Source organism: Alligator mississippiensis, chromosome 2 (genome assembly GCF_030867095.1).
Source record: "Alligator mississippiensis isolate rAllMis1 chromosome 2, rAllMis1, whole genome shotgun sequence".
Taxonomy (NCBI): domain Eukaryota; kingdom Metazoa; phylum Chordata; order Crocodylia; family Alligatoridae; genus Alligator; species Alligator mississippiensis.
The window spans coordinates 26,318,399-26,838,203 of record NC_081825.1 but is presented as its reverse complement, the minus strand read 5'-3'; the positions used below and the strand labels follow the sequence as shown (position 1 = coordinate 26,838,203).

The 519,805-nt window shown below is 43.6% G+C and overlaps 3 protein-coding genes across 8 annotated transcripts; 2 read left to right on the top strand and 1 right to left on the bottom strand.

The window, feature by feature from the left end:
- Positions 1 to 65,162: 65,162 nt before the first annotated feature.
- Positions 65,163 to 102,646, top strand: WFS1 (wolframin ER transmembrane glycoprotein). Its single transcript, XM_014607733.3, has 8 exons — positions 65,163 to 65,247; positions 67,383 to 67,586; positions 85,443 to 85,525; positions 92,084 to 92,228; positions 93,036 to 93,206; positions 94,098 to 94,178; positions 99,298 to 99,449; positions 99,942 to 102,646. The coding sequence occupies exons 2-8, from the start codon at positions 67,388 to 67,390 to the stop codon at positions 101,748 to 101,750; spliced, it is 2,640 nt and encodes an 879-aa protein (XP_014463219.2). The 5' UTR covers positions 65,163 to 65,247; positions 67,383 to 67,387; the 3' UTR covers positions 101,751 to 102,646.
- Positions 102,647 to 132,311: 29,665 nt separating this feature from the next.
- PPP2R2C (protein phosphatase 2 regulatory subunit Bgamma) lies at positions 132,312 to 457,345 on the bottom strand. Of its 5 annotated transcripts, none has more exons than XM_059721560.1 (10): positions 457,160 to 457,345; positions 456,990 to 457,070; positions 232,663 to 232,760; positions 224,751 to 224,916; positions 219,850 to 219,962; positions 218,137 to 218,314; positions 183,060 to 183,224; positions 155,874 to 156,043; positions 148,274 to 148,365; positions 132,312 to 135,588 (listed from the first exon to the last, which is right to left on the bottom strand). In XM_059721560.1, exons 1-10 carry the CDS (start codon positions 457,173 to 457,175, stop codon positions 135,297 to 135,299), a joined length of 1,371 nt encoding a protein of 456 aa, XP_059577543.1. In that variant the 5' UTR covers positions 457,176 to 457,345; the 3' UTR covers positions 132,312 to 135,296. The 5 variants fall into 5 exon arrangements, with proteins under 5 accessions (XP_059577543.1, XP_059577544.1, XP_019335032.1 ...); XM_059721561.1 differs by lacking the exon at positions 457,160 to 457,345 and adding an exon at positions 337,895 to 337,986 and having other exon boundaries at positions 456,990 to 457,065; XM_019479487.2 differs by lacking the exons at positions 456,990 to 457,070; positions 457,160 to 457,345 and adding exons at positions 301,855 to 302,007; positions 381,674 to 382,271.
- An 11,884-nt stretch (positions 457,346 to 469,229) lies between these two features.
- On the top strand, positions 469,230 to 512,675 carry MAN2B2 (mannosidase alpha class 2B member 2). Of its 2 annotated transcripts, none has more exons than XM_006258907.4 (19): positions 469,230 to 469,383; positions 473,113 to 473,259; positions 477,602 to 477,707; positions 482,443 to 482,615; positions 483,731 to 483,846; positions 485,521 to 485,698; positions 487,362 to 487,560; positions 491,957 to 492,147; positions 493,067 to 493,253; positions 498,262 to 498,395; positions 500,713 to 500,969; positions 503,041 to 503,232; positions 505,116 to 505,368; positions 505,453 to 505,563; positions 505,679 to 505,871; positions 508,054 to 508,197; positions 508,562 to 508,674; positions 509,971 to 510,088; positions 512,434 to 512,675. In XM_006258907.4, exons 1-19 carry the CDS (start codon positions 469,267 to 469,269, stop codon positions 512,523 to 512,525), a joined length of 3,021 nt encoding a protein of 1,006 aa, XP_006258969.2. In that variant the 5' UTR covers positions 469,230 to 469,266; the 3' UTR covers positions 512,526 to 512,675. The 2 variants fall into 2 exon arrangements, with proteins under 2 accessions (XP_006258969.2, XP_059577542.1); XM_059721559.1 differs by lacking the exon at positions 469,230 to 469,383 and adding an exon at positions 471,800 to 471,940.
- The last annotated feature ends 7,130 nt before the right edge of the window (positions 512,676 to 519,805 follow it).

The following is a 519,805-nucleotide window of genomic DNA, read 5'->3' as shown; positions in this document are numbered from 1 at the left end:
GAGTCCAGGTCCTTTGCTTGGGGAAGAAAGGTGGGTCATAGCTACCTATCCTGGGCTGTGAGTTGATCCTTGATGGCCAGTTTGGGTCTTCTCCAGCAAGGTGTTGTCCAGAGGGGGTCACCAGCAAGGCCTCTGGGTGGATAGGTGGCATGGTGTAGTGCTGGTCCAGATGGAGAGGGCATCCCAAGGAGTTCACACTCTACCACCCCTTTTATGGGGGTGGGCTACCTGTGTCTCCTGTGGGAGGGACATGTCCAGGCAAGGACAGTCCTGCTCAGATGCCTATGTGCAGATCCAGGTATCCTCATTGTCTGGTAGGACACAGTGGTGGTGGTTTCTGTAGGATCTTTGTCTTTCAAATGCTGCGTTTCTGTTCTGTTCCTGGGTGAGGTCCGTGGTTCGTAGGTGAGTCAATGCAAGGCAGTGGTCCAGTCCTTGAGTTGATCATTCAGTAGAGGCCTGCTATCATTGTACCTCAAGCACCCTCATTCATTCCCATTCATTCAGGAACCAGTTTACATGAGACTGGTTAGACACGAGTCACAGTTACAACATAGGTTACACCCGGGCAGAGGATACAAGATGGAGGCTTGACATACAAAATGGAAACTTGACATTACTTTACAGACATAGGCCTAAATCATATAAATTCAATATAAAACAGTAAAAAATCAATACAAACATAATAGAACACTATGTACAATATAAAAGGTGCTTGTTACTATAAGGAGTATAAAAACTTAGCTTTGCTTAAGTTTACAATACTACTTGTAATTACTTATAAGGGATAGAGAGGGCAGAGAGTGTCACGGCGGGGTCCTCTCGGAGGGCCGTGATCTCCTTGAGGTCCCTCGCTCCGTGTCAGGCCGGCCCAAGGCACCCTCTAATTCTCGCCCGCCACGTCTTGTTGGAACATATGATTGGGAGGCTGCCTTGTGTCTTCCCTGGGCACGGCTACTCGGGACCTCTGTCCCCGTGTGTTCCGGGACCCCTGGGGGTCTCCCAATACGGTGGGTGTTCCTCAGACACCCTAGCCTTATGGGCTATGCGTGGCTCCTACCAGCCCCTAATACCACGCCCCAAGCCTCGCAGATGTAATAGACGTTGTTAGGTCTGCATGCCTGCTTCCCGGGCCTCTTCTGTGCTCTAGCCCACTCTGAGCTCCCTCTAGTACCCAGCCTCTTACTGGGACTCTTGTCCAGCCCACTCTGGGCCTCCCCTGCCGGTGTGGTCCCGCTCAGGGACTCTCTAGCGGGCCTCCGGTCTTACGGGCCAACCGTACAGGTGCCCTCTCTGACCCTGGCTCACCGCGCTGCTACTCCCTGTCTTCTCAGGGCAACCACAGCGCCCTGCCTCAGTCTGAGGGGTGTTGCCGCACTAGCCTGCGGCCAGGCTTAGTATGCCCATCTCAGGCTCCTCGATATGGCCCCTCTAGGGCTGCTCAGTAATTGCCCCTCTCTAGGGCTGCTCAGTAATTGCCCCTCTCTAGGGCTGCTCAGTATGGCGCTCCCCCTCTTTGGGGCTCGCCGTGCCCCCACAGGGCTGCTCAATAATACAATGTGGTGCTCCCCCTCTTTGGGGCTTGCCGTGCCCCCCTCGGCTTCTCAGTGAAATCGCCCCTCGCTCTGGGGCTGGAGTCTATGTCCCCCGCACGCAATCCGGGGTCTATGTCCCCTGTCTGCAACCTACTTGTTGCGCCCGCAACCCACTGGCCGCGCTCCTCACCACCAGTTGCTCCCGCACTGGCGTGCAAGCTGCGCCTTCACTGGCGCTGTGAAATTAAGGCGCCCTACTGGCGCTAGGGCACCCCACACTCTCTGAGGTCCCTATGATTGAGGCCTCCTCCAACCCCTACAGCCTCACCCAAGCCTCCGGGTGTAATATCACAACGTCAAAGCAAAACCACAAGCCCCTAGGCTGTAACACAAATGCAAGCTCAAGCCATCTGGCTGTAACTCAAACCCGAAGCCCTATGGCCATAACAACATTGCTCCATATGACCATGGTACTTGCTGCTAGGCTCTTCTCCACATCCTCACTCCTAGAGCCCCTGCCTCCCAGGCTGCTGGCAGAGAACTCCTAGCCTGGCTTCAGCCCTGGGCTTTATAAGGGCCAGGCCCTGCCTCCTACAGGCAGCTGGTTCCCCTTGGTTGCTCCGGCAACCTGCAGCTGCGCTCATTACGCGGGCAACCCTCAGCTGGGCTCGTTATGTCAGGCCAGGGCGCGCTCACTCACTCCCTGGCAGTTTCTCCTCTCTAGGAGCAGGCACTAAGGTGCCCTGCGACATAGAGAAAGTCAGAAATGGTTGGGGAAGGGGACGGAATGTATTTTTAAATAATAAAAAAAACAGGAAAAACTGGGGGGTTTGCTACAAGTGCTGCAATAATGTAGCAGGTTCAAGGGTTCTAGTCCAGGGGTTGGCAATCTATGGTTAGGGAGCTGGATCTAGCCCACAGATTCAGGGGCTAGGGACAGGCATTACACATAAACCGGTTTAAGTGATCAGAAACTGATTTAAACCCATAACAGAACAGATGTCCAGTGCACATAAACCAATATGAAAATGGCTGAAACCAGTTTGAGATAAACCTGGTTGAATGTAGTATCAGACTTAAACCGGTTTGATCCAAATCAGTTATGCAATGTCTGTCCCAGACCCCCTTGCTGGTTTAAGTTAAACCAGACTCCTCCACTATCCCGGCATGCTCTCTGGGCAGGGCAGGGCAGGGCAGGGCTGGCCCTTCCCCTCTGTTCCCTGGCTGCAGCTCTGGCAGAGGCTGCTGGCTGCTCCCCCTTCCCCCTCACCACTCCCTGCCATGAACGACTGGTTCCTCCCAAGACTGGGGGGGGCTCTATTTGTAAGCAGCAGCATTGGCAGTGAGCGGGGACTGCCCGCAGCCACTGTCGGCAAGGGAAAGCGGGTGGCAGGCAGCAAGCAGGGACTGCCCTCAGCCACTGGCCTCAGTGTCAGCAGTGGCGAGTGGCAAGCAGAGACTGCCCCCAGCTGTCGGTGGTTGAGGAGTGGTGGCAGGCAGCAAGCAGGGACCACCCGAAGAAGCCGTCGGCCACGTCGGCAGCAGGCAGGGAGGGGCAGTGACTGGCCACTTCCGAAGCCGCTGCCGGCTTCTGCGGGCAATCTCAGGGGGGGCACATGTCCCCCCATTTCCCCCTACACATCACCTATGCGCCTTCCTAAGCAGGAATTCCCCTGAATTCTCCCTTGCTGAGAGGTGTCTATGTATTAGCTAGCAGACCATGTGCTGGCTATGGTCCATGCTGTGGCAGACAGGACGAAGGGAGAATCAACAAGTAGCTGGTAATGTTCCTCTGTTGTTTTCTTAATGATGTGATAAACACTGAGTTAGGGGTGATAAACACTGTTATCAATTTCCTGCTGGGCTGGTCAGAAGCAGGGGGAACCCCTCCCTAATCAGAGCGCCCTGATAGGGCCTGGCCATGCCCCCCCTGAACTCAGCACTGTGCAAGAGAAGGGAGGACTCCGCTAGCATCCCCTGGTGTCTACCCTGAGCCACTGCAGGCATGTGTGGTTAAAAACAGATTTAGCCTAACCAGGTTAGACTAACCTGCTAAGATTGAATCAATTCAGTCTCAGGCTTTTTGAATGTCTGTCCCTAGCCAGGGGGTTCAGTGGCAGGAAATTTAATCCATGCTGTTCCTTGGCCCATTAACGGGGAGAAGTGGTGGTGGTGGCCTAGTACCAGCCTGCCTCAGACGCAGGCTGGGTCATTCTGGCCCCTTCCAGAAAACATTGCCGGCTGCTGCCTAGTGTTAGCTCCTGTCATCAGGAAGTAAGTAGATCTGGTAGGAATGTACCAATATGGTAACATTAATCCATGCCATAAATTGGTCTAATTTTTAGTACTTGCATTGCAATGTAATATACATTGAATTCTTTACTGTTATAAATGCTGTGATTCAAATGAGATCTATCTTATCTCCCTGGTGCAATTGGCTACCACAGAGGTGGGCAAAATACAGCCCATGGGCTGGATCCGGCCTGTGAAGCCATTCTATCTGGCCTGTGGGGGCCCTAAACAAATTTGGAAAATTAATATTTCTCTGCCCTTGATTCCTGTCAAAAATGACAGGAACCAAGGGCAGTAGAACCCAGGCGAAGCCCAGTGGAACTCCAACAACAGCAGGCGTTTCTGGGCTGGGAGCACATGGCTGCCCTGGTGCAGGAAGCTCAGGTAAGTGGGGGGAGGGGACCCTGGGCAAGGAAGGAGCGGGGGTGGTGGGGAAGCGGCCCCTCCCCACCCACTCCCGGCACCCTGCGCTACAGCTGCTTGCAGCCTGCATGGGGCTGCCTGTGCTCTCTCCGGACAGCCCCATGCAGGCTGCTCCTTCCCTGCACAGAGAAAAGTGGCCCCTCGCCTGCCCCATGGCCGGTGCCCCATGCTGCAGGCACACGCAGCCCACGCGGGGCTGTCCAGAGCAGGCACAGGCAGCCCCCGGCAGGCCGCAAGTGGCTGCAGAACAGGGCACCGGGCATGGGGCGGGGAGGGGCTGCTTTCTCCCCCCACCTCGCACTCAGTACCACCTCATAACCCGGCACCACTGCCAGCATAGCAGTGGGGCAGGTTACAAGCTGGTGCTGAGCACAGGGAAAAGTGGCCTCATGGCCAGCGCCCCACACTGCAGCTGCTCGCAGCCTGCCTGGGGCTGCCTGTTCCTACTTCGGACAGCCCTGTGCAGGCTGCAAGAGCCTGCAGCACGGGGCGGGCGAGGAGCCGCTTTTTCCCACGCTCAGCACCAGCTTCTTCCCTGCCAGTGAGCAGGGCATCGGGACTGTGCACTGCCCCTCGCCTGTACCATGGGGCTGGGGGGCACTGGGTGTCAGCAGGTAGGGAGCCAGTGGGAGCACGGGGCCCACATAGGTGGGCCCCAGTGCAGGGTGGTAGGAGCACGGGGTTCCAGCCGGCAGGGGCTCTATGGAGCCAGGCCAGCTCCCCCCTCCCTGCTGGTGCAGCCCAGCCCAGCCCAGCTCCACAGACCCCTGCCAGCCTGCACCCAGCTTTGGGCCCCACCGGTGCTGGCCCTGGGACATTGGTCCCAAGACATTGGGATGTTGGTCCCAAGATGGTGACCAGGGGCCGGGCACCTGTCAAGGGGTGGGGCTATTCCTGCAGCCCTTGACAGCCTGCCAAAACTGGGTAAGTGGCCCTCCACTCAAAATAATTGCCCACCCCTGGGGTGCCATATTAAAGAAGTCAAGGTAGATATACACTTCTATAGACTAACTAAATAAGATTATGTATAGCAAGCATAAGCTGTTATGAACCCAAGTTCACTTCATCAGATACTGTCATTCAGCTGAGCATGGTGCCATCCATGAGCAGAGGTGGTTAGCTGCATCAGTCACAGCATCTGATGAAGTGAACTTGTACATGAAAACTTGTGCTGTAATACAGATGCCTTATTCAGTTAGTCTATAAAGATGTATATCTAATCTGAAGTCAGTCAGAAGGCAGAGTAACACGGCTAACTCCTTCTCACAACCACATTAAAGTCGGGCCCTTTATTACTCATCATTGAAAGTTATTGTAGTAAAATTGACACTTTAGCACGGGTAAAAACTAGTATCTTATCCTGCTTGTTTCATGGTATAACAAATGCTAATTACTCAGTGTCTTAAGGCCACGTCTTAACCACAAAATAACCATGTCTTGCAGCAACAATCTCAGTCATTGCCTGCTGCTCGGAACGGGCTGCCTGCTGAATAGGAAGCAGTATAGGTACTATTTTATGTATGCCACTTTGTGAGAGTCAGTTTGCACTGCTGAGTGTCAGTTACCCTGCCTATAGCTACACTGTTTTCAGTTCAGGATGCAGGTCACAGTGTGTTTGAAGGCATGCTGCAAGGTGTGGTTGTGTTTGCAACCTAGGTATAGTCCAAAAGTCCATAAAGAGGATTCCATCCAAAAGCAAATAAATGTAAATTTCTAGTTTTCAGTGACTCAGTAAGGTTATGAATGCAGGCTTTATTGTTCCAGTCAACTGGGGAACTACTCTGCTTTATAAAATCTATAGCACATTCAAAATATGCACAATGATTAATATATTTTATTTATAATATGCCAGAGACTCCAAAGAAGGTGGGGACCCCAACTGTTTTATATGCTGCATAAATATAAAGTGAGAAAGTGTTCAGGGCCCAAGTGGCTCATGTGATAAATAGCTGGGACACACACAGCATGGGGAAAATGGAGTACTGTCTCATTGGATGAATGCAAAAATTGAGCAGAAGTTATTGGCCTGATTTTCCCTTTGCTCATGATAGCATTACACAAGTATGGCTCCACTAACCTTGCGGAAGATGTCTTCATGACTTCAAGCAAGCAAAAGCACAGTTGGATCCTAGGTGGCTTGCTCAAATTTGCACAGAAAAATCTGTGTCAGAGCCAGAATTGAATCCAGATAGTCACGGGTGACAATAAATGATCAGAATCAGACTCTCTTGGCAACATGGAAGGGTCTTCTGAAAATAAAAGATCTAAGTGAGAAAATACGAGGCCTTGTCCTGCCTCTGTTGCAATCAACAAGAATTTTGCCGTTTACCATATTTACTCAAATCTAAGTCAACCCTGAATTTAAGAGGACCCTCCAATAATTAGGTTCTATATATGAAAAAATTATAAATTTGTTATCACTTTTCAGGTATAGACTCTAATGATCAGAGGGGTGTCTTAAATTCATCATCTTCTTCCCCCCATGCTATAGCAGAGAAAACAGTGGCTGGTGACAGAGGGAGGTGGCGTCCTTGCTCTGTACCCTCTCCTACTACTTCCCCCTGTAGCTTTCCTGCTCCCCCTGCCACCTGCACCCACCCACCTCCAGCTTCCCACACTTCTGCCCCTCCCCTCCTACCCCACACTGTCTCTGCCCCTTCCCCCTTCTCTCCAGTCTCTGCCTCCTCCCTTATATCAGAGGCTGCTTGGGCTCGATTTCCTCCCAGAGCATAGCACATGGAAGCACAGCTGACTAGCCAGGCAGGGGACAGCATTTGCATGTGCTCTGTGCCTGGAAGGAAACCCAGCGCAAGCCAGAACCAGGCTATATCTGATAGTAGAAGAGAGCAGAAGCCGCAAAGGGAAAGCAGAGGCTGGGGGTGCTGTGGGTCTGACTGGCCCCAGCCTGGGCATAAGGACCAGAATCAGAGCTGCAGGGGCTTCCTTCCCCACCCCTGCTTTGTATGTGAATCTAAGATGGAAGGCTTTATTCCCATACTGACTGGGGGAAAACTTGTCTTAAATTTGAGTAAATATTGTAGTCCAATGGCAATACAGTTGATACTATTGACAGCGTTTTTTTAAACCCTTGTTAAAAACTGCTTTACTATATAGATACACTGTTTAGAATGGCAATAGCTTAAGATTAAAAAACTGGTAAAATAATAAAGAAAATAAGCTGTGATTCTGGCTTGTTCTTGCATTTTTTAAGTAGGCTGATTTTTTTAAAGACCAGACAGTATTTTTAGGTCGGTAGCATGCTTGCAGTGTATCAGTTTATTTTTTATATAACTAATTATTACTCTCAATGAACAGAACAGTTGAAAACTGACTTATGAAAACTTTCATCTCATGTACATGCACTCTATTAGAAACCAAGCTGAAGAGTTTTTAAAACTTCAGCTGTGAATAACTGTAGTGCTTCAACATTGCTCTTCTGTCTCTCATGAAGAATTCCAAAAGTACTTACCAAGTTAATTTACAAACAATGGACCGAATTTTCAGCGCACGTTCACTTAAACAACTCTTGTTGATTTCTCCCTCTACCCCCCACCTTTTAATTAGAGGCAAGATATATTTGGCCAGGGACAAAATTTAGCTTTATACTGTATGTTTTTATTTCCACTGAAATGCAGCCACCTGCAGGCAATTGTTTAATAGTGCATGGCAATACTACGACAATTATGTTTAATATATTACCATATTTAAAACTTCTCACAGCTTGGTATTGAATATTACTAATGTTAATACTGTGCAGGGCAAGAACTGAAAAACAAATGGCTCCTAGGGGAAACTTGTAAGTAGACAGACTATAATTATCCACTTTAAGAATTGGTGTGTGAATGATATATGAATGACTTTTTGGTGAAGCTTAGTTTCAAGATGCTTGTTTCAAAGAGACTGAGAGGTTCAGAATAGCTCGAACAGAAGGGTTCCCCATCCAATAAATTGCTTAAAGGTTCTGAAATAAAGTATGCTTTCATTTAATACTCTTAAAATAAAGTAGAAAATGACAACCCAAAATAGTCACATAGATTGACATGTCACTAGGTTTTGCTGATGTAGCCCCATTTACCACTTAAGCTTTGAGTATGAGTTGCCATGGGGGTTAGCCAATTGAATAGCTGCTCATGGAGTACCTGTGGACCTTTTGCACACCATGAAAAAGGGTTTTTGCATCAATCCTGCAGCACGTCAGCCCCATATCCTTGAGTTAGGGGACTGCATTTTGACTTTACAGTCTGGTTCCTTGTAGACTTGAGTTTTATGAATGTTAATTGAATTTTACCTATAATTCTTTATTTAATTTGTTAGAATTATATTTTCTTTTTTGATTTATAAAGTACTGAAATTGCATACAGTACTTTAGATATACACATATAAAGACATATATTCTCTTCTCAATCAATCCACTGACATATCTCACCATGGACATGTACATACCATGTATTTAAGATGGTGTATTACTGAGTATTCATTTAAAATAAAAAAACACTTACAAAGAATGTTTAAAAATAACAGCTGAAACAATCAGAATACAATTAAGAACTGAAATGTGGTGTTTTCCAAATGTATTTTTAATGATCATAGTGTGCAATCAGTATTAAAGCTGTTTAAGTGTGTGTGTGTGTGTGTGTGTGTGATTTTGTAGCTATTTCTGGGGAAGAGCATGTTTTAATTGAAAAAATGGGTAACTGGGGAATACACGAGCTGAAAAATGGAATTTATTATGTACATAAGGACAACTGTAGGGTCTGCGAAAGTGTGTCTATGTGGTTAATCATATGAAATATTGATAGTCACATTAACGTAGATGTAAAGTCAGTGACCATGCCGATGAATATTGGAAGGAAACATTTGGAAGTAACACATGGTAAACTACGGGGAAACCCACTATTGTTGAGGAAGAAAAATGTCTTTGCTAGGGATGTAGCTACAGAAGTGGGCTTTTGAGAATCCTATGACAATTGATTTCTCATGTCACATGCATGGCTCTCTTGAACACAAGTCTGTATGTTGAGATGATTAGCCATAATGAAAAGAGATTGGGGATTATAAGGGTAAAAATAGCAACTACTATGCTGTGTAAAAAGAACATCTCTGAGGACTTATATCTGTGGTTCGCTCATGCTTACTGGAGTACTTAATGCACTGCTGAGCTGTTTAGAGCTTTTTTGGAGAAAACCTGCTGAATTGGGCCTTTGGCAACATGAGAGCAAATGCTAATATATTCTTCATTATTTCTTTTTAGAATATTGTTTTGGGGGTGGAGGGGCAGACCCCTTTTTTTTCCTTCAAGACTGAGGTTTCTCTATTATAGCACTCCTCTTTAAATGAAGCAATTTGGATTTTAACACCCCTTTCAAAAAAATTATAGATGCCTCGTGTGGGGGGAAAAAACCCAAAATGAATTCCTAGACATAATCTGTCTAATCTAATCTGATTAATGACACAGGAAATTTTGCATACTGTTGCTGAAGCTGTTTATATTATTAGAAGGCAGTCAAATGCACTCCTGATGGTTGAAAGCAACCCAGTGCTTGCTAAATTTTTTTACCGTTAGCTCTTATTTCTTATCACGTTGCAGTTAGTGTTTAGTAGTTGCTAGAGATTGCATTTAAAAAAACATACCACTTAGGGCTTCATCTGTGAGCTGTGAAGTCAATGGGAATTGAGTGCATTTACCACCATTTAAAATCTGACATTCCGAGTGCAAAACATTGGGTGAAATTCTTCTCTGTGATATCAGTAAAACTTCATTTATAAGGACAGGATTCAATGAGAAGAGGTCTTGGTTATGGATGATTTTCCTTTCATCCATATGAATGCGACAGAAGCCAGATTCTTCACAGCATTAGGTTCCTTTAACCCCAAGAAGATGAGAGTTTGCAAACAACATAGACATATATATAACCACAGCAAACCTGTGCAGGACTGCTAAAGCATGCCAGATGCTTGCTGTGAATTTTATTTAATTTCTCTGATCAGCAGCATGGGACAACTGATGAGCTCCAGCTGAGTGGAGAAGTAGCACCCTTTGAAACGAGATCTGCAGCAAACAGCTGAGCAACTCATCCTTTTGGCAACTTGCCATGAAAAAAGCAGGGTGCAAGTTATCTGCATACAAATGGTCTGGGTTCTAGAATATACACTGCCTAAGTATGTGGTTGTTTGCCTCTTTATATCAGAGTTTATAGCTGCACTGGTGCAAACACCAAGGCTAAGTACAGACAGTCAAAAAACCCAAGGCCAAATCGATTCAATCTTTGCAGGTTAGTTTAAACTGCATAGATTGAACTGATAAGCAAGTGAAGAGACATTCACTTTTGATTCCAGAAATACAGCCACATGCCTGTAGTGACTCAGGCTGGAAGCTGGAGGATGCTAGAGCATGCCTCCCTACTTGGCTGGAGTAGACAGCTTGGACCAAGACTTGCCTGCCCATCCTGAGAGTGGAGGTTTGCAAGGCAGGTGCAAAGCATCCTAGGATGCTGGGGAACTGTGAGTTAACTTGAATTTGGAGGGGATCTGGGACAGAAGTTCAATAAACCAATTTATCCTAAATCAGTTAAATCTGATACTATATCCATCCAGGTTTATCTTAAACCGATTTCAGGCATTTCAAAAGCTGTTTATGTGCACTGAACTTCTGTTGTGTTACAGATTTCTGATCAGTTATACTGGTTTATGTGTAATTTCTGTCCCTAGTCCAAGTGTAGACATCAGTATAGCAATACTTGGAAAATAAGCTTACGGTATAGACAAGACTTTACAGTCCAAGCAAGCTGTAGTTAATGAACAGGGATCATGGTTTTTTCCATTTAAAAAAAAACCTCACAAATTCTCAGATAAAAATAACCAATTCTCTGATTTAAAACCCCCAAATCCATGCTTTTCCGTGATTAAAATGAAATGTCACAATATATATCAGTATTAGTTAAACGCAATGTTTTCTTGATATATTACAATTTTAGAGCAATTTGAAAGCCTACCAGTCCCTCAATCACTATAATAAAATTAATTTTACATACCAATAAGTTTTGGTGTTTGATTTTGGGGTTATCATGGAAAATCAGAGCTCTCCCTGCCCCCTTCACTCACCAGGATACAAGTCCTGCTGCAGCTGCCCCCTTCCATCCTCCCCCACTGTTTTGTGGTGTTGAGCAGCCCTGATAGTCCAGTGTCCTGTCCATGCCATTGCCCCTCACTCCTGACCCACAGTCCCCCAGACCTGCTGGTGCCCCTCCCAACCCACAGAGCCCTGGCCTTGCTGGTGCCCCTCACTCCTCAAGCACAGTCTCCCCAACCCAGTTTATGCCCCTCACTCCCCAGCTACAGCTCCCTGCCCCCCAGTCCTTCCAAAGGTGGCCTCCAGCTGCCAGGGCTACAGAGCCAGGGATCCAGGTCCGTAGTCCCCTGCACCCCCAGCAGCACCAAATAGCCAGCTGCTGCCTGTGGCGACATGACTGCAGTAGAGCCCATCAGGGAGAAGGGGTGGTGAATGCAAGCTGCAGGCTCAGGCTGCCTGCCCTGCTGCCCCTGCCCTGGGACCTCCACAGCCCAGTGGGTTGGACCCAGTGAGATACGGCAGAGCAGAGTGGGGAAGCTTGATGCCACTGCTACAAGCCTTGTGTTGCCATGGTGAGGCACGCCCTGCCTGCCTGGCAGCAGTGGAGGTGGTGGTGCAGAGTTGTGCCCCTGCTGCTGTAGGGTGGGCAGGGGGCTCCTCACCATGGCGGCATGGGGCTCCTGATGGTGGCACTGAGCTTCCCCACCCAGCTCCACTCTACCATGCCACTCTAGGTCCTGCCCTACAGCTTGAGTGGGACGGCAGCAGGGCAGGGAGCCTGAGCCTGCAGCAGGCAGCCTGCATCCACCCCACACACAAATCTGGGGGGGCATGTGCCCCCCATGCCTCCCCCAGGAGTGCATGCAGCAGTGGGGAGCCATCCCCACCACTGCCTCCTGGAGGATCTGTCTGCAGCTCTGTAGCAAGAAACTCTTTTGTCTGCCCCCCTCTCAAATGTGAAGCTCCTTCATATGGCAAAAGTCCCTCTTTTAGTATTTGCCCACTTTTGGGGATGCTTTCTCTTTTCTACCTTTTCTTCATTCCTCTCTCTTTTTCTTTTATCATATCATTATTATTAGTTTAAAAGTAAGTTGTACCATGTAACAATGTTAGCAAGAGCAGAAATCTCTGAATGAATCATGGTTGATTGTGTAACAGTAGCTAGTCTGAATAAGTATGTTAATGACCGGCAATTAACACCTACAAAATCAGAGACCAAGGAGAAGAAAGATCAATAATGAGCCAGGAATTCCTGGAAACTTCATTGTTAAAGGTACGGAAGCCCCCCCCTCCCCCCCCCCCGTTTGAACTAATCAATGCTGGAAAAAGACCTGTGAGGTTGAAATACCCCCTGATCAACCACTTCCATTGCTCTATTCATCATGGCAGTGAATCAATCAAAATTCATCAACGGACTCCTGAGACTGCAGGTATGTGCAGACGTGACCCCTGGGGCTGACAGCTGCCATCCAGCAGCTACCAAGAGGGATGTCCCTCTAGGTCAATGACCCCTGGATTGGGTAAGCCACATGGAAGTGATTCAATGTAACACAAGGCTGCAACAAAACCCAGAGCTGGCCATCACAATGTACAAAAAACCCCTAAACCACCAGTTGAGCTGGCAGGAATGAGGTGGGTCAGGACACCTATGGCATGGACAGAATCACTGCATCTTTGCTTAGACCACTAATTCTCAACCAGGGTGCTGGGGTGTCTTGAGACCCTTTTAAGTGTGCCATGCAATGTTATTACTATTAGGTGTGAAAACATGATTTACAAGATCAACACAGATTTCAGGATCCATAATGTCAAAACATTCTGAACTGCTGTGGTCTTTCTGGGTTATTTGCTACAGATGATTTGCTCTTATTTTTCTTTGCTAAGAAAATTAGTGAAACAAACTTAGAGCTAGCATTTTGAGATGTACCTCAAGTCTATCAAGGGGTGCCTTGGATCTAAAAAAGAATGAGAACCACTGGTTTAGACCTACCACCAAGGCTTCTGCAGAGCCTTGTTTGAAGCTCAAAACTGCTTTATTGCTCTCAAAGTATACAGCTTGCACAAATGGGAGTAAATAAAATTTTATACAGTGTGCTGAGCCCTCAAGAAAGATGGCAACGTAGTGCTAATCACTAGTGTAGCTAAGGAGAGGAAACCAGGGCACCAGCCTCAGGCACTGACTTAAGGGGTGTAGCAGCCACCACTGCTGCTCTGTCTGCAGATGCTGCCCTGTGCACCCTGATGTTGAAGGCACAAGACTGCCCAGTTTAAGCCTTTGGTACAAAATATTTGTCTCCAGAAAATAAGGGTGGCTGACTTGAACATTTCCCCCAAAAATGTTCAGTTCCATGTCAATCTACAATAGGGTGAGAGTATTGTATTAGGGCCTTGACACTTCATTTAAGGTGCAAGCATCAAAGTATTCAAGCAGTAAAACAGGCTAACTGCCATCATAGCGTAACAAAGTTAGGACTATTCTGGGGAAGAGTAGTTTCAGATCATATTACCTAATATATGTTGAACTAACAGTCAACTGTGCCATGGAGATAATATGACCAGGAGACTCCAGTGCAGTGTGTGGGCTGGCACTACAGCTTTTTGTCAGTCTTAGCACACCGCAGCACACTGGAATCTTCAATGGCTCTGGTGCTTAGGACATGTTTTATTTACATCATAGTAAGTATTATTGTGTGACTGCTCAGAAAACTAACTTGTAGTAATACAGCATTACCTCATGAATCTGGCATGCCCTGGACCGAGCACCTGCCAGAAATTTGAAAACTCCAGTCCTGGAACCAGGGAGTGGCAGCAGCCGTACACAGAGCAGCAATGCGGGGTGATAGATGGCAGCAGCAGCTGCTGCATTCAAGCTTCCCCTTCCACTGCTCTGGGATGATTCGCCACTTCTCCCCGATCTAGTGTAGTTTTAAAAAGTGCTGGATTTTTGAGATATCCGGATTTATGAGGTTATACTGTACGTAACTATGATCCAAATAAAATACATCCTAAACAAAAACCTTATTCAGGTAACTGAGCATTTTCTTAATATGCCCCCTTACATGCAATATATTAAAGCAAATTCAGACTGCAGACTGTAGAAAGGCTTAGAATTTGTTAAAAGCTTTGGGAATAGCCTCTGTGGAAAGATTAGGTGAATTAAATATTTATAGCCTGAAAAAAAGAAAAGAATCCTCAATCTTTATTTTGATTAACACTTTTTATTGGTCTTGCCAATGGAAAAATGTAGAGATGGACTAACAAGATTCAGAGGAATTATTGTTGGTCAACCAGTTCTTTGTTCTTCTAACTCATAGGGTTTTGTGGAAATTTTTTTTTTTTTTGAAGAAAAAAATTGAGCCATTTGCTCAGCTGTGTAGGAGGGGTAAAGTGAGTGGACTCCTGGTTATATCAAAGATGAATTAAAGTCTTAATTCACATAATTTCATTAAAAACAAGCACAAACACCTTGCTGGTTTTTCTACTGTTAATTACTATTATGTTGCCCATTTTTGGTATTATGTATGTAATATCCTTGAATGAATAAAGAATTAAAAATTAGACATTTACTCTACATGCCAAACATTTAGATTTGCCTTTTACTGAAATAGCCAAGATGCTGGCTGCTCATTGGTCTCAACAGTCTCAAGCAAATAAGGCTTTTCATTATCCTCTTACAAGATTTTATAAGGCAGCAAGCTCACAAGGTACCATGTAAAAAGTATAGTATCTTTATTTGCAAAATACATTAAAGATGCCGAAAAGATAAGCAAAGCTATATCAAAGGATAAAAACCATATAAAATCTCTGAGGTTTATCAGATTCCTTTTAAAGAGAAGAGCAGTTTGCAAAGTGATAAGTAGAACAATATTAATTGTTTTTGACCATATGAAGAAAAATGTATATTTATACCTGGCTAAAAGTGCCAGAATACTAATTCTAAGAGTGAAATAATTGCTGGAGTGAAAATGTAGCACTATTAAACAGTTTGTCCTTTTTTAAATTTGCAGCATGGATCCCAGAGTGGCCACCATGGGCACCACAGACACTGAATTTGTCATGGGGGCAATGGAGCAGGTCTAGGGTTTTGTATTTTTCTTAAATGTTTGGTATATGATATTTAATGCTTTACTGTGAAGCTGTGAGGAAAGAAAGTCTTCTGTTCGTCTGGAGGAAGGAAATAATAAAACAGGCAAGTAGTTGTTTTTGTTCAATTCAGGAGGGTTTTTTTATTATTCCTTTTACACTGCTTATATTAGTCTGATATAATGAAAAAGAGTGCAAGCACACAAGTCACCTACTGCTACCCCAGCCCTTCCTTCTCTTTCTCTTCTCCCTTCCTGCAGCCACCACTTCTCTTACCATAGAATACACCCCTTTAGCAGCCTGTGCTGATGGGAGGCACTACCAACTGTTATACTGGTGTAGGATGTCAACTGTACTGATTATGCCTCTGTGGTGAATGTTAAATAATTTTTAGGAAGACAAAATTAAGTCGTTGTACATGCCTCTGAGGTAGTTGGAAGTCTACATTCATGTAGCAGGTTAGTTATGCTATATTTATGAAAAGCACTTTGTAAATGGGAGTGAGATTACATGTTGCAATTAGCTCTTGTTAAGAGTGCTGAAAATTTGAGAGACTGCACATTCAGCTCTCTAACAAGTGCTAAATGCCCTTCAGGCATCTAGAAGTTAAACCATTTCAGGGGGGGTTATTATTGATTGTTGTTAACTGGTTAGTTTTAAGTGAACTGCTAAGCATTCCACTGACAAAGAACAGCCAACTTAATCCTCCAGCATCCCAAGATGCACCATTCTCAGTCTTTTCCACTCTCCTGCTCCAAGGACAAAATTCCCAGCAGCAAACTTGGAAGGTCTTGCCTGATCAACCTCGTCTCCTTCTATGACCAGGTGACACATTGCCTGGACAAGGGAGATTAGGTTGATGTCATATATCTGGATTTCAAGAAAGCCTTTGACTTGGTCTCCCACGATTTCCTCATGACTGGGCTGGGGAAAAAACCAAAGAGCATTAGTTGACAGGAGCAAATCGACATGGCTCGAAGCAATCAGTGGAGTCCCTCAGGGATCAGTACTCAGGCCAGTGCTCTTCAACATCTTCATTAGTTTATTAGTTATCAAGCATTAGATGTGGACTGGCAAAGTTCTCAGACAACCCTAAACTATGAGGGAAGGCAGTCACACTGGAAGACAGGCTGGGAATACAGGCCAACCTGAACACACTTGCAAGATGTGTGGATCAAAACCTGGTGACATTCAATGTAGAGAAGTGCAGGGTGCTCCACCTTGGGAGGGAAAACAAGCCTCATACTTATAGGCTTGGCAGTGCTACACTTGCTAGCACCACAACCAAAAGAGACTTGGGGGTCTTGATTGACCACAGGATGAACATGAGCCACCAATGTAATGCTGTGGTCAGTAAAGCAAACACTGGCATGTATCCACTGATGCATCTCAAGCAAAACCAGGGATGTCATCCTCCCACTTTACTCTACCTTAGTGAGGTGGCAGTTGGAGTATTGCATCCAGTTTTGGGTCCCCCACTTCGGGGGGGATGTGGATAAGCTTGAGAGAGTCCAAAGGAGAGCCACCCGTAAGATCAAAGGCCAAGAGAGCAAGCCTTATGACGAAACGCTGAGGGACATGGAGCCTGAAGAAGAGAAGGCTCAGGGGTGACTTGGTGGCAGCTTGTAAGTATATAAGGGAGTGCATCAGGATCTGGGAGAACAGTTGTTCACCAGGGCTCCTCCAGGGATAACAAGTAGAGCTGTGCGAAGCTTCAGTGGGTGATTCAATTTGGAGGAAATTCGGGGACCATATCTCCGAATTCAAATGAAATTAGGAGACCAAGTGAAAGCTCCAAATCGACTCAGAGCATCTGAATTGATTTGGAAAAGCTACAGAAATAATTCAGCCGATTCAGAGATTTGACCATAGATTAAACAGGCAGCTCACAGAGCCCTCCCGTGCAGCATGGGACAGTGGGGATTGCCCCCTCACCCCACTTGGCACCCGCGTAGCAGCTGCCCCATGGCATGGGTGCAATGTAGCTCTACAGGACACTGCAGGCTGTCTGGGAGCTGGAGCGGCTCCAACAGTCAGCCAAAGCCCAGCAGCACTCAGCCCCAGCGGCCCCAGCTCTCAGACAGTGCGTAGCACCCTGCTGAGCTGCACTGCATCCCCGCCATTGGGCAGCTGCAGGGAGAGCAATCCCCACTGCCCCCTACAGCATGGGGGCGGGGGGCTCTGCCACAACCACCCAGAGGCCCCAACTGCTGCTCCTGCAGCTGGTGAGTATGGGTTTTTTTTCTTGTTTTTCTTGTTTAAAGTGCCAGGACTAAGCTGGGGCCAGATGGGGGATGGGGCTGGGCAGGGCAGCCATGGGGCCTTCTCCCATGGCTCCCCCTGCCCGGGGAGAGGCAAGCACATCCAGAGGAGCTGTGGGAGGACCTGCAGGTGCCCGGTTGTGCCTCTCCCTGCCTGATCCAAATCACCAAATCTCTCCGAATCAGCGCCGAATCTCCCAAAGCTGATCTAGCCGAATCGATTCAGGACAGTGATCCAAATCTCCATATCAAATCACTGTCCTCTGAATCATCCGAATTTGAATTGAATACTTCCTTATTTGCACAAGCCTAATAACAAGGTATAATGGCCACAAACTCCTGGAGGGCCAATTTAGATGGGACATAAGGAAAAACTTCTTTACAGTCCAAGTGTCCAGGGTCTGGAACAGACTCCTCCCAGAGGTGGTGCTGGCATCTACTCTGGACTCATTCAAAAGGCATTTGAATGTTTGTCTTGCTGGCATCATTTGACCCCAGCAGACTTCCTGCCTATGGCAGCAAGGCTGGAGTCGATCTCATGAGGTCCATTCCAGCCCCTAATGTCTATGAAATCTATGAAACTCTACAGCAGCTGGTGAGCTGCTCCTCATCCACCCATCCACCCCGGCAGCCTGCACTGCAGTGCCCCACCCCGACTCCCCTGAAAAACTGAAGCCACCCAACTGCTGCAAGGGACATTGTCCCTTTAAACTTGGAGCAGCACCTGGAAAGATGGCAGGAGGGGAGATGCTACTGGCCTTGTCCATGTCTTCAGCCCCATTCCCCAGGAAGGGGGAGGTCAGTCAGCAGGCAGTGTGGGGTCTCAGGTTGCCAGCTCCAGCTTGCAGCCTGGTGACAGGAGCTGCCCCCAGCTTCCCCAAAGAGGGTAGGGAGCTCAGCATCTGGTTGGTATGGGCACAGGTTACCAGGGGCTTAGAGCACCAGAACTAATTCCCTCACCCCCACCAGAAGGGAACCATGGACAGACTCCTCAGCCCCCCTTTGCAGGCTCCCTACTGTTGGCTTAAAACGGTATTTAAAGGCCTGTTTTATTTGGAAATTGGCTTATAAGTATAGATATATGCATTATAATGGGTCAAGATGGGTAGCAGGGGTTATTTGGATTTCTAAAGAGCTTAGGAGACGCACACAGCTTCTCATGGCCCTGAAAACAGACAGGCTATCTAACACAAGGCCAACAGATGGACATAGCCTAAGAATTGAAGTGGGGCATGCCATAACACAAGATCACAGCCTTTAAGGCAGAAGGGTTGTCTAGCACAACAAGGACACAGCCTGGGAACCATACTGTAAGTATATACCATACTGTCCCATAACACAAGATAAGTGACACCAGCAACAAGGCCTTAGAGAGCAGGGGGGCCTAAGTCCCGGTTTTGGGGGAACAGACCAAATTTGGAGAAGGCCTGGAAAGCTGCGTCTGTGTAACCACAGAGAGACAACCAACCAGAGATAGCCATGGATGAAGAGTCATCAGGAGTCATCAAGGGGGAAGGAGAATACAAAAGCAAAGACTCGAGATTAAACAAGGGTCTCTCCTGTCCCTCCCTTTGCCCCATCGCTCCCTGTCCCTCACCATTTTGTTCCCTAAAAAGGGTCCCCATCCCTGTCCCTGTCACCTGGGAAGGGTCCCCAAGGTGGCCATGAACAAAGGTGATACCAAAATTTTGATACCAAAATTTGGGGTGAGGTGGGCATGCTAGTAGGGAGGGAAAGACTGCAGAAAGACCTGGATAGGTTGCAAAGGTGGGCTAACAAAAACAGGATGCGTTTCAATACTGACAAGTGCAGGGTGCTGCACTTGGGCAGTAGTAACCAGCAGCACACTTATAAAAGGGGAAACTCCCTTCTTGAGAGCATGGAGGCAGAAAGGGATATTGGAGTCATCATTGACTCCAAGATGAACATGGGCCGAAAATGCGAGATCACAGTCAGCAGGGCTGACCGGACCTTATCGTGCATCCACAGGTGCTTCTCAAGTAGGTCCAAGGAGGTGATCCTCCCCCTCTACACGACACTGGTCAGGCCACAGCTGGAGTACTGTGTCCAGTTCTGGGCACCCCACTTCAAGAGGGATGTGGACAACATTGAGAGGGTCCAGAGGAGGGCCACCCGCATGATCCAGGGACAGCAGGGCAGACCCTACAATGAGAGGCTACGGGACCTGAACCTGTTCAGCCTTCACAAGAGAAGGCTCAGGGGGGACCTGGTGACAGTCTATAAACTCATTAGGGGGGACCAGAAGGGTTTGGGGGAGACCTTGTTTCCCCTAGCGCCCCCCGGGATAACAAGGAATAACGGCCACAAGTTGTTGGAGAGTAGGTTTAGATTAGACATCTGTAGGAACTACTTCACAGTTAGGGTGGCTAGGATCTGGAATCGATTTCCAAGGGAAGTGGTGCTGGCTCCTACCCTGGGAGTCTTTAAGAAGCAGCTCGATGCCTACCTGTCTGGGGTCACTTGAGCCCAGTTTTCCTCCTGCCCAGGCAGGGGGTCGGACTTGAAGATCTACAAGGTCCCTTCTGACCCTACTTCTATGATTCTATGATTCTGTGATTCTATGAAAGGGCATACCAGCAGCCCATCTCATGCACCCCACTGGAGGGGGGCTGTGGGTCTCAGCATCCCACCTCCAAACTGCTATCACCTAAAAAAAAAAAAAAAGTCTCAAAGTGGAGCCTGCATCCTGACCAGATGTACTTCGACTCTGATAACAGCCCTAGGATTGGTAAATATAGAATTGTTTGATTGTTTGTAGTGGGGTTTTTTTGTTCTTACTCTGTACCAATAAACTCATTTATTATCAACTGGCAGGTGTTATGGTCAGTCTAAGGGTTGTGCCAGCCCAAAACAAAAGTATAGGGGCTGGGTCCAAATCCAATGACAACAACTACCAGACCTGTGCCAACCCCCGTGCCAGCCAGCCCCTCTTGCAGCCTATTCTGGCCTCCCCCAGCCTCAAGCCAAAGGGGCTAGCTGCACTAGTGGCTTGATTAGAGGCCTCCCAGGGCCCAGCCCTTTCCTACCACCCACAGTTTATTGAAATAAGTGAGAATCTAGAGTATTTTTTTAAATCTCTTATTTAAGTCTAATCAAATAAAAGTGCTTTTAAATAACTAACCTTTACATAAGACCCCCATACCCTATGTCCATTTTTTTCCAACTCCTGCCATGCTGCTCATCTTCAGGCATGCTGTGCCTCCTTCCCCCTTGCCACCAAGGAAAGCCCAGGCATCTGGGCTCAAACATGCCACTACACACCACCCCTCTAATGGCAAGTCTGAGCAGTGCATGTTACAGAGGGTATTAATGCTTAACACACCATTGATCATTAGCTTGTGATAACCTTAACACCAACTAATATTCCTTACAAATAGCACTTGCAAGCTCAAACGTGTACTCTCACCCTGAATGCACTTGGTTATTTTCCTCATGCTTATACTAACCACACTTAAAGCTTTAAGTAATCTTAGGTCAGTGGGTAAATAGTTTTATCTCTAATTTTACAGAAGTAAAGCCATTGACACCAGAGGAAATGTAAGGTCATGTATAAACCATAAGGTTACGAAGCCTAGGATTAGCACCCTCAAACGTGCTATGGTGTTTTGTTCATGCTATACTTCCCCAAACTGTGCAACCATTTACAGAGAACCAAAAGCAGACTACGTGGCACTGCTGAGTGACACTGCCAATTAGTTTGTCCCCATGTGGTAAGTTTGAAGTCTAGATGTATGCAAGTTCAGTGCTAAAACTGGGCATTTAAAAAAAAAAATCAATATCTCCATACTCTCTGCTTCCAGGATCATGGTGACTCTTTATTTGAGGTATCTTATTCATGCCTTACTGTGCATTAGGACTGTGCGAAGCTTCAGTCGCTGATTCAGTTGGGAGGAGATTCAGCCCTATTCAGCAGCCAAATCTCCAAACTGAATCAGAGGACCCGTTAATTTCTCTGAATCGAATTGGAAGCCTCTGATTCATTTAGGAGAGATTTGACAATTCAGCCGTAGAGACAACTTTATATGCTTTTTCTACGTACCTCACGGTACCAGGCGTGGCTCGTGAATGCTGAGATGGTGGGACGGATGGAGCAGGAGGTTCACCCAAACGCTCAGTGGGTCCGCCTCAGAGGATGGGGGGAACCCCCGCACCCTCCAGCTCGCCAACTGGTGCCTCTTGGGTCTGGGGGGGCACCCAGGGTCACCCCGCAGCTGATTGCTGAGCTGGGGGGGCACAGGGAAGGGGGTCTGCCACTGAGTGCATGGGGGACTCCCCTGCGCTCCTGTGGGAAACTCCATCTGCCCCACCATCTCAGCATTCACGAGCCATGCCTGGTACCCTGAGGTACATAGAAAAAACATAAAGTTGTGTCTATGGTCAAATCGCTGATTCTCTGAATCAGAATCAAATCTTCAGATTCAGATTCGGCTGAATCAAATTGGGACAGTGGTCCAAATCAGCAAATCGAATCACTGTCCCCCAAATTAGGCCAAATCCAAATCCAAATCAAATACTGCCCACTTCACACACCCCTACTATGTCTATCACTGTTACACTTAAGGAAAAGATATCCGGGGTGTAGTTCCCTATTTTGGTAGCTTGTATTATTCTTTGTTTACGTGCCTTAGCACTTAAACTGCACCATTCATTTGTACAATTGTCAGCTTTTCTCTTGAGGTAGCACTTTATATGTGATTTCTATGTTTTATAGTGACATGCCTTCTGTTCTGAGTCACTACTAACCCTCATTAAGGTTTAAGGTACATTGCAGACAAATCATGAATAGTAAGCAAAAAGACAATGTTAGTGCTATTCTGCTACTAAGAAAGTTATATTATTGCAGATTTCAGCACTTAATTGAAACAAGGGAGTAAAACCATTTCAGCCTAAACCTTCTGTCCTGCCCAAACTAATTCATTCTGGTAACAGGGAGTTCCATGGAAGGCAGGAGACGGAGTCCTGCACTCTACACAATGAAGTTGTTTTGTTGTCACTGGAGGGATATTTATGAAGGGGACTAGAAACTTCTGATAGCAGGGGATCATAGAATAATAGAAAGTTATGGTTGGAAGGAACCTCAGGAGGTCATCTAATCCAACCCCCTGCTCAAAGGAGGACCATCCCCAACTAGATTATCCCAGCCAAAGCTTTGTCTAGCCGGGTTTTGAAAACCTCCAAGGATGGAAATTCCACCATCTCTGTGGGTAGCCTGTTCTAGTGTTTTACTACCCTCCTAGTGAGAAATTTCTTCCTAATATTTAACCTAGACTTCCCTTGCTGCAACTTGAGACTGTTGCTCCTTGTTCTGTCATCTGTTACCAGACTGAGAACAGTCTCACTCCATCCTCTTTCAAACCCCCCTTCAGTAGTTGAAGGCTGCTATTAAATCCCCTCAGTCTCCTCTTCTATAGACTAAATAAACCCAGTTCTCTCAGCTTCTCCTTATAAGATATGGTCCCCCAACCCCCTCACTATTTTTATTTCCCTAAGCTGGACCCTCTCCAATTTGTCCTGATCCTTCCTGTAGTGGGGGGCCCAAAACTGAACACAGTACTCCAGATGTGGCCTCACCAGTGCTGAATAGAGGGAAATAATCACTTCCCTTGACCTGCTGGCAACACACCTACCTACACAGCCCAGTACGCTATTAGCTTTCTTTGCAACAAGGGCACATTACTGGCTCATCTCGCTGTTGGAGATCCTTCAGTCTCTTCTATCAACCACAGCCCTCAACCGTGCTCTGAGGGAAGGGTAAATAAGAAGTCCTGCTTGCATGAAGTAAGTTTGTGTCTTAATTACTCATTATTCAGGCTCATTATTGACTGAGTCTAATTCTTAGTGTTCTTCTTTACCTAAACAGGAAGACAAAAATAGTAGCTTGTAGTGTCCAACATAACCAGATTTTTAGTTTTCTTCATGAGAAAACAAGAAAAAAAAAACTGATAAGGAAGCAACACTTACATTTTGTAACATTAAAATCATTTTCATCTGCATGCTGACAAAAGCAACTGCAATTCAAATAGAATAACCAAGCAGTAATCATAATAATATGGATGATTTATGTAAGGAGCACATCAAGCAGCTGGCATTTGGAGCCCTCTCCTTCTTCATGCCTAAAATTACTAAAAGTATTTGGTTATAAAATTAGCTTTTGCTTGTTTTCAGTTACAAGGTATGTACAAAGCATGCTTTCACATCTTTATTGATGACTGGTACTTGCTTTTTATACCTCAGAATAATTTCTATGCCAAACAGAAGGTCTCTTTTTTTTATGTTTTTTGTGAATTTTTAATCTTTTACTCCTCTAACAGCCAAAACCTGGTTTCAACATTCTGATACATAGAGATATTTCAACCTTAGCTTCTGTATTAGGCACATTTCAGAGAAAAGGACAACAAAGCATATAAGAAATTATTCCTAAAAGCAAGGCAAACCACTTTCCAGAACTGTTACCATCTTCCTTTTAGCCAGCTCCTCCTCCATGTTTAGTTCCCATATTCTCCAGCAATAATTTCCCATATTTTATGGACATCCAGATAGATAATTATTGCATTTCCCACATCTAAATATTTTCTCAAAGGAAGATATTGGGTCAGTCTGGCATGATGTACCTTTGATAAATCCATGGAGCACGTCATCCCCTTTTCCATTTGCCTCCATATCTTTAATTATTCTTTCCTTCAAAATTTGCTTTAAAGCCTTGAAGTCAGACTAATAGGTGACTACATCACTTCCCAATACACATGCTCCATTTATATAGTACCTCACCTGAAACTGCTGGATTTATTACAAGTTCCTGCTGCTAAATTTGCAATTCTGTGCACCAGTCCTTTCAGTATTTGAAAATGGAAATTATCTAGCCCACACCCCTTCCTTCCCCCAAATTTAGCAAGGGCTTTGACCTTAGTTTAGACTTTAGATGTTGTAATTCCCATTTCCGTATCCACATTTCTATGATATTGTCACATGTTCTGTGTCATTCTTCTTACTGAAGATTGTAGCAAAGTACTCATTTAGTTCTTGGGACATAGCAAGATACCTTAGTTTCTATCCCATCCACACTGCAGAGCAGCCTTACTCTTCTTTCCCCATTCATTTTTTATTTATATGATTTAAGAACTTTTTGCTATTGTTTTAATTGCAATGTCCAACTTACCTTGATTTTTGACAGTTCTTACTTTTGTCCTTTGGCTTTCCAGACTTTAAAACATGACTTTCTTGATGATCATTCCCATTTCCTCTGCCTTGTGGGCTCTCTGCCTTTTTCTAATGGCCTTTTTGGAGGTGGTTATCTATCCACCTAGGTCTAGGGCCAGTAGTTTAACTGAAGTGGGGCAATCAGGATTGCAAACCCAGGTACTGCCTTTGTGGCAGGAGTGTAAAAAATAGCCTCTGTCACAACAGCAGCTCACAACAACAGCAGCACAACAGCTTACTGAGTCCTCTTCAGCTCCTGAAAAGGTGCTTCCAGCTCACAGCTGCTCCTCCCTTGCTGCAGTCTTTCCTCTCAGGCTGCCTGAACACAACCCTCTGCCATGATGCTGCTGCTCCCAGTCTCACAGCACCTGACTCTCTTCCCAGACCCTGACAGTCCCTGGTCCAGTATTGCAGCCACTTGCCTAGCTCACTCTCCTCTTCTGTTTGTGTCTCTCTCCCTGGCTTTACCTCCCTGGAAGCTTTTTAACTTCCTGTGGCTGTTAATTATCTCCCCCAGCAGGCCCAGTCCTCCTGAGTAGCCTGTACTTAGCACTACCACTTGGCAACTAGGCTGCAGCCTCTGGTTCCAGCAGCCTGCTACAGCGGCCAATATGGCATTTGTTTGTTTGTGGCCAATTTATTGAACTCTGATTTGATCAACTTCAGCGCTATTGTAGCAAAATTCCATTGAAGCAAAAGGAGTTGCACTCATTTACTGTTTGGTTTATCCTTTGGCTTCGAGAAGAGGACACTGGGGTGGGGGGATAATAGTATTCAAATGTCTGAAGGGTGATTATAAAAAGGATGGAGACAGACTATTCTCTGGGGCTGCAGGGGCCAGGACTAGGAGCAATATTCTCAAATTGTAGCAAATGAAATTTAGATATTAGGAAAACCTTTTTCACTATGCGAGTGGTTAGGCACTGGAATGGGCTACATAGAGAGGTTGTGGGATCTCCAGCTTTGGCAGTTAAGAGCAGGTTAGACAATCACTTGACAGGGTTGGTTTAGTCAGGGATGACCCTGCCTTGAGCCAGCAGACAGAGTAGCTGACCTCCTGATGTCTCCCCCAGTCCTACTTTTCTGTAGTTCTATGACCTGCTTAAACTTTCACATCAGTCTTTACTCCTCTTTTCCTAGTGGTTTCTATCCAGTAACAGTGGTATTAACAGCATAACACTTTTGAATAGAACCAAAAGATAGGGGTTTTTTCATTTGCTGTATTAAGAGTGACAATTTTCACCCAATCTGGCCACAGAAAGTGGTCTGTAGCCATGATGAAACACACGTGCATGACTGCATATAGCTGTAAAAATGGCCCATTGGGGTAAAATCTGAAAGGGCCAGTTGAATATGTATCAAAACAGAGCATCTTCTGTAACTTCTGTTTGTGCTGCCTCCCAGCCTCCATCTGTTTTCAAAATGGGAGGGGGAAAGGGAGCAGAGGGAGTTCGGTCTGAGACTTTTTTTAACCCATGCTGAAGGGTGGGGCAGACATATTGGAGCCCCTCCAAGGTAGGGGGCTCCAATTCACTCAACCCACCCTCCAATTTTGGCTAGGGAACCCCTAGAACAAACTCCTTCCCCTCACTTTCCCTCATCTCATTCTGAAACAGGGAAAGGCTGGGAGGGAGGAGGGGCCATTACTAGGGGAAACTGGCTACAGGCTGGCAGCCAGCAGCTATATTCCCCTCCTCCCTTGAACCGGCAGTGAACATCTGTTTAGTCCAGGGAATCATTGTAACTCAGAACACTTCCTGTAAAGCATTCTCAGTTACAGCGGGGAGCTGCACTTCTGTCTGCACCCTGAGTGACTTATTAGTTCTGGATGAAAAATTGATACCACAAGCCAAAAATTGAAATCTGGGAATAAAAATTAAATTTGTGATTGCCCTGTACTGCTAGGCAATTGTGGTTCACTTTCAGGCTACAACTTGAACTTTTTTACTATTTTGGAACCAGCTCTTCAAGTGAAAGCAGGCTTTACAGGCCTAAAGTCATATGGCAATGCCACAGAGAAAGAGTTTAATGTGTAAGTATGGTTCTAATGCTCTTCCAGTTGTATTTGCAAATAACGGATTAAAAAAATAAGTCAGTTAATTGTTTTACTGCAAATGAAGTATAGTAAAACAAGAGTTCAGTGGATGTTATAATGAAATTTAATATGGTTTGATATAATAAGAGTTTTTTTTATTTTTAGAAAAACCAGAATACTGTCATTTTGCCGCCTTTGAATCAAAGCTAGAATACTTACTGCAAAAAAAAGACAATTTGAAACCTTCCTTAATGAGGTTCCATCCACACCCTTCTGACTGTTATTGGGCATCTGTACCCATGACCCTGCTTGGTCTTTCCAGGTAAACTCCCACTAGGCCTCAGGCTTCAAACTGTCACTTGTCTTTCAGGCTGGAAGGCTGGAATTACATGATCTTTCTCCCTAGAGGACTTCCTGTGAATTAGTTGTGATTTACCTCCGCCAATCTGATTTATGTCCAAACTCTGAAATTCATTTTTTTTGAGACAATCATAATGGTAAGTAGTCACCAAACCCTCCTTAAAAACAGAAGTATTTATTTAGAACAAAAGGATTTTAGAGAAAATTTTCTAAGAAACCAGAAAGAATAATCTAAGAAACATGCTATCCACATCTAGTTTATACAGTCTTTTAACCTCCTCTAGTAGAATTAGCTCCTTATAGACGCTTCCACAAAGCCTCGTTCTGCTTGTGCCCCTCCTGAAGCCTACTCTTGAACTCTAGATACACTTGCCATATGGACACTAAGGCTGTGCGAAGAAGCTTTGGGTGCTGATTCAATTCAGAGGAGATTCGGCGGCCAAATCTCTGAATCTGAATCGAATCAGGACCTGTTAAAAGGTCCAAATAGATTCAAAGCTCTCCATATCTATTCAGAAAAGATTCAGAGAGCTTTGGTGATTTGGGAAGTCCCCACTGGCTGCAGCAGGGAGCTGGACCCGGATTCCATGCCCATAAGTAGGGGGTGGGGGAGGGGACCATGGGGGGACCCCTGCCAGGCCCCATGCCCTGCCTGCTCCTCCAGTCCCCCTGAGCTCCCCTTGAACCCACCCACTCTCCCAGCCCCTCCCCCCATGACTGTCCCACCCACCCCAGCTCCCTTTTCTTTAAAAAAATTCCCCCACTCACTGGGTGCTGCCAGGTGGAGGGGCAGTCCCCGCTACCCCCTTCACTGCCCCATGCCACACTGCCATGAGCTCCCTGATTTCCTCCTGCTCTCCCAGCCCTGCCATGGCTGCCCTGCCTGCCACAGACCCCCAACTCACCTGCTGCTGCAGCAGCCTCAGGGCTTCTATGGGCTCATGGAAGAGCCCCCCCACACAGTGCAGGGAAGCAGGGATCACCCCCGTGCTGGGCAAGAGGTAGTGAGCCCGGGGTTTAATGTTGGTTTTTTTTTTTTAAAGGGCTGGGAGCTGGGGTGGGCAGGGCAGCCATGGGGGGGATGGGGGCTGGGAGAGTGGATGGGTGTTGGGGAGCTTGTGCCAGAGCCCCCCTATGTGACCTGGGGCAGTGGGGATTTCCCCCCGCCGGGCAGGAGCTGGTGAGTGCAGGCTTTTTTTTTCAAAGAGCCAGGAGCTGGGGCCAGGCAGCGCAGCCATTGAGAGCAAGCAGGAGATGAGGCCTGTACGATTTGGAGATTCAGCTGATTCAGCAGCAGCCAAATCTCCAAATCAGAATCGGCCGAATCGATTCAGGACAGTGATTTGAGTCACCGAATCAAATCACTGTCCCCTGAATTGGCCAAATCTGAAGCAAATACTAGCCATTTTGTGCAGGCCTAATGAACACACACTGTTTGTCAGAATCAGGAATGTTTAATTGTTAATAGCTCGTTATGATGTCTTCCACCCTGTTAAAGCATATGTCACTTTGACCTAGAGTCTTGAGGTATAAACAAAGACCTTGAGTCTTTCTTTTGTAATTGCTTCCAGGGTCTGCTGGGAGGTTGCTTGCTTGGAATCACAGTGTTACCTTCCAGTTTTACTGTTCACAAAGCTCCCATTTAAAATACAGGAAAGCTTGACCCCAGAGTACAGTAGTTTCTGCTGACTGACCTGATCACATTCAGTGTTCATAACATTATTTCATATCCGTTTGTGCCTGCACTCTCAGTGGGAACACAGCTTTAGATGGTGTCACGGCGGGGTCCTCGCGGAGGGCCGTGATCTCCTTGAGGCCCTCTCACCGCACTACTTCGGCCCGAGGGCACCCTCCATTCTCGCCCGCCACGTCTTGATGGAATATGTAATAGGGAGGCTGCCTTGTGTTTCCTCGGGCACGTAAGCTCCTGGACCCCTCGTGGGTCTCCCCGTACAATGGGCGCTACCCAAGCACCCCAGCCTTATGGGCCATGCGTGGCTCCTACCTCCCTTGATACCACGCCCCAAGCCTCGCAGATGTAATAGACGTTGTTGGGTCTGTCTCTCTCGTGCCCAGCCTCCCACTGGGCCTCCCCTGATGGTACGGTCCCGCTCAGGGACTCCCTAGTGGGCCTCCGGTCTTATGGGCCAACCGCACAGGCACCCTCTCTGACCCTGGCTCACCGTGCTGCTACTCCCTGTCTTCTCGGGGCAACCGCAGCGCCCTGCCTCAGTCTGAGGGGTGTTACCGCACTAGCCTGCAGCCAGGCTCGCTATGCCCGTCTCAGGCTCCTTGATATGGCCCCTCTAGGGCTCCTCAGTAATGGCGCTCCCCCCCTCTTTCGGGCTCGCCGTGCCCACACTGGGCTACTCAATAACATACAATGGCGCTCCCCATCCTTGGGGTTCGCCGTGCCCACACTGGGCTACTCAATAATATTGCCCCTTTCCTGGGGCCAGGGTCTGTGTTCCCCCCCACACGCAATCCAGGGTCTAGGTCCCCATCCGCAACCTACGGGTTGCGCCCGCAACCCACTGGCCGCGCTCCTCGCCGCCAGTTGCTCACGCACTGGCGTGCGAGCTGCGCCTTCCCTGGCGCTATGAAAATAATGCACCCTCTTGGCGCTAGGGCACCCCACACTCTCTGGGGTCCCTATGATTGAAGTTGACGCGCCCTCTTGGCACTAGGGCACCCCACACTCTCTGGGGTCCCTATGATTGAGGCCTCCTCCAACCCCTACAGCCTCATCCAAGCCTCCGGGTGTAATAACACAAACACAACACAAAACCACAAGCCCCTAGGCTGTAACATAACCACAAGCCGCATGGCCATAACTCATTATCATAGCTCAAGCCTCCAGGGCTATCATGAGCTGTACTTGCAACTCAGGCTCCTTCCCATATCTCAGCTGAGGGAGCTCCTGCCTCTCTGACTGCTGGTAGAGAACTGCCAGCCTGGCTTCGGCCCTGGGCTTTATAAGGGCCAGGCCCTGCCCCCTACAGGCAGCTGGCTCCCCTTAGTTGCTCCGGCAACCCACAGCTGTGCTCAATTAGCTCTGCCAGGGCTCTCTCCCTGGCAGTTTCTCCTCTCTAGGAGCAGGCACTAAGGTGCCCTGCGACAGATGGTTACTGTCCTTATTTATTGCCCCCTCTACTGCTCTGAAGTTCTAGCATGTTCTGAAGATATATGCTAATATTAGTCTTTATTCTGTTTTTCCCATTCCACAGGAAGCTGTGAAATCTTTTCTCATTTTCAAATGAGAAAACTCAGGTTTCATATTCATATTTTAATATTTATAGTGTTAGTACCAAACAGCATTCTCAAGCCTCTAAAAAACTGTTGCGTAGACACCATGTAGACATCAATGTATTAAAATGTATTCCTGCAATGATGAGGTACACAGCTGTGCATTAGCTGCTTCAGTGGTAAAGAACAATATCATCTAAACTTAGCATGCTAGAACTCAAGATGCCTCCAGAGAGAATAAATAGAGAGTGGAGAAGAATGAAATGAGGATAGAAGTGCAAAAAACTGAATACCATGAATGTGTGGACAGAAAATTACAATGCTTCATCTTGGAATATGAATCCTAGTGAAGGAAAGTAATCTAAATGCCACTGAAATAATGAGGGAGAGATTCTTGGCAAGCAGTAATGCTTGATAAAGACCTAAAAACAATAGTGCACAGCAGAGTGCATATGAACTTCCAATGTACTAGAATGTCAAAAGAGATTGTATGTGTGTTGGATTGCATATAGATAGCAGCATCACGAACCAAGGATAACCAAGAAGCTGATAGCCATACAAGCTCTTTCTTAGTATTAGAAATTACGATGAACATAGATTTCTGAGAATTATTTTGATGTGTGTAGTTCCCTTCACTAACAGTTGAGCTGTCTCAGTTTTCTAGTTTAAAGCACTTATTAACGTTTTACATAAATTTAGACTATGCATGGTGCTATAAGAAGGCACTGCAGGTTCAGTAACTGTTAAATTATGCGCATGTTTTACTATATACACTAAAATTCTAAAGACATTTCTGAAAAGTGGAGATGAACACTAACATTTATAAGGTTGCTTTTGCTGCAGCACTTTAGAGAGTTTTGAATAGAGATAGCCGCAGTTACTTCTTTACACTTTTTTATATGTGAAAAGCAAAGTTCTATTTTTCACTCCTTTATTCAGTGGGATATACTACTTCAAATGGAAAATCATTTTTTTCTGGTACTTATTTAAAGTACAGTGTTGTAACTCTAAATTTTTATTAGCATTTCAGTCAGAAGCTTCTCACCTTAAATTGCCACCATATTAATATACTTGTGCATAAGTTTCAGTTGCACATAATTTAACTGAATTTAAAATGTGCTAGTTGTTAGAACTGGGTGGAACTTTTCAGCTGAAAGTTGGGGTTTTTTTGGCAAAACTACAGATTGGAGGTCACACAAATATTGTGTAAATTCATTTTGGTTTTGTCTGATTGTATGTGTTTTAAAAAAAACACCATAAAACCCAAATGGCAAAAAGTTTCATGTCAGCTTGAGGGAAATGTTTTGATTTAATTTGATGTAATATGAATTTTCATATAGAAATCTTCTTCCTTCTGCTGTTAAAATGCTCCAGAACAAACATTTTTTGTTTGTTTTGGGCAAAATAAAACAATTTTTTTCACACATTTTTTTTTTCATTTTCCCCAAACGGCCAGAAAAGGAAATGCAACTGGACCATAAGGCTTTTACACAGAGATGGGAAGTAGATCAAAAGGAGAGAGAATTTAATTAATGGCTATGAATAAGTTAAATGGTTTCTGATAAAGATGGATGTGATAGGAAATTGGTCAAAAGGTTTTGGATCTTCTGTATCATTAGGATCATTTGAAAGGTGAATGAGAAAGATGATTCAGGGCCACATTTATGGGAGAAAAACAGATACATGAGGGCAAGGAAAAAGTATCAAAACCATGTGGATTGGGTCAGAAAGCTGTTGGGAGTGGAAATATGTTATAAGGTAGAAAATAGGAGCAGTATGAAGTTTTTCTCCTACCTTGCTTCCTGATCAACAAAACATTTTTGGAAATCATAGAATCTTAAGGTTTCAAAGGACCTCAGGGATCACATAGTCTATCCCTTTCACAAAGGTTCAGTGTAGATTGAATAGTGTGTAATGAACCATTGCAGATAGATGCCTATCCAGTCTTTTTGAAAATCTCCAATAAAGGAGATTCTGTAGCGTCCTAGGCATCTTATTCCATTGTCCTACTGTTCTTACAGTTAGGAAGTTTTCCTTGAGATTTGTTCTAAATCTGCTTACTATAGTTTTAAACATGCCAGTACTCCCAAGTGAATGCATTGCAGCAAGGACGTGCTAGAAAATGAACAAACAAAAATATCTAAATTTTCAGAAAGGAGTACTTGTGGCTTCAGCAGGAATTAGACTCAAGAAAGACAGTATAATACCACAATTTTTTTTCTAGATGGGCTGGAGGAAAATAAGTGATAGATGTACACTGGTGTTGCCAAAGATATAGATATATATATATATAAGTCACTATGAATTCTGAGGAATCTCAGAAGTCCTGATTCTGGTCATCCCCTACACAGCTTTGACTGGTGAGCCCTGCAAAATGGCAAAATCCATCTTGTACCTTCTGAGTAAAATCCCATAGGGAAGATGGTGGCAAATGAAGTATACCATGTACCTGAATGATGTGGAAGAAACATCAATGAAAACCAGGTTTTATAGAGCAAACTGCAATATATTAAATCTAAATGCAGGGACAGATCCAAGAGGGTGCAGTGGCACAGTTGCATCCCCCCTTTCACTATGTAACTCATATTGTTTGGGTCCCCTGGAGCTCAGACTGTGCAATGGCAACAGATTTTTTTGGAGTCCCTGAAGCAGGTAAGAATTCACTTCCTGCTGCTCTTGGCACCTTCTCCCCTCTAGTGCTCAGCAGCACCTGCCCAGTGTAGCAGGGTTTGCCCAGGGTACAAACCCCACTAATTACAACTCTGAGCAGAAGAAGGGAGACCCTCTCCACTACTGCCACTGTCCCTGGCTGAACTGGGACACAGGGAGTCCCAAGACTGCTCTTGTCCCAGGAAGCAAGGTACCAGGCTCAGCTGGAGGCAATGGCAGCAGCAGGTAGATTCCCCCTTTCTGCACCTGTTCCTGGTGGGGGACATCTAGGGGGAATGGAAAGAGAGCAGGTGAAAGAAGAAAAAAAACACTTGATGTTACCATTGTTACCAGCTGATCATGGCACCTCATGTAGTTGCTCCTTTCAGTTCTGGTGGTAAAAGTAAAGGGATCCCCCCTCCCCCCCCCCCCCCGTTTCTGTGCTCAGATAGATATGTAATTAGAAGGGTTTGCACTCTGGGCAAACTCTGCTGGAGAGGGGAAATGGGGGAGGGTGGGCACTGAGGACTGGAGGGGTTCACAGCCACCACCTTGGCATCAGCCACAGCTCCAGCACCCCCTTTTTCAGAATCCTAGATCCACCTATGTCAGTATCTTACAAAGTGTTGAAACCACATCTTGCTTCTGTTCCAGACCTGAAAAAGAGCACCTTGTACCCAGAAACTTATCTAACATCTCTTCTAACTATAGTTGGTCCAAAAGATATCACCAAAAAGACCTCGCTTCTCATGTATTTCCTGAACCTTCACAGCTACAGCACTCAAACCCTATCACAAAATGTTGAAAGTTAAGTATCAATTTGGTATACTTAGATATTGAATATTCAATACTTACAGACAGAAGATACTATGGGTCTAGAGCAGGGGTTGACAACTTTTTGGAATGGTGAGCAGCTGCTTGTGACCCAGGCACTGCCAATCCCCACCTTGCCACCACTGTTCACCACTGCCCTCTACAGCACCCAGTGTCGCTTCTGCCACATGCCACCTCCTCCACCACACATGCCATGTGCTGCTGTTTCCTGTCTTCAGTGGCAGTGGGGAGGGATGAATTTAGTGGCAATAGTGAGTGGTGTGTGCTATAAGGACAAGGGGTCAGCTGTAAGGTGGGGAGGATCAGTGGCATGGTGCAGGGTGGGTAGAGAGGATGTGCCAGGCCACTCTACATGCTACTGATCCTCCCCATGCCATAGATCCAGTCACTTTGCAGGCTGAACCCAACCTGCAAACTGTAGGTAGCTGATGCCTGGTGTAGAGTATAGGTGGACTGACCTTCAGGTTCTGTTGCTTTCTCCACAATGAAGCAAGAGATTGCACAAGTTTTCATAGCCTCTTGTTCTCTCTGGGTATGTCTACACATAAGATTAATGCACAGGGCCCCAGCTAGACCTGTCAGCTTCTACATATGCATTGCTGCAGAGTAAAAAACTCTACCATAGGATAGTACTTGTGCTTGCAAGTACTAACCTATGGCAGATGTTATTAGTTTACTCCAGCCTAATAGCCCTGAATGTATAGACACTGGGATGTTTACTGAGGAGCTAATTAGGCAACTCCACAGCACAGTAAACATCTCATGTAGACGCATCCTCTTTGTAGTAATATATAGATTAAATGATGTTACCTTGGTGTGGAAGACCAGCATTGTCATGAAGAACTTTGTATTCTTTGAAGTGAACAGCTGCTGGCATTTATAGCCTTGGCTCTAATATCTTGAGAGCTGAACTGCCTTTGACTCATGAATTATCTGAATATATTTTCCTGATTGTGTGGACAGTTGATTTGCTATTCCATTCTAAATATGATATTTAGAAAAATGAGGGAAAATATCTACATATTAAATACAAGAAAAAAGCCACTGCAGCATTGCAGTTTAAATATTCTTTCTATATTCTTAAAATATTAACTAATGTTCCCCCAACTGTCTTAATGTTCAGAAATTCCTTTGAGTATATACAATTAGATATACAAAATACTACAAATGTCACAATGTCTTTTAGTACATCTGTGAAACCTGCTCCAGTAAATTAATTACTTACATTCCTAATTATGTATGTGATTTCCCACTTAAGTCAGTGAGATTATTTGCATTTAGTTTTACACTTTATATCCCTTCCAGATTTGTGTGCGGGATCACAGAGATAAGACTGTAACAGAAACCTTAGTTTGGAATATTCCTATTTTTAAACAATTCACGTTAGAAAACAGGATGCTTCATTTGAAGTTTAAAAAAAATTGTCAGAGACCTGTTTACATAAATGTTCTGAACATTCAGTGCTCACATGGATGAGCTGAATGCTTTGATTACTGCCTGAAATTCAGATAAATGTATTAAAGTATAATTACATTCAAATAAATGCTTCACTTACATTTATCTGAATACTATCTCAAGTATGTAAGAAAATAGAAATAAATTAAAATATCCTTCAATGCAGAATGCTCTGAAAGTAACCATAATTGGATTTTTTTCCTGAAGGGACATTTAAAAGGTTAAAATACTAACAGCTCCTCTTCAAGATTATTTTATCCAATCTTTACTTTTTTAGGTAAAGTTTTGTTCAAAGGTTTTCATCAGACATGCCATCAGAAACACATGAAGAGTAAACTGGCATTAAACAAGTTACTACTTCAATTGTTTTGGTGTACAATAGTAATGTGGTAAATTCAGTCATCTAAAACTAGTGGTTGTATTCTGTAATCTTGTATATTGAAAGTAATATATAATAATCACTTAACATTTCCTTAACCCTGAAGCATAAAATGATATCCCATTTCAGCTAATGTTGTAAATTAATCTCTTCTGCTCTAGAATTGGAAGGAAAAAAGTAGCTAAATTAGAATAGATAATGAGTATGATCTTATGATCATTTGGAGTCTTACAAAAGCTGAGAAATAAATTGGGAGACTTATTTGATCAGAAATCTTGACAGGTGGAAGACTCAGAATATACAGTATTCATTTTCTGAGCAAGTCTAGTTTTTTTCCACATTATATTAAAAGGAAAAATCTGTGAAGCTTCTTTCCTATGCATCTTTTGTTAGATAGAGAGGACAGAGTTCTGCTTTCACAAGACCTATGGAATTTACTAAACATTGAAAAACTAAGGGTACACTTCCTGCTCGTTGAAAACCCACAAGATCATTTTATGTGTCATGTACATTTGATTATTTGCTTTCAGCCTAGCTCTAAAGGAGAAATGGGTTCTTAATGATGTACTAGCAGCAACATAGACAGACAAGGTTCTTAGGGTAAATACAATGTCTTTTATTAGAACAACTCAAATAGCTGAAAAACATTCTCCTTAGCCAGCTTCCTGACACACACGCCCTTCATCAGGCTGAAGAAGCATCTGCAGATGGTCTGTGTTTTTCCTGGATGGAGTGGTAAAGCATACATATGCAAGAAAGCCAGTCAGTTAAAATGTAAATTGAGGTGGTCAGTAGGTGAGAGACAGGTTGGGGCGGGGAGGTTTGGGGGAATGAATGTAGCTGTAGTCAAAAGGATGAAAGACAGGAGGATGGGGCGGGAGCTGGGTAGGAAGGGAATGACAATAGCTGGTAAAAAGTGGAGGGTTTACCTGGGGAGTCAGATGTCAGGTAGGTTATAATGTGTCATAAATCTAATGTCTATATTTAGTCCATGATTGTTTGTATCCAGTAGATTAATGAAGTGAAATTCATAGGCTTGTCTGTGAAAAGTATTTTGTAAATTCCTTTTGAGGGTTAGATTTGAGAGATTGGAGAGAGAGTGGGGTTGGGGTTTTTTTGTGTGAGAAATGTGCCCCCACAGGTAATTGGGCATTCTTGTCTTTGATAGATTTTTGGAGTGCATTCATTCTGGGGCACAGTTGTTGTTTGGTTTCTCCTACATATTTTCCATCAGGGGATGTGGGGCATTGGATGAGATGTATTCCATTTCTAGAGGTGCAGGTGCTAGATAGGCACTGGACAGATTTGTGGGTTTTTGAGCAGAAAATATGGGAGCTAAGGTAAGCCATTCTAATGGAGAAGATTCCTGTGGTTCTGGAAATGCTTCTTTTTCCCTTCAGAATCTGGACTAAATATGACTGAAGTAAAGAAATCTACTTAGAGCACATATTTCTGAGAGTTAGCATTACTATTTTCCTCCACATTAAACTGTATTGAACAGTCTCCTGGGACTACTAAATTCCTTTATTACTAATGCAGCTGATGCTCAGTCTTCCACATCAAACCTATCTACTGAGAACCAAACATATTTCTTACACAAAGTTAAAAAAAAATTAAAGTTTTGATGCACAGCATGCATTTATTGTATTTCTGGTTTTTGTTTATATGTTGTATTTCATGTGATTTCCATATTTTTCAGTTGCAAATTCTTTGTTTAAGGGCTATGTCTTTCTGGTGTATTTTGTAGAATGCCCACTTCTGAAACAATGGCCCATTAAATAAAGTGAAGGCATCTTCAGATAATGTTCCAGCTTTAACCCATCCCCAACTTCTAAAAAAAAAAAATGTTTGCATATATTTTATTTATTAAATTTTAAAAAATTACTCTGTGTATTTTTATGTAATAAAATGTCCCACTCACAGTTATATAAATATTAAATAGATTTATTGTACAGATAAAAGAATAAATAAATACATTCTGTAATTATCTGTAACAGGGTGCTTTCTTGGGGCTGGTCCAACATTGGCTCACCCACCCATTCCTGGGCTAACTGCCTGCCTCACTCACCTCAAATCAAGTACCCAATTAGTCTCTATTGTTTATTACCTTCTCCAAAAGGCTCTCCTTTTTTTTTTGTACTAAGGCAGTCATATCTCTTCAGCCAGCCAGCTGAAGACCAGATGTCTTGATGTAATGTCCTGCACACCCACAATCTCACCTGCCACGACTTGCTGTTAAGGGAGAAAAAAAGAATGCCTGGGCATGTGGCTTCTTGCACCCTTGGCCCTTGTGGCTGCCTTAGTATAGTGAGGGCTCCACCAACCCTTATACCCTCACCCATTCCACCGGGTGTTAACTTGTAGCCCACATCATCTGCCAGGGGATGTCAGGATACTCCTTTTGTCTCTGGTTCAAAACACTCAGTTGCCAATACCTTGGTCCTGGTTAGACTCCACCATGTTAAAAAAAAAAAAAAGAACTGACTTGTATTTAACCAGTCTTCTGGCTTATTGTCCAGATAGTTACATTTCACTATCTTTCTGTACCTGGGAGTGTTCTTCCCCTTCTTCCCAGGTAGAAGAAATGAAAGTTTACTTATCCCTGTCCTTCTAATCCAGTCTTTATGGTACCTTCTTCTAAGACCTGCAATTCAGGTCTTTACGGTACCTCCTTCCACAGCCTCTCTCACCGGCTGCTGTGCTGAGGTTTTGGGTTACCTGAGAGCTGCTTCCTATGGGTTTCTTCACTGTCAATTCTCTCACCAGAGCTGTCCCTCTGAAGAGCCTTCCTTGCAGCCTCCTGTGTACTCTCAGCCATTCTCTCTCTCTCTCGGCTGGCTTCAGGAACTTCTGGTTCTAGTTGTTCCCCTCCTGCCTGCTCTGGGTCTCTTTTTATAGTGGAACTCGTGCTCATTCCCCCTCCCCTCTGGAAATACTGGGAGAAGAAGGATCCCTGTATGGTTCCATGTAGCCTTGATGACAAGACAGCTGCTTCCACCCCAGGGACTTACTTTTTGCCACTAGTGGCTCTTCTCTTCCATTATCATGCCCCGTGTCTGATTATGTATACTATGCAATAAATGGAATCTTTGTTTTTTTTCTTCTATGGATCCAGTTGTACTACTTCACACTGCACCATGCTCCCTACCCACTCCACCACTTTCATAGTCACCAACATTTTTTATATGATTGACCAGAAGATGAACATGAGCCACCAGTGTGATGCAGCAGCCAGCAAAGCAAACAAAACTCTGGCTTGCATCTACCAATGCATCTCAAGCAAGACCCAGGAAGTTATCCTCCCACTTTACTCAGTCTTGGTGAGACTGCAGCAGGAGTACTGCATCCAATTCTGGGCACCACAATTCAGAAAGGATGTGGAGAAGCTTGAGACAGTTCAGAGGAGAGCCACACACATGATTAGAGGACAAGAGAGCAGGCCTTATGAGGACAGGCTGCAAGTGATGAGATTCTTCAGCCTGGAAAAGCGTAGAGTCAGGGATGACTTGGTGGCAGCCTATAAGTACATAAGTGGTGTGCATCAGGAACTGGGAGAATGTCTGTTCACCGGGGCACCCCAAAGGAAGACAAGGTCCAATGGTCACAAACTCCTGGAAGACCATTTTAGGTTGGACATAAGGAAAAACTTCTTTACTGTCCAAGCCTCCAGGGCCTGGAATAGACTCCCTCCAGAGGTGGTGCAAGCACCTATTCTGGATACTTTCAAGGAACACTTAGATGCCTATCTTGCTGTGATCATTTGAACCCAGCTGACTTCCTGCCCCTTGGGCAGGGGGCTGGACTCAATGATCTTGTGAGGACCCTTCCAGCCCTAATGTCTATGGAATCTATGAAATAGCACTAATAGTCAAAGGGAGGGAAAGTCAGGAAAAAAACTCAGGTCCTCTGCTCTGCTAGCCAACCAGCAATCATCCGCTGATAGTCACAAATAAAAATACCTCCAATAATGAAAGGAGAGGAAATCAAGGACACTCCAGCTAGTAAGAAAGCAATTTTTGATGTTCTGTATCTTTATGCTTTATAAAAATAAATATTAATGAAAAATCAGATTACCTCAGCCAGCATTTTCAATCTATGTATGCAATGACCAGCCTTTTCATCTGTTTCTTTGAGCTGCATCTGTAATTTGCATTGAGGTCTTCTAGCAACATGTATTCTTTGGCCACGGAGAAGAGACAAAAAGGGAAATAAAACAGCTGCCAGCAGTAACATATATTCCTGCTTTCTCATGAATAACCCACAGAACTTTCTATGTCTTTCTTTTTAATTTTTCCTTCAAGTGATCTGCATAGTTCATAATTTTAATAGACACTTCCTTTATAGGATGTCCACTAGGTTTATGTAAGAGAAAACATGAAAACTCACTCAAAATAACTTTCTTCTCTGTCACTAAAAGTTTAAGGTTAATTGATAGCTTAAAAAGTTGCTTATTACTTAAAGTGATCTTGAAACATTCTTTACCTCAGAAACTGAAGAAAAGCTCACATGCTTGTATGCAAGTGCAATGGGTCATTACAAGAGTAAGATAAGGTGGAGTAGCAGACAAGTTTGGAACGTCTATGTTCATTGACAGAATACGAAGACAAAGCAAAAGTGTTTTATATGCTAAGGATGCACTGGAATGCAAAAGAAACCATGAAAGAATAGCATGGGTAGAACAGAATCCATATGAGTCAAAATCAGTTGGAGGAAAGTTGTATCAAAGGTTCCTCTGAGATAATGGTGGGAGTCTGCTATTAATGCCCAGTGTTGGATCTGGAGGTGGCTGAAGATCTCTGCAATATTATTAGAATAAAAGTTCAGAGAAACTACTTTTCCAAATTATTTTAAACTTTTCACACATCCTGTCAATTTTGGTCTCTTTCATTTGGCAAATAATGTTCCTTTTGACTCGCCACTGTTTAAATATAGACAAAGCTGTTGTTCAGAAATGTGAAGTGTAGTGTTGCCACCTGGTGGAAGCATTGTAAATTTTACCCTAATTGTAAGAGAATGGTTTGAAGAGGTCATTGAGTGCAAGATATAGTCAGCCCCATAGCACTTAGTCATATGATAAGGTGACAATGCACTCGATCCGATATAATTCTGTCAGGGGGGATCTTGTTTCCAGTCCCTGCATCAGGATGTAGTTTGATTAATTTTGCAGCCTGTTGCCAGTGTTGGAGTTCTCAGTCCCAAAATGTAGGAACCAAATCTGAATACGAATACAAAGCATTGTTAGCTGCAAAACAGTTTAAACAAATACCCTTCTCTAGAATGGATAGTGAATGAACAGTGAACAGGAGAATAAGTCTGCATATTTCAAAGCATCTTTTTGTTTTTACAATATAATTTTGTGTTATTACAGAAGAAAAATTTGGGGAACTGTTGTGATTGTTACAAATCGTAGTTGTCACATCTTTGTGATGTCAGTAACAATACTCCACCACCTACTCTTTCAATCAATTGTGAGTATTCAAAAAATGTTTAGAAATAAGAATGGTCAACTAGTTGGGCTAGAAGTAGTGAGGTTTGGAGAGAGATAGCACAACCTAGTTTCAATTTGAATTATTTGTCACTAATACAATGTTTTTAAGATTTCCATTATACAAGCAAAAAACCCCAAACCCTTTTGAGTTAAAGGGGTGAGTAGCTGAATGAGAGAGGAACTTGACTGAAAATGTTCCCCTCCTCCCCACCCGCTGCGCGCAACAGAGCACATTCCTGTCGGAAACTTATTTTACAATATGGCCATTGCGCATTGTAAAAAACACCCCTCCCACCCCAAACTTTAATTGTAACTTATGAAAAATCTCTTACAGTATCCTTATGTTAAAGATTTTCAAAACAGAGGCATAATTAGACTTTTCACACTGGAATTTTACCTTACCTTTGGAAGAGAGAGAAATGAAGGGATAGGATTCCTAGTTTGGAACTAGAAAAGGCAATGTGCATGTGTTTGGCATTTTGGGAAAAGAAAGCAGTTTGGAGAACAAAATCTCCAGCATAGCTTGCAATTCATGGGGCTCATCAGTATGAAATGGACCATTTAACAGAAGAAGTACTGCTTTTTAATATGTTGCACTGAATTGCATATTATTTTAAAATAAGTACAGTTTATACCATGTAACTGTCAATATTCAAAGATATTGAATTCATTTCAACCAGAGCCAAGCCCCAGCTCTAACACTGCCAGCCTTTGGGAAATTTCAACTCCAAATCCAAACCTCAGTTGTGGCCTTTTATTTCCTCCCTCATAATGATCTGCTCCATCTGGTGCCTTTGTCGTGCAGCTGTAGAGAGTGATACACAGATGCCTCAGCTGAAAAGTGCTTCACTCTGAGAGGTAAGAAAAAAGATTTTTATATAGATCAGTTTGGGCTCAAATTGAGTATGTTAGAATGTTTTAGAGTATTATGTGAAGGTTAGTCATTTTAAAATGATTTTTTTTAATGAATCTCTGCATTTTAAAGCAATCCTTGTGGGAAGTTTTTTTTTGTAGAATTCTCACAACAGTAGCTCAGAAGCTTGGTGGAGAGAGCTATGCCAGGGCACCACATAGGACCAACTTATTGCATCCTGATGCTATTGGAGGTTGTTAGAAATTCCCATCACAATAAAATCTGACTGATGCATGAATTAAAAGCTAAACTAAATATTGTAGATTTTTCCATTCTATTTCATTTTTATTGGCTTAGGCATTTGGTTTTTTTGGCTTTTTCTGGGGAGGGTGTTTGTTTTGTTTTTAAGCAACAGTGGGTATATCTACACGAGACACTAAAGGCTCAGTAGACTAATTCTACTGTGCATTCACACAGCCAGCAAAAAGCACGCTAACACACAGTAGAATTAGTTGCTTCTAGTTCGAGTTAGTAGACGTAGACGTACCCAGTTAGAGTTAGCCATTAAAAAAAATGGCTGGCGACGCATTCAGACCCATGGCATATGTTTTTCTTAAACTGATATGTATATCTAGAAATAGAATGCTCTCTCTTCCAAAATGTATCAGTGTTTCATCTCAGGCTTTGTTTCTGACTGAAATGACTTGAACACTTGAGTATTATTTTTTTCTTAAATATTGCAAGTATTCCCACTAGAGGTCACTGTGTGCAAATAATAATTACATGTATTTTATTTTAATATCAATACACTTTTATAAATCCATTTACAGAAGAAAAGTTTCTGTGGACTTCGTAGTTCAAAAGGTTGATTGGGTACATCTGCATGAAATGGACCATTAGACAGAGGACATGACACTTAATATGTATGCCCTGGTCAAGCCACAAATTATTTAATTCATTCAAGAGAATTTACCTATACTGAGTAATATGCAATATTCAAGAATGTCAAATTCATTTGAGCCAGAAATAACATTTCAAATTGAATACTGCCAAAATTCAGTTAATTTCATATCCAAACTTTATTGATGCTTTACTTCTTTTTTAATCATGGTCCGAATCAACATTTCTAATCCAAGTATCCCTAACCCTGGAGAAAAACTAGATTCTTATGTCTGCCTACTTGGACTGCAATAACGTCCAAACACTTAATGCTGACTAGATGAAGGGGCAACTGCAGGATTTATAAGAACAAATGCTGGTGTCATCTAAGTTAATGATTTCAGCAAGAGCATAATAAAGTTCCCATAAGAGAAAATAACATTTCTGTACTCTTATACAATACCAGTGTTACAGGGAGCCAAAATCTGGCTAGACAAATGGATGAAGTATTTCCCTAATTAAAAGAAATATATAATTCCTGAATGATGCCAAAGGGATCATTTATTTATGTAGCTGATTAAATCAGATAGGCTGCCTATTCAATTTAGGGGCTTATACTTTGCCTCCCAATAATGAAATAAACAAATGATGAACTTGTCCTATGATGCATAAAACCATTTTAGCATGGCAAAACTGAATGGTGTTTTGATCAGAATTTGACATTGCCACAGTTTAGTGTATATATATATATATATATATATATATATATATATTTCTTCACTATAAAACGGCGTGTTGAAGATATGAACCCCATTTGTCCCATGGAGCTCTACAGTCTGACCCATGGATCCTGGCACTCACTGCATGTAATGCATAGAGCTGGACCTAGGGCTGTGGGTGCTGCACATAGCGCAGGGGGCAGTCCAGGGCGCCTGTTGTGGTGCACATGCCTGACCAGTCCTCTGGGCTGGCTCCAGGGATGGTCTGGATTGGGCTGATCTGGTGCAGGTACTGTATGCTGTATGTGTCCCATGTCAGCCTCACACATCACATGCAGCACAAGCCCAGGACCTGGCCAATATGCACTGCATGCTGCACATGGGGCTACACCAGGCATGCACAATGCACATGGCGCAGGGGACTAGTATAGGGCACACACTGCATGAAGCTCCTACCAAACTGGCCACAAAGCCAGTATGCATGGCTGGTCTGGTACAGGACCCCACACAACATACACCCTGTGTCACCTTACCACACAAGCCCTGGACTTGGGCCAGGGCTAGTCCAAGGCATGCTCTGCATGAGGTTCCTGCCCTGGACCAGCCTTATATGCTAGTTTAGGTGCCTGGGGGTTGGTCTGTAGGCCCAAATTCATCCACAGGGCTGGATGAGTTTGACATCCAACTATAAAATATTAATATTTATTTGTGATCTGACAGTGGGAAGGAGACTGTGCAACGGGGAAGAAATGATTTAGAGAGAAAAAAGGCTTAAAAATGTGAATAAAGATTGGGACCTCTTTGAGTAGATTGCACAATCAAGGAGAACAGTTTTAAAGTCAAGGCATCAGAAATAAAAGATAAAATATAAAACAAAAGAAAATATGGGGGAAATCAATGGTAATCATTTATCTATAGATATAGAAATGCAAAGTTGTAAAGTAGAGAAATGTATGCGAGAAGTTAAAGATTTTACAGAATATTCAATGACTAGTAGACATAAGGGCAACAAGGGACTTTAAAAAAAATATATTAGGAAAAAAAGAAACACTGCCAATAACGTAGGCCCACTAACAACCAAAGGTGGTAAAATTGTTAACAAATATGCAAAAAAGGCAGATATTCTATCAGTGTGCTAATACTGTGCTAGTGTTCAAAATGGGCCAGTGGGATGCCCTGTCCTTTAGGCCATTTAGGATGTCATCGGTGCCAGGCAAGGTAATGGAACAGTTTATGCAAGACTGAAATGATAAATAATTAAAGAATAGGAATATACTTAATGCTAACAATTTCAAGATGAGAAGTTTTGTTTATAAAGGTGATTGTACAAATACATTGATCTTTTCACTGCATGATGTTTGACTTAGTGCTACATGATAGTCTATTAAAAATAGTACTACATAATATCAGTAAAGCATATGTTAATCGGATTAAAAACAAGCTAATGGTCTTGTTAAAAGGAAGTTGTCAAGAAATTGGAGATTGGCATGTAAACCATGAGATGCCTTTTTTAAAGTGTGGGGGGGGGAGAGGGGTGTTATTTATGATGGTATGGAGGGCTGTGGGTGTGTATGGGTGTATGGGAGGTTTGCAGCCCATGGAGGGAGGGTCCCTGCACACCCTGGCAGGATGTGGGGTACTGTTGGTCAGGAGTGAGAGGCAGCAGGAGGGCTGGGGGGACTGTGGCTTGGGAGTAAACAACAGATACACACACACAGACACAGACAGCACCCAGCTGGAAAGTGGAGGGGAAGGAGCAGGAGAAGAGAGGAGGGGAGGTAGATCAAGGCCCCTACGGTGAGGGAGGAAGTGAGGCAGGAGCAGGGGCTGAGGTGAATGGTGCTCCGGGGCTGGGGCAGGTTGTCCAGAGGTGTGGAGGGAGGCACGGCTCCCCACAGCAACACCCCCCCCGCAGCAGAGGCATTGGGGGCACATGCCCCCCACAAGGCAGAGGTGGGCTGCTTGCTGTGGGCTCAGGGCTCTACAACCTGCTGTCTTTTACCCAGGAGCTCAGCTGTGTGACACAACTGCTACCAGGTGGACGGACAGGGGACACAGGGAGTGCTGGTCACATTGCACGTCCTTTGCCCACCCAGCAGCAGAAAGTACACTGGCATTGTAAAATGCTTCATCAGCCTGACAAAGGGTATTTATACCTGAAAGCTTGCAAAGAAGAATTTTTCCAACTATTTGAGTTGGTCTAACAAAAAATAGCAGATTTACCCAAAGAACTTTGCCTGCCAGAATAAGATATGCACTTATCTGTCTTGTTTTTGAAAGGCAGAAAAAAGAAAAAGAAAGAAAAACTTCCTTTGTATTAAGTAACTAAGTAGCAGCATCTTGGAAACCAAGCCTTCTCAGTGTTCTGTTCCCTGTGGATCACGTGCAGACTTCACCTTCATTTTTGCCCAGTAAAACAGCAGAAACTGCAAATACTGTATTTCCTTATATATAATGTGCCATCTAGTTTCCAGCAGCCGGTTATTGGAAAAAAGATGTTTGTTGTAAGGCAAGAAAATATTGTATTTGCAAAAGGAATTGTTTAGTCTAGGAACAAAAAGACAAGACAAGCTATTTTCTTTTCTTTTGCTCTTATTTACCATGGGATTTTGTACAAGTACCATTAGCATCTAAAATAAAAACAAAACAAATTTGTAATGAGAGTTACTACAATATTTCCCAGCTTTTCCTTTTCAGAAGAGACAATTGGCCAGTAAAGTACTGCAAATCCAGGCACTGCCAATTGCAGACTGTCATGGGATGGGGTCCCTAAGGATGGCCATGATCTCCTAAGGCTCCCCGACCATGCCAATTTGTCCTGATGGGCACTCTCTTTTCTCGCCCACCACGTCTTGATGTAAAATGTAATGTAGGGAGGCTGCCTTCACATCCGGTCAGACACAGTCCTGATGGACTTCCCTGGACCCCATGGGTCCCTAGCCTTATGGGCTATATGCATGGCTCCAAACTGCCCCTTTACCATGCCCCAAGCCTCACAGATGGTATTGCTGTTGTTTTTCCTCAGGCCTTGCTACAACTTGGCCCCTTGTCCTCACTGGACCCTATCTCTGTGCCCTCTCTGGTGCTGGGGTCTTTGCGCCCCCAAATACTGCACCCTCTCTGGCACCAGGTCCTCACACTATAGCAGAGCCACAACGAGGCCTCCTCCTTCCTCAAATAGCCTCACCCAAACCACCAGTGTTATAAAACAACAACCAAACATAAGCCCCTGGGCTATAACATAACACAAGCTGCATAAGGTGTGCTCTGCCCCCTTTACATTACCAGGAGCAGCACTTAGTTGGGCCTCTTCCCTTCCTCTAGGAGGGCTCCTTCCCCCTTGGCTGCCGGAAGAGAACTGCCTTCCTTAGTTCCAGCTTGGGGTTTATATGGGCCCAGGGCCCTGCCCCTTCCGGCCAGCTGACCAGGTGCTGGTGCAGGCTAATTTCCTCATTAGTTGGTTGCCATGACAACATGCACCTGGGCTCCTGTCTGGCTCTTTGGGCTCTCCCCAGGCAGTTTCTGCTCTTCTAGGCGCAGGCACCTAAGTGCCCTGTGACACAGACCAATCACATAGTATAAAATATAATTGGACAAATGAATCCATTAGAATTGATGATGAAAGTTGAGACCATGTTCAACCTTTCTTTGCATTCTCAGTATAACTATTCAATCTGTTCACTACACTTGTTCCTACAGGTTTTTAGGTGATCATTTCTATACGAGGTGCAATTCAACCTCGATTAAGGAGCTGAGCAAAAAATTCAAGAGTGATTTAAATTGTGGGGTAAATTCTGTGCACCAGGCAGCGAGCTGATCCTAACTGGCAATGCATGAATCTTTGTCCAAATTTGGCAATGGGTAAATTAATGCATTTAGTTTAAGTTTTTGCATTCTTGCAAAAGGGACAAAAGGAATAAAATTCAACCTTGAAGTCAATTGGAGTGGTTTACATCACGACTATGAATTCGGGAATGGTATGGGCTTAAGTAGGAGGGAGAGGATTTATTTTACACCTTTGCTCTAGTTGTTTTCCGGATACCACCCTCGCTCCAACCTGCTCTGTATGTAAATTACATGTGTTATGTACACTTGCTGAATGCCAAATCAATTGTACTGCATAGAATTGTACTTTAAAGCAAGTGTGAATTGGTGGGGGGAAACAGATTGCAATAGCAAATAAAAACAGACTTCCAATCTAAAGAAGCAACTGAACAAATAACGGAAGACATATTTAAAAGCCTGATAAGCATCATATTCAACTCTTGAGTACAAAAGCTCACTTTCTTAAAAAACAACTTTTTCTTAAATGTCATTTAATTCAGAAACTAGAAATTTTAACTATACAGCTGCTGCAAGTGGCATAGTTCTCAATTTGGCCTTGGAGTAAGCAAAGAATTAGTATTTTCATGGCTGCAAAGTTATCAGGAAGAGACTTGATGCCAGAGAACACAAATGTATCTGTGGATAAGACACAGAGAAAAACAACTGTAAAACAGAAAAATGGACAAGAATTTCAAAAAGGAATGATGTATAAATCCTAAGTATTAAAGCGAAATCAGTTTAGTCTTAACATAACAGTAATCCTATGGCAATACCCAAGAGTTTTCTGTTTCCAGGCACTATGAAGCCTAAACTATAAACTATAAATCTACAGGCTGCTAGGAAATATTTAGTGATCCCCTCCCCCCCAATTCCCACAGGAGCTCTGCAAATGTGCTGTTAATCTTAACAAAATAGATTTCTGATAGAATAAACCCCAAAGGCGAGAGATTAACACACATGAGATGAAAAGAGAGAATGATTGTTTAGTTTCCTCTAGAGAGGTGGGGGAAAAAAACCGTAAAAGGGTTCCTCTATCTAGATTCAACTGCTTTCAATAAAAGGTTCACATTTGTTCAGACTATTCTATCAGTTAGGGGTGTGTGAAACGGGCCGTATTCAATTCGGATTTGGCCCGAGTCAGGGACAGTGATTTGATTTGTTGATTCGGATCTCTGTCCCTGATTCGATTCGGCTGAATCCAGATCTGAAGATTTGATGCTGATTCAGAGAATCAGCAATTCGGCCATAGACCCAGCTTTAAATGCTTTTTCTACATACCTGGAGGTACCAGGCGCAGCTCGTGAATGCTGAGATAGTGAGGCAGATGGAATGTCCCACAGGAGCATGGGGGCCCCTGGCGAACCCGGAAGTGGACCAGAAGTACTTCACAGAATACTGAAAAATGATGAAAGACAGAAATATCCAGTTACCTTTGGGTGCACACTTCTCACATGACAACCACTCTCTCTCCAATCTCTCATTTCTAATCCTCAAAGGGAATTTACAAGACACCTTTCATAGATGAGCCTATGAACTTCACTTCATGAATCTACTAAATAAAGACATTTAGCTGATCATACCAACCTACCTTTCTACAATTCTATGATTTTCTATGATTTACAGCACATTATAACCTGCCTGCCATCTGATAACCCTGGGTAACCTGTCTACATTTTACCAGCTACATTCTATCATCAGGTCAACATTCCCAGCTTTCCCTCCACACCTACCTGTCTCACACCTATTGTCTCCCATTCCCTCTGTTACTCACTGCCATGCATTTGCATTTATACAGATCTGCATTTTGCATTTTGGCTTCCATTCCACCCAGGAGAGCACACAAAACCCCAGTGATGCTTTAAACATCACTGTCTTTACTGCACATAGTTTAATGTGCAGTAAAGTTTCTCATATATGCACCCCCTATGCCTCAGTTTTTTCAGTCTAAATTAATTCTAACTTTTGCTCTGTGTACACTGAGCATTTTACAGCTCTACCTCATCATTCCATTAAGCCATATGCCATGTTCATCAGTGCAATTTAACTCATTTTCTAACTTTGAATGCTTTCTTCTATTTGAAGCATCAGCTTAGAAGTGCAAGGATAGAACAGTGAGGAACAGACTTCCACCTTCAGCTTCCTCTGCAAAAATGAAGTTTATTTTCTACCTATGGAGACTTTTTACTATCTATAATTTGCAGCTTGAAGAAAAATACTTTTTTTTTTGTGATTTCTTAGTTGGTCTAATAAAAGGTATCATCTCTGAACCAAGGGTTCTAGAGTTTTGCATTTCAGGACAGCACACTGGCACGTCACAGGATTCTGCCTCTTTCAAAAGGTATGTACAATGAAGACTGCTAGCCAAAGATGGAAGAGATGGTACTCTTTCTTGATTTCCTGCACTGTATGCTCATGGGGACTGTTACAGGGTGCCACTAGTGGGTGATCCCAGGGGTTCAGTCCACCACTGGCCCCACACCCCTCCTTCTTTTTCTCACCTGACATACCATGCTGTAAAATAAGTTAGAGAGGTAGCCTTATCCTAGAGAATGGGATGCTATGGATTTAAAGTCAGGTGTCATTGCCTTATCCTTATCTACATCATTGATATTAAATGGCGGAGTCCAGGGTCTCTCTTTGCCCTGGCCAACAGTCCTAGTCCTGTCTGTTCTGGGTCTCAAACCCAGAGCCCTTAGCTCTGCTGGCCAATGGATTAACTCCTATGTAAGCCTGTGTGCTCCCAGCCTCTTCTGTCTTAGCGGATCCCAGGCCTCAAAGCAAGTACTCCCAACCCTCTTATGGTCAATTACTGAAGACTACTCTGAGGCCTCCACATCTCCCCTTCTAGCCATTCCCATTCTACAGGTTATCAACAGATATTTTAATGAACTGTCCTTCCAATCTGGGACATCAACGAAGTCCCAAACAAAGTTTCATCCCCCCTGGGCCAAAAAGGTAACAAAGAAAAACAAGACCACTCAGCTTACCACTGCTGAGATCCCCAGACCTTTGGATCCATTTCTTGTGTGCCCTGGTACCCTGCTGGCCTGCTGCTGGGGTGTCTCTCTTCTCTCTCTTGAGGCTAGTCCATACTGGTTCTACTGACAGACCTTTCCTCTCTGCTGTAACAGGGGGCCTTCTCAGGGCCAATTTTTCCTGTGGCCCACCCACCTGTTTCTGGGCTAACTGCCCGCCTTCTCGTCCACCATGCCTTGTTGTTAATTAATTAATTGATATTAAATAAGCAGGAGGCTGCCCATTTCTTGCCCTGGTGCCAGGGGGTGCTATCTGCAGCTCTGTTGCTCCCCTACACTGCAGCCCAAGCCTTGCAGATGGCATCCAGCTGTTATCCACATTCCAGACCCCACACTGGGCCCCAGAATTCTGCTCTTTGAACCCCACCTGGATCCTTCCATTCAGGTGGCCCTTTATGCCTTCATTCCAGGCTGCATAGCTCCCTGAGCTGCTTCCCTCTTATGGGTGTGGTCCCCCCAGGACCTTTAGCTCTACTGGCCCTGGCCCTGGCCCATCCTGGAGCTTCTCTTTTGACTCCTGGCTTGGAAGATGTGGGAGTTTGTATCTTGGAGATCATAGAAATCACAGAAAATTATGGTTGGATGGAACCTCAGGAAGTCATCTAATCCAACCCCCTGCTCAAACCAGAACCACCCTCAAGTAGATCATCCCAGACAAAGTTTTGTCTAGATGGGTCTTGAAAGCCTCCAAGGATGGAGATTCCACCACCTTTCTGGGTAATCTGTTCCAGTGTTTTACTACCCTCCTAGCGAGAAAATTCTTCCTAATATCTAACCTAAACTTCCCTTGCTTCAACTTGAGATGATTGCTCCTTGTTCTGTCCTATGACATCACCAAGAACAGCTTAGCTCCCTCCTCTTTTGAACCCATCTTCAGGTAGCTGAAGGCTGCTATTCAATCCCCCCTCAGTCTCCTCTTCTTGAGACTAAATAAGCCCAGTTCCCTCAGCCTCTCCTCATAAGTCATGTGCCCCAGCCCCTGAACCATTTTGGTTGCCCTCCACTGTCCAATTTGTCCATGTCCTTTCTGTAGCAGGGGGCCCAAAACTGAACACAGTACTCCAGATATGGCCTCACCAGTGCTGAATAGAGGAGAATAACCACTTTGCTGGATCTACTGGCAACACAACTACCAATGCAGCCCAGTATGCCATTAGCTTTCTTGGCAACAAGGACACACTGCTGACTCATATTCAGCTTATTGTACACTGTAACCCCCAGGTCCTTTTTTGCAGGGCTTCTGCCCAGCCAGTCAGCCCCCAGCCTGTACTAGTGCATGGGATTGTTCCATCCTAAGTGCAGGACTTTGCACTTGTCCTTGGTGAAACTCATATGATTCCTTTTGGCCCAATCCTCCAATTTCTTTAGGTCACTCAGAATCTTAGCCCTATCCTCCAGCATATATTCCACTCCCCGCAGCTTGGTATCATCTGCAAACTTGCAGAGGGTGCACTATGCCGTCTTCCTGGTTGCTGATGAAAATGTTGAAAAAAACGAGCCCCAGGATCAACCCCAAGGGCACTTCACTTGATACCAGCTGCCAACTAGACATTGAGCCATTGATTACCTGATGCTCCAGCCACTTTTCTATCCACCTTACAGTCCATTCATCTAGCCCATACTTCCTTAGCTTGCCTGCAAAAATGTGGGAGACCATATCACATGCCTTGCTAAAATCAAGGTACACCACATACACTGGTTTCCCCGCATCCACAGAGTCAGTCACCTTGTCATAGAAGGCAATCAGCTCGGTCAGTCACGTCTTGCCCCTGGTGAATCCATGCTGACCGTTCCTAATCACCTTTTTCTCCCCCAAGTACTTAGAAATGGATTACTTGAGGATCTTCTCTATGACTTTTCCGGGGACTGAGGTAAGACTGACTGGACTGTAGTTCCCTGGATCCTCCTTTTTCCCTTTCTTAAATATGGGCACTATATTTGCCCTTTTCCAATCATCTAGGACCTTTTCTGATCGCCATGAGTTTTCAAAGATGATGCGCAGTGGCTCTGCAATCACATCAGCAAACTCCCTCAGCACCCTTGGGTGCATCTTGCCCCATGGACTTGTACATGTCCAGCTTTTCTAAATAGTCCCTAAACTGTTCTTTCACCAAAGAACAGAGGTGACCCAATTCATTAGCTTACTCCCCCACTTTGGGATATCCCTTATTAGTTTCCTGCCCCACCTTAATGTTCAAAATAAAAGGAGGAGAAAAAGGGAAGTGAGGTGTTTGTTACAGTTACTGGTAGGAATTAAAGTGAGATCTTTCTTTATGGGGTCCATCTCCCCTACACCCTGTCCTTACCACACCTATTTGGGCACAGGACCATGATCTCCTTCAGAGCCTCATCCTCACATCAGTGGCATAGCAATGCGGGGGAGAGCCATGTCCCTGGGCACTGGCCTGGGTGGGGGTGCTGGCCAGGCTCTCCAGGGGGTACATGATCCGCAGTGGCACTTCTGGTTTCGCCACTGGCATTTCCAGGCTTGGTGATTGGCCACTGAGCGACACCTCCCCCCACTCCGGCTCAGCAATCAGCTGCAGATGGCGGGGGTGGGGGCGCAAATGTAAGCACTGGCCCCCAGGTGCCAGAGACCCACGTTACACCACTGCCTCACATTAAATAAGATGTGGTGCCTGGCTGCTGTATTGTCTGTCTCTTGCTTGCAGGAGCCAGCCATTAGTAATATTATACTTGCCAGCTCAGGCCATCCTTTAACTATTTTTTTATGCCCTTATCAGTTTCTTTGCTGCCAGTCCACCTAATGACTTGGCCCTTAGTTATACTATGCTGTTGGATGCATTTATAACTTTTCAACTAATCTTCATATTATCTCTTATCAATTAACAAGTTTATCCTCATTCAATTGGTCCATATTTATTCCTTCAATTAGGATATAGCATCACTCAATTAATCCTTAGTTACATTCCAACAATCAACAAGTTTGTCAGGCCTCTGTCAGTCATTTCTTGTACATTGCATCAATCAACTTGCTGGTCAGTTAACAAGCCTATCAGCATTCAATTAATAAATTCTTCTACATCTCATCAATTAACTTGCTGGTCAATCAACAAACAAAATGCCAGGCCAGTTGCCTCCCCAGTGGAAGGCAGGTAGGGGCACCTTATAACCCTAGCTCCCACTGCCTGGTGGGTAATTTGGAGAGCAGCCATTGGGGGAGGGGAGAGCAGGCATGTCTTTGGATACCTGAGCCTCATGGGCTAAGTGCCTATAGTCTGTAGACAGGAGGGCTCAGGACAAGTCAAATGAGGAGCCCCGGTGGACCCAGTGTGGGGACAGAGAAAGAACCCTCAGGGAGGGGGCAGAGAGTGACCCGGAGCGGGGCCAGTGGCTGAGTGCATCCCAGTGTGTGGCAAAAGGCTGGTGGCCATGAAGAGTAGGGCTGCATGCATACTGGCTAGACTGTGTGAGCAAAGAAGCCTTAAGGACCGTGTAGAGTAGGGCCCAAGGGGACCCAAAGGGCTGCATGGAGTAGGGCAGGATGTGTGAGGCCCAGTAAGGGGCAGTATGAAAGAGGTCCTGTGAGAGGGGACAGAGTGGAAGAGGCCTTAGGCTGGAACATATATCAACTCAGGATGCCATCTGCAATGCATGGGACACAGTGTAGGAGTGGTACAGAGCTGTGTATATTACTCTCAGCATCAGGCATAAAAATGGGCAGCCTCCCACATTTTACATCATTTTATTAAACAGCACATCATGGAAAGTGAGACTGGGTGGACTGTCCCACATAGACAGGAAGAAGGGCTGATGTTGAGACCCAGCCTGTGCTGGCCTCTTGTCACACTTATCAACATTCATTTAATCAATTATTTTATATTTCATCACTCAGTTAAGTCTGTGGTAGGTCAGCAGGGGGTACTTCTGCACTGAGCTATCTTCCTCACTGTGTCTGACCACCTTTCAGGCTCTAAGTGCTGCCCTGGGGGCACCTCACATCTGGCCAACCCCCATCCTGGAGCACACCTGCAAGCCTGGGTGTAACACTGCCACAACCCAGGGTCTGGACTGATTTTGGCCCTGTGCCCCCTGGGAAACACAGTCCTAATAGTCCTTGAGGGGTACTCGGCCCACTGCAAGAACTTGAGGTGCTTCCCTCGGTCTGAAGCACAAATAGTGATCTCCCTTAGTCAGCCGAACCAAGGGGATCCCAAGGCATAATATAGATCGACTCCCAGTAAGTCTCCCATGCTAGGTATAGAGGAGAACTTTATTGGTTACAAGGAGTAGGTTTGGAATAGGGTACAGGGTAGAGCAATATCAGAGAAATACCTTAGAACAAACAGTGGCATGGTAGCCTTTGATCATGCATCTGAGTTACTGCAAGCTGTATATCTAGTTAGACCTCAAGTAGCTTACTCACAAGTATCGTCCAGAGGCAGGTGGAGATTTCCTCTGGAGGCAAGCAGTTCATTGACCATAAGTTTCAAGAGAGAGAGTGAGCTTCAGATGGGCCAGCTTCTCTGAGAGACCTCATCCTGGCTGCTGCACCTCCTCCTGGGCAGTCTTTAACTTATATAGACCTTATGACCTCATTTACTTGATCCAATGAAGGCCAGCAGTTGTTGGCTACCAGTCAACCAATTTGAAATGCATCACTGGTTGTGGGGTAGACTGGCAGGGTCTCTAGATCCCTCCCAGTCATGATGACATTGCTTAGAACAATAGGGAGTTTAAGCCCCGCCCCCCAGCCCAACCCAGGTGTGTGAGGCCAGTCAGGTAGGCAGAGGAAGCAAGATCCCCCCCATCCTCAGGAATGTATTCAGCTCAAGTTACAATTCAGGATTACCTGAAGAAGATGGGGTCAGGGGTGTCTGCCCTCTGCAGTGACCATGGTAACCAAATTGTCAGATAGGTCATCAACCTGATAGCAGAATTTGGGGAGAGACAGAGATGGCATTATGCCACAAAGTACATCATGATTCCATTTCTTATTTAAGCCTACTGTGAGCAAGCTCCTTCACTCACAGGCTCCCCAACTTATTAACCAGGTCCATCACCCCATGAGGTGGTACTTTAAATTTGCTTGACTTATGGTCTAGGTAGCTCTCTCCCACTGCTGCATCTCTCTGTGCCACCTCTCTTGCGGAGGAGTTTGTTCTCTTCTAGTCTGGCTTTGGCTCTGGCTCCGATTCACCACCCCAACTACCAGTACTATTTTTGTGCCTCTGCAGAGCTCACATAAGCTCTACTTCTCTCATGCTTCCCTTCTCTGGGGAAGCATTGCTCCCATTGGCCAATAGGATCTATCTCCAGTCACACGTGTTCCCACATGGCTCTAACAGACCAGAGATGTCACAGTTCTTCTTTGGGATGCTGGCTACATGACACTTGTAATTGTGCCACCATCCTAGAGTCTGATGACAAGTTTCTTCATGGGCTCCAGTCCATCGGGACAGCCTGGACCATAATAGGGTCCAAGACTGGTGCCCTGTTACAGAAGGTGTCTTAAAAGGACCTGGCCCTTCAGCTCTGTCCCACAGTCTCTTCCCAGTAATATGAGAAGTGGGGAGGGAATCCCCTGTCACAGGGACTATTTTTTATACTGCTGAACTACAAGGATAGAGATATCTCCTACAGAGCACATATTGTGTCTCTTCAAGTAGCAATGCTGAAAGAACAGAGGACTGGAAGGAACTTCTCAGAACACTGAGTCCTGTCTCTTATGTTTGCCAGGCAGACATTTATCCTTAAAAAAAAAAAAAATCAAACTCATACCCATAATACATCAAAGCCACAAAACATATTGTAAAAACAAAACTGAAAAACCTGTAGTGTGTCACAGGTAAGAACCAGGGGAGACAAGGGCCTAGTACAGACATTCAGTTTCTCCTGAGAGAGTTGCTGTTCTCCCAGGAGGAACCACAAGTGTACAGATGTTCAGGTTTTTTCTTCTGGAGTAAAAATGGCCATTCCAGGAGAAAAATGACCTCGGAACCATGAGAGCTATATCATTCCTGGGAGTATGCTGGCTTCAACACTGGAGGTTTCTCTCCTGTGCTGCACAGCTCCAGTGGGGAAGGCAGCCAGCTTCCCTCATATGCTGTGCATGAGTGGTAGGGAGTGCAGGCAATATAAGTGGCCCAGTGGAGGTTGCGCCCCTGCTGTGATGTGTAGTGCTGGCCAGAGCCTCACCCAGCCAGGCACCTGCACCCTGAACACCCCACTTGCTGTTGCTGCCACCACCTGCCAGGTCTGCACACCATGGGGAAAGTGCGGGGGGGTACACCTCCCACCCCTCCTCCCTCACATCCACATGCTGCCCATCCAAACTACATGCTGCTGCCACCCCCCGGGTGTGGGCTCCACACTGCCACCAGCCCCAGACCCATGCTCCACACTCCTGCCCAGCTGCAGCTCTGCCCCCATTGCTTCCCTACCTGCTGCCCTGGCCCAGCAGGAAGCTAGAAAAGCAGAGCAGGTCCCTGTGGGCTGCAGCAACTGCAGCCCATGTGGAAGCTGCGTGCTGGTGGTCTGGGGCCTCCCACTGATGAGAGTGGAAGCGAGGTAATAGGTTTGTTTGGGGCTGTGTACATGCGGGCACTTCACTCCCACCCTCGTGGGTAGAAGGGCCGGGCAGGGCACAGTTTGTTGGTGGGTGCCGCAGTCCAGATGAACATACTTGGCGGACCGGATCTGGCCTGCAGGCCAGCTCTTGCTCACCCCTGATCTAAAGGGATGATGGGAAGTGGTGCAGGGGGTAGAGTACTTTCCTTGCATGTCAAGTACCCATAGGACCAATGGTACAGCCCACTCAAAATGCCCAAAGCTAGTTGCAGCCAATGTTCAATATTACCAATGTTGGGAAACACCAGAGGCCAATAAAGTTTTATGGGGGTGCGGGGGGGGGGGGGGGGTGCGCAGATCCTTTTTGGTTCCTACAGATGACCAGAAAAACCCTAGGGCATAGGATTATCAAACATGCCAAGTTGCTTTTGTCGCATTCAAGGAATTTCCTGGTGGGACAAAGTTGCCCACGCTGAGGTCTTAGAACATGCCAGCATTCTGAGCATCCATTCTCTTCTTAGTTAGCATTGGAGAATGAATGATAGTCATGTACCCAAGGATCTCTTGTATGGAGAACTTACAGAAAGACCGTGCAGGTATCCTTGTCTCTATTTCAAAGATGCTTGCAAGAGAGATATGAAGACAATAAACATTAAGCCAAATAATTGTGAGAAGACTGCTGAGGATTGAGGCAAACAATGTTCGTTGGGTAAATCTGATATCTTTTATTAGACCAATTCAAATATCTGGAAACAATTCTTCTTTGTAAGCTTTTCAGCACAAACACCCTTCGTCGGGCTGAGGAAGCATCTGCAGTTGGTCTGTGCTTTTCCTGGATAAAATAAATAGTAAAGAGGCCAGAGGCTGGTATGCATGCAAGAAAGGCAGTCAGTGAGAATGTTCACAGGAGTCAATGGGTGAGAGACAGGTGGGGGAGAGAGGTGGGAATGAGTGTGGCTGCTAAATCATGGAGAGGTACCTGAGGAGTCAGATGTTAGGCAGGTTATAATGTGTCATAAATCCAATGTCTATATTTAGTCCATGATTTTTTGTATGCAGTAGGTTTTTGAAGTGAAGTGCATAGGCTCCTCTGTGAAAAGTGTTTTGTAAATTCCCTTTGAGGATTAGAACTGAGAGATTGGAGAGAGAGTGGTCTTCTTATGAGAAATGTGCCCCCACAGGTAATTGGGTATTCTTGTCTTTGATAGATTTCCGGTGTGCATTCATTCTGGTATGCAGTTGTTGTTTGGTCTCTCCTACATAATTTTCTATCAGGGCATTTGGTGCATTGGATGAGATATATTACATTTCTGGAGGTGCAGCTGTAAGATCCAGGAATGTTGATAGTTGTGGTGTGGGGTGTAGTAATTGTGGAGAGATATGTTGGTAGGTTTTACATTTCTTGTCAGGGCATGGTCTGGATCCATTTGGTGTGTTTTGGGCCTTAGGAAATTTGCTTCTGGTGATGCAGTTAGTGAGGTTCGGTGCTTGTTTCAATAGGATGGATGATTCTGAGAAGATCTCTTTAAGAACTGGGTCTTCTTCTAGTATAGGTTGCAATTGTTTGAGGATAGGTTCCAAGGAGAGATAATATGTCATAACCAGTGGTATGTGATTTATGGGGGTGTTCATTCTGTACTGTACCAATTCTTCATGTGGTATATTGGTGACTCTTTCAAAAGTGCGATCTCTCTCTGGAGGAGTGTCCTTGTTGAGAGATTTGTGAGGTGACGATCCTGGGTGTTCTCCTCAGTGCAAATTCAGTGGTATCAGAGGGCTTGGCTGTACATTACAGCTTTCTTGGTGTGTTTAGGGTGATTGCTGGTTCTGTGCAGATATGTATGTTGGTCTGTGGATTTCTTGCATATTGTGATCTATATTTTACCATTTTGGATAGTGATTGTCGTGTCTAAAACGGAAATGTTGGTGCTGGAGTATTAAAGAGATAATTTGATGGAGGGGTGTTGGTTGTTGAATTTCTGATGGAAATCAATCACAGATTGTAGGTCTTCAGTTGAAATGACAAAGATGTCCTCGATATATCTTAAGTATAGCAAGGGTTTGATGGTGTAGTCCTTGAGGAATTCTTTTTTTCAGGTGGCTCAAAAAAAGTTTGGCCTACTGTAGGGCCATTTTGGTGCCCGTAGCTCTGCCTATGGTCTGGAGGAAGTGTTGGTTATTGAAAGTGAAGTTGTATGTGTGAGGATGAAGTGTATAAGGTCAGTAATATCTTTGGGTCTGTACTCTGACTTGTCATCTTGTTCTTGTAGGTATGTAAGGCAGGCTTGGATGCCATCCTGGTGTGGGATGTTCATATATAAGTTGGTAATATCCATGGTAGCTAGGAGGGTGTTGCTGGGAAGGTGGTCTATTTTTTTAATTTTCTGTAGAACGTCTGTTGTGTCCTGGATAAAACTCACTCTTTGGGTGACAAGTGCTGCAGGACCAGCTCTTGCCGTGATCTGGGTTCAGGGTTGAAGTTGGAGCTGCAGCAACTGCCCCCCTCAGTCATGCCTCTGGCTCTGTTCAGGCCCAGGGCATGGAGCACAATGGCTCCAGCCCTTACCTAACCATGCAGCAGAGATTGCAGTAGAAGCAGCTCCAACCCCAGGCCCAGCTCCAACCTGTTTGTAGAGCTGATGATTGGACCAGAACTGCAGGTATTGGAAGCCACAGGCATCATGGGGTGGGGCAGGCACATGGGGGTGGGGGCACAGGGAGCAGGCACCATGGGGGAGAGGGGTGCTAGCAACAGAGGGAGCAAGTGGTGGGGGGTATGGGGCAAGGTGCTGGGTCAGGCCACTTGCCTCCCTGAAGTTGCTTGCCTCATTGCAGCAGTGAGAGGAGATGTTTTATGACAAGCCTCCAGATAATTCGATTACATAAATAGCAAATTATAGCAAATTTTTTAAGTTTTCCATGTGTGGAATCTTATTATTAGGAGGTTATCTTCAATTCAAAGTCATCTTGGATTTGGATAAATATGGTAATTGTTCCCCAGTGAAGTTCCCTTTGTGCCAAAAGTGCTGCTGCATGTGGTCAAAACTGCCTTTATTTTGGCAAAGCAGTGTCTCCAATTTGTCTCATGGCTGAGCCAAACTGGGATTAAAAAATTAGACATCCCTGCATCTAAGTCGAAAAATTAGACATCACTGCATCCCTGGGGCAGGGGGCAGTCTGAGGGGCCCACACCATGATGTGGCTTCTTTTTCCTCTGTTTCTAAAGGGCCAACTTAATTCAGGAGTGATTTAATTCAGGCTGTGACTCTGGATCTTATAAAGCACCTAAATTGTAGAAAAAGGCAGTTTTTCAGACCTACTCCTCTCTTTAGCATTTCTTGTGCACACCTCTCACTGATCCTGCTTGTTGTTATGAATGCTATGTCTAAGCGTCTAACCTGCTCCATGCCTTGTATACGGAGCTTAAGCACCCAACCAGGGGCTGCGGATTTCACTTCTGAAGCCAGACAGCCAAAAGTTAGCATGGTAATACTGAGCACTGTGGGTTTAGCTGCCAGCCACTTTTTCTTATTGATAAGATGTGATTATTTCAAAATACTTCACTACTGTAGTGAAACAGATGGCATGAGTACCTAGCTGCAGACATTCCAGGAGAAGCCAGAGCCAGCCTTAGGGAAAATGGCACCCTGGGTGACCTTGTATTTTGGTGCCCCCTGTCCAGTGCCTCCTCTCCAGCACCCCCCTCAACCAGCACTGTGTGTGTGGGTTGTATGCATAGGGTGAGTTGCGGGGTGGCTGTGAGGAGTGTGTGTGTGTGTGTATGTATGAGTATAGGAGGTTGTGGGGGAGGCTGGGTGTGTCAAGGGAGGGTGGGGTGCCAGAGGCACACGTGTCCCTAAGGCTGCAAGTGGCAGGAAACCCAATAGGCCAGGGCCAGGCAAAATATGGTCCACAGGCCAGATCCAGCCTGCCAGGCTATTCTATCTGGCCTATGGGGCACCTACAAAGTTTAGGAAATTAATATTTACATGCTCTGGGTTTCCTGTCAAAGGTGACAGGAGACAGGGGCAGTAGGACCCAGGGGAAGCTGGGAGGAGTCAGGAGGAAGCTCAACCCCCCCGTCCCAGCCCCCTCCCTCCCTCGCCCCCTACAACCCAGAAGTCTCTGCCTGTGGCAGCTTTCCCTGCACATGGATGGTCCAGCACCACATGGGCCCCGGCTGCATCACCCGACTGTGGGAGCAGGGGTGTGATGGTACTCCGAGGCCAGGAGAGGGGGTGTGTGTGTGTGCAATGAAGGAGGGGGAGAGAGAGAGCAATGATGCAAGCACACAGTGTGTGTGTGTGTGTGTGTGTGTGTGTGTGTGTGTGTGTGTGTGTGTGTGTGGTGAGGTAAGCACATACTGTGTGTGTGTGTGTGTAATGAGGCAAGCACAATGTGCACGTGTGTGTATAGTGAGGCAAGCACAGTATGTGTGTGTGTGCACGCGTGTGTGTAGTGAGGCAAGCACAGCAAGTGTGTGTTCGTAGGGCAAGTCCAAGCACCCCCACCATACGCACGCACCCACACAATCCTCACACTGCCATACACACAGACCCCCACACCCCTTCACACAGCTCAACCACCCTTCCTCCACACACACATCTCCCCACAAACCCCATCCCCCACACCCCACATATCCACACACACCCACATGCTCCCACACCCACCCTACCATACCTATTCACCCCAACACACCCACACCCTTTCCCACATACCCACAGCCCCCCACAAACCTATACCTACCTCCATGCCCCCCCCTCAGTTTCCAAAATTAAGACTTAATTTTAAGCTATTGTGCAATCATCTCTATGTACACTACACAAACACATGTAAATCAGGACAAAACGATTTTTTGATATCAAATTAATTAATGTTGTAGATGTTTGATTTTTACAATATGCTTTGGTATTTTTCTGGTTCTGAGATGGCAAAACCCCTTGCTTAAAGGAGTACTTCTAAGGGCAAGGGGAGGGACTTCTGGTGGCAAAGGTCGGGGGTTAGGGGGCGGGACTTCTGGTCCCAAGATGACAATCAGGGGGCAGGGCACCTGTCAAGGGGCAGGGCTACCCATGCAGCCCTTGACAGCTTGCCATAACTTGGTAAGCGGCCCTCCGCCCTGAATAATTGCCCGCCCCTGCCATAGTCTATTGCAGGGCAGCGCATGTCTGCTCAACCGAGATGATGGCCTGGTGCTGGGTGGCAGAGGCTTGGCACAGGGCAGCAGGAAAGGCAGGTACGTGGGCAGCAGGCAGGCTTGCCCACACAGGAAACCCAGCCCCATCAGCAGAGTGCTGCCACCCAGAGCAGCCCAGCTGCCCAAGCCCTTACCTGTGGCACTGGTGGCAGTGGTTGGGGGGGGACTACAACTCAGCCTCCAACCACAGCAGGTCAGTGATGGTGAAGCCTTTGACGTACAAGCTGGGACCACCCGTCCATGTTGCCTTCTTATTGGGTGTTGCTGCTTTGCCTTTGGCCTGGCCCTTGGCACCCTCCTCCTGGACTGTCATGCTGTCTGGCAGCACCTGCCACCATCACCTGTGGGATTTTTATCCCACTTTCCCAACTGGCTGACTCTAATCAACTCTGAGTGCAGATGGAGGGGGTGGGCCCCACTGCCCAGGCCCTGGGATTAGTTGCCACTGACGTACCCCAATGGCTCTCACCAGGCATGAGCAGCAGGGCAGGGCAGGGCATGTGCCTGCATGTGCTGCCTCCTAACTATGGAGAGCTGGGCAGTCGTCCACACCACTTAGCCCTGAGACCAGCTCTGGGAGAAGAGAACTATTACAAGAACTATCTATATAAGTCCAGGTGTTTCTTTGAGGGGCAAGGATTTCTCAGAGTGCTATCTTTTATTGGACCAGCTATGTAGTTGGGATAATGTTAGACAAGCTTTCACATACACGACATTCTTCCTCAGGTTTCTGCTGTTGTTCTGCAGTGAAATGCTCCTTGGTGCCAAAAGTTCTGCTGCGTGCGGCCAAAACTGCCATTATCTTGGCAAATCAGAGTCTTCAATTTATCTCATGGCTAAGCCAAACTGGGATTAAAAAACGTAGACAACTCTGCATCCAAGTCTCTTGAGAGGAGGCAGGGGATGCAGTCTGAGGGCTCAACACCATGCTGTAGGCGAGATCTGAAGATGAAAGGCTTGCATTTGAAAGCTTATCTAACTTTATCCCAACTACATAGTTGGTCCAATACAAGATATCACTTTAAAAGCCTTGTTATATATTTATTTTAGGTGACTTGCGGAGCTCTTAACCCCAGGACTGTCCAGACATTAACACCTGAAACTAGCTTTAAACACACTTTAAGCATCTTAATGTTATGCCACACCAGGGCAGGTTTATCCCAGATCGTGTTCCATTAATGCAGGGGTGGGCAATTATTTCAGCTGGAGGGCCACTTAACGAGTTTTGGTGAGCTGTCGAGGGCCACAAGGGTAGCCCCGCCCATTGACAGGTGTCCCGACCCCTGGCCACCATCTTGGGACCAGAAGTCCCGCCTCCTAGCCCCCTAATCTTTGCCACCATAAGGCCCTCCCCTTGCCCCCCAGAAATACTCCTTTTGGGAGTGGGTGTTACCATCTTAGAACTGGGGGAAAAAAATCAAATCATATACTTAAGAAAATCAAACATCTATTATAACTTATTTTAATTGTATTTAAAAAAATATTTTGTCCTGATATATGTCCATTTGCATAGTGTAGCTATAGGCAATTGCATAATAGCTCAAAATAGTCTTACTCTTGTATATTGTGTATGGTGCCGTGTGGGTGTGGAGGGGTGTGGGTGCAGGGCATGTGGTTGGGGTGGGGATGTGCGGGTGTCCGTGTAGGTATGGTGAGGGATGGGAGTGTGTGTCGGAGCTGTGGGTGTATTTGGGGGCGTGGAAGGGTGAGGATGTGTGCGTGGGTATAATGGGGTCAGGGGTGTGGGAATGTGTTGTGGGTACGGTTGGGGGAGGGTATAGGAACATGTGTGTTGGCAGGGGAGGTCCTCAGAGTCCCAGGAGTGTGCAAGTCCCTGAAGCTGCATGTGGTGGCAGTGAGCAGGGCCAGCCCTTGGCCCCAAAGTGCACAGCTCTCTCCCCGTGTGCATCGCTGGCCGGAGCTGTGCCTGCGCCGGGCACGAGCACCCTGACCTCCCCGTCTGCTGCTGCTGCTGCTGCCAGGCAGTGGGGGGCTGCATGCCATGGGGGGGTCCCTTCCTCCCCACCCTCCCTCACCCCACAACCTGTCCCCCACAACCCGCATCAACATATACACCCCCCAACACACCCTATGCCCCCGACACAGCCCTCCAGACGCACACTACAGAAGAGCGACACTTTGTTTTGGAGCCATTACGCAATCCCTGCTCTAGACAGTACACAATCACAAGTCATGACACATTATTTTCTGTAATAAAATTAAACTACATTACAGTGGGTGTTTGACTTCTAGTGTACCACTTGGGTTTTTTTTAATCGGGTTTTAACATGGCAACCCTCCCCAGGGGGGGTACTGGAGGGCGGGCAGCAAGGGGAGGGCCTTCTGGGGGCAAAGGTCAGGAGTTAGGGGCACGCCTGGTGGGCCCAATGTGGTGACCGGGGCTGAGGCCACCTGCGGGCCTAGCTCGCCCGCAATACCTGCCGGCCCCAGGCTCTGCCCAGCAGGGCACAGGCAGCGGGCACGGCCGGGAGCGGCGACAGGAACCCGGGTCGGGGGGGGGAAGGAGGGCGGCAGCTGCGCTCCGCTCCTCTGCCCGCGGCAGCCCCCACGGCCGCCCCCGCCCCCCGGTCCCAAATCCCAGTTGATTGACACCGGCTTTAATTCACTTCCCCTCGGTTTACATTCCTTGTCCTTACGCTACCAGCGCGGGTCTGCACTCCTCCCCCCTTCCTTTGCTTACCGCCTCCCACTGCAGCGCCCACCCCAAGGGCCCCGCCCCGGCCGCTGGGGGCGGGGCCGGGAGCGCGGGGCGGGGCGGGGCGGGGCGGGGCGGGACCGGGCGCTCCCCGGCGCGGGCTGCAGCTCCCGGCGCGGCCGCACTCAGCGCGCAGCAGCCGGAGTCGAGGTCGCGCTGGCCTGGGTGAGTGCCCATGCCCCTGCCCCTGCCCCTGCCCGAACCGGGCGCTTACGAACAATGTTATTATTACAGCCCCAGGCTGCGCAGGGCTCCCGGCCCCGCGCTTCTCTCCCAGCTTTGTCGTGCCTGTTGTTGTTGCGGGTGCGGGTGCGGCCCTCGCGCACAGTCCGCCGAGTCCTTTTGCTTTTCTGCATCCTGCCGCGCCGCGCCGCGCCGGGGTGCTGCTCGCCGCCCGCGGCGGGCGGGACTGCGTCACTCGTGCAGCCCGTGTTGCCATGAGGTTGCTTTTTTTCTCGTGGGGGAAGCACGGGAAACCCGCCCGGCTTGAGGAGGACCCGACTCCCCTTGTGTGAAGTTTTGAGGTTTGGATTCCTGTCGAGTGCTACCTTCATGTCCGTTTTTCTCATAAGGGGTTTTTCTCTTCCTCCTGTGCCTTGACTAGGATTAACATGTGTCAGGTTTACTTTCTTTTTACTCTTTGGCTAAAGGTGGTTGGAGAGAAGTTTCTCCTCCCTTTCTTTTGCGGTAAAGAATTGAGAGGAAGGAAAATCCAAGTTCGTGGTGGCCAGAGCGGGGGATTCTTTCTCTCTGTCCTCGAGGCTGTCAAGGACGCCGTTTTGTCCTCTGCAAAGTAGCGGGGGTCCAGCTGCAAGAGAACTTGTGACTTAATGACAGTTAAAAATACTCCTGATATTTTACTGGGGAAGCATTTTAATCACTGCATTTTTCCTATGCAGGTTTTGTAGTACTGCCTAGATATCTATGAAACGCAAAGTTAAGTAGTTTCCATCATTAAAATATTTCCTTGATAAAGATAATAGAGAAGGTAAATTGTCTAATTAGTAAGAATGTGTTCCTTGCAAGATACTAGCCTTGAAGACAAGGTTCACCTTTTGTAACCAGTTATGACCGGAGTGATAACTCTGAAAGCAAAGTGTAAATAGACTGAATTATTGAAATACGTATTGATGTCTGAGACTTCTTCACAAGAAGAAGCTATGTAGTCAACAGCCATGGCTATTTTTCCTGAAAATCCAGGATGAGAAAAAATAGTTTCATGGGCTGAATGTACCAAGCCAAAGCTTGTTGAGCTCTCCTGTCAAATCATGCTTTAAATGTAGACCTAACCCACTGAGCTGCTTGCTTTCAGTTCTGGAAAACCGGAATTTGAATTAACTCACATGATTCTTTTTTTCTAAGTCTTACAGAACATCAGTGACCTCTTGCTACACAGGGCAGTTTGCAAGAGGAATTCAGGACTTCATTCCTGCCCCCCATGTCTTTCAAAATGCAACTAACACTTTGTTAAATAGTGTTTCAGAGAGGCACTTGTTTGGGGGTGGAGGGAGGATGACTGGAAAGTGCCCATTTGTGGTTAAATGACTCCATATAAATCTGAGTTCTCTGGTCACAAGTTTGAGGGTGGATTTTTTTTTTCCCAGTTATCTCAGAGGCACTTCTCAAAACATGCAACACATTCCTTTCGCAAATAGGATATGGGGACTGGGGAACTGCGTCTGTTGTGTGCAGGTTGTCATGATACTGCGCCTTGGAGGAGATTTGATGCTTCTCTTGTGTTGTTTGTTTTCACATCTGCCTTTCAGCAGTTGCTACTCCCTTGTCTTCCAATCTCCTGCCGCTCTGTGCAGTAAATCCATTGGGCTGAAGTAGGGTGCAGGCCTTTGTTACCAGCAGGAAGTGTTTATAAGTATTATGTACTGAAGTACAGTGCAGTAGGAACTAAGTCCTGACCTTGCTAATAATGCTAGTACACAAGTAGCACATCTGAGTTCAGAGGGTCTGCTTGTGTGCCTAACATTTGCAGGATTGTGGCTCTGTGTCTTATCTTTCATGTGTTGCTTTATGACTTAACTCTGATTGGAGCTAAAGCACGATAGCTGTTCCTGAATAGCATTTACTCCACGGATAAGTTTCCAAAACAAACCTGTTTAAAAAGTTCTGTGTATAAACACGTCCTCCACTGATTGGCAATGAATCTCACTGTGGTACAGGTTCACACATCTATATAAGTAGATATCAATGAGAGTGTATAGTCTGGTTTTATGTAACATGCTTGTCATGTATTTATTCATGTTCTGATGTTTTTATTAACCATACATTTTCTGCTTTGCTTGCAGCTGAAATGGAATCAGGTCCTGATCCTTCTTCAAGCCCTTCTCACCAGCAGCCGCAGCATGGAAGGTCCCAGCTAAATGCAGCTGCTTCTGTGGACCGTAACGAGAGTAGTAGGATACGTGGGGCACCTTCAGGAGATTCGATGTCAACCTTTTCCCCTTCAACTTCCAGCTATTCCAACAGCAGAGAGAGAGTGGAAAGAGGTGGTAAGTATGAAATGCTAAATATGTCCAAGATTTGCTAATTCCAAACATCAGTAAATTAAAGGACACTGTCAATTTTGACAAATAAATCCCTTTGTGAATCTTTAATCTGCTCTTGTAAAAGATGAAAGAGAAGAGGATTTTTATTTTCCTTCTGTAGTATGTCGACCAATTTTGTGTGTACAGGACAACAAAAAGAGGAAGATTTTCTTTTTTATCCAAGTCATAAACATGGTAAGGGGATACAAGAGCAGTGTATCCTAGAAGCTGCCTTCCCAACAGCTCTCTTTTTTTTTTCCCCCTCATGTAGACTAGATTGCATGTTGACCAAAAGTATCTAATAATCTGAATTTTTTATAAACCGTTAAATTTTAAATGAACAAAGAGCAGAATCTGAGTGCCTAGGTAGGATTGTAGTAAGTTTGTTCTAGAGTTCGTGATAATTTCTAAAAATCAAAATTTAAATGGGATGAAGAAAACCTAATAAGCTGTTGAAGTTGGTGAATGGTACTAGCTATATATACTGCTCTGTTGAATAAAGCCAGTTTAGATTAGTGCTCTGAACTCCTGAATTCAGGTTTTAAATTTACTCTGGAATCCCATACATACAAAAAATGTTGATGTTCCAGGCCTAACGAGTATACCACATTTTAGCTCTTTCTTTAAATGTAGGCCCTGGTTCTGCATACACTTCTGCATACATGTGCTTAACTTGAATGAAAGTAGCCTTGTTGAAGTCTGAAATTACTCAAGGGCCTTAAAATTAAATATATGTTGCTTTTCAGTTTCTTTCTTTCTTTCTTTCTTTCTTTCAAGGAGAACCGCAGTCCTATGAATAGGGTTTTTTTTTTAATTTTTGGTTTTTGGTTTGGGGCAGTTGGAAAAATCTGAAATTGGAAAGATGTGTATTAATAGCCTCTACCTCCCAAAATGTTATGTTATAGAGGTACTTAAAGCTCTTGTACAAGGTTTAATATGCACAATAACAAAAATTAGAAGTCCATGCCCCAGAAGTTTATAATCTAAGTATCTTCCCTAACTTCCTATTTGGTCAAGTGTTTAGCAAAAAACCTAGGCTGGGAAGTTGTTTACTGTGTTTATGTTGATAATGTAGTTGCCTTTTAAGTTTTTTGCTTTTTTACTCATTCTCCTGTTTTATAACTTATTCTCTTCTCTTATTGTTAGCTGCCCTGAGCCTTTGCTGGAAGGGGCAAATAAATCAGTGTGTTTTGGTTTTTTTTGCCTACCGCATGCCCAGAATAGATATGCAGCCTATTTTGGACAAGACAGAATGAAGAGAAAAACATTTTTCCAGAGCTACAGCTACACAGAGCTGGGAGAGAGCCTAATTTTCAGCTCGCTCACCCTCCCCTCCCTGCTCAGACAAAGGCTACAGTTTTAACCCTTTCACAGCTGAACCGTTAGCTGCTTTTGGCTGCTTAGCCAAAAGCTGAAATTGTTGCTGAAGACTGGACTTCACACGGACAGATCTAGGATTTTGAAAAGAGCTCAAAACAGTCTTCAAAGCTATTAAAAAGGAAAAGGGAGACCAGGAAGAGCTAACAGACAGCAAAATTGCCAAAGAAATACGTAGGTGAAGTGATGTAGAATTTGAGAAATATAGCCCAACTGTCAGTCTGCTGCTATTTTATATAGATGATGTTGGCAGGTATGATATTGTCTCTTTCCGGCTAATGTGGAAAGGATTTTTTTATTTGGTATAAAAATCTAGCTTTTTAATCCTTTTCCTCAGTGGTGTATGTCTTTTCACTTATTGACCATATATTATTTAATTAAACAATGAAAATTGTTTGTTGATTGTTGGTTTTTTGTTTTGTTTTTTAACAGTGGTGTTACATTTTTTTGAATGTGTCTTTTGGTCTTGTATTTTGAGAACAAATTGAAGAAACCGTATCTCTTATTTTTATCATTCATGACTTTTTTTTCTTGGTCATACAAGGAGTATGGAAATTGACATGCTCTGACAGCCTTCTGTGTCACGTGTGTCAGTGCTACTGTGCATCTCCACACTGAAAAAATGGCAGTGGAGCGCTTTGAAATAAAACACGTTTGATGAGCTTTAGGTCGAATTGCCCCTCCACCATTTTTTTCAGTGTGGGAATGCTGATATGTGTGACACAAGGTTGCTTTTAATTAGTGCAGCTTGCTAATTAAAGCGCCCGGTGCCGTGTTCCATGGCACGTGTAAAATTGTGTCCAGGCATATATTTGTCAATAACCTCTAGTCACTACATTAGATTATCCTGCCAAATAAAACATAGCTAAAATTTACAACATATTGTTAAAAGTACAGACCACTGTCAGCTGATCTACGAAGACAGTCTCATACAATATTCTCAGTTCTACAGATTAATAATGAAGTAATTAAGTCATAATATTTATTTAATTAAAAACTTAATTTGAGAAGGAAAGAGGAATGTATAGTGGCTATTTAAGAGTTCTCTCTTGAAACACTCAGTGTGTATGTGATAGTATGGCATAAACCTCCTGGCAGTGGTTTGAGGTCGTATAAATAACTTTTGTGTCTGTGTCACTTACGTTTGTACTGATAAAGCTTTATATGCCGTGGTGTCTTTCTTCCCATCTCCATTGTCAGATTATATTTAAGGGTATATTGTTCTCAAATAAATGCTAAGAGAATTCTGTTTGTTCTGAATAACATGTTCTCTTTGATCTAAAGCAGTGCTTCTCAAAGTGGTGGTCCGTGGGCTGGTGCCGGTCTGCGTGCCACCAGTAGCCGATTCGCAGCGAGTTGCCAGGAAAGAAAAAAATATATTTTCAGAAGCATAACATTGATATGTCATAGCACCACAGTTCGTACATTCCAACACTCGAGGTGACGTCATGTCATGCGAGGTGAGGAAAGAGAAAGAAACAGCCAGTCGCACATTTGTGTAGCGCTGTTACACGCAGGTGCTGCCACCGGCTGAACTGGGCACTGGTCCCTGGCCCACTGGAAAAAAAATTGCTGGTCCACTACATCAGATAGTTTGAGAAGCACTGATCTAAAGTGTGAACCACTGAGGTGCTTAGAACTGTCTTTGACCTACTGAAGTGACCTGGAACAAAGGACTGAAAGTGCACTTCTGAGCAATTGAGTCCAGACCTTGCACATGCTTATTGTCCAGTAGGCCAGTAGGACCTCTGCTCATATATGCCAAAGGATTTTACATGTACAGTTCTTCAGCCCATCTCTTATTTTGCTGCTAGGGAATTGGTTTGCTTTCTATATGTTTTTAAATAGTTTATTCCAACAGTGGGTGGTAACAATAGCATCATAAAGTAGACCTGATTTGAATGTAAACCCTAATGTGTAATTGGGAAAGATGAAGCAAACCTGCGACTGCCTTATAGATAGAGTTTTAAATGGAACAAACTTGATTTTCACCTGTTTGCTGCCTGCCTTTTTGTTTCCTTGGACGAGGTATTTAGCAGAACTTGCAGGTTTGTTGGAATCTGTGAGTGCTTCTGCTATAGCCTATCTGTGTGCTTGGATGCATGCACACACACATGCTCCCTGCAGAGAGTTATTAGATTTTCTGGAGAGCATCTGCAGAAATAAATTACCAATATTCGTGTATGCATTAAGAATGGGAGGAATGGCATTAATTGAATATTAAAAACCAGAATAGTTTATCTTTGGGTTGAGCTAGGATGGGCTTTTAGAGGACATTTGTCAGTGAATTATGTGCCTATACCTTTAATTAGGGCTTCTGGAGCTTGGAATCAGTGAATCATCTCCATACATGCTGGTAACTCATAGGAGTGCTAGAATGATTTAAGAAAATCTGTGCATTATTGAGAAAAGGAGGTTGCAGTGAAAGTACTCAGTAGCTAGGAGAACATGCAAGTTGACCAGTAGGATCAATATGCACTGTTCTGACCATTGACAACTTACAGAGGGTGGCTTGTGAAGATGGCAGATTTACATGCATCTGAATCCACTGTTGCAGTACGACTTATCCTCAGAACTGCAGCTCAGCTGTATTTAACACTGCAGGCACCAATTTTCCTTCCTTTGGGTTATTTTGTGCGTGCAACGCAGTAATGTTAAATAGCTGATCAGATGCCAGCTCAACTTGAAGCCCCAAAACTGGATTTTCAAACTGGGTGAAACAAATGTTCTACTGCCTGTAAAGCTTGTTCATAGATTTTTACCAAGGATGAATATGACAAAGGATATTTGGGAACACTGAGAGAATACATTTTTCTGGGTGGTTAAAACAGTTAACAGAGGGTGCAGGAGATCTGAGGTGTACCTTTCATATAAATAAGTAAATATTTAATTAGTGGGGTGACCTGAGCCTTTGCCACTAGGCTAAAGTGTTAGACACGTTCTCTGGTCTAATGGGAATTTAATTCTGACAAAGTGGAACAGCTTATTTAGGAGGGACTGAGAAATTCAGCCCAGAATAAGTTATAGCCTGGTGGTTGGGCACTTGCTGAAATATAGTTCAAGTGCTGTTCCAAGTCATGCAGAACACTGTTTTAAGCCTGGATCTCTTACATCCCAGGTGACTACCGTAAATGCTGGGCTTTTGGCTAGTCTAGGACACTTATCTTCCTTGTGGTTCCTGTGAACCTAACTGTCTAGCTGGTAGAGTGTTCTCTACTAAAGATTCTTGTCTGATACCCTCCCCATCAGTGGTAGGGAAGATAGGAGAACAAATCCCAAGTTCCTTAAGAAATTCAGGGTATGATGTGCATATTCCCATGCATATGAGCAAAAGGCGTATCTAATATCAGCATTGTGCTTTGACCAGTCAGCAGGATCGGAGAGGAAAAGGTCGGGAAAGGGATTTAGAGTAATATTTTGACAGGGAGATATGCATGTGTTGCAGTGTTTCAGGAGAGAGCTCTTTGATTTATGAATGTAATGGTGTTTTCTCTACTTACTGTTAAAAATGCACTTTGGATATTGTAGTCCTGGAATCCTGAAGCATTGGATAAAATCTTCCTGTTAATTTAACCATTACACATAATGTTCTAACTTAATGCATTCAGTTTAGAGTTTTATATGTACTTAAGGAGCTATTGTTGTTTTGTGTATTTTACAGGAGAGGAACTTTATACATTGTGACTCAGGACTTGTAAATATTTTAGCTGGAATTTTATGTTATTTGTACTTCTCAGAACACTATTCAATAAAACCAAATGGAAATCTCTATAATATAAGAGCAGATGTTTTTAGCTTGTTAACAGTTCAGGTTTCAAAGAGACTTCTTGTTAAAGCTCTAGTCTAATGTTTAATGTAGCATCTGTACTTAATGTATTCAAACTAAACACAGTTTACTAGTTTTCTCAAGGCAAGTTCTGGGGCATAGTCCTACTGCAGAGGAATACAGTAGCAGTCATTTTCCCAGTGCTGCTGCTATCAGAGGAATTCTTATGCTTTCAATTTCAATGGCAGTATAACTGAGCAGCATGTATTTGTGTGCAACCATTTTGCCCCCTCTGGGCTTTTATGTCCTTTATAAGCTGATAACTAACGCACATAATCACGTAGATTGCTTTGATTAGGCACTGAAAATTTGGCAACTGGTCACAGATCCAAATAGATAGGGTAGGAGTCAATAGAAAAGAGCTAGGTGACTCCAAAGGCTATTTTAGAGTACTTAAAGGTATATGGCACCAGGAAATGCTAAACACGGGGATATATCTGGAGTCCTACCTCTCTTTGGGCACTGACAGATGTTCAGCTCTCCACTGTAATTCATGGTGCTTCACAGACAGGGCGATCAGTTACAGCAACTTCCCCACCCCTTCCCCCTGACCCAACAGACATTTGTTTTTTGGCTGAGGGAGGGGATCGAGCTCTACTTTGGAGCCAGTCCAGGGGAGAGAGGCTGTGTGTCTGCACACAGCCTCTCCCCTGCCCTGTCCTGCCCTCCAGGCCGCCTCCACAGGATAGGACGGGGAATGGTGGAGGAGAGGGAGCTCAGGTCTGAGGTTTGCCCAGCCTGCGCTGTTAGGCAGAAGGGGGAGAGGGGGCAGGCGGATTGGATAAGCTGGACAAATGCCAGACCAGAGTGCCCTCTCCCACCCCCTCTTTCATCCTGCAGACAGCATCAGGGGCAGGGTGGGGTGGGCTGCATCAGCCCAGCCCTGTTCACATACAGGGACTGACAGAAGTTAGATGAAGGCACTCTACTTTGGAGAGCCTTCATCTGAACCCTCATTAAATGAGGGTTAACTTGTTGTGCTATTGGGCACTTTTGAAGTGCTTTGCAGCCATGCACTTCTATCAAGTCATGGCTGTAGAGTGCTTTCAAGGGGCTGGGCACAGATATCATTTCTGTCAGTGCGCTTTGAGACTTAGATACCTGACTCAAGTTGTGAATTAGGTGCCTGTGTTCACTTGGAATCCAGAGCATTTCACCCCTCTTCTGAGGCTTCTCATCCCTGGTTCCTGGGCTGTGTCTAATATTAGGCAGTCATTGATTACCAAACAGAAATAGTCTTAAAGTAGACACTAATACCTAGGTCTCCCTCCTCCCAGCTGAGTGCCAGAACAACAAGCCCATAACAATCAGACTCCCACTTTCTTGCTGTGCTCTCTCCTTCACTTAGATGTTCCTTTCTGCACAGTGGCCCAGCTTCAACAAGAAGGTACCTTCCTCCAGGCCTGTTGTTGGTCTGGTGGTTCAGGTACAAAGGTGACACATATGGATTTGAATCTGCTTAGACTAAGAGAAGCCTAAAATCTAGGTCTAGTTCTTGGGCAAGTGCTTTAACCGTTAGGCACTTATGCCAGAAGTCACCATTATCTGTTGTTGTTTTTTTTTTTGAATGACAGTGGTTATGCTTGCTGTACTTCTTACCAACCTCAATGCTGTCTGTAAGCTAGGTGTTCTCTTGGAGTACCCAGTGGATCAGGCCCCTCTGAAGACATAGTCATGTTTTTGGTTCCTACACACCTCTGTTCTAGATTTTAGTGCATCTTAGACGGCTCTCAGTTGCCTAGGCACATACAGAAGCCCAAGTATGGGTTCCTAAGGATCTTAGCAGTGCAATAAGGAAGCACCAAATGAATTTGGATGCATAATGAGTTTTGTGGTCATGGCATCCATACCGCTCTGGACTTCTCTTTGGAACTTAAGGGTGCCTATAAATGTGCACCGATGCATTCACATCAGAGTGCATCAGAGTAGACTTGATCAAGTGAGTTGCTGAAACGTTTTAATTAGAGCGCTCCAGCATGTCTCACCGTCACGCTTCTTAAACGTCCTGTGTTTCAAAATGGCTGCAGGGGCACTTTAACTAAAGCTCATTGAATGAGCTTTAGTTAAAGCACCTGCATAGCCATTTTGAAGCACAGGATGCTTAACACATGTGATGGTAAGGTGTGTTAATTAGAACAGCTCTCCAGCAACTGCTCTAATTAAAATAACCTTTCCCTCCAGCCCCAACCATGTCTATAACCACCCTAAGTGCTTATATTCCTGTTTAGTCACTGCTGGGACTGATGTGGATTTTGCACTAAGTTACTGGATTTGATAGGTTTACTTTTACAATAAGAAAGAATGAATCCTTCCAATTAAGGGGTTTGTTTTTGTTTTGTTTTTTTGGTTTGTCTTTTTTTAATTCTTCTGATGTTATTTATGAGGTTATGCTAGATCAGGGATGGCCACCTATGGCTTCCAGGTGCAAAGAGGACCAGTCTGTCCCTCTGAAGGCTTGATTTGCTGCAGGGGGTTAAGTGGGAGCTGCACCATGCTGTCCATCCCCTCCATAGTGTTCCTTTTCACTGTGGAGCCTGATCCTTTACCCTGTATGCACTTATCCTCGCTGCTGAGGAGATGGAGATCAGTGGCAAGGCTAAGCTCAGGCAACTAGCTACTCCAGGGTAGGCAGAGACTTCTGGTGGGGGCCTGATTGCAAAGAGCAGCCCACAGTGGCAAAAGACTGCTAACCCTTGCACTATATCTTTATGGTTCTCTCTAGCTTTAATCAGTGAGTATATGTGGAGAATGTAAGACTTCTGTCACAAACATCTATTACAGTATTTTTAACTGTTTGTCTTTTGTAATTGGTGTAATGACTTATGATCAAGAAATTACCAAAATTATTTTTTTTAATTAATTTTTTAGATTATATCAAAGACTTACTTAGCTAGTATGTAAAGACCAAGAGCTTTGGTGAGAAGTATTTCTGCTCGAGGAACAGCATAATTTTTTTATAAATAATTCTTTCACATAATTATTTATAACTGACTTCAAATGTTCATTGTAAAACAGTAGCTATACTAGAAAGAAATATCATTAGAATAGTGCATTTTTATTCCACTTTAAAATAATTAATTTCCCTACTATCACTATTTAACTTTTCCACCTACATGTTTTTTACTGTTCTCATGATTTACTCTCATTTTTGTGGAAGTGTGGAATTTTGTGGGGGTGTGGAAGTTTTTTTTTTCAGTTAATGGGACTTGATGATTCATAATTGTGGTGATTAACATCAACACAAAACATTACTGCTCCTGGAGAAGACATGGTTTTACTTCTGGCCCCTAGTGGCCCAGTAGGTGTGTTCCACATGACCACATCAGAATATGGACTGTCTAACAACACTCCTCATGCAAACACTTAATTCACAGTAACAGTTGCATTTGCCCAACAAGTTGAAATAGTGCCTTAATGGTCAGACTAGCTATAGCTCTCATAACAGAAAAAGCTTTTATTTCCATCTGTATTTATCAGTACATTAAGCAGTGCCTATTCAACTACATTCCTTTTGCTTAGTATTGGCAAATAAATCCCTCAGTAAACTTAGGAAGAATTTGAGTTTGCCCATATTAAATAAAGAGTTTACAAAATTTTAATCGTTGCATGATTGTAGATAATCTTACTTATTCCGATAACATGGGGCTGAAGTTGTAAACATGCAGTACAGTGTTATTATATTACAGCATTAGAGGTGCCCCCATATATCAGTCCATATCGTATCAGCACCGATAAAAGGAAAATTGACATTATTGTCAATCAGCTTTTTTAGGCCAGTGTAGCCAATAATGTCACCGATAAATGCTGTGTGCATGTGCGCAGCCACCATGTACATAGTCAGGAATGCAGCCCATTATCTTGGAGAGCAGCATCCGGCTGATAAGTATGTGGAGGGGAGAAGGGGCATGGGGGGAGCAGATCAAGGCCCCCATGGTGAGGGAGACAGTAGGACCAGGGCAGGGGCAGGCGCTGCCCAGCCAGGGCGGAGCAGAGCTGCAGGTAGCTCAGCAGGGTGGGGGGTTGCAGGTCCCGACTGCTTCGTGTACCCCCTGGAGAGTCATGGGGAGCATGTGCACCCAGGATTTGTGCGTGGGGTGAGGGCGGCTGCCCGTTGGAGCCTCTTCCTGGTTGGGGGGCTGGGATGGGCTGTGCTTGGGGCAGGGAGGGTGGCAGCAGCACTGGGAGGGGGGCTACCATGAATTTTGGGGTGGCCATAGCCCACCGCATACCCTCCTCCCAGCACTGCTGCTGCCCACCCTGACCTCCCTGAGCGCAGCCTCAGTCCAGTTCCCATGCCAGGAAGAGGTCCCAAGCCCACAGTGGGCAGCCCACCCTCACCCACACAAATATGGGGGTCACATGCCCGCCATGCCTCCCATGGGGATGCACGTAGTGGTTGGAAACAGCCTCTTTCCCCACCTGCCACACCCTCCCAGATAAGCCACCCTAGGCTGGGCCCCACCCCAGCTAGGTAGCACCTGCCTGCTCCCACCCCACTCACTCCCTCACTGTGGGGGCCTTGATCTGCCCCACACCCCTTCTCCCCCACAGACTTACCAGCTGGATGCTGCTCTCCAAGATGCCAGGCTGCATATCAGCTATTGGATCAATATTGGCTGATATGCCTGGTTAATATTCGGCCATCAGTATTGGCCAAAAAAATCTTTATCAGTGCACCCCTATACAGCATATACGACAAAAGCTCTGTTATCCAGCACCCATGGGGAATGGGAGGTGCCAGATAACCAGATATGCCGGTTACCTGAATGGTGCGCCGCTGCCTCTCCCTGGCATCACTGTGCTGGGGGACAGGGAAGGGGGCCCCATGCAGGCTGCTTTACCCCAGTCTGGTGGCCACTTCTAGTTTTACTTTTGCCATGTTGACTGGAATGCCAGTTAATGAAGCGTGCCAGTTTCTAAGGTGCTGGATAATAGGGCTTTTAGTGTATCATTTATTACACACACACACACACACACACACACACACACACTGTATAGATCTTATTTTGCAGTGAGATCTGTATTGGTAAACCTCTGCTCATGCAAAGTTCATTGAAATGATTGAGTCTCTGAGTAGATATAAGGCTTATACCCTTGTATACTGACTGCTAGCAGGCTGAAGGTTAAAGCAAGTAAAACAGAAAAAATGTTTTGCAAAAATATTGTTGCCATCTCTGATGAGATTCTTTGTGTACGTGCTATCCTAGTTCTGTGTAGGAGCAAAGCATGTATAGGAACAGAACGCCTAAGATCTGCTTTTAAATGTAACATCAGTTCTTTTAAATACTTCACTCCTACATAAGCACTACACAGAATAGCAGAGAACTCTTTGCAGCTTGTGGAAAGTTAGTAGGAGTCATTCTCTAGAGATTCTGAAAGTAGCTCTTTAGAACAGTGAACACTCAGTAGTACAATATGATGACACTTAAAAGCAATTAGAACACTAATTTTTGTTACAAAATGTACAGATCACTTTTTACAAAGCACACTGATAATAGTCTTAATCTGCACCAAAAAGAACCATTTTAAATTACACTTTTGCAGTCTCTAACTCTCCAAAGGAATATATTTCAAATTCCTTCCTTCTATATGTATTTTGTAACTACATTTTCAGAAATACTATTTGTCTAGTGTTTTGTTTTGTCAGAAATGTTTTTTTTTCTCTCAAATCTGGGTAGAACTAAAGAGGAGGTTCTTCCATAAAGTAAAGAAATCTCTGTTCAAAAACTGTAGATCAGTGTGCCCAAAACCGTGGGACTGTCAGAGAATCTCCCTAGGGTGGTGCTTGCTCAGGACCACTGTGGTGGCCTTGTCTGGTCCCTTGAGCATGCCCCCCAGAAACCATCCAGGTGTTGTGTCTAGAGTAGATTGAGGAGGACCCTTGGCTTCTTTCCACTTTGACACCCTTGGCCTGTCAGCCTCCAACCCTAGCTGGTTGGTTGTTTGGTGGTCCTGACTCAAGAAGCAGACTTCCAGCTCGGCTTCTGAGAGAGGGACTTTGTCTTACTGGGGAGAACAAATGCAATGAGCAGGACCATCCTGGGGGGTGTGTGGCAAATTGGGGCGACTGCCCTGGGCCCCACGGAGCCAGGCTGGCTTCACGTCAGGCTGCTCGTCGCGCCCCCCACACTGCACGGACTGTTTTGCCCAAGGCCTTGCACCCTGCTATGGTTGTCTTTAGCAATGAGGCTACCGAAAGGTTGTGGAATATCCATCCTTTAAGGTTTTTAAAGCCTGGTTCAACAAAACCCTGACTGGAATGATCAAGCTGGGGGTCATCCTGCTTTGGGCAGGGCGTTGGATTAGATGACCTCCTAAGGTCCCTTCCAGCCCTAATTTTCTATGATTCTATGGAGAATTCTTTACTCTGCCCAAGACAGACACCGTTCTTTGGGTAATTCTGATATCTTTTATTAGACAACTCCAAATAGTTGGAAATAGAGGTGCACCATTACATCAGTCCCACATCAGATCAGCACTGATTATAAGGAAAATCGAGAATATCAGCAATCGGCTTTTTTTGGCTGATGTGGCCGATAATGTCACCGATAAATATCCCGTGCATGTGTGCAGCCACAGCACAGCGTGTAGGCAGCCAGGAGTGCAGCCCAGCAGCGTGGAGAGCAGCTGGGTTCAGCTGGTAAGTCTGTTGTGAGGGAAGAGGCATGGGGGGTGGCATATTGATGCTCCAGTGGTGAGGAAGGTAGTGGGGCTGGGGCGGGGGCAGGCACTTCACAGCTGGGGCAGGACATGGGACAGAGATGTGAGCGGCTTATCCAGGGGGAGGAGTAGCTCCCACCACTGCACGCACCTTGGGAGGGCATGGAGGCCATGTGCCCCCAGGTGTGTGCGCGGGGCAAGGGCAGGCTGCCACTTTGGGCTGAGGCCAGGGCTTTTCCCACTGGGGGCTGGGGCTGTGCTTGGAGTGGGTGGCAGTGGGGTTGGTATGGGGAGTGGGGGGCTACAGTGAATTTTGGGGTGGCTGCAGCCCCGCCACTATAGCCTCTCTTCCAGCACCACCGTCTCAGTGCCAGCCCGCAGCAGTAGCCTGCCCTAGCCCTGTGTGCAGATCCAGAGGCACACGTCCCACATACTGGTCTGGGGTGCGTGCAGTGCCAGGGGCTGTCCCCCTCCCCTCATGACCCCTGGATGAGTCCCTTGTGGCTCTGTCCCATGCCCCTGCCCCACTCCCTCCCTCACCACGGGGACCTCAATCTGCCCAGATGTATGGATATGAACCTTCCTGATTTCTTATTTTTCATTGGCTATGCCTGTTTAATGTAAAAATGTGAAAGCAAGTACAGAAATTTCGTTTCATGTTTTACCATTTAAAATCTTTTTTTCTTAACAGATTTGCTCCTCCTCCCCCTGAAAGTCCTTGTCACTTTCTCCTCTGAGCCCACATCAGTGCCTGTAGTCGTGATGATAGAAAATGTGTATGCCTCACAGGTTTCCTTCATATACTTTGTGTGGGTGTCACCTAAAGCATAAATCTTTTGTTCAATAGCATCATTTTCCATGTGGTTTTAACATTCACTTGTAAAACCTATAATTTCTTTAAAACTTATCTTCTGTAATGACTATTTTGCCTTCCTTACTGCTTCCCTGCTTCCTGTCTGAGAAGCTGCCTTAGTTTCCAAGTTGATGCTCATATCAAACTGTTTCTTACTGGAGTTTCCATTCTCCAGCATCCTGCACTGCTTGACTTCTGTGTGTGTGTAACCATAATACATTTACTTAATCTGTACGAGAGTGTGACTCCATCTAGTAGTTGACCCCAACAATATTACAACCTACCCCTTTTTCATAGCAATAGAAGTTGCGCTTTGACTCAGCTGATAGAAGCTTGTGATTTTTGGTTTGGGGTTCTCTGCTTCACTCTGTGGCACGTCATGGCACTTTTCCTAATGCAGTACCTGTGAGTGTCTATACACATGCTCTGGGATGGAGGGGGGCGGGAGGCTTTAATTAGAGCAGCTCCAAGAGCCACTCTGATTAAAGCACCCACAGTGCATGTGTATTCAGCATCCTGTGCTTCAAAATAGCAGTGGGGGTGCTTGAGCTAAAGCTTGTTCAATGAGCTTTAGTTCAAGCACCCCCACCGCCATTTTGAAGCATGGGGATGCTGAATAGATGTGACAAGCAGGCTGCTCAAGCATGTTAATTAACACGCTCCAGCCAACTCGATTAATCAAGTCTGCTCCAATGTGTGCCAATTAACAGAGCTGCTCTAATTAAAGCGCCTACAGCGTTACATGTATGCAGCGTCCCACACTTCAAAATGGTGGCAGGGGTGCTTTAACTAAAGCTCCTTCAACGAGCTTTAGTTAAAGCGGCCCTGCCACCATTTTGAAACTCAAGGACACTGAATACACGTGATGCAGAGACTGCTGGAGCACACTAATTAGTACGCTTCAGCAGACTCGATTACTAGAGTCTGTTCCAACCCATGCTAATTAGCACGCATCAAAGCAGAGCTCTGTCATTTGTATAGGTGCCCAGTGTGCATAAAGCTTATCACAGTCTAGATTTGGCTCACAGGAATCCCCACGGTTTGGTTCTGGACTGTCTGGCTTGTGTGGCCAAATAAGTGTGACAGCCTTGCTTTAAAGTCTGTTTCATGCCACGATGTAATTGTTTGTAAATCTTTTTGCTTAAAAGAACAGTGCAAAGCATGGCTAAACTGATGGATGTGACTCTAGTAAACCTAGTTGTTATGACTAGTTCACAATTCCCATCAAATAGGAAGAGCAAGCTACAGTCTGGAACATGACTGGGAATTTTGATAATGATAATTTATTTTTATTTTCAGGAGTAGGTTAGACAGGCACTTGACTGGGATGGTTTAGTCGGGGATGATCCTGCCTTGAGCCTCTGGTGGACTAGATGGTCTCATGAGGTCCCTTCAGCCCTACTTTCCTAAGGTCTGGTTTCATATATTGAAAACTGAACCACAGAGGGCCTGAATGAGTTTCCAAAGGTAGCTGTGCAGAGCCACAGTTTAGCAATGCCTCCCCAAGTTCCAGGTATTTTTCCTGTTCTTCCTGCTTGCTTTGTGTCTTATTTTATGTGCATGTTGCAAGTTCACATTTGCGTGTCTTCACTTGCACCCTGTCCCTTGAATGACTAGCTCTTGCAAACTTTAAATAACTGATAACTTTATCTGTTACTATGGTAACTGATAAATGTGTCTGTTGTTTCTACATGTTTATAGCCAGTAAACAGCCTGTTTTTAATTGTCATAAAAACACATGCAGTATCATAAGATGAATGCTCCTGTCTTCTGGAAATTTTTATATTCAAGACGAGGTGAAATGTGACATTAAAAAGACATCATTGTTTTTAGAGAGGCTGGAAACTAAAAGCTTCTTCTTGACAGTATTCCCACTGCTTTACTTTTATGTGGGAGGAATACGTATCAAGAGGTTTTCTAACTAAACATGTTAAGAAAGGAGAATAAGTTACAAATTGTCACTTAGCCTTTTTAAGGTTGGCATATTTGTTTGTGTGGTATTGGTCTTTCCAATCTCAATCTTAATTGATGGAAGCTGCTGTTTGTGTTGCTCAACCTGCTTCTAAAACACTCAACAATGCTTTTAGCTTCTACGTTTGACTGAGATCCTATGAGGGAGTAAGCTGATATGGCAAGCACCCATCTTGAACCCTTGACACTTAATCATTTCATTCCACTTGCCCTTCAGGCCTGAAGAGCAGGGCTAGCTAGCTACCTCTGTCTGCTCAGCGTAAGGAAAGATACTGCAAACCCTGATGATACTGATGTTACGCTAACCCTACTTATTAAGACGTTCAACTTTGCTAAATTAGTTTCTCCAATTCATCCTTTACACCACTGTCCTGTTACTTCAGAACATGATCAACAAATGTTAAGTAAAGGAAAGTTGTATAGTTATATTTATAAGCCATATGTTGGTGGCAAAATATCTTGCAACGTTTATTTGAAATAAGGTTCAAAGCAGCCTATTGGAGTAGAATAGAATAATAAGTCAGGGCACCTGAACTATAATATCACCTCTGGCTCCACTACATAGCCTTTGTAAAGTCTCTTTATTCATCTGTTTACTTGTTTGGAGAATTTCCTAACCATGAAAAGTTATTATACTTTGCCTTTTAACGGTTTCTGAATTATACTTTGCCTTTTAGCAGTTTTCAATTTGTTTTTAGACAAATAAATCACAGTACTATAGTAATTGCACTTTTCCCTGGAAGTGTCACAAGGTATACAAAAAACTGAAAGGAAAGTCTCTAGGGGTGACTACTGTTACTGCAAATAAGGATTTAAAATAAAGTTGAGGGGTTTTTGTCGTTTCTGCTCTCTTATTGTTAATTTAAAAAATAGGACATAACTAGTCTTTTAATTGAGCTAACTCGATAACAATGCTCTTGTTCTGTCTCTCCTCCCCCCCCCTCCCCCCCCCCCAAACTTGCAACTTCCCCTTAAAAGCAGAGAGCCCAGGAGTGATGTGCTGTGGATTGAGGATTGTTATCTGGAAAACAGATTCCTTTTCTCTTTAGAGTTCAGTTCTACTGTTTTTTAATAAGACAAGGGTACTTTCATTGGGAATATTTGTCTGCTTTGCAATAATCTTTGAAGTGCTCTAAAATAGGACTCGAGGGTGATTAATTTATGTGTACTCTCTAGCCATATGAAACACTATAAACTTGTATAAGAAAAAAGGGATTGGACAGATTCTTGGAGGAAAGGTGTATTAGTTGTTATTGAACACGGGAGTTACAGGTACATCCTCTGAGTCGAAACTTCCTAGATCTTAAATGCGGGGGGCTGCAGGTGAGAGGAACAGTGGGAAAAACCCCTGTTCACTCTCCCTTTCAGCATCCACTCTGCTACTGTGGTGCTGATTACTGGGCAAGATGGACCTACGGTCCGACTCCCTGAACGGCAATTCTGATGTTCTACCAAATAGAACGTGGCAGAGACAAGTGAGATGGCAGAGGAGAATAATTACTTCATGGTTTACTCTTGTTAAAATATATCCATTTAAATGAAACAATTGACTTGTTGCCAGCTCTTGTTGGGAAATGGTCCCAGTATCAGGGAGGTTAAAGAAGGGATGAAACCTGGTTTGTTTGGGGGCTTTTCGACTAATTTGAAACTGTTCTTCTATTCCCTGTCCTCTGCCCTTTGAGAATAATTGATTATAAAATACTGCTTCATTTACCTCAGCTACTGACTGGATCTCCTTTATTGTCACTGCTCGTATGTAGACAAGACTAAATTAATTTTGAGCACGTGCCAGAACATTTTTCTAAATCAGTTTCATACGATGGGTAAAGCATCATTACTAACCCTGTTTTCTCATTCTGTTCATGGCCAAACTATGTAGCCTACCCAGTGTAGTTTAGTGTTTGCTAACCGTGTTGCAATGTGAGGTAGAGTTCAGGCTTTGGAGCTGATTTTTTAGATTGCATCCTTGTATGTTCCTTGAGGCTGTGCTTGTAGGCTGGTTGGTAAAGGTGCTTTACTTACTCTGGTGAAAATACATGGTAATTTTCCCAGTCTTCTCTTCCCTACAGTCTGTCTCTCACTTGCATCTAAATTGTTCATGTTGAAACTTTTAACAAACTTTCACAAATTTTAACATAATATTAAGAAGCTTCAAAATTGAACGGTGGCAGTTCTACTAGTCTCCACCTTTTCCATGAAACAGAGGTAAACCAGGTCATAGAGTCATAGAAAGGTCTTGAGATTCCTAACATACAATGAGCTAAGATCATGCAAAGACCTTTTTATGACTGGGCACTGACACGTATTGTGGGGGGCAGCATGATATTCATTCCGAAAAAAGTGGCTATCTAAAATATCTTTTAATCTAGTATACGTGAAAGAGGAGCAGCCGGATAAACATGGAACTGAATACAAAATGCTGAGTCATTAAAAAGACTCAGTGATCCTGAGCCCTCTTTTACTACATGGATTAAGTAGCTGACCTTTCACATACGCCGAATGTGCTTTGATGAATAGCCTCCTTCTCCTGTGATTCAGAAATCTCTGACCTCTATTTTCCTACCCTGAAAAATACACGGACTCCTGACAAAAGTTCAAGAACTTTTTTTTTCCCAGCTGGGTTCAAACAGCAACAACAATATTACTAACCTACAATAGGTCCTACAATAGGCCTTAACATCTTTAATAACATTTCTTAAGTAGTTAAGAAAATGCTTAAAGTACATGTTCATATTTATAAGTGTTTTCAAATAACATAACTGGACTTTGAGAAGTAGTTAGCCATGTTAGTCTGAAGTGAGGCAGAAGGCAGAGTAGGGTGACGCCTTAAAGACTATTTGATGAAGTAGGCTATCACCTATGAAATGCCTTTCTGAACAAGCTAGTCTCTAAGGTACCACCCTGCCCTGGATTTTGAGATATATTTTGGTTAATATTATATTAGATAATTTTATTTATCTTACGATCTTTTTTTTAAATGGTAAATATTGTTAAGGTTTGAATAAATACAGCTGTAAATGGAATTGTTAGCTAGGTTTATATGTGCTTTTTCAGTTTTCCAGCCAAATGCAGTAAGGAGTCCAGAAGATTGAATATTGTTAGTAAAGCACAGTGTTTTTGGATTGTTTTATAGAGGCCAGGAAGGAGGAACCTGAAGTACTCTTTGAAGAACTGCTTGAAAGAGCCAAAGCTGGAGAACCAAAAGCACAGACTGAGGTAATATTGTGTGCTTTGTGTCACTCTTTTTAACTTGATTAGAAGAAGTTTGTGTAAAACAGCTGTCAGATACAGATGAAATCAGATTGGGAGGGGGTTCTGGGAGCAGCATCTCTGAACGTCGGTGGAACTCCATCTAGCAGTGTTGTCAACCAAATTTAGGAAACTATTCTGAAGCTTGTTCAGTTAATGTTATCACTGGTTAGAATTTTTATACTGTTCAGAGTTGCCATCAAACAGTGTGGTGGGCTAGAGCACTGATGCTCAGCCCCAGACCACAGGCCAGATCCAGCCCGTGGTCCCGTGTCATCCAGCCTGCAGGGCTCCCCATGGGTCCAGAAATATGGCGGTAGAAGAACAGTGGCACCAGGCAGGGGCAGCATTGGGCCTCAGCCCAATCCCTAAGACATGGGGGGCTTGGAGGGGATGGCACTGGGCCCCAGAACCCAGTCCCTATATACTGTCACAGGAGGGGGGTCGTGCCGGGCCCCCAGGAACCAGTCCCAGTACACGTGGGTGGGAGGTTGTAGTTCTGGCCTCTCCAGTATTCAACCTTAGAGGGAAGGGTTGGCACAAGGTCCCTGGGGACCAATCCCAACATGCCTGGGTTAGAAGGGAGAGAACTGGGCTCCTGGGGACCAATTTCAGCCTGCACGTGTTAGAGGGGGTGGCGCCAGGCCCCAGGGACCAGTCCCAGTACACTGGGGTGGGAGGGAGTGGTGCCAGGGTTCCAGCAACCAACCCCAGAAGCTCCAGGGCCTGATCCAGGGCCAGTGTGGGGCTCGATTCAGCCTGCAGATGGCCCCCACCCAATTTATCTGGCCCATGGGCTACACTGGCTAGCACTACAGAAAAAAGAGACTTGGGGTTCATCATTGACCACAAGGTGAACATGAACCTTCAATGCAATGCTGCGGCTAGTAAAGTGATCAAAATGCTGGTTTGCATCCATAGATGCTTCTCAAGCAAATCCCAGGACGTCGTTCTCCCCTTGTACTTGGCCTTGGTGAGGCCACAGCTGGAGTATTGCGTTCAGTTTCGGGCCCCACAATTCAAAAAGGATGTGGAGAAGCTTGAGAGAGTCCAGAGAAGAGCCACATGAATGATCAGAGGTCAGGAAAACAGATCTTACGACAGCAGGCTGAGAGCTATGGGGCTCTTTAGCCTGGAAAAGCGCAGGCTCGGGGGTGATCTGGTGGCCACCTATAAGTTTTTATAAGGGGTGACCACCAGTATCTGGGAGAATGTTTGTTCATCAGAGTGCCCCAAGGGATGACGAGGTTGAACAGTTATAAACTACTGCAAAATCGTTTCAGGCTGGACATAAGGAAGAATTTCTTTACTGTCTGAGCCACCAAAGTCTGGAATAGCCTGTCATTGGAGGTGGTTCAAGCACCTACATTGAACACCTTCAAGAGAAAATTGGTTGCTTATCTTGCTGGGATCCTATGACCCCTGCTGACTTCCTGCCTCTGGGGCAGGGGGCTGGACTCGATGATCTACCAAGGTCCCTTCCAGCCTGAATGTCTATGAAATCTATGGGGACAAAATGTTGAGCACCAGTATCTTAGACAAATAATCCCTTAAGAAGGATATCAGATTTTCTAGGTTCAAGTTCTGTGTAAGCCTTCTGGATGTGTGTGAAAGATATTTTTAGATCGTAAGCATTCTTTGAGCAGGAATTGCCACATTGTCTTTGTCCAGAGCAAATGCAATGAGTTGAAGAAGAATGCAGGCAGTAACTGTTCAGTACTAATCTCATGCCTTTGGAAATCTGTAAACATAGTCAGTCAGAGTTGCGTCAAGATTTGTGAAGGGATCGACATTTCTAACCTTGAGCTGTTATTTAGGGAAAAATCTGAAGCCAGAGTAAATTTCAATGTGAGGCTATTTAGAAGGGGTGTTAGGTACATGTAAGATTGAGATTTGTCATAATTTTCTTCTTTTAGGCTGAATCAATATATTTTTAAAAGTTTGGTTAGTGAAATTAGCTACTATTTAGTTATTTAGGGTTTGTACGTGAAATGAGTTACCTTCACATTCTTGACTGTGACATTCTGGGTATTGGTCAATAGTTTTAGGCCTTTGCTGTTCTGGCACCTTTGTGTTAGATTCGTTTAAAACTCCAACTCTTCTCCCACAGAGCTGGGTCACCTGACCCATAGGGCTTCCTGTGGGTCTGGAAATTTGGCAGCACAGGAGCCATGACAGCATTAATGCTATAACTTCCAGAGCTGTGGCCGTTAACTCTGGCACCACTCCCCTGCCACCATGAGACCAAGGGGAGACCTGCAGGCCAGACAACATGGCCCCGTGTGCCAAACTGTGCTAGCCTGTGAGGTTGCTTCCTAGCTGGATTTGGCACATGGGGTGAGCCAGAATGCCAGATCGCACCTACGGATCAACCCTGCGTGCCAACTCCATGCTGGATCTGTTTCCCCCGCTTTCACCCCATTCCTCGCCCTCCCCTCCTTGCAGGATCCAGCCCACAGACTGGCCTCATGCTGCTCATCTGGCCCATGGGGCTAGCAGGTTGACTACCACTGATCTAGAACAAATGCCTAGTGTAGACACAAGTGTTTTAGTACTCTTAAATCACATTAGCAAAACTTGATAAACTGCTGGCTTAACCTAACTCAGTACAAGCAACCATTGAAGGGGTCCAAGTGTATTTTCAGTAAGAGTGTATATGGGCATAAATAGATTAATGTTTTAGGATGTGTCAGTGAACTAATTAATTAGACAAGGTCTGAATGGCACTGGGATCAAATCACCATCACAGATGACCCTTCTACAGTGAGATGTAGTAACTTTTTAAAAACTGAAACAGCAGAGAGTAGATATGGCAGTAGGAACAGGTAAGAGAACCACTGCAGCTGTTTTTCAACAGAAAAGTGTTCATTAACATTTACAGATTGTACTAGTGTTAGGGGAGCAGAGGCAGCAGTGGGGGCTGTGGGCTGGGTGGGTGGAGGAGAGCAAAGGGTGGACTGCAGGAGCCACGAGCTGGACTGTGGCTCCAACCCTGATTTCGGGTCGGGGCTGAAACTGGAGCTGCAGCAGCTGCCTGTCTCCCTGCTGCCTTGTGTTTGAATCCAAGGTGAGGGGGTTTTTTCACCCAGGTTAACTAAGGGAAAGAGGGGAGTTCATCTTGAATCCAAGTGAATTTGGTAACAAATTTGATACCATCTGGGAGTTTAACACTCTGTGGCTATTGCTTTCCTATGTAGAAACACACTACATACTTACATATTGCAGTGCAATTGATTTATTTATTTATTTTAATGAAGACTACTAGCAAAAATGCAAACAAAACTCTGAAAGGTTAAATGGCTGAATTTCTCTGCTTTTATTGAGTCATCTATTTCCCTTTTTTTGGCTCTATTCCCCATGTACCCCCTCCTGTTTTTGCAGGTCAGTGATGTTCCTTGCAGGTCAATGAAGCAGTATGTATTGAGGGCCAACTCCATTTCAAAGTTTATTCTGCAGTTGTGAATGGTCACAAAATACCTTTTTCAGCGAATCAGAGTCCTGCTGGGTCAGGATATAAGGAAGGTGGAAAAAAACATGCCTTGTCTTTTTTTAATGTTTAAATAGCTTTCCTCTCTGTAGTTTGGTAGTCCCCCTGTGGGATAGAAGGAAAGAATATGTTGAAGTGTTCACATTCTGCGGAAAGAGTGAGGAGAAGAAGCTGAAGTGGCTGTCATTGTTTGCTTACTTGGTAAAAAGTTGAATACAAGAAATCACTCAAAATTCAGGCACTTGCCCAAAACACTTCAAGGTTACTTAGAAATAACCAACTAGTGATTATGCAAACATCTTTCCTCTGAGTCGCTGTCAACCTGTAACAGGGAATTTTATATAGTACCTTTATTGAGAAATAGCTGCACAGCAATTATGCAAATGAAACACCCACAGTTGGAACTGCAGAATGGAGAAGAGGCAGGTCTGTAACTACAGGATCGCTGCACTCTGACTAGTTGAGACATCTCTGCTTCTGTTCACAGGGCAAAAAAGCAAGGAGGAGTGGACACATTTTTAGAAGAACATTCTAAAGGTGCAGATTACTAAATTGATGCTAGCTGCTACTTCTGCTTTCTAATTTTAGTTCATGATCGTAACTAGGGAAAATCCTTTAGTTAATATAAAAGCAACCAAATCATATGGGATGATCACCAGTTAATATTCTGTGATCATCTTGGACCTAAGGCTTTGAGCTGCATTCATTTTCAGTAATCCTTGCACAAGGGTTTTACAACAAAGGTTTATCGCGGTGTTAATGTAAAGTCACTGTTGCCCAGTGCTTACTCAGAAAGGGGAGAATAAAAACTAACACAACTATCTTCCAATGCAGTTTCACATCCATGGTATGTATTGCTTCAGGGGAGAGTTCTGTGAAAACTTTCTACCTAAAAGTCATATGTATCTTAAGAATCAAAACAGATAAAAGGTTCTTAGGCTGATCAGATTTTAAACTCTTCAGAAGGTGGCTTTGTGCAGTTCCCACAGCAAGATCATATGGCCAAAGATTGGATTGTGGGTTTTATCAGGAATGGCCCTTTGTATGGCTAATTCCAGAACTTGATTATTTCTGTCTGTGTTTTGACTTGTGATTAAGCCATTTTTGCAAAGTAAAGGAGTCGCATTATTAACTTCTGTGGCTTTTCTAGATATGGTCAAAAACCTGATGGCTATAACTAGAAACATACCATAGGTACAGCCATTCTTGTTAGAGACTTTATTGCCTCAATTTGTTATGACATTTTTTATAAATGTAAGTGACAGTATGTTTGCAGTGAAGAAAGAAGAAATGGCTAGTGTACCTGTACTTGTACCTAAGCTAAAATATTTAATTTTTCCATGGTGTTTGCCCCCAGTGTTCTTAAATCTGTATCATTAGCCATTTCATTGAAATGAGACATGCTCAGGGATTGTTAGGTTATTTTACTTGGTCTGAGTGCTGTCTTATCTTGCATATTTTTGCTAATTTCAACTCTATGCAGTATATATTTAATCACTAAGGCCCTGATCCTGCAGTTCGATCAGTGTGGTTTAGTGGGGTTCTGGGATGGTGTTGTGTCCACTTGTGGGTACCCAGTTTCAGAACTGAGGCCCATATCCGATTTGATAACTGTCCAGAAGAGATTCAGGTTTGGGAGATTTGGCTTTTTGTGAGATGGTAATGTTTAGTAATTTTTATGAATTGCTAACTATTCTTTTGAATTCATTTTTTCAATATATTCAACTTAACTGTTGATATTGATGATTATTGAATTAATGGAGAACAGGTAGTTTGAAGCATTCATTATTTGGGCCTTACAATAAATCACACTACTTTTTCCCTCACAAAAAACTTAAGATCCATTCATTGGCAAAAAGAAGAGAACAGGGTAAGGTAAATGACTGGAAATCATTCCCTAGAGGGCCTGTCTACACTAGGATAATGTTGATTTCCTATGTCTGTAAGTGAAGTCATCTTCAACCTCATCTCTAGTGGTGCTGAAAACTACATATGCGTGTGTTGGTAGGATAAAACTGTTCTGTGCAGTCATAGAAATGTGTTTGGGCTTACCATATTAATGCTCCCTTTTGTGACACTTGTATATAACGCTTTTCATTTCTTTTCCAGCTCTGCTAACTTGTTTTATGTTCTAGTATTCAAACAGGCTATAGTGGTTGAATTGCTCTGTTTTTCAGTCATTTTGAGGTGTTCATTATGACATTCTCTTACTATTAATCATATTCACTTGCCACACCATATCCGCTAGTAGTCAAGCATTTCCATGCCTGTTGTTTTTTCCACATCAAGGCCCTCTGCAGATAGGCAGGGTTCAGATGATAATTTATGGAAATGTATCTTGTATTGTTGAAGTTAATCTAGCAATATTGTTCTGATGAATATTGCATAAACTGGACTAGCGCAGAAGTGATCAACCTTCTGGCCCCACAGGCCGGGTGAGTGACGTGAAGTCCCTCTTGCAGGTGGAGTCCATTCACAGGCCTGATTCAGCAAGGGGTCTGCTTACCGGATTTGGATGCAGCACAGCCCTGTGCTTAGGGCCATGTCATCAAGCCCACAGGGGTCCCCACAAGTCTGGAAAGGTGGCAATGTCAATTGCCAAATCTGGAAGCCAGGGCAGTTAGTGCTGCCACCTCTCCTCCATCACCAAATGTATGGATCTGTTGAAACCCCACAGGTCAGGTGACATCCTTTTGGGCCAAATTCACTACATGGCAGGAAGCTGAGGCCCACTGCTCTTTCCTCCTCTCAGAGCTAGTAAGCTTTGAGGGCTATATCTAGACGTGCTTAGGCAATGTGAACTAAGCTATTGACCAAATGCACAGAAATCAGTCATTGCTTCTGCTTGCACCAGGCTTTGGAAGCGGTCCTCAGTCTCTTGCCGTTTTTCTGAGGACAGCTTACAATGATGCTTCTTAGTATTGAGCACCACTCACTTGGCCTCCTTTCCAAAGATATTGCCAAATTTAGCTGAGAGAATAAAGTGTTTAACTGGCTATTGAAATAATTTACGGGACTCTATTTGCAATGCATTCTAGGTGGGAAAACACTTCTTGAAGTTAGCAGAAGAACAGGATGAAGAACTCAATAACTGTAGTGCTGTTGATTGGCTGATTCTTGCTGCTAAGCAAGGTCGAAGGGAAGCTGTTAAACTGTTGCGTAGATGCCTAGCAGATCGAAGAGGTATGTGTTCTTCAGGGGGGTGACTCTTTGCTCTTTACTTGTAACTGCAAACCTTCTCCACTCGAGGACTGAAGGAAGATGGGTTAAAAATTCACTCAGAATAAGGACTTATTTGAACAGCTGCTGATAGCCTATTAGGTTCACTAATTTAAAAGACAATATTATATTGATTCAGCTCTTAATAATGTTGGTATCAGTCAATTTCTTCATTGGATTCTTGCTTCTTATCACATCTCATTGAAACTCCTTGTGCTTGCCATTAAAACCCTATATAATCACACCCCACCTACAGATCTGCTGTTATTTTATTCTCCTGCCCCTCTCCCTCTTCCTTTATTCCCTGAAACCTTCTCCCACTGCCTTCTCCCACTGTAACATTCACGCCTTACTTCATGCCACATATTCTGCTTGGAATAGTCTCTCTCTTGTCTGTTAGGGATCTAGGCTCTTCTTAAAATCCATTTTTTCATGAATTATCTACTTGTTTTTATGCTGAGTGATCTATCCTGTTACGATCTTTCACTTGAACGGTTGTTACAGGCTTTAGATTGCAAACTCTTTGCACAAAATATTCTGCAAAGAAATCTGTAAAATAGAATGTAAAGTTAAGGTCCATATAATTTTAGTTGGTAAGCTATAGGCGCAGAAGAAATAAGAAAAACTTACTTGACTCGAAGAGAGAAAATGTGAATCGGCTTGTCCAAAAATTTTGAATTAAACTGAAAAGAATAGTAAATAGTAAGCATGTCTATAATTTTTTTCCGGGATATGGAATTAATAATATCTAATATGTTTTCTTTTCTTGAGGCATCACTTCTGAGAATGAGCAAGAAGTCAAAAAATTATCATCTGAGACTGATTTGGAGAGAGCGGTGAGAAAAGCTGCTTTAGTCATGTATTGGAAATTAAATCCAAAGAAGAAGAAGCAGTTAGCAGTTTCTGAACTACTCGAGAATGTTGGGCAAGTTGACGGTGAAGGTCAGTATTAAAAAAAAAAAAAGAGAAACTCCATATTGTATTAGTGTATTAAAAAGAAAAGCTGAACACAAATTAAAACCTTAAATGACTGTAAAGTCAATAAACAAAATGTATAAAATGTGTGCAACCCATTCAGGAAAAATCATACTAACAACCTTGTGTTGTGTAACACATTATCAGTTATTTGCATGGTACCCCCCAAAATATATTTCATGTGCTATCTCAAATCTTGATTTGTATAGATTAAGAATCTACACAAATCAAAAACTAGAAATAAAGGCAAAAATGAATATCCCTGGGAAAAAATGTAATTTTTAATTAGTTATTTATTCATGTATGCACTAGTTATATTCATTTTAACTATTAAAAAAACCCTGAACTTCCTGCTGGATACATGAATTTACTAGTTAAGTCAGTGTACTTTTATTATATACAGTAAATGCCATCCATTTTCTTCTGGCACTTAATTTAAGATTAAAAATGGAGTGTTAGGGCCATTTTCTTTTACTTTAAAGCACCTGGTGAAATGGTTTTGCCTTTAACCTAAGTTTTGTTTTCCACACAGCCTATCCAAAACCTTCAAGAAATACAGCATATCCTTACTCTGCTTCTAGTTGGGCTTTAGTCATGCATTTGTAACTTCTTTGATGGTTCTAGAGAAAGATTTGTTTGTGCCTCAATACCTCATCCCTCTAGGATATGTTATAGCAAGGCCTAATAACATATATCTCTGTATGTACCTGTTTCTCATTTGTTTTGAGGTGCTATGTCTCTACATATATTGCAGCTTTTGCTAACAGCATTTTATCTTCATAGGTTTCTTCACGTTTCAGATTTGTTCACCTTTGTGAGGTTTTTTTTGACTTTTTGCAAATGTTTGCTTTTGAGCAGGTGGTGAAAAACAACCTGGCCCAGTCCCCAAATCTGTACAGAAGCAAAGGAGAATGCTGGAGCGATTAGTAAGCAGTGAATGTAAGTGCATACTTATTTAAAGTATTTTCCATGCTTTTATTTTTTTTCCTGCTAAAAAAGTTGCAACATCAGAAGAAGTTCTAAACCTAGGTACATTTTCATAAACTGATATTGTCATTTTTTTTGCAGTGTTTAGTCTGTAGTAATTGTTCAGACAGTAACTAATGAAGTAGAGTTAAGGCCAGGTTGTAAATATTCACCATCAGGTGTCTGTCTATAATTTGTTGTTTTTTTGATTGTGCAGGTGGCTAAGCTAATATCTGTTTACCTTTTTGTGTATCTTTTAAGGGAGACATTTAAACATTTACAACTCTCCGTTCTTTCATTTGCCTTGCCTCTAAGTCATACACTCAGGTTTTGTTTTTTTGTCTCGTATTTATCTTTCCTGTATGAATACTCAACAAACAGAGACCTTTCTGTGTGTGTGAGAGATTATATCTAGACAGACACACGCACATTATGTACTGTGTGTGTGTGTGTATGTTAGGTAGCTATTTAATACCAGTTTTCCTCTTTTGGAGCATCTTATTTGGACTGTCAACCAAGATGGGGGTGGGTGTGTGTGTGTGTGTGTGTGTGTGTGTGTGTGTGTGTGTGTAAGAGAGACAGTGGTTGGCCTGCCTGCCATGGTAATCTCTGTGCTCCTAATATTGTCCTTCAATAGCTAATCTTCACATATATAACTTAAAGAAACAGAAAGAGGGAAAAGTAGAAGAAAACAGGAGGATGAAAGAGAGACTTTAAAACAAGATTATGCACAGAACACACATAATATATGCTGTACCAAGAGCATCATAATTAACCTGAACTTCAGTGAGAGACTTGCAGAACAATTGTAAATTGATTTTTTTTTTTCCCCATAAAAATTGTCAAAGTCACATAAATAATTATAACAACCGCTAGCAACAATACAAATAAGAGAGTGAATTATAGAATCATAGAAAATGAGGGTTGGAAGGGACCTCAGGAGGTCATCTAGTCCAACCCCCTGCTCAAAGCAGAACCATCCCCGACTAGATCATCCCAGCCAAGGCTTTGTCTAGCTGGGTCTTAACCTCCAAGGACAGAGATTCCACAACCTCTCTGGGTAACCGATTCTAGTGTTTTACTACCCTCCTAGTGAGAATCTAAATGTATGCAGTAAATAATAAATGTATTCAATGTTTAGAAGTGTAATTTATGTCTTGGTGGCTTATTTTGGCTTTGACATGTTACAACTCTTTTCAATCTCTCAGGTATGCGCTCCATATGGTTACTTTGTCCCTCTCCTTCCAAAGTTTGTATGATTCATTATATTTGGGACTTCTAAATGAACCTATTAAACTTTCTCAGGGTGAACTGTGGTTTTTTGTAGCTTTTGTTACCATTTTCATATTTGTAAGAAGCGTTATAACAGGGGAAGTTTGAGAGTGAGATGAATAACAGTACTTTAATGAAGGCACGTAAGTGAGAGCTAAGCTTAGGTTCAGTTCCCAAGTGTTAAACAGTTTAAGATCTTTTGTTTCTCAGTTACCACTTCTGAATGAATAGAAATCATCCTTGAGGGCTAAGACTACCATATTTTTTTTTTTCTTCCTGCCTTCTCATTGTAAAACAGCATCCCTGTCTGAGTTCCCTAAATGTCCTTTGCTTTCGCATATATAAGATGGTGTTGTTGTATATTCAGTCTTAGTTACTGACCTTCTGAATCAGCAGTTCTTTTGTGCTGATAGCAGATATACACAAAACAGGTTATTCTGTTCTGGATCCTCTAGCAATTCACAAGAGAGTCAGAAGAAGGGCCAGTAATTTTCTGAAATTTTAAATGGCAGGTATAAAATGACATGAGATTAAATGAATCTACAAGCAAGTGTAGGCAGAAATTGATGTGCATATTTTTTTTGCATTGTAATGGGGGAGGCAAGGGAATTTGTCATAAGCAAATTGAAGAAAAATCTGTGAATAATAAAGTAGAGCCTACAACATATGCTTTTAATATCAATTTAAGAGACACTTCAGTGTCAAAATACTATTAGCTTTTAAAAATGAAATTTTGTCATCAAATACTTAAAGTAGGAATTAACTGTGGAAAGGAAATAACAGCTTGATTGTGGCTGCCCGTAGATCAGGGGTGGGCAGTTATTACGGGCACAGGGCCGTTTATTGAGTTTTGGCAAGCCATCAAAGGCCACATGATAAGCAGCCCAGGGTAGATAAATATTAATTTTCTAAATTGTTTAGGCGCCCCGCAGGCCAGATAGAATGGCCTGGCGGGCCGCATCTGGCCCCCAGGCTACATTTTGGCCACCCCACCATAGATGAACAGGAACAGCTATTACTTTTACTCCTTTACTTGACCGTGGGCAGTTACTATCTTTCTAGTAAGAAACTTTTCCCCTATGAAATGCATTGTTGCATCTGGTAGGCAGTTTTAAAGCTAGGTATCTGTTTGCAGATATCCATCCAGGGAAAGCATATATAGAATATTAGATGTAACATTGTCAGTGGTTAGTAGTTTATTTATTCATTTCTCTGCTTGCTTATTTGTTAGATTTATATGCCACCCTCCCCAAAATAAACTGAGGATAGTGCCTGAGAAAGGAAATGTTTTTATGTTTGATATAACAGCATATCCCTCTCATGGCCTATCCCATAATCCTGCTGAAGTTCTGCCAAACGATCTTGCTCTGCTCCAAACATCTTTTGTTAAGCATTCTGCAGCTAAAAAAAACTGTTTAGTTGGGTGTGGTGGTGCACCCGCTGCAAAAAGGCGCCGCCAGTGTCGGCAGTGCCTGCGGGCAGTCACCTCTCACCACCCCGCCGCTGGCATCATCTGCAGGCAGTCCACAGTTCCTGCTGGTGGCAGCTGCGGGTGGTCACCAACCCTTGGTCAGCACTTGCTACCTGCTGCCGACAGTGCCAGCGATGTCTGCAGGAGCTCCCTCACTCCCACCACCGCTACCATGTTTCTGCCGCCGCCATGCCCCTCCAGCTGCCAGAGGCACGTGCTGTTCAGTAGTAGGTTATGCTGCCTGTTCATTAAGTATCTGATCTAAATGTACAGAAGTCAGTAGAAAGACTCCCATTGAATCCTGTGGTCTTTGGATCAGTCTATAAATCTGTGAAAGGAGAGAATAAGTTTATATGAGAATACTAACAAAAGGTTAAAACATTTCTTGGAGTTTTCTTTGGCTTAGAAGGAATACTAGATGTTGTTTTGTATGACATAAGTATGCTTGCAGTGCAGGGTGAGGATATTTAATTTTTTTTTATTTTATGTTAAATACACAAATATCCCTAATTGTGAGGTTGAATATTAGGGTAAAGCACACTGCTGTATCTTACGTCTTTTTTTATATAGTAAGCTTCTTAAGAAAGCAACTTTGCTTAATTTCATGGCTACGAAGAGCCAATATTTAACTAGTAGCATTCTACATTTAAAAAAAAAAATCAAACAAATGCAGGTCTCAAACCCTCTAAAATTATCATATCATTTTGAGTTTAGTGGATTGACCTGATTTCCTGCCTTTAAGTTGGGCTCACATGGATATAAAACAGACCTGCTTCTGTATATTAGCATGTCAGCTGACTATTAAAACTTACCATGTAGGAGGTTTGTTATAGGCTTTGTCATTCAGAAGTCTTTTATATCTCAAGTAAAATATGTGATGCTTCAGTGTATGAAGAAATTTGGTGTTAATTATATTCCTTACAAATGACATCAGATTTGGCTTCCACAGAAATTGACTAATCCACACTAACAAGTATGTCTGGATGTGGAAGGAATTGGAAGTGTACTTGCACATCCTTTTTAAAGTTTTTTTTTTTTTTTTTTTTTTAAGCGTTGGTTACACACGCATTTGTGTGAGATGATTGTGCCTAGAACAGGAGGTTGGATTAATTGACCTCATGTGGTCCATTCCACTCCTATGCTTTTGTGCTTTTATATTTTGAAAGAGTACACTGCACCCAGCCTCACAATCTGTTAAAACTAATGAGAAGAAAACTCATGTTTAATCATCTGTATGACTTACTCATTTTTTAAAGTTAGTTACAGATATAATTGTAGGTTTGTGCAACATCTTTCCCGGATAACTGACACTTGATTCAGTAAGGCAAATTTTCAGTTTGACATTGGGTTTTTCCCTATAGTTCTTTTTAACATTGCGCAAAGCCTGCCCTTACTTAAAATGTAATTAATGATTTACCTCAAGGCTGTCCAACTTCTAAGTGACCAGGGGCCACATGCCCCCTGGGCCACCAGTGGGAGGTCGCAGTCCCCCCATGCCGATACCCCGATGCACTTTTGTTACACTGTATTCTACCCCCACCCCCATCCTCTCCAGCTGTAATGCATGTTTGCATGGGCTCTTCTACCCCCTCTTACCTCCCCCATTACTACCACCACCACCACAACAATGTTGTGTGGACATTCACTTCCCCCAGTCCTTTTTACACTGCATGGCCCTGGCCTCACCCTGAGTGCCTTGTGCTATGCCATGCTGTAATGCACTGCCCCCTAGGAAGGGGATGGAGGTGGGAGCATGTCACGGTCTGGTGGGGACTGCAACTTAACACCTTGTAGGCTGTGTGCAGCCTGTGGTTGGACAGCCCTCATTTACCTAAAGGGAGGAAGGAAAGCCCTGGTTCATTGTTTCTTGAGCTAAGAAACAAATCTGAAAGATAATGACCATGTGAGCACCTAAAGGGGCTTATGCTTATTCTAATAGGTAAATATTTTTTGTTTTTACGCTGCAATCATGGCAATGTTTTGATATTTAATATTAAATATACCATATTGTATTTAATTAAATGCATGTCCATCAACTTTTTACCCATATCACTTGTACATTACATTTAAAAAAATACTTAATACATTAAAAAACCCATAAGCATGACCCACTCAACTCAGAAGATAGTGGGGTTACTTGATGCCTGTAGAAGTAGTTTGCTTTTTTTAGCTCATCTGTGAGTGACTCACTAAGTAGGGACCTGTTATGAAAACTTCGATTTCACCATGGTACCAGTCTACCATTTGTTTTGCAAATGACTTTCTTCTCAGTTTTAAGGAGGCTCATCCTCTATAGTTACCAGGGTGTGATTCTGAGGGACTTTTGTAACTTCCATTTTATTTTTATAGCTAAGAAGTATATAGCTTTGGATGATTTTGTCGAAATAACCAAGAAATATGCAAAGGGGATCATCCCTTCCAACCTGATTATGCAGGATGAAGATGATGATGATGATGAATTGGCTGGCAAGAGTCCTGAGGAACTACCGCTGCGACTAAAGGTAAAAAAGTGTTAAGCACATATCTCATGAGACTTGTTGAAGGGTTCCTAATTTGTCTAAACTGAAGTGATTCTGCCTCTAACTTCAAAACTCATATTTAGTCTCCCAAAATAAGTAGAAGTAATGTTACAACTTGTGTGGGTACATAATTTCATTTATACAGTCGCTATTTGTAAGGGATGTTCTGGGCATACCATAAATTTGGAATCTAGAGAGGCTATCCTTGAGCAGATTAGCATGCTAAATCAGTATGCATCATGGGTAATGAGACTTGGGTTTTTTTTCTGTGGAAGCAGTAAATATCAAAACAGTTGGATAATCTATAAGGACATGATTAAGGTCAGTTTAAAATAACCTTCCCAGAAAAGGTCCACTTTGTTATTATGTCACATTAGGTTTGACTGGCTGCCTGCTATTGTTTTAACATGAAGAACACTGTACATGTACGGTAGTGTTGGTAAATACAACATATTTTTCTTTCTTTCTTTCCAGGTTGTAAAATATCCACTTCATGCCATTATGGAAATGAAAGAGCACCTCATAGATATTGCATCTAAAGCAGGAATGCATTGGCTGTCTACTATTATTCCCACACACCACATAAATGCTCTCATCTTTTTCTTTATTATCAGTAATTTAACAATTGATTTTTTTGCCTTCATTATTCCATTAGTCATCTTCTATCTGTCCTTTATTTCCATGGTGATTTGCACACTGAAAGTTTTTCAAGACAGTAAGGCCTGGGAAAACTTCCGCACTCTAACTGACTTATTACTTCGTTTTGAGCCAAACCTAGATGTTGAGCAAGCTGAAGTGAACTTTGGGTGGAATCACTTAGAGCCGTACATTTACTTTCTGCTTTCAGTATTCTTTGTCATTTTTTCCTTCCCTATAGCAAGCAGAGACTGCATACCGTGTTCAGAGTTGGCAACCATCTCTCTTTTCTTCACGGTAACAAGTTACTTGAGTTTAAGCACGTGTGCAGAACCTTACACACGAAGAGCATTAATGACTGAGTTAGCAGCTGGCTCCCTGTCACTCTTGCAGATACTGCCTGTAAACTTGGGCTACCTGAAATTCTTAGGTAAAACCTTCTTTACTGTTCCTGTAGGCCACTTCCTTGTTCTAAATGTGAGCATACCATGCCTTCTGTTTTTGTACTTGTTCTACCTTTTCTTTAGAATGGCACAACTGCGGAATTTTAAAGGTACCTACTGTTACCTGGTTCCATATCTAGTGTGTTTTATGTGGTGCGAACTCTCTGTGGTTATTCTGCGAGAGTCCTCTGGCATTGGTCTCATTCGTGCATCAGTTGGATACTTTCTGTTTCTTTTTGCACTCCCAGTTCTACTAGTAGGCATTGCACTAATGTTTCTTGTCCATTTCATAAAGTGGTTCGTATCTCTGGAGCTCATGAAGATTGTGGTGACTCTTGTGTTGTGTAGTATTCCTTTGATTTTCCGATGGTGGACAAAAACTAACTACTTCATAATTGACTTGCTTAAATCTCTAACCCGGAGCTCAATTGTAAAACTCATTTTGGTGTGGATCACCGCTGTTGTGTTGTTCTGTTGGTTTTATGTGTACCGATCAGAGGGAATGAAGGTTTACAACTCTACACTGACTTGGAATCAGTATGCCTTCCTCTGTGGACCCCGGGGATGGAAGGAGACTAACATGGCACGCACCCAGATTTTATGTAGCCATCTAGAAGGACACAGAGTGACATGGACTGGTCGGTTCAAATATGTCAGGGTTACAGAAATTGACAATAGTGCAGAATCTGCAATAAACATGCTTCCAATGTTTATTGGTGACTGGATGAGATGTTTATATGGTGAAACTTATCCTGTGTGTGACCCAAAAAATATCACTATGGAGGAAGAGGAACTGTGTCGTCTCAAGTATCTCACTAAACATAACTGCCACATGAAAAAGTTTGATCGATATAAATTTGAAATAACAGTGGGCGTGCCTTTAAACAGCATAAATGGAACTAAACTTATAGAGGAAGATGATATAACCAAAGATATTGTGCTAAAGGCGAGCAGTGAGTTTAAGAAAGTGTTGCTGAACTTGAGGCAAGGAAGTACAATTGAATTCAGCACAATTCTAGAAGGTCGTCTTGGTAGCAAGTGGCCTGTCTTTGAACTGAAAGCAATCACTTGCTTAAATTGTATGTCAAAACTTACACCTGCAGGAAAGCATGTGAAAATAGAGCATGACTGGAGAAGCACAGTTCAAAAAGCCATTAAATTTGCTTTTGATTTTTTCTTCTTTCCATTCCTGTCAGCTGCATAATAAGTTATTTACTGGTTCAGTGGTATCTGCAGTGTATAATTCATTTACACTAGCAAAGACTTGGCTGCTTCAAAAAGGAAAAAAAAAAATAACTGCTGTAGCAATGTTTAAAAATATATGCTAATCTGAAGTACTGGCTGAGTTTTTTGTAAGTATATATTCTGTACCTGACCTGTGTATCTTGGGACTGAGGTGATAAATAGTATTACTATAAATTAATGCAGAGAATTGCTGCAGATTATTTGCATGAATAGTCTTTTATCCAAAATGGAGCCGCCTTTTCCTGTGGTACAAATACTAAGGTGTATTCATCTGCTTGATATTTAAAAGCACTTTATTCTTGAAATATTCACAATATTTATGTACTTTAACATGTATAATTTAGAATAGGTATCTTGTAGACAACACAAGATGTGATGTCTCTTGTATTTATGTAGTGGTTTCTAGAGACAGGTTTACTGTCCCGTCAGGTGAAATCTGATGTTGTGATGTGTGTCTACAGAAGAAAGCTGCTTCGTTACGTGTCAAAAAGATTATATGATATTAATTCTTCTTTGGGAGGTGGATGCCATTTTACATACTGGCAAGGCTGCTTCAAGAACTCAGAGTTTCCATTTTGGGTTTTACTGAGTATTCTTTATAAAACAAACATGATATCCATCCTAATCTTGATATCTGCATATATGGCACTATAAATTATATTCTATCATCGTGTATGAATCACAGGCACCAAACAGTAAGATGAGTAATATGATGGTACTGGTGAATAGGTAAGCTAATGCAATTGAAAAACACTGTATCTACAATGAAGACAGAAATGAAATAACTGGTTAATAATCTGTACTGTGCAAATAAATGTTGTTAGAAATTTGAATTAAAATGGGATTTTGCACTCATTGGTTATGCTTTGATATTGTGAGCAACTGATTCTGTTCTTATAACAGATTTACACTATAGTCCATATACGTTTTGAGTGTTTGGTATAAAACACATTTCCAGCCTCAATTGTATTGGAAATAATTCACATAATACACAATAAAATCAGAGTCTTTTCAGTTGCTGTGAACTCATGGTTACATGATCTAAATAATACACTTTGCTTTCTTAACATTTTTGTTGTACTTTGTCAAATCCAAATAATCTAATGCAGTGGTTCCCAACCTTTTTTTATACTGTGGACCAACAGCAGAGTCAGATGGGGGTGAGGAGCCGCCGGGCTGCACCAGGTCAGGGGATGCAGCCGGGGCAGTGCGCATCTGAGGAGCGAGCAATCTGGTTCCGGGAGCTGGAACCGGGCCTTGGCTTGTGCTGTGACCCAGCAGCCAACCCTTTGCGGCCTGGTACTGGGCCACGGCCCGGTGGTTGGGAACCTCTGATCTAATGTACTTATTCCAAATACATCCTGTTTTTTACTCTTAACTTTTTTATTGACCTAGTCTGTCACTTTTTTGAAACTCTGGCCTGTGAAGGGAAAGGATCTGGCTGCAGTAGCTTAGAATCAATCTGCAGCACACTCAAGCCACAGCCACAGAGGCAGCATCCATAGGGTCCTAGTGCCTGCCTTCCTTTTTTTTTTTTAATTCATTCCCTCTGTAGCATCTTGTCCGCTGTGGGGATGCAGCCTGCAGTGGGGCTGGGTCTTAAGCAGTGTCCCACCATGCCAAAAGGTTGCCAACCCCTGGTGTAGGGGGGTAAAGGACAGCCCAAAAAGTCCAGGTGTTGACATAGGAGCAAAATCTGGGTTTCAGAACTGGGCACTCCACAGACTTCTGGGGCTGAAGTAGTTTATATCACCTTGGTTCCAGTTAGCATAGCCATCACAGTGCTGTGCTGCAGTCAGACTAATGCACTCTGCTATCAAGGCTAATTATTTCAATGGCATGTACATGGTGATGTACCAATGTTGTCTCTAGGTCCAGATGTAGCTACAAGCAACCAACTGTTATGTCATCATGACCTAGAAAAGTATAGCAATGTTCCCACAATGGCACGCTGCATCCTCTTAGCAGATTCAGTACAGCCCTGACTGGTGGTATCAATCCAGGATCAATTATTTAGAATTGGTACAAGTGTCTCATTTTAGGAAGTCCTCAGAAATACTGGGACACAGTACTAGACAATCCCCAGCAGCTGGTGGCACTGGTTCCATATGTTGGCTCTGCCTCCAGGAATCCTTTCTCTGGGGGACTATTTGGGCTGGAGCTAAGGGGGTCCACTGCTATGAAGTGGGAAGCTTAGAAGCCCTGATAACTACAACTAGACTGGGAACTTCTAGGCTCCTTAGTTTGCAGCAGGAAGCCCAGGGGCGGGGCAATTATTTAGGGTGGAGGGCTGCTTACCAAATTTTGGCAAGCCATTGAGGGCCGCATGGGTAACCCCACCCCTTGACAGGTGCCCCTTCCCCTGGTTACCATCTTGTGACCAGAAGTCTCACCCCCTAACCTCTGACCTTTGCCACCAGAAGGCCCTCCCCTTGCCCCTGGAAGTACTCCTTTCAGCAAGGGGTTTTGTCATCTCAGAACCAGAAAAATACCAAATTGTAAAAAGTGAACATCTACAACATTAATTAGATTTCAAAAAATATTTTTGTCCAGATTTACATGTGTTTGTGTAGTGTACACAGAATTGATTGCACAATTGTTTAAAATAGAGTCTTACTCTTGTATATTGTGGTGGGGTGGGTATAGGCTTTGGGGAGGGGGTGGGGATCTGGGGGTGGGGTAAAGGAGCATGTGGGTGTGTGTGTGGACATGTTGGGTGTGGGTGGGTGTGGGATTTGTGGGAGGTTGTGTGGGGGGAGGGTGGCTGGGGTGTGAGGGAGTGTGGGGGTCTGCATGTATGGCAGTGCAAAGGGGTGCGGGTGGAATTTGCCTTATGACCACACACACACACACACACCCTTCCTCATCGCGCACACACATACCCAATCTGTCCCTCACCACACACACACACACACACACACACACACCCTTCCTCATTGCGCGCACACATACCCAATCTGTCCCTCACCACACACACACACACACACCCTTCCTCATTGCACGCATATATACCCAATCTGTCCCTCACCACACACACACACACCCTTCCTCATTGCGCACACATATACCCAATCTGTCCCTCACCACACACACACACACACACTCTGTCCCTCCCTCATTGCTCTCTCTGTCTCTTTCCCTCTCTCTCACTGCACAGATGTGTGCACACACACACACCCCCTCTGGCTCTTGGCCCTGGGGTACTGGCATGGGCTCTGTGCTCCCACAGTCCCGCGATGGAGCCAGAAGCCAGTGGTGCTGAAGCAGCCAGCAGGTGGGCAAGAAAGTGCTGAAAGTTGGCGGGGGGGGCGAGTGGCAACAAGCAGGCCTCCCACCTTATCTGAGTTTCCCTCTCTAGTGCAGAGAAGCAGGAACAGCTCCATGGTCACAGCCACAAGAACTGCTAGGCAGGGACATCCAGTTGCGGGGGCAGGAGTGGTGGGGACTGATGGTGGGGCTGGGTGGGCCTTGCTTCTTAGTCTGGCTGCTAGCTTCCCCTGCGTCCTACTGCCCCTGGCTCCTGTCATCTTTGACAGGCAGCCAGAGGCAGATAAATACAAATTTTCTACATTTTTTTTAGGAGCCCCGCAAGCCCAATAGAATGGCCTGGTGGGCCGGATGCGGCCCACAGACTGTATTTTGCCCATCCCTGAGGAAGCCCTGGGCACACCATGATGGGATTGCTCTGGAGCTGCAGTCTCTGGAAGCCTGGCTCTCCACCAGTTGCCAGGCAAGCAGGAAGGAGCAGACCTAGGTCCACATCACTGTATTTCAGCAGAAATTCACTGAAATGGAGCCTTGTCTGGAACCTTGAGTGTCAATGATCATTCTTGGCCAGCCCAAGTTTCTACCTGAGAGAAAAATCTGACCTGAGGTATGATGAGTCTTAACTGATTTAAAAATTGTTCTGCCTGTTCTCATACTTGCCAGTAGTGAGAATCCGAACTGATTATTTTTCTGAGAGAGGAAGTCGAGCAATATTTCCTTCTCTAAAATATTTAACTTACTCTTTTTCAGATGTTTAAGTGCTTAAAGATTACTTTAAATTACAAAATGTAATGTCTTATTTTTGTTTAAATGTTTTGCTCAGGTAAAAGCAATTGCAATCTCACTATTGCTCTCTACTCAAGAAAATCTTTTTACTTCAGGTTGTTTTTTTCTTACTAAGGACACCAGGATAATGACTCATCTGTAGTGTATTTTATAAACGCTATTGAATGCCCTTAAAAGGGAAAATGCAATACAGACAATTGTGCAGAGCACCGGAAAGGCAGTTAGATTTGGTACTAATTCTGGCTCCTGTAAGAGTCATTGTTTGACTCTGGGCAAGTGATTTAATCCTTGTACCTCTGTCCTTCTGTCTGTAAAATGGAGTGTTGCAAGGTTTAATTGTCTGTTACTTTGAGGTCCTTGGATTAAATTCATCGTAGAACTACAGCCTGTTTTCTCTTGTATTATAAACTCAACAGGGCAGGGACTGTCATGGTCTACTTCTGTAAACAGCACCTGGCCTGTGGTTTCAAACTATTTTTGGTGAAAACACTGAGGGAAAATGTTTGCCCATTTTAAAAGAAAAAAATTCTTAAAACTGTTTGGTGGAAAAAATGTATGCTGCTTATATTTTTTTGTGCAAAGTTTTCAAAATTTGGCAAGGGATAGAATATTTGTGCCTTCTGCTGTTCCTGTTTGAAACCAGTCGAGGCCGGCCAGCTTACAAACCTATGGAAGACGTTATTGCATGATCAGTATAGTTGAGTTAGTTTGGTGGCTATATTGTCCAAAGTCTGTCTCACTTAACACACTCTACTCTTCCAAGCTCCAGTGTGTCCAGATTGTTTATCTTTGTATCAGAGCTCAAGGTTTGCATAGCTGGGAAGGCCTTTCAGCCACTGTTGTATTAGTCACAAGAACTGAGAGTAGGGAAACTGTCAGTGCTCACTCGGTGGCACCCAGGACTTCTGGAAAAGAAGAAAACATTGGTGAAGAGACCGACTTTGAGAGAGAGAGAGTTAGCAAAAGGAGCAGAGGGACTGAATTGGGACAAGGAGCCTGGGACTTGTTGGGGAAAGGGAGGCTAGGACTTTTTGCATTTATATTGAAGAAGTTAGAAAGTATGCCATGAAAAGCAGGAGAATTACAGGAACAGAAAGGATAGATTAATTTTAAAAGCAGATGGATGCAACCCTGGGAAACTGGATTCTATCTGTTTGCCAGAGTTCCTGAATAAACAGAAAGAGAATTACTGCATATTCACCAACAAACATGACTAATTGGAGGGATCTCTTGTGCTGTGAGTGCGTGCAAACCTCATGCCCACATTCTGTCATCACATAAGGACCAAAGCCGTCAGCAGCGCATGCCACATTAGTGGATAGGTTACAAGCGGAAGGCATATCAAAAAGTTAGGCAAGGGTCTTGGGCCACTATAGCCACTTCCTCACCAAAGGTTATCCATTTCAGAAAAGCACAGCTTAAAAAGAGCTCATCATTCACATATAACAGTTATACAACTGATTGCAACATGAAAAACTCTGCTTCTGCTGACTTGAAGTCTGTCCTATCTCTTCTATGTGGAAAATAACAAACAATGTAGATAGCCTTGGTGTAATCTGAGACCCTGAAATGTGCCGACGTGCCTATTTTACCATTAACAACCCCCTGCAATAGATAGGGATTCATATAATGCTTCTTTTGCTCCATGTCTGATTTTGAATGGAAAGAAATGGCTGGATCTATGGGAATGATATCTTCTCCTCTTTCTAGCACAAATTATTCTCTTAAGTGTTATAACAGCATTAATAAATTTGTTTGTATAGCTTCAAGAAAGAAAATATATAGAAGAGTACTTTCATATGCTAGTGCTATAGCCTCCTGATGTTAACACCTTTCAGATTAATCCCAAATTCCATGCATGCTGACTTACAAGCAAACAGTAGGCCTTACAATAGGCCTTGGAGTTTCTCAAAATTTCCAAGTTTCCTAACCTGTCCACATACCTCCCCTTGGCTTATGTGTCTCCCAACCTTCACAGCCTCTTGTAATTTTCTACTTCAGTGGTCCTTAAGGTATGAAAGTTCACAGTCTATTGCAGAGGTCAGCAGTGTTTTTGGGCAGTGCCAAAAGCACCTGTAACCTCAATTTGTAAGATGTTTGCATGCCAGGGCAGACAGTGGGGGAGCCGCAAGGGGTCTAAACCTTGTGTCCATGCAGCCCTGGCCCTTTCCCCAAGGTGCCTGTGTCACACAAAATGTTTTCATGTGCCATACTATGGCACACGTGCTGGAGGTTGCCTACCCCTGGTCTATAGTATAGTGGGTAGAGCAATGGACTGACCTCAGGAAACCTGAGTTCTACTGTTTTTCACACTACCCTGCTTAGGACAAGTCACTTCACTAATTTTGGCCTCTGTCTACCCATCTGTAAAACAGGATTAATGATACTGATTTTTCGTTTTTTAGATCTGCTGACACACAGAGCTTGTATGAGTTACACTATACAAACAAATAAATAATTAGTCCATTAAAATACTACTGCTTTCCATTGTGGCCTGCTGGTTGGCCAGGCAGGGATGGCACTTGCATGTGTCCCATGCTCTGGGAGTGAATGGGAATGGAGCCAAAGCCAGAGCCAGGCCTGTACCTGAGAGTAGGGTAGGGGGAGGTACCAGAGGCTGCAGGAGGCAAGCAGCTGCTATGGCTCTGACTGGCCCTAACCCAGGCTCAGGGCAAGGGTCAAAACTGCAGTCCTCAAAGGTCCTTAGACATCTAAGTCTACCATTTAGGCAACAATAATACCCTTAACATCCCTAACCCACATCTCCTGGGTGACTGCAGTAATTTAGGCTTTGGGGTATTTTAGGGTTGGGATGGGTGCCTTTTGAGCAGACAGGACTTTAAGCACCTAACTCCAGGAGAAGCTTTGGAGTTACTGACCCCAAATGGAAGAGATCCCTTCTTGCCCATTTACGTGCCTGACCAATTTTTCCATCTCTTTCTTCTGTATCTTAGGTGCTTCTCTACTCAGTTCCTGAAGATCACACTCTTTAGGCACTTCATGGCACTTCACCAGGGATCTCAGGTTTCCATTAGGTGGCAAGGCATGTCTATTTGTAATGCCTCAATTCACTTATCTTTTTAGGATCTTGGCTTTGGCTGTTAAATGTTTCACACTTTTTCAGATGGCAGGTGTCTGCGCTTTCATTACTTTCCATTTCTACTGGAAAAAAACACTTCCTGAGAAGCAGAATAAATGTAGGGATACCTTGGGGTACTTTTTCTGGTTTGGGGGAAACGTGTACCTGTCTGTCTCTGTTAAAGTCAGTTCCAATGATACTCAAGTGAGGATACTCAGAGATGCTGCTTTATGCAGATAGAGCTGATTAAATGTTTTCCTACATGGTGTTCAAGGAATGCTATAAAAATGAGTCCTCAGTCACGAGCTGGTGAATATGTCCTAAGCCTTTTCTAGGAGCTACACCATGAAAATGTACAAGAGCTACTAAAATGCTTGTAGAAAAACTGTGTCAGAAATGCCTAAAATAAAACTATAGTGTATATGCTTAAATTTAAGGGGTGTTATAGTATGCACTTTACATTACTCCTAAAGTGCTTTAATTAAGTAAATAGAATTCCACAAGAGAAATGAGGTGTTTTCACCACTAAAAAAAATTACTGAAGCCTTAATATTGATGTTTAAAACACCTAAGGCAACTTAAAATTTGCTGCAGGTTCTCAAATGGAACAGGGATATTATGTGCAGCTCTTAAATGAAAAAGAAAAATACAATAAAAGGACTTGACACTTTACTTTTAATAAGGAAAGTACTCTTCAAAAAGACAATCCTTTCTAATTGTGGCCAGCTATAGAAAGTAGCTTCTGTAAGCCTGCAACTTTGTTAGCTCTTTTCAGCCAACTTCTTTATTGCTGTCTTTCTGTCTCTAAGTTTGGCCATGGAACATCATAAACATCTTGTACTCAGTTGGCACATCTACATGTGCAATTAATTTGAAGCAATGAACTCTAGCACTTATTGCCCAAGGCTGCTTTGACCTGGGTCAGTGTGCTGCAGAGGGGCTGGCTGGGGCATGAGGGTGCTCCAGTGCAGGGCTATCCAGCAGGCAGCCCCCACACTATAACATCCTTGTGCCCCAGCCGGTTATGTTGGTGTCTACACATGACACTCTGCAGAGTAATAAAAACTCTGCAGTAGGATAGTACTAGTATTTACTAGTAATCCTATTTACAAGTACTACCCTGCTGTAGAGTTTATTAGTTTACTCTAGCCTAATACCCCTGCATATGCAGACACAGGACATTTACTGAAGAGCTAATTAGTCTACTCTGCAATAAGCATCTCGTGTAGACATGCCCAATGTTCCCATTTACAAGTTCCCATTTGTTGATGATGCAGCTCCTTTTGTCTTTATAGTTTAGCCAATATTTGGGTTTCTGTGGGTTGTTTCTTTTAGCAGGTCAAGGTAGAGGCATGTTTAAAGATATTGTGAAGTCTGGGGGGTTAGCTGTGGTCCTGAGAGGGGTGAGCACAGCAAGACTATGATCAAGTTTCTGTGAAGAAAGTCTTTGCCCTGGAAGTGTTCCAGCGGGGCCAAGGAAAGCTTAAGAGCTCATAAGTCAGGAGCAATCAGAACAGATGTTCGCCCTTGTGTGGGGGCAGGAGGCAAGGCTCAGAGCTGGCCTATACTGGCTGAGAGAGTGAGCAGACTGAAGGCACTCCCACATGTCTCTCAAGAGGCTGTCAGAGAAGGCCAAGTCCAGTCAAGCAGCTGCCCCCCCCTCCCCCCCCCCCCCCCCCGCTTGACCAGTGAGGCTCCTCTTCCCAGGTCTGCCCCCTGCCAGCAGGTAGCTGTCATTGTGGGACACTCCAAAAATGTATATGCAAATGAAGTGCAGGGCTCCACCTGCTAGGGGGTAGGGCCATGCTAATCAGATGCAATACGCTGAAAGAGGGCACCAGAGCCTCTTGGCTACATAGAAGTTTCCAGATCACAGGCCCTTGTTCTCATGGGGGACTTCAATCACCCGGATATCTGCTGGGAGGGCAACACAGCAGTGCACAAGCAATCCAGGAAGTTTTTGGAGAGTGTTGGGGACAACTTCCTGGTGCAAGTGTTGGAGAGGCCAGGTAGGGGTCAAGCTCTTATTGACCTGCTGCTCACAAACAGAGAAGAATTGGTGGGGAATGTAGTAGGCTAATAACTTAGGCAGCAGCAATCACAAGATGATTGAGTTCAGGATCCTGAGGAAAGAAGGGAAGGATAGCAGTAGAATAAGGGCCTTGGGCGTCAGAAAAACAGGCTTTGAATCACTCGGGGAACTGATAGGCAGGATTCCTTGGGAGACCAGTCTGAGGGGGAAAGGAGTTCAGGAGAACAGGTTGCACATTAGAGAGTCCTTACTGAGGGCACAGGAATAAGCCATCCTAATGTGCAGGGACATTGATAGTAGGTTTCTATCCCTCCATGCTTACAGCAAAAAAGGCACGAGTATGTGCTCTAGGCGTGAACAGAAAGGTAAACAAAAAGGACCCTTTGAGTCCGATTTCAAAATCTCATGATCTTTAGTAAATTTTGTGATGTTTTGGAATTGGCAATAGTGGCAGCAGTCTGAACAGGAATTTGAATCAATGATGCAAAGAGTTCGTATCTAGATCTTAACTACCTGGAATGAACCATTTACTCCTCTGTAGCTTGGCATTATAGATCAATAATTGCCAACCCAATACATTTTGGTTTGACAGTCTACAAGTTTTTTACTGACACAAGTTTTTACTGTCAGTAAAAAAAAAAAAAAAAAGAATTCTTGGCAATACTTCTCGACTACAGCAGTGGTTTTATACCTTGCTACCCCCACTACAGGGGTATCCCACGCATCCCCACCGTCGGACACCCCTGACTGCACACTGTAGCGTACTGCTCCCCACCCACCCTAACCTCTGCTCCTCCCATTCCATCACAGAACCACACCCACTGCTTCACCCAGCCCAGGACTACATATTTTTGAAAGGATGACTGAGCAGCCCTCACAGGCAGGCAATGGTTGGGAAACACCAGCACAGCAGTTCATATGTCAGAAGAGAATAGAAAGGGAACTATGGAACCTCCAATGGGCCATAAAGCCCTGACACAGCTCCTGTAGGATACTGAGCAGCCCTCTCATACTCTATGGACACTTGCATTTCAGTTTCATTGCAAGGGAACAACAGCTCTTTAAACAAGCAGTGTCAACTGTTTATGGGTTTCTTTACGAGCTGTTTTTTTTCCTTTTAAACCGAATGTATAGGTAAGGGTTTTTAGCATCTTTTTCCATGCATTGCCTGTAAATTTATGGACAGTTGGCAACCCTGATTATAACCAAGTGTTTTCTCCTTCAGTATGTGCTCAAGAAGAGCCAGAAAAGAGAGTCCTAGGAGAAAGCCTGATAATTTTGTGCACGTAAGGATGTTTTCCAGAAACTCTATACATTTCACTAACCTATAGATGGAGCACACAACGTGTAGACCCTCCATTGTTTTTATTAGCAGCTCAGCAAATTTTGCAGGAACAGGGTGCTTTAAAATCAGGCATATATTTACTTTTGAGTACCTAATCCTATTTTGCTACTTTTCAACAATAATTTATCAGAAATTGGAAAGAAATAATATTAAAACATTAGTAGTTTTGTTCCATACACATTTTAAAAGACAAAATCCTGGTTAGATTTAATTTTGCCATCAGATGGCACTAAAAGCCCACCCTGTGTTCTCTATCCCTTTTAATGTTCTCTCCAGAGAATGACATTAGCAAAACAAAAGGATGGGACTCTGGTTTTACTTCTAAGAGAGGAAATGCAATTTAAAAATCTCTTTTATAGGACATGTAACCAAGGCCTTGTAGACAAATAGGAGAAATCTGAACTATTTCTTACCTCATACAAAGAATACCATGAGGCTGATTAACAAAATAGGGTTTGTGATGTCTATTTAAATATTCAGGCAGGCCATTATAATGAAATAAGTCTTTGCTTGATTCTGTAATGGAGGTTCATATAAGAATGAATTGGCAACATGTGCAATAGAGTACATGCTGTAGTTGGGCACAGTGGGGCTGTATTAGATGTGCTGTCCTGATACTTTGCAGGACAGCTGCTTTTTTAAGAGACTTCTCTCCCCGTTAACATCATTTTAAGGTAGGTTTTAACATTTACAACAGTAACAAACAATAACTTGCATTGCAACCCTGATGGCTCTCCTGTCCCTTGTTTTGTGCCCAGCAAACTGTTTGCACTTAAACTTGGATCTGAACACCAGAATAACCAAGGCCTGTACAGAACCCAGGTCACTTTAGTGCAGATAAGGTAGATTCTACCTTTTGTAAAAAAAAATGGGAGAGCATCTCTTACTTTAGATGTCTGTTACATTTTCCAAATCCCCTCTGTGCAATATATTTTGCATGACAAGATCATGGCTCAGGCAAAGAATCTGAATGGCAGAGCTCAGAGTATGCATTTGATGAAGTATATTGCAAGTAAAAGGGAGGTATGTAGCAGGTGTTTCTTCGCTGCCATTTACTTCTGTTTTGCATTGATCTGAAGCTCATAGACAGTATTTTCTGTCAATAATAGCAAGTTCAGTAGCACAAAGGGCCTTGCAAATATTGCTGTTGACTGTACGAGATAGCAGTTATTGGCAGCAAGAGTTTAGTGTCACTTTGAAAAAAAGATTGGCCTGAACTAAAACCCTGGATTCCAGTCCCCAGAAACTTTGAGGGGGTTGGAACCAAAATATGGATCTGACTTCAATCTATTTTAACCAAATTCTTTTCTTTAAAGGAGACATTTCAACAAAGCTATTCTTTACATCCTTCTGCTGTTCCTCCCTCTCTATGTCAAAAAGATTCTGTGCCTGTGATAGCAGCAGTGTTTCCACAAAAACAATTTATGATATTGCCTTAGGTGAAGAATTATAACTACAATAAGTAACAACTAAAAATGGCTTCGAGCAATTAATGGTTGGATAATGGAAATGTTATTTTAAGAGTTTCCAAGAAGTGTGGTCTACAAACCCAGTTCTGAAATGGAATATGGCTCAAATGTAGCCCCAGATTTGTTCATGAAAAAAGTCCCAATACAAAAGTAAGTTCTTTACAAATGCTAGGACTGTGCGAAGCTTCAGGTGCTGATTCAATTCAGAGGACATTTGGCCTGATTCGGCAGCCAAATCTCCGAATCCAAATCGAATCAGGAGGCCAATAAAAAGGTCTGAATCAATTCAAAGCTCTCTTAATTCAGAAAAGATTCAGAGAGCTTCGGAGATTCGGGCAGTCCCTGCTTGCTGCCACAGGGAGCTGGACCTGAACTCTATGTCAGTAGGTGGAGGGAGGGGGGGGTTGGAGAAGGGGAAAGGGGACCATGAGGGGACCCCGCCAGGCCTCATCCCCTGCCTGCTCCCTCAGTCCTCCTGAGCACCCCCAACCCCTGCTTGCTCTTCCTGTCCTGCCCATGGCTGCCCACCTGGCCCTAGCTTTTTTTTTTTAAGCCCCACTCACTGGCTTCTGCCAGGTGGGGTGGGGGATGATCTCCACTGCTCCACACTGCATGGGGGCTCTGCCATGAGCCCTTATCCCCAGCCTGCTCTCCCAGCCCCAGTCTACCGACTCTAAAAAAAACAAAAGCCCCACACACACCAGATGCTGCAGCAGCCACTGGGGCTTCTGGGAGCTAGTGACTGAGCCCCCCCACACAGCACAGGGCAGTGGGGGGCAGCAGGGATCACCTCCCTGCCTGGCAGGAGCCAGTGAGTGGGGGCTTTTTTTTAAAGAGCCAGGATGCTGGGGCTGGGAGAGTGGGGGGGGCATGGGGGCTCATGGCTGAGCCACCCACACAGTGGGGGATAGCGGGGATCACCCCCTGCCTGGCAGCAGCTGGTGAATGCTGGGCTTTTTTTTTTTAAAGAGCTGGGAGGCTGGAAGGGGCAGCCATTGAAGGGGCTGGGAGATCAGGAGAGTAGGCAAATCGATTCGGGACAATGATTCAAATCACCAAATCGAATCACTGTCTCCCAAATTGGCTGAATCCAAATCTGAAGCGAATACTAGCGGCTTCACGCAGGCCTAACAAATGCTTTAAGAAAGTAGGTGCTTGACATTAGCGCTTCCAATTTACCGTGAATTGTGTCACTGTTCTAAGGGTGTAGGTTGTAGCCGTGTTGGCCTAAGGGCATAGGCAGACAAGGTTCCTTTGGTGAATCTGATATCTTTTATTAGACCAACCCAAATAGTTGGAAAATAGTTATTAAGCAAGCTTTCGGGTTCAAAAACCCTTCATCAGGCTAAGGAAGTTTCAGCATTTGGTGTGTGCTCTTCCTAGATGGAATGAAAAGTAAAGAAGCCAGCAGCTGGGCTGGTACGCATACAAGACATACTGACATCTGACTCCCCAGGTATCTCTCCACTTTCATCCCCCTTCTCTCTCTTTCCCCCCCAGCCCGTCTCTCACCCATTGACTCCTCAATCTACATTTTCACTGATTATCTGTCTTGTATGCATACCAGCCCAGCTGCTGGCTTCTTTATTTTTCATTCCATCCAGGAAGAGCACACACCAACTGCTGAAACTTCCTTAGCCTGATGAAGGGTTTTTGAACCCGAAAGCTTGCTCAATAACTATTTTCCAACTATTTGGGTTGGTCTAATAAAAGATATCAGATTCCCAAAGGAACCTTGTCTGTCACTGTTCTAATACATTTTTCTCCAGAAACAGAGTGAGTTTTGGTAACTTTTAATAGTACATTCCAATCACAAGACTACATCCTCTTCCAATAAATATAAATAGGTTGGAGTAGACAAAGGTCACCTGGCTCTGTAGTTTTGAAGTTAAGGTTGACTCTATTCTCCTGTCTGATAAAATTGGTCACTGATGTCAACAAGAGCAAGCATTCAGATTAACCTTGGACAGTAAAGTGACATATGAATCAATACAATTTCTCTTGCAGGTAATGTCTCAACTTATTGTACTTGACTCCTAGGTAAAAAAGAGAAGTGTAGAGGAAAATGAATATCACTGTACATAGCCTTCATCCATCTAACAAAGGCCTTTGATGCAGTCAACAGACAGTGTCTTTTTACTGTTCTGAAGAAACTGGGTTGGCCCCCCACACTATTGAACATCATTTGCTCATTACATCAAGGTATGAATGCAACAGTAGCATATGAAAACAAAGAAGCAAGAGCTTTGACATCAACAATGGCATGAAATCGGTATGTCTTGGCCATCGTGTTTTTTAACATCTACTTTTCATTCCTGCTTCTTCATGCATTCAAAGACAGCAGTGATGACATTTATCTTGAGCCAGACTAGATGGAGGCTTGCTCAAAAACCAAAGTGAAAGAACTGGCTCTGAGAGATTTCCTGTTTGCAGATGATGCAGCTTTGATTGTTCACAGTGAATCTTCCCTGCAAAATCTCTCAGGCAGATTTTCTGAATTAGACAAGAGCTTTAGGATGGGAATTAGTCTCAAGAAGACTGCACTCATGTACCAAGGGGTGAAAGAACCAACACCTGACATCACTCTGGAGGATAAGTCTCATGATGTCTGACTGTTTTTGGTACTTGGGTTCTATGATCATTGGGAATCTTGTCCTTCAGGCTGATCTAACAGAATCAGAAAAGCAGCGAAAACTTCAGACTATTACAGAAACGTGCATGGAATAACAGCAAACTATCAGCTAAGGTGAAGATGACGACAATCTGCAAGACTTGTGTGTTGTCATCCCTGCTTTACACTTCAGCAATGTGGACTACATATGCTAGGCATATCAAGACTGAACAGCTTCCCCATGAAATGTCTACATAGGATCCTAAAAATAAAGTGGGAAGACAGAATACTAAACACAGAGGTACTGGAGTGTGCAGGATTGACACACTTAGAAACCACTATACAGAAGAGGAGATTGTGATGGGTCAGCCATGTCGGGAATGGGAGAAAACCATATCTCCAAGAATATTTTGTACAGTAAGGTACAAGACACCCCTACAAAGTGGGGTCACTATCTTTGGTGGTACCATGAAATGTGCTAAAATGATATAAAGTCTTTCAACATCGATGTACAAAAGCGGGGAGGAGCGTGTCGAATCCCATCAGATCTGGCGGGAACATCTGGTACTGGGCACAGCTCAACATGAAGCAGCCTTAATCCTGGGGATGGAAGCAAAGAGAGAAAAAAATAAGCCGACTGCTGTAAATTTGGACTCCAACTCAGACAACACACAGATCTGTGAAGCTCATAACAAGCTGTGTTGCTCTCAAATTCACCTTGTCAGCCACAAACAGATTCATCAGGCACCTGTACGCTGTGATCCAGAGGACTCATGGTTGCCTACTAATAACAAAGTCAGATTTACTTTTACCTTACTGAGATTCTGCATAACAAAACAAAATATTTAGCAGGGTGAAAGTTGAAAGCTGAGCTAAGATTCTTATCAGTTACTCTGTTATATTGCACCCATAGTATACTACAATTGTAGGGTGAGTAAAGAAAAGAGAGAGACAAATATCAAATATTAGAGACATACAACTCATGATGAGATCTGAAAATCTTGAAATGCTGATTTTTTTATTTTTTATCATTTCTGAGAAACATAATAAAAATATCCTCACCAAAGTAGGATCAATATTGGCCTACTTTGAGCACAACCCTCTACTTCAGGGGTTTTCAACCTTTTGGGGTCAGTGTACCCCTGGCAGCCAGTTGTGGAGCAGGTGGGGGGGAGGGGACACAAGACCAGACATGGATGAGCTTCTCCCGCCCCCTGCGTCCAGCCGGGTAGATGGGTGGCGCCAGTGCGGGATGGTGCATTGGTGCATGGCAGCACTCCATCTCCACCTACCCACACATACCCCCTAGGGCCTTCTCAAGTATCCCTGGGGGTATGCATACCCCTGTTTGACAACCCCTGCTCTATTTTTAAAATGTCAAAGTCTGAACTTTGTGCCGCTTCCTTTTTGACATACACGTACAATTTCAAAATATTGCTTTTTCAGAGCAAAAGCTGCAATGTCATGAGCTTTGGGGGCTACAAACTAGGTCAAAATGGCATTGAGAACATTTTGGAAACAGAGAGATTTTAAGAAATGGGTTTATTTTGCATAGTTCTCCAAATGCTAATTAATGGATAGCATATCTAGTACACACTGCTCGCATCTACATGAGAAGCCTTACTCGAGATTAGAGCAGATTACTGTACAGTAAGCATCACCATCTACATGTGCAGCCACTTCCTGCATTTGCTCTACTCATGGGTAAATTTGCTACCTGTAAGTACAAGTAGCAAATTTACTGGGGAGTAATTACTGAGCAGTATGGCACGTATAGACAGCTGACTGAGAGAACATTTACTCCCAGTCAGCTGGGCAGCAGGGGATGGGAGATTGCTCCTTGCCCTCGAGAGCTGCCTACTGCCGAGGCGGGGGCAATGTCCCCCTGCCCTGGCAGCAGGGAGCTCCCCGCTAACAGAGCAGGGGCTGGGAGATGATTGTTCAACACAAGTTTTCAGATAACACCAAGCTGGGGGGAGTAGTAGATATTTTATAGGGTAGGGCTAGGATTCAGTGACCTAGACAAATTAGAGGATTGGGCCAAAAGGAATCTCATGAGGTTCAACAAGTGCAAAGTCCTGCACTTAAGACAGAACAATCCCATGAATGGGTACAGGCTGGGGGCTGACTGACTGGGCAGCAGCTTTGCAGAGAAGGACCTGGGGGTTACAGTGGACAATAATCTGAATATGAGCTAGCAGTGTGCCTTTGTGAAGAAGGCTAACAGCATACTGGGCTGCATTGGTAGGTGTGTTGACAGCAGGTCAAGGGAAGTGATTATTCCCCTCTATTCAGCACTGGTGAGGTCACATCTGGAGTACTGTGTTCAGTTGTGGGCCCCCCATTACAGAAAGGATGTGGACAAATTGGAGAGAACCCAGCGGAGGGTGACAAAAATGGTGAGGTACCTGGGGCACATGATTTATGAGGAGAGGCTAAGGGAACTGGGCTTATTTAGTCTAGAGAAGAGGAGACTGAGAGGGGATTTAATAGCAGCCTTCAACTACCTGAAGTGGGGTTCCAAAGAGGATGGAGCTAGGACTGTTCTCAGTGGTGGCAGATGACAGAACAAGGAGCAACAGTCTCAAGTTGCAGCAAAGGAAGTTTAGGTTAGATATTAGGAAGAATTTTCTCACTAGGAAAATAGTAAAACACTGAAACAGGTTATAGAGGTTCAAATCTCCATCCTTGGAGGTCATTAAGACCCAGCTAGACAAAACTTTGGCTGGGATGATCTAGTTGGGTATGGTCCTGCTTTGAGTAGGGGGTTGCACTGTGCAACCTCCTGACGTCCCTTCCAACCCTAATTTTCTATGATCTCCCAGCCCCCACTACAATCATGGGACTGGGGCTGGGAACAAGCTCCCAGCCTGTTCCCAGCCTCAGCTCCATGATCATAATCATGGAGTGGGGGCTGGGAGTTCCTTGCATGGCTAGACTTCTCCACCCAGCCTGGAGCTGGCCAGCCAGAGGTCTTCTCTCCAGCCTGGAGCTGGCTGAACTGACTGAGAGAGTTTCTGGCCAGCCCTAGGCTGTGCATGGAAGTCTGCACATGCAGACTTCCAGGTGCAGCCTGGGACTGGCTGGGAACTGTCCAGGTCAAGGGCAGGTCCCAGTCTTGTGCCCTGATTGGGTGATTGAGGTGCAGCTCTTTCAAAGGCCCCTGCCTCCCGATTGGGGAGCCAGGGCCAAGAGTTCCCTGCTGCTGGGGCAGGGGGACATTTTCCCCAGCTGAGCTCTGGTGGTGGAGCCTATCCTAGCAGCAGGTAGCTTCCAGAGGCAGGGAACAATCTCCCACCCTCTGCCAGGAGACGCATGTCTCCTGGCCCTGTGCTCCCTGCCAGGCCTGGCCTTAGCACACGAGGGGCCTAGAGCTCTGCCTGGCTGCTGCAGGGGACTGGTACAGGTCCAGTGTGGGCAAGAACAGACTGCTGCCGGAAGTAGTAAATCTGCTCCCACATTGCCACACATGTAAACACCTTCCCAGGGTGGGTTTACTATACAGTATAGTACTATACAGTACTATACAGTAAACCCACCCTACAGCTTTTCCATGTGTAGATACACCCACTGTGCATCTCTAAGTCCTCAGGATGATAAATAGTAATAAATAGTGGAAAGATGATGAATCGTGGCAAATAGATTTGACATAAATGGATTTTTCAGCCCTTTATAAATATAGGAAGGTATTTTCTATAAGTAGATCATTCATAATTCTCTCCTAATGCTACTTCTGATAATTACTCAATTGTTTTTTATTTGCAGTATGTTAAATAGAGAGTCTCCATGGAAAGGTTTCAGTCCTATATTTTGAAGAGTCCTTAGGCCAGGACAACTGATCTTCTGACTGCACACTAGATATAGCTGTTAAAACAGATGTCTTGAAAGATGGAAAAATTAACTGTATACATGTTCTCTACATTATTTTCTGCTTTGAAGTAGTATTATTTGTAGCCTTTATTTATTGATAGTTTCCCTTTAGCTCAGAGACTTCTTGACTCTTCAGTTTCTTGTATTACACTATTTTGAAAAAAAAATATTATTTTATCTGGAAGGTAATGGTGAGCAAGAAAGCCATGTTTTTGAAGCCCCTTGAGGTCTGTGGATGAAAGTCATATATGACTACTGATTGTTACCTCTTGGTCTATGCAATATTAAGTGTCTTGTGCATTCAGAGTTTGCTGCTTGTTGTTGCATGGAGTATGGCAAAGGATAGGTACCACAAGTCAGATCAGGCCTTCCCATAGAAAAACCTGTCTTTTGGGATGAGGAAACTACAAAGTTTGTACTGTGGAATTTTTCTCAAGTAAAAGCCTTGGGACTTGGGTTGTGCATTTGTCCTCAAAAATTCACACAGCTCATTAAAATTGACTTCACAGCCCTTCTAAACTCTTTGTTCCACAGATGTTAATGACCTTCTCTTCCTTTTAATATTCGTGATGCTCCACCAATCTAGCTATCCTTTGTTTTGCAATTCTGCTGTCTGCTAGCTGCTCCTGCTATTGAAGCTCCTATTTCACAGCCCTGCACATTGTTTTTAATTCATTCCAATTATGTTATAAGTGCTTTTGCTTCAATCTTAAACTGAAAATGCAGCCTCAGGCCCCTAGTGTATTAGTATAGCTCCTAGTTTCTTTTTACCTGAAGAAAAATGTGTTGTATGTGATGATGCATCAAACCATCTGCAGCCTTCTTTTCAAAATTCTATATTTGCCCACGCAGTGAAGTATAGGGTTATAGCGCAGTAGGGCTGGAAGAGACCTCGGCAAGTAATCTATTCCAGCCCCTTGCCTGAGACAATATCATTCCTATCCAAACCATTCCATACAAATCTATTATTTTAGCCAAACTGCATAGTTGATCCTGACACAAAATCTAAAATATAACACTGTAACCTGCCATGGGGAAAGCAAGGAGACCATGGCAGCAAATGTCCTGCTGCGGCAAAGTTTGTTAATGTACATCAGAGAGATCCCAGGAAGGCCATGCCCCCATGACAGAGAAAGGCAAAACCCCCGCAGTCCATACCAATCTGAACATGGGGTAAAAATCCTTCCTGTCCCCAAATATGGTGATTGGTCTGCTCCTGAGCAGAGGTTTGTGACACTTTTGCTTTATTAGACAGCAGATTTAAAACAAACTAAAAGGAGTTCTTTTTCACACAGTGGGTGCATCTACATGAGATGTTAACTGTGCAGTAACCCTAATAACATGCCACAGTAGTGTGCCAGGCAAAACCCATGCTAATACGCGACTGTGCAGTAGTATTAGGCTACTGTACAGTTAGTGTCTGTAAAAACCCATACGCCACTGCTGCTGCACAGTAGCACCAGTTACTGCACATTGATTTAGTACTTGGTTATCCAAGTGTAGACGCACCCAGTGTGTAATTAACCTATGAAACTCATTCCACAAGGTATATCAATAAACTTAACAAACTGTTGCGGAGACTGGTAATTTTTACATAGATTGTGAGGCTGGAAGGGACCTCAGAAGATCATCGGGTCCAGCCCCCTGCATCAAGCAGGAAAGATAACTGGGGGTCAAGTGGTCCCAGCAAGGTGACTGTCCAATCTCCTCTTGAAGATTTCCAGGGTAGGTGATTGCACCACCACTGGAGGGAGCTTATTCCACAGTCTGGACACCCAGACTGTGAAGAAATGTTTCCTAATATTGAGCCAGAATTGGTTTTCCAGGAGTTTGTGGCCATTACTCTTAGTTTTCCCCCTTGGGTGCCCTGGTGAACAGTTGCTCACCGAGCCCTTGATGTACTCCCTTAGTGTAGTGGTAAGCTGCTACCAGGTCCCCTTCTCAGCCTTCTTTTCTTCTGACTGAAGAGTCCCAGATCCCTCAGCCTTTCCTCATATGGCTTGCCGTGTAAGACTCTGATCTAACCAGAGTCTTACATGGTTGAAATTGATCCACCAGTAGGTATAAAGCAAGATAATTAGAAGTATGTCGTGTAGGACGTCCTAGTCCTTTGAATATTGGAAGCTGTAAGGGGAGAGCAGTTGGGGACAGATCAGTCTGGATATGCCCAGCATAAATACTCTTTCCTTCAACATCCAGTCTCTGTCACTGTGAAAGACAAATACGGGGCTAGACAGACTTATAGTCTGATGCAGTATGGTATTTCGTATATCCTTAAGATTGCTGCAAAGGTCAGAGACTTCATGACTAGGAAGAGAACCCTGATTTGGAAGAGCAATGTCTCAGAGCCCTGGAAAAATGATAAACAGGGATCTTGGTTTTCTGTTTTCCAAGGAAAAACAGAAAAAAAACATGTATTTTGACTTTTAACAAAGAAAAAAGCAGATTTTTCATTTAATGGAGAACGACACAGATTTTCCACTTTTGCAAAGAGCTCTCTGCAGGCTGGTAGAGTTCCAGCCTGCAAGAGCTTCTTGCAAGCATGGATGGCAAACCCTAAGACCTGTCCTGAAGGGGAAGGGGTGGGGCCTGAGACTCTCAAGTCAGCCAGGTGTTGGCTCAGGCTCACTTTCCCTCCTGAAGCCTTTATGGTAAGTAAAGCTTGCAGGGTGCTGAGGGCCCCATCCAGCGGGGCTGGGGGGCACTGGCAGAGCTGAGGGAGGCCCTGTGGGTCAGGTACGGGCACAGGTGACTGCTAGGCTGGTGGGCGGGGGGAAGGGTTGGAGGCTGTGGGAAGAGCCGGCAGGGTGGGTGGGGGGCAGTGCAGGGGTGTGTGTGGATAGGGACTGACTGAGGCACTGGTAGGCTTCCAAGTTTCTTAAAAACTGTAAATATTTCAATAAAACATTGTGTTCAACTGATACCTATTATATATATATATAGTGGCCTTTCATTTTAAACCTGGATTTGGGAGTTTCAATCAGCAAATTCACAATTTATTTATTTTTTTAGAGAATTTGAAATGTTTAAACAGAGAAAACCAGGATCCCTGAACTGATAAAGCACAGTAAGGAACATTAGTCATGATTGGCATGAAGGTTTTTCTATTGTGCTTAGCTCTATTTCTCATCTTACCTAAAAAAATGCTTCAGAAAGCAGAGCAAAGTCAGGGTTTGTTTGCTTTAACTACCATATATACCTGAAGAGAGAAACTATAAACCAGAGTGCCTGTGAAGTTAACACTCTGGGTAAGAGTGTGCTTAAGTTATGGAGGTAGCTTGCAGGTAGTTGGGTTCTGAGGGCCCATCTCTAAGCAGAACATTTTAGATGAAGACTATGGCCCTTGACTGAGTGCCAGAGATCTAATTCCAGAAGCAGTGATTTGTATCTGCCCAGATTCAGCAAGCCAAAAGCTCATAGCTCCAGTGATGATATGTAGAGTCCAACAGCCTGATGAATGCCCAGAATGGGGCACTTGACCAGGAGTAATGAGTGTGCTACATGGCAATTTTCAGAGATGGAGATGTTTTCCTGTGTTGCCAGAGCTAAAAGTCCAATTTGCCAGTATGTAATGTATTTCAAGTGGAAGATTTACCAGATCTGAATGGTTGTATCTTAGCAACCACAGATGCTTTAAAAATCCAGTTTAACTGGTTAAATTTTTAATTTATAACTGCTAGAGGGGTAACCATCACATGCAATACACAAAACCACTCAATCAGTTCATCACATAGAAACACAATTCTTTCATAAATAGTTTCAAAATGAATCTGATCAATGGAATGTCTATAATAACAACTTAGAGCTGCTTCTTATTATATATACTATCTATTATTTCACATAGGCCTGTGTGGAAAAAAAGACTTCCATTTCAAGCAAAAGCTGAGGTTTCAAAAACTGTTTTCCTACCTCCTTATAAGGAAACTGAGACCTTTAAAAATATTAATGAAACAATAGAGAAATACACACAGTCCCCAAGCCCGAGGTATTTGAGATAAAGATTCAAGTCCCTGGTCTTTAGCAGAGATTTGAACCCATTTTTCATAACCCAGATGAGAAACCTTCTGTGAGTCACTGAGGGAGCTGACAGACATGCAGGCCCCTGCTCTAATTCCTGGCAATTAGCTTTACATAAAGCACCATGAGTTAGATCACGCCGCTGCCCCCCCTGACCCAACAAACGTTTGCCTATGTTTTGGAGGTAGGGGAATTGAGCTCCACTTTGGAGCTGACTGAGCCTGAGGAGCCTGCCTGCAGCCTCTCTCCCCTAGCCCTACACCTCCTCCCCTCCAAGCTCCAGTGCTGTCTGCAGGGGGCATTGGCAATGTGTAGGGCATGCACGTGGGTGCACGTGCACCCCCTGAGATTGGCCATGCGCCGCTTGAAAGTGCCAGCTCCGAAACTGATAGTGCCAGCAGAAGTGCACTCCCGGTTTCGCTGCTAGTGGTTCTGGGCTTGGCGATCAGCCACTGGAGGACATAGACTTGGGAGGCACCAGTTGCCCGTGGCAGGGGGAGTTGAAGGATGGGGTTTGCCTGGCTCCAGTCCATGCCCCCGCTCTCCAGCTCAGGCCGGACAAGCCCCAGCGTGTACCTTTCTCCCGTTCCCTTCTCCCTTCTTGTATATAGCATCCCAATCGCGCGATTGACACCAAGGAACAGAAGTTCCCTAAAGCACTCCAAAGTGGAGTGCCTTCATTTGATCCCTCATTTGATAATGGTTAATTTATCACACAATCGGCCATGCTCTGCAGCCATGCATGTGCCACAGCATGGCTGTAGAGTGGTTTCAGGGGGCTGATTGCACAACAAATGTAACTTCTGTCTGTGCCCTGAGATTTTAACTGCTAGCACTAATACCTCATTGCATTGCTCCTTTCTGAGGATACACCAGTCCCTCTCTCTGCAGATCATCTGGAACAGTTTCATTCTTCCAACTCAGACACCCTCCTTAGCACACGCATTGCCTTGCCAAACAAATCTCATTAAAGTGCTAATAACTTCTTGCATTTATCTGTTCTGTAGCTTCTTCCTGTTAGCTCTGGGTTTAGGACCCAGATGCTTTGTTCCAGAGGGGGAGGGGGGACCCACCCTCAGACTGACCACAATCTCTCCATTCGATAATAGGCAAATTTACTGATTCACAGTGATAACAGAAAAGAATACAAGCAATCAAGCAATTCTATATATCTACCAATCCTACAGCTGTCATCAGAGTCAAGAAATGTCTAGCCAGGATGCAGGCTTCACTCTGAAGGCTCTCTTAGGTGTCAGATGTCAGCAGCTTTAAGGTGAGATGCTGAGGCCCGCCCCTGCCCCCCCCCAGTGGAGTGGATGAGATGGGCTGGTGGTGTGCCCTCTGTCCATGGAGGGACCCCTCCCAGGGGACGGGAACAAGGACAGGGACCCTCCTGGGGAAGAGAAGGAGGAACCTTTGTTACTCTTAAATCTCTGCTTTTGTATTCTCCTTCCCTCCTGATGATGTCTCTTCTATAACTCAGGTTGCTTCAGTCTTCTGTTGTATCTAGTAGGTAACAGCCTCCAAGGTCCTTGTGCAGTGAGAGATGGATTTCAAGAAATCCAGTGGAGATGGAAAAGCCAGTACTCAGGAATAGTCTGACAGTGCAGAGCTACCCTCCATTGATATACGCCCTAGGATTTAGTTTGCTGTTGTTCGTTGCAGGGGACATTTGAGTTAAAGATGACACCAATGTTATGGCCAGTGGAAGGTACCTATGCAGCTATGGATTAATGCAGTGCCATGCAGAGATAGTGAGCTATCTCTGAACAAATTAGCATGGGCAGTGGAAATAGTATAGGTGGGTTTAGAGAAGTATTTGACTGGGGAGGAATTTTGGTATCTCTGAATGGTACTGCATTGCACCATGCGAACATACCCAGAAATGCTGATTTGTTTAAATGTAATATCAGTTACATATATATCAACATGATTAGAAATGATTAGTGATTAGAAAAATAAGTATTACCAATTCCCATTAATTTAGGATGTAGTCCTGTCTTTGATCAGGCACAACATGTAGGTATCCTTTCCTGGAATTTATATTATTGCCAGAGCATCTCAATCCTCCCGCTTTTACTATTTATAAAGTGTCACAAAGGATTCCAGAAGGAATAGGATTCAACTGGTATGTGGCAATACAGTATACTGGCACTTCTCCCAAGCTGTTATCTTGCTTTCCAGAATCTCTGCTTTCATGTTTGTTTTTAAAAAAGCTGTTAAGGTTGCAAAGAAAATCTAAAAAATGTCAACTGAATTCAACCAAAGCAGAGACATCTATGTGTGTTTGCCGAGATCAGTAGTCCTGTTTATCTGTGAGGCGTTAGCAGAGATGCCAAAGACGATATTTTAAATGTCAACATTGTCTCATGTAAGAGAGGGGAGAGCGGGGCGGTTAGATGTGCATAATTTACTCTGACAAACTCCTTTAGGTATCGTAAGTGGTGATATTGGCTGAAACCACTGGTTCCCTGCATCCTCTTTAGTCAAGAAAGACCTCAACTCAGGTTAGCAAAGTTGTTGGGTAACCTCAAGTCCCTCCAAGTAATTAAATTCATGGTGTTTGCTGGCCCACAAAGGAATATATGAGGACAGGCAGTGTAACTTGCTGAGAGTGTCTGTGCAACTTGCTGAGAGTGATGTCTAATCTTGATCTAATCTAATGATGTCTTTTGGTGGCTCAGTTGGTGGGACTTATTTTGTAAATGGATCACCAACTGGAGTGCCATAACCCTTTTTCCCAATGTAATGCCTGATCTCAGATTAAATATATTTTTGTCTGCTTACACAGAGTCTTTCCAGAACAGCCCAGCCTCCTAGCTGGGGAATCCATTGGCCCCTAGAACACACTAACAGAGTTTTTAATAAGGATTTTGAGCCAGACCTGTAGCTGGAACTGCTCATTGCAGCTACATCATTTTATACCAGTTAAAATTCAGATGCAGAACCAAAATCCTTATTTGACTTTTTGAGTCAAAGCATCTTTGTTTCTGACAAAGTCTCTTCAGATTGAGCTGATACGTGCTGATGGTTTAGAAATGCATGTTATCTTTCATGGGAAACTATTGCTCCATCTAGATATTAATTATTTTTAACAAAGACAGTGGCTTTCTAGAAAAGTGCTAAAACCATAGATCTACAAAGGAGTCATTTTTGTATTTATATAGATCCTTTAGAAGCAGTATTACAACAGTACAATATATATTCACTGTGGTAATTAAAATAATTTTAATGCAAATGTGCTGTTAAAGTACATGGTCCCTTTCATTGATTGCCTGCACTTAACAAATGACAAGACAAATGATTATCTACACCCAGGCTGATTAATTAATCTGTAACCTTGAAGGCCGTTTTAGAGGAGGAAAGACCAAACACTTATGCCTAGATCAAGTATTCCTTACCTGAAATACCTTCACAGCAGGGACAGATTGTAGAGTTCCCTAAAGGTAGAAACAGTTGCTGCCTTTTGTCAACTTTGCATTGCCATAAAAATGTTTACGATGGCCTAAACACCAAGTAAAACAAGTGTCCATGCCCCTTGTGCTACAAATGTGGCCACAATGAAGGTGTGATATTAAGTTGTGCTGCTCTTTAGTTGCAAATATCCATTTACTTTATGGCCTGAGAACGTGGGCAGCCCAGAGCTGCTTGCATCCTCCAGCCACTCCAGACAGGTGTTATGGGGCCTTTAGAGGCCAAATCCTGTCTGTCCTTTCTCCCCTGCACCCTCCCCACAAGAAATTCCTGCACGGGATTGGGAGCATCTGCCTAGCTTTCCCTGCTGCTGGAAACATGCTCTTGGGATCTCAAGGTTTCCTCACTTAGTGATACATGCCCCCAGGAATCTCCAGGACAGCGCAGGAATTTCTGGGATGCGCAGGATTGGATCCCTCAAGCACCCAGGGAAAAACCTATCACCTATTGTCCTGCAGCATCAACAGGGAGAAGAAAGGGTGATGTTTGTTCTGTCCACTGAAGTGGATCAGCTGTGCCAGGACATATCCTGGCACAAGTGATCCACTTCTTTTGGTGATGTCTGTTTCTATGCAAAGTGGTCATATGTAAAATCTACATTCTGGCCCAATGCCAGGGAATAAAGAAAGAATAGCATGGAATCAGTTTCTCTCCCTGAATTACTTTTACAACTCAAAGGAAAATATTTCCATATTGTACTATAAAAGATTATGCATACCATATCAAGAGCATTGTATAGGATTCACAGAACAAATCCAAGCCCTGTCCTGAACAGCCTCAGGCTCAATTTTACAACCTTGCTTGCAATAATCTTCGGGGCCTCTGGAAGATGAACAGGTTCAAGCCCTGAGTTTATATTAGCAACAAGACACAATTAGTGAGAAGATGAAAATGGGTAGGGGATATAATTGCAGGAATCAATAATATCTGACTGAGGATATGATGTTAATGATGCACAGCAGTCCTTTCACTGGCTCTCTGCACAGAAATATGATTCACCTTAGTAGTGATTTTGGAGAGTTAGAAATTTGGTTTCTTAACTCTCCCCATCAGCTCAAACTGAAATCAATGTATGAATTGCTGCACTGATGGCAAGAGTAATAGGAGTTAGCATGGACGCTAGGGAAATGGCTTTTGCTAATGTAATTTTTTCACTGACGCACAAAGAGTTAAAACAAATTACCCAGTGCAGCTAATAAATAAGATCATTGACATTTCCAGAGTAATGGTATATGCCACCTGCTTTTAAGTCCATATTTCTGGGAACTAGGACTGAAGAGAGAAATAGCAAAGAGGATTAGGCATATTGATGCATTTGTTCATGCATTTGTTTTCAACTGGGACCTATTCTACCAGTATCTATTTGTACTTGATAACCCAATTAAACTAAACAGTGCAAAGTCTGGGACTCTGCCAAGTCACTTTGCAAAGCAAAAGAAAACTTGAATGCAGGCCAATGCCAGGTCCAGCCCTTCTTTCTTACTACTCCCAACCAAGGCCTAAGGTAGGCACAATAGAGTTTTCTGTTTGAAGAAATGTCACTCTGGGCCTAATCCATATCAGGACTTCAGCATTACCTAGCATTGTAACAGTTAATCTTTATGCCCTTGCCATCCAGTGTGATCTTCTGGCCAAGATTAGAAGGTGCTGATGCTCCCTCTGGAATGTCTTGGGACAGTTAGGCTATGTCTACCCTGTTTCTCAGGGCCAGTCTTAAGACGGCCCTTGAGGCCATGCCAGTCAATCATATTATGTCAAAGACCCCTCTATTCTACCTTTCAACCTAACTTCCAGAAACTCTGCAGAATATAAGAGCCTGCGAGCAAGCCTCTGCCTATCCTGCCTTTCCACATCATGTATTTGGAACTTACCAGGCCACCACAGACTGCAGTCACAGGAAGACTGCAAGCAGTAATCCACAACTTGCTGTTTCTAACTTGTAGCAATAAGGTAAGCCACTGGAGAGGAGGATGTGAAAAGGGTAGCTCGTGGGATTCAGACTGATTGAAGGAACCATACAAATAGTGTAGACATGCCCTTTGTTGTCATGTTGTATGCAGGTGGTAAGAATGGTAATCACACAAGCCAATTTGCTGAGTGAAGAGCAGCCTACCTTAGCCAGTAAGAAGTGCTAAGGAGAGGTAATTGGGCACTGACTTTAGCTGGGGAGTCTCAGTTGCTCCTCTCCTGCAGTTACGTGCTTAAAACAGGTCAATCCCCTTTCATGGGGGAAAAATACCGGGGAATAAAACTGCATGCATAGTAGCTCATTGGCTAGGGTGGGCACACCTGGAAAACAGGAGATCTAAATTATGCCTCATTGCCACTGTAGGCACATTCATCCTAAAACAGGTACCTAAAGTCCCCGTATACCAAATTTCTAAAAGAAAAGTTCCCTGGGCTGTTTGTGAGCATGCCCAGAACTGCTCCAAAGCTGAGAAGTTAGGGGCTAAACTCTATTTCATGTTTTACCCACCTCAGTAGTATTTACCGAAGTGATTTTTTTTGCACATACATAGAATTTGACTTGAATAGCCATGCTCACTCTGCACGTCCCTTCTGAGCTGCATGTGGGCCACATAGGGTCTATGGCAGAATAGAATTGCCTGGGCATGTGTCTAACACTGAGAAAGTCCCAAAATTTTAGTTTAAAAAAATTGCAATTAGTGAGTGGGGGAGCAAGGCAGAGCCCTACCCCTCTCTTAATCCAATGGGTCAGTGCTTAGGGCAATAGCCCAGGGACCAAGAGACCTAGGTTTTGAACTCACTCACCTAGGAGGCCTTGAACTTACATCTCCAAGTTCCAGCAAAGTGCTCCAGCCACCAGGCCTAGGGATAGCCCAAACTATTCTCTAGTCCTCATCTTGATAATAGCCCACTGGTAGTTAGGAGGTAAAGATATATGGATCCAAAAAGAGAGTAAGCTAGAGGAAGAGTGGCTCAAGGAGACAGGCACTGCCCTGGAAGGAATCAAGCCCTAGTTCTTGGCCCTGAACCTCAAGAGTTTTTCTGCATCTTACATTTATTATTCATTGGATAAAAGAATGAACAACAGTGGGATAGTTTCTGCCCCATAAGGCATCACAGAGTAACAGAGTGCAGGGAGAGTTGGATCCCTACAATGGGATCCAAAGTAGCCAGCATGCTAGAGCTAGTCACTAGGGAACACTGAGTCTGACAGTGTGTCAGAAATCCTGCCCCACTCCAGTGATTAGGAGCCTGAGTCAGGGTCTCTGACAGGCAGTTGCCTTTACACCCTGAACTCCTCCTTGGAGGGAAGGCACATACATTTTTTTATTTGGAGCAACTGAATAAGGTTCCCCTTCCTTTTAACACAATGGTAGTAGTGGTACAAACACTGGGCACATCTACATGTTCATTAATGTGTTGTAGTTACTGTGCATTAAGTTCAGTACTTGTATAATCAAAGCACAGGAACTGATGCTATTGCTCAGTAGCACTAGTGCATGCCTCTTTAGTGACACTACTGCACTGTAGCCTAATAATACTGTGCAGTAGCACGTCACAGAAGAAACAGTGTTAGTACACTACTGCACAGTATTATTAGGCTTCTGTGGATTATAGAGTGGGTAACACCAGAGTATGTCCAGTGGAGAAGGCACAGGACTCAAAGTAGATTGGGAGACTTGTTCCAACAGGAACAGCCCAGTCCAGGGCTGCTCCTGCCCTGTTCTGCTCCCCTGAAGCAGCCAGAGGGGGCTCTAGGCTCCCCCTGGTGCCAGCCCCTAGCTGTCCCAGTTCTGGAGGGCAGCTCCAAACTTCACAGGGTAGGGGGAGCTGTCCCAGCTTGATGGGCAGCTACCTGCCAGCCATTGGGAGATAGGGGCAGGCCCTGAGTCCCATAGGACAGGGGGAGCTGTCCCAGTTCAGCCGGCAGCTGCCTCTCAGCCTGCACAGATCTGGACCCATCCCGATCTCTATGGGGCAGGGAGAGCTTTCCCAGCTGTTGGGCAGCTGCTTCTCAGCCCTGTGGAGATCAGGAGCCATCCCAATCTCCACAGGGCTAGGAGACCTGACTTGGCTGCCAGGCAAATGCCTTCCAGCCATAGGGAGATCAGGACCATCCCAGTCTCCATGTGGCTGAGGCAGTGTCCCACTGCACCAGGACAGCTCTCCCTGCCCCCTGTGGCCTCCTGCTGCCTAGGCTGACCGGGAGCAATTTACTCCTGGTCAGCATCTTCACATGCACTTCGGCGCATTAGTTTAATGCACTGATTTCTTGTACCTGTATGTGCTAGAAAATGGTACTTTAGACGAATCTACTGTGCAGTAATTGCTGCCCACATGTAGACAGTAAAGCTTTACTGCACATTAGATTAGTCTCATACACAGTAAAGCATCTTATGTAGACACACCCACTATTTATCATCACTTTACTCCTCTGTAGATCATCTCCTGCATCTTTAAATAGAGCATTATTCTTATTTAAATCTATGCTAAATGCTGAGTAGTATTATTATATAATTAGCTGCACCTTTCTTTGCTTTTAAACAGAACTTTAAAAATTATTTTAAAAAATTCACCTCTAAAAACAAGGCACAACTCAAAGTAATTTTTATGCATTTTTTGCTGTCATTTTATTGAAAAAAAGCTGGTATTCACATATTTATATTTTTATTCAACAACAGTTAGCTAACTTGTGCAACACAAAGAATGCAGCCATGAACAACAGCTTTCAAAACAATCAGATTTACCAACTTTACCATCACTTAGTCTACGGCACTGAAAGCTCAAACCAAAAAGGAAAAAAAAAGTTTTAAAAGTTTCACAATGACCATGTTAACTTTCTTACGTTCAAGAAGACCAGGCAACCAAATTGTACTAGTGATGTCAGACAGGACTGGGATACTGGTCTTTTAAAGATTTCTAGATTTTTCTTTAATAGTCACATCTCATCATTTTGGTTGGGAAGTCAATAATTTCATAACGCTTCAAAGATTTACTTTATTTTAACAAGATCTTTTTGGTACCCAAATGTGAAACAGACTAAGGTACTTGAAATAAAATATTAGAACTGTTGTATTAAGATCTGCTTTATAATAAATTATCTATAGAATCTCATTTGAAGATGTTAGAAGCTAAATATATGTTTTACAGTACTTCTAGCTGCAAATGCCAGTATGAGCTGTTAGCATTTTGAGCTGCAAAGGTTAACGGATGAGGCCAAAAGTCAAAGAAATTGTATGATACCCTTGAAGCAGTAGTTTGGCATTAACAAGATTTCTATACAATTTACCACATTCTTAAACCTTTTTACAAGAGAAAAGGTGATTGCTAAATTTAATTAGAATATGTACATATAATACTGTCCATGTCTTCTAGAGCATACAGTGTTGTATAAACAAACATTCCTCATTCCCTTGAAAGTTAACCTACACGTTTCATATGGTATGTGTATAGTATGGTTGGAAACTGATGCACATGCGTTTGTGCTTCTACACACAAAAACTATACAGCCTTGTTCTAGAAAATTTTAAAGGTATGTATTTTGTGTGTCATGGCAAGACTTCATAGAAAAAGTTGTAGCTTTTTTGTAATCCTTGTTAGCAGATTTCCCACCCACCCCACCCTCCCCAAATCAACCTATAAAAGCATGCAGGTCCATTTATCAGTCATTCTCCATTAGTTAGAAGTCAATGCAGAATGGTTTAGGGTCATAAAAGAACCTTTTGTATGTGAGGGATTTTAATCAGTGTAGATCAGACAGATCATCTGAATCATTTACACTCCTTTATTCGTGCTTTGAAAAGAAATCATTTGGGGTAATATTTGTTCTCTGCAGATGTTAGTAGGCATACAGAAAGATTTCGTAGATTAAAAGAATTTTCAGAACAGAGCATCACACCACTTGCATAAAACTCTCAATAGAAGCATCTTCCAATTACATTGTGATCTTTTGTAAACATTTCCCTCCATTTAATCCACAAATCATTTCTGTGACCTTAACAGTGGCGCAACCTGAAAACTTAACATTCACTGAGCCATGCTAACTGGTAACTTTCATAGCACTTAGAGATAGTGTGGCATATGCTGCATTATCTAGGTATACTGAAAATACACATGTGAGATCAATAACTGTGATGCAGTAAGGAAATGAAGGATTTTAAGAGTGCATAGTTTTGACCTGGCTTTGCACCCATTGGCTGCATCCAGACGAGCGCAGATGTGCAGTATGTGGTGCCACAGACCTGTCTGTGGTGCTACACGCTGCACAGTCAGGCATTCCTTGCACTGCTACTTTGCAGTGGGGGTGGGGATTTGACCCCAGGAGATCCCAAGCTAAAAAAAACCCGCACAGAAAAAGCGGGATAATGCATGTGGCGGCCAGGCTCCCAGCTGCAGGAGTGCCATGGATGCAGCTTCCCCAACCCCCAGGATCCCAGATAAGGCTGCTGAGGCCAGCACAGTTGCTGCCCTCTCCTACCCCCCCAGGGTAACCTGCTGTACGCCACAGTGCACATGGCACAAGCATTCCCCAGGGACAGGCAGTGGCACAAAGTATGCCACTGCTGCCTGTCCCTGGGGAACCAAACGTCCGGCCTCATCTGGATGTGGCCACTGAAATCAAATATTGACTTCAATAGCAGCAGAGTTAGGACAACACATGAGTGCTTTTGAAAATCCCACCCCACTATTTAAATAACTCATGTGTATATGCATTAACATCTCTTTGTGCTCTGAATAGTATGTAACCAGGAAGTAGCCAATATTGAATTTTTAAATAGCACCCACTGTAACTGCTATCTTTACATCTATAGCCTGACTGAATAGAAATGTATATGCAGAGTAAATTGCCTTTTATAAGAAGAAGCTGAATAAATCTACAGTAATTCATTTTTTTAATCAGAAAGTTGAAATACAAAGTCAGGATTTTTAGCAGACGTAAAAAAACTGTAAAAGTGTTTGTAGAACTCCGGCACTCCTACAGAGGGAGGGCAGAACACTAGAGATGGAAATATGGCAGGTGGACCCGGAGCAACTTTTTTGCTTGTTATTAAGGGAAATCATTTATTTTGTTTCCAGTTTAGTAACTGTCAAGATCTTTTTTCTCTGCACTGTGATATAAGGGGGATGCAGCTATTCACTGAGAAATAAGTCCATGTCACTTTGAAAGCCTATAAAGCATTACTGAAGAAATCAAGAGCCTAATGTAAAAAGCTCTAATAATGTGGTAAACCTTGAAGGCTGCAGAGGAATGCAGCAGCATAAGACCCTGGTCCTGTGAAGCACTGAGCTCCTCTGAGAGTTAACCGGAGTGGAAGGTACTCAGCACCTAACAGGAACAGTTCCCAAATGAATACCCCTGATTGTTTAAAAAAACTGATCTAGACCAAAGAACTGAATCTGTAGTAGTATTTGTATAATTACATAGTTGCAGTGTTTTAAAACTGTTGGTTGCCACCAATGATACAGAGTGAAGGGTGGAGGGATGGATTCTACAAATTCCACCACAACGACCACACTTTTGCGAAGGTCACGTCCTTCTACAACTCTCAAAAGGCTGGCTTATAAATACAGAGGGATATTGATAAACCTAGTGCATTTCTGAGTTCACTTTATCCTGAAATATGTACAGATTGTTTGTCGCTGCTATAGCAATTATGTTCTCAGTTGGGTGCCATGCTGTATGCAAGATCTTCTTCGTAAAGTCCAAACTGTCGACACTGATGTCATCTTTCCTTCGTTTGCCTCCAACACAGACTCGGCGGGGTTTCAGAATAGCTCGGGGCTTACTGCTCTCCCGGGATGCCTCCAAGGTAACATCACGTTTGGTGTTTCGGTCAAACATTCGAAAGAAGTTGTTATATGCACCTGTCATTATGACACTGCAGAGAGAACACAGAGGCAAGATTAAATAGAAAGATGTACTAACTCTACTAACAGGAATGAATCAATACAGCAGCACTTCACCAGTGCCTTTATATATTCTTAGGGGCAACTGAGATAATACAAGCTGTCCTCATCTACATGAGACACTGACTGTGCAGTAGCTCATTACTACTGTGCAGTAGCATCACATGGCATGAAGCGTGACGCAATGCTACTGCACAGTCAGCATCCCAAAAACAGCCATTTGTCGACACTACTGTGCAGTAACTCCAGTTACAGTGCAGTCATTCAGTACTTGTTTAGTACTAAATGACTGTGCTGTAACAACTATATAGTCAGTGTATTCTGTAGATGTGGCCCCTATGTCATTTTTACCCTGTAGTCCCTGTGATGAGAGAAATGCTTTTCCTTGCCATGTGATGGAACGCTATGGGGTCCAGAAGTCTGTGCTAGCTTATATGTATGGTCTTACTAGTTCACATGACCTATCATTGTCTTATACCATTTAATAGATTTTATGGCAACTTCTGTATTTCCAACTCCAAGCATTAAAAAAATCGGGATATGTGATTCCCCAAAACAAGGGACTGATTTATATCATGAGATTTTAAAAGTATTATATCTTACTCTTTTGCTTTCTAGCTTTTTAAAAATTCTAATGGTCATATTTTCAAACTATTTTCTGCAACTACAAAGACTAGTATATTCTTCTTTTTATTATGGGAGCCAGTTGCCCACATGACTCCAGGACTGGGGCATTAAACAAAAATTCCAAATGCCACAAAACTGCAGTAGTAGAATAGCCACCTGGACACCACTTAGCTTGCACATCTCTTGTAGTGAAAGTTGCCAAGGAGGTTATGAAGATCAGTCAAGTGTACTGTGGAAGTGAATGTCTTTTTTTTCTTTTCCTGTTGAATTCAGTTCCTAGCCAGATGCCGTGTTAACATGTCTGGGGAAATGGGTGCTATTAGAACATTTACCCTCCAAGGTTCCCATAAAGATACATTTACTGATAAATTTGATGTGACAGTGTTTGATCATTACCCTCAGTCCTCCACTCCTGCAACTTAAAGTCTGACTACCGAAGATTTGTGCAGGAATATCTGCAGGGTTTGCAGACAGAGGCTCAGGTTTCTGAGGACAGAACATTTATTCTTCTTCCTGCCCGCAGGCAGGTCTCTAATCCAGCCCATGGTTCAAATGAATAAATTGCATGCTCCTGTCTCTTCCCTCATGAGGATGAAATCCTGCCTCTATAAAATCAGTGGGTGTTTTACCATTAGTCTGGAGATGACAAGACTGTATTCTCAAGAGGGTATTTAATAGCAGCCTTCAGCTACCTGAAGGGTGGTTCCAAACTGTTCTCAGTGGCTGCAGATAACAAAACAAGGAGCAATGGTCTCAAGTTGCAGCAAGGGGAGTTTAGGTTAGATAGTATGGAAAACTCTCTCAGTAGGAGGGTAGAAAAGCATTGGAACAGATTACCCAGAGAGGTTGTGGACTCTCCATCCTTGGAGGTTTTTTAAGACTCAGCTAGACAAAGCTTTGGCTGGGATGACCTAGTTGGGGATGGTGCTGCTTAGAGCTGGGAGTTGGACAAGATGACCTCCTGAGGCCCCTTCCAACCCTAATTTTCCATAAGTCTATAATTTCATTCAATGGAATCAGGATTTTACTCATGATCTAAAGCCACTCAAATGTCCTTCAGCATTTATCACAGCTTAGGCATACCACTTTCTGTAGCCAACAGCACACAAAGGAGTCATCTCCTTTGTCTGCCCAGTCCAAATGAGCAGGTTGTCTGGAGACAGCCCCTGGCACACATCCAGAATGAGTTTCAAACTCATATCTCTGGATCCACAGTGATACTCTTTAATAGCTTGGCCACTAGATTCCTGATATTCTGGATCCTTAAACAACATCCATTGTCAAAACAGAGACTTCTAATCAGTGCACAGAGGTTACAGGGGCCCTACGGGAAAGCAGATCCACCCTTTCACTTTCCTCATCGCATCACAGCAGTGGGCTTTGGTTGTGTGGAGAACATGCAGTTTACCCTCTGCACTAGAAAGAATTTCACCTGAAGCTTTTATGGCCTTTAAAGGAAGGGCTGGTTGGATACAGTTTCAAGCACAATGCTGGCACTCCATAACTAATGTATTCCAACAGAATATATTTCACAGGCCCACATCTAATAAACTATTCTCATCCCTGGAAATAAGTTAAAAGTATTTTTTCTGTACCTTTTTGTTACTTGGCACCATTTGTAACACAGTCTAGTGCCATGCGTTCTGTTTGCAGCTCTTCCTCAGACTTGCTGAGTGACCTTTAGCAAGTCCTTTGCCCAACGAGATTTTAGGCTCTTCACTTCATGAATTTTCTTACTCTTCACTCTCCATCTAGTACAATGCAGACTAGAACCCAGTTTAGGCCACTAGTAACTAAACAGTATATATTAATAAACTAAAAAAATCTGAATAACAACTGTGCAGTTAAGTGCCTCTGAATCATGTCTGCTGAGTCACACTGCACAGTTGGCTGATGTGTTCATTTCAGAAACATATAGGGTCACTGAAGAAACTCTATTCTGCCCAGTGAATCGGGCAAGCTTCTACATTGTGAATCATTAGAAACACTGCCAGCTCTATCCTGAGTCCTGTTACTGATGGTGGAAAAGAATTTGACAAAATAGCATTTTTCATAGACCAGATATCTTGAAATACTGAAGGTAGCAGCAATGAATCAGATACTGGTAGTGCAGAGACTGTGCAGGACACCCTAGTCAATAAAAGCTTGTACCTATGCTGGAACGAATTGTCAGGCACAAGGACCATGCCTGCTGTCACATCCCTTTAGAGGACCTCCCATACTTATCCAGTTCTGTTGGCTAGGTCAGAGCTACCGCTTTCCCCTTTCTTTCCAAAGGGACCCTTGCAGGGAAGGCTATACTCGGAGGAGTGCAGAAATGGTTGTGACCAGACACTGAACAGGGGCAAGCTTCTGTCTCCCTCCCCATTAACTGGCCAGCCACAAACCTGCCATTCTGCTGTGAGGTACCAATCCCAAACAGTAAAAGAAAAGAAGCCAGAGTAACAGCTTGATAAAATGCATCCCAGTAACAGCATAAAGCCTATTGATCAAGATTAGTGCCTGTTTCAGAAATTGAATCAACAGCAGTAAATCTAACATTTCACTCCTTCCAAATCACCGTGTCTTGTCATTAGGACTCCCGCTGTAATGGTTATTCACAACATGAAAAAGTAGAGGGTATTTCATATCTCGGTGCTAACATACACAATTTGTGATTCTAACTGCCTAGCCCAGTGCTATGTTTTTTCCCCTGGGCAAAATTTTGAAGCAGGTTCGTAATGAAGGGGCATTGTGTGTCACGGGCTGCAGAGCTGTACATGGCTGGAACACATTTCCCTGGGGAATAAAAAACCTTCCTCCAGATGAATCCAGAAATAGCAGGTTTTCGCACAATGTGCCAATTGAACAAAACTCAGTGGTAGTCAAAATTGTCCCCTTCTCCATCATATTTAGTCTGCAGTAGAGCTGCCTCTGCAATCCATGTGACTTCTCATTTCTTGAACTATCCTATATTTTAAAAGTCTGTTTTCTTTGGCTGGCTCCCTTGGCTGTACAGTGGCATTTTTTACAATAGCGGCCCTATTGCATTGTATGTAGATAACTACTTTTCATGCTGGCCCTATTTTCTGCAGTTTAATGGCATTGTAAAAATAGCATTATGTAAATGAAAAGTGGCCAGGCTTCCTCAAGGTCATAAACACAGATGAGTTATAACCTTACCTGCTGTTTAAAATAACAATAAGAGAGAGAACCTAGTGTAGGATGGCTATTATTCCTGTTCAGAAAAACACTGCATCACATATAACAACAATATATAAGTAACAAGGAGGTTATATATGTATCCAATATTCCACATATGCCTATACATGTTTTAGAGTATAAAATGTAGCTACCTTGGAAAAACATGTCTTTCCCTTAAACCTTTTTAGACAGGTTTAATTTGAACAGCAATGTTAGACCCAGTATACTGGTTAAATGCTTACATATAATGTCCTGCCATTTAATTTTTCAAGCATGTGTATTTTGAGGAAAAATTGCTGTTCATTATTTTTTCTACATACTGCATTAGCAATGACACTGAAGTATCGTACTTCCTCTTCATGGCACAATTATCAATTGTTGTAAATTAAGCTGGGCATTTCAGGGTCCTTATTAGAAATGCAGTCCAGGGCTGTCTTGAAATTAGAGATGGAAAGACCCATTTAGTCTATCCTGTTTATCCTCTGTCCCTGGTCTGACCAGAACAATTACAGTACCAATACTGTATGCTCTCCCTTTTCCCTCCCCAGGGCTAGAATTGGCCAGAATGTTTCTGCATACCTCAATCACTACCAGCCAAATTCTTTGGCTTTAGCTTCTCTCTGCCATGAGGGAAATAGAATAAAACACAGGAACTCTGGTGAATTGAATTGAATGAACTTGTTACACTCATTTTTCTCCCACCTCCTTCTTCTTTTGCCTCCACTCTATCGTCTATATCCATTTTATTTCCCACTTTTACTCTTTGCCCATATTTCCAATTGATTTTTCTTGTTTTCCTCCTCCTTTTTCTGCTTTTTTCTTTTTAGTCACCCTTCACAGCCCTCCCTCTTTTTTTCCTGATTTTCTCTGTTGTTCCCCTTCTCGCCCATCATCTGGTATCTGAGTCATCTCCCTTGCTTTACCCTCTGCCCTACCCATCTTTCCCTTCTTGGATCTTCCCTCCCTCTTTTGCTTTTCATCCATCCTATCCCTCATTTCCCATTTCAATGTCTAATCACACATCTCTCCCTTCGTGTCCATGCCAGGAAACCCTCATCTGGTATCATAGCACCTCCCTAGCATCCTCCTATCAAGGGCTTCCTTTTCTTCTTCCCCCTGCTCTCAAATGTCTCTAATCTCCTTTCTCTTTCCCCTTTGGGCTGAATCTAATTGCTTTTGAATAAATCAATTGGCAGATTTCCTCTCTCATCGTATATAGATGCCTTGTTCCTTTGCTTCTGAATTTGGCATGAATATAGGGTTCTCATGCTAAACAGACTGCAGCATCAGCAGTGCTGGGCAGCTGAATGGGATGAGATGAAAAACCTGTATCTCCGTGTGGTTTGACTGGCCAGAGAAGAGCTCTCTGGCACATGCTTACCAGAAAAGATGCAGAGGGAGGAACAAACTCTGAGCTGTTTGTTCTATGAATGTTGTAGGTTCTTGCCAGGAGTCAGAGAGGTATGTATATGTATGTGCATGTGCATGTGCAGGGGTGGGGAATGAGACATACCTGGCTCTAAGATCATCATGCAGACTCCTAGGCTACCATGCCTACTGCAGCAGCACAAGTGATAACAGAATTGGCAGAATGCTTAATGCTGCTCCAGAAATTGGGCAGTAGGGAAGAGGTGACCTTGTTAATTGCTGTTTCCCCTCTGCCATATTTCCAGACCTATGGGGAGTCCTGTAGGCTTGTTAATGTCACCCTAAGTGCTAGATTTAGCTGGCTCATGGGGTCAATCCACAATGTGATCTGGAGCATGAATGATGCATGCTGCCAGATCTGGTGTTCAGGGCTGGATCTGACACACTGGGTCATGGCCACCTGCTCACCCCATGCTGCTTCAGGTCCACAGATCAGCCCCAAGTTGCTAATCCAGCCCAGGGAGGCTGGAAGGTTGAACACCATTGCACTAGCCCATAGTATCTCTGGTAGTTCACACCATCTCTTGCAATTGCCAGTTTGTACGATTTTGTGAAGATAAGGTTTGCAAGAAAAGAGTTTCATTTATCTCATTTCTTTTACTTGTCATAGTTCTCCCATTAGAAAAGAAAACAACAACTCTTAGTGGGACACATCATTTAAGTGCATTGTTATTACCATGCAAGTATCCGTGACTGACGTCATTTTACTTAGTCATGTAAGGGCAGAATTGTAAAAGTGTTCAGGAACCTACTGACACACATGGGTACTTAGTGGGATTTTCAAAAGCTCCTAACTGCCACTGACTCCATGTCCATCGTTAGGTGTCTAAATGCCTTAAAAAATCTGGCACTTCTAAATGAAAATCTTCCATGACTAGTTTTTATCTCTCAGTACATCTGTTCCCCTAGCATGAGACAGATTTCATTCTCCCTCCTATTTCAGCAACATTAGGCAAACTGAGTAGGATTATATCATTTGCAGTGATTTGGGTCTCTAAAGTTTCTATATATTTTTCCATTGAATTATCTTTACATGCAGATTCCATCAAGTCCACCAGCTACTTAGAACATGTGATGGTTCCACATCACTATTATTTCCACCCATTCTCAGGTGGCATGTCTACATGTTCATTAATGCACAGTGGTTACTGCACATTAATTTAGTACTTGTACAAATACTAAATAAATGTGCAGTAACCAGAGTTACTGTGCAGCAGCACCACCAAACTTCTTTTTAGTGATGCTACTGCACAGTAGCCTAATAATACTTACTGTGGAATAGTATATTTGCATTGTTTGTGCTGTGATGCACTACTTCTCAGTATTATTAGGCTACTGCACAGTTGGTGTTTTGTGTAGATGCACCCAGTGTCCTTAGTCGGGAAGAAAAGCTATCATTTACCCTCTATGTTGGCCTTTGTTTGCAAGCATTTTCTTATAAATTACCTGAACAGCTTATCTAGATGCTATGTGCATATCAGTAGGAATTTGTGTATGCCTATGCAGGAAGAAAAATCCCACAGCTGCTCTATTTTTATATTTAACTCCTGTGGTCTTTCAGCAATAGACCTTGCCCAAACTGGCTGTGTGGGTACATGCGTGTGCACACATTCACATTTTATAAATAACTGGAGACTAATTTTGTCTCAGATTATCTCATGCTAATTTCATATGTGAAGAGTCCTCCCCAAATCTGTCTTTTGCAGGTCCTACAGTTAGGATAAAAATTCATCTCCATAAGACAGTTTTCCTCTTCACCATTCTAGGCCATATATAGGCAAGCATCTGCACTGTGCAAGGGAGCAAAATGGAGGATGAATGGACAGGTTAGGGTTTGGGATGGATGGACCAACCCCTTTCTCCTGGACTACCAACAGAAATTATAGTACAGGTTGGGCTGCATTATCTTTTCTGCACTGGAGTTCACTGTCGCTAGGGCACCACTTCCTCACACCAGACAGCGCCAGAACTACTTCCTTCCAGAGGAAAAGGAGATGGCACAGCAGTCCAAACAAGTGCAAAGGTAGGAAGAGTCTCTCCCCAGCTCTGACTGCAGATTTCATCATCAGATTATAAACCATGCTCTCTGCAGATGCTCAGTAAGAAGCATTTTATATTCCACCAAGCCATATTACCCAAACAATTATATTTTTGATTGCTCCAGTTTTTTTAAAATCACATCAATTCATTCCCTTTGAGTTATGTGAGGAGTGTATCTGTAACCTTCTAGGCCAGGGACATCAAACATACAGTCCAGGTCCAGCCCACAGCGCAGTTTCCTTTGGCCCACAGAACTCCTGGTGGACCTAGAAATTCAGGAGCAGGGCAAGCAGGAGGAAAGGCCTGCCACAGAACTCAGGGCTATAGAGCCCCATCGGGCCTGGCTACTGGCAGCACGTGGAGAGTGAGAACTGTGCTACTTGCATGGCTGCTGTTTGTCACAATGTCAGGTTCAGCTCTGGCCTGTAAAAAGCCCTGCGGTCTGAATCTGGCTTTGCAGGGAGGTGAGTTTGACACCCCTGTTCTAGGCCATGGCAGGCTCAGGTGGAGGCTGTCATCATGGCAAATGTATCTTACCAGAAGAAAGGAAAATATTCAGCAAAAGACTCTCCAAATACCTGTTCTTTGGAAATGAACATTTTCTAGGACAAAGGAAGGAGGCAGTGGGTGTTTCTACACATGCATTAAATCCAGGAGCAGTTTACTCCCACTTCCCGGGACCCTGCAATGAGCCCCTGCTGCCCCTGGCGGAGTTCTAGGCTCCACTTGGGTGTTAGCCTAGGGGCTGGCAGGGAGCACTGGGCTGGAAAACAGTTGTCTCCTGGCCAGGGCTGGGACATTGCACCCTGCCCCCAGGGGGGCTACTTGCTGCAAGGAGGGGCAGGTCCCTGGCCCTGCCCTGATCCACTGGTGGGGCAGCTAGCAGATAGCTAGCTGCCCCACCAGTGGTTCAGGGCATGGGGCTGGGACCTACCCCACCCCTGCAGCTTTTTTCAAGCTCTGTGCCTCTAACACCTGATCAGGGGACAGGGCTGGGATCTGCCCCAACCAGAACAGTTCCCAGCACCCGTTTCACAATTGTGGGGCGGAGCCTGTGGAGCATGATCCCCACTCAGCTCCATGAACAGATCGGGAGCTTGGGTGCTGTGACCATGAAGATCAGGCTGGGAGATAAGGAATTCCCAGAGCTGGCCCTGTGACTGCAAACCTGGCACTGGGAAATAAGGATCATGATGGTGAAACAGGGGCTGAGAGATAATGATAAAGCAGGGGCTGGGAGATAAGGATTTTCCATCCCCAGCTCTCCGATGGTGATCTCGGAGTGGGGGGCTTGGAGCTTCCTGCTGCCAGAGCAGGGGGACATAGTCCCCACAGACTTGCTTCTGGTCAGGCATCTACACAAGTGCTACTGCACAATTAGTAATCACAAGTAAATTTGCTACTTGCATTTGCAGGTAGGAAATTTACTTGTGATTAGTGAGGTTTCTTGTGCAGTAAGCATGTGCACGTGTAGACACACATGCATACTGCACAGTAAACTACACTACTGCATAGTAAAGCATCTCATGTAGACACACCCAGTCATTTGCAAATGACTTTCCCCTATGGTGGTATGTTCATTTTTGGGGAAGTTTGGAGACTGATTGACAGGAACTGCAACAAAAAGCTTCCTGACTGGAAATCAAAGAGGATGCACTGCTTCAGATCTCAGGGGCATCAGAAGCAATGTTGGGGGATAAACACTGCAAAATAATTCAGAAGCTCTAGCATGTGTAGGATGGGGAATGAGGAACCAGGAAGCCTGACAAACTTCTTTAGAAATAAAAGTTAATATGACAAATCAAACTTGTCATACGGTGCTGAATAGTGTCAACCCACCCCTGTTGTACATGACTGCTGTACAAAAATGTACACTTAAGTCTTTATCAAGGCGAGAGTAGGCTCATTTGATATTTGGCCCACTGGGACTTGCAAATTTTGCAGGATTAGAGTGGAGTCAAGAAGCTGACTGGATGATATAGTAGAAGGCTATGGCCAACAGCAAGGGCTCATGTCAAATGCAAGGACCTCAGCAGTTGTATATGACTTCATTTATCTACTTACAAGGTCCTTGTCAGAGTTGTATCCAAAAGCCTTCCTTGAAGGTCTTCCCCTTAGCTTTAATTTTTATTTTATTTTATTTTATTTTTTAAGGTGTTAATGTATACAGTCACGGGTTTTACCTGACCTCCTCCTGTAATTCACAGTAAGATGCTCAATGCATGTTAAGTTGAGGATTTTTGCAGCAGAGTAGTAGAAATAACTTGTACATATTTTTCCTGCTTTGTTGGCAGTGGAAAGGAGACAGTGTCATGCAGATCATTAGTTGATTTTTCCATGCATTTGTACTCTGAAGTCTTTAAATAAAACAGCTATATAATAGAGTTTGCAAATTCCATCTAGTCACATTATCATGAAAATGTATATATGTGACACAGTTTAATAGTCAAGGAAACATAATAAGTGTTCAGTTGGTTGCATTATTTGTAAGATTCTCTCTTTACTCCTCCTCTGACCACTGTTCTTGCCCAGCTACATAATGATTAATGTGCCCTTCAGCAAATGAGATTGGCTCTGTCTGATTGTATTAGTTCCTGTTCATTGGAGTTACTGAGCATCAATCACGTTCTAATCAGAGCTTGTGTACATTGATTTTTATAAACAGCTTCAACCATAGGGTTCTATCATCATCCTGAATTAACTCCTTAATTGTAATAAAAACTAATTTAAAATAATAGCGATCATGTTTCTATTTTTAAATGCTGGCAAGTATGATTCTAATGTTTTACTTAAAATACCAATCTAGTTTTAGGGCACATAACATGTTAAGAAACTATCATGATTATGTTTTAAAGTATTTTTATTAATACAAATATCATACTATAGATGACATCATAGGCATTTTTTACCCTTTGCAATTATTCTGTATTTAAAATATATCTATTATTAAGAACCAGGCTATCTGACCTTAATATTGAGAGCTGTATTCTTATTTTTTTAAAGATGGGAATTCTTCCTTTAAAAAAAAAATTTACTACACAACCAATTGAATTACACCTCATAAAAATTCCTTGTCTTCAACACAAAAATACTTGCCACTTCTCTGAGCACGATCAAGTTTCCCTGTGAAGAAGCATCAGTGCTAGTGTCACCTGCTCTGAAGATGAAAATTAGTACGGATGCATTTAATTCTCGTTCTGATTGCTAAAGGGAAATGTCCAAATTTGAGAGACAAATAATAATATACTCAACTAAAAATAAGTGCCTTTTGCCAAATGTCTGGCCAAAAGTGGTACTCCTCAATTGGAGATCGAGTGGTAGTTTATCCATTTTAAAGAGAGGTGCGTTGTGTTTAGTGAAGGATTCAGTAATTGTGCAAGACTAACTATCCTCCCACATATAGGCAGCACAATAAATTAAACCTTTAAAAACGGAATGCTCCCACTTAATGAGGACCAGTTGATTTCACACTATGTTGATCTTTCTGATCTGTCAAGTGGGAATTAGATTAAAACCATTACATTCATTTTAAACCCTGATACTGAACAATCCTTCTATTATTAACATGCAGTTATCCAGTAGCATGTGATACTTTGATGAGGTTTTATTCAACTACTGAAGGGAGTATCAGGTATCTACCAGCAAAACATCTTGGAATTGGTTTTGAAAGTACTAAAAACCTCCTGAATCTTTGGGAAGATTTTAAATATATCTGAGTAAGATATATTTCCCTTTTCCCTAAAGACTTATACACTCCCAGGTTCAGGTAAGGAGCAGAAGTGTCACTATTCCAAAGATGTTCTCTTTTGGTATTTCCAGAAGGACTACAAGCCAGAATCACTACATATTTCCTGAAAGAGCCTGTGCTGAGCTCTCCATCCACACTTTAAGGGTTTGAAGGGTTCATAAAACCATCCCAAAACCAGATGCCTATACCCCAGTGGCCAAACATGATAAATTCTTGCCCACCAGCATGAGTTTTCACTGGCATTGAGATTTTTCAGTGAGCTCTGGCCTTGGAAAGCCTAATCCCTAATTGCCACAACTTACTGAATCTGAGAAGGACTGCCCCCAGTACAGTGCCTTTATATCATTTTACTGGTCAGCAGTCCTGACAACAGGAGAACTTACCCAGAGCTGAAGGGCAGCCAGTGGAAATTCCCATCATATTTTTAACTGGGGTACAGCCTGTCAAAGGCATTGACTTTGCAGCCTCCTTTGTCTGATCATCAAAGCTAGACTGAATTAATCACTTTTACACTGAGAGGCTGGTGTGACTCATTTTCTTGCTTTTTCTTTCCAAGATTTTCTTGGGACTTCCATGAATTGCCCAGGTCAGTATATTTGTAGAACTGGGAAACACTTCCCTACTTACGGAGCTTAGGGAATGGACCGTTGTGTAAAGAATAGCTGCCATCGATCAGAGAACTTAGAGGAAGAGAAGAAGAACCTAGCTAAAATGACTATCGTACGTACAAGCTGTATCCAAAAGAGCTATTATAGGTTATTTTATGCATATGAAACAGAAATTCGTACTGAGGTTTGAACGTATGATCTGATGCACTGCAGTAACATGGGTGATGGAGCTCACATATCACAGGTGTCCTACTAACTGCCATTTATGACAATGGGAATTCTGTTCAAGGGATGGCAGAGTGCTTAGAAAAATTAACCTGTCCTCAGATGTTATGACACAGACTGTGGTATAGATTATGTTAACTTGGTAAAACTGCAGATCAACTTTTATAATGTGGAACTGAGTTATGGGCCCAATCTACTCTGTTATCCCAGTATGAAGCTGAAGCCTAATGTGTTACACTGGTGCAAATGAGATGATTTTGTCCCCTTCATTAAAGTTCCCCAAAAACATTCATATTTAATTTGAATAGTCCTTCACAAGTTTTGGGCAGTGGTCTACAAAGAATTGGCTGGTCACCTGCTTCTGGTTCTTTTCCCCTCCTCATTTCCAGTTGCTAAATTGGATTTGTGAAGAAGCCAGTTTAACTTGTCTGAGCATGCAATTGCTCTAGCAAACCCCACACTTCAATGGGATGTGCAAATCATTTTTAGTAAGCAATCTTTTTTATTCTTTCAACCCATTTCCTGCTTTTGGGAAAAATAGATGGAATTTTGATTTTTCTCAGCTGTGAGATAAGAAATAATAATTCATAAAGAACAAAGAGAACTAATGCTTAAATAACTAGTTTAGATTGTGGCTGAGGAGGTGAAAGGTACAATACCATTAACATACAAACACCTTTAAAACCTAGATGCTCATGGCCTGATATGCAAAACAGCCACAAGATTTACTGGTTATACCCCACTACATGGCAATTTCTCTGCTAAATTAAAATAGTAATGGAGATAAGGATGGATTACCTGTCTGATCCATTCCACGCACATTCAAACTTGTCAAAGATGCAGTCATTTTCATAAAGGGAACACAGCTTGCTCCTAAGGTAATCATGGACCTGTTTTACAGAAAATGATAGAGCAGTTACTTAAAAAGCCCACACATTTGAAATGTCCTATTGTATTGCCTTAATGGGTTGGTAGCTTTTACAAAGGCGGTATCCTTCCATCTTTTAAAGTAAAGTTTGTACTTTCCCTAGTTCAATTTGAAGAATGCTGTAAAATTACCAGATTTTCTTGCATGCCACACATCCCCAAATAAGACACACATCTTGTTTTTGGAAAGCACAACGTAGAAAAAAATATTTTTTCCACAGTCATTGCGGACTGTGTGACAGAGCAACTCCTCCTGGACTTACTCCAGGAAGCGTGGCATCCTAGGAGACAGTCTAGGTGAGACAGCAGGAACTTCCCGGTGTCACAAGAGAACAACATGGCTAGGCCCCAGTCCCCTGCAAGGGCAGTAGCAAGACCACTATTTCTTTACTGTAAATAGTTGTTTATACAAGTTCCTGTAAGTAATAAAGTGCTGTTTCCACACCAAAAGCCCCATCAAGATACTACAGACAGCATGCAGCAGCTCACTTGCCCTGAAATAGCTTGATTGCTCATTCAGGCACAAGGTACAATGCTCAGCCAACAGCTATGGCTGCCAGGGGATTAACACAGGACTCCTCCCCTTCTACATGCTGGGACCAGAAACAATGACAGCCATCTTGACAGCCATTAGAACACAGTGTCTGCATGCTTTTATTCCAGTGAAGAAAAATCAGACATGCGCCCCCAATTAGGAGGGCTGATTGTGGGGGGAGGTACACATAGTATGCAATTATATAAGGCAACGTAGCAGGAAACCTCAGTCTAGAGCATGCCTTCCTACCCCTGCTTTAGATCACCCCTTTCAAATGTGCTTTGTTCCTGTCCATTTTTTTTAACTGTAGCCCTATTTCAAAAGACATTGGGTAGCTGATACAACATGTGTGATAATCAGTGTTTAAATTAATCTAAACTAAATTATCTATTTTAAATAGTAACGGTATAAAAATCTAATATCTAAAATCTAAAAACTGTATAAAAATCTATATGGACTCCTATTTAATTATAGTAAAAGGCTTTGAGAGAGATACCTGCCCCACTTATAAAAGGTATAATACATGCCAGTGCTAGCAACAGCAAGTCAGTAGCAAAATGATGTATAGAGATGTATGGAGCCTAATTTTCATAGGCTAATGCTCAAAACACTATCTTAGTTCATGGCTATTTCATATCAATGATAAAATGTGAGATCTGATAACAAAAACCAACAACATATGTTGCATACTCTGGAAAATCTCATTTTAGGTTGCATATTGGAAGTGGGTGAGAGTTACTGTAAAATAATGTATATGAAGGACACTATCATTCCTCTACTGAACTGGATTCTTTAAAGTCAACCTCATTTGTCTCACACCATAATAAAATAATGAGCCTGGGAATTCTTGTGTATACAAGGCCTGGTAATCCATTTCACATTCCTTGTTTTCTAGTGGCTGATACAGCATGTTTGATCGCTAGCCAGGAACTGAAAAACAACTACTTCAGATACTAATGTTGCACGGATGACCTCTGAGGAGCCCATATTATTTTTTATCAGCACCATATGAATACAACTGCCTGGGAAACAAATTTAGTACTGGCATAAGGAGGTATCCCTTCCTTTGAAGTCCCTAGAAGCTGCACCTGTGTATTCAAAAGCTGAATTTGGCTCTCTTGACTGTGGCCCGCTCAGTATCCTCTGCTGGCTTAGGTCTTGGAATTCCCTTTAACGTGGTAATTTATTCTGCTCTGTCTGGTTACTTCCTTGAAGTTTTAGTTCATATCAAAATCTCTGCAACATCTGCAATGTCTATGGCACCAAATAAATCTGTAAATTAACTTAAAATTTGTTATGGACTATACATTTCCGTCATGGATCATTGTTTCAGAATTTGATGAATGAGCCTCCTAGGCTATATATCAGCAAACAGATCCTGTCAGCTGAACATGCTACTTACTTAACGGCTAATAAGCAAATGGGAGACGTGGGTAAACTGATTCTTAGTTAACTGTATTTACCTCATGGTGCATGTGTCAACGTGCATACTTCTCATACCCTCCCTCAAGGAGATGTTTCTGCCTTCCTAGCATTCATAACAGCATTTCCTCTACAGGAACTGGAGGTGGTCCTTAAATGTTTCTCAGATCTCGGGTGATTTAGCCATACCTATATTTGTTACAAGTTATTATTTATGTTAAGATATTTTATTAGAGAATAAGGGTCTTTTGTCCTCCACTCCCAGTGCAAAATGCCTGCAGAGAGCGGGAGAGCAACAGCAGCCCTGGCTGTGGCCTCCTGGAGCCCTTTGTCAGCGTCACTGGTGGCAGCAGGGGCCTTTGGCGGGCACGCAGCAGGCAGACAGGCAGTCACTGCATGTGGGGGAGTCTGGCAGGTGAGACGGCCGTGGGCCAGGTGAGAATGAGCGCGGCAGGCCAGCAGGATCAGTGAGGGGGCTAGCAGGATCAAAGGAACCTGTTCCTCACTGCCAGGAGCTGGGGCAGCCATAGTGCAGAGACGAAAAGGGGACGCAAACACAGCTGCCATGTGCTGCCTCTGCACATGCCACGCTGCTCCTCTGAATCTTGGAAAGTAAAAGCAAGAAAATGTGCACAGAGCGGGGCTATGTTTTAAAGACAGCTACCAAGCGCTGGCAGCTGGATCTGGCTTCAAAAATAGCTGCCAAGTGCTGGCAGCTACGGTAGGAGGCTGGAGCTCTCTCTGGTGGTGACAGGGTCACATGGCCTTTGAGAGGACTCAGTCAGTCCGTACTGTGTTTCTTCTACTTTATCTTCTACTTCTTTTTCTACTTAGGTTTTTTTCTACCTTCATTACTCCTTTTGATTTTTTGAAGCTCTCAACTCCTTCTTTTTACAGCCCTGCTTCCTTGTCTACAGGCATTCATTCATTCATTAGTGTCTGCATTTATTTGCTGGATTTCAGTTTTGAATTTTGCTTTCACTCTTGCCCACAATGAAGCCTCCAGGGTGATTATGAAAGTTAACACTGATGAAATTTGAACTTCTGCCTTGTTTTCATGGTCATCTCCTGTTCACAAGAGTGACAGGTTTGGGACTGTGTTAGGTAAGCAGACTAGCATTCACTGGTATCAGGGAATTGAACAGTGTAGCAGAGGCAGCCGTGCACCAGTGTTACGGAGCATCTTGCTAGGACTTGCTTCTACAAAGGGAGCAGAGTAGGCTTGGTGAGGAGTCCAGCCAATGACCTCATCCACCCCTGTTTCAGTCAACAGACCTGTTGTGGAGGGGAGCATACGCTAATGGCAGAGGGTTGCCTCTTCTTAAGAGTTTTGGGAGTCTCTGCATCAGCCTACAAGGGGGTTGGGTAGCTCAGTAAAATATTATTAAAGGGTAAAATGGAGGTAATTTAGAAAATTATTTTTAGGGGATACTCTGTAATTAGTGTAGCAAACACACACTCCCTCCCCTCCAACAGACTTACCACAAACTATAAAAGCCCTGCCATTTATACACTTAGGCTTTTTATTATTATTGATCCCATGTAAGTGGATAGAGCTTGATGAATTCTTGAGATAAAGATGCAAGCCCACGCTATATTGAATGATGATAAAATTAGATTAGATTTTTATTATCCATATATGAAAACATTTTCTAGTTTCCACAGAAGTTGCCACCAGCAATTTTCTTTATAGAATCACATTACTCTGTTAAGTAACACTTTACCAGAATCATCCAAGCATTCTTCTCAGGGTCAACACAATCATATGAATATAGGGGTTCAATTAAAAGATGCTTGAAGCCCCTTCCAACTCCCTGAGTATGTGAGGGCAGCTACTATTTGGGGGCAAATAGTCAGGAATTGTGAATGACACATTAATCTCAACCTCTGTCCTACAGACCTGGTCCACCTTGGGTAAATCTAACACTAGCTACAAATGTTGTTAGACTTAGCCAAGATGGACTTGATTGGTTTTTCTATTATGGCATAATATTACCATAATGAAGATCCAGTAGACAGATTTTTTTTTGCTTGAGAAGTATCATAGTTATTGGAATATTTGTTTTCACCACTTTGCAAATAGAAATAATTTTTGTTTTTCTACACTGGTAGTAAATATTGTCCAGTGTACTATACTGGCTTTTCCCCTTCTATTATGTACAATACATAGAAGGAAAATTTGTTAGATCTCTGCCAGAAACAGAAAAATGTATATTTAAATATTTAAATACTGTAGGAGCTACAGTAGTTTTCTTCTGATGTCAGACTAGATGAAACATGAGAAAACTTGCATGAGAAATCGGAATTTCTAAATACTGTTAGTGGACCAATTATAAAACTTGACTTTTCCTGCAAGTTTATGGCATTTAGCTGCTATGACTTGTTCATAGGATTCTCTGAAACAATCTTATCTAACCTCCAAAATATATACATTTGAGGTGACATAGCACTTTGCTGTCTAAATTTAGATATACAGCAATATAATAATGACAACCCCAAAGGAGGGAAGGGGATATAGGATATGAAGGAAAAGAGTGACAAGAGAAGGATGCTATATTGTTTAATAACACAGTTCAGAGATGTATGTGAGAGTGAAAGAGAGAGACAGAGGTTATATAGGTAAGCTGCAGAAGCAGGGGAAGGGAGGCAAAGTGGTGGAAAAAGAGTTAGGCTTCATCAGAACAAAATACAGAAAGGAGGTGTAGAGCATAAACGTAGAGGTAGGAAGAAAAATAAAAATGGTATTATTAAGGAGAGAATATGATGCGGCTATAAGCCAACAAAACATAGTGAACTCATTGTGAGAGTTATTTAAAGCTGGTTAGTGCAGCTGCCTCTTGGAGACGCTCAGGGTTCCCTCCCTGCTGCTACTGCAAGTGCCTGTGGATCCCAGACACCTGATGCCTTTTAGCGGCCACCTCTAGACACAGCAGGAGCCTGGGGGCTGGGCTGCATGACATGCACTTATATCCTTATGTGTAGTCTTCCCAGCAATTAAAGAGCAATTGGAAAAGAAAATGAAGGGAAGAATATTGTGCTGACTTAATTTATTAACAAAATATTAGGAGAAACCAGGCTCCTGCACAGGCTGCACTTGAAGCCTGTGTATCCTGTTAGTTGTGAACCTTGTAATTGTTAAAGCAAACAGTCGTGCTATTATGAGAAACACTAAAGAGACTAGTTGAAAATACCATCTTGTTCTGTATACTATAACACTGCACAATATCAGGGCCAGTGATGGATGCTGTTCATTATATGAGAATAAAACTGCCCTTGACCTTTAGTTACTTATTGTTCATATGTCCCTGTTATCAAGAACAAATGTTTACAATTGCTCCCTGTAATGTTACCTAGGATAATATATATATATATATATATATATATATATATATATATATATATATATATATTTTTTTTTTTGCATACAGAAAAAATGGACATAAAATAATATTAATGTAGAAATTGATTCAGTAGATTGACAAAACAAAACAAGTATCCTTTATGCAAAACCACCAATATTTAAAGGAACCTGATTATGTTTAGTACAATAAAAATGGTTTATATGCATTAGAGTAAAAGGATGGAACTCAGATTTTTCTCACGTTTTTGTTTATCTTGTTTCATTTCTCTGTATGTAGACTTCCTTTTGTATTCTGTTCTTTGTCAATACCATTTGACTATATCTTGAAGTGTAAATTAACATATCTGTATTAATTTGTGTCTGTTTTGTGTGCACTGTGTTTATTTTGTACAAGTCAAAAACTTGATGAGAGAAAACGTATTTTTTTAAAGCAGAACACCATTTTTGCTGATGTTTTGTCAGCTGCAAGACATTTATTTATATCAAGGGCATCAGTACATTCCTTACAGGATGTTGAAAAGCAAAGTGTTTGAAAAGAAAAGTCAATTCAGGGGTTAATGGACAGCAGCAAAACCTTGGGTTTATTTTGTCAGCCTTTTTATAAACTTCTGATTACTGCTATCAATGCTGGAACAATTACATTTTACTTATTTTCCCTATCTCACCACAGAGAAATGTAACTTTTTAATTGGCCCCACTGCTAAATGTCAGACTGATTTTAGACTAGCCAGCTTATTTCAGAGCTTCCTACAGGAGGAAATAAAAGCAGATGCCAGAGTCAAAATAAACAGGTTGGATTGACCAACCATTTCCCTCCAGGGACAAAGATGCTTACTGTATTAGCATAAATGCAAAATAGTATATCGCCTGAGCCTAAAATGTTAGGCATAGGTGCAACATACCAAGTACAGTTTTGTTTTTACCATGTTTCTTGTAAGCACTAAAATCCCTTACACATTTCAGTATGACGCCAGTCACATTACTGAAGAAAGCCAATGTGGTGGTTTTATAGAAATACAGGTGAAGATTTTCAGAGGCTTGTAGGAGATTCAGTCACAATGAAATGTCACGGGATGTATTCCAGGAAAAGGAGTGCCTACTGGTCTTCTGTCCAGTTAAATATAATAAAGATCCAAAATGTTATTAATGCCTTGACAATAGCTCTTCTAAGTCAAGCTATTGAACTTGTATCAAATATTACAGGCAGTGCTGTTAAATAAGTATTTTTTTAAAAACCCTGCCACAAGACCAGAAATATTGTACCTTATCTTCATTGATGTATAGTGTATGAGACACGCTGTATATATACAGTTCTCAAGTCCAACATCCCTGCAGGACTCCAAATCTGGGCATTACAGCCAGCCAAATAATACTTTAAAAGGTTCCTATGTGTTTCTGTCGAATATTCCTTAACAGCTTTTTCCATTGTATTTTTATAATACAATGGGTATTTCTTAGGTATTATGGATACACGTTGCCCATTCTGATGGAGCATAAAAATGCTATGCTCAGACCATTTTTGTCAAATGGCAGAGACTCCGGGGCACAAATTCGCAAGTAGCTAAAGCCAGTGAGATAGTGCCTGCGTACTCTGATGGTGAATTTGATCAGACCAAATGTGCTTGCCTGGTATTAGTCTAAGTTTTATAGTGATGATAGCATTATGATTTAATAAGTATTTCTTTTGGGTTCAGGCTAGTTCAGTACTATAGGTGGAATGTAAGGGCATGATTTTCTAAAGCACTCAGTATTCACTTAATTCTGCTTCTGCTAGCCAGAGTGAAAGTAATAGGAGCAGAGTTAAGCCAAATGCCAGGAAGTGTTGAAAATCCTGTCTTCCATTTTTATTATATCTATTAGTTGTGGAATGTCATGGTAAGATTGTGATACAGAATTGAAGAGATGATCCTCCTCACTGTAGGTATTAATTTAAGAACTAAGTGTAGCCATTGACTCCAAAACAGTTAAACTCCCTTACCAGTGCTGAAACTGTCCCTTCATTGCTCATCTTAGTGGCATCTACTATGTTGTTCTTAAATTATCTTAAGCTTTCATTCAGCAACCACCTCATTAAGAACAACAATTGAAGAACTGTAGTGCAATTTTAGGATTTGAAATATTGAGATATTCTTACAGATACAGCAAACACTTACTTGGTATGTTTCTACAGGCTTTGTTTCCATATTCAGATCCCAAACTTTGACAGTGAGGTAATCCCTTGTCAGCATGTATCTGCCACTGTGACTGAATTTGACATCTGACACAGAGGAGATAATTTCTGAAAAAAATGATCTATTACTGGGGTCTTCTGGTTCTTCATAAACTGTTTAATAAAAAGAAAGAGAGAAGGAAATTAGATATTACATAGGAAACTGTGCTTCTCTTGAAAAAAAGCAGTGTGATAAAAAGTAGATATTAATGTATCAGACATAGATATTCATATAGTGTGTATGTCTTGTATAAAAAAGAAGGGCTATGATAGTCTTGGTGGAAGCACACATGGGGTGTGTCTCCACAAGTGGAAGCATGTGTTCCTCGGGGATAACTAGCAGCAGCACATATTTGTGCCACGGTTAGTTGACCCCAGGGAAGGCTCCTGAATGTGTGCTCTAGCACAAGGCAAGTTACCCAAGGTGGGGTACAGGAGGCTGGCACCAGCACCTAAGCTGACCTCAGCGGCCTTACCTGGAGTCCTGGGGACCTCCCAGGGCTCCAGCAGCAGTGATCTGGGTGCATGGGCCACCTCACTTTTTTCTGGCACATTTTTTTTTGATACCAGGATCTCCAGGTAACCCCCACCATGCTGCAAATTAACAGCATGGTGAATGCCTGAAGGTGCAGCGCATGTGGTTTGCAGTGCCGCAAACAGGCCTGCAGCACTGCAAACTGCACATGCGCTCTCATGGGGATGCAGGCTAAGTTAAACTAAAGACAAATAAATGTCACTTTAGAACTAAGTTACAATGATTGCTTGCCTGTGTATGTGACCTGCCTTTCATGAAGAATTATTCCAAACTACTCCACAAAACTACATACATAAGTAGCTCTTCATCCACCACAGAAGGACAAGCACCTATGAGTTCATAAACATCAGTCATTTAAATTGACTGGGACAAGGGGTATTTTTTTCTGTTGTACAGTGCCTAGCACTTTTATGGCTGACATATTCAAAGAAACCCAAGGGAGTTAACTATCTTTAAAAAATCCCTTTCTAAAATGATAATGTACTACGCTGTGCAAAACACTAATGTTATGCATTTATTAGAGGTGTACCGATACATCAGTCCATATTGTAACTGTACTGATAAAAGGAAAATTGACATTATTGGCAATCAGCTTTTTGTGGTTGATGTGGCCAATACTGTTGCCGCTAAATGTCGCATGCATGAGCGCAGCCAAGAACACAGCTCAGCAGCATGGAGGTCACCATCCAGCTGGTAAGTCTGTAGGGGGAAGGGGCATTGGGGGGCAGGTTGAGGGCCCTGTGGCAAGGAAGGGAGTGGGGCTGGGGCTGAGGCAGGTGCTGGACAGCTAGGGCAGGGAGTAAGATGGAGTTGTGGCTCATCTGGTGGTGCAGGGGGGTTGGGAGGTGGAGGGTGGTCCCCCTGCTGTGTGCAGCTCCGGGGGAAGCATGGGGGGCACATGCCCCCCCCCCCCCGGACCTGTGTACAGGGCAATGGCAGGCTGCCACTGTGCACTTGGGGCTAGGGGGCTGTACCAGGCTTTTCTCAGCCTCACTCCCTCCCTCACCAGGGGAGCCTCGATCTGCCCCCTAATACCTTTTCCCTCCCCCCTGCCCCTTCCCCACAATAGAATTATCAGCTGGATGCTGCTCTCCAAGCTGCCGGGCTGCATATCATTGATCAGATTGGTACTGGCCAAGATGACTGGTCAATAATTGGCCATTGGTATTGGCCCAAAAAATCTTTATCAGTGCACCCTTAGCACTTATACTGTTAACCTGAGGAGTTGAACATAAGCTTAAAAAGGACTGTTGCCAGAGGGCTGTGATTTATTTATGTAGGCAGAGCTGTTCATTTAGACAGGCCCCCACTTACCCTTGCTTCTGAACAGTCTCCCAGCCTTGTCCTCACTCCAGTTCTGGCCACAACTAACTAGATGGCTGTCCAAAGTTGGAGAGCCTGGTGAAAACATGGCAAGTGATTCAAGTACCCCTAACCCTCATCTTAACCCTGTGATTACTGCCAGACGTCTGTATCCAGAATGACTCTGTTCTCCTGATGCAAACATGAGCACATTTTTAAAAACAAATTCAATAATAAAATACAGAACAAATCTAAATGGCTAAACCATACAGATAAAGAATATCAAGCAAATTATTAAAATTTATAAAATGTGCATTTATCTAAAGAAATAATCTTTTTATTATTGGCCAAAACTGGTTTAAGATAAACATAGATGGCTGTAGTATCAGACTTAACTGATTCAGGTTAAATCAGTTTAGTCAACTTCTGTTCTAGATCCCTTCCAGATTCAAGTTAACTCACAGTCCCCCCACCATCCCAGGATGCTTTGCACTCCCCACCCCCCTTGCAGTGTAGGTGGGCTAGCCTTGGCCCAAGTTGTCTGCTCCAGCCGAGCAAGGAGGCGTGCTCTAGTCCTGCCTCCCCCGCCCCCCCTCTGCTCCAGCTTCTGGTCTGGGCCACTGTAGGCATGTGGCTGCACTTCCAGAATCAAAAGTGAATGTCTGTTCACTTGCTTATTAGTTTAATCTACACAGCTTAGACTGTGCAGATTAAATCGATTCAGCTTCAGGCTTTTTGATTGTCTGTACTTAGCCTCAGAAAGCCTTTAACAAGTGGCCAGCCTGTTATGGAAAATGACTTCTCACCTGGGTTTCATATTAAGTTTTAAAAGAGCACTTTTCTTAGTTCATTCAGCAAGAATGAGCCCCCATCCCCACGCCTCTTATTCAGCAAGATCTGTGTAAGACTGAAGAGCATAGGCTCCAAGATGAACCCAGATTTGTATCTAATATATCAAAAAGCTTTACTAATATACCAAAACTTACTAAATAAGGTAAATATTATACACACACACACACACACATGCACACACTTACTAAGTAAGGCATATATGTTTGTGTGTGTGTGTGTGTATGCCTATAGGTGCTACTCTGATTAATATTCATATGCTTATTCATTCCCTATCTAAGCTATATCAGGCATGTCTACAGGCTCATTAATGCACTCTAGTTACTGCACATTAAGTTTAGTACTTGGTTAAGCAAGTACTAATTCAATGCACAGTAACTTGTGCTTCTGTACAGTAGCACCAGCACATGTTTTTTTTTGTGATGCTTACTGTGCAGTAGCCTAATAACACTGTGCAGTTTTATTATGGTGCAGTTTTATATGGTTTTTGACCAGCATGCTACTGCGCAGCATTATTAGGCTACATGCAGTAAGCATCTCGTGTAGATGCACTCATCTTGTCTAAAATTAGCCTTGTCTAATCACTAAATATACTTTAAGTGACTTTTATCAAGATCCATAGGTTAGCTTTTTTCCATTCCATCTTTCTTGAAATTTCTAAAATGGTTCACACCTTGCAATGTCCTTGGCCTGATCATTTTCTTAGCCTCTTTCTTAGCCAAACTTTGGTCAACAGAATGCAAGAAAATGCTACACCACATTGGCATTAAGCAGCTGAAGGCCTACTATAGTCTATACCATTACCACCTAGAATACTCTCTGAAGCTTTAGAATCCATTGGATGTGGTTTTCAAAAGTTATCACACATGCAAATAGGCAGAAAAATGCCATCAAGCTACAGCTAGGACTCCACTTTGTTCTGCCAATTAAAATGCATTTTGTGAGACTATATTTTGTAGTCCACCAGGACTTCATTCCTCAATTAAATTGCCTAGGAATATGATTCAAATTGCTGAAAGTATCAAGGTTATAGCTTCTGGTTGTCAAAATAATGTTATGCTGACAGAGAAGAGAGTTAAATGTATGTGGGGGGTTAACTCAAAAAATGATGGACAATTTTCTTTGAGGGTGGGGAGAGGAATGCAACCATGCATGTTCATGAGACTGAACACTGTACTTGAACATATACAGCACATTTAAATGATAATGAACCATTTTAAAAGGAAACAAAAAACTTTTTTTCTTTTCAACCAGAGAGAAAATGAACACCTTTAAATAGCTCTTCAAAAATTTGCCTAGACTTTCAGTAAGGCAGATATTTTGTAATTATCCTGTCAGGTTTTCAATAGAGGCCTGATGAGCACAAAGCAATTATCATCTCTCACACCTCTTCCCTTTAATCTGTCCAAGCTATATATTGTGAATGGCAGGAATTTCATTTTTCTAATTATGATGTGAGGTTTCTATTAAAACCTGAAAAGTAAGTGTGTGTGTGTGTGTGTGTGTGTGTGTGTGTGTGTGTGTGTGTGTGTGTGTGTGTGTGTGTGTGTGTGTGTGTGTCGGGAGAGGAGAGGAGAGGGGGGAAGGAAACACCAAACTGCCTATACATTTATAGCACTGATGAGTTCTCTTCATGTTTCTCAATTTAAAGGCCTTTTGGATTTGGCTGAACTCCAAATGGATGTAAGAGAATTTAGATCAGAAACTGTGAGCTCTGTATGTCATAACAGTCATATACAAAGCTATTCCTTATTTAAGGAATACAGGTTTCTCTCATTATCTCTTCTATCCCATTTTGATTTCCTATACTTACTACATTAAATACCCTGAATATTGAAAGTTAGTTTATTTAATGTGCTGATAGAATGTGGAGGTAAATAAATATACCTTCTAGGCAAAACCTAGGGCAAACCTAAAATAGAGAAAAACTTGTCTTAAGAAACACCTTCTGGGGAAATAGCTTTCCCACTGCAAGACGGCTGTCTAAAGGAACAGGAATTTCACTTTAAAATAGCTTTTAGACACTGCTAGCAATTCAAAACTGATAATGTTTTGTAATCTGGTAACTCATCATCATCATCATTGCACTCCTTCACAATGATTTATTCAGTCTTTTCAAAAGTGACTGGTCATTGTCAATGTTTAGCTTTTATTCCGACTTCTACAAGGACATCTCATTGCTGCACAACAGAAAGCAAACGAACAAAGAAGGTGGAGCTATCCAACAGCTACTTTGCCTCAGTATCACAAAAAAATTAAGCTGCTTTTATAGACCAGAAACAATGTGGTTAACCTGGGACTTGTAATAAGAACTTTGCTTAAAGCTGATAATAAATGACATTATACTTTTCCACTAATCACTCCCTGACTTTGTTAACTACTAAGGCTGCTTGCAGATGTCAACAACAAAAAAAGGGCTTTAATTTAAGCTTGGCAAGCCCTCACTCCAGGCATAGCGCATGCCCAGAAGGGGCATCATGTTAGTTGGACCCAGCTCGCCCAACGTTTATATAGATCAGGTGCTTCAGCAGGGCTTTTTGGTGCTTATATCTAATAGCTGATTGAATCAGCTATTAGATACAAGCGTCAAAAAACCCTGCTGAAGTGTCCAATCTATACATACACTGGAGAGACAGGTCCAATTCATGTGCTTCCTCTTTGGGTAAAGCACCTTTTTGGGGAATGTTTTTTCATGTCTGTCCATGCCCGTTTGTCTAACTTTAGTTATGGAAAGCCAGATGTAACACTCCAACCATGAAGATTGTGTGGGAGCCATCACATGTAGAACTCAGAGAAGAATGAGAGGGGTTTTTTCTAAGGCTTGGGACAGAAGTTACACATAAACCAATTTAAGTAATCAGAAGCTGGTTTAAACCTGTAAACAGGAACAGAAGGTCAGTACATACAAACCAGTTTCAAAATAGTTGAAACTGGTTTAAGATAAACCTGGTTGAATATAGCATCAGACTTAACTGATTTTGATCAAACCGGTTTATGGAACTTCTGTCTGGTTTAAGTGAACTAGAGTCCTCCAGCATCCCAGCATGCTCTGCAGCCCTGGGCTGGGCTCTGCTCTCTGCTCCAGAGAGCAGGGCTGGCCCTGCCTCTCTGCTCTCTAGCCTGAGGAGTGAGGATGTGGCTAGACATGTCCCAGCACAGTCCCATTAAGGCAAAGTGGGCAGGGAGGTGGTAAATTCTTTTCTCCTCCCCTCCTGCAGCCAGGGTCTGCCTGTCTGCGGGTGAGCGGCAAAGGCAGAGGTGACAGCTAGGGCTGGCAGACCCCAGCTGCAGTCCCCAGGGGCAGAAGGGACAGAGGGAGGAATTAATCCCTTTCCTGCCCCTTTGCCTTAATGGAACCATGCTGGGACATGTCTGGCCAGGTGCATGCCCCCGCCACTGGAGCAGTAAGGGGAGGGGGTGGGGCAGCAGCCTCTGTCAGGGTGCCCCAGGGGGTTTATTCCACTCCTCCCTTCCCTGTCCCACTGGCAGGGACTGCAGCTGTCCTGGCATGGCCCCCTGAAAGCTAAGGGAGCAGGGAGGGGGTTATTTACCCCTCCTCTCCCCCACAGAGCCCCCATCCCCACCCTGTGGCAGTGGGCAGGGAGGAGGGGGAAGAGTACCCCTCCAGCACTGCACAGCACCCCCCTCCCTGCCCAGCAGCAGCAGGGGAGAGGGAGGAGGGGGGGGAGAAAGACTTTTCCTCTGGGGCGAGGCAATAGAGCTGTGTGTCTGGATTGCTCCCGGCTGTCAGAGAGCCACTGTGGTGGGCAAGGCTCTCCCCCTCATCCTTCGCCTCCTTCCCTGCCATGGGGGTCTGGTCATACTCCCATCTGGCCATAGTCCGCACCCTGCAGGCCAAAGTGGGGGTTTAAACTCACCCTCAGTCATATTCAGGGCTGCCAGGGTCTGCCCCCCCCCAGCTCAGCTTCCCTGCAGAAGGGAAAGGAGGGCTGCTCTAGGGCCCCCGGGCTTTTGGCCTGAGCCACTGCAGGCATGTGCCTGCATTTCTGGAATGAAAAGTGAATGTCTATCCACTAGCAAATCAGTTCAATCTCTGCAGGTTAGAGTAACTTGCAAAGATTAAATCAATTCAGGCTCAGGCTTTTTGAATGTCCATCCCTAGACCAAGACTGATCAAGGACCTTTATTAGAATAAATTAGTGTTTTATGCCAGTCCTCAGCTTTCACTCATTTTTTAAATATGGAAAAAATAATAGATAAATTCTTATGTTGCAAAGAACTCAGAAAGACCACAACAGGTCAGAATGGTTTTGACACCATGTATTTCTATTTGAAATCTCTGGGTTTATCCTGTAAGTCATGTGTATGTGCCTGCACACCTAAGACTGCCATGGCAGAGCAATACTGGAATAAATGAACAGCACTAGTTAACAGCACCAGTCCTAAAACTATCCTGCTCTCCTCTCTGCGGCACTGCAGATCTTCTGGTTAGAAGCTCTCGGCCTCCCTTCTGTTTGCCTTCCTACACATTTTCACAAAAAAGATTGAGTGGGAAGAAGGGGATGAATTGGAGTAATTCCATATTCCAGCATACTGCTCCACAGAAATCTGTAGAAAATGTGCAGACTAAAATCATGCTGCTGCTTCCTCAGAAGTCTAAGAACTAAGGCTCAAATGTTTTTCCCTTTCATAGGTTTCTTAATATAAGAAAGAAAACACTATAGGTCAGTCTGTGCATGAACAGATCCAGGGTTATGTATAGGGGAGTAAAAGAGCAGTGAATGACTCTGCAGGGGCAGCTGCACTCTCAGCTTCTCCCCTTATTGGGATTGTGCAGCCTCCCTGTGAGAGCCTCAGCTGGGACATTATTTGAAGTCCCTCCATCCGGTAAGAATCTTCCCTCCCTCATCCTTTCCCCTCCATGCTCAGCAGCACATCTTCTCTCCTCCCATTTCCTCTCCACACCACTGCCCACCACTGCCAGTTCCCAGCTGACCCAGAGGTGTGGGGAGTGTGCTCTAGAGCTGCTCCTGGCCACTCCACCCAGCCTTGGCCAGAGACAGCAGCAGCAGTGGGTGGTTTCCCTTCTCCTAAGCCTGCTCAAGAGCTGACAGAGAGTACCTTGGGGGGAAAGTAGGGAGGGGACAGACTGGGAAAGGAAGAAGAAGCCACCCACTGCTGCTGCTGTCCCTTGCTGAGCCAGGCTCCCCATGCAGCATGGCTGGAGTGGACAGCTGCAGCTCTGGGACCTCTTCCACACCCAGGGCAGCTGAGGACAGTGGCAATGATAGGCAGGGAAGTGAGGGGAGGGAAGAGTCACAGAAGGGAGTTTCTGCTCAGGAAGGAGGGGAAGTGGAGGAATCCTTACCCAATTCAGGGACTTAAAAAAAAGCTGCTTCTGCAACAGTGTTAACTGAAAGAGGGGTGGTGTCCACTTCACTGCACCTTTCGAATCCACCCCTTAGCATGTGTGTAGTGTAAGGCCACTGGAGTTTGAAGCTTGCCTTTCCACTGTTTTGACCTGAACCTGTTTCTGCAATTTCCTGTACTCAGACATCCACTGAGAGCAATACATTTAATCACATAAGTGAGATAACCCATGTTTGTAAGGTTTATAGCAGCAGTCAGGCCAATACTCATTTTGAATCATTATCATTACCATGTTAATAAAACAGTAATTTTCTGATGGCACACTCTATTTTACAAGATAGTTTCAATGCAGACAATACAGTCATGTGACCACATACCATTTCTTAAATGATGCAAAATATCCAAATTGGTGTTGGATTATTTGTTGCATTCTTTCTGCTTGATGGGTAATAAAGAATTTTATATATTTAATGTCTTTTTCTTCAGCACATTAAATGCTTAATTTATGTTAAATACAAGGCCAGACTAACACTGGTAAACTGGGCACATGCCTAGGGCCCTGAGCTGTGGGGAGCCCTGGTTCTTCCCTCCACAGTGACAGCATAAACGGACCCATCTGCCTCCCTTCCCTTCCCTTCCCCTGCCCTCCACCAGCCTCACTGCTGTGCTGGCTGCTTCCTAGTGGCAGCTCCAAGCCCCACTCCCCACAGGCAGCAGCGTTGGGTGGAGTGGGGTCTCGACTGGCCTGGGGCCCACAAATTTGTTTGCCTAAGGCCCACTAAAGGGTTAATCCAGCTTTGGTTAAATAGAAAGGTTTTTGTAATACCATAAATGACAAAAGTGCATTGGCCAGATTACTAGCTAGTGTACAGTGGCATAGCACCTTATGGCAGCAAGGGGTGTAGCCTATAATGCATATTTAATTTTGAGCACTGATAAATTTAATCCTACATAATAACCCAAGTAATTGTGTGGTTAATTAATAGTACTGAACCCAGACATTTGCTACAGTAGTTCAGCACAGCACTAACTTAGGTGCATTTAGATGCAGAGGAACTATAACCTGGCTCATGCTTCGCTGTGTCAGATGAAACTGGCAATTTAGACAAAGAGAAGGAAATCTGTATTCATTCAGATATAATATGGAAGAGGCCAGACCAGGCTCAGTAGCTCCCTACCAAACTTATACTAGCTGAGGATCTGGTGTGAGGATTTTGCCATCATTAGGGATCCTGGTTTTCTCTGATTTAAAAAAATCCACAATTTTTGGATTAAAAAAAATAACCCCAAATCCACATTTTCCCATGATTAAAATGAAACACCACCATGTATATATCTATATATTAATGGTGTTTCATTTTGATCATGGAAAAATGTGGATTTGGGGTTACTTTTTTTTACCCGAAAATTAAGGCTTTCTTTTAAATCAGAGAAAACCAGGATCCCTGGATCATTTTAACAATTGGTTATGGAATCATAAGGTAAGTTTCATAACTGACTGAAACTAAGGTTACAGGTCCCCTGGAGTTAAACCTACGAGTGAATTTCAATATAAACTAGAAGTACTTTGGAATAACTATGGGTACGCTTAAGATTAATATGTCTATATGTTTGTTCATGAAAAATCCTTAGTTATTAATTATCTTTAGCTAAGTAGTGAGTTTTGTAATTAAAGGACATTTTATCAAGGCATGGTTTAAATATCTAACTTTAGAAATATAAACTATCGATGCCAGTTTATAGAGAAAAGCTTGATTGAAAAATATACAGTGATCCATATTTTCTGGACTGGCAACAATTTTTTTCCTCAGAATCATACAACATTGGCTTATCTTAATTTAGGATTTTATATTACATATTGTCTAAGTGTCCTTATATGTAAAATGAATAGTGATAGTGGAGTTCCTTGTGGAATTCACAGTCTCTAGCAGTGCTATTGACATAACAATTTGCAATATGACTTTGATTTTTTACTATTATACACTTACTTTTATTCTTTAGTTCTTAATATGTTTTAATGCCTCTTATTAATGTCACTTATATGAGAATTGACTTCATTTTTTAAACCCTCTCATGCAATCACGTCTATCCTGCCTATTGTAAAATCCTGTTTACCTCTAAACTCTATGTTGATTAATAAATGCATATTTTATTAACAATTCTTGAATGTGCTTTTGGTAAGACATCTGAAATTCTATGATTTCATAAGAAATGCAGTAGGGATGCTTAATTAATCAAAATTATTTTTTAGCTGTTTTATAGGGCAGTCCTAATCTTCTAAAACGTCCTCCTCTGTTCTACTTCAGATGCATTATGATCTTTATACATGTCAGTAAATTAGTTCTCAGGTAGCCTGTTCATTTTGCTTTCATGTTGCTAGTTGTTTTTGTATTAATTTACCCTTTAAGGGGTAAGTTTTCTGGAGACTGAAAATACCAAGCACCAACCAGCACATCCTGAGCCAGTGACCCATTATTAAAAGCTAGATTTCTCATCAATACCTCTAGAGAGTCTACATTTTAAAAGTGGACCATAAATCAATATTTAAGAATCTGCTTTACTGTCTGGTATTCTTCAGTGAGTTGCTGCAGCATGTCACAAGCAGTAAAGGACAGTGGAAGAGGGCTGAGAGATATAGTCAAGATCAATGGCTAAAGATCAGCTGGGGAGGGCTTCACCGCAGAGCTGCTTGTTTTAATGTAACTTCACCAACCAGTTTGTTAATAAAGAGAGACAGTCCTAAAAAGAGACATGCAAGGAAAGGAGGAAGGGGGTGGAATAATCTTAAAGCAAAGCACCTCTAAGCAACAGTCTCACAAAAGCTTATGCACATATTTAACTTTATGTACATGAGTAGCCCCATTGAAGTTAATGGGATGCAGGATTTAAACACATGAATAACAGTCCTTATGAGACTGAGCTCTAAGGTGGATACATTTTTTTTTCAATAAACTAAGATCTTGAAAGAAGAATGGATTACAGAAGACAATGGAAAGTGGTTGCAATTAAAAAATAAACAAACACGATAGGAGTTTTAATTGACTCAATAATTAAAGAAATCTTACAGTAATTATTTGCTTTATCTGTGTGTTTGAAGAGGCTTAATGAAAACCCTTTTTAATCATAAATCATTTATCAGTGCTTCAGGGCTATTATTTTTCTTATTATTTGATAAGTAAGTACTTGAATTAGACATTTGTTTTTTACTCTGATTTAATTTTAATATATTTTGCATAATTAAGGCCAGCGCTGCACAGGTACTGCTGTATTTCTCAGCAGCAATTCCTAATTGTCATTAGCAATGTTAAATTACCCATTGTCATAGATGTGGTGTATCCCAAATACAATCTCACACTTGTAGGCTGCATCCTGCAGGTGATCCAACAACATTTCATCCACCCTGCTCCAGTAAGATATCTGTACATGGAAGACCCCCTTACAGGACACATAGACCTCTACTATGTGTGAAATTAAAGTAATAGATCTTTAGTGACAGCTGTAATTAGGAAATTTATGGAAAGTAAAATTACTAGGATACCAGCACCTTTTTATATCAAGATTATAGAAAATGAGAAGCTTCATGTAGCAATGGATACATGTGTTAGTGGCTTATTTTTAGAGTCCAGCTCAAGAGTCAAGATATGGAAAATAAACTGTTATTAAGACATGCAATACAAATGTTATGGGATCTTAGATTAGCCTGACCTGTTTTTTCTACAGTGTCACATGTAACCTGAGAGATTCTGCCTGAATTGGAGCTGCTTTTACAACTACTTCTGAATGCACATAATGTGAATATTTTTTCCCCTCTCTCATAGGATAGTTTTGCATGAGGACATCAGCAGGAATTGAAGGATATTTTCCCTTAAATGTAAAGCTCACATAAAAGTCTCTTTTCCAGTCATACAATAAGCATCATTCATTTGGAAAGGTCAATATTAATTAGCAAATCCAGCAGGGACAGTCTGTCACAGGCTTTCTTGTGCATCTGGTTATTCTTTGTTTCAAATGAAAGATAATCCATTCAGTTAGAGGTCTAGTAGCTGGCTCTACTCTGTAATTCCAACATCCTTTCAAAGATTGGTAAAATCATACATGTTATTCCTACAAAGCAATATGTTAGTGAGTTCCATTTCTTTTATTTTCTGATTTGTTTTGGCTGGTCCTATGGTTTTGCTGGCTGCTTTTGCATTTGTGTCTTTTGCAGGTACTGCCAACAATGGAAAAAATATTCGATTGTTAGGCTGGGAGGCAGTGGCTGTGATTCAGAAGAACTGACTCAGGAAATTAGGAGGGAAGTGCACAAAAACTTACTGAATATTGTACTAGGGATTATGGCTTAGAGTTGCAAAAATGCATGTGTGTTTCCCACAGTTAATGCAACATGCTTGAGGGATGCACAACTGATGTGATTGCATGCTAATTAGGAAGGCAATATGCATCCTCATTCTTTCTGTGCAACTAATCTAAGTTCTGGAAATCCGGACCAGCATGCCTAGGCTAGAGGTCAGCAACCCCCAGCACACCTGCCAGAACATGGCACGCAAAGGATTTTGCTTGACATGTGCGCCTTGGGGCTGATGGCAGGCAAAGGGATGGTGCTGCACTGCCACAACAAGGATTGGGGCCTTCTCAGCTCCCCCCGCCATCCACCCCAAGGTGCGCATGCACTCGCTGCCAGCAGTGAGCCAAGCCAGGGCTCCATAGACCCCAGTGCAGCTGCTTGCAGTTTCCCAGCTGCCTGCCACAGCTGGCCCGGGATCTGGACAGGTCCCTGCCACTGGCCACAGAGCCCGGGCACCTCACAACAGAAAATAGGGAAGCTGCCAACAGCTGTACCAGGGCCTGCAGCTCGTTGCTGGGAATGGGTGCACATGCACCTCTGGGTGGACAGCAGGGTAGGGCCTGGGGCTGTGCTGCCACAACAAGGATTGGCCCCCTCATGGCTCCCCTGCTGTCTGCCCCTGGCACACCAACATCTTACAAGTCGAGGTTGTGTATGTGTGTGGGGGGGTTGGCACTTTGCCCAAAAACGTTGCTGACCCCTGGCCTAGACCGTATGTCGAAACCCAGCCAATTTCTGCAGCAGCAACAAAAAGAGGTACCTCAGTGTTTGAATATAAAAGTGAAGGGTGCAGCAAAGGAAAGGGCAAATCAGTTTACCATATATAGCCTGCTGGTTACCTACTTCCCAGCCTGTTCTGGATGACTGTTGCTGGCTCTCACCCTAATTACTAATCGAAGTTAAGTCTCTAGAAAAAATTCTTGGAGGGAGGAACATTGACAATATTTAAAATGGTGAAACTGCTTAATGCCTAAGAGAACAGGCACGTTGTTTAGGGGAATAAATCCATGATTTGGAGGCCCAGGTTAAAGAAACAGATTTCAAAATTGTACCATTAAGAAACTTCACGTTAACAGATGGCTGAACCAGTCACAGCTTTGGAAAGCATAACTTGCTGCACGTCAAAAACACAAGAAAACTATAATTTAAGAGCTGGCTTTGGAAGACATCTGAGAAAATGTAATTTAAGCATTATATATTCTGGACTGTGAAAAAATTAGGACTTTTGGATAAGCTGAAAATGATACTGAGTACTCCTGAGGAATCTAAATGACAGGTTCACAAGGCATTTCAGGTTCTTATCCCCTTCCAATATATAAAGACAGAACAAAGTAACATCATTATTAATATTCTCTGCAACTGCTCAGTTGTAACATTAGATACAAAAAGCAAAATATTCCCCTGCCTTCCTTCTTAGTAAGCGCAATGGTATCTTTCTCTGTAGTGGTAGCAGCATTTCTTTGATGCCTGGGATACAAGAAAAAGCAAGAGTTTTGAGGCTGGAGGATCAAAAAGGACTGATTGCTGATTCTCTCAACTGCAATCTTACAAACAAGGCTGTCCAACCTCTAAATGGCTGGGGGCCACATATCTTTGGGCCATACTAAGAGGGGCTGCGCCAGCAGCGGTCATGGGCCCCAGCAGACACACTCTAATGGACGAGGCACCTGGGTGCCCTTCCTCCTGCTGCATTGCACACCTCCATTTCTGCATCAGAGATGGAGCACCTCCCAGCTGCACTGGGAACCCAGACCCGCCCTGCACTCCACATCTTCCTGCTGCACCATATGCCCCCTCTGCTGCTGCTCCCCACACCTTCCCTCTGCACTGGGAACCCCACATACACACACTGGACCTCCTTCTTCCATTGCTCCTCATGACTGCCACTGCACTACACTCAGAGAAACCCCATCTTGCCTTTAGCTTCCCAGCCATGAGCACACCTGCTGCAACATGCCATTCACGCACCCCAAGCTACAGGCTCCCTTGGCACTGAAGGCTGTGTTGCACTGCACTGCCCTGTTCTCTGGGGCAGGGGCAGGGGCTGGGACAGTAAGGGGAAGCTGGAGAGAGGGAGAGCAGGAACTCCCAGTTGCTGCCACAGCCAGAGCAACAAGGGGAGGGGCAGCCCAGTGGGAGCCCAGTGGTCACAACTGAACCCCTTATAGGCTGCCAACCGGACAGCCCTGTTATAAAAAGCTCACTTCTTTACTAGTCTCAGAGGACCAGTTTTAGAGATTTAAAATGAACTACTAGTCATGTAGTTCAGTGGCGGTACAGGATGCCAACAGTAGTGTATCCTCAGGTCCTATGCTGCTTTAAAAGACATGGACATAATTGTCATATGTTGCCTTTGGATCAAAACTGTAAGACATCTATAAACTTACATAAAATGTGCCATGTGTAGGAGCAAATAGCTCCATCGTCTATAAAGGAGTAACTAGAAGTAAAATACGTTGTTTAAACACATAATTGCATCCAATGGGACAGAACTTTCCAAAGCACTTAAACGACTATTGAAAAATCCATGGGTCTTGCGCTCTTATGCTCCTCAGTAACTTATGGGCTTTTGAAATTTCCATCTATGATGAAGGAATATAAACTTTCTGCCTGTTACAAGGTACACCTGGTAATTCTATGTGAACTCCTGAAAAGTTATTTCTTTTGCACTCCATGTAGTCTAAGCTTGATTTTCTTCAATTGCCTGCTTGTTGAACACCCCCCCCCCCATAAGTTTATACCTTGACTGTAAGTTGCTTGGGATAACTATTCATATCTGTAAAGAAGTACCTACAAAATAATTAATAATAGCAGTCAAGAATTGCATGTGATTTCTCCTTCCTGATGTTAATTTCAGGAAATGAAAAGAAGATGAGGTCACAACTCTCCCTTATTTGGACTGTATCTTCCAGCATTGCTAATGCTGATACTTTAACTGCTGTCTGTATTGATCCATTACTGGAGCTGCTTTCCAGTATTCTGGGATTTTTCTATATAGTGCTATATAGAATCCCATAGAATAGGATTTTTCACCTGTGCCCTGAATAAGGGGTGCCTGGGTAACGACCCACTATTATGTATTTTATGGTATATATTATTTGAGTTGTTAAACCTCCATTGTATTTAAATGAATCCCCTACCTGCCAGTTGCCACTACAGCTTTGAATATAAAATCCCATCTGACATCCCTACCCATAGCCCTTTGGACAACTGACACTTCCTCTTCCCATGATCCTGTACTATTGTATATTCCCTGCAAGCATGGAGATACACCTGTTTTTTTCACTCAGCTGGATATTTAGGGCTAAAGCTTCCCTGTTATTTGAAACTCTAATACAGTGGATTAATTCCATGCATGTCTTTCTATGGTTACTGACTGAGCTTTAAGGATATCCCTTCATAACTATTTATGCCTACACACCCAACATTCAAAAGGCATTATATTAAGAAAAGGCATAATAAGTATCAGATGTAGGTGCTAACTGCATTAAAGAAAGCAAGTGGGAGGACTGCAACGTGAGCACATTTTGACAAAACAAAAGTATCTCTGAACATTTCCAACTTTTTATCAAGTGGTTGGTATCTGAAGACACCAGTTCAGGGCACTATTTGAACTGGATTTGGTGGTCTGAGTTCATTTCCACATTAAACAGGGGGCATGAACTGACAGCCTGCTGGTAGTTTAGGCAGAAGCAGCATGGGAAAAGTAGGAAACCTTCATATCCTCTACGTCAGGACTGTGACACTGGGGAGGGAACCTTTGAATGTGGCTGTTGTGCATGCTGAACAAGGTAACTAATGGACCAGACACTGTACAGCTATGCAACAGTGCTCCAACTGGGCTAACCTCCACTGCTTCCCAGTGTGCTTTCAGATATTCCTTGAGTCAGTGACTCTCAACCAGGGTGCCTCAGTTCCAAGAGATCCTTTCAAGGGTGCTGCAGGGTGCCACGTAATGTTAGCACTGTTAGGTGTGCAAACATGATTCTCAAGATAAACCCAGAGATTTTACATAGAAATCCAGTGTTTAAAACATTCTGACCTGCTGTGGTCTTTCTGAGCTCCGTGCAACAGAAAAATCGCTCTATTTTACTGTACTCAAAAACGAGTGAAAACTAAGAGCTGGCATTTTCCAGAGAGTACCTTGAGTTTATTGAGGGGTGCCTCATAAAAGGTTGAGAACCACAGCCTCAAGTCTAGCAATCTACCAGCCTTCAAGAGCACTGAGTTTTGTTACTGTTTTATGTTAGTGTGAATTACATTTATTTATACAGCGTAGGGTGGTGCTTCACATGACTATACTAATGAAAGGTAACCTCTCTAATAAGCTTGCAATCTATATAAGACTTAATGCAGGAAAGATTCTATGACAGGGTGAAGAAAAAGGAGTGACATTTTAAGAGAGGGGCTCATTTAAGTCCTTTGCTAGATTTTATTAATTCTTAAATATGTTAGATCCTGGGGCTGGTGTCTGGAACAAAGGCTGCAATAAAGTTAAGTGAGAAATTGAAGTGCAAGAAATTAATTTTGCAGAGGGATTTGCAGGTGTGGAACAAGTTTGCACAGCACACAAAGTCTAAGAAGCAGTTCTATAGGGAGCAATGGACAAGCTAAGATGGCAGAGAAGAGGGCTGTGTGCACAAATACAGCAAGCACAAAACACTGGTATCAAGAGACCTAATATTCACATTATGCGGAGATGGTCCTGCAAGCATTTGAAGTCCTAGCTGACTCATTGTTAAGATTCATGCTTTAGATTGCTGCAGAGTTTAGGTAATTACTGTTGCATGTCAGAGAGCTATATTCAAATCAATCCCATCAGCAGTACTCAGTTCCCCTCCTTGTAATGCTTTGAAAGTTCTATCATTAACCTTATCAATTTTTGTGTTGAACATGCTCTACAAACTCAGTTTCTCAATGAGCTTGACTCCAGTTCAATGCAGCAATGCTACATTAAATGGCTATTTTCTAACTCACAGATCTGGAAAATAGGGTTTAATCAATGCCCATTAGACCTTGCTCTCCCTTCTGGCATAAAATGCCTACTTTTCATCCAGCTTTACTTTATTGTTGTTTTAATGGGCTATGATTGGCATTTGGCATCGTGTTGCACAGGAAAGATTATTTAACAGGAAGAAATGGAAGTACTTTAAAACAGAACAATGTAAGCAGAACAGAAAAAACAACAAAAGACCCAGTTTGTCATACTCTCATTTCATCACAAGGTATTCAATTCCTCCTCCAAGTACAAAGGTAAAGATCTAACAAAGACAAAATACTTTCTCATATAAGAAATTGTTCTGGAAGGATAGTCTTTAGGAGTAAATAGCTGCCTCCTAAGAGGTGCTAAACCCGTGTATTTTTTCTTGCAGCTAATGGACCTAAGCATGGGGGTTTTACTCAGTGTCTGCTCAGGTAAAAATTCAATCCTGTACAATGGCCTACCCACAAACCGCATGACATTTAACCCCTCCAAGGCTGCTTATTTACCATTTGGAAGACCTGACTGCCTCAGTAGGGAGGCCTTTTGTTTCCTTTGCACAGAAGGAACTCCACTAGCATTTGCAGTTACTCAGTGCAACTCTCAATGGGCCTAAGGATGATGAGGATGCACTAAGGACTTGATTCTGTGATGTGTAAAATGCCCCAGGAAGGCTGAGTCCCAGGGTGTGTCTGAATTAGAGCTGCAGTTGCTCATTACACTCTCAGCTTCTCAGAAAAACTGGCACCTAGCTGCATAGCTGCTGGGCAGCTTTGTACCCTAAGTAGCCATGTGACACCCAGAACTGCTGTCCCATTTGCCACCCCTTTAGTCATGCTACTGCTGGCCACACAAAAACAGGGCAAACTTCAGAAGTCCAGGTGGTGCACAAAGAAAAGTGCCAAGGGCTCAGGGTTAAAATCCCAACCTGCATTACCACATATAGTGCAATGAAGAGCTAGAAGACTAGGACAAGGAGAGGTGCAGTAGGACAGTCCAGAACAACGGGTTGCCCATTACAGAGACCATACTAAAGATAAAAGAGCAAAGGAAGGATAGGAACAATAGCAAGATACCAGTCTGGTTGAACAGTGAACACTTCATTGACTTGAAAATTAGAAAGAAATCTCATAAAAAGTGGAAACTTAGCCATATTACTAGGGATGAGTATAGCACAGGCACACAGAGAGAAAATTTTTAAAAATCTGAGGCATAAATTAAGATACAGCAAGATATGAAAGACAATAAAAAGCATGTTATAAGTAGGTCAAATTAAGAGGAAAAACAAGGCACATATAGGCCCCTTGCTGAATGGGAAGTAGAATCTAATAATGCACAATGTGGCTACAATATTTAATGCCTTTTTAATTGCAGTTTCCAGGTTATCTGTCAGGTGATGAGTGCTGTTAACAGCTAGGATAGGGAAGGACATAATCACCTAAGCATATGAAAGAACAGGTTAGAAATTATTTGAACAAACTGGATGTTGTTAAGTCAGCAGGATCAGGTATGATTCATCTTACTGCACTCAAAGAATCTGCTGAGGTAACTGTAGAGCCATTGATCATTATTTTTGTGAACTCATGGAGATGAAAGAAGATCCCAAAAGACTGGACTAGGGCAATATAGGGCCCACCTTTAAGAAGGGGAAGGACAAGTATACACAGTTACAGACCAGTCTGACCTCAATACCAGGAAAGGTCATGGTGCAGGTCATCAAGGAATCTATTTCTAAGCACTTGGGGGAGAACATGGTGATCAGGAAGAGCCAACATGAATGTCTCAAGAGTAAGTCAGGCTTACCTAACCTAATTTTCTTCTATAATGAAGTGATGGGTTTTGCAGATGGGGGAGAGAACTGGATGCAATATACCTCAACTTTAGCAAGATTTCAACAGTGTCTCTATGACATGCTCATTAGTGAGCAAAGGAAATATAGCATACAATCAGGGCTGTCTAATGTAGTAGCCCAAAGGCTGCATCTGGCCTGCAAGGGGTTAATGTGCAACCCATGGGCTCCTGCCTGGCTGCCACTCCTCACATTGTGCCTGTTGCTGTGGCAGCCAGAGTCTCTAGGGCAGGGAAGCATGATGAGAAGGGCTCAGTGACCCTGCTGTCAGTGTGGGGAGGTGGGAAGGGGGGAGGCTCACACTGCTAACACAGCAGCACCAGTCGAGGACAGAGAAAGGCTGGGCTTGCATTGCCCACGTGGTGGAGAGAGGCTGGGCTGGCCATGCAGTATAGTTCCCAGGGAGCCCATGCAGTTTGCAGCCTCTATGGCATGTGACCTACATGGCATGCACTCTTTTATCTACACCCAGTGCAGTGTATGGACCCCAGCCACTTTGAAGTCAGCCGGGGTCTAGATGAAACTACTCTAAGGTTGATGCTCAATTGGTTGGGTCATCATGCTCAAAGGGTAGTCATCAATGGCTCAATGTGAAAGTAGAAAGAGGTTTCAAGTTAAGTTCTCTACAGTGTCCTGGGTCAGGTGCTGTTCAATATCGTCATATTATATGGAGGATGGAACTGCAGGTATGCTTACTAAATTTACAAGTAATCCCAAAAAAGCCAATACGGGCTTTGGCTTCTTAGACAATGACCCACACATCAGGATGAGAGACATGCTCGGATGGGATGGGCTTCACCTTTCCCCCAAAGGTAAGCGTGTGTGCTCTTCTAGGTGGCTGATCTCCTCCAGGAGGCTTTAAACTAGGCTCGTTGGGGGAAGGGGAAGATGAGGGAGGAGGAAGCCTTGGACTACCGAACCAAGCATCACCCGCAAGAGCAGCCCAGCCTAGACTGATGACGAGCGGAACAAATACCCAGGGAAGTAACAGGGGCCTGGGTAGTACTGGGATTAGGGGAGCAGTGCATGCATCTTCAGGAGGCCTCAAATGCCTCTACACTAATGCTCGCAGTATGGGGAACAAGCAGGAGGAACTTGCCCTCCTGCTAGCTAACACCAACCCAGACATAGTGGGGCTCACTGGAACGTGGTAGGACCCAACGCATGATTGGGCAGTGAACATCAAGGGCTATAGGCTGTATAGGAGAGACAGGACAGGGAGGAAAGGTGGGGGTATGGCGCTCTATGTCAAGAAGCAGTACACATCCTCAATAAGTAGCACTGGGTCAGAGGAGGGGCAGACCAAAGTGCTCTGGTTTAGAATACAAGGAGGTCAGGAAGAAAGGGACTTAATAGTGGGGGTCTACTACAGACCACCCAACCAAGGAGAAGACCTAGACCAGGAATTCTTAAGTCAGCTCATGGAGGCAGTTAGGTCAAAGGATGTGGTCAGAATGGGCGACCTAAACTTTCCAGGCATCTGCTGGGAGGAGCAGTCAGCTGGGTCTGACCGCTCACATAGGTTCCTAGCTGAGATACAGGACCTCCATCTAAACCAGGAGGTGCACAGCCCCACCAGGGGAGATGCCTTTTTGGATCTGGTCTTGGCCACGGGCAACGACCTGGTGGGCGGACTGCGGGTGCTTGAGCACCTGGGCGACAGCAATCATCGCCTGCTGGAATTCACCATCCAGCACAAGGTGGTGAAGGCCTGCAGCAAGGCAGCAGCCCTAGGCTTCAGGAGGGTGGATTTCAATGAGGTAAGGAGATTAGTGGGGGAGATACTGAGGTCCCGGGGGGGGGGGAAGAGTTGGGTATCCAAGAAGAGTGGTTGTTCCTTAAGGAGACAATCCTCCAAGCCCAAAGGGAGGTAATCCCTACACGGATCAAAGGGGGCAAGAGGGCAAAAAGGTCCCCATGGCTTACCAAAAGCATTCAGAAACATCTCCAAGCTAAAAAGGAGACGTACACTCATTGGAAGGGAGGGGCCATCACCAGAGAGGACTCTGTTCCTCAGGACTGCAGTGGGGTGGTCAGGAAGGCCAAGACAGAGATGAAACTAAGACTAGCTACCCAGATCAAGGAGAACAAGGAATCCTTTTTTAAATACATAGGGGGGGTAAAAAGATGGTACCAGGTAACATGGAGCCTCTGCAGGACATGGTAGAATATCTGTTCGTCGCACCAGCCAGCAAACCTAACCTACTTAACAATTTCTTTGCTTCCATTTTTCTGAGTAGGGACCTGGTCATCCCCACCCCACTGGGACCCCTGTAGGCCCCGTGGGAGGCACACCCAGGTCTAGGGTCAGCGAGGACATAGTCAGGGAACTTCTGGAGGGACTGGATGTATTTAAATCAGCAGGTCCTGACGATCTCCACCCCAGAGAGCTGAGGGAACTAGCAGAGGTTATTGCGGGACCTCTGGCACGGCTTTACGAGCACTCATGGTGCTCTGGTGATGTGCTGGAGGTCTGGAAAAGGGCCAACATGGTTCCCATTTTCAAAAAAGGGAGGAAGGAGGACCCATGAAACTATAGGCCCGTTAGTCTTACCTTGGTCCTGGGGAAGCTTTTTGAGAAAATTATCTTGGCGCATGTCCATGAGAGGCCAGCAGGGGAGACTATGCTTAGGGGCAACCAACATGGATTCATTAGAGGCAGGTCCTGTCAGACCAACCTGGTGGCCTTCTATGACCAGGTCACCAAATCCCTGGATGCAAGTGTCACGGTGGATACAGTCTTTCTGGACTTTAGGAAGGCCTTCGACATGGTCACTCACTCCATTCTCATTAAAAAACTAGGAGACTGTGGTGTCGATGCCTACACAGACAGATGGGTCACTAACTGGCTGGAGGGCTGCACCCAGAGAGTGGTGGTGGGTGGGTCTTATTCGACCGGGAGGGATGTGGGCAGTGGGGTCTCCCAGGGCTTGGTCCTCGGGCCTGCACTGTTCAACATCTTCATCAACAACTTGGACAATGGGGTAAAATGTACCCTGTTCAAATTTTCAGACAACACTAAGATGTGGGGAGAAGTGGGCACATTAGAAGGGAGGAATAGGCTGCAATCAGACCTAGGCAGGTTACAGGGGTGGGCGGATGAGAATAGGATGGGTTTCAACACTGATAAGTGCAAGGTACTGCACCTGGGGAGGAGGAACCAGCAGCATACCTACAGGCTGGGGAACTCCCTTCTCGTCAGTGCAGAGGCAGAAAAGGATCTTGGAGTCATTATTGATGCCAAAATGAACATAGGCCGACAGTGTTGGGATGCGGTCAGGAAGGCCAACCGTACCTTGTCATGCGTCCACAGATGCATCATTAGCAGGTCGAAGGAGGTGATCCTCCCCCTCTATGTGACACTGGTCAGGCTGCAGTTGGAGTACTGTGTCCAGTTCTGGGTGCCACACTTCAGAAGGGATGTGGACAACATGGAGAGGGTCCGGAGGAGGGTCACCCGCATGATCGGGGGCAGCAGGGCAGGCCCGACAAGGAGAGGCTAAGGGACCTGAACCTGTTCAGCCTCCACAAGAGAAGGGTGAGGGGGGACCTAGTGGCCATTTACAAACTAGTCTAGCGGGACCAGCAGGCATTGGGGGAGTCCCTGTTCCCCCAAGCACTCCCAGGAGTGACAAGAAATAATGGTCACAAGCTGGCAGAGGGTAGATTCAGGCTAGACATCAGGAGGCGCTACTTCACTGTCAGGACGGCTAGGATCTAGAACCAACTTCCAAGAGAAGTGGTGCTGGCTCCTACCCTGGGGGTCTTTAAAAGGAGGCTGGATAAACACCTGGCTGGGGTCATTTGATCCCAGTACTCTTTCCTGCCATGGCAGGGGTCGGACTTCATGATCTGCTCAGGTCCTTTCTGACCCTACCAACTATGAAACTATGATGGTTTCATAGAGGAGAAATCCAGGGCAGCCTACGGGCCAAAAGGGGGGCACATAAAAAGTGAAAACAGGGAGAGATCACCAAAGAGGAGTATACCTCCTCTGCTCGTGCTTGTAGGGAGGCAGTTAGATGGGCCAAAGCTACCATGGAGCTGAGGATGGCATCCCAAGTAAAGGATAACAAGAAATTGTTTTTTAGATATATAGGGAGTAAAAGGAAGGCCCAGGGTGGAATAGGACCCCTACTAAATGGGCAGAAGCAATTGGTGACGGACAGGGGGGACAAGGCTGAACTCCTCAACGAGTTCTTTGCCACAGTGTTCCTAAGCAAGGGGCAGGACAAGGCTGTCACTGGGATTGTAGAGAGGCAGCAGCAAGGCGCCAGACTACGATGCGTAGACCCTGAGATGGTGCAGAGTCACTTGGAAGAACTGGATGCCTTTAAGTCGGCAGATCCGGATGAGCTCCATCCGAGGGTACTGAAGGCACCGGCCGACATCATTGCAGAGCCACTGGCAGGAATATTTGAAGGCTCGTGGCGCACGGGCCAAGTCCCGGAGGACTGGAAAAGGGCCAATGTGGTCCCCATTTTCAAAAAGGGGAGGAAGGAGGACCCAGGCAACTATAGGCCAGTCAGTCTCACCTCCATCCTAGGCAAAGTCTTTGAAAAAATTATAAAGGCTCACATTTGCGAAAGCCCGGCAGGACAAATTATGCTGAGGGGAAACCAGCACGGGTTCGTAGCAGGCAGATCAGGCCTGACTAATCTAGTCTCTTTTTATGACCAGGTTACGAAATGCCTGGATGCAGGAGTAGGGGTGGATGTCGTATACTTAGACTTCAGGAAGGCCTTCGATACGGTATCCCACCCCATACTGGTGAACAAGTTAAGAGGCTGTGACTTGGATGACTACACAGTCCGGTGGGTGGCGAATTGGCTAGAGGGTCACACCCAGAGGGTCATAGTGGATGGGTCGGTATTGACCTGGAAGGGTGTGGGCAGTGGGGTCCTGCAGGGCTTGGTCTTTGGACCGATACTCTTTAATGTCTTCATCAGCGACTTGGACGAGGGAGTGAAGTGTACTCTGTCCAAGTTTGCAGATGACACAAAGCTATGGGGAGAAGTGGACACGCCGGAGGGCAGGGAACAGCTGCAAGCAGACCTGGATAGGTTGGACAAGTGGGCAGAAAACAACAGAATGCAATTCAACAAGGATAAATGCAAAGTGCTGCACCTAGGGAGGAAAAGTGTCCAGCATACCTACTGCCTAGGAAATGACCAGCTGGGTGGCACGGAAGTGGAAAGGGATCTTGGAGTCCTAGTGGACTCCAAGATGAACATGAGTCGGCAGTGTGACGAAGCCATCAGAAAAGCTAATGGCACTTTATCATGCATCAGCAGATGCATGACGAATAGATCCAAAGAGGTGATACTTCCCCTCTATCGGGCGCTGGTCAGACCACAGTTGAAGTACTGCGTGCAATTCTGGGCACCGCACTTCAAGAGGGATGCGGATAACCTGGAGAGGGACCAGAGAAGGGCCACTCGTATGGTTAAGGGCTTGCAGACCAAGCCCTACGAGGAGAGACTAGAGAAACTGGACCTTTTCAGCCTCCGCAAGAGAAGGTTGAGAGGCGACCTTGTGGCTGCCTATAAGTTCATCACGGGGGCACAGAAGGGAATTGGTGAGGTTTTATTCACCAAGGCGCCCCTGGGGGTTACAAGAAATAATGGCCACAAGCTAGCAGAGAGCAGATTTAGACTAGACATTAGGAAGAACTTCTTCACAGTTAGTGTGGCCAAGGTCTGGAACGGGCTCCCAAGGGAGGTGGTGCTCTCCCCTACCCTGGGGGTCTTCAAGAGGAGGTTAGATGAGTATCTAGCTGGGGTCATCTAGACCCAGCACTCTTTCCTGCCTATGCAGGGGGTCGGACTCGATGATCTATTGAGGTCTCTTCCAACCCTTTCATCTATGAATCTATGGTGAAGTATCAAATACTCTGAAGGATAGGATTAGGATTCAAAATTATCTTGATAAATTGAAGAAATGGTTAAAAATTAATCAGATAAAATTAAATAAAGACAAATGCAAAGTTCTGCATTTAGGATGGAACTATCAAATGTCCAAACACAAATTGGGGAACAATTGCAGTACTAGGAAAAAGGTCCTTGAGTTTATAGTGGATTACAAGCTAAATATCAGTCAATAGTGTGCTGCTGTCACAAAAAGAAAAAGCCAATAGCATAGTGGCATGTATTAAAAGAGGCTACAGCACTGATTCTTCCTCTTCCATTTTATCCAGCATGGCTGAGGCCTCACCGAGAATACCATGTTCAGTCTTCAGCACTTCATTATCCACATGAAAAAGGTGGCTAATCTAGAAAGAGTCCAAAGGAGAGCCACAGAAAAAGCAAAATTCTAGGAAACATGACTAACAAAAGAATGAATTCACTGTGATTATTTAGCCTGGAGAAGAAAAGACTGAGAGGAGATAAAGGTTTACTATGAAGAGGGTGGTGACACAATATTTTCTGGCCCCACAGGGATGGGACAAGAAGCAACTGTCTTAAATTACAACAAAGGACATTTAGTTTAGGTATTAGAAAGAACTTCAGGGCAGTTAAGCACTGGAACAGATTCCCTACAGGGGCTGTGGAATCTCATCTCCATCACTGGAAGTTTTTAAGTGCAGGTTAGACAATGCCAGGCTAATGGCTGCCTTGAGCAAGATGGGGGGGACTTAAGCAAGGGGTGGGACTAGTGACTTACTCAAGTCCCTTCCAGCCCTACTTTTATTTGATTCTATGCCTAGAACACTTTTATGTCTAAGGGGAGGTGCCTAAGGAGTGCCTTCAGAACTAGGAGGCAGCTGAGTTTTTTAGGAGGCAGCTGGAAGTTTTTTGGTATTACAACTCTGGATTTAGGAGACTAGATGGCACTTAAATCTTTTTTTTTTTTTTGGATCTAGGCTTTAGTCTGCTTTTTTACTATATAAGGGTGTTTCAGAAACTCATAGCAAAATGGCTGCCCATACTGTATATCTGCAGTAAAGCTGGAAACTACACAGCATTGCACACAACACACTTTTATTTCAATATTACCATTACTTTCTGAAACATCCTTGTATGTGACAAGTATCCTCTCCATCAAATAGCTAGTAGTTTTAAAACTAACCTGTTTAATTTATTCTCTGGCTAGATGTCAAAAGGCTCCACTATCATATTCTCTTTTATCTGGATGAAACTGAACAAATAGTCAGATGAGTACGTTATGAATTATATACCTCACATAATCCCTTACAAACTGTTCATAAAGCAAGACAGCTTCATGTTAACAATTTTTTCTGCTGTGATCATGAACTTTCAATAACCCCATTTTTCCTTTGCAGATTCCACATTCCCCATTTGGCCCTCAGATAAAATATTTAAACCTCCTTAAAACAAATCTCAAGATACATAAAATCATATCACAATAACTAGGGCATAGCTTTTCTAGCATCAAACTTCCTCATTCCTGTTGTTCAATTTTGAAATAACCTTGGAACATCTGAGACTGCTTAGAAATTTATATTCACCTGAGAAGTCTGGGGCCAAATTTTCAAGACAGGCTTTCATGCACCTTAAAAATACTTCCCTGCCTGCATTTTTGTTTGCAGTACAAGTGATGAAAATGTACTTATCCCAGCACTCAAAAAGCAGTTCCACATTTAAACTGAGCAATCATTTAATAGACCCTCCATAGAGGGAATATCTAATTTATTGCCAGCCATCTGTCCTTTGATAGGGGGTTGTAGGTTTTTCACTCCGCATTGTAATACAAATTACAGTTAGAGGAGTGGTTGCAATCAAGTGCATAAATAACTCTTGCACACATTCAACAATTTGCTCCGTTCAATTTGTCCAATCTTCATGATTTTGCTGTGGTACCATTTTCTAAAGTGTACCTGCAACTGACAAGATAAAATGTTTGCAGGTACGCATAGGCTGTCTATAAATAATAAGCTTTTAACAAATGCTCGTGGTGAGACACAGCCTAGCTACTTACGTTTGGAATGTTTGTCACAGAGGGCTGACGCCCTCATGTCACAGAGTCTCAAGGAGCCTTTGCTGCTGCTGTAGACGAAGAGATTGCAATGATGGGGATGAAACTCAGAGGCAGTAATCACTTCCGTCAGGTCCTCCATATTGGCTGGCTTTATATCTACAATGTCTGAATGGAAGTTTCATTAAGGAAAATGGAATTTATTAAGGGAAATTATGACCCTTCCCTTGAAGAAAATGTTTGTCTAGACATTTGACATAAGTATATAGACAAACAGATTACAATTTCAGATGAATCATTCATATTTGTTTGAGAAGAGAAATTCAATGTTATATCATTTGTCAGTAGGGTTTTTTTTATGTATGTACTATGAAGATCGTTCTATTTTCATAATTATATTCATTTAGGACCACTGTCCATTAAGCACTTCAAGTAGGTGTCATCAGTAAGTCCACATTGGCAAGTACTGTGCAAAAGGTGATGTCAAATATTGCACATCAGTTCAGAGCAGCTCAGAGCAGTTCAGAGGATTTAGATCCCTATCTTTCATTAATACTAAAAGAAAATGAGTAGGTAATCACTATCACCAATATTCTCCTGTAAACCAGTCCTGTATCTTCAACAACACTGAATAATAGGGACTAATATACATTTCACTTTGTTCTTACCTGATTGCTTCTAAATAACTACCCTCTTCCACGCTTTTGCTCTCAGTCTCCCCTATTTCACTAGCTTCTTGTCCATTACTTTATTGAGGAAACAGAAGAACGGGAAGTGCAACAGGAGACCAGTCTGGCTAGTCACCAATCACTTCAATGAGTTGAAGCTCAAAAAGGAATCCTATAAAAATGTCAATTTGGGCTCAGCACTAGTGAAGAGCTTCTATACCAAAAGTAAGAGGAAGACCACAGAAACCATGGGTCACTTATGGAATGCAGAAGGCAATCTAACTACAGATGATGCAGAGAAACCTAAAGTATTTAATGCCTTCTTTACTTCAGCTTTCACAAACAGGGGCAACTATCAGATGACAAGTGCAGTTGGCAGCAAAGACAGGGAAGGAGACAAACAATCTACAGTAATAGCAGAACAAGCTAAGGATTACTTAGAGAAGCTAGATGCTTTTAATTTGGCCGGTCTGGATAGAATGCACCCTAAGGTACTGATGGAATTAGCTGAAGTAATTTCGGAGCCATTGAGGTCAGGTGAGGTCCTGAATGACTGGAAGAGAGCAAATATAATGCACATTTTTAAGAAAAGAAAGAAAGAGGATCTGGAGAACCACAGACTAGTCAGCCTGACCTCTATACTTGAAAAGATCATGGAGCAGATCCTCATGGAATCCATTGTGAAGCATCTAGAGGAGAACAAGGTGAACAGCCAGCATAGATTCACCAAGAGCAAGTCATGTCTGATCAACTTGATTTCCTTGTATTATAAGGTGATAGGATCTGTGGATGGGGGACAGCAGTGGATGGATATACGCAAAGCTTTTGACACTGCCTCTCATGACATTCCCATTAACAAGATAAGGAAATACATGCTAAATGAAATGAAAGTACTGTAAGGTAGATACATAACTGATTGGATGCTCAATGAGCAGTCATCAATGGTTCAATGTCTAGTTGGGAGGAGGTATCAAGTGGGGTTCCACAGAGGTCTGTGCTGCATCTGGTATTATTGAACATGTTCATTAGTGACTTGGATGATGGGGTTGAGTGAACACTTAGTAAATGTGCAGACAACACCAAGTTGGGTGGAGTTGCAGATAGAGAGTAGGATTAGAATTAAGGACTTGACCAGGCTGGAGAAATGCTCCACAATCAATCAGATGAGGTCAAACAAGGGTAAATGCAAAGTCCTGCACTTGTCATGGAATAACTACATATATAAATATAGACTGGGGAATAACTGGCTAGGCTATAGTAATGCAGAGAAGGAGCTGTGGGTTATAGCAGAACATAAGATGAATATGAGCCAACAGTGTGCACTTCTTGCAAAAAAAGACAGTAGGATACTGGGTTGTATCAACAGGACCGTCACTTGCCAGTCAAGGGAAATGATTGTTCTGCTCTATTCAGCACTGGTGATGCCTCACTTGGACCATTGTGTCCTGTTTTGGGACCCACACTTCAAAAAGGATGTGGACAGTTTGGAAAGAGGCAAGTATAGAGCAAAAAAAATTATTAGGGGCCTGGGAGCAAGACTTATGAGAAAAGACTGAAAGCACTCGGGGTTATTTAGTCTGGAGAAAACACTGATTAGGGATTTGATAACTATTTTTAAATACCTGAAGGGCAATTATGCTGCAGCAGAGGAAATTTGGATGGAGATTAAGAGGAACTTTCCAGGAGGGTGTCCAAGTATTGGAACAGGCTACCTAGAGAAATTGTGGAATCCCCATCCTTGGAAGTTTTCAAGAGTGTGTTATACAGATACTTGGCTGGGATGGTTTTGTCAGAGATGATCCTGCTTGAGCAGGAGGCTGGACTAAATGACCTCATTAGGTCCCTTCCAGCCCTATTTCTCTAAGGTTCTATGATACTAAGCCGCTTAATAGTGGTCTTCGCAAATTTTTGCCCAACCTAAAAATTGCTCCTCTTATTTCCTTTTTCTTTCCACATTATTATTTTGGATTATTTAAATACTCTTTCCTAACCACTGCCATTGGTCTGTTTCTCGCATTCCCAGGTTCTCAGTTTTGCTCATGTCATGCTCTATGCTTCAAATTTCTCCTTGAAACCTACTACTTTCTGAAAGTCTACACGTGTGCTATATAAACCACTGAGTGGATGGAGAAGTAATATTAAGAGATGTTAGTTTGATAATGTTCCTAGTGAATGTTCTTTTAATCACAAGCCAAGTCGATGGAAGTCCAAGGACTAGTAGAGGTTCTATGCTGACAGAGGGCACAGAAACAGCAGCTGAGGCAAAAGCCATTCAGAAGAGTCACTGGCTACCAAGAGATGGCCAAGCGATGTGAGCTACAAGGGTACTTCATACCAAAGAGATGCCCAATGCAATACAAAAAGGTGTAGCAGGTATTACTTTTAACTTCTAATTTACATTGATGTATATTGTGTCATGGAAACTCTGTAGTGCCTATAGTTAATCTCTGTCAATGCAAGCTTGAGGAAGTGTTTACTGGGGAAGGGGATCCAGGAAATTACATACTAATAAATCTAAAGACTTATCACTGGGTTCTGGTCTTATTTAAAGCAGTTACACCACTGAGGTTGATGGAGCTACTCTTGATTCACACTGGTACACAGTGGGAGATCAGAATCAAACAGATTCTGGAAAACCTGTATATGGTAGCCATATTATGGGAATCACTCCTTTGTATCATTATGTGACATATGGGTTGGCTTTCAAAAGTTCTTGTGCTTTTTTGCTTGTGTAAAATGTGCACAAACTCAGATGCATGCAAATTGCTTTTAATAGTATGTGCCAATCTGAAAAAAATTAGGGTTTGCTTTTGTACAAAGGTTTGATCAGAAACTATTGTCCACTCCTTCAAAAGTCTGGCCACTTACCACTAAGGGCTAAATATCATAAAGCACTGTCTAAAATGATGTCTCCAACTTTCCACCTTTTCCCAATAGAATTTTTCAAAATAAGCCCACGCCTCTTACCAGGGAAGTCTAGTCACTGACTATGGTGGGAACAATTTTCAGCTCCACAGTAATGAATGCAAAACATGTGCCTTCCTAACAACCTATTTGTACGGGTGAACACATCTTGCAAGAACAAGTCACAGTCTGTGTATGCATGTTCAGTTAGAAATGTGGGAATGTGCAGACACGCTTACAGGACTGAGGAAGGGCCTTCTGAAAATTTACCTAAGCATCCTATTTTGCTACAAGAAATCATGTAATAGACTGTTTGCACCACTACAAATGGAAGGTCCAAGACTGCAGTCCATCCTAGAAAACCAGAATGAAGATAATACCACCTACTGAAATGAATGTGAGTTTTTGTGAACCCAGTCTATAGATATAAGACCTTTAACTATCCATATTTGAATAAAAATAAGCCAAACAACCAAACATCATAGTTTCTTGTGTATGTATCAGGTAGTCTGATTATTATTCTTGTTAACTGTCTGCACATACATAACACAGAATGCTTTTCAGTCACATAGACATATATAATTTCTCATCTCCCATGGTGAGCTATAATGTAAATTGCATGCATAAATAAATAAACCTGTAATAGATGCAATATACGTGCATTTGGAGAAGAAAATTGATCAAGAAAGAAAAAGTGGGGAAAGACTGCTGCTAAGGAAAAGGGTGAAAGAAGCACTTCTTGAACAAGGGGATTTTAAGGAAGCAATAGTTGAATAGCTCTACAGTGCAAGGAAAAGGTAACCCCATGCAGCAGGATATTCGAGTAAGACTATCCATGTCCTTACAGTGCCCTTATCACTGTAGCCTCTGTGACCCTACTAACTATTAAAGAATTTATCTTCACAACCTTCCTGCAAGAGAGGCATGTATTATCATTCTGTATTATAAATGGGAATGAGAAAAGAAAAGAAGTGGCTTCCTCAAGGTCAGAGGAAACCCATGACCAAGCCTGAAAGTGAACTGTGGACTACTGAGTCTCAGTTCAGTGCCTTAACGATGAAGCCATTCTTCCCCACTGTCCTGCTTCCCTAAACATGAAAACTGAATCAACTGGCAGAGGATGGAATTTAAACAATCCCAGTTAATGATATATAATGGGCAATGTTGTTTTATTGATAGCCAGAAAATTCCTGTGTTGTCATGCTGAGCCTGAGCCTCTTCCTATTGAAGTACATGGAAAAATTTTAATTGATTTTAGTGGAGCAGGGTAAGCATCAGAGAAGTTACAGATCTACATTTGAGCTTTCACAAAGCTGTAGATTTCAGAAGCACTAATATGAAATTAAAATTTAAGGTAACCATATGCAAACTGTAGATATAATTATCATAATGGCTTCACATGACCATACATATATCACACTGATATCATACACTGGCTTAGTTTTAAAAAAGAAAAAAACAGCAGTAAAGCAGCAGAATATTCTGTGACATTTAATAATAAGTGGGCATGAATTAATGTTACATTGCAATGGCATTCCTAAGAAATTACTTACAGTATCACAGTTGTATCCATCTCCAAGAATCCATCATGATTAATGTTAGCACAATAAATCCTAAAATGAGCAACACGTATTTACCACGTATTATAAAGGATGTTCTTAAAAACCTCTCAAGTAGAAATATCCTTTATTTGGTTATTTGTATTTGGTAAATCTGTCTTAAGAAATCTCTTTCAGTAAAAGCAATTGCTTTCAGTGATTAAATTGCTATCAGGAAACTGGAGGAATTACAGTAACTTGATGCAGGAATTTCACCTGTTAGTAGAGAGATGAATAATTGCTGAGTGATGAGAAAGATATAAAATATAAATAGAGTGTGTGAAACAGTCACACTAAGTATCATTTTTCTGGAAGCTGAAGACAGTATTGATGAATTTCCCTTCACTGTATAAAATGAATAACCCCATGCTGAATAATGAAATTAAATATTCCATCCCCCAGCTGAAATGCATAAAACACTCGGAACAGACTGTGTTTCCAGATGTGATCTACATCTCCACTGAGACAGAAAAGACTTCATTGCCTATGGAGCATTGGACATTTAATTGCACTAACAAACCCCCAGAATTTAATCAGATTTAGGCAAAAATAAATAAAACAATCAATATACCACATTTATTAAACCAAAATGATCAAAAAGGATTCTTGTTGAAGATTGGATTTGCCTGCAGTAAGTCTGTAATCCTATGTAGAAAGAGAACCCTGTGCTTTGACGGCTACAGAACTTGACATATCAAAAGATCATGTCACACAAAAGAACAGGTTTCTCATCTCATGATTTTTGCCATCTATTTGAACACAATCAAGTATGGCTTGACATATGATGTGTGGGAACCATATTTAAACTAGTGTGACGGGGAAGGGCAAGCATCTCCCACAAGAGACTTTGCATTTTTATTTTTCTATGTTTCCTTTGTGCTGGCTTTTTGCACAGTGTTAAGAAGCAGAGAAATACAGAGTAATTCAGTGAGAGATTCTACCCCAGATCCAGCCCCTTTGTGCCAACCAAACATCTCAAAGCAAAAATTGGCCACATGAAAATTCCTCAGTTGGGAAAGGAGGGATGGGGGAGACTCAGCTGCTATAAAGCTGGTAGAGCCAGCTCCTATGCCAGCTACCCCTATCATCATGTGGGCATGTACTGGAGGCAGGGAGTGATGTCTGGGAGTGAAGCATAGCTGTTATATAATTCACAGCCGGCGTATGGTCCCTTATGGCTCATAGATGATGACATCTTGTTGGCCTCTTGCTCCGCCTACCTCAAATGCATTTCAGTGCAGGAGAGAATCTAGGCCAACAAGCTTTTAAGCACTAGAAGAGCCAAAGAGACTGGTTTACTATCAGTTGTGCATGGAGCTACAATTCGCAGCTCCCTGAAAGAGCTGGAGTTGTAATGCCCAGGCAGGATAGGATACACCCTGAGAAAAAGCAAATGATGTTTACACTACTGTCATCCCTTGGTGGGCCTTGTCAGGGGAAACAAATTTTAATATGTAGTAGAGGCCACGTTGGTGGAGGGGTGGGCTCAATCAGTATGTCCACCTAATGGTCCCACCGGAGCCCTTTTTGGGAGCTATGCATGCCAATGATGGAGAGGGAACTGCGACACTACTGCAGCAGTGGCTCTTTTCCCTGGCATGCACTGGCATAATGTTAATTCAAATACAACAAGAATTATTCTTTTGTTCACCAAAAAAATAAATGGCTCAGACCCTTGTAACTCAGCTCAGTGCCTTCTTGTTCCACATATGGCTGTTTTTCCTTTGCCCAGCTCTGTGACACTGGATGTGGCTACTACATTGCCAACAGAATTTCTAAGGAAAATAGATCTTCAAGGGACAAATGGAACACAATTTTAACAAACTTGGAGCTCAAAGCGGGAGGGATCTCACAACTGGATTCCCAGACCTGGAAGAAACATGGAGTTAGTAGTGGTAGAGGTACTGCTACAAGAACAGGGAAATAACTCATAGGCAAAAAAAGCCAGGTCTTGGACTGCAACTTGGGTGTCTTGCACATCTCCAGGGGAAATGCATTTGCTCCCTACATCTAGTGCCCTTGTGGGCTACTTGGTGGAACAGTGGTTACTCCATATGCTGAAGAGCAGGGCTGTCCAACTGTGGCATAGCCATAGACCAAACACTGGGTGGGCCCTATGCTCTGGGGGTGTCCCCATCAGCAACCTTACCCCACCACATGTTCTATGCTGCTGGCCCCCAGCCATATGAGCAGCATTGGTGGTACATGGCCCTTTACCCCCTGCCACACAGGCAGCACCAGTAACATATGGCACCCTTCCTGAGCCCTCCTGATGCACAGCAGTTGGAGAGGCAGTCACAGGGTCCTGTGGGCTACTTGTTAACTGCTTGGGGGCAGCCACTTGGACAGCCATGCTGTATAGCATTACATTAGGAATTATTTAATCCAGGGGTGGGCAAAATGGTGGATCCAGCCAGTGGCTGGACTCCATTTCCCAGCAGCCTCTGCCTGTGTTGCTGTGGCCAGTTTCCATGGAAACCCCAGGAGTAGTGGTGCTGTGACAGGGCAGGACCAGGGTTTCCATGGAGACTGGCCCCAGCAGTGCTGGCAGCATGTGCAGCTGGGTGGAGAGCTGCTCCGGGGCTGGGGCTGGGGCTGGGACATTTTGGTGGTGACCACATGGTCCGCAGCCCAGCCAGAGCCGCAATCCACAGCCTGCACGCCCCTGCCCAGGGTGTGCGGATAGCGGATCACAGCCGTGCCCTGGCTCTGGACGTGCTGTCACCAGCAGAAGAACCTAGCCTGGGAGCAGCTCCCCACATGCCCTTCCAGTGCTGCTGGTGCCAGTCTCCATGGAAACTCTGGCCCTGTGCTGTCACATCACTGCCACTCCTGACATCTCCATGGAAATCAATTGTAGCAGTGCAGGCAGGGGCTGTTGGGAAATGGAGTCGGCTGCAGCCCCGATCCAGCCCATGGGCCAGACTTTGCCCACCCCTGACTTAACCCCTATGCAACATCTATCAGTTACCCCCTTGTGCTGCCAGCCTTGGACATTTTCAAGGGGCCTTGGCCAAACTGCAGAAATGTGGCTAAGCAGAGGGCCCAAAGCCTGTTTCTGAGTAATCATCGTGTGAAACTTTGCAGATGTGACAACTAGCTTAGTCAGCAAAGTAAAGGAAGCCATCAAACACAATTAAAAAAGTACAAGGCCTGAAAGGAGATAAGGAAAGTCCATACATTAAATAATCCATGTACACTATGACTATATCATAGTTTTATCCAAAAATAGTTGTAGTAAGGATTGATGTAACCAAACGTATTGATGTTATTTTGCTACAATAGATATATTTTTGTTAAACTGCTTAGATAATTTGTAAAAAAACCCCAGCCTTTTCCAAGAAGAAAATAAACTAAGGTAAAGAAGAAACAGGAACAGCATTCCACAATGGGGAAGGAAAGGGGATAGGAAACCCACCCTCTTTCCCAAGGATATAAATCCCAACTAATTGACACCTTCCAAATCCACAAGAGACCTGGTTCAGTCCAGTTCCAAAAGTGTCAGTGAAACAAAGACATTAAAATAAAATCAATCAGCTATTATTTATTAGAATATTAAAACCAGGTATCTATAAATATTGGGCATAGACTGGAGGGAAATTTGGAGAACTCAGCAAATTTAAGAAGACCTGCTGCCACTCTGAGTACCACCCTCCGCCTACTTCTTGAGTCTCCCTGGCCAGTATAGGTGAGACTCTATGTTATGCTGTCACGGGTAGCTAGACAGATTTTGGGATAAATATTTGTTTTCATGTTTTGAGGTACAAGCAAATAAAAGGTTGAGCAGTAGATCTGTTTCTGTTTCTTTTATCAGTAACCTACCCACAAGGTTACCTATAATCTAGGTAATGCTTGGTAGCCAAGAAAAGCTTTGAAGTGTGGGAAGGGAAGAGTGGGTATTAGAAGGCCAGCGGGGACGCACTCCTTGAATTCTGAACCAGATGTTCCTTACCCTCCAAATCTGGGGTAACTACACTAACTCTATGGAGACCCAGAAGGCATGAGGCAATTCCCACATCTCTCTTCCAAGACTAAGTAAGCTAGGCTGCTGGATGTGCTACTTTCACAGGGTTCCCTTCAGAGATGTGAAATTTCCCCACTATCAGTTAATCAGTGTTGATGTCATTGTTTCTTTACTATGCTAGGCTAATGGGGGATGTACTTTACCAGAATACACACACTCCCTATCTACAGGACCTTCAATTGAAAATACATGGAAGGATTACTAACAGGAAGAGAATGATGTGCGACATGGAGCAAACAAAACCAGAGTGGACTATCCAGGGAACACTAAGTAAAAGAAATGGGATTTTGAGAAGAGGGAGGAAGCATAATGGCCACTCCAGATGCAGCAAGAGCAGAAGGAGCAGCCTGATAAATGACATGGAGCTGAGAGTGGGCACGTAGACTCGGAGATTAGCAAAGGCCTCAAATCCTTATTTGACTCGAGCCACTCAGAGATTTGTCACTGACTTAATGGGAGCAGGGTGGATTCCTAAGTGAACACACAATCTCCTCAAAGTATAGGACAGGACCTAAAAGTCCCAGGTCCTGTGTTGACATCTGTTGTGAAGATGATATTAAAATTAGGACAATGTGAGAAGATTTGTTCCACTGCCTTTGGGCTATTGCATCTTCCGGGAGTAGGTATTCACTATTATTTTTGAGTGTAGGTTATGAAGATGATCTGCTACCTGATCCAACATTTGCATTAAATGAGATACCTTCACTTGATCAGCTAAAATATAAATTGGCATGTCTATTTTCCACTCATGCCAAAACATGTATAATGAGACTGTGGAAAATAAACAGGACTCCAGCTGAGCAAGAAGGGTTCCAGGATATGTTTCCTTGTATGATAATAGAAACACCACAGTTTACTTCAAACAGATTAAACTTTCTCTGAACTGAAGGGTATGCATAAAAATTAGCTAGTTCACCTACCAGAAACCACTAGGGATTGACACAAGGAAGTGATTAGGTAGAAAACTTGTAACTGAATAAACTCACAAATAAAAGCTATAACATACAAGGAACAAGCTATAGCATACAACCCCACTACTCTGGCAAGATCCTCACTGGCTTCAATGGGGATTTAGTCACAGAAAAGATAAGGCAAAGCTGGCACAAAGAGGAAAACAGTACAAACCCATTTATCTAAGAAGAAAGGAGGACACAGACTGAATATAGGAGATTTTCCCTAAAACTGATGCAAATTGCAGAAAATAACTTAAATTCAGACAGGATGCAACCTTGTCACAAGCAGGCATCCGCATTCTTACTTCTCACGAACTTGGATATCTGCAAGAGCTTTCCTAAAAGTAGGTTCCTCTACTGCAGCCACATAGAACAATACTGAAACCCCCTCACTTACATTATATGCCTGGGCTAGCAAGATGCATGAATCATTTGAAACAAACTGTTCTCAGGGCCAGATCAACCCCTTAGTAGGCCCTAGGGAAAGAAACTCGTGGGCCCCGGGGTGGGCAAGATGCTCCTCCCCACCTGGCGCTGCCACCCCCAGGGAGCAGGGCTTGAAGCTGACACTGGGAAGAAGCTGCTGTGGTGGGAAGGCTAGCAGAGGGGAGAGGAAAAGTAGGGAAGGAAGACAGATGCAGGTATTTGCGCTGCTGCTGGGGAACAAAGGATCGGATCCCCCTGAAGCTCAGGACCCGAGGCATGTGCCTAGTTTGCCTATTTGTTAATCCAGCCCTGACTGTTTTGCATCTTTATAAACGCTACTGAGTATAGAGTAATTCATCAGGGCAGTCCTGGTGGGGTTTTGTAGTGTTTTCACTCTGACATTTCTAGTGCACACTATTTTCAATTAAAAAATGACAATGGGAAAGCTTCTGTGTTATGATTCCTATAAGATTTAGCTCTACCATTTTCAAACATTTTTCTCTGATAGCAGAGGACTGAGATAATCAGCCTATTCCCATTTTGAGGGGAAATCTCCTCCAATTCCCTGCAGTCCATTTTTGGTCCCTGTACATTGCAGGAGCAATAGACAGGGGCAGGGACAGAATCAGTATGTGCAGCAGCACAATGACATTACTTAGGTCTATCTAATACATGCATATATACATGCCTGGATGGTCCGCCACCCCCACTGCCCAGCCTCTCTACAAGGAAGAAAGCACTGTAATATATAGGTTGTTAAAAATTAATTCACTTAATTAAAAAAAAACTATGGTGGGGTGGGTGCCTTAGGTCCAAAAATGTTGGGAACCTCTGTTTTAATAGAACTATGCAAGAAAGAGCAAACAAAAGCTAGCATAAGAATACAATTGGACAAAGCATCCACTTTTCTGAACCTGTATCTTTCAAACTTGTTGTCCGAGAGTCTATGGAATGGATTATCAATAGGTTAATGGATCTGGCCACCTCTCTTGATTGCAGTGTCTTTCCTCAGGCAGGGAGATGACCCAGTATTTATATTCTAACTGCTCCTAATGGCTACAGTGGAAATCCTTTTCTATCATCACAGTTTCTTCCATTACTTTTGTAAAAGCAAGTATTTTTAAAAGGCAAGAAGAGTTTCAATTACATTGTCTGTACAATTCATCTCTTCTGAACCATAGCAGCATAAGTGTGATGCTCCTTCAAACTCCCTTGTACCTAACATCTGCTAATGCAAGTTATTGATCCAATACTCTACAATAACTTAGTGAAACACGGTTAGTCCAATTTCTTTCTTTAATTCCATGATCTGTAAGACACACTTTCTTTGGAAGTCACATCAGGCTTTGGAACACTGGTGCAAAGTCATACTTAGCTGGAAGTTAAACCTTAGATGAATTAATCTTTTTCCCCTCAGTTATTATCAAGCACAGATATTTATGTGGTCCTCATTTCTGTCATAGAAAAGCACCTCAATATTTTTAATATCCTTATTCTCACAATATGACTATGAGATATGGAAGTTGCAACCCCATTTTACAGATGGAAAAAATAATAAATAGATTGGCTAATACTCAGGTCCTTAGAAGTATGTAGGTATCTAACTCCCATTGGTTTTAATGGGTGGCAGGCTCAATTGTACCTTGCAGGATTTGGGACTGATTTACCCAATGTTACACAGGAAATCTGTGATGGAATAAGGATGTGAACATGGATCTGAAAACCAGAGGCAATGGACCAGATCACTGGACCCTCATTAACCTTATTCTCAGTTGGGAGACTCAATGCTTAAATAACAGCAGTCATTTTTAAGTAGCACTTTCCCTGCATAGATGTCTAAGCATTTTAGAAAAGCATATTTTATCAACACTTCCATTTTACAGGTGGGCTAACTCAGGACCAAAGAGACAAAGTGACCTGTCAAAGCAAGCTGACTACAGAGGCAGGAAGAGAGCCTAGATCTCCTAATTGTCATTCCAGTGTCCCTAGACATATGCTCATATAACTTAAGCATGTAATAATTCTCTCAGTTAATTTTGTGACTATACTGGATGCCTGTTCAGTCATCTAAATACTCTTATTTAATTAAATTTCCAATAACTAACAATGAGTTTCATTCAGAGCTATTTTATACCAGGGTATCTCTTTGTCTTCATATAAATGTCATGGGTAAAATCAGAACGAATTGAGATCAGAAGCTGAAAATACCACAACAAATCAAAACAGTATTTTCAGCATAATCTCCCACATTTCAGACCGCTCAGTCTCACAAGCATGTACTCACTAAATGTCACAAGTTTTAAGGCATGTCATTCACAGAAAACTGGTATACTTCACTAAACACACTTTATGGATAGAAGTAGGTGAAAGCTTCTCAAATGTGGAGATTAAGGGCCAAAGCCTGACAAAGAGTACTGCTGACTACGAGAGTGAGCCTTATACACAACTTATATCCAAACTTCATTCAGAAATAGGCCTGCTTAATAGACATTGTTCTTGCTAATTTGTTTAGAGGAAGGAAGGCTGTGTCATTATTAATCTTCAATTCAATTAAGTGCCTGGTGATATCCCTGAGAAATTTTCTTTTAAAAACCTGTGGCTGTATGGCATGTGTCTGCCTGTATACACACTAAAACATTCAATGGCAAAGAAACTATTATATCCATACTAGCGCAGCAGAATCAGTTGGATGCACTTATCTGTGTAAATGCATGATTGCACTTTTTAACATACAGTATTTAATCATCAGGTTGCAGAGCTATATCTTGTTGATGCATTTGCATGTGTAATTAATTATGATTTGTATGAAATCACTCTGGGATACTTTATTCTCTGTCTTGTACACATCAAATAACAGAAGGAGCACAGGACCGTATAAATTAGAAATGGAAAAGACCTATTCAGTCACAAAGTTCAGTTCTTGTTAGGCATGATTCGCCTTTGTTTTGGAACCCTCTGCATACCTTAATTGTAAGTATTCTAACTTCAGTGCGAAAAAGAGGAGATGTGCATACGACAAACTAGGCTGCTCTTAATACAATACCTGAGATGTAGTCAAAATGTCAATTTGGTCATCAGAAGTTTTCTAATTGATTCTTCAAATTAAAGAGAAGCTTTAACCCAGTGAGCTCGGCAAGTTACACCCGGTTTCCTTCTGGGTGCCTACAGCTAATGCTCTACAAAAGATTACATTTTGTGAGGTTAATTTCAAGTCCAAAGTCACATGGGAATGAGAGTAATTAGACTCATTTAAGAAAACTCTTCCCTCTGGCAAAGCTGGATGAATTATTTATACATTATCTTTTTGTATAATTGTACCTAGAATGGTTTAAATAGCTTTTTTGCCTAACTTTCAATAAATTCATAATGCATGTTTTTCAAGCTGGACACACCTTCCACACCTGCGACTTTAGTACATGCTTCATTTTTAAATCAGAGCATTGAGAAATTAATCCAGAGGGGAATAGAAACATAAATTCTAAAGCTTCAGCAGTGGCACTTTAGTATTGAACACTCATCAGTTGAAAATATGAAATCAGTAAAACAATACTTCTTGGATCCAACCTGCCAACCCTTTCCCATGTGAATAATGCTACTGATACCAATAATATGGATGTAAAAACTAATCATGTAAATAAGGTTTACAAGAGAAGATCCACTTACTCTACTTTAGTAGCTGCTATTACATCTCTCTCTCATTCTCTCTCATGCAGGATTTCAGATTCCAGCTGCACCTAAAAGATTCCAGTGGGTCAAACCACTGGATCATTTCAGCAATCATAAAGATGCCCAACACAAATCTGTGTACAATGTAGCCATCTACTTGTGCTAAATTGAGTGGAATACCACGTGGTCCCTTAACAAGTTGGAAAATAATTCATGCCATGTAATGTTTAACAAAAGACAGCTATCTGCGGTAAAATGCTAACCTGCTTTATAAAATATATGACACCATATGGATCACTTATTACAAACATATAAGAATATGGGTGAAAGCCTGGTCTGGTAGAAATCAATAGGAGTTGATACATACTGTGGTGGGAGGTCTGTGGGACTACTTGTGAAATTTCCTTTAAATTACTCTATCAGGAATGGGATTGGGGTAGCCCTGCACACCCTAGCCTACAGAACAAACCAGGAGTTTGGTCTAGAAATCAAATGGTCTCAGGAGCAAGGCAGTCCATGTAGGAGTCCTGTCAATGCTTGATTTTATATCACTGATATCAATATGAGCTGTGCCAGTTTCAAAAAGTAGGAAAGGCCCTTACGACTTGTCTGTAATGGCAGCCATCTGCCAATGAAGAACAGCCACTACAGGTAAGGCCTCAGTTCATGTGCACATCCACTCAGCTTCTGATGACGTCCCATGACTATACTGCACTAGCAGCATTAGCACGGTGTGATGGGCAAGGCTGGAAGTCATTAGTGCTGAAGGGACCACAGAAGTCAACAAGTGACGTGTGTCTTCTGCTGGCTGTGAGGGGTGGCAGAAGCCTTCTTTGAGTGTTTCTCAGTTGACTGAAGGAGGTCCAGCTGTCATGGAGCAGCTTTGCATCTTATCAACAGAACTTGCGGCTCGATGCCTACATGGCTGGGGTCACTTGAACCCAGTTTCTCTCCTGCCCAGGCAGGGCGTCAGACTTGAAGATCTACAAGGTCCCTTCGGACCCTACTTCTATGATTCTATGATTCTATGAACTTGCCAAAGAGCCTACACAGCACAGACAAGGCCAGAGTCTGTGAGATTCTCAGGGCAGAAAAAGGCAATAGGGCAACTAGGGCAGAGCAAGCAGGGCACCAGTCCCAGGCGCTGATTTAGAAGGGCCCCAGCAGCATCCTGCAGCAGTCTACACTACCCCTCTGCCCCCATTTAACAGCATCTCTGTCCTGGGCCCCCAAAATTGCTAGTTACACTTCTGAGGAAAAGAGACAAAAGACCTTTGTCTTGTCATGCATAAATTACAGATATGGTCATTAGGATTACTGTCATACCTAAAGATTAAACACGGTAGTAAGTGGTTGGCTCTCCATCTGCATCTTGCCCAGCTCCACCTACACTGTCTGTTCTTAAGTACTGTAAGCATTTACCATCTATACTTACATAAATGGATGAAGTAAAGCCATTCCTTTGTTAAACTCCCTGTGTGGTTCTAAAACCCAAGTGAATTCTAATGCCCCTGGCTACCCTTGTCTTACCTCTGCAACAACTTAATGATGAGTATGTGTCTCTGTTTGGGGAGAACTACATGACAGGGAAGTCCATGTGAATGGGTGCCAGATAAAGAAGAAACCCATTAAAAGGATAACTTAATCACATACTTATTCATTCAACCTGTGTATGGACAGGAGTGATAAGTAAGAAAATTAGGTATTTTGATTAACAAATTAATATTTTTATTAAACAATAAAACTGCAGTGCAGTAATTATCCTAAGGCTACAGCTATGATAAAACCATCTTAAATTAACTTATTTAAAAGCAAACCCTGTCAAAAAAGAACGGCTGTTCTTTGCCAAGAATCCAATAGATGTCAGCTGTAATTTTTTTTTCTAACCAGTTCACCACATTCAATTTATTCTTAAAAGCAGAGTGAGGTATTGAATAGCTGTATAATGCTATCCTAATCCCCTGCAGATAGTGGCCCCTGTCCCGCTGCCTTGTGTTGTGTGATTTTTAAAGTTTGTTTAAAATTATTCCAGGATGGTCTCAATAGGGGTGTCAGTGCTGGGAGCCTACGCCATACTTCTCAATAAGTACCATCACATCTGTGCTTGCACAACCCACTTCTTGGCTGGATCGTAGCCATACTTGAATAGAAGGCAGTTTAAAAGAGAGCACCTTTGAGTAACCAAAACTCTTGTGATAGATCAATATATCTGAAAGCTGAGCATCTCCTTAAAGATGTTGAAACCTTGTGCACAAAGGGAAATGACAATACTTAGGTTCCTCCAAGATAGGGTCCTTCAGAGTCCCTATTCACACTGTCCACATGCTGTTACTATTATTATTTATATTGTAGCATCCAATCAGGGATAAGAGTTCCATCATGCTAGGTGTTGTATGAAAACAAAATAAAAGGATGGTCCTTCTCCTGAAGAGCTTTCAAGGTAGGGATCGTTATTCAATAAAAGCACTCAGACATGCGGTGTTCAGCAAGGCAACAGAGTGCCTTCTTTTAATCCCACAGAATTAATTTGAATTCTGCCATTAACTTCAATAAGAGCAGGACTGAAACCCCAATCTTTCCTCACAAATCAACCCTTCCTGTCTCTTTAATAACACTCTTCCATAAATAAGCAATAGTGGTGTAAGTGTTCGCAGGATCAAGTCCTTTGAATGCAGACAGGTTTATTTTCCCTTTGCACTTTTCCAAAAAGGAGATCTAGAATTTACCTTATGACTGAATCTATTAGCATTTATGAAAGGCTTGGTTATAGCTAATAATAGTTAGCATTGGACTAAAATGACTACTTACTGTCATTTACTGTACTATTAGCAGTTAAGCATATTTAATACACTCACTAACTTTCTTGTCATGCCATTTCAATAGGAGAAACCCTGCTGTATTTTTTCCTAATAAGCAGCAAAAACATACATCAGGGTATTTTTCCACAATCTTATTTCTAAAACCCTTGCTACATGAGATATTCTGTCTCAAGCTTAGAATTCTTTACTTCACTCCAGGTATTGACTACACAGAACAGGTGTCTTATAGGCTGTTTAATTATACACCCATGGAGCCAGAATGGTCCCAGAGCTATCAATCAGGAGAATTCTTCACTCTTTTTATGTACTTCTTAATTATTATTTATCCACTGTTATCTATCCAATTAGTTTGGACCCCCCCTTGCACCTGAACCAGCTTTAAGGAAAATCAGGCTGTATGCAATAAAGGGTATCTCACATACTTTGCTTCTGGGTTCCATTATAAAAAGATGATGGGCTTCATTCACTGTTTGCCTTCAATTTAATGTTCATAATAAAAGAAAAAACCGTTAACATGTACCATTTTGTTATTTTTAATTTGGATAGTTTTGTTTGAACCTGTAGGTAGAATATGATACATAGTGACATATTGGTGCATAAGTATGATAAAGTCTAGTGATAAAGTACATTTTGTTGAAGCTATCACTGTCTGGGAGTTTAATTTAATTATAAAACTAACAGTATGTAAAGCATACACAAACTGTTTCACGCAGATGTGATGTATAAAAGGACTAGAAAGCAATATATTTTGTTGCTTCTGTTTCTTCAGCTTAAAGATCCATTGTTGAATTTGTTGTCAGTGGGCCTAGCTACACGAGATGTCTACTGTGGAGTAGACTAATCAACTCAGAAATAAATGTCTCAGTATCTACATGTGCAGGGTTATTAGGCTGGAGTAAACTAATAAATTCTGCAGAAGCGTAGTGCTTGTAAATACAAGTGTAAATACAAGTACTACCCTGCTGTGGAGTATTTTACTCTGTAGCAACGCACATGTATACACTGACCCGGCTGGGTGGGGCATGAGGCTGCTTCAGTGCAGGGGCTGCCTGCCAGCTAGACCTGCACTGGAGCACCCTCATACCCCAGCCAACCCCTGGACTAGCAGGCTGACCCTCCTTCCTCACCCGCAGGCTGCCTGCCAGCTGAGGCTGCTCCAACCCGGCTCAATGTGCCATGGTCCCAGATGCATGTGTAAATGCAGTGCCCAGGAGCAATAAGCACTGGATTTTACTGAGTCACATTAATATACACGTGTAGATGCATCCACTAACTACTAAATCAGTTAGCAAAGGCCTCTGTGGTTCTTCTATAGGCTAAGTGAACAGACCTAGAGTACTTAGAAACCAAAGGCTGTTACCATTCATTGTTACCTCTCTCTTGATCTCCACTTGGACTTTAATAACCAATGCCATCTGTTGGGAACTTCTCAGTACAAGAAGAAATTCAAAGGCCCTTTTTCCAACAACGAAGTAAAACAGTATTTAGTTTTTCTGCACTCTAGGATTTTATTCTAAATCAGATTGTTCAGAAGATGGCAAGTTTGAAGACAGTTTGCTTGGAATGGGGTGCAAGGAATAACATAAATAGGTAGCTTTATTTTGCTTGCATTGAAGACAGTGCATGTTAAAACTCTTCTTAGTTTCAGTGGCTACTGCAGTTCCCCAGATCAATTAATCCAATCCTGTTTTGATTTATCCATGTCCATGTCACGAACAGAAAAAGTCCATAAGCTTTGGCCAAGTTTTTCATAAACCATTTTTAATGGGAACTGCTGGGTGCTCATCCTTTTTAAATGGGACATCACTTATTTATATGCTTCGAAATAAGGGAGAAGGAGCCCAATTTCAGGCAACCACATATTTATAATCATGGCCATGCTTCTTATGCTTGGGTGCCTATACACTCACAGTGAGGCTTCTCTGATGTGCTATAATTACAGTGCATCAGAGCAGACTTGATTAATTGAGTCTGCTTGAACATGGTAATTATTGGACTTCAGTGTCCCATGTATTAGCATCCCCATGCTGAAACATGGCTCCCACTGTCCTTTTTCAGTGCAGGGATGCTTATACACGAGATGCTCCAGGCACTTTAATTGGAGTGGCTCTTAGAGCCACTCTAATTAAAGCACTCCATACCCTACCCCCCAACTCCTGAAGCATGTGTATAAAGGCCCCTGATGACTAATCTGAGAGGGAGGGAGGGAGGGATAAAAAGCCAGGAAATTATATGACAAAGAGTAGTAAAAAGTTGATAAATTTTCCCAGAACAAAAGAGAATCCTTTAGAATTTAGGGACATCAGAAAAGGAACATAGAGATTAAAGATGAATGATGAGCTAATTGGACTTTGCTCTGGATGTTAAATAGAATATGAGCCCTCCAAGAAGTTTTCCAGCAAGCTGTTTTGCACCATGTAAAAAAATTCCCAGGGTCCTCATATAGTAGGGCTTATCCCAAAGTCAGGTGGATTTAGGAAAGAATTCTTTTAATGTCCCACATACAGCATTGTGCAAGTAGCTATACACTGTATAATAGAACCTTTACTTATCTCAAAGATATAGATTACTGCCACAGGCAGAATACTATCTTGGATAAAACCAATCATCTGTTGCATTATAGTCATTCCTCTACATGTTCCTAGTTGGCAGAGCTAAAAGTTGGCCATAGTAGTACTGCATGATACCTGAAGTAATGCTGCTAACATGATATATAGTTAATTAGACTTCAAGGAAACCAAATATTAACATTATCTCAATATACCTGGGTCCCCTAATTACTGCATGACTAAACAGCAGCAAAGTTACAGCTAACTTCAAAATAATTTTAAAAACAAAAACATGTAGCCTGAATATATAGTACTGAATCTAGTAGGTATATAAGGCATATAGTGCACTATGTAGCATATAGTGCTGAATCTGGTTCTATTGAAACAATTATGGCCATTAACTGCATCTGACTGGAGGACTTGGTAGCGATGTGGTGGGGTTACTCATGGCAGGTTAGCTCTTATAAAATAATACCATGTTGAAACCTCAAGAGTAAGGCAAGTATAGGGCACCTCAAAATCCTAGCCCCCACTGCCTTGTGGGTACTCATTAATTGGAGAAAGGCTAAGGGACATCACTCTGACAGAAACGTGCCCTCACTGAGGTGTTAGGCAGTCAGCAGCAGCTCTAATATGTTGCTCTCTGGCAGAAACTACAACCATTGAGGCACTGAACATCTGGACTTGGTCTGGATTGTGGACTCTTGTTTCAATGAGCTAAAGTGGGGGTGGTAGGTGTAAGACAGCCTCCATTCCTCCATATTCTTGCCTAGGCATAAGCACCGAAGGCCTTGGGGTAATGGTCACATAGACCTTTTGCACGTACACCATGATCCAGAGGATCGATGGTTGCCAAGATCTTTAAAATAGTAATATAATGCTGAATGTGAATTTCCAATCATTTAGCATAACAGTTCTTCACATGTGTAAGACATTAGAAACATATGGACCCCAGGTTATTCGGTGCAGGAGACAACAAGGTAATAAGAAAATTCCTCAGTAAGACAAAACTGTTTAGGTAGCATAACTTGTCTGCAGTCATTGTCAAACACATGTTGAGCTTTGGAACTACCATCTCAAATCTTGCAAAAGTCGCATGAAAAACATCACTCTGAGTTACTTGTGCAGTATACAATAAAAATACAAATCCTGACAACTTAGCCCTTACTAGTCCACAAAAAGATATAGAGCAAAATACCATCCCAACACATTACAACATCAACAGACTTTCAATGGCATAATTTTTTCAACCCTCCCCTTCCCTCCCATCCCCAGTGGTTGGGAGATCACATGAGCTGCAGTCTCCCAGCCTGGGGAGTGCGTAGGGTCCCCCTTGTGGCTGGGAGTCATTTATCATGCCATTACTTGATTGAATATATGGCCAGGTGACCTCTTAAGGCATGATTAACTGGTTAATCGCACCTTAAGTGTAACATGTAGATGGGACCAAGGAGAGAAAGTACATATAAGAGAGGGAGAGGCATTCCAATATACAAGGGTGAAAGCGCAAGTGTGAGGAATTAATATTTTTCTTTATGTAAACCCATTTAGACTTAACAAATGACCACACAGATTCAGCAGGCAGCAGCTCTTTTTGGCAGAAAGTCCTAGCACAAAATATGCTTTTAAATGTATTAGAGAAAGTAGCAGAGCTTTCCTAGGTGGAAGAAGCAACACTAAAAATGGATTATATGCACTCCCTGAGAGAAGGGACATGATATATGTAAACTTCCCAAACTAAAAGTGCACATCTGAAGAAAATGGGGGCTCCATTAAAGTAAGTGCATTTTTTTCAAGGGAATAGAAAATGAATTACAAGTAGAGTATGTGCAGTCATCATGTTTGCAGACTTTTATTGAAACAAACTTACCTTACTTCAAGGACATAAATTTGTCAGCATACAATGCCACAATATCAAAAGAATGCAATGAATTTGTGCTCGGCTTTGCATCCAAATGCACCACACTGAAGGAAGCAGATACATGCTGGGTATGTCTACATGAGACATTTACTGCAGAATAGATGAATTAAATCTGCAGTAAACAACACATGTCTACACGTGTCCCTACTAGGCTGGAGTAAACTGATTAACTCTGCAGCAGGCTAGTATTTGTGCTATCCTGCTGTAGAGTTTTTTTACTCTGTCACAGTGCACGTGTAGATGCTGCCCTGGCTGGCTGGGCACAAGGGTGCTTCAGTATGGGGGCTGCCTGCCAGCTTACTCTGCACTTGCCCTGCACTACAGCACACTCATGCTCCAGCCAGCCCCTCCAAAGCATGTTGAGCTGAGGGAATTGGGGGTGGAGGGGGAGGAGCAGCCCTGGGCTGGCAGTTTGACCCCCGGGGCCCCCTGCCAGCCAGGGCTGCTCCAACCGGGCTCAGCATGTTGTGGTCCTGGGCGCATGTTCAAATGGTGCACACAGGAGCAATAAACTCTGGTGCAATATGTTCCAGAGTTTATTGCTTTGCATTAATTGCATGGGTAGACAGTCCTAATGTATCATAATTTCTGAGCCCTGGAGCTCAGTTACAGAGTAGGACATACAAACTGTGTTACTTAAGTGCAGTCATACCTCCAACAAGGTAGTTCCTACATTTGTATGTAGTTTTATTTTGGTATTGCTATTTCTTTTATTTGCTTCCAAAGTACATGAATTCTCCCCACAACACAGAATTTAACAATGTGACCATCCATGATATGCTTCAAATGCTGGAATACATTAGATTATAAAAAGGACCTATAATGATTTGCTAATTAATTTCACACTTTTGGGATATTAAAAGAAGGATTTTTTTGTTAAAATAGGATAACCCTAGACTATATTGATCTGACTGAGAAATGAGTATTTTTGTCAAGATGAGTCTCGAAATGAGTACATACTGGAAAGGGTGATGTTGTTACCATAGCAATACCATGGCAGCCTCTAGAGTGAAATAGCCTGCTACCAGGAAATGAAGGGAGTTCAAGTGCTATGATCTGCATAGTGGTGTGACAATCCAAATACATACTCATAAAGAATATTTAGTATGATTAGATAGTCCAAAGATTGCTGTCAACGTGAAGTAAGCCTTATCAGTATGCTTCCAGCAATTCTGTTTTCTCATTCGCAACATCCAAGATGACTTATCTAAGGGCTTAAGCTACAGGCAATACTGCTAAGCCATTTCAGACAGAACACGAACAAATACAGCAACCTCTGCCTCAGTTTTCTCAGTGCAGAGTATCATCTGTAATTAAGGATACAGCATCTCTCCCTCTGTAATGCAACCAAACACATTAAACCTTAGAGGAAAGAAAGAAAACATCCTATAAGAAATAATTTACTACCTGAACTTCTTTTCCATCCCAGGCACTGAGCAAAACTGTTTTCTAATGGAGAGGATGGTTTAAAGAATGTAGTATCCCTGATGCAAAACTTCCTTTCCTGCTTCACAGAAAGATGAAGTTAACACTAATAAAAAACCCACTAAATAATTTACTTACCTAAAACATATCCAAGCCAAAATTTGCAAACTGATTTAATGTATAAAAGCCAGAAAGAAATTAAGCTTAAGGTCTGCTTTATCTTTATACTTTCAGAAAAATGCATCATTTCTGATGACTTCTAATGCTGCAAAAATTATAGCTGCAAACCATTTAATTTTATTTTCCCTACAAGGCAAAACTATTTTAAAATGTTCTTTAAAAATATCCAATATTTTTCCTGGGTTGTTTTTCTCTGGAATCCATAAAACAATTAAGTCTATGTCCAGAAACTCTACTGCTACACAGGCTGTTTTTGTGTCACGCTCACATCTAGTCTCTTCAGCAAACAGAACATAGTTCATTGTATGTAGCAGAGCTGCCTCAGAGGACAAACACTAAGCCAAATAGGTAGCACTGCCAGATTACTTGCTAAGAACTGCCACTTTTATGTAAAATATTGCCTGTGTATTGCTTTGACACATATATTATGCAATCAGGTTTCAGATCTAAAATATAATTGCATTGTATTCGGGTACCTTCTATGTAGCAAGGGGTTAGGAAACAACACAGTGTTTTTGGGATTGTAAGAACCCAGACCTTCACAGTTCAGAGTAGAAGGCATGGAGTCTAACGGTACTCACTTACAGAGAGTTTGACTGCCAGAATTTTCTTTTAATGTGCCCACTCTGAACTGCATCATGCATACTTCATGCTTTTACTGTTACTATAGGCAAGTTATGGACAAGTGTGGGTTAGGTTAATGTTGTGTCCTAACACTACCAACAGCCAATCCCGCCTACAGCAGACACAGCTATATTCCGCTAAGACACTTGTATTGTAAAAATACCAAGAAGTTGTATGTAAACAGTAGAGGTGTGTAAAGCAGGCAGTATTCGATTCAGATTCAGCCTGATTTGGAGGACAGTGATTTAATTCACTGATTCAGATCACTGTCCTGATTCGATTCAGTCAAATCTGAATCTGCAGATTCAATTCTGATTCACAGAATCAGTGATTTGACCATAGACACAGCTTTATATGTTTTTTCTAGGTACCTCAAGGTACCAGGTGCGGCTCGTGAATGCTGAGACGGTGGGGCAGATGGAGTGTCCCACAGGAGTGCAGGGGGCAGCAGCAGACACAGAAGTGGACTGGAAGTATTTCTGGTCCACCGAAAAATGTGCAGGGAACCCCCCCGCCCTGCACCCTTCCAGCTCAGCAATTAGCTGCAGGGGACTCTGGGTGCCCTCCAGACCCAGGAGGCACCAGTTGCTGAGCTGGGAGGCAGGGGGGTCCCCTGCACACATGGCGGTGGACCCAAAAGTAGACCAGAAGTACTTCTGGTCCACTTCCAGGTCCGCCGCCGAGCACACAGGGGACCCCCCTGTGCTCCTGTGGGACACTCCATCTGCCCCTCTATCTCAGCATTCACAAGCCGCGCCTGGTATTTTGAGGAACATAGAAAAAACATATAAAGCTGTGTCTATAGCCGAATCATTGAATCTCTCCGAATCAATTTGGAGGCTTCTGTTTCGAGCCAGAGAGATTAATGGGTCTCCTGATTCAATTTGAATTTGGAGATTTGGCCGCCAAATCAGGCCGCATCTCCTCTGAATCACACACCCCTAGTAAACAGTGATTTCTGTGGAATGGGAAGTAAAACAGAATGGGACTACAGTATCTTGGTACTTGCTTATTGGTTCCTTCAGTCTCAGTGAGCCAGACTTTGTAATTTCACTATGATAGAGGACCATGTATATTCTTTTTTGGGCAACTATGGACAAAAATATATTTGAATATAGATTGATACAGATATAACCATCCTCTACCATCTCTTCCAGCTGTATTACCCTCTTGTTAATCCCATGTTTGCTTTGGAGTATTGGCTCTAATATTACCAGGCAAGTCCTACCTAAAACCTCTTCATAACAAACCCTACACGGGTCCGAACCCAACCTACTCCCCCTAATGAACACCCAACACTATCCAACTGGAGGACACAATTCAGTGTCATGTGGACATATGGAGTACAGCCTGATAGCCTTCCCAATGGTCAGAGCTGGTTTAGGCTATGCCTCAGAGAACTACCACCTGAATTCTCTCATTACCTGCTCTGATGTGTACTCGTGCAAACTTGTCTCCATGTCATCCTGACTCCTAGATACTGAGTTTTTAAAAAGTTGATCAAGATATTTCTTTTATGATTTTATATCTTTCCAAACAGCTTTGATGTAACAAAAAGGACACAGGTACTTTTTTGTATCCCAACTATTATTTAGACATGTACTCTTGGTTTTTCTTCCTTAGAAGTCTCAGAATACCCATGGAAATTGCGTGTTTTCTCCAGGAACTGGTTAAATCAATGGTTCAACAAAACTCTAAGAACATCATATATGATCAGCAAACATTCCACTGAGTGAAGTTGTGAGTGCATGAAATGCAGCTCTCCTAGCAGCAGCTGAAGCCTAAATAAATGCATAATAGCAGCACCATAAACTCCTGAATGGTATTTTTAAATCTCATACACTTATGCTTTCTAACTGTCCTAAGTGTAAACACAGCAGTGGCTGTGGCCCTAAGAACCCAGTCTCCTTTTCAGCTTTCCTATTTCATACACATTTGCCAGAATTTTTATAATGCATCTTGAGGATCCAGGCTTTTCTGATGACTGCAAAAAAGAGTTTGTATAGTAAGGCAAATGTAATATAATGTTGTTTGAATCTGAGGTAAGGTCATATTAAGCAGTTTACTTAAACTTTCTGCCTCAGTTACATAAAAACATTCTCATGTACCTACTTCTAAGTCTGCTGTGAGGATTAGCTGCATGTTGTGTGTAATGTATTTGAAGATAAAAGGTCTACAGAAATGTCAAGTATTATTACACAGAAGCATGTTCAGATCATTTAAGTTTTGATTTTATCACTATGTCCACAGTAAGCTTTTCATTTTCAGGGATTTACACATATTTTGGAGATAAGAATTCAGCTTGAGCTGATATTTAGTATGCAAAGTTTCACCATGGAAAACCACCTTAAAATAATGAATCTGGTCATCCTGAAATATAATAAATATTTGGGTCTTTAAAGCTGATTAAGGTGGTTCTTTTATGATTCTGTATCTTTTAAAACACCTTTGGCATAACAAAAAGGATTACTTATAATAAAGTTGTTATCTTTCATAAATATGTTTGCATATACATAGCAAACATTCTGAATACAGGAATTGTTATCTTGAATCATGCCAGTTATTGTTACCCTGAATCATGTTTCCTAACCCAGTGTCCCATCAACAGAAGTGGCCAGATACTTCAGAAGAAGCTGGAAGAAAATATACAATTAGCATTTATGGAATAAATCTAGGTCAATGTAAAGAGGGGTTGAAAAGAACAGTTTCCTATCCTGTGAAAATCTCCCACTTTTTTCCCTGATCCAGGTAACTAGTGCTCTCCTCCAGCTCCCTCTGCCCCTTATCTGGGACCAGGAGAGCATACTTGTTCCTGTTTCCATCCTCTTTAACCAACAAAAATAACATGCTCAAGTTTGCTCTGATCTGGATTAGAGCTTTTCCATAGATCCAGAGCTTTGGCTTGACAATTACTGGTAATGCAGTACCCCTTCCCAGAAAGTGCATGAAGACACACATGTGCATGCACGTGGGCATGTTGTGGGTGGAGGTAGGGAAAATGGCACTGGTAGATGCCTCTATATGGCACCCTTCCACTCTGGCAGTTTGTGTATGTTCCCCTAGCAGAACTGCACATTAAAGGTGATTCAGAGGTGATTCACGAGGGTTTTGAAAGAAGAATGGGATGCTGCAGGCTGCATAGTAGCGTCTTTTGCCAAGCTCCTGTTGCCAAAAGTTATCCAAAGAATGAGTTAGTAGAGGAATGAGTAAATACAGAGGGACATGAACAGGATCAGACCAGGTTCTGTGCAACTGCTTGGACAAAGAGGAAGGGAACAGCTAAGCTATAGAGAGGCTGAACCTATCCATTAGTGGTGTGTGAAATGGGCCCTATTCAATTTGGATTCAGATTTGGCCTGAATTGGGGACAGTGATTCGATTTGTTGATTCAGATCACTGTCCGGATTCGGAGATTCAGCTACTAAATTGGACCAAAATCTCTGCCAAATTGAATCAGGGACTGAAGCGTCTCACAGCCCTGCTATCCATGTACGTAGTAGGCCAGTGTGAATAGGGAAGTATTTGATTTGGATCCAGCTGATTTGGACGACAGTGATTCAATTTGGAGGTTTGAATCACTGTCCTGAATTGATTTGGCTGAATTGGCATTGGAAGGTTCGGTGCTGATTCGGAGAGATTCGGAGATTTGGCCATAGATTATATTGGGGAATCACTAAAATACCTATAACTTTATAATTTGGGGGCATATTTGAATGAAAACAACAGGAATGATAGCCCCTTCTGTGGTCACAAAGCCTGCCAAGTTTCAAGGAGATAGGTGCAGGGGTTTCTGGGAAACTGCACCTCAAGGTGCTGACAAGCAAAACTTGTGACGTGTGGGTGACTTTGTGTGTGTGTTAAGGCACAGCGGAGTGAAAACTGCAGGGAGGGTAGCCCCTGTTCTCACTCTTACAACTCTACTGCAACCAGTAAGCCTCAGGCCTCTCAAAGATCTTACAGGTCTGTGCTTTCCCCAGCCAGGACTGTGCGGTGGCTGGAGGTTATTAGGTGCCTCCTGCTCCTACCTGCTTTTCACCAGGGAGGTTTGTGGTCCTGGCATTTCCTGGGGCTGCCACCACACCCACCCAGGCCTCCTTACCTTGGCAGGGTGCAGTTTTATGTCATGCTCAGGATGATATAGGGCCTCCTCCTCCCCATATAGCCCCAGCCCTTATACCTCCAAGTTCTTCCTGGCAAGTGAACTCAGCAGGGAAATGTTCTTCCCCTGCTGGCTGGTGAGAAACTAAACTGCTACCTCCAGCTCTGAGAGTGGGGCATTAAATGGCCACCCTATCCTCCCAGGGCGTACACCACCCCTCATGTGGGATGAGGGAGGCCTGCCAGGTGTCAGACAGAGCGATGCAGGGGTTTCTGTGAAACTGCACCTCAAACTGCTGAAAGCAAAACTCATGTCACCTGTGTGTGTTAAGGGGTGTAGGTTGTAGCCATGGTGGTCTAAGGACATAGGCCAGACAAGGTCCTTAGGGTCAATCTGATATCTTGTATTAAACCAATGGAATAGTTGGAGAAATTCTTCTTTGCAAGCTTTCGGGTTTAAAAACCCTTTGTCAGGCTGAGGAAGCATCTAGCTGGTATGTGTGCTCTTCCTGGATGGATGGATGGATGGATGGATGGATGGGTGGATGGATGGATGGAATAGTAAAGAAGTCAGAGGCTGGCATGCAATGCAGGCAAGAAAGCCAGTCAGTGAAAATGGAAATGGAGGAGTCAAGGGTTGAGAGAGGGGCATGTAGCAGGTAAAAGTGGAGAGGTACCTAGGGAGTCAGATGTCAGGCAGGTTGTAGTGTGTCATAAATCCAATGTCTATATTGAGTCCATGAGTTTCTGTATCTAGGAAGCTGAAGAAGTGAAGTTCATAGGCCCATCTGTGAAAAGTGGCCTGTAAATTCAAACAAGCACTGAAGCTTGCTAACCTCATCATCAGAAGCCAACTTCCTACAGCCCAAAACACACTGAATGGATCCAGACCATGCCATGACAAGACATCCAAAACCAGCCAAGTACCTCCAGTACCCCCACAAACTGTGCACCAGAATCTATCAAAGACAGTACCCAACTGCCTGTGGAGGCATATTTCTCACAAAAAAAACCCAACACTCTGTCTCCAGTCTCTCAGTCCTGATCCTCAAAGGGAATTTACAATGGGCCTATGAACTTCACTTTTCACAGATGGGCCTATGAACTTCACTTTATCAACCTCCTAGACACAGAAACTCATGGACTCACTATAGATATTGGAATTATGACACACTACAACCTGCCTGACATCTGACTCCCCGGGTACCTCTCCACTTTTACCTGCTACATCCCCCTTCCCCACTACCCCAGCCTGTCTCTCACCCCCTGAATCCTCCATTTCCATGTTCACTGATTGGCTTTCTTGCCTGCATTGCATGCCAGCCTCTGGCTTCTTTACTATTCCATCCATCTGGGAATAGCACACACACACCAACTAAATGCTTCCTCAGCCTGACAAAGCATTTTAAACCTGAAAGCCCATGCCTTGTAGATGGCATCTCAGGCAGCTAAGCTGAGCTCACCTGGAGCCTCACATCTCCACTGCAACCAGCAAGCCTTGATCTTGGGGACCTGGGCTTTCCCCAGCCAGGACTGTGCATGCGTGTGGTGGCTGGAGGTTATGGCATCTCCTACCTGCCTTTTTTCACCAGGGAGATCCTCGGTCCTGGCATTTCCTGGAGCTGCTGCACCACTGGCAGTCCCTTCAGGCTTCCTGACCCTGGCAGGGTGCAGTTTTAGCGGTCATGCCCAGGACCTGGGGCCTCCTCCTTCCCCATAGCCCCAAACCATACCTCCAAGTTCATCCTGGCATGGGAGTTCAGCAGGGACATGTTCTTCCCCTACTGGCTGGTGATGCAGTGAGTGCCACCTCCAGCTCTGAGAGCATGGTATTAAAGGGTTTAAAAAAAATAAAAAGGAAATAGGTGTGGATGGAGTGAGGATGGTGGCACTCACTCCATGTGCAGGTGGAGCTTGGGGAATGGCAGCAGGGGGAAGTTCACCTTGAGGAACACCAGCTTCTCCACCAACCCAGGATCCAAGGAAGTGTGGTGGGGTGTCACAACATCCCCAGCAATGCTGAACACCCTCTCACTCGGAACACTGATCAGTGGACAGGACAGGTGTTCCTGGGCAACCGTGGCCACATCCTGTCACATCTGGCTGCGGGCTGCCCAATAAGCCAAGGGGTCACAAGGCAGCAGCTCCACATCCTCAGCGAGATAGGTAGCCACCGAAGGCTCAGTGCTGCCTGCCCGAAGCTGGGGTCTGGTGTGTCTGGACCCAAACATTAAAGCCATGCCCTTGGTCCACATTGGCAGTGGCTGGTGTGGAGAAGCCTGGCTGATGCTGGTGCTGGGAATGCTGGCACGGGAAAGTGGATCCCCCTCTTCCATGTCCCCTCGCCTCTGCCCTTCTGCCTCCCTGAATCTGTTCGCCAGCATTTGCGTCCAGTGATTGACGGTTTTGGTGCTGCTGGTGCACATCCCCTTCACCTTCAGGTCACACATGCCTGCCAGCATGTGGACCATACTGGACCACAACAGATCCAGCCATTTTCTCATGCCCTCCTTCAGCCGCCTCGCCAGTGCCTGCACATCTGGTGACAGCGGCTTGCCCCAGCCAGGAACATACATTGATCCCCTGGAATGTCTCCATTTGCTTCTCAAGTTCCCTCACTATGGGGATCACCTGACTAAGGAGGGCATCACCAGTGCTGAGGGTCTCAAGGAATGGTTTGAAGACCACCAAGATCTGGGAGATGGTATCCCAGTCCATTTTGTTAAGGGGGCCACTGATCCCAAACTCCCCAAGCAAGGGCTGTTGCTCCACCAGCCTTTCCAGCATCAGGTACATGGAGTTCCACCAAGTCTCCACATCTTGCATGATTGTGTGCTGTGCGATGCTCAGCTCTGCCTGTTTCTCCCGCAGTATCTTGCCCCCCTTGATGCTGTGGTGGAAGTAGCCTACCACCCTCCTGCATTTGGAAATGAGCTGGGTGTTAGTGATGGCACCATAACCGGCAGCCCTGTCCCTCTCTAAGGTAAACCTGACTATGAGGTGGAACTTGTGTGCCACACAGCAGATGCCAACAAAGTTGGCATCACAGACTGCCTTGACCATATTGGCCCCATTGTCAGTGACCATGAAACCGCAGGTGAGCTTACCCTGCCCAGTGAGCCACCCCTGCACCATGCAGTTCACGGGCACCATGATCTTCCTTGCTGTGTGGTACTCATCCATCACCTTGGCTTGAAAGAGAGCCCACCGATGGCCTGACTGATCACACCAGTGCCCTGTGAGGGAGGGGTAGGAGTGATCTCTACCCCAGCTGCTCCAGATGTTGGAGATGAACTGAAAGGCTACCTGCAGCCCTGCCTTGAGTAGCTCCTCCCTTAAGTACTCCCTGCATGTCTCATACAGGGAGGGCACCACCCTCCTGCTAAAGGTGGTGTGTGCAGGCACTTGGTAACATGGGGCCATGAGTGCCATGAGCCATCTGAATCCTGGCCACTCAACTAAGGAGAAGGGCTGGCCATGCAGAGAAAGCATTTCCCCAATGCTCTGGGTGACCTCACTCACTCTTGCAACGCACTCCCTTTTGCGTGCGGCTTTCCCCCACCGCTCCAGGATGGCCTGCCTCTGCTTCATGAGGATGGAGGCTTTGAAGCAAGAGGAGGACTTCCCTTTGGGCACACTCCCACTGGTGCCAGGCTGAGGAGGAACAAGGGCAAAGGGGTGCTGCCTTCTGAGATGCAGCAGCATCGCCATGGTGGTGAAGTGTTTCACCTCCTTGCCCCGGCTGATCTGCCTTTGGCAGTGCTGGCAGATAGCATACTTGGGGTCATCTGCCACCTCAAAATGATCCCACACTAGACTGACCCCTCCTTCGGGGTTGAGGGTGGGTATCCTGCCTTATCCCCCTCCTCAGCAGGCTGAGGCACAACAACAGGAGGAGCTGACTCAGCTGAGCCACTTGCCTCCACAACCTCAACCTCCTCCGAGGTGCTTTCCGGAGAAGGAGACCTGGCTCTCTGGGAACTCTGAGGGGTGTGGAGCACAAACTCAGATTCCCCCTTGGTCCCCAGAGTTTCTTTTGCTAGGGCATTCAGGTCTACTGGTTCCAGATCCATCTCCTTCTCTGGCACTAGGAGGCTCATGCTGGGAGATGAAACTGGGGTGGAGGAGACTGTCATTCTTCTGTTGGTGGCTATTTCTGGAGTTCGAGGAGGTGGTGCAGGGACAGGTACTGCTCCCACCTCCTTGCTCCTACTGGCAGAAGACTCATGACTGTCAGAAAAGAGGACATGTCTATGTTTGGGGGAGGGGGGAGACTTGAAGCTCTAGCTATCTCCCTACTCCCTCAAGCCCCTCTCCTACCAGAAGACCTGACACCTGCCTTTCCAGCATGCTTCATATTAATCTTTCTTATGCTGGAAAATGTGGTTGTGTGTGTGCCGCTGTAATATCTCTTCTTCTGTGTGTGTGCGTGTGTAACTAACTAATAATACCTCTTCTTCTTCTTCTCTGAATACTGTATGTATGTGTCTGACAACTTCTCTGTTGTGTTTAGTTTACTGTATGTGTATGAAACTAATAATATTTCTTCTTCTTCTCTGGTTACTGTATGTATATGTCTGACTCCTTCTTCTCTGTTGTGTTTACTGTATGTGTGTGTAATTAATAATATTAATATCTTTACTTCTTCTCTGTGTATGTGTGTGAGTGTGTGTAATATATGTGCTTTCCTGCACAGTGATGGATCACACTGCCAAGGAAAACACAGCTTTCTTCTTTAAAAGTGTGTGTGGGGGGAGTGCGGGGAACCCCCAAGAACAAATAAGAGGTTTTGGGGGAAGAATAAGTTGAAAGAAATGGATTGGGTAGGGATAAGTAAAGGGATTCTAGTTAGTAAGCTGTAGCCAATCCTTTCCAAGAACAGAAACTAGCAGGAGACTGATTAGGAAGCCAAGACAGTCCAGTACATTTCAGATGCTGTTGCTCAGGCAGAAACAGCTCACAAAAGGGACAGAAAGGTGGCAGACAGCGGCTTATATGCTGTTTCTATGTCCCTCCCCTAGAGCACTGTGACTGGAAGGGGACTCAGGGAAAGATCACAGTCATTGGCCAGCTACAGATGTCAGTCTTCCCCCCCTGCTCCCCCTCCCTCTTAGCAGTTTCTGTTCCCCTGAAAGGCTGCCTTCCAAATCTCCAAATCTTTTTCCGAATCAATTTGGAGGCTCTGAATCAATTTGGAGGGGGGGGGGGGGGGGTCCTGATTCGATTTGGATTTGGTGATTCGACCTCCGAATCGGGCTGAATCTTCTCTGAACCAAATCGACAACTGAAACTTCTTGCACCCCTAGTACACAGCACCTAATTCCAAGGAGCAGAACCTTCTATGTAGGTACTTATATATAGATTTAGATGCTTTATTTTAGACTCCCAGATTTGGACAGTTTGTCCCTAATTATAATTCTTTTTATGAAAGTGACCATAAATATGCCTATAGACTCACAGGGAACAGTTACTTATAATGCAGGTCTCAGAGCCTCTTTGCTTAAAATAGGCATAGCAAAGACTGATGTGCAGAGGCAGAGCTGTGTGTGGAAGCATGTACAGAATTTGTCAACTCTTAGGCCAGGCTCTAGGCAGTGAGATCTATCTTTTAGTCTCCTGAGCGATTAAATTAACCTCGTGACCAATGAACAAAACAAAAGGCTCTACAAACAAATCTAACTGAAACATAATGTTCAATTAAGGGGGAAGTTGTGACAGAAACTGGCAGAAGTTAGATAAGTCTACTAGATTCCATGCCCTGGCTTTTCTCACCTTGTATCATGGCCCTAATGCTATTTATGAACCAGGATGTGTATTTAGAAAGAGTGAAACTCATGGCTTCCTCATTCTTTTATCCTGGATTTGTAACAATGAACTGCCTTTGATTCAGGGATGTGCTGCCGATATTTTAACAAGAGACCCCCAGCTACTTTTCACCTTATGCTTATCATAAACCCCATATTGCAGAGGCACATATGCTTGCATAGAAGAGAGCTGGCAAAGTGATGTTTAATACTCCCATTTAAACAAACACCTGCTCTCTCAGAACCATGATCCAGAAGGGAAGTAACAATGACTTGGAAATCAAATTCAGATGTAAATGAGCTATGCAGGAAATCTTCTAATTTGTTCCTGAAAAACATTCTGAGTAGGTTGGCTTTACAGGACACAAGCCAACACCCTAATCTGAATAGTGTGAGAGAAATAAGAGCCTGGAGGTATATTCTGTATGGATGTCTTTTAGCACTACCAGCTAAAGGCAACAAAGGTTTTGCTTTTTAAGGATCTAATCTAACAACCACTGGCTTTCATGAGAATCTTTTCACTGACTTTGGCTCCAGTGCTACAAATGACTCAGCGGTACTGAGAGGGAGGAGACGAAGGAGGAAGGAATTTAACTACAGGAGGGAAATCACCAGAAACATCCCTTCATTTTGATGCCTTCTCACAGAAACCCTCTTTCAGAACATCCTTCCCTTCACTTCAAATTCCAACAGCCTATTAGGCAAAACCTCCCTTTAGTACACGTAAAACAATCAGCACAAGAAAACTGGAATGGGGGAGACAAAACCAGTATTCAGATCTGGCCTCAAAGTGGCTTTTCTCTCTCCTACTGGTCTCTTTACATTGCATAAAATAAAGAAATACTCTTCTGAGTGCCACGTTTTTCTCCTCCAAACCAACTGCCATTCCCCACTCTGGTGCAATGCAGGTGGTGCCTTCCTAGATGGTTAGAATGAACATCCCATATTATACGACCAACAAGCCAAAAATGTTATGCGAAGCAGCTGGGTCTGGTAGCATATTGCTTGTGTTTCAGACATCAGGTGGGAATGAACAGGGGTAAGGATGATCAATTCTGAAAAAGTTTATTCCTCTACCAAGAAGCAATCTCCCCTACAGGAGATAGGGGTAATGAGGTATACTCTAATTAGGCGCTTAGCAATGATTCAAAGTTCATCAGTTTCCTGATAATTATTCATTAACCAATTTGGAGGTTGATATTTATCCTTTACAATTCCCTGGCAACCAGTTACATCACCTAGATCCCCTGCAGAGTGGTGCTCCAGAGCATGATGACTTTATCTGCTAACTCTGACGAACGTGAGGTGTATTTTTAAGATCAAAAAACAAATGTTAAAGCATGTGTTCTATTTTTAAATACATTTTTGAAAGCACTATTAGCCTGAATATCAGTGGAGCAAGCAATCATAATAAAGGATACTGAAGCTCCTGTCTGTGATTGCTAAGTGCCAGAGGTTAATCCTGAGATCATCAGCTGACATGTATGTCTCACAGTCGCTGTTGACAGAAATTGAGTTGACGTGATAGGTGTGACCATTAGCAAAGATCCTCCTGGGAGTGACTTCTACCATTAAATCCATAGGTTTCAACACAGGCACCTGCAAAAAAATGAAAATGGGCAAATAATAAGTAATTTCTGTCCATATGATGAGAGCTGTGATGCAGAGCAGAGAATACAACATAATTACATTTTACATGATTTATTGGGTTTCTTCAAATGCCTTATCAAAAAAATTCAAATGACAAAGGGCCAGATCCAGACGGACCTTGTAGACATTCCTATTGCAGCATCACTATACCTAAGATTTCCCTGAGGAGTGTGATCCATATCAACAGATTAGCACCTATCACTACATAGTGAAGGGGGACATCTAGGGGCCTTCCAAAGTCGATTCAGAGTGCATAGATGCTCATAGAGGTACCAAGAACAAGTTAATAGGAAAAGTGAAGTACAGGGGTGTGTCTGAATTCCCACTCCTCCTTCAAGCTCAGCCATCTGACTCAGGGTTCCTCATTAGATCCTGAAATGTGAAGGATATCTGGACTGCCTGGAGGGAAGACACCTTCCAGAACTAGGATGGCTAATTGACGGTATACAAGCAGTTCACATTCTCTTTTGAATGATGATCATCTTTTGCCTAATAACCCAGTGGTTAGACCCTCCACAGCTTGTGAGGACTCCTTCACATCCCACACTGTGCCTTACCTACCAACCTATAATAAAATAGTCCCTGGGGGAGCCCCACTTCACCTCTCCTATTGAAGCTTGGCCACTGGGTATTCAAAAGTTGAATAATCACAAGACAAAAGGACAACAAGCATGAGGAAGGATAACTCTCTAGCAAATGAAGAGTGTTCTCTGGACTGCTTGCACGCTTTACATTAGACACCTCTGCCCTTCAGCTCTTTACTGCGGCTGGGTTCTTCCGTAAAAAAAAGTTAAATGTGGCTTCAACTTTTAAACTCCAAGAAATAACTTGGGGTACTACATCAGCATTGCACATATTCAACAGCTCAGTTCAGCCATTCTCTCAGCAGTGTTGTGGTAGTTAAATTTCACAGGCAATTGCCTATTGGTTTACCAAATGAAGACTTCAGCTGTACTAGCTCATCCCCAGCTGTCTGCTCCCAGCAGCGCATGTCCTTACCATCAGTTTTAGCTATTCCACATGCCACACTCACAATGGGATGGGTCATTTCTTTCTTTATAATGAAATGAACACATGCCTGAATTTGGCTCATTTTGTCTGAATTTGTCCCTTCAATTGCTCTGAATAAGACAGGAACTTTGTTAAACAGGAACTTAATATATAATGTCAGACAGAAAAATGAAGAACCCTGATGTGAAAATATGGTAATTCAAACTTTTAAAAAATATGTTACTACCTAAACTAAAATGATGCTATTTTTAAACAGTTTTTTCATGTAGATTATTACACTATAAATCATTTGCTTCTTGAAAAAAGTCTGAGAGATTCAAGACCAGATTCTAGGAATTACAATTCCAATCCAGGAAATGGAATTAATCATAAGCTTAAAGTTATGCACATGCTTAAATCCTTTGCTAAATGAGAGCAAGAATATCAAGCAACTGGAGTTTGGGGAAAGAACTCTCATAAAAACAACAGCTTACCTGTAGTGATGTTACTGTAGAAAGATCTTTAAGTTTCCCTTCTTCATCTTTTAAGTTATATCCTTCTGGTCTCTTATCTCGTTCAGTAATTTTCCATAATTTGATAGTTTTGTCTTTAAAAAAGGAAAGTAAGAAATTGGAGCTGTTAAATAGCAAAAGGATCATTAGTTCTGGGCTCCCCAGGGGAAGACTAGAACTAATGGTCATAAATTGCTAGAAGACCACTTTAGATTAGACATAACAAAAAACTTCTTTACAACTCGAGTGTCCAGGGTCTGGAATAGGCTCCCCCACAATCACCTGCTCTGGATATCTTCAAAAAACGTTTGGATGCTCACCTTGCTGGGGTTACCTGGCCCCAGTTGTCTTTCCTGCCCAAGCGCAGGTGGGTTGGACCTGATGATCTTGGGAGGTCCCTACCAGCCCCTAACATCTATGAATCTATGAACTCTGATCTCTCTACTTGCCTTTAATAGAATAAACATTCCTGAGAAGGTGCCACATTTCTGATCAGTTCAGTTCCATACTGCAATAATCTCATTCAGCTAAATGAGATTTTGCAGCTCGAACCCACTTTTCCAACTGGCTCCTCAAACCTTGACATGAGTTAGCTAGTTCCTGGAGTTATCAAAAATGTGTTGAGCAGATGCTGCTCTCATGAACCAATCAGCCATTTTAAGGTCAAGGGGACTAGGAACTCTTCCTGCACGAGGCACGGACTTGGGAACCTAAGGCTCTTGTTTATGAGAAGGAAATAACGATGCAATTTATGCCAGTTTGCTTGGGTATCCAAAAGTGACACAATGGGGAACATTGGGAATACGGGATGGACAGCTGATACCTGACCTGCTGCCAGAGGCAAAGATTTTTTATTCTAAAAATCATAAGCTGGCAATGTTAATCAAGACTAGGCAAAGACTGAGACTATTTCCTCTCACTGAAAAAGAAACAGAAAAGAGATAGCAGAGAGAGTTAACAGAGAAAGAGGCTCTAAAGGAGTGTCACTAACTGGGATGCGAATGAGGGAGAAGAGCAGGCAGAAAAAAAAATACACCCATCATCTGGGGGTCAGAATCCTTTTATCAGACACTTGCACGGTATGAGTAAAACTGAATGGCAAGCCATTGCTTCTAGTTGTCAGCTTCCAGAGTGGCTCTGGACCTTCCTACTTTAGTGAGCTCAAGAATTTTCCCTCAGGTCAAGATGTAGAGACCTGGACTTTGTTTAAAGCTGAGGGATCAGGACAACAATCTGAGTTTGCTCTCTATGGGTGTGTCTACACATGATGCTACATCACCATAGTAATGCACTACAGCAACATAGAGTCCACGGGTGTCTACACATGACCAGCAGCTTCTCTGCCGTAGTAGTGTGCTCCCCTGTTATAACATGCCGCTATGGCAAAGTAGCTGCTAAAAATAACTTTCCGACATGCACAGTGCAGTACGGGTAGTTACTGCGCCATGCTTTAGTACTTCCAAAAACAGTACTAAAACGTGGTGCAATAACAACATCGCTGTACGGCAATGTGTAGACATGCCCTATGTGATCTAATGGTAACTGGATCTGTTACACTACCTTAATTCAGGCTAGTTTTTAAAGACACTTCCAACTCTTGTAGGCCACAGTTTTTGTTACACAAAGTCCTTGAAAAGAATAGTCTGATGAAATGTGGTCACTTGTTTTCATTTCTGAAGTTGGTTTGCTACCAACGTTCTTAAGTTTTAATATCAATAAACCCAACTCCCACAAGCAAAGATAAACTGCCATTTTATTTGGATGTAGCTTTTGTACAAGTTTTAGATCTTTTATCAATTGTTAAACAACAAAAAAATCTAAAAATCAACTAATTTATCATCTAAATTGGTACAGCTATAGATAGAGATAAAAAAATGTATGTAGGTATAGCTATACTTCAGCATCTGTACTCTGCTATCAACTCAGTGTTGCAGCTATACCAATTGCACGAAAAAACTCGATTTCCTTTTGGCAAATAAGTTTTGCTGTCCTGTAGTTTAGTAGATTTATTATAAAGTACAGAATTCAATGCAGACTCCTATTCAACTATATTATTACACAAATACAGTTCATCCTTAATCCCAATGAATATTTTAAGAATAAGCATTTGATGCATTTTTCATATAGGTGTATTTGATCTCTATCAATTAACACATCATTTTTTTTCAGGAAAATGTGTTTATGCAGTGATTAAGGGAGTGTATTTGCTGATTCCTTTTTTACCTATGCATGGTTGCTGGTCTCACAATGCTGCTTTAAAATTCAAAGCATGGTTAAGCTTTGAAAAGTGACTGTAGAAATGGCATTGTGAGGTTCCATAACCATTCAGTCTCATGGGTGCGGGGAAGTTTAAATTAATTAATGCCTGGAAAGCAATTTGAAATCCTCAGATATAAGGCTCTGTATGGGCCACATTCCATCTCAAATCAGAAACTGGCTCAATTAGTGCAAAGAATTACCAGTGAATCATAATAATTTGTTGTTATAACATCAAATTAGCTCAGTTTACAAGCTGAAGTATAATTTTGCTAACTGCAAACACTTCAAACCCTCACTGGGACCTAAAAGCCACAGTGGATTCCTTCTGCCTCCATTAATTAAGATGCTGCAATCAAAACTTAGTTGACAACTTGTTGAGGATAGGTGAACTGGAAAAAATCCAACTCCTTCTCCCATAGCTGTATGGCCTTCAGGGTTTTCAACATGCATTAAAAATGTCTTTTCTGTTAGAAGCAAATATATGAAGACATGTGCAACCAGCTTCAGACATATGGGTGCTACTTCCATTTGAATTCAGTGGGAGCTGCACATCTGTTTTTCTAGGTAATATTTGCTCTGCTGGGAATGTGACCATAAAAATGATGTCCAAATATGTGATGTAACTTTTCTGACCACAACTACGCTTTAAATTTTCAATGTAATTTTTTAAAAATCTTCTTCATGATAATTTTGTATGCAAATAGCAAAGTGAATTCAGAAAACACATCACCACCACCATTATCCAGCTCATGTACTTTGATGAACTGATCAGCATGGAATGTGACCTCATCACAACTGTTAATGTATTTATCCTCAGAATAAACTTGGAGGTAGGCACGCAGTATTAGGCCCATCATCTAGATCAGAAACTGAGGCACACCAAGAGTCACATAGGAATCTGGAACAGAGCAAAGAGTTTAACAAAGGTCTCTAAGTCCCTGAGCTGTGCCCTAAGTACTAAACCATCCTTTTACAATGCCTCAGGCCCAAGATTCAGCTCTTCATCTTTTAGAACCAAGTAATCAAGAAATCTGCTCACAAAGAGGAACCTTTGGGTATCCAAAGACCCAGCATATACATGTCTATACATAGGTCTCTCCTCTGCATAGCTGGGTGTACTAGAACTAGGAAGTGAGGAAGCAGAATACTTCCAGCCAGCTCAGCACTGAGCAAACACAAAGGTGACTTGAGTTAATATGTGCCAGCCTTAAACTGACTGGTGCTGAACATTCAGCCCCCTATATTTCCTGTGTTTTCCAAAAACATCGTTTAAAATGGAAACAAAATAAAAAATCATTTTCTGCATAGTTGCAGATGCAATTCTCTTTTACACTTGTTTGATTTAGGGGACTGAATTGAACTTGAACTGAGAAGAACAGACCTGAACTCCCCAACCATATACTTAGTATGTGAATGATTAATTTAGCACACTTTTACAGGTCTACTTCATGTCATCTGACAAGAGGAAAACTGTGGGTAAAAATTATTCTATACACATGAGGAAGTATGACAAATTTAGGTATATATTCTGTTTTTGAATGCATCAATGCAGCTCCTATTGGTATTTAATACAATAATAATTTTAGCCTGTTATGTCAAGCTGTCCAAAAATTAAAGTTTTATAAGCCAGTTCTGAGTCAAAAGACTAAGAAACAATGCTCAATACTAAATTAAATGTGTGGGTATTGTTTTGCTATTCCAAACACTAACTAGATACAGAGATCTTGCTTTAAAATTATAGCTCTGTTCTAAAAAGAAATTTTCTAAACTTACGATTAAGGGCTTCCATATTTGTTGGACTGTAAATGATTCCTAAATGTGCTCAGTTGTGTAAGTAATAACTTTTTTGAATAAAAAGCATTCTCACTGCAATCTAGAATCTGAAAATCAATCTGGGGTTTTTCAGTCTCATGCATCACCAACAATAATAGAGATTCTGGAAACCGAATATGTCCCTGGTGATACTTATGTGACTCTACTGCTTACAAATTATTCCCCCAGTGACATATTTGTAAACCTGCTGTTCCTTCTCCCTTGCCTGTTTTTATCCACAGCTCTGAAAGCATGTTGCAAAAGAGAATCAGCAACAATATCCCATTATTTCTGCCTTGTTTTCTATAGACATGCATACATAGGAACTTTCTAAACTTCGAAACAGAACTCTGTTAATGCTGCCTGAAAAGTAACCCCCTCCACCCCATTCTCTCTCATATATGTTCATTCTGCAATGCTAACTGGAATTTAGATAATGAAAAATAAACTCTGTCCATCACTGAATTCAGCAGGCATTGCTGAGTACACTTTCAAGAAATAACTGTTGAATGCCATTTTCACACAGTTTCCTTCAACATAGAGCTGTATTTAATAGCAAAACACGGTCAACTCCCTAAATGCCTCATGGGCCTCCAGACAGAAACTGTAAAGCCTGTGAATGGAAATGCAACTTACAAGTAATAAATACAAAAATCAATATAAGAATGTCTCTCCTGGAACTGAAAGCTACTGGAACAGAAATGTGGGTTAAAATAATACTGAAAAGTAGCACGTAAGAGAAATCAGTCGGCAATGAAATGAACCACGGTAGAATAATCCTGACACTTCCCAGGATCTTTCTTCTGTCTTACCATTTGTTGACAAGAGAGAGTGGGCTGCATTTTGCTGTGGTAGCCACTTGATCTTGTTTATTTTTTCCTCTATCTCCAAGCTCTTCAAATAATCAAATTCAGGTTCATGGCTCTGGAAAGTGCTGTAAACATTGTATTCACCCTGACTGTAAGGCTCATTTTTGCTCTGCAGAAAACACAAACAAAAATGCGTCTGATGGTGTCAATATTTAATCTCTAGGTTCTGAGTTCACTGAGACAAGGTAAGATAGCAAGCCATTATAAATATAAGTCTCAAGATATAATTCAATTTCAGTGTTAAAACATGCTGTTGACTGTTTACATATCTTTTACACAAGTGAAAACAAATATTGTGTTTAACAGGCTTGATTATGCTTCATATTCAGAAAAAAGAAAAGCATTAAAGACTGGAAAGATCCATTATTTCAAGAAAAATATATTTTTTTAAATGTTAGTTACGAAAACACAAAAAGAAAAATCTCAGCAAAAGTCAAAGTTTAAAAACTCAGAACAAGGAATTCAGAGTTATTTTTTTTGCTCATAAGCTCAACGCTGACCTTCCTTCTATCCCTGAAAATGCTTTGCTGCAACCCCTCAGCCTGTTCAGCCCCTGTACTAACATGAAAGCTACATTCTCACACTGAAGAGCGTGAAACGCTCTCTCGAGCCATCCTTGTTTTCTAAGCCCACTGCATGCATGCATCTTGCCTCTCATCTTTCAGATACAAATTATCCCACCCCCACATCTTCGCTACTGTCAAGGGACTAAAATAATTTCACAGCCTACAGAGAAAATCTGATTCTCATGAACAGCAAGGTATACTCTAGCAGCTTAAACACAGTAAATAGGTAAGAATTGGGACAAGATCCTATGAACAGTTTTAACCATTTAAATGATAAACCACTCAGTAACTTACTGAGATGAATCTGTTCAATCCACCATATTTTGGGGAATATAAAGACTGCTATATCTAACTGATTTTCACAATGTATTTCTGTGACTGAAGTATCCTTGTAAAAATATTCAGCCTGACCTAAGCATGAGCTACGATGTGTATCATTTTTAAGGCAGGACAGAATATTGCAAACTAGGCAAACTAGGCAAGAATAGTCAAAGATATTGTGTCATGAGTCCTGTAGTTATTGTTAAAAGTACATATCTCTTATTTTAGCTAAGCATCTTGACAGTGTGTTCAATACTTTACTGTTGGTCATTCCTACATCTGAGTTAGTATTACCACACCTCAGTTAAGGTTTTTAGCTTTAATTAAAACAGATTGCAGGGGGCTGTGAAATAGAAAGCAGATATTAGCAGGAATGACTAACAGACAGCAAAATGGCAGAAGAAATGATAGTTCGAATAGTGGAACATAAAGAGCTTTAAAAAGGATAGAGGTTCATCAACAACTGTGATTCATAGATTCATAGATGTTAGGGTCGGAAGGGACCTCAATAGATCATCGAGTCCGACCCCCTGCATAGGCAGGAAAGAGTGCTGGGTCTAGATGACCCCAGCTAGATGCTCATCTAACCTCCTCTTGAAGACCCCCAGGGTAGGAGAGAGCACCACCTCCCTTGGGAGCCCATTTCAGACCCTGGCCACTCGAACCGTGAAGAAGTTCTTCCTAATGTCCAATCTAAATCTGCTCTCTGCTAGCTTGTGGCCATTATTTCTTGTAACACCCGGGGGCGCCTTGGTGAATAAATCCTCACCAATTCCCTTCTGTGCCCCCGTGATGAACTTACAGGCAGCCACAAGGTCGCCTCTCAACCTTCTCTTGCGGAGGCTGAAAAGATCCAGTTTCTCTAGTCTCTCCTCATAGGGCTTGGTCTGCAGGCCCTCGACCATACGAGTTGCCCTTCTCTGGACCCTCTCCAGGTTATCCGCATCCCTCCTGAAGTGCGGTGCCCAGAATTGCACGCAGTACTCCAACTGCAGTCTGACCAGCGCCCGATAGAGGGGAAGTATCACCTCCTTGGACCTATTCGTCATGCATCGGCTGATGCACGATAAAGTGCCATTGGCTTTTTTGATGGCTTCGTCACACTGCCGGCTCATGTTCATCTTGGAGTCCACTAGGACTCCAAGATCCCTTTCCACTTCCGTGCCACCCAGCAGGTCATTCCCTAGGCTGTAGGTGTGCTGGGCATTTTTCCTCCCTAGGTGCAGCACTTTGCATTTCTCCTTGTTGAACTGCATCCTGTTGTTTTCTGCCCACTTGTCCAACCTGTCCAGATCTGCTTGCAGCTGTTTCCTGCCCTCCGGCGTGTCTACGTCTCCCCATAGCTTTGTGTCATCTGCAAACTTGGACAGAGTACATTTGACTCCCTCGTCCTAGTCACTGATGAAGACATTAAAGAGTATCGGTCCAAGGACCGAGCCCTGCGGGACCCCACTGCCCACACCCTTCCAGGTCGAAACCGACCCATCCACCACGACTCTCTGGGTGCGACCCACCAACCAATTCGCCACCCACCGAACTGTGTAGTGATGGGGAGAGAGATTAGCAGGAATCAGGGAGAGGATAATGAGCCATGAAATCAATCAACCTTCTTGGTCCTGTCTGAAATGTCACTTCCCCTTCCATACAGTTCATTTGGAAGTTTGTGTGGAGCAGAAATAAAAGGTGGGGGGTGCGTCTGTACCACTGAACGCCCCCAGATCCACCTCTGGTGCCACCTCAGTACTACATACTGGAAGCATTTACATGAGATGCCTAACTGTGGAGCTGCCTAGTTTACTTCACACTAATTAAGCATGTCACAGGTAGCACATTTAAGTGCAATTAGTTACTGTACAGTTACACACGTGTAGACACAGTCCAGGAGCAAGTTTGCTCCCAAATCAACCGTACCACTATGGGGCTGGCATTAGGATAGCCCCAGGGCTTCAAGCTGGGAGCCTCTCCTGCCCCAGAGCTAGGCTGCCTCTATTGTAGCTCCTACCTCAGGCTTTAAAAGGCTGCAGGCATTTTGAGCCCTGTGGCACATCAGCAGGGAGCCTAAGAGTACTACAGGCCCCTTTGTCGCCATGGGCAGGCCGCAGGCTAGCTCTGCCAGCCTGCCTGCACCCCAGCGCTGCTGCCTGGGATTGTGCTGCCATGCAGCTGCCAAAGCCACACCATCCAGCCCACAGGGTGCTGCAGGCTGCTGCAGCCTCCTGCCAGATTCTTTGCCTCCAGGCCCAGCTGCAGGCAGCTTCTGGCTGGCAGGGCCAATTCCACCTAACTGCAGTGCACCCCCAGCAGCCTGCCCATAGCCTGCAAGTGTTGTGGGGCATTGTCTCAGTCATGTGGCTGCCAGTCCTGTACCATATCCCTGCAATGGGTGCTGCAGACAGCTGTTCAGGCTGAGGAGCACATGGACAGCCATACGGGGACCAAAGAGCCCCTGGATCTCTAATGGCTTTCTCTTTGCCCAGGCCCATGCCCACATCCATGCCCATGTCTGTGCTTGCCACCCCACCATCTGAGGACGCTCGCCAGAGCAGCATGCCATCGATGACAACAAGGACTGAGCGGAACCATTGGCCACGCCAGCCACAGCCATGTCATAAGGCCCACACAGGCCCCCGCCCCCCAGTCCCTGTCTCCTGCCTCCCATCCCTGCCCTCACTCCCCTGCCCTCCCAGCCATCAAGCATGTGCATGAAGGCCCCACAGTGGTTCACAGTGACCTGGAGCACCATGGAGTGAAAGCCCCTCCAGTTATAATGGGGCATTCTCCATGGAGTGGGCAGGTGATAGGTACGTGGGTCTCGCCCAGGGCACACGATGCACTGAATCCCAGGGCACGGAGCCCCGCTATCACTGCCAGGGGTTGTGCACGTGGAGCACCGTGTGCCCCAGAATGTCCTGGAGGACCCTGAACACCTCCAGTATGGTCACCCCTGATGATGGGGTCTTGCCCACCCCAAAGAGATGGCCCACATAGCAAAGGCTGGCAGGTGTGGACACCTTGAGCAGGGTGAGAGCCAGCTGGGTGTCCACAGGGAGGGGTGGCTATATGGCAGTGTCCTGCTGCTCTGGGTGGGGCCAGAGCTGCTCGAGGAGCTCCTGGAATGTGGAACGAGTCCTGCGGAACATCTTCAGCCACTGCTTATCATCACAGGTGTGCTGGATAATGTGCAGCCACCACTCCTGGATGACCTGACGGCCCCAAAGGCAGCAGGGCTGGAGGCCCTGGAACGTGATGGCAGCCCCAGCGGTGGTGTCCCTAGCCCATTGTCAGTGTGCCTGCTGGTGGCAGCTTCATAGTGGTGGCCCTTGGAGCTCCCCCCGGTGGCAGCAGGGGCTCATTGCAGGGCTGCAGGAATTTCGGTGGTAAGAACAGCAATTTTTCTGTCTAGTCCCAGCACGTATAGATGCCTGCGCAAGAGGGTTTATTCTAGAGTAAACTTATCCCAGATCAAATGTATGTGTAGATGCGCTCACTGTTATTCAGATTACAGGTAATCATGTGAGTTAGCTTTGATAAAAGAGGAAGAAACAGGTCTACAGGCCAACCTGTTATTTGCTTGTACTTCAAAATACAACAATCCCAAAGTCTATCTAGCTACCATGCAAACACAATGTAGATACTCATCTATTGGCTAGGAAGACTTAAGAAACAGGAGGACGGTGGCATGCAGATTTGCTGTTGACTTATCTGAGTTCTGTAAATTTCACTCCATCCTGTACCCTATACTTATAGATGCCTGGTTCTAATATTCTAATTAGTGATCTTTGATTGGTTTTATTTAAATTTCTTTGTTTCATTGAAACATTTCAAACTGGACTGAACCAGATTTTGCAGATTTGGAAGGGATCTATTTAGTTTGGAGTTATTTCCTTGGGAAAGAAAAAGGGAAGATTTATAATCTCCTTTCCTTCCCCATTGTGGAATGCTGCTTAACATTGTCCTGTTTCTTCTTTACTTTAGCTCAGGGATGTCCAACCTTTTTGAATGTGGGGCCAGCAGATCATGAACTTTTTATCACCCAGTGGGCCAGCAAGCCATATTCAAACACCCTCTGTCCTGGGCCAGAGAGACCCTGCCTGTGTAACCCTACTGCACCTGCCTGTTACTGCAAGGTTCATGGTAGCTGCTGGTGGGCAGGGGCAAGAGGGACCCATTCTGCATCCAGCCAACTACTGCCCCAGAGACTGAAGGGGAGAAATAAATAGCTCCACATCTCCATCCCCCAAGCAGCGCAGCCCTACGAGCCGGCACTGCCTGAGGGGGGCTGGAGTGAGGCGGCTGCTGCACTGCAGCCCCTCACCCGCCCGCCCGCACGGTCCCGCTCACCGTGGTGCCCGGCCGCCCATGCACGCAGCCCCAGTGGCCTCAGCGCTGCAAGCCCAAACCGCGGGGTCCAGCAGACACCGGCTCCCGCTGCCTCGCCCCACAGAGGTCATGCCCAGACCCTGCCTGCCGAGGCGCCCCTGTGCTGGCTTCCCATGTGCTGCTGGGGATGGGAGGAGGCTGGCCAGGTCGGCATCAGCCAGCAGAAGTGGCGGCGGAGCCGTGTGCTACTTGGGACTGACCGGTGCAGGCAGGGGGAAAATGCTTTTCTCCAGGGCATCGTGCCTCCATGTTTCACTGTCCCCCCTACACTTCCTTGGTTCCCCCTGCTCAACATTAGCTCCAGGTCCCGGCCTGCTGTCCCCCTGCCTCTCCCTGGCCATCCTGGTACCTGGAGGGCCCTGCTCCCAGGGCAAGTGCTGGCAGACCCGAGCATCAGGCTTCTTGGGCGCCCAGGGGCAGGCGCCTGCCGGGCTGTGCTGCCCCCAGGTGCCTTGGGCAGGCCCCCAGGGCCGGGCAGACCTTCCCCGGAGGCCCGCACAGGCTCCACGTGGGAGCAGCAGGCCAGAGGCTTGCAGGTGGACTCCGAGCCGGCTCCATCCACTCCGCGTGCTGCGCTAGCAGTTACCCATTGGAGCCTGGGAGTAGGCGCCTGCCGGGCCCTGCCACCCCCAGGCACCTCAAGCAGCCCCACCGGGCCAGGCAGCCCCCTCCTGGAGGCTCTGGGGGGGAGCAGCAGCAGGCCAGAGGCTTGCAGGTGGACTCGGAGGCGGCTCCATTCACTCCATGCATTGCACTAACAGTTACCTTTTGGAGCCCGGGAGCAGGCGCCTGCCGGGCCCTGCCACCCCCAGGCACCTTGGGCAGCCCCACTGGGCTGGGCAGCCCCATCCCAGAGGCTCCAGGGGGGAGCACCAGTCGACCAGGCAAACCTCCAGCCTGGGAACTGGCTCCATCGACTGACCGGTGCAGACAGGGGGCTGCTTTTCCTGGCCGGTGCTGACCCGGCTGGGTCCGTCCCATCTGGAGCAGCATGCAGCTAAAGCTGGATTCCCGCGTGTTGCTGGGGACGGGAGGAGGCCGGCTGGTTCTGCACTGGCCAGCAGAAGCGGCAGCAGAGCCATGTGCCACTCAGGATGGGACGAGCCTGGCCGGAGCAGCGGGAGCTCAGCTGCACTTTCCCCCTGCCTGCCCCGGTCAGTCCCGAGCAGCACACGGCTCCGCCGCTGCTTCTATCGGCCAGTGCAGACCCTGCTGGGCTCCTCCCGTCCCCAGCAGCATGTGGAAAGCCGGCTTTAGCTGCATGCTGCTCCGGATGGGACAGACCCACCCGGGTCGGCACCAGCCAGCAGAGGTGGTGGCAGAGCCGTGTGCCACTCGGGACTGACCAGTGCAGGTAGGGGGGGAAGTGCAGCTGAGCTCCTACTGCTCCGGCTGGGCTCATCCTGTCCCGAGAGGCAGTCCCGGAAACAGTGTTTATTTTCCTTTCCTGTCACAGCACCGTGGGCCTCAGAAAATGCCTTGGTGGGCTGCATGGCAGTCCGCAGGCCATACAGTGGACAAGCCTGCTTTAGCTAATGGTCTTCTCTCAAAAGGCTGTAGTTTATAAATTAGCTAAGCATCTTTAAAAAATATATATCTATTATAGCAAAATAACATCTAATACATTTGGTTATACCAATCACTACTACTACTATTTTAAGATAAAGCTATAATATACTATATTTGGATTAATTAATGTATGGTCTTCCCTTATAATGTCTACTTTCAAGCCATGTGCTTTATTGAATTGCATCTCATTACTGGGTTAGTTATACATGTTGATAGTTTCCTTTATTTTGATGACCAAGCTAGTTGTTACATCTGTAAAGGTTCATACTATGGTCACTCAGAAGCAGGCTTTGGGCCCTTTTGCTTAGTCATACTTCTGCAGCTTGGCCCAGATCCCTTGAAAATGGCTATGGCTGGCAACAATATCTCCCATGTCTTTGTTATAAAATGAAACTTGCCCAAAATGGACGCCAATTTGAGAGCAGCTGTGAAAGGGTTAACAGTGGGCTGTGCCCCTCCTGCTTCCTGGAAAGGACAGAGAAGCTGGCAGTCACCTTGTCACAGCATCTTTATCCTTCTATGCCTCAATGCAGTGAAATTCTGGCAAAGAAAAACTCTACTTAAGACACATGCGCCAGTTTTGGATAGCTGATTTTTTGGGAAAAGGCGAGTGTGATATTTCGAGTAACTATGGTACATATTACTGGCCCTACGGATAGCATCGTTCTGGACAATGCACTTTCTGAGGACCCTTCTCCACACTGTATTTCTACACACCATCCTGGAAACAACATCCCTGTCCCACTGACATCACTGTAAGTTTTGCCAGTGGCTTTAGTGGGGCCAGGATTTCATCTTGTATTCTCACAGCCAACATCTGTCATCTCTACAATTTGCTTTGCCTGGATGAGTGGCCTTTAGAAAGTAAAGAAATGCCCCACTTCCTGGTCAAATCAACATAGATGACATCCGTTTTTGTTAAATCCTGCTAACATAAAAGAAGGTGTGTTGGTAGAATTGCGTATTGTAACAGAAAAGACTTAGCAAACAGTTATGATGAGAAGTAATAGCAAACATACCTCAGGTTCCCTTTGGAATATAACAACCCGACCTCCCTTGTCCCCAGTAGCCAGCAGTTCTCCAGTATGGTTGAACTCAACTGTAGAAATAATATCAGCTGGAGAGAAAAAGTGAGAAAAGACAAACATTAAGCTAATGCTGTAGAGCAAAAACCATTAGAAACATCAAGAGTTCCATAAAAATACCACAGATTATGGATCCACAAGATACACAGAAGAATGCAGTGATAAGGCATTAATTTAAAGGTCTGCCTGCCAGTAAAATAGGACGTAATAGGTACATATATGTATAACAGGCAACTTTGTGATTTCAGACACTGCCTGAAATTTGGGAGAATGGTTATGCTTCAAGAAGTGATCTCAGACTGGTACAATGTTTCTAGCAGTGGGCAAATACCAGAGCGCTTTGCTTCATCTTCTGGTAAGATGCAAGGCTCAGTATAAAGGCCCAGTTCTAAGGAACTGTATGCTCCCTGCTCTCATTGAGGTGTCAAGCACTTTTGTATACACATCATTGCCTCAAGGCTTGTGCATCATGAATGCAAGAAAAACGTGCATGTGGCTAGGCCCTGCACAAGAGCATGAAGGCAGAACAGTGTCTCCTTGTGCGCTTTGCCCTCCTTCCATGTCGCAGAACAGTGCCATACCAGAGTTGTTTAGTACATCATTTCAGGACTACAAAAACACATAGTGAGATGTTTTAAAGAGACAAATCCCTCAAGAACAATGTTGTGAGGTTAGACCAAAATCACAAACCCACAAGACAGTCAAGAGTAACAAACAGTGCACAACACAATGAAAGCAGAGAAAACCCAAGCGAAAACGCAGGAAGAACCAACCCATTTATGCAAATAAATGCTAGAATCATAATCCACAGTTAATCCTTTATTATTAGCATAATTTAAATTACAATGCCTAGTGTGATGGCAAATTAGGAAGACATCTTACATGCAGAGTCATAGACAAATATAGGGTATTGCTGACATATTGCCCATGTCGGTTTACTATAATTATCAACATTTGGTGATGAACAGTCTGGGCCAGATTTTAAGACAAGTTCAATACTCAGCTGCTCCCATTTAGGAGCCTAAAGAAGAAGCCAGATTTTTAAACCTGCTCAGTATCTATCAGTTCACATAGAGAGCAACAGGAGCCATAGCTGTTCCTGTTTAATAAACCAGATACGAATTTCAGAAACCTTCTACCACCTGTGGGATTCACTATAGGAACTGTCATCCAAAAGGAAGATACTAGATGTGGAAGGTATGCAATTCAGACTACAGAGAGATGACCTTTGCCTACCATTTCCCCACCATGTCTAAAAAGAAATTCAAGAATACAGACATCGTTAAAATTAGGGTGTGTGATTGTTTCTATTTAGAGCTTTCGGCTGGAGGAGACATCTTTTCAGCAAGGCTGTGATTTTTCTTTACAGTTCTATAAAATGTGGCTCCATACAAGTCCTAGGAGAAGTCTAAAGAAAAATGGACTCATCATATTTCTTTAACAACATATGCAAGAAATGTACCTTTACTCCAACATTAATCTTCACAAATGCACACGCAACTGCAAGGGAATCTAATACATTCCCTAGCACAATTGGCAATTCTTGCCACTTCAAGAACATTTTTAGTATAGCATTCTGCCTGGGAAACAACATTTTGCATCAGGAACCACTGTTTCTCTTGAATGCTTTTTTGTATCTTCTGAAATGAGTATGGCGCCGTGCCTGAGTATCTATTGAGACTCAAAGCACTTCCTCTTTATCCAAGACAGAAAACTCAAGATTTGTTCCCTAGAAATGAGGGTGCCGATTCAAAACACTGATGTGGTTATTTAATGTGTTGTGTTCACCTGGTGCTTTATTTTTTATGATGATCTACACATTAAAATCAATTGTATTTGGCTGCATCCCAAAGCCTATCAAAGCCAACATCATGTGGTTATACTGGATTTTAAACCAAGGTCTTTGTCAATAACTGTCTGGCCCTCCATGGAGAACAGGGAGAGAGACCCCGCCCAAGAAGCGAGGGTTAAAGGTACTAAGCAAATGTATTTCTGGTGGAAAATGTTCTTTTGACTTTGTTGTCTAAAATTCACTGTTTGACATGAAATTTTCTGACCAGCTATTTAGATGTTTCATGCTTTTTCTAAAGGAGGAAATACCTAAGAACTCTTTGCCCTGACCCTGCAAAATTCTTATTGCTATTAATAGCAAGCAAACAGCAACCTGTTTATTTAGAAGATGATATATGCTTGTTTTTATCCACTTGGGGCCTTTTCCAATCTTCCAAGCCTCTCAAACAGAATGGCTCTTGATTTGAACTGGAATTGAGATGCACTGAGTGGTCATAGGGTTGTGGATTTTGGCTTTTATATACTGAATAAAACATGGGAAATATATGCATGGAGGGAAGACAAAGGAGTTAAATATAAATAAAAATATAAGTGTGTGTGTGTGTTTTTTTTTATAAGAGCCAAATACTGATGCCCTATATTAATAAACGCACTTGTTCCTGGATCACTCAAAATGTGCTTTCTTATTTTGTCCTTTGACACAAAGATCCTCAAGCACTTGCTTACGCATTAACACACTGTACAATACACAGGACCCAAGCCAATGCCTACTGAAATCAACACGAGTGTTTTCACTGAATTAAACTAAAATTAGATCAGGAAGGAAACAATACCGCATACTGTTGCTACAGTACCTTAGGTAAATTAGGTATCCATTGCCTTAACAAAGATTTGAAATGGTAGCAGCTAAAAAGAGTTATTACCAACAAATAAATATTGAGTCCTCTCTGATTATAGCATTCTTAGGTAAAAACCATTCTCTCTCAGGTGGTCTAGGTGAAACCTCTCTTACTTGCAGCACTAATCATGAATTAGAAATAGATTTTAAAAATTAAGTTGTTCTAGAAAAGAGCAGAGCAAATTCTCCATCATCTTATTTTATGAAGCACGTTGGTAAAAAACAAAACAAAAACACTCCCCCCACCCTTGAATTGGAAAATCGCTTTTATTGATCCAATGAATAAAGAGCTGAAGATAGTCACCAAAAAAAATCTTATACAACATATCTGGCCAGCAGGCAAGCATTAGTCATGCTGCTTTAATAAAGATTAGCCAGCTTGGCTCTTTCTAAAGGGGGAATAGGATTGATCAGAAGAGTCTTTCATGCACTTCCAAATAATTCTTTCTGGAACATTCCCATTCATCAGTGCTTTGGAAACACCACCTACTGTAGTAATGTCTTGTATGAACTCTTACTCTGGAAGACTCTTACTGCAATGTACAGTGTGGCTAAGTGCCAGGTTCCCGTTTCAGAATATGTAAATGCTCCATGCTGGAAGAGAGTTGATTTGCTCATGTACAGTAAGCTGAGTACAAGGGACGGCTGAGATAAAAGCCCTCCCCTGCCTCCTTGTTCAAAAGCATGCCTTTCACATCTCTCCCAGCAGTGCCACACTTCCCACTAACACAATCAGGATTATCAGAGACAGGGAGAATTCACTAGGCAATGAACATTGATGGTGGCTTCTATAGCCACTGGGCAGATTGTAAATCCCAGCTTTCATTTAAATATAAAGCTGCCCATTGCATCTATAAATTCATTCATTTTATGTTGCTCTTTTGCTCGTAAAAAAATGAACTGGCCTACAAAGCAGTATTTTAAAGCTGAAGAGCTGATTATGTTTAATCAAGTAAAAATAGCTATAAATTGGATGCTCCAGATACTCTTGTTTCTAATTAAGTCTTCATAGGACATCATTAACTAAAGATAGAAAAGGTCTACCTGGTCATCTACTCCATAGCCAGACAAAGCAGGATTGTTTCAACTAGTCCTGGGCAGCTACCGCTTTCATCAGTCTAATATTAAAGATTTCCACTTCCTTGGAAAAACTTTCTCCAGCCTAAGCCCTCCATCAAGGAGTTCTCCTGATTCAACCAAAAGCATTCCTTTCAAACCATTACTCCTAGTTACACGTGCCATTTTGGGAACAGAGAACTGGAAGGGGCCCCCAGGCCATCGAGTCCAGTCCCCTTTATTTATGGGTAACTGTCTATCCAGAATTCTAAAAATTATCCACTCCAAACCCTCCCGTATGCCACAGCAACATAAACACAAAAACAACCCCCTAAGGCATACTACAGATCAAATGCAGACAGGGTCACTGTCTATGTCCTGCCACTGCAGTAGCAAAGAAGTATTTTGGTTAGTATCTGATCAGAGACTCCTAGGAAGAGAACCATGCCTCATGCTACAGAAGAAGGCAAGCTGAATTGGAAGGAAAAAAATCCTTCCTTACTCCAGATCTGGTAAGTGGTTTAATCTTGATTGCTTTTGCATCTCCTGAACTAATTCCTGTGCAGATCACCACTGAAGCTTTTTAAATGTTTTATTCAGTGAAATTGTTCCTTCATAGCTAGTGCTTAGTTACCTTATGCATGTTCAGCACTTTTAGGCCAGTAAAATGCTTTTACCTGTATGAGTGATTGGAAGCCGGACTATACCTGTAACAGTACAGAAGTTTGGCACGCAGGGTGCCTGCACACAAGTGTCGAGGCGGCTCCGATGCACTGGAATTCCAGCACGTTAGCGCAGACGCGATTAATCAAGTCTGCTGGAGCATGACAACTGTTGCATTCCAGCGGCCTCCTGCATCTTGTGTATCAGCATCCCTATGCTTAAAAATGATGGCAGTGGCGCTTGAATGAACTTTAATTCAAGTGCCTCCACCACCATTTTTAAGCATAGGGATGGTGATACGCAAGACACAGCAGAGCTCTAATTAGAGTGGCTCTTGGAGCCGCTCTAATTAAAGCACTGCCCCCTTCCCACTCCCCCACCACCACCACCACCATCCCCAGACCATGTGTAAAAGTGCCCACAGAGACTGGTTTAAAAATGGTGAAACCCAGCCTAAGATCTGTCCCCCCAACCACCAATGGGTAAATGTGTGTTCTGTTCACTGCTGATTTCAGCTATGCTGCTTAAAAAATCCACGTAACTTAGGTCAATTCCACCTAGGGCTTTTTGAATGTTTGTACCTAGCCAAAATGTGCCTTGATGAGTGAGTGCCAGGCAAACTTCGACTTGTCTGCATTACTCTTCTCCAAACACCCTCATGTTTGGTTAATATGTTTCTGGTATGGAAGTTGGAAGAAATAAGATTTGTTTCTTTGATTTATATGCTGCATTTCCCCAACATAGCTCAGGACATCTTAAAAGAGAAAAAAAGATGATTATAAAACAGACAAAGTATTAAAATTAAAAAGTGATAAAACAATTCCCCAAATAGCACCCCAAAACTTATTCTCCCTTGCTAAAAGCCTGCCTAAATAAAAAAAGGTCTTGCAGCACTCTTGAAGGTGCCCAGACGGGTTCTGAAGGGCCTCAAGGGGAAGGGAGTTCCAATGCTGAGGAGCAACTATTGAGAACACGTGTTTTCCCTGAACCGATGTGTCACACAGACAGACTTGGAGGAAGTTGCTCTCATGTGATCTTAGGGATCATAATGGAACACAAAGGAGGAGCACTCCCTTAGGTATGCAGGGCCCGGGCCATTTAAGGATTTACAGATCAAAACCAGCACTTTGAATATATTGATTTAAGCTTTAACAGCAGAAGAAAGATAAAAGGCCTGCCTGATTAGCAGGGATCCTGGTTTTCTCTGATAAAAAGAAATCTAAAATTCTCTGATTTAACCCCCCCATCTACATTTTTCTGTTATTAATATATATTATACACACACACACACACACACACACACACACACACACACACATATATATAGTAGCATTTTGTTTTAATCACGGAAAAATGTGGAAGGAGGGGTTTAAATCAGAGAATTTTGATTTTTTTTTATCAGAGCAAAGCAGGATCCCAGATTATCAGGAAGCTCAGAGGAGAGCTGCTGGGCATCAGCAGAACAAGGACTGCTACCAGGGTTCCAACCACGATATAGCTAGATGCTGCTCATCTTCCTCACTGTCTTTGAAAATAGAAACATTTGGAAGTCGACGAAGGTCCTGGTTTACAAGGCTGTCGTGCTGGCCACCATCCTCTACTGCAGTGAAGCCTGGATCATCTACTGATGCCACATTAAGACCCTCGAGAGCTTTCACCAGCAGTGCTTGCGTTGAATCCTAGGGATCAAATGGGAGGACTGCTGGACCAGTGCAAGCGTCCTCCATGAACCTGCGTCCACCAGCATTGAAGCCTTGCTCTTGAGAAATCAACTCCGATGGGCGGGCCACTGCTTCCGGATGTCCGAGAACCGCCTCCCTCGCCAGATTCTCTTTTCACAGCTATCCATTGGCCAACGCTCAAAAGGCAGCCAAAGAAAATGGTACAAATACTCACTCAAGGTCGCCCTCAAGCACAGAGGCATCAACACCAAGGGCTAGGAGAAGCAAGGTGCTGACCACTCGGTGTGGTGTCACCTGGTCCACCAAGACACGCACTGCTTCAAGGCCCAACGACTTGATACTGAGGCGGAACGGCGGTGGCAGAAGGAGGAAAAGGAGACCAGCTTGGGGCTGCGAATCCCACTCCCCACACAACAACATGCCCCCCATTGCCGCAGAATGTGTATATCCACAATCAGGCTCATCAGTGACCTGAGGACCCATCAAGCCTGGCAGACATCATCCTCAACTCCAAGGGACTACTGGTGACAAGGGCGAGCCAGATGTTGTTCATCTTTCTCGGTGCCTCAGGCTTCACAAAATGTACAATGAGGCATCTACGGAAAACACTTAAGGATGCATTTAATCCCATCCCTACTCAAGACAACACTAACCCACATGCTAAGTGCTGTCTCAAATAAGGATCCTGTCCAAAATAGGTGTCTAAATGCTGTCATTTGTGCATACTATTACTAAGATTTAACAAACCAAACTTATCTGATTTACTGAAAACAATCTATAGCTTACACAATATGCATTATTTTGTAAATACTTTAAAACTGGGATAGAATATTTAATATGTTTAAGTTCAACACAATAGTCCATCATGTTTGGACTGCATTTGTCATACAGAATTAGCAAGTGGCACAAAAAGTACTGGAGCAAAGTCAATGGGAAAAAGACTATCTTTTGGCTAAAGCCCAGACCTGCACACAAGTCAGAAGAGGTGGATTCTGTTTTGAGTACTAGCAAAAGACTTCTGATGTGACTATTATTACTGACATTGAAACATTTTCCAAAAGCTATATTCACTTTCATACCCAATCCTGATGGGTATGAAATCACCTGATTTCAAAAGTTCTGAGCACCTACAACAGTGGTCTCTAACCTTTTTATGGTGAAGATCATTTTTTGTAGGTAAAGGGCACCCCAGGATCTACTGCCCCCCACCTCACCTTGCCCCCCCACTCCAGCCCCACACCCCCTGCCCTGCCTGCCAGCCAAGCCTGACCCCACTCACCCAACCTGGCCCAGGCAGCTATCAGAGGCTCCACAATTGATCAAGATTGATTGGTTGGTGGCCACTGACCTACAACTATATTACAATGTATTACCATGCAGACCAGAATCTCTGAAAATTAAGTCAGTGGGAATAATCTGATGCCATCAAGGTCAATGGAAAATCTCCAATCACATTGGTGGATCAAGCCCCAAAATTTTAGGCTCAAACCTAGAAATGTAAGATACTCAAAAGCAGTGGCCATAATACATATAAGCTGCAGTTTCTGCTACTTCAAAGTGGTTTCCTTGACTCGAGGGGGCTTTGTGACACTTAATTTATTAATTCTGCAAAGGGTTCTAAGATCCTTTCCTGGACAATTAGCAGCTACTACAATAGTAGTCTTGATCTTATTAAACTCGGTAACGCTATTTCCTGTATTCGACTGTGTAAAGCCCCTCTCTGCAATATGAAATACTGCCTGGACTAATTTAAAGAGATTTATTTCCTTTTCTTCACGTTTCACATGCTATATTCCCTTTTCACGTTTTACTACAGTGGCGATGCATAGCGGGGTGCATGGGGGTGCACGTGCACCCCCTGAGAGTGCTGGTGCACCCCCTGACAGCCAGCATTCCCCATTTAGGTGGTGGGCAGGGGGAGCAGGCGGGAGTGCTGGTGCCCCCCATGAGAGTGCTGGCCAAGGAGTGGGGGCACCAGGAGAAGCACCACTGGCACTTCCGGGTGTGTCCCTGACCCTTCTGGGTGTGCTGCTGGCACTTCCGGGCAGCGTTCCTTCTCAGAGCCAGCTTAGAGAGAATGCTGCTTCTGGGTCAGCACATGCAATTGGCCATGGAGGGACCCCCTCCTGGTTGCTGACTGGCAAGTGCCCCCCAAACTCAGGAGGCACCAGTTGCCCATGTTTCATTATCTACATCATCATTGTCAAAGGCAATGACTTGGTATTTATTCTCAATAATCATAAGACAAAAATAGAACTTCCAAGCTCCACAAATATTTTTGCTTGAAGCTAGCAATAAAAAAAAATCTCAGCTGCTCGTTCTCTCTTTCTCTGTCTCATTAAGATATACCCCATGCTATGCAATTTATTTGGTTTTTTGTGAAAAAATGCAGCTGGACATTTATTTCAGTGTTTGTTGGCAAAAGAACAAGCTTTATTTGTGGAAGACAAAGATTTAGCATTAGCCTTAAATTACTCTGCTCATACATGTGATTACAATTAGAAAACATGTTGATCCTCTCCTATTATCAACTCACAAAAAAATGTGAGAAAAGGAATATTTGCTGTGGCCATCACAACATGTATTTATGACTTCCACCACTGGGTAAGAACTAGTATTCCATGAATAAAACCTGCCTGAGCTGTGAGATTTGCATGTCCCCTTGTTAATTTTATACGAAGGAGGAGCACAGATTAGCTGCCAACAGCAGATAGATTAGAAAGGATGTTCCCAAGTATTAAAAAACACTAGGCAACAGGGCTCAAACAGGATCCTGGAAAGACCTTAAACATAACTCCACCATATCAAGCAAACAAATGTCAAAAACTGAAAGTGCTCAATGTATTGAAGAGCATCTTTCCCTATAAACCAGTCTTATTCTTATCATTTCTGCTTATGCAAAATAAATGATGATCACTGACCTGAAACAAGCATAAAATATGTGATAAGAGCAACTGCAATTTAAAGACCAAAAGAAAAAGAATTGTAAGATCTTCAAGGAAACTCTTTCTTTTAAAATATATCCAGGGGGCACTGACAAATTATATAATATTCGAAAGCCAGCATCTATAAAAATGTTCAGTGTGAATGTGTAATTTCCCATGGATTAAACATCAGTTTTAATAGGATTTTGCTGTCATCTAATTCTGAACTTAATGTTTTAAAACTGAGTAATTAAGATCCAAAGGCACAGGCGATAGCAATTATGCAAGCAGTTCAGTTACATTATTAATAAAATAAAATACTCATATTTAGCACTTATAAAGCCGTGTTCATGTTCAAAACAGTTACAGGCACTATAGCATTAAAAACCCCAGCACCTCTGAGGTAAGTAATGAAGTGCCATTGTGCCCATTTTACCCAGAGAAAAGTATTTTGCTCCAGTGGTGAGGACACTGGGGCAAGTGGCTGGAAGCCCAGAGGTCGAGAGTTCGTGGTATGGCCATGTCACATTCCAAGGAATCTGGGAATTCTGCTAAATAGCTTGTCAAAAGGACAAGAGCAAGGAAAGGGACCTAGAGGAAAAAATTAGACTGACAGGTCAACTGACTTGCCCAAGGGCAAATAACAGATCTCAATTATACAAATGCTGAAGGACAGATAGCCCAACCTCTGGTTCAACAAACCAGTTAAATTCAGAAAAGCCCTTACATTTCATCTTATACTTACATCTCGGTGCAAGCTCATGTAGTAGGGTTTTGCTGAATTGGGGCCCTAACAAATAGAGCATCACATTTGGACAGACTTGGAAGATAAAATCATAAGCCCAACATAGGGCTGAGAAACCATGTGGCTTGACTGGATCCAGCTTGTCTCAGCATGGAGTGGTGGTAATGGGGAAGCAGTAAACGCGTTTGTTCTACTGAATGTGAGCCATGGGAATCAGTGTCATGGAAGGACCAACTGTACATGCCTTGGTTTGCCAAAATTCTCCCTCTGCTCTCTGCTATGGAGACTCCTAATGTCTTCCTCAGTATGCAGATGGGGAGGAGGCTTGTTGCATATGTTCTGTTTAGTCTGGGCTACTACTAGCACAGTGAATATAAAGCATTTTGCAGTTTTCAGCCATGATAACAGCAGGGTTAGACTTTTAGTAGTAGGTCTAAACCCTGTGCACACAACTGAACATGACAATTCACAAGATGAAACCAACTATTCCAATTAAAAATTCAGAGTATTATATACATTCTGACCTCTTGTGGTCTTTTTCAGTTCTTTGCAACAGAATAACTGCTGTATTATTTTTCCATTATCAAAAGGTGAATGAAACCTCAGAGCTGGTATTTTCTGAGGGGTGCCTTAAGCCTAAGGAGTCTGAAAAGGTTGAGAAACACTGGTGTAAGCAGTCAGAAAAGAGTTGATGTGGCCAAGCCTCATTGTTCTTCACTCCTGTTGTCCAAAAAAAATTTTGAGCAACTTAGCAAGCCTGATTCTGTGTGGTTGAAACCAGTGCAAAGATGGTCTCTGACTTCATTAGACAATCTATCCCCATGTGATTAGCAGGAACAAGACAACAATCAAAAGTATTTTATTGTTTAATCCCCACATACCCAAACACACAAAGATAAGTGACATGGAGGGTGCCCCTACAGACATTCAGGTCCCTGCTATAATTCATGGCACTTTACATAAAGTGCCATGAGTTAGAGCCACCCCTCCTCCCCCCGACCCAGCAGCCATTTGCCTGTTGGGTCAGGGGGGATCAAGACAGTCTGTACTGGCCCTCCTGACCAGCAGGCGGGTGTGCTCCAGCAGCCTCCAAGGCATTCTGTAATTCAAAGCACCTTAATCTAATACTTTATTTGATGAGGATAATTTTTCACTCAATCAGCCTTTTTAAAATCACTCTGCAGCTATGCATACGTGTTAGGTCAGAGCTGTAGAGTGCTTTCAGGGGCCAGACAGGGTGAAAAATGTCACTTCTCCCTGCATCCAGAGGGCGCATCAACACATACAGGCATGTGTGCTTGCAGCAGCTCAAATAGAGGTGATGCAAATTTGAGCCAGGGCTTTTTGCCTCAGCGCACATACCTGGACATGAATTTTGGTGTGGTGCAAGTTGTGCCACTTGAGGCAAAATAACCCTGCCTGGCTCCTTCTGGATCTGCAGCCAGGTAGGGTTATTTTGCACTGACAGGACTAGCAGTATGAAAAGCTGCCCTGTGCTGGCCCCATCAGTACAAAAAGCTGCCCTGGCAAGTAGCTCAGGGCTACTTGCTCTCAGGAGCCAATTGGTACATGGGGACACTACCCCTTGTACCAGCTGGACTGCTGAAGTAGCCCTGAGAGTTCCCTGCACCCTCTACCCACTGCAGCCATCTGGCAGTGGAGGCTGCTGCCTGGCTGTGACCTGCTGTGCACCTGCCAGAACTGGATGGGGACTACACAGCCAGTAGAGGCATCTGTCCCTCTGGGCCAGCTGCCAGTGGGCTGTGGCTGCAGAGTTGGCCTTTGTGCAGTACTACTGCCATGTGTGTCCCTGCCAGGTCATCTGGGCAGCTATTGCCTGGAAGATGTACCCAGTATGGTGGCCTGCTTTGAACTGTCAAAGCATGTCCTCCTGGCCCCAACTGGCCAAGAGGTTAGCCACCTCTAGGTGGGTCCCAGGTGCCAGCTCTGAGCAGGCTCCTCTGCCTCGGTCCTGTCATTTGCCTTGCTAGCAGGAATTCTGGTGTTCCCTATTTGAAAACTGAAAAATCCTTGATAAAAAAATCCCAAAGTCACTCTGTAAAATACCCCGAAATCCTGTTCCCCCACAATTAAAACAAAAGAACATGATATATATATAGAGAGAGACAGACAGACAGAGAGAAAGAGTGAGTGAGAGAGAACAGGAGAGGGAAACAGAGACAGCGATCAGTTGGGCAATGTTTTATTGATATATCTAGAGTGTTAAAGCAATTTGGAAGTCTACCAGTGTCTCTATCATCATCATCATAAAATGAATTCTAAATATCAATCTTTTGCTGTTTGCCTTTGGTTTTCTTATCATAGAGCAGTTAGAGCTCCCCCTGACCCCTTCACTAACCAGCATGTGGAGACAGCTGCCCCTGCAGCCACAGCACCTGCCAGCAGGTCTCATCATAACTGGCATCTTGGCATACAGGGTGTGTGCTGGGGAGATGTGGAGTTTGCAGGAGGGGGGCTGGAAGGGGGCTTGGGGGTTTGGGTGGCTGTGAAGAGATGTGGGGGGGCCATGGGGTGTGTGGGTAGGTGTGGGTGGATCGTGGGGGGACTATGGGGAGGGATCTGCTCAGGAGGGGTGGGTCACCTGCCCCCCAGAGGGAGCAGCCACCCCTGCACAGGTCATGGACTGCCCCCTCACAGGGCTACAGCCCCGCCAACAGGGCTCACAGCCCCCCCAACAGGGCCCATAGCAGGAGACATCCACCCCTCCTGGACACAGGAGGAGGGGTGGATGTCGTATACTTAGACTTCAGGAAGGCCTTCGATACGGTATCCCACCCCATACTGGTGAACAAGTTAAGAGGCTGTGACTTGGATGACTACACAGTCCAGTGGGTGGCGAATTGGCTGGAGGGTCGCACCCAGAGAGTCGTGGTGGATGGGTCAATCTCGACCTGGAAGGGTGTGGGCAGTGGGGTCCCGCAGGGCTCGTTCCTTGGACCGATACTCTTTAATGTCTTCATCAGCGACTTGGACGAGGGAGTCAAATGTACTCTGTCCAAGTTTGCAGATGACACAAAGCTATGGGGAGAAGTGGACACGCCGGAGGGCAGGGAACAGCTGCAGACAGACCTGGATAGGTTGCACAAGTGGGCAGAAAACAACAGGATGCAGTTCAACAAGGAGAAATGCAAAGTGCTGCACCTAGGGAGGAAAAATGTCCAGCACACCTACAGCCTAGGGAATGACCTGCTGGGTGGCACAGAGGTGGAAAGGGATCTTGGAGTCCTAGTGGACTCTAAGATGAACATGAGTCGGCAGTGTGACGAAGCCATCAGAAAAGCCAATGGCACTTTATCGTGCATCAGCAGATGCATGACAAATAGGTCCAAGGAGGTGATACTTCCCCTCTATCGGGCGCTGGTCAGACTGCAGTTGGAGTACTGCGTGCAATTCTGGGCACCGCACTTCAGGAGGGATGCGGATAACCTGGAGAGGGTCCAGAGAAGGGCCACTCGTATGGTCAAGGGCCTGCAGACCAAGCCCTATGAGGAGAGACTAGAGAAACTGGATCTTTTCAGCCTCCGCAAGAGAAGGTTGAGAGGCGACTTTGTGGCCGCCTTTAAGTTCATCACGGGGGCACAGAAGGGAATTGGTGAGGATTTATTCACCAAGGCGCCCCCAGGGGTTACAAGAAACAATGGCCACAAGCTAGCAGAGAGCAGATTTAGATTGGACATTAGGAAGAACTTCTTCACAGTTCGAGTGGCCAAGGTCTGGAACGGGCTCCCAAGGGAGGTGGTGCTCTCCCCTACCCTGGGGGTCTTCATGAGGAGGTTAGATGAGTATCTAGCTGGGGTCATCTAGACCCAGCACTCTTTCCTGCTTATGCAGGGGGTCGGACCCGATGATCTATTGAGGTCCCTTCCAACCCTAACATCTATGAATCTATGAATCTATATGCCCCCCAGAGGGGCTATGACCCCCCTGCAGGGCCCACGTGCTCCCTGCCCGGCCCCAACCCCTGCTTGCTCCTTCTGCCCCCCGATGGCTGTCCCATCTGACCCAGCATCCTGGCACTTAATTTAAAAAAAAAAAAGCCCCGCACTCACCAGCTGTAGCAGTAGCCATCAGGGCCTCTGGGGTCTCATGGTGGAGCACCCCTCCCTGCACAGCCCACATGGCCCCGTGCTGTCAGACAGCGTGGGGCGCCATGCAGCACCCTGCCGAGCTGCTCTGCACCTGCGCGAACTGACAGGCGGCTGGGGCCAATCCCTGCTGCCCCCCATTGCCCCATGTGGTGTGGTGGGGCTCTGCCATGAGGCCCCAGAGGCCTAGACAGCCACTGCTACAACAATGAGTGAGGGGCTTTTTTTTCTAAGTGCTGGGAGGCTGGGGTCAGGTGGGGCAGCCATTGGGGGACGGGACTGGGAGAGGAGGCAGGGGATGTGGATGGGGATGGGCGGGGCAGCATTCCAGGGGATGGGGGAGTGGGTGGGGGATGGAGCCGGTGGGGGGGGTCTCCCTATAGTCCCCTCCCCTCTCCTCCAACTTCCCCTACCCCTTACACCTGGCACGTTGCCTGTGCTGCACAGACAGGCAGCGCACTTCAGCACTGGGGCAAGGGCCAACCATAGAGACACTCTGGCCGGCTGCCAGAGTGGTTCTGTGGAGGACCCAAGCCTCCATTGCCTCAGGGCACGGTCACGGACCATGCCCTGCCCTGCCCTGCTTTTTTCACGTGGGGTATTTTTTGACCACTGAGGGGTCTAATTTTACTCCTGTGCTGCAAATTTGCAGCTCGGGGAACATTTTTTGTTCCCCCCCTTTCCACCCTAGAAAAAGGACTTTGAGACACTGCAAGACACATGTGCATGCTTTTGTGTATATGCCCAGAGAGCGCATAGTGAGGGGCAAGGCAGTCAGAATGTACATGTCATTGTTAATTTTCTGGTCTCAGCAAAAATATGCATGTTTCTTTTTTGTGGGATGGAAAGTGGAATACCAGATATAAAACAAGAAAAAAAACTTTGATGCCCTGTTATTAAATGTTCTTCTGACAAAGTCACTGATATACAATCTGCATATGCCATTTTATTATTGGTGATTTTTAAGTTAAAATAATTAGTCATATAAAATCATGTATCTTCCCCAAACTATGAGCCATACTTTCAGAAGAATAAATGGAATTTCTATTTTAGAAAAAAAACAGAATTATCCCTTTTCCCCTACTTTTTCTTCTCCGATTGTTAGCAGTGGGCCAGCAAACAAAGGTCATGCATAGGGCTTGTCAGCTGTCATTGCAACTGGATGCCATGCTGTGTAACATACTCATCTAGCATTAGCATCTGTTTGCTTGGTGGGTTCCAAAGGCAGCTGAACTAACAGCCTCTGAATTTGCCTTTGGGTCTGTCACAAGACTTTATGGCTGTTGGCCTTTAGGGAGTGCCTAATATTTCTTTGATAAGGATCATACATATCATGATACATTAGATCCTTCCTGAAATCCTTTGAAAGCAACACTTGTAACCTTTCAGAACTATCCACGTACTGTAACTAGCTTGGTTGAGTATATTAAAATGCAAACCAAACCCAAAGATCATCTAATTCATTCCCACTGCTTAAATCAAGATGCCTTCATGTTGATCCTGTTTATATAACCTGACCTGAAGATCTCAAAACAGTGTATAATTAGAGGTAGAACATCAAAGACCAAGAGACAAAGAAATCTACTTCAGTAGAGATGAATGGATAAATGAACAATAAGCAGATTTCTAAGAGTTTCATTACCAAGCACAGGCTCTTTAGGATAGATATATTAGGCTGGTTCATCATTGTCATTACCTTCTGCAGTGATTTACATTTGTGTAAACTGAGAGTGCAAAGCACTAAAATGAGAGTTTGATAGCCACTGACATCCATTTTCCAGTGTCTTTGTGTTGATATAGGGGCTTCATCCTCTAGGGTGTTGAAAACATGGTGGACCTAATCCTTCCAAGTGCTTAAGCACCTACCTAACTTGCAGAATGTGAGTAATAATATTTTCACAGGATACTGAGATTTAAAGCTCAGCACTTTGCTGACTCAGACTTACAAGACTCAGTGCCTTGGAAAATCAAACTCAAAGTGATCAGATGCAAAGCAATGATGAATAAGGCCTACTGTATTTAAATGCATGGTACTTCTCCAATGACTTGAGGTGTCTCCTGCACACTGTCTCCATCTCAGCTCCATACAGTAAGGTAGGGATCATGAACACTAGATAACCCATGATCTTTGTTTCTAATCTGATGTCATGAGCTTTGAACACCCATTTTTTCAGGTATCTGAAGGCTGCACTTGCACATTTGAGGCAATATTGGATTTTTTCATCTATGTCATCCTTCTGCAAGAGATGACTTTCAAGGTATGGGAAGTACTCAACTTTCTCCTGTGAATCTGAATTACCAGATCTGGGGACTGCTCATTACGAGTTTGTTGATGCAGGAGCTTAGTCTTCTGAATGTTAAACATCAGTCTCATTTTCTTGTATGCCCTGGTCAAGACGTGAATGATTGCCTGAAGATCTGCTTCCCAGTGAGCACACACTACAGCATCATCAGCATATTGAAACTCAATGACTAAGGTTGAGGTAGTCTTGGTTTTGGCTCAAAATTGGCTGAAATTAAACAGCTTAACTGAAAAGTTGGTGGTGGTCAGATGTAGCATCATGGTAAAGAATATCAAGAAGAGTTTTGAAGGGATGATGCAGCCTTGCTTAATTCAGTCTTAACCTCAAAGGGATCTGTGATAGATCCCTTCCTCAGAACCACCACTCACATATCGTTATGAAGCTAGCAAAGAATGGTGATGAATTTTGGTGGGCATCCATGCCTCAGAAGGATCCTCCACAGTGCTTCTCACCTGACAGAGTTGAATGCTTTTGTGAGGTCAAAGAAGGCCGTATTGTTATATTGTTGTGGCAGATCCTTCACATGCAATGGGAAGATAGATGCACCAATGTTACCATCCTCTCACAAGCAAACACCAAAAGCATCGAGACAATGATCATCAAAATCAACTTCACTGGGCCAGCCACATCATCCATATGTCCAACTTCAGACTCCCGAAGCAAGTTTTATTCCCCCAGGTCAGTGAAGTTGTATGTTCAAGAGGAGGGCAGGGAAAGTGTTTCAAGGACATCCTCAAGGCCCAACTTGAAAAAAAATGCAACAGCAACATCAACTCATGAGAGACTATCACTCAGGACCACCCCAAATGGAAGAAGAGTCTGCTGCAAGGAACTCAGTAGTTTGAAACCTCATGACAACTACAAGAGATGGAAAAGTGGGAGTGGCGGAAACAGCATGCTGTGGATCAAACCAAGAATCCAGAGCCACCCACCCTGCATGGAAACACATACCCGGGTTGCAACAGAACCTGTTGATCCCTGACTGGCCTTGTCAGCCATCTTCAGACCTCCAGATAAGGTAATCATAGAAGACAATCATCCTTGATTGCGAGGAATTGCCAATGATGAACAATTCAAATGCATTATGTTCCCTTAATTATCAGTAAATGACAATTTAAAGAATATGCTATATTAAAAAATAGGGCTGTCAATCGCAGTTAACAGGCACGATTAACACAAAAACAAATTTAATGCATTATTTTTTTTAACAAGAGTTAACTGAGCCTGTTTTAACCAGGGGTGGGCAAAATAGGGCCAGTGGTGGCCAAGCAGAAGCTGCTGCTTGGCCCATGGAAAAAGCGGCCCCTTCTCCTCGCTGCTGCCAGGCCCTTCTTGCTGCAGCTTCCAGGAGCCTGAGCCCAGGATGCCCTGCAGCGCCTCTCTGCCGCTGTCACCACCACCTCCAGGCCGCCCAACAGGGCAGCAGTGGCAGAGGCACTTGTGACAGGGCAGTTGTGCAGGGCAGTGTGGCAAAGGCACCACAGGGCAGCCCAGGTATGAGTTCCAGGTATGGGCTCCAGCCAGTTGCAGCAAGAAGGGCCCGCAGATATGGGGGGGGCACTATTCCCCTGTGCAGAGCAACACCCAGCAGCCACTGCTGCTCAGCATGGGAGGGCAAGTCTGGAGCAGGCGCGAGGTAGGCCAGGGTCAGGGCTGTGTGCGTGGATTCCAGCTGGTCTGCTCTGGCCAGCGGGAGTCTGGAGTGGGCACAGGGCAGGCCAGTCAGAGCTGGGACTATGCGTGGTGGTGGGGAGGGTGCTATTTTTTAACTGTGTAATTAAAATCACAATTAACTGTGACTTTTTTTTTAATCTTGCAATTAATTGCTTTTTTTTTTTAATTGTTTGTCAGCCCTATTAAAAAATGCAGTGATCCTATATGCAGCCTGTGTCTGAAAATGAGATGACAAACATCACACACAGCCTCAAGAAATATATATTTCACTTCTGTGATCGTTCCAAAGGACAGAACATCAAGCATATGTGCGAAATGCAACATGAGAACAATATAAAATAGCAACAGCAGCACTGACTAGCCAGGAGGGTTCCAATCTTGCCTTTCCCCTTCAACTGCGTGGACTTTAGCAGTATGCAGGTAGATTCTTAACCAGTTATCCTGAGCTTGCAGGACACTCATCCCAGTCAAAAAATAGGAATTACTATGTTTATGGCTAGGAAATAACAAACAGCAAAGCATTTAAATGATAATAATGCTAAGCACAATGGTTTTGTTTCACATAGAGTAAAAATTATACACACAAAGAAGTCATTATTGAACATTAAGTCTGTAAAATAAAAAAAAAACAAACCCCAGGAAATGTAAATATTAATCCACCAAATCTCTACTTCCTTTAGAGCCACCTGAAAGAACTCTCTGATGAGCACCTCCTTCAGGCAGGAGGGGCTTCAGAAATCATAGTATTGACTTCCCAACGCAGCAAGGCACCTTTTCTAGTGGCACAATTATTGGCTCTGTCTCATAAGAGAGCTACCTCTGTTGACTACAGTCAGATGCAGGCACAAATAATTATCAGCCACACATAGCATTTAGATAGTGAACCCCTCATTTGTGGGTGCAATCAGGCAGAGAAATGTGCAAGTGAGATTTTCTGCAGGTTAGACCTGAAGTCAGTTTAAGATTTGGCCCCTTAAAATTATTGCACCCCCACTCCCAAAATGCAGAGTAGCCTTGCTTACAAGATGGCAGCTTCATTAATCCAAAATACGCCCATGCCTGAGAACACTTTGACACACATTTTAAGTGAAATATTACTTTAACAATGTGAATATGTGGTTTGGTGTGTTCCTAAAGATGAGCTTGTATTAAAGATACAGAATGCAAAGGAAAAGGGCTAAGAGGTTTAAAGGCCAAACAGCTAGAAAAGAGCCTGATCAGTTTATCAAACTGTTCCCCCAGTTTGGACCACAAAGTAGATGCTGCCTACTTTTCCAAAGCCTGAGTTGGGGGGGGGTGCTTCCTGATACCAGAGTTGGCTGGAAGTTGCTGAGATGCCTGAGGGCAGATGGCACCGCACTGCAACAAAGAGGAAAGAAGCAAACCTAGATACACCTTTGATTCAGGGGGAAGCTGGCTGAGTGAAGCAATTTTTTATTATGTTGTTATGCTTAGGGCAAAAAACTACTATGTGACAATTAGCAGTAAAACAATAAATATAGCCTTCTATTTTAGAGAGTAACACACCAGGCTTTGGAAAGAGCACCTAATAAGATACAATACATGTCATTTCAATTTTATTACTTCTTTCAGTGCTTACAAAATTAGCAGCTGATGCCAGTCAGAAATAGAGGCTGCGTCCAGATGAGTGTAGCTGTGTGGTATGTGGTGCTGGAGACACATCTGCGGAGCCACATAACACATATTTAGCTGTTCTCTGTGCAAGGTAACAGCGTGGGGGTGGGGGGTTTGACCCCAGGGGTCCAAAAAAAACCTGAGCAAAAAAAAAAAAAAAAAGGCAGAGAAGTGCACGAGGGCAGCATGCACTGAGCAAAACCAGAGCCTGGCTGCCTGGAGTCATGCTCTGCCTGGCAACCCAGCTCCAAGCAGCAGGATTACCGCTACTGCAGCTCCAGCAAGTCCCCAGAACCCCAGGTAAGGCTGCTGGGACTAGCCCAGTGCTGGCCCCAGCCTCCCCTAACCCACCCAGGTTAACTTGTCATGTGCTAGAGGGTGCATGGCATAGGCATTTCCCAGGAAAACAAACGCCCACGCTTATGTGGACATGGCCAGAAAGGGGTTTCTTACCTTCTCTGTACACTACCTGGAGGCTGAAATGCAAGATAACCTTACCCTTTCCCTACCCACAAACAATATCAAGCCCTTGATCATTAAGAATTCTCCACTGAAAGCAGTAAAAAGACTATTATTAACACTACAGTAGCAATTAGAAACCTTCCCCAAATTGGCACTATGTTGTACAAGAGACACTCCGACAGAGGAGTCACAGAATTGTAGAATATTAGCATTGGAAGGGACCTCAGGAGGTCATCTAGTCCAGCCCCCTGCTCAAGCACAACCAGCCACAACTAGATCAACCCAGCCAAGGCTTTGTCTACTTAAAAACCTCTAAGGATGGAGCTTCCACAACCTCTCTGGGAAACCTCTCGCAGTGACTTCCTAGTGAGAAAGTTTCTCTTAATATCTAAACTAAACTTCCCTTGCTGCAACTTGAGACCATTGCTCCTTGTTCTGTCATCTACCACCACTAAGGGCAGTCTAGCTCAGGGGCAGGAAATTATTTCAGCTCAAGGGCTACTTAATGAGTTTTGGTGAGCTGTTAAGAACTGCATGGGTAGCCCCACCCCTTGACAGGTGCCCTGCCCCTGGTTGCCATCTTGGGACTGGAAGTCCGGCCCTTAATCCCTGATCTTTGCCACCACAAGTCCCCCACACCTTGCCCCAGAAGTATTCCTTTGGGGTTGTGGGACGGGGTTACCATCTTGGAACTGTAAAAAAAAAAACAAATCATATGCTAAAAATCAAACATCTACTAAAACATATTTTAATTTTTTTTTTAATTGTCCTGACTTACATGTGTTTGCATAGTGTTTCTAGAGGTGATTGCATAACAGCTCAAAAATAAAGTTTTAGCTTTGTATATTGTGTATGGGCTGTGTGTGGGTTGCATGTGGAGGAGAGGGTGTTTGTATGTTGGGGTGTGTATGTGTGTGGGTGGGTGTGGGGCGTATGGGGAGTGTGGTAGTGGGGGGAGGGTGTGGTTGTGGGTGTGTAGGATGTGTGTGGGGGCTGTGAAGCGGTGTGTGAGGGTGAGGCAGAGCGCCCCCCCACACACACACTCCTCCATGGTTCACAGACCCTGCTGCCAGCAGCTGCAGTAGGTGGTGGGCTCTCAGGGTGCTCATGGTCCACACAGATGGAACAGGGTGCAGGCCCTGGGATCTGCGCTCCCACCCAGCTCCAGCTTCTCCCCGCCCCCAGCACTTCCCTATCTGATCAGAGAGCTGCAGCAGGGACATGAGAAGGAGCCATACGATCGAAGCAATTCCCTCGGCAGCAGCCGCCCCAACTGGAAGCTGTGTGTGGGCCAAGGCCAGGGCTCTCCCCAGCACAGGGGTAGGAGCTCAGTATGCTGCCCTTGTGGAAGTGGGCAGGACTCGGGCCTCATTAGAGTGCAGCAGGGGCAGCCGCAGGCTGGGTGGGATGCAATTAATTGATGGGCTGTATTTTGCCTGCCCCTAGTCTAGGTCCACCCTCCTTGGAACCACACGCTGCTATTAAATCCCCACTTAGTCTTCTCTTCTCCAGACTCAATAAGCCCAGTTCCCTTAGCCTCTCCTCATAAGTCATGTCCTCAGGCCCCAAACCATTTTCATTGCCCTCCGCTGGACTCTCTCCAATTTGTCCACATGCTTTCTGAAGTGGGGAGCCCAAAACTGGACACAGTACTATAGATGTGGCCTTCCCAGTGCTGAATAGAGGGGAATAATCACTTCCCTTGACCTGCTGGCAACACTCTTACCAAGGCAGCCTAGCCTAGCCTTCTTGACAACAAAGGCACACTGGAGCAAGTCCATAACCCAAAGTGGCAGCACAGAGGAAGGGGGAAAGGATGTGATAAACAAAGGCATGCAGAGAGGAAGTCATTTGCCAAAAATGCAAAGGAAGTCCACAGTAGAGGAAGACCTAAACAATATCACCTTCTCACTTTTATAACAATCACAGAAAACAGATGTCATCAGAACTTCTTAAAAATAAGGTGTCTTTTTAACTGCTGATACTGGAATCTCTACAAGAGCCTTACTGATTTGGAATACAGCCTTCTTTAAGGGAGCAGCCTTCCCACACAGAAAACCGCAGGAGTTTGTTTTCCTTGTAAAGCAGAAGTTTTAGCAACTTGCAAAGCAAAGTCACTCTGAAGAAAATAAAAGAGTAAGCTGTCTTGGGTCCTCCAACCGGATTATTATATTCTCTTCCTGTAGTCAGAGCTGCTACAGTCCAAGGAACTGTCTGAGTATTCAGTGTCAAGATGTTCTTCCATTGTAACTCAGTGGAGTGATCCTGCCCTTGGAATCAGAAGCAAATCCATGTGTACATAGAAGGATAAATTAATCCACACATCAGGCCAAGTTGTGGATGCATTCCATTGATACTGCATTGATGTTTGCATGGGCAACTGGTGCCTCCCAAGTCTGGGGGGGCATCAGATTGCCAACGGGAGGGGGGGGGTGTCCCCCAGCAGCCGATCGCCGAGCCAGCAGTGAAACCAGAAGTGCGCTTCTGGTTTCACGACTGGCGCTTCCAGGGGGTGCACAACCGATCTCAGGGGGTGCACGTGCACCCGCATGCACCCCCTAGACGTCGCCAATGGATGTTTGCACCAGATACCTTGAAAGAAGACGGCCTGTCCAACAGCTATCCCACTACCAACCCTGTTCATGAAGCTCCTCGGTACAACTCTCTCCAGGTCTACCTGGGAAGGTTAAGAATTTAGGACACAGTCTAATCCTGAGCAAGCACACCAGCAAATGTTTGTCCCATAATGTACAGAACTCAGATGGTGATGCCAACAAAAACAATAAAGACTGCTGCTTTGGAGACATTTTTGCACACAAATCCAAGCTCACTGCAATGGAAAGCACATTTCATCTGTTTGAAATTAATCCTAGTGCTGCTGGTTCCAGGTGCACCCCTCTTTCAACTGGGGATTTGTCTGCCATAAAAATCCAACTCCAAGGACTTACTAAAAAGGTCAGTTTTTCAGAGCACAGATGAAGGAGAACCATTATGATGGAAATCCATTATGTGAAAAGGAAGTGGATAATCCTAGTGCTGCTTTCAATGCTGAGTTTACATGAAGGGCCTTTTGAAGGATGTTAGGATTCCTGGCGAGGCAGAACCTGAAAGCCCACTGTCAGGTGCAGAGATTCAGCTCTAAAGCACATCTATTCTTTTTTAAATTGGAAATATTTAGTAAGACATTATGAGCCACACTTCAAATCACATGTATGTCATATGTCTCTTAGATAACTAACATGATTTAGATGCCAGCTGGTAAAATAAGGAAGGGAAGGGGGCCAGTAAAACTATACTGAGGCTAAGAGGAACTACTCTGTACTAATTAGAAGCAACGTGCAGTTTGATGGCACTTTATAGACTTCAATTATCATACGCTGCAGGAAGGAGCTTTCAAACATCTGTATGATGATTATTCTCTGCTGGGATGCCATTTACAGTGCAGAGTATTAAAAACAGGGCCAAAAATCAATTTTAATCTTTGTAAATGAACATATTGCTCATCATCTGAGAGAGCTGAACTTCTATTGTGGAAACTAGCTTAAAGAGAGATAAACTGATTTAACAATGAAAATGGGTGAAAATTATATTGATTTGCATGAAGATAATCTCAATTATTAAACGGCAATAAGATTATAACATTTGTGAATAAAAGAATATTATCAGAAACAGTGTGAAACAAGTCATATCCATTGAGTCCTAGATGGGATACATGCTGAAGTTTTATTTTATTTTTAAAAAATCAGTATTGATTTCCTACCAAATTTTTCCACTATAATCCACAGAAATACTCAATATTAAGCAAAATTACATCTGCAGTCTACTGTTTGCAGAATGAAGTCCTTAATTGTTATTTCATGTTGTTATAGATGTTCAGACTGAAATAGCAACATACAATGAGTGTTAATGCAACTATACAAAAATAATGTGGATATAAGGATCACATGATAGCCAGACAACACTGTGTCAATATTTATCACATTTACCACTGAGGGTTATATCGATGAGCATAGATTTTATTCCTGAAATTAAAGAAAAACATGAACACCACAATGCAGAAAAACATACCCACTACAATATTAGCACAGTATAAGACACAACTATTTTCTCCTTAGTTGATCATGTTAGTAGGCTCTAGTGTTTGATCATAAGAACAGGACCTCAATAATTAAACAAGGGTGACATGGTGAGTTATAGCTGGCTCAGGTTCAGCCACTATCAGACAGACATAATACTGGTTAGTCAGGGGAAGCAACTGGAAAGTTTGACCAGTGTTAAATGTCAGTTGCTGATCAGGAAAATGCAACTAACATTGTCAATATTAGCTTGCCATTAGGAGCTAGCAGCCATAACCAGGTGTGTCTTTTTCCATGTATACGGTGGAATGAGTTCTTTCACACAGACTGGGCTGTTTGTCCTTTTCTACCATCAGCACAGATTAATGTGCCCTCACGTGCAGCTACACCTTGAGACCACTCAGAACTGGAAACTAATGCAGATCACAGCAGCTTGCTTGTGGAAGTTTCATGCCAAGAGCACGTAATACCAGTATTCCAGAAGCTGCAAAGAATTGTCTCTGGGTGCCTAAGCAGGGATTAATCCAAGGCATTGGTTTTGACCTCTAACATCCTAAGTGATTCTGGAATCGAAGTGAGAGTCTCCCTCTCACTGTTTGTATTATACAGCAACAACTTCAGTCTGTGGAGGCTCTCCAGCTGGACCTTGCTTGTTACGTAAGGGAAGTAAATGCTGTGCTCCCACTGTGATATTAGTCCTTCACATGGTCCAACAGCATCTGAACTTAGTAAGCTTCCAAACAAACTTTAAAACTCATATTTCCTTTAAAACAGGTTGGGGAGACAGTAGCAAGGCAATGTTTATTATATTATTTTGTTATGCAGGAAAATATTGTTAGGTGGGAGAAGTCCCTTCCATTTTTGCTTTTTCTAATGATTAACTAAATTATGGGAGACTGCCTAAACCACAGGGCAGGAGCTCACTGCGCATTTGTAGGTCAAAATAGAATTGTGAGGCTAGATTTGCAATCCAAACTTTCTGCTTCCCCTCCTACAAGGCTAATATCACCAATGCGCTAGAGAAAGAGAACAGCACAATACGCTTAACCGGCGCTAAGGGTAAAATTCCATCTGAAGCCTCAAGATACAGCTGGCCTGGCACACACCCTGCCTCTCCTAAACACTTCTGTAATTTGAGAGAAGTCTACATAGCTACTAGACTATATATATTTGATTATATATATCTATATAGATCTAGCTCTATATATATACTGGTATATTTTATGTATGTGTATTTGCACATGTATATTCATATATAAAAGATGCCATTATATATACATCTCTGTATATATTAAAATATGAAATGCATATATAATCTAATATTGGTTGGACTAGATGACCTCCTGAGGTCCCTTTCAACCCTACTTTTTGCTATGATTCTATGATCTCTCTCATTGGCTTCCATGGAGCAGCCCCAGATGCTATTTTCAGCTGCAACAACTCTTAATTTAAAGCAGAATCAGCAGGTGGCTGCACTGCCCATTGCTAGGGATAACAAAGCTTGAAACACCTCTAACAGGCTACCTAGGGATTACTGCAGCTATATATAGTGCAGTTAACAGAAAAGGAGGCCAGTTGTTCAGATTGACACAACTGCAAAATTCTTGTTCTCACTAATGTAAATGAGAGATCAGGAATGAACAGTATTTCATTCTCTGCTGCCTTAAGACTTATTCCTCATCCTATGAGCTAAATGAAGTAAAACCCCCATTGATTTCAATCAGAATAGGAGCAGCCCTTAGACATTAACCATCAGCAGTTATTAATACAGAATTATGAGCATAAACCATATTGACTAGTTGATCTAAATACTTTATCTTCATTCATCAAAATACTATGCTCTAAATTAACTTAGACAGACAACTGATTCCAGTCCAAAGGTCAAGCTAAACTTACAAATTGGAGTGTCTGGCAACACACATTACCATCAGCAGCAGCATAACACTGGTATTGCATCCTATCATTCTGATGGCTGTTATTGTAAAGGGAAAATAGAGCAGTTCCATGGTAACCCCAAGGGAAATCTAGCACCTTCTAGAAACTGGATGCCTCAGAGAGAAAAGAAACTGTGACATGAGATAGGCTATAAAAATGCTCTCACACATCTGGCTACATGCTTATTTGATGAACACCCCACTTTTAAAAAAAGAAATGCTAAAATAAGCTTGTGACTATAAATACTCTGCAGCTCTAGTGAAAAGCTCTTTAGCCCCATTAGCAACCTCTAAAACTGAAGAGAAATACTTTATGTACTGTACAAGGCAGAAATCAGTGACAAGGATTCTGAATTTAATTATGTGAATGGTATTCCATATACACTTAATTGCATAGTAGTAACACAACCACTTTCATTACTCTTTATAGCTTCAGATGCCCATTAGCACAATCCCCAAGGTTCCCTATGAATAATTAGATTAGGAAAGGAGAAAGTTCTGATGAAACACGGTAGGATGTGATATGAAACAGCACATCTTGAATCCAGATGCTGACATGACAACATCATGAAAAGCCAATCTGCACATCCAAATTAATACCATCATGATGAGAATATAAAAAGGAAGATACGCATATTAAATAAGCTATGGAAAATAATGACAAAAAGAATTGAGCTATGTTGGCAGTATATATACAAGTTTTTGACATGTTAACCTTATTGGATACTAAAGTGAGTGTCATGAGGATAGCTGATTCTTTATCAGATTTATTTTATTATTTTTGTAGTAACCTGCTTGATAGTCACGCACACAAGATACACATGGCACCCACAAGCAGCTGAAGAGTTTTATTAGATTTCACTATTCATCTGTTTTCATAGGAACATAAGGTTGAAAGGGGCCTCCCAAGACCTCATATTCAGTCCCTTGTGCTTGAAGATAACAAATATACCAGCAGGATTCATACAAACACACCACAACAACAAAATAGTCAGTAAAAGAACCTCCCAAGGTGCTACAGGAAAGACCGGGAAAGACAAGGGCATCACCAATGTCTTGCAAGAAAATTGGGTAGGTTAAAATATGCTCAGATGAACCCAAGAAGAGGAGTATTCCCTGCACTACAAAGGAAAGCAAAAATATAATGGAGTATGCCAACCTGACCTTCAGAAAAATTCTTTTTTGAGCAGAAACACCAAAATCAATTTGACTGTGAATATGACAGGCACCTGGAAGATTTTAAGCACCCTTACAAACACCAGTGCTCATTACCTGAACTCTGATCACTAGTTATGGCAGATGCTCCAAAAAAAGACAGAAAAACCAGCCAAAAATTAGTAATACATTTACCAGAGCAAAAAACTATCTCTGTGCACTAAAAAAAGGTCTTTGGCCTCTACTGGCAAGTGAATACTCCAAACTCTGAATTCCCAGATACCTCCTATGCAGATATCAATTGATACAATATACATTTTTTTTGGTTTTGTAGTGTTCAGCACTTCTTCGACAAGTATAATCAATAAAATTAACACTACCATAACTGTTTATTTGCAATAGTGTCTAAATATTATACTAGGCATGTCTATATGTGCATTAATGCACCATATTTATGGTGCATTAAGTACCTGTAATAACATGTACTTAATGCGCTAAAATCAGTGCAACGCAGTAGCACCAGCACACGTCTTTTAGGTGATGCTAATGCACAGTAGACTAATTCTACTGTGCATTAGCTCATTAGCACAACTTTTTCCCTGACCTATGTCACAACCCAAAGTTGTGATTTTTTGTTGTGAGTGTGCTTCGGCACTGCTAAATTATTTCCCGCCATTTTTGTTACTTTCTTTGCACGGTAGAGCTCTCTGCTGCTAGAGAGAGCTCTGGTGCAATGGGGGATTTCCCGCCAAATTACAGCTTCTTTGCAGTGTGCATCTCTTTCTTGCACTGTAGTGATACACGCTGTAAGGAAGTTCCCGCCATTTGTATTTGGGTCCGCGCCATGTTATTGGCCGGCTCCTAATTTAGGCACACGTGGCGGCTAGCGATTGGCTTGCTAGCTGTACATAAGGCTTGGGTAGTTTCCGCCCAAGCCGGAGGAGGGAGGAAGAGAGAGAGATTCTGTGTGAAAATCTCCAAGTGCTGTGGACCCTCGCAGACCCGGCGCACCTCCCCTAAGCAGGCAAAAGAGGCAATAGAGCCGAGCCTACGGAGCTTTCGCTTCTCACCTCTCCCCGTTGCCAAGCGCAATCCTAGACGTATCCCTTTCCTGTAATTTCGGACCCCACGGAGCCTAGCAAACTCTGGGGAAAACTTATCGGACCCGCGGAGCCTGAATAGCTCTGGGGAAACTTTTCGAATTCAACTTAACCGGACCTGTGGAGCCTAGCAAACTCCGAGGGAGCAATTGTTTTGTCAGAGTCCTCCAACGAGGGTTCAAGCGGGAGCTGTGCCTGGAAATTTATCCAGCCTACACCGATACCATCTTTGGGTGTAAGTAAATAATCTTTTCAATCAACCGTTACGCCTCCGTGACTAATTCTAACTCGCATGCACAAGACCACCGTTCGGTTCTCTCCCACCCCGTGTGCCCGGGCTGACGGCCACAGCCCGCGTGCACCGGAGACGGGTCCGGTATGACCCCGGTTCGCCCCCGGCGTGCCCATGGCGGCCAGAATGGGATCGGAATCACCGCCACGCGTGGCAACGAGGGCAGGCTCGGGGCCCAGCCCGCACAACCTACTAATGCACACTAGAATTGGTCTATTGCCCTTTTAGTGTCTCGTGTAGATGCACCCACTGTGTATATATGTAGAGATTATGAAAAATATGGGGAGAACTTGGTAAAGGGGATATAACTGTAGGAGTCTATTACAGACCTCCTAACCAGGAGGAAGAGCTTCACTAGGGAACTGGCAGAGGTTGCACACTCTCAGTGCATGGTCATCATGGGTGACTTCAATTACCCTGACATCTCATGGGAAGAGCATTCAGCCAAATCAGACCGGTCGTGAAGCTTCCTCATTTGCACTAACAAGCTCTATTTGACTCAAGAAGTCTACAGGTCAACAAGAGGTAAGGTGCTGCTGGATCTGATACTGGCTAATGGGGATGATCTAGTCAGTGACCTGATGATTGAAAGGAAGCTTGGTGACAGTGATCATGAGTTGATCACTTTCTCTATCCATCACAAAAATGGCAAATCAGTCAGCAATGCAGAAATCCTTGACTTTAGGAAAGCTGACTTTCACAAGCTTAGGTGGTTGGTTGTTGTGGCCCTGAGACACCATGATCTGAAAGGGAGGGGAGTCTACGATAAGTGGTCACTCCTTGAGGATGTGATCCTAAAAGCACAGGGGAAGTCCATTCTGGCCTATAGGAAAGTTAGAAAAAGGGCAGGGAGACCCCCATGGTTCAACAGGGAACTCATTGATCTCCTGAATGTGAAAAGAGAAGCTTATAAGGGATGGAAGTCGGGAACTACCACTAAGGAGGAATATGCAGCACTGGCCCACACCTGTAGGGAGTGGACCTGAAAAGCCAAGGCTGAAATCAAACTCAAATTGGCTACGGGAATCAAGGACAATAAAAGTCCTTCTTCAAATATGTGGGAAGTCAGAAAAAAATACAAAGGCAACTTCGGAACCTTGCTGAATCAAATGGGGCAGCTGACAACCGACATTCAGAAGAAAGCTAATCTCCTCAATGATTACTTTGCGTTGGCTTTCCACCAGCCCAAGGGGATCACCCTGCTTGACAGGATGCAGGACTACCAAGGTAAGGGCGATCATATCCTATAATTGGCGAAGATCTTGTAAGGGAACAGCTTGAGAGGCTGGACATCCACAAGTCAGTTTTCCTGGATGGAATGCACCCGAGAGTTGGCTGACATCATAGCATGACCAATGGTGAGGATATTTGAGAACTCATGGCACTCAGGAAAGTTTCCTGAAGGTTAAAAGGGGGCCAATATGGTGCCTATCTTCAAGAAAGTAAGGAAGAAGGAGCAAAGGAATTACAGGCCAATCAGTTTGACCTCAATCGCTGGAAAGACTTTGGAAAAAATCATCAAAGAAACCATAAACAGCAGGCTAACAGAAGGCAACATTTTGAGAAAGCCAACATGGCTTCATTGTGGGTATGTCTTGCCTGACCAACCTCATTTCTTTCTATGGCCGGATGACACATCACCTGGACAAAGGAGAAGAGGTTGATGTCATATATTTAGATTTCAAAAAAGCCTTTGACTTGGTCTCTTATGATGTCCTCGTGGTAAAATTGGGGAACTGCAGCCTCAACAATCTTACGGTCTGATGGTTGGGGAACTGGCTCTGTGATCAGACCCAGAGATTGATAGTCAATGGAACAAAGGCAACATGGCACATGGTGATCAGTGGCATCCCTCAGGGCTCAGTACTTGGACCAGTACTCTTTAATATATTCATAAATGATCTGGATTCTGGTGTCAGAAGCAGACTGGCTAAGTTCGCAGATGACACCAAATTATGGGGAAGTGTGGTCATGCTAGAGGATGGGCTGGCAGTTCAGGCTGACCTGAACAAGCTTGCAATGGGTGTGGATCAAAACCTGATGACATTCAACACGGAGAAGTGCAAGGTGCTCCACCTCAGGAGAAAAAACTCACATCATACTTATAGGCTTGTCAGTGCTACACTCACTAGCACCATGACCAAAAGAGACTTGTGGGTCATGATTAACCACAAGATGAATATGAGCCACCAATGTGATGCTACAACCAGCAAAGAAAATAAAACTCTGGTTTGCATCTACCAATGCATCTCCAGCAAGACCCAAGAAGTCATCCTCCTGCTTTACTTGGCCTTGGTGAAGCCACAGCTGGAGTACTACATCCAATTTTGGGCTCCACACTTTAGAAAGGATGTGGAGAATCTTGAGAGAGTCCAGAGGAGAGCCATGTGCATGATTAGAGGTCAAGAGAACATGCCTTATGAGGAGAGGCTGGGAGGCATGGGACTATTCAGCCTGGAGAAGAGAAGGCTCTGGGGTGACTTGGTGGCAGCCTATAAGTATATAAAGGGTGTGCATCAGGATGTGGAGGAATGCCTATTCACCATGGCATCCCAAGGGAAGACAAGGTCTAATGGTCACAAACTGCTGGAAGACCATTTTAGACTAACATAAGGAAAAACTTCTTTACTGTCCAAGTCTCCAGAGTATGTAATAGACCCCCCACAGAAGTGGTGCAAGTACCTACTCTGGATACCTTTAAAAAACATTTAGATGCTTATTTTGCTGGGGTGATCTGACCCCAGCTGACTTCCTGCCCCTTGGGCAGGGGGCTGGACCCAATGATCTCACAAGGTCCCTTCCAGTCCTAATGTCTATGAAATCTATTAACTCTATGGGTGTGTGTAGATGAAATAGGGGCCCTAAATTGAAGTGGTGGGTTTTTAAATCCACCACTTCAATTTAGGGTGAAGTAAACCCCCGCGTCATGCACACATCCTGCACTTACCTGCCTCACCAGCGGCGGGGAGGGGAGGGTGAGCTGCCAGTGGGCGGAGCAGTCCCTGGACTGTGGGGGGCTGGTGCTTCCCTCCGCAGTAGCAGTGGCCCCCCGCAAGTGGCACCTCCCCACAGGCACCCAACTCAGACAGTCCTGGGGGGCGCTGCAGCCATGGAGGGAAGCACTAGTCCCCTGCACAGCTCAGGCACGCAGGCTCGGGGCGGGGGGTAAGGAGTGGAAATCAGGCTCACCACTTTCTTTGGGCAGAGCCTGCCTTCCCGGGCTGCTGCCAAGCTGCCTGCACAGGCTTCCTGCAGAGCCATGGAGCTGCATGGAGCCCAGTGCTTTGCTCCATGGCTGTAGGGGCAGCAAACTAAAACTCCTCAGAGGAGTTATAGTTTGCTGCACTCCAAGTCATTTAAGGTGCATTACGTCTCCGAATTTCCTACAGCTGCTGGAATGAATGCGCAATACGCCGTGGAGGCATGCAAACACTGACACCATTAAAGCAGTGCAAAAGCATTTAGCCCGCTTTAAAGTGTCATGCACACACATCCCTCATTTCGTCTACACATGGCCTATGGTTTTAAACATGTTTTAAACATGACGTCTAACAATCAGAGTTAGATGTAGAGTCATTTTGAAACTCCCCCTAATAGCCTACCCATGTCTTTAAGCACCTTGATACCTTTAAAATATAGTCCTAAATCCATTTTATAGAAAATATTGATATCATTGTATAAAGAAAGACAGCATCTCTCTGTCCTTCGTATGGCTGTCTTTGATGTTAAGTTGTTCACTTAGGCCCATAAACCTTATGGGACAAAATCTGTCATCTGATACTCGCATGCAGATCTCAGTGAAGCTTGTTTCATTTTGCTTATTTGACAGCAACTTATGTACAGTCAGTTTCCCTGTTGTTTATCTTATGCATTTGACAGCATTTTCTGTTTAATCACTTTCCCTACAGTCACTTTCCCCTGTTCTTCAGCTGGATTCTTTATGCAGCGCCATTAAGGAGAAATATTTTGAGAAAAGAAACAGTGTAGCTGCAAAACCAGAAGTTATGGTAGGAAAACTTAAAGCAGGTATAGTAATGAGATACTTTTAAAAGACTAGATTTCAAGCTGACAGAATTCCCTTAATAGTGAGATATTATACATAAATTTGCAGGAGTTGGTAGCACACCAGAAAGATATACTCAGAGCAGGATAGAACCAAAGCCAAAGAAAAATGACTGAATTAGACAGGAGTCAAGTAAGATATGAAAGATGTATATAAAACACTATATAGTACAGAATAGTATAAAGCAGTACTTTTAACCAGGGTGCCATGGCACCTTCAGGTGCCATGAGATCCTTTTTAGGGTGGTGTAGTATGTCGCACAATATTAGCACTGCTAGGTGGCAAAGGCGTACACATGATTCACAAGCTAAACCCAGAGATTTCATATAGGTATTCACACTGTTAAATACTTTTTGCCCTGTTGTGGTCTTTCTGAGTTCTTTGCAACAGAAGAATTGCTCTACTATTTCTTCATAGTAGAAATTAAGTGACAGCTGCTAGGTTCTGAGGGGTGCCTTGAATCTAATGAGGGGTACTATAAAAACTCTGAAAACTTGAATACTACTGGTACAGAGAAAGCCATTTCGATATTTTGATTTATACTTTCTTCATGTTACATCACCAAGTAGGATCTAATGAAACTGTAAAATCTTTCTTATTTAAAATTGGTAAGAGATGACTTTTTACATAATAATTAATTTGTGAAAATTCAGTGCCACAAACATCATTGAAGAAAGGAGGGTAGTTAGTAGGATTCATATATGGTATATACCATAATTACTCAAATATTCACTTGAATATATGACAAGGTTTCCCCTCCTCGATCAGCATGGGGAAAAAAAATCTCTCATCTTACATTTGCATACAAGAAAACCTCATTAAATACATTGTCTATCATTAAACTGCTGCCAAAAGCAGCATGTGTTCAATAACAGAAACCAACTATGAAGCTGATTAAATGCAGCCAACACTGAGCATGACTAAAACACATAGTGCATATTAGGCAAACATGCTAATGAACCCTTTTTTTAAAATTAAACTCAACATTTTATTAAAAAAAAACAAACAACCTTTTATATATAATTTACAAATATCAAACATTATATCATCCAACAAAGGCTCATAACATATTAATTCCTCCTCATCTCTTAACAGTTTACAATAACATTATCTCATTCCACAAATATCCATCTCCCTACCCTCCCTTCTCTCTCCCCACTATCACAGGCACTCCTCAAGTGAATACATATTTCCATTTATCTTTCCTCCACATCTCCCTCTTACCCTCCTCTTTCTCCTCATCATCCTTTTGCATTGCTGCACCAACCGCCAATCAGATTCCAGCTCTCAGTCCAAATCTCCATATTCATGACTCCGCTCCATCTGGTCTCCTGTCCTCTAATCTTTGCATCTCTGCTCTCAGCTCACCTGCATTCACAGCCGCCACCATCTCACCACTCTCTGCTCCTGCCTCTTGGGTTGTCGACCAAGGCTGCAGAACAGCAGTTGGGCTTCCACCTGCTCCCACACATGATCTGAACCCTCAAGAGGCCAAGAAGGGATATGCTGATGGGAACCTACCACAAGGATAGGTTAGTACAGTCCATCTGACCAAGATATTTGGTACAGGTCAGTCGCATCTCACGCGGGGGTTACGTTCTAAAGTCAGCGTGTAAGGCAAAAATCGTGTATAGTGAAATCACGTATTACCATGCCAGCGGTGACTGCCTCTGCCTCCAAAACCTCCCACCTCCGCCGCGGAGCTGTTCTTAGAGCTGTGCGGCCGGCGGCAGCGGCGCAGCATGGGGTGGTGGTGGGGATGGCTGCGTGCCGCCCAACCACCACCACACTACCGCTGCTGCCCAGTGGCTGGCCACACAGCTCCAGGCACGTGTGCAAACTCAAGCCCTGCCCCCCCTCCCATCCCATGTATAGTTGAATTCGCGCAAGTTAAATGCGCGTATGATGCGACTGACCTGTACGCTCCATAGCGCTCAGTCTCCCTCAGTGCCAACTCTCTTGCAAGGCATGGCGAGCTACTACAATGCATACATTTTTACTTTTGTGGGGTGTGTCTGAAGTACACACACAGAATAAGCAATGCTGAGCTATGGGGTCATCATGGCTTGAAATCCCGTTGCCTCTGCTGGGGCCCAGCCCAATGAACTGTATGTTATGAGCTTTTTGGCTTTGGAATATCATGCACAGTTCATACTATATGTCAGTAGGTACAAATATGCTGTTTAAAAGTCTGTTTCATAGATTCATAGATTGTAATGTTGGAAGGGACCTTGGAAGTTCATTGGGTCCAGCCTCCTGCACCAAGCAGGAAAGACAACTGGGGGTCAGGTGACCCCAGAAAGGTGACTATCTAGTGTGCTCTTGAAGATTTCCAGGGTAGGTGATTGCACTACATCTGGAGGGAGCTTATTCCACAGTCTAAACACCCTGACTGTGAAGAAGTTTTTCCTAATGTTGAGCCTAAATTAGTCTTCCAGGAGTTTGTGGGCATTACTCCTGGTTTTCCCTTGGGTGCCCTGGTGAACACTTGTTCACCAAGCCCTTGATGTACTCCCCTAGTGTAGCAGTAAGCTGCTACCAGGTCCCCTCCCTGCCTTTCCTTCAGGCTGAAGAGTCCCAAATCCCTCAGCCTTTCCTCATATGGCTTGCTGTGTAAGACTCTGATCATATGGATGGCTCTTCTTAGGACTCTCTCCAGCCTGTCCATGTCCTTGTCAAAGTGTGGTGCCCAGAACTGGACACTGTAAACCAGTGCTGAGTAGAGAGGAATTGCCTCCTTGGTTTTGCTGGAGATGCATTGTTTGATGCATGATAGAGTATTATTTAGTGTTTATGGAGCTGTTATCCACAGCTGTGCTAAAACTTGCAGCATTGTTACAAAAAAGGTAACATGCATCCATTCTGGATTAACTAAGTCTATGGGTACCCACAGTACAAAGTCATTGTTTTCAAATTTGCCCCTCACTTCCATTTGCTGAGGGAGAGCCGGGTTTGATAGTAAGGGGGAGGGGCTGCAAGGGGAAGAAGTTGGGGGGCAGAGGGCAAGGGGACCACCTGATCCCCCCATTTATTTTCCTGTCTATAAGAGCAGAAAGGAACAAATTCCAGGCAGACCTCCAATAATTAGATTCTATACCTGGAAAATTATATCAAATTTATAAAATTTTCACATATAGTATCTACTTATTGGGGGGTCATCTTCTATTCAGGCTTATCTTATACTTGAGCAAATATGGTACTTTTATGTGTATTCTAAGATACACAGAAACATAAAAGATATCCCTCTCCCTACCCTTCATTCTCAACACCAGTAAGTTAGAACAAAAAAGCAAAGCCTAAAATCCCTTTTGAGAAATACACACAAATTTCCATATTTACTCCTCGACCACATCTACCTTCCCCCAAAAGATCAGCCCTCCAAATTTGGGTGCATTGCTTAATCAGGGAAGCTGATTTTCTGACCAAAATAGAAGAACCCGACTTTTATTCCTGCTCCACCTAAAGTTTAAAACCAATTGTGGGGCAGCAATAGTAGCACTTCTATTCAGGCAGCTTAGGGAGTCAGTTAATTTAATGGCTCATTGCTCTTTACTAAGCAGGTATTAATGACCATATCCCCTTTTTACTGGTCTTTATGTTCCACTAATCAAGTTAGCCTGTCTTCTGGTAATTTTTTCTGTCTGCTATCTCCTTCTGGTCTCTCTCTTCCTATTTCATAGCCCTATAGGCTGATTTTGACTCTCTTCAAATTCATAGTTTTTGTCCATGAAGACCAGTCTTCAGCAGTTGCTAGAGTGTGAAATTCTAACTGAGCAAGAAAGGGAGGGTGAATGAGCTGAAGATCAGCAGGCTCTGTCCTGCTATGCAGCCATAACTCTGGAAAAAAGCTTGTTTTCTTCATTTTGCCTTCCCCAAAACAAGGTGCATGTCTTATTTGGGGAGAGGTGTGTGGTATGCAAGAAAATACAGTATATATGTTTATCTTAATAGTAATAAACAAATATTCATCACTGAAGAATAACTTAATATGTCAGCTTAATGTTGTTGTGGTTAAATGTGCATTGTTTTTATACATTAATTTTGTTTGCTATTTGAACAGCAAAATGGCTACAATTACCTTACCTATTCATTTTCTGCTTGTAAGTGCTTGTGCTCTGTAAATGGTGTGATAATTATGTGCAATGCTATTCACCAACTTAATGCATTTTAAGTTACTTTTTTACTTTCAGGAATGTGTATAAAATTAAAATGGGACTAAGAAAAAAGCACTCATTATTGCCTCATCACTCCTTGTATTTCTGCCCCTTAACTTTGTCTTTTTTTACATATCCTTTTGACAGCATTGATTGTATCTTTTCCTGTTTATACAATGACTAGCACCTTTTAGGTGTTACTATAATATAAACAATAATTAACTCCATAGGGAAAATACTGTTGGAAACTGGGTGTCTGTAACCAGAGCCTGCAGGGTTCTGAGGCCAGCGTTACTTCTGGCCTGAAGTTTGACCTGAACGTTAATGACAACAGAAATATTTTCTTTTTAAACAAGTTTAAAATCTTAACCTTTCTTCTACCTTGCCCATTCTTCTAAAGGCTGTTATTTTATTAGAGCTTGATCCAGCACTACTGAAGTAAATGGAAGTTTTTCCAGGGACTGTACAAGACCAGCAAGATCATGACCAGAGTCTGTAAATAGACTTTATTAACAACAAAAAATCAAATAACCAGCAGGATGCATACGCAACATGGGGTGAAAAAAAAAATATGTAAAAGAATAAGTGAAAGATTTCATGAGTATGTGAAAGCATTCTTCAGAAGCTTTTGCCATTGTAGCCTTCATCCTTCCCATACTCGTCTACCATGTATTTGTAATCTCTTGCTGTGCTCTGCCTGAATTATCAGATTTTGTGGCAGGATCATTTTAATTGTAAGGCATCATGCACATGTATCACACTGCGGTAATAAATAATAACTAAATAATAACAAAAAGGTCTTGGCTTTGAGAAGGCCTCTGGCACAGCTCATTGATTTTAATTGTGGTATACTTTATAGGAGGAGGTGACCCATATTAATCGCTTATGATAGCTGCCATTTAATCTGGATTTGTTTTACCGAAAACCTATTTTTATAGACAGGTGCTATATAAGAAGTATTATTATTTGACACCAACACTTAATAGATATATATCACCGTTTAGATGCCACAGTGATATATACTATATATAAAAACCTGTTACTTTACTCATCCCATTTATAATTCTGTGTACTAGAGCTGCACCTAAACTCTTGGGAATCTAGGGGTCGGTCAGCTTTAGGCTCAAATCCCCACGCATTTTGGCCTCCTACCTTACATTGCTGTCTAAGCACTAAGCTCGTTAGAGAGAGAATTATTCACCCTCCTCAGGACAAAAGGGGTATAAAATGATTCATGGACTATGAATTTAGGACTTTGGAATTAGACTGATGTAATTCCTAGTTTAAGAACTAAAGTGTAGATTTTAAGGCACCCTACTGCTTTTGCTATTATTTTTAACCCGGAAAATATAAAGAGAAGAGGCCTTATACAAAGCGTTTTGTAAAGGGCTACAGAAGACATGGCCACTTGGAAGAAAAGCACCACCATCATTGGCACTAACTGGCTTTTATTTTAATCGACTCCAGAGATTTCATGGGGTTGGACGTTAAATTGTCCTTTCACCCCTAGAACCTGGCCCTTTTGGATCTAAGGTGAAGACAGGTGAAGCCTGTGGGTACCAGACACTTATCATATTTTATTCTATTAATACTCTAGCAAGGGCTGGGGTGGCATGTGCACTAAGGTACACAGTTGGCAGCAAAGAGGTCACAAGTTTGAGGCCATAGCAGAAACACTCATGGCATGTGGACCTGTCAGATTCCAGTAAATCTGCAAATTCTGCTAAATACCTTGTCACAAGAACACAAAAAAGGAAGGAATGCTCTAGCACCCTTAAATGAACACTATTTCACAATAATTTTTGTTTGTTTTTAAAAGGAGCAAAATATATCTCAAAACACTTTGTGATAAAACTCATTAATTAGCCCTTCCTACCACCCTCCTCCTCCTCCATCATTCCACACTACTATTTGTTTCACTCTCCAGGCCCTGATCCCTAAGATACTTACACGTTTAATTTCTCTCACCTGAATTATCCCATGGGACTATTAACAAGGCTAAAATTAAGTACCTTTATAAGTCTTAGCAGAATTGGGACTTGATATGAAAAGTATCTGTATCCTAATTATCACAGCTGCAGCTTTAACAACCGTGCAACGTCAGCAGCACAGTTGGTTAATAAAGCTAGATGGAAATAGTTTTGAGCTGGTGATGATACATTTTTCTCTATTCATCGCATTTATTATTCTGTGTACTATAGCTGCAGCTAAACTTCTGTGACTCTACGGGTCAACTTTAGGCTTAAGTCCCCTTGCTTTTCAGCCACCTACCTTACATCACTTTCTAGGCCCCAGGCTCATTAGGGAGAGATTATTATTCATCTTCCTCAAGATACAAGTGAATAAAATGCAACTTAGAAATAGTATAAGGGCATCCTTATACCATTTAAAATATCTAAAGAATACCCAAAGAACCAAAAATCAATGTGATCATAGAGCAGCAGGGAGGAGAGAAAGGAGGAGTTAAAAGGATCATGTCACAGCAGTTAAAAGCAAAAGAAGAGCTGTCTTAAGGAGGAGTTTCCAATTGGATCTGGTTGTAAGGGGCAAGTATGTCACTTGGATGAATTACAAGCTTAATTACATCTAGGATAGTCAGTCTCAGAACCCAAAGGAAAAATGAATTGCTGAACGTCAATATGCTCAGATGCCCACCAGTGAGCAGCCCTTCCTCTATTGCTGTGTTTTAGTGAAGACAACATATATGTCAACCACAGCAGAAGAAACACAAAACTAATGAAACTGTGTATAAGCTGTAATTACATTGTCTCAGTGAATGGCACTTGGGGTATTATGAACAGATTGGACATGTTAATTCACACAGGACTTAATGAAGCATTCCCTGTTTTACAAACTTCACCACTTGATTTAATTAACCCTCATATCTATACCTATACATTTACTACCCACCAATCATAATCGTTTGAAAATCCCTAGATACTGCAGAGTACTTTGGAACTACTTCAGTAAAGTATCATACTGAGTTTCGCCTATGTTAACCTTATCAGCTTATTAATAAAAATAAGTGAATTCTCTGGTCCTTAAATAATAAAAATTCCCAGTGTCTCACATCCCACACTGATTTAATCAAAGGCAGAATCAAACTTTTGACAATAATGAAACTCTTGCTAAGTTCAACAGAACAGAATTAAGCTGTAGGCCAGACTAATTTAATACTCAAAGGACTTCTCAATGCTATTGATTTTACATGGACACTAAGGACACTGACAGATGTGGGGAAAAAAGTGCTTTACCGGAAGCAGCAGCACATTAGTTCAACTGGGCTCCACAGTGTCCGTATAAATTGTGCGCTTCAGCAGGGCTTCTTGATGCTTTTATTTAAAGCTGATACTCTTCTGGGTATATGTTGTGCTCAGCATGAGGGCCTGTGGAGTTTAAAGTAAAGCTCCGTTTTGGGAGGGGAGGGGTTACATCGGTAAGCGGCTTAAGATACTAGTTTGATATGAGGCACTATCAAACCCTAAAATAGATAGATTAGACAGAAATGCTAGTGGAAGTTGTAGGAATACCTTTTATCAGCTAAAAGGAGAAGAAGTGGTAATATTAATTTATTTTTTACACATTATAGTATAAAGAACACTCTAAGATTCTTCAGTTCAAAAGTTATGCGTCTTTTTGTTTGGTTGTTTATTTTGCAGAGCTTAAATTACCTTCTCTTTTCCTTGCAACTAAAGAAACTATGACCAAGACCAACCTTTTAAATCAGTCTGCATCATAGGCATGGTAGCCATTTGGAAATACTCTTCCCCATGACTACTTCCAATATGGAGCACAGTGTATATGCCCATGGCTTGAATTGCCATACAGATTAAGTAGCTTCCCCACTCTAGATGGTTGCCTGAGTGGCCTAGCATGGAATGACAGACGCACCAGTCCAATGTGCAGTTGCAGAAATGGTCTTCTAGAAAAATTCCAGAATATATAACTATGTCATTACACATTATTGCTTTGCCTACAATGAAAGGTTAGTAACAAAGGCTAGGGCAGTGTTTCCCAACCAGTGTGCTGCGGAAGGGGAATGCCTTAACAGATGTGCTGCAGAAAATTTGTATTAATGTAAGTGTGCCTTGGGCTGGAAAAGGTTGGGAAACACTGGGCTAGGGACAGAACTTACACATAAACTAATATAAATGATCAGAAACTGGTTTCAAATCTGTAACAACTTGGGGTGCACCCATAGAGATATTTTAGGCTGATATTGATGGCTGATTTTTAACAAGCCATATTGGCCAATACTGATCAGATTGTTAATATGTGGCCAGGCAGCTTGAAGAGCAGCATCCAGCTGGTAAATTTCTTGTGGGGGAGGGGGGAGGGAAAGGACATGAGGGGCAGATTGAGGCCACTGTGGTGTGGGAGGGAGTGGGGCTGGTGCTGGGGCAGGGGCAGGCACTGCCCAGCTGGGGTGGGACACAGGACAGAGCTACAAGCAGCTCATCCAAGGAGCAAAAGCATTTGCATTCTAGTATAAAATTAACTGTTTGGTAGTCCGCCTCTAAGGAAATACATTTGAAGCAAAAGTGATGCCTACTGTAGAACATCTTGGCTGTGTGGTTGCATTTTGTATTTCTACTTTGTATATAAAAGAATAACAACTATTCTATCTTATAACACACCCCTTGCTAAGACACAATATACCATGTCCTATAAACCCATAAAATACATTTTTAAACAATTATATTGTTCTAAGCAGGCAGACACAAACAGCTTTGTTTTACTTCTCACTTCTGCTGTTAAAATCTATGGTGCTAATATATGTGAATGTAGCATTTTGTTTCATATACTTTTATTAATGTTTTGCAACAATTATGTTAGTAAAGTATTCAGATATTTTACTAGGCAATTGCTGCCTTGTCCATTTGTTAAGGATCTGGTCTAAAGGCTGAGGCTCCATTCTGGAGGAAACTCTACCTGTCTGCTCAGAGAGACTTGAGCTAGAAATAGACTGCCAAATGAAGTGGATCAGCTGTGCCAGGATATGTCCCTGAACAGTTGATAAGTTTTACTGGGTGAAATTTATGTTGCCACTGTCCCACCCATTGATCTTATAGGACAACAGGCAACATGGTCTCTGGGGTGTGTCTCTAGAAATGGAAAAGTCCAACTTGCTCTGCTTCCAGAGCCATGCCCTTGAGATCCCAGGGGCAAGTCTCTGGAAGTGAGGAAATCCCAAGGCTTGAGCAGTCTGATGCTGCATGGGTTTTCCCAAGGCATGCAGGACCAAGCCCCTCAAGTTCTGAGAGCACCTGCCTGAAGTGGTTGGGGAGTGTGAATTGCTCCAGGTGCCCACACTCTCCTACCATGAAGCAAATAGATGTCCACTGCAATAAAGCAGCACAAATTATTTCTATTTTGTGTTCGGACCACACTTTGGTGCAACAAAGGGTATGGATATCTCTTTGCTTTAGCTTTATGCCACCATAAACATTTTTATGGCTGCACAAAAGTGACAAGAAATGGCATATTTCCACTCTCAATCTTTCTCAGCACTGCTCTGATGTTGATGCAGATCTGTGCCCAGCTGTTCACAAATGCAATGAGTAAAGGCTGCTAAATTCCACAAGGGGTGAGAAACAGAGCGCAGGATTGGAACAGTATGGCGACTTGGCTTTATTCCATAACACCTACAGCCAGGAGGGCGTGTGACACAAGCTGCTACAATGTGTCCCTGCCATAACAGCATATTCTTTATACTAGAGTGGTGGTGCAACCTAAAATGGATCTTGGCCAAATGATATGTACAAAGCTGCTTCACCCCATACAAAGACATAGGTCAGAGTGTGTATCTAATCAAAGGCCCTTGGGCCCTGCCTCACCACCTTTGCAACTTAGAGCCAAGATCCAAATTGACTCTGTAGGTGCCCGAGGCAGTAGTCAGGCACCTAAATCCCAATGAGTGATACTGATTTCTGGCTGTTGCACAAGGCCCAAAGCACACCAAATGTCAAATGCATTTGGTATGCCTATTTTGAACTACAAGGTGACCTAGATACCTAGACTTACACTTCTGTGCATACTTATAAGTGACCCTCTTAATCCTAGGTTTTCTCTGAACTCTGTTGTGATCCAGACTGGGTGCTGCAGATCTGTTGTGATCCAGACTGGGTACTGCAGCTGAAATCTGCTAAAATCCCCAAAGGGAACCTGATCCATTAGACATGCACTTTGCACCAAGAACACTGAATTTCCCTCAAAATCAGCGGTGTTGGTGGTAGTGTGAATGACCATCATTTCCCCAACAGCCTAGTCCAGGGCTGTCCAAATGGTAGCCCACAGCCTGAGGGGCTAACACCCAGCCTGAAGCCTTCCACCCAGCCACAGGTCCTCCCACTGCTTGTCCTGCTGCCTGGGTCTCTGCAATCTTCCCTCCTCTTCCAGCTTCTGCTTCCTGCCCCCTGCCCATGGGCGACAGGAGTTGGGGGAACGGAGGTGACACAGAGGCCCAGGGAGGTAGTTATCCTTGAAGGAGTGGGGGGAGAACCATATGGCTCATGGCAGGGCAGGGGGGTGAAGGCCAGTGCAGAGTTCGGCCCCTAGCTGCTCAGAAGTTGGACAACCCTGGCCTAGTAGAAAGAGCGTTTGCCTGGGAATTGGAAGACTTGTTTTGTAGGCTCTCCTAATCCTGAAGGCAAGCTAGCCCATACCTCTGATCCATCCATCCCAAGAAGAACACCCCAACACAACACTATAAAACAGACTCAGTGGAGGCTGCCTTACGCACTCCTGATGAAGAATGCTTTGTTTTATGAGGCCACCTGTGTTTTGGGCAAGGGTAGGCAATTATTTTGGCTGCAGGGCTACTTAATGAGTTTTGGTCAGCTTTCAAGGGCTGTAAGGGTATCCCCACCCCTTGACAGATACCCTGACCTCTGGTCATCATCTTGGGACTGGAAGTCCCACCCCTGACTCCTGACCTTTGCTGCCAGAAGTCCCTCCCCTTACCCCCAGAAGTACTTCTTTTGGGAGGGAAATTTGACATCTTGGAACTGGGAAAAAAAACAAATCAGAGACTAAAAATCAAACATCTACTATATTTTAATTTTGTTTCAAAAAATAGTTTTGTCCTGATTTGTGTGTTGCATAACATATAGAGAGGTGATTGCATAATAGCTCAAAATAAAGTCTTACTCTTGTATATTGTGTGTGAGAAATGTGTGGGATATATGTGGGGAGTGTGTAGGGTGTGTGGTGGGGTGTGGGGTGTATGTGTGTGGGTGGATGTAGGGTTGGTGACGGAGGGTGTGGGTGTGGACAGAGTGCGGGGGGGTATGGTGAGGTGTGGGGCCAGGGTCCCCTCCCCAAATGTCCCCTCCTATTGTGCACAGCCCCTGCTGGCAGTGGCAGCAGTAGCAGGTAGTGGGACCTGGGGGAGCTCATGGCCCACAGCAGATGGAGGCCCCCAGCAGTGTGTGGCTCCGGCTGAGTCCCAAGAGCTGCACATGGTGGCAGGAAGTGGGGCCAGGCCAGTCTGGCTCCCTGCGGCTCACATGTGGTTTCCAGGACTCGGCTGGGAGCCACACACAATGGAGCCAGCAGCCAGGCCCTGCTCCTGGGAATCGGCCGGGAGTGGCAGAAAGCCCTGTGTGATAGAGCCAGGCTGGCTTGGTTCCACTCTCTGCTGCTCCAGCTGAGTCCCAGGAGCTTCACATGGCAGGACGGAGTGGGGCAAAACCACTGGCTCCATTGTATATGGCTCCCAGCTGAGTCTTGGGAGTTGCACGTGAGTTGCGGGGAGCCTCCATGATGGAGCCAGGCTAGGCCCCAGGCTCCTGCTATCTCAGGCTCCATGCTCCTGCCAGCCCTGGCTCTGATGCAGGTCCTGTGCTCCTGCTGGCCCCAACCTCATGCTCCAGGTTCTGGGCTCTGCGCTCCCACTGGTCCCATGCTCTCATCCAGCTGTAGCTTCCCACTTGCCTGCCGCCACCTCCCTACCTGCTGCCCATAGTGCTGCAATAGGGATAGAAGGAGGAGCTGCTGGAAGCCAGGGGAGCCAAGCAGGTCCCCAGGTGGCTGCAGCAGTGACAGCAGCGGCCCCACCTGGAAGCTGTGCATGCTGGCTGGGGCCGAGGCCCTCCCACAGGTGAGGGTAGGAGTGCAGCACATCACCCCAACAGGAGTGGGTGGGGCTAAGCCCCATGCAGAGTGCAGCAGGAGTAGCCGTGGGCCAGGCCAAATACAATTAATTGATGGGTGCCCACCTGCAGGCCGGATGAAATTGCCTGGCAGGCCAGATGCAGCCCACGGGCCATATTTTGCCTGCCCCTGGTTTAGGGCATAGCAGACTTATCAGTGAGAATGGCAGCTGCTGCTTTTCATTAGAAAACAAAATAGCAGATGAACAGTGCGGCACAGAAACCCCCAGCTGAAATTGACACATTTTACCTCAGGGGTGGGCAAAATATGGTCCAGGAGCTAGATCCAGTCCACCAATTGATTGTATCCAGCCTGCAGCTACCCCCACAGAGCTCTACATGGGGCCAAGTCCTACCCTATCCTGCTCAGGCCAGCCTATGCCAAGCTCCCACCCATGGACATTGATGGCCCCAGTCAGGGCACACAGCTTCCTAGTCGGGCTGCTCCTGATGTGGGAGTACAGCTTGGTTGCCCTGCATCCAGTGGCTCATGCTGCCCCTGCTGTGCTGCTCCGGGCAAGAGGTAGTGTGGAAAAGGAAGTGTGGTGGCAGTGGGGAGGCATGCTGGGCACCACACGTCCAGCCAGGCAGTGGGCAAGCTGCAGCTAGGAAGCTTCTGCCCAAGCACACAGGGCTCCAGCTCCCAACTGCCTTCCACCCTTCTGGCCACCCACAAGTGCCTGCTTATTGCATTGGGTGGACACTGTTAGTGGAAGGAGGCTGGGAGCTGGAGCTGCAGCCTTGCATGCTGGGGCAGGCGCTGCTCAGTTGCAGCTTCCCCTTCCCACCTGGCTTGGCATCTGCTGCCTGGCACTTGTCCACACAGTGGGGGAGCAGCAGCACAGCAAGGGCAGGTGGAGGAGGAGGTGGAGGGAGTCCAAGCAGCAGCCCTGCTGATATGTGCGCACTGGCCAGGGCGGTGCTGTCTGGCAGGCATGGGGTGGGTGCGGATAGGAGCACAGCATGGGCTACTCCAGGCAGCAGCATGTGGGGTTCAGCCCCATGCGAAGTGCTGTGGGGCAGCCACAGACTGGATGGGGGAATGGCGGGCAGATCACACCTGCACTGCACTACCCCAGTGAGCTCTGCTGCATGAGCCTGACACCCCTCCCCATATGCTCACCCCCTCCCCACATACACCGACACCCCCCCCGCAACACATAATATACAAGAGTAAGACTTTATTTTTAGCTATTATGCAATTGTCTCTACTACACTACTGAAAAAAACACAAATCAGGACAAAATATACATTTTTAAATAAAAATTAAAATATGTTATAGCATATGTTTGATATTTAGTTGATTTGTTTTTATCTATAATTTGTTGAAACGACATCTTTTATGTGTGTGAACCTCGACAGCTCACCAACACTCATCAAGTGGGTCTCCAGCTGAAAAAATTATCCACCCATGTTCTACCTCTTTGTTGTCAAAGTGCTCTTAACCCACATTTGTTTGAAACATGATTATTGTTTACTTCAATGCTGATATTGTAGCAAAGCCCACAACAAATACACTTGTTTCAGGCTTCATTACAAGAATGTCCTAGGGCTCTAACAAAGTATTCCTTCCCTCTTTTGCAGACTTTTGGACCTATTCAAAAAATAAAAGGGTGTAATCATCAGCAATGTAAACAATAAACGTTTATTTTCTAGAAGGTGGGGATGGAGCTTTCAGACGTCTATTACCAAAATTATACATGTAGTTAACTACAGACCTTCATCTGTAACACATATGTCTTCTACACTACTTTCATGAGCCAGCCTAGCTTTACTGATTATAGGCATTTGTATGCTAGTCTGCAGGTTTACAATGCAGTGCAGAAAAGAATAAAGCAATAGACTTGGAAAAGCTATTTATAGTGCATATGCCCGTAGGAGACCAGGCTAATAACTAATTCATTTCACACAACACATGTGAATACAGTAGGAAAAACTTCCCAGTTTCTTGTCAGTACCAGAGAAAAGACCCCAATCTAGCTTTTGCTAAAATAATTCAAGTTTCTTTACCAAACCTGTTTTAATCATATAAAGTCCCTACAACAGTTTGCTTTCTCTGTTTAAGAAACTCTCTTGAAGAGTATACTTCCTCCTAAAGAGTTGTTAAAGTGTTTCAGAACATAGCAGTTCGTGCTATTAAAATGGAATGTGGTAGCCCACATATTTCTAGACGGAAGTATTTTTAGCAAACATTTTTCTAGAAAGCTGGGTTCAAATACCTATTTAGTCTGAGTCATAAAAGCAGGTGATTAGTTGGACAACTGAACAAAACAAGCCAACCACTTGTAATATCTAGGTATCATGATTGTTACTGACATACAGTGAAATTAGATCAGTTAGGCAACAAAAATGTTTTTTCAAAGGACAACTAGATAGTTAAACATTTTGTGATGGAGCATTTAAAAATTAAACAGTCATGAAAGACAGCTGGACTCTGCAGCGCCCAAGAGGCTTGAACAATTGCATTATGTTTTCTCTTGTACTGCAAAAGTGAGAAAAACACGGCAGCAGGCAGACATGATGCTTTGAATTGTCACGGTCTCCTTATTTGTCTATCCATTTTTGTTTTGCTTTCTCTTTCTCCTCTTCCCCATGCTTTTACCAGGTGTTGTAACAGCGTGACTGCATCTAGAGAACCCTTCAGAGCACTGAGGGTTCAGGTGATACTATTGCTGGAGCTGTACCATAAATATGCCAGTAGGGAATGCTGAAAAGGGACCCTACTGGCCATCTGCAAGAGCCACTATTGCCATGGGACTGTACTGTACTGCATTTGAAATGAGGGCCCTTGCAACAAGGAAACACAATATTGTAGAACATACTACGCTTCAAAGACTGAATAAACAAAGGCGTATGATTGAACCTGGGATTCTGTTACTTTATAATTCAAAGACAAGTTTTGTTAATGACTTTTACGCTCAAATCGTAATTAATTGTTGTATAAAACAATATGAATTGAGTTAACTCATCCAATTTGTACTTCTGTGCCCCCAGGGCTCTTATTTTTTACAGAGTAACATGACAACATCCTAATTTACTTTTATTACAGCAAAAGCGCCCTTAAAATTATTTAAAATATAAGTTAAAGCATAAAAACATAACTGGATATTGTGGGTTTATGTGGTCATTTAAGGTTTCCCAATATTTTCACTCAAACAGTAAGGAATAAATACATACATATGCTAATGGATTAAACATAATTACCTATTTATTAAGCAATCTGGTATCAAAAGCAGTTACTTTATAGATGTAAAGGCTTGGTTTCAATTTTATCAGTCATAAAGCATAATGGGTAAAACCTGGATAAACATATTCTAACCCCCTAATTAAATTGCCAGATTTGCCAGAAACTGCAGATTTCCTTCAACATCCCTTAAGGGTATTTTTCCCCCTTCTTTAGCATAATAATCCGATAGTATTAGGTACTACTGATTGGGTAACACTGAATGTCATTCTCCAGATGAAGACCAAAAATGCCTGGCCTGGAAAGCAATATGCTTTCCTTTGCTCTTGTGGATATATAGGGTTTTGTTTTTGTGTTTTCATTTTGTTATTAGTTTGCTCATTTCATTATCTTTGTTGTATTTTATTCTTACTGTTTTGATGCTATGCATAGATTCTTTCCATTTATCACAGGGAAATGAATCCCAGTAGCCTGGCAATGAGCTAATATTGCTGGTCAAATCATTAAAGCAACCTGTTTATATTGTTATGGCAAGAACAGATTCCAACATATCAGTAATTTCATAATCATAATTATATGAGTTTTAACAGTAGACAACAAAGTAATACCCATTTCTTATCTTTTCAAAAGCTAGACTAAGTTCAGAGTCTGTGGGCATGTACACATACACACAGATGAAAGGAAGACTAGTTTTTAATATTGTTTCTGTGTGTACAAATACTCAATTTATCTGAAGTTACCTTTTCAAATATATTAATATACACTAAACTAGTAAGTGTAAAAATGTCAGGGTTTGCCTGACTACTTGGTGTTATTAGAAATTTGAGTGCTTCACTGGATTTAAATTATGGAAGGGAACCAGTGTCTTAAACAGAGCTATGTGGCAAGTATCAATAATGTTGCCTTTAATGGCAGGCACTAGTTCATTCAGAAAACTAAAAACTCTTCAGATATTATTAATCTTTATTCATTGCTAACAAACCCATTCTCTTCATTACAGAGATGCAAGAAACTGCTTTGTTGCCCTAACCTAAAGCTGTTTAACAATCAGCATATTATATAATTTTAATGTGGAGTCTTCATAAACCAATGAGCCTATATTATATAATTTTATATATATATAAAACAATGAAGGCTCCACATTCAGAATGAAATTTTATAACTGTCCACTGGCTTGCCCATTGCTCTGACCATATCACATCCCTTTTTAATGCCTTCACTGAATTACTCATTTCACGGTATTAAGATCAACTTTCCTGCTTTCATTTCAATGCATTTCATGACTCTGCTTTTCCCTATTCATCCATTTGTTTCTCATTACATCTGTTACTTTTTTACTTACCATACCACTGATGCCTATTTCCTATGTGCATGTTTCAGCTTCTCGGTGAAAATTTTCCCTGTCCTCTTCTGTTTTGTCCTTATGTAAGAATGCTCTCTCTGAATGGATCAACAAGGATACTCTTCTCACAAGTCCTTCAGGACCCACATCAGCCAAAATGTCCATCAAAAATCAGCCAGTCAATGATTGATGTTTTGAAGCAACTGCCATTGAGTTAGTAGTGGCTTCAACCAATTCACAATATTTTTTAATAATTTAAAATCTAACTTAAATTATGTACTTTAATGCATCACTCTCCCCTAAACCCTTTTGTCTATTAATTGTCCTGCTAAAGACCTTTAAGGCAGGTACTGCTGCATCTTTGAGTGAGCAGTAGCCATGAGACTTCAAGGGACACTGTGTAAATACAGCCTGGGTGTTAGCGCATCAATCAATTACATGCAGCTTCCCCTGCCTCCCCCACCCTATGCTAAAGGTAAGAAAGGTCGTTTAGGTTGCAAAATCAACCATTCAAAAGTTCTATCCATTCATCTTCTTCCTTGAATACCATATTTTTTTGCATACAACAAACACCTTTTTTCCAAAAACGAGCTCCCAGAAATTGGAATGCATATTATATGCAAAGAAAGAGGGTAAGAGCAGCTTCGGCTGCTTACTGGGGAAAGCAAAAGTAAAGTCTGCATACAAGCAACAGGGAGCAGAACAATGAGCAAACTCAATTCCCTAACTGCTGCTACTCAGTAGCTTATTATAAGGAAAGATTTTTTTTATTCATTCTGCTTTTCAAAAAGCAAGACATGTATCCTATTCCAGGGCATATGTATGCAAGAAAATATGGTAATTCATGAGTTGAGGGTAAATTAGTTGGTAATAATATAATTAAGGACTATATCATAATGTGCATGTTAAAGACAGCCCAATGCTCAACTTTTCAGAATATTCAAATTTCAGAATGTTTTAGTGCTCAACTTTCTAATCTATTTATCCTTTTTTTAAATATATTTTAAAATATATTAAATAATATTCTAAAGTTTTAGACCACAGGCCAGCAACCTTTCCAAGTCATAGGCCAGAATAATCCAGTTCCAATCGGTTTCGGGTCAGGGGGCTTAGTGCATCAGCAGCAGTGGGCTCTACCCATGTCCATGCTGCAGCCAGGGGCAGGCAGAACCAGTGGTGGCACAGGTGCTGCTTCTAATCACCAAGCCCCAGCACGGCTCTTCACTGCCTGGCCCTGGCTTAAACAAAAGCCCCCTACCCATATCCACAGGTTGGATCCAGAAAATCTGCCAGCCAGATCTGGCTCACAGGCCATATGTTGCTGACGGTTGCTTTAGACAGATCCAAATGCTGTTATGAATAAATGTAAACCACTACCACATCAGGATTTAAACCTGAACCATCAATACCTCACTGCTATTACTATATTAGTTAAATCTATTACTAGTTAGCAGAAATTGTTATCCCAGTGGTGTTATGTACTAGGTACATATAAGTGAACAGAGGGAGCCTGGCTAATCTCTCTCCCCCTGTCCTATCTCCCCACAACCCGTGGGAGATCCTATCCCATGTGTTGTGCCCCCAGAGAGTAGATGGAATTCAATGTTGTGGCCTATGCCAGGTCCAGGGGTATCCTCAACACTGACAAGTTAAATTCAGCCCTCTACCCAACCTCCAAAGCTCAGACGCTTCTCTGGCACCTCTCTGACACGTCCAGTACGGCGTGCTGTGGCTCATGCTGCGGTAGCAGGATCGTATCTCTTTAGAACATTAATGTCCAGTGGTTATTTTGACATGCAGCTCACATCTTCCCAAATGTAAGCAAAAGAGGAAAACCACAATTCCTGACAACCAATAGCAACAGCTAAGACAAAGAGGTGGTACTCCCTTGGCTCAAGTACTTTCTCTGTTAATTATCAATGGCCCAACAAATAATGGAGAATTCTTCCCAAGAACGTTTTAAGGTAGGATGAAATGTTTCATAACTTCAGTATAGCGTCATTACAGCCTCCTTAGAATAGCAATAATCATATAGCTCCCCCTTTACATCATCTGGAAACATTAAAAATACTCAGGAACAATGGGACTGGTCCAAAGACAACTGAAAGAACAGCTTTCAATGGTCCATGAATCAGCTCCAATTAAAAGCCTGTTCACAATGTCATCTTCTCTCAAATAAATAAATTAAATTATTATTTCTACCTCTAAGTTCTAAACGTAATGAATCCAGCACTCCAAAGCACACAGACTGCTATCAGCAGTGAGAATCATGTTATATTTAGCATCATAATTAAACAAGTGAAGGTGTGATCATCTTCATGTTCCACTAATAATACACAGAAAACTGCCAATTATCCAAATGCCAGAGTTATGACCTGTTCCTACCTACTGAAAGGAAATAGCTGTTCTTCAATTACTTGTTGTGTTGCAGTAATTAGACTGGAAAATTACAGGACCCTTTCATTAACCCTCCTCAAAATATGTACATTTTTAAAGAGTCATGTCAAAAGGATAACCACTCACAGCCTGAAATAGCCAACTTGAACCCCAAGGTATTCATTCTGAAACCATACACAAGTTTCCTGATCGATGGAAAGATTAATTCTCAACCTATGTTAGTCAACTCGGTCAACAAAAACAAACTGATAGGTTTTACTTAAAATTAGAGAAGTAGGGCTGGAAGGAACCTCCAAAGCTCAATTAGTCCAATCCCCTGCCTGAGGCAGGATCATCCCTATCCACACCATTCCACACAAACCATAATCTAAACTCTACATATGATAACGACACAACACAGATCTAACAACTTAACTGACCCCAAGTAAAGTAGGGGGAGCCATAGCAGTCAATGCCCTGCTTCTGTGAAATATTGTCAATATATGCTCAAGAGATCCTGGGTAAAGAGCCACATCCACCACTATATAGGAAGGCAAAAAAAACCCACAGGCCATTCTGTACTAATCTGACCATGGGGTAAAATTCCTTCCTGATCCCAAATATGGTGATTGGTCTGAACCTGAGCAGAGAGGCAAGACCCTCTAGCCAGGAACCTCTGGCTTTGGTCCTAGCAGGAGCTTTGGCACACCTCAAAGTCCCCAGCTTTGGCTGTAGGCAAAACACAATGCATCTGAGGAAGTTTTAAAAACACCCTGATGCATGTAGCAGAAAAGTGAGGTGGCAGCAACCAGCAAAACCCAGAAACATGGGAAATCCCCACTGTAGAACATACACCTAGATCATCCCCAACCAATGACGGTCCAAACCTCTTCTTGAACACCTCCAGTGATGGAGAGTCCACAATTTCCCTGGGCAATCTATTCCACTGCCTCACTATTTTCACAGTGAATAAATTTTTTTTGATATCCAATGTAAACTTACTTTGCTGCAACTTCAAGCCATTGGCCTGCGTTCTCCTTTCCCCAGCAAGAAAGAAAAGGTGTTTGCCCTCTTCTTTATAGCAAGGCTTTAAGTATTTGAACACTGCTATCATGTCTCCTCTTAAGCACCTTTTCCACAAGCTGAACATGCCTAGCTCCTTCAGCCTCTCCTCCTATGACTTGCTTTCCAAGCCCTTGATCATCTTTGTTGCCCACCTCTGGACCCTCTCTAACTTCTCCACATCCTTTTTAAAATGTGGAGCTCAGAACTACACACAGCACTCCAGATCAGGCTTAACCAATGCCAAGTAGAGAAGCACTACTACCTCCTGTGCCGTGCACCTAATACTTGTGCTGATGCAGACCAAAACTACATTTGCCTTTTGTGAAGCTACATCACATTGCAAACTCAAATTGAATCTGTGATTTACCAAAATTCCCAAGTCCTTTTCTATAGTGATACCCTTCAGCCAGCTATCACCAATTTTATATTTGTGGTTTTCTCCTGAGGTGTAGCACCTTGCATTTGTCCACATTGTACGTCCTCCTTTTAGCTCTAACCCCAATTTTCCAATCTGTTTTCCTCTGGAGGTTCTGAATTGTGCCTGCATCCTCCAACGCATTCGCAATCCTTCCCAGTTTCATGTAGTTTGCAAACTTGTGCAAGAAGCTTTTTATGCCAGTACCCAAATCGTTATTAAAGACTTTGAATAGCACCAGGCCTAGGATGGACTCTTGTGAAACTCAACGCCAAAACCTTCTGCCACTCTGACATGGACCCATTAATAATTACCCGTTGCTTGTGGCTATTGAGCTAGTTACCTATCCACCTACTAGTAGTTTTATCTAGTCCACATTTCTCCAATTTGTTTATGAAAAGATCATGTGGGACGGTGTCAAAAGCCTTGCTGAAGTCCAGATACACTATATCTACAGCATTCCCTTCATTCACCCACATAGTTCATTTTTTCAAAGTAGGAGATCAATTTTGTTTAACACTATTTGTTTTTTGTAAAACAATGCTGGCTGCTTGGGATTAGCCTTTCCTCCTCCAGATGCTTGCAAACTACCTTCCTTAGGATATGCTCCAGTAACTTCCCAAGTATTGAAGTGACACTAACTGGTCTGTAATTCTCCGGGTCCTCCTTTTGCCTTTTTAAAGAGGGGTACTACTTTGGTCCTTTTCCAGTCCTCTGGTACCTGGCCTGTCTCCCAGGACTTCATGAAGATCAATGTGAAGGTCTCCAATATCTCTTCTGCCAGTTCCTTCGGGACCCTGGGACATGGTTCATCTGGTCCTGATGACTTGAATTCATTCAGACTCAACAAAAACTCTCTTACCATCTCTTCTGTTATCTCCTCCCCCAGTTTGCTTTCTTCCTTATCCAGGTAATCCTTATTAGGTCTCTGACTGCAGCATAATTTCTTTGTGACACTGAGGCAAAATAGCTGTTGAGTAGCTCTGCCTTCTTTGCATCTTCAATTAGGAGTTCCCCCTGTCTTGTTAACAGAGAATCCACAGCTACCTTGGTCCTTCTTGTCTGGCTAACATACTTATAGAGCCTCTTGTTGTTGTCCTTAACCTCCATTGCCAGGTGCAGCTTATCTTTGCCTTCCTCATTTTGTCCCTGCAGGTTCTGGCTGTTTCCTGGTACACTTCCTTGGTTACCTCTCCACTCTTCCACAGCCTACATGCTTAACTTTTATATCGGAGGCATTTTAGAAGCGAATTGTGCAGCCACAGTGGTCTCTTGCCATCCTTCTTGTGCTTCCATCATGCTGGGACAGATTTTTGTCGGGCTTCTAATACTGTGCTGTTGAGAAGCTCCCAACCCTCCTGGGCACCTTTAGCCTTCAATCTAACCTCCCATGACACCATGCCTATTAACTCTTTGAGTTAGATTAAATCTGCCTTTTTGAAATCTAGTGTCCTAATTCTACTGACCTCATGCTTCCCCGTCTCAGGATTTGGAATTCTATTGTATCATGATAATTTCTTCTCAAGTTACCCATCACCTATACATCTCCCACCAATTCTTCTCTGTTGGTCAGGACAAGATCCAAGACAGAGGATCCCCTAGCTGTATCCTCCACTTTCTGGAATAGAAAGTTGTCCTCCACAGAAGTTAGGAACCAGTTTGATATTTTACTATATTTACCCAAATCTAAGATGACCCTGAATTTAAGATGATCCCCCTCCATAATAATTAGATTTCACAAAAAGACAATCTTTAATTTGGTATTATTTTTATAAACAGCTGTACTGACAACAACTATAGCAATACCAGTAAATCAAAAATTCAACATTAGTTTCAATCCAGTTCAAACGTGAATTTAACTTAATTTACATGAGGTTCTGTCCAGTACCTGGTCAGTGCTACTCCTTTCCTCTTCACCGTTCTCATCTTCTCTCATCTTCCCATAATATATCGTCTTTGGTTCCATCCATGGCATTGGATATGCAGTACTCCTTGAAGACCTTGATAATGGATTCTGAAGCAAAGCAGTGCTATGATTGCTATCTCAGGGCATGTGTAGATGAAACGGAGGCCCTAAATTGAAGTGGTGGGTTTTAAAAAACACCACTTCAATTTACAGCTGTTTAAACCCCCATGTCATGCACACCCCCTGCTTAATTACCTGCCTCTCCAGCAGGAGGAACAGCCCCTGGGCTGGGGGGGTGGGGAGCTGGTGCCTCCCTGTGCAGCAGCGGTGGCCTCCCCTCAGGTGGCACCCACCTGCAGGCACCCAACTCAGGCAGTCTCAGGGGGCACCACAGCTGCGGAGGGAAGCCCCTGTGCAGCTCAGGCAGGCAGGCTTCAGGAGGGAGGAGGGGGGAAAAGATCAGGCTCACCACTTTTCTTGGGCAGAGCCTGCTTTCCTGGGCTGCTGCCAGGCTGCCTACAGGGTTTCCTGCAGAGCCACGGAGCTGCACAGAGCCTGGTGCACGGAGCCTCCTTTGAGGAGTTTTAGTTTTCTGCACCCCAAATCATTTAAGGCACATTATGCCACCAAATTTCCTACAGTGGCTGGAACTAATGCACAATAAGTTGCCGAGGCATGCAAACACCAACACCTTTAAAGTGGTGCAAAAGCATTTAGCCCACTTTAAAGTGTTGTACGCACACGCCTCTCGTTTTATGTATACATGGCCTTAATCTTCCCATGCAGTACAAGTGCATAGTTCACTGCAAAGAGTCAGCCTGAGTACTGACACCATAAATCGTCCTTTAAAGGGCTTATTCACTATGACATCCAGTACTCGGAGTTGAGATATCATACCAGCAGGTATGACTACAAGATCACAATTTCTTGACTGAATTTTTGCTTTCATGTCTGGTGTCAAATGCCCTCTGAATAAATCTAACACTAACATTCCTTTTTTCTTTGGCAGTGCCTCAAGTCTCCATTTCCGCACAACACTGAACCAGTCATTTACCAATTCACTTGACATCCATCCTTGTTCCTGGCATCTAACTACTATTCCTGATGGCAACTTATTTTGGCAGTTTTTCATTTCAAAAGCACAAAGGGTGGCAATTTTCTCCCATCTGCCAATACTGCTAACATCTGTGTAATTTGCGACTTTTCATTTCCTGGATCTCTCACAGTTATGAATTTTGCACCATTTTGCAATGGTGATATTGTTCAACGTGTCAAAATAGACTGGAGTCTCACCAGCGTTACCTATCTGGCCCAAAAGGTAATCGTGAGTTTTGCATAGCCTAATAATGTACCTCTGAAATTCCACATTTTTTTCACTGCAGTCTGATGGTAAATTTTATGCAAGTGTTACTCTTCATCTCAAGTATAAGCCACTATATTGCATCATTCAGAGACACCACCTACTACTTGCTTTGAATTTTTGAAGGGGAATGTTCAATTCCTTTGCTATTTGTAATGTCTTGAGTTTAAACACATCATGGGTGATGGGCATTCCAGCCTTTCTCTTTTCCTGAATATGCTTGAGAACTTGCTTATCAGTTTCAGGAAAGCAATCTTGTTTTGGAACACTCTGTTGCGTTTTTGGGGTTTTTTTGCACATTTCAGAGACAATGTCCAATTTCGCAATTTCCGTGAAATCCACAAGATTGCTAATTGAGTAGGTCCCTAGTTATACTTCCTTCTCACCTCACAATTATTTGTTTTTCAGCATAATTTCAACATACTTTCTAAACTTTATTTTAAAGTTTGTATCATAGCTGCGCCTCATTCCTTTGGCATCGTCACATTTGTACTGCTACTCCGTCTTTTTTCTACATGGTCTGTCATGGGGGTTTACTTGCCACTGCTCACTCCACAGAATTTACCAAGGGTTTCTATGGTTTAAAATTTTGGCCAGTCATTAACGATCAGGCCCTGTAATTTGCTGCTTTCCATGCTACTCCTCTAGGAGCTCCACTGTCACCTGCCCCTCTGCTGGGTAACTTACTGCCACTTGCCTCGCCGCTGTCAGATGCCTTGTCATATGCTGGTTCTATCGCTGCTGCTGACAGAAGCCTTGCTACGTGTTAGATCCCAGCTCATGCTAGGTCCCTCATTACAGCTCCTGGGTCCCTTGTTCCATGCTGGATGCCTCATCAACATGTGTGTTCTGGGTCCTTTATCACTGCTTCCAGGTCCCTTGTCACCACATGCTGGGTCCCTTGCCACCACAACTGGGAGCCTTGCCATGTGCTGGATCCCTTGCTGCTGCTACTAGGAGTCTCACTGCATGCTGGATCCCTCCCTACTGCTGCCTGGAGCCACACCATGCATTGGGTCCCTCATCATACATTGGGTCCCTTACTGAGTGCCAGGTATGTTGTCACTGTTTCAGGTCCCTCCCTGCAGCATGCAGGGTGCCTGGCTGGCCCTGGGGGTCCCTCCTCCCTAAGTGCTGGCAAGCCCTTTTAGGGTCCCTCCCTGCTGTGTGCTGGCTGGGGTCCCTCCTCCTTGCATGCTGACCACCCTTACAGAGTCCCTCACTGCTGCGTGCCTGGCCATGTGCATTTTCTGGTTTCAGGTAAATTGTATGCAATCATAAGAGGTGGCTTGATTTTCCCCATGTTAATGAGGAAATAAACTTTGTTTCATAATCAAGTAAATATGGTATGTATGGCTGCATTGCTCTTCTATAGCTCCCATCAGTACCATCCCATAGCTTTTGAATAGATTTGTCATACCTAAAGAGTGCCTCACCCACCTCATCTTCCTGATTAGGTGGCCTATAATAAATCCCCACCATTCTATCAGTGCTGCATCTTTTACCTTTCATTTTCACCCAAATGAATTCTGCTTTGCTGTATTCTTCCTCCTGAACCAGAGAACAAGGGTGTGGATTTTTTCTATGCAAGGCAATATCACCACCTTTTCTCCCAACCCTATGTTTCTAAACCAGAGTGTAACCCTTGATGTTGACATCCCAGCTATAAGAGCTGGGCCACCAGGTCTCAGTGATGCCAATCAGATCATAGTTCTTTTCACAGGCTGAAGCTTCCAGCTCATCCTGTTTAATCCCCATACTTCTCACATTTGAATACACGCATTGGATGCATTTTGCATTTTGACCTCCTCACTTCCCTTTTGCACTACATGTTGAAGTCCTGTAGCTCTCTGGTCTTTCCTAGAGTTGGTTTTACTCACCAGACCCCATGGGATCTAGTTTGATGCCCTCCTTACTAGGTTGGGCAGATGATGCTCAAAGATGCTGTTCCCCATTTTTCTTACATTGATCCCACCTGTTGCTAGCAGGCTTCCCCCCCCATGAACATCCACCTGTTGTCAAAGAAGCTGAAGCCTTCACATCAACCCCACTGTCTCAGCATCATGTGTTCACTTCAAGGATATGATGGTCTCTGCTTGGACCCTTGCCTTCTATTGATGGGAAGAAACAATGAGAACACCACTTGTGCTCCAAGCTCCTTAAATCCTCCTGCCAAGAGCCTCATAGTCATCTCTGATCTGCTCAGTGTCATTTCTGGCAGTATTGCTGGTGCCTACATAGACAAGCAGGAAGTGGTAGTGGTCTGAAGAATGGATAAGTTTTGTCAGTCTCTCTGTGACGTCCCAAATTTGGGCTCTAGGCAGACAGCACACCTCTCAGGCCCCCAAATCTGGTCAACAAATTGGTGCCTCTGCCCCGCACCCGCAGAAGGGAGTCACCAGCCATCACCACTTTTCTCTGCCTTCTTGATGTAGTAGTCCTGAAGCCCCTATCTTTGGTCCCTTGCACTTCCTGCTCTTGGGGCTTTGTACTTGTAGTTCTCACATACTATCACTGTTGCAATATACTGCAGGGGGAGTTTTAAACCTAAACTTGAAGCAGGTGTAGAAGGAAGTCTTTCAACAAAAGCGAACCTCCTATGTTCCTGCCTAAAACACTGTAAAGTCCGTACAAAGTCTGTCATTCTGTGACAACAAAAGATGACAAATATGATGGCATAAGGACCCATTTATAAAACATAAAAAAGACTTTAGACAAATAACTCTCCCACCCACCAAATATTTAAAAACCTATATGTAGCTTCCTTAAATCGTAAGGGTAATTTTACTGGCAGGAAAAGATTCTTTAAAAAACACATATATTGATACAGTGCAGGGATCCTCAACCAGGAGCTAACAGTACCCTGGATTGCCTTATGAACTTTTCAAGGCTGCTGCACAATGATGCACAATGTTAGCACTGTTAGGTGTGAAAACAATTCACATGATGAACTTGGATGTTTCAGATAGGACCTATAGTGTTAAAAACATTCTGACCTGTTGTGATCTTTCCAAGTTCTTCACAACATTATAAGTGCTCTATTAGTTTTCTGTAGTGAAAAAACAAGTGAAAACTAAGACTTGCCATTTTCTAAGGGGTGCCTTGAGCCTAAAAAGTTTAAGATCCATTGCCCTGCTCTACCCAAGAGCAGAGTTTTAAGATGACTTGTTTCCCCCCCTAATATGGAAACAATCAATTTGAGGAGAAAGAGTGCTGCCAGCAGATTGAGGGAAGTGATTCTTTCCCTCTAATCAGCACTGGAGGCCACATCTGGAGTACTGTTTCCAGTCTGGGCCCCCTACTACAGAAGATGTGGGCAAATTAGAGGAAGTCCAGCGGAAGGCAACAAAAATGAATAGAGGGCTGTGGCACGTGACTTATGAGCAGGGATCCGGGTATTCTGTACTCTGTGAAAAATTGCAGATTTTCTCCTTGAAAGGAGAAAAATCACAGATTTTTCCCTTTGAAAGCAAATGATTCAAGAAACTGTGGGTTGCTCCTTGCAAGCTGGCAGAGTTCCAGTTTGCAAAGGGCTGCTTGGGAACGTGGGGAGCAGGAGGAAGATGATCAGAGGCAGGGGCACACATATATGTGGATGGCAATACAGCCTGACACTGTGGTGGAGAGCAGCTCTCTGCAGGTAAATATGCGGGGGAGAGGGAGAACGGGGGGAATAGGTGACACGTAAAGGAAGCAAGAAGGGGCACATGCCCCCCCCCCCCAGATTTCTGTGCCCACAGTGGGGCACAGGGCTGTAGCCTGGATGAATTGGCACAAGGCAGGAGCCACCTCCACAGCCCAGTGGGCAGGAACTGGCACAGGAGGATGGAGCCAAGTAGGGAGGGTTCAGTGATGCCACTGCCACTGCCAGGAGCACTGCACTGCCATGGCCACTTAGGTGTTTCATTTTAATCACAGAAAAATGTGGATTTGGGGGGTTTTAATCAGAGAATTTTGGATATTTTCATCCAAGAATTTTGGATTTTTTAACAGAGAAAACCAGGATCACTGCTTATGAGGACAGACTAAGGGAACTGGGCTTATTTAATCTAAAGAAGACAAGATTGAGGGGAGATTTAATAGCAGACTTCAACTGCCTGAAGGGTGCTTACAAAGAGGATGGAGCTAGACTGTTCTCAGTGGTGGCAAATGACAGAACAAGGAGCAACTGTCTCAAGCTCCAGCAAGGGAAGTTCAGGTTAGATATTAGGAAAAAACTCTCTCACCAGGAGGGTAGTAAAGCACTGGAACAGGCTACCCAGAAAGGTTACAGAATCTCCATTCTTAGAGGTTTTTAAGACCTGTCTAGACAAAGCCTTAGCTGGTGGATATAGTTGGACATCATCCTGCTTTGCACAGAGGGTTGGACTAGATGACTTCCTGAAGTCACTTCCAACTCTAATTTTCTATGATTCTAAGTCTCCTCATCCATCCATCTACTGACAGTATAGATATCTTATTTTATCTTATCCCATCAAGCTACCGTAGATCATAGGTTGGCAACCTTTTAAGGCTCTGGGTTGCACTGACCCAGTTGGGGGCAGAGGCAGGTGGGCATTGCAGGCCCTAGAATGTAGCCACTGCTGCTACTTTTCACCACTCCAGCATGGGGAAAGCACCCAGTATCTGCTGCCAAAACCCTCTGCCGCCAAATGCCCCATGTTCTCAGGCCAAAAAAACACTGTGGCCCAGATCCAGCCTGTGAGCCATAGGTTGCCAACCCCTGCCATATACTGTTCAGACCTGCTATGAGTCACCTTAATCTAAGCCATCTATTAAATCCTTTGGGGCTATCATGTGAGAGGAGCCAGAGCATATGTTCTTCTGGACCCTTTGGACAAGTCATTGGACAAGTGAATGCCAGGGACTCTTCTTAATTCATGCAATATCTTGAAAATTCAGTCTGAAACCCCCTGTTGGTGAAGGAAGAATGCTCAAATTAACCAGGTTATTCTGCTTGAAGAACAGTTCCTCTGAGAGAGACTCTATGGAAGAGTAAGATTTCAACAATTCCTTAGGCTTCAGGCAAAACAGTCCTCACAACAAGCAATCAACAATATTGAAATAAACTCTCTTCTTTTAAATAGCACAGGGAATCTACTGCCAAAAATCAAAGCATTAATATTAGTTCTATTTTTTTCCTTTTACTTTCTCTCACAATCAAGGAAGTAAAATGTTAAACTCCTGAGAAGTAAACTAGATTAGCAGAGAAGCTTTCAGAATGCAAATGAGCGTACTTAATGAACCCAGTTTTTTTTTATTTGTGTCACATGCATAGAGAAGGTACGCCAGACCCAAACCATTGCCCAACTGTTCTTACATACTTTTTACAGGGACTATGAGAGAAAATAACCTTGTGGAACCTTGCAGAAATGCATCTTTCATTCTTCTTCACTAGGGATTGTTCTTAACTGGTAGGTAAATTGGGAACTAAATAAGTACATGTATTGAATATGAAAAATATTACTATGCACACAGCAGGATGGTTTCAGTGCTTGTTTATACTTGTGTACGTTTAAATCTGCAGTTTTTTTGAAATTCAACAAGATGAAGTACCAGATCAAAGTGCTTCATTTTAGGAAGACATTTGTCATTATGTGACTTGAGTCCAGATACATAACAGTAGCAATCCATTCATATTAACAATCCATTCAGTCAGGTGCGTTTCTTCTCACAGCTTACTGATGAAAGAGGGTTTTCTTTCTACTTATATTTGTTCTATTAGAAGTAGCACCTTGGATAAATGGGGAGCCTGGATCCAACTTAACATATTTTTTCACAGAGAATGGGGCAAAAAAAATATGCTAGCTGATCTAAACTGCCATAGTTCCATTGGAACTTATGCTTCCAGTCTCTGAGTAGTGCTATGCTTTCAAAGGAGCTAAAATAATGCAGGACAGCCCAGGACCTGCTCTAATATTTAGTGAAAACAGATTAAATGTACAAACACAATTCAGTAAATGATCCACAGAAGGGGTGGAATTGTTTGCCTATGAGAGTTCACTGCTGTGAATGAAACATCAGAATATCCTGATTCCATATATAACAAAGCTAAAAAATATATTTTCTAACTTATTATACTAGACAGGAAAAAAATAACAGCTCTGTTAAAACATAATAACTTTCCTCTGTGGTTTACTTTATAAATGTGTGGCCAGTAAACAAAGGCAATTAGAAATGAAGGCTACCAGTCAAATGAAAACTTATGGGAGTGTAATAAAATTAGTGGAATCAATATTTTTATTAAAATAAATACATGGGATACATAGAGCTTTCAGCAGAAGAAATAAAAGGCAAAGGTTCTGCAGAAAGCACTTACCAATTCATGACCTGGTTTCATAGGGATTTATTGGTGCAGAACACTTTTGAAATGAGACTCTCGGTGGCTATGGCACTTGAGTAGAGAACACAGACAATGGGTTCAAGTTGTCTGAACTACTATTAGACTACGCCAATCACTTGTTTAAAATGTAGTAAGATAAAGATCTTCAGCAACTCATACTTCTGTGACAACACCAAAATACTTCTGTAAAGATTTCCTTTAAAGGTTTCCTATCTGTAAAGGTTTTTATATTTGATCATATATATTTAGACACCCAACTGCTCCATGATGCAAAGTCCTTGGGAGAAATCTTGGCCTCACTAAAGTCAGAGGGACACAGAATAAATAAGAGGTATACATTAAAAAAAACTCCTCCGGGGAGAGTGTCAAATTTCATGAAGAATGCCAATCAGTTCAACAATAACAAGTATGCTAAAATACTCAGGTTTTTATTAAGGAAAGTTTCCCTTAAGAGAATATTAGTAAAAAGTTTATTGACAAAACTGAACTTTCTAAATTTCATAATCACCATCAGGACGTGTTTCATTACATTTCCAATCTATTCAATGTTTGCAAATCAATATCATTTTCATCAGTGCCCTGAATAAATCTGAGTGCAACTGATAGAAACAATATTCCCAGTAAAAACAAGCCATTCCTCTCTTCCTCAGGTCTCTCTCCAAATTTGGATCCAGATGAAGTTGAGGATTAACTTAAGCATCTCATATTCAGTCTTATGGCAGCACTTGTCATTATTCCACATTATATCTCAGAGAATAGCATAGAGTATGGATACACAGAAATTAAGACACTAATGGATTCACAGATTACCTCCAAATGTGAAGCAATAAACTGCCAATAAATTACATGATCATTAACTCCATAACACAAGGGTGTCAAACTCACTTGTATTCCCAGGTCTGTTCTGAACAGTGGGGCTCCTCACCAGCCTGATTCAGACTGCAAGGAGGCTTGTGGGCCATATCCAGGCCTAGAGGTGGTGGTGGGATGAACAGTGGCATGGAGGTTAACACACTTGTCACTCTTTGCCCGCTGCCACTGAACACACACACAGTCAATATGGCTCCAAAGCTGGGAGCCCTATCCCACTCATCCCACTCTCAAATTCCCAGTATCTCTAGGAGCTCCAGAGGTTTGATGAAATGGCCCTGCGGAGGGACTAGGAATTCTAGAGAATAATTTATTCTCTGATATACTGAGGTACCTTTGACATCTCTGCCCAACATACAGCATGGTAAAAATGTTGCAGTTCCTTTGTAAAGAAACCCATCATATCATGATTTGTGTTTTCAGTCTTATGTCTTATTTTTGTACAGAGATCTCCAACAATGACTCAAAATGTTACCAAGTGCACAGGAGAGTGCACATTGGTTGTCTGCCCTGTCCTCACCCTCTCATTCCCCCCACCCCCCCGCCAGCCCTCCATGGAACGGGGTAAAAAGAGATGGAGGTGCAGAACTCAGCAACCTGCTGTCATGCCCCTTGGCTGGAAAAAATGCTGCAGCATGCTGTCACAGCCATTTTAAAGCACTCAAGCAGGGGCTTGCACATCTGTCCATGGGCTGAAGTCCTTTGAATTTGGAGCACCCCAAACTGAAGGGAAATTTGGAGTATTTCACATGAACATCTTTCCATTGCCTTTGATGCCTCTAGTATTCAAAAACAGTTCATGTCTTCTGTGGCCAAAACAGTGCATGGGCATAATTTTACAAAAAGTAGGAAGACGTCAATCAAACACATACATGCTTCTCTCTTAAGGCATGGACCCACAACCAGTATAAATTGCAACTGACCTGAAATTAATTTAACTAAATGAGCCAGATTAGTGGGAGACACTATGAGGAGCAGTTCAATCCTGTTGCTTGGTTCAGATAATTTAAGTTTACATTTTACTGACCACTGGACACAGAGACAGTCTATAAATACCTAACACAGTCTGTTCCTCTTCCTACAGTCTGCAGGGACTGGACTCTGCTCTATTTTATCTTTTGTGGATATGTTATTTGAAATGTGCTGTGGTTTGTGCTCCTGATTTCTGCTGAGAGTGCACTGAAGAGCCCTGAGGCAGAAACCAAGAAAGCCTGGTGTCCTGCACAAACAAGCTTTGTTCTTAAAGCTTGCAGTTCTACTGTTCTAGTAGAATATACACTGCACAGGAGATCATGACTGCATGGGTGTTGGGCAGCTCCCCAAGCAACGTGGGCCAGTCCCATGAAAGGCTTTAAGGATAAAGATCTAGAGACCTTCAGCTAGACTTGGACAACTGAAATAGGCCGCCTGTGTGGTTGAGCAGATGGTCAACTGAGTATGGACCTAAGTATATCCCTTTAAATAGGCACAGGGAATTACATGAATCAAATATGGAGGTCATGGTGCTAAGTCTAAATCTCATGGGAGAATGTAGTCCCCTCTGCCAGCTGCAGAAAGAAAACTGCTGACCTTGAGTCTGTCCATTTGGGTATCCAGAAGCAGCGAGGCATCCAGGCATCTGCTGAAGCTATGGACTTGACTTTCTTAACAATGCAAAGGAAGATACTTCCCACTCTTCACCAGCACTATTTTAGGCAAGTGCATTTCATCCTGTTGCCCTGCTCAACCAAAGCTTTAACTAGGTGGGAGATAGTGTTGTTTCCTTCTAATGGAACCTGAACTTCATTTCTACGCTGCTATAATTTCAGTCTGTGATTGTTCACTAGTGATTTCATAGTGACTTCATTCAGATGTCACAATATGAAGGGACAGAGCTGTGGGATTCCACAGGCAGGGGCTTCAGAAGTAGAGAAGCATATCCACATCACAAGTCTGTGGGTGCAGCCTGAGGGCAATGAGTGAAGGCTTCTCAGCACAGGATTTCAAAGAGCTGGGACATGAGGACTCTGTGGTAGAGTGTATCAAATGCTGTTAAGATATCCAACATTGCTGGGTTACCTATTCCCTTAAAGGAACCTGCTTGTCAGCTGTTTGTTTCCATGATCAAATACACTTTTGCATATATTAATGATAGTGGTACTTCATTTGACTTTTGATATCATAGTCCTTGATATCTGTTTTTGTCTTTAGTATACTACATTTCACAAATCAAATAAAAAAAACTGAGTTACTCTACAGCCAGAACTTTAAAAATACATTACTGCAGCAGTTCAGCATCATCTTCTGATTTGCCAGATAATATAAGAAAGAAGCAGAGAAGCAGCACAGTCTGGGAACCTTCTATTAGCAAGCATTACTGTGACAATAATATAGTGCTATATAGTAACTCAAAAAGAAAATAATCCTCCAGATGGCTATACAAGAAAATCTCTTGATCAGTTTTTATGTTGATTTTATTGAAGCCCATGGAAGGATATACAAGAAAGAATGTAATTCATTAGCTCCAAATTGATTATTATTTTTAAATATATATATCATTCATAGGATAAATTCAGTTCAAATATTCCAGAATATACTGGATACATGCAACACTGTACCTATACTCTTACACCAAAATATTTCTGTTCTCATAGTCTTTGTTGGCTTTAAAACCAACAATAGCTGCCGTTTTGATTACAGCTCTAGTGCAGTGTGACTGATTTGTTACTCTGGCCTGAATCACCACAAAAGAAAGCTGATTGGTTAAAAATGCTGAGTACCATAGCAACTGACTTGCTACCTAGCTAATGTACAGTGGGGATTTTTTCCTTGAATTAAAGCCACAAGTGAAAATACTGGGCCAAATCTGGACCTGGTGTAACAGCACAAAAACTAGTGGAGTTACACCAGGGATTGAGAGGGTCTACTCTTCTTCCCATAGTGCTTGATTTTGAGATGCAGAACCAAATCCTCAGATACTTATTAAATTACAGTACGCCACCTGCAAGGAAACATTTATCCACAGCATCGATTTTGCCTTTTTATGTTCACCATGCAGACTTAAAACAAATAAAATCACACATTAAAAGACTCTAATAATGGAACTGATTGAACGATAAGTGAGATGATCCTGGTTTTAGATTGGTAGCCACATGAAAGTTATCATCATATGTTAGAATGGATTACAAGTTTCTCAGGGAACAGTTGAAAATATTCCTGAAAATTAACAAATCTTTTTTCCCCAAACCATCTGATTACTTTTCTCGTAGAAACAGGTCGAGATGGCTGAGACACCACAAGTGGGGACACTCACTCACATATCAATAATTAAAGCCAACAACGCCTGCCTGGTACAGGTCCATGATGAACACGGTGAAAAGCACACACCGTCAAAGGACATCAAGTCACTGGGTCTCAGGAAGGTACAATGCCTCCCTGAGCTTTTGGGGAACAATGCTGTTTAATTCCCCTTTGGAGGGTTTAGAACATGCTCCGTTTCTGTGGGCCAATTCTAATATCCAATGCAGAGTTCAAAATGGTTTAATCGCCTCCCTAGTCCTTTGAGGGGTAGTCTGTACCCCAGAGGCATTAGAGGGCATTCCCTGAACCAAGCAGAACACAAGTACTGTAGCAGGGTTAGAAACCCTGCTCCAACTTCTCTCTGAGGGCCAGTGGAAAATCTACTGAATGAGAAAATGGTGTTTCACAGTAAAGATGCTGAGCAGAGTATGTGCAATGCAGCTTTTTGACCTGCATTAAAATTAAAGTACTGTTGTTGCGGTGGTGAATGATGGTCCAGGGAACATGTGGGAAGCAATATTTGTTTGGCAATATCTTCTACTCGACCCACCATATAGTTGGGAAAAATGTTAGACAAGCTTTTGGGCACTTTGGAGCCTAAAATTAAGAATTAAAATCCATGAAGAGGCTCCCCCAGGTACTGATCCTTCCATAGGACATAACAAGAGATCCCTAAGGGTAAATTTAAAAGCCCTATTTTAAGCTCACAAGTTTGAAAATATTGGCTGGAACTCCCACACATACATGTGGGTGAGTGAAATATTGAATAAGAGGGTCATTTTGTGAACATTTTGGAACTGGCCTCAAATGGCTGCAAAGCACTTGAAACTCCAATTAGCATCAGTAAACTCTCTTAGGCTTAGACCCATTTTATATTAAAATAAATTACCCCTTAAGAAATATGTTTATACCAAAAGGTCTTGTACTGAATATCAGTGAAACACATCGCTCATTTTGATTCCACTTTAATCACACAGTTAGTTTACTTTGGTTTGATCCACAGATGCAGCTCTGAAGTCCAACATGTCTATTTGCCTCAGATCACTAAATCATTATCAGTGCAATCTAGAACTTGTGCTTCTAATCAGAAACACACATAACATACGTCACACCCATTAGTATCAATGTGCAATGCACTCCCCCCTCAGGTGTGTTCACATTTTTTAGTAAGGAATAGCATCATCTTATGAAAACTGATGATTAATTCTATATGGTTAAGCCAAATTTGATTAAGTTGAGATACAAAAAAGAGTTAATAAAACTGTAAAATGTTCTGCAAAAGAATTTAATATTGCCTCTTTAGAACCCCCTGTTTGATCTAAAAGCACTGAACTCCTGTAATCTGGATACAGAAGTACTAATGGGAAAAGTCAAAGAACTCAACTGATTTACCCAAAGCCACATTCAAGAAATGCAAAAAAAGCAAAGACATCTGAGCTCCTTTAGATTTTAAATTATAAGACCATTTAGCTATTCCCCATATCATCTGATAGGTGAAGAATTGCAAGCAAGGATTTTTTTAGTGTATATTAGGAGATGAACAGCAAAGTGGCTTTTAAAAACTCTTTTACTCAATGGTTTGAGCAGACAGGATATGGCACCATCTTTAGGCAAGTACATGTCTTTAACAGTCTCTTGAAATGAAAACTATTTTGAAACAGTCCTGTTGGAACAAGTCTCTTCCTATTCCTAGAAATCATTACAGGCCTCTATGTTAAGGATTCTGTCAGTTTGCTGGAAATATGACAAAACACAAAGCTCTGTATGAGTAGGACCAGATCCCACACTCTCCAGAATAATGCTATCAAATGTGTGTCTAGATCACAATAAAGTAACATATTATTTGTATTACTGCACTGCATAAAGGTTCCCATCATTGACTAGCACTTAACAAATCTTTCCTGAAGAACTCAAAATCTAATTTAAGACAGAACCCAGTGATGTAGCAAAAATTACCTTTATTTATTGCATGTATTAAAAGGTGACACAGTACAATCAACAACTGAGGACAAATTTAAAAGCTTTTGGTGGTACCTGGAATCCAGCTGCCCGTACAGACTCCTGTAACCAGCCAATTGGGATAAAAGTAAATAAATAGTAAAATTGACAGGAACCCTTACCTCCAACCCCATCTTCAGAATCAATCTCATAGATGCTCTCTCCTTCCATGTTCTCTGCAGGGCCAGGCACAGTGCAAGGTTTCCCAGGGGTAACCTGTCCAGGTTCCAGAAGGAAGCTGAATCCACACACTTGGCATCCAGCACAAGCAGTATCTTTCAAACAAACAAACAAACACAACAAACAAACAAAAGCTGTTGAATTCCTTCTGTTCAACACCTGAGATTTATTTTTCCTCTCTTTTCCCCCCAACAACTACTGTATATAATCCTGAAAGTCTTATAGTTCCATATCTGATGGCAGAGATCCTTGTCTTGGGCTACAGAATATCTAGGGACAGCTCTGAGAAAGCAAGATCTAGGCAGAGCATGGTAGCACTCCACTCCATCTACAGATATGGTCTACAGACCATAGAGATCTACGGTGCATAGAAAAGGATAAAGAACACGTTCCCCTCTCCCCAGTATCTAGAGATAAAGGGAAAAAGACAGGAAGGACACAGAACTCTCACCTCCTTTTCCCAAATTGTCCTTGGGTACCTATCTTTTACCACTGGCCTCTTCCAAGCTCTGTTTGCTTCTTATAGACAATGCTATTTCCACCTCCTCCTTTCCACCTCCTCCTTTTCAAAACAGTACAAAAATCTTGAATGAAGAGGAAAAATATACTGAGTCAGGGCATACCCATGTCTTACTGCCTCTGGACACAGTGGAGTATCAAGAGCCATTTTTGAACAAGAGGCAGAGAACAGTCCCAACCATCACATGTTACTCCTAAATGCTCATGACTGATCCTTAAGAGAGGTGGAAACAGCATGACTCTGCTTCTCAGGGTCTGAGTCTTTCAATCTCATGAGACAGAAGAAAGGAAATTGGAAACCAAAATACAGTTTTTATAATACATTGACATAAATGCCTCTTAGATGAATGAATAAGAACAGGGCAAAAACACAATGCAAGATGCAAGCACAATGGCTTGGATTAAATGCAGCATGACCCAGTGTTCAAAATGGAGGCTAGGTACTTTAAGTCAAATTGAAGCTGCTTATGGAGAAGTATACTGGCAATCATGTGCCCACTTCAATGAGTAACAACTAATATCTCTTCATAAATTTGGGAACTCAGGGGAAAGTCCTTCTCTCTTGATTTTCTAGATCATCAGAGTTTAGCCAAATTGCTCCATACCATAGTGCTCTGGAGGGGGCTGAGGAAGGGAGAGTAATTTTCACAGTGACAAAGTGAGGTGGCCCATACGCTTTGGTTTTTTTTCAATTTTAATTTAATGTTAAACAACGGAGTACAGTAAAATAAAAAATCTGTATTTATACATGTATCCAAAAAAGTTCAAGGCTATGCCATTTTGTGGGTAAAAAGAAGCTCATACCTAGAAGGTACCAGATGATCTCAACATCTGCAGTGGCTTCAGACTTCCTATTCAGCTTCTGCTTCACCCGTGGTTCAGCCAGCTCTTCCAACGTGGGCATATGCCATGTTATATACCAGGCATTGCAGTGCAGAAGACTCAGTTGACTCTCCTGGAGCAAAAAGTTGCTGTACACCTGTCTTGTGATGCTGAGGCCTCCTGGCCTCATTGTAACAGTTCAAAAGATTATTTCATATCAGTGCTTACTTCTAACACAATGAACATATCCACTATTTGATGAGGTCTATAAAAAGTTCCATATGGTAACACTGACTTTTCAGCGCTGATTTTCAGTATCCATTGCAAACATTTTTAAAATGATAAGATGTATTTAAAATTAAATAAACGTTATTTAATTTTTTTTTAAATCTATTTAAATATACTTACCAAACAAACAACTAGAATGCAGTGGCCATTTGACCAAGATCTGGCCTGTAGGTGATTGTAAGAATATTAATGACTACCCTAGTTCTATATGATGAATACATTAGTCCATTTACAAGGTGATACTGACATGGTATTTGTATAAAATGGTTGATAGCAAGCTGGGAAAGCACAGTATCTAGAAACCAAATTGTATACCTTAATCCATAAAGGAGAAAAATTCCCTGTGCCAAATATGGGCACTATACAGAAAATGAAAATAGAGTGATTTTAGCATAATTTGTTCTCTGGGGCTAGGCACAGAAGTTGACATAAACCAGTCTAAGTGATCAGAAACCAGTTTAAACCTGTAATAGAACAAAAGCTCAGCACACATACACCACTTTCAAAATCACTGAAACTGGTTTAAGATAAACCTGGATGAATGTCATAAGAGACTAAACTGATTTAGGTCAAACTGGGTAATGGACCTTCTGTCCCAGATCCCCTCCTGATTCAAGTTAACTCACAGTCATGCCAGGATGCTTTGTAGCCCTGGGCTGTGCTGTCTGCTCCAGCAAAGCAGGGCTGGCCCCACTCTCCCGCTTTCTCAGAGCTGAGGCAGTAAAGCCTCTGCGTCATAGCCTCTGCCTGCGCCTGTCAGCCTGGTGGGATGAGGGGCAGGGGAATGGACCCCAGGCTCCTCTAACGTGGGTCTGCACAGCACAAGGGGAGGGAAAGCACCCTCTGTGGGGCTTATCGTCCCCCACAGACCCTTAACCAGGCTGGAATCACCTTAGCCCCAACCCTCGCCAGCTGCCCTTGGGTCTGAGGGGCTGTGGGGCCAAGGAACACAACTCCCCCAGCCCAGCACCAGGCCCCCAACCAAGGTCTGCAAGGCATGGGGATGGGAAAGCTCCCTCCCCTGGACTTTTTGCCTTGCCCACAGATGTCACAGAGCAGAGGCAGTAAAGCGTCCAGCTCTCTAGCCTCTGCCTGTGTTTGTCAGCCCAGTGTGGGGCCAAAACCTGCCGGACCAGACTGGGAGCTGGGAGGGGAGAATCCCCTGTGCACCAGGGGCAGGGCTCAGGGAACGTGCCAGAGGTGGGGAACCCCCACTGAGGCTGGATGGATCCAACCAGCCCCAGGCTGGAGGGACTGTTTCTCCCTAGTCGTGGATAGCAAGGGGTTGAGGGGCATAAGCTGAGCAGCCAATCAAGGAGGAGCCCTGGGCTGAATCTGGATGTCTTTGGCTTTGGCCAGCAGGCTGGGAGGCATGCTCTAGTGCCCCTAGCTCCTGGTATGGGCCGCTGCAGGGGTCTGGCTGCCTTTCCAGTTTCAAAAGTGAGCATCAGTGCATTTTATTATCAGTTCAATCTACACAGTTTAGAGAAACCTGCAAAGACTGAAGCGAGTCATCCTGGGGCTTTTTGACTGTCTCTCCTTAGCCCTAGAGACTAGAACACGAGACCCAAGATATCCACTTTATCACAACATCAAGGATATAACTATACTTTTCTGCAATACCGAGTATTTATTTCTTCTCCCCTAACTCAAAGAATGTAAGATATGTAATGCTGCATAGGAAGCCAATTTCTTTTACCCATATTACACAGTTAGTAGAACCGGTTTAATTCAATCCATGCTATTGTGATACCTGTCAAAGGAAGGTGATCTATCAGCAATATTCAATAGCTGTGTGCATAAACAGAGGTTTGTGCATCTTGGCTGCTTGCTGATGTTAAAAAAAAAACAAAACAAACAAAATGCACTTTAGTGGAAAAAGCAGCATGTTACTTCGACCTGGCCCTGCAGCATCTGTGTAGATTGGGCACTTCAGGGGTGCTTTTTGGCACTTTTAGCTAAAGCTGATTCAATTAGCTATTAGATAAAATAACGAAAAAAGCCCCACTAAAGCGCCTGACCTATACAGATGTCGGGCGAGCTGGGGCCAACTAAAGTACTGCCTCTTCTGGGCAGGTGTAGGGCTTAGCACAAGAGCACACTGAGTTTAAAGTAAAGCACCACTTTTTTTGTTAATGTCTGCAAGCAGCCCTTATGTATTTGTTTTATATCTGTACATGCATAAATGTGGTCCCTTTCGAAACCTCCTTAATGTATCTCATTATGGTACAATAATCGAATACATGAAGTTTATATGAATTCATGGCAACATATGATTGTTCATAGTAGTAAAGTCCTGGGAGGGTAAAGTATAAATTTTATGAGAATTAATTATTAAAATTAAATTAAATGTCTGGTATCCTCATATCTATGAACTACTGATGGTTTATTACAGAAAAAAAATTAAAAATTCATCTTCCTCTATTTACAAAAGTATTGCTATACCTATTATGGAAAATGAATGAGGCAAAGAAAAGAGGGAAGCAGTGAAACTTGTTTTTTAATGATTTATTATTTTACATTTGTTCTTTCTGTAACACACTAATGGTTTTTTTTATTATTTCACCCTTACTGAATCTCCCCACTTGGCATCTACACAATTGTTGCTATTAATAGCATTTCACTCACAGTTGAACCACTTTTTATTTAGGAGAAAAAACTCATTGTTCAGTTCCCTGGCTATGAGAATCTTTTAATTACAAACTGAATGCAAAATACTGCAGTATTACTGAAGCCTACAGCTGTTTGAATGCAATCAGAGCAGTGGGGGTAAAAACACAGAGATGGAATTTTTAGTGAAGAATTGTTTCACACTTGGCTGTGTTGGCTATTAGCTTTTGCTTTCTACGCTAGAGATGAATTCAGAATGCTGTAAGTTACCTTTATTGCCAAGAAGAAAAACAGAGGAGCAGCGAAGTATGAGTCACAAGTGGAGTTGGTATAGAACTGAAGTAATCCACAGATGAGTTGGATATTTTCCAAATTTTAGAGGGTTGAATAACTACAGTACAAATTACTTCCTTTAGCCACATTTTCTGATTTTTAAACATTTGATGCATTCCTTTTGAAATCTACTGTGAACCTTATACTAATTCCATACCCCAGGTGCATTTCTACATCAAGTCAAGAAGAAAGAGCAATGGTTTGTATCCTTTGGCCTGGACACTCTTGTGACCTTTGAGGGTGACTGTATCTGATTTGGGGATGAGGCTGCAACCCCTTTGACTTTGCAGAATAGGCATAGTGAGCTCTCTAAGCTCATCAGCTTGTCAGCACAGCTCTGAAACCCAGGAGTGAACCCCTCTGCCACTCACCCTGTTTTTCCCCTGCTGCCAAATTTGGCAGTGGGCAAAAGGCTGGGGAGCAGAGCAGTGGCAGCATTCACCCCCTGGGTTCCAGAGGTGCACCAAAGCAGTGACTCTGGCAGGAGCCACATTGACAAGCCAGTTTGCTCAAAGAGCTCAGTGTGCATGTGCAGCACAGACATAGGGAGATGGAACATCACACCTCTACCCCCACCCTGTACTGCCCCTGGATCCTATATCAAAACCTAGGTCAGCCTTTATAGGCATCCAATGCCATGCAGGCCTGGAAAAATAGAGATCAAGCTGAGAACTAATAATCAGTCATACCTTTCTGATTCTCTTCCTCAGATCAGGATAAAAGAATCTTGTTGCCACTGTAACGTGTGCCAACTACCTACCTTAGCAAGAATGTATATCATCTACATGGAATCCAGAACAAAACATGCTCCATGCACTGTCCACTGTCCTCACCATCGCCAAACACAAACCCTCGAGAAAGAGGCTATAGGGAGGGAGAAGCAGAACCTGCTATGCTAGTTGGACACTTGCTACAGAATCCTACAAAATTAAGGAATCCCTGCACTGGAGATGTGCAAGTGACTGCCTCCTACATCTGTGTTGCCTGAGTCCCTGCTTGAAAGTATTCACTGTCCCTCCTTGACCTTTTAAAAATAATACATTTGGCCCTCAAGCTGGAAAGGCTATACTGGGGAACTCAAACATGAATGCTTGCTATCCTATTAGTTGAAGAAATGCACGGTAGAGATATGTTTTATAAAAAGATCTAATCTTTCGAAACAGCAACAACAGTTTGTGTCACTAGGGATTGTGCAAAAATCAAGGCCTAGTGATAACATTTAGCATTTAGTAGCATTTTCAGTCTCCAGAGAATTTTGCAAACATTACCTAATTAATCCTCCTCTGCTACTTTGAAAGTTCCCATTGGCCTCAAACCCCAAGTTGATATTCAGGGCATAAATGAAATATAAAGAAAAGCCTCAATATAGGTATTTAACCCTGGTAAATTAATACACACACCGCTGCTGCATCCACAAGTATGACAACATGTAGCTTAAACATAGTTATACTATTTGTATATAACAAACTAGAATATATAAAGAATTTAGCATATACCAATACCAACGTACATATGTGTGCATGTGCACACACATACATATATACATATACACACATACATATACATATAGATATATACACACACATATATACATACACACATATGCGTGTGTGTGTGTATGACTCAGTCCTTTGGTGCCTATGAAAGCAGAACTTCCACTGAAACATGCTGCCAACTCTTTCCCATGGTCTCCGCAGGGCCTCCACTTGCAACCCACATGAAAAAATCAAACACATCTTACCTACTCCTCATTCTTTAGTCTATTTAGAACATATTGTATTGGGTGAAGGATACCTAGCTGGGAAGCAAAATGAGTCTTACTCTTCCTTCTCCTTTTGTGATTCAAGCATTCTGTTTGGTTTTGCAGTGGTAGAAGTACCCGGGGTCTTATTTTTTTCAATCTTTTATGTTTGATAGAAAATGGTCCCTTATGGACAGCTAACAGAACAGGTGAATGGGGTGCTAATACAATCAATGTACCAGATTCGATTAAGATAACTGCTATCGTGCAAACCTTTTGTGTATAAGCTATGTTCATAAACTAACCAACAACACCTTACCAAGAAATACCAAGTGTTCTGGTTCCTTAATTCCTTCTAACCTGAGAAAAATGTATGCAAACTTCATTTGGAATAACTACTTCAGATGACTTCTGTATAAGCATTTAGTTGACTGATTCCAGGTCAGCTGTCAATAAGGAATATACCATTTAATGGAGTCTCATTTAGATCTGGTAGGTATCATCCTTGAAAAGATTTCACTTACACTGCCAATCTTGCTATTTATATCACCTATTCATTACTCCATTTGTTGAGGGAATTTGTTCAAAGGTGGTGAATTAATCTGAGAACCCTGATATGCACTTTCAACATACCCTTCCACCAAAGGCCTTCATGTACTGAATAAGGCTGAAAATCTTTGATTCAGTTGTGCAACCTGTCCCAACCATGCTTTAGTTAATCCTTGTAAGCTCATAAAACATGCCTCGTGACCATGGACGTTTGAAAATAATTTCCTCGGGACTGTTCCATCTTTGACAGAGCTACAACAGGGGGTCACACTTATTTGACTACCATGCAATAGTTTTGAAGACATCCCCTCTAGTAGATACCAATGAAGATAACAAAGAAATCTGTCTACCTCTCTCTCTATATAGACAGTCCCAATCATAATGAACTAGTCTCTTAATAATGACAATAAGCTCAGCATGCTACAACACACACAACTGCTTCAAGAGCTCGTAAACTAACAGGACGCAGTAGCATAACAAGGTGTGGGCAAGTAGGGCACCAGCCCCAGGCGTCAACTTGGAGAAGGCCCAAGATTGGCAGCCACCAGCAATGACCCAGCTGCTCCCAGTGCCTCAGCAGCCTCTACTGCCCTCTGGGAAAAAAAGCTGTTTGTTACACCTCGGAGAGGAAGATAGAGAGTCAAATATAAATTCAAACAGCTGGCTGGTGGCTCCCATTCACATCAGTGCATCAACTCCTGCAAGGGGAACATCTATCCAAATAGGGGAGAAATCAGCTCAGATACGGTTTCAATGTTCTCAAGAGAGTTCACATTTTCATACAGTTGACCTACCCCCAAACCATTCTGCCTGTGTAGCAAACTATTCCCCAACTCAGTCATCCAGCACCAGATATAAATCTTCTTTCTTCTTGGCTTTTTTACAATAGGTTTTGAGGGCTGTACAAGAAAAAACATTAATACACAAAATGATTAAGTTTCCCAGTGCTTGGCATTCAATCCCACTGTACTGTAACAACAGCATACAGTTCAAAATCTACAGTACCTTCTCATTTTAAAATCCAGGGCTACTCAGTAAGTGGAAAGATTTGCTGATTTTTTTTAGTAATTACCCTTGAGGAGGTGAATCAACCTGAGTTTCCACATTTAGGTATGGTAAGATACTGTGATGTCCACTTTCTTAAACCTATACCACACCAGCAGGAAACCAGACAGACAGCACCAGCATTAAATAATTTTATGGCTACAACTTAGCTGCCCATTTCCCATTATTACATACACCTCTGCTTCTGTGGCAAAATACTTTTTAAAGGTGTGATGAAACTGTTGGCTAGGAGTTAGGAATTCAATAATTCTAATCTAAAGTGACATGACTCTAGTGCCTTGGATAAACAGCTTAATCTCTTTGATCAGGTTCTCTCTATATAAATTCTCAATATATAGAAGTTCAGGATGATAATATTAACAGTCACAGTTATGGTAGGAGGATACATTTAATATCTTTAAATCCACTGGAAGATATGAATTGTTAATTATGACTATGAATTATGTATTACCTATTAAGATTTGTGCTATTTACTAGGACTGTATGAGAAACATTTATTCAAAACAGTCATAAATGAAAACTTAAATTACTCTGACTATATTTTCTGCAGCATTATATGAGAGTACAACTTTATGGTGTACAGAACACCCACAGAAAGAAAAAAGTCACACATCCATAAATAAAAATATGCATATTAATACACTTCATTAATACACAGAATACCAAAGTATATTTAAACTGTTGTTATCAGTTAAAAATATAGCTCTTGAAGAAATTATTTGACCTAAAAGGTCTCTATTTCTTTAGCATAAGTATCAAGTTTGCAATCTAATCATTTCTTAGGTTTGATCATATCCTTTTGTTCCAAGGTACAGGAAGATAATATATAGCATATCATCTGAAAGGAAAATACCTGTATTCCATTTTGAAATCAACATCCCTGTTGCACACCCTTCAAGCAGAGATTAGCAATAGATTGTATGGCAAAAACAATAAAATATATAAAATTGTTCAAAACAGTATTTGCCAGAACCCATGAATGAAACCTGATGGCCAAATATAGGATATGTTCAGAGATAAATAAGAACATAAATAAAATAAAATAAATCTCAGATAAGTAATATCTTTAGAAGCCTGCAGCGTATAAAGAATGCGTTTTTCATAGGCTGTCTTAGCTAAAGGCCTAAATTAAATATATAATATATACACCAAATATTTTCTCATTTTCTTTAACATTAATACTCCGATAATGATGGAGAGCTGTATTTATGGCCAGCTGCAGCTTTTATAACCAACCAAGTGAAATTTAGTTTGTATGCTAGAACAACTGTGGAAATCAATTCTTAATCTATGACCTTGCTTACCACAGCTTGAAGCCTTGCAATAAATAAATGCCTTGAGCCACAAATAAGAAACATTTGGCGAATCAAAGAGACAAATAACACAAATCCATATGTGTATATATAGCATTAGAAAGGTCATGTAAAAATGCAATATTGGCTCTTTTCTTGCTCTAACATAATAATGTTTGAAAGGCAGAACACTGTAATTGGCTGCATTAATACTCAGGTGGTAAACAGTCATGAGCACCTAGTTTCTTTTCAAATGACAATGTTTCATCCCTTAAGCACAATTCATTGTAGCCTTGATAATATTTTAATGCAGGGAAGTGTTTTGAAATACAGAAACTCTGAAAGAAATCTGGTTTTCTTTTGTCCTAACAGATATAGAAGTCTCTCTCTAATATACATTAAAGTTTCATCATGAAATTGCTACGTGCTTCATATATGGCAAAATGGAAATAAAAATTCAGATTTGAGTGTTGATGCACTTTTAGTTGCAATCGCACACACACATACACACACAAACACATATATATTCTTCCTTGTGTAAACTGCACTCACATTTTTTTCCTTGTGTTATTTATTTCTCTACTTGCACTACTAAAATTTAAAAAAATATGAAGTTAAAACCATATGTAACTAGTCCCTGACTACAGCAGTACTATTCATGGGAGTAAAGGCAAAAAAATAGAGGAGTTACCTTTATGGTTTGATTATTGAACTGTAACCTTGTAACTGGTTTAAGCAAATATAAACCTTTAGGCTAGGGACAGACATTCAAAAAGCCTGAGCCTGAACTGATTCAGTCTTTGCATGTTAGTCTAACCTGACTAGGCTCAACTGCTTTGAAACTGGACAGACACTCTCCCTGGACTGAGGAAATTCAGGCACATGCCTGCAGTGGCTCAGGCTAGAAGCCAGGGGGCGTCAATGCAGCCCTCCCTTCCCTTCTGCAGGGAACTGAGCTGAGGGGGTGTGGCCAGGCCCCAGCAGGACTCTCTCATTAGGGAGGTCTGCCGCAGGCTTTTCCCCGCTGGCTGCTCAAGGGGGGGGAGTGTTGTCAGCCCCCAGCCCTGGGCTAGCACTCTGGGGCACGGGGGGTCTGAAGTGCATATATCTGTTGATGCTTGAGAGCTTTTCAATCAGTGGCAATGCATAGGGGGTGCACAGGGATGCACATGCACCCCCTGAGAGCACTGGTGCACCCCCTGACCAGCCACACTCCTTGACCCCTGGAACTGGCCACAGCGAGATCGGCCAGTGATCAGCCATCTCACAATTAGCTGTGGGGACCCCCCCCCCCCCCTTGGCAGGATTGGCCCTGGGGTGGCACGTGATGTTTTCAATCTCCCTCCCTGTTACATCATACTGTCTGCAGAAAATTGACAGGTGAGCAACCAAGTTTGGGGGGGGGGGGGGGGGGCTGATAAGAGACAATTAGGAAAACAATCAATCACCCGATTAGCAAAACAAAAGCCTCTCTCCGCATTACTTCAAACTTCTTAAACAGCTTACCAGGTGACCTGCTGATTAGCTCCAAAAGCCCCAAGGGGTCACTGTTCTGTCTGCCTATCCCAGTGAAATTGGACAAAGACACACACACACAGACACCTCTCCACATTAGCTAGCATGCCACATGCTGGCTACAGTCCCTGCTGTGGCAGAGAGGACAAAAGGATCTCTGATTAAGCAGCAAGTGTTGAGAGGTGGGGGGAGGGAGGCAAGGGGAAATCAGCAGACCCTGCTGTGCCTGCAAGTCTATGCTGAGCTCCAGCCAGGGAGCAGAGGGGAGGGGCCAGCCCAGAGAGCATGCCGGGATGCTGGGGACTATGATTTACTTAAACCAGCAAGGGGTCTGGGACAGACATTGCATAAACCAGTTTGAGTGAAATCAGTTAAGTCTGATACTACATTCAACCAGGTTTATCTCAAACCGGTTTCAGTCATTTTCAAACTGGTTTATATGCACTGAACATCTGTTAAACCAGCTTCTGATCTGGTGCAGTGCAGGCAGCAAGGTGAAAGCTGGGTGCCTACATGCAGGGCTGACAATCATCTGATTATTGGCTCCAACAGACAGTCCTGGGTCCTGTTTGAGATCCAAGGCTGTACAGAGATTAGGGCCTACAATCAGATGATTGACAAGCAGTTATTTTTCAAAACCATCAAACAGCACTGGCTGGGCTGCCAGCAGAGGGGAGATGAGGATCCTGGTTGGTGGGAGAACATTTGGCTTTCACCACCCATAACCTTAAACCCTGTATCGGGCAACTCTGGCACATTAATCATGGCGTAAGTGTGACATATAAAGGGGACTCTAGTAGTAGAGTACTAAAGAGTAATTAGAAGGAGGTAGTTGGTCATGTTAGTCTGAAGTAAGGCAGAAGGCAGAGTAGAGTTGCACTTAACTAATTCAGAGATGCATTAAACTAATTCAAATTAATTCAAACTAATGCTAATTCAAAGATGCATTCAAAAGACAATATATGCTTCTATCACTATGATTTATATATCAAAATACTTTAATTTTTTGAGATAGAATTAGTTCAGAATACCAACTTTACCCATTTCTTTTCATGAATGGTGTCACTAGGTCATTAGCATTGACGACATGTAGGGGGTGCACGTGGGTGTACATGCATCCCCCGAGTGTGGCGGTGCACCCCCTGTGAAAAGGCTCCATCGACACTGCCAGTGGCACCTGCAGGCTGTCGCCACTCACCACTGCCTCCACCTCGCCGCCAACACTACCAGCAGTGTCAGCGGGTGGTCCACGATCACTGATGGCTGCTGCTAACACTGCTGGTCTGTCTGCGGGTGGTCGCCGACCACTGGTTGGCGCTTACCACCTCCTCCCTCTGCCACCAACAGCACAGTGGCTGCCTGCAGGAGCTCCCCGCTTGCCACCACCACACTCCTGCTGCCGACAGTGCTACCGCCACCTATGGGAGCTCACTGTGCTGCCCCAGCTTCCTGGGGTATGCGGTGTTCATGGTCATTAGCTTCCATATTTACTACTAGTGAGATGCAGCTGCACAAAAGGTGAAATGTGGTTTTAGGATACATCAAGAGAAACATTAGGTATAAGATACAGGATGTGTTAGTACCACCCTACTTAGCACTGGTTAGGCCTCATCAGTTTGAGGCTTCACACATTAAAAAGAACATGGAGAAGTTTAAGACTGTCCAGAGGCAGGTGAGAAAAGTGAAAAGGGGCTTGGAAGGCAAGTCGTACAATGAGAGGTTAAAAGAAATAGGCATGTTCAGTTTGCAGAAAATGCACTTAAGAGGGGATATGATAGCAGTTTTCAAATACCTGAACAGCTGCCATAAAGAAAAGGAAGAACCCCTTTTCTCTCTTGCTGCAGAGTAGGACATAGACGGATGCCTTGAAGTTGCATCAAAATAGGTTTAGCTTAGACAAAAACAGTGATGTGGTGGAATAGACTGCTGAGGGAATTTGTGGAAGCTCCATTATTGGAGATGTTCAAGAAGAGGTCTGACAGACTTTGGTCAGGGATGATCTAGATGCAGTTGCGCCTATGTTGTACTATGGGTATTTCCCATGATTCTGAGCTTTGCTGGATGCCACATGGGGCAGGGAGGGATTTTTTTTTCCTTTCTGCTGCTACACTTTCCTCTGAAACATTAGGTGCTGGCTGCAGCCAAAGCTGAGGATTTTGACTGGGATGTACTAATGCTGCTACTGGACCAAAGCCAGAGGTCCCTGGCTAGGAGGTCTTGCCGCTCTGCTCAGCATCAGACTGATCATCATATTTGAGGTCAGGAAGGAATTTTATTCCATGGTCAGATTGGTATGGACTGTAGCAAATTTTGCTTTCCTTTGTAGAAGGGGGCGTGGTCCTCTTCCTGGGATCTCTCAGTGTAGAAAGCTAGGGCTCTCTAGCATGTGTTTTCTCCCCTATTCCTTTCTTCTTAATGGAACTCACTCAAGAGTCATAAAATCCATAGAAAACCATAAAAAATTCATCTAGTCCAACCCCCTGATCAAAGTAGGATTATTTCTATCTAAAGCATCCTAGAAAAATGTATGTCAAACCTCTTCTTTAAAACTCTGCAAACAATCCTCTTGTATAGTTACCAGGCATAATGCCCCAAATAGCAAAAACAACCTAACTGCCTGGCTACAGGCAAAAGGTATTGTCAAGGTCCTGCCACTGCAAGCCCAGGAAGTCCTTCTTATTGAGCTGAGGACTAGTCAGGACCACCTTCCACTTTAGCAATAAGGGAGGGACAGGCAAGTCATGATGCCTAAGTTGAAAGTCTTTACAGTAACTGAAAAATGGCATCTCTCACAATACATGGCTGAGAGATGTCTTTAGGAAACCCTGAAAAATGTTCCTTTGAAAATGCCTTTCTCCCCCATCAGAGTTACAATCACAGCCAACATCACCTCCTTCCAGGCATCAGCCCCCAATAACCTAGCCAACCAAAAAATCCAAATCTTACCCCAAGCAGAGTTTGAGGTCTGGAGGAACAGAATTCCACCTATATTTTCAACAATCCTTTTCATCAGTAGATTGCAAATCACTTAACGAAGGTCTATATTATTACCTGCATTTTATGCATGAGAAAACCTGAAGCTCAAAGAGGTAAACTGACTCATCTAATCACTCTTCCAGGCCAGTGGCACAGTGGCAGAGCTGAGAATAGAATTCAAGTCTTCTGTGCACTCTATTCACTAGGTCATATTTTATTTTTCTCAGGGGTGGCCTAAGATGATAGACAATTGCCCTCCACACCCACCCCCTAGAGTGTGAGGAAAGGGGTGGGTATGTGGGCAAAGGAGGGGTGTGGGCACAGGTGGTGTGGGGGTGGGGGCAAGAAGGGACACAGGCAATGCAGTGGGAGGGTGGGAGGGGCATGTGCCCCCTGAGATTTCTGCATCCACAGTGGGGCACGGGGCTGCAGCTGGGCAAGACCAGCCCTGGGCAGGAGCTGCCACTGCAGCCCAGCGGCCGGGACCTAGTACAGTAGGGAGCACCGCATTACCACGGCCACATTCTCCAACTACCGTAGGCAGTACTCCTGGGGTTTGAAGAGCTCAGTCTTGCACACCCCAGGAATTCCCGTGTAGGATTTTGCCCCCCAAGCCTGGTGATGTCTATTTCTAGCCTGTGAGCACAGAAATAAACTAGTTGGACTAGATGACCTCTTGAGGTCCCTTTCAATCCTAACTTTCTATGATTCTGTGATAAATACACATCCAGGTGCCGTAGTCTCTCAGGCAAAGGAGAGAATTTTTGTGGAAAGGGTAATTTAGCTCAGTGTGGGCCTTGCCTCACATGTTGCTTCAAAAACTGAACACAAAAATAAAAGGATATACTGTTAAGATCTGGCAATGATGGCTGAGAGTGCCATAAGTGCCTAAGGGACAAGCCATCAAACAATTCCTAAGCCATGGGTGCCAAGCAAAATTTGACCCCATCCTCACTAGCATCCCAAACTCAGTGTCCATTGGTTTGCAACATCTCAAAGATATTAAAGTATACATTGATTAGGCCTCTTCCCAAGAGCCCTTTGAGGCAGGTTAAGTACTAGAGTCCTGTTCAAAGATGGGAACTGAAGGCACATTTAGGGAAAGGAACTTGTTCACGGTCGCAGGAGTCAGTTGTAGAGCCATGAACATAACAGGAGGTTCTGAATCCTAGTCCTATACACTACACATTATATGACTCTCTTTACCTGTGTTCCTCCATTATGCTATACCTGATTTTACAAAGTAGCTTTCATGTTACAACTTAACAAAAAAACCTTTCCCTTATAAACAGTCTCTAAAATAAGCCCTTAGATGAGCACATCCATTTCTCCTTTAAATCTGTAAAAACTGTGGTCCTGATTGCAGGTGTGTATTTGCTCATCTATGTTTAAAGAAACCATTTTTTCCAAACAAGGGATGTCATGATTCACAAGATAGTATACAGCTGATTATAACCAATGACCATTACAAAATAATTTGATTCAATATTCATGAAACAAAGCAACGTATTCACTGATGGTTCTATATCAATATACATGACTAATTGCTTTAATCTACAGCCTCAAAAGATAAAGGTTGATTTATTACAAATATATAGGACTATCCTCCTGTAAAAACTACATGCTCTGCTGTTTGAGGCACACATATTGATTTATGGCACTATATGTAAGACTTCCTATTTTTTTTCACATTTAACAATTTGTGTGAACAATGAATTAAAAGTAAATAAGCACAAACTACAGATCAAAATACTGATGGTCTTCTATACACCATCTCTATACAGCTACTTACTGTCTCGTATTTCATGAACAACAAAATGGAAATATTTTGAAAACATGCTATTTGTTTATATATAGAAGCCATTAGAGAAAACACTTCACACACAGTCAATCATAAACTAAAGGGAAAAAAAGAAACAATTGGACAAATGTTTAAAAAGAAAGCAAGATAAAGACAAGAACACTGAAATTTGATCTTTGCTTACTATGTAATATCCAAAATCTGGATCCCAGATTTTAAAAAATACAGCTCCCATCTACTTAGTTGGGTAGAGAGTTCAGATACAACGGTAATAGGTAGAAGAGTGCTGATACATCAGCCCCACATCAGATTGGCATCGATATAAGAAAAATTGACAGCATCAGAAATCGGCTTTTTTTGCCTAATGTTGCTGATAATGTGGCCAATAAATGCCCTGTGCATGTGCACCATCGAAGCATGCGCACGGCCAGGAATGCAGCCTGGAGGCTTGGAAAGCAGCATTGGTTGGTGAGTCTGTTGTGGGGGAAGGGTGGGGAGAGGGAAGGGGCGGGCTGGGGCGGGGGCAGATTGTAGCCCCTGCAGTGAGGTAGGGTGTGGGCCAGCGGCAGGCACTGCTTAGCTGGGGCAGGGCAAGGCTGGGCAGGCAAGGGACAAGACCTGCGAGCAGCTTGTCCAGGGGGCGGGGCACGCGCCCTGGGAGGCATGGGGGGCATGTGCTCCCAGATCTGTACACAGAAGCCGAGGGAGCTGGGCTTATCTAGTCCACAGAAGAGAAGACTAAGGGGGAATATAACAGCACAGGTGCTTACAAAGAAGATGGAGTTAGACCATTTTCAGTGGTGGCAGATGACAGAACAAGGTGCAACGGTCTCAAGTTGCAGCAAGGGAAGTTTTAGTTAGATATTAGGAAGAACTTTCTCAGTAGGAGGGTGGTGAAGCACTGGAACAGGTAACCTAGAGAGGTGGTGAAATCTCCATCTTTGGAGGTTTTTAAGACTAGATAAAGCCTTGTGTGGGGTGATATATTTGGGGACCTGCTTTGAGCGGGGAATTGGACTAGATGTCCTCCTGAGGTCCCTTCTAACCCTAATTTTCTATGATTCTATAATCCTGTTTTTTAAGTCTGGTTGATCTGACCAGCAATCAGCAATAATAGTGACATAAATATGAAAACCTATTATCATCATCACTATTATAAACACTAACAGCAACATCACTAATAATAGTAGTAATAGTAATAACAATGATGATAATATGAGCCCATAGTCACAATGTTCTCACAGTATCAACTCAGGTCTACCTGATCCTATCTGTCCATCAAAACCCATTAAGACAGCTACATAGCTCAGGGGCATTTCACTAGCAAAACTAAAAAGGGATCCGATGCTACACTGTGATCTCAGTCTCCCATGCTGTTATCTTGTGCTCCCCTGGCTTGTTAATACAGCCATGTGTTGTTTTATGTTTTACACCTTAACTGCAAGCTTTTTCAGAATAGGGTTCTTTAATATGTGTTTGTACTGTGCTTGGTGTCCTACACGCTAATACAACACAAATGAATCAAGAATTGTATGTGCATGTCTGACTAATTTATAGCGTATGGAGGCAAACTGGGTAAAATCCTGTCCCAATGAAGTCAAGAATTTTGCTGTTGACTTCAATGGTGTCATGTTTTCATCATCACTCTTCTTTCTTTCTTTGAGGAAAAATTCTCTCTGTCTCAGAAGAATCTTTCCTACTGCTCATTCTGATTCTTAAGAATCATTGTTCCTCTCAAACATGCACCTACTGGATTTAGTTGGGATACATTTTCTACTTGAATTCATGTTTCTCATGATTAGTCATGTCCTTTCCCTGTCTATGCCCCACCTCCAAGAGGGCAGGCAGAAAGAAAGCCTTTGGACTCCTAGCAAACCAGACTAATGCATGTTGGAAGATGCTGATTAACTTCTGAGCATATGCAGCCAGCCAAAGGACAAATCTATGCTATGTTCTTTTACTGCTCACCTATGACTAGACTCACAAGGCCAGATCTACATATTCCTCTCCTCATCCTTGCCCTCTACTCAAAAGGTATTATGCTGGTTAGTACAGGAAAGGACCAAGCTGGACCTAGATAATCTCTTATAATATATAAAGTATACAAAGGTTCTTTCTCTCTCTCTATCTCTCTCTCTCTCTGAGTCCTGTATGAAGTTGTGTGGAACATTTAAAAGGTCATGTCCAATTCAGTCCTCAATCTTTCTGAAAGACAAACAGAATTTAAAATCCTTAAGAACTGTTATAAGCCTACTGGGGGGGAGTTATTTTTGGTTATTTTGGGGAAGTGGTTGGCTTTTTTGCTTTGCTTTTTTAACTCACTATATTAGTTTCATATTTCAGTCTTTTCACTTTTAAATAAATGTTCTCTAGTTACATAAAATGAACCATCTGGAGTCATGCAGTTCCTTAATACAAGATAATACAGGTCAGAGTGCAAGACAAGTGCTCAGCAAAGTACTGGGAATGAAAAAAGAAAAAAGCAAACTTAAATGGAGCCCAACTGCTAGTTAAGGAAGAGGGAGGACTGCCAGTAAAATAACACTCCAATATTTGTGTCAAGAATAAGTCAAGGCTGACTTTAATTGCTAGAAAAACTGTTGTTGGTGAAATATAGCATGGATACATGATTTATTACAGGATTGCCTAAAAAGTGCTTTGTGTTGACAATTCCAGCGAAAAGGTTTGCTCTGAACAGAAATTCTACATGAAAACTTTTTCTAGAGGCACCCTCCTGGAAAGACTTACATTTTGAAACTGGCTCTTCCAGTTGTTTGCTTTCTAATATTTACTTTATATTTAATCAAGTTTGACAGCAGATAATGTTTTACATTTAACAGTGCTCAGACTGAACCAAATGCTCCCATTCGTAACCAGCTCCATTGGGATCACTGTGCACAGAACATGGTTCAATATCTTTTAACATAAGAGGCCAGATTCACCACTGCCCAGTTTCTGCCAAGCAAAACAAAGACAGAGCACTTCCAGAGAGTCCTTTATGGTTCCAATCCCCCGGATTTGCACCTGATGGCAGAAGCCCCTAAAGGACCCTCTGCCAGCCAGGGACAGATGGAGCACAGTGAAGAGTTCACTCTGCTCCTTTTCACTCCTCCCCACATCTGACACACACTGTGTATTGGAGGCTGCCAAGACGGAGGCGTATGGGATGTTTGTTCCAGCTCTGCCTTCTGGGTTATTAAAACAGACTGGATTTTTTTGCCACCCCAGTGGGCAGTTCAAACAAAACAGAGCAGACTAGAGAACCTAGTCCCATGGGGGTTTTTTTGCTATCCATTCAGGATTATATGTTTATTTTTATAGTGGGATGGCCTATGTTGTCAGGTATTGTGTTGATGATCAGAGGGTTAGATAGGGATTGAAAGGATGAATGAAGGATGCTACAATCATAAAGCATTAGCAACCCATCAATGTAGCCACACTATTTCCATTCTTCTATATAATGGCAACAAATGGTCTATTTTTCAATAATGTTGTGGTAACCCTATAATCACCCTAAAGAGTCCAAAGGTGAGGGTGTGCAGCACAACACTTTGAGTTTCAGTAATGGAACAGGTTCTTTATCACAACCAGGTTTGATAGAGAGAGAGAAGCATAGAAAACAGTACTTAAAATGAAACAAATTATTCCCATTATCATATCATAGAAGTAGGGTCGGAAGGGACCTTGTAGATCTTCAAGTCCGACCCCCTGTCTGGGCAGGAGGAAAACTGGGCTCAAATGACCCCAGTCAGGTAGGCATCAAGTCGCTTCTTAAAGACCCCCAGGGTAGGAGCCAGCACCACTTCCCTTGGAAGTTGGTTCCAGACATTAAAGTAAAGGCCCAGTCAGAAGTGAATGTATCCCAGAGATCAATATGTGGCTGCATAGATGGTATCTCCAGCAGGGATTTGGCTTCGTTGACCATGGAGCGGTGTTCCAAGAAGAAAGAATTCTGGGAAGAGATGGGATCCACGTAACAAAGTGAAGGAAGAGCATCTTCACGTGCTAACCTAATGAGGAGGGCTTTCAATTAGGTGCAACTAGGAAGGGAGACAAAAACCCAGGTAAGGAAAAAAGCCAAGTGACTTATATAAAGCTCAAGTAAAAGGAAGCAATATGGGAAACCTTAACAATGTTCTTGAAATAAAATTAGGGCAATTGGCTAGTTATCCAAGATGTTTTATGTACTAATGCGAAAAGGTTGGGGAATAGGCAGGAAAAACTGTATGTCCTAGTGCAATCATGGATGTATGATCCAATTGGGAAAACTAAAATTTGGTGGTCTAGTTTATATAACTAGAGTAAATGCCATTGATGAGTACAACGTGTTCAGGAAGGCCAGACAAGATGAAAAACCGAATTAGCATTGCTCTCGCTCTGTCTCTCTCTCTCTCTTCCCAGGAAGGGTGAAAAAGGACTTAGCATTTCTCTCTCTCGTATAAACACAAACACACACACACACACAAGACATACCCTCATTCTGAGGTGCAGCACAAAGCAGGAGGGAGGACTGTTGAAAGTCTCTGGGCCAAACTAAGAAGAAAGAACATCATGAGAGAACATGTTGACCCAATGTAAAGAAACGGTAGAAAGTGCAAGAGACTGCCTGGCTAAACAGCAAGCTCTCCAGTGAGTTGCTGTTTAGGTCTCCACATTTAAAAAAAAGGAATCCTACAAAATACAGAAACTTGATGATGTCATGGAATGTTGCAAAGATATTCAGAGAGAAAATTAAAGAAAGCCAAGATACAAACTGAAATGCAGCTTGCAAGGGACATAAAAGGCAACAAAAAAGTATTCTACAAGTATGTCAAAAGTAAGAAGAAAACCAAGAAATGTGCAAGATCCCTCACTGAATGCAGAGAACAGTCTAATAATGGATGATGCAGTGAAGTCTAAAATATTTAATGTCTTATTTACTGCAGTCTTCACAAATAAAATCAGCTATTAGATGATGAACACAGTTGGTAGCAAGGATAAGGAAGAGATCAACAGTCAAGAGTAATGGAAAAAATGGTAGGGCTACTCAGAGACGCTGGATGTTTGAGTCAGCACAGCCAAATGAGATCCTTCCTAGGATACTCAAGGGAGTGGCGGAGGCAATTGCAGAGCCACTGGCTATTCATCTTGAATACTCATGGGCTGTGTTCACGTGAACACGGACATTTGTTTCTCTGCATTTCAGTGGCACACCTGTGCCGTTGCTACTTGTCCCTGGGAAGCACCCATGCCACATGTCCTCTGATGCACGGCAGGTTACCCTGGGTGGAGTGGGGGAGGCCATGGTGCTCCTTCTGCTAAGAACATGGTTTCGGCAGTCCAGGCTCTGATTTTGTGTAGTGTGTACTGCCGCCACAGGCACCACCCCACTTTTTTAGGGCACAAATTTTTTTGACCCAGGATCTTCCAGGGTCAAGAAAACCCCCACACTGCAAGGTAGCAGTGTGGGGAATGCCTACATGTACAGTGTGTGGCGTCACATGCTGCGCATCTGCACTTGTCTGGACACGGCTATGGTGGTCAGGTGAAATCCCAGAAAACAACAAATATAGTGACCATCTTTAAGAAAAGAAAGAACAAGAATCTGGAGAATTACAGGCCAGTCAATCTGACCTCAGCATTGGGGAAGATTGTGGAACAGATCCTTTATTCACCAAGGCGCCCCTGGGGGTTACAAGAAACAATGACCACAAGCTAGCAGAGAGCAGATTTAGACTGGACATTAGGAAGAGCTTCTTCACAGTTCGAGTGGCCAAGGTCTGGAACGGGCTCCCAAGGGAGGTGGTGCTCTCCCCTACCCTGGGGGTCTTCAAGAGGAGGTTAGACAGTATCTAGCTGGGGTCATCTAGACCCAGCACTCTTTCCTGCTTATGCAGGGGGTCGGACTTGATGATCTATTGAGGTCCCTTCCGACCCTAACATCTATGAATCTATGAATCAAGGATTCTGCTGTGACGCACCTGGAGGAGAAAAAGGTAATCAGGAATAGTCAACATGGTATTGTAGTACCTGACTAACTTGATTTCCTTCTATGACAAGGTGACTGGCTCTGTGAATAGGGGAAGAGCAGTGGATGTGATATACCTTGACTTTAGCAAGACTCTGACAGTCTCCCATGACATTCTCATTAGTAAGCTAAGGAAATATAAAAAGCCTCCAAGGCCACCTATTGCCATACATCACTGAAGCCTCAGCACTGCAGGCTGGATCCAGCCCATGGTCCATAGATTGTTGATCCCTGGTCTAGATGATAAAACTGCTCTAAGGAGAACATGGTTAGATTATCATGCTCAAAAAGTGATCATCAATGAATGGCTCAATTTCAGACTGAGGTTGGGGTTTCAAGTCACGGTCTAGCAGACTGCCTTGGGCTCAGTGGTGTTTGGTATCTTCATTAATCATTTGGAGGACAGTATTTAGTGCACACTTAGCAAATTTGCAGAGGACACCCAAGCTCAATGGCATTCAGAGACTCTGGAATATCAGGATTCAAAATAACTTTGAAAAACTGGAAAACAGTCCAAAATTAATTGAATGAACCACAGCAAGAACAATTGCAACATCCTGCACTTAGGACAAAATAATCCCATGCACAAATACAGATGGGTTATCGCTGACTAGGCTAAAGTATTGTAGAAAAGGTCCTGAGGATTATAGCAGACTGCAAGCTGAGTATAAGCCAACAGTGTACTGTCATTGTTTTTAAAAAAAAGTATATCTAAAAGTTAAGAGCATACTGGACTTTATTAACAGGTCCATTGATTGCAAGTCAAGGCAAGTGATTTTTCTCTGCTCTATTCAGCACTGATGAGGCTTCACTTATAGTACTGTGTCCAGTTTTGTGCACCACGCTTCAAGACAGCCACAGAAACAATCTAGCAAAAAGCAACAAAAATGATTATAGGTCTAGGAAACATGACTCATGAGAAAAGGTTGGAAGGACTGGGACTATGTACCCCGCTATAATATACTACAATAGCCTGCATGTCTCGAATAGTTTGAATGATCTTTTTTTCCCTGTCTCACCTAAACACAGTCTGATTGACATTCTAATCTGAACTGTGAAGCGGGAATCAAATGAGGAAAACATCCCTGTTAGCTGGCATTATTTATAAAGCTTTTCATTATGAATGAGAATTGAATGGCCTAGATCAGGGATTGTCAACCGGGGGTATGTGTACTCCTGGGGGTACTTGGACCAGTCCGAGAGGGTATGTGCTGCCACCTCCCAGGAGCGGGGCTGGGTGAGAGTGGTGCCCCTCCGCAGGGTGGGGGAGCTCGCATGCGGCAGCCGCCACTGCAACACGTCAGCCCAGTGAGCTTCCCCACCCCGCAAAGGGGCACCACTGCTCTCACCCCAGCCCGGTGAACTTCCCCATCCTAACCCTGCTCCTGGGAGGCGGCGGCACTCTGTTCCCGCCTGCCGACATGCTGTCCTTGCCTCCCTGCTCCATGTCGGGCACGCACCACCCCCGCTCAGCATTCAGCCCCACGCTAACGCCCCCCACCCCAACATTTGGCCGTGTGCCACCCCCTCCCTCCCCCTGCGTGGTGTCTAGCCACAGGGGGTACTTAGACTAAAAAAGGTTGAAAATCCCTAGCCTAGATATGTTAAATCAGACCCTCAATATCATTCTAACATCGTTCTGCATCTAATCATCCAAAGTAGCAGCTCAACTGTTTCTCCTCCAAGACTTTTTAAAATTAAGCGGAATAAAATTAAGTTCATTTGTATGACAAAATTACTCACGTGGAGAGAGAAGGAAGTTTTTTAGTTAATACTGCAGTATTAACATTTTATTAATATACCATTGGTTTTGATGACAATAAGCCAATAACTTGGAAAGAGGTCAAACAGATATCCACATCACAGTCTTGTCCATATTAAACACACAGGCCTTGCATAATCAAGCTGGTACTTCAAGGAAATATTATAAATATTTTGGAATTAAAATACCATTGTGAGGAAGATACTACAAATAAATTATCTTAATCGGTTTGAAAGCAAGAGCACCCTAGATTAAAAACATCACACCTCAGGCAAGGAACAATTCAATTTATGTTCCTGTTTCTTTTAACCTGTTTCCTTCATAAGTGCAAGACTTAAAGCCAGTATGAAGTCTACTATGAACACCTGGGTCAGGTTGCTTTATGCAATATAAGCAAACACATACATAGGCTGAGGCAAGGAGCTGAGATTATTCCAAAATAACAAATTACTGCATACTCACACTGCTCAGGGTATGGTTACTGTGCTGGCATGCATTTGGCAAGGCCTGCCATTGCCTGGGTGTCCAAGGAGGCAGAATGAAGAGTGAAGGGTGCCCCACTTCTCTTAACACTTTTGCAAGGGGTAGGCAGTTTCCAATATTCCAATATAGGAGCCCTCAGGGCAAATTTCTAAGGACTACAGCATCTCTAGAAGTATGAGACCACTTAACAGGGTAGTGTGAGTGAAGTGTCCTAATCTACTTTCTACACAGGGTGGTACTTAAGAGGCGGCCCTGTAGGAGAGTGCAGAACACATTTCCAGATGTCAGCAGCAGCAGCTCCTCAGCACTCTACCCTTGGTGCCACAGACATCCATTTCCTTTTTCTCCAGAGAGGGTTTTGGAAATAGTCACATAGATTCATAGACTGTAGAGTCAGAAGGGACCACAATGGATCATCGTGTCTGACCCCCTGCCCCTGGCAGGAAAGAGGACTGAGGTCAGATGACCCCAGCCAGCTGACTATCTAGCTTTCTCTTGAAGACCTCCAAGCTAGGTGATAGCACCACCTCTCTTGGAAACCCATTCCAGATCCTGGCCACACTTACTGCAAAAAGTTTCTTCCTAATATCTAACCTAAATCCACTCTCAACTAGTTTACACCCATTATTCCTAGTCACTCCCTGGGGCACCCTAGTAAACAGCGCTTCCCCTATTCCCTGTTGACCTCCCCTAATAAATTTATAGGTGGCCACAAGATCCCCCCTCAGCCATCTCTTGTGAAGGCTGAAGAGATTCAGCTCTCTCAACCTCCCCCCATAGGGTCTATCACGAAGGCCACTAATCATGCGAGTGGCCCTTCTCTGGACCCTCTCGAGATTCCCCGCATCCCTCTTGAAGTGCAGCGCCCAAAACTGGACACACTACTCCAACTGCGGCCTGACTAGTGCCGCATAGATGGGGAGCATCACCTCCTTTGTTCTATTAGTCATGAACCTGCTAATGCATGACAAGTTGTGATTGGCCTTGTTGATGGCCTCATTACACTGCCGGCTCATGTTCATCTTGGAGTCAATTATGACTCCAAGATCCCTCTCCGCCTCCGAGCTGCTGAGAAAGACACTCCCTAACCTATAGGTGTGCTGGGGGTTCCTCCTTCCCAGGTGGAGTACCTTACATTTATCTTTATTAAATTGCATCCTGTTTCTCTCTGCCCATTGATCCAGCCTGTCCAGGTCAGCCTGAATCTGCTTCCTGCCCTCCGGTGTACTAACTTTGCCCCATAACTTGGTATCATCAGCAAACTTGGACAGGGTGCTCTCCATGCCGTCATCCAAATCTCTGATGAAGATATTGAATAATATCGGTCTGAGGACCAAACCCTGCAGGACCCCACTGCCCACCTCCCTCCAGGCCAAGAAGGAACCATCCACCACAACTCTCTGGGTGCGGTCCCTAAGCCAGTTGGCCACCCACCTGACCATGTAGGCATCCACTCCACAGTCTGCTAGCTTCCCAATGAGGATAGGGTGCGAAACTGTGTGGAAGGCCTTCCTAAAGTCCAGGAAGATGACATCAGCCTCGGCTCCTGCGTCCAGGCAGTGTGTGGCCTGGTCATAGAAGGCTACAAGGTTTGTCAGGCAGGATCTACCTGTGACAAACCCGTGCTGGTTTCCCCTCAGCATCGTATGACTCCATCCCACTTGTCTGTGATAGGTTAACCAGCAATTCTCTTTCTGCCAGTGTCTTTCTTTTCTTAAATGGAAAAAGGCATTTTACAAGATACTCCTCCCTCCTTCATAGATACATAGATTGTAAGGGGCTGGAACGGACCTCGCAAGATCATTGGGTCCAGCCCCCCTGCAAGAGGCAGGAAGACAACTGGGGTCAGGTGACTCCAGCGAGGTGACTGTCAAGTCTTGGAGATATCCAGTGTAGGTGATTGCACCACCTCTGGAGAGAGTTTATTCCACAGTCTGGACACCCTAACTATGAAGAAAGTTTTTCCTAGTGCTAAGCCTGAAACGGTCTTCCAGGAGTTTGTGACCATTACTCCTTGTTTTCCCCACAGGTGCCCTAGTAAACAGTTGTTTGCCAAGCCCTTGATGTATTCCCCTGATATACTTGTAAGCTGCTACCAAGTCCCCTCTCAGCCTTCTCTTTTTCAGTCCCAGGTCCTTCCACCTTTCCACGTATGGCTTGCCATGCAAGTCTCTGATGATATGGGTGGTCCTGCTCTGGAATCTCTCAAGCTTTACAAGGTCTTTGTTAAAGTGTGGCTCCCAGAACTGGATGCAGTACTTCAACTGCGGTCTCACCAATGCTGAGTAAAGCGGAAGAATGACTTCCTTGGTTTTGCTCAAGATGCATCGGTTGATGCATGCCAGAGTATTATTTGCCCTGCTGGCTACAGCATTGCACTGATGGCTCGAGTTCATGCTATGGTCTATTATGTCCCTTTCAGTTGTGGTGCTAATCAAATTGGCCACCAAGCCTGTAAGTGTGTTGGGGATTGCTCCTCCCCAGATGGAGCACTTTACACTTCTCAGTGTTGAACTTCATCTGGTTCCGATCTGCCCAGCTTGCCAGCCTGTCTAGGTCTGCCTGTATCTGCAGCCCATCTTCACACTTCACAGATCGTATGCTTCTTTGCCAAAGGAAATGGAAAGCACTGCCCTATCCTACATTACAAGACTCAACTGGGCCATGCTATGAACAACAGCCCAGAGTTTTCAGACACAAACTATGACCCAAAAACTATTCCTTCCTCGCAGAACCCATCCTTTTTTGTTTCTTGAGACTCTCTCGGAGGTATATTACATCTCTCTTGCTTCATCTGGAATGGCGATAGCCTGCCCCCATGACTTCCCTATCTGACCAGAAAGGGCATTATACACGGTAACAATTTTCTACCTTCAAAAAGAAAATTTCCCTCTACAAATTATGGGCGCAAGCAACACTATTAAATCATGTTTTTCTGGAAACTCAAGGCAGTTCTACTTTGAAAAAACGTAATCCCCTTTTCACTAAAAGGTCAGCTTTCATTGACTCCTTAATCTTTGATTAAAGTGCATCTTAAGCAATACTCTCTGTCCTTCATGAAAACAATTTTGCTGAAGCACATTCTGTAGTAGTCTTGGTTCATGTTTCTGCCCTAGAAATCCATGTTGTTTTTGACCATATTAAAGCCAGTCTGCAGAGTATCAGAACAATCTTGTTCAAAACCAGTAAAGTCGATGAGAATATCTTCATTAGACCTTAGTGGGCACTGGACCAACCTTAAGGCAGCAATTGAGAAGTTCAAGAGTGAACAAACCTGCCTTTTTCTGCCAACTATTATAGGGTTTGAATAGCTCTTTTATGGAATTAAATCTGAATTTGCTTTTGAGTTTCACAGCTGGAAAAGTATCTCCCTTAAAAGCTTAAACTACTCAGTGTTTTTGAGAAGCTAGAACTCACTATTTTTGTGTCAAGAATGGGAGATTGAAAATCATATTTCAGATTTATAGCATGTTTTGTGTCTTATTACTCAGCAAAATTCAACCCTGATTTTCAATGTATGCTTCTACAGTTTACACATAAATACTCATATATAGGTTACTGTCATAATGTCATAACCAATGGCCATACAATGTCATACAATGGCCATTGGAAGAAAATTCCAGTTCTGTATCATCTCTTTATGTTTGCATATATATTTCTGCTTGTATCTATTACGGTGCAACATTTTGTTTCTAAAGCTGTTTTCAACTTCTGAACATTTTGCGGAAAGAAACTGGGATAGATTTTCAGAAGCACTTTCAGTGAGACTAAATCCCTTAGGTGCTTTGAAAAATCTCTCCCAGAGTGAGAATAATAGAGGTGGGAAATTGTTAGGCAATCTGTGTATAGAGATATAGAAACAATTTCTGTTTCAAACCAGGAGAGGGATCACCTCCAGAGACATTATGATAATTCATTCTAGATCTCTTTGCTGACAAGGGAGTAAGTTAATGTCAACTTTGATATTTATACATGGTATGGTTCTTCCAGGAACTGGCCTGAAATCATCAGTTTCAAATGGCAAGATCCTAGTCTGCAGACAATGGCTTTGTTTTGTAGTGTGTGTGTGTGTGTGTGTGTGTGTGTGTAATGCCATGATCATTTTGCTTATTATTTGTATTCCAGAAATGGCTCAAAGGTCCCAGTGAGGATCCAGACCCTTCCATGGTGCTGTACAAACACACAGAAAAGAGTTTCCAGCATTCAGCTTTAATCCTGATAAGGGAAAGACTTGTACTTAAAGGGAAACCATTGCAATATTGAGGCCAATGTTAACACACAAACAAACTTATTTTACATTGCCTGCCAGGTGAATTATGACTTTCAGACACTAATGGCCTGGGGTGGATTTAAATTGATGACCTAGATGTGAATGATGAATAAAACACTTAATCCTCTGCAAACCTGGAGTGATGGAAATGAAAATAATTCTTTCAAGTAATAATAAATACTATATATTATTTTATGGTAAAATTCTGGTAGTTAAAGGTAATTACATGGTAAATCATGAAACTAGTCTTGTATCCTGATAGTCGAGTAATTAGGTTACATTACCAAAATCCTTTGCTTCTTTAGCCTACTATTGCCCTGCAGACTGTAGGGACATTTGCTTGTGACAATCATCCCTAAGATTCTTTTCAGTCATTTATTTTTAGCAGCCTATGTTGATGGGCAGGGATCCAGGTTTTCCATTTCCCATTGAAAAATGGGAAAAAAAACACAAATTTCCCCTTTTAACTGACAAAAACGTGGATTTCTCATTTTAAATGGAGAAACATGCATGTTTTCCACTTTTGCAAAGAGCTCTGTAGGCTGCCAGAGTCACAGCCTGCAACGGGCTGGGGCGAGCAGGAGAAGGGCAGTGAGGCAGGGGGCACCACGTGCATATGTACACTTACACGTGCACATGGCCCAGGCAGCCTGAAGAGCAGCTCCCATAGGTTGTCTGGGTGGGGGAGCAGGGGGAATTGAGGCCCCCATATGGAAGGGTGGAGGGAGTTGGGCAGGGCTGGGGCTGCTGCCCAGTCCAGGTGGTACATGGCTCTTGGGGCCCAAGGCCATGCAGGGCCAGGGTAAGGAGTGGAATGGGGCCATGGATGGCTCATCCAGGGGGTGGGGCGGTGGACAGGGGACTGGCTCCCTGCCATTACAAGCACTTCTGGGGGGTGTACCCCACAAATCTATGTACAGGGTGGGGGTGGGCTGCTTGCTGTGGGCTCATGATCCCCACCCTGCTGCCCTCCCCCAGGGCCTCTGCGGCCCAGCAGGTGGGACCCTGTGTGCCAGGGCAGAGCGGGACTGGGCAGGGAAGCTCACTGCTGCTGCAAGCCCTGCACCACGCTGGCAAGATGCCCCCTGCCCACCCAGCAGCAGTGGGGGCAGAAGTGTGTTCTGCCCCCCACTGCTGCCAGGCAGGCAGGGGACTGTATGTGGAGAGCAAGGGGCACCAGCAAGGCCCCGGGGTGGGCTGTGGCTTGGGAATGAAGAACCTGGACCTGCATCCTGGTGAGCAAAGAGTGCAGGGGGAGCTTTGATTTTCCATGATAAAAAACCCAAAATCAAACACCAAAATTTATAGGTATTTACAATTAGTTTTATTATAGTGATTGAGGGACTGGTAGGCTTCCCAGGCAATGCGTGGAAGGGGCACAAGCAACAAATATACAGGGAGGATGAAGAAGGCACCGGGAAACATGGGGCCCCTCCAAGATACGCTGGGCAATCTAGTGGTTGTGCCAGAGGAGAAGGCAGACCTCTTTAAGAAATTCTTCACCTCCATTTTCTTGTGCAGGGACTGGGACTCCCCCACCGTGATTCAAGACGGACTCGAGGGGAACGCCTCCAGACCTAAGGTTGAGGAGGACCAGGTTAGAGTGCTTCTGGAGGGGCTGGACGTGTTCAAGTCAGCAAGTCCAGATGTTTTCCACCCCAGGGTGTTGAGGGAGCTAGCAGGGGTTATTGCAGGGCCCTTGGCACAGGTTTACGAGCGCTCGTGTTACATCAGGTCACAAAAGCATTGGATGCAGGTGTCACCGTGGATGTAGTCTTTCTGGACTTCAGCAAGGCCTTTGACACTGTCGACCACCCCATCCTCATCAAAAAACTGGGCAACTGTGGCATCGATGCCTACACAGTCAGATGGATTGCTAATTGGCTGAAGGGTCATACTCAGAGGGTGGTGGTGGACGGGTCATATTCGACCTGGGGGGAAGTGGGCAGCGGAGTCCCCCAGGGCTCGGTCCTTGGGCCCGCACTGTTCAATTTCTTTATCAGCGATTTGGACGATGGGGTGAAAAGCAACCTGCTTAAAGTTGCTGATGATACCAAAATTTGGGGTGAGGTGGGCACACTGGTAGGGAGGGAAAGACTGCAGCAAGACCTGGATAGGTTACAGGGGTGGGCTAACAAAAACAGGATGCGTTTCAATACGGACAAGTGCAGGGTGCTGCACTTGGGCAGTAGTAACCAGCAGCACACTTATAAGATGGGAAACTCCCTTCTTGAGAGCACAGAGGCAGAAAGGGATCTTGGAGTCATTACTGACTCCAAGATGAACATGGGCTGACAATGCGAGGTCACGGTTGGCAGGGCCAACCGGACCCTATCGTGCCTCCACAGGTGCATCTCAAGTAGGGCCAAGGAGGTGATCCTCCCCCTCTACGCAACACTGGTCAGGCCACAGCTGGAGTACTGCATCCAGTTCTGGGCACCCCACTTCAAGAGGGATGTGGACAACATTGAGAGGGTCCAGAGGAGGGCCACCCACATGATCCGGGGACAGCAGGACAGACCCTACACTGAGAGGCTACGAGACCTGAACCTGTTCAGCCTTCACAAAAGAAGGCTGAGGGGGGACCTGGTGACCGTCTATAAACTCACTAGGGGGGACCAGAAGAGTTTGAGGGAGACGTTGTTTCCCCTAGCGCCCCCCGGGATAACAAGGGATAATGGCCACAAGTTGTTGGAGAGTAGGTTTAGATTAGACATCCGTAAGAACTACTTCTCAGTTAGGGCGGCTAGGATCTGGAACCAACTTCCAAGGGAAGTGGTGCTGGCTCCTACCCTGGAGGTCTTTAAGAAGCCGCTTGATGCCTACCTGGCTGGGGTCATTTGAGCCCAGTTTTCTTCCTGCCCAGGCAGGGAGTCGGACTTAAAGATCTACAAGGTCCCTTCCGACCCTACTTCTATGATTCTATGATATCAGAGAGAGGCAGTGGGGCACAGAAGATGATTGGGAGGGCAGAGGGGTATGGTCCGCCCCTCCTCCCTGCCCCAAGTCCTATGGCCACAGTGGGGTGTGGGGCTGCAGTGTGGCCAGACCAGCTCTAGACAGGAGCCACCTCTGCGGCCTGGAAGTACTGCAATGCCATGGCCACCAAGGCAAGGCACCCCCTCCATGTCCAGCAGAAGCAGAGGTACAGATCCACACAGCCACTGTGTCTCATTTTAGGAACCATAGCAGCGCAACGCCTCCTGCCCCCCCCCCAGCTCTCAGTCCTACCTGCTGGGCTGCAGAGGCAGCTCCTGCCCAGAGCTGGTCCAGCATTGCTGCAGCCCTGCACTCTGCTGTGTGGGCACAGAAATCTCAAGGAGCACATGCCCCTCCACCACATCAGCTTGGCCCATCTGCACCTCTAACATGTTGCCTGTACTCCCCCGCCCCCGAATGTATTGCCTGTGCCTCCCACCCCCAGAAAGGCTTACCTGGAGGGAGCTGCAGGAGAGGCTCTCCACCACCCTGCTTGCCTGCCACTTGCATATGTGCATTTACACATGTGCATGGCTACCCCTGCATTCCACTCCCCCCAGCCCCAAGCAGCCCCTTGCAGGCTGTAACTCTGCTTATTTCAAGACAAAATTCTGGATTCCAAGTGCAACAGACATGGGGGAACTCAGTTCTGAATCTGAAACTTATAGGCCAGGAAGCCAACCTTTAAAAAAGTATTTCTCAACTTTTTTATATTCAAAGCACCCCTTAGACTCAAGGCACCCCTCAGAAACTAACAGCTCTTAGTTTTCACTTGTTTTTTGACTACAGAAAAATAATAGAGCAATTCTTCCACTGCAAAGAACTCAGAAAACCACAATATGTGGAATGTTCTAGGAGACAGAATAGTATTCACCATGCTTGTTTAAAGTACAAGACTTGAAGATTTGTAATTTCAAGAACATCAATTAGCAGCACAACTGTTCATCTTCCAAATAGGTGAGTTGCCATTTTACTTTTATATTGCAAGGTTTTTGTCACAATAATGAATTATTTTTCATTCTTTCTGAGAAAGTAGGACAGTCAGCTAGTTACCCTCAAGTGTCTGTACACAAGTACACAGAGCCAGGGAAAGAAGCAGGAAGAACTGGAAGTCCTTACGCAGTCACAGAACTACGGCATGATCAGAATAACAGAGACTTGGTGGGATAGCTCGCATGACTGGAGCACTGTCATAAACTGTTCAGGAAGGACAAGCAGGGGAAAAGAGGAAGAGTTGCACTTTATGTAAAAGAGCTGTATGATTGCTCAGAACTCCAGTATGAAACTAGAAATAGACCCGTTAAAAACCTCTGGGTTAGGGTCAGAGGGGAGAAAAACAAGGGTGATGTTGTAGTGGGTGTCTACTATAGACCACCAGACCAGGAGGATGAGGTAGATCAGGCTTTCTTCAAACAGCTAACAGAAGTTTCCCAGTCACAGGCACTAGTTCACATGGGCGACTTGAATCACTCTGCCATCTGCTGGGAGGGCAATACAGCAGCACACAGAAAATCCAGGAATATATGGAGTGTTGGAGACACCTTCCTGGTACAAGTGTTGAAGAGGTCAACCAGGGGTTGTGCTCCTTTTGACCTGCGACTCGCAAGCAGGGAAGAATTGGTGGGGAATGTAGAAGTGGATGGCAACTTGGGCAGCAGCAACCACAAGACGATTGAGTTCAGGATCCTGAAGAAAGGAAAGAAGGAAAGCAGTAGAATAAGGACCCTGGACTTCAGAAAAGCAGACTCTGACTCACTCAGGGAACTGATGGGCAAGATCCCTGGGGAGGCCAGTCTGAGGAGGAAAGGAGTCCAAGAGAACTGGCTGTATTTTAAAGAAACTTTACTGAAGGCACAGGAATGAACCATTTCAATGAGCAGGAAGACTAGCAAGTATTGCAGAAGGCCAGCTTGGCTTAGCAGGGAACTCTTCAGTAAGCTAAAGCACAAAAAGGAAGCTTACAAGTGGAAACTTAGACAAAAAAACTAGGGAGAAGTATAAGAGTATTGCTTGGGCATGTAGGAATGAAGTCAGGAAGGTCAACGTGCAATTGGAGTTGCAGCTAGCAAGGGACATAACGGGTAATGAGAACGGTTTCTACAAGTATGTCAACAACAAGAGGAAGTTCAGGGAAAGTGTGAATAGCTTACTGAATGGGGGAGGCAACCCAGTGACAGATGACACAGAAAAGGCTTAAGTACTTGATGACTTTTTTTACTTCAGTCTTCACAGGCAAGGTCAGCTCCCAGACTACTGCACCTGGCAGCACCATTTAGGGAGGAGGTGAACAGCCAAGAGTAGTGAAAGAACAGGTTATGGGCTACTTAGAAAAGCTGGAGGTGTACAAGTCCATAGGACTGGACGCGATGCACTTGAGCATGCTGGGGGAGTTGGCCAATGTGATTGCAGAGCCACTGGCCATTATCTTTGAAAACTTGTGGAGATTGGGAGAGGTCCCAGATGATTGGAAAAGGGCAGATATAGTACCTGTCTTTAAGACAGGGAGAAGGAGAATTCAGAGAACTATGAATTGGTCAGCCTCACCTCAGTCCCTGGAAGGAGGACTGGAGCAGGTCCTCAACAAATCCATTTCTAAGCACCTGGAGGAGAAAGAAGTGATTAGGAACAGTCAGCATGGATTCACCTAGGGCAAGTCATGCTTGACCAACCTGATTGCCTTCTATGATGAAATGACTGGCTCTGTGAACACAGAGAGAGCAGTGGATGTGATCTACCTTGACTTTAGCAAGGATTTTGATATGGTTTCCCACAACATTCTCACGTGCAAGCCACGGAAGTATGGGTTAGATCAGTGGTCTCCAACCTTTTTAAGTAGGAAATCATCTTTGGCATTTAAAAGCAACCCAAAATCAACTGTACGCTGCTGCCACGGCCACCCCTTCAACCCCCTGCCGAGCAGGTAAGTCTATGGGGAGGGAAAGGGGGGGGCACGCCTCCCCAGCAGGTAAGTCCCACCTGGCCAGGGCCCCACTCAACTTACTGCCTCTGCGGCACTGTCCCTCACCACGGGGGACTCAATCTAGCCCCCACCTCTTCCCTCCTCCATGAACTGACAGGATGGGCTGGAGCGCACGCGTGCATACATGTGGGCAATCAGCCCTGCACCCCAGCCTCAGATCAACTCCAAGAGGCTCCATGATCTACCAGTGGATCAAGACCCACTGGTTGGTGACAACTGGGTTAGATGAATGGACAGTAAAGGGAACAGAAAACCGGCTAGATCACTGGGCTAAAAGGCTAGTAATCAATGGCTTGCTGTCTAGCTGGCAGCTGGTATCAAGTGGAATGCCACAAGGGTCAGTCCTGGGCCAGTTTTGTTCAATGTCTTCATCAATGATGTAGAAAATGGATAGAGTGCACCCTCAGCAAGTTTGCAGATGACATCAACCTAGGAGGAGTAGTTGATATGCAGGAGGGTAGGGGTAAGATTCAGAGAGACCTTGAAAATTGGAGGATAGGACTAAAAGAAGTATATGAGGTTCAGTAAGAAGAAGTGCAATGTCCTGCAGTTAGGATGGAACAATTTCATGCACCAGTACAGGCTGGTGACTGACTGGCTAAGCAGCAGCTCTGTAGAAAAAGACCTGGGAATTACAGTGGACAATAAGCTGAATATGAGCCAACAGCGTGCCCTTGTTGTGAAGAAAGCTATCAGCATACTGGGCTGCAGTAGTAGGAGCATTCCCAGCAGACTGAGGGAAGCGATTTTTCCCCTCTGTTTGGCACTAGAAAGGCCATATCTGGAGTACTGTGTCCAGTTTTTGGCACCCCATTATAGAAAGGATGTAGATAAACTGGAGAGAGCCCAGTGGAGGGCAACAAAAATGGTTAGGAAGCTGTGGCATATGACTCATGCAGAGAGGCTGAGAGTACTGGGTTTGTTTAGTCTGGAGAAGAGAAGACTAAGGGGTGATTTAACAGCAGCCTTCAAGTACCTGAAGGGTGCTTACAAAGAGGATAGTGTTAGACCATGGCAGATGACAGAACAAGGAGCAACGGTCTCAAGTTGCAGCAAGGAAAATTTAAATTAGATATCAGGAAAAATTCTCTCACAAGGAGGGTAATAAGGCGCTGGAGCAGATTACCCAGAGAGGTTGTGGAATCTCCATCCTTGAAGGTTTTTAAGACTCAGCTAGACAAAGCCTTGGTTGGGATGATCTACTTGAGGATGGCCCTTCTTTGAGCAGGGGGTTGATCTAGATGACATCCTGAGGTCCCTTCCAACCCTAATTTTCTATGATTCCTCCCAAGTGTTCTATTATAAGCCATTTTCTTTATAGAACTCAAGTGCTTACCGGGTGTCGTTTATCATCTTTTCATAGGAGCTTAGGGTGCTGCAGGTTCTAACCTATTTTATATAAATTTTACAACTGCTGACTTCATAGTAAAAGCATCAGTTTCCATTGTGCATGTTAATAAATAAATGATATATTCAGCATTAAAATACCATCAAGTTATTGTTTTATGTTGGAAAACAAGTAGCCCCTTAAGACAAAGGAAAAAGAGATTCATTTCTTTAACAAACTGTTGCGTGCTTCAAAGCATGCATTCCTCAAAGGTGGCTGCTGGCACGAAGTGATTTTATGCATCAAGGTTTAGAAAGGAAGTGCACTAAGCTATCTGCATGCATGTGAATGTAAGTACATAAAACAGTCACATGGCCTCCAAAAGCAACAACAGCAGAGAAAAAAGGTGGGACAAACTCTGGGTGTTCCATCCAACTGCATGCAACAGCAGTGAACTAAAATAATGTATCAGAATGAATTCAGCCCTCATTGCTAATAACAATGCTATTTGGTGGCTTATGCAAGACAAGTGGCAGTCTCAGTTCACTTCATTGTGGACCAGTGTCCAGCCAATTAAAAAAAAAAAAAAAAAAAAAAAAAAAAACAACACATGGCAGCCTTGTTGGCAACCAGAGTAGCCAAGGGCTGAAGCTACCCACTCACCTCCAGAAGTGATCTCTTCAGAACAGGGTTGAGACACATTGGCGGGATAGTGTGGGGAAGCTTGCATTGCTGCCGCCCATGCTATACCTGTCCTGTGGAGAAATAGAGGACTTCAATTTCCAGGGCTGTCAATCCAGCACCTTTCACAGTACAAGTGTAGGGGGGAAAAACAGTGCCACTGCCCACTTCTGATTAATGAGTAACTGGGTACTATAATGTGTCACTCCACCCCCTTCCCATTAAGGATTTGGGCCAAGTTTATGTCTGCCACTGAGTTTCATTCATTTACCCCAGTGAGGTGTTTGGTCCTTGACTGGGAGATCCCTGCCATTCTTGTTGCATTTTCCTAATGGTGACACAGAAAAGTCAAAAACAGTAACTGAAGGGACAACCTAACCAGGAAACAGAGTATGAAGAAAATAGAAAAAATTACATGTAAATTAACTTCTCTACCCCAAAGCAGACAAATATTCATCGTAGGCCAGTATCATAGCCTTGCAAAAACTCACTGGGAGACTTCTGCTCACAAATGTTGAGAACATGAAAAGAAAATTGCCTTCCATCCAGAAATCTTATACCCTGGTGTTTATTCCAAAGCAAATTTCTGTCTCTTTCCTCCAATAGATTCTAAAATGGAAAGTGCCTTAGCCTATTCCCCGCATGACTGCTTTGTGAAGAGCATTATCACACAGACTGCTCCAATACAAGAGTAGAAATTTCCTTTTCTTCCTGTCCCACCCATTTCATAGCTGCATTTTGTTTTATTACTGTAGTTCAAATAGGTTCACCTCAGAAAGCTATTACTAATGCAAAAAGCCAGGTTTCAAAAAATACCCTCCTATTACTCCTCGCAGTTTCCAGCTGGGAAGACAGTTTTTCACCCAGCAGTTTTAGTTTGACACAAACAAATGAATTGTATATATCAGAGTATAGTCCATTAGACAGAAAGACACACACACTTACATGAATAAATCATTCTTTTGAGTGTGGTGATGAATCTAATATTTTCCTACATCAAAAACAATTTTCTCTTGCCTTACTAAAGCAAGTTTGTCTGTTCCCAAGCACAAGCTCAATGTGTCACTCAAGACATCACATGCTCTTTGTCAGGAGGGAGGCGTCAGTGTCAGGCTACGATATGTATGACTGGCAGGTGACAACGCAATGGTTTCATTTTACTTGGAGTCTGCAGTATATGCTGATGAATATAGAACAGGCAGCATTACCAAGAAGTAACTAGAGCTATAGCAGTCCTTATCAAACTGCACCTATCAAACTTAAGTCAACAGCATCATACCAGTAAATTTTACAATTGGATTCAGAGCCAGGAAATAGCCCATTATATAATGTATACATGTATTCCAAAGCTGTCTAAAAAGCAATTCTTGTTGTGCATATTATTCACAACTACTTTTGAAAAGGTTTTCCATAAATTGCTTCCAACCAACAGCTATAATGACTCAGATCTGAAAACCAAAGCATTCAGGCCAGGATCCATAACTGAATGAGCAATCCCCAAGCAAAATTACCTTATCTAAGACACCATCCAAATATATAACCAACAGTTTTAAACTTTGCAATCCAAATATAAAGACACAAGTGGGGATGATCCTGCTTTGAGCAGGGGGTTGCACTAGATGATCTCCTGAGGGCCCTTCCAACCCTAATTTCCTATGATTCTTTCTATAAGTGATACAAGTAGATGAAGGATGGGTACCAGACCAGCAACGGTCACCACACATCAACCCCTTACTACCCTTTCTTTTTGCTCTTTCAAGGTCACAATTCTTGACCTTGAGCCACTAACTGAAGTGTCGATGCATCTCCTGTATCAGCATTCCCACACTTAAAAATGGTGGTGAGGGTGCTTGAACTAAAGCTCATTCAATGACCTCTAGTTCAAAACGACCCTGGCCATTTTTAAGTGTGGGGACACAGATACGTGAGACGCAGGAGGCTGCTGGAGCGCAGTAATTGCCACACTCCAGCAGACTCAATTACTCGAGGCTGCTCCAACACACTGGAATTCCAGCACGTCGGAGCAGCCTCTGCACTCATGAATAGGCACCCTGAAAGCCAATCTCACATTGCCTCCAAACCATGGTAGGGAGCACTGTAACAATCAGTCTGTACCTGCTCCAGGTGCCCTAGACCCCAGAAACGGATTCAATGTAGCTCCAATTTGAAAGAGCTTCATTCGTGGCTTCTGTTCCAGGGATCTACCACAGGACTAAGTGCCAAGCATTTCACACTTTGAAGGTGACCTATATTTGTTTCATAAATAAGCTAAATGTCTTTTTATGCTTTGTCTGTCTCAAATAGCTGAAAGGACTTTCAGCCCGCTTAGGATCTTTCCACTCCGTTTTTTTTTTGTGATACTACTTTTTTTTTTAAACCATAGTCTATGTTGTTAACCTATGATTTCTCATTATACTGTACATTGCAACACCAGGAACTGGCACACAGAACTGGCAAGGGAAGTTCCCACTTTTATATAGGAGGTGCTGGGGATTAGGGTCACAAGTCAATGGGTAAGGACAGGCACAGGTGCATAAACATTAACATTAAGGTACATACACTTAGAATCCAGGTAACAGGTAATAAACAGTGGCACTGTGGTGAAATCATCCAAGAACAGGTAATATGAAGGGAAAACTAATACCACAGTATATACACTTGAGAAACTGTAAACCCTCCAACTGCTCTGGAGGGACTCCCAACCAGCCTCTGGTCCCAAAAATGCTTAATTGCCATCTGCCAGGGCTCCCACATCTGAGCCCTACTGATGCAGCTCGCAGTCCTGGCTCTGGTGCTCCTTCTGAGTCTCCTGCCACGCATCTCTCAGCCACCACGTCCTGTGCTCTATTGCCGCTTTTTCGCTTCTGCTGTCTCCTGCAACCTTCTGGGAACTGTAGTGCACACTACAGTTTTTTCCTCCAGTCCCCTGGAGGCTTCTGGGAGCTGTAGTTCACATTACAACATTACAGTACATGACATTCAACATTACACTCCATTACAATATTAAACTGCCCTATGCCCCACTTTATAGCAACTCCAGTTGCCTGCTTACTAGCCCTTACTGACATCCAGAGACAAGCTGCTACCCTGGCCCTAGGCCTCAAAGCCCAAGATCCAGACCATTCTTTCCACTCCTGCCTAGTAGCCACAAGCCAGAAAACCAACTACCGCCTGAAGTCTTGGAACCCATTCTTCACTCAGGCTAATAAACTCATCGAATCTGCAAATGACATGTTACTCACAACACGGACCTCACATCAGTGGAGCAGGCAATATGCAGCCCAACAACTATGGCTAAAGAACATCATCCCCAACACCAGCTTCACCCCTCAGGCTGGCAGCTGCCCTCAGGGCCCGGACTGCTCTAAACCATTTCAGAACGGGCATCGAATGGTTTAAGACAGGGGTGGGCAATTATTTCAGGTGGAAGGCCACTTACTGAGTTTTGGCAAGCCATCAAGGGCTGCGTGACAGGCAGCCAGGGGCAGGTAAATATTAATTTTCTACATTTTTTAGGGGGCCGGGTAGAATGGCCTGGCGGGCCACATTTTGCCCACCCCTGGTTTAAGAGTATGCAGTCCTGGGGCTTCTCCAACAACACTGGCTGCAGCTGTGGTGCTCAAGTTCAAATGACCAACCACACCATCTATGATGCCATTACGGCTCTCCTTCAGGAGCCCAAGGACTTATTGATATAGACCAGGGGTTGGCAACCCCTGGCACTCATGCCAAGCATGGCACATGAAGCCATTTTCGTCGTCATACATTGGGGCCGGGGTGGAGAGGCAGGAGCTGTTTGCAGCGTCCCGTCTGCAGCCGGCCTCAGCTCTGGGTAGCTGCTGCCAGCCGGGAGCCCAGGCTGCTCCCCGCAGGTGGCTAGGACGCTGCAAGCAGCCCAGGTACTATAGCTGGCAGCAGCTACCCCAGAGCCTGGGCCGGCTGCAGCCGGGAGGCTACAAACAGCTGCTGCCTCCCCACCTCTCTTTACCCCATGCCCCCATTTTGTTTTTCTGGCATGCCGGCACTCCAGCACCTTCCAAGGTAGGCATTGTGGGCTTTTTCGGCACTCCGGCCAAAAAATGTTGCCTACTCCTTATATAAACTGTTCCACCTGTTGCTGGTTATCTGGCCCTCATGCTTACGACATATGAGTCTGGTGACATTCATTTCATCATCATCACAATATGAAACTTTAGTATAATAGGTTAATGTTACAGAGCAGAATCTTGCACACTGAGTGTCGCTGATAGGGACCTCCTTAAATTGCAGTGAGACAAAGGGTGTTTCACAGCTCACTTGCAGCACACAGAGCTGCTTTCACGGGCATTTCGTGGCCGTCCCACCCCCCAGCACTGATTGGCAGAGAGGCACCAGGGGTGAGAAGGGACAAGGGGGCAGTCGTCCTCTTAATCACCAGCTGCCCTTTGTGCTACCCAGCCCCCTCGACACTGTCTGGCAGATAGACCCCGAAGGGAGGGAGAAGAGGGTAACTGCCATCTTGTCTGCTGCCCTTCATAACACCCTGCCAGCTGGCACCTTCCCCTCCTAGCACTGAGGACTCCTGACTATGACTGTATTTTATTTTTATAAAGTTTTTTTGTCGTTGTTGATTTTGTGGATTTTGCAGACAGTTTCCGCAAAATCTGGGAAACTACAGATTAAGTAGGTCCTTATTCACAGAACAAGGAAGAAAAAAGGAAAATATTTCTAAGTATGGAAAAATGTAAAAAAAAAAAAAAATCAATAATAAAGTCTTCCTATTCCAGCAACTTCAATGCCAAACAAAAGCCATCTCCTTTCCAGCACACAAGTGAGGCAACACATTCTGTTCTCACAATGAATTCAACATTTCTCCCACCATCCTGAGGCCACAGCTTTCCCTCTTTTTCCTTTTATGCATATTTCTGACTCCAGTTGTGTACAAAGGGCATCTATATATGACTGCCGAGGCTGCTCCGATGTGCTGGAATTCCAGTGCATTGAAGCCGATTCAATTAATCAAGTCTGCTGGACCGTGGCAACTACTGTGCTCCAGCAGTCTCCTGCGTCTCGTGTATCAGCATCCCCGTGCTTAAAAATGGCAGCATGAGCATTTGAACTAAAGCACATTCTATGAGCTTTAGTTCAAGAACCCCCCACCATTTTTAAGTGCAAGGACACCGATACAGGAGATGCGGCGGCGCTTTAATTAGAGTGGCTCTGAGACATGGCAGCACTTTAATTAGAGAGGGCTGTCCCTTTCCCATTCCTTAATTAAAGCACCTCCCCAGAGCACCTGTAAGAGCGCCCAAAACTATTATTTACACGAGACCCATACTTTGGGAGTTGGTCTGAGGCTACAGCTCAATTCCCAGCTTCACCACCGACTTGATTGTGTGACCCTCAGAAAAAATGTATTTAAACCTGAAAGCTTGCTAAGAAGAATTTTTCCAGCTATTTGAGTTGGTCTAATAAAAGATATCAGATTTACCCAAAGAACCTTGTCTGCCTCATAAAAAAAAAAACCCCACTTAATCTTTCTAAATCATAGTTCATCTCTCACAGAAGCACTGGGAAAACAACTGCATTAAAGATACTGTGATAAACAAGAATTATAGAAGTGCCTCTAAAGGACTGTCTGGAATTGGAATAACAGATACTATTCAATCCCCATTCACTTAGCTCTTCTAGTTTGGTTTACTACAAACATGTCAGTGAAAGCAAATGATGGTTTGGTGTTATGTTGTTCTCCCAGCCAGGATGGCCTGTGGAGGAAAATGGGCTAGGCATTTAACATATATCCATCACAGGTCCACGGAGCCACGACAGTCAGTTCCCATCCCACGGTGATGTTCCAGCGTCCAGGGAGCCCGGCCAAATCAAGAAGCCGGTTTCTAACGAGCAAGGTTTGGTCAGGGTTCCTATATACTGTATACCGTGGCTTTGCTACACCCTGAAAGGATTACAGTTTAGTTTAGAATCTGTTACATGCACCTTGTACCCTGCTATTTAGAGCATTCCCTAGATAAAAACTTGATTTTCCTCATTAAAAAAAATAAATAGTGATCACCATTCATAAAGCCAACACAGGCAAAGCTCTTCTGTATTTCAAATAATCCAGTGAGCTAGGACAAGCCAGGAGCCCATGTTAACACATAACATAAGAAACAGATTATCCACTTGGGTGCCATCCAGAATCAGCGTATTCACCAAGCACTATAGTGTGCCAGGCATTGCCAGCCTGAAAATATAAGCAGCAGCACAACTGCAACCATACCAGATCTGTGCTCCAGATCTCAGGTTTCATGTCATGAACTGGGAAAAAATCAGGACAAGTTGTTAAACCATAAAGCTGACATTGACTGGGAGTTGTTAACAAAGCCTGAGATCAGCACGAGCAATAGAAACCATCACCCCAGCACACAAATGACTGCCAGATCCTGAAACTGAGAATGAGAAGTCAGAGGAAGAATGAGAAACATGCTTTCCTAGCCTCTGCAAATGGGGGATCATATTTCTCTGCATTTGAAAGATCATCTTTTCTTCATGCAGTATTGCCACAGTTGTCATCAGCAAGGGCTCTCTTGGCCTCAACTCCCTCCAGTGGAAAGAGTGAACAAAGCTGGCAGAATTTTTTTGAAGTGACTTCCAGGACAGGAATTCCCTTGATCCCTCTTTGACCGGCCAAAGCCCAAACATCAGCTTCCCAGACACACTAAAAGACCACATTTTTCATGAATTAGTTTATGGGTTTTCATGATTGAAAAAAACAAGTTTAGGATTATTTACTGGAGCAGCCCATTTAATGCATGACTGCTATTTAATTTTAGCAACATTTTTGTTGTATTTAGCCTTAGTTCTTCAGGGCCTACAATGGGAACCAAAAATACTGAAAATAACTTCTTATAATAAAATGTAATAAATATAATATAAAATATAATAAAAAAAAATCAAGGGTCAGGTTCTGATTTTATATTAAACAGCACCTCTTGCAGCACAAACACTTCCACTGGCATCAGTGGGGCTGCTTGTGAGACCACAAAGTATTACCCAACATAAGTTAAAGTTTCAGACTATGGCTACAAGAGATCATATGCACCCAGGGACAAGCTGTAGCAAAGGACCCTTACCCCTGCTCCTGGAAGGAAGTAAAATTAGGAGCAAGCAGTCGAGGGTCAGTGAAGTTTATAGGGAATTAGTCAAAAGAGCAACCCCAGTACTGGTAAAGAGAGCCAGCAGAGCCAGGGGAACTTGCAGGGAACATAATTGGAAAGAACAGCAGGGTCAGATAGCCCAGGATAAAGGGCCACAGAGGTCAGCTTGCAAGCAGGGGAATGGAAAACTACTGCACTTAAGGTGATTAGGACTCATAGGGCCATAATTAGTGCCAGCTGGGCACAACCAGAACCTGCAAGGCAGAGAAAGGATGGATCCAGGGCAGAGAGGTGGAAATCCTTTACTCAAGCGGGCCTGGGGCCAGAACACAGTTGCCCAGGGATAAGCAAGGTGGAGTAAAGCACCCAAGGCTCTGGTCGCTGAGAGTACAGTAGCCTCCTATATTTAGTAGCTGGACATGAAGGTGTAGCAGGTGAGTGACAGAATAGTAGCTCCAGAGACCAGTGGAGCAGGATAGGGTCAGAGTAGCTACTAGATCTTGCATTGGTGGCTGTGTGGTAGACTTTCTGCCCACTCCATGGGAGACCTGAGTTCAAATCCCAGCTGGGATGATGTAGGGTGAGTGAAATGACAGGGAGAAATTCTTCCTCCCTGTGCCCTTTTTATTTACGCACTCCCCATCCGTTGCCCCACTAAGGCCCAGGACCTCCTGGTCAACCTCCTCCTGGCTCTGGCCAAGCTCACCATTTGGCTATCCAGACAGGATGCTTTGGCCATGAAGGTTCCTGGGGACTTAGGGGAGTTTTTCTTCGATGTCCTTCATGCACGTCTCCAAGCGAAGCATCGCTGGGCAGTAGTCGCTGGCACTCTAGCTGAGTTTGAGTGCCGGTGGGCTCTGTCTGGCGTGCTCTGCTCGGTGTGCCCCCAGGGAGCATGTGTTTTGGCCCTATGACCTCTCACGTGTACACCCTGTTATTTTATGATTTGACCACTGTAATTTATTGGATTTTTAAAGTCTCTGGCCACACAACCAGTGGCGGCCCCTGATTTTTAGTGGGCTAGGCCCTCGGCCGTTTTAATTCAAATAGGTCAGAGTAGCCACTAGGGGCACCAAGATCATCCACCAGAGGTGGACCCTGCAAAATTCACACAAAGTACAAACAGGTACAAACTCCACTGATGCCCAGGGAACTAGACTTACTTACAGAAGATCTAATTTAAATATGGAATTCGCTGAGGAAGAAGTGAACTTTTTTCCCGTTTGAAAACACAACGAGCTGTCGCATGTACCGTTATGCTGCTATTAATATGCATGCCAGTATCCAGGTAATTGTTTATTCATCTTGTCACAATTACACAAGCCAACTAAATCTACAGACAAATCTCTCACACACATCCCCAAAAGTACTTTGCCTCAATTCTGAGGCAAAAATCTTGTTTCAGTCATGTAATTAGAGTTAAAGCTCTAAATACCAAACAGCAAATCTCCTCACAAATTATATAAAGTAGGACACTGTTTGTTTTAATTTTCCAAACCCTAATCCAATATAGAATTTGAAAAAAAAAGTTGCTGACACCAAAAAGGCCTTACTAATGAAAATGTGAGTTGGATAAGAATCTCATATGAGGTTAAAGCAGTGCCCCATTGTAACTACAAGTTTGGATGGGTCCGCAGTTTGCAGTAATCTGAATTTCATCAGACAATTAAATTCAGTTTAGACAGGATTTAGGTATAAAGTATCTGTTATTTGGTTTGGGTCTGGATGCTGAGGAATCATTATATGTGAGGACAAGAACATTTAGAAATATATTTATTCTCCACTGGTACTAATCACATGGTTCCTGCAAACAGTAAATATTGTAGGGTTAACAAAAACTGAGATCAAATGCTTTCAAGAAGCTGTCAGAACCCACAGAACTAGCACCTACAACCCACTGGTGACACAAGCCCTGTCTTTGTCTCCACTAGGCTTTTTTTTGCCAGCCTTTCTTTCACTCCTTTCCTACTATTAGTTCAACACCATAAACAGTAACAGACAACATACGACTTAGGTGCCGGTGGACCCTGATGTTTTACCACCCAACTCTGCCCTGGGGGTCCAACTGTTGGTGCCATCAACGGAGCTGCATCGATGGAATGTTTGGACCAAAAAATCATAGCACGGGCAACTTCTGCAGTCCCTGCCTGACCTCAAATTGGTTATTACGTGGGATATGTAGTGCACGGGGTGACTTGGGTTCCTTGGAATGGGACAGCTGACACTGGAGGAGGGCGCTGCCTAAAAGCTAGCCAAAAGAAAACACTGGAACAGCAATGCATCTAAAGTCTCAACCATCCCTACAGTTTACATATTTTTTTCAGGGCTGCTCAGTCTACTTGGGATCCACAGAGTAAAATCTTCCTCAAGGGTAGGTGCTTACAGTTATGCTTTCAAAGAACTGAGAGGCTCTCTATTCCTTTCTTTTGAAAGACGAAGGAGGGGCAGCATCCATCGTTCCTATTGGAGCTGTGCCGCTGTTCAACAAAGAGTTCAGGATTCCTTGGGTCAGAGGGAAGGAGGAAGAAGGAGCATTAATCTGTTGTCCAGGATCCAATCCTCTGTTGTTCAGAGGTCTGGTCTTGTTCCCAGAACTATTTCTGTTGTTTTTTTTATCCAATGACTGTTAACTCAACTTTAACAAAGGAGCAGTAACTAACAGCTTCAAAACATTTATGCCACTGTATAAAATTATCCATAAATCTATAATGGGTATAATCCATAAATAAATGGGATGATCCTGTCTATGCTTAACTTCAGAAGATTCTCCTTTGAAAGGAATGATCTGTACAATCCCTACATCTTGGAAGCAGAGGTGCTGTGACTATAAACTTACTGAAAAGCTGAAAGAAAAAATAAGGAAGGTCCCCCATTAAGATATTGTTTGAAGAGTTAAATCTTGGCCCCACTGAAGTGCACAGGAGTTTTACATTTGACTTTTGCTGAGCTGGGATTTTACCCAATTTTTAAAGTTGCTTTATTTTTAACCTCATGTTGTGTAGTTTGTTGTCTTTAAACTAAAAAACACTAAAATTACAATGCCATTTAAAACCTTGATCATTTTACATATATATAACACTTATTTTCCTTGCCCCTTAGCTGCTTACATTTAGTTTTTAGACTAACCAAAAAACAAAATAAAACACATAAAGTAAAGTAGTTTTGGGGAAGTGGAAAGCACATCTTTCGCACTTTCAAACACAAATGATTAAAAAAAGGGTGACCTGTTCCCTATTTACTACTTCCTAAGTTTTAGTCCTACAGTTGAATTATATGAAATGTTCTCAACACTGTTAACACTCATCCCATGACAACTCCAGTGTGGCCTATGGTGCTTCAAGACACAGGCACCCCTGTTAATCATTGAATTTATCCCTCCTCTCTTTGCCAAAACATGTCTCTGAAAACCTGGTGATGTTAGACATCAGTCTAAGTCACAGAATCTAAGTTCTGGATGCTATTTTTTATTTTAACTTTCACTGTAATCTTCACTTTGTATCATAACCTCCATACTGGGCTCTCACAAGTCCAGTCTTTTCTAGACACTGTCCTGCTCATGCCCACGTGGAGATGTACGCTACCTCAGAGAGGGCTAATAATGAACACATGCCATTAAGGGCCATCAGCTCTGTAGGATTCCTCACTACTGGAACAATATCAAAATGGGCTTTGTTTTTGAAGGGCACAACACAAAAGCCAGTGTGGGAAGAGAAGGCTGCAGCCTAGGCACGTGAGCAAAAATGGGTTTTAAATGTATTAATGCAATGGCACTTAATCTTCCAGCCTCATGGGCTACATGAGTGGCACAGGGCTAGTTCATGGGGACATATAGGGAACCCCATAGCCTGGATAACAACCCTGTGGGCCAGATTCAGCAGCACTGTATTAATGCAACACAAAAAAAAGGCTAAGGACATTTACAAAACTTAAGTTTCATAGGAAGGGGGAAATCAGACTGTGGGAATGAACACATTGGATATATTTTTTTTTATAGATCTGTACCTCATTAGTGTTTTCTTAAAAGCAAAACACTTGGTTATGAATCTCTATCACCAAGTTCCTACTCTTCCCTTGGCTATCATGTCATCCTTGAATGAACTAATGGAGAAGCTGTAAGTACCCATAGCAAGACAGAATTCTGGAGGGATGTGTATAAGGCAAGGGTCCTCAATCCCCAGCTGGTGAGCTAGATTCAGCCCCCAGTGCTGTATCATCTCACATATGGGGCTTCCAACGGGATCATGAAAAGTCTTGTAGGCCACGGCCCTGCACACTAGATTGGGCACACGGGGTGGCACAATGTCCAATACTGGTGCGTAAAGCTGGCGGGGGGTAGCAAAGGACCACAGAGCCCAATCCTAGCACTCAGAGCTGGGCGGGATCAGGGCAGCACACAAGACCAGGCATAGACAGCATGGGCCCTGGGCCCTGATCCTGGTGTGCAGAGGTGGCACAGGGCCCAATCCCAGTGCACAGGGTCACCTGAAGCTGCATGGGGCCCAGTCCAGGCATGCAGACCCGGTCCTGTACATGCAGGGTCTGATCCAGCCCATAAACCAACCCTATGACACTCCTCTGGCCTATGGGGCCAAAGGATTTAGTGCCACTGGTATGAGCGATTGGGTACTTGATAGGACTAAGGTACAGGTTCCAAAAACCAAAAACTGGAAGGCTTGTTTAAATGCACCATAGCCAGTGCATTAGTATAATATAACTCACTAACCATGTATGCATATGAGGTCAGAAAATCTTTCCTAGTAAGGTCACTAGTTGCAATCAGAGTTCATTCTTCAACAATGGGATCACTGAGTTCGTAAGGCTCCAACTCAAAACAAAAGTATGATCCTAACATTGGCCATTCACTTTCATGGGACCATTATTTTGCTTCATGTTAAGCATTCACTTAAAGTGCTTAGTGGCAAAGCTACTTTTACACAGGACTACAAAAGAACTGTTGTTCCCTCCATAACACACTTGCAAGGCGATGACTACAGATTCCAAAACTGACGTGGGGATCAATCAGCACGAATCCAGGGATACTAGTTGGAGCAGCACTCGAGGCTTATGCTTTATTTTACTGTGTAGCTCTCTCTAGCTAGCACCTGCAAACTCCCAGCATTCTGCTTCACTAAAATAAACTTGAAGAATATTTTAAGGAAAAAGAAAACATGTATTTAACAGTTAAATCTATTCTACTGACATTTGCCAGATACAGTGTTCTAATTTTATAAATATTTAATTATATGTTTTGTTCTGCAGTGCTACTAACAAATCTTGTAGTAAGCATTAATTTGAATGCTACTGTAATGTTAATTAATTAATACAACTTAGGCACATTTATAAGACCTTTACGAATAAATGATAATATGTGCAGGCAGTAGAATCTTGAAAGCAAGAAAAAGACATATATTTAATATTGGGACTACAAGTATTTTGCTTTCAGAAAATAACCTCTAACAATGTAATCATGCATAGAAAAACTGGACAGTAGTTTTGGTTCAAGCAAAAATATTTAAACCAGAACTATAAGCAACAAGTGTAAAATTATGCTGGAATAAGAAAAGTGTCACCAAGGGAGGAAAAGCTGTTTTACACATTCTGGCAGACCCACTGCCCAAACACTTCAGCTGTTCCTACACATAAATAATAATAATTGCTTTAACTGCACTCATTTATAGTAAACAACCCTGAGAAAAATTAAAGACAATGAGACTCATGTCCTAAAATGTGTTAGATGAACTGTCCACACATTCATGAACAAGGTTTGGGCCCGAGTCCAAGTTCTCGTATAGATTAGTTCTCCTTTTTTTGTCTTGTTAGAAGTGAGGATACTGTGAGCTTGTCTGCACCTCCTCCATGCTAAAACACCCAAAAGAAGGCTCCCTTTATGCCACACATGCCAAGCGCAGAAATGAAACTCTATAGCTGCTTTGATACCTCCACAAAGCCACTCGAAAGCTCGCTTACTGGTGTGTACTCAAGGCCTTTCTAAAGTCCCAATATGGCTGAATTATCAAGGCTTTGCTATATGCAGAGCAGGAACAAGAGGTAGGGTATGCTTCTCAACAGCATTCCTGGGCTCAGCATTAAGGCATTTAGATCTGCCCTAAGACATCAATCAAGTTTGAAGGCATGATAAATTGAATTTCTGGAACAGCAAAGGCTTCATCTGTGCAGGAGGTTGGACTAGATAATCCTTCCAACCATAAGTTTCTATGAAATAGAACAATATCATGTTCTACAGCTTCTAACTAGGTTTCTAAAAGCATTGAGGAAACAAAGAAAAGGTACATTGTTATAGCAACCTTGAAAAACCTGCTGTTTTGGTCACCGGCCAAAATGAATTCTTTCTGCAGAAAGGTTCAATGATAGGACTTATGACACTTACTTAAGAAGATGAAACAATTGGTTTCAAAGAAACCCACATAATTCAAACCTGCTTTTCTCCCTCCCTCAAATTGCTATTTCCAGGAGATGGAAGAGAAGGTGAGCATACCACCTTCAAAAGATACCGGTTTTCAGATGCACTTGTTTTATTACCCATATGATTATTACTCGTTAAGAGAATCAGCTTGTTGAGATTTGGTTAATAACTTTTTTTAAACAATTGTTCTACTTTCTCTTGTAGACTCTAGCAAAACAGTAGATAATAAGTACCAAAGGCAAACATAACTGGATTAAAACTGTCAAATAAAAGAAAAGAAAAAGAATATACAGATTAAAACTAGCCTTTCCAAAATAGGAACAAAAATGTGTGTGTATATTCATACTGTATGCTTGCTATTTTACAGTTGCACATAGATAATGGGCTGGTTTCAAATCCCACTGCAGCCAGTGGAAGGCTTTTATTGACTTGAGTAAGCATAGAAACAAAGCTATATGCAGTACCCATAGACAACATTATAGACTGAAAATGGAACAGCAAGCAGACCTGATGCTTAAGAAAAAGCAGTTATCAGACAAAGTGATAACAAAGACCGGGTACATTTTAACTTGTATTTAATTCAACAAAACAGGTGATATTTAAGATGCTGTTATCTGACAGAAAAATCCAAAAGCTATTCCAGGTCCCCTTGGGAACTAACAAGACAACAAGACTAACATTTCCTTGAAGTCATTCAAGAGAAAACTCTGGCTAATCATTATAACTGGGAGCATCTACACGTGCATTTGATCCGAGATCAGTTTACTTGCAAGTAAACTACTTGTAAATTAATGCTCCTGGACAGGCATCTACACGTTCAGGGACATGACAGCAGATTTGCTGCTGTTAGCAACGAGTCCCTGCCACCACCAGGGGAAGCTCAAGGCTCTGGCTGCAGCTGCCAGCAGCCTTCTTGAAAAGCCAGTCCTGTTTCTGCTCCTTGGCAGCCACACCCTCCGCCTCTGCCTCCCCACATCATGGCTGCTCCAAGCCCTGTCCCTGGCAGCAATAACCAGCACTCCAGGCTCCTGATGCCCACAACACTGGCCCTGCCGCACTGACTGCCAGATGACCCACAGACAGCTGCACTCTCCCAGCTTTCATACACATAGTATCTGCCTTCCTGGCCACAACATGTTGTCTCAGGGCTGCCATTGACACATAGCTGCCATCACCACCATATCCAGCTGCCGGACCCCGGCAGGCATGCCAATGACAGGCTTCTGGATGTCACCAGCAGGGCCACTCTTGTCCTCCTGGGCCTCCAGCCCCACTGGATTAGCCACTTTACAGGATCTCCTGAGGTAGCTCTGGCCAAACCTGGAGTGGCAGGACACCAACATGCAGTCACCCCTCCCCGTAGACACCTTCCTGCCCCTTGATCTGCTCTAGCTCCCACGCTTCCCAGGCTCTGCCCAACCCTGCTAACTCTGGTGCAAAGCAACTGCTTCGCAACAGGGTGCAAGACCTACAGCTGAGTGCCATGGTAGTCCCACCCCTCCTTACCAGGGATCCCACCTATCTGCTTCTGCCCTGGCTCATGTGGCCCTACACTGGCCAGCTGGATCCCTAGCATGCCCACTTCAACTGGTGCCTGGGCCAAATTAATGCCCTGGTGGAGTGCACCTTCGGCTGCCTCAAGGGATGCTGGTGAACCCTCACCACCCACCTCAAGTTTGTCAAGCACAACCTCCCCCAGGTCATCATTGCAGCCTGTGTGCTGCATAACATCTGTGAGCTCCGGGGGGAGCTCTTACATGAGGCCTGTGGGGAGAAGGCGCGGCAGGCAGAGGACACCTGGCAGTGGAAGCACCAGTTGCAGTGGCACTGACAGCAACAGCAGCAGGCCCCCCACCACTGTGACCCTGAGCAAACCACACACCTGCCCCCAGGAGCCTAGGCACCAGGTACAAGAGGTGTTGGCTGACCACCTCTTCCTGCACTACCTGTTGTAGTCTGCTTGGACTACACCCCTAGTGCTACCAAGATTACTGCAGACATGTCTCAGAAGAACAAGTTTTTATCTCCCTCACATCAAACAGACCCCCCTTCGTCCCTCCCTAATAAACAGAGCTCCCCTTCCCCCTGCCCCCCAAACAACAGAGCCCCTCCACTGCCCACCCCACCCACCAACAATAAAACACCCTCTTCCCTGTGCAAACTATTTACATTGTGGTTTGTGTGCCGTCCCAAGGTGAGAGGACATGGGGTAGGGGTGCCTAGGGGGCAGAGCCCAGGGTCAGGCTGCCAGCACCCCAGCCTCTGGCTGTTTCTACATGGATGTGCACACTGCGGCAAGTCTGGCAGGTGGGGGGCTCACTCAGAGATGACAGCAGCCCATGGTCCCTCGGCGTGGGTGGCCCCCCTCTGGCAGCTGGCATCCAGACCCAGCAGGGCTGGTGCACGATCCTGGCTGGTGTGTGTTTGGTGCATGGTCCTGGCCCAATGCAGTCAGCTTTGGCTCCATGTCTGCATGGAACCAGGGTAAGCAGTGGGCTTGGGTCCAGGCAGGGGGGCTGGGTGGAGTGGGACCCAAGGCAGGGGTTCCTATCCGGTGGAGGTGGGACTGCACCTCCACCCAAGCTGTACACAGCCAGGTCCTAGGGTGCAAGGATCTCTGTCAGTTGCTGCATAAAAGGACATGGACTTGCAGGCACTCCCCAGCTGATGATTGTGTTCAATGATGGTAGCCCACTGTGCCCTCAAGGCCTTGACCTTTACACAGCACTGGCCCGCCAATCAGTCATGCCCATACTCCCGCATCCGGCCTGACAGCCCCACATATACATGGGCGTTGGAGCACCCCATGCAAACTGGCACAGAACCTCCACTTCATTCCACAGCGCTACAAGGTCACCAGTCTCCTCCACAGACCAGCTAGAGCCCAGGGTGGCGTACACGGGTGTGGGCAATGACAAGAGGCCACTGGGGCTCCTGTGCCAGCTCTTCAGGCCTACGCACAGCTATCCCTGTGCTGCTGGGCCTGCACAGCTGCATGCAGCTCCCAGCACATGGGCATGGCGTGGGACTAGTAGCCACGCAGAGAGGCAATGCATCACAGCACATGCAAGCTCCAGGCAGGCTGCTGGTGGTGGGCTGCAGGAAACTAGAGCTGGCCCCGGAGGCTAGGAGATGCCTGCTGCTGGGCCTGGGTGCCAACAGGCCTGGCAGGAGCCTGCAGACCTGAATGGCATGGGCCTGGCAGCCGTATGGCACTGCAGTGCCAGGCAGCAGTGCCAGGGTGCAGGTAGGCCGGTATGGCTAGCCTGCAGCCTGCCCAAGGGAACACAAGGACCTAGAGTAGCCTCAGGCTGCCTGCATGTGCCCCGTGGCCCAATATACCTGCAAGGCTTTTAAGAGCCTGAGGCTGGGGCTGCCACAGAGGAGGCCCAGCCCTGAGGCAGGAAAGTCTTTTAGTCCTGGAGCTCTGGAGCTAGCCTCAGGCTGTCCCGCAGTGGCAGGGCTGACCAGAAGCAAATCTGCTCCTGGCTGGTGTCTATATGTGCTTTACTGCACAGTAACTACCTATAAGTAAATTTGCTACTTGCATTTGCAGGGACCAAATTTACTCGCAAATAGCATCATTTACTGCGCAGTAAGCATGCGCACATGTAGATGTGTGCCCTCTACTATACAGTAAACTACACTACTGCACAGTAAAGTGTCTCATGTAGATGTGCCCACTTTGGCTTAGCTACCTGTGAGTGGCTTTGAGGGAGAATCCAAACTTATGCCCCTATAGGATTTAATGGGTAACATTAGACAACAGAAATAATGGCATGTCTCAATGAAAGAAAACCTGTTTTTCCTTTTCAGCACAGAAGCCCATATGCTTTTTGGAGTTTTGTGAGCTACAATCTTTGAGGCTGGTTCTTCTGTTATAAAATAACCACCCCTGCTCAAAGTGATAATAATAAATGTACATCTAATAAATACACATATAGCCGAAGACATAACATCACTGCCTCTGTCCAGTCAGCTCCCAAGAAATAATAGGCTTCTGGTATATATATATTCTTGACTGTGAAGAAGCCATGATAATGGGTGTCAAAGAATAAATCATATTTCCAAAGGAAAGAAATATTGAGTTACTAACACTGAATCCCTGCTTGAACAGAGATGAAGAGTGCAGTTGCCTGCTGGCAAAAATTAAGTCTTCTATGGAAATTTCACAAGAAGAATTAAAAGATGGTCTGGAAACTGCCCAAATGTAGATCAAAGCAGCATGAACAGAATGAGGAACCCAGAACGCATGAAAGAGGGCATCAAGACAGAGATCTATGTCAGGTTTAAGCAAGGAACTAAAGTGTTAGCACAAGTTTGCATGATACAGGACTAAAAGTAAACTATTTTTGTAGGATTTTATCTCCAGATAGCAGGAAACTACCATTCTTATATAATTTCCATCACCCTGGCCATGTCTGAAAGAGACTCGGGAAAAACAGGCTATACTAAAAACTGTAAGAGCAGACTTACATCCAGAAATGTAAATCTCCCCTCCCCCTCAGCCATTCCCAAAACCAGAAAATTATTGAATTTACAGCTGTGATTCAGAAATATCTCTGGCTCAATGTGAATATTAGATCTGAAATAAGGAATTCTATATTACACATACTGCATCCACCATCTTTAAAAAATACCGGGCTGAAAAGGTTCTAACATTTTGAGAAGAAACAGTGATCACAGCACGTAGTTCGGAAAATAATTATAGGGTATGTCTACACTGCAGTCACAGAAGCTATTTTAAATTAAGCCAGGTCAGGCATTGGTAGTAGTCTAACTATGACAGCACAGAGCTCAGCATGGACTAATTCAACAAGCTTCTTCTGCAACTGCATCATAGACATACCCAGAGTGGAAGAATGAAGTAAAAGCATGTGAAATGAATACCCAGAGTTTTTCCAATGCTGTTCTACACATATCAGATGTGGGAAAACAGAATGGATAGGGAAAAAGACAGAAATTAAGACATACTCTTTTAATTTGATTAAAAAACAAATCAGCATTACTGATGCAACACATTATTGTATTAAAATATAAAACAGGCACCTTGTTTCTTGATTACAGAGAGAAAGGTCTCTATTAACCAAACAAATTTGGAACTAAGCCTTCAATGGGCCAGTTGGACTTGTCCATAATTCTAACTAACGAAGAAATATGGCAGCCCTACCTTCTGGCTGGGAACTGGGAAAGCAGTACTCAGTATTTGCCATTCATCACTTTTTGCACTGAAGAGAGGGGATAGTTTTATCACTGCCTCCATCAGGAGCATTATAAGCTGTATTTGAAAATCTCACTGTCTGAAGAACTAAAGAAAAATAAAGGGAGTTGCTTCAAAGCATAAATTATTTCTATCCTTTCCCATAAACAGATGCCACATTGGTTCCCATAGTTGTTTTTCTATAACGGATCTAAAAAATGGATATTGGTAGGTAGACATGGTTCCAAAAGATGAGACTATGGACAGCAGGACCAAGGGCTTTGGGTAATTTTAATTTTGGAACAGCTGCCTAAGATTTTCTTTGAAAGATATAAAGAGTTATTAATATTTTATCATTATCATAGCAAATGTGTGTGAAGGGATTTCATATCTGGATTAGTATATTTTTATGAGACTGATGCTGGGCTGATTTAAAATCTGGCCTCCATACCAAACCTTCCAAAGGCTCATGAAGAAACTACTACAAGGTAGGCTCCTGACAGCTGCTTTGCTATGCTGGATGATATTAATGTATCCCCTAACTCTTCCAAACAGGAGCTGATATTCTCTGATAAGCTTAATATAATTTAACAGAAACTGAACACTAAGGCTAGGGACAGACATTACACATAAACCAGTTTAAGTGATCAGAAACTGGTTTAAACCTGTAACAGAACAGATGTTCAGTGCATATAAACCAGTTTGAAAATGGCTGAAACAGGTTTGAGATAAAGCTGGTTGAATGTAGTATCACACTTAACTGATTTGGTTCCAACCGGTTTATGCAAAGTCTGTCCCAGACCCCTTGCTGGTTTAAGATAAACCAGACGCCCCCAGCACTGCCAGCTTGTTCTCTGGGCTGGGCGGGGCTCTCTGCTCCACAGCAGGGCTGGCCCCTCCCCTCTGCTCCCTGGCTGCAGCTCCCACCAAAGACTGCAGACACAGCAGGGTCTGCATGGATTCCCCCCACCCCACACAGTGCTTGTTGGAGAAGCAGGGATCTCCTCCCACATCATGGACCCCAGCCCCACAGACCATAGGCATGTGGTATGCTAACTAATGCCAAAAGATGTCTGTGTAAGTGTCCCCAATTTCAGTGGGACAGGCAGAAAGAACAGTGACCGCTTAGGGCTTTTGGAGCTAATCAACAGGTCAGCTGATAAGCTGTTGAAGAAGAGTTTGAACTAATAGAGAGAAGCTATTGTTTTGCTTATGAGGTGATAAACACTGTTATCAGCCCCCTGCTAGCTTGCTCACCTGTCAGTTTGCTGCAGACTGTATAAAGAAGCAGGGAAGGATATTGAAAAGCTCCGTATCATCAACAGATGCATGCACTGCACACACCCCCTTGCCTCAGAGTGCTAGCAGGAGGCTGGGGTTTGGTACCACTCCCACCCCTTAAGCAGCCAGTGGAGAAAAGCCTGGGATGGTGCAAGCAGACCTCCCTAATCAGAGGTCCTGCCGAGGCCTGGCCATGCCCCCCTCAGTTTAGCCCTGTGGAAGTAAGGGAGGGCTACTTTATTGCCCACCCCGCCCCGCCCAGCTTCTAGCCTAAGCCACTGCAGGCATGTGCCTGAATGTCCTCAGTCCAGAGAGAATGTCAGTCTGGTTACAAACCAGTTCAGCCTAGCCAGGTTTGAATAACCTACAAAGATTGAATCAATTCAGGGTCAGGTTTTTTGAATGTCTGTCCGTAGCCAAAGACACATAAGCTATGTCAAAAAACAGATAGCCTATACGCTCTATAATTGGCAAGGAAGAGATTCCAAATAAAAACTGGAATACTAGGGCTCCATACAGACATTCAGAGAGGTTAGCGGGAGGTTAGATCAAGTGAAAAACAGCCACCCAACCTAAGGTAAGTTGGGATGGGGTGGGTAGCAAGGGAGTGGATCAGGGAGACAAGCAAGCTCTGAGGGGAAATGCTGGATTTTAAATCAATCTGGCATAACTCTCATAATAATATACTAATCCAGATATCAGATCTTTGTCCACAGATGGATCGGAGTGGCAGGTGGGGTCTGCCACAGAGAAGGTAGCATCCTCAGGAGGATAGTAGGGGGCTATCAGGGTCCACGGAGGGGAATCAGGAGGGGGCAGGGCTAGAGGGGTCTTCAGGGAAGCATGGGAATTGGGGGGCTCTCTTCCCTACCCCACGGAACCAGGGGTTATTTTTAGCCCTCCAAGCCCCAAATGAACAAATGTCCCCCCAACAAACCAACCCCCACCCATCCCACCCCACCCCGTTTTACTTGCTTGGCTCCCAGCATCAGCAAATGCTGATAAAACTAGCACTGGGAGTGGCTTGCAGGATGGTGGGCTTGGCAGGCTGAGGGGAGGGGGGAGAGGTTGGGCCCAGCCCTGGGGCTGCGTTGCAAATAGTACAGAAGGCTTGTACAGTTAAATTGGTCTAAAAATGGCCAACCCTATCTAAAATTTGGCTGAAGGGCCTGAGCTGAGCGCTTGTGACCTAAAGGTTGCCAGTTCATGTCTGCCTGTTGGCTGAGAATTAAGTCTCAATATATGGCCATCACTGGATACATTTTGGGGCTAAACATGATGATCTTGCATCCCTTCCAGCCCCTTACAAGTAGAGTTAACTTAGATTGGGTCAGCCATTTTCAGACTGATCCAACTGTCCTAAACTTCTGTACAGTTTGTACTCAAATCCACCTAACTAGTGTAAGATCTTCACCTGGGCAAATTAAGTTAGATCAGGTACCCATTTTAACCCAATCTAACCTCCCTGTAACCTCCCCAAATGTCTGTACATAGCCAACAAGACTGGACAAACCCCCCCAAAACTTGCAGAGCTTTCTATGCTCCTAGATTCCATGCTACCACAATAACCTATTAGCCAAGGTTCATTTTCAGACCTAACAGCATCTAAAATCTACTGATGAACTAAACAGCAAGGTAAATCTTCAGTACAGTGAAATTATAACCTGACATTGGCAGTGTTAAAGAGAAGCATGTATGGCTGCAGCATCAGATGAAGGGAGCTTGAGTTCACAAAAGCTTATATGCTCACTTGTGCCTTACACACTCTCTCTCTCTCTCTCATTTAGTTAGTCTGTAAAGTGCATATCTACCGTGGCGACGCATAGGAGGTGTACAGGGGTGCACGTGCACCCCCTGAGAGCACTGGCGCACCCCCTGACAGCCAGCGCTCCCTGCTTAGGTGACAGGCGGGGGGGGTGGTGGGGAACGCCAGTGCCCTCTCTGCAAGTGCTGGCCAGGGAGTGGGGATGCCAGGAGAAGCACCACTGGCACTTCCGGGAACACCATTCGCGCTTCCAGGTTGGCAAGATTGGCCATGGGGGGACCCCTCCCACTGGTTGCTGACTGGCTGTTGGGGGGGCACGTGTTTCCCCTGACTCAGGAGGCACCAGTTACCCATGATATCTACCCTGCCTTCTGCTCCAATGCTGTCATACCCTTCTTCAAAAAATACCTTTTCTACTTCATGCTGACACAGACACTGAGAAATCAAGAGCAGTTTTGTTCGAAGATCCAGAAAAGGTAGAAGCAGACACACTATAGCTAAAGAATAAATTCTGCTGTGTTAAATCTGTTTCACCAGAAAGACACTTTGGGCAATAACAAAATCCATTAACAATCTCTCCATTAGTTGCATGGGAGGATCATTCTACATGCTCAGACTGTTCGATTTTTATATGAAAAGTATGATATGCAGAACTAGTTATTAGCATACAAGTTTTACATGGGCAACAGGTATGCACAGAGATCCCCTTTATTGATAAAGGGATACAATTTAGCTATCATCACAGCTGATATCCATGTATAGTGCTACAAGTGCCTAATAATTTCGTAGGACTACAAAAATATAGTTTTCTTAGAGGCGTACATAGGTTCACAGCCCCTGGACTAGAATGCTACAAAGCTGTTGCAAAGGCAGCCTCTCCAGCCAAGGTGCAATAGGAGTCTCTCCTGTGCTCCACCTGCCACTCCAAGGAGAGCTGTGGCAGCACCACTGACCCCATCACCATGATGGAACTAAAAGGGTCCCCACTACCATGGTGAGCACATCTGCTGCACCTCCAAAACCACAACAGCAGCAATGCTTACTTTGCAGAGCTGCAGTCCCCAGTCCTGGCTAGGTTGCAGCTCAGCTCCCCAATGACTCTCTGTCTCTCCCCGCTTAGAGGAGATAAGAGAGAGAATAGACTACTGCAGGATGCTGAAGATCCAAGAGACCACCCCCCCCCCCCCCAGGTAACTTGCAGGTAACTGTACAGATGTAACGCTACATATAGAGCTGTAAAACACAGCACTACAAAGAAGTTCCTGTTTCAAAGCAGAACATTTTTGTATCACTTCTGCCATTTTTGAAGTGGTAGAGGGGACATGTCCCTTTGACTTTTGGAGTATAATGGGGTGGCTAAAAAAGCACTCATAGCACTACAAAATGTAAGATGTAGCCAAAGCTTGGTTCTCGTCAAAACACTTTTACCACTAAGCAACATTACCATGGTCCATAGGGATAAAGCTCATAAATAGGTTGGCTTAACAGAATCATGTGATTTCTTTTGCTGTGTTATAGAAAAGGGAACAAGGATACAAGAGTGGGTTGTTGGAGGTCACAGTGAAAAAATATAAACACCGATTATGTCCTTCACCACTGCTCCTTTGTTAATACACACAACGGGTCTGCTCCACATGTCGTTCTGCTTCGCAAGGTGACACCTAATCTCAGCAGAAGATGTATCAACTCCTCAAGGCCAAAGCTCAAAGGAGGATATGGGAAATCAAAAATCAGCGGTGGAAAGATAAAGCCAAGATTCAGCTTTATGCTGACAAACATGAGGTACACATCTTTTTCCAGGCAATACAACCCACCCATAGCCCAACTGCCCATGGTCCTCCTTTTCTGCAATCGCAGCATGCCTTGATTCTCCTGAAAAACAATGAATTTATACAAGCAAGATGGACAGAGCACTTTGAGGCACTGATTCAACTGATTCCACCATGATTCAACTGTGATGTATGCCACCAAGTCCACACCCTGAAACGGAATCCCCTTGCCAACCTTCCTATCCTAGAAGTGTGGTGTGCCATCAAGGAAACCAAGAACAACGAGGATACCGGACCAGATGACATGTCTGCTGAAATCTACAAGGCTGATGCGTGAGGGACTGAAACTGAGACGCCACAATTTTTTCTTCAAATTTGGAACAATGAAGAGATCCCTTGGGACCTGAGGCATACCAACATCATGACTATCTTCAAGAAAAGAGATAAGTCTGTCTGTGGGAACTACCAAGGTACCACCCTACTTTCCACAGCAGGGAAAATCCTCTCTCATATCCCCCTGAACCATCTTCTACCTCTTGCTGAGGAAAGTCCTGCCGGAAACTCAGTGTGTTTTCAGACCATTCTATAAGGCAACTGACTTGATCTTTGTTGCCCACCCAATCCAAAAAAAGTTTCAGAAACAACAGGACCTGTATATGGCCTTCATTGACCTTACTAAGGCCTTTTATTCCATCAATTGCGAAGTCCTGTGGAAAGTACTGGCCAGATTCGGATGTTCTGAAAAGTACATCAAGGTCCTAAGGCTTTTCCATGGCCAGATGACTGAAACCATTTTATGTAGCAGATCAGAGATAGATCCATTTGTCATCCAAACTGGGGCCGAGCAACGATGCATCATGCTGTAACTCTGTTCTCCATTTATTTGACAGTCATTCTGGCGCTCATTAAGGACTGCCTTCCTTCCAGAATTAACAGTGAATACTGAATGGATGGAGGGCTCTTCCATCTGGGACGTTTTCACTCAAAGATCAAAGTACTCAAAACAACCACCCTTGACTTTCAATATGCTGATGACTGCGCCATCCTTGCACACACTGAGGAGAACCTCCAGACTGAGCTGAATCTTTTCAGAGAAGCCTACTGAACTTTGGGCCTCTCCCTCAACATCAAGAAAACTAAAGTGCTCTATCAACCTCCCCAAGCCCATGAATGTGGCCCCCTCCCCAAATTACTATAAAGGGAATTACCCTGGAGGTAGTCGAGCATTTCTGCCACCTCAGTAGCCACCTCTCTGAGAGAGTGAACACTGATGAGGGGATCTAGCATGCAAGCGCCTCCTTTGGGAAATTGCTTTGGTGTATCTTTATTCATTGTGATCTACAGAAAGACACCAAGATCTGGGTCTACTACGCTGCCATCATCCTCACTCTCCTCTATGAATGTTAAACGTGGGTGACCTACCATCATCATCTCACCAATGATCCCTCCAGAAAATCTTCACATCAGATGGGACTATCACCATACAAATACCAGCATCCTTGCTGAAGCCAATGTTACCAGCACTGAGTTGATGATGATCCTCAAGTAGCCATTTCGGTGGACCAGACATTTTGTGCAGATACCTGACTCTCAACTCCCAGAACAAGTGCTCTGCTCCCAGCTTAGTAACAGCATGTGATCTCACAGCGGCCAGAGGAAATGCTACAAGGACACATTGAAGGCGTACCTCCAGAAAATGGATGCTGACATCAAGAATTGGGAGGAGCTGGCTGCCAATGGACTTCAATGGTGCAGAATGACTGGACGAGACTCCAACAACAGGTAGCAGATAGAGCCACAGATGCAGACTGAATTTCTGTGCTTGGATCTTTTATGCTTTTTCCCTTGAATGTTTGCTTATATCCCTGATTCTGTCCCAGCAATAATAACCTTTTGTCTTCAAAACAGAGGCAAACAAAACTCTAATATAAGTGGATACATTTTCTCCTCCCATGACCTTTTCAAGCAGAAAGGGGACAGACACACAGGTTCATAATACTCCAAATGGGAATATTCAGGACTTCAGTGAGAATCATATTAGCATGATTTAAAAGGACAATGGGGCCCAAAGCAATTAATTATTTTCCTCCTTTGCAGTAACTGTCTCTGTGTAACAAACAGTGGAAACAGTTTCAATCAGCTGCAACAGCAAAAATAGGCCACTCACTGCCATGATCTGGGGAGGCCTACTGTGGAAAACAGGTGGCATAGGGATTATGAGTTGGGTAAAATCCTCCAGGAGTTGCTGGATTATTGACTGTAGAAAATATTAGGATGACAGGTGCTTTGCTTATACCTTTCAATCTATTCCACTATGTTTTTAAATTCTGTTCATCCTTTCATCAATAAAAACATTCAGTTTGGGTGTTTAAGTTGAATGGGAAAAGAAAAAACAGCAACATTTTAACATACCACCCAGAACGTTTGCCCAAAGTTTTCAGAGGACATTAGTGGCTCTTCAATGTTATATAATTTAACAAATTCAAACACAATTTATAAAATAGCCTCTTCCCCTGGTAATTGAGAAGTTACTGCAAGGCCATACTAGACACAACTGTAGTTTTAAACCAAGGCCCGAAATCAGCCCTAAGACATGACTATGTATACTAAGTCTGGTCAAAAGTGGTTCCTCATTACAGTATTTTTCAAAAAGCACCAAAGATAGTCTAGTGGATAGGGGTACACCGATAGAGGTTCTGAGGGCTGATACTGAGAGCTGATTTTTAAGGAGGCATATCGGCTGATACCAATCCAATTTCTGATGCAGCTGTGTCCAACTGGTAAGTCTGTTGTGATGAAATGGGAGGGAAGGGGCGTGGGGGGGCAAATCAATGCCCCCCCACAGTGAGGGAGGGAGTGCGGTTGGGGCAGGGGTAGATGCTGCCCAGCGGGGCGGGCTGGGGTGTGGGATGAAGCCATGGCTTGTCCGGGGGACATGGGGGAGGCAGCTCCCGCTGCTGCACGCACCCCAGGAGGGCACAGGGGTGCTCCCCAGATTTGCACGGGGTGAGGCAGGCAGGCTGCAGCTGCAGGCTGGAGCCAGGGCTATACTGGGCTCTTCTCGGCAGGGGCTGGGCTCAGGACAGGTGGTGGTGGCACTGGGAAAGGGTTATGGGGGGTTGCAGCCACCCCAATTTTTGCCATAGTCCCCCAAAACCCCCTCCCAGTGCTGCCACTGCCTGCCCAGCACAGCTCTAGCTCTTCCCAGCACGTGGGTGGAGGTGAGGGTTGAGCCGGGGCTGCGTTGGACAGGCGGCAGCAGTGCTGGAAGGAGGGTTGGGGGGGGCTATGGCAAAATTTGGGGTGGCTACAGCCCCCTCCCAGCACCACCACCCCCCACCCCAAGCCCAGCCACCACTGAAAAGAGCCCAGCGCAGCCCGAGTTTCAGCCGGCAGCTGCAGCCTGCCTGTTCCACCCCACGCAGATCCGGGGGGCACACACACCCCCACACACCTCCCGGATGAGCTACCACTCTGTCACGTACCCCACCCCACCCCAGGTGGGCAGATCTGCCCCACCCCCTGCCCCAGTCCCTCCCTCACCGCAGGGAGGGTTGATCTGCCCCACCACAGCCCTTCCCTCCCCCTTCTGCTTCCACCACAACGGACTTACCAGCTGCATGCAGCTCTTCAAGCTGCCACGCTGTGCTCTTCACTGCCTGTGTGCTGCGCTGCAGCTGCACACACACACACATATATATATATATATATATATATCAGCCAAATCATCAGCTGCATTGGGCCAATTTCCGATACAGGCAATTTTCTTTATATTGGTGCCAATCCGATATCAAACTGATGTATCAGTGCACCTCTACTAGTGGGAGCCACACAATTCCCTCTACTGGTCTGGGCTCAGAGGATGAGTCATGGCATCTAATACCTAGGGGTATCTACACACATGTTCTGGGGTGGAGGGGTAGGGGGCATTTTACTTAGAGAGGCTTCAGAACAGCTGCTGTAATTTGAAATGCTGCAATGTCATGTGTATTCAGCACCCCGTGTTTCAAAATGGCTGCAGAGGCACTTTAACTAAAGTTCGTTCAGCGAATTTTGAAGTGCCCCCCACCGCCATTTTGAAAAGCACGGACACTGAATACATGTGACAGTGGGGCACCCCGGAGCGTTCTAACTAGAACACTCCAGCACACTGAATTCATTGAGTCTGCTCTGAAGCATTCCAATTAGGACACATCGGAGCATGTATATAGGCAGCCTAGAGGAGCTACTCTGAACTTAGTGAACATTTAGACCAGTGGTGCTCAACCTTTTGGTGCTGCAGGCCAGAAGAGTGGCACAGGACTAGTATGTGGGCTGGACTGGCATCTGTGTGCCAGGATCTGGCCCCACACTGCCCCTGAGTATGAGGATCAGGCCCTGGGGCCCTGTGTCACTCCCATATGGCCCCAAATGCCAGGATCAGGCCCTGCATGCCAAGACTGGGCCTTTCAGCACCATCTCCACATACAAGGATTTGGCCCGTGTGCCAGGATTGGAACATAGGGAACCCCACCACCCTATGTACCAGGACTGGGCCCTGCATACCAGGATTGGGCCTGGGGGTCCTGTATTGCCCCCTGCAGGGCTGCACTCTCTGGACCACAGAGCTCCCCACAAGTCTGGAAATCTGGTAGCAGGAGAGCGGTGCTGCTGCTCCCATGACTCCAAATTTTCAGACCCTTGGGATCCCCACAGGCTAGATGACGCAGCACTGGGAGTCAGATATGGCTTGTAGGTTGGTTGAGCACCCCGATTTAGACATGTCTTATCATCCTTAAAAAAGACCATGTATTTGAATGCTATTCCAGTCTGTTCCGAACACTTTCAAAGACCTGTATTGCCATGAACTTCTTAGATGCTGGTTCATGCAGGCTCACATGGCTTCGTACAGTTTTTTTACATGCACAAGTCTGAGTGCAGGCTGCTAGATTACAAATCAATGCTAACCCTAAAAGCCAAAGAATAACATAATTCAGCTCTCCTCTGTGATCCACTCGTTCATTCCTCTGTTTTCCTCTTAGCTTAAGCTATTTTCATTCCATACATTTTCACACTCATCCTGAACAACCAGACTGCTACCCCTTAAATTATAATGAATTATAATTGAATTTTCATGATACATATCTGTATTAGCATTGTTTTTACAAACTGCCTCATGCGTGGTTTTATATTGGAGCGTGAATTGATTACATGTCAGACTGCAGAGTATGATGGCACTTTGCAAATGGTGACACAAAGTAATCCTGAATGCTGTGGAAAAAAATCACCAGTTAAGATGATGAGGCATGCTTTTAAATGCAGCTCTGAACCTGGTATTGTTTTTGTATACAGAAATCACAGGACTCAAATCCATATATGGCTTAGCTTGACAGCACTCAACTGAGGTTCGTTTATAATCTTAAAACTTTCAAAAATGTCCTGCATCCTGTTTCTGTGGCGTGTGGAACATGCACATGAAAATGTATGTAGTTTGGAATTTGGGGAAACTGTGATGGTTTAGCAAGAGCAATTGAAAAAAGAGTTTCAACATTTTTTGCATTTCAGAAAGGGAACATTTTTAACTGTTACCTCTGCAAATTTAATAAATCTTTCACTACAGAAAATTATACAAGGGCAATTATTCTCAAGAATTACACTGCCAACCCTGGAAACTGGGCTCAATCATTAAACTGTGAAATGGAAGATTTTAGTCCCATTTTAAGTGCAAATCTTTAGTGAAACCTGTACTCTAAGGCCTCCTCCTTTGGAACACACAGTTTGTTATTTACTTTGTAGAATCCAAATTGCTCAATTCCCCCAATTTGTATAAACTTCTCAGTTTTCAGTGGATGAAACATTTATTTTCTGTACATTTACACTCAACAATAAAAAATAAATCCCTGTTCAAACTATCTGCCATGACAGTAACCATCTATGTATTTATTAATAAAGTTCAGACATAAAAGCCTCTTGAAATCATTTCCAGTTTTACCATTACACCCATCGGTTAGATGCACCCAGAATACTTACCACAAATATCTCTCTTAAGAAACGCAGCGTATTTTATCCACAATACATGGATCATAAAAAGAAACCTTAAAAAGTGGCCCTGACACAGAATTGTAATGTCACTAAGGGAACGTTTGATTTTTTTATAATGCCAGCTGAAATACCAACACTTTTTATGGTGTGTGCTTACCAGCACAGCATGACTGAAAGCCATGTCCATAAGCAGACAAGAGGACAGGTTTGACCCTTGAGGAACAGTGCTGCCAATGGGAGCATCATCCTCCAAAGGAGAGCAGGTGGAGCGCTTCCACTTCTGCTATTCTAATGAAGTTTCAGACTTCAGGCAAGACTATGCACCCTCTCAGAAAAAGCTGCCCCCCAGAGTGCTGAATCAGCAATAGCTTCTTTACCAAACAGAACTACTTTACCAAACACAGCATCAGCAACTGAAGCGTCCACACTGGCACAGTGCTGGGAAAATGTACAAAGAGCTCCAGCTGGTTCTCGTGCAGAAGTCAAATATGATGTTCCTTAGGGAAGCCACTCAAGTGTGTCCCAATGAGGCTGGTGTGTCCCCATCAGTAATCTCATAGCACACTTTAACATAATTCAGTACCCAAAGGCCAGTGCCTGTACTGAAATCACTAAGCCTTTGGATTTTTCAGAGAAGGAAACAAACAGAGGAATAAATTTCTGAAACTCTGTGGAAGGACAATTTTTTTACATCCATCATGTGCAATAAGACCTCAGTTCTTGAGGAGCAAAGCTTTGAGGAAAACATTGGCACATTGATTTTTCAACTGCAATAGAATTCAGTGAAAACCTCAGGCAGAAAACCTAGGGTCCACAAGAAGACCATGGGACCTTGCTAAAGCAAGAACTCTTATTAGAGATGTTGCCAACGAGTGCCTCATATGATTGCCCTTATGCTTGTTGGGTACTGCTGAAGTAGGCCTTATGGAACTAGAAATTAATGCTGAAACATTGCTGAGCATTGTCTGGATCTGCTTGATGCATTACATTTGAAAAAAGGGGGGACAAGGAAATGATAAATCAGCAACCCTGAGACAGAGATCTCTCTGGAGCCACTCCTGGATCTGCAACTCTGCAAAGGTTTTCTCAAGCACAAAAGAGTCAATGGCCTCCTCAACAGGAAAATGGCACCCTCCACTCGCTAGCATTTCTCAGGAATATGGGGCTCCCCTAAACAAAACAGACATTTAGCACAAACTTTCATTGCAGGCATTACACTTCCATAACATGGGCGTCACTTAAAACCTGGGGTGTGAGAAGCCATGATAACAGACAAAATGGTGCACAAAAAGGTACTTCAAGATTTAAAATAAAATGTTATAAAAATGGCTTACAAGATGTTGAGGGAAGGCCATTTTTACAAAAAAAAGGATACAAAAATGTATTATGGGAAGAAGGCAAGCAGATTTATGGGGCTGGAGGCCAACTTCATGCTGAGTAGACTGGAAAAAGAGTGTTGTCACAAGATGGCTAAAAGGGACTGAGGAGCAAGAAGAGCATGCTACCCTTTATGCCCCCAGCATGGTGCAAAAGGATAGGTGAGGCATGCACATGCCATCTGGGTAGTGCTAAGGCAAAAATGTCCTGAAGCTCAAGTGTTTGCAAGCACATGTACACTCCAGAGCAAGGATGTACACATGGACACATGCTTGGATAGAACTACAGTTCTCCCTGTCTTATATCAATTACACAAAGGAGGGCCAGAGTACAGGCAAAAGAAAAAGATATAATTCATCGGTTCACTTCGTTTTAGAAAGGTCCCAGAGGAAGCCAGCCTAGAGAGCTGTTTGGGGGAATGTTTGATCCCAACTGTAAGTGTTCAGACTTTGCCTGCTTCAGCTCTCACACACACATACACACATTCCCAGAGTGCTGGCTCAGCTGTGCTACTGAGTTGTACAAAATTGGTAGGATCACCCTGACAATGACTTGAGGCAAGGAGCAGATCTGGGGCTTACAAAGATAGCATTTCTCCATAGTTGCTTTATTGAAAACCAGTTAAAGAAGGATACATTTTTGGCTCATGTTTTTACTTAGTCTTTACTATGGCAATGAGTTTTGCTTGATTAAGGTCTGAAGGGTCAGGCTTTCATAGTACTCTTACCCTCGGTAATCAGCCATGGAGTTAAGATTAAACAGAAAATGTATATGCTTCATCCTGATGGAGAAGACTGTTTTCATTATTTTATATTTGGAAGAGCCAACTTTGGGTGCTTTAGAAAATTATATTTTTTGCCTGGGTTTGTTTTGATCTGAATGCGAGATGCGTGGATCTGAGCAGCACCGACTGCCTGCAGTGTCACTTGCTACATTTCATGCAACTACACTCCTACTTCTGAGAAGCATCTCTTCTCCAGTCATTTTTGCAAGGTATACGGTAAAAAAGACTCAAATTCTTCATGTGTGAACTGCGTTTTAGGCATAACAAAAGTGAGAGAGAGAGAATGTGAAAAGGAAAAGGGCAGAGTACTGAGAACACAAAGCAAAGTTCACCATGTGTTTTTTATTTGGGGCAGGGGTGTTACAAATATGGGAGAGGGGTGCTTAACTTGTCTGTGGAGGGGAAAGTGGGCAGAGTAAAAATTATTTTGAGGCTGAAGACCCATAGGGAAATCAGGTTCCAATACCTGCAGTTCCCAGATCTGTAAGGCAGGAAGGGGATCAAATTAATCCATAATCAAATAAGAACACAGTCCCTCCTGTGCAGCTTTAAAGACTGGTGTATCTATCTGGAATTGTCCCTGGGCATATTGGGCACGTCCAGATGAGCACGTGTGGGCATTTTCCCGGGGACAACTAGCAGCAGCTCATATTTGGACAACTGACAGTGCCCCTGCATGCATGCTCTGGTATGCAGCAAGTTGCCCCGAGTGGGATGGGGGGGAAGGAAACTGGGGCCAGCACCTGGGTCTTACCTGGGCTCCTGGAGGTCTCCAAGGACTCCAGCAGTGGCGAACCAGGCATACAGAACCTGGCTGGCAGCCAGAGCATAGCTCTGGCTGGCAGGGTCCAGTTTTGGGTGGCTCATACTGCTGTCATGTGTGCCACCCTGCTTGTTTTGGGCACACTTTTTTGATATTGGGATTTCCTGGTATCTATATTTGGCTCTGCACTGCCAAACCACATGCACAGGGTGTGTTTTGTAGTGCCTCAAAAGCCTTTAAGGCGCCGCAAAACACACATGCATGCTCCTGTGGATACGGCCATTGTGTCTGCCTCTCTCTGACTTTTGAGGGGACATAACCTATCCCATGAATTTAATGAGAAATCCGTTCATTTTGACAGGAGTTTTCTACATTCAGTAGATATCTTACAGATCTATTGCTCTGTCTTGTCCATAGAACTCATGGAGCTCCAGTCACACAGTATCAACATGTATGAACTTCCAGAGACTCAGAGGGAAAAAAATAGCACACTCTCCATCCTTTTTCTGCCTTTCCTTCCCTCTTCTGTGCTCAGAAGCTCTACCCCAGCCACAAAACAACAGCAAACCACAGTGAATAAAACCAGTGTTTGAGCAATCTCCATTTTTCCTATCATGCAACAATAATTACACTATAGCCATTCATTCTCTTAACAAGTCAGGAGAGGCTTATAAGAACTTTGGAAAACGTAACTTTTACAGTAACCCAAATCCTTTCAAACTTAACAGGCTTGAAGGTCACATTCACTGGATAATGGTTTAAAAACATAATGCCGCAACTTAGAGGCCAGCTTATTGTTAAAGGGTTATTTCTTTATTTACTTGAAATATAATACACAATTAAAACCTTAAGTTAATGATTAACAGCTGAGTGATTTATTAAGCAGATACATAACCAAGCAATCTATTTAAAAAAAAATGAAGTCTGTTGAACTTCATTTTAGAACACCTCGGCCAGCACTCAATGAACTGGAGCCGTCATTAATGAACTCAGCATACCTGTAGGGGTGCACAAATCAGCTCTGTGTAAACAGTATCAGTAGAGTATACACAGTTAAAAAGTACTTTGATTGGCTAAGCCATGTGAGCTGCCAAAGCTACTGTACACTGAAAGAATTACAATAGCATCAATTGGTTCAATGCAGATTTAAGTTGAGATGCAGCTAGAGGATATAAAAACAACTGAAACTTTCTGTTCTTTGCTTACTTCAGTAGTAATCAGCTAGGTATTTAGTCACACAAATATAGTGCCACATTAAACAGACAGTTGTTTCAATCTGTACTTACTGATACAAATACATTGAGAAGTAAAAAAGAGGAGACAGTGCAATATTTAACAATACAGATCCCAAATCTCTGTCATATTAATAATTCACAAAAGCCACTGAACTGCATGACATGTATTGTGCTCAAGGATTTCATTAAGGAATCTGGTCCCTTGATGTACATTTTTATTAACTAAATTTGCTGTAGTTACACTAGCCAAAATAATATCCTATTGTCTAGAATTCAGGAAACAGATGGACAATAACTTATCAGCATCAAAACAAAACAGAACTATCAATATTTTAAAATATATTGAAGCCTGTTTGTCAGTATTGTATAATGGATTACCCAACTCTAACCTGGGAATAACAGTACAGAGAAATGTTCATTAGTATAGAAGTATTTAAAGTCACAGCATTTCCCAAATATACCCAATTTCCCATAAAATACAAGATGCTCAATTTAGGAAGGTCCCAAATAGCTGGAAATCCCAATGCATTTAAGACAAAACCATTTCTCATTTAAAAACATAAGTCTCCATGACAACTCTGCTCTAATTTTCAGACATACAAATCACTTTACATGTCATCATTTTCCAGCCAAAAATGGTTGAACTGATCTTAGTAAATACCTCATCTTAGCTTAGCATAAATTCTCTGCTCAAATCCTTATTAAAGCAGAAGAATTAAACTATGGGAGAAAACTCAAAGATCCGGAAACAGTAATGTCACAGTAATGCAATGCAAGCAGTCATGATGGATTATCTTTTTATAGCTATAATAAAGATACTTGGTTCTTTTTCTATTATAAAATTTTCAGTATTATTTTATTATGTTTCACATCTTAAATTTATGTAAGATCCACATCTAGAATATTCATAATTTGCCATTTAAGTATATGATACATTACTAAAATACATTAAGGCTTATGGTCAGTATAGAAAAAATATAATGCAGGGTATGTTTTCTTTTTTATTATAGTGCATATACTGAATATGCACTATAATAAACTGTTCTGGTATGAATCATTGTAACTGCTCTCCTGAACTGTAGGTTTCAAATACAAATCTACAATGCTTGCATAGGTCAATATTTTATACCCATGTTTTATCTTACATAAAGAGTTCAGTGTTGATCTCTTGATTTTCAAGATCCACCATAAAGAACATTTTATGCATTTTTTCAAAAAATAACTGTAAAAACAAGTGTCTCTTGTGTCAATGACCCATCTGTTGGCAATTCTGACAAGAGGAAAGAACTTCGTATGCAAGCACCTGAATTATTCTGTTTATTTTACAATTTGCTATTGTGGCACCAGTATAGCTTGCTCATTCTGTGTGTGATAATCTAAGGCTGGACAGTTTTGCTCCTTTGTTCATGTCCTTCACTGCTCCTTTGTCTCCACAGTGTTATGCCAACTACAAACTGTTTTGCAGGAAGTAGTTGTGTAGAAGGCCAACTTCAAATACAGTTACATAAGACGGGAGCATTTGCCACTTCCTTAAAAAACTTCAGGTCTGAGATGGAGCATCTCTGCAAGCTAGGAAGCTCAGCAATCCCATTTAAATGTAATTAGCCTGTGTACACTGTGCAGTTATGTACGCCTTTTCAAAGTGAAAGTTATAGGATATGGTATTGTGATGCAACAATGCTTTGCACCCACTTTTCGCTGTTGTCAATGAAAAAACAACATTAATAGCATTGGCAAATCATTCTCAGCATTTGAAAAGGGGGTCATCAACTCCAAAGATAAGTGACTAGAGTGATAGCCACAAATATTTCACAGAACAGTGAGGTTTGGAATGCTCTCTGGTGAACATCAAATGGTCCATTGTTAAATTAAGCCCTTGGATCAAAACAAGGTTTTGAAGAACACAACAGTAAACTGATACTGAAATGTCATTCCTCTAGAAGAATGACAATAGGAACTAAAGTGAGGAATCTCCCAATTCCCAATCCAAAATAAGGGAAACCCCCATTCTAATTCTGGCTTTCCCATCAACTCACTCCATACCTTTGGGCAGGTCCTAAATTCTCTTCTTTTATCTTTTTCTCACCAAAAAATGGAAACGATGACATTTATCATTTTTTAAACAGGACTTTGACCAGGGAGACACTACTGTGCAAGTGATGAGTTTTACTAATATATAGCAATTCACTTTGTGTCTTGTCTGAATACTGTTCAACTCTTCCTGTAGGAAAGGATTACAAGATCCACTGCACTATGTGGGTTGAATAAAATGTGCTGATCCAAAATATTCAGGATCATCCAAAACAGTCATTTGATTTGATTTATGGAGGAAAGATGACATAACTATGGCATAATGTTATGTTTAGGTGGCATAACTATGCATACCTAAGGCACACAAAGGCATAATAACTATGTTTTGTTTAACTAGGCATTCTGGGGTAAGATATTTTTAAAGATTTACCTTTACTCATACATGACTTGAATAAAAAAATAAAATTTAAGTTATTGTCATGAGAATTAGCAAGACTCCCCAGAGTTATTTTTTAAAAAGCATTTATTATCATGAATTTTGGAAGGGGTATAAGCCATCAATCTTCCTCCAGGGAGAATTACTGCTTGCATCTTCTTCAAATAAAGCTGGTGCTAGTCACTTTTCAAAGACAAATAATTGAACTAAATGTGCACTGGATCTGATTCATCACAGCAGTGGTGCTAACCCTTGGCCTACAAGCTAGATACAACCCCTGGTATTATGTCATCCTACCCACAGAGCCCCCCACAACTGTGTGAGGAACCCCACAGGCTGTGACACTGTGGACTTGACTGAGCATGCAGGGCAGTGCAGAACCCAGTCCCAGCACACAGGACTGGGCAGAGGTGGCATGGGGCCCCCCGCAGTCCAATCCCAGCACGTGGGATCAGGTGGGCTGGCACAGGGCCCCAGGGCCCAGTCCTGGCACACAGGGTCCAATCTGGCCAATGGACTGGCCCCTTCACCCTGCCCGCAGGACCAAAAGGTTGAGTGCCACTGCAGTATAGCAATGCCAACTTTCCTTTGTACTCCTACATAAGCAGAAGACTCTGTGGTGGGTTAGCACTTCTTCATATAAAAGGTCTTTTATGTTTTTTTAGGATCCTTACTAATCACCAGTTTACAAAGACACTTGTTGTTGGCAAGAGAAGATGGACATCTTTCTCTGACTTAGCTTAAGCAAGGAAAGGTATTGATAACTTTAGTTAAAAACAAAGGCATCCTGCTTTTTATATCTCATGCTTTCAGTTTTCTCTGGAAGGTTTTAAAAACCAGCACTGTATTCCCAACATGTGAAGGCATTTTATGAAAATGACATTTTCATTCCACATACTAAATACAGTATTTGTTTTAATGGTTATAAATATGGTTCAATATTCTATTTTACAATATCACAGTAATTCTTATTGCACCTCAGATACTATACTACATTTAACATGATTACCTTTTGTTCCATTTGACTATATAAAAAGTATACGTAAAGAGCCAGTTCCATCCTCAGTTCCATCTTTTCAGCTCCACTGACTTCATCTGTGCTTAGAAGGACATAACCAAGGTAAGAACCTGCCTCTCTGCGAAAAATGCACTATGAACAACCTCCTCTCAGTGATTTTTACTGGCCAGATCTACAAGAAGAGAGGGGATCTGTGAAAATATCATTCCTGAGTTAGTGGCAAAGATGAACAACTGCTCAGGCCATGCCCCCTCCCCTTAGAACCTACCTACAGAAAGACTGAAAAATGGTTTCTCCAAGTGCTTTGAGATAACAGCTTAGAAATAGGAGTTTTAAATGTTCAGTAAATCAAAAGGCAAATAAGAATCCTGAGATAAAAAATAAAAGGCTATGTTTAAGTTAATGCAGGACTTGGCACATTGACATTTTGAACACTTGGGCTTCTCAATGCCACCAACTTCTGACGTTTTCCAAAAACACAGTTCTCTATATCAGCTTTTCACAGAGATGCTACAAACCCTCTCCTTCCACAACTACCAGATGATTGTATCAGCCCTGTGGTGATTCCACCCCCCCGCCCCCCCCATTTTCCATTATTACTCTATGGAACACAGAGCTGCCAAAAGTATAGCTTGTTTGAGCATTTTTTCTACTGCATTCCTTTCCCCATAAATCCCTCTCTGCCAGGAAAAAAACCGTAATGTATAACAAGTCACAGTTCTAAATGTTTTCCTTTTCTTTCATCCATCTGGCTCCCAATTCAGCTGCTTGCATAAGCATATGCCCAAATGTAAGCATTAGGCTAATCTCATGGTTTCTACTGGAACTGTTGTATTGATCAAACTCACTTTAAGCAAATGATGATCCCAGTAGGGTTAGAGGGACCATTAACATGCTTAACAGTAGGCATACAGTATATTTAAATACCTTGCTACATTAAGACCACCTCTTCTTCCTTCCTTCCTTTCTGATCCTTTCTAGATGCCTCCCTAGCACTTTCTCTTCTTTTTTTATTTCCTTGTGCCAGCTCCTTATATTTTATCATTAATGATCTTTATTTTTTTGTCACAAAAATGTGTAACTACAGTCATAGTTAACGTCCTATTTGAGCACTATCCTAGGGAAAAAGAAGGATATTCCTGCTCCTGTTCAGCTAGGGACAGAAGTTACACATAAACTAGTTTAAGTGATCTGAAACTGGTTTAAACCTGTAACAGAACATAAGTTCAGTGACCATAAACCAGTTTCAAAATGTCTGAAACTGGTTTAAGATACGCCTGGTTGAAAGTAGTATCATACTTAACTGATTTGGGTCAAATCAGTTGATGCAACTTCTGTCCCAGACCCCTTCCTAGTTTAAATTAATCCAGAGTCCCTCAGCATCCCAGCATGCATTTCAGCCGTGGGCTGGGCTGGGCTGTCTGCTCCAGACAGCAGAGCTGGCCCCACCCCTTTGCTCAGCTCCAGGCTGGGGCTGGGGCTGGAGCTGAGCTGAGCCAGCCTAAGGTGCTGCAGAGTGGATGTGGAGGTACCAGCCCGGGCTGGGCCATGGGGGCCGGGCCCTTCCCAGCGGGCTGCAGCTCAGACTAGGGCCATGGGGGCTGCACGGCCGGATTGGTCCCAGCTCCCCTAGCCCAGGCCAGGCAGGGCTGTCATGGAGCCGCAGCAGCAACTGCAGCTCCGTGACAGCCCAGTCTGGCAACACGGGCACGGGCTGGCCAGGCAGCAGGCTGCCTGGGAGGCGCTGGTGGGCCCCGAGCCTGGCAGCCACCTGCCACAGCTGCCGTCATCCCCTCGGTCCTGTGCAGCACCTGGCAGCTGCAGCCGCACCACATGCTGCAGATTAGCGTGGGCCAGGCAGCCTGTTCTGCCCCTCTCGCCTCTAACTGCCACTGCCACGGCCACTGCTGCTTCCACCCCTGCCGCACCACTCTGGGTGGGCGAAAGAGAAGCTTCAGCCCAGCAGTTGCTGCCCAGCGCATGGAGCTCCAGCTCTAGCTCTGGCTGCCTTCCATCCGCAGGGTCTGCTCATCACGCTGGGAGGGCAGAGGGGATGGAAGGCAGCTGGAGCCACAGCGACATGGGCGCTAGCTGCGGGGCTCCCCCTACCCTGAGCAGTACTGCACAGGGCGGCAGGAGCCGCATCTGGAGGTGAGGGGAACAGAACAGTCCAGCCAGCCCACAGCTTGTGATGTGGGGGCAGCCGCCGGGTGCTGCACAGAACAGGGGGTGCAGCAGCAGCTGCAGACAGCAGCTTCCAGGTTCGGGGCCCACTGGCACCTCCAAGCCACCCAGGCAGCCCGCTACCCAGCCAGCCCAAATGTGTGCTGCTGGGCCAGGCTGTCACAGAGCCGCAGCCACTGCTGTGGCTTCATGACAGCCCCACCTGGTCTGGGAGCAGGGGAGCAATCTGGCTGCGCAGCCGCCATGGCCCCATCCTGAGACACAGCTGGGAAGGGCCCTCCGTGTCTGCTCTCAGCAGCACCCGCAGCCCAACTCGGCTCAGCTCCACAGCTGCAGCCACAGCCCCAGCCCCAGGTGGATAGGAGGGCCATGCTGGCCGGCTCTGGCCGGCCCTCCCACCACCCAAGCAGAAGCAGGGGGAACCCAGCAGGGATCCTGTGCCTGCATGGAGACTGGGGAGTTTAAACCCCACATCCCCTTAGCCTGAGCCACTGCCCTGGCCAGTGTCTGGCCTCAGGACAATCCTTGCAAGGGCTGCTTCCTCCCTTGCCCTCCAGGCATGCCCAGCAGCTGCTTCTGAAAGGAAGGAAAGGGAGGGCTCGTTCTAGTGCCCCCCAGCTTCTAGCCTGAGCCACCGCAGGCATGTGACTGCTTTCCCAGAATCAAAAGAGAATGTCTATTCACTTGCAAATTAGTTCAATCTATACAGGTTAGACTAACCTGCAAAGATTGAATCAATTCAGGCTCCAGCTTTTTGAATGTCTGTCCCTAGCCCAAGAGCACTCAACATTTGCTCCTCACTCATTCCTTCCCTCTTGGTGCTTCACCATTTCTCTATTTCAGAAAATGGTATTCTTCTTCCTACTCAAGTTGTCTTTATATATATTGGCACTAATATACTGCCCCTTATTCCTTTCCATGTTATACCATCTCTTCTCTTTGCATCATTATTCTCTGCTTTACATTGTTCTGTGGGTGCTATGTTTACAGCACATTTTCTCAGTGGCTAGGAAAGTATTCTGTGCTTAAAATGAACTCCTGCAGTTCCCACAGTGCAGGATAAAAAAGCAGAGATTGTACTGAAAAAAACATAGTTCACTAATTCAGTTCACCTTCAGAATTTCTAAAACACACCACTTATTAAAGGCAACAACTTTGCAAAAATATGTTGCCGTCACTATCTGAATTTGTGTTGTTTTTAAACCACTTACGGTATAAACTATTTTTAGAAGCAAAAATGAACAAATGGGCCAAATGCAAACTTGTTGCAAATTCAATGACTTCACCCAAAACCTGAATGAACCATGTTAGGATCAAAACCAAAGTTACAGTTATAAAAGAACCCCAACCAAACCCAATAAGCTGCTATAAAAATGGCCCAATTTCTAAAAACAAGGGCAATTCATTGTTTGGACAAAAAACTTCAAAGGAATAAAATAACATACTTGTATAAATCAAGGCACTTAAAAAATGATGTAGGAATAAAAAATGTAGACAAAATAAAGGACCAAATCCTATTGGTTTTACTCATTCAAGTAGTTCCATTGAAATCAACTGGTCTGCTAGCATAAGTGAAGTGAACCAGATTTGTCCCATCATCATAACATACAGTATAAATTTGGGTGTAACCTGGTCATTTACATCAATACTGATATTCATCACTGAAATAGGGAAGGAAGTCAAACATTATTACAGATAACTACTGATGTCCTCTTGAGTGCAGTGGCCTTCTTTTCTCCAAAGAAAAGAGATGGAAAAGTGCATACAAAGGTCAGAAGGACTTCCTTGTCGAAAACAAATGTAGTTTGCTGCATGGAGCAACATGCATAGAAAAGAAAATTTGAAGAAGTCCCTTAAAGCAATTTTAAATGTTTAAGTATAAGAGAGAAAAAAGAAGCTAGCTGTGAACTCAAAGCAATCAGTATTTTTCAGATCTTCTGAGTAAAATGCCAAGAATTTATTTTTTGTTTTGAAACTAGTAAAACATAAAACCTCTGTTTCAGTCTATTTTAGTGTCAGAGGGTGAATAATAAAACAGTTGTACTAATACCAGGCCAGAGAGCCAAAACCAAATTTGTTTTATTATAAAATAGTATTATTTGCCAAAAAATATAATCAGGGCAAATTATATTTTTCTGTCTCAGTAGTCTGTATTAGCCAACTTGTGCTTAAACCTGGCATATAGTAGGAAAAAACGGGACAAGTTATGTCCCACTGAAAGCTTTATGAAGGAAAAAGTTGTAAGCTTATTTCAGTGAGGAAGAACTTATTTTAAGTTAAAAAAAACAACAACAACAATATAAACACCTGTGTATCTTTTAAGCCGAATTACATTAGTGACACATTAGAAATAGTAGTGTTTAAAGGAGTGGAAAACTGAAGGTGTCCCCAGGAGTGTGATGAGTTTCACAAAAAAAGAAAAGCTCATTCTCTGCTTAATACAACTGATCAGTGATCTCTGAGATGTAGAAGAGGTGAACAGCTGGACTGATGCTGACCATTTTGCCCTTTCTCCGTAAAATACGTAAAATGAGGAACAGCCCCCAAAGCAACACTTTACTATATAAAATATCCTGTTTCACCTGTCAAAGCCACACACAACAGTGCAGTTTAAGCAAGACTTTTGGTAACATGACTTCTCATAAGGAAAAGCTGACATTTCTATTCAGAGTCTTTTCTGATCTGATTTGGGTAGGTCAGTCCCCATGCAGCACCCATGGAAGAGTATCAGTAGCTTCTGCTCTGAATATCACGTGAAGCTAAAGCGTGCTCCAGCCAACGAGTGAGTCAGCAGAGCACACAGCAATGCTGACTAAACATCACTGTACAATTTCTAAAATCCTCACTTATTGCAGCACGCAATTTAAAAGTACAATGTTATACTAAAGCCAAAAGAGATAATGTCTTTATTTTAAAAAAACTGGTAGGCATTTGCAGAGTCACCATTTTAACAAAAGGCTCCTATAGTACCACACATATGCATCACAACCTCAGCATGCAGTATACTGCAGTAGTCATGCAGCACATCTTTGCAGTCCTTGGCATGACATTTAAGACATAAAGTTTCTTTGGATGTTATTTCAAGTAATTATACCTCAAGATAAAGGAAAGAAAACAGACAACACATTGCAGACAATAAAAACATGAACCAAAAAAATGGACAAAAACAAGAACCAGAAAGCAAAGAATACCCTAGAGGCAAGATTACCAAATGATTATACTGACCAATGGCATTGCTTATAGACAGCAAGCATAGTATTTGCAATTTCCCCTCTGAAAAAATCAGCTTTGCATGCCTAGTGCAGCTAAATAAGCCTGCTGTTTCTTGCTTCCTAAAAAATTCAAATCATCAATAATCAACTGATCAAATTTCAGGATGCGGCAGGAGAACGTTAGGTGGCTGAACACTAATCGAATGACGACACAATCTGGAGATTCAGGCTCAAGCAGTATTGGTCGACCCTGATGTTGTATGTTCGTATTATGTAAGACGACATTTAAAATACTGCTTCTATCATTTCCTGCTTCTAAAACACTGCACTGTTAATACTTAGCATACATGCTTGGGAATCAGCCACACACAAAACATTTCTTCTGTTCATTCAGTCTTAGGATGACCTATTTTTAAAACAACTTTTCAACAATGAAGCATAGAGCTCTTCAGTCCCCTGACCAGTTACATTTACATGGCTGACAGGTAACTTCTCCTAATGTAAAACGTGTGTCACCTGCCAGGACCTCCTTTTTTATATAACAAGCCACCAGCCATTTAAAGACTCAATCTGCAGGTCTAATTTCTTTCCTCTTATCCCTTGCAGGTCTTTAGAGGATGGGAGGAAGCCACCGCAGTATTCCAAAGACCATGCATACATATTCCTTCTAGGTTTATACTGTCCTCCAGGGAACAACCAACTCAGCAATTTCTGTGGTGATCAGGCTGCTATTATTGCCAAAATGAGATGCATAACCTTCATGACACCAGCAAAACAGTTAACTTTACACATTACAGCTCCTAGCTTAAAGCAGCACAGTCTATCTTTTTTTAAACCATCCTCGCCTCTGATCTGTTGCAGTGCATCTCGGAGGCAAGTCAAGCTGGGTGCTGCACACCTCGCTAGCACACCCTGATCCCAATGCAATCCCTTCTCCAGCCCAGGCAGTTCAGCACAGTGTGGCAGTGTGACAAAATACACCTGGGTGCCAGCAAATCCAAACGGACTCTGCTTCTGTTACACAGGAAAATGCATTTTCTTACACATCCCAACATGACAGTGCATTCCTTGCAGAGCCCAGGCAGACAGGCAAAGAGCAGAAGAGAATAAACACAATGTTCATGTTACCTTCAGTCACATAGTTGTGGTCTCGCAGAAAGCTGTGGTTAATTTTCCGTGTGTCCGTGTCCTCGCCCATTGACAGCAGGATTACTCAGCATGCCTATCCGCAGTGGACTGATAGCATCAGCAGAGGTCGTCACAAGAGCACCATCCATGCTGCCACTGCCTAGCAGAGGCGGGGAACACACTGGGCTCCTGAGCACAGCATCATGAGAGCTGGTGATGCAGCACAGATTTGGGAAGTGAATAATGAGAACAGTAATAAAGAAAAAAAGAAGAAGGGAGGAAAATAGCTCCAATAAATTAATGATGGGAGGGGGGGAAGCCACAGCAGGGGACCTGTGTAAAGAGAAGACAGGCACTTCTCCTGCAGGTAAAGAATAACCCAATTGTTTAGTCAGGTACTCCTTAAACAAGCTCCCATGCGGAGTCTGCTCCAAGGGCTCGCTGCGGTGGAATCTCGCTGCCTGGAAGAAAGTGGCAATCAGCGGACTGCAGCAAAAGCTGCCTGGTGAAGCTCTGTGATTGCTGTTGCTGCTACTGCTGTCATATGCCTCTGCTGCATCAGAGCAGGCCCCTCCCAGCCAGCCTCTCTGCCCAACCACACAAGATCTGCATGTAGTAAAGTGAAAAATGAGACTGCAGGTAATTATTTGAGCTCTTCTGCTGGCAAGCTGGGCAACAGAAGATTTAAGGGAAGAGAGAGGAAAAAAACTTCAGGCTGCTTAACTTAAATGGGTTTGCATTGACACACATTCCACAGTAGCGTGAAGCTACAATTTGGTGCTGGTCAATACTGCCATAAGCAGCAAAAGCAACAGTCGTTCAATGTCAGTTTGAATGAGCACTAATGAAACTGCCCAAAAGCTGCCTATGAAAAAGGACCGGTTAAGAAATGAGGAGATCTTAAGAATATATTAGAGCACAGCCTTTGCTTGCTCTAGTTCTGTAGCTAAAAAGCAAATTAGGACATATAAAGGAATAAGCAGCAAAAAGAGAGAAAAAAATCTCAGGTTTCACAGCAGACAGACTGAACCAGCAGGGGAAGGTGGATACAGGCTGTGCTTGCAGGTTATATATAGGGTGGGAGTTCCTTACTATTTTTGTTCACTGCATTATCCCCCACCCCGAGAAAGGAATGTAGAGCACGAGCCCCTTGGGAAGCCAAGGAAAGAAAAATATATTCCTCTGCACTGTAAAATGAAGGTTGCCCTTTTGCCAAAACCTTTCAAGGAAATGCAGTTTTAAAGGTCTATGCTACTAAACTCTTTTAATGGAATGGGCCAGCGTGGTTCCCAAGCTTTGGGGAAAATATTGCCATTTCTCCAAACTAAGACCTAAACTGTACTAGTGTTTGCTTTAAAAAGAGGGTGATTTTTTTAAGTAATGAAAGCACTCTGTGCATCAATATTAAGCCACCACTGGGGTAAGAAAAGGAAATATTGGTCAGTAAGCAATTAAGGGAGAAAAGAATGATCTTGCATTTTATGCACTGGATTTAAATTTGAGACATCTGAGTTTAGTTTCCAGCACCTGACACAGACAACTTGTGCAGCATTGGGTGTGTCATGCCAGATCTCCAGATCTCAGCTCCTTTTTTGAAAATGAATCTAATACTTTGGTTATTAAAGATAAATTCAGTAAGGTCTGTCACATGCTTAATTTTACTTGAACGCTACATAAGCAAACAGAAAGTGTAATGCTATGTATGACACCAGAATCGCTACAGTAGACAATATTAATCATCACTTTCTAGGGATTCCAGTGTTAAGTAAATGAAATTTAGACAGATACTTCCCCTTTTTCATTGATTAAACAGGGGCAGAGCAGAACCAAATATTACAATCAGCCAACCAGTCAGGCTGAATGAACATTTAACCTTAACACACAGATACGGGAGCAACAGAATGCTTCCCTGCAAGGTGGAAGAAATTTGCAACTTGAATCTTAGCTATCCACAATAGCTATATATAATATTTTTCACTTTTTTACTAGATAAACTAAGCTTCATAGTGGGCATGCCTGACATGTTATTTCTGTATTTAAAATATCTTTAATAAATACCACGCCACATAAATATTTTTTAAGTTGATCCCAGAACCCAGAATTTTTTAAGTTGATCCCAGATATTCACATGGTTAAAAGTACTAGAGTTGTGACAGTCTACATCAGTGATAGATCTTGTGGTTGGCGGGGGCTGAGCTAGTGCGTGCATGCCCACATGTGCCTCCCTCAGTCCAGCAGTTCAGTCTGTGGGGCAGGGAAGGGGCGGAGGCCCAGGGGACAGGTGTAGTGGGGCTTGAGGCACAAAGTCCAGCCCCCAGAGGGAGCTGCCTCCACTGCACACAGATGGGAGGGGGTATGTGCCCCCCCAAACGTTGGGCAGCGCCAGTGGCTGCAGCTATGAGGTAGGTAGCAGGGCTGAAGCAGGAGCAGGCCCTGTACAGTTGGTGTGGGACAGGGGACAGAGCCACAAGCAGTTCATCTTGGGGGTGCAGGGAGGGAGAGCACGCAGCCCAGGAGGGTTATGGGGGACATGTGCCCCTGGATCTGCCCACAGGGTGGAGCGGACAGGCTGTGGGCTGTTCCCGCGAAGCTGCTCCAAATTGGGCTGTGCTCAGGCCAGGCGGTGGCAGCAGTGCTGCAAGTGAGGCAACGGAGGGGGGCCCCAACCCCCACTTCCAGCGCCATAGCCTCACACCTCAAGTGCATGGGCCAAACCCAGCAGGAACAGCCACAGCTGTTGATACCATCTACAGCATTCTTGCGAGAAAGTATGGGTTGAATGAATGGACTGTAAGGTGCGTAGAAACCTAGCTGGATTGTTGGGCTCAGTGAGTAGTAATCAACAGCTCAATGTCTAGTTGGCAGCTGGTACCAAGAGGAGTGCCCTAGGAGTTGGTCCTAGGGCCAGTTTTGTTCAATGTCTTCATCAATGACCTGGAAGATGTGATGGAGTGCACGCTCAGCAAGTTGGAGACGACACCAAGCTGTGGGTAGTAGTAGATACACTAGAGGGTAGGGCTAGGATTCAGAGTGACCTAGACAAATTGGAGGACTGGGCCAAAAGAAATCTCATGAAGTTCAACAAGGTTTCCATTTTTCTGCCCAGCAAAACAAGTACAAAGTCCTGTACTTAGGACGGAACAATCCCATGCACCAGTACAGTACTGGGGGCTGACTGGCTGGGCAGCAGCTCTGCAGAAAAGGACCTGGGGGATACAGTGGATAATAAGCTGGATATGAATCACCAGTGTGTCCTTGTTGTCAAGAAGGCTAACAGCATACTGGGATGCATTAGTGGGAGCATTAGCAGCAGATTGAGGGAAGTAATTATTTTGTTCTATTCTGCACTGGTGAAGCCACATCTGGAGTACGGTGTCTAGTTTTGGGCCCCCACTATAGAAAGGACATGGACAAGTTGAAGAGAGTCCAGCAGAAGGCAATGAAGATGATTTGAGGGCTGGGGCACATGACTTCTGAGGAGAAGCTAAGGGAACTGGGCTTATTTAGCATTCATAAGAGAAGACGGGGAGGGGATTTAGTGACAGCCTTTAACTACCTGAAGGGTAGTTCGAAAGAGGATGGAAATAGGCTGTTTTCAGTGGTGACAGATGACAGAACAAGGAGCAGTGGTCTCAGGTTGCAGCAAGGGAGGTTTTAGTTGAATATTAGGAAAAACTCTCTCACTAGGAGGGTGGTGAAGCACTGGAATGGGTTACCTCGAGAGGTGATGGAATCTCCATCCTTGGAGGTTTCTAAGGCCCAGCTTGACAAAGCCCCTGCTGGAATGATCTAGCTGGGGATGGTGCTGCTTTGAACGGGGGGATGGACTAGGGGGGTGACCTCCTGACGTCACTTCCATCCCTAATTTTCTATGATTCTATGATTCCCAGAGTGGAGTGCGTGCCTGCAATTAGGTGCCTACACTCCCTCTGCAGTGCACTGGGCTTGGGAAACAGCAGGAGGCAGCCAGGGGCATGAGGCTGATACTGAAGAAGAAATGCTAGCAAGTAGACTAGGCAGACAAGGTTCTTTAGGTAAAGATATCAAATTTACCCAAAGAACATTATCTGCTTATGACCTTAGATCAACACGGCTAGAACCTACATCCCTGCAGCAATACACTAGGCACAACTACTTTAACAGTTATCGATCAGTTCAAAACCAACAGTTTCAAGCCCTGTCCTTAGCAGGCACTCCAGTACAGAGATGCAAGGCTAACTTTTAATGCAACCCTCTCATGCCGCCCTTTCCTGCAAGCTGCTTTGCTGTAGCTCCTGCTGTGGTAATGTGAATGTAATGTGTGTAACAGCAGGTGGAACCAGGGGGCAGTCTGCAGAGCTGCAGAACAATCTGTTCATTTGGATTGCAACTCCCAGAAACCCACAGGGGCGTGGGGAGGCAAGGAAAAAAAAAGAAGAAGTTTGAGGCTGGAATAAGGGGAAGAGAGAGCAGAGTGTACGTGGAGCCTGGTCAGCCCTACGCAGAGGAGTGTGCAGTGGGGTTGGAGACCTCAGCCAGGGCTGTGAATTGAAGAAGCTGGACTCAGACTTGGGGGCCGCTGCAGTCTGCAGTTTGAGTGCTCTAGAGACTAAAGGCTTGTCTGGGGACACCTCTAGAGGAGGAGGGAAATTAAGGTGCTGAATGAAATTAAGGTCCAAATTAAATTTAGACAGATACTTCACCTTTTTCATTGATTAAACAGGGGCACAGCAGAACCAAATATTACAATCAGCCAATCAGACTGCAGCTCCCCCCAAGTCTGAGTCCAGCTGCTTCAATCCACAGCCCTGGTTGAGATCTCCAACCCCACTGCACACTCCTCTGCGTCGGGCTGACCAGGCTCCACGTACACTCCGCTCTCTCTTCCCCTTAATCCAGCCTCAAACTTCTTCTTTTCCCTTGCTCCCCCACCCGGCCCCAGTCCCTGTGGGTTTCTGGGAGTTCCATGTGTGTAACACCCACACCCACACCATGGGGGCCAGGGGGGGTGTTGTATGTGGGCAAGATGGCCCCTGTTGCTCTGGCCATGTGCTCAGCATCTGGCAAGCTGGGGTCTGTATCTGGGCAAAATATGTAAAACCTTCTGGCCTAAAACAGAAGGTCCTCCAGGAAGATGAGCAAGAGAGAAGCTGGGCTGTGGGAGTCCCTAATTGAACAAGGCTTGGGTGGTGTCACACCACTCACTGAGGGTCACTCTCTCTTTCTCCTGGGGGTGCTGAGAGCCGCACAGCTGAAGTGAGAGCCAGAAAACCTGCTCCCTGGTGGGGGGGGGTCTCCCCCCTCTTCACTGGAGAGGCAAGCAAAAGCTATGTGTGGGACAGGAAAGCCTCAGGGAGAAAAAGTCTGTCTCGGAGTTTGAGACTCCTATTTCCTCCCTTCCCGTCACCCCTTTTTCCCCTAAATGGGTTAATGCCATGGGGGTATTAATCCCTGGAGCAAACTGCCCAGGAATGGGTCGTGGCAGTTACTGGCCTGCGTTTGGGAATTGTAGTGTCTCAGCATTGTGATACGTATAGCTGAAACTGGATATCCAGGCTTCAGCCATAGGCCTGAGCCCTTTTTGCTGTTTCACAGCTACTGCATTTCAGCCTAGCTGGGCAGCTGAACCTCAACTATATGTTTGGCTGGTAGATTTGGGCCAGGGTAAAGCCTGGCGCAGTCTGAGCCAGGGTGAGATCTGACCCTACTAGTTTATCCAGGCTTTGGTGCACTATAAGCCTGGCCAACTTTTGCTGCCCAGTTCAGGCCCAGCAAGATAGGCCTGACCTTTTACCTTTGAGCCCTTTTCCATTTTTCTGCCCAGCAAAACTGGGATTGGGACTAGGAATTTCGGGGTGCAGTAATGCTGAAGAAAACCAGAGTTAACCCCTCAAAGCCGCCATGTAAAAGTGGAGTCGGCGCTGTACCATGTCTCCAGGAGCAACGGAGCCCCTTGCAATGCAGAAGGACCCCCACCCTCAAGCAGCTCCCTGTGGCACAGTGAACCCCAGGAGCAGTATGGGCCCCCTCTCCAGCCCATTGCTGACGGGCAGGTACGGGGAGCCCAAATCCCAGGCTGCCTGGGTCTGGGTGAAGCCTCCCCCAAGAGGCTTTGCTTTTAGTAATGGTGTTTTTAAATTATATTTAATGTTTTCTTTTGTTTTGTTCTTTCTACGTAATAAATGTGGATGTTTGTGTTTATACTGTTTGCGAGGAGGGGGGTTTGTTTATGCGAGACACCCTAGTAATTCATTTAGTGTTTCCCAGGTGGTCTAGGTGGGGGCTCGAACCAACATAAAATATATTTAGCATCTCAAAATTGAACCCAGCCCTTGTTACTGCTGACCAATGCTTGGCAGAAGAGTTGCATATGTTACTACAGTGTTGATTTTTCTTTACCTTTTACCTGTTCCTTCCCTTTGGTCCTTTAGCTTGTGACCCTAACCCCTATGATTTTCTGTATAAAAGCAGAAACTTTCCCTTGCTTCTTGTGCCAGTTTCTGGGGCTGCAGGGTTGGAACAGTGGTTACTGCTGACTTTCTTCTAGCAATGAGATTTATCTCAGTCCATCTGTCCACCTTCCAGTCCCAGCTCTAAAGCTGCTTGTCTCTCCACTGCCAGCCTGCAGACCCAGTCCTACTCTTTCTCACACCCCCCTCCCCACACGCCCATCTCTTCTCCGATTTCGCCGTACCACCTCCTTGTCCCGTGCATTGGGAACTATGGAACGCTCGACTGGCTGGCTGTTGAATTGGATCCCAGTGCCCAGGGCAGCACCAGCATCTTCCTGGTGTGGGGGCTGAGGTGGGCTAGACCAGTGTTTCCCAACCAGTATGCTATGGCATAAAAGTGTGCCATAGTAAATGAACACGTGTGCTGTGGAATGTTGCCATGGCAATGAGCTACAATAGGTATGAGGATGGAGAATGCCTTAACAGGGGTGCTGTGGAAACATTTTATTAATGTAAGTGTGCCTTGGGCTGGAAGAGGTTGGGAAACACTGAGCTAGACAGAAAATTGTGGAGGCTCTGCAAAACAAAGGTGGGACGTGGGTCCCGCAGGCTGGCCCAAGCCAGGAGCACCGCACCTCTGTGGGCGGAAGCAGTGCAGCCACAGCTGCGTGGGGCAGGCAGGGGACTTGGACTGGGGTGATACTGGAAGGGGTGGCTACAGGGGGGACTAAGGCAAATTTTGGGGTGGCCCCACCCCACAAGCCTTCCCCTAGCACTGCCCCTGCCAGTGCCCTTTACCAGCTGTCATCTTACCCTGCTGAGGGAGTGAAAGGAAGGAACCTAGTGATAAACCAACAGGCAAGCGGGATACCCATGCCTGGGATCCAATAACCATCAGATGTTAAGTCTACTTCTAGCACTGTCCTGTGCTATCATCAAAGGCTAGTCACTTAATTTCTCTCCCTTTGTTTCTTTAACTTGTTATAGTGCTCCTTTTTCCTGTTTGCTACATGTGTTTCTAGTTTGTAAGGCTCTTTAAAGATGAAAGGCAAAAATAGGAATAATATAGGCCCGGTTATAATTCTGAATTTTCTCTATATTTGTAAGAAGCTAACACATCATAAATATTGGATGACAATATTAGTTACAGCTCACGGAGGAGATGTCAGATCCTATAAATATAACAAAATAGAAATTATACCTATAATTCATTTAAAATCAGAATGTACATGCTGTAAACAAACTGATTTTATATCAAAGACTCAAACTTTTTGAGAGAGCTGGTGTACTTCCTCCCCTTTCGTTTGCATTCATTCTTGTATTTGTTGTTTTGCAGGCAAAATGAGTGGGGATAAAACCCCAGCTCCACTAAAACTCAGTGGCAAAAATCATGGACATTTCTGTAGATTTCAGAGACATTAGGGCTGGAAGGGACCTCGAAGATCATCAAGTCCAGCCCCCTGCCCAAAGGGCAGGAAGTCAGCTAGGGTCAAAGGACCCCAGCAAGATAAGCATCCAAACGTTTCTTGAATGAGTCAGAGTAGGTGCCTGCACCACTTCTGGAGGGAGTCTGTTCCAGGTCTTGAGGGCTCGGACAGAAAAGAATTTTTTTCTTATGTCCAACCTAAAACAGTCTTGTAGGATTTTATGACCATTGGTCCTTGTTTTTCCTTGGGGCACTCTGGTGAACAGACGTTCTCCCAGATCCTGATGTACACCCTTTATGTACTTATAAGCAGCCACCAGGTCCCCCCTGAGCCTGCACTTTTCCAGGCTGGAGAGTCCCATGGCTCTCAGCCTCTCTTCATAATGCCTATTCTCTTGCCCTCTGATCATGTGCATGGCTGTCCTCTGGACTCTCTCAAGCTTCTCAACATCTTTCTTGAATTGTGGAGTCCAGAACTGGATGCAGTACTCCAGCTGCGGCCTCACCAAGACCGAGTACAGCAGGAGGATGACACCCTGAGATTTACTTGAGAAGCATCTATAGATGCAAGCCAGGGTTTGGTTTGCTTTACCAACTGCGACATCGCATTGGTGGCTCATGTTCATCTTGTGGTCAACCATGAACCCCAAGTCTCTTTCAGCCATGGTGCTAGCAAGCATAGCACTGCCGAGCCTATAAGCATGCTGTGGGTTTTTTTTCCCCTGAGGTGGAGTACCTTACATTTATCGGTATTGAACAACATCAGGTTTGTGTTCACCCACTTACTAAGTTTATCCAAGTCAGCCTGGATCACTAGCCTGTCCTCAGGTGTGGACACTAAAAATTTTGTGGACATTTCACACTGAAAACTTGTGAAAGGTTTCTTAATTTCATATTAGGAGGGAGAAACTAACTAACTATTGACATTCAAGATTATACCTCAGTGGTCCAACCTCTGTAGCTTGCATGGCTTAAAAACCAAGAACCCCCCCACCACCATCACCACCGCCATCCTGATGGCACACTGAAATCAATAAGGTGTTTGCCATTGCCTATCAGAGCCAGGATTTCACTTTAGATGCACAATTCATAGTCTCCTGTTTGTGCAGTTGTGTGTTCAAAATAGATGTCCTACAGTATCTGTGAAGTACCCTGATTGAGCTTCCTTACACAGCACAGGAATATAAATAAAGGATCCAGATCCACAACAGAACATACTCACAAGAAGAATATAAATAACGGATCCATATCCACAACATCCTCAAGCATACTAGAAACCAAAGAATACAAAAGACAAACATATTCTGTGTGAATATGGAATAAAGAAAAATAGCTAAAATTATTTTTTCATATTCCAAAAATCAGCACAAAAGCAAGATGAAAGTTCTTATTTAAGACTTGGAAATCACTCTATTTGTAATTGCCTCTGAACTCCTGTGACTCAGTCATGACTTCTACAGTTTACAAGAAGAACCTTTGTCTCCTGTCCTAACAGTTGAGAGTTGGGAGACTAATGTGAGCCATCAGCAGGGTTTAAAATTTCTATATTACTGTACCATAGTGGGTCCCCTTGAATTTCAGGTGCATTTTATTTAGATTAGAGATCTTTCAGTTCTCACTCAGAGTTAAGCAAGTCTTTTTTGTCAGTTACAAAAAAAAAATGACCCCAGTCTGCAAGTAATTTGTGTGTCTCCACTCACCACTTCAATTTGAGTAGTTTGCATCCATCATACTTTGATCAGTTAAGGTTAAGCAGAAGGAGCAGTAATTGGATTCAGGATCAGATTCCATGCTGCCTTTAAATGAATGCATGTCAGGGGGAAGAGCACAAGGAATTAGAGGCCTTAGAACCCAACCAGACAATCCATAGTCAAGTTTTGGTGGTTTTTTTAATTGGGATCATGAAACAAGAGCATTTGGGAAGAAAGTAAGCAAGTAGGTGTTCTGATGTTTAGGGAAAGCTATGCCCAAGTGCTCTAAGGAGTATGGGAGAAAGCATGAAGGTGCTTGTTTGAAAATCTGGTAAGTGGGCAATAGAGGCTAACCTCATATAACAACTGAAGGCAGGAGTCAATATGTCAATGGAGAATGAGTGATGTCAGGGAGCAATAGTCCAAAAAGGGACAAAGAGATGGGTAACATGGTTGAAGCAACAGGCTAGGAAAGTGATCTTTTCAGCAGCATTGTGAATAAATATTAACCAGTCAAAATTGCATTTATAAAGGCCTGAAAAGACATATGACAATAGTTGAGACATAAGAGGATGAGATTTTTTGGCGTGAATGGACAAGAAAAGCCGTACCTTGGAGATGTTATGCAGAAAGAATCAGCAACACTGAGCCATAGTTTGGATCTGAGGACCTAGAAAGGGGTTCAAGTCAAAGCTGACATCTATATTACAGGTTAGAGTGACAAACAGGGTCCACCATGATCAGGAAAAGAGGTACAGGGAAGAATTAAGAACCAGAGCACTTGAAATAACAACAAGACATCAACAAGGAGATATACAGACAGGATGAGATTAAATTGGACAAGAGGATTCAGGTCCAGGCTATAGATTTGTGAGCTGGCAGCATAAATAGGAATAACAGTATAAACACAAACAGTATAAATAGGAATTTGTATTTGTGGATGAGATTACCAAGAGAGAAAGTGAAGAAGGGAATGTAGGCTAGGACCCTTGTGGAATCGCAGAGAAAGGGGGAGCTGGGGTGAGGAGGATTCGCCAAAAGATACAATGAAGGCATAATTCCAAATAGGAAAACCACCAGATGACAACGTCACAGGTACCCAGAGGGGACAAGATTTCAAGTAGAACATGATTGATGGGTTTGAAGGTGGCTAACCCAAGAATGGAGTATTGGTTCTGAGCTTTTAGATCAAATTATATTTTGTCTGCTTTCCCTTTAAAAAAAAGAAATCCTTCTAATATTCTCTGTGATAGAGAAGTGGAGGCAGGAAGGGAAAAAATTGAGAAGAGTGTCAAGGGTGGCGAAAAGGCGGTATGGGGGCATGGGAGTCTATTAAATTGGAGATGTGGAGTTGCTCCCTCAGTCTGAAAATGTAAACGATGAAGGAGAGGATGAATCAGGAGGAAGTCAGTCTGATCACAGGATTTCCAACAGAGACACTCTGCAGCAAAAGAGTATAAGAGGAAGTGGATGCTTGGAGTGAGCCAGCTCTGAGGGTCTGTATGTGCCCTAATCCCTTTTTGTGGATATCTTCTCCAATCTGGGCTATTATTTAGTGAGAGCCTTTACTATCTCAGTTCCATGTGTACAAAACTCCCACTGAAGTCAGCAAAGTTTTGTTAGAAACTGGTGTCAGAATTCATTGAATCAAAGAATAATAGAAAATTAGGGTTGGAAGGGACCTCAGGAGATCTACTAGTCCAACCCCCTGCTCAAAACAGGACAATTAACCGGAAATGATTTAAAATCCAAAGTATTTGGAGGATATAATCAGTTTTCCACATACCCATTCCAGACAACTCTAAATTTCCCAATTTGATCATAGTTAGACCAATTAAACCATGAATACAACCAAAAGAAAAAACAACAAGGTCTTGAATTATTGTCTCAGGGCTGATATTTTTTTCCTATACAGGTCATGCTTTAGACTACAGCAAGTAAGTTAATTTGGCAAGTCATAGGCATAAATTTCCTTATAGCCACACAACTCTTAATTAATAAGAATATGTTTTAAGAATGTTTTTAAAGAAGGTACATGAATGATATCAAAAGAAAAATATTTCTACATTTATCTGAATTTATCAATTATTTATTAGTCCATCTAGTATTTTATATTGTGTTCATAATATCCTTTTTATGGTTTATTTAAAAATGTACCAACACTTATAAAATATGTCCAGGATACTGTACAATTTTCTTCAGACTTAAAAACAGAATAGGAAACAATATACAATTAAACACAGTTAAAGAAAACTACAGTGATATTTATTTATCTAAAACATTTCATGTGAAATCTATCCTAGTTATCAACCAATAACTCTTTCCCTTCATCCATATTTACATCTTAATGCTGAAGCTAAAACACTCAGAAAGTGGTTTAGAAGAGGCAATGTCTCAGACTAGGCAATGTCTATTTACTGTGTGTTTTTTAATGTCCAGAATTATTTCATATATATGATTTGTACTGTACTTTCAAGGCCCTACTTGGATCTTCTGGAGTTTAATGGCAGTAATTCGGACATAAGTGGGTAAAGCAGTAAGGAATCATGCTATGATACAGAGCTACCCTATTTTCACACCAGCTCTATTGATCTTTACATAGAAGGGGCTTCTTCAGGATTTGGGCCTGGGAAAATGCTTTCTGATGTGACAGCAACCCATTCTTTCTTGTATCATATCGTTCCCACTGATTCAACTATACCAGGTTTAACATTTCAGTATTTGTGGTAGCCAGAATACTTTTAAATAAGCAGTCTAGCCCATGGCAAGACAGAACTAAATGTGGACTAATTTACCCTACTGACAGTTTATCCTAAATGTAAGTTAAGAAAGAATGATGGTAAAAACATCCCTCTTGTATCACCAACTCCAAAGACTGCCAAGTATGTTGCTTGAGACACTTTGTGTCTGGGAGAAAAAATAACCTAACAGTTTTGCTATAATGACCAGCATGTCAACAATGTGTATGATAAAAGTTTGCATTACAAATAAAAAACAGGAATTCCCATATATTTGCAAAGGGTTCTTTGTTTCTTTCTTGTCTAATGGCCTTTGATGGGCAGATAACACTGTCAGCTGTATCCAAGTCTATAATACATATGACTGTTAGCAATTTCCCTTTTATTTCTCTTATAATCTGTTACAGAATAAAATAGTAATGACCCAAAGTATCATCTGCAGTATAAGTGACACGTGAAGCATAAAAATAAGTCAGTAAGAGACAGATTAAGATCTTTAGAGAAAAGAATATTTTTGTCTCAACCATAAGTCTCCGCAGAAATTCCAGTTAGCATCTGAAAAACCCTAGTATTTTTTGTCTTTTACTATTCATCTAATTTGTTTTTGCTTTATTCAGTTACTTTGTTTCAGACATACTTAAAAAAAAAGAAGATAAATTGCTACACAGGAAAAAAGCTGGGAGAATTTAGTGGGTACTGAAAGGAATCCTCACTGAAAAGAATTAAAGCTATTCATTGAAGGAAAGCCCCTCTACATTATCACTTAGGGTAGAAATAGACATTGCCTGTTTTTTGGTGGCACAAATGTGGAAGAACTAAACATCAATGCCCTTTGCTTCACTATACTAAAGGAAATTCAGTAGCGCAACAAAAGGCAGACTCTGCTGCTTTATTGCTGCAAATATCTGTTACCTCTGGTGCTTCCCCACTCAGTCAAACCTGCACCACGTTCTGGGTCTGACTGCGCAAGGGATAATATCACTTTCCCTGTTCAGCCAGACCTGGGATGCAGGTCTGGCAGGAGTGGGTAAAACCCACCTCCCCACCACTCAGCCAGACCCACACTGCACTGGAAGTCTGACTGGGGGTGGTGGCAATAACCCTGCTTTCCTCACCCTGAGTATGGCTGAGCAGAGAAAACAGGAAGCTCACATTGCTCCTAGACCCACACTCTCAAGAGTGGGACAAGGGGCAATTTGTTTTGCCCAGTAAAGCAGATCAGCTGTACCACGACAGTACCAGCTGTGGCACAGCTCTTTCGCTTCATTTGGCAATGTCTATTTCTAGCCTTAGTTTTAACCTGAGAATAAACCCAACCAAAAATTACTGCTCATGTACCAAAGTGAAACAGGCAATCATTTATTTTTTAGCCATATACTCTAGGAAAAAGGGTAACAAAAATAATTTGAGAATTTGAAAAGCGATGATGACTTACATTCAAGCCCTACTGAACAAGTGTCCATCTACAAAAACATTGAACTCTGTTGGCAGCTTAGTTTAACTGTCTCAGCATATGGATTAGGTAAGAATGTATGAGAATCCCAGAACAGAAAGGTTTAGAGCTAGATTTGTTATTTCAATGTAATAAAAATTACTGTACACCCGGGATCAGACCTCACCAATCTTAAAAAGGCCTTCACCCAGCAAGGACACTCCTCCAGAGAGGTAGATCGCACGTTTGAAAGAGCCACCCGGATACCACATGAAGAACTGCTGCAGTACAGAAGAAAAACAACCACAAATCGCACACCGCTGGTTAGGACCTATCACCCATCCCTTGAACCTGTATGGAAAATCCTCAAAAAATTGCAACCCATATTAGAAAAAGACCCTATTCTTAAAAAGATCTTTCCATAGCCACCTATCCTAGCCTTCAGACAAGCACCGAACCTCGCTAACCTCATCACCAGAAGCAAACTTCCTCAAGCCCAGAACACACCAAAAGGATCCAGACCGTGCCATGACAAGAGGTGCAAAACCTGCCCCCACATCTCCACCACCCCCACTATTACTACACCCCACAACAGAGCCATCAGCATCCCAGGATCTTACAGCTGCACCTCCAGAAATGTGATATACCTCATCCAACGCACCAAATGCCCTGATGGAAGATATGTAGGAGAGACCAGACAACAACTGCGCACCAGAATGAATGCACACCGGAAATCCATCAAAGACAGAAACACCCAATTACTGGTGGGGGCACATTTCTCACAGGAGGGACACTCTCTCTCCAATCTCTCAGTCCTGATCCTCAAGGGACATTTACACAACGCATCCCAGAGACGAGCCTATGAGCTCCATTTCATCAACCTGCTGGATACTAGAGATCAGGGACTAAACACAGACGTTGGATTTTTGATACATTACAATGTACCTGGCAACTGACTCCCCAGCCCAGCCCAGCCCAGCCCAGCCCCTGGCTTGTTTACTTTTCATTCCATCCAGGAAGAGCACACACCAACTGCTGCAGCTTCCTTAGCCTGACGAAGGGTTTTTGAACCCGAAAGCTTGCTTAATAACTATTTTCCAACCATTTAGGTTGGTCTAATAAAAGATATCAAATTCACCCAAGGAACCTTGTCTGTTCGAATATTGTAATTTTGTACGTGCATTGTTTCTATTTGCTATTTGTTACATAAGCTATATGTTAAACAAGAATAGGAGTGGTCCCCTTAATGTAGGGCAAAGGCACTTACAGAAGACCCTCTAAGGTTTTGGGTTTTTTACTTCTCTGCTTATTAATTTCTTTTGGTTGTGTCAGACTCTTGCATGACCTCAAATGCTTTCCAGTTCCATGATGCCTTGTCAACAGACTTCTAACCTCCTGATCACTTTCCCAAGCAGACCCTGCCTCCCTTTAATACCTTACTTCCCTCTTAACTTCTCCAATGCCCCTGTTCTTGGTGTTCCCTACTATGTACATGTCCCCTATTTCCGAGTAGAAAGAATAGGTTCCCATTCCTTCCAGCCATGAGTAGACGTGCTGCTACTGCTCACTGAATCTCCAAGGGAGATACAGGCAATTATTCACCACCAAATAACATCACACAGAAGTTGCACAGAACTTGGTGGTCATTTTATGCTTAGTTATGTGACAAAAATTTCAAAGCCATTTATTGTATTCTACTGCCTTCATCATAACTTCAACAGCCTACTTCAGTTGTTCAGGGCTACAGACATAAATAGGTCTGCAGGCTCATTGGTTACTTTATATCGCATGTTTCAAGCCTGACCTGGTCTATGTCACTAACCCTTACCTTCATGAATAAATGTTCCTAATTTCTCAGCAGTTCACCAAAGAAGAAAAGAGGGAAATGTTGTTTTTTGGTCTAGCGCAACAGTTCCTAAACTGTGGGTCACAACCCCAAATGAGGTTGCAACATCAGTGGACAGGGTTGCAGGGGTGGGTGGCTGTGGGTTGGGAGTGAGGAGCCATGCTGAGAAAATGGGGCTAGAAATGGGATCATGCTGAGGAAAAGTTTTGGAAGCACCGATCTAGCCCCTGAATGCACTCTAAAGATAATTCTCATTAGGTCTACACATTCTGCTTCTTTTTCATTATTTTTCATATTGCCATTCAGTCAATCTTGTATTAAGCACAGGGGCTGCCTTACCTACTCAGTGCATGAGACCATATCTCAGTAGCACTGCCCAACTTATAAAATTACTCGCCTTTTAAGTGACAGTTGAGATGGCAGCAATTGAGTTCCTATTATAATGGCAGCAATTCACGAACATATTCTCCCACTAAACATTGGAGGCCATTAGCAAACATGTTGCAGCATAAGCCTTTCTGTGCAACCCTAAGAACATCAGCTGTGTGCATTTTTACTCCTAACACTATTTAGGAGCCTGGCTGGAAGGTCTTACTTATGCTTCTGGGGTCCAACTAGTCACCAAATTTGAGGTCATGAAGGAATTTTTCTTTCATTTACAGTGTGGGGTGTTATTCTTTTCCAAGAATCATCTGCCCATATTTTATCCTTACAGTAGTTAAAATGCAGTAGGCAAGGCACTGGCAGCACCCTTGTCTTCCCTAGTCTTGGTGTGTAGTACATCTTAGGTTTAACTTTAATTTTAATACATACGGAGTGTTTTAAGACCATCAAGTGTCATATGTAAAAGAAGCAGAGTGGACATTCTTTTGGACCTCTTTGGACAAACAGTAGCCTGTGAATAAAGGGGCCTGGACACAATGGCCTAAGAGGCCCCTTCCAGTCCTCTGCTCCTATTACATAGAATAAAAACTATATACAATGTTTCGAATTGATAAATCTGGTAAGGAGTACTAGGTCCTCAGAAGGGTATCTGCAATCCTGCTGAACAGGCTGAGGGTCTCCAGGAGGGGAAGGTTATAAGTCAGTTTATCAAGAAGTGGTTTTAGAGGCAGAATATAGCGTAACATGCAAGATGGCTGCCTACTACAATGTCTGATAGAATAGCTTAAGTAAGAAGTCTTAGCAACTAGGTTGCCTATTGCCTCACTTGTGGTATATACCTGCCATACTGCCAGAGATAGTTATAGGCCTAGTATATCACTGTATAGTGTATAAGAACATGAAAAACTTGGCTGGGATGGTTTAGTCAGGGATGATCCTGCCTTGAGCAGGCTAAATGACCTTGTGAGGTCAGTTCCAGACTACCTTCCTATGATCCTATGATCCCAAGAGCCTTTCCCCAAGTAGCTTCCTATTTAGTAAGGTGTAAAAGCTGGGAGAAGAGCTGCATGGAGCAAAAACTTACATTCGGAAGCTAGGTGAGAGAAACGTACATGAAAGAAAGGATTCAAGGTCATTTGGAGGATGGGAAGAAGAAGTATCTTCCAAGTATCTGCATAGTATAAAGCAAGGACAAACCTGTGAAAAAGGACATAACTGAAGAGAAAGTGAGTACTCAAAAGAGAAGCCTGTGCGGAAAAGATCAGGGTGTGATGTGAAAGGCACTAAGAGAAGAAACCGACAGTAGCAGAGCTATGCAGTAAAGATGATGATTTTAAATTTCATGTGGAAAGAGAGAAAGCCAGTAAATAAGATTTCAACCTCTGCTCAGAAAAGCACGAAATTTCGTGCTTTTTTGAATGGGAATGGACTAAAGGATTTAAATGCTATCCTGAATTAGAGCGTCGAAGAGTAGGATGGGAGGTTGTAACATAGTCGGAGCAATGGAATGGGAAAGCTATAGGAAATCCAACATTTGGAAGAATTAGGGTTCTGTATATATGTTCAAATGACTCAGGAGAATTCTTCCCAATTTGTTTTCCTGGTAGAAAAGCTTACTTAGATATGCCTCAACAGACATTCAAATACTGAACCCTTAAAGAGCAAAAAACTTGTGGTGCTGATGCTGCACAGCCAGGGGGGCCCTCATGCATATATCTCAGTGTGCTTTGTAGGCTTCCTTAGTCTGCCTGGCAGCAGGTGGTAGCAGTGCACATGGCAGCCCTGGCTGGCTAACCCAGACTGCTCAAAGTCAGCCTGTGTCTGTCTGCAGCACAATATGGAGATTTTGAATGAGGCATCTTCTGTTCCCAGCTCAGGTGGAGAATCAGAGTCCAGCAACACTGTCTGCCTGCAGGGAGGGAGTAGGAGCAAAGCATCCTAGGAACATCTGTACACTCACGGTTTCTCCTGGGAGAGCAGTGACTCTCCCTGGAGAAACTGACTGCCTATATGTGGCCTAAGTTGGTAAGAAGTGGAAATCCTGTGGAGAGGGAGTTTACAGTAGAGTAGTAAGAGACGCCTGGGATTTTAGCAATGTAAATGAAAATAAAAGGGTAGATGTGGAAGACCTTATGGCAAGATAAATCATCTTTCTGGTAAAATGATCACATAAAGACAAGCAAGGAAAAAAGGGGTAACCCCAAGTTTGCAACATAATAAAAAAATATCATACACTGCTTGAGAATGTTAGATATCAAAAGGTATAGTGGTTAACATAGAACTCAAAATGTTTTAGGGAAATTTCTAGCAGGCACTAAATCTATTCAATAAAATCAATACTCTGGATAATTTATTGTTCTCTTTGCATTCTACTCACAGCAATGCACAGACAACAACTTTAAAAGGAACTAAACGCAAATGATTACATATTTTCCAGAAGGCTGCAGGGAAAATATATCTATATGAAGACTTTTAAAGAATATCTATTCTGACTTCTACACTTGGCTTATTTTTAAATTACTTCATAAAGGTATACTGAAGCAGTCTATTCTCTGACACAGGATTTAAATGACTCAGAGCAGTTATACACCTCTCCCTCCTGTGTTAAGCCAAAAGGGGTGGGGGGGGAAGATACTTATTATTTATTTAGGAATTTTATACAAAATAAAGATGTGCTGTGCCTCTGCCATGCTCCAAATGCCCTAACAAACTAAAAAACAAAACAAGAACAATCTCAACTAAAACGAAACAGCCAGCAGAACATGATGCTCTTCTCCCTCATCAGCTAAACAATTTTGTGTAACCCAGCAGTCTTCAGCAGTACCCACAAATACCCCATTTTTTGAAGGTCAACGGAGCTGAGATATTCTAGACCACAGAGGGAAGCTGTTCTGGAACCAGTGGACCATTCTAGAGAATGATTTACTTTCAGGTCTCCCTCTTGCATAGAGACAGAACTAGCTGACCCCTCCAGTGACTGCAACTGTGGCAAGAGAATACAAAGGGGACAGCAGTCATGCAGATAGGAAGATATCAAGCCATAGAGACAAACTGAAGTTTAACATATGGTTTTATCTTCCAACCCATCTTGATGATTAACAGTATTAAGATCTAAAATATTTATATTACAGTATTCTTGAGAGTTTAACCAAGTTGGACCTACTCATACTCAGCGATGTAGAAACATATAAATAAATGCTACCCATTATGCTCAAGAGGATGTTCATCTGGTAAAACTGCAAGAAAATAAATTGATAAAAGTAATTAAAATATGACAGAACATAATCCACTGCACATGTATTCAGTGGGTGACCAATTCAGTATTTCAAAAGCAGAAATGCTAAAAGAAACCTAGCACCAAAAAAGGAAGTAACCTAGGTAAGTGTTGGCAATGCAATACAACAGCAAAGCCCCTTGGTCTAGCACTACCACAACAGAAAAAATATATTTTACAGGACTTTTGCATGGAGAACCACCATAATACAAACCAGTAAAACAGAACCATGTGAAAAATAGGATGGATTTCTTGTTGCCTCAGCAGTAGAAGTAGTAACTGGAATTCAAGGAACAGTAACAATAATTAGAAATTGGAAAAAAATATTTCTAATTTAAAGGACAAAATACAGTTAGTTTGGACCAGGGGTAGGCAATTATTTCAGGCAGAGGGCCACTTACTGAGTTTTGGCAAGCCATCAAGGGCTGCATGACAGGCAGCCAGGGGCAGATAAATATTAATTTTCTAAATTTTTTAGCGGCCCCACAGGCCAGATAGAATGGCCTGGCAGGCTGCATCCAGCCCCCAGGCCGCATTTTGCCCACCCCTTGACAATGATAATGGGGGAAGAGTACATTAGCCTCACATGAGTATTGGAAAGAACTCTAGGAACAACAACTGTGGATCATTGTTTAAAGTGGTTCAAGAGGACATAACTGGAAATTAAAAGGAAGAAATTAAATAAAGGAAACTGAGATTGCATATTATGAAATTTACTGACAGTGAAGGGTTTGACTAATGGGTGCTTGCATTTAGGCACCTAACTGCCACTTTCAAAAGTCACTGAAGAACTTTTAAAAATATTAACTTAGGTCTGTCAGAACAGAACTGTATAAAGTACTGTCTCTACAATCTTTTAATAGCAGACCTAATATCTCTAGCTTCTATCATGTCTGCAGGTGCTAATTAACAGGTGTTCATTAAAACTATATGCTATACATATAATGGAAGACCTATCAGTCATTTGGGCCAGTGCAGGTAATGAAAGCACACATTTCAAATCTAATAAAAATCCAGCCAGTGCCATTTAATTCACTACTGTTTTCAGACAAATCAACAGTAACCAGCTACATATTAGTAAATAAACCAGCAATCACAGAGACGTTAAATTTGCAAAACTAAGTTTATGTTCTTTGTTGAGATTGTGACTAACATCTCCTGCTCAAATCAAGAGCTATGCAGATGATACATCCGATGATATCTGTACACACATAAGAACCAAGAACATGGAGGATTTGGGGGGAAGGGTTCACACTCTTCCTCATAATATTTACACAAAATCACATAAAGCTATGAAATGTTACTCATTTTTTCCAACTGAACTGAAACATTGTGCTTTCAGTTAAAAGCTAGAAAAAAATCTTTAAAAAAAAAAAATCACTAGGCAACAGTGAACCTAGTTACCTAGCAACAGTTATAAATCAACAGAACATGCTGGAATTTTAAAGCTAATGGGGATCTGCTTTTTACTCCAAACATACGAACTTCATATATCAGTTCTATTCATTTCATAATTTTACATGAAACCCTTAAGTGTTAGAGTTAGATTGTCCTGATAACAAATAGATTTAAAAGAAAGGTTTCTACTCCCATTCTAGAAAATAGAGTTCCTGGAATGATAAATCCTTTGGATTTTATTAACTGTTTTGTGCATGCTCTGGACCAAAACAACTTAGATTTTTTTTCTACTATGGAGAAGCCCCCATCTATCATTCATCTTAGCAGAACTTCTTACTGTAAGTAACTTCCTGAATGTAAGTCCCTAATTTCCCAGTTTCTGAAAATGGTCTAATTTTTTTGACAAGAGGTGGGGGGTTTTTTACAATTTTGAGCCAAAAGTATCAACATTTTCAGCATTTAATCATTCAGATTCTTGGATATTAGTTACGATCACATTTTCCCATGCTTCTTATAATCTAAGTAAGATAGCCATACACTATACATACCTTTAAGGGTCTATTATCTTTGAGCTCTGCTCATACCAGGAAAGTGCTTGGAATTCAATTATTATTATGGTCAATGATGTCATCAAAACCCTGTGACAGATTTTAAATGTTACAGTCTGAAGCTGTAAGTTGATGAGGGCCCTGAAGCATCACTGATCAGTGGCAGTGAAGGGCATACGAAACCAGATAGGATTGGCCATTAGGAACGTTCCAAGTTTCATGGTCAATACGTGATGCTACAGTGTGTCCTGGAAATACCAGGTCGTCTTTAAGCAAATGACACATTAGAGATAATATCCCAGCAAGTTAGACTCTGACCCTTACTTTTGAATTTGCTTGCTTTTCATTGGTTTGTGATGGTACTGTAATTGTTTGAATTCAATATAAATTGAATCTATAGTATATGAAATCTAGACTGCAAACTCTCTGGGTAACCTAGGGTTATAGGTTAAAAAACACTGACACCATGACAAATTGCTGTAATTTGAAGAATAATCTGAAATCCTGCTGGGACACAAGTGAGTCTGTAAGCCTAGTTGTTAATGATAATAAAAGCTGACACAGTAAAAATGATAAAATTTAAGATAACAACTCCTAAAACAGGCACTTCCAACACATGACATTAATGATACAGTTAAGAGATTTGGTAAAAATCACATAGACAAACAAAACACTAAGTTTCTAATAACAGAGAATCTCTTTAGTTTGTTGAAATGCAACGCTAAGTTTTGATCCCTATTTGCTTTTAACTTCAATTACAAAACATTCATACTGGATTCCATACCTTTTTTACTTTTCTGCTTAGAAAATTCATGTTCTAATAGATTTTTTTTAATGGATTTTGTTCTAGATACTTTTGTCTATGGCTCCTACATAACACAAACCAGCTGGCAACATAAAATATAAGTTGGCTAACTATAACAGATGAACTGCTAATTACTAATTATGTATTGAAATAAAAGAGAACAATTTTTGCAGCACTAGATGGATATTATTAGCCAGGAGTTTCATATTATGCCTAAATAAAATAAGTTCAATAAACAACATTTAAAACACTACCACATATTCTACAGCAATTCAATATTAACTGCATAAAATGTTACTGCAGTTCAATTTTTCAGTTAGAACTTTAAAACTAGATGGTTATTGTGCTACTCTATTGTTTGTAAATCAAATTTCCTCTACAGTGATGTCTTGCTTTTCTGCATCTGTATAAATCTTTAAAACGCATATTCATATTTTAATCTCATATCCATGCTGTATTGTATAACTTACAAAAGTAATACTTCACATTAGTACTTCCAGCTTTGCAGAATCAGAAGATAACAGCCTGTCATAATTTAAAGAGCAATTGATCTGACTGTTGCTAAGGTTAAAACTCACATAAATCCCAACACTAAAATAAGCAGTTAAGGTTTTGAAATCTAACTTCTCACTTTGATGACATACTGAAGATGCTTGTTCCATTAAATTATTGATTGAATAATGGGAAAATGTGTGCAACAGAAAAGTAGATTGTGCTGCAAAACTTGAGAGAACATCTGGATTTGCTCTGCAAACACTGAAAAGCTCATTTGGCTTTCAAACGTGGATGCTGTAATAAATTATAAAACCTGACCACCACAAATGCTGGCCTGCATCCAAACATTTCTCAGCTTAATCCTTAAAACAAGCACTCAAAAATGAAGATTGAGGTGTTGGAAAATGCTATCTATGCCTCTATTCAAAATTAATGACCAAATACGGCTGATGTCTTTCTTATCACAGTTCAAAAAATGCCTACAAGAAACTGGCCTTTGAACAGCCCTGGTAATTATCTTACACTTGTTTACATCAGTGGAAGCTGTGCATGGGGATCCAAAATTTTACTTAGACCTTGTTATCTTCATGCAGTGGATTCTGAAGGTGACAGTATATGTACTCTCCATGGATACTCACGGGACAATTCTATATACACTTACCTTTTGTGAAATAATTTTATACTATGGTTCTCAGAGAAAACCTTAGATTTTTACCAACTTACTCTTGTCACACCTTTCATAATCTTCCTCTGCTCCACATAAAGGGGCTTCCTACTGGCAACTGCCAAAGCAGGAGCCCAGACCAAGCTGATCAGTTTGCTCCTTTGCAAATGTAAATCCTATTTTTATAGAGGTAGGATCCTTATAAAGGCAAATGGCTTCCGAGACCCTCTCTGAAGTATCAGGAGGAGAAATTTTGTCATAAAGAAGTATGTAATTAGGTTTTCATCCATGGTAGGCAGCTTGATTGTGTTTCAACAGATAAGGAAAAGCCACACAATATCCCTTGTTTGCATCTTAACACAGCAAGAAGGAGGAATAAGTTATAAAGCAAAAATCTTAATCAGAAGTCAGGATCTCCCACTGTAAATCAACTCATTTTGTCATTTCTTTTCCCAAAATTCTCTCAGTGATCTCTATATTCCCTAATAGCCTACTGTGTCACAGATCTCTACACAGGCAAATTTAAGAATCTTAGAACTGAAGCACACAACCAAAACACCCCCAACATATATATTCCCTATCTTGCAAGAACACAGCATGCTAGACTGACAGAAAATCATTACAATCAAAGCTGCAGAATTATAAAGAAATAAATCATTGTAATCAAAACTTCTAACTTTGAAACTTTGTGCAAAAAGGGAAATGGATTAGTTTTTTGATTTGTTTAAGAATGGGAACATATTAAATCTTTCCAGTTTTCAATATACACTGAAGAAAGAAATATTCACAGTGTACAATTCTAAATTCAAATTAAATAAAAAATAAATCACAACAAAGCAAACATTTTTTTAAAGAAATATTTGCTTGTAATATTGTAATAGTTCCTCAGGCTTGTGATACACAAAAGCTTGTCTATAGTAAAATTATCCATGTCTATCCCAAGCATGAAGTTCGTCCAATAAAAGAGATCACCCACAAGAATTCTTGCCATTTGCTTATAAGGGAATTTATTCTTTGATAATAAGCATTTGTATTTTAATCCTGCTTGTTATTCATTACTTGTTTTTCTAACAGTGTCCAAGAATGGTAGGTTCAGTCCACCCATACAGTAAGGCCCCAAGTGGGTAGCCTGATCTTCATAAACCTTTGCATCCACATGCATTAAACAGAACTCCTGTGTTTGTGCAAAGTTGTACTGATTTATTGGCCCCCTGCCTGAATCAGACTGCTCTTGTGTAACAAACACCTTTTTTATTATACACCATGCAGTAATTGTAACACCATCGTTTCCAGGTTTGGAATGCACAAGCTGGAGTGGGAAGACAGGAGATGTTCAAAAGCTTCCCCCCCTTAGAGCACTGGGGATGTTATGCAGATATATTGTAAAGGTCAAATATTTTACAAGGCACCCAGAGGAAGGAAATGGCAGAAAAGGAGCTGTACTTCAAAACCATCACAGTCCTTTTTGGGACTGCCAGACATTCCTATACCAAGAACACCATAAGAAATATCACAGGCATAATAAGGCAAAACATGCAAATTTACCAAGAAAATTAAATTTGCACAAAGGATTATACACACACTAAACTAAAGATAAGCTTACATCTTGCAGCCATCTCAACAGATATTGAGCTGGCATTTAGAATTCCCACTAGAATTATTTACAGTAGAAAAGCAGCTAGACCAACCATGATCATGGCCAATTTTGGATTTCTGTACAGAAAGCATTTCACCAGCAACAAAATTTTAGATAAGACTGAATATATGAAGTCAAGATTTTTTTCCCCCTAATCTAGAGTACCACGGTTCAGGAAAGCTTCCAGGGCTGCCTAGAGGTTTCTGGGTAGATTTTAAGAATAGCTCACAAATTTTAGGTAAATGGAATTAAATTAGCCCAGGTAAAATTTGTTTTAGACATATGGGGATAACAAAAAGTCCTTTTTCAAATACATAGGGAGTAGGAAGAAGACAGCGGAGAATGTGGGGCCCCTACAGGACAGGCCTGGCAATCTGGTGATTACAGCTAATGAAAAAGCTGACCTCTTTAACAAATTCTTTGCCTCCATATTCCTGAACAGGGACCGGGACATTTTCCCCACCAGGATTACAAACAGACCCAAGGGAGGCACCACCATGCCTAGGGTCAGGGATGACCTAGTTAGGGAATTGTTGGAGGGGCTAGATGTGTTTAAATCAGTAGGTCCAGATGCTCGTCACCCGAGGGTACTGAGGGAATTGGCAGGGGTCATAGCAGAGCCCCTGGCATGGCTTTATGAGCGCTTATGGGGCTCTGGGCAGGTACCAGAGGATTAGAAAAGGGCCAATGTGGTCCCCATTTACAAGAAGGGGAGAAAGGAGGACCTGAGTAACTATAGGCCAGTTAAGTCTCACCTCGGTCCTTGGGAAGACCTTTGAGAAAATTATCAAGAAGCACATCTGCAAGGGCCCAGCAGGGGAGGTAATGCTCAGAGGCAACCAACATGGGTTCATTGAGGGCAGATTCTGCCTGACTAACCTAGTTTCCTGTTATGATCAGGTCACAAAATCTCTGGACAAGGGTGTCGAGTTGGATGTTGTCTTCCTGGACTTTAAGAAGGCCTTTGACACTGTTTCCCACCACATTCTCTAAAAAAACTAGGTGATTGCAGCATTGATGCCTACACAGTCAGATGGGTGGCAAATTGGGTAGATGGTCGCACCCAGAGAGTGGTGGTGGACAGGTTGTTTTCAGTCTGGAGAGATGTGGGCAGTGGAGTCCCCCAAGGCTCTGTCCTGGGGCCTTTACTGTTCAACATCTTTATGAGTGATCTGGATGTGGGGATGGAAAGCACGCTGTCCAAATTAGCTGATGATACCAAGTTGTGAGGTGAGGTGAGCACACTGGAGGGGAGGGACAGAATCCAGTTAGATCTAGACAGGTTACAGAGGTGGGCAGATGAGAATAGGATGGAATTCAACACAGACAAGTGCAGGGTACTGCATCTAGGGAGAAAGAACCAGTAACACCCCTATAGGCTGGGGAACTCCCTTCTTGTCACCACAGTGGCAGAAAGGGATCTTGGAGTCATTGTTGACTCCAGGATGAACATGAGCTGCCAATGCGAGGAAGTGGTCAGTAAAGCTAGCTGCACCTTGCCGTGCATCTACAAATGCAACACAAGCAGGTCCAGGGAGCTGATCCTTCTGCTCTATGCAGCATTGGTCAGGCTGCAGTTGGAGTACTGCATCCAGTTCTGGGTGCCACACTTCAAGAGGGATGTGGCTAGCATTGAGAGGGTCCAGAGGAGGGCCACTCGCATGGGCAAGGGGCAGCAGGGCAGCCCCTACAAAGAGAGGCTAAAGGGCCTGAACCTATTCAGCCTCCACAAGAGCAGGCTGCGAGGGGATCTGGTGGCCATTTACAAACTCACCAGGGAGGACCAGCAGGAATTGAGGGAGGCTCTCTTCCCCCGGGCACCACCTGGGGTTACTAGGATTAATGGCCACAAATTGTTAGAGAGACGGTTCAGGCTGGACATCAGGAGACATTACTTTATAGTTAGAGCTGCCAGGCTCTGGAACGGACTCCCAAGAGAGCTGGTACTCTCTCCTACCTTGGGGGTCTTCAAGAGGAGGCTGGACAGATATTTGGCTGGGGCGTTATGACCCCACACTCGTTCCTGCCCAGGGCAGGGGGTCGGACCTGATGATCTGTTTAGGTCCCTTCCAACCCTAAGCACTATGAAACACTATGAAACTATGAATAATTTCAGGCATTGGGAAAATGTTGTAGAATTTTTATTGACCACACAGTGTCCTCATCTTGATTTTACATCTCATTGGATAAAAGATAAAAATATAAAAGTTACAGGGGCAGATTATTTAACAAAGTCTCTATTACAAGGGGAGGAAAAGTCTGCAAAATCTGTAAACTTAAATTCTTGTCATATGAACAGTTCGTACTATTATACCATTCAAAAGGGAATTGATCTATAGTTTTTAATGGTTACTAAACACACAAACTTTGATCAAGTTATAATAAACATTTTGGAGGATGAACCAAAGTTACTGGATATCATCTAACAATACAGAGGTCAGTGCTGCAGCTATCATTTTCTTTGCTATAATTTAAAAAAAGAATCAGCATATGCAGTAAAGATCATAGATAAGTTATTACTGTAATAAAACACAGATAGTCAGGGCTAAATAACTAGAAAAAAATTAAACAAATGTCCTTTGGAAATCAATAGGAACTGTTAAAATCTATGGAAATGCAAAAATGAATGCATATTAGAGAAATAAACCAATACACTGGGAGGAAAAAGGGGCTTCCAGCAAATCTGCTTAGAAATGTAAACAGACTAATCCACCATTGCTTCAGTGTTATTAAAGCAGCAATACATACTTAGACAAATAGCAGCATCATTTGCAATGAACCTCCTATTGGTCTTAGCCACATAATATTTTTTAGCAGTGAAAAAACAACCTATACTCAAAAATTCAGTAACAAGAAGTTAAGGAAATGCCAGTACTGATAAAAAGCCGTAAACCAAAGATGACTATATTTAATTCTGTGAATGCAATCTCAACTATTTTTCCTCCACAGTTACTAAGTTAATATGCTTAGAACAGCATGAAGAAATTCACACTATTTAGACCTTTTATACATACATGTTATGCAAGTTATATGACAGTGTAAATCGTAGCTATAAACTTCTTTAAAGTTGTGTTAATTACTGCTAACCTGTAATCCCAATTTTAAAACAAAAGTAAAAGAAAAATACAAAGAAATAATGAAAAACCCACAGCACATATTAGTAACTAAGCTGTACCAATTATTCATGTCTGGGAGTTTTAGACTGTAAGTCCTAAAGAGGCAAGGATTGTCTCGTTCAGTTTTTGTATGCTTTCCAGAAACATTTATGCACCACTAGCAATAACATAACATATTATAACTAACAGTTTCTGAAATCTCCGAAGTATTACATCAAAGAAGTACATTGAGAAGATACTTTCCCTACGCTACAACATTTTTTGTATCTCTGTACACAGATTAATATCACACTGTGTTCAGCTTTAAAAAATACAGTCAAGTATATTTTAAGATGAAGGAGTACAATGCCCAACATTTTCAAACAAGGATGCCACTGGGACCTTCTGGTGCTTTATCAGGCCATTTCTAATTTTGACACTTGACTTTATTAATATTTGAAAATTTTGACCAAGTCTCTAAAAACCATAGAATAGAAAACTAGTTATTGCACATCTAGTACTGTACTACAATAAGTCAACAGAGTAACTTTAGAAATGGTTTCCAAACTAAAATTCACGTCATGTGTTCAGAGTAACGGTTACAGTATCAGAACCATTTGGGAACTTTTGGATGAAACAGATTATCATCAGATAAAACCAATTCCTCAAAATATTTCACGGGAACATATCAGTTTAGAAAACCTTCTGAACCTAGCAGGCTGATTCGGAGTCTGCATTTCCGCTATCTGTGGCTTTGGTACAGCCTTGTTAAGTGGCTTGGAAACGCTCAGGATCTTGTTTCTAGCCAAGCCCCTGAAAGCCCCAGGCAGGCTCTTAAGACTTCCAGGCTCCCTACCTCAGATCCAGTAGCTGACTGCCCTTGAATCCTGGGAACCCTGGCTGAAGTGACACTCCTCAGTAGGCAATGACCCACTTTCCCAAATAAGCAGGATTCCCTGAGGGGTCCCTAAAAGACAGAGGCGGCCTGGCAAGTTTTGTTTTGGAAAAAAAAAAAAAATCACATCAGAACATTTTGATATTTCCTAAACAAAAAGAGGTTTTGAATTTGCTATCTGTTTTCTTTTATTTTTTTTTAAACATTTGTTCCATTTTCTTTTCCCAAAAAATAACAGAATTGCCTACAGTGCCAAAGAAGTTATCACCCTGCAATGAATTACTAGGTTTCTTTATATCTACTTACCAGTGGTATCAAGATACTGTATTTACTTGAATATAAGACAAGGTTTTTCCCGCAAGCAACATAAGGAAAAAAGCTCCTTGTCCTACAATTGCATACAAGTAAACCTCACTAAACACACTGTCAATTGTTAAAATTCTGCCAAAAGCAGCATGTGCTGAGTAATGGAAATCAACTATGAAATTGCTTAAATGCTTCCAACACTGAGCATGACTATAAAACACATGGCCCATACTGGGAAAACAAACCAATGCAGCCCATCTGAACAAGATATACTGTAGTGTCCCTTGGGCTCAGTCTCCCCCTCAATACCCACTCTTTTTTACGGTCATTGAGAACCACTACAATGCATACAATTTTACTTCCTCTTCTCTCCCACTGCTGAGCTGTGCCTTTCTTTCCCAATTCCAATTATTCCTCTTTCTTCACTAGGCTTAAATGTCTGGCAAACATCCCCAAACAGGGTCCCGAATACTTCACCCACAATCCCTTGTGCTCCTTCTCTCACCATGTTGCATACAATTAGTGTGGCCCTGCCCTCCACGAGATGGAGTAGGCCAGGTTGCCCTATGCCTCATCTGCATATACATTTTGGAGGATCCCAGGACTCATGACAGGAACAGCCAGTTCCAGTCATGAGTGGGGGATTAATTAGCACATGGATATTTTGTGAGGGGCGTATCTGTAGTGCACACATGCTGAGCAGCACTGAGCTGTGGCATCACCATGGCTTAAAACGCTGTTGTCTGTGGTGGGGCCCGGCCCAGTGAATTATGTGGCAGGTTATGAGCTTTTTGGCTTTGAGCAAAGGTTATACATAGTTTGTGTAAAAAATAAAGTAATACAAAAGCTTTGCTTAAAGCTATGTTTATAGAATACCTATATTAAAACTTTCATCAGCTTATAAGATAAGGCAAAATATATTAGTTCACCCATTAGTGCTTTCAAGTGTGCTTTTCATTACCGTCTGTTTAGGGACAATAGATCTAACAGTAGGGGTAGGGGGCTACTGAGGGAAGAAGTTGAGGCAGCAGAGAGCAAGTGGATCATGTCACTCATCCAGATTTATTTTCCCTGATGTAGCAGCAGAAGGAGAACAAATTCAAGACAAACCTCCAATAATTAGATTTTATACATGGAAAGTTAAAACTAATTTATAAATTTTCCATATATAGAATCTAATTATTGGGTGGATCTTCTTATAATCAGGGCCATCTTATATTTGAGCAAATGTGGTAATTACAAGGACATGGTCAGCAGAAGATTATAAAGACAAAGTCTGCATACAATAGATAGGAAGTAGACATTTTCCCAGTGACTAGAAGGGATATTAGAGGACTGATCCAACTTCACTTGAAATTCATGGAAAATATTATTCTATTGGCTTTAACAGAAGTTTAATCAGGCCTCACAGCTGCAGAACAGTCAAGCATCTTGTATTTCCCACTCAGAACTCAGGCTTCTTAAAACTGATATTTTCTTGGTTACTTTTCTCCAACTAGATCAATGCCATGTTACACATGTGTACCTTGAGATCAGGTACCAGCTGACTACATTTTGTAATTCTATGGAAATGTTTTGATAAACATTCAAGTAATGAAGGGGACACATTATCAACAGACACAGATATAACTGACTGAACCAAAGATCTCCATAGGTAAGAAACTAGTAAATGAAAAATATATAGATATTTCAAGGAGTACATAATTAATTATGCATGAAAAGAAAAAGAATTTTGTCCCTGAAACAGATTTCACACTAGATAGTATTCACAGCATCTTAATTGGGTTATGTGTTTTCTCTGCACTCAAATAATAGAGAAAAAATATTGGGCAATTCATCTTTCAAGGCATATCAGCCTATCCTCATTAAGAGTCACCATTCTGATGAAGCAGGAAAACCTGGGTGCATCTTGAGTAATTGCATTTTAACACTTACAAATTAAAAATGACCAATGACAAACCTCTACTTCCAGCCAAAAAAAAAAGAAAAAGAAAAATTAGCATTTGTTATTTTGTCTAACATTTGAAAGCAAAATCTTGATTAGTCACAGATAACATCTAGAACATTCAGAGTTCTGAAATACATGCTGACAAAATAATCAACTTTTAAGTTGGTAAAACCAGAGACTTAATTATGCACTTGTTGAAAACCTGTTGAGTTACAGGAAATGTTTTATTTTGAAATAATTAAAAATTAAAAAGTACTACCTAAGGTAACAAAACATTAAACATAAAAAAGGGAATTGAATGGCTCTGGAAACTGATAATGGGATATGGAGACTTTCTCCTCCAAGTTCTCACCTGACCTTACTGAGAAATCCAACAGCTCTTTATGAAATATGAATAAATATGTAGGTTTTAGTCAACTATTAGTTGAACTGGTTAACATAGAGGTGCTTAAATCCATGGCCCACTGACCAGATCTGGGCACCCATGCTGTGTCATCCAGCCCGCAGGGCTCCCTAAGGACATGGTCCTGGGCACTTGATCAGGCACACAGAGCAGTGTGGGACCCAATCCCAGCACACAGGTCTACATGAGGGTAGCAGAGCCTGATCTTGTTTGGTGGGACAGCACGGGGCCTCAGTGCCTGGTCCTGGCCTGCCAGGAGCAGTCTGGAGCCCTTTGCTGCATCTTCCCAGCAGGGATCAGGCCCCAAGGCTGCACTGATTCTGTGCAGCCCCTATGTGCTGAGACTGTATCCCAGGGCCCCCATGCTGCCTCCATCTGTGGCCCCACACACCAGTATTAGGTCCTGGGGACTTGCATCAGGAGGGTGCTGTAAGTGTGGCCCCTCCACCAATCAGTAGGGCTGGCCTACTGTGAAACCTGTGGCCACAGGGGACCCCACAGTTAAGGGGCCGACTCCGCATAGACAGCAAAAGTGGGGGGCTAACGGGGCTCAGCTGCCCCAAACACAGGACAGCAGCAGGCATTGCCTTAGAGCAGACCAGCCACAGGGTCCTACAGCAGGGGAAGAGGGGCAGGCATGCTGAGCTACCCTGCACATTCACAGCCAGGATCGCAGACAGCCCAGCCGCAGGCAGGTTTCTTTAAATCTGTTTTTTTTTTTTATTTCTATGGGCTTGGGGGGAGGGCAAAATGAGACCCACACAGTGCAGGCGAGAGTGGAGTAGGAGAAGGGTGAATCATTCACCCCTGCCCCAGGCCTGCTCCCTCCTGCACTGTGGGGATTGTCCCACAACCTGGCCTGGCCCCCATTCACCATGACCAGGGCCCCGGCACAGCCGGGTCATGGGACAATCAGAACCCAGTGACTCCTCCAGAGGACAGTGCCAGGCAGCTGAGGCGGGGGACGGCATGGGACCCCCCAACCCCCCAATCTTTGCACAGGTGAGGCCAGGCCACAGCTATGAGCTGAGCTCAGCTCAGCCTCTGCGCCTAGCTGCCGCCACTTTGAAAGTGGCAGATGCTGTGCCCGGTCTGCCTGGTGGCAGGACACACATGGCAGTGACTGCTGCTTTTGAAGCAGCAGTAGTGAGGTGCAGAGACATGGAGCAGAGGCTGAGCCCAGCTCGCAGCTGTGGCCCGCCCTCACCTGTGCAAGGATTAGGGAGCCACGTGCCCTCCCCCTCTTGGCTGCCCCATGCCCTGCCTCTGGAGGAGCTGCTAGGCTCTTCCTAGGGATGACACAGGGTCCTAGGGACTCCATCCCAGCATTGCAGCTGTTGCGCAGCTGGGGGTGGGTTGGGGTGGGGAGGCAGCTGGGGCCGAAGAGGCCAGGGCTGGGAGGCCACCAGGGTTGGAGCCAGTGTGGCCAGAGCTGGGAAGCAGCAATGGCCAGTGCAGCATCCGGGGCTAGTGTGGCCAGGGCTAGGAGGCAGCCGGACCCGGAGCCAGGGCTGGGAGGTGGCCAGGGTGGTGCAGCACTAGGCAATGCTGCTCCCCCCCTTGGCTCTTTCCCCTCCCCCCTCAGACTTTCACATGCACGCACATGCTCAGCCCCCCCAAATTTTGTTTTCTTCCTCTGTCTATGCCCCTACATCTGGCCACTTGCTGCCTCCAGCTTCACGTCCAACCACTTGCCACCCACCTGCCCCCACTGACTTCTTCAGGGCATGGGGCCCCAAAACTATTTCTCGCAGGGCCCCCAAAAATGGTGGGCTGGCTCTGCCAATCAGTGTGGAGGGGCGCACAGGGGAACCTGCAAGATCATAAGAGCCACAGTGCACCCCACTTCTTCCGTGAATTTGGCATGTGCCTACAGATAAATAAAGACAAAGGTAACAGGGAAAGACTGAATAGGTATGAAAACAGAACAAGCTTCTCTCCTCAGAGTTAAGACTATTAACATGAAAATGCCACATTGATCTAGTTTGATGTCTGGTGACTTGAGATGCTAGCAAGAGCTTTTGCTGTACCAGGTTGTAGCAGAAGGCTTGAAGAGCAGGCAGGTTGGGGCTGGGGCTGAAGCAGGATGCAGGTGTGGCAGGAAGGCAATTAGAGGTCATGCCTGAGAAGCAGCCTGCAGGTGTGGCCCAGGCTGATTGCAGTCATTTGACACAAGAGGAGGATGGGCTTAGAGGGGATAAGAGCCAAGGTCCTGAGTTTTAAACCAGCAGTAACATTTGGGGAGCTGCTGAGGAAACATCTTCTAAGCAGGATGGCTGCTGCAGACTGCCCAGCAAGGAGAGGGCAACCTACAGTAGTCTGGAGGTTTGGAAAGGGACTAAAGGGGTGGAGGAGGTTCCTGGGGACCCCATGAATGTAAGACCAGAACCCAGGAAAGGGCTGAATGGAAGACCAGAGCCTAGGGAAGGGCTAAGTGCGAGATTGGGCCTAGAAAGAGAGAGAGAGAGAGTGTGTGAGGGACCCAAGGAGAGGTTCAGAGCCTAGAGAGCAGGGCTAAGTTTGGGGACCTATGGTGGAGTCTCACTGGACTTAACTGGGGTCAAAGGAGGGCTGAAGGTCCAAGAGGACCACTCCTGAGACTGGGGGTCTCATTGGCCCAAAGTAGGCCAGAGGAGACTGAACTGAGTCAGGGCCAAGGGGCCCAGAGGTGAGAGTAAGCTGTGGTCAAGGGGCCCAGCAGCAAAGCAAGCCAAGGGGCCCAGAGGTCTGCAGCCCAAGGGAGGCAAGAGATGGGGCTGGAAGCCCATGGCCCAGGAAGGGCATGTGACATCAGAGGCCAAAGCTGTGACACCCGGGAGTAGCCAGGAGAGGCGAAATGCCCAACTAGAACAGCTAGGCCCTAGGGACTGAGGCCAGGGCCTGAGGGATGGTCCTGGGTAAGACCTGAAAATGCACCCTACTGGGGCTGGTTAGCGTGTTGGGACTGCCTATGGTGGATCAGTCTCTATGAAATGCCATGTGTGAGCTACCCCAGAGAAAGGTGAGCATGGGGTGCCTGAAAGCCTCAGCTCCCACTGCCTTTTGGGTTACCTCATGGAGGAACAAAGCTAAAAGACCACACCCTAACCGAAAAGAAAGGGAAAGAGGCACTGGAGGGTCCAGACCCAGAAAGGGGTAGAGTGTGGGACCAACCAGAGGGTCCAGGTGCAGAGAGGGGTGAAGAATGGGCCCTGAAGGATCCAGAGGCCCAGCGAGGGGCCGGGAATAAAGTGGGACCAGAAGGCTGCAGAGGCTAAGAGAGCAACCAGGAGAGTGGGACCAGAAGGGTCCAGAGGCCAAAGAGCGGCCAGGAGACAGTGAGACCAAGGGTCTGAGGACCCAGAGAAGAGATCAGTGAGAGACCAAGAGGTGTGGCAGCCCAGGATAGGGCCGAGTGAAAGACCAAGGGGTCTAATGACCCAGAGAGGGGCTCAGTGTGTAAACAGAGGACATTGATGAGGATGAGACCTGTGAAGCATGGGGCATGGTCTCAGATTGGAGCCACACAATTAGCCCATAAGGCTTGGATCACAGACAGCAAGTGGTCATTCAGTTAAGACCAAGGCAGCCTCCTGTATTTTATGACAATTAACACCAAGAAGTGGCAGGTGAGAAGGGCAGACTGCCCATAGAGCAGGGTAACAGTAATTTTTTTTCTCCAGGGGCATTATGGCCACCCCTGGAGTTGGCGTCCTGCTGCACAAGTATTAAAACTCATCAACAGAAAGCTACTGACTGCTTTGCATGGATGAGATACCACCCATCCAACAGTTTATAGGGCTGTTGAAACATATGCCATACGCTTACCTCTTTTTTGACCCATGTACCAGACCAAAGACTTTCAACAAACTTCAGGGCCTGGATGATTATATACTGGTAGACAATGCACCAATATTAATGTGAGATGAGGTAGAATGGTCCATGATACTAAAAGTCAAACATGTTTGCTGGTAACAACAAGGAAAAGCTTATTTCCCCGACTACTAAAGGTGTTAGTGGAGTTAGATTTCTACTTATCATTCTTGGAGGTGTACTTTATGGGGTAAACTGTGCTTAAGAGATTTTCATCAGCTGATTTGCACCAAAATGAAATTAACACAGACACATTTTGTCATCTTGATTGCAAACAATAAAAAAGGAACATCTGCAAACTGAAGACCAAGAGAACTCAGGCATGACCAAACAAAGGACTCATCAGAAATTCCTGAAGGTGATGCTCTCAAAAGCATTTGGATGCTTCAACTCCTGGAGCTGGCAGGTAGGAAGTTGTGTCGTCCATATTTTGCAAAACTCTGACAGGTTAGGACACAGTGTTTTCATGAAAAGTTGCTCCCTCATAGCTGTTTGCACAGACTTTCTTATGCCCATGCAGTACATTCTGATTCTCTGAGCTTGCTCCTTGTATGGCCTGAGGTTAGGATGAACTCAACACTCCTGGGAAAAGATGCTTTCTAGCTCTCTTTCTTTTCATTCAGAGATTTGTCAGTTTGTCCACAGGCAATAATTCCTGCCTTTACATGGGTTGTGATTTTATAGGTACTAATAAAAATCAGAAGCATACACAAATACTTAGCATCTCCTAATCATTATGCCAATAACGCTTCTGCTTTACAACAGTTTTGGAATGCAATTACTATTTTTTCCTCCCATTCTAGGGTTCCCTTCAAAATGGTAAAACATTTTCTAAATTACTTTCCCCTAGTATAGGCTCCTTGTAGCAAGGCCTGGAGGCGTGGGAGGCTGTGATGGCTCACAGTGGGTCAGGGGCAACAGTTACCTCTATCGACTGTCTTTATCTTTGAGGACGTTACCCTGAGGTAAGCTCTTGTTAAAAAAAACAGATAAACCAGTTAGATGTGCAATACTCCTATTTTCATGACTTGTTCCCCATAGCTGGTAAAAGGAAAACAATAGCTATGTGAGCAACCCTAGGAAAGCTGCTTTGTCTTCAAATTTTGTGCCAAAAGTGCAAGAATCTTTGCTTTACATTCTTCTTTTACAGCAGGGGTGGCAAACATACATGACATGGACTGGACTTGGCCATGGAGCCTCTCTACCTAGCTCCCTGTGCTACTGGGGTTTTTCAGGTGTCATAAATATTTTCTTGTGTTTTGTTGCGCTATGGCATGTGTTGTTAACAATCAGTTCCTGGCCTTGCCTCCTATTGAGTTATGCGCACCAGGACTAGAGGTCTGAAGGCTCTGGAAGCCTTGACTGGACGACCTCCATGATATCATGACCTGGGGTACTTATGCTCCAGAATGGTCATCTTGTGATTGATGGGTGATTGGCAGCCCACGAGACTGAGTGATTGGTTGCACACAAGATTGACAGGAGTGGGGTGATTAAGTAATATGAAAGGTGATTGTGTGCCTGAGCGTGGCCATAAGCCAATGCCCAGAGATAGCTATCTTTTTAAACCCACCATTTTCCTTTCATGGCCTAGGATTTTCCTGAGAAGGCTTAACAACCCTTCACTGCAATTGATTTTTGGAAAATCTTGGGTTCTTCATCTTCAGTATGGTCTCATTGGAAAGCCTATGTTATGTTGTATCTATTTATCATATTTACCTGAATCCAAGATGACTGCAAATTTAACTAATTAGATTCAATACATGGTAAATGATACATTTGTTTTAAGTTTCCATGAACAGAATCTAATTATTGGTGAGCTGTCTCAATTCATTCACCCCTGCCACTGCTGTGATGAGGAAAGAAAGGTGGGGGGGCAGACAGCCAGATGCCTTTCCCTTGTCCCTCTGCCCACTCCCTCATGCTTTACCCCCACCATGACTGTGCCTGCCCTCCCTGCCACCTGCTCTCCCACTGCCTGCCCACCTGCCCTTGCCCTGCCTCAGTCTGGTACCTCCCCGCAAAACTCTCTGCCCCTGGGCCACAACCCCTCCCTCCCCCGCCCCCCTCCCCGAGGCAAACTTACCTTCTGAGAAGCTCTAGCTTTGACTTTAGGGCAGTCAGTGATCCCAGCCCCGGCCAGGCAGAAGTAGCAGCCACAGCTCTAGACTCAGCTAGGTCAGGGCCAGAGCTGGGGATGGAGCCAAAGGTAACCAGCAGGAGGGAGAGGGAAGCAGGCTACATGGTTTCCTTCAAGTTCCACTTGAGCCATACGCAATGGCTCTGCCCCACATGCCCTCTACTGCACTGTCTCCATGGCACACTGCCCACCCCACCACGTGATCTCCTCCACACTACCCCTCAAAGCTCACACAGTGCATCTCTCCTGCACCACAGTTTCTCATATGCTGCTCCCCCCCACCCTCACCTCATGATCACCCCCATATTTCCTCTCTACCCAGCCCAGGTGGTAGCTCAGCTCCACTTTAGGCCTAGGTCTGGAACTAAGGCTGCAGCAGCCACCTACCCCCAGGATGGTACTCAAATCTAAGATGAGACTCTCCCCCTTCCCCATGTTGATTGGGGAACAGAACCTTGCCTTGGATTTGAGTAGATATGTTATATTGCTATCACTGTATAAATTAAGTCATGCTGTCTGTATGTGTGTATATATATATCTTTATGGTTTTGGATATGGTTTAGTCAACGAAAGGGAGTGGGCAGAGGAACTGCTAAATCTCTCTTACTATCATGAAACTAGGGTAAGTAGACGTGCTACTCTTAGACAGAAGCCAAAGACAATTTTGGGTTGGGACCCAAGGCACTGTCTGCCTGGAATGGGGATCCAACCCTTGTGTAGAAAAGACATCTGAGAGATTTCATTCCAATGGTCCATCAAATCTCAGGTGCCTCAGGGAGACCAGAGATTTCTGGAGGATTCTCATGACTCATGAGCAATTAAAATAACACTGATAGGGTGGGGCTAGCTATAGAGGTATTTTAGGGTCCATGTATGATAGAATCAAGTGCCTTCTGGAACCAAAATAGGGCATCCTAATTGATTTTCACCAAGCCCCATAGCTGGAGTGCTTTGTGGATAACTATCCACTTTGCCCTTGAGTTTGGTTATGACAGGACTTGCAAAAATTCAGGACAACTCTTCATCTTATGGGCAGTTAGTGGGAGCATGACTAGGGGTCCTGCTCTAGTCCTTTGTCCTCTTGTACTTACTCTGATAGTGCTTTGTAGGCATCTGTAACACTTCTTTAGAAAAGGACATGAAGCTCCCCAGAGAATGTAATGAAATCTAAGACCTTCAATAGCATCCACATGTAAGTGTGGGGGGTGGGAAGGGGGACAGACAGCTCCTTTGTGGACGTGAAATCAGCACTACCTGATAATAGAGGCAGACCTATCTGCCAATCAGCATGTAAATGGAGAAGTGACATCTGGGGAGGATGACACCAGAACAGCGAAGAGCACACTGGGTGCCGACAGAAGTAGTATTTGTCCCGCAATCAACCCCTGAAACTGCTCTACAGCCTTGCCCTGATACAAGTGCATGGCTTCAGAATGCTTCAGAATTACCTAATTACAGGACAAATTAACCCTCATTTAATGAGGGTTCAGATGAAGATGCTCCAAAGAAGAGTGCCTTCATTAACTTCTGTTTGTCCTTGTGTGTGAGCACAGCTGGGCTGCATCAGTCTAGCCCCACCCCAGGATGGGAGAGGGGAGAAGGCAGGGGAGGGAGGGGTTCTCCAAGTCTGTGCTGGGGGGGGATGGATTGGAGTCCCTCCCCCCCCCCCCAGTCCTCCCCAAGTACATGTTGGGAAAATCTCAGACTGGAGCTCCCTCCCATGCCTTCTGCCCCCTCCCATCCTGAAGACAGCACTGGAGCTGTGAGGGGGGACAGGGCTAGGGGAGAGAGGCTACAAGCATGAGGCCTCTCTCCACTTTATTGGCTCCAAGGTGAAGCTTGATTTCAGACCCCCCCCCCCCCAAACTCCCAACCAAACAGCGAACATCTGTTGGGTCGGGGGGGGGGGGGGTGACACTAACCCATGGTGTTTTCTGTGAAGGTTTAAAGATAAGCCATTCCTGGTATGAAGCAATGTAGTATGACATAGTAGTTGGGGGACTGCCAGAAACAGAATATAGCTGCCAGGAGTTAGCCCACTACTTACTGATAACCAAGCTACCAAGTAATTAATTTTTTTTAAAGATGCCATAAGTTGAACTAACTACAGTGACTCCAGTACAACAACAGAACATCCTTATGTAATCAAGACCTTAGACATGAGACACCATGTACTTTGTTACTGCCTATGCTGTAGCTGTTTAGTGACTGACAGCCCTGGAGGCCAATGTTTATCTTGCAACTTGCACAGATCCATTTACATAAAACTCTTAAAATGTCAGAGTTGATGCATTTAAATTATATTAATTCCCATGCACTCTATTCATCCATCCTCTCTTCTCAATATCAATCGCCTGCCTTCTATCACCCAGGGTGCACAACAGTAGCTCCTGAGCAGATGGCTGAATGTATGTCTTGGGGGTAATTCCAGCAAGTTTATTATTATTTTTTCCCAAATCATAAATATCGATGTTGGGGGGCACAGGAGAAGGGGAGAGATAATTTAAGAAAATTGAGTTCAGAAATGTCAATCACTTTTTCAATTGAAATAACCATTTCATTCCTGCTTGCTGAATCAAAGATATCTAGTATCAACTTGGTTCAGTAGCAATGTGTCCCCCTGAGCTACCATAACAGCTCACAGAAGCTGCAGATCAAGTGTCTCATACCACCATTTTCCTCAACAGGCTGAGCTGTGAGACAAACAGCATCTCCAAAATAGAACGATTTGTCTTGGTTTCACAAATCAAAATGTTTCTGTTACAGTGAGCCTTACTTGAAATAAAATATTCAAATTAAAAAGATTTGAGAAAACCAAATCTCACAGGAACTTTTTATTTTTTTCAAAAAACATGCATTTTAATTGAAAAAGTATTTCAATCGAAAATTCCCAACTGGTTCCTTTCCTTCATCTCCTTGTTGCCATCCTCTTCAAATTCTTAAAGAGTGAGAACAAACACTGAAGGATGCCAAATGTAACAAGGGAATTTTGTTTTCTCCATTGCAGGATCAAATGTTGTCAGTATGTGTTTATTACTTTACTCTGACTGCAGCTGAAAGGGAAGGAAATATGTTCTATCTTAGTTTGTAATCACCTGACATGGAGGCATTTGAATTTCTAGTCTAGATAATCAACAGTAAAGACTCTGTAGCACTCCTGGTTCAGCCTTCACTTTACTCAGTCAGTCTTACTGTGCATTTTCCCCTCACACTGGGCATTGCTCATTATGGTTGATAGCATAATTTATTATGCTAATGCTTGCTGTAAAATAAGGAAGATTATAAAGTCATAATCCTGGGTCTGCTCACAAAATAGCTGTCCAGGCACTCTGGTCTCCATCTGCTTTGGGGTTTGCAGTCTGTGATGCATTGCTTCCTAGCAAGAATTTAAAAATTGTGAGAGAGATGAGCTGTCTGATGAAAAGTCACACTGCTCGCTTGTGCAACACTGAGGTCAGAGCTGGGTTGCCTCTGATCTTGAAAAAACTCTTCAAAACAGTGTTAATGTTAGACTGGGCTAATAGAGCAAATTTGGGCCAGGTACAGATATTATACTTTTACTGGTATAAGTGATCAGAAACTGGTCTGTACCTATAACAGAACAGAGAAGTTCAGCACATAAAACCAGTCTACACCTGTAACAAAACAGAAGCACACAGAATCTGATTTAAAAAATGGTGGAACCCAGTCTAAGATTTGCCCCTCACCCACCAAAGGGAGAATGTGTGTTCTGTTTGCTACTGATCTAAACTATGCTGCTTACAGAAAACCACATAGCTTAGATCAATTCTGCCTCAAGCTTTTGAATGTCTGTACCTAGCCTGGATGTGCAATTTCAACTAATAAAAATAAGCACAAAATTGTAATTTGATTCATGCTTTTGTATGCATTAATCTAGATCACACCAATACACTTCATTCTCCTGATTACAGTCCCCTGAAAGTCTACACACTCTTGAAGATTGATCTTAGGACACTAGTGTTCACACAGTTCTGCACAGGCTCCCAGGTCTGAAATATATGGAATTTAATATTCAAGTTATTTTTGAAAATGCTTCAAAATAGTCTGTGTATTGTGTGCTACCAACATGTAGGTTCCCACACTCGTGTGTTAACTTCGCAACCAGTAAATTCCAATGTACATAATGAAGTCTTGTAAGCTGTAATCATTAAAACTCTGGGTAAAGGAAGAGGTTCTCTTACAAATATTAGATTATTACAAGGATTAAATATTAATATTTTTAAAGTGCAGATTAAAACATTAAATAGACTACTGAAAATTCCAGATAATCCCAGAGCTCCCTCTGCAGAATTTTCATAATACAAAAGGTTAAAGTGCGGGCAATTGCAAAGATTTGCCAGAGTAAAGATAGACTGGGCTATTATGCCTTCAGAAAACACACTCTCTATGACCTCTTCTAGGCAGCATACCATGGGTATATGCATAATTTCTGATGATGTCATTTTAAATGAAACTTTGTCATGCACAGGCATACACAACTGTCTGTTCATCTCACTTGTGTGTTTACAAGCTTCTAAAGGCAGGCAATGCAGAATAACTAAACAGCATTCCCCTGAGAAACCTAAATACACAGATTTACAGCCTAGCTCTGCCTTGTTGCCTTTATCCCTACTAATATCATATATATCTCCAGTTCCCAAAGCCAAGCATTTTTCTTCAACTATGAGTTCCAAGGTGATAAATTTTCCAGATTTTTGTTTGTTCCCATCATACTTACACTACTCAGTTAAGCCAAAAGCTACATCTGCTAAAAAACCCTCAACTATTTTCAATTAACTTAAGTTCCCATGTATGTCTATATTTTATGGTAGATAATAAACCTGCATTGTTTGTTTTATTTACTTTGTAAAACACTAAAAATCAGTTCTTGTAGCATATCATTTCATTATCTTTTAGTCAAGGTCAAGAAGTGATTATTTGATGGCCTTGCAACTATCCTGAAATATTTTACTGCCTTGCAGTGGGGTTCAAAAGCTTCTCATTCTGGCTATAATTGATTATGCAGAGAGCCTTCACTAGAAGTGAAGAATTTACTATCTTGTCTCAGCTGCAGGGAAAGGCTTCTGACAGAGAAGAATAAATAAAACGCTCATCTTGCATAGCTTTTCTGGGTTTAAAGACAGAACAGACTGGATCTATAGCTTACTGATGCAATGCAAGCAAGTTTAATGAAAGATATTTTGTAGCAAATTATTTTAGGGAGGTTTCCAAATGCTCAGTTCACAAACAGGACACTGTGATTAGGCCAGTATCCAAAGTGCCTCGTTGAATCTGAAATCATAGGAATTATTTTACACGGAACTGGCTTCTATTTCTAAACTATGGCAGTTCTGGAATCCTATACTTCCTGCCTGACTTCATAACTCTAGGACAAAGAACACCAACCTCCCCAAAACAGGTAGCAGAAATTGGGTGAGGCTCTGTTTCCCCAGGCACCACCAGGGGTTACTAGGAATAACAGCCACACATTGTTAGAGAGAAGGTTCAGGCTAGACATCAGGAGGCATTACGTTACGGTTAGGGCTACCAGGCTCTGGAATGAACTATACTTCTTCCAATATAAACCTTTCTACATGGCCTTCAACTGTGTCAACCAAGAAGTACTGTGGAGGATCCTTCTGAAGTACGGAAACATTTGTCACTGTTGTTTGCCTGTTTCACGACGATGTCATGAATGGTAGATGGTATGCGAGCAGTAGTTCTCAGTAACGGATCCATTGCAGTCAGCTTGAGGTTAAGACAGGAGTTAAAAGCTACATCATCACTCCAATGCTCTTTTCAATATTCTTTACCATGATGCTACATCTGATCACCAACAAGCTTCCAGTTGGAGCGGAGCTAAACTACCAAACGAATGGTAAGCCGTTTAATCCCAGCTGACTGAGCCAAAACCAAGATGACCCTGACCACTGTCACTGAGCTCCAGTATGCTGGTGATGCTGTAATATGTGCTCAATGGGAGGAAGATCTTCAGACAATTGTTGACATCTTGACCAAGCCATACAAGAAAACAGGACTGTCACTTAACATTCAGAGGCATTTTTACACGTGCAGGTGCCGCAGTGCCGGGCACTCTGAAAAGCATCCGGCGCCGCAACACTTGCAGCTGCATAAGCGGTGAAATGTGCATCAGGGCTGAGAAAATGGCGGTGGTACATTTTTTAACAAAAACATCTCAGAGGTGTTATAGTTCAAAAGCGCACCGCCGCCATTTTCTGTGCGCTGGTACGCATTTCACTGCTTATACAACTGCACGCAGCGCAGCACAGTTTGCCTCAGCTTGTGTGCAGAGCAGCAGATGTCTGATGCATTGCAGGGAAAAAGTATGTGTATAAAATGCCACAGAAGTTTAAGGTCCTCCATTAACAAGCTCTTAATGAGCAGTCCCCAATTCTGGTAATTCTGATTCATGGTGAGACTGTGGAGAATGTTGAGCATTTCCTATTCCCCAGAAATCATGTCTCACAGAAGGCCAACACTGATAAAGAAATCCAAAATAGTCTCAAATATGCAAGTTCAACTTTTGGACACCTGAGAAAAGGGTGTTCGAAGATTGCAACATCAAATTTGAAATCAAGCTCCTAAGAATTAGAAGAGAATAAATATTCTTAACTATTATAATTCTCTAAACAGTATGAATACTGAAATCCAAGTCCTGAACTAGCTTTAAATATGATATTTATGACAATGCAGAATACTTAAAAACACTCAAAATACAAGCTAGAAGTGAGCAACACACAGGCTCCTTGCTCTTCTTTGAGGACCTAGAAGAACACATGCAACTGCTTGAATCAGTTTTTAAAGTTCAGGCCAGATATTTGATGATTTCCCCTCAGGAAACAGGTTAGCATAATTTCTTCTAATAGCAACACACATCAACAACAGCAGTGTGAACCTTCTGAGCTAGAAGGGGTTTTTTTCTTCTCGTCTTAGGTCGGCTAATTTATGCATATTCCTTTGGTGTCTTACAACACTGGTGTTTCCACTTGCCTAACCTGCCAAATACCCAGGGTTGGATTAACCTTTTAGCAGGCCGTAGGCAAACAAACTCATGGGTCCCTACTTTTCTTCACTCAATAATTATAATATGTAAAATAAGCACAACTGGGCCCCTTCTTCACTTAAATTTTAATATTTCAAACAATTTAATACAAAACAGGAAAACACCCAACCTCCAGTGCGGAAAGTTTCTAAACATATTTTTGTATATTCTGGGCATTAAAATGATTAACTAGCCAGATAAATATTTGCCCAAGATGGATCACTACCAAAAGTAGCTTCAGGTTTTATAGCTATTCCAGAATATCCTACTGGTTCCATAATAATACTATCATAAAATACTAGCTGGGTGTTTTCATATACTATAAGCTGGTGTAGCAGGATTTTGATGAACGTTGACAGATTTTGCATTCCACTAAACTCGGTTCCATTGTCTGTGTAGCTCTTACTTCTCTCAAATGACATTTCTCAAATACTCATGCTGATGCTTGCAGTTGGGACCAGAGGTGATTGGCTTCTCTTGTACAAAAGATGCCACAGGAGATTTTTTTTTTTCAAAGATGCAATGGACAGAAGAATTCTTTCCCATGCTCAACCAGTTTTGCAATTCATCAGAACCCAGCTCCAAGGCAAGTGCAGAGGTTTCAGTGCACAGAGATTAAATCTTTCTTTGACTCCCAGATTCATTTTAAGAAAAATAAAATCATCTCTAGCCCTAGAACTCTGTCAGATTATGGGTAAAGAGTCTTGAGATCTTGCCTGACAGTGGCCTGGTGTTTTCGGCTGATAGAGATGTCTGGCTAGGCATTAAGTTTGTCTATGGCTTTCTTAGCAAAGATCATTTCCTGCACATGATACTAAAATATGTAGTTGCTGTTTATCTTTGTTAAAAGGAATGAGGCAGGAATCATATGAGAAAATTCTGTGGACAGTGCAATATGGTATCTTTTTCATACACACATACCCTAAATAATTGTAGACTCTCTGGCCCTGAACATAAAAATAAATATAGATTTGTTGGGGGGTTTATTATTAAAGACTTCATAAGGCAACCGCAGAGCGATAAATAGTATTTTTCTCCAACTGTCTGGCCTTAATAACTTACTATTCCCTTTAATTTTCATTTTACACTTTAAATTGATTAAAGTAATAGATATTTCAAAAACAGCTTTTTGGAAAAGGATCTGGGAGTCTTGGTAGAGGAGATGAGTCTTCAGTGTGATGTAGCTAAACAAAAGGCAAACAGTTTTGGAAAGCATTAATTAGATTGGGCCTCATCTAGAGGAATGATGCTCAACTTTTGCATCTCGTGGGCCAGATGGGCAATGCCCGGTCCTTCTGCAAGCTGGATCTGGCTAGTGAACTCAATCTAGCAGCCAGAGCAGGCTCACTCTGTAGGCAGAGGGGTGTGGGAAACGGGGGCTTGGTCCAGCCCCAACCTGCCCCCCCCCAAGCCTGGGGGGACATGACCCAGCCCTGATCCAGACCCATAGGGGGAATGGATGTGGCCCAGCCCCAACCTGGCCAGGCAGGAGGAAAGGGGGCATGGCCCAGACAGCCCCAGAGGGAGGGGGTGTGGCCAGGGCCACCCCACAATTTTTTGGGGCCCCCTGCAAGATATAATTTTGGGGCCCCCTAACATGAAGACATCAGCAGCAGTGGCGGGCAAGAGAGGGGCAGGGGGTGGTGAGCAACTGAATGTGAAGCTGGTGGCGGCAACACAAAGTGGTGGCAACAACCCACCCCATCCCCCACTTGCTACGGCACTGATTTGGAGCGTTCGTCCTCACAGGATAGGGTGGGCCGGCCCTGGGTGTGGCCCAGCCCCGCAAGAAAAGGAGGGTGTGGCTTTGCCCCAACCTAGCCAGGTGGCAGGCAAGGGGGTGAGACCCAGCCCTGAAGGGGAAGGAGGCACTGGCCAGCCCCAAACCAGCTGCAAAAGGAGAGGAAGTTTGCCAACTCTGACTGAAGCTATTCCAGGAAATTTCCCCCCCCCCCAACATGACGTAATGTCATTAATAGGTGTCATTAATATCCTTAATAAAAGGATAAAGACTTTTTTGGCCAATACTGATGGCTGATTATTAACCGGCCATATTGGCTGATACCTATCCAATCACCAATATGCAGCTGTGCAGCATGGAAACCAGCATCTGGCTGGTAAGTCTGCTGTGGGGAAAGGAACAGGGGGCCAAACAAGGCCCCTGTGGCAAAGAAAAGAGTGGGGCTGGGGCCAATAGCTTGATGTTGCAGCAAAGTAGGTTCACACTAGATACCAGGAAAAACTTCTTCACTGTTAGGACAGTGAGGCAGAATAGATTGCCTAGAGAAGTTGTGGACTCTCCATCACAGAAGGTGTTCAAGAAGAGGCTGGGATGATCTAGGAGTCACTATGTTCTATTAGGGGTATTTTCCATGCTGCTGGGCTTTGCTGACTGTCACATGGGGCTGGAAAAGGATTTTTTCCTCCTCTTGCTACTACATGTGTAACCTGCTACATGTATTGGGAGAAGGAGGTAGTCAGATTGATTTGTCAAATTTGGGGTCAAGATTGGTAAGGAATTTGAGTTTTTTGTCTTTCTCTGTAGCAGCGGGTGTAGTTGTCATCCTTTGATCTTTCAAGTTTATTTTAACAACCTTTACAGCAGCAGCATATAGGCTGCTGTGGTCCCCTGCTTTACCTGTGGCAAGTTATGTTTTGTGTTTGTGTGAGGGTTAACTATAGTTTTGCAAATAGGTTTGGCAATGGGTTTTTATAAGATGGTTTGGATAGGGGTGATCCTACTCCAAAGAAGAGGTTGGACTAAAAGACCTCCAGAAATCCCCTCCAACCCTACTTTTTTATAATTCTATGATTCTCTAAACTTTAAATTTAATGAAAATAGATATTCCACAAATGATTTTTATGGGTATTAGTGATCTTGGTGTAATTTTTGCCAATTAAAAAAAAAATCCTTGATATATTTACAGGATATTCCCTCAGGTTAAAATAGCACTGTTACATATTTTAATTTATCAAAACTCCCTGCAAGTGCGGTAACTGATATGATATATATTCCACTAATATCTGTAGCTCTGTAAAATCAAGGCTAGCCAACTGGCAGCCTGCAGGAGCCGTCTCTCCCTCTGCAATGCAGTGTGATAGGGGGGTCCACATGCCATTTGAACAACCTACATGACAGAGGGATGCAGGGAGCTACATGCCGCCAGGGAGGCCCACAGGGGAGCCATATGCTGCCAGTGGCTCCATGATGGGGGAGGGCAGGGGGGCTGCGAACTGCCAACACAGCCCACACAGTGACAGAAATCCTAGGAAAAGCCACCCCCATTGCATATGCCCATGGGCTATACACTGCACAGGCCAACACACCGTTGTTACCTGCAGACCCCTCAGCCACAAAGTTGCACGGCCTTGATATAAAATAATAGACTTTGTCAGTACAAATCCTATAATATTTCATGGGTATGTATAAGAGTCACTGAACACACTAAACAGAGAATCCTATTTCACTGTATGCACCCAAATGGCACTTTATCCAGCCACCAAGTCTGTGGTCCTTATTTCAAGTACAGTTGGGATGCATAAACTCTTTTTGAAGTGGGATGCCTGGGCAGCCAAGATAAGAAGATATGTGGGACCAAGAGGAAGAAAACAAAGTAGGCAGTGCTTGGCTCAGTGACATAATGCTGCTCTAGATGGGAAGCAACCCTGGGTTCTAGCCTGGCTCATGGTGCAGCAGAAACTTCTCTGCCGCTTTTCATCCCTTTTATCGAATGAACAATAAATGCAAGGTGCAGTGGCTCAGCGTCAAGAGGAGGGCTGGAGAGAGAACTAGATAATATCTAGTCTCTGACCTGCTGGTTAAAGCACTGTACTTGGAAGCTGGAGAGATGGAGGTCTAAATTCCCCGGGGGTGGGGGGCAGGAGGAGGAAATAGAACTTGGGTCTCCCACTTCCTGGGTGAGTGCCTGTAATAGAGAAGGGGCAGCCAGGTTGTTAATCTATGGGCCTTCTGATCATGAAAGTGTCCCACTGAGAATTTAATAACCCCAGAGGAGAGAGCTGGGGAAGGCAAGCTGTGAAGGAACAAGAACTGAGCAGCTCGTTGCATAGAAAGGCCAAGCAGCTGTTACTGGGTCCAGAGCAAAGGGTCCCCATCCTCATGTCCAGAACAAGGCAGAGTGGTTTGCTTTTGCCTGTTTATTTGTTTGCTTGTTTGGCACTTAGAGACTTTGTTTTATTTGAGAGTAATGGCTGAGGAGCTCCTCACAGAGCAAACCCTGCCTGCAGAAGCTAGCAGGCTAGACAACCCACTTAGTGCCCTAACCATCCTCTATTGAGCTAAAAACATCGAAGAACTACTCTCCTCCCCTCTTCCTTGTACCTCACCTTCCCTAGCCTACAATTTAGGAACTTACATTCAGGTATGTGCATACAGAACCATGCTACCCAGCCAGATAGCAGCCTACTGCACTGCTCAGTAGCTCTACTGACACACATGCATCTATATTGTACATGCAACAGGATCACAAACTGTGTTCAAGTGTCAAAAAAAGGCAATTAAACAGCTGAAAACCTGTCATTTGGGTATTTAAATGAAATAGGAATCTGAGCGGACAGAATCCTATTGTGATACACCTTGTCCATTCAGGCCAGTTTAAAAAAAAAAACAAAAAAACAGAAAACCATGCAACACCTACAGCCACTCTTAAAGGGACCAGAGGCTCCTGTTACTTTATGGGAAAAGCTGCAGCAGGGACTCCATAGGTGGGGGAAGACTATTTTATGGGCTAGCTTCAGGGCTAGTGCCTATTCAAGGGTTAGCTGCCTGGCAGTAGGGGAATAAGGCAGAGCCCTGGTTAGGCAGCAAGGGCACTGGCAGCAAGGTACCCTGGAAGCAGAGGGGGCACACCTGCAGCCGGTCAGGATGGCTCCTGACTGGAAAGGGAGAAGCCAAGGGATATACAACTGGGCCCCTGAGGCCGAGGGGCAGTGCAGCCCTGAAGGCGGCAGGGAAAGGAGCTCCTGCCAGTACATGCTCATGGACAGTGAGAGTTGCAAGTTGTAGCAAAAACTTCAGAAGGCTGAGAGATTGGAGACCAGGGGGGTGCTGCAGGGGCACCCAGCATAGAGCCTGTCCAGAGTCAGGGACACCAGGGGGGCTGAGCTGAACTGAAGCAGCCTTGTCTTACGCCTGGGATGCCAAGGGGGCAGAACCAAACTGAGAGCGGCCTTGCCCAGGGACCTGGAAACTAGAGACAGAGAAGGATGAGGCTGAGAGAGCTGGGCCCGAATGAGTGGACTAGGGCTGGAAGCCTGAAGCCAGAGTAAAGGGGGTTTAAAGCCAAGGGGACCAAAGCCTCTACAAAGAACTAAGCAGTGGACAGAGCAACATTTGCCAGGCATGGGTGTTGCTATAGGGATGGAAGATGGCCACGAATAGCCCTTGTGGGAACTGGTGCCTGGAGGCGCTGGCAGAGCCAAAGGGCGGGGACCACTTAAAGCTCGAGTGGCCCTGGCAGCTTACTCAAGGACATGGGGGCCGCCTTCATTATACAACAGAAAATAATTCCATCAAGGTGTGGAAGACAAGGGAAAAAGGGGAGAGTGCTCTGAGGAGCTGCATCGGGGCAGAAGCTGAGAGGCTACTAGGGGTATCATGGCTGCCCACGGGGCCTGGGCCTGCTACACCCCCAAGTATCCAAACTGCTCAACAGCACTGTATGAATTAGGTACGAGTCTTTGCCCTAAATTTTGAAAAACAAGCTCTTAATTTGCATGTATATAATCTGCAATTGTAGAAACTCTACTGAAAACCCTGAATACGTTCTGTGGATACTCCTTGTTGCCAACAACTGAGGAACATTTTTTAAGCTGTATCTCTATATACCCCATTACAATAATGTGATCAAAACAGTACAGTACTACAAACAAGTAATTTGTCTATTGTATACTTCCTGCATCTGAGGGTATATACAAATATTTCAGGAGGTTAGGGGTAGATTAAATCATGTTAAAAGTGGTCTAACTTAGTTTGCCCAGGTGCAAACCTTACAGTTCTGTACAATTTGCACTGATCCACCCAGCTAGGATCTAACTGTAAGTGCAAACAGGCTCGTTAAGATCTAGCATTTTGTTTTTGTAACAGGGAGCCAAAGGACTCATGTTACTTTGAGAAGAGCTAGTTCTGGGAAGGCTGGCAGCTAGGTAGCAGGCTAACTGCTAGTGAGTTAGCTGCCAGCAGGCAGACTACTAGTGATAAAATGCACAGGGTGCAGATTATCTAGGCTGTCCAGGAGCAAAGAACTGCAAGCAGCTCAGCTAAACTGCAACAGGGAAAAAGAGACTGGTCATCAAGCCCATAATGGAAGCCCCTGCGGGCTGCTAAAGAGTCGCCTGACAGGAAGGGTAGAGCTTTGGAGGCTTATAAAACCACTGCCTGAGGCCAAGCAAAACAATCTGGCCCTGCAAGGACCATGATAGGGAGTGGAGCTCCTGAGCAGGCTGGCTGCAGAAGACTGAATGATTAATACTTGAGCTGCCTGGGGAACTGCAAATAAGGAGTTTATAGCTTTCAGGGAAGTCAAATGAGAGCTTGTCAAAATTAAATATTTCTATGAGTTTATAAAGAAATAGATAGGCAGGTAGTACTACCCAATTTAGGAACAATATAAAGTTTTGTTTTATTTAGTTTTTTTAAGTAAAGAGAGAGCTGTCTGGGAAAAGGTTGATTTGAGACTACCCAAAGCAATATGTGAGCAAAGCTATCTGGGACCAGTTTTATCCCTTCTATAGTTTAGCTCCCTGGTATCTATCTTGTATTCCAGGGGAGGTCATAAATGAACACAGAATTCTCATCCTCATAGGTTAGGGTAGATGTGGAGAAACTAAATAACCCAAAGGAGAATAATACAAAACTAAAAAAATAAGACATAAGATACCAGACATACACATTTATGTCTAAAAAAAGGTGATACTGGGAGAACAAGAATGCATACTTTTCACAGTATTAGCAAAATATTTTTTAAAAATAGAATAGCTGTCTCAAAAGATGGAAGTAAAAGAATCAGAACCCATGAAGAATAAAATATAGCTATTGGGAAACTTTCTAAGTAGAGTGCTGAACAATATAGGTAGGGCGTTATAAAAGAAACTTTATTAGCAAGCACATATCTAACATGGCAAAATAAGGATTAGTTTAAAATCATGCCCATCTCTTATTGCTCTTTACTAGGCAAAAAACACCCATACCCACTGCATACAGAAATTAAGGTAGTCCCTTTAAGATGACATACTTGTTCACCTACTAGTATCTTTACTAATGTGATCTCACATAGGAAAAGTTATTTGCCAAAAACCTGCACCTGACCCATATAACATGATACAGATTTGGGCTTTCATTAGATGTCTTATCACTTTGGACACTGTGAACCACCCCTCTTCCCCCGCTTCAAACTACACTGCCATCACAGGAACTATGTACCAAGCTGCAGAAACATATACATTATATTTACTCTGCAGGCTATGTGGAGCCACCTCCAGCTCTTTTAACAAAAGATTTGAAAATCAAGTACAGAACGTGCCTGTCAAGTCATGAATCAGCTCTGCCACAAGTCAAGATTCTCCTGTGGAAATGTAAAACATCATAATGTGACCTAAGGCACCTCTAGTATCAGCAATACAAACAATCATTCTATAATGCTCAGATGTTGACCTTTGTGACCCCAGGCAATGCTGACCCCTGCCAATGACAGGCCTGAAAATATGATGTGACAGATTCAACCATAAAAATACAACAAATAACCTCTCTTATTTTATTACTTGTCATCTACACCAAACAAACATTTCTAAACAAACCTCCAGTGGGTGCTTTGAAAAGCTCTGATTTAACAGGCATTTCAGGACTTCCAGAAATAGATGCCTCTATGTGCTATTCCCCAGAATCCCACCCCAAGTAGGGAAACAAAGAGAGCAGCTGCTACTTGGTGGTTTGGAGCTATACTTTGCAACTGCTCCCTACAGAAAAAAACCAGCTATCGTCTTGTCAGCAAGACGAGACATGAAAAGCCTGTTAGCCTGCTCTTGCTCTCACTGAAGTCTAAGAAAGTTTTACTTTAGCTTTCAGTGGGAGCTGAATTGGGTCCTATGTGGGTAGAATTCAATTTTGAACCATCTTTGCCTTTTACAAAAAAAGAAAAGAAAAGAATTGTATGAATATTAGACTTTTTGAAAATGTTCATTAACACAAGCCACAGCTACTTACAGTAGATCCTGGCTAATGCAGACTAATCACTGGGATACCCATGGAGAGTAACACAATTTTGCAAATTAGCAAGGAAGTGAACAAACACAATAAAAAGCCAAGGTAATTTAACAAGTTTAGTTTAAATTATTTATGCCACTTGATAATGCATTAGTCAATATGCTCCAGTATGTTCTGTAAAAATAATAAAGCTTCACAGCTGTTTGATGCCATTATGACATTTACTAAGAAATCTCCCCTTGTAAAAAGGGAGAGGTTTTGAGAAGTTGGCTGTTCTAAACCTCTGGGCTCACTAACAGGATTTTACTTTTACAGTGAAGTCAAAGAATATTAATCTGTTTATCCCACTTCACTTCTACGTCCATGCAGGCCCAAGTCCCAAGGCTTGAATCCAGATCTGAGCTTCCATAATGATATTTGCAGGATGGGTAGCTCAAACTACCCTAAACTTTAAACCTGGCATTTTTATAACATCTAGGATAGGTGCAGACATTACACTTTTTCTGGTGTAAGTGGTCAGAAACTGGTCTATACATGTAACAGAACAGATGTTTGGAGCACATAGACTAGTTTAAAAATGGCAAAACCCAGTCAAAGACAGACCTGGTTGGTGTTGTATCAGACTTAACTGATTTAGGTTAAACTGGTCTATTGAACTTCAGTACCAGATCCCCTCCTGAGTCAGTTAGGTTGTGTCCCAGGAGCCCTGGCAGTTCCCCAGTTAACCCCCGCCCTTGCAGGGTAGTTGGTTGGTTTTGGCCACGCTCGGCTGCTCCAAGCTGTCAGCAGCAGGCGGGAGCGCGAGGCAAGTGAAAGACTGCTAGGAACTTTCTATCTTTATACAATGTCCCGGGGGGGGGGGGGAGACCTCAGGGTTCTGGCAGGCTGGCACAGTGTGATTCCTGCAGTCACATTGGGTGCCCGCTGCTGCCACCTGCAGTTTGCCAGGACTCCAGGGAGGGCCAGTCCTTCCTTCTGTGGGGTCCCCCTTTCCCTGCCACATGGCTACTGCCAGGGGAGGGAGAGGAGGGCTCCAGTCCTGCTCCATGGGGCTGCATCAATTCCTGCAAGGCCAGAGTCGGCCCTGGCCTAAGCCAGCTGCCCAGCGTGGCTCCTCCCCGCCAGACCCAAACCCTGTGAGCGACCAGCTGTCAGCAGTGGTGGTGGGGAACAGAAATCCCCACCCTGGCCCCAGCCACCCCCAGACCTACCCCAACAAATTTCGGGGGGGGGGGGGGGGGGGGGACTTTCTGCTGTTGCCCTTCTACAGACTGCTCTTGTCCCCACTGCCCAGCATGGGCCTCCCAGGATGCCTGGCAAATCTTGCTGGCTGCCACTGGTGCCAAACTCTGGCACGGAGCTCTGGACAGTCCAGAGAGCTTGCGCTGGGCAGCAAGGACAGGAGTGCTCCCTAGAAGGGAGAAGCGAGTCCCTTGGAGCCCAGTCCTTCCTTCTTTGGAGTCAGGCCACCCCGGTTGGCTGTTGGGCACATGCCCCCCCACCACTGTTGCTGTGGCCCTCCCTTGCACCCAGATCTGGGCTTCTGGGCAGCCTTGGAGGGGTCACTAAAGCGTGCCTGGCAGCGTGGCTGGCAGTGGCAGAGAGGGGGCGTGCCATGGTGGCCCCTATGGGGCTCTCCTGGGGGCCTGGGGCTGGGTGCAAGTGCAGTTCTGGATCTCCCAGATAAGGATCTCCCAGATTGGGTCCTGCAGCCACAGAGATCAGGTTGGGAGATAAGGATCTCCAACCCTGGCCCTATGATCATGGAGTGGGGGCTAGAAGTTCCCTACTACCGGGGCCGGGGGACTGGAGCCGCACCAGCAGCAGGCAGCTTTCAGGGGCAGCAAGCAATATCCCAGCCCCTGCCAGGACACAGCTGGCCCTTGGGCAAGCCTGGCTGCTGCAGAGTCTGGTTGCTCCCACAGAGAGTGGGAGCAATCTCCTGCTAAGAGCAGCAGATCTGCTCCCGTGTCCCTGCACATCTAGACACATGCCCAGGAGCATTTACTCTTGAGTAGATTACTCAAGAGTAAACTGCTTCCAGATCTTTTGCACATGTAGATGCTCCCACAGAGATTAACACCTACATGCTAATTCTGGATGCCCAATTTAAAACAGAGTACTTCACACTGTAGTTTACTTTGTATATTCAACACACAGCTCTCACTGACTTCAGCTGTAGCTGTATTTCATGCTTGTATATATTAGACCCTACGGTCTCAAGCCAGGAACACATAAAATAAAAAACACAATTACTGCCCACCTGTGAGAAATCTTCAAGTGACTTGCCTTGAATCACATAGTAGCTCTGTTGTAGAAAAAGAGATAGAATCCAGTTTTCCATGATAAAATTTGCAACTATCTGACTTTTTCCTTTAACCTTCTGCTTCATTCGTGGCACACTTCTGATTTCTCCAACAAACAAGGCAGGACTCCTGCAGACTATCAGAAAAGCTCCAACAATTCTCTAATAAGCATTTTTCCAAAGGCTTGCAACTTGGTCAAAGTTTGATGCATTTTTGCAGGGATGGCAAAAGGCACAACCCTCATGTAGAAGCCCAGCCACACTTTAAACCCCTGTTCTAGGTGTGCCTAAGATTGCCAAGGAAAAAGGAATTAAAAGTTTTTTTGTTTGTTTATTTTGTTTTTTAACAGAAGTAAAGTAACATTTTTCCTTAGGCTTATTCTTGTAAATGGCCGAATCATTTTGGTTGAAATTTTCCAAAAACTATCAGTCTGAGACAGGCTGTGATAGTTCACCCTGAATAAGCAATTTAAACTAGGGGCTTATAATAGAAAATGTCAAACAACCTTATTAATGAGCAGCTTTACTTACCACATTTAACACCTGCATCAGGGACAAATACAATTTAAACAAACATCTAAAGTTACCAGCTACCAATTCTGTGGTAACTTTGAACCAATGATTCAGTTCAGGTTGAAATAGAATTCTCCAAATATAAATGTGAAAAGTTTTCTGCTTAACTGCAACTGGTCAACTCTAAGCAGATTTTAAACAAACAAAACTGAAAAACAACTTTTAAACAGATGGAATAGACTCTTTCACAAAAAAAATACACACATTGATGACGACAAGAATGACAACAGCAAACATAGCTGATGGTAAGAATATGCCTCTGGCATAACAGTCTATGAATGAAGTTAAGCAGACAGCCGAGTCTCACTCCATGGATTGTTATGTTCACAAAAAGGTTTAAGTGACATGACCATCCAGCTCCATCAGTGTCCTGAGGTCCAATGAGAAAGCTACATCTCTTGGGCCATCTGCAGAGTAGTCAATGTATATGCTACCCCGATGGCCAGCTCTCCTTCTCCTTCCCTACACAAAAAGTAGTTTCTCATGAAAGTCAACACTCGGTGTCAAGAATTTCTGCCATTGTACGAATAGAGCCATTTCACTCTCTTCCATTCTTTAAAATCAAATATTTCCCCATACCAAAAACCTGTTGAAGCAGACCATCTTTCAGATGTTTGTTGGCAGAGCAGAGATTGCAGGCAACTCTGGCCAGTATATCTCATGCAGTTCACTTCCCTGTGCCTAAAAGCAGAAGGTACGATTTGGGATACTTCCAGCTAAGCTCAAACACCTTATTAATAAACTTAAGCTGGGAATTAGAAGAACCATCAGAGCAATAAGGTTTTGGAATAGCCATTTACAGTAAGAGTGGCAGCAGCAAAAATGCAACCAATTTTACATGGAACTTTGTCAGTTTACTAAAGGGATTAGTTGTGGGTTGTCTGAAATAGCAGAGGACTGGAATCAATGACGCAGGAAGTCCTTTTCAGTCTCATGTTCCTATGCACATAATAGTCAATAATGGCACCAAGTAATTTAGAAAGGCCATCATTAATATACCATATTTACTCTAATACAAGACAAGGTTTTGTCCTTCAATTGGCAAGGGGGAAAAAAACCGTTGTTTTATAGCATACAAGGAAATCTCACTAAATACACTGTCTATCATTAACTGCTGCCAAAAGCATCATGTGTTCAACAATGAAAGCCAAATAGGAAGTTGATTAATGCAGTCAGCACTGAGCACGACAATAAAAAACACGTGGTCCATATCTGACTAACGTCTTGATGGGAACCTTTATTACAAAACAACTAACAGAAATCACTTTAACACAAAACTTGACAACCTCCCCTACAACAATACCTTGTTTTTATTACACCCCTTTTCATCCTCAAAAAAATGACATACCTCCTCCCATACCCCTTGCATTTTTTCCTGCTAGGCAATGGCAGGCACATGCAGTCTTCCCCACCCCCTCTATTACCTCTTTATAAGACATGGTTATAAAGTAAGTATACACAAAATTTACCAGATCTGGCATTCCCCAACCTCCTAATTCCCTGGCTTTGACGCTATAATGGTCCTTACACCACGCAAGGAGACTAAGACACTGTTGTCCTAAACTAAAAAGAAGTTTACTGAACCTTAACAGATACAACTCTAACTAGAATTGAAGCAGTATTAGCAGTTAAAATGTAGAGTTGTAGCTAGTCAAAGCAAATGCTTACGACCCCGTAATATCATGAACACAACTTTACTGGTTGATCAGGTCTTGTCCAGGGGCTCCTGGCTCCCATGTCTAATACTGAAGCAGGATCTTAGATCAATGGACAGGATCTCTTTAGGCTTCCTCCCAGAGTGATCCAAAGGGTACGCTCTCTCACCTCTCTTTAAATACCATATAGCTTGCATTTCTTAATACATAAAATTGGCTGAAGCCTTCCCCCTAATGCATATTAATAATCTTGCTTCTGATGGCTGAATATGGTCACCTTTAACTGGAATTTTCTACTCCAAGGTAATCTTTTCATTCTTAGGTCAGGGTAGGTTTTACTCTAACTGTTCCTCAAAAGCATGGCAGTGTCCCGTAAGCCCATCTGGAAAGGACAGCATGCATGGATTTCTAGGGAAGGACAGTTACCCTAGTTTAGCAAGTCTCTGAACTCTGCCAGGACTGCCCACACGGGAGGCCAACTTCAGGGGCAATGTGGTTTAGGAATGAGAAAACAGACTGCTATTAAGCAGAGACTAACCTCATCTTACATGGTGCAAAAGTTACCAAACTGTAACATTTTTTACTACTAAACTTCCACTTTACAATGTAATTCATAATTATGCATTCATTGGTAGGACAGTCTGACACCATGATGCATTTTTCCTATACGTTTGAAATACATGTATATGCCTACTCAATGGTAGAGTTGTTTTCTAATAAATCATAATACTACATCTTAATCCAAGCTGCTGCTAGCATAGGAAAACATAGGTGCTTGTACTTGCGATGGGAGGGCAAGTCCTTGGGATTTTATTTTATGCCCCCTCAATTGAAATGTTTGGGCATAGAATAAAGCCCTGAAGACTAAACTGTTTCAGTTTTTCCATCATATTACAGCAAGGGGCCCATTTTTATTTTGTCAGAGCCAGAGCCTTCCTGCAGCTGGGAAGGAAGCTGCTGGCAGGCTGAGCAGCCCCTAAGCTACAGAGGGCCCCAGTCCTTCCCTCCACAGTGGCAGTGCCTCCCCAGGGCTGCCGGGTGGGCAGCTAGTGGGCTGGGTACTGCCCCAACTCAGAGGCAGTACCCAGTGCGATCCATCTCTTCCCCAACCACAAGCTGGGGCAGCACCTGACCCACTAGCAGCCCGCCTGGGTGGCTCCAAGGGGTGTCACCACTTAAAAGGGAAGGATTGGGGCCCCCTGCAGCTCAGGGGCCACTCAGGCTGCTAGCAGCTTGCCTCCCAGCCATGGGAGAGGCAGGCAGGCTCTGTTGTTGGGGGGGGGGGTCCCTCACCACTTCTGCCTTCAGCAGGCTCTTGTGGCTGGCAGGAAGGACACCTGGGGCCACCTGGGAATGAGACGGCTTGCCCCTGGGGTAGTGCAGGAAGGTGGCAGAAGTGTGGCTGGGTGTGCTGGCAGCTGGAAAAGGTGGTGGGGACAGTGCACGGGGCACTGGGGGCTGTTAGCTGGCCGGGTGCTGCCCCAGCTCAGAGGCACCCAATGCAACGCTTCCCCAAGTGCACCTGGGCTTCCAGCACCCCATGCACCATCCCTGCTGCCTTCTCTGGCCACCAGCACACCCAGTTTCCTCCATGGGCAGTGCAGGAAGGCAACTGGGTGTGGTGGCAGCCAGAGAAAGCAGCGGGGTTGGTACACAGTGCACTGGAAACCCGGGAAGGCTTGGGGAAGCGTTGGACTGGGTGCTTCCAAATTGAGGCAGCACCCAGCCAGCTGGAAGCCCACCCGGGCTTTCAGTGTCCCAAGCACCATCCCTGCTATCTTCTCCAGCCACCAGCACCCAGCTGCCCTCCTACTATTTTCCCATGCTGCCCCAGGGGCAAGCCAGTCCATTCCTGAGTGGCCCCAGGAGTCCTGCTAGTCGCAGGACCCTGTTGAAGGCAGAAGCGGTGAGGGGCCCCCAATCCTTTTTCTTCTTTTATTTCTGGCGGGGCCTGCCCACTTCTCCCGCGGCTGGGGGAAAGCTGACAGCTGCATCATTAGTTTGCAACGTAGCAAATTGCAAAACTACATTAGGATGTAGTTTAGTTTGCAATGATGAAAACATTTAAAAATCCCAAAACTCTGGCACATGTACAGTGTGACACCATTAAGCCACACAAAGTGAAATTTTGGTCACATGCATGGTAATGGCATCACATGTACAAGCACCCCATGTAATTAGGATAGTAGCATAAGTCTTTATTTTTCATGAAGAGCCCACATGGCCAGATCTAAAGCCTCTGGATTTAAATTTAAGTCTAGAAATAGACTGAAAATTCTCCTTTTTTGTGCCAACTGGCATATATGTAAATGAGCAATGAAGATAATACAGATTGTGAAAAAGCAATAGTAAGAACAGAGCATGACCTATGAAATCACTCAAGGGACCAGCAAATGTGATTGGTTAACAAAAATTACCTTCCAATAAAAATGTAACAGCAACACAACTGCATGTTTTGGTAGACCTTGAGGTAGATTCTTAAGATATCAGTGTAACTGAGTAGGAGGCCTTTAGACGCTGCATGGAGAAACAAAGCCATTTGACTTATTTATCCTGGTCACCAAACCAAACGAGTCTTGTTAGCTGCAAGTCAGGAACAGAAATGAAAAGTGAGTCTCACCTGAAGCAAAAAGATTGCCAAAGGAAGAGAAAGGAGAAACCCTAAAGACATCTAGATTAGGAGGGACCCCTGACTAGATTATGTGTTTAGAGTTGTGTTACATCACTTAAGAAAACAGGTAAACCTCTGTAAAGAGGTGAGTCTGGACCGTAACCTTGTGTTCATGTGTCAGTGGCTGCGTACAAAATTTCCCCCTCTAGAAATGATTCCAGGAAAGGGGTGTAGGTGTAGCCGTGTTGGTCTAAGGACATAGGCAGACAAGGTTCTTTGGGTGAATCTCTCTCTCACCCATTGACTCCTCGATGTACGTTTTCACTGACTGCCTGTCTTGTATGCATGCCAGCCAAGCCTCTGGCTTTTTCACTTGTCATTCCATCCAGGAAGAGCACACATCAACTGCTGAAACTTCCTTAGCCTGATGAAGGGTTTTTGAACCCGAAAGCTTGCTTAATAATTGTTCTCCAACTATTTAAGTTAGTCTAATAAAAGATATCAGATTCACCCAAAGAACCTTGTCTGTCCAGGAAAGGGGGCATTCTGCAACTGCCCTCCTTGTGCCTTCCCCAGCCTGACATGATCCTGGTCTGGAGAAAGCATGGAGTGCTCCAGTCCTCTTGGTCCCACAGGACTGAAGTATCCAGGCAAAGCACCCTGCCTACTTCTCGCCACAGACTCTAGTATGGGAAACATGCAGGGGACTTGCAGCATTGCTTCCTTCACTGAGCTCCTGTTGCACAGGGAAGAAGCAGACTGAGCGGCAAACTCCCAGCTGCTCCACACACCTGGGACTTTGTCCCTGGGGTGGCAGGGCAAAGCTCTGCCCTTTCCTCATGCCGATCTCCCAAAGCCTGGTTCCTAGCTTAGACAGTTTACCCTTGCAGGCCTGCCCCACCACTCTGAGTGGTGGAGGGGGCAAGGGGAAGCCAGCTAGACTGGGAACCAGGCTTGAAGGAAGGCTCCCCAAGCCCAGGTCTGCTGGGTTTTAAAACACTGCCCCCTCCCCACCCCAACCCACTGAGCTGAGCTGTTGTGGGGGGCAAGGGGGACAAAGGGAAACACAGCGGGCAGTGCCAGTCCCTGCACTCAGTTCCCAGGGCCCAGCCACTGAGCAGACAGAGCAGTGGGACAAAGCCCCTGACTGCTTCTCACACAAGGGAGTGGAGCAGCTGGCAGAGGAAGAGTCTGCAGAAGGGATGGGAGCAGTTGCCTCCTGTGTCTTCTTCAGACCAAGGTGACCCCCGTCTCTGGAAGGCACAGGAGCCTTTCCCCCAGCTCTGCTCCTCGTGGTCCCCAGGAGAAGTTAAGCCATGGGGAAGTGGGCAGACATTCTGTCTCCTGGAAGAAACTCTCCCAAGATTGATTTCTACCACATTGTTGGAAGGTTATTTTTCTCTCAGAGTGGCAATTTTTATTCCAGGAGAAAAAAAACAAAACAAAACGTGAATGTCTGCACACTTTTGGTTTCTACTGGGAGAATGACAATTCTCCCGTTAGAACTGAATGTCTACATATGGTCATTATAAAAACACAGCGGTGATCTCTTCCATTTACAGGAAGATTGATTATTTGCTTCCCAATGTTCTTTACATATAGTAAAACACAAATATCATCACATAGGAGATATAAATAAAACTTTGAAAATTAAAATGTATGGCTCTCCTAGCAACTATACCTCACATCATGGCATACATACAGTATTTTGTACTATATCTGGTGCGATATTTTATGCTTTCACAGATAACAGCAATGTGGCTGAATTACGGTTGCTGTAGGAACCATCTCTCTGAATTCCTTGACTTGTGTGTTAGCATTTTGTTTCAACTAAAATGTTACATTAATATAGTTGTGTTTGTGTCTATACAATTTGCAGCTCCTTTCTGATAAGAAGGGAAAGAAAGGACTAACATTTCTGGTAGGAATGCTTAAATATGAAAATACTGAAACAACACACCTCTCCATGACTTCTTATATACAGAAGTCCAGATATTCTCTACTTCAAACACAGGACAGAGAATAATGATGCCACATATCATCTTTGCATGAGGTAGGGATCCTAAAGAAACATCATGGGATCAGGTCATTAAAAACAGTATCGTAATTCATACCCACAAGGCGCACTTCCTGACTTCTGAGTGTTCATATACATAATCTCAGTGCTTTGTTCACAGAATTTCTTTCATGTTCTGTATGTCAGGATGCATATCTGTGTTGTACACACTGTTGAGCTGCCTTATTTGTATGTATTGAAGTACTGCCAAAGGGCTCTAGTCAACATCAGGATCCCCACTGCTCTTAGGCACTCCACAAGTACATTGGGAGACTTGGTCCCTAACTTAGAAGGAGTGCAGAAAGGAGTCTTATGACCTAAACACTAGTCACAGGCTGCTGTGGAGTCCCTTGTGAGCATGGGGGTGGGATCAAACTGCTACTGGGGATGATCTCTGGGAAGATGTGACCTGCTAATGGTAGACTCAAGGGACCAAGCTAAACTTTTGTTATCTTCCCTGCTACCGCTGCCTTAAGAAAAAATATGCCGAAGACAGTGACAAACTGACCATGCTTTTAATTTTGTAGCACATTTCTTGCACTTTGAATTTACAATTTAAACATCTGTTATGCCACAAGAAATTACATTGGCAATCTATTTAGCCCATAACAAAATACACAGCACAAAGGGATAACTCTAGAACAGCCAGTTTGTGTGTCATATTTTAAAAAGTATTCTTTTTCCTCCAATTTTAAAGTGTTTTAAAAATTAATATTTTATTTTAAAGGAATATTTTTAGAAGTGTAAAAAAAATCATAGCTCTGAAGAATAATGTCAGATTTTGGGACCCTGCATGAAAATACAAAGCTCCCCTGTCTATGTACCCGACAGTCAGCTGAGTAAGGTCTCATAGCTACAACTTACGTAATAAGAGCTGAAGAATCTCTAGGCAAGAGGGGCAGGCCATTGGACATGGCAGTTCTTATAGAGAAAATCCCTAGAAATGGTCAACTTTGTCTGTTATTCTTCAGTTACAACTAAAGGAAAGCACCAAATATATGCAGAAATCATGGCTGTTAACCCCAAATACCTGTAAGATGAAAGCAAATCAGTTGAGATGATTTCTTTACATGTTTTGTAAAGCAAAAAAAGAAGTGAATGTGGATATTGAACCACACACATCAGAAATGGGAATTTCACTTAAAATCTGAAGTAATATCCTGTTTAAATGGCCATAGACATTCAAAGAGCTCAAGAAAGAATTGATGCAAGTTAGAGAAAACCATGTAAGCAGCCTAGTTTAGATCAGGAGCAAACAGTATACAGGTTTGCCCTTTGGGGAGAGGAAAGGGGGCAGAAGGCATGAAGGTAGCCTGCACTCACTAAGGCCCGCAGGCAGAGGGCACTTCTGCATGCCTTCCAGGCTGCCGCGTGAGCTCCCGACTGCCAAAGAGTGGGTGCTATGCTCCTGGAGTCCCCAATTTCATCAGTGTTATCGTCATCCTGTCCCTCGTGATCAGAGATCCAGCTTACCTCATCCTGGCCTGGCTCAATAACCCTATGTGGGGCAGCGAGACTGCCAAAAGGAGCATTTCAACTACTGCCTGAGCAGATACCACATAGACTCATAGAAAATTAGCGTTGGAAAGGATCTCAGGAGGTCACATCTAATCCAACCCCTTGCTCCAAGCAGCACCATCCTCAACTAGATCAGTCCAGCCAGGGCTTTGTCAAGCTGGGTCTTAAAACCTCCAAGGATGGAGATTCTGCACTCTCTCTAGGTAACCCATTCCAGTGCTTTATAAGTCTCCTACTGAGAAAGGTTTTCCTAATATCCAACCTAAACCTCCCTTGCTGCAACTTGAGACCATTGCTCCTTGTTCTATCATTTGTAACCACTGAGCACAGTCTAGCTCCATCCTCTTCTGAACCACCCTTCAGGTAGTTAAAGGCTGCTATTAAATCCCCTCTCAGTCTCTTCTCTAGACTAAATAAGCCCAGTTCCCTCAGTCTCTCCTCAGAAGTCATGTGCCCCAGCCCCCAAACCATTTTCACTGCCCTCCGCTGGACTCTCTCCAACTTGTTCACATCCTTTTGGGGGGGGGGGGTTAAAACTGGACAGAGTACTCCAGGTGCAGCCTCTGCAGTGCCAAGTAGAGGGGAATAATCACTTCCTTCAATCTGCTGGCAACGCCCCTACTAATGCAGCCCAGTATGCCATTAGCCTTCTTGGCAACAAGGGCACACTGCTGGCTCATATCCATCTTATTGTTCACTGTAACCCCCACGTCTTTTCCCAAGCCTGTAGTAGTACATGTTGTTCTTCCATCCTAAGTGCAGGATTCGTACTTGTTGAACCTCATGAGATTTCTTTTGGCCCAATCTTCTAATTTGTCTAGGTCACTCTGAATCCTAGCTCTACACTCATATGAATGTGGAGTGCACCTTTGGCCACCTCAAGACATGCTGACAGGCTCTTAGCACACACCCTGAGGTACAGGATGAGAACCTGCCACAGCTCATCGTTGCCGCACACCTTCCCCAACATCTGCAAAACACGGGAGGACATCTTCCACAAAGCCAGAGCAGAGGAAGTATGGTACATGGGCCAGACATGGTGTGTCATGAACACACAGCACAGGAATGCTGTAGAGAGCAAGCTCACACTGAGGTTGGAGCACCAGCCCCACAGAGCAGAAGGGAGTCCAGGTCCACAAAGTCCTGGCTGACTACTTCCTCGCCCTAGACCTTTGAATCCCCAGGTGCCCATGCCCTGGCACTGGGCACTGGTTCTCCTGGCCCAGGCTCCTCTGGCCGTGTATCCTGGGCAGCACTGTCCACAGTCCCAGCTGCCTGGACACTGTTCCCCCCCCCCCACACACGAATTCTGCCCAAGGGGCATACACCTCAAAATAGAAGAATGTGACCCAAAGAAGAAATGTGCTTCAATCTAGTGTTGCAGCTGCCAAACTTTTCAGTGTTGGGGTTTGCATGTATGTCATGGTGTGCTTTGTGACAGGGTTTTGGGGGTGTGAGGGGCAAGGCCTGGGAACTTGGGTACCCAGGTCCTGGGGCTCATGCAGGGGACACAGATGCCTCCCTTCAGCTGACAGATGGCTGGAAGTAGGAAGTGGGGCTGGGGAGAGGAGCCATACTTGTTCCATGCTGGAAAAGCCCAGGGGAAGTGCTTGCTGGGCTGTCGGCCAAAGCAGCTGAGCGCAGGCTAAATGATAATACACCTCCCTGCAAGGGAAGGGTAGCAGCGACCACAAAGGAGGCTGCCACAGGACAGTGATCCAACTTGAATCAAAATGGAAACAGTACAGAAGCTTGATGTATCTGTCTAACCTAAATCAATCTGAATTGAGGGTACCTCAAACCAGGTCTATCTTAGACTACTTGCACCATTTTTTAGACTGATCTACATGTGCCAAGCGGTTATGGGTTCTGACCAATTCCCATTACACTTAGACCTGTCTAAGCAAATGTCTGTATGTACCCATGATGTCTACTTTTGGGTATTATGAGTAAATCCAAGGCATAGACAGAAGTTCAGCTCCCTGTTCTAATTCATGGTGCTACACAGAAAGCACCATGAGTTAAACCAATCCTCTTGACCCAACAGATGTGAGCTATTGGGTCAGGAGGGTAGGGGATCAAGCTCCAGTTTGGAGCTGATCCAGTGAGAGAGCCCGTGTGTCAGCAGCCTCTTCCCCTAGTCCTGCCTCACCCTTCTCACCTCTGTTGCTGTCTTAGGATGGGAGAGTGGGGGAGAAGGGAGGGGAGGAAGCTCAGCTTGGTGTTTGCCCAGCCTGCACTGGAGTGGGGGGTGGGTGGATTGGAGCCCTCCACCTGAGGGGCAGGTGGATTGGAGGTAGAGGGCTCCAAGCCATCCACCCCCACTCCAGTGCAGGCTGGGCAAGCACTAACCCAAACTTCCTCCCCTCCCTTCTTTCCCCTCCCATCCTGAGACAGCACTTGGGGGCAGAGCTGAGCTGCAGCAGCTCAGTTGCCAGAGCAGACATAAGTTAATGAAGGTGTTCTACTTCGGAGTGCCTTCATTTGAACCCTCAAACAATGAGGGTTAATTTGTCATGCAATTGACGCACTCTGTATCCAAGTACTTCTGTTAAGGCACAGCTGTAGAGCTCTTTCAAGGGGCCAATAGCGTGACAAATGTAATTTCTGTCTGAACAGTCAGTCTTCTTGCAATTAAAACAAAACAAAAAACCAAACAAACCCCGTGATGTTTCCAAAGTGAGTATCTAGTTTTAAACTGGAACCTTACAACTTCTATACAAATGCTAAATACATTGGGGAACCTTGGGGGGGGGAGGAGCGGGGGGGGGAAAAAAACCAAAACAAAACTACATAAACAAACCAGTAAAACCATCTGGACAACAAACCTGGAACCTGAGAAGTCCCTCCATGCTCCTGGCCACCAAATTAAAATTTACAGAAACCCAGAAGGTCACTCGGTAACCCAAATTCAACAAGAAACGTACAAGCAAAAACAACGTTCTAAACAGCGGAGTTTCATATAATTGGAATTTTCTTTTTTACACAGGGAGTTATTTGAGTCAATTCAAAGCAAAATAAATTACTCTACATTAAGTGAAGGAAGTTTAATATAATTCACAAAATAAAATTGTGAATTATTTTAGATCTAGGAACCCTAGAAGACAGCATTAAATATCATAATTCCTTATGGCAATTGTTTGAAATGGAAAAAGCGCATCACTAACAACATAAATTATGCTAAACAGTTTTACAACTCCCTTTTGAATGACATGCACCCTCCATAAGAATAAAACTTCAAATCACTGGTTCTTCTTGGTGTCTAGATTTAATTGTCTCTAAACCAAATACATTATCTTTAACTGCAACACCAAAATGATTTCAGTTGAAGTAAAGGCACATATTGCATCATGCTCCCAAAAATTCTTGTGAAAATTACATAATGTGATAAAAGGAGAACATTTTTGGAGGTTTACATTTTAACACATCCCTGAAATTATTCTGAGAAATCACTTCCTACTCTATTCACTGTGACATAAGCCAGTATGAAATGTGTTTAGGAGTACATCTAAATTACCTCTGAAAATTGGTTAGCATTTTAAGAAGAAAATGAAGAATCAAGAATATATAAGTAGATTCTCAGACACAGAATGCCTTGGATTTTGTATATTTTTAACATTTTTTTCAAGTGTTAAATATGAGCACATGTATACGTTCATTATTATACAATCTCATTGTAGTACATATGCTGACAAAAATAAATCCTGAAGGGAGAAATAATCAAACAGATATAGATATATGACCTCTGAAATAGCACAGCCAAGGCAACCCCTCGGCCTATGAGGTGTAAGATTTTGAAAGGGCAGCACAGGATGCAAAGCAGTCCAATTTTAACTTTTCTGATGGTAAGAAAAATCCCTTAAGTATGCAGGAGTGTAAATAAGAGATACACACACCAGGCTTGTATCATCTCTTTCAAATGAAAGAATACCACAGTGTAGAACTAAAAATAAACTACACCATTTTTCACTCTGGTACATTTGAACTGGAAAGTGCTATGAGTGAATTTGTCTTCATTTTAATAGTCTTTTGTTTAAATGCTTTTTAAAAGCCTTGCAGACTGCAGAAGTACCTTAAGGCCACATAAAGATATCACATGCAGACATGAAATAGAATCCAATGGTACACCCCATGAAGGCAAAGTCTTACTTAGAGACTTACTAATTGGAAATCTGAAGTAACTCAACAGCAGGACTCTACCACATGCAGTGGCACTCAGTCAATGCCAATAGCTTCTGGAATACTTTATTCCCACACTTTAAGGCACTGGAAGGACTTTTGCTGAAGATAAATACAGGGCAGTAAAAGAAAGCTGTATTAGCATCTGGAAATTCTCCCCCAAATTTATTAGGATATTCCCTACAAAGCCAATTAGCACATTACTGTATTCTTATTTTTCTGACAGAAAACAAAAGGTAGATTTTTCAATTTTAGAACATCTCTTCTTCCTGCACCTTTTCCCTCCCACCCTCCATTTGGAACAAGGAATATAGCATTCCTCTGGACAGGAAGAAACCCTATGTAACGTGCAAATGCTCTAATTACTTAATAAAGATTAATCAGCCACATTTCTACATCAGCTGTTAATGGCATGTGTCTGATAACAGGGAACCAATGGGAATGAATGTCGACGGGATTCGTCATTATAGCATTCACCTCTAGATCAGTAATAACAGCAAGATAACTATGAAACAGCAGGTACCCATCTGAACAAAATGCACTGCAACCAAATTCATCCACGTGCCAAGAATCTGCAAAGAAATTGTTGATCTCTCTGCACCGCTAATCAAAGATTTAATAGCAGACACTTGTAAATGAAGTTTCCTTTATGTGTAAAATAAAAGACACCCTATTAACAACAGAAGAGTTGTTACTGCATTATGAAGAGTTGTAAAAGTTAAACTACAGTTGCCAAATACATGGAAAAAAAGCATGCTAGTGCACATTATCCTTGCCATGTGATGCTTATATTTTCTTATTTGTGACACATTATTTAATAGGGTGAAGTGCACCCAACTGCCAGGAACAACCCCCAAGGAATCTGTGAGCCCCATAGAAAATAATCCTGCACAAAGCATCTCGAGCAGGTCCAAGGAGGTGATCCTCCCCTTCTATGCGACACTGGTCAGGCCGCAGCTGGAGTGCTGCATCCAGTTCTGGGCGCTGCACTTCAGGAGGGATGTGTCCAATATGGAGAGGATCCAAAGGAGAGCCACCCGCGTGATCAGGGGTCAGCAGGGCAGGCCCTATGAGGAGAGGCTGAGGGACCTGAACCTGTTCAGCCTCCACAAGAGAAGGCTGAGGGGGGATCTAGTGGCAGTCTACAGACTAGTCAAGGGAGACCAGCAGGCATTGAGAGAGTCCCTGTTCCCCCAAGCAATCCTGGGAGTTAAAAGAGACAACGGACACAAGCTAGCAGAGGGTAGTTTCAGGCTAAACATTAGGAAGCGCTATTTCACTGTCAGGGCGGCTAGGATCTGGAACCAACTTCCAAAAGAAGTGGTGCTGGCTCCTACCCTGGGGGTCTTTAAGAGAAGGCTGGACAAACATCTGGCCGGGGTCGTTTGACCCCAGTACTCTTTCCTGCCATGGCAGGGGGTCGGACTAGATGATCTCCTCAGGTCCCTTCCAACCCTACCAACTATGGAACTATGAAAGCCAGATCTACAGTTTGTCTCTCATACTAAAGTTGCATGGAACCTCCACAGAGCAACCCTGCTTGCCACAAAGAGACCTACATGGGATGACAGAAAGGGGAAAGATGAGGACAGACAGAAGGCTGGCCACAAGCTCCTTACTTGTTTTCTGTGGCTTGAACATAAAAGGCTACAGCTGCCATATAAACCAATGGTTCAGATTATGGTATTTGTTATTGGATAATGAATGTTGACTTGATAGATATCAAAATCACCCAGAGAATACGCCTCTGAGGGTGTTCTCAGCAATCATTAAACTGTGGAATAAATTACCAAAAAAAACAAACCACTACACCAAATGTTGGAATTTCAGGTTTTCAAAAGGTCCATTACGGTTTAGAAAAATAACTGTGTTGCTCATATGCTAGAAATTTATAAAGTAGCTCCCTCTTCTGGCTTCATATACAATGACAAGTTACAAAAACAGCTTACAGCAAATATTATATACAGCGCTGAAATTCTTAAGTAACACCTTTCCTCTGTGCTTTGTCACAATCTACCAAATGCTCACAGTAGAACTTGGAGTAGGTAATCATTATTTCATGTAGGACAGTAGGTTAGAAAGGATAAAGGTGCTTGCATCTCATGTATAACTCAATGTCATTGCAGAGCTTATTCCCCACAAGATGTTCAAATATGCAAACCAGCAGGAGTTCACTATTGCTTTAAATCCTCATAGAATGTGCTTCCCAGAAAACTGCTGCTAAATACAGATATTAAAAAAGCATTAACATTTGTATGGCCATACATTACAATAATAAAATGTATGATTATTAGGGGGGAAGTCATATTTGGAAAACTATTAGTTGGGACTCTGAAGTCCTTAAACAGTAGAACCTGACTGCAATTCTCTCAGTACAATTAATACAGATACCTAGGAATACTGCACTATGGGAAAAATCCTATACACTTGTCATCAGGGTAGAAGACCTCCCAAACAGCACAGCCAAGGCTTACATGAGGTGTAAGATTTTGAAAGGGCAGCATAGGAGTCCACTCACCCAACTGAGCTTAGCTCCATACAGGGGCCTCAATTGCATATGTTGGCTATAAAATAGGGCAAACAAATTTTAAAGAAGGGCCAAGGAAGAACAGGTTACCCTATTGCAACAACAGGTGGATCTGCATGTAATTTCCCCTGCACAGATACAGATTCATATTTAGTCAATGACCCATAACTTGCACTTTAAAATGAGTGCCAGTTCCTAAAACATGGCACTTCTGTAGAATATTTTCCAGCTTCCAGCACTTGCCACCAAAGGAAATTACAGCAAATAAAACTATATTACAACATAAGGGGCAAAAATCCAGTTTCTACTGAAGTTACTGATTTCTTACCATACTGATATATAATTAAAAAAAAAAAAAATCAATGCTTGTTGCATGTTATAACAAACCTATATGCACAGAGAAGCAGCTCTCCCTATTTAACTCTGGGCTACAGATTTCAAAATTATGGCTGACTAGCTTAAATGCATAATCAGATACACCACTATGTGCATTTTTTCATGAAAATTATAGAAAGGTGTATTTTCACAGTTTGTGACTGGCAGGAGCCATGAGGGGGAAAAAAAACTGATTAGGTACATAATGAAAGATAACACACACCTGCCAAGACTTGTGGGGGCAAAGCTTAGAGGAGCAAAGGGCTAAGCCATGGAGCCTGGAAATGGTCAGAGACAGGGGAAAAATCCAAGGGTCTGCTGTGCAAGCATGTGTGCAATGGCAGACTTCCACTGGTATAAGGGGCACTCACTCTGCCAGACAATGTAACCATCAGAAGAGCAAGACCTCCACCTGCAGACCTTAACAGACAGAAAGTCAATATGGATGGACAAAGAGAAAATAAGGCTGCAGCTGGGAAGATAGCACTGCTCAAAATCTGTAGCCAAGATGTCAGGCTGTTAGGATAGGCAGGACTGATACTAGATGATGAAATGGGACAGGGACTAGTTGGGGGCTGGAACCAAAAAGAAATGTTGGAAACAAAAATAGCTAAAGAATAATGGCTAGAAACTGAAAAGCTGAAGAACTCAGCTAATCACAGAGCTGGGGTGCTAGCTGAATAATTGGATCAAAGGGGTGGCAGGAAGTTTTATCCAAAGTTCAAGCTTTCTTTAACAGTATGCATGTCTTATGTGAAGCAGCAGGAACCTGACATATTTAATCTGAAAACGTAAAAAAGAAAAAAGGACATTCCAAAATAAACTACTTCTTGGATCACAAGAAAATGTATAAATAAAGTCATGCATAAAAACAACCAGGGTTCCCAAACTCATTCTAATGTTGATCTTAACACACAGTCCATGCACATCCACACACTATTAAACAAAAGCATTCTTAAATAGCAGCGTGGTATGGGGTGCAGTCAGGAGCACCAGGACATGGGAGTAAGAGACCCCTGGGGTGGGGGCAGCATGGTATAGTACCATTGCTGCAATAAACAGGTTTGCTAAACCAAGAATTTATTTATTTTTACTGATAATCTGCAAACCTTTTACTGGCAACCAAACTTTAATATGATTGTTGTTAAGCCCCTAAATTTGAACCCAGGCCTCGTCCCAGGCCTGGCAGAAGGGTTACGTACATTATATAAAACATATGTCAGTAAAAAGTTTGCAGACTGTCAGTGTAAACAAAATAAAATAAAAAGTGGCATTAATAGTGTTCCAGAAAGGATTGTGGTAAGTTCTAGAGTCCATATTTCAAAAACAAAGTTGAAAACTTGCTGAATGTTCAGAATACAGCTATAAGCATGATTAAAGATCTAGAAAAATATACCCTGTAATGAGAAATCAAAAGTTCAAACTATTTCATTTATCCAAGAAAAGGTTATGTGACGATCATAGCACCAAGAGGGAAAGAAGTTCCTAATTTATTCATACCTGGGTACTAAGGACTTGATTCACCATTGCATTACTTACACTTTTGGTGTAATGCTACTGATTTCAACTGAACTCCGCTGAGGTAAAACTAGAATAATGAAGCAAATCTGCTGTTATTTATTTGTGCTTTGTTATTCTTGAGGAAAAGCTATGGCAAACAAGTAGATCTTGGAAATCAAATTCATGAAACTCCCAACTGCCTACTAGACCTCAAAAAGTATATAACCTACATGTATCTTTAAAACAAAGTTCCCCATGTACATTTATATGCACTAATATACATATATATTTATATGCACACTCAGAATTCTCAAAACACAAACAAGCCTGTCAAATAGCATTCAATCAACAAAGAGACTTGCAGTGTGATACACTGAAGTTCGTGTACAAATTAATGGATATAAATCATTTGGTACCAATGGCAACAGTGCTGCTACCTTTAATAAGAAGAGTTTCAAAACATGGAGAACAGAAAATTTGAAATCTGTTTACAAGGTGAATTTTGAGTGTTAGAAGTCAATTAAAAAAATCTGAACTTGGAGATCAATAGTCCCTTTAAACCAATTACTATTACATGTAAAGTTATCTGCAACTTGTATGAAAGTAGACATTACTACAAAATGAATACCTTAAAGAGCACAGTTTAAAACATTATAAAATAAAGTTTGTTTTTAATTTAGACTAGTGTGGTCTAGAACTTCCAGCATAGGCCCAAAGCTAGGAGTGCAGAGCCTAACTTCCAGAAATGTTGTGCATGTATTGCTCTCAATCAATCAATAATATTTACGGATGCTTTAAACTCTGTCTATTTATCCATATGTAAATGGCTATATCATACCATTTTCATCCCAGCTTTTGTGAGTGCTTACATTAATGCAGATAACGCACATTGAGATCCTGAAACTTTTCTTAAAGAGCAAAATTGCTTTTCTTCACACACAGTAGAAATATTATTTAAACGGGCTTTCGTTTCAAAGCACCAAGACTAACACAGGCATGATTATCTTTGACTGTTATGTTTAACTCAAATCTTCTATTTTTCCTCTGCATTTTAAATAAGCAGTTTTGCTTTCTGTTATGTAAATGAATGGTTTTTTGTCTTACTTAAATCAATTTTTGTTAAAGAATAATTCTCTCTCCTACTCTAAGAGCAAAATGTTACTCCACAACTTTGGAAGCTTTTACTGGTAGGTCACCACAAAAATATTTGCATACATTCAGAAGCACGATCAGCAATTGATGCCTTGGAGATTAACAGACTATAACCACACATTTATTTATTTTTATTAGTAGATAAATATCCATGCACTAAATATTTCATATGGTGTTTACCATCAAAAATTAGTGTAGCTACACTGGTACAAGCCTCTGTACAGCCAGGCTGAGCTACTACATGCACTAGTACAATTTCCACCAGGCTTTAGCAAGTTTCCAACCTAAAACTATAGAAAGAGTTGAAACTTCCCTTTGAAATAGTAAGAACTGAGGAACAGAATAGGTAGGCCCTACCAAAAAAAAAAAAAAAAAATTCTACAAGCATCTAATTTTCTGGTAAAGGTTATTTTGCTGGTTTTATTTTTTATGTTCCTATTAAAGGCAAACTTTAGGAAAGGTAAATATTTGGATTTTATCCACAGTTCTTATATCTTGTTTGCAGCCAGGAAGGCCTGTACTGCATAGCATCATGCTACAAATAGACCTCTGCAGGGAATGCAGATTATATTAAATATATCTGTTCTAGCTATTAACACAGTTCTGTCAATAACATGTAATCTGGAAAGTAGAAGAGTGCCAAATTTGTCTCAAATATAAGCCAAAAACTTAAGTGGGTTTACTACAGTTGAACAAATCTGGCTCAACAGACATAATGTGGGAGACCAAATTCTGTTTGTTCACCCCGGTTTTCCAGCTTCTGTCCTGGATATCTCCTCTCTGACATGCACATATTTTCACAGGTGTGGATCAAGGACAATGTACAAGAGGTTTCTCATTTTAAGGAATGAGTTAAAATTGAACTTAAAGAAAACAGTGATATTTTATGTAACACTTAAGTCAACATGGGCCTTGTTATCAAATGAACCGGGGAAAAAAAATTAATACTACTAACCGTACATTTAATGTTGTCCTGCAGCATGAATCGTGTAGTTGAAAGAGAATAGTGCAGCTTTAAAGTAGCTTTGCGAGAATATGCAATAAGTGGCTAATATATAATCAGACAAACATTTGTTTACAGATAAATAAGGTTTTTATATAGCACATCCCACTCGCGCAAGCTTTTTAACCAACAGAAATGCAAAGACAAGACAAAAAAAAACTCTCCACCAGTCTGCGCTGCCTAATCACAAGGACTGCTGTCAATCACATCCTCCACTCCCTCACAGGAACAGAATTTCCACCCCCAGATATCGTCATCACATCTGGTCTGGTGATGTTCACAAAAACCCTGCATCCACATGCTGTATAAGAACTTCTTCAGATTCACCAGCCTCTAGTACAAACACATGGATAAGTGTATCCCTGTAATATATGCCTTGGGATTCAAACCATGGTGGGCTTTGTATACATACCAGAATAGAGAACACCTCGCCCAGAGCCACAACCACACTTCAGCTCACTAGTGGAACACCAGGACCTAAACAGCATCTAGTGGCTCATCCACTTCATTCAGCCAAATAAAGAGCAAAAAAACACACACTTTTTTTTATATTCCGTGAAGACAAAAAAAAAAAAATACAAATCCCTCAGAAATTACCACCACAGCCACAGCCAAATCATCAGCATAAGGTGTTTATTCTACATAGCTCGCATGTCACTTCAGACCACTGAAGGCACCCCTTGGTACCACACTGCAGGACACATCCTGGGGCTTTTGAGGTTGTTTTGTACAGTCAAGAATCCCATCTGGTAAAACCATTTTGTTCCTTGCTCTTACACGCAGGCGGAGGCTTGTCTGCGTGCCCCGTAGGAATGATTTTACTTCGGATTCATCTTTCCGAGTTGAAAAGGGAGAGAACAACATTCATTATCACCAGGCACTGCAAGGCCAGGCGCAGGCTGGCAGTCATCTGACTCCGAGGATTACTCCACTGCACAGGGATGCCCTTAGTTACCAACTTGATGTCCCCTAACAAAACAAGAACAGTTGAAACATTCCCGCAAGGCCTCTATGTCATGCTGGGATCTGCCCGCTGCTGGCGGAGAGCAACAACAATTTCTCCATCCCTCCGCCCAGGCACCGCAGATGCCCCGCGCCGGAGGCAGCAGCGGCGTTGCCGTGGCCGAGCGGGAGGCGGGCTGCCGCGGGACGCAGCCCGAGCGGGTCTTACCTTCGGAGACCTCCAACTCCGCCGTGCCATTGAGCTGATAGAGGCACCAGTCCACGGCATCCTCGCCGGGGGCGCAGCCAACTAGTCAAACAAGCAAAGCCACAGTCAGTCCGCGCCCGGGGAGCGGGGAGGGACGGGGAAGGGGAGGGGGACGCGGAGGGCGGCAGTACCCTGCTTGTGGGACATGGGCGCTGCCCTGCGAGACGGGGCTCCGCGGTGCTGCCGGTGCCAGCGCTCCTCCTCCTCCTCCTCCTCCTCCCCGCGGACCGGGCGCCGCAGCTGCCTCGGGAGCCGGCGGCGGGGGCGAGGCTCCGCCCGGGAGCTCCGGGCTGGGGCGGCGCCGGGCGCCGACGAGCCGCGGGCCGGGGGGAGACGGACACACGTCCGGGGTAACGCGTCTTAATTGACGGCGGCCCCCGGCTTGTCCCCTGCGGGGATGCGTTGTCTTGTCCCCACCCAGCTACATGAACTTCACTCCTGCTGGCCCAGGCTCTGATCCGGTATCCCACCGTAGCCCACCCGAAAACTGAATGATTGCGGGGGTCACTCTCCACAGTCGTGTGGGCGGGAAGCTGGTAGGGCCCAGAGAGTCCTAATGAACGAGCTGTGTCGCCCTGGCGGACGTGGGCAGCGGTGTCCGGTGCTTTTCAACATCAATGATTCGGATGTGGGGGTGAAGAGCTCACTTTGTGGGTGACACCAAGTTATGGGGAAGCATGGTCACCTTGAAGACAGGCTGCAGAGACAGGCGGACCTAGGCAGCCTGGCAAGTTGGGCAGATCAAAACCTGGTGAAGTTCAACATTGAGAAACGTAAAGTGCTCTACCTGGGGATGAACAATCCCCTGCAACCCTACAGGTTTGGTGGCACCAAACTGACCAGCGCCACAAACGAACGGGATCCAGGGGTTATAATTGACTACAGTATGAATATGAGCTGATAGCGTGACACTGTAGCCAGCAGGGCAAATAATAATCTGGCATGCAGCAACTGATGAATCTCCGGCAAAACCAAGGAAGTGATTCTTCCGCTTTACTCCGCACTGGTGGGACCGCAGCTGGAGAACTGTGTCCAGTTCTGGGCGCTGCACTTTAACAAGGACCTGGTAAAGCTTGAGAGAGTCCAGAGAAGGACCTCCCACATGATCAGAGACTTGTATGGCAAGCCATATGAGGAAAGGCTGAAGGACCTGGGACTGAAAAAGAAAAGGCCGAGGAGGGACTTGGTAGCACTACATCAGGGGAGTATATCAAGGGCTTGGTGAACAATTGTTCACCAGGACACCATTGGGGAAAACCAGGAGAAATGGCCACAAACTCCTGGAAGACCGCTTCAGGCTCAGCATTAGGAAAACCTTCTTCACAGTTAGGGTGTCCGGACTCTGGAATAAGCTCCCTCCAGAGGTGGTGCAATCACCCACCCTGGAAATTTTCAAGAGGAGACTGGACTGTCACCTTGCTGGGATCACCTGACCCCAATTGTCTTTCCTGCCTGGAGCAGGGGGGCTGGACCTGACTATCTTGCAAGGTCCCTTCCAATCTATGAATCTATTAATCTAGGACCAGGGCTACTGCTGAAGCCCCTGCTACATGTTATTTTACAGGTTCCTGGGCAATAAGTGTAGAGGGGGCACAAGTGCAAAGCAATTAACTGGGCAATAAATGCAGACCAGCTACCTGTGCCAGTCATTATCTTGTAGCTGTCCAGTCACAAAAAGAGTGAACCAGCTATAAAGTTAGGCCTCTGCTACACATTACCTATATTGTGTCATTCACTGGTTAATCACCTACATTTAGACTAGCCCACACCTCCGAAGCAATTATGCTATAAAATGACTATCCAGCTATAAAAAAGAACCAATCAGCTACAAAAAATTGGTGCTTGAAACTGTATAACAGCTCTATAGCCGTTTCCATCCAGCTTCATTTTGAACAGGTAGCAGTACCTGTAGTGCTTGAAAACATGTGAGGGCCCTGTGGTTCCTTACATATATTAACTGGTTAATTGCACAATAAATTTAGACTGGCCACACATTTAAAGTTATTACTACATGATAAAAAATGATTAGCCAGCTATAAAAAGAGCCAACCAGATATAAAGTTAGTGCTTCAAAATGTGTAATAACTCTACAGCTGGTTTCGGTCCAGCTTTAATTAGAACCTGCAGCAAGGCCCTGTAGGTATTTTCGATCTCACTTTAATTTGAATGTGCACCAGGCCCCTCAACTCTCACATTTTCAATATGGACTTCTGTTTCTGCTACTGACTATTTGTGTTGGTATTGTGAGGCCAGGTAAGCAATAGCCAGAATGAGTGTTTGTCCCATTGCATACAGGCACACAAGCATACTCAGGCCACAAAATAAAAACACAAGAGTTCTGTTCACCAGGGAGTTTTTTTGGCATCTTTCTTAACACCCAGGTCCTGGGCTCCTAGTGTACAGGTAACAGTATCCTGCTTGCCTACTGCTGGATGTCAGAGGCCCAATCTTTACATGGAAACATGAAGATTCTTTGTATCTTCATATAGACAAATAACAGCTAAAAATGCAAGCACACAGTGGGAATGTTTTTACAATGAATGGTAATAGAGATCATCCTTGAGGGATTGCATGTGACAAGCCCAGATTTCACAACTCTTGAGCCAGCTGTAGAAATAAGTGTTGATTTTGCCCTGTTGTGATCCAATCACATTCATCTAGTTTTTGCAATGTGCATAGCATTTAATGAGGTGTGGAGTAGCATAACTTTCTGAACATTTTTGCTTAACCCGTCTCATCACACTTTGGTTTCAACTAGCCACCCCCACTTTTTTGTGTGCCATTCTCTGCAGGCAAATGTGCCCTCTCTACCGTGTGGTGACCCATGGCCCACCATAATATGACCAGTCCTTTTCCTACTTAAACTTTATTTTCTATTCAGACTTCTCTTCCTACTTTTCTACTCCATAAAAAGCAATGAAACATTTGTGCTTATGTAAAAAGAATAGGGAAGGAAGAAAGCAGGTTTAAAATGAAAGCAATACGTTTTCCCTAGGTCCTTGTCTATCATTAGAAACAAAACAAAGTGCCAGCATTTAGTCCCTCCTGTGGTATTCATCCAAGCCACACAGTACTATAATGCCTTCTGAAGTACAGTCAGCAACGTATTAATACATTTAGACAATGTATGTCCCTGGGCCAAACATTTACTGGATGTGCACTTGCTTTCTAGGAACTGAAAAAGTTAAATGAAGAAAGATGAGCTCATGACTAAGAATGTGGAAATGAATACAGCTGTATCAAACTTAAGTTTCATCCAACTTCTTATAGTTCTACCAACTCCATCATCCACAAAATGCATATCAACCCTCATGACCAAATATTTTAGCAAATAAAAATAGACATTAGCACTTCAGCAGTTTTATTTTCTCATACTCTTTTGGGAAAAATTGCCCAGCCCATCATATGAACTGGGAAAGTAATGACTCTACACTAGACTCTACACTAAGAGAGCCCATCTGAAGTGGACTGGGGCCAAAAACTGGCAGATTAAACATCGCTCATTGTAACAGTACTGCCTTACATTGATGTTGGTCTTTTAATTCAGGCAAAGTTACTTCACAGACTCTCAATGTAGAAGTATCTTATTCAGTATTTTTGCTCCTTTAACAAAGAAGGACTTGATATCAGTCCCCCTAGTGTAAAGCTATCATGTATATGGAGGCTGGCGACTTGCAGCAAAATAACTATTAATTCCATTTTAAAAATCACACTTTTTGTCCCATCATTGTACGTCTGGGTGTAGCTACTCAGAGACCTCATAAGGAGGGGTATCTGATACCTAAAACTTGTTTAACAGGTCTCCCAACTACACATTTAATAAAATATCAAATTAAAAAAAAATTATAAAAAAAGCTTTGCTTCTCAACATTCCCTGGACTATCACAGCTAAAACAAAACTCCAACTTCCCCCCAATCCAACACTCAGAGTGTCTATACACATGCTCATTTGTGGGGAGGGTGTTTAAAATAGAGCAGCTCCTGGACAACTGTTCTAATTAAAATGAGCCAGCATCATGTGTATTCAGCACCCCATGTTTCAAAATGGCTGCAGGGGCACTTTAACTAAAGCTCGCTTGATGCGTTTTAGTTAAAGCATCCCCGCTGCTATTTTGAAATGCGAGACACTGAATACATGCAATGCTGCAGCATTCTAATTAAAATGGCCCAGCAGACTCAATTAACCGAGTTTGTTCCAATGCATTCTAATGTGTTCCAATGCGTGAGACCGATTTAGGAGCATCCACTAACAGGGCCCAATGTAACCAGATTAATTTCAATATTTTTTTTGTTAATTTGATAAGGATAACAAGAAGGGTTTCTACAAGTATGTTAGCAACATGAGGAAGGTCAGGGAAAGTGTGGGTCCCTGACTGAATGGGGGAGGCAACCTAGTGACAGACAAGGAAAAGGTTGACATACCCAATGCCTTTTTTCACTTCAGTCTTCACAAGCAAGGTCAGCTCCCAGAGTACTGCACTTGGCAGCACAGTTTGGGGAGGTGAGAAACCCTCAGTGGTGAAAGAACAGGTTAGGGACTATTTAAAAAAGCTGGACATGTACAAGTCCACGGGGCTGGATGCAATACATCTGAGGGTGCTGAGGGAGTTGGCAGATGTGATTGCAGAGCTGCTGGCCATTACCTTTGAAAACTTGTGGCAACTGCGGGAGGTCCTGGACAATTGAAGGGCAAATATAGTGCCCATATTTAAGAAAGGGAAGAAGGAAAATCCGGAGAAATACAGACCAGTCAGCCTCACCTCAGTCCCTAGAAAAATCATGGAGCAAGTCCTCAAAATCCATTTCTAAGCACTTGGAGAAGAAGAAGGTGATTAGGAACAGTCAGCATGGATTCACCAAGGGCAACTCATTCCTGACCAACCTGATTGCCTTCTATGATTGTGACAGGGTGCTGTCTTCGGCTGCATTTTTATTTTTTTTTTTGGTGTGTAGGCTGATGAGTGGGCACACGTCAAGTCTTGCTGAATTCCTCCCCTGGGGATCAGCTTCCCCTGCTTTTACTCCCATGCCACGACTTAATGTTACTTGGTTCTTAAAAAGAGGGAGGCTGACCCAAAGGCTCCCAGACATGCTCTAGGCTCAGCACCTGTAGGATAATGAGCTGCTACCTTAAGGACAAAATACATGCTTCTACCTCCATGCCTCTTGACGTGCTCCATGCCTCACAGATATTTTTATACATTTTCTCTTTATGTTGGGGTCTCAGCCACTGTGGGCTTACCCCCTCTCTCTCTAACTAGGCCCGTCAGTCAAAACCCACTAAGCAGGCCTTGACGCTAAGACACTAGCTCTCTAACCTGCCCAGGCTCAAGGCCCTCCATTTCATACTCTCCATGACACCAGGCCTACTGGCCCTTCTACACTGCACCCCTGTGGTGCCAGGCTATTGGGGCCTCAGCCCCCTCTGGCTCTGCCCCTCTTTCTGTGGTTAGGGGAATTCGCCCAAGTCCACCCACTAGGACCTGGCTTCAAGGCTCCTAACTTCCCTTCAAGTGACTCTGGGCTCATGGTCATAGTGCTGCACCCCTAGCGCAGCAAGACTTCTTGAGCCCTCTATCATGGTGCCGCTCAGCGCTAATGAGGTCTCCTCCTCCCCTACAGCCTCAGCCACAAACCACCGGCTTTAACATTAAACATAAACCATAGGCCCCTATGGCCATATAACAAAAATAAGAGAGGCAAACTGCCCGCTTACATGCAATTGTGCTCCTGTCTCTCAGCATGGTGTAATCTTCCCAAGGAGGCTACTGCAGCTGCTCCACAGTCATCAGGAGTGTCTCTCTCTCTCTACTGCCTCTCAGGCCTTCTCCACTTGAGGTTTATATGGTTCTGGCCTTTCCCTTCCTGTCACCTGACCAGCTGTCAGGGCTCAGTCCTTAACCCCTGCTCAGTTGGGTGGCTGTACCCAGAAGGCTCTGGATTTAAAGGGGCCACCCAGCTTCCTGATAGCAGGGCTGCTCTGCTTCTTGGTAACAGGGCTAGGGTTCCCTGTTACAATGATGAGATAACTGGCTCTGTGGATGTGGGGAAAGCAGTGGACATGATATACCTTGACTTTAGCAAGGCTTTTGATACCGTTTCCCACAGCATTCTTGCAAGCAAGCTGAGGAGATATGGGTTGGATGAAAGGACTGTAAGGCAGATAGAAAGCTAGCTGGATTGTTCAGCTCAGCGGGTAGTAATCAGTGGTTCAATGTCTAGCTGACAGCTGGTATCGAGTGGAGTGCCCAAGGAGTAGGTCCCGAGTCCAGTTTGTTCAATATCTTCATTAATGATCTGGAAGATGGGATGGAGTGCACCTTCAGCAAGTTCACGGATGACACCAAGCTGTGGGGAGTAGTAGATACACTTGAGGGTAGCACTAGGATTCAGAGTGACCTAGACAAATTGGAGGATTGGGCCAAAAGGTATCTCATGAGGTTCAACAAGGACAAGTGCAAAGTCCTGCACCTAGGACAGAAAAATCCCATGCACTGCTACAGCCTGGGGACTGACTGGTTAAGCAGCTGCTCTGCAGAAAAGGACCTGGGGGTTACCTGGGGGGAGGAGGTAAAACAGATATGAATCAGTGGTGTGGCCCCATTGCCAAGAAGGCTAACAGCATACCAGGCTGTATTAGTAGGGATGTTACCAGCAGATCGAGGGAAGTAATTAGTCTGCTCTATTCTGCACTGGTGAGACCATATCTGGAATACGGGGTCCAGTTTTGGGCCCCCCACTATAGAAAGGATTTGGGCAAGTTGGATAGAGTCCAGTGGAGGGTAAAGAATATGGCTCAGAGGCTGGGTCACATGACTTCTGAGGAGAGGCTGAAGGAACAGGGCTTATTTAATCTGCAGAAGAGAAGACCGAGAGGAGATTTAATAGCAGCCTTTAACTACCTGAAGTGGGGGTCCAAAGACACTGGAGCTGTTCTCAGTGGTGATAGATGGCAAACCGAGGAGCAATGTTGCAGCAAGGGAGATTTAAATTGGATATTAGGAAAAACTCTCTCACTAGGAGGGTGGTTAAGTACTAGAACAGATTTCCTAGAGAAGTAGTGGAATCTCCATCCTTAGAAGTTTTGAAGACCTGGCTAGACAAAGCCCTGGCTGGAATGATCTAGTTAAGGATGGTCCTGCTTTGAGAAGGGGGTTGGACCCTCTTAGGTCCCTTCCAACGCTTATTTTCTCTGATTCTATGATAGATAAGCTATTCATAGATAAGTGATAGAGTATTACAATAGAATCAGAGAATCATAGACGAGTAGGGATGGAAGGAGCCATCCCTACTTGTCATCCCTCAGGAAATCATAGAAATCATAAAGCAGGGCTGGAAGGGACCTCCAGAAGTCCAGTCCACCCCCCTGCCTGAGGCAGGATCCTTCCTATCCAAAGCATCCTATACTATCCATAATCTACACTTCTTTAAGATGCCATCGGCCCTGACACAACACAAGACATAACACTCTAACCAGCTGCAGTAAAGCAAGGAAACCATGGCAGCCAATGTTATGCATCTTTAAAAGATTGTTAATATGCACTCAAGAGATCCTAGGTACAAAGCCACAGCCCTTCGTCCACACCAGTCTGACCATGTGTTACAATTCCTTCCTGACCCGAAATATGGTGATTGGTCTGAACCTGAACAGAGGGGCAAGATCCTCTAGCCAGCAACCTCTGGCTTTGGCCTAGCAGTGGAATTGGCACACCTCAGTCAAAATTGCCAGGCATTGGCTGCAGCCTGCAGTCAACATTCAGTGCCTCTGAGGAAAGCTTAAAAAACACCTGGACACATGTAGCAGAAATGTGAGGAAGGGGCAATCAGCGAAGCCCAGAAGCATGGGAAATACCCATAGAAGAACATCTAATTCAACCCCCTGCTCAAGATAGGTTCATCCCTGGCTAAACTATCAATGTACTTATCACATTAGTATCTCAGGGTACAGGAAGACAACATAATTTCTGCACAGCAATTTTGCCCCAGGTTTTACTCTGTGGTAATGAGCAGGCTCACAGACAGCTCTCCCAAGATAACTGGTGGCAGTAGGTAGAGCCTGGCCACTAGGCAGCAGGAAAGCAAGGAGCAAATTAAGTAGGGCAGTGTCAAATATCCAGCTCTTTGGCTGGATCTGGCCCACAGAGTGAGCCACCTGGCCTGTGGTCTGGAAGACTAACAGCCGGATCTGACCTGCAAGGCCAGAATTTCTGCTGACAACTCCCACTTATTCTACACCTCTCACGCCTCTTCACGGTGCCAGACCAGAGTCAAGCTAAATAGGGTCTTCTTTCCCCACTGATTCTGCCCTGTTCCCTTGCCTGTGGTTTTGCTAGATAGAGGTAAGGACAGTGGGACTCTCGTTCATACATTCATGTGTCTCTAATTAGATGATGAGGCATGACAGACAGGGCCAATACCTGGTGAGCTAATGCAGCTGCCACTCGCCTCACCACAGAATTTCCATGTTGAATAGCAATGGTAGCATTAACCCTCTGGGTGCTGGGTGCCCTGTTGCTGAATTTCCAGGTCATGATCCCTGTTGTGGATTCATCAGCAGCAGGGCAAGTGGTGGCAGTGTTAACCCCCATGCCAACACAGCAGCTCAGGCAGCTTCAGAGGCTAATGCCTGAGCTTCACCAATGTAGTTGGCACCAGGGGTGATGTATAGGGAGTGCACACAGTTGTATGTGCACCCCCTGAGTGTGGCGGTGCACCCCCTACAAAAAGGCACTGCCGACATTGTCAGCGGTGCCTGCAGGCAGTCACTGATTGCCACCCTGCTGCCGACACCACTGGCGGCATCTGTAGGTGGCTGCTGACCCCTGGTCGGTGCTCCCCCCGTGCCGCTGACAGTGCTGGCAGCATCTGCAAGAGCTGCCCCACTTACCACCGCCACGCTCCTGCCGCCCCCATGCTCCTGCTGCCACCACCACGCTCCTGCTGCCACCGTGCCCCACCATCTGCAGGGTGCACACATCGTTCAGGATCAGCACACAGAGGTTCATACTACTACTCCTGCCAGCGTCAAGACCAGAGGTGGGTCATTCAGCCAATGATAATAAACCCTGGGGGTCTGGATCCAGCCTGCAGGGCCAAATGGGTTTGACACTTGAACTAGGAGAAGTGGGCAGATGACATTTGCAAAGTAATAGCTTTTTCGAGTAGTAAAGTTGCTACACACGTTTAAAGGGGCAACTTTACTCTGGGGTTATGATGCTTATGTCTGGCCCGTGTCTACTACATAGTAAATGTGTTATACGTCAGCACCTGTAGTATCAATTTCAGTTGAATAACTTCATATTTTCACTGCTGTAAATTAGATCAGGATTTGGTATGAAATTCTTTACCTTGTCCTCCACTAATTATGTGATGAATTTTAGGCAGATAACATATAATTGACTCAAACTAGAATTTGACTAGAATCATAAGGCTAAAACTTGCACACTTTTCAATGACCAGAAGTTTGTTCAGAGAGGGAAAATTAATTATACTGGCCCTTACCACCCTGTCTATACAGTAAGGACAGGCTTATTAGATTGTGGCTGGAACTGCTGTGGTCCCTGCCTATTGGCTTGTGTTTTAGGTCTTAGAATGAAACCAAAGGACATAAATATTGTTTATAAGAATTATATTTTCTTGTTGTGGGTATTGATGCATCTTGCATCCTAAAATAGCACTTCCTCATGTTTTCTTTCATTCCCAGTGTCAATACAAACTCCAGCGCCTGCTCCTGATTCCCAACATGACGCTAAGACTAGACTGTAGAATAAAACAACTTCTGAGATGAATGCCCAGCCCCCAAATGGAGGGCGTCCTCAATTCTGAAACAGGGACATTTTAACCTTTAGAAGCTGCCTCCTATTCAATAAAAAATAAGAATAAAGAACAGTTTTATCATGGTCTGAATTTCCAACAAAGTTCCTCTGAATAACTCATCTTCCAAGAATGACTCTCAGATATTGGTTGGGGGTGGGGGGGAGCGGCAGATGGTAAGACACATCACCACATATAAAACAACACACATTTTTCTCCAGTTAAAAAGAAACTAGAAGCTTGACAAACAGGCTAGGGCCTTACAATCAGTGTAAGGCCGAAGCAAAAACAATTGGGAGGAGTTCAACCCAATCTGAAATAGGAGCTCTGGGAGCAGCTAACAGAAGTGCAGAAGAAAGGCTGGCTTGACTGGTGGAACATCGAGAGCATTAGAAAGAAGAGAGTGTGGTATGAAGGGAATCAGGTCCATGAGGATGTGGCATGGAGTCCATTGACCCCCTCAGCACTGCCTGACAGCATTGCCAAGTCTTAAATATAAAATGATTGTATTGGAAGATCAAATATTTGCTGAAAAACTATGGTACACTGAAAAAATATGCATATACATATGCAAATAAGTCATCTTCTTTACTTCATATTGCTCACTGTAGCTAGCAGTGAGTGAGAGAGAACTGGGTCTCAAAGTTGAAGCATGTTTTAAGGTAACCAGTCATAAGAAAGTACAGGTAGCCAATCTGAATTCCACAAAGATCTATGAAAAGATCACAGAGACTTGAACTAATTTGCAATGTACTGCCAATGGAGGCACAGAGACAGATGAGAGTCTAGAACCAGCTACCCCAGGGGAAGCCGCCAAAGTGAGAATTAGACCATCAACCACCTCTTTTGGCTCTGCCCCTATGCCAAGGGTGTGCGGAAAAAGGTAAGCCAGCTCCTTGAGGAAGGGACAGGAGTCAGGCTGATGACAAGGGAGGTGGTGCTGTACGGACACCTGACTAAGCATCAGGGGTCTCAGACAACCTGCTTGAACCTGTTTGTGTCCTGTGTCAGGAGTGCCCTGCGGCAAAGCAGGAACCTTCTGATGTACAGTCACATCAAGCTGGAGCAAACAGACCATGTTAAAATGTTTCTAAGCAAACTCCAGTCCTACTACTGGAAAGCAGGTGAGTGGGACGGAAAGTACATAACCAACTCCATCTGGAAAAGGGGCACGTGGCACAGGCTGTTCAAAGACCCCCTGGGAAGGAAGTGGACAGGGAGAATGAACGAACAGGGGACAACAACACAACAGGACCCGGAGACAGCAAGGAAGACAACAACAGGATCAGCAGCAGCAGAAGCGACAGCAGCAAGGACTGTGAATGAACTGAGAAGAGAAACCCCAAATCAGGGCCGGGACTATGGGACTGTGTTTGGGTTAGGAAAGGGCAGAGGGTGGGTGTGCAGGGGTGCAGAGGAGGGGGTACGGTTATTGTAACGGGTGCACAGATTTCTTAAGGTGGTTTTAAAAAGGTGTGAAGGAAGTCTATAATACAGGATGTATATATAGATAGATACATAGGCAGATAGTTAGATAGATATATTTCAATAAAACAAAAAAAGAAAAAACCTGAAAGTCATTGGCTTCTTGAAGGCTTAGATCAAGTGTAGTCTATACGTGCCTAGGGGAAATACCGTGATCACCACAGTGGCTTCCTAGTTGTACCCAGGGAAGACCGCTCTGCTGGCATGGGGTAGTGCCCATGTAGGTAATGCATAGTTAACCTTGGCTTAATGCCCACTTTATGGAAACAGGGGACTCCTCCCTAGCTTGTTCCTGGGGCCTTAGGACTAAAGGCAAACAACACTTGGGGGCACCCAAACCCCATGCCTCGGGTCTTAGGCCTACACACAGGATGCCTGCCAGAGGTTTTGGAAACATCTGAAGCCCCGGATGGGGGTGGCGGATGTTTGCAGGTAGCCTAGGGCCACTCCGGGCTCTGGACCGACCCTTGGATGCGAAATTGATTTGGCCGATTTGGCTTGGGATGGGGAAAACTTAAAAAGACAAAAAAAAGACTCTTTGACTTGGGTTTTGCATAAACCCTTTGCTGCCTCCAAAGTGCCCCGGTCTCCAGGCTGCACATTTCGAGCCCTTGGAAATCACGGTGCATTTTGCAGGGGGGTAGGTTTTCTAGGAACCTGTCTGCCTGGTGCATTTTGAACACTTGACTTGACCGGCGGGTCGTGCCAGGGCTGCCGTCCCCGTGCGAGTGCGAGTGCGGCCGGCTGGAGCCGGGTCGCCGGTCGCCGCTCCCCGCAGCGCAGCGAGCAGGGCCGGGCGCGGGCCAAGCAAGGCCCCCCTGCGCTGCGCTGCCCTGCGCTGCCCTGCGCCCGCCTCCTGCCTGCCAGGCACCGCCCCCCGCTCCCTGACCCGGCAGGTCTTGCTTGGCAGCGGAGTCCGCGGGTCGGGGCCGGGGCTGCGATGCTGCTGCTGCTGGCGCTGCTGAGCTTGGCGCTGCGGGCCGCCTGCCTGCCCGAGCTCAAGGCTTTTGTGGTGGCCCACAGCCACATGGACGTTGGCTGGGTTTACACGGTGCAGGTAGCTCCCCGGGGTGCTGGGGCTGGCTGGCCCCCTTCCGCCAGGCTGCGCTGTGCCTGTGCCCTCCCCCAAGAGAGGTGTCTGCCCCCCTGGGGCTGGCTGGCGGGAGAGGCACCAGCCAGGCCTTGCTGTTTCTGTTCCTGTCCCTGTCCCCGCTGGGGCCTGGTCTGCCCGCTGCAGGCTGCAAGAGGCCTTGGGTTGTAAGATGCAGGGTTGCCCCCGCGCACCAGCCTGCGCCCCAAGGGCTGTTGTGCCTTGCTGGCCCAGACTGAGATTTGTAGCTGGAAAGAGCTGAGTTTGGGTCCGTGGGTGAGGCTGGTCCTGCGGTCGTGCAGCTCTACCAGGGGTCGGCATAAAGACCCCTCGTGCTACGGGGACCACGTGTAAATCTGTGCAGCGGCCGCAGGGCTCGCAGCATTGCACCTTTCATTAATCTGGTGCCAGTTCTGGGTGCAGTCAGGCACTAGGCTGAATGATGCACGTGTGCCTGTGGCTTGGGTCTTTGAGCACGACCAGTCTTTAATATTGTTAACAAGGATTTTATTTTATTTGCTTGGTTGGGATATTGATTCATTTTGCATCCTAAAGCCAAACAGTGTAGGATTTACCCGTGAAAGCCACGATGAGTCCTATGCTATGGAAGATTTATCTTCTGTATTGAATTTGCCTTGGATTACTTTTGTTCTTGTGTAAATCAGTCACTTTTTTTTCGAGTCAGGAAGTTTATGTATGAAAATTTTGGACGAACATCTTTAATTAGTGTCTTTGTGTTTGAGACAACACTCCTGGTGGAATTTTTAAGAAGAAAATAATTCTTCAGTATATCTGGAGCATCCTGCATGCTTTGTTGGCAGCCAGTTGGAAGATTGAGATGTTTAAAGTCTACTGTCACCTTGTTATACAGGCAGGAGTTATTGGGGAGAAAAACATTTTAAAACAAAAAGTGTAACATTTGGGTGAGGAAGAGTTGGAACTGACCTAGAAAGACACAAACAAAATAGAGACTCCAGGCAAATAAATGAGATGATTTCTTAATGCTGCCTATGCCTCTGGTTCTAAATACTACCCCAGTTGTTAGTCCAAATCATTTTAGTTATACAAAAGCTGTTTCAGCCATTTTACCTGCTAGAAAGGCAAGAAATCATTTTTTATAAGTGTTTCTTCTGATTGCATGACAAGGAATCCCCGTTATTCTCTTTTATTTTTTAATAAGATTAGCAAATGATTCCTTTCCCATCTCAAGCCAAACCCAGAAATTGTCTGAAAGAACACAGAAGCACTTTGTATTTCAGGTCAGTTGACAGGTGAAGATTCCTGAAGGAGAAATAAAACTTTAATTATCTATTTCTAAGAAGACAAAATTGCTTGAGGCCTCAGTTCCTGTATTATTAAATCATGAGCATCGGCAAATCTTTTGGTCAAAAACCACAGAGAATATGTACAGATCCTTTCAAATCCCTCTCTAATAAAGTGAAACCTAAATATAATTCCCAGTGGGATAATAACTAATGTGGTCCTAAATTCTGCGTATTATCTCTTCAGTTGGCTGTGTTGTCATTTATGACTGACAGAATAATTTTATCACTTTCATTTTTATGCATATAATAGCGTGATGACTTTTGATATCAAAACAGGAATTTACTTGCATTCTGAAGATTTATAGTGATACAGAATTTTAGTTTTGGGTGTGCACATAAAACATAGTTGATTTAAAGTGGAGAATCATAATTGTCATCATTTGGCCCACAATAATATTATGGATTCTGTTCTGTACACCTTACCCCAACATGGAGGACAGTGGGAATTTCTTAGAATGCAGTGTGCAGAATAAAATTCCCTAACGCGTCAGTACTTCAAAAACTTATTAAAGTACTCCTTTTCACATGATTGACATTTTATCTATGTATTTTTGGAAGGCCCACCAAGGTGTTTAAACAGCATAAACACCTCAATTAATATTGCATGCCTATCACGTGATATTTAAACATACGATACTTAAAACCAAAATCACTATCTTGTTTTAATTGCAATAAAAGTGGATATATATGACTCTATATCAAGCATTAGAAGTTAAGAATTAGAAGAGAATCTCATCATTACTCGTGATGTCACATTTTGTTGCATGCTTTCTAGTCCCACCGCAACTAATGGGACTTCTGAGCTTTTAAAAGGATGCAGGTTCAAATTCTGTATTAGCACTTAGTTTTAGCCATAGTTTCATAAAAGTAGGGTCGGAGGGGACCTGAGCAGATCATCTAGTCTGACCCCCTGCCCTAGGCAGGAATGAATACAGGGCTTTTATGACCCCTACTAAGTTTAAGCTCAAATGACCCCAACCAGGTAGTTATCAAGCCTCCTTTTAAAGACCCCTAAGGTAGAAGCCAGCACCACTTCCCTTGGAAGCTGGCTCCAGATCCTGGCTGCCCTGACTATGAAGTGGTGCCTCCTGATATCTAGCTTGAACGTACTCTCAATTAATTTGTGGCTGTTGTTTCTTGTTACTCCAGGAGGTGCTCGAGGGAACAGGGTCTCGCCCAATCCCCTCTGGTCCCCCCTGGTAAGTTTATAAACGGCCACTAGATCCCCTCTCAGCCTTCTCTTGTGAAGGCTGAACAGGTTCAGCTCCTGTAGCCTCTCCTCATAGGGCCTGTCCTGCTGCCTCCTGATCATGCGAGTTGCCCTCTTCTGTACCCTCTCCATGCTGGCCTCATCCCTCCTGAAGAGCATCCTCCTAATCTAGCCAGGTCATTGTAAAATCGAGATTATCTGACTATTTTTATTAAAACAGTCCAATGCATTGTCTTTGACCCAGAATTGCTAGATATTTTCCCCAGTCTCTGCATTTTTATTATGCCGCTCCTTTTCTAATTGCGGTACCAGTGTACTAATGCCAAATATGCTTGCCTCCCAGAGATGTTTTTTCACTCCCTTCATGCAAAGTAATCTTTCCTTTTTTAGCTCATTTCAGTCTTAAAAACATATGCATTTTTTAAAAAGGGAAAACAATTGCTGTTTAACAAATGTTAAATGCATATGCGTGTGTATGTTAGAAGAAAAATTGCAGAAGCTTTGTGGAAGTTTTCCTTTCTTAGATTTGTGTCACTTGGAAGTCTCATATATGTTCAAGGATTAAAATGGACTGGTTGTAGCTTGCTGTGAATAAAGCCCCAAAATATGTCCTTTATTCACATAGGTTTAAAAAAACGAGAAGGTTTTCAAGTACAAAGTGGGTTATTTGATAGGTAGGCAAAAGGCAGGGTAGCTATGCACCTTATAAACTAACTAAATATGATTATACATAGAGCACAAGCGTTTGTGAAATTGAGTTTACTTCACCTGATAAAGTGAATACAGCAAAAATATTATTTGTTTACTTTAATTTAGATAGCATATAACATCTTCTTTAAGGGATTATAGCCCTACAGGGCCAAGCCTTGTGCAGGCATAACACATAGTACATCAGGGGTTTGATCTAGGACTAGACCCCTGTGCTAGAGTTAGTAGTTGACAGAGGTGGTATACCAGTAACAGCTGTTCCCAAAGAGACACTGATTTTTCTCAAGTTGCTTAGGGAGTTTATGCCAAAGCAGGAAATTGAATCCAGGCCTCCTGAACTCCAGATTAACACTCCAGCCTCTGAACCACCGTTTCTCTCTAGGTCTTTTAACTAATTTGATTTTAAACAACTTAATTTATTAGTAACGACTTATATTTTATATTATCTTGCAGGAAAGCATGCATGCCTATGCTGCCAATGTATACACTTCTGTTGTAGAAGAACTAATGAAAGAAAATCATCGCAAATTTATTGCAGTAGAACAGGAGTTTTTTCGCCTTTGGTGGGACACAGTAGCCACAGATGTACAGAAGCAGCAGGTAAAACCACTTGAATTGTGACCTCAACACTAAGAGTCAAGGCCTCTCTGCCTCCTACAAATTTCATGCATTCCACTTAGCAGGGTAGCTTAATCTTTGCCTTCCTGTTGCTGTTATTGTCCTTGAGGTACTGTCTACAAACTGGGATGCTTTGGGTGCTTACGCAAGTTACGTTTTTCACGTGATCAGGTCCCTAACAGTGCTTTACAGCTGTGACATAACACATGCATGGCTGCAGAGTGCTTTTAAAATAGCTGATCTTGTCAAAGATTAACCCTGGTAAAAAGAGGTATTAGATGAAGACGCTGCAAAGCAGACCACTGTAGGGAACTTGTGTTCCCTCCAGAGTTAATTTTTCATGGTTTGTGGGACTGGTCTGCTGTGGTACTTGTGCAGGGGAGCAGCAGCCCTGTCCCACCCCCAGGGCTATCGGTGGGGGAGGCAGGGGGAGGGAGCAGCATAGAGCTGCTTTGCTTGGCCAGAGCTGGAGGGGGGCATGGGGTGGAACAGAGCCTCCTCACTTTGCAGCCTCAGCCTCCCCCCAGCTACCCTGGCTAGGGTATTCAGGGAAGCTGGGCTGGGCCTGCGAGGCAAGGAGGCTCTGTTCCAACCTGCCCCAGCCAGACAGTGCACCCAGCAGCTGTACTCCTGCTGTCAAAGAGGTCTGGGCAGGGAGTGGGGGAAGGGAGCCACCCCTTTGCCTCACGGGCCCAGCCCACTTCCCCGCAATATCCTAGCTGGGGGGGACACAAGGCAAGGGGGGCTTCTTCCCATCCCCCACCTAGGCCTCTTGACAGCGGCAACACAGAGCTGCAAGCTGCTTTGGCTGGAGCTGGGGAGTGGGGTGGATTGGAGTCCCCTTGTGGACCCAGCTCCTGACCCAACAGGCGAAAGTCTGTTTCGTTGGGGATGGGAGTCTGACTCATGGCACTTTGTATGAAGTGCTAGGAATTAGAGCAGGCCCCCTAAAGGACTGTAGGCACCCTTTCATCTGAAGTGTCCTCTAGCCTCTATCAGCTGCTAACAGCTCCATGTACACACACACAACTGGGGATCAAGCTGATACAGAGGAATGAGCAGATACATGCCTTTCCCCTGCTTTTTTTCACAGTAGATGAGGAAGCAGCAGAAGATTACAGGATTCCTTTAGTATTTTGAGAGGGGGGGGGTGGGTTTAAGGCAAGATACAGTAGTTCTAGGTTTGGGGAGTGCTAGTAGAGCAGTCCTGTATGGAAGTCTGCACCAATATATGCAAATTATCTGAAGTTTTTGAACTACTGCAAAACATCACTTCAAAGAAAAGTCATCTTTTTACTAAAACAAAATATACTAATCTTCATTTTGCAAACAAGACCACTGTAGTAACAGCCCCATAAGAATCAACAGTGATAAGGATGTCTTGTTATTGTGAACTTTGACTCTTTTCTTAATCTGCAAATAGTGGTTCTAATCATAAGAATGATTCTGTGGTAAAGCCATTGTAGGGTTCTATGTTTATCATTCCTCAGGGATGCAGACAAAACAAGTGCAATAAAATCAAACCCTGAGCTAGTTTGATGGCAACCACATTGCATTATAACACATGAGATCAAAGATAAGATTTAGGTGCCTACAACTGGGTGATCTGCAAAAACAGAATAGGCTGTACTTTGCCATATGCAATTATTTAGAGCTCCCAGTTAGTTTGAGTAGGAAGTGCCATATAACACTAGGATATGACCTACCATACACAACCGCCTACTCCTCAAAACCCAAAATTGCTTCAAAAAGCTGAGTCAGTATTTTATGGGATAGTGTTAAAAATTCAGGTGATTTTTTTTTTTTTAAATTAACTCATTCTTTTTGTTATCTCCTGAAGTCACTATAATAGATGTAATAGACAAAAAATAAAAGAAAAAGTGTTTGTTCCATGAATCTGACAGAAGCTTGTGCTTTACTGCTTTCTATGCTTTATTCGATAGAATTCAGAAAATTTCCATTTATCAATGTTGATGTTCATATAAAATTAGTAGAGAAATGAAATCTGGGGTCCTTTGTTTCCCAAGACAGTTGCTGTTTTTCAGAAGCTGTATGCTCTTGTTCTGTTCCCCTGTCCATTTCCCTAAAAGGACTGAAAAAGAATCCTGGTCGAAAGGCTGGAATGTGCTATATTCAGTCTTGGAATGGTGCTAAAATGTACCGTTTGTTCAAAAACCTAGTGACAGTTCTCTGGTTGGTTATTTTAAAACTAGGACAGCTAGAAACAAATGTATTTTTAATCTGTGTTAAGTGTCTTAGACATTGTTACAAGTAACATTTGTTTTTAACCCTAGCAGTTGCTAGGTATGGACCTTGAAATCAGATCGCACTAATAATTGTCCCTCCCTCCCCCCTTTTTCCCATTTGAATTCTAATATTAGTGGCTACTATAACAAAACTGATATTAGAGTTGATATCCTGATTCTATTGATCTAGCTAAACCCACTTACAAAATATTGACACAGGATCAGAGTGTTAACATTACAAAATAAACAAGATAATTGCAGCAGATCCTGCAGTGTTGAAGGGAACACCCTGAAAGGATGGATTCTGCAGCAGTTGTGCGCAGAGGCAGCACAAGGACAAACTCCTTAGCTCATGTTATGCAATTTCCTTTACCACACATCCTCTTCTTCGTCCCCAACTTGTGTTTCCCAAGTGTGACAGCTGCCTTCTTGGCCAATGTGCTGCAGTTGCTTAAGATGAAGACAGTAATGGTTGTCCTTGTGTAGCTGTAGATATGCCACAGTGATTAAGCATACCAACCTCCTGAGCAGTGTGTGTTTGTTTTCAGTGCAGTTGCACATGAATTTCAGGCCTAACTTGATTTTGGTTGGTGAAGGGTTTGACTCCTGATCTGTCATTGTTGCTTTTTTTCTGTGGATGGATGTCACCTGCTGAAATTATTTTTTCCATACTTTCAACCTCTCACTAGTTCCATAAAACAAGTGAAAAAGTGCCTGTGCCCAGTAGTCTGGATCAAAGATATCTCTCCAGCACATCCCCACCAAATGGAAGATGATAGCTCCCAATGCTTTTCATCTAGGTCAAGCAGCAGTTCTCTGCCTACCCCAGATACGTTATCTGTCTCCTGGCACGCTAATCAGTTGCCACAGTCAGCTGGAACTAATTGGTGAATGCTTAGCCCTAAAGCAGTTTTACTATATTGTGAGCAATAGGAACAGGATTGTCAAAATTGACAATCTGGCATGATATCTGAACAGACACAGGGGTATTCAGTCAAAGATCCTGGGGAAAGAAGCATAATAGCTGTGGAAGTGGTATACTACATGCCAGTTTCTAAAACAAATTACTGACAGAGTGAAAATCTGTGCTTATAGAGGCTGTGCATTTATAGGACCTTAAATTTGCTTTGAAGATTTTTGGTATCGGAGAACTATAGTATAAATGATGACTGCAAGGCTGCAGTGATCATTGGTAGAATGGGGCAGTGGCATTATCATTTTTCCCATATCCAAAACATTTGCTAAAATTTGTAACCAAGCTGCAACTGATTAAAGAGACAGATGATTCCAATTTGCAGTAGTACTACACTTTTTTGTGCTATTTCTGGGACAGGTGGTAAATACAGTAAGGACATTTAGTCTAATGCAGTGGGCACCAACCACAAATTAGCCCTGTGTCCTCCCTGGATGCCACCACTCTGATCTCCTTCCTCTATCCAACCTGCTGCTCTGTTTTTTACGTTTTGCTCTGCCTGATCTCCAGCTCTGCCTTCTGCTTCCTGCCTTGTCTGCTCTCCTGGCCCCTCCCTTCCAATTTGCTGGTGCCTGCACAGCGGTTCTCTGTGCCACATGTGGCACTCATGCCACAGTTTGGCCATCACCCAAGATCTAAAGCACTGGAGAACAAAAGGGTTTCTAATAAAAAATCCAAAGCTGCTGCACAGAATAGTTCCCTATGTACAGTAGAATTTTCCTAAAAAGCAGTTCATCTCCCATAATTATATTATGGAAATGTACAACTATGGAACTATTGAAAGAACTAGTAGTAACTGAATAGGAAATAAAGAGAATTGTGGGATAAGATTTAATACTTTAATTTTTTAAACTTTTGACAAAGCTGCCATATCTTCAGCATAAACTTGGAATGTGTGTAAATACAGTTAAGAGTCCCAAACAACCTTGCCTCCACCCTCATATCCTCCACAGGCCCTATATGCTCAGAAATCAAGGTAGATCCTTGTTTTAAGAAGGATTGTATCTAAATAACTTGTCAGTCCCTACAGTGTGTTATAATCTTTGTGGTAAAGACTGAAAGTGCCTTTCTGTTATCTTTTGCTTCTTGCCTTTTTATATGATAGGTACATCAGTTACTTCAAGAAGGGCGACTAGAATTCGTAATTGGAGGTCAGGTGATGCATGATGAAGCTGTGACACACATTGATGACCAAATTTTACAGTTAACAGGTATAGGGATTTGGTGTTTAACTCTTAGTTTGCATTGTTATAAGTTTATTTTAGGTTCTTTTTTTCCCCAAATTACCCTATATTTCCTTGATCTTTAAGAAATAACAACTTTTCTGTAAAATTAGTAAGTGTTTGATAATGCAAATTCACCATGAAAGTCTTTACTTTCAAAAGAAAATCTGCAATGTGCACAAGGTTACTGTCATTAGCTCATCAAGTATAAGGTCTTTTACAACATGTTATAACATGGGTCTCAGGTGCCTGAGAACAGCCTTGGAGTGAAAAGTAATATATGAAATGTATAAAAAATGCATGCAGAAAAGTTTGAAGACTTTCAGGCCAGAAGGGAGGCATTATGGCCTTGGTTCTAACCTTATACATAGTGAGTAATGCCCTGTAGGATCATGGACTGCAGGGAAAGAGTGTGAATGAAGAGTGGCCATTCCTCAAGGATATGATCCTCCATGCACAGAAGTTGTCCATACCTGTACACAAAAAAGGTGGCACAAGGGCCAGGAGGCAATCTTGGCTTAGTAGGGAAGTTGCAGATCATCTGAAAAAGAAGAGGAAGGCTTACCAATAATGGAAGCTAGGAATAGGCCCCAAGGAGAATCACATAAGATTGGCCCACACCTGCAGGGGCAGATTAGAAAAGCAGAGGCGGTGACCGAATTCAAGTTAGCAACCAAAATCAAGGACAATAAGAAGTCCTTCTGTAGGTGTGTAGGTACCTGGAGGAAAACCAGTGGAAACGTGGGACCACTGCGCAATGCATCTGGACATCTGATCACTGACACCAAGGAGAAAACTGAACTCCTGAACAAGTACTTTGCATCTGTCTTCCACCAGTCTAAGAGTGATAGCCTGCCGAATGCAAATATGACACAGAACAGTCACAATAGGGATGATCATCTACCAACAGTCAATGTAGAACTGGTGAAAGAACAGCTAGAGAGGCTGGATATCTATAAGTCAGCAGGACCAAATGAACTCCATCCAAGAGTGCTGAATGAATTAGCCAGTTATTGCAGGACTGCTGCCAAACCTCTCTGAGAATTCATGGCACTCAGGAGAGGTCCCAGAAGACTGGAAGAGGGCCAGTGTTGTGCTCATCTTCAAGAACGGGAGGAGAGAGGACCCAGGGAAACTACAAGCCGGTCAACCTGACCTCAGTCCTAGAAAAAAATTCTCGAAAAATTTCTCAAGGAGTCTATATGCAGTAAGCTAGTAGAAAGCAAAATTCTGTATCCAGCATGGTTTTCTCGTGGGTAGGTCATGTCTGACTAACCTCATCTCCTTCTATGACCAGGTTACTCACCGCCTGGATAAGGGAGATGAGGTCGATGTCATTTACTCAGACTTTAGGAAGGCCTTTGACTTGGTGTCCCATGAGGCTGTCAAGATCAAACTAGAGGACTATGGGCTCGACAATTCAATGGTCAGATGAGTAGGAAACTGGCTCCAGGGTCAGACCCAGAGAGTACTGATAGACGGGTTTGTGTTGACCTGGTGGAAGGTAGCCAGTGGAGTCCCCCAGGGTGCAATCCTTGGACCAGTATTTTTCAACATCTACATCAACGATCTGAATGTGGGGGTGAAAAGCACACTGGCAAAGTTCGCAGATGACCCTAAGCTTTGGGGAAATGCAGCCACGCATCAGGGTAGACTGGATAATCCAGGCAGACCTAGACAGATTAGTTATAAATGGGTGGACCAGAACCAGATGCTGTTTAACATTGAGAAGTATAAAGTGTTCCATCTGGGGAGGAAAAATCTGCAACAGACTTACAGGCTCAGTGGTGCTACTCTAGCTAGCACCGTGTCTGGAAGGGACCTGGGGTCCTAATAAACCATAAAATGAATATGAGCCACCACTGTGATGCTCTGTTAGCAGAGCAAACAGTATGCTGGCGTGCATCAACCGATGCATCTCAAGCAAAACTAAGAAGTTATATTCCCACTCTACTCAGCACTGGTGAGGCCACAGCTGGAGTATTGCGTTCAGTTCTGGGCGCTGCACTTCAGGAAGGATGTGGAGACGCTTGAGAGAGTCCAGAGAAGAGCCACTTGTATGATTACAGGCCTGAAGAGCAAGCCGTACAAGGAAAGGCTGACAGATATGGGACTGTCCAGCCTAGAAAAGAGAAGACTTTGAGGGGATTTGGTGGCAGCTTACAAATATGTCAGGAGAGCATTGGGGGCTAGGGGAACAACTATTCACCAAAGTGCCCCAGGGGAAAACCAGGCACAATGGTCACAAACTCCTAGAAGAAGGTTTCAGATTGGATATAAGGAAAAACTTCTTCATGGTTCATGTGACCAGATTCTGGAATAGACTCCCAGCAGGGGTGGTGCAGGCACCTACTCTGGAGATCTTCAGAAAGAGACTGGACATGCACCTTGTTGGGATTATTTGATCCCAGCAGTCTTTCCTGCACAGAACAGGGGGCTGGACCTGATGATGTCATGAGGTCCCTTCCAGCCCTAAACATCTGTGAATAACAGGCCAGGGCTATCCAGCTTCTTAGAGGCCATGGGCTGCATGCCGTAAGGGCCACTCCATGTGGACCACAGGAGCCCCACGCTACACAGTGCACGGGGTCCCCTGCCGTATATCCACCCTGCCACCATGCTGTCTTCCTCACATTCCCCTTGCTGCGTGACCCCCCTTCTGCATGGACTTCTCTGCTCTATGCCCTCCTTCCCCTACATGGTCTCCCCGCACTTTCCCTGCATGCTGTCGCCCACTCCCTTCATTGTGTGGGCTCCCCCACACCCTCTCCTGCTGCCATATGGGCTCCCCATGCTCTCCCCACCCCATGGACTTCCCTGCATGCCCCCTCACTTCTGCACTGGGCTTTTCTGTGCTCCTGGGCCATGTGGGCTTCCCTGCACCTCCCTCCCCCCACTACCACTGTGTGGTCTCCCCTGCACTAACCTGGCATTTGTCACCTCAGCCTTCCGCCGTCATACAAGCTCCCCTGCCTCATGAGACCACCTGGATTTCAGAGCTCTCTGGTCCTTAGGGACAAGGATGGGAAGTACAAGCCGTAGGAGAAACGGAAAGTCTGGACGCTGTGTTGGCTGCAGCAGCCAGAGCAGTGCGGGGAGTGTGGGGGCTGCAGTTTAACCCTTCATGGAATTCATGTGGTCCATAGGCCACCATTTGAACAGCCCTAACAGCCAGTCAAAACAATTGTATATCTCCTTGGTGTACCATGATCAAGGCATGCAAGTAGCTTTGGCCAACTGCACAAAAGAATGATGCGCAAGCCACCTTTGACTTTGCAGCCTGAATAACCAGCCTGAAAAACTTCATTTACAACTGGGTAACTGGGTGCAGCCTTTGGCACAAGTACAGGACTCAAAATCATGTGTCCAGAGCTGTAGTTAGACACCGCAGCTTGGTTACAAATTTTATCAAATGCTTTGGATATTGGAAAAACTGAACAGTGGCTTAAGAGTTACACTAGTTGTCTTCATCTCATAGTTTTGTTTTCTATACGTGAATAACTTTTTTAAAGGAAGTACAAGATTGGTAATAAATGAAAATAAACCAAACACATAGACTTTTATTTAAAAAAAACCTGAAAATAACAGAACCCTACAATATCACAGGTCCTCTCCTAAATGCTGTGTCTTTCACTCTTTGCTCCCATGAATAAAACTAAACCAAAGATGGATCCCCATGTTGCCTGCTGATTTTTTTTTGTCTTGACATGAGAGAGTGTTTTGATCGTTGGGGTCTGCATATCAAGTGCTGTCTTGTCTGCCTAGCAAATTGTCTCAGAAGTCTCGCTCACACTGTAGTATTGTTTCTGTAGTTAGCTTACCTTAAAGAGAAAATTGTAAAGACTACATACACCCTGAAATGTGGTTCAGACTCAGTCAAAGAGAATTACACTGAAGCCATTTACTACCACTATTTGCAAAGCAGGAATCATAAAACTTAGGAAGGCTGAAATAAAAAATAATGCCCTAAAGTGTCTATTAAAGGAATCATGATCTGCAAGTCCAAAATGGAGTATATCCTCAGTTATATAGAAATGCTTATAATGGCAATTCCAAATTAGAAACTATAAAATTATGATGCTTGCAAAAAGGATCCCAAATTATCATACTCACAGATATTTATTCTACCATCTTGATATTTTAAAACTTTATTTAGAGGTCACTCTGTGTGAATATGGGCCATAATTTAGGGTTTTTGTGTTTACATAACTGAGAAAAAATACTAAAAGCAAAACTAATATGAATTAGTTATTACATTTTTTGGAATTAATTCCAGTGAAAACAGTTTGGGTGTGTTATGATTGAAAGGAGGAATTGTATGACAAGGGCATGTTTTATTGTATGGATCTAAAACCTGAAGTGTCTTGTTTTCCTTTTGCTATGTGTTGAAATTTCCTGAGAACAGTTTGCATCTGTTCATCCATAAACCTATCTTGTTGCCTTTATTTAGACTTAGCCTGAACCTTCATATGAACTTTATCTGTTGCACAGCCATGTCTCATTGCCTGTCTCTAAGCGTACCACGTCTTCATTTTTAACATGAAAATGTAATAACAATTAATTGCAGTAGACACAGCAAAATTACTGTTATGAACAAGCGATTTTTCTCTCTGAATATTTTTTTACTTTTAGATTCCACTGTGCTTAACTGTAATGCCATATGCCAATTAAACTTGTAAAGGGAGCACATTTATTACTAATACAATCAAATTCTGCTTTGCAGAGGGTCATGGATTTTTGTATGAAACCTTTGGAATAAGGCCTCAGTTTTCATGGCATGTAGATCCCTTTGGAGCTTCTGCTACTACACCGACTGTTTTTGCTCTGGCTGGTTTTAACACCCACGTCATCTCTCGCATAGACTATGATCTGAAGGACAAAATGCAGAAAACCAAGGTAAAAATACCCCAGATGGCAAAATCAGTACATGCAATTCCTCTTTTAGTGGTTTTACAGTTTTTAGCTTCTGACTTTATTATATGTCTGAGCTTAATGCTGGGGAAAAAAAGATTCTTCTTCTCCAGAAAACCACACTGTTTCTTCTGTATGGTAAAAGGAATACACTAAGACTCTGTCCTCTTATATTGATAAAGGCTTCCTGATATGTGTTCTAGGACAGAGGTATTTAGTCTAATTGTAAAAGTATACAATAAAATGTAGACTGTAGAGCAAGCCATAAGTATAGTTCCCTTCATATTGCAGCTTAGGAGTTGAATGTGAAGTAGAGTATAAACAGAGATGACCATGTAGGCCTCTAGTGTAAGATAGTCTTTATTTTTAATTTGTTTTTAGGATTATAGTGTGAATCAAATTTTCTGACAGTTAATTAGATGTATTTGTGTTTGTAAAATTGAGCAACAGTTATTCCTGGAAAAACAGGTGGGAGCTAAGCAAGCATCCCACAGACTTTAGCCCTTCTGTTATAGTCTTTCCATATCTTGAGTGAAAACTCTGAGAGAGAGCAAATTTCTGGCTTTTAATTTTTAGGTTGCATTCTCCTTTAGCTATCCATGATGAGACTCTCTACAGCTCAGGTGAGCACAGGCTTAAGTGACAGAAGAGCCTTGCCCAATTATTTGGGCTTTCGGTAAAAGTTATATGAACCATAAGTGAAATCCTGGTCTCCCTTGAGGAGCTGGTAAGGCTCCCATTGACTCCATGGGAGCCATCATTGATTCCCTTTCTCTGTTGATGATTTATGATTAATCAGTTTGCTTATTTGTTTTTTCTAAAGACCTTTTTGAAGATTGAGAAACCATTCCCACTTTTAGTTTTTCAGGGGCTGGTCCAAATGCCATCTAAATCAGTACAAAGGTTCCCACAGATTATATTGATCTAAGTTAGTCCCTAGGAGCCCAGGTCTGCCAAGACTTACAGATGCCTAGTTTTTGCCAAAGCTGATAGGGATTGCGTCCACGTAAAAGAGAGCAGAATAAAGCTTTGAACTGTGCATGCATATGCAGGTTTGGTTTCTTACAATGTTTTGTAGTATTTCTTTTTGTCTTTTCTAGAAGCTTCAGTTTGTGTGGAGAAGTTCTCCCTCCTTATCTGAAAATCAGGAGATCTTCACTCATGTTATGGATGAGTTCAGCTATTGTACCCCATCACAACTGCCCTTTTCAAACAGGTTTGAAGCTTTTAAACCCTGAGCAAGCATTGGTTATTTTGCTTCAGTAGCATCAAATCTTAGGCATTTAGGCAATATGAAATGTATGGTTATCTGCTAGATCTATTTAACGTAAAAGACTTGCACTTAATGGGTGCTTTTGGTTCCAGGTGCTTGGTAAATGCAAAGGGTGGCTGGACTCATTGGGCTCAATGCTGTAATATGCTAAGGGCCAAAACAAGTTCTGTCCGCCACAAGGTGAGGGCGCACAGCACCTCAAACGTTTGAGGCCTAATTCTTTCCTCACCGTAAAACAGAGGGTCAGTAAAAGGCTTGAAAAAGCCTTTCCACCACAGCAGGATTAATACTTCCACCACTGACACCTCCATCTATTTAGTTTCTCCTACCTGCCTCCCTTTTCCCAAGAAAAGGTTAATAAAGAATATAAGTGGTGTGAAATAAAAACAATTAACCAACTCAAATAGAAAAATACTGTAAGTAAAGGGTGAGGGGAGCCTGAAAAGGGAAAGTGTTAGAAACTCCATGAAATCCACCAAAGGCTTCACTATAGTTCATTCATTTTACACAAAAGATACTCAGCTGTCACCCCAGTGAGCTATAGTATAAAATTATGACAGACTGTAATCCCTGTCCATCAAGAAGTGGTATCTGCTGTGGAAACATTTGAAAATCCTTAGTAGGACTGAAACCTACAATTCATTGCATGGTTTGGATTATTTAAGAAATAATGTAGTTATAAATCAGGGTCCAGCAACCTTTTTATAAGCCACAGGCCAGAAAAACCCAGCTCTGTTCCAACTTGGTCTGGGTGGTTTCAGCAGTGCATCAGCAGTGGGGAGCTTTCCCTGCATCTAGTCTGGGGCAGGCAGCTGGGAACTGTACTGCCCCGCTTCCCCCAGTCCTTTGCTTCCTGGTGCAGCTCCCAGCCAGTGGGAGAGCTGCACTGAGACTAGGCAGCTGCAAATGGCATCATGCTGGCCACTGCTTTCCCTCCCTTCCTCTCATTCTTCTTCTCCCCCTCTCTGGCTGCAGCATGGACACAGCTGGAAGCTGCTTGGTCCCATGCCACAGCTTGGAGGAATTGTGGGGAAAAGCAGCAGCAAGATGGATAAAGTTTGCAGATGCTTGGATGGGTAAAGTTTGCAAATGTTTCTACCCATGGGCTAGAAGCTGCATCCAGGGAGTGGTGATCAGAGGGAAATGGCAGTGGCATGGGTGCAGCTCCCAGCTGCCTGGCCCTGGTATGGGAGTTGGAAAGCCCCACCACTGCTGACATGGAAGTGTAACCTGTGTCAAGCCAGAGCTGGGAGGGTGGGGAGCAGCAACAGAACAGGAAAAGCCCTCCAGCTCTGCCGGTTGGATCCAGTGGACTGGATCCAGCTCATGAGCACTATGTTGCCAACCTGTTTTAAGTGAAAGGCAGGGAGGACTTCAGGCTGCTATAAAGCAGGCCAAATATAATTATTCTCAGACAGCATAAGATTTTTCATGTCTAACCATGAGTGATCACCCAGAAAACCAGATGTAAAAGAAATTAAGAACTAAGAACGTATGTCATCAGGATTTGCGTTGCTGAACCCCCAAGTACCAACAGATTTAGACCTTAGAATGCTTCCATCCATAATTTTCCAATGTGTCCATCTTTGCAGTGAATTGCCTTCTTTTTCTATTTAGATCAGGATTTTATTGGAATGGAATTGCAGTTTTCCCAGATCCACCAAAAGATGGTGTTTATCCAAACATGAGTCTTCCTGTTACTGATACCAGCATTCACCTTTATGCACAAACCATGGTGGCAAACATTAAGAACAGGGCAGCATGGTTCCGAACTAATGATGTCCTGTGGCCATGGGTGAGTGTATCGTTTAGTTTATCCCTAATTATGGCAGTAGGAGGATATTTTTGTTTAAGCGGTCACTAAGTGTGGGATTGGAATTTTTCGTCATGTTCTGACACACAAATTCTTCATATTCCATGTTAATTTAGAAATCAGGTTCCCCAAGTAATTAATGTAATCCTATTGCAAAATATGTACCTGAATAGCAGATCTTTTCTCTTACCCTCATTTAGATTATAAATTCTTCAACACAGGGGCTAGTTATTCTAAACCTATACAGTATCTAGTGCAGCAGTGCACTAATCTTAATTATGCAGAATTTATCACATAAATGCATAGTCCTAGTTGTGAATACATAATTTCAATATCCTTTACAAGTTGAACCATTAGAAAAAATGCCTTTCCCAACATTTGCAGAAAGGTCTCTTTTTTGAACCCTGAACTTCTTAGTCAAAGTTAGGGACTCTTTCTTGGCCACCTTTACTGGAATGTCTGTCACTCCAAAGAAAAAAAATATTTCTTGCAATTTCTGGATTCCTGATTTATCTCTATGCAGCTTTTTCCCACTGTTATCTGCTCAGATCATACGTGCACCAACCCAATGTATACAAAGCTGTCTTGGGGAGAAGAAGAAGTTTTGAACTGAATGAATGAATAGACTGTAGTCCTGAGACTACTGCTTTGTCAAGGCCATATATAGGGTAGTTACAATAGCAAGAATATACAGTACATGAACCTCAAATATGCCCATTCATGTTGTCTGCTTTTTCTGTTGCATTCATGGTCCTTAGTCTGCCAGAGAACCTAATCTTATTTTCAGTCTGTTTTTTAATTCAGTTAACCATATCCTACTGGAAGAAATTGTCAAACAAATGGCCAAATCCTAAATAGCCAAAACTGCTGCAGCAGGTAAAGCATCTGTGATTCATTCTGCCCATGAGTCAGGCTCCCTTTCTCATATATATATAATATGAGAGAGAGAGCCTGGCTCATATATATTTGAGAGAGAGAGAGAATGTGTGTGTGTGTGTATATGTACGTATAGAGAGAGAGATCTATATAGATATATATTTCCTGTTTCTTATAACCTGGGATGTTTTTCCCAGCAGTGCACTTAGGGTTGGGGTGCCTGTGTTGAGTTGTGGCACCCCAAACCTAACACTGTGGGCACTGACAGACGTTAAAAAGAAAAAAAACCATGGTCTACCAGAAGAGGCAGCATATCAATTCAACCTGACACTACAGCATCTGTATAGCTCACGTGCTTCAGTGGGGCTTTTTGGGGCTTTTATCTATTTGCCGTTTCTGGGCATATGGTGGTCTTAGCACAGGGGCACACCGAGTTTAAAATAAAGCACCATTTTGTGATGCGGGGGTGGGGAGGGCAGTTTACATCTGTAAGCAGCCTTAGCAAAGTAATGACAAAGCACAGCATGCCCTCCTGCTGATTTGTGTACTACAAAATGGCATCCAACTGTATTTAGTAGTACTCCTTAATTACTTCCACTCATGATTTTAGACATGTTTAGCGCTGATGGACACAGAGCCTACCTCCATGACCATGCTTTCCTCCTTTAGAGGTTAAGAACTTTATTGCAAAAACATTGCTAAGTAGCTTTTATGTGGAAGTTAAAAAATGACTAGAAGTGACCTAGTTGTTTTATTCTCTAAATTTCAGGGCTGTGACAAACAATTCTTTAATGCATCAGTTCAATACACCAACATGGATCCATTACTAGATTATATTAATAAGCATGCTGATGAATTTGGAGTGACTGTCCAGTATGCCACTGTTAATGATTACTTCCAGGCAGTGCATAGCAGAAACTTCACATGGGACATTATAAATGATCAAGACTTTCTTCCATATTCAACAGGTACATTACAATATGTTATTTTATATGTTCTGTGTGCTTTCTCTCATCTGCATATATATTTATGGTTTTATATTTATGGCATGGACTTTAATTTACTTCTCACCTTTAGAAATTCACAACAATTCAACACTTGTGAAAGCCCCATGTCTAAAAACTTTTGTTGAAGAGAAAAAAGACATTGGGAAACATTTCTGAGTAATAGTATAATAGGTCATTAGAGCTTTCTTTTTGTTTTTTGGGGGTTTTTTGTTGTCTCAGTAGCAGAATCGGTGAAACCTATAACTTTCACTTCAGGGTTGTAACAAAAAGAAAGCTGCACCAAGCGGAAGGGAGTTAGGGTATTTCTCTGAAGCAGTAGGAACTAGGGCATGAGACCACATAGAGTTCTAAGGAAAACTTCAGGCGTTCTTCCATGTGACACTGTTTCTGTAGTTTGTATGTTGCTGTGCGAGTATCAGTGGGCCTGCGTACACATGCTTATTAAAGCATTTTGGAGTTTCTTGTTCTCAGGCATGCATCTGCATGTGCTTGCAGGATTGCAGCATGTTGAACTGGGGCAGAGCAGCCCTGGCCAACAGGGGAAGCGGGGGGTCAGCCTGCTAGCCCAGGGTTGCCTCAGTTCAACGTGCTGCAGCAGGGCTGGCTAGTGCACAAGGCTGCTTCAGTGCAGGGCTAGCCAGCAGGCAGCCCCCTCACTGAAATACCCTCTTGCCCCAGCCAGCTGGGACAGCATCTGCATGTACACTGCTGCAGAGTTTTTTACTCCACAACAGGATAGTACTTGTAAATACAGAGTAAATTACTTTACCCAGCCTAATAGGGACACACATGTAGACACTGAGACTTTTACTGTGCAGCTAATTAGTCTACTGTGCAGTAAACGCCTCATATAGACGTGCCCAGTAAAGATGCACCTGAGGAAGGGGTAGGTTTGAGGATGTGCTGTTGTTGTCCTGATCTGGAACCTGATTGGTGTACTAGTCAGACTCCCTGAAGATAATAAGTCAGAGATTTGAGAAAATAGTGAGCAAGCCTGCAGAGTTTAGAACATCCGGTCAAGGTTAAGTGGGAGAAGTGTTAGTGGTGGATGAAAGACTGATACAAAGCAGCAGGTCAGAACTGTTTCTTATTAATTTAGATTAGAGCCAGGGTGTCACCTGGCTCCTGGAGCTGGAAATCTGACAGTAGACAAGTGGTGGCAGTGTTAGGTCTTGCCGTTTGTCTCACCACCAAATTTCTGGCTCCATGGGCCTCATCCTGAGTGTAGTCATGTCATCTGGCCTGTGGGGCTGCTTACAGGCTGGCAGTTTGAGTCTGCAGTGTGATGTAGCAAATGCACTTTTTAGCTGTATCAAAGGAGTATAAGGTGCAAGACATAGGAGGTGATAGTGCCTCTACTCAGCACTAGTTAGGCTGATCTAGAGTATTGCGTGCAGCTTTGGACTCCACATTTTAAAAAGGACATGGAGGAGTTTGAGGGTCCAAGTGCAAGCTGCAGAAATGATAAAGGGCTTGGAAAGTAATCCGTAGGAATAGAGGTTGAAGGAAATAGTCATGTTTAGCTTATAGAAAAGGCACTTAGGAGGGGACATAATAGCAGCCTTCAAATATCAGAAGGGTTGCCATAAAGAAGAGGGAGAAAACCTTTTCTTCCTTGCTGCAGAGAAGAGAATGTGAACCAATGTCTTGGAATTGCAGCAAAGTAGCTTTAGATTATATACCAGGAAAAACATATTCACTGTGTGAACAGTGAGGCAATAGAATAGACTGCCTAGGGAAGTTGTGGACTCTCCAGCATTCTTCAGGATGTTCAGGAAGAGGTTGGATAAGCATTGGTTGGGGATGATCTAGGAGTAGCTATGCCTGCTTTCTGTTATGAGTATTTCCCATGCTTCTGGGCTTTGCTGGTTGCCACGCATGGCTGGGAAGGAATTTTTTCCCCTTCTGCTCCTACATGGGTCTGGGGGGAGCCTTCCTCAGAGCCTTTGGATGTTGGCTGTAGCCAAAGATGGGGATTTTTCCAGGTGTGCTCCTGCTGGGACTAAATGCTCCATCTGGGACTAAAATGCAGAGGTGCTTTTCTCAGAGTCAGGTGGGTTGCCATGCTTGGAGTCGGGACAGAATTTTGCCTTGTGGTCAGACTGGTACAGATTGGGGGCGGGATTTTGCCTTTGTCTGTAGCAGGGTGGGGAGGCATGGCCCTCTTCCTTGCCTCTCTAGCATATTTTAAATAGCCCTTACAGTAACAATGCAGGGACTAGCTGCCATTGTTTCCTATGGCAGGTTAGGGTGTTATGCCTTGTAGTTGTGTGACAGGGTTGACTGTGTAGTTTTAGTACTAGGTTAGGCAAAGATTTGTATGGGGTGGTTTGAATAGGGATGATCCTGCCTCAGATATGGGATTGGATTTAGAGGTCCACTTTTGCATAATTGTGTGAGATGTAATGGTAGGATGAGCAGTAGCTGCTGCAACTCCAGGAGCCACAGCAGTTGATAGGATTAACCTGGAATGCTATGCACTTATTCCATAAAATGTCCATCTTGTACATACAGTTCTTTAGACTGGAAGAGGAAATGTCTTCTCAATTACTGTGAATTACCTATTCTGCAGTTATTTAAATTCTAAAGCTCATTGCAAAATATATCCCGTATGTAGATAATACCTTATCTAATGTACCTCTGACATTTTTTCTTAACAAATCCTCTTTAACTGCGCTATATATGGTGCTCTTCAGGTTGTCAGAGTATTGCTGAGAGCTCAAAGCATCTCGGGTGCAGGAATACAATATTTCTAATGGAGAAGACAATATCTAACTTCTGAGTTCTCCAAGTTGTAAATGTGCTTCAAGGTGCCTACACAACTTTCCCCAGGAAAATATTCTTTCATTTGGATGCAAATATAGCTACTCTGAGGGATGGTGCCAATAGCTTTGCTAATGTTTCTGATGTAAATGTAACTGCAGCTGCTGCTTTTTACAGTGGATAGATACGTAAGAATATTATGGACCAAATTTAGCTTGCTTCTGTGCGTCTGTTAACCTTTTTTTAAATCAATGAATAAAGGAATCATTGCTTCCTGTGAATCATTATATAGACTGATCCTCATGTGCTTCCATCACGTCATATATAGCAGCTCACTAATACACGTATTGTCAATCCTCACCACTTGTGTCCTGTCATATTCTGGTATTTGCACATTTTACCTGCCTATGTCATTCAGTGTACTGTGCATGCTGTAATTTATTGTCATCAGTTATCTGTGACATGGTAGTGTAATTCCTGTCCCAATGGGTTTATTATGCCTCCCTTGTTCAGTATATATCTAGCTCACTTTCTTCTGTTGCAGATTCTGGCTTTTACTTCTTATGATTAATATTCTATATACTGTTCATGTCATAGTATGTCATTGAGTCACTTAGTGGGCCAAGTGTCAGTTCTGATGCATGTTTTAGAAAATTAGATTTGATTCCCAGATAAGTCTCTTCTTTTTCTAATCTAGATCTGCTTAGTTTTCCACATCTGTCTCTTGGTGTGTGCAAAAACTGGTCATACCTGCTCTGCATGGATCCTACAGACCCCATCACAATTCCCAAAACAATAAGAATTGTTCCTCAACCAAAATTTTTGGTGTGTGACTCATGACTTCTACTTCAGCCATGACAATGTGTCATTGTTGTTGTATGTAGGCAGTTTGCAAAGCACTTCAGGATCATTTTACAGTTGTTTTTTGAACACTTAAAGTTATTCATGACCAATAATACACTAGTTCAGGAGTTAAAGCATGCACAATCAGTGAAAGGTTTGGGAGATTAAAAAACTCCCCAAAAACCCACTTTTTTTTCTTGGTTATGTACCAAATGAAGTACTAAACTGCATAAGCACTAACACATCACTGAAATGGTCCCCTCTGACCACTTGAGGGCATCTTTTGATATATTTTGTACTGTTATAACCATCCTGACCATGGAAGGGCCCCTCACTCGTTCCACTCCATTTGAGGTAATTAATTCTTATTTTGTTTGCCTGACTAAGCGAGAGAATATGGTTGGTTCATAACACAATTACTGGAAATTATAAAGCAATTATTTTATTGAGTAAATATACAGTGCTTCAAGGCTAATCCAGAATTCATCTTGTACAGTTTCAGAGGAACATAATTTTAGCAAGCAGAGGTCTCCCCCCCACCCCCCCAAAAAATTGTTCAAATTGGCATTTGTCTGTTTACAATCCACCATTGCAGGTGCTGTTCCACTTGATGCTTCATGTTCTTTCCCTCCCTTTGCTTTTTGTTGGAATAGGCAAGAAGTTTTATAGCATAGTGGTCAGAAATGAAGCAGGAAACGACTGAAATGTTTTAGTACTTCATGGTGTGCCCTGTCTCTGGAACTCCCTGCAGAACCATTTCAAGCTTGGACGGGGTTTTATACTTCCCGCAGCACGCTGAAGGGAATTGCACGGAGAGCAAGTTCACTTCTCTATGCTGGAGAGTCATTTTTCACGCAGTATGTTCAGACATACTCAGCAGGCTCTGTTTGCAAATTTTGGGCCTTAGAGCAGCTTCGCAGTCTCAGATGGGCGGTCTCGGAGGTAAAATTACACTTTGTTGTCAGAAACAATATCACGCTTTTATCCAGAGGTAGCTCCCCCTCCTCACTTCCCGCCCCTGTAGTTAAAGACCATGATTCCTATGTTAGAATCAAGTCTTATAAATATTGGCCTGGGATGGGAAGTGGAGCTCCTAATTTTGTAGGCATAACTAACACTTGTACTTCATTGGTGGTATAATTAGAAGTACCTGATTGGGCCCTCAGATCAAGATGTCTGGATGTATCATATGTATGGGGTATATTGACTGGCTGGTGGGGGAGCTGCACTCCCCAACGAAAAAGAAATAAAGCCCCAAGGGTTAGTCCCTTTAAGGCCCTTCTGTCGGGGCTAATTGTTTTGTCCACAACCTGGTCACAAAACGAAAGTATATCATCAAAACAGAAACATTGAGTGATCATCTGAACTGGGTCAGCCAGAAGGCTAGAGAGACCTCCTGTCTGCATCACTTTCCTTATATCTGTCTTCAGGGGCCATATGTCCAGTCAGGACTTGTTAACCCTTTACAGACAGTAGTGCCTCATTATAGGATGTAATCAAATATGGAGGGAAGATTAAGACAGGAAATTTGGAACGTTAGTAAAGGTCCGTGATGGAGGAAAATACTGTTTCCTTGTGGAATTGCACTTTTTCTACCAGATCACTAAATCTCTTTGTAAGCAATTATAGTCATCTTTCAATATTATAAAAGACATATATTAAATACATCTTGGCTTTGATAGCTATCTTGTTTCATGTATTACTAATTTGGTGTGGAAAAAATTAAAATCCGTGGATACAGTTGTTAATATATTTTTCTTCCCTTTTTTTAATAGATCACATGTAGAGATTATTTATAGCAATTGAAATGAAGACCAGACATGAGTATCCATTATAACTTTTAAATCCTTTTTGATGTAAGGTTCAACACCATGATGGTATAACAGGCACAGAGTCCCCCAAGGTGAAAGACATGTATGTGAATAACTTGATGAATGGAATGATTAATGTAAAGAAGCTTATGGCTTCCATAATCTTTGACATGCACAGTGCTGAGAAGAATGGACAACTCTATTCTTACATTGCTGGTAAAGATGCAGGAAAACAAGGTATTTCTAAGAAACTCTTTCTAGCCTGTTTATATATATAAAATATGAAGGGTGATGAATTCTCCTGCTTAGATGGAGATGCGAAAGTTTTATCATCGTTAGTCACACTTTGGAACAGGCACATGGCCAAGCGAGACTCATCAGATTTCAAGCAAACTCAAAGAGATAGGTGAGCTGGGAAGTTTCAAGCGCCCAAAATGAAAGATCGTGATAGGGGCATCTATCCCCTCTGATAGTCCATATGAGCTCTACCTAGGGAAGGTGTGCTTGGAAGAAGGGCAGTAAGAGTGAAGAGGCAGGTTAAGAGACCCAGGGAAATGGCTAGAAGACATGGTAATGCCAGAGCCAGTGCCACAGCCTCTGCTTGCACCTGTGAGGTTTCTGTCCAGGCAGGACCGCTCACCATCGAGGCTTCCATCCAGGTCCAGGTTTGGCGCTGTGGAGACTGCGGCTTGCAGGTTTTTTCCAGTGAAGGCCAGGCTGGGGAGTGTCTGTGGTGTGAGCGGTGCCTCCTGGTGGTGTCTCAGGGAACAGGCAAAAGAGCTACAAGAGGAGGTTGTGCAGTCCCGAAGCATCCTCTGCTATGAGGAGTTAATTGATTTGATGCTGGAAGTGACTGGGACTGCAGAGGAAGAACTTCCAGCAGAAGCGCTAGAGAAGGGAGAGGACATGGACTCACAGGACAGTGGAAGCTGGAAGCTTGTGACATCTGGCAGCAAGAAGAGATCTTCATCTCTACCTACAGTTCATCTGGAGAATTGTTATGGAGCCCTAGGAACAGAGTGAGGAGCAGGTGGAGGAGGACAGGACAGCACTCCCCAAGGTGGGAAGGATCAAGATAAGTGCCACCAAAAAGAAGCAATGGGTGGTGGTGGTTGGAGACTCCCTTCTGTGGAGGATTGTCGGATCCATTTGCCGATCTGACCTTTTGTCTTGGGAAGTCTGCTGCTTGCCCGGATCCAAGATGTCACAGATGTATTACTGAGACTCACCTGGCCCTCTTACTACTACCCCATGCTGATCATTCATGTGGGTACCAATAATACTGCCAGGGGAGAGCCTGAGCAAATCAAAAGTGACTACAGCGCTCCTGGTGCAAGGGTGAAGGGGACAGGGGTCAGGTTGTGTTCTCTTCGATCCTTCTGGTAAAGGGAAAGAGCCTGACAGGAGCGGGTACATCCTGCAGATCAATGCCTGGCTGCACAGGTGGTGTCACCAGCTGGACTTTGACATCTTTGGCCACGGAATGATGTTCCAAGAAGGATTGCTGGGAAGAGATGAGATCCACTTGACAAAGAGAGGGAAGAGCATCTTCACAGATAGGGTCACTAACCTAGTGAGGAGAGCCTTAAACTAGGTTCACTGGGGTATGGAGACCAAAGCCCTGACATAAGTGGGGAAGTGGGTGATCTGGAGGAAGAGCAAGCAGGAGGGGGCAGCAGGGGAGGTGTTCTCATTCTTCCTGAGAAATCAGGGTAATCAACTAGTTACCTCAGGTGCCTGTACATGAATGCACGGCACCTGGGAAACAGGAAGAACTGGAATTTCTTGGACCATCACAGAACTAGGACGTGATTGGAATAATGGAGACTTGGTGGGAGCTTGCATGACTGGAGCACTGTCATGGATGGGTACAAACTGTTCAGGACGGACAGGCAGGGGAGAAGAGGAGGAGGAATTGTACTTTATATAAAAGAGCGGTATGATTGCTCAGATCTCCAGTATGAAACTGGAGGTAGGCATGTTGAAAGTTTCTGGGTTAGAGTTAGAGGAGAGAGCAACAAGGGTGATATCGTGGTGGGTGTCAGCTATAGACCACCAGACCAGGAGGAAGTGAAAGATGAGGCCTTCTTCAAACAGCTAGCGGAAGTTTCCTGATCACCGGCCCTGTTTCTCATGAGAGACTTCAGTCACCCTGACATCTGCTGGGAGGGCAACACAGTAGTGCACAAGCAATCCAGGAAGTTTTTTGGAGAGTGCTGGGGACAACTTCCTGGTGCAAGTGTTGGAGAGGCCAACTAGGGGCCATGCTCTCCCTGACCTGCTGCTCACAAACAGGGAAGAATTGGTGGGGAATGTAGCAGTGGATAGCAAATTGGGCAGCAGCGACCACAGGACGATTGAGTTCAGGAAGGAAGGACAGAGGAAAGGAAGGATGGAGAGCAGCAGAATAAGGACCCTGGACTTCAGAAAAGTAGACTTTGAGTAATTCAGGGAACTCATGGGCAAAATCCCCTTGGAAGCCAGAATGAGGGAAAGAGGAGTCTAGGAGAGCTGGGTGTACTTTAAGTAAGTCTTACTGCAAGTGCAGCAACAAACCATCCTGATATGCAGAAAGACTAGCAGGTATGGCAAAAGACCAGCTTGGCTTAGAAGGGAACTATTCAGTAAACTAAATCACAAAAAGGAAGCCTATAAGAAGTGGAAACTTGGACAAACAGGGAGGAGTATAAGAGTATTCGTCCCAGGCATGAAGGGATGAAGTCAGGAAGACCAACGCACTATTGGAATTGCAGCTGAGAAGTGATGTGAAGAGTAACAAGAAGGTTTTCTACAAGTATGTCAGTAACAAGAGGAAGATCAGAGAAAGTGTGGGTCCCTTACTGAATGGTGGAGGCAACCTTGTGGTAGAGGATGCAGAAAAGCAACCAGACTACTGCACCTGGCAGCACAGTTTGGGGAAGAAGTGAGAAGCCAACAGTGGTGAAAGAACAGGTTAGGGACTATTTAGAAAAGCTGGACATATTCAAGTCCAGCTGGATGGGATGCACCCAAGGGTGCCAAGGGAGTTGGCTGATGTGATTGCAAAGCCATTGGCTATCATCTTTGAAAACTAATGGTGATCAGGAGAGGTCCTGGATTATTGGAATATGGCAAACATAGTTTTTAAGAAACATATTTAAGAAACAGAAGGAGGAGGACCCAGGGAACTACAGATCAGTCAGCCTCACCTTAGTCCCTGGAAAAATCATGGAGCAGATCCTCAAGGAATCTATTTCTAAGCACTTGGAGGAGAAGAAGGTGATTAAGAACAGTCAGCATGCCTGACCAACCCAATTGCCTTTTGTGATGAGTTGACTGGCTCTGTGGATGCAGGGAGACCAGTGAATGTGGTATACCTTGATTTTAGCAGGCTTTTTGATACGGTCTTCCACAACATTCTTGTAGGCAAGCTAAAGAAGCATGGCCTGGACGAATGGACTTCAAGGGGAATAGAAAGGTGGATAGAAAACCCTCTAAGCATTGGGCTGAGAGGGTAACAATCAATGGCTCCATGTCTAGCTGGCAGCTGGTATCAGGTGGAGTGCCCCAGGGGTCAGTCCTGGTGCCGGTTTTGTTTAATGTCTTCATCAGTGATCCGGAAGATGGCATGTAGTGCACCCTCATCAAATTTGCAGATGACACCAAGTTGTGGGAGTAGTAAGTATGCTGGAGAGTCGGGCTAGGGTTCAAAATGACCTAGGTAAACTGGAGGATTAAGCCAAAAAGAATCTCATGATGTTCAACAAGGACAAGTGCAAGGTCCCACACTTAAAGACAGAAGAATTCCATGTACTGCTATAGGCTGGGGGCTGACTGACTGAGCAGCAGCTCCGCAGAAAAGGACCTGGGGGTTACAGTGGACAATAAGATGAATATAAGCCAGCAGTGTTCCCTTGTTACCAAGAAGGCTAATGGCATACTGGGCTGCATTGGTAAGTGTGTTGCCAGTAGGTCAAGGGAAGTGATTATTCCCCTCTACTCAGCACTGTTGAGGTCACATCTGGAGTACTATGTTCAATTTTGGACCCTCCACTACAGAAATGATGTGAACAAATTGGAGGGTCCAGCAGAGGGCAACAAAGATGGTGAGGAGCTTAGAGCACATGACTTATAGGGAGAGGCTGAGGAAACTGGGCTTATTTAGTCTAGAGAAGAGAAGACTGAGAGGGGATTTAATCACAGCTTTCAGCTACCTGATGATGGGTTCAAAAGAGGGTGAAGCTAGACTGTTGTCAGTGGCGACAGATTCACAGAAGTTTTGGGCTGGAAGAGACCTCATGAGATCATCAAGTCCAGCCCCCCCTGCTCTGGGCAGGAAAGATTGCTGGGGTCAGACAGAACAAGGAGCAATAGTCTCAAGTTGCAACAAAGGAAGTTTAGGTTAGATATGAGGAAGAATTTTCCCCCTGGGAGGGTAGTAAAGCACTGGAACGGGTTACCCAGAGAGGTTGTGGACTCTCCCTCCTTGGAGGTTTTTAAGACCCAGCTCGACAAAGCTTTGACTGGGATGATCTAGTTGGGGATGGTCTTGCTTTGAGGAGGGGGTTGGACTAGATGACCTCCTGAGGTCCCTTCCAGTGTGGATTTCAAGACTGGGTGCTTAAATAACAATTTTAGCCAGATAACAGTCCAATATATGCAGTAGTGAGTGAACTTCAGCAGAGATTTTTCTTATCATTTATTGCCAGGATATATAAGATCTCATCTAAGTTTCCTAGAAATCTGTTTATTCCAGAGAGAATATAGAGTTCCTTTAATAATTTTTATGGGAAAAGCACCTTTATTTTGGAGACCCTCCTTTTTTCTTGAATGAAACTCATGACTGGACAGTAGGAATCCAAATTACTGGGTAGAAGCTTGCACATTGTTTATGGGATAATGAATCAGGATCTTCTATGTATGATAGTAAGTGGTGGAGGATTTGTATCATCAGTGTAGCATGTTGAAAATTCCATTCAGTTCATGTATGTTTTTCTAGACAGTAGTTCTGCCCATGTAGTTTATACATAGAAAACAAATAATTTTATACAGTATTTTAAAAATAAGTCTTCAGTTTAACTGCAGTACTTTTCTCTGGGGGTATATTTTTATATTGAAGCCTTGTAAAATGATTTCAATATATAGCTTGCTTTTCAAGAGAGAATCATTCCACACTTTTAACAAATCACTTTTTAAATCTATAACTGTGTATCCCCATTGGTTGTCTTATATTGTCTTTATGTTTATCTTGTGTATCTGTGGAAAGGTACAAGAAACATTGAACAATATATTTTTGTCTATAATCCACTGGCATGGAACATCACTACTTTTGTCACTATTCCTGTGAGCTACTCTGCAGTTAGTGTGTATGATGACCTGGGACATTCTGTACCAGCACAGGTATTACACAGTCGTGTTAATACTATTGCATTTCTGTTTGTAATGTGCAGAACAGTTAGTCCTTGTGGATTCCCTTTCTCAAGAGTTCCTGTTAGCTTCTTCAGTGCAGTGGAAACAAGAACATGATTGAACTGTGGTTACTCCATTTGTCTATGGGAATCTAGAATCCTATCTAGAAACTATGTTTATCCCTCTCACGTGCTTTCCCCAAACTGGATTTTGAAATATTGTGGATATTAAGGGAACAGGAGAAAATACTATCCAAGCATGCAGGACAGTATTACCAAATCTCTTGCTTGAATAGTGAATAAAATAAGAAATTGGGTTATTTTCCTTTTTTCTGTTTATTATGAACCCACGATATTTTGAGGTGTTCATGGGATGTCCCAAATGTTTTCTTTAATTTCTTTTACTGATACAGCATGTGTAGTCTCTACAAATAGCCTCAAGCTGTATTTAGCCTTATCATCCCTATGTTAATTTGCATTGTAGTATTTGATATACATGCATTTCTTATATGTTATATTAGGCCCAGAACTGCATAATGTGATAATGATTTTTAGGTCTTACTTCTTGAACAATGACTTTCATGCCTGGGCCCCTTAACTCAAAGCCTAAATGGCTAAGAGAAGTAGTCTCTGAGAATTAGTATTAGACAGCAGTTTGCTTAATGGCCAGTGGTCTGAGGCAGGGGAGCCAGGCCCTTCCAGACAGTACAGAATTTACATTTTATGTAGAGAGCTCTGTAGCAAGAATAACACTAGGGAACAGGATATTCAGGGAAGGACGTTTCGTACAGTCAGGAAATAAGTGAGAGACGGTGTCCTTAGGATATGTGTGAAAAGATATAAATTTTCTCCAGGTCATAATTAGATCAGGAAAAGTTTCTGGTCTGGTAAACAAATACGCTCTTGGCAGGCAGGAAGTTATATGTATACAATGGGCTCCCCAAAAATCCAATGGATAATGTATATAAATGTAACCAGAATAAGAAATGGTGCTTAAGCTTTGCCATGGGAACAAGTCTTTATCTAAACTTTCCTGGGCATAAGGTGTTTTGAATAGCCTGTGTTCTGGTTGATGGGAGCAGTTGCAGGAAGCCATGACAAGAAGGTCAGAGGCAGCTGCTGCTTTCTAACCTGTCTGAGCTGAGAAGGAGCTGTATTCTTAGGGATAAGATGCAAGGATAAGGTAAAATGATCGTTCTGATATTTCCTTTTATTTGTCTATTCTTTTATTTTTTCCTGTATCTCAAAATATGTTTGCTAATTTCTTATGGCTACCCTTATTTTTATAATAAATCCTTTCTATCAGTGATAAGTGTGACTTCAGAGCATTTGATCATATAGTCAGGCCTCTTCTAAGGAAGGGGTGAAATCTGTAATTTCTGAGCACATGATCAGACAAGGGCATGACTTTTCTAGTTAATAAAATCCCCTCTACTAACAGGTAACAAGACCTAGGTGGGACAGATACATCTGAGGTGGCATAGGTCAAGGAGGTGAACTTCAAAGCATCTCAGTCTGTTCTTAATGGTCAAGCAAAGATGCAGAGAAGGGCTTGGGGCTGAAAGGCACCCCTGAAGGAGTGAAAACTTGCTGGGATTGTGTCTTAAGGCCCCTGCTATGTTAAATATAGTACACAATTAACTGGTGAATCATGCAATAAATGTAAACCAGCCACACAATAAAAATGACTATATAAAAAGAACCAACCGGTTTTTAAGTTAGTGCTTGAAAATGTGTAACACCTCTGTAGCTGGTTTCTATCCATCTTTAATTTGAATGTGTAGAAGCAGGTCTCTTAAAAGTACATCTGACCAAATCTGGGGTCAGGATGTTTCACACTGTTCTTTTCTGTGACTCCATGTTTTCTCCTGATTATATTATTAGAAGCATCTGAATATGATTTCCAGTTGAAAACCAAGAAGAAAGTAATGAACAAGGCTAGTTCAAACTATGACTTTGAAGGGCCTATACAGTTTCCTCTCAGTCATTTTGCTGTCATTAACCAGCTTTTATACGTTTGCTTCAAGTCTGCCATCGCCGCAGACCCTCCGCAAGAGTTGGAGTGTAATTTGAACCCTGCTCCCTCCCCAAAGTTAACCTTAAATTGCTGTTGCTCAGTAACTGCCCACACATAAAAACACCGCAAAAGAACACAGCAGTTCCCAAATTTAATGATATGCATATTTGGATTTCTCATTTAAAATGAGTAGCAAATTTTCTTTAACTGAGGATTTACAAGCCTGAACATATTAGTTATCTATCATTCATGTCATTGGTAATGGAGTGCTGTTGTATATGTTAACTTGCAGATCCATAACTCTACAGAAGCCCATTCTACCTATGATCTGTATATTCTTGTCACGATAAGTGGACTGAGCTACCGAAGATACAGTGTTAAAATCTCAGCTGACAACGGATTAGCATTTGTTGCAAAATCAATTAAGTATAGACCAAAAGTAATAAACTATGGTCAACACCAGAGTAAGCAGCTGCTTTCTGTACTTAATAACTGCTATCAGGTGATGTGGGACCAAGATACTAATCTAATGCACAGCATTACAGACAGGTAAGCCCGTCAGGATTTACACTGTTGTTCTTATAGAAATCTGGGCTGGGTAAATGTCTTCTTTAAAAGTAAATCCAAATCATGCATTGAATTATAATTACTTATATCTCGTGGTTAACCACTAACTGTTTTGCAATTTAAAAATGTCTTATCCATTCTGCTTAATTTATGATGTGAACTAATGAATGGTCTTATTCTTGCTTAATGCAATATTGTTAACAATATAATGTGTATAATATAGTTTTATAATGTATAAACTTTAAAAGAACTAATGTGTATATAAAACATACATTTTGGGTCTGCAGTGAGTCTATAGAATCTTAAATGACAGCAATAACCAGGATCTTTCCTCCTCCTCAGTAATTACTGTATTCTACAACTGGTAGGGTATAAGAACTTCAAGAGGATTTCTTGAGAAGAAACTGACATTCTTTCTACTTGTATGAAATCAGGAAAACTCACCAAAAGTACAAGCTGCATCTGTAGGTTTGCAAGTCCAGATTCTCAGTGGGTTTTACTCACCACAGCTCTGTGGACTTTACTGATTTCTACCATAATATTCAAAACTACACATTCATCTGAGTAATAAATTGGGATCTCATTCACATAAGTTTTCTTATTTGACAGTCGTCTCCCTCACATGGGTTTTGGGAGAATCAGTCAATTAATGTGTGTACTATATACTTAATATTACAGATTAGAGATGGTCCTGAACCAAAGCATGAGATCTGAACACTGAGGGAGTTCAGAGTCCATGTCTACATTTTTATTGCTCTGTATGGAGATAAATCAAAAGCTGGAGTCAGATTCCCTCCTTAGAAATTTGAAGAATACATGCTCACAGATACGAGAGTTGTAATTCAAGCCTGTGGTATGGTATGGTATTGTAATGGTAATGAAATATTAATGTCTTTACAGTTGAAGATTTTCCTGGTGCTTTGACACAGGAATGGCTATACATACAGTGTCTATAAATTGATATTACATCTGAACTGCCTTCTTCCTTTTTCTGAGTTATAATATTTCTCCATCCCCTGATGGTATGTTGCAAGGAGTAGGCTCCAGCCTCTGGTACACAGGGGCACCCTTTCTCATTATGAACCCTTTTACGGGAAGGGGTTGGTTGGATTTTATGCAAGGATGTTGAATACAAGGAGGTATGTTCTGGAAGGGTGAGAAGGACTGTTTCCTTCCATATCTCTTCTGCTTAAACTAGATTTCCACAGTTCCTCCTTTTACAGACAGATCTTGGGACGTATAAGCTCAGTAAAGTACCATTTTCCACTTGAACCAAATTTACTGGGCGTTGTTTTCATTGAGAATAGCAGAATTACTAATGCTTTGGTAAGACAATAAATACTTTACATAGAATTGACAATCATAAGATGCTTTCATAATGTTTTATAATCGCAGAGTAATTAATCCTTACAACTCTCCTCTAAAGACTCTATCGATAACTATTACCACTTTTTACAAATTGAGCAACTGGTGAGAATGAGAGGAAAGCTGAAAAGCAGCATAGCTCTTTACTATTCTGGTAAAAGAAGGGAACAGCAGAGTTGGTCCTAGACTTGGGTCTCTAAAAAGCTGCTGCCTTTTACCACTTACACTCTTGTTACTTGGGTTGCACATGAAGATCTGGTTCATGTTCATTTATGTAGCTGTAAAGTTAATTGATCTTGCTCTAGTCTTTGTACCAAATATCTTACATTTTTCATGCATTGACATTTTTCATGCCATGAAGAACTTTTAATCCCATGTTTTTAGGTAATTCCTGCTGTTATTGAAGCCTAAAAGGGACATTGTAAAATCTAAGGAATATTTTGATTTGCTAAAAATATCAATGATTTAGGGAATTACATGGAATGGTTAGGAGGCCAATAGTTCTTTTATAATTCTTTTATATTGAGTGATAAGCTGGTAAACCTTTGGTGGGTGGCACTTTCTATCCTAACTGTCCTTGTCTCCTGATCCCCTTTCATATTAATTATACAGTTCTGTAGCTTGCGCATAAAAATAGGCATCTACTATGAAAATCACATTTTTGTTTTTTTCCTTTTGGGATTTACAGGGAGACTAACCAGACTATCCAGGTAACCCAGGAGTTCCTTGAATATCATGTGAATGGAGATGTGAAGAAGGGACCTATTTCAGACAACTACATATTTAGCACAGATGGAGCAGCTGTTCAAGTATCAAAAGCAGTGGGACTAGAAGTTGTTTCAGGAAACCTAGTGACAGAAATAAGGCAATATTTTTACAGGTAAAGGAGGAAGTGTGATTTATCCTCATCAAAATATTCATTCCTCTTTCCACATGTGGAAGTAATTCTATTCTGTCCATTCTAAATGGCAAACCACATATGTAGTTTGGCTTCTTAGTGGATTTTGTTTAGCAAACAGCTGGTAAAAAGATATTGATATTGTGTTTAATTTAGTTGTGCATCTCAGTGTACATTGAAAGAAAAATATTGTAGATTTGGTAATTGTTTGTTTTTAACATGGAGCTGAGATATTGTTTTCACACATCTTGATGCAAACTGTGGTTTAAAACGGTTTGCACTAAACAGAAAAAATTAGTTCTGAAAACAGAAGTGTTGCAGGTAGGTTCAATTTTCACTTGTCTATAATTAGCGAACTCTGCATGGTGGAACAAGAGAACTAATTAATGGCAAAGAAATTGAATTGAATCTAATGCAACAATCAGGACTCTATTGACAGCCTAAAAAACTAGTCACCTTTTTTTGCTATTTAAGGTAATATACAGTCTGCTACCTTTATTTTATTTATTTTTTGTATTTAATTTGTTTTATTAAACTCTTCATTTTAAATTAAGTTGCATTGCATAAGGATGATAACTGGTGCTATTAAAGATAATTTCAAACTACAGTACACCCAGAAAATGCAAAATAGAATATGTATACCAAAATGAACATTCCCTAGGTAAGGAAAATGACATGTAAAACCACATATATTTTCCTGAATGTAAATGTATTATTGCCACTTTCAATATTTGACTTCATTAATCAATTGCAGGGTAAGACAGACCCTCCATCTGATCAGTACTTTGTATTTAAAAGGTTTGGGTTACTCTGTAGTAATATTAATCTCCAGAAATGGATCCAGGATTTTGCAAAGTGGGTTGTAGTTGCAGCAACCAGTGCTGCAATGGTGGCTGCATGCCCTGTTCCCAGACTCCTTCCCACACTGGGGCAGGCAGTCCATGCCACAGGAGAAGCATCTGAGGACTTAAGTCCCAAGGAAGATAAGAAATTCCTCCTCTCCCTCCCCCTCTATGCTCAGAGGCATGTCCCCTTCCCTCACTGTCCCCTCCCTTCCCCTTACTCCCTCCCCTGCCTGCTGCTGCAGGTGTTTACACTGTCCCAGGGGCAAGAGGTGTTCCTGTCCCACTTCAGCTGAGCTGCTCTCATGGGACCATGGCAGCGGCAACACTCATAGGCGGGCACGGCCCCCCTCCCCATGCCTTCTCCCCAGGTTGGCAGGGAACATCCACAGGGGAGCAGGCAGGAAGGGGAAATGCTCCCACCAGCTGCCATTGCTGCTTCTGCAGTCCCAGGCTGATCCCAGCCCACACACAGCCCACCTGGAGGAAACAGAAGCTCTCCTCACTTTTGGGACACTGGAGACGGCACCGCAGGTGGAATGGGAGGGGAAAAGAAGGGGGGAATGTTTACCTTCTTCAGGACTTAAGTCTCCAGCTGCTGTTCCTGCAGCATGGTCAGAAAGTGGGGACAGCTGCACCACTGCACCCACTCTAGACTTGCCCCTGTAAATCTCTACTCTAGTGTGTCCTTACATGAATAAGCATGAAAGGAAGAGACCAACCTTCTGTTTAGAGGTGCACCAATAGGCACTAATACATTAAGATGCCATAACAGAAAAATAGGTATGCATTTAATATTTAGTAAAATGATTAACTTTTATGACCCTTGTGTAAAAGTTCAGTATATCTTCCCTAAATTCTGTTACTGACACAGATAAAATAATGTCACTAGTTACACACAGCAGACAAAATGCTGAGACATTAATGTGAATGAATACGCTGCAAGTTTATTAGTGATTAAGTTCTGATATGATGAACTGTTTTATTTGTTTAACTTCAAGTATCTTCCCTCTTCTTTTGTAGCAATATTACTGCTCAGGATCACAAATATGCAATATACACCAGGCTGTATCATGTACCAAAAAGCTATGATGGAAAGCTGCTTTGCCATAGGATAGAGCAAGAACACAGAGTTGGGTCTTTGGAACTAAATCGTGAGGCAATCCTACGGACAAGCACAAACTTAAACACTAAGCAAATGCTTCATACTGATGACAATGGGTATCAGATCCAGAAGAGACAATACAAGGCCTACATGAATAATACTGTGGCACGGGTAAAAGAGCCATAATCCGAAATCATGTGTGTGTCACATTCATTCTCTATTACATTATATGAAATTAATGTGGTCTTCTTTCAGAACTATTATCCCCTGGTACAGACAGCCTACATCGAGGATGGCTACACAAGACTGACGCTGCTTGCAGAAAGAGCACATGGCGTCTCAAGTCAGGAAAATGGGCAAGTGGAGGTAAAAGATGAATATTTTTCTCTTTTTCTACAGCCAAGATAATTTTATGGCTGCTGATGATACATGGTAAGTATTACAACTGATTACTGTTCTTACGTTTGTCTTTTGAATACAGGTGATGCTTCATAGGAGACTATGGAACAACTTTGAGTGGGATCTGAATTACAATCTCACCTTGAATGACACCTCAGTGGTGCATCCAGTGTTTTGGCTCATTTTAGGAGCTAAGGATGTTACCAATGTTCTCTCTCATACAGGCGCAGTGGCTTTAGAGCACAGACCAGTTGTTATGTTTGGAAACTTAATGGGTAATTAATTTCATGTAATGGTATTTTTTAAATTTATATATAATCCTTTTGCATTCTTTTGTGTAATTTTTTCGCTTCTGAGTCTGCATTTAAGCCTTGTAAGGGCTTTTTTACAGATGAATGTTAATGCGCTATGAGCTGGAATGTGATTTTGTAGTACACAAGTTACTTTGCTCTCCACCCGTCTGGGGACACATTTCATGTGCACTAAGAGCGCCTGTTGTATGACAGGGCTCACCCACTTTCAAAATACAATAAATGGCTTCGCTTCTAGTACATACCTAAGAGTATCCATGCACATTTAGTGCAGAATAACCAGTGTAGTGTCAACTCACAATTAGGGATGCGCCAATAAAGATTTTTTGGGCCAATACTGATGGCCAGTTATTAACAAGCCATAGTGGCCGATACCAATCCAACTGCCGATATGCAGCCCAGCTGGTAAGTCAGTTGCAGGGAAGGGGTGGGGGGGAGGAGGAAAGGGGCATGGGGGGGAGATCAGCGTCCCCACGGGGATGGAAAGAGGGAGGCTGGGGCAGGTGCAGGTATTGCCCGGGTGGGGCAGGGACAGAGCCGCGAGCAGCTCTTCCAGGGGGCATGTCGGGGGGGCTCCTGCTGCTGCATGCACCCCCAGGGAAGCATAGGGGCCATGTACCCCCTGGATCTGTGCGGGGTGAGGGCAGGCTGTTGCTGCAGGCTGGGGCCAGAGGCAGCACTTGGCTCTTTCCAGCAGGGGATTGGGCTGGGGCTGCACTTGGGGCAGGCAGTGGTGGTGCTGGGAAGAGGGGTTCGAGGGGACTATAGTGAATTTTGGGGTGGCTGTAGCCCCCTTCCTCCATAGCCTCCCCTCCCAGCACCGCCACTGATCACCCCGAGCACAGCCCTGGCTGAACCCCAACACTGGGAAGAGCCCTGTGCCAGGCCAGCCTTCAGCGGGCAGCCCACCCTTTCCCCCCACACAGATCCGGGGGGCACGTGCCCCACATGCTTCCCTCTGGGTGTGCACAGCAGCATGGAGCATCCCCTTTGCAGGTCCAACCTGTGCCCTGCCCTGGCTGGGCAGTGCCTGCCCCAGCCTCACTCCCTTCCTCACTGCAGAGGCCTTGATCTGCTGCCTTCGCATCCTTTCCTCCCCCTTCCCCCCACGGCCCTTTCCGCCACAAACTTATATACCAGCTCGACACTGCTCTCCAGGCTGCCAGGCTACAGTCCTAGCTGCATGCATGCTGTGGCTGTGCCCATGCACACAACATCTGTCAGCGACATTATCAGCCACATCAGCCAAAAAAACCAATTATTGATAATGTCAATTTTCCTTTTATCGGTGCCAATTCAATATGGACTGGTGTATTGGTGCACCTCTACTTTCAGTTTGGTTTACTGCACAGTTACCTCCCCATGTAAATAAGCCCTGAGTGACGCGGTTTTGAAAATCATGATATTAAAGCACTGGTGACACATAGGGGTGCACATGCACCCCCTGAGATCAGCCGTGCACCCCCTGGAAGTGCCAGCAATGAAACCAGAATTGCACTTACGGTTTCACCACTGGCTCGGCAATTGGCTGCTGGGGCTTCCCCCTGCCCCCCCCACAGTCGGCAATCAGCTCCTGGGGGGACCCCCTCCGCCCCTCGTTGGCAATCTGGCTTCTCCCCAGATTCTGGAGGCACCAGTCGCCTGTGTATTAAAGGCTATTGACTTTAAAGTCTCTGGTTTTAAACTGGCTATAACGATCACATAGTTGGGTGCATCCCTCTGCAGAGTTTGGAGTTTAACTCTAGGTTATACAAGGCGTGACTCAATAATGTAGTAACCCAGTTGGCACAAAGTGATAAACTTGAGGCATCCTTTGGCAACCTTGGCCTCTGTGTCTAACTGTGAACACTTCTGAATCCTGGCTTATTCTGTCTTTAAAAGATAACTAAAGCCATGTAGTAGAATAACAGCAGCAAGATTTGGAGGAACCTATGTCACTGGGCCACTTTCAGAGCAATTAGTTATGCTTTATCTTTAAATCTCCACGGAAGTGGTGTCTTATTTGCTCCTGGGTTTCCAAAACAAAGAGAGAACACACTTTCTTCTTCTCTTCAGGCAGTGCATGACCTATAGCCAGCACCTGTTCCTTTTTTGTTGACAAAACCAAGTTTTGTATGATGGTTTTTTTAGATTTCCTGTTCCGCAGGTGAACCAAAGCTGCATAGACAACCTTCTCCTGTCCAGAGTGATCCTGTGGTCCTCCCACCTAACCTTCACCTCCAAACTCTAAGCATTCCTGGTTGGACATACAGCTCCAACCACACTGAGCAGCTCCAGAATATTCACAAGGGTAGGTTTGGTGATAGGTGATGTGCCATGTATAGATTGAGATCACTCAGATTCTCACATCTTAACATGCTGGTTTTCTTTTCCTCCTTTACTTTGTGACTATTACTATTATTCATATTACAGTATCATATGGACTCAGGAACCTCTTTGCTTAAATAATACACAGATATGCAGTAAGATACAGCCTCAAAGGGTTGATGGGGTAGTGGAGCATATTCAGAACTGGGCACTTCCCTGCTCTTTGTGCCTTTTGAAAATCTTGAAATCTCAACACAAGTCATGAGAGGAAACTTGCAGCATAAACCCTGAGCTTTATAATTAAAGGTCAAATTAAGTTTTTAAAATGTATTTTCTTTCTTTTAAAGGCAATCATAAGGAAGAGGCTGCAGATTTCAGTCGTGTCCTTCTGAGAATCAGGCATCTATATGAAGTAGGAGAAGATCCAATGCTGTCTCAGCCTGCAACAGTGAATCTGAAGGTAAAATTAATCCCTTCTGCCCAACTGCAATTTAGTCTGTCTTTTCTGCAGAGGAATCTTGTTATCAAGCTTTACCTTCCTGCTCTTATTTCATTAGATATTATGTAGGCACAGAGTCTAATAATACTTCTGTTAACATCAGTGACAAAATCTGTCTCCTCCTTAGGTTTGAGTTCATTTTTTTTCTGCTCTGTTCTGTTCCTCAGTAGCCACGACCACAAATAAACCTACAGCAGGGAAACATGCACAAATATTTGTAAGACTGCATCCGTTGCATTCAGATTCATTTAATGTTTGCTATGATACTTTCTTTTTACAATTTCTTTTCATGTAGTCTTGTCTAAACATACTAAGTCTAAAAGGGATTGAAGGAAATGCATATTGTTCTCTACTTTTTCCTGAGTTATTTTTTGTGCATTTGGCAACACATTGTCTGGTCACTTTTGAGTCCCCTTGTTTGATTATTTCAACCTTTCATGTACTGGCAGGCAACAGAGTAATCATTTTTTAATAAAACATTTTGATTGTGATCCCAGAAATGCTCACAGCGAGGACAGGGGCAGGGTATAACACTGAAATGAGAGCTTTGCTTGCTGTCAGCCCATGCTAAGCTCCATGCTGTTATGGCTTGATTGCTCCCAGGACCTGAACTTGTTAGTTTAGAGTTAATGTTGATATAATACAGCGCACATTTGTGACCACAGCATCAGGCGTGTCTAGAAACATGGTATTTTGGCTCAAAGAAAGAATCTGCCCTTCTTATGGGCAAAAACAAATGTCTTTGCTCCTAGTGACATAAAGTGGGATCTGTTTGTGTTGAATAATCGGTGGCAGCTTTTAGAGTACACTGCTTTGGCCAATAAGTTTGCAGTATGTTAAACTTCTTGATACTACGGATCAAAATCTTACTTCTCTCCAGTAGCGCTTTGAAATAAAGGGCATGGTGACTGATGCCACCTTAGTCAGGAAGGGCATGTGTCCCCCCCGACCAGTCAGCAACCGGGAGGGGTCCCCCTGTGACCAATCTCACCGACCAGAGGAGGTCCCCCCATGGCAGAACTCACCTACTGGGAAGCGGCCCTGGTGCTCGCGGGGGAGGCACCAGTGCTTCTGCTTGCCCCTGCTGCCTATCACCTAAGCAGGGAGCACGGCTGGTGAGGGGGTGCACCCGCGCTCTCGGGGTACACGTGCACCCCCTTGCATCCCCTATGCGTCACCACTGCTATAGGGAAGAGTGATGGTGTAGAGTCCTATGAGTGAAGTTTAATGGGTATATTTGGGTTTCTTCATTCCTAGGCTCTGCTGAAGGGATTGGGAACCGTGGTACTGGTAGAGGAACGATCACTTACAGGAACCTGGGATATCAATGCTTTGAATCGATGGAAGTGGAAAACAGCACAGCATCTAAGCCAAGGTTAGTTAGAAGCCAGGTTTTGTTTCCTTTCTTTATGGTCTGAGCTGCTGAAAAGGATGGGTATGGGCTGATATTGTAATCAAATATCGAAAGTTAGCATGCTATCTTATCCAGCAGATCCAAGTGAAAGATTTACAATTCTTTTTGTCAGCTCTGGTCTGTATAACCAGGCTGGGTTCCAACACAGCCTCCAAACACTAATACTCAAGGGAAAAGCATATCTACATAGGGACTATTTTGAAATAACTGGGATCAGAGTCAACTAAGTCAACTCTTCCCTGTGTGACTGTAGCTTGAGTAAGAGCAGCTACATACTGCGACAAAGATTAGTTGTGCAAGTAGATGCCAAGTTATGCTAACTTGAGCTTCCTGGTAGACCTCTTCTTGACCCAAGTGGAGTGAAAGGCAGTACCACAATAGGTTACAGGATTTTGAATGTAAATAATACAGGCGTTGCCCCTAACTTGCCTTCTGTTTTCATGCTTGTCCTCTCTTGAATTTTGCAATGCTTCCAACATGGGCCAGCTGGCACAGGTGAGGCTATAAAGGTCCCACTCAGACTCAAGCAGGAAGCATGCCTTCTTTTGCAAGGTACACACAGACTAAACTGATAAATGATAGTCCTCAGCTGCTTTTCTACAGTTTGTCAGAAGGACAGACAGGTTCTCCAGGGGCAGATCTAGGATTTTGAAAAGGAGGGTGCAGATAAAGTGGTGCATCATCACATATAACACAACATACATTTTTCTCCTGTTAAAGACAATCTAGAAATTTTACTAATAGACTAGGGGCCTATTCAGTTCAAGTTTGAAGCAAAAATAAATATAACTTTATTGGATGCGCATTAATTTGCCATGTTATATATAAAAACACAACTAGCTAGGCAAAAATACTCAAAAGATGTTTCATTAGTCCTGTAGTCATTAGAATAAAATGTAAATGTCTTTCAGATTCATAAAACAAAATTGAACCTTCTTGAGCATCTTGACAGTGCATCCAATGCTTCACTGAAAGTTATTTCCACACCTGAGTTAATGTTTCTAGCTAAGGCTAAAAACAGTCTGCAGAGCTGTGGAACAGGAGCTATACCATCAGGAGCAGCTAACAGACAGCAGAATTGCAGAAAAAAAAATAGCTTGATTAGTGGAACCATTTAAAAGCCGTTAAAAAGGAGAAGGGGTCATTAACCTTGTGAAATGAAGAATTTGGAAGGAATCAAGTTGATTATAATAAGCCATGAAGTGAATTGACTCCCTTGCTGCTGCCTGTATACAAATAGTGCTGCCACTGAAGGCAGATGGTTTTGAACTTTGGGTGGAGCAAGAATCAAAACGGGGATGTGACTGCACCACTGCACTCCTCTGGATCCACTCCTAAAGTGCTTGTAAAAGGCCCTTGAAAGAGTTGCAGAGCTGCTAAGCTTCCTACAGGGCACAGAGCCTTGGAACATGCCCCCAAAGGTCTTACTGACTCACATGAGGAAGGACAAAGTAAGGTGTATTCAGACCGGGACCTGGCTAACACAGTTGTTCAGCCTGGAGTGCTAACCACTTTACAGTGAAGATGGTTCTGCCCTGAATGTCCTTGATGTTAAAAATGTCTCTTCCCTTTGTATTCATTAAAGTATGTCTGTGACACTCATCATAGTAAGATTCCAGACTTTGGTCAGTGTACACATTTCCTTTTTACAGTAGTTTTTAATAGAGATGACTAAAATATAAATCCTGAAACTACAGACTCAAGGGACCATTGAGTTTTGTATCCACATAGTTGTAATCTGGGCTGCAACACTGACTGAATTATCTTGAAAAAAATCAAATTTTTGCTTTTACATAAGTAAACTGCTGGGTGAAAAATTAGGTCAAAACCATAACTTGGAAGATGAAACATTGGATTTTTCTCTCTGGTGGCCTAGAAGCTCTCAAAATGGCCTCTCGTATGAAAAATAACATAATGGTATTTTTATGAGGGTGGTGGAAAACTGTACATAAAGTTAAGCAAGCAGCAGTAAGGCTGAAGATTAAAGAACAAACAATTCAAGGCTGGTTAGACAACTGGAAGCAGTAAAAGACATGTACTTTTTTGCATCTTGAGCATGACATTAGACAATGATTGGTACCACCATAAGTCAGAAGAGGTAGATTGTTGAAAGTATATTTTAAAATTGTGAAGGTATGCACCTTGCAGCTGCAACAGGCATGCACCTTACTCTGAAAAACTGTATCTAGGCAAACCATATCTGAGGGGTGGTTGATTGAAGAACGGTGAGATGGAAAAATATTATTTGTATTTAACTAAAATAAATCTTTTGTTAATAAATTTATCTGCATTTCTATATTTTATAGGATTCTTCAATACCAAGATTGCAGAAAATGTTACTGTAACTATACACCCAAAGGAAATCAGGACCTTTTTTGTATACTTTAAAGATCACTGAAAGCTTGTTGTGTGCTCCTGTCCCACCTAATAATTTGCTATGATTTTTTTTTAAGATCTGAAGTGACAATTTTGAGAACTTCTCCCCTAGTGCCACAAACAGAAGGAATAATTATTGTGTAATAAACTGTAAAATGTTAAATTATCAAAACTAGTTCTGGATTTATTTGCTTATAGGAAATGATATCTTACTTTTTTAGGTAAGCTATTTGTCATGTGCTCTTTTTCTTTAAATTAAAAATATCGAGCTTAAAAATAGACACAGTGGGAAATGCTTGCCTTGCCTATGCCCATGCCAATGCCATACAAACAAGTTAGATCAAACCATAGTTTGTAAAGAGGCTGTTTCTGAAAGTACAATACTCCACAACATCACTAATCACTCCCAGTTTTAGGATCCGTTTTGAATTGTGTTTCCCTTGAGTGGAAATCTCAGACATCTCAGGAAGATATCAGTTAGACAAACAGTTGAACTGATCTGTACCTGGAAAAATGATGACAAAGTAGAGGCATAGAATTTATTGGAAAAAACAAGATCTCACCTATGAAAGAGGCCAGTAGGAAAGACCTAGAAGAGAAAGTTTATTTATTATTTATACTATAAACAGCGAATGTCTAAATCTGTATGGTTCTCCAGATCGCTGTGATTTTTGGTATCACTTGAAGGCATAACAGGTCCTAGGAGTTGCCTGTCACTCTAGGATAAAGAATGCTTCTTCCCCATCACTCAATTTCTTTACCATCAACATTCATGTTTGTGATTCTTCATTCTCCTCAGCAAGACAGTTCTGAACATGATGTGGCTGAAGCAGTTTGTGCTCTGGTTATTGTTACATTGCCTTTCAAAGCCTATTCAGTCTTTGACTACATATTCACAAAGTAAAACAGTGCCATGTAATGATACTTGAGCTAAAACATGGTGCTAAACATGGAGCTAAAACATTTTGCCCGTGTTAATATAGTCTGCTTGTCACTGGACTAAGGCAGCTATATTGTTTTTAATACCCAAGTCAGCTTGGATCTCTCTACATAGCACTATGCTGTGCCCTTTATTAATTTCATCCTAAATGAGCTCCTCACTGACTAGGAAATGTTTTGGGGTTCTTTGTTACCTGTACCTTTAAAATGGTGGCCACATTTTCAAAACATGCTTGCAAATCATGCTTCCAGTTCTTCAAAAACACTTGTTGTGCCCAAAAGGCATACATAAAAAGGGTAAATATAGGGCTGTGCAAAATTTTGCTGCCAGTTTTGTTTTGAGGCTATTTCAACTCGTTTTGAGGTTGAAACAGCAAAATCGAAACAAAACAGATATTGTTGAAACAGCCTCAAAACAAAACAAGGCAAGTCTAAACATTTCACCATTTCAACGCTATTTCGACATTTCACTCGTAGGCTATAATGGGGAAGGTTGAAACAGCTGATAACTTTGTCATTTCTGGCCTGATTTGGATGAAACTTGCAGGAATGGTAGCCCCTTCTGAGGGCATGAAGCCTGCAGACAAGCAAAACGTGACATGGGTGACACTGTGTGTGTTAAGGCGCAGCAGGGTGAAAGCTGCAGGGATGGTAGCCCCTGCTGAGGCCACAAAGCCTGCCAGCTGTCAAGGAGATCGGTGCAGGGGTTCTGGGTTCTGGGGCCCTGCACCTCTGGCTGCTGACAGGCAAAACGGTTTCAACAGAATGTAATGGAACAGCTGTTTTAAATCAAATCGAAACAGAACGCTGTTATGTCAAAACACTAGTCGAAATGGAATGGTGCCGTTTCGCACAGCCCTAGCAAACAGCTACAACTCCTGGTTGGGGCAGTAGTGTTTTTGAGGACAACCCAGCACCTGTAGGCGCAGTTGGCTGTCACTGAGCACAGAGGCAGTGCTGATCAACTGTCCCCTGCTGCTCCCTCTGGGAAGCAAGCAGCAGGGAGACTGGGGCCTTTTTGGGACAGTGGGGGACCCAAAGACTGCCTGTAATCCTAACTGTAACTGTGCAGGCATTACAAATGGTGCATCAAAACGTGGCACTACAGAGAAGCTCCTCTTTCATCCAGAAACATTGCTGCAGCACTTCTGCCATTTTTGTAGCACTCAGAGTGGGGTGTACACATCTGTACCCTCAGTGTTTGTCCTGATTCTCACCTTTGAAGAGGACAGTAATAAAATGCTATAATCAAGAGTTTATGATAAAGCCAGTGAAAGTAAATGACACTGGGATTTACTTCTATGAGAGAGAGATTGAAATACTTGACAGTCAGAAAGAAAAGGAACTTCTCTTCTAAACTTGGAGGGAAGAAGTACCCTGTCGGGATCCAGGGCAGCCGGCCAGCAGCTGTCCCTGACTCCCACCCGGGCAGTTAAGGGTCCATCGCCTTAGAAGGCCGTCAGGCAGGTATTTGTGATGCTTGGAGTGGAATTGATTAGGCGGACACATCGGTTGTAAAGCAAGATTATTTATTTATGCCGTTAAGGTGGTGAATAGCGGAGGTCAGAGATATTTGGTTAGTTATAGCTTAAGGTTCGTAGGTCATATGTCGGTCTGTATAAGAGTTCGTCGGTCGGGCAAAGAAATGGAGAGAAAGGTCGTGCCGGCAGGTCATTGATTTACGTTTGAGAATTGGGTCGAGACGGGGGAAACTGACAAGTGATTGATTTGTCAGTTACTCTCACGCATACGTTCAGAGGTTTTTTAGGTGTGTGTGCGGAGGTCTCCCGTTCTTCACGGAAGTGAAGACGGGTTTTATTTGCGTAATAGCCAATTGCTTTTCACCACGTCATAAATTTAATTAGAATCGCCAATTACCTAGCGGTCTTCGCTAGGGTATTATCTCACAGGGTTATTCCCTGTTTTTTTTGACCAGTTATAATGATTTATGTACAGCACAGAAGGCTAAGTTTTATTTCTAGTTAGTGTCGCAGTTATAAATCTCTTCTTGACATGCGCAGCAAAAAACTGTTATTTTTGTTAGTTAACTCTTAGTTAACCTAGTGCAGACTAAAACTGTTTTTGATTAATATATTTTTTGCTTGTGGCATGGGCAGTACTTAATTTGGTTGTGACATACCCTAGCATTATACTGATGTTTTCCACATCTTGGTTATTAGATCAACTTTGACCATAGTTTTTATAACAAAAACATAAAAAGGTGAAAATTGCTGCAGTTTGGATCATGTGGCAGTCTAATCCTGCGCTACTGGCACAAGCACTATGACAGGTACTGCAGTAATAGCAATTAAGGCTGGAAGTTGTCAAAAGAATCTAACGCCTGGTCCTAGAAACCTCCCTTCTGCCAATAGTTACTCCAGTTTAAGGCTTCTGCTGCTGCCTGACATAGATGCTTCCACACGTTCAGCGAGCTGCTGCCATGCATTTCATAGCAGGTGCCTTCCTAGGCAGTACTTCATGCTCTGGCAGTGCAGCTGTTGAGCAGAGCCACCAAAAGAGATTGGGTACAGATGTGCTTTGGCAGCCTGGTGATGGTGGCTGCCATCTATTGATGGAGCATCTGGTGGCCAGAACTACAAACAGAGCTTAAGAATGGAGGGCATCTGATTCCTGTTCTACTTCAGCAGGGTAGGAGTGCCAGTCTTAGACTTGCTTGAAAATCCCAACAAAAATCTGTCTGAAGAAGATACATACGGTAAATAAAGTAACATTTGTAAAGAGCAACCGATTCATAGTAGTTTCTGTCTTGATAGGTTGATTTATTTTTCCTAAAAATATGTATAATGAAAGTGGGCAGCAGGACCTGTCAGTGTTTTTTGTGTTATGCTTCCTAATGAAGCATTTTATATTAATGTTTACAGAAATAATTATGGAACAGTGGACCAAGAAACATCTGTATCATTAAAGTGATTCTAGCCACCTTTCTTTTCCTGCTAATTTGGTCCCTTTATTATTGTTGTTAAACAGACGATGAGGCTGCGCAGAGGTAAGTTTCATTACATATTTAAGTATAATAATGAACCTTTGGTTCATCCTGGAAACTACAAAGGGCAGCTCCTGCAGTCTGAGCCTCAATCTCCCTACATTACAGCTACACTGTCACAGCTATTCCAGGGAGCAGAGGAACTGGTATGCAACATGTTTTAATTGCAAGAATAGATTAGCATGAATTATGTTTAGCACTGTGTCAGTAACTATGAGGTTAGGTTACTAAAAAGGTTTTGAACATGATTTATCTTTATCCACAGCAGAAATTCAACTCAATGCTGTTCCTATTCTACTCATTATCAACTACCAGTCCCTGGGCATGCTATTAATTTGCATTAAACTTACTCTGCAGTAAAATACTGCACAATAAGCCTTCTGAGGGAGCAGATTTGATCCCAATGAGAATGGCCACACATGGAGGGACATGTGCTTACAGCAGCAAAAACAGAAGCAGCACAAATTTGTGCCGGAGATTTTTGCTTCAGGATACATGCCTGAACATGCACCCTCATGTGTGACAAGTTGTGGCACTTGGGGATCTGCAGCCAGGGGCAGCTGAAGCACAGGTGATGGCCCCAACAGTATAAAAAGCTGCCCTGATGAGCAGCTCAGGCTTACTTGCTCTCAGGAGCTTCTGAGGCTGAGACAGTTGACTTTTGGGGACACTGCCCCCCCAAGCTAGCTGGACTGCTGCAGCAGCCCTGACCTAGAGTGGTCTCTGGTACCCTCTAGAGCAGTCTGGCAGTGGGGGCTGCTGCCTGGTTGTGACCTGCTGCCACCTGCAACAGCATCTGCAGCCTCATGTCTGCACACCTGGGCGGGGACTGCACGGTCACCTAGGCTGTGACATGGGCACTGCAGCTGAGCTGTCTGCACCTCTGGGCCAGCTGCCTGTAGGTTGTGGCTACACAGTTGGTCTTTGCCACGTGTGCCCATGCCCTACTATCTGGGCAGCTATCACCTGGAAGACGTGGTGGCCTGCTTTGAACTGTCAAAGCACGTCCTCCTGGCCCCAAATGGCCAGCAGGTCAGCCACCTCCAGCTGGGTCCCTGGTGCCAGCCCTGGGCAGGCTTCTCTGCCTGGGTCCTGCCAGTTGCCTCACTAACAAGAATCCTGGTGTTTCCTATTTAAAAAGCAAAAATTCTCTGATAAAAAAAATCCCACATTCACTCTTTAAAATACTCCGAAATCCAGGTTCTTCCACAATTAAAACAAAAGACCACTATATATAGAGACAGAAAGGTCAGCTGGGCAATATTTTATTGATATATTTACAATTTTGAAGCAATTTGGAAGCCTAGCAGTGTCTATCATCATAGTAAAATAAATTCTAAATTCTAAATATCTGTAAGCTTTGATGTTTGCTTTTGGTTTTCTTATAGAAAAATCAGAGCTCCCCCTGACCCCTTCACTAACCATGATGTGGGGACAGCTGCCTCTGAAGCCACATCTCCTGCCAGCAGATCTCATCCTGCCTGGCAGCTGGGCACATTGGGTGTATGATGGGGGGATGTGGGGTTTACAGGAGGGGAGTCTGGGGAAGATGTGGGGTGTGTGGGTGTGTGCAGGAGGATGTGGGGGATGTAGGGTGTATGGGAGGGATTTGGAGTTTGTGGTGGGGTTTGAAGGGGAGCCACCACATGGCCACTCCCCAGCCCCCTGTGGCGCACAGCCCCCAGAGCTGGCAGCAGCAGCAAGCCAGGCTGTCAGGGTGGTCATGGCCCACTGTAGGCACAGCACCTCAGCCACACATCACCACCTAACCCTCATGGAAAGCGGGACTGACCCAGCCTGGCCTGCCCTACTAGCATGCCCCTTTGGACAAAAGCCACAAGTGGTAGCAGGAGCTGTCTCAGTCCTGTCCAAAGGCATGCTAGCAGAACAGGCTGGGCCCATTCTCCATGCACAGACCGTAGGTCAGGCAGCTCTGCAACAAACATGACCCAGCTGGCTGCTGCTGTCAGCACTGGGTGCTGTGCACCGCAAGGCGGGGAGGGCATGTGACAGCCGTCTCTCAGACTTCCCCACATCCTCCCACACCCCCTGCCACTTTCCACACACACCACACCCACAAAGCCCACCAGAAAGCACACAGTCCCCCCACCCCCAGTCCCTGCTTACATGGGACTGCCTTAGGCCAGGTCACATCACAGCCTTGCCTTGCTCCTGTTTGCCCCACGCACTGAGGCAGTGTGCTACAGCAGCAGGGGCAGCATAGAGACGTTCTGGCCGGATGCCAGAGTGTCTCTGGAGGACCCAGGCTCTGCTTGCCTCAGGGCACACTGCAGGACTGTGCCCTATTCTGCTTTTTTCTGGGTTTGTTTGTTGTTGTTGTTACCTGGAAATCCATGTATCCAAGTCAGCACCCATGCTGCAAATAAGCAGCACAGGGAACATTTTTTTGTTTTTAGCGTGCGTCTTGCAGCATCTCAAACTGGTTTGAGATGCCACAACAGGCATGTGCACGCTCGTCTAGACGTGCCCAATGAAAGCAGGCCTGTACAGGGCTTCTCCCGTCCTGCTCTATACCCCTGCAGTAGCCAGGGGGAACTCCAGGCTCCCTCAGGTGCTGGCCTGGGAGGGGACCTGATGGGCACTGGGCCAAGAGACAGCTGCCCCTGCTGCAGGCAGAGCTCTCCTGGCCGTCTTTGCCCATTGCAAGACACGGCTGCCAGCAAGTCCCTGCGAGCTGTCTTGAGGTGTGGGGCAGCTGCTGGGCAGGGGGGCACAGGATTCACTGGCAGCTGCTCTGCTTGGTTTACCGGCCCATCCACCCCCCAGAGCAGGGCAGAGCTGGCAGCTTCAGAGGGTGAGTGGGGGCTGAGAACCCAGCCCTTGCCCACCCCGCAGAACACCTCTGCATGGCACAAAACTGGCTGCTCAAAGGGCAAGTGGGAGCTGGGAACTGTGCAGAGCTGCTCTGGGTGGTGAGCAGAGGCTGGGTCCCCAGACCCCACTTGCCCCCTGAAGCAGTTCTATGTGGAGGATGCAGAGCTGGCTGCTCTGGAGGGCAAGAGGGAGCTGAGATCCCAGCACCCGTCTGCCCCCCTGGAGCTGCCAGTTTTGTGCTGGAAGCCGGGACAGGGAGCAGAAAACTCCCCAGTCCTGGCACTGATCAGCCCCCAGTTCCTAGGGGGAGCCAGAAGCTGAGCAGTGCCGGGACCAGGGACAGAGAGCTCCTTGTCCCCTGTGGCCCCCCATGCCTAAGTTGACCCAAGTGCTACTGCGCAGTAACTACTGTACAGTTAATCTAGTACCTGTACAGGTACTAGCTTACTATGCAGTAGCCTAATTTACTGTGCAGTAAATGCCCTGCATGTGTAGACAGTTACACATTACTGCATAGTAAATTA

Bases quoted from the DNA above. Each gene is read 5' to 3' on its own strand.
- PPP2R2C (XM_019479487.2), bottom strand. From the start codon at position 381,743: ATGGGCGAGGACACGGACACACGGAAAATTAACCACAGCTTTCTGCGA. The intron at 232,761-301,854 runs GTAAGGGTTCCT...TTTTCTCTCCAG, and splicing joins TTCTGAAGATGGGGTTGGAG to CTGATATTATTTCTACAGTT. The intron at 148,366-155,873 runs GTAAGTGTTTGC...TCTGTAAAACAG, and splicing joins AGCCTGTAGAAACATACCAA to GTCCATGATTACCTTAGGAG.
- WFS1 (XM_014607733.3), top strand. From the start codon at position 67,388: ATGGAATCAGGTCCTGATCCTTCTTCAAGCCCTTCTCACCAGCAGCCG. The intron at 67,587-85,442 runs GTAAGTATGAAA...ATTGTTTTATAG, and splicing joins AGAGAGAGTGGAAAGAGGTG to AGGCCAGGAAGGAGGAACCT. The intron at 92,229-93,035 runs GTATGTGTTCTT...TCTTTTCTTGAG, and splicing joins ATGCCTAGCAGATCGAAGAG to GCATCACTTCTGAGAATGAG.
- MAN2B2 (XM_059721559.1), top strand. From the start codon at position 471,815: ATGAAGTGGTGCCTCCTGATATCTAGCTTGAACGTACTCTCAATTAAT. The intron at 483,847-485,520 runs GTTTGAAGCTTT...TTTTCTATTTAG, and splicing joins CAACTGCCCTTTTCAAACAG to ATCAGGATTTTATTGGAATG. The intron at 485,699-487,361 runs GTGAGTGTATCG...TCTAAATTTCAG, and splicing joins ATGATGTCCTGTGGCCATGG to GGCTGTGACAAACAATTCTT.